Raw genomic sequence first — 500,698 nt, 5'->3', positions numbered from 1 at the left:
TACATTTCAGACTCATTATATTTTATTTCTTAAATTATTCGAAATTTTTTTCGTTTTTTTGTAATTTAGAAGTGAAAAGTAAATGACTAATTTTGTTAATAATTAATTACTAATTGATTAACTAATAATAAATAAAAGAAATTGTTTTCACTTCACTGCACATACCTCCCACCCTTTTGTAATACTTCGAAATCAATACCGCCTGAAATGCAAAGCGCGGAAATAAACTTACGTAATATCCAGTGTTTCAGCCGCATTATGTGATGCACTTGTGATATGTATGAAAAAAAAGTAAGTAATAATTGGCGGATTTCTACTGGTGAGATTTTAATAAAATTTGAACAGATTCAATAAATTGTTCTGTTCTAAAAGAGAAATGTACGAGTTTATGAAAATTCATCCATTGGGAGTCTAGTTATTACATGCGGACGGACGGGTAATAGTAATTGCCAGGTTTCTGTTAGTCAGCTTTTAATGAAATTTGGGATTGCTCAAGAAATCTTTCTAGAAGAGCCAAATATAATTTTTTTTGAAAATGTCTCTACTGAGAGCGAAATTATTACATGCGGGCGGAAGACGGACGGACATGGTGAAGACAAATACACTCTTTACGTATATCTACTTTATTAACGCGCCTAAATAAGGGAGATCCAACAGAAGCCTGATCGGGTGAATTTGCTTCGTATATCTGTTAAGCAGGTTATATGGCCGAAGGGTTACGCGGATAAAGTATAGTATAGTACACGCGGTTGAGTAGTGTATTTAAGGCTCACGTGACCGCTAAAATCTTGCGTTATCTATCCTTTAAATTCTCTAACCATATGTGGCTGTCCTGGAGTATGAGAGAATTTTATTTATTTATTATTTTTTTTAATAATCACCTTTAGCGTTATAACATGTGCCCATTGTTTCAAAAAAGTGCAGAATCCCTTACTTATCAGTATCCCTTTCTTCGGCTGTTCATGAACTAATCGCAAACAAACTTTTAAGTTTAGTGTCCAACTGAAAACAGCATCGATTCAACTGCCTTCTTTTAAAGGCCGGAAACTGAATCGCTGAGGAAGACATTCGGACTTTAAGTAGAGGTTGCTCCAACATCTTGTTCATGTAGATTTAACTGAGTGCCAGTGGCGAATTCAGGGTAGGGACGCTGGGCACGTGCCCCCCCCCCCTGTCGTTTTTGGAGAATATGCACCAATCGTTTTAATTCCCTTTAGCTACAAAAAAATGTATTTTTTTTCATTGTTAACATAGGACTTTATCTGTTTTTGCATTGTGGCTCAGCTATTTATCAGCTGATGTGATCGCCATCGCACAGTTTGTTCGTGCGTAAGAGTTTACCTGTGTCCGCCAGTCACATTATGTTAGAGTGTCCTATTTGTTTGGTTTTTGTACACAAACAAGGCACAAAACGGTGTCTCCCCTCTCACAAATGGTGTGCCCCTCCTGTCATATATATATATTTTTTTTTGAATCTGCGGACTGCTATATGTAGTCCAGCGTTCTGATGGAGGAGAAGGATATCTTCTCTGTCAGCTCACTTGTTACCAATGGCTACAAATACGCAAGCGTTGCAATGTTTATTCAATATAAATATATAAACAAATACATAACATTTGTATTATTAGACGTGTTTGCATATATATACATCAATAAGCGCTTATTGAGTTCACTGTGTCTGTCTATCTGTATGTAGCAACTCGACTCCCAGTGGACGGATTTCATGCAATTTTATATTTAGTTCTTTTAGAAAGATTTGTCGAGCCATCCCATTATATTCTGATTTAATTTTTAAAAAAATCAGCCAAAGAGTAAATCTGGCAATTATTATTTTTTTCCACGTTTAATCCATGAAAAAAGAAATTTATAGATTAAACGTGGTTTTAATGTAATATTGTTCGCTTTAGAGTGTCCTTCCCATGTATTTTAAATAAGACTCGTGGGGGGGGAGAGAGTTGGTGTAATTGAACTAAATGGCTAAGTTAACGTTAGAAACTATAACGTTTTCTTAAGCGTTAAAATTAATAGTCTTAGTAATCAATTGATAAGTGATACTTTTCATTTCTGTTAGTCACAGATAAAGAACAAAATCAGCGAATTTATTAAAAAATTGAAAATAAAAAAACAACAGGATAGAAGCATTACACTTATAAAATGAACTTAAGGAGTGCAAAAGGAAAATTGAAGATATTTAAAGCCATGAAATCCACAAAAGGCAAGAAATAAGTTAGGCACAGGTCAAGCTTAAATTTAGGCTTTGAGCTATTTCATTGTTAACATGCGTATTTCGGCCTACATAATACACAGTGCTAGTCCATTTGTTTATATTGATGTATGAGTTACCACAGTTGATTACATCACAGTTTTGGCAACTAGCATTAGTGCCCGAATTGGATGGCAGTTTAGAAATGGGACTGCTAGCTTCGCTATCGATTTCATAGTGGGATGTTTTGATGTTTAGTGGGTGTATCCGCACAGTGAAATTTAAAACGATTTTCAGTTATATCGCGGTTCTCTGAGAAGCGAGCATACAGCAACTACAAGTATTTCGGGTTGAGGACAGTATAGTAGAGATGGATGAACTGGATTGAAACGGACCGAGCTTTTGAGTAAATTTCGTAGCTAGAGACTGGGATTAGATCTAAAGTTAAGCATTGTGCCATATGCCCCATATATCAGAGACGTTTATCGTGCCTGTGAACATTTTTCTGGTTATCCTACGCGAGCATATTAGATATTCAGCCATATCTGTAATTTGATAGAAATTCCAAGTTCCTTAAAATCCCGAAGCCCTTCGAGGTACTCATTACCTTTTTGGCATACTGACTTTCTGAACATATACATCTGTTGGTACGTACTGCTGCTGCTTCTGCAGCGATGATACTGGTAGGTGTTGATTGTGCGAGTAGCTATGCATCCTTAGTTGATTATCGTTTCTTCCCGAAATGTCTAGATTGTTTTGAAAACGTGCAGTTTTTGTTAATGATGACCCCAAACATGAAAAGGGTACTGGAACCTATAATAATGGAAGACCGTGAGTTGATAAGACAGAAGGACTTCAATTTCTATACATTGCGTTGGACTTCAATTTCTATACATTGTGCTTTTCAGAAAATACCAAAGTAGGAAGATTGTTATAGTAATGGAAGTAGAAAGGATCAAATGAGAAAGATGAAAGTCATTTTGAGGGATAATTTACCTCTCAAACTCTGTGGACTCTATGATACAGGTATTTATTATAGTTTGGAAGGAGGAGGTTGAACTACAGACGATAATTCAGAAGAAAAATTTCTGTGAAAATATTTGTAGAAAAGACAGGCAGCAAAAACTGACCATCTGTGCGATAAACAGTGAAGTGAATTTTTGTAAGAGAGATCATTAATTAATTTACTGCTTTTTTTTTGATAGACCCTAAGTAAGTTAATGGAGATTTGGGGGGGGCTTACCATCCGAGTTTGCGAGAACAATATTCCATGATAGGACGAGTAAAACGCTTAAATTTTAAACTATTTTTTAAAATTATTTTTACTGCCCCTCAAGCATATCCTTATGTTTTTATCTCTAAAAGTGTGTTCACTAAATTAATCATTTACACGGCATATTAAAAGTTTGCTTTTGTCTTGCTTTGTCATACACTGAATCGTTGTATTCACAAAATTGTTGTAGCCATTAATTGTCTTTCACGAAATTCTCATATAGTAGTTTTCATGATGCAAGAAAGCCAGCTTATATAGCATCACAAAAAAAAAACACCCTACTCACTTCAACCCATTCATATATCCTCCAAGAATGTGTCTAGTTATCTCTTGAATTTATTCAAACCACCAACAACAACAGATGGCAGCCTGTTCTAACAATGAACCACTCGCTGGCTGAAGGCAAACTCCCGCACATCTGTCCTGCAACCATCCTTCCTCAACTTGAATTTGTGCTCCCTCATATGTGAGGCGCCTCTGTAGCCAGGTGGGAAGGAGCAGCAGTGCGTAGCACACGCTTCTTGATTACACCGAGTTTCGAGCCCGTCACCACCAAATACGAAGGATGCGGAAAGGTCAGGGATTGACCACCGCATATTCTCGGAGCAATATGGCCTTAGTTGCTAATGCTCCTAAAAACCAAAACAACAACAACCCTCATATGTGTAGTCTCAGCAAGAGGAAGAATGCCATCAACATTTAGCTACTCAATCCATTCAAGGCCTTAACCACCTCAGTAAAGATCTCCCCGCAGGTGCCCAGTCTCTAGACGCAGTAGTTTGCAGAACTGATGCCTTTCTCGGTAAGAACACCCATTTGTTCCCTTCAATCTGCTTGCCCTTCTGCGCACCCGTTACAACAGATCTACATGCTTCCTGAAGTGAGGCCTCCAGACCTGTATACAGTACTCAATGTGCGGCCTGACCATGGCATGTACAAAGAGATAATCACTTATCCTGCTAGCAGAGTGTCTATATATCATTAACAAAACCCCATGAACTGTCCTGGCAGCCTTTCTGTGCTGCTCAGAGAATTTCATATATGACTGCACAATTACCCCAGGTCTTTCATTTTCCAGTACACTGAGAGTGGTACCACTCAGTTGATAAGCTTTAATGATGGACCTCGAACGCACCGCCATTTCATCTTCACATACACACTTAAAGTATGGAGCGGGTTTGTAGATGATATGCTTTTAATGTGAAACATTGGCAGGGCAATGTATTGTTGGATTACACTGACTCTGTACTGTATTAGTTGCTTTGGACAGGGGGAAAAAAAAAAAAAACCACAACCAATTGAAATCCTTTGATATTCAACTTGGGAATCATTTCTTTTGATTATAATGTTATATTTCCAAAGTGCTCTTAATTGTGAACTGTATTTCATGAGAAACACACAATACAGAAGCATATCATAGTAATCACCCCCTAAGTCCATTGATGAAATGCACTCATCTCACTAAGCTGTCATGTTTCAAATGCGAAGTGCGCAAATAATGTAATTTCTGCTGTTTTCAGTCTATTTTCAGTCTTTTTTATTAGAAAACGAAATGCACAAGGCATAATTCCTTATCGGTTTAGGTAATTAACTATATAATATCGGTGTAGATACACCATAGTTTACCCATAAATTTTAACTAGGAATGTAGTGTAAAAGTCATCGTTTTAATAGTATCTCTTATTGTGGGTGCCTTCACAACGAGATAGCTGGTATTGCACTACTTCGAATAAATAACGCTTCTCTAGTAGAGAAGAAGCCCACTAGCTTCGAAATGATTGTCTGGGTGGTGGTATCCTCTGAAAATAAATAACAGTAGTCTTCTCTACTAGAGAAGCGTTATTTATTTGAAGTAGGGCAATGCCAGCTATCTCGTTGTGAAGGCAACCACAATATGAGATATAATTAAAACGATGCCTTTTTCACTACATTCGTAGTTAAAAAATTATGGGTAAACTATGGTGCATCTACACCGATATTATATAGTTAATGACTTTTTTATGCATATAGATGACCAATTGTTGGCAATTTATAAAAAAAACAAATTAATAAATGAAAAAATGGTATTTTTTGTGTGAAGGGTGACTAACTTATATTTCACCAAATAAAAAGACCTATATAGCAAAGCACTTCGAATTGAGTCTTTCTCCTTTATGCTTACGTTTCTAAAAGTAAAAGTATGAGCCTCCTCTCTTTAATAGCAGTATAACTGAATACAACTACAGTATTGGAAATAAAAAAAAAAAACGTATTCACAGTTCCATTTCATTCCGATTTGGGTATTCCTTTTGCTCTATTCAGTTGAATCTTCATATCCTTAATATCGCCAAACCCATAGAAAGCATTGTTTCCAATGGTTATTTTAAAACTGCATATCTATTTGTCTAATATACGAGCATGTTTCTTATTTTGTCTATTCTAAAATATATCCATAATAGAGCTCCTGATTTGTGTGCTTTGGAAGTTATACAGCAAAAAGCCATTAGATCATTAAGATTACGTCGTGCTTTGTATGAATATCATACAAAGTACAGGGTTGTTAAAATTAAAGTATTCCTATGTAGAGGGCTCTGGAGCGAGTTCTAAGGCCCGTACTGAAGAGAAATTTGGACAACAGTTACAATAAAGAAGGCGCTCGCCATTTATTGGAAAAAAAAATTAGTTACAAAATTTGTCGCTGTATGGCTCGTAACTACCTTAGTTACGATTATGAAAATAACGTAAGTTATTTGCATAATCGTAAGGTATTTCCACAGCACCACTACTCAGCCGTACTGGACTGTACAAAAGCAAAGCAGTCTCTTCAAATTCATACAGTCGATGTTTGCCTGCACTACAGTAGCGATGCCAACAACGTTGCAGAAAAGACGCTATTAGTGAAGCTGTACTATCAGAACAGCAACAATGCAGCTGCGGCTATCGGAGAATTCCGCCGTCAGAAGCGCATAAGGCCCACGTGGAACTATGACTGTTTGTGCCATCACAATTTTTTTTTTTTAGGTCCTAGCCAATGAAATCCCAGGAAACTAGGTGGCAGGACCTGCCAGAGCAACTTGTTGTGATACTGGACACACCCGGCTAGCCTCCACGTGGCGAGGTATGGACAACGTCGGGTCCCACTAGGGGCCTGACGGCCAATAAGCCGGGCACAACACATCACAGACATGGTCCACACACTTTCAAGTCTCTGGCGTGACAGTGTACTGTCCTTGATACAGCGAACACACGCGGAGATGGGAGAAATCCCAGGTGCCATCTGACACGAACATACCTTATACCTTATCCACTGTAAGGCTAGTAATGCGTCAGGTGTTGTGGTACTATCCTTACAAGATGCACATGCTACAGCAGCTAAAGCATGGTGATGCAGATATTCATTTCACATACGCACTTCAGTTTCTGGCGCGAATGACAGTGGATATCACTTGCCATGGAACGTCCTTTGGAGTGATGAAGCCCACTTCTGCTTAAATGGACAAGTGAATACGCACAACTGTTGCATTTGGGCAAGAAAACCCTCGAGTTATCCAAGAGGTCCCGTTGCATTCTCCAAAATTGACGGGTGGTGTGGATTTACGGCCACATTCATGATTGGGCCATATTTTTTTGAACAGGTAACACCGACTGGACCCCGCACCTGTACCGTCACTGGACAGCGATATTATGAAATGTTGGCAAATGTCGCAATACCAGAGCTGCAACAACGTGGGTGCCTTCAGGATACCATATTCATTCAAGATGGTGCGCCACCCCACATCCACCGTTGTGTCCAAAGATTGCTAAGGCAACACTTTACAGACGAACGGGTCATCAGCCGTTGTTTCCAGACATCTTGGCCACCCCGATCACCGGACCTCACCCCATGCGACTTCTGGTTGTGGGGTTTGTTTGAAGAACCAGGTGTATCGGGAAGGATGTCAAACTCTGGCAGATCTGAAGGACAGCATTAGACGTCATGTGCTGGCTATTCCAGTTGACATGTTACGTTCTGCTGTGGAAAATGCTGTTCTTCGAATGGAAATGTCGTTGACCAAAATGGAGGACATATTGAACAATTTTAGCGCTGTTCAGTGATATGTATTGCTACAGAGCCGACCGGGCTAGCCGTCGCGGGTTCGAATCCCGCCTCGGGCTTGGATCAGAGTAGTGTCAAAACCTTGGGAGGTGCATATAGCCACAGAAGCCGATGCGCCAACAACTAAAAAAAAAAAAAAAAAAAAAAATTGTCACAGCGCCATATAGTGACAAATTTTGTAACTATTTTTTTTTTCCAATAAATGGCGAGCGCATTCTTTATTGTACCTGTTTTCCAAATTTCTTCCGTATACGAGCCTTAGAACTCGCTCCAGAGCCTTTTACATAGGGATACTTTAATTTTTAAAATCCTATATATCATATTTACATCGAAATCATCAGTGTTTTGTTTATATAAACAAAAACTGATGTTCGACAGGATACATGTTTATATTTGAAGGCTTCAAACTGCATAAATTATTTATTATGAAATATATGATGCAGATAGCTTTTCCCCTAAATGGTTCCATCTTAATTAACCTAATAAATTATATTTAAATCTGTTGTAGGTTTTAAATATAATTTACATTGTTAAAATGTGTTGTAGCTCATTGTTAATGGCTTTAATTTAATTTCTTCTGTAAAATTATCCTTAAAGATATGTTTTGTGTATATGTGCGAGCGTGTGTATATATATAGTTTCAGTTATTTAAGCTCAATTTTAAAATTGGACTAAATATTACCATTTAGATTTTACGATTTATAAATTTACATTTTGCCTATTCGACTGCTTTTGTCTCAATGGGAAAGTTGTTTTCCCCTCCTCGGCAGTCTAAAAACACCATCAGTCTGCTTAAAATCTGCTTATGTTCGTTTCAGAAGAAACAAACATAAGCAGATTTTTTGTGAAAGGGGAAAAAAAAAATGTGTGTGTGCCGAACACGCATAGCGGAAGTTAAGTGAATCTTCTTTAGGCGAAAAATTATCACTTGACCGAAGATACCCTATTGACCGTATGAATGCCCCAGGCGACGAATCTGCATGAATGGGAACCTCAGATATACGAGGCGTTCCGTCAACAAATCTAGTTTCGGAAGTGCTGTGGAACCATTTTAGAGCCAGAATCACTTTGTTCTTGAGAGTGCCACAACAGCTGTTACAGGCCGACGTATTGACATACATCCTCATTCAGAAATGCTGTTTGAAGATCTTGAGCTGCACAGTCTTCACATCGTTCGTGAACCAAACACACAGAACAGACTGAACCGAAATCATTATCCAGGAATGTACGTGAATGCTTTGGTGTTTCTTAAAATCTCGTTGCTGCTCCGGCTGTGTATTATGTGTTGAATGATTTGATGAGTACTTCTGGCAGTCGGTTTTGGCTTTTTCGCTTTTCGTTTACGAATGGGCTTCGAGGACTCTTCATTGTTTTCATTTGCAGTATCAACTTCCATGACGGCTTCTTCCAAATTTATTTCTAACATTTCTGGGGAGATGTAAGGCTCTGAAGATGTGGATGGACCTTTTCCGGCTGCTCCATCGCACCCTGTAATTTCTTCCGCTGTCGAAATACACTGCCCTACCGTTAATATCCGGACACCAGCTTTTAGAGAAAAAAAAAAGAGCTTTTATTGTGGGTCATTTAATATTTTGTGCTGAAACCTTTTGGTTTTATGACGGTCTTCAACCTTCGCGGCATACTCTCAACCAGCTTTTTATAAATGTCAGGTGATATGTTCCTTCACTCGGCCTTTAACGCAGCCACTAGTTCGGCCTTGTTCTTTGGGCGATCTCGACGTGCACGTACTGGACGATCCAATACATCCCAAAGATGCTCGATAGGGTTCAGATCAGCCCTATGGACTGGCCAATCCAACCTTTTCACACTGTGGGGGTTGTTTTTTCTATATTTTTCTTTTATATATTATCTCTCTCCTATTTAACTTGACAGTATTTTAATTATAATTTTATCTATCTTTTTGATTAGTTCCCCTTTAAAATAAACTCCCCACTTCCGTATCTGACTAGTATCTACTCAGAAAATTTCAGGTTCGGGGAACTACTCTTGGTATATATATATATATATATATATATATATATATATATATTTTATTCCCCTTCAGATAGGGTGGTATTCAGAACAACAAAAATTACACACATATTGGATATAAAAATTATATCCAATGATTAAACTCAAAGACATGACAAGATAATTTAATCTCATCTACTTATATATATAGGAGGCCTCCGTAGCCGAGTGGGCAGGAGCGGGAGTGCAGTAGCACACGCTCTTTGAGTAGACCGGGGTTCAACCCCCTGACTGCTGAATACGGTCGATCTGCCAACCCGCACTGGACCAGCGTGGCAGATTATGGTCCATTTCCCTCAGCATGAATTGTTGAGGAGGCTTCCACCCTGCAGTGGGTTGATAATGGCTGCACTTTACTTTTTTTTTTTTTTTTTACTTATATATATATCATAATCAAAATTCCCCTTTCAAAAACTGATAATGTTTCTTCTTCCTTACACCTGAGCTCAAATAACTTTCAAAAATCTGTTAACATTCTCTTTCCATTACAAAATCAATTTCTTACTCCGAAATTAGATTAAACTTCTATGCTCTTAATTTCTGGATAAATTGTTACCCCCTTTTCTAACAGATTATAATTTACAACCTTCTTCAATACAGGTAATCATGCCACTGCCAATTTCTACAAATAACTACTTGAACATTTGATGGCTACCGTCGTTTTTCTTATTCCCTCTAATTCTTTTCCAAAATTTAACACTTATTCATTTACTTATTAAATTGATTATTAACAGGTATCGATCACTTATAATTCTCATCCAAAATATAATTAATCGTTGCCTATCAAACAATTATAAACAAGGCATCAATTACTTCGAATAAACAAAAGACTTCTATATACTTATTAACATGCTCTGGTTATTGTCCTTCAGCACATATCCTACCCTTACAACTGAGTAATTCTTATACATATCTCACAGTGTTCTGTTAAAAGTTCTACCAATTCGGCTATCGGACTATCTACATTCTTTTGTGTGATGGTGAGAATACTAAAGTAAACTAATCACTTACTTAGTTATCTTGACGGGCTCTGCGGCATGTCTTTCATCTTTCTTGTGGTGAATAGTAGGTATATTCCATCTAAATCTTGCACAAACCCTTGGAGAGTTCGACAGGAGTTATCGGGTTTGCTTCTTGGGTTTCGGGTACCTTTTCTCCTTAAAAGTGATTCATTTCATCTGGTTAGAACGGTTGTTCTCACTTTACAGTCCAGGATTCGCGCTCCTTACACCATGTTAATCAGCGTCTAGCATTTGTTGAGGTGATCAATGGCTTGTGAACAGCTGCATGACCATTGTAACCCATATCATGGCACTGACTTATCCAGGTATCATTGTACGGGAGGCATGGCTACCAGGCTTTTGAGGTTTTTTTTAGAACGCCTCCTGCGTTCTTTTTCTTTAATTTCAAATTTTTGGTTAAGGGGAGGCATATGCCCTCTTTGCCCACCCCTGTATCATGGAGTGTCCTTCGTATTGTACTAGTGCTGACATTAGTCCCAATGTTCTCACTGAGAGTTTGTGTGACTTGAGACAATGGCAAATTACGATTTGGCGCACAGTCCTTCGCAGAATTCTCTTGTCACGCCCTGTTAATTTTAGGGGTTTATCAGGCCGTTTTTTTTGGCAGATTCAGTCGCATTCCTCTTCCATTTACATATGACGTCACTAACTGTTGACCTAGGGATCACCAGAGTGACTGCGATGTCTCTTATAAAACGCTTACTTATGTGGCATTCTACTATCATTCCACGTTGGAAGTCTGTTAATTCTGTTGAACGTGTCATCTTGCATGCCCACTTTTGCAATTGTATGTTCGAAGCCCAGTGTGCATATTTATATCAGGTTCTGTGACGTATTGCATGCATAGGACCTGTTTCCCCATCCATGAGGGGTGTCCGGATATTAATGGTAGGGCGGTTTAGCTTAGATCTCTCCTTTGTACTTAATAGAGGTGGTTTCGGTGGTCGCATTGCATGTATAGGTGCTCTACATGATTTGCAATACCCACTATTAGTCTTCGACATGTCGAATTACAAATTTTTTTATTGAATACGGTGGAGAATGATGAAAGAAATAGCATGACGCAATCAGTAGGGGTACTGATTGGGTCATGCGTCACTCGTACCTGGTACGGAGTGGTACAATGGTGGAGGGGGATGAATAATTTTTTGTCTCATTTCCTTGGAGATATTTGTCAATCCACGAAAGCATTGCACGTATACGTGCTCTATACATCTTACAATGCTCACTACAGTGAATCCTCGCTTTACGATTGGTTCACTGTACGATCAAATCACTTTACGATTGACACTCCATGGCAAAATACCGTTCACTATACGATATGTAGTAAGCGCTGGTCATTGGGATCACTTTTACGAATTGAATTTTAATTCTATTAACGGCGATTCTAATAAGTGAAAATAGGAGGAATATTATCCACAGGCTATCTTTACCTTTATAGATTTACATTTTATTACCTTACCAATTAACAAAATTAAATGATACATAAAAATTGGAAGAATATTTTCCACAGGTTAACAAAAGAAAGTAAGGCTATGTTATGTTATTTGGTTTTTAGGAGCATTAGCAACTAAGGCCATATTGCTCCGGGATATGCGGTGGTCATTCCCTTGACCTTTCCACATCCTCCGTATTTGGTGGTGACGGGCTCGAACCCCGGTCTAATCAAGAAGCGTGTGCTATGCACTGCTGCTCCTTCCCACCTGGCTACGGAGGCAGCAGAAAGAAAGTAAGGCAAAAAGTCAACTACACCAGGTGGTTAACCTCTCAGTTACTAACCGGGCCTAACTTCTGTGATCGCTCGATAACCGAGACATTTATCCTAGTACAATAGTTAGCTATTCAGAGTGCCTGTAATGCGTTTACTTATGGCAACGGTTCCATTTTCGTTGCATTTTTTGTTAATTCACGAACACACAAGTTACTCCCATATGAAAACTGCCTGGAGCGCGCCTAAAGATGTTTCGCGTCAAAAAAAAAAAAAAAAAAAAAAAAAAACCCGAACATAATAGCATTATACTGTATGTGATGTTTTTTACTCGGTACGCCCTTACAGAGGCAGTTCTGGCGCGTCTCTCCATGCTTACAACCGTTGTTACTTCTCTCTTATTTCAATAAAATTGTTTTACGTTTATTTCAGAAGTACACCGATGGCATTTTAAACTTTCCATTGAAAGTTTAAATGAGAGGAGATACTTTCCATTGAGAAAAAAAAAGTTAATAGACAAAATTTTAATTTAAAAATCTTAAAATCTAAAGGGTAATAATTAGCCATGTTAATAATAATCAAATTCAAATAATTGAATTTTAAATATGTGTGGAAAATTTTAATCTGTATAATAGATAAGAATTCCTGAGGATTTGCAATACTTAACAAATAAGTTAATTTTGTGCATGCATCCTGTGGGCTTCTTTAGTCTCGATCCATATAAGTTATACTGCAACAGTAAGCAATTTATATTCTCTACATCCAGTCTTTCTCTTTCTATAGGGTTTGTTTACATTAGATAGTTTCCTGTTTTGTTGCATTCGCAATCGTAATTTAAAAGTCAAAACCAGCAAGACATAGAAATGTGCATTTGATCAACTTTTAGATTAGACCAACTTCCGATAAATCATCTTTACCTTCCGAGTTGCGTTTGCATAAAGGCCTTGCTTGACATTTTATTTCTCTGCATTTTATTGTCGGTTGAACTTCTGTTACGCGGTATACGAAATGTGCACTTCAAAGAAGAATAACAGACGTAACCTTCTATTACGCTATATAACAAACTTAAAAAAAAAAAAGAGAAACTTTCTGCTTATCTGCATTTCCTTATGAATTGTGATAAAAACCATAGCGTTTATGGTTTTTCCACAAATGAAAGAAAAGCAAATATGTAATAATACTTACAATGAACTATAGCACCCTTCCACCTTTGGGGATTGAGGGGTGCTAGATTTTACAGCGGTTTGCTTAGTGGCTGAGCGGTTTTAGAGGAGACATTTCAATTTTAAGCACAAACTCCTGAATATTAAGTACAAACACCTGAACTTGTTAACGTCTGTAAACATTTATGACTGTGTTGTCCTTTCATCTGTTTTTGTGGGCATCAGGATTTCAACTGCTTGAATAATGCAATGGTCAAAGGCTCTTAAGTCCTCACCGCAGAAGAAACTTGCGTTTGCAACGGTTTGCTCTACTTTCAACAGATCATTTTAGCTATATTACAACTTTTAAAACCGATTTTGTGTATCGTATGGCAGCTTACATCGGATAACTTCTTTTCAACTGCTTTGTCTCTGTGATGTCATTAGCGGCCTGCTTTCTAATCAGAGACAAAGTTAGTCCTGAAACAGACTATCATAGCGGTCTCATCTTTTAGAAAAATGGCCAGTTAACCTTTTGGCGAGGCAGTCTGTTTGAAAATAGTGCAATACTAGGGCAACTCCTTGAAAGGTTAGTTTGCTCTCTAAAAATGAAGACCATTGCATTATCTATGCACTTGAAATCCTGTTAAACTGCATAGATAATATAATGGTCTTAAACAAATAAACGGACTACAGGACAAGGTATTCCTATATGCATCTCAGAAAGAGAGAAATGTTACTTTTTTTGTATGGATTCTTAAAGACAAATGCGATCATATGAGTGATGGATTTTAAAGTTCCTGATTTTACAGAGTTCACTGTATATCAGATTTATTAATGATGTTTAACTTCAGTGCAGAAGAGAGTATTATAAGAAGAAAAAGTAGAAACCTTCCTCGGGTTAATCAAAAAAATTTCGTTAACAATATACATTTGAACGTTTTGTCTTTTGTGGTCAGTATGATCACTCCGAACGAAGAACCACATATAGTCACCATTACAGCTCCATTCCACTTTCCTTGGTACCCCTTCCCCACTGACTGAATGTTCTGGTGGCAGCCCTCTCTCTTCATACCCTTCATTAACATCGTCCAGATTTGATCTGAAAAAATTTGGGTGAGAGTGCAAGTAACGGAGCTTGATTGAAATTCCGCACCCCATTTTTCAGTAATTTTCAATCAACTTGTTAACTAGTTATTTTTAATTTTCATTCCTAATGTTACCCAGAAGGCCATTACTACAAGGAGAAACGACTGCTAGGAAGTTTTGCTCAGCATCAGTAATTTTTTCTGATGGCAGACAGTTCTTGTGAAACCAACTTCTGCTTTACATATGGACCAATAAATATGTCACATTTCGCTTTTGCATCAGGCAGTTTTGGAAACGCAGACTGTATCTGCTTGAAAGTGTCACATTGAAGATCCAATGCTTTAACAAATTGTTTGACCAGTCCATGCTTGATACGGAGTGGATGAAGCAAGGTTGTTTCCTGGAACCAATGGGTTGTCAGGCTGAAACTGAATTCCGGCAGACTATTCTGTTCTCCTGTGGTGCTGATCTAGTGTCCTTGCCTCGGAGACAGAGAAATCAAGGAAACTTGGTGAAATGACCTTGCAAACCCAGAAGGAATCCAAGCATTTTGAAGTTCCTATAGACATCTCATTTATGCTGGTCGTACTTGATTTTCTAGCACATTTCTCTAGTAACATTTCCGTAAACAACGCTGCTTTCAAGTTCACTAAAACTGTCTATGAAAAGAAACCAATCTTCTGAACTGTGAGAAAAACCAATTTATTCACAAAGACAAACCAAATCGAAAATGTAGCACAGGGCTTCTACAGCAGTGTAAAACGTGCATAAGTGATTTCTTTCTTTCTTTCTTTTTTTTTTTTTTTTTTCAGTATGTGGGAAGTCTTCATCTGGAATCCAGTATATTCCTCTTTTTTATGTTTTTAAACAAGATGTCAGGAGCGCTGAACTGGATTTTGTTAGACCCAAGTTCCTCAGTAAGTCATCCAATCCTTGCTGATTAGAGAAATGGGGGATTTACTTGAACAGGCTTCTGAGATGTGATCCCAACCATCCGGTTCGGAAAACTTTCTCTCTATAAGACGGATTGGGGATTGGTAAGTCCTCTTCAATGTATTGCACCGGAATAATGGAGGATGGTATCGTGAGATACACTGCAGTGTTTTCGATCCACGATATTTTAGACCATTAGCTCCACCATACGGAAGTAGCAGTTATCACGATGGTTTATAGGCCCGGCTCCCTCCATATTGGAAGTATAAAAAAAAGGCATATACTTAGCGTTCACTAAAACGGAACTCTCTCTCTCTAATGTTGCCCTGCAAATACCACAACAGAAATTAGGTGTCCTTAATATGTCTTGATGATCCATATGCATTCTCGAGGAGGCTTCATATGCCCTGAGAAACTTATTGCAGCGAACGATGTTATGCCTCATTTGTTTCGGACCTATATAATATCCACAAGCGCAGCAGACGAGTCCGGAGATAACTTACACCTTCATTTGGTAGTCATAGCAAACTGCAAAAAAAAAAAAAAAAAAAACCTTATGCGAATAATCTCACACTCACTGGCGAAAATATTAAAAAACTTTATTTATTATCTAATTTGGCCACGTTTTGTCCGAATTACAGCCCGTACACGTTGTGACATGGATTCTAGCTACAGATTTGACCATTCTTCCATTAGGATGTTTATCAGCTGCTATATTGTGGTCGGCAGAGAATCGCGAAGCCGAACTGCCATTTCCAACAAATCCCAGACATTATCAATTGGATTCAAATCTGAAGAATTAGGGGACCAGGGGAGACTGGAAATCTTGGGAATGTTTCTCGACCCATTCATTTACAATTTTTGCAAGGTGGATAGTTGCATTGTCGTTTTGAAAGAATCAATCACATTCCAGGAAAAACTGAAGCAATATTTTGTGAAGTTGGTGCGATATGAAAGAAATATATTAATTGGAGGTAACACTACCCAGTATAAGCGGACCCAGTTCGTACCAACAGAATATATACTTCATACCACGATTCCACCTTCAGCCATTTGAATACAAGACAGTCTGAATGCATGGCTTTGTAAGGTTCACGTCATACTTTCAACATGCCATTCATCAAAAAAGTGTATATCTAGACTCATACGACCACACGATCTTTTTCAACTGTTCGACAGTCCAGTCTTGGCAATGGAGGCACCACTTAAGTCAAATATTTCTTTTTTCTTTCTTTTTCTATAACCACACGACTACTAAATTCCAGATTCTTCAACTTCCGCTGCGTTTTTTTCTTTGCCTAAATTGGATTTTTTATTCATTTTCTGCACGCTGGAACATCTATTCTAACTCACAATTCGCTTTAAATTTATGTTGTTGTTGTTATTTGGTTTTTAGGAACATTAGCAACTAAGGCCATATTGCTCCGGGATATGCGATGGTCATTCCCTGACCTTTCCGCATTCTCCGTATTTGGTGGTGACGGGCTCGAACTCCGATCTAATCAAGAAGCGTGTGCTACGCACCGCTGCTCCTTCCCACCTGGCTAATTGCACTCATAGTATACTTCTGAGATGGTTGCTTTCGACACACCATTGATTTCCTTTGTTTTCTCAATTCTTGTTCCTGCTAAATGTGCTTCAACAATAACACCTTTCTGAAAATAAAACCGGGAAGATCACCTGTCTTCTCCATAACCAGATCGACTAAGAAGCCGAGGAAAGTGTACAGTATTTATCAGATACGGAGGAACTTGTCATCATACAAAAGCCACCGTAGTCAGACTTGGTTACAGAGCGCTTTGGATAACGGGAAAAACAATTTGGACACGACACGAAGTGCACAGCACGACCCCTCGAGAAGAGAAGCAGTTAAAAGGAGAGCGCACATGTGGAGGAAGGGCCGTCTTTGAAGGAATAGTGTTTATCTCGGCAATGCCATTGTAGAGCCAACTGTGCAGCAGCGAGTCAAGATATATTCACTCCTATCAATTTACGACCGGAGTAATGGAGGATGGTATCGTGAGATACACTGCAGTGTTTTCGATCCGCAATCTTTTAGACCATGATATCCACCATACGAAAGTAGCAATTGTCACGGTAGTTCCAAAGATAACTTACATTTGCAGACTCTACGTTTAATTATATTTTGATGCCAATTGCAAAACGTTTGAAAATTTTTTAGTCCTTTATATATATAAAACAACTGGTACGTACTCAGTTTTTGCAACATTATGTAATACACATAATGTTGCAAAAACATAAAACCTTGATTTTCTACCAAACTATTGATACAAGGGAAAAACTAATCACAGCTATTCATCCAGCACGCAAAATACATATAAACACTTTCTTTTGTTGCTTGGTGTTATTCTTCTTTAGACAAGTAGATGTTTCATAGCTTTATCTGCATTATTATAACTGCAATTTCAGAATCTCGTGATACAACTTTAGTTTCTTTCTAGGGAATAAAATTTTGCCAGTCATTTCTAAATTCTTTTTTTCTTCTGTATATTTTTATTTAAATATAATTTATGTTATTAATATATACGCTGGCGTACATTAATAACAGTTAAAAATAGGCTGGAAGGTAAATATGGATCTGTGATAAATCAACATGACACTTTTATTATATTTTTAATTAAAAAAAAATATATATATATTTACTAGTTAGATCTTTGGACGCTGATTCCAAATCTATTTTCAGTTTTACTCTAGCACATGATGAGATCGATTACGCGAACATAGTGAGACTGATTATACCACTCACATTCAGCCAACGTACATGAATATAATTATTTATTATTATTATTTACACATTCGTATTTTTCTAATTGTTTTGAATATTAAATATATTCATATATATTCAAAGCATCATTTTAGTTCATAGTAAATACCGAAATAGGTGAAAATGGCATTGCTTTTGTTCATCTCGTATTGTGAACGCCTTCACAATGAGTTGCCTGTTATTGCACTACTTGGAATAAGCAATGATTCCCTAGTAGAGAAGACTAATGTTACTTATTCTTTGCGGATACCACCACCCACATAAGTAACATTAGTCTTCTCTGCTGGGGAAGCGTTGCTTATTCGAGGTAGTGCAATAACAGGCAACTCGTTGTAAAGGCGTTCACAACATGAGATGTAACAAAAACGATGCCATTTTCACCTATTTCGGTGATTTACTATGAACTAAAATGACGCTTTTGCACAAACTTGTTCGTCTAGTAATTTTCCCATAGTGTGAAGCTTTCAGCCCTAAACCCTTTTTAGTACTTTAATTGTTTCATTCTAAATTATTTCAGGTAAGGTCCGGTTACTGAAACACATTCATCGTCATGTCTTGTAAGTTTAAAAATCATCCCAACGAATTCTGCTATGTGTGCAGCTCTTTCCTAACTAAATCAAACAGCATTTAAAACAAATACCATTTATACTTTGGTTGTCGTCTAGGCGGCCAAAATAAGGCATGGGCATCACATGTTATTTGTATCTTTTGTTCGAATAAATTACGTGATTGGTTGAATAGACAGGAAAAAATCCATGCCTTTTGCCATACCCATGATATGGAGAAAGCTAAAGAACACTGTAATATGAATGTAACTGGATTCTCAGCGAAGAATTCAATTACATGAGCACAAGGTTCTTTATCTGAACTAGATTCAGCGACGAGACCAGTCCCTCACGGTGACAGTATGGCAAATAGGGTGTAAAAGATTTCTATGAAAGTGTTAATTTTTTTTAAATGTTGGTGTAGTAAAAAAATCAGAGCTACAGGGTTCAATAACTTTCCACGAGGAAGGGAAACAGCTGCGCATTTCGTTTGATTTGAGTATTCATCCAAATCGTAACTTTTAATCCGTTTAATTTTAATAGTTTTTAATCTTTTTAATTGTGATTTTAATTATTTATTATCGGAAGAAGTTTTAACTATTTATTCTGACACAATGTCTTCTCGCACTCCTGGTCTTGCTGCGGTGGTTTTATGTGTTTCGGGGTCGGGTTGGGGCTTTCGATTCCGTTGCGCATCGGATTTAGTCGTGTCTCTATGAGTGAGGGAATTCATTAATTCGTTCTTTTCATCTTATTTTATTCGTCACATATGGGAGAGAATTGACTGGAAGCATTCCACGAAAAAGATTGAGGTAATCTCTGACTTTTTAAATATTGGTGTAGATACACCATAAATAGCTCTTAAACAAAAACTGCGATAGTAGGGTAAAGGCATCATTGCCAGGAACGGATTAAGGTCGGTTGAGGCCCCGGGCTCAGAAGAAAATATTGGGCCACTTAAAAAAAAAGAGAGAGAGACAGGGAAAATAAAAATACATGTTAACCATTTTTTTAAATAAATAAAAAATATTATGTACTATTAATGTTTTATTTCCAATAAAATTTGAATATAATATATGTATAATATAATTAATAATAGCATAAATAATAATCACAAAGTTTTGAACTAATAGTTGAACATATAAGTTTAACTATTAGTTGAACTAATATATTCAACTAATTTGTTGGGGTTTTGCGTGGGCCCTTCAGAAGTCGGGGCCCAGGGCGCGCGCCATTAAATCATTGCCTCTGATCATTGCAACTGTTATCTCATATTGTGATCATCCTTCACAGCGAGTTACAATGTATTACACTACCTCGAATAAGTAACGCTTCACTAATAGAGAAGACTATTATTACTTAATGTAGGATGTAGAGTTGCTGGAACGAGTACAGAGAAGGGCAACAAGATCAGTGAATGGAACAAAGGGTTGCTATTACGAAGAAAGGCTTAAGTTTTTCAAATTACAGTGTCTGGAGACTAGGCACCGGCGAGGTGATCTGATAGAGGTGTATAAAGCCTTGAATGGTTTCAGCATGCTCAATGCTGATGGGATTCTTCCTCTTGCTCAGAATAATCACCTGAGAGGGCATAAATTCAAATTGAGAAAAGACAGATGTAGGATAGATGTATGGAAATTTGCCTTTAGCCAGCGAGTGGTTGGTTGGTGGAACAGACTTCCATCCCTTGTTGTGGAAGTTGATAGCCTAAATAAATTTAAGGCTCAGCTGGACAGGTATTTCGAACGAACGGAGGGGTGAAATGGAAGTGTTTTTTTTTTTTTTTTTTTTCCGTTTTTTGTTGGCTGATGCTGCATAAGCTTTCTTTCTTGCATCATATGCCTCTACTAATGCTAATGACGTACACCTTTTGGCATCTCTCATATTGTCGGATTAACTTCACAACTTGGTTGTCATAATTGCAATACCACGGTACCTGTCTACCCACTGATGAGAAGCCAACAAGCTCCAAAACGGTGCCGTCTGGGAGGGTTTGATGGGGGCCCTCTTTCCTCGAATAGGTAACAAGTCTTCCTATTGGGGGAAGCGTTGCCTATTCGTGGGATTTACGAATGGATTAGTTTAGTGAGCGAGTGTGAGGAGTAATGTTCCTTTCCTCTTTCGACGGATTTCTTCTTCTTCCTCTCTTACTGTCACTTCCTATACCTTTTTTACTTTCCTAAGTCTAATAGGGACTATGTGGATAACAGAGTATTTTATCCCATACCATTTTCAAACGGTGCCGTCTGGGTGGTGGCCACCGAGAATAAGTAACAATAGTCTTGTCTAGCGTTACTTATTCGAAGTAGTGCAATACATGGTAACTCGTTGTGAAGGATGATCACAATATGAGATGCAGTTGAAATGATGCCTTTACACTACTATCGTAGTTTACGTTTAACAGCTATCTATGGTGTATCTACACCAATATTTAATAGATAACTTTAAGCTCTTATAATATTATGCCTAGTTTCATTTGGATTTATTATAGTTAAATTTTATGTAAATAAGTGTTATCGTACAGTAGCGTGTTAGTAATATGCTGCAATAATATCTTTTTACAGTTGGCAGTGTTTGACACTGATTTGTAGCATATTACTAATATGTCACAATAATAGTGCAACTCTGCAATTTTTTTTCAGTCCGTTAAATAACAATTACTAGTACAGTATATTATTTCTGCTCAAGTTGTGTCTTTGCGTACAAAAGGGAGAGTACAACTGTGATTCCTAGGAGACCAATAGATGAACAGAGTATTTTCAGTTTTCTGTTAGAGCCGTCACAAACACTAGTTTGTTATCGATCGTTTCAACGACTTTGTTGACGTGCGTCTTATTGGCATCATTAGTGGCGGCCCTGGGATCTTCTACATTGACGAGATCAAAGATAAAATATAGCTTTCTCTGCTGCTAGCTGATTCAGAAACACCATAAGATTTTAACAGAAAAAATCCTATGATGCTTGCTCTCTTTGTGCTGAAAGGTATTTCACGCTTTCAACCCAGTAAAAGCTTTTGCTTGACTGCCGCAGAGTACTGTTGATTACAGTGATAATGTGGAGTTTCTGTTTATAAAGAAGAAGTATATTTATTCACTGGATAATAAATCTATTCCTGTAATGTAGTGTATTGTTCTAAAAAATTTCATTTATTTACCATTTTGCTAAACTCGTACTTACGTGCCTGAGCTTCTTTCAATAAAAGCAAAACTCAAACTGCAATCAGGCATTTTTCTTTTTTTGAATTAAAAGCTGAATTTTAATCGGCATCAGAAGTATCGAATTTAATATAATTTGAACAGTATTTTATTTCTGTTATTTCTTGAATGCACAGATGATGTATCTTGATCAACTCTCTTTGGCTAAACTGTAATTATGCTGTATTATTGCTAGGCTGATTAATGGCTAATTACTGAAGAAAAATCTGAAATGCAATCCTGGGATACGAAAAATAATTATCTCAATCATTTTCGGTGGCATACATAGTACTGATTTGTTATTTATAGCATTTTATAACCACATCTGGGGAAATAAAAAAAAGTAAAAGATAATAGACCTGATAAGGTACGAGTAAATCATACTAAACTGGATTTACTGGATAAATATTAATTGCGTAATAACTGGAGTTTTGCATATAGTTTCGTGTCCTTCCTTTTCTCGACCGATCGATGGTTTTTAGTAGATAGGGAAGTAAGCTATTGGCAAGGTTAGCTTGAGTCTTTATAGGGCCTTCTGTAGCAGCAGTTCTGGACATCTTGTTTACAATTTTCGGAAACTCAATTTTAAAAATACATAATGAAAACAGGTAATTGATAATATAGTTGAACGCTATAATTAAGATACTTATTTAGTAAGATGTATACGTTCGTAAGCAGAACTTTCCAACCTTTTTTTTCCCTCTGAAACCTCAATTTCCTCGGAACCCCCTCCCCTTTTTTCAATAAATTCTATCATAGTTGATTTGTTCACTTTATTCTGAAGATGTTTGCTATAGTTAGTGAAAGCACATTGGTTTTCTATGGCTTTCTGTGTGATCTTTTGAAAAGAGAGAATCTGGGTGGTAACTGGAGTTTTTTTTTGTTTATATCATGAAGACTAAAAATTATGGATGTGAGATGGTTGTTGATTTGCTTTGACGACACGTTTTGCAGGTGGTTGCATTTACAGCTAAGGATTATGTTCAAAAACATTATTAGTGTAGTTGAGTGTGAGATTCTTGTCGCCAATATAGTTAAATAGTGGGCCAGTTGGACAAGGGTGCTCTCAGCAGGAGAAGGTAAGTTAGAGATGTGAACTTTATTGAGAACATAGTGCTAACGCTTTGTGTAGTTTATTTTCAGATTATTGCTACTTCTTTTGGAGAAATTTAATTAATCTGTTATACGATTATTCTTGCGCCAACGTAGATGTAGAATACTGTGCCACTTGGTCTAGGTCCTCTAGGATACTGTGAAGTCTACTGCTTCTAGTATTATCACAACACGCGACTTGATAAATTAATGATAACACTGATCAACATGATTTCCTTCATTAATGCATCAGCTGTTAGCAGTAAATTTTTATGGGTAGATTTCCTAAATAATTCTTAAAATCTCACGTCACCTTACAGTTTCTGCAATATACCTCCGACTAAAAGTTTGCCATTGTGTGGATGATTCCAGAATATTCTAGAAAGTGGGAGCATTGTTTCAATATTATAGAAGATTGTAAATGATTCTAGTGTGTTTTGCAATAATATAAATTGAAGAGAAAGAGCTGTAACTTATAAAATCGAATACCCGTCATTCAGAAAGAGTAAGTTTTGTATATTTGTGATAAACATGGCAATAAATAAGGAACTGAGTGTTGAAAAAAAAAATAATAAGTGTTATTATAACTCTGTATAATGAAGGTTATTCCATGAGTAGTACAAAAAAAAAAAAAAACTAGGTTTTTCATTTGAAGGAGACTAGTTTAATGGAAAAGCCACGATCAGGACGACCGCGCATAACAACGGAAGCACAACATACGACCATAGCACAAAATTTCTAAAAGAAATCGACGACTTGCTGCACACCTGAAATCCGAGCTGAGTTCAATAGGAACAGAAAAATTCTCATGGCTACACTCAAGGTAAAATTTCGTCTTGAACAAGTTAGGACTTCATAGTCGTGTGGCGGTCGGAAAAGCTATTTAAACCAAAAAATCGAAAGAAACGGTTGGCTTGTGCTAAGAGCCATCAACGTTGGACATTTTAAAAGTGGAAAAACGTACTGTAGACGGATGGATATTGAAATTTTGGATCCAAGTTTATGTGAGATGATCAACTGAGGAAAACACGGTGCCATATTGTTTACAAGCACGGTGGTGCCTCCATCATGATTTGGGGTTGCGTCTGTTTTTCTGGAGTGGGTGACATCGTAAGAAATAAATAAATAAAATAATCATTTATTGCAAATACAGCAAGCCCATCACAGCATATGGCTAGGGGCAGGTAATAATATAAAGGGAATGACATAAAATAATCGAATATATGGACATAGCAGATTTCGTACAGACATTAACAATGACTAGGAATTATAGTTATGAATTAAAAAATAATTAGCAGAACAGGACATTTGGCTTTCAGTTGCAATTACTGGGTTGGATTATTCTTCATTTTATCAGAGATCTGACTCCTGTAGGCTTCAGAGTTGATTAACCTTTTGCAATCAATGTTGTGATGATTTATGAGGTGAAGGGATGCATTGGGGAACATTCTGTCCATTTGTTTGAGCCTGGAGAGGTTGGATTTGAATCGCTGGTTTCTTGAAATTTCCCTGTTGGGGCCAGCTATTGGCTAAGTTTGGTGCGTCGCATACAGAAGTGCAAGAAGCATGACTCCAGACTCGCTGATCATCTGTTGCAGAGGCTTTGTTTTTAAGTTTTCATAAAGATTGGATATTGTATGGGGAAAACGAAGCTTACTATCGAGCCATCTAAGAACCCAATATTCTAGGGCAGGGAATTTCTTGACGGTTTCTCGAGGAGCACCAGACCAGAATTCGGAAGCATAGGACAGAATGGGAAAGATGCATCTTTGAACATGCTTAATGACTGTTGTTCTGTCTTGTATCGCTGTTGTTTCTTGTTTGATTAACCATTTTGCTTTTTGAATTTTTTGAGTAACATATAAATAGTTGGCATTAAAGGAGAGATTTTTATCAAAAACAACTCCAAGGTCTTTGTGAGCGTAAACATTTGGGATTGGCACATTTGCAATTTTTATTTCTATGTGGTTGGGTTGTTTCTGAAGGGAATAAGTAATTTGAGCAGATTTACTTGCATTTATTTTCAGGTACTTGATGATTTCACAAATCTGTGAATTCGCATCATTGATAACTTTGCGAATATCATCACTGGTTTTGGAGATTATAAATAACTTTAAATCATCGGCATATGCCAGTAGATTTGGATTTTCTTGTAGAAGTGGTTGAAGAGATGCTGAAAATATAGTACTGTACTGGAGAGAAAGGCTCCTTGTGGAATGCTCGTTGAGGTTGTGACGAGAATATTGTCAGTATTAGTTGGAAAGAGGAGAAGTCTGCAATTTATTGAAGATAGGAAATTGAAGATAGGAAATAATCATTGTGTCAACGAGAGAATAATTAATTTTTTAGTATTTCAAAAGCTTTTTTGAGATCTAAGTTGTTGAAAGCACCTTTGATGTCAAAATAAAAGACATCGCATTATGCTTTATCTTGAAACACAGTTTGGATGCGTACAATGGTGTCAGCTAGGCTTGTTGTTTTGGAGCGCCCTCTAGGTCCAAAATGCATGTTGACAGGCGCATTAGCGAAGATTGCATGTTGAAGATATGGGATCATGATTTTCAATAATTTTAGTAATTATTGACGAAACAGCAATTAGTCGATGGCCGGGATAGTTATTACTGCAAGCTTTTTTAGGAATCGGCGTAATCCTGAAGGTTTTCCATTATCTTGGAAGGAATGGCTGGGAAATGCACCTGGAAATGATATGCACTAACGAATCAATGATGTATACGCTGGATAATCTAATAATAAAACCCGGGATGCCGTCAGGGCCTTCACTACTATCAGGGTGTATTTGGTTAACTGCACGCTGAACTGTATTCTTGTTCACAAGTTGGTAATTAGCAGGGCTTGATCCGGAGACATTATGTTGCACGTTGTCTGCTTGTTCATAAGAATTAAATGCTACAAATCTGTTTTGTATACCTTCAGTGCAACTTCAGTGCAAATATCAGAATTGCTTGTTTCCATATTGCATCTTATCCATTCAAAAACTAGATCATGCTGTAAGGTAGCTGTTGTTTTTGTAGAAAGTGCTCTTTTGTTGTGCTTTAGCGTGGAGATAACAGAATTTTTGTGTGACTGAATTTTTTGAGTTGAAACAGTCCTCTGCTCTTTATATTTTGTGTGCTGATGGAGTGACGTATTTCTTCCACTGTCTGTGGTATTTTTGCTTCTTTTTAAAGTATGGTTTCAGGTGGGATTTGAACCAAGGTTTGGAGTGAGAAGATATTCTAACAAGTTTGGATGCCGACTCTGTTTTCAGTTGATTCAGCCATTTTATAAGAAGAAAGGTGGCGTCCTGTATAGGAATATTTTTAAGAGAATCCCATGGGTAGCACTTTAAGGGCTGCAAAAACCTTTGCAGCTCTTAAATTGATGGAATTTAATTGATGATATTCTTTTAGTGATTTCCAGAGGGGGGCGAGGATTCCCGCAGCAAATTGTTGCTTGCAGTTCTATACTTTTGTGGTCAGATTTAAATGTAATGTTGCTGCTAAGTTTTTCTTGCAGTGGAAAATTATAGTATACAAGATCAAGTGCTTGATTACCTCTTGTAACAGGGACGTTGATTTTTTTTAACTCCTAGAACTAAAAATGAGTCGGACAGCAACTTCATTTGTAAATTATATTTGGGCAGGGGAAGGTTAAAGTCGCCCATTATAATGATGTTAGTTTGAGGCTTAAGAACAGTAGTGATCCAGATTATTACTTCATTAATGATGTCATCAGTAGGTCCAGGCATAATAAAAATATTTTAAATTTGAAGCAGAGAATCCTTAACTTGGATTAGTAGGGAAATTCCCTCAAAGCTGAAGGTATTAGAGTTGTATGTGTTCATAACTTTAATTTTAAAATTATTGCTGTCCCACCACCTCTACGATTAATTCTTGATGTCATGTATGGCGTGTAGCTGAGATTCTTCGGCAGTAGGAAAAAATCCACGTTTCAACTAAACATATGATGTCAAGAGACCATTCAACCGTTAATGAAATAAGCGTAGACAGTTTATTTTTTATGCTTCCTACATTTTGAAGAAAAACGCTGAGATGGATATGTGTTGGAAGAATGTTTGCAAACAGATGTATTAAGATGAGAATCAGGAATATCATTCTCTAACTATGCAGAGAGTTCAGCAGATTGGGAATTAGTTGGTAACTTTTCACTAGCCTTGTTGACCTATCCTCCAATAGCTCCATAAAATGGCATGACGAGTAGACCACTTGGCCAGATATCAGGATTTAGATATTGTTGTAGGTCACAATTATTTAGCTCAATTCTAAATGATGAATATGTGGGATGTTTGATTTTTATTTTGAAAGCTCTACCTGGAATTTCTAGCTCTAATAGTAGGTGGTCCATCTGTTCGGAGGTAGTATTGTGGTCTAGCCTGCTAACAAAAATGTTACTACTTCTAAGCGTCGAACTATTTCTGTTTCTAATTTTAATACAAGACTGCATATTTCTTGTTCCTATTATGCTTGCATATCTGTTGTTTCTGCGGGGAAACTTAAAACTTGGGGAGTTTGTAGGCAAGCTATTATGGGAAGGCACTTCAAGATAATGCTCAGATCGATCATTTTGACAGTGCACGTACAAATTGCTCGGTTTCTATTGATTGCTAATAGTGGTGGATATCGGTTGTCTGCCTGTGTCAACACGTTGCGAGGAACAACGATTGTGTTCTTGGCAGAGAAATAGAGCTAGATTTTTGGGATCGCACAGCTGTATTTTCTGAAACAAATTCTTCAGCATCAGGACTGAGGACTGGGAAGCCTGATGAACAGAAGGGTAAGTCATCGAGGGGCTTTCGACCATAGCCTTGAGTTCGAGAAGCATGTGGTAGAATTTACATTGCTGATCTTCTGTTCGAAAAATATGCTGTTTAATATCTTCATTTTCTCTAAATTGCTTCCTCAGCATTTGTTCCATGGAAGCAAATGAGCAATCATTGTTTGGGGTTGTTGAGGTAGGGGAGACGGATAGGAAGAGTCATCCGTTTGGGCGGAGACATCGTTAGTTGACTTCCTTGTATGATATGAGGGCTTAGGAGACTGTAGTATATTGACGGAGGGAGATGGATGGTCAGTGTTGTGAAGGTTGATTTGATTTGGTAGTTGTTGGCTCATCGGCTTCTGTGGCCATATTGCACCTCCCAAGGTTTTTGCAGTACTTTGATCCAAGCCCGAGGCGGGAATCGAACCCGCGACCATTGGGTTGCCAGGCAGGTACTTTACCCACTCGGCTAGCCTGGTCGGCGTGTTGTGAAGGAGATCAGCATCTGTTGGTGGGGTATCCTGGCAGTTCAGCTGATGCTGACTAGGAGACTGTAAATTTGCACTTCCCTTGTTAGCACTTTTGCATGAAGGGCATCTGAAATTGTTCCTTAAATTACTGGACTTAGAAAAGTTCTTTATTAATGAACACGCATCACAAAATTCCATACTGCAAATTCCCTTGCAGATAACCCAATTCCGTACTGTTTTTTGACATACATTGGATGAAACCGCTTCTTAGGAATGAAGGAATTTTAAGAAACCATTCTATAAAAACCGTTCTTGATCATTAGCATTAGCATTAGTAGAGGCATTTGATGCAAGAAAGCAAGCTTATGCAGCATCAGCCAAAAAAAAAAAAAAAAATAAATAAAGTAAAATAAAGTAAAATAAATAAATAAAAAATAACCACTTCCACTTCACCCCTCTGTTCGTTCGAAATACCTGTCCAGCTGAGCCGTAAAACTTATTTAGGCTATCAACTTCCACGACAAGGGATGGAAGTCTGTTCCACCTACCAATCACCCGCTGGCTAAAGGCAAATTTCCGCACATCTATCCTACATCTGTCTTTCCTCAATTTGAATTTATGCCCTCTCAGGTGATTATTCTGAGCAAGAGGAAGAATCCCATCAGCATTGAGCATGCTCAAACCATTCAAGGCTTTGTACACCTCTATCAGATCACCTCGCTGGTGCCTTGTCTCCAGACACTGTAATTCTCAAAACTTAGGCCTTTCTTCGTAAGAACACCCCTTTGTTCCATTCACTAATCTTGTTGCTCTTCTCTGTACTCGTTCCAGCAGCTCTACATCCTTCTTGAAATGAGGCCTCCAGGCCTGTATACAGTACTCTAGGTGTGGCCTGACCATTGCCTTATACAAGGGAATAATCACCTCCTTATCCTTGCTAGAAAAATTCCTATATATCATTGACAATACACCATGAGCTACTCTTGCCGCCCGTCTGCACTGCTCAGAGAACTTCATATCTGCCTGCACAACCACCCCCAGGTCCCTTTCATTCTCTCCCACTGTCAGTGTAGTACCACAGAGTTGATACGTTGCTCTGGGGTTGCTGTTTCCCATATGTAGTACTTTACATTTGTCCATGTTAAACTTCATTTGCCACCCCTCAGCCCATCTGCTCAACCTTTCCAGATCCTGTTGCAGCAGCATAGTGTCAGTAGTGTCCTTGACAACCCTGCCAACCTTCGTATCGTCTGCAAACTTGGACATTAAGCTTGATATATACCATCATCAATATCATTTATAAATACAGAGAACAATAAAGGACCCAATACTGAACCCTGAGGGACTCCACTAATAACATTAGTCCACGATGAGCAGTGTCCATTGATTACCACTCTCTGTCTTCTCCTCCTCAACCACCCCTTTATCCATAGCAGTAATTTACCCCCAATGCCACACTGCTCCAATTTGTGCAGCAGTCTTCCATGTGCAACAGTATCAAAAGCCTTTCTAAGATCAAGTATATAATATCAAAGTTATTCCCTGCATCCAGTTCTTTTGTGACTGCATCATAGTATCCAATCAAATTGGTCAGGCAAGACTTCCCCTTAACAAAACCATGCTGTGTCCGAGCTATAACTGAAGTCTTGTCTAGATGATCCTGCAGTGCTTCTTTAACTAGTGCCTCCATTAATTTTCCGGGAACAGAAGTTAAACTAACAGGTCTATAATTACTTGTGTCAGCCTTTGATCCTCCTTTGTGAATTGGGGTTACATTTGCACATCTCCAGTCCATGGGTGGGTACCTCCCCTGAGTCCAAGGAAGCTCTCATAATTATGGCTAAGGATTTGCTTACTTCCTTTGCTGCCTCCTTTAATATAACTGGATAGATCCCATCCACCCCAGGTACCTGCCTTGTGTTTATCTTCAACAATTTCTCCTCCACTTTACTCTCAGTTATTACAAGATTCTCTAGCTTACTGCTAGAGTTGAATACACCTCTGGCATTCCCCTCGCTGAATAACTCCTCATGTGTGAATATTGATGCAAAATATTCATTTAGTTTGTTAGCAACCTGAGCAGGGTCATCAACAGTTGACCCATCGATATCAAGTGGACCAACCTGATTCATCCCCTTCCTTCTAGAGTTTACATAAGTAAAGAACTCTTTGCTGTTTTTCTTCGCATCCCTTGCCAAGGATCTCTCGTAATCTGCCTTCTGCCATAATGCAATATCCTCTGGACTTCAGCTTTGTGTTAGCAATTTCATGTTACAACAAGAAAATGATGGGAAGCACAGCTCCAAGCTATGCAGGAACTTTCTAGCAACTAAACAACAGGAGGTGGGGGCGGGTATTGTAAATTGTGGTGTGACCACCTCAATCGCCTGACTTAACCAAATAAAGCTTTTATGGGATCATCGAGACAATAAAGTCCGTGAAATCTGCCTATCTTCACAAATTTATGGGAACGTTGCAAATCATTGGGAATAATGTTAGTCAAGACACTATTATAAAATTAATTTAAATTGAAATTAATTGAGCGACAAAATGCCACGTTGTGCGGTTGAGGATATTTTGATGAAAAATCAGTATAGTTGTTAATATTAATCATTTCAGTTTTTTTTTTTGTTGTTGTTGTAAATTTTTCAGTGCTTAATAAAAAATCTTAATATATTTTAACTGTACATTGTCATAGTTAATTTCAAAAAAAATTAAAGGAAACTGTTGTCATAAGCTTTGATTCCAAACTTTTAGGCAGGAATGTATACAGGTTTTCGTGTTTTCCCATAATCCGTATATCTTACTACAATTTAGGGAAGGAAATATGATACTTATCTGTATTACCGGCAAATAATGCTTGCATGTGTTCTTAGAAGACAGTAATGTTGGGGAGGGTTGACATGTTCAACCTTGTCTGTCTGCCTCCTCCCACCTCTCCTTTAGCAACGGAAAGACAGCTGTAGAGTCAGTTCATCTGCATATTTGTTTATTTGTTTCTTTTGCGTTTTTTTTTAGCATTGTATCGTAAAATGTTTAAGGCAGAAGCAAAGGAGGAGTCTGAATTTACCCTGACAATTTCTGCGAAGTGTGTGGACAACAAAAACTCAGGGAAGAAATCTGCAGTACTATTAAACGTTCATATTCTTCGCACTTTGGTTGCAAGATTGGCGATCAGGGAAAAACATGGGCTCCACATGTGTGCTCTATTACCTGCACCACAAATCTGGGGGTGTCCAACTTGGAAAATTAAAGGTATGCCTTTTGATGTTCCTGTGGTGTGGCGAGAACCGCGCAGCCACATTGACAATTGCTATTTTAGCGTGCCAAAAAATCAGGGATACCCAGAAAAGGCAAACGCAGTACCAAATATTGTAACCTATCAGCTGCAATAAGCTTGTTCCACATAATGAAGATCGGCCGATACCAGATCCCCAAAGTGATGAATATAGTGAGGATTCTTGTCGTGTGTTGCAGACGTACCTGGACTGCTCACTTCAACACATTCCGGTTGGACTAACAACAATAAAATTATAACACGCCTCAATTAATTAAACAAGAAGAATTTAATGACTTAGTTCGTGATTTAAATTTATCTAGAAAGCAAGCAGAAGTCCTTGGTTCTAGGTTACATTTGAAGTTACTTGAAGCAGGAACTAAAAAAAAAAAAAAATTACCGTATACTGAAAACGTCACAAAGTGTTTTCTAAAATATATCGTTATGGAAGCAGGTATGCGTTTCTGTAAAGATAACAGTGGTCTTCTGACCGAACTGGGCATTGAACACAATCCTAATGAATGGCATATATATATCCTGATGCCTCAAAATTAAGTTTAAAAGTTCAAGTTCAAAATTAAACAGTTTTGCTGCAGAATGTAAATGAATTCAATCATTTCCTATACTTCATGGTTTTAGCTTGAGAGAAACATATGAAAATATGTCCAGAGTCCTGAGTAAAACACCATGATTCGTTTGAAATGTCCGTGATGACCTTAAGGTAATTAATTGGCTTACTGACTAGTCTACAGTGAGGTTCCCCGAAATACTGTTTTTCAGTGTTTGTGGGACAGCATTCAGCAGAAAGACATATTGTTACATATTGTTGATTGATTGATTTTGTAGGGTTTTAGCAGCATCAGCGACTAAGGCCATATTGCTCCATATATGGTCTGTAAATTGCATGTGTTCTAAGTTCAATTTTCTGTTCTGCTGGACAAAAAAACCTGACTTTCCAAGAGGAAAACCCATGCTACCTTCGCCTGAGACCGACTAATTCAGCCACGTTGTGAAAAAAAAAACATAAAAATTCCTCGCATCATTGGCAGGATTAGAACTCAGGTCTTTACCCGGTGTGCGGAGGACGGTTATTATAACAACTGTGCTATCCACGAGGGTATATAAAATATGTTCCACTGGTTGTAAACCAAAAAATCGGTCAACTACTGAGTGCCAGGCACTCAGGTGAAGGGTTTTTAGTCACGAATAGTCATTAGTGTAGTATCTAAAATAGAGCTTTATGGTAACTGAAAAAAGTTTCTAGTACCCAGGCTTGGCCTAAAACTGAGGAACTAACGAAAACATTGTCCATTTGAGTCTTTCCATTTGTTGTGAATGACAAGGGTGGGAGAAGCGCTTAAAGTCTTGGGGGAGAAGCGACTGGCAGGTGAGGGCCGTGCAAGACTTCGTGCAGATGCCTCCCCACCACCGTCGCCTCAACACTGGCTCTCTGATTACCTCCTTGCCGGAACAACTCCAGCTTTGAAAATTCTTAAAAAAAAATACTTCTCATCGCAAAATTTATAAATGACCTTTATAGAATTATTAACTAACTATTTAGCAACCTTTCTGTTACCAAAAGGAGAGTTACTTAGTACAAAGAAGCGCAGTGCAAATAAAAAATTGTTTTTTTTTAATTTTAACACAAAAAGTAAATGATAGATTCCAATCGGAATAGTTTTCCCTTGATAAGCATCGAATAATCCATTGCTAATGAGGTAAGAGGTATTTTGGGGGTCTGACGGCTCCTGGGATTTCTCCCATCTCCGCGAATGTTCTATGTATCGGTTACAGTACCCTATCAAAGCCAGAGATTTAGAAGTGTGTGGGTCATGTGTAGTGTTATATGTTATGCCCATTGTTTATCCGGCTTATTGGCCGCCAGGCCCCTAATGGGACCCGACATTGCCCACACCTCGCCACGTGGAGGCTAGCCGGGTGTTACTCTGGCAGGTCCTACCACTTACTTTCCTGGGATTTTAGTGGCTAGGACCTAAAATAAAATTGGAATACGAGCATGATTGATTTTAGTTGAGTTATATTAAAGCGCTAATATGGGGTTTGACGCTGAAGGCCTGTTCTGAAGTGCCTAAAAGGTCGGGTGAAAATTTTTTTTTTTTTTTTTTTGGTGTATTTTAAATTTGGACGTGTAGGGCTATGCGCTGTGCAAGAGAAAGGGCTGGTAGGGGAGAGTGAAGGCTTAGGGGTGAAATAGGAACAAGCAGACAGTCGATAGGGTAGGTGACCCCCCTATTATTTAGTGAGGCATGCCCATGCCCCACCAGAGGGAAGGAATGGTGTGGCAGGGGAGAGAGGAGACAGCGAGCTGTCACCTGCCCTCCCTGCTGGGCATGGGAGAAAAAAGGGTTCCACCGCACAAGAGAGTGCAGAGCCTTGATCAATATTGCTCTGATTTTTAAATTTTTAGCTCCATTAGTGACGGAAATAGAGGGCGGGGACACGAATTTAATTTTAAAAATTATATTTTAAACCTACTCGTTGAGTTCATTCCAATGGTGTATAATAAGCTATAGGTTGTCGACAACATTTTTGTCCCCCCATTTCTCAGACAGATTTTGTCAATAACGATCAATATGGCGTTATGTTGGCCCACATGATGTACAAACCCATGCAAAATTTCAAGTCAATAGGTTGAGTGGTTCCAGAGATGCAATGCTGCGAAGGCGCCTCCGTAGCCAGGTGGGCAGGAGCAGCAGTGCGTAGCACACGCTTCTTGATTAGACCGGGGTTCGAGCGCGTGACCACCAAATACGGAGGATGCGTAAAGTCAGGGAATGACCACCGCATATCCCAGGAGCAATGTGGCTTTAGTTGCTAATGCTCCTGAAAACCAAATAACAAACAACGCTGTGACAGAGACAGACAACCGAGTGACATTATAAGGGTCCTTCATTAGACTACGGACCCTAAAAAGGTTCTTCCCTCTTTGCATATAAAGCTTGGATTAATTGAAGAATTTTGTTAAGATTAGGTGAAGAAGGAGGTGGATTCTACTGCTTCTTAGGGAAGTGTTTCCCAATTTAACAGATGCAAAACTTAAAGAAGGAATTTTCTTTAGGCCTCAAATAAAAAAATCTGCTGAAATGCGATGTATTCGAAACGAATCACAAGGATACCGAACTGGCAACCTGGCAATTGTTCAAAGCGGTTGTGTATGGATTTCTTGGAAGAAGAAAAGAAGATAATTATGAATCACTGGTGTCGTTGTTGTTGTTGAGTTTAACGACACATAAGCTGCTAGGGCCATATTATGTCTTTCTTTCTAATGGTGAATATGAAATATTAGCTTAATTGTGATAACTATATTTTATGATATATTCCTATACGATTTAGGAAAGTAAATAGTTCTTTTTCATTAGAATCATCTCCCAGAATCTGTAATAAATTTATTGATGACTGTGTATTAGCTATTGATTTAAAAGTGTTTAAGCGGATATTTTGAAAGTGGTGACAGTCCACTAACAAATGGCGAATGGTCAGTTGTACTTGACATGATGTACATTGGGGAGCGCTGTCATTAGTTAATAGATGCAGGTGAGTGAGGTGAGTATGCCCAATCCTTAGCCTTCCTAAAATTATTTCATCTCGACTGTTTTTTCGGAAGCTGGTGTGCCACAGCTTTGGTTCCGGTTTTATTTGGTAGAGTTTATTTCCTGGATAACCTTTCCAGATTAATGACCAGCTATTATAACAATGTTTATGGATAATGTGTTTGTAATCTGTATATGGAACTTGAAAAGTCTGCGAAATAGTGGTTTTTGGTTGTTTGGCTGCATGATCTGCTCTTTCATTGCCAGCTATTCCAGAATGTCCTGGGATCCAGCAGAATGTCACAGTTTGGTTCAGTTCCTTACAGGCAAGTAACTTAGAATGAATCTGTTTTATTACAGGGTGAGAGGAGTTTGTTTTAGTATTTATGGCAGAGACAGCACTGAGTGAGTCAGTGTATATTAAAGCAGACGGAATTAGATGTTCAATAATGTGATCCAGAGCTAAGTTTATAGCATAGAGCTCAGCAGTGAAAATACTGCTTTCTATTGACAATGAGACAGAAGTGCTAAATGACGGGAAGATTGCAGCAGCACCTACTTGGGTCTCGGTTTTTGATCCATCTGTATAGATTTCATATGCGTTTGAATTAGAAAGAGAGTAAGTTGCATGTAACTGTGCGATATTGGAAGGAGACAGCGTGTTCTTTCCCCAGTGTTGAAAGTATCATCATATATTGCAGAAATATTTTTCCAGGGTGGATCTGGTGGTGTTTTGAAATATATTGCTGATTTCTATGTTCCATGATTGAGCCAGTTCTTTAAAGCTAAGTGGAGCAGGTCGGTTTTCATTAGGTTTACTGATGTAAAATGACTCGCATTCAGTATTGTATAGACATCTCCAACAAGGATGAGAGGGCAGACTACGGATTTTTGCAGCATACATCAGAAATAATGTTTTTCTGCGAAGATGTAAGAGAGGTTCATGAGTTTCGATGTACAGGCTCTGAACCGGGGAGGTTCTGAATGCGCTTAGAGCGACTCTCAAAGCACAGTGCTGGATGGCGTTTAGTCGTTCTAAAGAGTACTTTTCCTCGCTGAATCATATACTGGAGAGCCATAGTCCAAGCGAGACCTGATGAGAGCTCTATAAAGATGGATGAGGGTATGACGATTAGCGCCCCATGACATGGATGACACACATCGGAGGATGTTTAATTTCTTCAAGCAGATGGTTCGAAGATAGGCTACTTTGCTTGAAAGTTCAGTTTCCTGTCTAGTATCAGGCCAAGGAAATGGACAGTGTGAGCAAGAGGAACTGGCACGTTATTTATCTTTAGCTCTGGATCAATATGAAGTGACCGAAGTTTGCAGAAATGAGTGGTAGTGGTTTTCTGTTCAGCGAGATGATATCCATTTCGTAAGGTCCAGGATTGAATTCTCGTTAAAGCAATTTGTAGCTGTCTTTCGATAGTATTCATGCTTTGCGGTTGGCAGGATATGGTGAGATCGTCAGCATACATGTATACTTCAATCGTTTTTGGAAGTTCTCCCAAAATATTGTTGATCCTAATCGCAAATAGGGTTGGACTCAATATAGAACCCTGTGGGACACTCTCTTCTTGAATGTGAGATGTTGACAGCATGTTTTTATATCGGACCTGAAATGTACGCAATTTTAAAAAGTTCTGAATTATTAAAGGGAGATGTCCTCTCAGCCCCAACTGATGCATATCTTAAATGATACCATGACGCCATGTGGTGTCAAATGCTTTATGAATATCAAGGTTGACCATCACTAGATGTTGCTTTCTGACGAAGGCATTACGAATGTTGGATTCAATTTTTACAAGTACAAATCTAGGGTGCAAATGTGATGTACCTAGATGTACAAATTTGTACGTCTAGGGTGGACCTGTTTCTACGGAAGCCATATTGGTGATCAGAAAGGAGATTTTCGGAGTCTAGAATCCAGGTGAGCCTCTTATGTACCATCCTTTCAAAGATTTTGCCCAAACAGCTTGTCAATGATATTGGTCTGTAATTCTGAACTAGAGAAGGATCTTTGCCTGGTTTTGGAATAGCACAAATATATTAATGACGCCATGACAGAGGATACGTATTTTCCGAGAAGATCCGGTTATAAAAGAGTAATAGTGTGCCGAAATCGACTTCACACAGATGCTTCAGCATACTGTAGTGAATGCCGTCTGGTCCTGCTGCGCTGTTCGGAGATTTGCTCAAAGATTCTCTCAGTTCAGATAGAGTAAACAGCTGGTTATACGGAAGTGAAAGTCTAGTTGCGAAATTAAACTTATGACGTTCTGAATCAGTTTTACTGCGTTGAAAGGAGATCACATAAGAGGAACAAGCAGAAATGTTATAAAAAGATTTGGCTAAAGCATTTGCAATGCCAGTAGGAGAGGATAAGTCCTGCCCGTTGCATTGTATTATCGGAGATTGCAGCGGTAGAAATTTCCCATTGAGAGCTTTAATTTTTTTTCAAATGATTCGAGTGTCAGTATTTTTGTTAATAGCTGAGGCGAATTTAATCCAGGAGTCACGTTTTGCTGTCTTCCTAATTTGTCTTGCTTTGGCTCTGAGTTTTTTGTACATAATTAGGTTGGCGGTACTTGGAAATTTGCGAAACTGGTTCCAGGCATTGTTTTTTTCTCGTTTCGCTTTGGAGCATTCTTCATTCCACCACTGATTTTGGTGTACATGCTTGAGCTGATCAGATTTTGGAATGGAAATTTCTGTTGCAGATAATATATGGCTTGTAATGTGATCAGTTACGTCATCAATATGTTTTTGTTGTACATATAGTTTGTCAAGTAGAACACAAGTTGAATAGTTTTTCCAGTCTGCTTTATGAAAGTTCCAAGAAGTACGGCCTTTAGAACATGATACCGTCTGTGTTTGAATTGAACTGATTATAGGAAAATGGTCACTGTGGAATGGATCATTTAGCACTAACCATTCCATGCTTGGTTATTGTTGTTGATTTAGATTTTATTGGCGCATTAGCATCTAAGGCTATAATGCGCCAAGACCAGTCCATGCTTGGAAAAAGAGATGCTGAACATATGGATAAGTCTATGGCTGATGTAGTACCTGTAGATAGTTGGATATGAGTTGGAGAGCCAGAATTTAACAGAGTCAAGGTTATGGTTAACAAGGAATATTTCTATTAATTGGCCTCTCCTATCCATGGTGGAAGATCCCCACAATGGATGGTGACCGTTTAAATCGCGGTGCAAACAGACTGGAGGTGGCAGTTTTGTGATAAGATTGTCAAGTTCAGTCTGGGAGCAAGGATAATTCGGTGGGATATAAATGGATGCAAGGGTTAACGATATTCCCATTGCTATCCAAACCACTACAACTTCTAAAGAGGTTTGTAGTTGGAGATGTCTTGACGGTATGTTAGTTTTGATAAGAATAGCCACCCCACCACGAGCAGGGGTGTCAGAATCCCTGTCTCGCCTAAACATAGCATAATTTTGAATTTTTAGAGAAACTTGTGGCGATAAAAAGGTTTCCTGTAAACATACACCTATTGCTTTAGTTTGTATGAAAAAATCATTCAAGTCATCTATATTACTGCGTAATCCTCTACAGTTCCATTGAAGGAATTTATTCATTTGTTGGATTTCCTTGAGGAAGATTGATCTGACTGTTTTTTCTGAGAAGATTTCTGTCTGCCTGCTTAGTTTTGATTTTTCATTTCTGGGAAAGGTCGGGCGTCCTGTTTCCATGGTATCATTAGCATGTAACTCTAGTACTGTCTCTTCATCCTCTGACTGAACCTCCATTTCCATGTTGCTAATGCGTGGTTTCACTTTCTTCTGGTTTTCAATAGTAGCTGATTTTGTTGTTTCGGGCAAGGTTGAGATAGCATCAGTTGGGGTGTTGCTGGTCTCACTGATTGTAGTTTTCTTATTGTAAGTTAGCACAGTTTTGGCCCAGGTGGCAAAGGGAATATTCGGTTCGATGGAGACATCTGTTTGGGTTGCAGCTGAGTGGCTATTTTTTGTGACCGATGCATATGATCGGCTAGGCATGGTTAGCATTATTTGCTTTCTTGCTTCAGGGTATGTGACTTTATGCTCCACTTTATACTTCTGGATTTTTTTCCCTGTTTTCCTAAGGTCACACGCTTTAGAAAATGCAAGATGTCTTCCTTTACAGTTTGGGCAAGTGGGAATGGAAGTGTACAGTCTCCTTGGGAATGCTCCTTGGAGCCGCAAATAGGGCACACAGCATCACCTCGGCATGCGGTCTGAGAATGGCCGTACTTCTGGCACTTAAAGCAGCGGATGGGATTCGGAATGTAGGGTCGAATCTTGCAGTTTAAGTAACCTGCTTTTACAGAAGATGGGAGATTCGCAGTACTGAATGTCAAAATAATGGACCTGGTTGGTAATAGGTTGCCATCTTTTTTTGTCATAATTCTCCGTGCATGAGTCACTTTTTGTTCGCTAAGCTCTTGAATGATCTCTTCCTCAGACACATTTAGTAAGTCCCATTCGCTGATAACTCCTTTAGCGGTGTTCAGAGTGTTATGGGCTGTTACTGACACAGGAATATTGTTAAAAGTTGTTAATTTTAACAATTTTTCTGAGTGACTTGGCTTAGAAGCTTCAATTAGAAGGTCTCGCGATTGGAGACATTTAACCATTTTGGGAGATCCACCAACCGATTCTAAACATTTCTATATTAGAAAAGGCGATAGCTTGCCAACAGGTTGTGTGGATAGGGAATGCATTATGATAAATGCTGGCATGTCTGTTGTTCGTTTTTCTGTCCGTAGTCTCTTCGGACGATTCAAGTCATGCTCTGAATCAGAGTTGACAGGTCTGGAGCCCGTGGGCTCTAGCGATGGTTATGCATCGCAATCCATCGCTGCTCCTTTTAGCCCTGGAAGGGGGAATTCCTTCTCCCAGGTAACTGACCCCGCCACGTGGAGGCAGGAGTGGTGCCAACCAGTGACCAAGCGATCAGCAGAAGAGGAGAGCAGTACGTTGCTAGCGATAGCAGTAACGTTGCAAGCGGTGAAGCAGTGACGTTGCTCAGCGAGGGAAGCAGTAACGTTGCGAGCGGTGGAGGGATTATTAAAGCACCAGTACTCGCCCTAGGAAATCCCTAGAAAATCGCACTAGAAAGATCGCTTGGCACTCGGGGCCTCACTGGTGTCAACTTTACTATAGTGTAATAAAGATGAGCTGCCGAATGTCTTTGAAAATTCATTTGCTCCTTTCCCATCTCATATTTTTAAGTGATGAGCAAGGGAAAGCGGTACTAAAGTTGCTGGGGATACTGCCATGATGGGAGATTATTGCTGATTTCTTAAGAGGGAAAGCAAAATGGACTATAAGAAAAACTGTCTTGAGTGGAAAACATTTCTAAGGTAGTAGGACGTATGTAGTACATTATATGTTTGATTGAAGTACGAGGTAAAACAAAAAGGTAAAGTGCAACCATTATCAACCCACTGCAGGATGGAAACCTCCTCAACAATTCATGCTGAAGGAAATGGACCATAATCTGCCATGCTGGTCCAGTGCGGGTTGGCAGATCGACCGTATTCAGCAGTCAGGGGCTTGAACTCCGGTCTATTCAAGGAGCATGTGCTACTGTACTCCAGCTCATGACCACTCGGCTACGGAGGCCGTTCGAGGGGTGATCATTTAATTCACGGACTGGTACAAAATTTTATATTTACCGCGCGAACTTTCCATAACTGCTGCTGGAGGTTCTCTCCCTGATCGCTACTGAGCAGACTCTGTGCGCGCGCATGACAGTAATTGTTGAGCTAGTGATGAGTTTTTTTAGCCGCGTGTCACCGACGATCGTTTTGAAAGAAGTATCATGTTGGACATATAGATTGAATGGCGATGATTCGTTGTGTCAGACGGGGCTTAAATGCATCGGAAACAGTTAAGGAGATGAATGAAGCGTATAGTAATGAGTATCTTAGTAGGACGGCCATATTCCGGTTGACCGAACTTTCCGGTGTGAAGTGGTCCCTTCAAGACAATGCCAGATCCCATACGGCATAATACTGTGCTGGCAGTGATCACTGCCACAGGTGCCTAGGTTCTGTCAAAACCTGCCCCCCCCTTATTCACTGGACTTAGCCTCGTGTGATTTCTTCCTGTTTCCACGTCTGAAAAAAGCTCTGAAAGGCAAACATTTTCCGTCCGACACAACTATGATTGCAGAGCCACAACGGAAGCACTTCGCAGTATTTCGCAAAATGTCTTTCAAGAAGAATTTAATGCGTGGGTATGACGGTGGCGAAAGTGTATAAAGTTCAAGGGAGAGTATTTCGAGAAGGAGAAATCCACAGAATATTCAGTTGATGACAGTTAAGATAAGATCTTGCACTAGTCCGCGAATTAAATGATCATCTCCCGTATTTTAAAATGGATAAAACTGATTTTTAAGATAGAATATGTATTATTAAATGATATTTGAAATTGGTCGTTAATTAAGTTACTAAAAATTTCTGTATATCTTTCAGTGGGGACGTGATAGAGACATAATTTTTGTATTTTTGGAATCAGTGGATCATTTTCCTTTAGAATCTTCACTTTTTGCTCTTGGTGATACAAAACATTTTTTATTATTATTTTTCTTTTTTTTTTGTTGGCCAGTGTAATTTCTGTAGCATGCCCGAGCACCGCTGTCTCAACAATACATGTTCGTGCTTTCCACTACCTGACCACGTTGTCCTCGTGGGTGGCACAGTAGGTAGGATCGCTGTCTTCCCCATACTGGGTGGAAAAGACCCGAGTTCTATTCTCGTCAATGACGTGAGGAATTTTTATGAGCCTTTTTCACAACGTGGTTGAATTCAGCTACGGGCAGCATGGTTTTTCGTCCAGCAAACCGACCTCAGAACACACGCAATTTATATACAGTACACGGAGCAATATGGCTTTAGTGGTTGATGCTCTTAAAATCCTACTATAACAACTACCTGATCACTTCATTATGATCATGGAGGTTTGTTGCATATAGCCTAATCTATCCAAATTATGTAGATTGAAGAGGTCACATACCATGTGGACAGTTGGACACTAGTCGGTCACATGGCTAAGGCCGCTTGAACCACTCAGTTTACGGGCAGTATCGAAGGGATAGATCATATCTATCTCCATGCTTCCTAATAGAATCTCCAGCCAATGTATTTTTTTCACGCTCGAAAGCGGTAGCATAATAATAATACATCGACAGTAAGCTTAATTATAAAGGACAGAAACCTGCTCGAGAGCTATTTCTGTTATCTATTAGGTTGAATAACAGTCACATTTGGATTAAGGTAGATGTGAATTCGTTGTTTTGTAAAGCAACTTTTCTTGATAGAATTTCTTGGTTTGCTTATAAAACCACTAGCAGCCTGATACACTACAGCATCGACTGGAATTGGGATTCCTTAAGCCCCACTTTCAGCGATCCATAGAATGGCGATCTCATGAGAGAAATCAGAATTAAAGTTGATTGCTGTAACGCCTCGCATAATATTTCACATAATAAATAGTCTTGACTGGATTTGTTACGTGTGGATCAATGGTTTCTTTGGAAACATCAATTGCCTACGCTGAATCTCCACTGGCTTGAAGCGCTTTGCAATCGAAAACTGCATAATAATTCGTGGATTTTATTTAGATGATACTGGAATTTGATACTTTATTATGTCTGACCTCCAGTAGATCACGCAGCTGATCATCTGCCCCGAAAACATTACACGACTAACACTATGGTCTACTCTTCCAACAAGGCGACATATCATTCTTGAACGCTTGCTCCTAACCGGTTTTTCTATACCTGTAAGAGGTAGTGAAATACCTTGTATTTTACTACCTCTTTCTGTCTGCTTGCAGCCACACAATCTTGATAATTTGTCACTTGACGGAGAATTTTGGCGTGATTGTGTGAGTTATGGGCGTTTTTCATCCGACATAACACCAACAAACACCATTTTTACCTCCAAGAACTTAAATGCTGTTTTTAACCAATTTTTATGTGTAGATTTCGAAATTCACCATGATAGTTTCACATCACGTCACAGTTATTAAATATAGAGTGGGGTTACGTTTCACCAAAATATGGCAATTTCGCATAATCTAACCAGTAATATATGACATACTGATTTATTTTAACAGATACAAGCTAATTCTCTTAATTTTAGCAATCGATTCTGGCCTCGGTTTTGTTGTGATAAACATAATCAGACTTCTACCTGTGGTTCTTAGGTTCAAATTCCGATGCAACAATTTACAATTTGAAGAGAGCACACTTAGCGTTTTTGGGGAGGATTTTTGTAGGTTGTGCCAAGGTTTTCCAAGTATTAACTGATCGTGATATGTTCTCAGGATTGTAAATCTATCCTCCAATCATAAACATCCCCTCGAGAGTTGAGGATTCCCCGGAAGTCGCCTCCACTTCACAAGATGTCTTCTATCAGCCAGTAAGTTCAGATAGTGAGGTACATTTAATCAAACAAGGTGAGTTGAATTATTTGGTTCGAGACTTAAATTTGCCTAAAGAACAAGCTGAACTGTTAGGTTCTCGGTTACAGCAGTGGAATATTCTCGCAGCAGGAACAAAGATTTCAGCATTTCGAAAAAGACATGAAAAATTTTCGAAATATTTTGCTCCAGAGGACAGTATGAGTTTTTGCAAAGACATTATTGGACTTCTGAAAGAAGTAGGTGTCATGCATAAGTCAGATGAATGGCGTGCATTCATAGATGCCTCAAAATTAAGTTTAAAAGCAGTTTTGTTTCATAATAGCAACGAATTTCCATCAGTTCCTGTGTTTCATTCAGTTGAATTTAAAGAAAGTCATGAAAGCATGTCTAAGGTTCTACATGCTATAAAATACCAGGATTATGGTTGGAACACATGCAGTGATCATGCTATTGGTTTGCAGGGGGGGGGTCACAAAATAGTTTTGCTTTTTGTTTGTGGGACAGTCGTGCGACAGAAGAACATTATGTTGTGCAACATTGGGACAAGTTCATACCAGGATTTGTTTTTTTTTTTTTTTTAGGACCATTAGCAACTAAGGCCATATTGCTCCGGGGGGGGGGGGGTATGCGGTGGTCATTCCCTGACCAGTCCGCATCCTCCGTATTTGGTGGTCACGGGCTCGAACCCCGGTCTAATCAAGAAGCGTGTGCTATGCACTGCTGCTGCTGGCCACCTGGCTACGGAGGCGCCACCTTCATACCAGGACAATGTAATGTAAAATATATTCCTTTTGTGCAATTATACAAGGTTCTTCTTCCACCTCTGCACATCAAACTTGGATTGATGAAAAATTTTGTCAAGGGACAATAAGGTAACGGATTTGCATACTTGAAAAGTGTGTTTCCTAATTTAACATATGCCAAACTTAAGGAAGAAATTTTTGTAGGACCTCAAATTAGTAAACTGAAAGACGATGTGTTTGAAACCCAGTTAAAGGAGGTTGAATTAGCAGCTTGGCGATCATTTTAAAAATCATGGTAGTACATGGTTTTTGGGTAATAGGAAAGAAGTGAACTATGAAATGTTGGTGTCTAGTTTACTCGAGTGCTACAAAAACATGGGCTGTGGAATGTCGCTGAAAATTAGTTTTTTCCATTCCCATCTTGAATTTCCCCCTGAAAATCTGGGAGATGTGAGTGATGAACAAGGGGAGCGGTTTCTTCAAGATATTCCCAAGATGGAAAAGCGGTACCAAGGTCGCTGGGATCCTGTAAATGATGGGGAATTATCGCTGGTTCCTTGTGAGGAAGAGTAAGCGGGAATACAAAGGAAAATCCCTTAGTAACAAACGTTTTTAAGAACAATTACAGTTATGTTGATTATATATTATTGAAATATAACTATTTCGCTATGATTTATGATATTTTTTCTGAAGTTCAATGAGTCATAGAGAACATATACTTTTTTTAACACTTGTTTTACAAACTTGAATTATATCTATATATATCCCTTTATTTTAACATTATACTTGGTACATCTTTTGATGTAGGCGTGATAGAGATTTTTGATGGTGATGTTTCCAAATCAGCGCGTTTATTTCCTCCATAATCATATATTTTCATTGCGGAGGTATGACAAAATTTTTTCTTTGTTGGCTACTGTAATGAAAGACGTAAAAGAAAAGCAAGTTGCGAGGTTAAATTTCAGAGTTATAAAAAAAACTTGTGTGGCTCATTTAAAAACAATTTATATCTATACAGAATTATTGTCAAGAAATTACACTGTATTTTTAAGGTTGTTTATTTCATTTCTGTGTTTTCACTAAGCTACTAAGGCTATCAAGCGTGACTATTAAGCCTGTAAACTGCATGTATCCTATTGATTGGTTTCATATTTTGCTGGATAAAATATCGGAGTTTCTGGAAGGTGGGTGAAGGCCATACAACCGCCACCCGAGATCTACTAATTGGACCACGGTGTGAAAGAAGCCAAGCAAAGCCTCTCATCTTTGAAGGGAATTTGAACCCAGACCTTTTCCACAAGGTGAGTAAACAGAGATCGTGACCACTGAACTACTTGTGAGGCTTCCCCGCCTTCGACGTGCATCTGAAGGAAGAAGTAGATATTTAAACAATGATTTCCAGCTGAAGTGGATCTTTTTACAGATCCTCTTCAGCTGGAACACAATTGACCAACTTAGAGAAAGAGATTATTATTATTTCTAAAGTGGCACCTAGACTTCCGTCTATCTCCACCTGATAAACTGAATTTGTGCAGAACCTCTGCGAAACAGGCCTGTATGACAAGCCTCCTCACCACCAGGGAGCAGCCGGCACCTGGGCAGCTGCTCCCTAATGGCCGCCCCTAGTCACATATTACTGGGCCTGGTCTACTATTTGAACAGAGCCTCGTGCACCAAAATCCCGCATCCACTGGAAGTAGTGCTATACCGGTGGGTGCCAGCGATCCCGCACCCAGGTTGCCCACACCTGAGAGCCACTAGAGAAAGAGCCATCGATGACTTTTCCTCACTGGGAGAAAACCAGAGAAGAGTTCGGGTGTGTTCAGATGGCTGGAGCGGCTCTCAGGGAATCGTTGATTCCTGATTAGGATCAGGCGGTCGTGATGAGGGTCGGTGCAACTGGAGCGTAGCTGTCTACAATAAGTGATTGAGGGGCACTGGATATTCTAGCACGACATCAATTTCTGTAGGTGTCGGTTTACAGCAAATTTTATAAGGTCAGTATCGATATCCTGGACTTTTTCAGCGATATTATAGGTGGATGCAGGAGCAGAGAGAGCAAATTGTTGGGGTTGCTCTAAGCCGGGAAAGACGAAATATCCTCCAACCACAGAGATCCCAAAATGAGCGAGATGTGATGAGAGTGTGATTAACGTCTTTACTGTGATTACAAGTCGCCTTTCATTATTGAGAGAGGGAAACCTAATGATTCTCAGGGCCAGAGCTATTGCAGTGGTAGGAATTTGGGGTACTATCCTGTGTTTGTGGGTAACCTACTTGAGAAACCAGAACTCCGCTGCAAAAATAGCTTTAACAGGCGCTGCTCACACGCTCTCTGCTGTATAAAGTAGTGGGGGTTACATAATGGTCTTAACATATTTTGGTGTTGTGGTCTTATCTGAGCGTAATGTGTATGTTGTTTCGCCCTCCACTTAAGGTGTGTCGCACAATTGACCAATTTGTCCATGTGATGATTCAATTTCATATTTGTGTAGAAAATAACTCCTAAATCTAAGCGGTAAAGAGTAGCCTGGATCATAGCTCCACTGAGAACAGGTGAAATGATTGTTGGCTCTTTCATCAGTGAGGTAGATCATGCACTCAGGCTTTTCTGAGTTAATATTGAGACCAAATTGTTTGTAGTGACTTGCCAATGAGAGAAGTACATTGTTAATTTCTTCTGTGATTATAGTGGGTCTGCATATGTGGGTAGCATGAACAAATTCAAATACTAAATAGAATTTATTTTACATGGACGTTTAGTTACATCCTAAAGACAGTTCAAGTCCTCCATGATAGTATTAGTAGGCTTGCTCGCTGATTCAAACCCACTGGAGGTTAGAAAAATTATTATGAAGGCTGTAGTTAGCTGATCTCAGCCGAAGGGATTATGGCCCGTTACTTGGCTTTGGCGAGTTATTCCCCTGTTTTTCAGCCCGCACAACATGAAAATCGGCCTTAAACACACTCATACTGAAATAATACACAAAAAACCAACCATGTGAACTACACAAGCCACTTGGCGTACGAAGACCAGAGTAGTAGGTGGGCCAAAAACCAGTTTTTGCAGCTTCACCTTGTAAGGAATTACTTTTAACGTTGTTTCTTCACTGATTGTACACTATAGGGGAGAATAGAATAAATTGAATTACAAGAAACGAATTACTCTTCTCAGAAAAATTAAAGGTGCTACAACATTTCAACACATCTTTCACTTCTCATATCTTCGATGGAATATTCTTTTTCTAGGATGTTCTCGGAAAATAAGTGCCGTGACATTAGAAATATATTCTATCCTGTTTATAAAAATGTAAAGGTGATTGCTACTTTTTAAACAACTGCCATTTCATTTCTTATACCTTCAGGGGAAATATTCTTTTTGTAAGAAGTTCTCGGAAGCTAAGTGTCCACGACTCAAGCACCTATTTAATGTTAATATTTACTCACTGATGCTAAGTTGTTGAGGGAAGGCATGTATGATATACAGCAAGCCTGAAATTATCCAATGAAATTTCGTTCAGGACGACAGCATATTTTCGGTGTAATGAAAATGAAGATATTGCCGCCAGGCATACTTTTCTTTTGGTGCGTTTTAAATGGGATGAATTTTTTAAATTTCTTCTAGTTACCCTCGGCCAAATAGTTATGAACTAACTTTCCTGCAATATTTAAATACCAGAGAATTTCTGTTTTTGTAATCAATCTCAAAGAATGATTACTAACAGTTCCATGGTATCACTGTGCAGTAGTTTTTAGCCTTCGGGTTATGGTCAGTGATTTCACTGTTTTTTATGCTGATTGAGAAAATGAAACCGGTTTTGAGGCGCCCTCAAATATACTGTAAATGTATAAGGCACCTTTTGTCTTCACCATGTCTGTCCCTATAAAACAACTCGACTCACAATGGACGATTTTCATGAAATTTTATATTTATCTCTTTTATAAAGATTTTTTGAGCCATCCCCAGTTTCAATCAAGTCCGACAAACAGAAATTTGGGAAGTTTTCTTTCTTTCTTTCTTTCTTTTTTTTGTTCATATATTATGTAGGCTAACCATCTAGCTGAGGTATTATGTTTGTTGCTGTGTGCTGATTGGAGAAATGAATAGGCAATATAGTGGATGCACAGAAACTAAATGTTCCCGGTTCATGCAACAAAGTCGTTTCTCTGGAGGACCTTTTTGTTATCCGTTTACTAAATAAATGAATTATTACTATTTGCTTATTATATTAATCACAGCCAAAACACGAAACGTGCAATTTGTTTATTTTATTAAACCTAAGAGAAATCAATGTTGTATTTCAGTTTTTACTATTAATTGTTAATAACAAAAATAGAGATTATTATTAACGTACCAGTATAAATATTAATTTACGTTAGTACATCATTATATTTACATATAATGTAGGTGTTAATATAAATTTTGTTTGAACGACTCAAAAAAAAAAAAACAAAAAAAAAATTTGTTTTTTTTTGAGTCGTTTCCAGTTTGTTAATCGAAACAGTACGCAAATCAGTGTTTAACATATTTTTACAGTCATAATACGCACGATAAAGATCACTTGTAAGATTATAGGAATTAGACGTGTTATGAGCCAGAGAATTCTGCTGTAATTCCTGGCCCCATTCCATACTGGGAAAGAGCAAGCTTTCGCACCTGTTACTTGTGTGTGTGTGTGTGTGTGTGAGAGAGAGAGAGAGAGAGAGAGAGAGAGAGAGAGAGAGAGAGAGAGAGACTTTGCTTGTTCACAGCACTGCAATTAGAGTATGAAGTTAACACGTTTTCTCTGCTCACGGGTATACCAGCTGGAACTGAATAAGCAAAGGATTTCCACCACGAAAGATGGGGCGCAGGAAAGATGTTTGTTGTTTGTTTGTTGTTTGGTTTTTAGGAGCATTAGCAACTAAGGCCATATTGCTCCGGGAAACGTGGTGGTCATTCTCTGACCTTTCCGCATCCTCCGTATTTGGTGGTGACGGACTCGAACCCCGGTCTAATCAAGAAGCGTGTGCTATGCACTGCTGTTCCTTCCCACCTGGCTACGGAGGCGCCGCAGGAAAGATGTTATTGAGTGGCAAAAAAAAGAGTGATAGCATTTAGCAGGCATCTGTAAAAGAAGTATCTGAATTTTCTGGTTTCAGAAAGAATAGTAATAAGTTTTTAGGGAATGATGTAAGTTGAAATCAGCCAGAAACCAGTGGCAGAATTGTGGTCGAATTGAAAGTCTGTGCTAAGTGACCGTGACAAGTTTCGCATGTAGTAAACGAAATATGATTCTAAAAAAAAAGACATGAACTTCTGCAAGCAATTAACTGAGGGCCTCCTTAACCAATTGCTGAAAGAACACTGAAGAGAATTGCATAATATGAGTACTGTATCTGGAATAGGATCCTCTGTAAAAGACCAATATTAACAGTTGCACATAAAAAAGCCCATTTAATATAGCTTAAAGGAATTAAAAATAGACTGTTGATGACAGGAAAGCTGTGATGTATTTGACGAATCCAAATTTTGCCTATACTCTAATGATACCAGGCACAGTTCATCGTAGAAGCAATGAGGCATTTCATCCAGATTGTGTATAAGGTATCGTATGCTTTGGGGGTATTTTGACTGCTATGAACTGAGTCACATACTTGAAATACCAACCAGGATGAATCAGGCTGGTAATACAAATTTTCCCGACATGTTGTGCCTTTTGCCGAACATTTGAGGGACACCCAAGATTTCGATATTCCTCTATTCCAGGACTACAATTGTCCAGTTTACAGGGCCTCTATTGTTCTGAACTGGCATGAGTAACAGAAGGAATGGTATGGCATTCAAACTGGCCAGCCAAGTTACCAAATTTAAATACTGTAGAGAACGTATGGAACTATCTTAAACGAAAAGTGGAAACACTACTGCAGTCATGAAATCTGAATGAATCACGAGCTCAATTTTTTTTCATAATGGCCTAATATTGATATACAGTGTGTGTACTATTTAAGAGAGACACACTAACCATCAACCAGAATTCATTGTGCTAAAGGTGGGGAGACATAATTATAGTGGCGTTCCCCCGGTGTTTGTACATTGAGGTTTTTTTTTTTTTTTTTCAAGTGGAATCCTGCAGTGAAATACTGCAGCTATGAAATCTATATTGCATGATTAGAATTTTTCCGGTACATAAAACTCAAAAAACATTGGGTTTGTACGAAAAAAGAAACAAATAACGATATCTACAACAAAACGCCTATTTTTCACAAAGTTATGAATCCAGGCTTTCAACCATAAATGTCAAAATCGCCTCATTTAATTTTACAAGCAGAAATGAAGATTTTCCGAGAGATTGAGATCACTACTTGGAGATCTGAATCTCTCTGAAAATTAGCCCGAATTTCTGGGCTCTAAGGTTGAAAGAGTGCAATTTTCTGAAAGGGGTTCTACAAAAACAGTGATCGGTAATATGGATGCTTTTTGCAGTGACGAAAACGGATTAATATAGACACTTGGTCCAGAGTACAATCTATATACAAATACAGTAGAGTGAGTGAGAAAAATGAAAACCAAATTGAAAGTTTTAGATTTATGGGCAAAGAGAATCTAAATGGAAATGTATTTAAATAATACGGAGGCGCGTTAAAATTTTTATTTTCTTATATTCATATACAATTGAATCATTTTATATTTGCTGATTTTTGGATTTTATTTCCGAGATAAGATGTTATTAGCAATTAGCAGTTCTTTAAATTACTTTTATTTGTAACCGTTGAAGCAACCGGGTAATGTTTATAATACTTTTCTTGCTTAGATGTGGATCGCAATTTAAGCTGCATTTCATATCAGCTACGTCCAGACTTCAGTCGTGTGAGATTAGCTGTTTTAGGGATGGTGAATAAGAATATTCAGTTTATATTCATTCTCGAATATATGTTATGAAGATCGAGTTAAAATTAATTTGTCATTCTGTTTCGAAAATCTCTTCTGAAAGAATTTTTCGAAAGTTTGTTTAATTCTCAAACAGAGTTGTCAAAAGTCATAGTACCGTTATTTATCATGTGCTTATCCAGAGATTTAGGTAGATAGGTTGGGGGACTATTTATTTTTAGTGTGCAAGTCGCCCAAAACAACACACTTTGGTGGAATCATAGACCAAACTTCACATTTTAGTACTCTAAAGCAGATGGAACCAATAGCAAAACGACTATACCACCAAGCCTGCCACCACAGTGAGAGATTGAATTTTTTGCCTCTTGATGGGCCAATTTGGCTAGGTATTGTTTAAAATTCTTTTACCAACAATATGCTATTCATGGCCATACCGCACTATTATACACGTTGAATATCATCAACGTGTATTTCAAAAATCACTATTTACATAAAACTTTGTAAATAAACGAATCACTATTTACATAAAAATTTGTAAATCAATGAATCACTATTTACATAAAAAATATAAATATATACAGTGTACTTTAAAATTTTATATAAATGAAATATAGAATTTATGTGCACTTAGAACTTTTAAAATATTGTAAAATACCGCAGAAAATCATGTGCAATTAAAATGTATAAAACATGGTAGATTTTGACATACAAACTGTCTTTCTCAACCATAATACGTTCATCTGGTGGATTCTCAAATACTGTATATCCAAGAAGACTCCTGGAATTGGCCATGTGACTTCATGACACCGCATGCGAATGGCTGACGTTCCCGCTGTCATCACTGTAATCATAAAGTGCAAAAACCAGGCGTTCTTCATCATATTGTGCATTGGTTTATCTGCGTATAAACTAACTAAGTGCATTGCAAATATTATTAAACTATTAGTAGAAAAATCTGAGGAGCTTATTTATTAATGTGGAATTTGTCCCAAAATTTAAGTATTTTCAAGAAAAAATATTATTTTTATTTTATGTGCTTCTGTTATATACGTTTATTCCATTAGTTCATGTAATGTAATGTATAAAATGCGCTGTAGAGGATTTGAGACGCCAGGAAAGGACTAAACTCAGTATTTCAGACATTTGTGTATTCAAATAATGCCGAATTTATTTTTGGTTTTTCCAAAGGGGTCGCCGATTAGCCTGCATCTCGCAAATTTGATTATGCAGAATTAGACTGAAGTGGGACTCTCTTTACGAATTCATTTTAGAGATTTTATCAAACATTTTGCTATATTTCCTGAAGAGTAAAAAGCGGATATTCTAAATTATTTGACTGAACTTTCGACCTTCGTGATATTTACTTTAGAGATGGTCCTCTGAGTCCTCCCGTTTTTAAATGTATTACTGTAGTATACAGAGATAATCTTCGTTTGTTTACTACATTTATCTACAGACGATGTGTGCTGGTCACTTTACTAACTATAATTACATTTCATGCTTCAGCCCATAAAAATAGCCAAGCGTGATATTTAATGGCTAGAGCCTGGTCATGTAGAAGAAGATAGGACAGGGAAAGGAGATGTACAGGCTGAGTAGAAATCTGCAGACAGTGGTTTCCTAGACTGGATTCTAGATAAATATGAAATTTGGCCAGTCAAAGGGTTGTGCGAGAATACCATTCTGATAGTGCTGGTGTGGCTTTCATCCCAGAGTTATTTCGAGAGAAATAACTAGAATACTGAAGCAGTGTGATATTCGGTGTAGACAGTGCCTGGAAAAAGGTTGACGCCATATGAAACGGAGATTTCAGTTCGGCTCTTTCTGCGGGAACTAAACTTATTTAGGACAATATTTAAACCCCTCTTCGGCATCTATTATCGGATATGGAAATGACCAGTAATATCTACGTTGTTTAGAGGCGATACATATTCAGTGCGAGAAATATGTGATGAACAGAGACGGGGGAATCCGCGTTTGTTCACTCTTTCTTTGGGTGCCTGGTACTACGATGCGATGTAGCCTTGGAAAGTAAGAAGAGAACGGGGGTCGGTTTTTGAATTTAATATTCGAATTCAGCCATTTACACGAAGTGTCATGAAGTAATATAGCCATTTCCAAGTATCGTTGGAGCATATTTGAGAATCCACCTGATGGAAGTTCATTACGGGTGAGAAAGACAAATCTGTTTGTCGAAAGTTGCGGGGTGTTAGTCTAATGTATAAATTTTAACCATACTGAGTTTTTCATGGTATTTTAGATTATCTAAAATTTTATAGTAATTCATTGCATTAAAGGATTTTTGAAATTCAGTTTGGTTGTTTATTAGAAATCAACTTCAGAGAGCTCTTTTAGCAAGGGATATATCTCTTGCTGAAAGAACCTTCACTTGTACCGCGTTTACTGCCTTCGAAAATATGCGTTCACAAGGTATAAATCCATCGTTATTATTGCTCCATTTCGAAAAAGCAGCTAACTGGGTAACCGAAAGGGTGGTCGTCATATAAAAATATAAAAAAATAATAATAAAAATATATATAAAAAATTGCTGTAGACTCCAATTTTGTAAGGCATTACCCACATACGGTCAAACCAGTTCCCAAACTGCGTTATGCTTAAAAAGACAATATTTTTTTTCATGAAAAGACTTGAATTTCTTTTTATTTTTTAACATAATTTATTTATTTATTTTATTATGGAATATCACGTTAGTGGAAGAACTTCCGGAAGCATTTGTACAATTATTTAACCAAAAGAAACATTGCTCGAAATTTTAAGATTACATTCAGGAGAACTACCTCTCAAGAGTAAAGTTTTACCTTCTACTATATAGGCAGAAACGCAAAATTCAAACTACAGAACAAGAAATAGGGCCTGAAATCTGCAATTACTACTGTAAGTAGTAATTTCAATCTTTATTTCTTGTTCCACGTTAGAAAGTCAAGTAGTGATTCCGGATAAAGAAGACGGAATTATTACTGGACTCTGTAACTGACTGCTATTGTTGTTGTTATTTGGTTTTTAGGAGCATTAGCAACTAAGGCCATATTGCTCTCGGAATATGCGGTGGTCATTCCCTGACCTTTCCGCATCCTCCGTATTTGGTGGTCACGGGCTCGAACCCCGGTCTAATCAAGAAGCGTGTGCTACGCATTGCTGCTCCTACCCACCTGGCTACGGAGGCGCCATAACTGACTGCATTTCAATTTTGAATGAAACAAATAACGTTTTCATAAATAAGAATCAACTGATTTCAGAGCCCTATTACTTCTAGGTATCAGCACTAATGACCCTTATTCGCTTATCGGTTGTTCATTTAATAAAGACGATTTTTTTCTGAAGATTTACCATGGATAATTACTTAAGTTCTACTGAGATAACAAGGTTACAACTTAAATTGTGGTAATACTTATCTGCCTACCTCTGGTGATGATTATGCTCTATAATCTGTGTTGATAGGAAACAATCTGTAAAACAACTCCCGTCTCTCCATTTGGGGAAAAATAAACGTGGACTTCCTGTGGTACGTACGTATTTTGAAGGTGGTTTCAAATAATGTCCATTTATGTTTTAATGTAACATATAGCAGCACCTACTTAAATATTTCTAGACTCTAAAAATATTCAAGTAGGCATTCATACGCCATATGTTATCTGTTCCAAGTAAATTGTAGAAAATATTGAAAAATCTTGGAAAATCTCGCACCCTCAGCTTCAGTTGTCTGATTTGGGAAACCGAATTTTCTGGATTTCTGATCGACAAGTTGGCGAAATAGAGTCAAATGACACATAACTGAGTGTAGAAAAGCTTACTGCATCAAAAAAAAAGTAACAATGGACTTTTTTGATTTTTTTGTTACAACTTTTTAATTCTGATTTGATTTTTAACTATAATTTTATATTGGTAGTCAAGTTGAGCCAAACATTGAACAAATTATAAGTCTGAAACAGATTCAATCACCTCATTAAGGACAGATTAATTAATTAATTACTGCGTAAAAGGAGAAGGATATGGTAACGGATAATTGGAATACCTATGCAAGCCTGTATGTTATTTTTTTCACTGTACAAAGTCGACCACCGGTGATGCTATCATGAAATGGCATCATCGTCCAACAACGCAGAGGACGATAGCTCTGCATGACCAAAGGGTAGTCGCGCAGGAGTTTAAGCCATGAGGAGTTGAGTTCTGTACGAACATATTAAACGCAGAGGTCCACGGCCTCAGTTTTCATCTGAGAGCTGCGGCGCATAATCTTAATATCACCAAACTCAATTAGCGGTATCGCCTTGCATGATGTAACGGAATCTGTAATCGGTTCATAGAGCTTCGAATTTCGCTACGATCAGATAGGCAGTGTGGGTCTGGCGGATGCCTGGAGAGCGCCCATTTCCAGGGTGCATTGTGTCAACAGTGAAGTTCGGAGAATTTGGGATTATGACGTTTCTCATGATGTGGCCTAGCCTTCGGTGCATATATACGGGAAACTAAGAACGTCGACGCTTAACATTTTGGACAGTTCCATGCTCCCTACGATACAGCATCCTTGGTACAGACCCATGTTTGTTTCAACAGGATAATACTTCATGCCATACCGCCGGTGCTGTTCGTGAATGGTTCATGGATATGAACTTACAAAAGTTGGAATGATCTGCGCAGAGTTCCTAGTTGAACCCTATGAAGAGAGACGGTATGAATGGAACGTTGGACGAGTGCCAGACAAATACGTCCCACGCTGCTAGTTAAACTAGTCACTGTTCTTCAAAAGGAATGGAGAACTATACCCACTGTAGTATATTGTTCGTTGGTAGAAAGCCTACCCAGAAATGTGGAGTGTGCCACGGCGGCTAAAGGGTGGAGAGGAGGAGGAAGAAACGCTATTGAAGTGAACGGCGGTGATGTCAACGTGAAACCAACTTACGTCCGAATACTTTTGAGGACAGTGTGTATTATTACTGTATTATGTGCTGCAGTATATTTTAATAAATAAAACTTGAGGGCTTCTACCTGAGATGGGAACCAATCCCTTTTTCCTCTTTAGTCACTAGTCAGTATTCGATTTGCTGTTCGCGACGTTTTTCTGAATATTAAGCGAAATATCATGGATCAGCTACATCATAAAATATACTTTACTTGCCAGCAAAACTGGTAATATTTTCGAGTTTTGCTTTTCCAGTAGTTGACAACGGGGGACAAAATGGTTGGCAAAAGTTTAGTAATGGAGAGGGAAGTAATCGAGAAAGAGAATATTCCAATTATAAGTGCGTTAGTACGAGCATATACGCAAAATAATTATTTACGCCCAGGTAATGAGGTTAATGATCGCGCAAGAGACGATTCAAAGACAAAAGGTGTAACAAATAAAAAAAAAAGAAAAACATGCTCTACTTAACTAGCATTGTTTCAGTCTACGTATCTTCAGTCGATTTCATTGCTAGACAGTGCATATTTCATTATATACGGTCTAGCAATAAAAAAATTAAAAATACAATATAATAGAATCACAGTTATCTGAAAAACTGGGAGAGCAAAGATATTTTGGACAGTCAATTTTAAGTGCATATTCTTCCTAAAACGAAGCTTCCAGACCTGTATGCAGTACTAAAGATATGATCTAACCATTGCCTTATATAACAGGCAGGATAATTGCCTCTTTATTCCTGCTGATAAAGTTTCCATGAGTTGTCCTAACACCTTGTTTGCACCATTTAAGAGAACTTCATTTTTACTTCATGGCCACTTCATCACCACCATTTCAGAGAACTTCATGTATATATGTATACCTGTCTCACAGTGGCACCAGGACTATTCGTCCATCACCAATTATCATGCAGAGAAAAAAAAAAAAACTTAATCACATCGACCTGAAGTGTAAATGTGTATTTACCAGGCCTCTCTGCCATCAGGTGGCAGCCACCAATGGGCAAATACCACTCGATGCTCGCCCTAGCACAAGGCGCTAACCTGGCACTAGAAAATCCCGCACCCACCAGTGGCCGTGCAAAACCGGCAGGTGCCCGCAAAATCCCGCTCGCAGGTCGCCCACACCGATGTGAATTGTACATGAGAACTTCATGTACAATTACCCCTGTCTTCCCAAGTAGCACAGTGATAAAATCACCGACCTCCCCGCTCCGGGTGGAAAGACTGGTTCGAATCCCGCCAACGACGCGAGGAGCTGGTATGGTTTTTTTTCACTTGGTGGCTGAGTTAGTCGATCTCAGGCGAGTATAAGCAATGTTTCCGCTCCCACACCCGAAAATATGAGTGTTTCGCCAACAAAACAGGCAAACTGGCCAGAGAACCCATGCAATTTACTGGCATTATTCACACGGGTAGAATTGTACAATTAACCCTAGTTTTTTTTTTCGTTCTCCACTACTTTGATTGTGTTACCACCCAAGTGGTATCTGGACCTGGAATTACTGCAATTCAGATGTATTAGTATTGGTAATGGCAAATGATGCAAGAAAGCGAGCTTATACAGCATCAGCCAAAAAAAAAAAAAAAAAAATCCATATCACCTATCCATCCGCTCTAATAGTTTGTCCGGTTCTTCCTTAAATTTATTCAAACTATCCACTTCCTTCCTCAGTTTGAATTTATGCCCCCTCGTGTGTGTAGTCTCAGCAAGAGGAAAAATGGCATCAATATTACGCTTCCTCAACTCTGTAACAAATCCTTAAACACCTCGTCAGATCTCCCCGCAGGTGCCTAGTCTCGATACGCTGCAGTTTGCAGAACTGAAGACTTTCTTGGTACGATCCCATTTTGTTCCCTTCACCAATCTCGTAGCCCTTCTCTGCATCCATTCCAGCAGATCTACATCTATCCAAAAATGAGGCCTCTATATTGTACTCAAGATGCGACCTATCCATGAGCTTGTACAAAGGAGTAATCACCTCCGTATCCCTGCTAGCAAAGTTCTGTATTTTACTGACAAAAATCCATGAGCTTTCCTGGCTCATGCACTGTTCTGAGTTCAGAGAATTTTTTTTGACTGTTCACTGTTCAGAGAATTCAAAGTTCATTTTGAACTTTGCACTGGTCTGAGACTTTCATATTTGACTACACAATTATCTCTAGGTCTTTTTCATTTTTCATAACTCTCAATATAAATACCACACAGTTTGGTATGATAATCTATGATTACCGCTACCCATAAGCAGTATCTTGCATTTGTTGATGTTAAACGTCAACTGCTATTTCTCAGCCTATCGGCCTATTCTATTTTTTCTAGATGTTGCAGTAGTTTACTTTTATTACTATTATTAATCACCCTGCCAACCTTTGCAGCATCTGCAAACTTAGACATTTAACTTGATATACCTTAATCAGTAGCATTAACAAATATTAATTGTTAATATTCAATATAAAAGCATTATATAAGCAGTATAAAAGCATTAACAAATATTAATTGTTAATATTTGTTAATGCTAATAACATCAGTCCACGCAGAACAGTGCCCATTGATAATCATTCTCTGTCTTTTTCCAATAGAACATCCTTCTATCTATAACAGTAACGTTCCCTTACTGTCTCATTGCTCTAGTTTGTACAGCAGACTTATGTGTAATAGTATCAAATGTGCCTTCCTGAAATTCAAGTATATCATATCGAATTACTTTTTGCATCCATTTAATAGCATTATAGAATCCAGTCAGATTAGTCAGACAAGATCGCCCCTTAACAAATCCTTACTGTGACTGCAGTATAAATGCATTCTTGTCTAGATAATTTTTCATTACTTCTTTAACCAGCGACTCCGTTATTTTCCCTGAAACAGATGTTAATAGGTCTTTAATTACTTTTAATCATGTCATCTTTTGATATCCCTTTGTGAACTAGGGATACATTCGCACATCTCCAGTCCATAGGGACCGCCCCTGAATCCAAGGATGAACTGACATTTATGGCTAAGAGTTTGCTTACCTCCTTCACTGACCCATTTCAATATAATTATATATATCCCATTCACTCCAGGCACTTTTTTTATGTTTAGCATCAACAGTTTCTCTTCCACTTTCCTTTCAGTTATCACAAAATCATTTTAGATCTCCGTTAGAGTTTTATAAACCTCTGGCATCTCCTTCCATAAAGAATTCTTCATGTGTGGATGTAGATGCAAAATACCTATTTAGTTTGTCAACAACCTGAGCAGTGTCATCAATAGTTAAACCACTGACATCAAATGGCCCCATGGGATTCAAACTCTTCCTTCTACTGTTAAATATAAGCCTAAAAGTCTTTCTGCTGTTCTTTTCATTCTTTCCCCGAGATTTCGTAATCTGTCTTAGCTTGCCTAACCTCCTTTGTAACATGTTTACAGTCTACTTTACAGCTACCATAGGCTTCTGTATTACCTGATAATTTATATACATCCCACACATTTTTATTCTCTGCCACAAGTCTCATCACAGTTTATTTGGCATCCATTTAGGTCTAAGCCTTGAACAGTATTTCTTATTTTGCATTTGTCAATGCTATACTTTAATTACCCCTTCTCAGTTCATCTATCTAGTTTGTCTAAGTCTTTGTTAACCATCCTGATCACCATTAACCACCCATAAATTTTGTATCATGAATTTAGATATTAAACTTAATATGCCTTCATCAGTGTCATTAATAAAAATATTGAAAATAGTAAGGTGCCCAGCACGGGACGGTGAAGAACTCTGCTAATAATATTAGTCCAGGAAGAGCAATGCCCATTGATATCCAATCACTGCCTTCTGTCACTCGCCTCCGTAGCCAGGTGGGAAGGAGCAACAGTGCGTAGCACACGCTTCTTGATTAGACCGGGGTTCGAGCCCGTCACCACCAAATACGGAGGATGCGGAAAGGTCATGGAATGACCACCGCACATCCCGGAGCAATATGGCCTTAGTTGCTAATGCTCCTAAAAAAAAAAAAGCCAAACAAACAAACCTTCTGCCACTCAACCATCACCTTATCCATAGCAGGAACTTGCCCTTAATGCCACACTGCTCCAATTTGTACAGCTGTGTTTCATGTGTAACAGCATCAAAACTTTACTGAAATCCAAGGATATAATGTCAAAATTGTGTTTTGTATCCAGCACTTTTGTTGTTTGTTATAGTAGCTAATTAGATTGGCCAGACAAGATCGCCCTTTAACAAATACATCACTTTCAAGATGAACTTGCAATAACTCTTTAACCATTATTTATTTAACCAAGGTCTGTAATTCTGCTCTTATGCACTTTGATACCCCATCCTTAGTGAATGGGAGGGAGGGAGGGAGGGAGGGAGGGAGAGAGAGAGATTTTCACATCTTCAATCTTTAGGGACATTTCCTTTCCCCGAATCCACAGATGTTTTTTGATGATTAAAAGGTGCTGGAGTCTGTCTTGCGTATTTTTAGATTTAGGTAAAAATATTTAAATTAGATATTAAAAATGGACACGATATTAACGTTTAGATTGATAAGTTTTGCTAGTCAGCTGCTTTTTTCTCTTTGGGAAAACTATTCCCATCTTTGATTTAGTCTAAAAATCTCACTGGTGTACTTCTTTAAACAAACATAAACCGATTTTATTTGGAAAAAAAAAAAAAAAAATCAGCAAATGTAGCGTGACGGGATGCGTTACGTAACTGTCCATGCTCACTAGCTTTCTACGTACAGTAGCTAAATGCGCATAATCACATACAAGTGTGTGTGTGTGTGTGTGCTTTCTTAAAATCAATATACAGTTGTTTCAGAAGTACACCGATGATGGGGAACATTTTTTTTTCCATTGAGAAATATGTAGCTGATAAGGCTAAATATAGAAATTGCATTTTAACATTAAAATTAAAAATTTCAGACAAATATGACAAAGAAAAATGCTGTATGACAAATAGTCTAAACCTAAGAATAAGCAAGAGATCGCGAAGCCGTTTAATTAAAACATCCTGTGTATAAAAATTATAGAAATTTAAGCTGAAAAGCGTAAATGATAGCATTTAAGCTTTTCATGTTAAATTTCTATTTTATTTGATTTGTATTTAATAGTGAAACAGTTTCCTTATTTAAAAAAAAAATGTTAACAGAATCGTTTGGAAAATAACCTATAGTTAACTCTCAGTTTATGGTTTGCCTCTAGTTTTGTAAATTTATTTTATTTAATCAATTCGAATAAATAAATATTTATTTATTCGAATTGTAAATTAAGACAGCTCAATAAAGGCAGCTGAAAACTTAAAAGTAAAAAACTTTGTTCTTTCAATATCTCTGAAGATCATGGCGTATAAGAAAAACTGGTAAATCTGTGGTGGGGGGGGGGGGACAAATAAAAAATAACCATCAAGCAGGCTGGCCAGATTATCTACGGGAACCTACATATAACACTACCCACACTTGATGTGATGCATAACAGTTCTACTGGAAATAAAACGTATAAAAATTGACTGTTAAATCTTTGTTTGCGGTAATTTATGTAATGGTGAAATTTGTTGTCTTTTTTACAGTGAAGTTTTTATGCATAATATCAGTTTGGCAGGTATTATACAGAAGTGATGGATGAAATATACTCTCGTTTGATTTATTTATATTGCATTTTATAAGTTAAATCATGCTTTTATATTCACGCTATATAAAAAATAGTTTTATTTTTTACAGTTCAATATTAGATGTTTCAATTTCTTTTAAAATTAGGACAACTAGAATTCTAGTTGTCCGAAATTTGGGCTAAACTATTAATGCTAAATAGATTACGAAGAAATTTCGTCTCTCGGTCTGTTCTCTTTCTATTTAGCCGTACATATGAGTCACTTTATTCGTGTAATTACCATGGCCTTCTCCATCATCCACAGTCAAGGACAATATTTGGATCTCAAATTTTATTCCCCAGAAAGAGAGTGCGGCTATGAATGAAAGCACTCTCAAAAGAACTGTTAGATCGCTAGAGTATGTAGTAATCCATCAGTTGTCTATATGGGAAGACACAGACTTCGGTCAACCCCGATGCTCTGTGATCGAAGCATCGGAGACTTCATATCTCAGATTGCTTCCTCCCAAATAAAATGCTAACAGAAGTATAGCACCTCGATGCCGACTTGAATAAGTTTTGCACCAATAAAACCTATAGGAAAGAGGTCTTAGCAGCTCGCTCAGATCCCAGAAGCCAGTAAGAACAAGCTCGTGCTCTTCTCCACACCATCTGCCAAGCTCTTCAGTGCTACGACAAATGTTGTTTGCTACATGTGGGGGAAAAGTCTCACTATACCCACGCGTCTTTAAACAAGAGCGCATCGATGCATCTCCATATAAAAAGTATGTGTGCCATTCGTGTACATTATGTATATTGTAAATATAACCTCACGTGATGTAGCCTGTAAATTTATTATGTGAGGAATCATGATAGCATGGTACACTTTTTTAATTTTACTTCTTATATCGTTGTACTTAACTAATTATTTAATTCTAATGTAAGCCCGTGGCCTTCTGCCGTGACGGGACAGTTGCAATTTTACTTCTTTATCTATATCGCATTTATTTAGTTGTAATAAAGATTTTCTGTCTCTATATATTGATATACAGAGAAACAAAATTAACAGAACAAAATGTTTTTCGTGGATATTTTATTATGAACAGTGTCTTCGGCGACACTGTTCACAATAAAATAGGAGTCCCGTTTTACCCTAAACAGAGATTCAAGACGTTATTTCATCTGGAGACAACAAGGAATGCGGTACGATCCCTCCAACATTTGGGAAAGGGACATTTGGGAAAGGCCATATTGCTCCGGGAATATGCGGTGGTCATTCCCTGACCTTTCCGCATCCTCCGTATTTGGTGGTGATGGGATCGAACCCCAGTCTAATCAAGAAGCGTGTGTTACGCACTGCTGCTCCTTCCCACCTGGCTACGGAGGCGCCACATTTACAATGGAGGCGATGTTCTCGTATGGGGCGGAGTAATGATCAATAACCGCGCCCCTCCATGTTTTTGATAGGGGTACCGTAACTGCGCAGAGATACCGTAAACAGATCACACACCTTTTCATGCACGATAATGCCACTTGGCACAGAGCTCAAGTGGCGGAGGAATCTCTTGAAACTGAAGATATCCAACGACTGCATTGGCCAGCATGATCACCAGACTTAAATTCGATCGAACATGTGTGGGACGCCCTTGGACGTCGCATTGCACGCCTACAGCCAACTCCTCAGTCACTCGGTGAACTAAGTTCTGTGCTGGTGGAAGAAAGATTTGTTGCCATAGAATCTTATATCCTCCCTTATCGAGCATGGTTCACCGCTGTCAGGTCTGTTTAGCCGTTGGAGAGGATCATATGTCGTACTTATGTCATGTGATCATAATTTCGAGCATCTTGTATCTGCCTTCGTGGATTGCACATCTGGTAGGATCGCCGTCCTCCTCACACCGGATGGAAAGACCTAAGTTCGAATCCGGTCGATGACGGGAGGAATTTTATGAGTCTTTTTCACAGCGTGGCTGAGTTCGTCGGTCTCAGCCGAGGGTATCATGGTTTTTTATTCTAGCACACTCGGGATTTTCGTCCAGCAAACAGAAAATCGAACTCCGAACACACGCAACTTACAGACTATATACACGGTGCAACATGGCTTCTTTAGGCGTCAATGCTTCTAAAATTCCAACAGCACCAACTCGTATCGACTTCTGTAACGTGACCTTTTTGGCAATTCTTATACAACCCCTATAAATGTCCCTTATATCTGTCCGAAGTTTTTCACTGTCTCCCCATTTCATCCTTATTCTATGCTAAACCACCATACAAAGTTGTAACCCACTTCATCGCAAGCTACACGAGTTACACCACGTTTTTTTTTTTTTTTTCGTGTTCTGTTAATTTTGTCGAGCAGTGTAGTACTGATTGCCATGCTATCTGTATAGCATCCCAGTATTATCTCACATTGGACGGTGGATATATACCCAAAGAAACCCGTTCGGCTGCGTTCCACAGACGTTCGATAGAACTCAAAAGGGGAAATGGGGGCGACACTCGATCAGGGTGAAATCTTCAGAATGTTAAGCAGACCATTCCTGTATAGGTCCGACACGTTGTATTGTCCTCCGGGAGACGTCATTACCGTTATGAACCAACAGGAACATCAACGTATGAAGTGGTTGGCAATGATGGAGCGATATGTTTCAACGATCAAACGTCGTTGGACCTGTATCATGCGATCTTGTTCTAGTTTGAGAAATATTTTGCTAGGCATTCCAGCAAAACATTCCCCAGACTAGAATATGTTTGTGTTGTTTGTTAGTCGTAGGGTTTTAAACGCATCAGCGACTCAGGTCATATTGTGCCGTATCTATAAATTACACGTGTACTTTGTGATCGATTTGCTGTTTTACTGGATTAAAAATTTGAATTTCCGTGAGAAACCTTGCTACCTTCTCCTGACACCGACTAACTCAGCCACATTGTGAAAAATGCCCATAAAAATTCCACACGTCATCGACGGTATTAGACCTGTTGTCTTTGCCATCCAGTGTAGGGAGAACTACGATTCTACCAACTGTGCTCTATGCAGGCTGTTTTTTACTATCACACACGCTTTATGCAAGCTGGTTCCCCCTTCTCCATTCGAAGTACACTCGTGCAAGGACTAATCGTATAGGTCGAAGATGGGTATATATCCCACGTGATTGCAGTAACAATCATGCATCGTGAAAGGTCCGTCACATCTCGGCCTGTTCTCATGCTCATTGCATATGACATTCCATGACAGCTGTACACATACCAGCTCCTCGATTGTTGACTGTGTTCAATGTACTGAACTTTTATTACAGTAGTGCAGTCCAGTTTTTCTCTCATTGGGATAGATGGGTCTATCTCAGTGTCTTTTCATGAATTCGGTTTTTCAAACTTTCCCTGAAAATATAGTATTAATATTAAAATGTCATAATGATGTAAGGCATCATTATGACATTTTAATACTCTTGTGTTATTCTCATTGGGAGAAGAGCCTATCTAGGTCCTCCTTGAATTTGGCAAACTTTTCACCGCAGCCACAACCCTGCCCAAAGGTAAACTTTATAACATCTAGTTTACTCTTACTCCATAAGATTTTATGTAGCACTCTTGGTTCTTGTCTCTCTCACCAGTGCTACTACTCGCTCATTCATTTTTCTAATACATTCATCAAGGGATTAACACTTCAATAAAATATCCCCTAAGATGTTTCATTGCTAAACTTTGAAGACCACATCTTGTAATCCGTTTCTCTTAGAGATAATGCTTAATGTTCTTTACCAATCTAATCGCTCTTCTTTGCACCTTTTATAAAAGTTCTATATCTTTCTTTAGATGTGGCCACCCGACCTGAATTCAATATTCTAAGCGTGATGTCACCGTCGTCGTATAGAGCGGGATAATGACCTTCTCCTCTCCACTTGCAAAAATCACAGAACAGTATGTGCCCTTCTTGCTCCCTGTTTACACTGCATATTGAACTGAATTTTTTTTTTTTTTTTTGCATCATTTCCAAGTCTTTTCTCCATGTGCAATACCTCATTGGTAGCATTAAACTTCAGCTATAATTTTTCAGAACCTGGTTGCAACGTGTCCAAATCTTTTTTTGAGCCACATAGCCTGGTTTAGATCTTTCACCATCATCCCAACCTTTAAGGGCGTTAGCAAACTTTATCCATGTTATTCTAGTTCGGTATCTACACACTGTTCACGGTGAGGTTGAAATAAGTTTTTCTTGATCGCCTCAACATTATAAACTATAGACACTGTAGGAGAAATTCTGCTCATTTGCTTCATGTTCTATTATCAGATCTATTTTTTGTTCTTTCTCACACACACGGGTTTTCATAATATAGGAGTACTGTCAGGATCGATTCAGGACTTGAAAACTGAAATAAAGTTTATATAAACATGCGTCTGATTCTGAACGGTTACTGAGCTTTCGCTGTTTGATTTAAAAAAAAAAAGGCCGAGTTTTTCACGGTAAAGAATAATAAAAACAGTGAAAAAATAAAAAATAATAATTAAGAATAAACAAACATCTATCTAGTATGAATAAACATTTTACTAGGCATGTATCTTCTTCTTATTATTTATTTTATTATTTTTATTAATTTTTACCATTTAAAACTCCAAAGCCGTTTTTTAAATATTTCAAACAGCCACAGTTCCGTAATCGTTCAGAATAGGACACATTTATACGAAGTTTTTTTTCATTGTTTCAGGTCCTGGATTGATCCTGAATATACGACACACGTTATTAAACGAGGTGTGCGCAATCCTAGTTTGTTTATAATTTACGCAAGTCAGAAAATAACATTTGTCCAGTGCAGTTTCTCTTCTTATAAATTTATAATTGGAGTTGCTTGTTTTTTCACACTCTGAAAGCGTAGGTGACTGTTTCGCTTGAGAAGCTGGATAAGTTCTCTGAATTTTAGTAAAAACGTACGTTGAAGAGGATTTTCATTTCCTTCTGATATCTAAACAGAGAACTCAGACAGCAGCAGTTCGGGCTCACAGACCAGCGGGTCTTTATACTGGCATTCGAATAAAAGTTTTAATTTTTGTTATCCTAACATTTTAATTGTTTTGCCTAAATATCAAGCTGAAATTTATATTAATTAGCAAAGTGTACATAAATATTATATCCTGATTGTTAACACTGAAAATCGTGAAATTTTTTATTAAGTCTATAATTAATCAGCGAAGCAACGAAGAAATAACTATCCTGGAATATGTAAAATTTCACTTCTCATTATTTTAGGCTATTTATTTATATCAGGTTTGTTTCTTAATTAAAAATGTAATTTTATATTTTATTTGTAAAAACTTACAAATAGTCATCTCACATGTCTTTTACGTATCCAAACAACCAACTTTAGAATCCCGGCTGATGGAAATAATTTCAATCACTTGCTACAAAACGTTAAACTTAAATTTTATACTTTTTATTGTAACACCGCAATTCATAATTATTTCTTTGTATTATTATCAATCACTTAAATTTATGATCAATATTACATTTAATTGTTTTTCATTGTGCTTTACAATTAATATGTAATTTTGTGTTGCTTTATTTAAAAAATACAGTTCAAGGCTTTGTTTTTGTGAAAATTTTAAAATTTTATCTACATTTTTTGCCAATTTATCGAAATTTATTGAGAAGTGTTTTCTGATATGTATGTTGTGCAATGTATACTGTATACATATCAGTGAAATCATAACATTAACATTAACGGCCGACCGGGCTAGCCGAGTGGGTAAAGTACCTGCCCGGCAACCCAAAGGTCGCGGGTTCGATTCTCGCCTCGGGCTTGAATCGAAGTACTGCAAAAACCTTGGGAGGTGCAATATGGCCACAGAAGCCGATGCGCCAACAACTACCAAATAAAAAAAAAAAAAAAAATAGCATTAACCTGATATGCGGCCTATTCACAATTTCTATCGTCATATTTTCTTCACTATTGGCAGCTCACGAAAATATTTGAGAACCGCTGAGTTCAAGAGGTAATTATTTCTTTTAAAACTGGGCGGGTGGTGTTCATGGCATTTTTCAGAATTTGGAGTAATGCACTTAATGAGTCTGAAAAAATTATATGTAGATGTTATAGGATTCGATATACTTCGGGGCCACCTGAAATGCTACTAGTTTAGCAGAAAGTATATCGAACTCGTATGGCTTATAGGCCATTGTGATGTTCGGAAAAACTTCAGCTATTCCAACATGGGTGTCGTCCATTGACCTATATGCACTATATAACTTAGTTGGGGAACTGATCTACTATAGCGTGGTACAGTTTACAGGAAACTTTCTTCAATGTATGGAGGTATAAATCATATGGAGATAGGTTAACAAGTTAGTTAATGTACGCACTGCGTACATTGACTAATGTGTTCTCCCATCTAAGAGTGATAAGTTGTGAGACGGTATGTTGTACATCCAGGGAGGTATTCCGGTTCGCCTTGTTAAACTTACAGGTGGATCGTCGTTCAGGGTATGGAATTACCCGTATTTCTACAGATTATATAATTGAGAAATGATTCACGGTGTATGGTGTAGTTTATTACCGATCATACGTGAAAAAACGGATGGTGAACAAATTTAGTTAATTTTGCAGAAGTAGATCACTTAGGTAGGTGAATACAGATAGGAGTCCAAGAATGTATTAAAGTTAGATTGTTGCTGTTCAGAAATGTTTCGTTGTTTGCTCCTGTGTTCATTGTGTAGGATCCCCACAATAGATGCCGGCCATTGAATTCACAAAAACGACAGAGTGGAGATGCGAGTTGCTTAATAAGGTTATCAATTTCTGAATGGAGGAGTGGTTGAGATGGGAATATAAATGGGAATAAACAAAAAACGGTAATTGAAATACTAACTGCAGTATTAGCCGCCCAAGGTGGTTCTAGGGTGGTATGTAACTGGAGTGCTTGCAGGGTATCTCAGAGTCAATGAAAACCCCCACACGATACAGCTGAGCGAATAAATCGCTTAGTCGTCAGAAATGTTGCTTAGTCAGTCCTGTCACTCATAAGTAACAAAAATAATAAAAAATATCATACAGTGGAACATGGGTGTTCCACTGTATGATATTTTTTATTATTTTTGTTACTTATGAGTGACAGGACTGACTGTTTTTTTGCGAGCAGAGCATTTCTGCCGTCGTGTTTGGTCTTTTTCAGGGAAGGTAGGGCGCCCAGAATGAATAATGTCGTTTTCAATGAGTCCTGATAAGAATTCCTCATTATCTGAATGCTCATCTGCTTCCATGTTGTGGGTGGGTGGTTGATTCGGTTTACATGCACGACAACGCAACTGCACATAGAGCTCTTGAAACATCTTTAAACTGAAGATATTAGCGATTTCTGCGTGTTCTCTTAATTTTGTCGAGCAGTGTAAATGTAAAGTGATATTTCAAGTAAAGAACTACTTATAATAAACAGCAAAGGCAAAAAAAAAAAAAAAAAAAAAACCCGACAAAATAAACAAACAAACAATAGAACTGAAATATAAGCTTAGTCGCTTATAAAGAACATATATCAATTTCCCAGGAAGGTCGCTTGGTTACGTGTAAGTTTAGCACCCCGGGTCGGGAGGGTACATCCAGGATGCAAGAAGGGTAACTAAAATGGTGAAGAGTGCTAAGGATTATCCATATGAATAACAGTTTAAATGATGTGGCCTACAGAGATTAGCAGTTATGTCCATTGCGGGAGGAATGTGATTGACGTATGTATGGCCCTGAGGGGATTATTAAATGAATGAGAATGAGAGAGAAATATTCTCATACTGGAGTGAAATAAGAATCAGAGGGCACAGCTATAAAATCTTATGAAGTAAGAGTAGACTAGATCTGATCTTATGAAGTTTAAGTTTAAGCAAAGTCTGTTGTGGGAAGTTGAAATAAGTTAGAACAGTTCTCTTTGACTTCGCTTACATTCTCTTTCGTCTCCCAGATTTGATGACGATTTCTAAAGCAGAATTCTAAGGCAGGAGTTGGGCAGTACTTGGTGGCTTGTTATTCACTTAATTTAATTTCATTTTGTAATTATATACCCCATTAAAGCGTAATATTTTGCTCTTATATTGGGTGGTTTATTTAGTTCCACTTCACCCAATTGTTTGAGTTAATAAACATGTATATCTGAATTTTTAAAATATAGTTTGGTTTTTCTTTAAATCTAATTCCATTTGATTTGTTTAAAAAGTTAAACTTCAATAAATACCTTCCAATTTTGATTTTGTTTAAACCGAAAAACCAATGCCTTAGCCATAGTCAGTAATAAACTATTCTATTATTGCATTAAAAAAATTATGCGGTTAAATGTGTCAAAATGTATAATATATATTGCAACATTTTTAAACCAACAGCGTCGGCCGCTCCTAATCGCTAGGATTGTCCCACTCGACCCCTTCATTGTGAAACAGCCCTGGCTATACAAATGTGTGTCCACGGTCGATTTGCATGGTATGACGGCTAGGGATTCTGAAAACCTCAGAATAACTCATAGGAATTCCTATTGCCTCCTGAGATTGAAGTATCCGGATCAAGGAATGATAGAAAAAAAAAGAGAGGATAAAAGAAAAACAACCAGATTCACACCTGGCGATTTGTTCATATATTCAAAATGTTTAATGCGATTTCTTCTAAAATTAGCCAGTAATATGAAATGGAAATATAAATGTCAACAATATGCAATATTCAGGCACGTTATCTAGTAATGAATATCAGAGATGAAAAGCTTGTACAGTACTGTATATTGTACTCACAAATACGCGTGTACCAAAATTTTGCCACATAATACAGTATTCATGAGCTGAATGAAGCTCGTGCATGTAGAATGTTTCTTAAGGGGTGAAGGACGGTGCATAGGGAAATGGGGTACTTATCAACATGAAATTTGGAACATATTTCGAGAAGAGTTTTCTAAACAAATAAATCGAAATAAATTAATATTTATTATTGTGGTCGGACATTGTCTCGCAGGACCTGCAATAACGACCAGAGACAGCAAGAGGCTAGGGATTAACAAGTATAAATTAGTTAAATTTTCAATAAAATTAAGAAAGAAGAGTTAATATGAAATACGTTATTAATGATACATGTACATTAGTACTGTACAGTGCTAAGTTATTTGAGTATCAGTTCGAAAAGGAGATGAGAAAAAGAGAATGTGTTGGGTCAGTGCTGAAAGGAAGAGGTTCTCATCAACAATTTTCGCCACGGTCGAGGCCTTTGCAGTATAGTGAAATTCAGAGACCTGCACTGATGTGTACGATTTTCGGAGAGGTATCATTCCAAGCTGGGGGAGTATAATTTTGATTTAATTGTTTATTAATTAAGGCCACTATTACATTTCCATAGTAGGGTGTCACACCTTGAGAATAAAGGCTGGGATGCTATCATAGCCTGAATAATTGGAATATGGAAGTGAATTAATTGCTCTTATGACTTGTAAACTGTTGAAATTATTGGTACAAAGAAGAGACTAGTTGTATTCATTGTAGGGAATCTGCAGTAGTCGAGATGGTCTTGGTGCGAATCTTGTAACGTGATCCAGCCAGTGCTGGGTAACTAGTGAAGTTCGGAATTAATGACTACGTTCAGGTTGAGGTTCTCTGTCCTTTTTCAGAGTCTTCTATGAATGACGGGTTTAGCTGTGTTAAGCAGAACTTGGCATGAGAGAAGACAAGTGCAATATTTAGCTATGATGGTTTATTTCATTTCTTGTGGCGAGTAAACTTTAGATGGAATTCATGGTTTAATTGTGAGAGAACGGAACTATAGTAATTGTTTTGGAGGCTGCATTCTTAGCTATTGAATTTACTTGATTAGTAAGCAGGATTACGGTACGTTGTGTATTAAAGTTGTCCAAAGAAATCCATAGGGATATACTCCTCGGTGGGAAGTATGATTTTTTCTGGAGACTGCTTATGAGTAATGGGTGATTGCGAAGGACAGAACTCTGATTAGATTCCAAAGATAACCTATCGACAAGGTCAAATTGAGTTGGAGTTAGGCAAAGATGAGCTCTAAGATTTGAGAACCTTTGCAATCTGAATGTTTAAGGCTTTGAATAGATTGAGCAAGCTCAGTGCTGATGGGATTCTTCCTCTTGCTCAGACTATGCACATGAGGGGGCACAAATCACAAATTCAATTGAGGAAGGACGATTGCAGAACAGATGTACGGAAGCTTGCCATTAGCCAAGCCGGTGGTTGATTTCCGGAACAAACTGCCATCTTTGGAAATTTGTTCCAGTTTTTATAAATTCAAGGAAGAACTAGACAAACTACTGGAAGGAATGGACAGGTGAAATGGGAAGTGTTTTTTTTTATTATTTTTTTTATTTTGGCTGTTGTTGAATAAGCTTGCTTTCTTGCATCATTTGCCATTACTAATGCTAAGTTAGTAACTTTTTGAGAGGCTGGGGAGTATGTCACTATTCTGTAAAGGAAGGTGAAATAATTCTGCGCTGGTTACTTTTTTTAGCTGTGTAAATATCTAATAAGACCAAATTAAAGGTTCCATTCATCATCTGCGTCATTTGTAACCATTCACTGATTTAATTAGAAAATTCCTTGTTTGGAGATTTCTATTCGATGTTTACTGATTAGTTATTTGAAGTATTTTTTTCTTTGGAGTTCGTTTGTATTTCCTAGCGTCTACTAAAGGATTGAAATAATATCAGTGAGGCAGTGATCAAGAGTGTGCTATGAAATGCGAATGATTTTTAGAATTTACGAAGCGTACGATTATAAGAGTGAGGATTTCGTTAATTATTCTGAATTGAAAACACCAGAACCCATCCCATTGTACTGTTTGTGCAGTTTTAAAATTTCTGAAAGATCCCATTGCACTTACTACGAAAGATAAAGATCTTTAATGCACGAGAGGTTTGGTTGGGTTTCCTTCGGTTCTTTTCTCCTGTCATTATCCATTCTAGCACTTGAAAAATAATGTTCTAATAGAAAGCAGTGAGCGAAATGCTACTTGATACTCGCCGCTCAAAAAGTTTTGTTATTATGAAACCGGACGTTCAGCGAGTATGTAAATTAATGCCCTCTTTCTACAAATGATATTTAAAGGCTGTTTATCCCAACCTGGGTCACTGTACTCTAGAGTGCAAACACGTACAGGGCCTTGGATATTTCATGATTGCGAGTTGTTCATTTGGCTGCATGATAAACACGTAGGCATGGAGGTTCACTGGCCACATCTGGCCTACTGTTTGTCATACGATCTAGCTAAACAAAGACGTCATAACATTCTTAAAAATGTTATAGAATGTAAAATGTCATAGGCTTTCACAGAAATCATGTGTCCGCTACTAAGCGATATGCTCAGATTCACGCTAGTCTCAGAAAAGGTAAGACGCAAAAGGGATTTTGCTTTCTGTAGCGATGCTGAGCTGGAACTCTTTGAAAGTAACAAAATTAGTTTACGAGAACTAAATTACTTGTCACATTTTAGTGAACTCTCACAACACTGCTTAAATCAATGGAATGTGATATTGATAATGTTCTTGAGTATTTTCAGATAAAGCTCTTCTTTACTTTTGTTTTCTATCTTAGTATAAAAAGATATAGGAATTGGTGCCGTTAATCCACTTTCCCCATTTTTGCGTATGCATTATTATTATTATTGGAGAGGATTCATGATCGATTTTAAAATTGAAGCCAAACTACTAGTTGATATTTTGTTCTGTTTACAGTTTAGAATAGTTATTTGACATAATTTTTTGAGATACTGTAACCGAGAATGTCCATCTCTTCTATACCGTTTGCTTTTACTACTGTTTTCAAAGAACTTTTTGAAGTTTCCCAACAGTATTTTTTTAACTATTGCTGTCCGTGACGGGATTGTAGGTTTGGTGTTACGTTTCACTCGTTTTGGATGGGCCTGAGTTCTGAAGTAGTCGAAGCCCATAAAAAAAAAAATAATTTTATTATTTTTCATTTTTTCATGCGTGTAAGGAAAAATAATAATATTGTAAGAGATTTTTCAGTCTTTCAAAGGAAACTAAATTTTAAGTCTAGTTTGAATGAGAAAAGCCTTATTTTATGTAGGTTAGGTTAATATAAGTTTTATGAATAAAATATAGCTTTCACAACTCTAATTTGGAAGTTGATCAAATCATAAAATAACAAAAGAACAAGAAATAACACTGAATATCCTGAAATAACGTAGCTGCTTAGATAGGCAGTCAATATCTCACTTCAAGACTAACTTGACTCCCGATCCATTGACCTCAGCTGCATTCTTGCAGAGACATGGGATAGCATATTTGTCTTAAGATCCCGAGCTATGAATTTGGATCTTAATTACAGATCCATTTATCTCGGAAAAAATAAGCAGGTCACTTGAACATCCATCTGTAAGAATTCACTCTCTTCAGGTGCAGTCACTTTGATTCAAGGCAAAAAGAGCTGAGGAGTAAAACCATGCCCCTAGTTAAGACCACTCCTTATGAAGCTCTTATCGCTCAATGAAATCATGGGCATTTCTTGTTGCATGATGGGAATGTTCACATGTATGAGTATTCCTATCCTGCTATCTTCAACCACCAACTCGCTTCTCCGGCTGTAGAATCAGTTATTACTGCTGTTCTTGAAGCATCCCTAACAATGTACAGTACTATATATTTCAGCTCAGTGAAGACTTGAGCCACACGAAGTCTATCCTACGCTTGAGCTGTGGCTAATACTCCCGCCTACTATTCGGCTTTTATAATATCCTGCCCACCTTCGCAATCTGATGCAGTTCTAGATCTCCGTATCTGATCACAGGTGCCCCAGTGAAACTCCTTTCATAAAGGACAGACCCCCTCCTCCTGGGTTCTGCGATCCATCTCAGTCACAACTACCACGAAGATACGTCATCTACCTTCACTTTAACCAACAATCAGAATCCTGAAATCTAGCCTTTTAAGGGTACAACCGCAGAAGTTATATCAGCAATTTGGGGGGCGAAGTTTTCAGATCTACATTAGATTAACATTTATAACATCTGCTGCCAGAACACTTTTCTACACATTCACCGGTGTCTTATACATCTATTATTTCCTGCAAATAAGCGATCTCAAAATTATTTTTGGCCTTCTATGTCGATCTTTCCTCTCCTGACGTATAGTGACTTAGAGTTTGGAGCACTCACTTAACTCTCTTCTTCCTCTTATTAAGACTGCTGACATAGTTTTAATTGCTGGTGACTTCAGTCGGAATACTTCCCCGTCCTCTGCTATGCTATGCTATGTTGTGAAAGGGGTGAAACTCCTCTAGTCGTCGTCCCTGAGTATAAACAGAAAATTTGCTTATTTACTGCTTGTAAATAGCTTTACGTCACATGAAGCGTACATTATTCAATTTCGAATAAATAAAATAAATAAGAATTGCTTCCTCTTCCTGGTTGCCATAAACTGAACAGCTAGGGACTCGAACAGTACTGCAACATACCCATCGGGATTCAAACTCACTTAAACCAAGTATTGGTCATATTGGCGTAACAGAACTTGTTCTTGGAAGTGTATCCGGATTACTCTATATTTTATTCTGACCATGGCTCTATCACCTTTGGTATTTTGGCTACAACTCATTCATCAAAACTAAACTCATCCGACGCACAACTTCAGAAAGGCAGACCAGTCTCTTATTAACTTTGCTCTAAGTTTCTAGACCTTTTCTTCCTAGACTCAGGTGATATTGATGCGTTCGCAAATGGAATTATTAGCAACATCTTTTCCATCATCACGGACCTTGTGCCACAATCCAAAGCAACATCAGGCAGCAGAGATACCTGCTAGTATAATTGGATAATTAAGTTATGTGGAATGCTATGAGTGTTGTAGAGAGAGAGAGAGAGAGAGAGAGAGAAATAACCTAATATAGCGAAGGATTGTAAACCAAGAATGCCAATTAGCATTTATCTGAGCTTAACAAACAGTACAGCTCATAAATCACCAATTAGAACAAATCAAATTAAAGGATTTTCACAGAAAGAAATTAGAAACTCAGGAGGCCAAAAAATCATACATGCAGTCTTGTTCTCCTGACGAAAATAGTTCATAGAATTCCTTGAGAGTTCTTTTCTGTTTACATTTTGAGTTTTCTAAAAATAAACTTTTGAGATTGTAAATTCCAAACTAGCTTTCATTTTGAAGAACTGTTTACAGAACTGTGTTCAACGGGAAATAAGGAATAGGTTGGCCGAAGCCTCCTATGCTCAAATGTAGCATCAATAAGAGCAATGTTACATAGACACCTGCGTGACTACGTAACGTTGCTCTGTCACAGATGATGTTCTCACCCATATTCTTATAAAAGATGATGATCATGTTACGGCTCTTTTAAAACCCTGAAGAATGAACTTTTTAAAACCCTGAACTGGTGCAAACGACATATCAGTAATCTTTTGAAAGATATCGCCTTTCAACCTTAATCGGGTTCTCATAACTGCGAAGTACCCAACCCACCTTAATTATACTGAAAACTGCCCAAATTTTATGCTGTACTTCTAATATTTGTGCTTTTGCTAAACTGTTGCTAATAATAAACAAATTTTATATCATATTTTAATATTTTTAAGTAACCAATTTCAATTTAAGTAACCAATCTGTATTAGTTATATTTTGATAACAATAATATACGTAATTTGTAAACAACGGTTAACTAATTAAAAGGAAACGTTATAAATTTAAAACCGAACCGTGGGTTGCGAAGTTGACTCCCAAACTTAACTGGGCCCCGATGGAAAAACTTCAAGCATCCCTGTAATAGGCGTTTTATACATGTATGCCAACAACACGCCTAAAAAGAAATAATGACTGCCGATTTTAATGAAATTTTGCATAGTTTGGCAACTCGTTCTAAAGGAGCTAAATATAAAATTTCGTCAAAATCTGTCCAATACTTCAGCTACACTATACTGTTATATAATGTCTATAACATATCGGTAGAATATGCGATATATTCGGGAAAAAATAAAATAATATGATATAATAATAACAAATAATTGCTAGATTTCTATTTGTCCGATTTTAATGAAATTTGGGAAGGTTCAACAAATCGTTCTGTAAAACAAACGTAAAATTTCATAGAAATCTATCCAGTGGGAGTCGAGTTATTACATGCCAACAGACATTCTTCCCAATGACGGAAGGAATTTTTACTGTTTTTTTTCACAACGTGGCTGAGTTTGTCGGTCTCAGACGAGGGTAATATGATTTTTTTCTCCTGGAAACTCGTGCTTTTCGTACAGAAAACCGACTTCAGAACACAAGCAGTTTACAGACAATATACACGGAGCAACATGGCCTTAGTCGCTGATGCTCCTAAAAACCAGTAATAGCAATAACAATTTTTTCAGTTCCTGTTAACCAATAATAATCTTTTCAACTTCGGTTTAATAATAATAATATTTGCAAAAAAATAAGAGAAGTTTACCTCTTTATGATACGTAGAACACTTCCGTATAATACTCTCCAGAAATTAAAACGAAAACAATTAAAAAATCGAAAATCTTACACGTTACAGTAAGAAATAATTAAAAATCAAATTATCACAATTAAAAATCAGTTTAACGGAATTAAAACTAAGAAAAAAAATTATTTAACGAAAAAATTGCAAAACGATTTTTTCATTAAATAAACTTTTTACTTAGTTTTAATTGTGGTCATTTGATTCTTAATTATTTCTTACTGTAATGTAAGGTTTTCGATTTTTTAATTGTTTTCGTTTTAATTTCTGGAGAGTATCATACAAAAGTGTTCTACGTACCATATTGAGGTAAACTTCTCTTATTCTTTTGCAAATATTGTTATCAACGTAGAACGTATGAGCATTATAGATCTGGTTCATACTATCAAATAATAATATTCTTTATATTTGAAAAAAAAAAAAAAAAAAAGGGGGGGGAAACAAAGATACAATTTCCCAGAGAAATCTTACCAATTCAAAGGAACAGTTTATTGTTTACTATAGGGCGGTTTCAGACCAAAAAAAAAAAAAAAAGAAGTTTGTCGGGGGCTAGCTTACCATCCGGTTTCATGTGCCGCGTACTCAGCGAGGTTCATCTGTCAATCCAGTCATGTTTTATAAAATCATGACTTCACAACAATCACTTTGGTCCTAACAAAATACTCGGAAATGCAATCAAATAAGCAAAGATGCAAGACAGTTATGTTTGGTTGCCGGCTTTCACTTCTTTTTTATTAAGCTGAAATCATTGCTTTCGAAAATTGACAATTCATTTAATTCTAGAAGGGGTAGTACTAATTGCATTCATTCTTGGAGCTTCAAACTTTTAACGGCAAATAGCTTTGTTGTGATGATTCAACCAATCTTTCTAAAAACCCAAACAAACTGTAAAGTCAACATCTTTGCAATATGTGTGTTTTCCCCATTGTAAAGCGCGGGTGTTGTTTTTATTACCCGTTTCAACGTTAGCCCAAGTAATTTTCAAACTAAGCACCAGAGGAAAACAAACTCATACTGGACATAGTGGGAGCTGGACGGAGATGTTCCGCGCTGAAATTTTATGATGTTAATGCGGAAAAATTTCTCAATTTTTATACCCATGTAGTTTTGTTAAACTTTTGATACTTGCTACAGTTTGTCCGCTAACAAGTACAAAACGAAGTAGCAAACAGATATTAAGGTATACTGTAATGTATTATTATATACAGTTTTAAGATCAAGTCAAGCTATAATTTGCATAATTATGTTTTAGAATTTATATAATTACGTAATTGAAATAATTTTTATAAAAGTACATTTATTACTTTGATTTCTGTGTATTAATTTCCGTGATTTCTGTACTAATAACTGGAACTAAGCTTTGTTTTTCCATAACAAACGCCTAGTTCTAGTTATTAGTAACATTTACACGCAGACAATTTTAAATTTCAGTTTTTCAAAAGAGTAAAGTTCTCACCGGGAAGTGGAAAAAATAAATGAATAAAATATAATAAACTGGCCATCAGCTTTACCAGTGATGCTTAGAGAGCCGCAGTAGTTAAACTTGTGAGTACAGTCACCCATGAGTTTCAGTTGACCGTGGTTCAAGCTCACGTGATTGCTAAATACGGTTAAGTGTTGTATTCTTATTAAAATGATTTGTGAACTCCTCCGTGTTTGCGTCGGAGCATAAACATTACATTTATTGTGGTTATGCGGTGCCAGCCAATGTCTGGCTCACTTACTAAGGCAACAAAGCGCCGCCATATATTTCAGTTACTAAGACAGCACAATGAGTCGTCATCCAGGTTCCGTTAGAAGCCAGCACAATGAGTCATCATCCAGGCAGCACGATAAATCACCATCCGGATCAATCACCAAGGCAACATAAAGAGCCATAGCGTAGGAGGGTGAGATGTCGTAATCTGTAAGCTTTCAATGATACGTAACTTCGACCATCATCTGAATACTTATGATGATGAATATGAATACAGCACAAGCAATGTGACAATAATTGTCAACATTGCTTGTTCTGTTGATTATAACTTTTACAAAATGTGGAATGAATATTATTTTGGTAGGTATGTCAGTAAAGGGAAAACAGTTACTTTTATATATTATTAGTTAATTATTAATTAATTGGTAACAAGATAATTATTTAACTACTTTTTACTTCTGTTTATAAAATTGTGTTTTTTATATATTAAAAGAAATAAATTAATTTAAGAACTAAAAATGTAGCACACTGCGTACGTTAACTTGTTTTCATACATATGACATTGGATACATATACGCAGTACTATATAATGTAATTGAAGTACTGTATATTATTGATGGCCGCCGTAGCCGAGTGGTCAGCGCGAAGGTGCATAAATACACGTGCCTTGATTGACCGGGTTCAATCCCCTGACTGTTAAAATACGGTGCTGTTTCTTGTATTTTGTCTATCTTGTGAACTCCTCTGACCATTTGATCGTCCCGGAGTATAAACAGAAAATTTATTTTTTATTATTTTTTTTTTAAATGTTTATTGCCGTGCGCTGATTGAAGGAATGAATGGTATAATGCTCAGAAACGAAATATTCTCGTTTCGCACATAAAAGTTGTTGCTTTGTGCTTATAATCTTCAATTTATTTTAATTCAGTCTTTCAAATATTTGTCAAATAGATTTCCGCCATAATGGGGAACAGTCAGTGAGTAAGGGTGTGTTAACTGGCAAAGCAACTAAGGCTATCAGGCGACAGTATACTTTGTCTATAAATTGCGAGTATTCTGTGGTCGATCTGCCTGTTTATTGGACGAAAAACTCTAGTTTCCAGGGGAAAAAAACACGCTACCGTCGCCTGAGAGGCCAACTAACTCAGCCACGTTGTGAAAACAGCCCATGAAAATAATACCTGCAACTGACGGGACATATGTACTAGCCTATACTGTATAGGGCAGCACCAGAACGTTAGTTCTCTTTTGTGGTACACTGTGATGCTACAAGACTATTAAACGGCCGGAAATATGCGTTATGTTATGTTTGTGAAGTGTGTTATGTTTTTTCTGGTCACTTTTCCACCATGTAGGCGAAGTTTCCACCACTTTTCCACCTGGAAAGCGTGCCCAGTGCCCCTCTACACTGCGAGGAGGTGGGCCATAACTAGAAGTGAATCGTGGTGTACCCGAATATTCCCATACAGTGTCGAAAGCGAATTTGGGTTCATTCTTAAAAAAAAAAAAAAACTTGCCCCAAGCAAGCTGGGGGTCTGAAAACCTGTACAGGTTTTTAAAAGGGCTCACACATAAAAAAAATAATAATAATAAAAAAAAATTAATAGGATAGCAGAAGGAAAAAGATAAAAAAGAAATATAAATCCCGTACTGAGAGCCAGTTCAGTGTCAGCATAGCACACAGTGCGAAAGACAAACACCTCATGAGCCCAAGTGCCAAAAACAAATACATTCAGTATGGACATGAGGACAGGAAGTATAAAATGAAGGAAGAGAATTAAAAATGAAAGAGTAAGAACATGTTATACCAGTAATTCAGTGTGGATGTGGTGATTAAGATGTAGTGGAAGACATTATAGGTGGTACATGAGAGCAACTTGCAGGAACAGGGCAGCAAAGGACATCAGTATTGCAACATCGTTCAGAGACGGCCTTGTCAGCAAAGGTTTGTAATTGACTGAAGACATTTTTGGATTGTAGAAGTTCAGCTTCGGGACCAGGAGAGGAGGCGGCAGCCAGCGGAAGACGAAGGTCTTGATAGTAGGGACAGTGAAAAAGGCCATGTTTCAGTCTTCAAGTTCTCCACAGAGACAAAGTGAAGTATCAGAAAAAAGGAGGAAATAAGCTTAGTCCACACGGAGCCATGTCCGGTGAGAATAAAAAGAGTGTAGAAACTGGATGAAAACCATTTTTGTACGGAACGCTTTAAAACAAAAGAAATGGGGTATTAATTTGGAGGTAACAACACCCTTAGATATAAGACACCAACGATCCTTCCGTTGTTGAATTAAAGGTCCTAGAAGCATTTTTTCTCAGATATTATTTCGTAGATCAATTAAAAAGACCAATAAATTTGGAATTTGGAATATCCACTGTCTTACCGCGAGGGGTCCGTCATCAAAGTAATCATATGCGTTGTGTGTTAACCTGAAACCTGCATCTATGTCGCTGTTAGGTACGCTAATTCTGTAACCGAATATTACAAAAAGTTCATCCTCATCATCATCATCAGCCATTTTCAATCCACTGCAGGATGAAGGCCTCTCCAGCAACTTTCCAGTTCTTTCTGTTTTGAGCACTGGCCATCCATTTACTACTCGAAAACTCATGAATTTCATCTATCCATCTCCGCCTTTGTCTTCCAGGTTTTATTCTAGCTCCTCTTGGGTACCATTCTGTTATTTTCTTAGTCCATCTGTCATCATGTCTTCGAGCTATGTGTCCTGCCCAAGACCATTTAGTTCTTTAGTTTTGATAAGAATGTCCTTTACTTGAGTTTGCTGCCTAATCCATGTGTTTCTCTTCTTATCTAACAGTCTGATTCCCAATATGATTCGTTCCATTCTTCGCTGTGTAGTTCTCAGCGTCTCTTCCATTCTTTTGGTGAGTGCCCAAGTTTCACTTCCATAAGTCATGGTGGGGGGGTATACATTGATTCATTATTTTACGTTTCAGACAAACTGGGATATTGCTCTTCAGTATGTGACTATATTTCCTGAATGCTATCCATCCAAAATTTATTCTTCTCTTGACTTCCAGCCATTTATCATTATTACAGCTAATAAAATTAGTCAAGAAACACTTGTCATGATGAACCAAAGACGACAAATGAAGAGCAAGAAAAACACTGACAGGGAGAAAATTGAGTATACTGAGTTATGTAAAGCAATTAGAAAGAGACTCAGAGAGGACATAAGAAGATTTAACACAAGAAAAGTAGAACAAGCATTAAGGGAAAACAAAGGATTTAAATCAGCAGCCATGAGCAGTAATACAGAAAGACAAATGATACTGAAACTGAAGAATAGCGATGGTGTACTTATAAACAGCAGAGAAGGCATAATTCGCAGAAGACTACTATAGAGAATTATACAAGGAGCGAGGGAATGATACCAGCAGTGGGGAAGCTGGATTGCAAAGTAGCAACACATACGGCATACCCGATTTTCTTCCTGATGAGGTAGAACATGCATTGAAGAAAATGAAAAATCGGAAAGCCCCGGGGGAAGATGAAGTTACTGTAGAGTTGTTTCTTCCTCTTTTAAGTTCATCCTATTTGGATTTAATATTATGTATACACTGTAGGAAAAATGTAAAAGAGACTTTTTTTAATATGTAATACCTATTTAAAACTACAGAGGAAAATCAAGATTGGAACAACCTTCTCTCAAAATGTTATATGTACTTTTTTGTATATATTATTTATTTATGTTATGTAATGAAATTTTTAGCAAGAATAATATTCTCGTTTTCAGGTAGCCAAATCACGAAACAGTGATCTGCTCTGCGTTTCTTCTAGTTAATTAGCATGTCACAATTTATATAATTAATTGTCGGTTTAGATATATATTTTTTATGTTAATGTAATTTATTTCCTTTTCCTTTTTCCAGAAGTGGAGTTGAGGAAAGTTTCAGTGACTTGATTTGAATGAAGGTCTCGAACTAGTAAGTTGAGTCATTTTAGACATGTCTGCTGCCGCACCTCAAGCTGCAAATTTCCCTGAGGGAAAAATATGACCCCGCATACGTGTTGTACCAAAGGTATTTTGTCATAGCCGGCCTTCAGACTATACATTAAAACCTAATGAATGCTACATGTGAAGGTCAATTTAAGTGCCTGTTTAGGTAAGTAATCATTTGCTGAATATATATATATATATATATATATATATATATATATATATATATATATATGTATATATAACGAAATGGGCAAGAAGATCTACAGCTTATTACACTGACTATACCTTGCTTACTCTCAAATTCTTTTTTACTGTCAAAAATCTCAACTCACACATACTGTTTTTGTTTGTTCTCTGCATCTTTTTTCTCTTTTTTTTAGTGAATAGTATACATTCTGTTGCTGAAGAGAATTGATCAAATAGTAAATTAGATTAATTTATTATACCCATTAGGTGAAAGTATAAATATAACCACTTTGGTACTCAGACTTAACCGCAAATATTTCAGAATCAAGGCAGTGTGAATTGAGGATAAACGTAAATTAGAAAGGAATAATTCTTTTCTTTCTTTCTTTTTATAATTAATCCTAATTAGGTCCTTGAGGTCTCAAGAACCTAATCAGGATAAATTATCGGGGATTAAATAGGATTATATATATATATATAGGATAACTAGGATTAAATAGGATTATATATAGGATAACTTGGATTAAATGGGATTAAAGCTCAAGAACATAATTAATCCATAATTAGGTCCTTGAGGCTGTCGCAGACTTTCTGTCAGGTATGCTAAGCTTTGCTTGCTACCTGGGGATCTAAAACGCTGAGGAAACTGATATTAGCGTGACACTCAAGTCAGGTGGGCATAATTTCGGCGAAGTCCGTTCGGTCTGTGACAGCCAAATCCTCTGTACCCCACGATGGTGGGACTGTTAACCCTGGGTTATCGGTTATCAGTTGATTCAACCACCACTCATTTCAGTTGTCAGAATTTCGCTGTATGCCCGGTCTAATATTCCCTGTTAGAAACTTAGTAATTTGGAATCTCCTCTTTTCGATCTTCTTTGGCTTAAAATATATCACATTATGTCAAATTCATGTGTTGCCTCAAAGTTCTTCCAACTCCACTAACCACTTGAATCTCTTTGAAAGTTGACTTTCTCCAGTCCAACTTTCCTAGCAGTTATGTAATTTTCCTTGGTGATTTTAATGATCACAACTCCAGCTGGCTTCCAATTTCTAGTCACACAGACCCCATGTGTTAGTCCTGAAATATGGTTCCTAGCACACTGAAGGTGACAAGCCAGGTGCGAACAAACGTAAGCAGGATCGAGATGTGGCACCAACATCACACAAAGGCATGCCGCCCCCTTTGTGTTACCAGGCGTTAGATGATTCTCATCAACCGGTGCAATACCGCCACTTTACTTATTGGAGGCATGAAGTGGTTGAACCCAAGTTTAGTCTCCAGAGAAAGGCTCTGGAAAACCACCTCCTGCCCCATCTCTTCTATCATGCAGTATGATTGATATAATTTGAGATTATGATGGACATCGTGGCAAGATCTAATCATCGTTACATTTCGAGGGTATAGCTCTAACGCAGTGTTCGCAAACCGGCCGCTAGATAGTCCGCCGGACCGAATCTATTGGGAACTCTCCATGAGGCTTCCGGATCAGCTAATCTATAATCTCGCTGCCTCTACTCTCTAGATAGCAACCGGAGCGAGTCCGAGTAGTATGTGGGAGGGGGTATTGTCGAGCCCACGTTATGTCAAGGAGCTGGGTATATTCTTACCATGTGTACGCCGTATCCAGAAATTTCATTACTTCATACAGAATGTCCTCGCCACCTTTTCTTACTTCTGAATACACCATGAATTGTCAAACTAATAGAACAAACTTTTCTGCGTTAATATATAAACCTCCCAAACACTTCCTTCTTCATTTTAACAAATATACGTGGTATCAGTTCTAATCTCAATGCCATTGCCAATTATAGTCTGCCAAACCTCATGTACTTTTTCTGACACAATCCCAGTTATCGGTTGATTCAACCACTGCTCATCTCAGTTGTCAGAATTATTCGCTTTAAAATTTATCACATTATGTCAAATTCATATGTTTCCTTAAAGTTCTTTCAACTCCACTAACCACTTGAGTCTCTTTGAAAGTTGACTTTCTCTAGTCCAACTCTCCTAACAGTGAGGTAATTTTCCTTGGTGATTTTAATGATCACAATTCCAGCTGGCTTCCAATTTCTAGTCACACAGACTCAGCTGATCGAGATGCTGAGGCTTTTGCAGTTACTAATGACCTCATTTACCTATTCATTTCACATAATCCGAACCACGCAGTCGACACGCTTGATTTTTTTCTCACAAACAACCCTTCTAAATAAACGATCGCGGTGAGTGGTCCTCTAGGCACGTCAGATCACAACTTAGTGATGATCTCTTGTTAAACGGAGCCTTTCTCTGTGGGCATTCTCAATCTAGTGTTGTTTGGCATTACAAGAACACAAAATGTGAACTGCGAGATTTCTTTTCTCCTTTTCCTTGGTCAGATTACTGTCTCAAATATTCTGATGTCAACATTTGCTCAGATCGTGTCAGTGAAATTGTCACTAGAAATGGAATCCTTCATTCCCCAGTCCACCTTAAAATCTCGACCTTTTTCTAAACTTTGAGTTTCGAATGAACATGCTAAAGCTATTCAAGAGAAGAACATTGCATATTGCCATTGGCTTGTTTCCAAATCTCTAGGTTCATTTTCTGCCTACACCAAAGCTCTCAACAATTGTAAAGCAGTTATTAATCAGTCCAAACTAGATTTCGAACAAGCTAAGAGTAGAAAACTTGTTTCTTGTCCAAATAGCCGAGCATACTGGTCTCTTGCCAAAGCTGTTGGCCGCAACTTTTGCCCATCTCTGTTCCCACCTCTATCAAAACCAGATGGTTCCATTGCCATTTCAGTCAAAGATAAGCTGACTTGCTATCATCCTATATTTCTTCTAACTCGTGTATTGATGATTTTGGTAAACCACTTCCTATCATTCCCAGTACACTCTAATGAATACCTCCTGTGGTCTTCCGTCAAATGGATTTCAGAAGGAATTTGATCAATCTTTATGCTAAGAAAGCTTATGTCCTAATGTCATTTCTTCACTTGTTCTCTAAACCTGTGCTCCTGAACTTACTCCTTTTCTGTGTCGCCGTTTTTCACTTTCGTATTTCAAAGGTGTTTTTCCCTTCTGCTTGGAAATGGATGCATATACAGCCAGTTTCTAAAAAGGGTGACAAATCCCCCCATCCATTTATCGTCCCATTGCACATACTTTTACTCTTTATACAGTAATCCAACCGAAGTACACACAATTATAGAGGTAATATACTGGCACTTTCGTTGCATTAGCGCTTAACACACCTGACTCAATCTTCTGAGACAGATTCGCCCTCTCCTTACACAAAATTGACCGCGACTTCTATAGGACTGAAATTTCAATACTGCTATCAAACATTCACGAAATAGTCAATTAAACTGTTTCAGGTGATAGCTGGAATGCTATCACCTGAAACATTTAAACTCTTTTCGCCCTCTACAGAAAAAAAATGTTTATTGAAAATCCACATAACCTGAGACAATTAGCAATTGTGTTTTCAATAACGGCTTGCCATGCTTTGTTTGCTGTTCTCAAAGCTTTCAGTAAATCGGTTTTAAGAGTGTTCTCATCCTCTCTGTTCTAGTTACACTTCTGCACGGCTCGCTTGCGAAATTTTTTCTTATATTCTGAATAATTTCTTGTTCCAAGGGATGCAGTGTTTCTGGACATATGTTGTGTCTTACGCAAGGCACCCCCTAAACGTTAGTTTATCTCCACCATTTCTCTGTGATGATATACAAGACCCTATACAATGGCCAGAAATGAGCGTAGTGTTATGTTTGCGTGTGTGTGTGTTGTTTAGCTGTTTCTGGCCGCTTTGCTACCAGAAAGCAGCGATCACCAGGAAGGCTGCTTCCCAGTACCCATCTACGCCATGAGGAGGCGTGCCCAACCATCCACGTACTAAACGAAATGTAATATTTCAAGCACCCATAGGAATAAGCGCAAGTCACATAGGTGCAGCAGTCTCCTATAATCACGTACGGTGGTGAATACCACAAAGAATCCCGCATCCACTCCAGAAAGTGTAATAGCAATGGATACCAGCAGTTGCCGTACCCAGAAAGGCCAAATCTGGGTATAAGTAGTTTAAAATCCCGTCTCTAATAAACCAGCGAATCCTGCCCCCTAAGGGACTAACAAAAAAAAAAAAAAATTAACGGACAAAATATTATTACGTTTCAAAAAATAAAAATAGAAATAAATAAATAAAATAAAGAAAAAAAAATAATAAAAAAATAATAAATTAATTAGATAAAATGTTAAAATAATAATTATTATAAAAAAAAAAGAAAGAAAAAGAAAAGTAGCTTTGTTGAGTAAAGAATTCAGCTCAGCAATCCACGTCGTCTGTTGAAAACCTGTGTGGAAAATTCCTGTACAGCTGCAAGGTATTTTGATTTTCAATAAGGTATCTTTCATTTCCAGGAGAGAAATTATGCACTGTACTAGATAATGTTTGTCTTAAATCTTGGTAAACTGGGCAGAAGAATAAGACATGACTTCAGTCTTCAAAGGCGCTGCAGAAACAGGTATCTGTCGTGGATAGATTGAATTGAAGAAGACGAGCATTCAAAGAACCGTGACCAGTTAGAATGTATGATGTAACATCAAAAGGAGCCTACAAAGCATTCTCGACCTATGCCACCGCGGTCTTCAACAGACGCCGCTATCACTCACAACCACCAACTGGCACACCTATTACTACCGCAGTTCATTCTGTCGACTAGCTTCCTGGTCGACATTTGATTTCTGGTGTGACTGACAGTGGTTCCCCACTGCCAGTCACACCAGAAATCAAATAACTTGTCAGCCATAAGGATAAGGATATACCAAACCCAGTAATGATTCTCTACTTCACAGGATGCACCATTGCAATCACGTCACCAAGTTTCTATTATGTGGTCGCTCGAGAGCTGCCTCTATTTTATTTTTTTTTTCTTCCTGTCCATCCACAGTAACTTCATCTTCCCCTGCAATGCTCCAACATGTTCTCTGCTGCTCCTAGAAGACTTCACCGGGTGATTCTCAACTTCCCTTGACAAAGCTTCCACCAGAGATTCTTGCCGACGCTTCTCTCTGCAGGGGATAAACTAATGGGATTCCTGCCTTCACCTCTTCACTGTGAAGCTCCTTTGCTGACGCCGCCTCTCCATCGGCGTGAGATTAGATGCTTTCGGGCTCTTTTGCTGGCCTGGTACACTCCCAAGGCGGGATTTTAACCACCCTCGATGAATCCTCATCTTAGGGGTTCTGCTGACGCTGGTCAACTGACAGGCGTGGGATCATCTGGCCGTTTGGCCCTCTGCTGGGGTTAGCATTCCGCTCTGCCTACCCTTGCTTCCTTCCCCTTTTCTTACCTTTCCAACTCGCCGCTCCGTTCCTCTAACTTGGCCTCTCTCCTCTATTGCTTTGCAAGTGGGGAGAGGGCCCGTCAGACGTTCCTTCTACCTTCCAGGCCGGTTCCTCGTGCAGATGGACGGATGCTGAAGGGCTTCTTCCGTGGTGATCGAGCCTCACAGTAACTAAGAGGCCAGTCAAACAACACAAACGACACACTACTCACACAGAACCCACACTGACTGGCCTTGCAATGTTGTGCATACATCACAGAGTACTCAACGTGGATTTGTGGGGAACTACAGGAACCGCTTGACAAAAACTATGTCCACTATGTAACGAGGCTTGGGTAGAACCAAAACTGATTACTTTTTGAGTAGTGAATTTAATATAAGGTATAAAACCTCTGGTCACTGCTCCTTTGGTCGAGGAATTCCATCTCACTTGCAATCTTTTATGAAGCTCAGTCCAACATTTCGCTTTTTCATTCTTTGGATCGGCAGTGGGATCATAGGTCAAATCGGAAACAGTTAAGAGGATATCCTTTACGAATATAGTAAACAAAGTCTTTGTACGTAAGATAGAGATCCAGAGGTAACAAGCCTGCGATGGCTTGCAAACATGCAGTTGAAACTGTTCTACAAGTTCTCAGGAGAGCTAGAAAAAGGTCTGTTGGACACTGTCTAGTTTGGTTTGAACTGTAATAAGTTTGGTTCTGTGAAACCATATGCTGGCTGCATATGTAAAGGTTGGAATAAACACTGTGTAGTATAGAATTCTGAGGGTTCCTTTTTTAAACCCCAGTCCTGCCGAGAGATTTTGAATAACATGGCCGTAAAAGCTTTCACTTTTTTGGAAAGATTCTCGATATGTGGTAAGAATGATAATTTGTCATAAAAAATAATACCAAGATGCTTATGAGTGGTAACAAGTGGCAGAGATACTCCATTAAACTTGACCACCGGAGGTCTATTATGGTCTAGTTTTCCGTGAAATATCATCATCTTGGTTTTAGATGGTGACACTCTTAATTTATTTTCAGAGTCCAATCCAGCAAGTTATCGAGTACAGAGTTGCGGCAGGAATTCGACAGAAACAGCAGTTAATGTTACAACTTTCTGAGCTGTCTAATTATTAATAAACGATATTTTCTTTATCAGCCATATAACTTATCGCATGTAACACGCGATATAACCGCAGCATCCATTTAGGAAAAAAAAAAAAAAAAAAAAAATCAGCTACTGTCCAAGCTTTACGATTTGCAACATTTTACAGAGGAAAGGTTTTTACACAAGAAAAACATCGCTGCCAAAGACATTCCAAATTAGAGGAAGTAGTTTCTCTCTTCAATTCACATTGCTGCCCAGATGGATAATTAAGCTTCTTATTATACTTATCTTAACCTAGTTGGGACGATGTATTGCCTTCTGTTCAAGAACTTGTTTGGAGAGGTCTAGGTTTGATTTCTAATAACGACTGCAGAAATTTTTAAAGTCTTTTTCATACGAGGCTGTACTTATTCGATCTCAGGCGGAGGGTGTACGGTTCTTCTCTGAAGTTATGCTGGATTTTTCAAAATGCAAGACCTGTAAATCGGCCTGTGAATACACGCTTCTATAGACCTAATATCCTTACGGTTTTGAGCGCACGCTTGGGCGTTGCTAATACCAGTTATGCTTATTGCAAAGAATCGCCTTTCAATCATTCTTTTATTAGGAAAGTACTTGTAAAACAAACCTGTCTCCTTCGTTTTCAATACGTTAGGGTGCAATCTTTTAGAATTTCAGATTTTTCTCTGTTCGCTACAGACTTCATCATATATTTTTTTTGAAATTTTTCTAGCCATTCACTACTTGCTAAATCTTTCGTGATTAAGATCTCAGCCTTTTCACAATTATATGATCCGCTCAGAGGAATCTTCTTTTCATGGGCACTGAGAAAACTACTTTTATACACATTGGTCTGTATCTTAACTTCCATTTCTCATTCGTTTCTTACTGCTAAGGAATTAGGTATGTTTTTCCTGATTCCATATTGCGTCCTTATTTGACAAATAAGTTGAGAACGTATTAGGAGCAGTTCCAAATTCAATTCACCAGTAGTTACGGACTGTTGCACTTTTCCGCAGTTTGAATGGCTTTATTATTTACACAACTGACAATTTTTGAGCCATCATTTGAGGTATTAAAACTTTCAATCAAAATCGCAATAGACTAAACCAAAAACGAGCTGGCAGCACTCATCACGCCAATTCAAATGACAAAATCATGCGACCTGTACAGCCAGAGCCGGTGTTAGAGTCAGAAGACTCGGGTGGGAGAATTAATGTTTGGGAAAATGACAGCAAAGAGTCCTCCTCCACTGAATTGAGGGGTCGCTTTGTTGGGATTTGAAACCCTTTTCAGTCCGGACTAGGGTGCATTGTACCTCCTAAGGACCCTGTGTATACAGTACATAAACAAAGTGATCCATCTCGGTAAGGAAATGTAGTTCACTTTAAACGAGAAGAATTATTGCAGTTGTAAATACATTTCGAGTCAAACTTATTGACGAAAGGTCATATGATTTTGTCAAAATATCATGCTCTTCAACTGATGTAATGAACGAGCTGCTGACTCACTCTTTTCTCGCTTCTATTTGGATTTAGCTACATTGAAATATTTTTTGCGATTCAATTCCTAATTTTAAGGGACCGAATCACAGAAATTCCGAGTTATTGAGAACAGCAAGAATCCAATTGGAGTTGGAAAGAATTTTAAAGCCATTATTCCACTGGAATTTTTAACATGAAATTGTTGGAGTTCGAGATATCAATGAATTCAACTTATTGATATTCCAGTTATCGAGAGTATTTTATAGCACAGAAGAGCAAATATTGCATGTTTCCTGTCATAAAGACCTTAGCATCCACCTAACTTTGATCAACTTGTTTACACCCACATGTTTAGTATCAGTTCTTCTTTTGTTATTTATACGTATCTCTTATTCTTCTGATTTTGGTATTTGCTGGCCGGTGCATCAAATTGAAAATTGTTTGTTGACTGTCCATAGTCAATATTTTATGTTACAAAAAAAAAAAAAAAAGGATGAAAATTCCTGTGGCCCTTGAATGGTGGTATTGAAATATCAGAACTATTTTAAACTATTTTCATAGGAGTTTACGGTTAATATGTTTATAAATAATGCTTTCACTTTTTGCGTCCATTTAACAAGAGAACTTTTTGTTTTTTTATAATAGGGCTATGGATATTGATTACGCTTCCGACCTGTTTTATCTTGCCTCTTGTTGAAATTTTCTATTATAACCAGTTCTGGATTAAGGCACCTAGTAGATCTGGTTGTCTTATGAGCACTCTTCTTAATCAGTAGCATCGTAACCCACTTTTAATGCTAATACATTTAATTTAATTCTAGAGCAACAACTACTTCTCGGTGATTATTAGATTTATCTAAGTTACAAAATAATTGCATCATCTCTGTAAACGCATTAATAACTAATAAATAAATATTCATTTATTGCAAATACAGCAAGCCCATCACAGCACATGGCTAGAGGCAGGTAAAAATACAAAGGGAATGACATAAAATAATCGAGTATATGTACATAGCAGATTTTATATACAGATATTAACAATGTCTAGGAATTATAGTTATGAATTAAAAAAAATTGCAGAACAGGACATTTGGCTTTCAGTTGTCCGGTTTGGATTATTTTTCTTCATTTTATCGGAGATCTGACTCCTGTAGGCTTCAGAGTTGATTAACCTGTTGCAATTAATGTCGTTATGATTTATGAGGTGCAGAGATCCATTGTGGAACATTCTGTCCATTTGTTTGGATTTGAATCGCTGGTTTCTTGAATTTTCCCTGTTGGGGGCAGCTATTATATTGGCTAAGTTTGGTGCGTCGCATGCAGAAGTGATTAACTTTGCAAGAAGCATGACTCCACACTCGTTGATCATCTGTTGCAGAGGCTTTATTTTTAGGTTTTTATAAAGCTGTTGCCCGGATATTGTATGGGGAAAACGAAGCTTACTATTGAACCATCTAAGAACCCAATATTCTACTGCAAGGAATTTCTTGACGGTTACTTGAGGAACACCAGACCAGATTTCGGAAGCATAGGACAGAATGGGAAAAATGCATCTTTGAACATGCTTAATGACTATTTTTCTGTCTTGAATCGCTGCTGTTTCTTGTTTGATTAACCATTTTGCTTTTTGAATTTTCTGAGCAACATATAAATAGTGGGCATTCAAGGAGAGATTTTTATCAAAAACAACTCGAAGTGTTTGTGAGCATAAACATTTGGGATTGGGACGTCTGTAATTTTTATTTCTATGTGGTTGGGTTGTTTCTGAAGGGAATAAGTAATTTGAGCAGATTTGCTTGCATTTATATTCAGATTGAGATCTTTCAGGTATTTGATGATTTCACAAATCTGTGAATTCGCATCATTGATAACTTTGCGAATATCATCACTGGCTTTGGAGATTATAAATAACTTTACTGTTTCTCATTTTGATTTCGTATTAATTTATTATAACTCTGAATATACACTACCCTAACGCTGGTTGGGTTACTTGAAGTTATGAACAAAACATGTATTTATTCAAAGAAATTAACTGGGTTGATTCTCCTTTTGCCTGGATGTATCGAGGAAGACTTCTAGCTAGTTTTTGGTAGAAAGCTATCAGAATTGGCTGCACTCTTTTAAAGCATTAGTAAGCTCCATACTTCGTTAGTATGGAGCCATCTCTTTATCTAGGTGACATCTAGAGCTGCGACGATAGAACCGTTAGCCGTATACATTTGAAACGAATTCCAGGCTAACTGCTCATCACCGCTGGTCAAAATATTCGGATTTTTCGTGTCACACACAATCTCCTGTAATAAGAAATGTATTACATGAATTTTGATAACATCGTTCATGAATCGCTGAACAGCAGCTGCTATACTTCAGTGATCTACCCCAGTAAGGAAATATCTACATAAAAATTTATTCAGCTATCTCCTAATCTGGTTATCAGCAGCACCGACCAATGCAAACATATTTATTCGGCGGAATACTGCCTCTCACGATGGATTACTCAGAATTCTCCCCCCACCATCAGAGGACGACCGATATGGCTAGTGGTTTAGAAATCTCTCAGCTGTCTTCTCTGATGACAGACGGGTATTTAGTACTCTTTGTGAAGATATGTGATTAATCCACCCCACCCATCCATCGCGCATGAGATCGAAACTCACGCTCAGTGTATACATACGCTGACAGACTCTCCCAATCGGAAAGGTTCAAGATTCTCCCACTTGCTGATTACTCAGGAATATCCAAGTCCATTTATATTACAACATAATGCATTTCCTTTCAGTTTTTTATAGACTTTTATCTACTAAATACCCGTTACTAATTACCTTATTTTTTTCTAATACCAAGTTTTTGTTTTTATCTAAACTGGTTTCTATAAAGTATTTTTAAAGTTGTCGAACCCACAAAATTGCACATCTCTCCGGTTACACTTTCGGAGACATCATAAAATTTGGTTGCCGTGTAGGACCTGTTGCAAAGCGTGATAATAGATATTGGAAATGCCGCCATTCTGTGCTAAACACTTACGAAACCGTTATGTTTTCAGTTATGCAAGTAATCGTGTTCTGGGGAATTCTGGAAGTTAATTCCCTACAATTCAGTATGAATTGTCAACAAATGCTCCACTCTTAAGATTACCCCACAAAAAAATAAAATACGGATTGAAAAGATCCTAGTGATCAGAGTCCGTCAAGTCATCTCCAAACACAGATTTCGCCGTTTACAGTGCTACCGGAGATTATGTGCAGTTGCACTCTTATTGAAAATATTACGTGTTTCAGTTGGTCTATGAACTTCTTAAACATTTGCAGTATCACTGAGCTTTTACGGTTTCTCTAAAGAAAAATTCATGAAATGCATGTGGGTTTTCTTTTGCCTAATTTTTCTTGCTTTGACTGTTGACCTATCCACTTAGGAGGAACTACGTATCTTTTGTGAAGAACGTGCGATCTAAAATTACCTTTCCTCTGCCGTGTTTCTAGAAACCCTTGCAATACACACACTTCCTTTTTCTGAGCATGTAACTTCGCACGCAGTGTACTGCCATCTATCGTAAAGCTCCTAATATACATACATATTATATGTTGTTCCCGCAAGTGCAACTGGAGATACATTCAAATACTGTACATGGGTTTAGCGACTTTAAGAACTCTGTATGACATTTAGGCTTACAGTTTTTATTTATTTATTTATTATTATTATAGGATTGTCATTGAATTGTTTCTCTCTCCCTTTTTTTTTTCTCATAGATCGTCCTGAATGTTTAGGATTACTATTATGTGGGTCAAAAATAGTGGTCGTGCTATGTTGACTGCGTTTTATGGGCACTTTAAAATTTCGGTTCAAAAAATGGTTTTTAAGAAGGAATTCAATACAAAAATTATAAGAATGGATTTATTAACAGATCCTGCAATGGGCATGGTAATCTTTAGGTAGATTTAACTTAGAGTTAAAATGTTATCAGCAATAGTATCTAGCAATATTCAAATATACTGGTCTAACACTTCCGAATACTTTACAATGGCCATCATTAGCTTAGAGCCTTAGATATTTCAAAAACGACTGAATTTTTCTGAGGGGAGTTTGAACAGTTGGATAAAGACGACCACTTCGACTGTTTATGCAGGAGTAATAATACTTATGTCTGGTGATTATTTGAGTTGGGATATAACAGTGGTTTGGAAGATACTAAATTTAACTTCTAAAGGTTATCCTTTCCAGGCCATTTCTCTCCATTCTGGCCATGATTAGTGAGGTCAGAGGAGAGATTTCTGCAATATACAGAGTTCGACTTTTTTTCATGAATTACATTAAATTTTTGGTATCCCCTGGATAACATGCGGGGGGGGGAGAGGACTAAGCCAATTAATTTGGAAAAGTAATGATGATGTCCCTTTGATGAGGTAGTGCATGTACGTTTCCCCTTCCTCTATTTAATTCTCTATTTATTATAAAATGGTGCTCATTCTGTGATGGGCGTGCGTTCGCACTGCTGAAGACGAGTATTACCTTGTCTTTTCTTATTTATTTTATTTATTTTCATTTTTTCATTCTGAATATTAGATGGCCTCGTTACGTACACGCAGAATCGCACTTTGCCAAGTTCAATCATGACTATAGCGGAATATTTGTTACGTGATTTAGTGTTTTCTTTTTCGTAAGTCTTGCCCCATTTTTCTCTTTTCTTCAGCGAACCAACATAAGCAGGGGTCGAGGTGCGACTCTCAACACCACACGAAAGAATGCTGTCCCTCTGTGTTACCAGGCAATACCAGGCGTTAAATGACTCTCATCAACCGGTGCAATACCACCACTTTTCTTATTGGAGGCTTGAAATGGTTGAACCCAAGTTTAGTCAAAGATCCGGCAACCCCCCCCCCCATTTCTTCCATCCTGCAGTATGATTGATGTCTTTTGAGGTTATTGTGGATATCCTGGCGAGATCCAATCTTCCTTACATTTCGAGGGTACAGCTGTAAAACGGTGTTCGCAGGCCAGCCGCTAAATAGTCCACCCGACCTATTAGCAACTCTCTAGGAGGCTTCTAGATCAGCTAGTCTATATCTTGCTGTCTCTTCTGTGCCAGATAGTGACTGGATGGAGTCCGAGTAGTGTGTATGTGGGGATGCATTGTCGAGGCCACGTTATGTCATGGAGCTGGGTATATTCTTACCACTTGTACGCCGTATGCAAAAATTTCATTACTTCATACAGCATGTCCTCGCCAGCCACCTTCTCTTACTTCTGAATACACCAAGAATTGTCAAACTAATATAAGAAACTTATCTGCGAAAATATCTGAACTTCCGAAACATTGCTTCGTTGAATTCACAAATATACGTGTTGTAAGTTCCAGTTTCAATGATATCCATTTCCACTTACATTCTGCCAAAACCAATATACTCCATCTGACAGAATCCCAATTATCAGTTGATTCAACCACTGCCCATCTCAGTTTTTTAAATTATTCGCTGCATGATTCGTTTCGCTTCAAATGTGGTACTTGTTCATATGTCCGCTCTGATATTCTCTGTCAGAGACTTAATTTGGAATCTCCCCTTTTTGATCTTCTTTGGCTTAAAATCTCTCTATCACATTCTGTTAAATTCACCTGTTGCCCATATCTTTCTCCCAATTCTACCAATCACTTCGAACTCTTTGAACCAAATGATTGGTAGAATTGGAACCCAATCACTTCTCTCTTTGAAACTTGACTTTCTCCAGTCCAACTTTCCTAATAGTGAGTAATTTTACTTGGTAAGTTTAATGTTCACAACTCCAGTTGGCTTCAGTTTTCTAATCACACGGACCATGAGGCTTCTGCAATTATTAATGACCTCGCATAGATTGTTCATTTACCTAGCAGACTACCAGACAATCCTAACCACGCAGCCAACAAGCTTAATCTTTTTCTCCCAAACAATCCTTCTAAGTACACGGTCGAGGTGACTGGTCATCTAAGCACCGCAGATCACAACTTGGTGATGGTCTCTTCTTTCTCTCGTGGCCATTCTCAATTTCGCGTTGTTTGGCATTACAAAAATGCAGAATGGGATTTGTTCTCTTCTTTCCCTTGTCGGATTACTGTTTTAAATTTTCTGATGTCAATGTTTGCTTAGATCATGTCAGTGAAATTATTCTTGTAGGGATGAAATCCTTTATTCCACCTTAAAATCTTGTGCTTCATCTAAACCTTGGTTTACAATAAATGTTCTAAGACTGTTCAAGATAAGAATTTCGCATATCGTAATTGGCTTGTATCCACATCTCCAGGTTCATTTTCTACCTGCACGAAAGCTCGAAACCCTATTGTTATTTAAGGGCACAACGGCAGCTGAGACCAAAATGTGCCATGAAACCGTTGTAAAGCAGTTATTAATCCAAACCAGATTTCGAACAGGGTAATAGTAGAAAACTTGCTTCTTGTTCAGATGGTAGTCGACCATTCTGGTCTCTTGCCAAAAGTGTTGGCCGAAAACTTTTGCTCATTTCTATTCCCACCTCTGTCAAAACCAGATTGCTTTATTGCCACTTCCGTCAAAAATAAAGCTGACCTGCTAGCATCCTGTTTTCCTTCCCACTCGTGTATTGATGATTTTGGTAAACCACCTTCCACCATTCTCAGTACACTCCATTCAATACCTCTTGTTGTCTGCCTTTAAAAGGATGTCTTTAGAATTTTGATTAATCGTGATGCTAAGAAAGCTCCAGGTTTCACTTGTTTTCAAAACTGGTGTTCCTGAGCTTACTCTTGTTTTGTATCGCTCCTCTTCACTTTCTTATTCCAAAGGTGTTTTCCCTTTTGCTTGGATATTTGCTCGTATCCAGCCGGTTTCTAAAAAGGGTGACAAATTCCTCCCATCCAAAGTGACGGGAGGAATTTTTATGAGCTTTTTCACAAAGTGTCTGAGATAGTTGGTCTCAGGCGAGGGTAGCATTATTTTTGTCTCCGGGAAACTCGGGTTCTTTATCCAGCAAACGGAAAATCGACCTCAGAATACACGCAATTTACAGATTATATACACGGAGCAATATGGCCTTGGTCGCCGATGCTCCTAAATCCCTACCACTGCAATACAAATCTCTATTAGGGATTACCCTGACTTCTAATCTCTCTTGGCATAAGCACATCACAAATATTGCTTCCTCTGCATAAAAAAAGCTGGGGTTTCTCTTTCGCTCTCAGCGTTACCTCTCTTACAAACAGCTGTTCACTTTGTACAAATCGCAAATCCGCCCTTCCATGGAATATTTTTCGCACATTTGGGACGGTGCCCCGAGAACCTCTCTCAGGCTTCTAGACTCCATTCAAAAACGGTAGTTAGGTTAATTTGACTAATCTCTAACAGCCTCTCTGCTCTGTTTCTCCTGCGTGCCTCTTCTATGGATACTTCCATGTGTTCTGAATTCGTTTCTATAATCCTCGCTCTCTCTTCCAAACCAGTCCGAACACATGCCGCAATTAGTCAGCATCCTTTTACTGCCCAACTTCAAACTCACAGAACCAACTTTTCTTCTTCCTCATTTATTCCTTCACCTTCCGTTTTCTGGAACAGTCTCTCTTCAGTATTTACTGAAAATCACAATCTACATAAATTCAAGTCAAGAAGTATTTTCTTTCATCTTCTCAACCTTCAAACCCATGCGCCAGTACTATAGGTTCTAATACCCCTTGTGCTTTGGTTTCTCATAAAAAATAAACAAAAAAAGTTAAATGTTTCAGTTCGGTACTTCTCCACTAGAAAAGTACCGAATAAATGTGCCCTACATCGGCGTTTCCCCATCCTCCAAATTAATCTTTGGAGCATGCTGCCCTTTTCTGTTTATATAAATTTTCAAAAGCATAAAAAGTTTCATAAAATTTAATTCCTGATAGCATATTTCAATAAAATATCGCGTGTATGCACGGCCGTGTATTTATATGTAAAATTCTATGCATTTTTCTTTTTCTTAATTTGCAATAACAATGCCTTTAAAATGAATATTTCTTTTATACTTCTGTTTTTTCTCTACAGTTCATTTCCACCAAATCATTGCCCACCATTTCTTCTCGAAAGCAGATACACACATCTGGACAACGTTGCTTTAAGTGATATATAGTTCAGCGAAATTTACAAACTGAATCTGGGTCATTACACACTAGAAATCAGTTATCAAGATACAAAGAAATATAAATTATTACATTTGGAAAAATGGCCTGTTTTTGCTGTACAACTATATATATATATATATATATATATATAAAATGTAATTTAAATTCAGACTTTTTCACGCTTTTGACTTGGGAGGTAAACATTCCTCAGTTGTTTCCTTCCGTTATGAATTCCCATGGTCAGAGTACGCATTTAATGAGGAGCGCTACAAAGATTGACCACCAGTCGACCTGCCCAACCAATTTGTCATATGTGCGGCAGATGGTTACTACAAAAGCCGTAAAAATTTACCTGGTTATCTGGGTGTAAGGTGTCCAGGAGTAGTTTTTGTAAAGAGCCTGGAGACTTGTTTTAATAATTGATATCATATCTGTCAGCGATCTATTTAAACAAGTGCTCTAGGCTGATATTATGTTTTCCTCTTTCACTGCCTTACGGCTGTCTGCAGAAGCTGAAGTAAACGACCTTGGGATTGTCTGGTTCTCATCCAACTGACTGAGTTCTTAGAAACATTTTGTCAATTTACTGAAGTATTTCTCTGGAAAGGATCTGAATGACTAAACATAGGTAACGATAGGACACAAGTTGACCTTTCCCCTCTGTGGAATTCCCAAATTCTATATGCCTGTTGCTGTCTGAGATTTGCGATTTCATTTCGCAGTGGTTCCTTGCGGTGGAAGTCAGGAAATTCAACGGGTCATAACTTCTCCGTACTTGAGAAACGGATCTATATAAATTTTCACATGTTCTTTCAAGAAATGTGCATACATAAAATTCTCATGCAAACACAACATGCAATTTTCACATCCCTTCCAGGCATTTTTCCTTTTTGTTCCTGCTAGGCGTCAGAATATCTCGTAAGTTTTCTTTTACAGTATCGTACCACTTTGCAAGGAGATACCATTTGGTTGATGGTATCTTTCTGGATGGAGAAGGGTAGAACGTGCAGATCGCCTGATATTTCAACATGTCCAAAAGTGTCATTTCAAGGCTATGGAAACTAATCCGGAAGACAGTAATATGTGACCTCAGGAAAGGCGAAGGACGTTCATGGACAACACCAAAAGACGGCCAATACTTGCCTTAATAGCCAAATGCAGCAGAAAAATATCTACATTTTGGTTTACAGTGTTAACTTAAATTTAAGCCCTCATTCGTCGCAGGTCGCACTGTATCGCAATGTTACAGCTGGGGCGTCTAACCTTTGTCAGATTAGGCCAAATAGATAATAATTTTCCTTTTTTCAGATAGGCTGAAGGTCAGTGGCCGCAAAAAAATTGTTCCTTGCCATTAATTACGCATCTTTTTTTTATATTTAATAATTAAATACGAAAATAAAACAATTATTACACAACATGTAATTTAAATAACATTCTTATATGGCTGTAATAACACTGTTCAAATATTGAGGAAGATAAAGCATCATGAGGAAGCAAATACAGAAAAATAGAACTTACTAAAAACGTATGCTTTCAAAATTCAGTGTGAAACTGTATTTTATGATAGTAGGTTTAAACTCGGAGGAAATATAACACTTAAAGTTGCCTACACGGCCTGCAGATTTAGTGTCTCGCAGGCTTAAAAAAAAGGATACTATGCTTGAAACCTCTTGGGCAGTCGAAGCGTAGGTTCGAGCGGTTTCGTGATAAGTCTGGCTACGGTTTTGCATGCCTAATATAGTCTATGTTTGGCAATTCGTTTTGCTGTCTGATGTGAAATTTTAACTTAGCATAGTGTACATAGTGTTTGGGGAGAGGGCGCCACCGGTGGTTTCCCACAACTGCGCCATAAGTACTCTTATGAAGTATACATCATTCTGTAAAAGTGTTGTGTTGTATATAAGAAGTATTATGTTGGGTTCTGTTGTTGTGGTCTGGCTTTTGGACGCAGGACTGCTAATGGAACCCACGTTGCCTGTACACACCGCTAGGAGGTAAGCCAGGCTGTCCATTATTCTCTGGCAGGTACTGCCACCTAATTGCCTGAGATTCAGTGACAGGAGCTTAAAAAAAAAAAAAAAAAAAAAAAACATAGATAGAGATTGGGCAATATGAAAGCAAAGTGGAAGGGAAATAGTAAGAAATACTGAGGCGTAGATGAAGGCGTCCTCAAAATTATTCGGTGGAGTAAACTCCACTAAGCGAGTGGGGGAAGGGAATGGGAGTCAAAAGATAATCCTTGAGTGGTTTTTGTAAAGAGCCTGGAGACTTGCTTTAATAATTGATATCATAGCTGTCAGCGATCATTTAAACAAGTGCTCTAGGCTGATATTATGTTTTCCTCTTTCACTGCCTTACGGCTCATGGTCAAGAGGCAGCAAGGTCCTTTTCTGTGGTTTAGTCATGTCCAAGTAACTGTCACAATTGAAGATGTGCAAATTCCCTCGGTGGCTTAGTCATGTCTAGGTATTTGTCATGGTCGAGAGGCAAGGTCCTTTCCTGTGGTTTAGTAACGTCCAAGTAACTGTTTCAATTGAAGATGTGCAGGTCATGGTTGGGAGACAAACTTTCTGTGGAAGTTTCTGTGGTTTAGTCATATCCAGGTATTTGCCATGGTTGAGTGGCAAGGTTCTTATCTGTGGTTTAGTCACGTCCAAGTAACTTGCAGTTGAAGATGTGGAGGTCACGGTTGCGAGACCAAGTCCCATCAATGGTTTAATCAGTCATGTCCAGGTTTTTTTCACAATTGGAGGTTCTCAGTATGAGTCTTGTTTACTGGTTTTAATCACATCCAGGTATTTGTCACAATTGGTAGGTCTCAAGCAGTTTGGTGTATATTATTCACTATTCAGTGATTACCCATCGGCATGTATGTTCCTAGGATGGTTTATAGGATCGTTTCTTCGTCTTGTAAAGTGCTCCTGCAAATTCCGTATACTCTTCTATATTATCCAATAGGTGGAATTCCTGATTTCTGGGTAAGTACATGATTTTGGTGATTAATATAGAATGAAGGTCCTCACATAGGGGAAAATCATACATAAAACGGTGCCAGCTTTCCAGCCCCCCCGACAAGCACAAGATGGATCTTTAATGATGCCCAGTGACGTTAGCTTGGCTTTAATGGATCCATGGTCAGTAAGTAGGTAAGTTGCGTACAAACCTGGTGAGAACCATTGGGGGGGGGGTGGGTCTGGGGAAGATAATTTTGACATTCGGCAAGAAAGAATTTCCAGGTTATTTCACCCTTTGTAGAGTTAGACCGCCTACTCTGCACTTCTGCTGCAGGTAGTTAAGTAGGCGTTGCTTCTCTTCCTTACATCCATCAGCAAGGTTGGTTGTGTAGTTGAGGATGGTATGTGAAACTCCTTTTGAGAGCTGGTATAGCAATCCCCTTCATACCACCTCCAAAATCAAGAGGCAGCGCACCTGCCAGAAGCTGAAGGGCATGGGTGCTGACCGTACAGCAGGCGTGGATAATAACAAGCAGAATGGACTGCTGAATTTTCCTGTATTTTCCTGTTGGATGCCATAACTGCTTTGGCGAACCAGATTCCTGAGGCATACTTGACGATCGGTATAAAAACAGCCTTATAGAATAATGAGAGGGTTCGTCGTTTAAAGCCCCAGTCCCGGCGCTCAGCAGGTTGTCAAAATGCTACTCTAAAGAAAACCTAATTTCTCCACTTCAGTACGGTTTCAAAGCTGGTTGCAGCACTGAAGATGCTCTTCTTAAATTAATATCTACTGTTTCAAGCACTCAAGGCAAGTATGTGCTAGCCATCACCGTTGACTTTGCTGGAGCGTTTGATCGGCTGTGGTGGCCAAGTATTCTCAGAAGACTCCGACAAGCCAAAGCACCACTCAACCTTTATAGCTGTGTCAAGGAGTACCTGAGACACCGCACTGTCCATGTTAGTACCAGGTACAAGTCTGTCACTAGCCAGGTCTCCCGAGGCTGTCCCCAGGGCTCGGTCCTGGGGTCTTTCTTTTGGTCCATCGTCCTGGACGAGTTCCTTGGGATGGACTTGGGGATGACTCAACCCCTTGCGTTTGCTGACGATTTGGTTTTGGTGGTGCATGGTGACACAAGAGCTGATTTAGAGGAGAGAGCAAATTGTGCACTAACTAAGCTCCAGGATTGGACAGCCATTCACCGACTAAAGATCTCGGGAGAGAAAACCAAATCTATATTGCTCAAGGGAACGCTCCAACTACGAAGACCACCGGTTATCAAAATTGACAACACCTCCATAAAATTATACCCAGAAATCAAGTATTTAGGAATCGTCTTAGATATGAAGCTAAATTTCCATCCTCACTTGAAATATATGTCACAGAAAATAAAAAAATACTCGGCCATGATCATCCATATAAGCCGTGCAGACTGGGGCCTAAAGCGCCGGGCTCTGGCCCTCATCTATAATGCTATATTTGTGCCAATAGCTTGCTATGGAGCCTCAGTATGGTGTACTAGGGCCTGCCTCGACCGAAATCGCCGTAAACTAGACTCCATACAGCGTTCTATGCTCCTTGCCGTAACAAGGGCGTGCCGTACAGTAAGCACCCCAGCTCTGCAGGTGCTAGCTGGATGTATACCCCTACACCTAGAGGTAATAAGAAGAGGATTATATCAACGATTGAAGAAGAGTATTCCCACCGAAACAGCAGGCATCACTCTTAACCTTGATAACAACCCCAAACAGGAAAGGAAGAGAATCTCTGAAATTATGTACAGGACCTGGCAAGAGACATGGGACACCACCAACAAAGGATTGATAACCAAAACGTTCATTCCATCTGTGAACCTCATCAGTCCAAAGCCTCCTCCCTGGTACTCACCAGGCCTCCATACTACATTTCTATTTACAGGCCACGGACCCTTTAAAGCGAAGCTAACATCCCTAGGCATAGAAGAAGATCCGCTGTGTCACTGCGGGGCTGAAGAAACGTGGGATCACGTGATGTATGATTGCCATGAATATGACGAGTTCCGGCTAAGGTTTGCCACTAAAATGCAAGGAAATCCCCGGAATTGTGAGCACCTGATTATAATGGACGAGCAGCGCTATGCCGCCTTTACAGAGTTTGCGCAGTCTGTCTTCACTGCTAGACGGGTTAGGCACCCAAACACCACCAATTGAAGATCAAAGTAAGAAACTTCCTGGATATGACAGTCCTCTCAGGAGAAGGAAAAAAAAAAAACACTTTCTTTCCTTCGTCCCAGGAGTGACAGAACCTACACTAGCACAGCTCAGCTGCTGCCTTTAGGCCTCCCTAGCCACGCTCCCTTGCGTGGCTAGGTCCTTTGCCTCCACTCCCTGGCGGGAGGGGGAGTTCATCCCTGGTGTCCTCCCCCCTCGCCAGCCCTCTTTTTCACTCTGGTGGGGCATGGGCCTGCTCCACTGACTTGGGGTCATCTTCCCTATGGACCCCGTATCTCTGTCTTTTCCCCCCCAGTCTTCAGTCTCCCTCCCCTTCTCTAACTTAACTAGTGTCTGAATCAACTCCAAATTGTTTGAGCCCTACATCCAAAAACTTAACAACATCAAATTGCCCAACTAGTACTCCTTTTGTTTTTGGCTGACCCCTATCTATAGCGTGTTTTTTTTTTTTTTTTAGATCCTTGCCACTGAAATCTCAGGAAATTAGGTGGCAGGACCTGCCAGAGTAAATAACTAAGTAGTGTACCTGGTCTGCCTCCACGGGGCGGAGTGGAGCAACGTTGGGTCCCATTAGGGGCCCGCGGCTAAATGACCAGATGAACAACGGTACACGACACTACACAAATACAAAATCCATATACTTTAAACCTCTGGCATTGACAGTGTTCTGTTTCACACCCACAATGTATAGCACGCGGAGATGGGGGGAACCCCTGGTGCCGTTTAACACTAAACACACTCTACACACTCCCGGTGTGAGACCCTGGCAACAAGAGAAGCATAGTTGCTGATTTTGGTTCGGAGGTATTTCAGATGTGGCTGGAATGAAAGCTTGGTAACAAGCATTACTCCAAGGTACTTCATTTGCTTTGACAGTTTAATGGTCTTTCCATCTATTTTAATTTGGGGTGGTCTACCAATATTTAGCTTGCCTTTCAAGAGTATAGAGTTAGTTTTGATTGGAGATATTTGAAGGTTATTCTCTTTTGCCCAGTTTTTCAGAATGCAAAGGGCATGGTTAGTAAGTGTCTCAAGGCCGGTTCTGGAGTCCGCGGCCACAGCGATGATAAGATCATCAGCATATGCCTGAGATTTGACCTCTCCCAGATCAATGTTGAGGAAGTCATCCAAAACAATATTCCATAATAAAGGTCCCAGGACCGAACCGTGCGGGCAACCACGAAAGACGTTTCTGGAGACTTTCTGATATGGAGCATTAACTACAACAGTTCTGTTGGAGAGATATGATTTGATGGTCTCAAAGATTTTTAGGGATGGAAGCTCTGCGAAGCCTGCCAAGGATTTTAACTTAGCAGTGAGAAGTGATGGAAACCAGCGGTCTATATCTAGAAATTCACTGAGAAGTGGCGTACAACATACACAGCGAACCAGAATAATTCGCAGGGTCTTCAGCCAAAGGGGAGGGCCGCCAAATGCTCCTCTCATTCTTATAGTGCAGAACCAATAAAATTAACGATAAGGATCAATTTTGCACTGGGACTCGACAACGGTTTGCTGCTGCTGCTACTACTATTACGCACATTTTTTGATCACACACATACGAGGTTTGATGACAAAAGTTTGGGAACTGACTCTGTAGCTTGAGATTAAAATATTAGCCGGTTGTGATTTGCCCAGCATGTTTCGTGACTTATCTACATAAAATAATGAATGAATCATCATTTTATCTGCAGCCAGTCTGAATTAGTGCGCTTTGAATATAAAAACCGTTTGTTTTTCGTCTCATTTTAAAATGAACAATTCTACTTAGCAACAAATTTGAAACAAATATTAGTATTAATAGTAGCAAATGATACAAGGAAGCAAGCTTATACCATGCTCATGCTCAAGCCATTCAAAGCCTTAAACACCTCAATGAGATCACCTCGCAGGTGCCTAGTCTTAAGATGCTGCAATTTTCGGAACTGAAGCCGCTCTAAGCACCTCATTAATCTCACTGCTGTTTTCTGCACCCGTTCCAAAGTCCACATCCTTCCTAAAATGAGGGCATTAGACATGTATGCAGTACTCAACATGTAGCCTAACCACTGCCTTGTAAAATGGGATAATCACCTGCTGATCTTTGCTGGCAAAATTTCTGTATATCATTTACAAAATTCCATGAAGTATCCTAGCAGCCGTCTGCTCAGAGAACTGTCTGCCTGCACAATTATCCCCAGGTATTTTTCATTCTCTGCTACTCTGAGTGTGATACCACACAGTTGATATGTCAATCTGGGACTACTGCTACCCAAATGGAGTACATTTGCATTTTTCAATGGTAAACTTCGGTTCTCTGCCATTTCTCAGCCAATATGCCTAATTTTGCTAGATCTTATTGCAGGAACATACCCTGACTATTTTCATTAACCGCCATGCCGATCTGTCATCTGCAAACTCTGGCATTAAATCAGATATGCTTTCATTAATAAATATAGAAAACAACAATGGGCCCAGCAATCTACACTGGGGAACTCTAGTAATAGCATTAGTTCACGAAGAGTAGTGCCAACTGATAACCATTGTCTTCTCCCATTCAACCATCTCTTTATCGATAGCAGAAACTTGTCCCTAATGCCACACTGTCCAATTTGTATAGGTGTCTTTTAGGTGGAACAGCTTCGAAAGCTTTATTGTTTCAAATTAGAGAAAAGTACAACAGGGAACACGGAAATGTTGAAAATAGCTTTCAGAGGAGATGCTATGTGCCATTCAAAAACTTTTCAGTTTGTTTGTTTGTTTGTTATTTGGTTTTTAGGAGCATTAACAACTAAGGCCATATTGCTCGGAGGATATGTGGTGGTTATTCCCTGATCTTTCCGCATCCTCCGTAATTGGTGGTCACGGGCTCGAACCCCGGTCTAATCAAGAAGGGTGTGCTACGCACTGCTGCTCCTGCCCACCTGGCTACGGAGGCGCCAACTTTTCAGTGGTTCCAAAAATTTAAAGGAGGTTGCTTATCTGTCGAAGGTGATCCTTGCACTGTGACCATCCTTTCACTTCAGGAGCTAAGGATTCAATCGCTCGTGTTCGTGATCTGATCAGGAGTGATGGACGTTTAACCATCCGCAATGTTGATAATGAAATTGGCTTTTCTTATGAGGCATGTAAATCAGTTTTAATACAAGGTATGGAAATGTAACACATTTCAAAGTTTGTACCCACATCCTCACTGACAACAGAACGCTGCGAATTCTCATATGCCAAGATCTTCATCGACGTGCTGTTGCCCACTCACCTTGTGTTTCTTCGATCATTACTGGTGATGAAATGTGAGTGTGTGGCTGCGGGCTGGAAATAGAGTTGCAGTCCTCTCTGTGAACACTCAGTCTTCTGCAATATATATATATATATAAAAAAAAAAAGACAATTACGAAAAAAACGTGAAAATCATTATTTTGACTCATAGGGCATTTTTCGTATGAATTTGTCCCACATGGTCATAAAACAGTGAACTAGGAATACTACAAAACAGTTCTACGGCAATTGTTCGATGCTGTTTGGAGAAAATGACCGTTAAAGATGGCTTCAGGGAATTACTGTTTCCATCATAACAGCACTCCTGCATACTTGGCGCTTTCCACTGTTGCGAAGCACTCCATCACTCTGGTTCCCTATCCGATTTAACTTCCTGTATATTTTTCTCCTTTTGTTTTCCATGCTTAATGCGCCCCCCCACTCCTTGAAAAGTCACAGATTTCCAACGACTGAAATAGTGTTCAGCGCGACACATGAACTATTAGCAGTTCTAAAGAAATCCTATCGTGTGTGAAGCAGGTATTTACCAAAATAGTAAATGTCAAGCAAAATGTGAAGATAAAGTTATGCGAAGCAGCACAGCAGATAACCTTGCATGTGCCCGCACTGACATCGTATGTCAGTATGATTTTTATAAGTACGCACAAATACGGAGGTACAATGCCGGTACAATAGCATTACACATTTTCTCTCTCTCAAGACATAAAATCAGTGCTTTCTTTCATTGTATTTTAATCATTTGTGAAACAATTAGTTTTTATTTTTATTTATCTTCTGAATCCATTGAAATATATTTTTAGCGAAATGTGAAGGAGTTTGGCCAATTTTCATGGTGTGCTGACGAAACTGTGTAATTTTGTTGCTAGAAATCATAGCCTGCTATAATCGTAAAAACGATACTACTCCTCCTTGAGGAACACCAGCTGTGATTTTGAGAGAGATAAGGGGAAGGGTATTTTTAATGGCCCAAGCGTCCTCTCACGGAGCAAGGAATACAGGAACTGAAGAATCTGTCTACTGTGTAAGAATAAAACGAAGGTGAGCAGACGATACTTAACATTGAATTTTTATAATTTAGAAAAATTATAAAAATTAGTAAATTAATTATGGTTGCATAGCCATGGATAATGCGAAAAGAAAAAAAAAAAAACGTCCAAAGCTGAAATATCACTTAATAGTACCATGGTTCCAGTACGCATAACCCAAAATGAAAAGAAAGCAAAGAACGAGGAGAGAGAGAGAGAGAGAGAGAGAGAGAGAGAGAGAGAGAGAGAGAGAGAGAGAGAGAGAGAGAGAGAGAGAGCGCCAGCCATTAAATCTGTTCTTTTCAGAAAGCCACCGAGTTATATAAAAAAAAATCATCGAAACGGAACGAAATTACAACTGTGGATAACTGAAATTAATATTAGATCAGGGAGAGCAAGAATGCTATACCCAGTGAAAGTGAAGTCGAAAACTTGGAATAAAAATACTAAACCGGTAAAAAACAATTCCGTTATAATATGATGGACAACAGTGAGTAAAGATCCTAATCAAAATGCTACTGTTTATATAGGTTAAACATAACAAAATCAGCATTTTTTTTCTCTATATGTCGCTGTTCTGTTTTCACATCTCCGTTATTTGCCACATCTGCTGAATGTAGCAGAATTTATGAATATACAGTCTTCTGGCGATATTTAGTTTCTGCTGTTTTGCTAAAGTGTTCGTTTCGTTTTCTATTTTTCTAAATTTTGGTAGTTTCATGACACCTGACAACGCATGGAAATGCTTCTTTTAATCTTTTCTGATAAACCACCAGAAAACTCATATATTTCACAAATTCTATGCCTTTAAATGCACATTTAGCTTATGTGCCATTTAAAATTCAGTGTCATTTCATTTCGTGATATCAAATGTAGTCAAATAAGAATAAGTATTTTTGTATCATATATCATGGCTTTTTTTTATAACTAGGTATGAGATAACATTTAAATCATGACAAGACTGGGAAAAGGGAAAATTTTGAGTGCGCGAGCGCTAACAATTTCAAAAATCACCTGACTATTTTACGTTTGATTTGTCATTCCTGACAAATCAAAACGTAAAATGGTCAGTTCTTAAGCCCAAGGAATATAATCAAGAAATTTTACCACTCCAAGCAAAAAACAGCGTCTTATGAACTTCACACTGGTGCGTCCGTTTCGTTGTGATCCAGCTGTCGAGCTAGTTGCAAAGCCCGATACGTGGCAATATTCGTTGTTTAGTGATGCTACTTCTTAAGTAAAGGCTACTCGTGCAAATTATGAGGTTGCTAAGTATGGCAAGTCATTTTCAGAAGGACAGTTCTGAATGTTCTCTTACATTGTGAAGGTCGTGAGGGTCTTGTGTCCTTTTCCAGCAGAGCTGTAATACTCAATACGTTCTTTTTTTTTTTTTTTTTTTTTTATGAGAACCCCAAACACGAGAGGTATTATAACCTATAGTACTTAGTACCGTGCTTGGGTTGGAGGTTGAGAAGACGAAAGAAGATATTTGTTGATATTGGACTTGAACTTCTGTAGATTGTAATTTTCAGGAAATACGTATGAAGGAAGGTTGTTCCAGAAAACGGCAGTTGAATGAATAAATGAGGAAGATGAAAAGTTGGTTCTGTGGGTTTGAAGTTGGACAGTAAATGGATGTTGGCTGGTAGCGGCACGTGTTCGGACTGTTTTGAAAGAGAGAGCGGGAATTATAGAAGCCAATTCAGAAGAACAGTGCCCATGGAAATATCTGTAGAAGAGGCATGCAGCAGAAACAGTGTGTCTATGAGAAAGCGAGTGGAGAGACTCTGTTAGAGATGAATCATTAATTAACCTAACTGCCCTCTTCTGAATGGAATCAAGAAGCCTGAGAGAGGTTTTGGGGGCACCACCCCAGATGTGGGAACAATATTCCATGGCAGGGCGGATTTGCAATTTATACAGAGTGAGCAGCTGTTTGGGAGAAAAGTAACGCCGAGAGCGAAAGAGAAAACCAAGTTTTTTAGATGCAGAGGAAGCAATATTTGTAATGTGCTTGTGCCAAGAGAGATTAGAAGTCAGGGTAATCCCCAAAAGAGATATATCATTTTGCCTAGAAATCGGAGTGTCACTAAAGATAAGCATAGGAGCAGAAGAATCCTTTTTGCGAGATATAAGACAAGATTGAGTTTTAGAAGAGTTGAAATCAACTAAGTTGTCTTTGCCCCACTGGAGAATTACCTGAAGATCGGCATTTAAGGAATTGGCAGCAGATTTTCGAGAACTTGAAGCTGATTGAGCTGGACAAGGTTTCTCAAAATGGAAAGTTGAATGCAATGTGCTATCATCGGCAAAACTATGGATAGGAGTTCCAGTCAATGGAAGAAGGTCATTGATATACAAGAGGAAAAGAGTGGGGGAAAGAACTGAACCTTGGGGGAAACCGGCATTAGTGGAGAAGTTAGAAGACAGAGAGCCATCTACCATCACCCTCAGTGAGCGATCAGAGAGAAAACTGGATAACCAATTACTAAAAACAGTTGGCAAACAATAAGATGGAAGCTTGTTTAGAAGACCTTTATGCCAAACACGATCAAAAGACTTTGAGATGTCAAGAGCAACTACTTGTGTTTCACCGAACCTTTCCATTGAATTAGTCCATAAATGGGTAACATAAGCCAGAATATCACCAGTGGATCAACACTGACGGAATCCATACTGGCGATCGTTGATTAGACGGAAGGTTTCTAGGTAGTTTAAGAGTTGGCGGTTAATTGATTTCTCCATTACTTTAGAAAGAGTAGAAGTAATAGCAATGGGACGATAATTGGAGGGGAGGGATTTGTCACCCATTTTAGGAACTGGCTGGATATGAGCAAATTTCCAAGCAGAAGGAAAAACACCTTTGGAATAAGAAAGTGAAAAAAGGCGGCAAAGAATAGGAGCAAGTTCAGGAGCACAGGTTTTGAGAACAAGTGGAGAAATACCATCAGGACCTGGAGCTTTCTTAGCATCAAGATTCATCAAAATCCTTCTGATATCCTTTTGACGGAAGACCACAGGAGGCATTGAATGGAGCGTGTTAGGAATGGTGGCAGGTGTTTTACCAAGATCATTAATACATGAGCTCGAAGAAAAATGGGATGCTAGCAGGTCAGCTTTATCCTTGGCTGAAGTGACAACAGAACCATCTGGTTTGGACAGAGGTGAGAGCAGAGATGGGCAAAAGTTGCGGCCAATAGCTTTGGCAAGAGACCAGAATGCTCGGCTACCATTAGGGCAAGAAGCAAGTTTTCTACTCTTAGCCTGTTCAAACTCTAGTTTGGACTGATTAATAACTGCTTTACAATTGTTGCGAGCTTTGGTGTAGGCAGAAAATGAAACTGAAGAATTAGAAACAAGCCAATTACAATATGCAACGTTCTTCTCTTGGACAGCCTTAGCACATTTATTGGAAAACCAAGGTTTAGATAAAGGACGAGATTTTAAAGTGGAGTGTGGGATAAAGGATTCCATTCCTGCAAGAATAATTTCACTGACACGATCTGAGCAAACGTTGACATCAGAAGTTTTGAAACAGTAATCAGACCAAGGAAAAGAAGAAAAGAAATCTCGCAGGTCATCCCATTTTGCATTCTTGTAATGCCAAACGATACGAGGTTGGGAATAGGCATGAGATAAAGGTTCCATTGGAGAAGAGACAATCACCAAGTTGTGATCTGAAGTGCCTAAAGGACCTCTCACTTCAACCTTGTACTTAGAAGGGTTGTTTGTGAGAAAAAAGATCAAGCGTATTGGCTGTATGATTAGGATTGTCCGGTATTCTTGTAGGTAAATGAACAATCTGTGCTAGGTCATTAGTAATTGCAAAAGCCTCAGCATCTCGACCTGCTGGATCGGTGTGACTAGAAAACGGAAGCTAGCTGGAGTTGTGAACGTTAAAATCACCAAGGAAAATTACCTCACTGTTAGGAAAGTTGGACTGGAGAAAGTCAAGTTGCAAAGAGAGGAAGTCAAAGAGCTCCAAGTGATTAGTGGAGTTGGGAGAACGGTAGAGACAACAGATGAATTTTACACACTGAGGTAGAGAGATTTTAAGCCAGAGAAGATCAAAGAGAGGAGATTCCAAATTGCCAAGTCTCTGACAGGGAATATCAGAACGGACATATGCACAAGTACCACCTTTGAGGCGAAAGGAATCATACAGCAAATAATTTGGACATCTGAGATGAGCAGTAGTTGAATCAACTGATAACTGAGATTCAGTCAGGAAAAGTACATGGGGTTTGGAAGACTGCAAGTGGAAATGGACATCGTTGAGATTAGAATTGAGACCAGTATATTTGTGAAATGAATTAGGAAGTCCTTGGGAGGTTTAGATCTTTTCACAGATAAGCTTGCTCTATTATTTTGACAATTCATGGTGTATTCAATAGTAAGAAAAAGTGGGTGGGACATGCTGTATGAAGTAATGAAATTTTTGGATATGGCGTACATGTGGTAAGAATATACCCAGATCCTTGACATAACGTGGCCTCGACAATGCTCCCCGCATACACACTACTCGGACTCCCTCCAGTCACTATCTGGCAGAGTAGAGGTAGCAAGATTATACACTAGCTGATCCGGAAGCTTCCTAGAGAGTTACCAATAGGTTCAGTCCGGTGTACTAACTAGCGGCCGGCCTGCGAACACCGTTTTAGAGCTGTATCCTCGAAATGTAAGGCATATTGGATCTCGCCACGACATTCATCATAGCCTCAAAAATCATCAATCATACTGCATGATGGAAGAGATAGGGAAGGGTTGGCCGGAACTTAGCTCTAGAGACTAAACATGGGTTCCACCACTTCAAGCCTCCAATAAGCAAAGTGGTGGTATTTCACCGGTTGATGAGAGTCATCTACCACCTAGTACTGCCTGGTAACATAGAGGGGCAGCGTTCCTCCATGTGGTGTGGGTGCCACACCTCGACCCCTGCTTACGTTGGTTCACACCTGGGTGGTCACCCACCATGTACTTGTGCATGAAGGTGATACCCAGGATTACTAACAGTCCCACCATCGTGAAGGTGCAAGCAGAGGATTTGGCTGTCATAGACCGTCCGGACTTCGCCGAAATTGGGTCCACTTTGACTTGAGTGTCACCCGAATATCAGTTCCATCAGCATTTTAGACTCCCAGGTAGCAAGAACAGCTTGTCTGGCATATCTGAGAGAATGTCTGTGACAACCTCAAGGACCAGCAGATTCCTGAACAGATGAGAAATTTTCTTGCACTAGTGGTGAAAAACCATTTGGATTTGTTTCAAAAGGCAATGAAAACATATTTTCCATCTATTAAATCGGAAAAATATGATTGGATTCGAAATTCTTTTATTAATGATACATCCAACTGGAAAATTTGTCTTGAAGAAGAGGAAGAACTGATTTCACTTTCATCCGATCAAACATTAAAAATCGACCATTCGGAATTTCATTTGGATACTTTTTGGATTTCAGTCAGAGATGAATATCCAAAGTTATCTAAAATAGCAATAAATATTTTACTCCAATTTTCTACGTCGTATTTACGTGAGTTAGGATTTTCAACTCTCACTAACATGAAAAATAAAAAACAATCAAGACTGGAAAATGTCAAAGATGACCTGCCAGTTGCTCTGTCTGAAATAAGACCTGATATAGCAGAAATAACAAAACATCGTCAATCACATATTTCACATTGACTATAATTTTTTAAATAAAAATTCATTTGATCTCTTCCAAATATTTTAGTAATTTAAAGATTTGTTGAAGGCATACATATTTTCTTTTTGTAATTATTTATTTAATTATTTTTATATTTTATTTTGGTTGTAAGAATTGTTTGCATAAAACAGATATAATATAAGTATAAATAAAAAAATTGTTAATATTATTTTTCGTTCTATTTATTTAATTTAGAAATTTCTTCTTCTATGACTATGTAGGTGTGCCGTGAAATTTTTCTTCTGTGGAAAATGTGCCACGAGAGTAAAAAAATTGAGAAACACTGCCTTAAAGAATGGTGCTCTGGGAAAGGGCCCTGCTAGCTTGTACCTTAATCCGACACCGATTACCGCATAGAAGAAAAATGCACGGATGCATATAAATTAGTGGGGGAACATTAGGTGAGGGATGCAACAGGGGTGCTCTTATCAAAAAAGCTTAAGTTCTGCAAATGGCAGTGCTGGAGACTAGGCACCTACGAGGCAATCAGATTTAGCTGTATATTATTTATTTAATTATTTAATTAATATACTATTTATTTAATTATTTTTATATTTTATTTTGGTTGTAAGAATTGTTTGCATAAAATAGATATAATATAAGTATAAATAAAAAAATTGTTAATATTATTTTTCTTTCTATTTATTTAATTTAGAAATTTCTTCTTCTATGACTATGTAGGTGTGCCTTGGTTTGGGATTCTTCTTCTTGTTCAGGTTACTCATTTGAGGGAGAATAAATTCAAATTGAGGAAATACAGTTGCAGAATAGATGTGTAAATTTGCCTTTAGCCAACGAGTGGTTGATTGCTGGAACAAATTTCCATCTGTCATTGAGGAAGTTGATAGCTTAAATAAATTCAAGGAAGAACTGGACAAATTTTTGGAGCAAATGGATAGGTGAATGGGAAGTGTTGACTAAAGAAATGCAGTTTATCCAGCAGTCAGAACAGGGATTTCTTAAGGGGAGATCTTATCTGATCAATCTGAGTGAATTTTATAATGAGTAACAAAGGAACTGGATGGAAAAAATAATTTTTATATCAGATATATTGAAAAGATTTTGTTGAAAAGCTTTTGTATATTTCACAAAAAAAAATACAGACTGCTGTATGAATTGGAAGTGTGGTATTAAGGTATTTTCCTTAATGTCACACTGCTCCAATTCCAGAACTGAGAGGAGATGTGGTGACAAGCTGACGAGCAAGAGTCCACTTGATAGGTATATGGAGGAAATTGCTTAATAGCGATTGTTGCCAACAATGCTTCTTTAACCAATGCCTCCATCAATTTCCCTGGAACAGAAGCCAAACCAACAGGTCCACAATCACCTGCATCACCCCTTGATCCCCCCCTGCGAATTGGGGCCACACCTGCACATCCCCAGTCCATGGGCACCTCCCCTAAGCCCAAGGAAGCCCTCACAACTACGGCCATGGGCCCGCCAACTCCCCCTGCTGCCCCCCTCAATACATCTGGACAGACCCCATCCACCCCAGGCACCCTTCCCGTGTTCACCCTCAACAACCTCTCCTCCACCCCCCTCCCAGTCACTACAAAATATCCAGCTCACTGCCAGAGCCCAGTTCACCTCTGGCATTCCCCACCCTGAACAACTCCTCATGCGTGAATGCAGATGCAAAACACTCATTTAGTTCCTCAGCCACCTGAGCAGGATCATCAACACCTGAACCATCGATATCCAGTGCACCAATCCGACTCATCCCCCTCCCTCCACAGTTTACACAGGTAAAGAACTCCTTGCTGCCCCCCCCTACATCCCTCGCCAAAGACTTCCCACAATCCGCCCCCGCCCGCCCAACCTCCCCCGTGACCCCGCCACAGACCAGCTCACATCCCTCACACGCCCCCATGCCACCCACCAACCTATATGCATCCCATGCACCCCTCCTCCCTGCCACATGTCTAACCAGTTCATCCGACAACCATCCAGGCCTAAACTTTGAACAATATTTCTTAGTTGGTATGTAAAGCCTAGTAACTTCCAAGATTAATTCTTTGAATGTTTCCCATTTTGATTTTGCTGTTGGCAACATCATCATCAGTTGGTCCCACCGTATAGAAGTTAAATACTGTCTCAGACCTCTGTAGTTGCCTTTACGAAAGCAAAAACCCTTGGTAGTTACCTCTTTGAGTAAATACCACTTGAGCACACTGTGATCACTGCCATCTAGTAGTTCTTTTTTCTGCAGATTCTTAGTGAATGAAGAATCACTACTGATAATCAGATCAAGAGTATTACTCTGTCTAGTTGCCACCGGAACATGCTGATGTAGAAAACAATCATCCAATAAATCCACAAAAGTCTTGCTAGTGTGTGAGTGACCAACCCACAAATTTCAGTCAATATCCAGGAAATTAAAATCCCCCATTACAAGACTTTCTGATTTACCGGCCCACTATTTCCCTGTACAGTTTTTTTTTTATTATACTCATCAGAGTCATTAGGCCTATAACACACTCTTACTCTCAATTTTGATTTCTCAGTGCTTATGTCACACCAAACTGACTCCTCACTGCACTGTCCAGCGATGTCCATTGGCTGTATCTCCTTGGATTTTATGTGTTTGTTCTGTGTTTCTAATTGATTAGATAGAGGGAAATGATTAAGAGATCTTGGCACTCCAAGAACCCTACACACATGAGTAGAGTTCAATGATACCCAAGAGGCTATGTGATCATAGAACACAACATAGGTGTCCCTTCTGCAGTAGTTGTAAAGAATACTCACCTCACTGTCACAAAGGTGGGTCACCTCTGCTCCCCAGTGGCAGTGTGTGCACATATCACCAATGCTGTAGGCCAGTTTTACATTATTTCATTGTATTGTAGACCTGGTGAAGATATAAATTCCAGCACTGAATACCTACAAGCAATTAGTTTTATTGCCAAATGCTAACATAATAATAGTTAGTGCTGATGTCAACTGCTGGTCAACTTTATGGCATAGCCGTGCAGAAGACAGAGCAAGCCCTCATAATGCCAAATACGTACAGAATACATTTCTACTGCTACATGCCAGGTATTAAATCAACCCATAATTTGCCTACTTATAACAGTACTATGAGGAAGAGTGATTTTGATGTTACTCTTGCCACAAATTCAATAAAATATGAAATTTCAAACTGGTGTGTCCAACCAACCTGGACATCAGATCACAGAACACCTTTGGGCTAAATAAACAGTTACAAACAGCTCAAAAGTCTGTTAGACATAAAAAGATTCAATATAAAGAAAGCAAACTGAAACATCTCCACTGAAGTCACAGCAGCAGCAGCAGAGTGCAGATATAGGAAATTGAGTTGTCTAGATCAGGGGTCCCCAAACTTTTAGAAGTGGGCCACATATGAATTTTTGGAATATTTGGCGGGCCAGAGAAAATTCTTAATTACTGAAAATTACATTCGCTGCATAATATTAACATTATGCAGAGAAACAAATGTTATACCTAGCTATATCTACAGATTCAAAAATAAATCGATGGATATGTAATATAAAATATATCAGTTTGTTTATATGAACTTTAAATATCACTTATTTATTGTGATCACAAAAATAATGTTATATTGTTCAAGGTTTAGGCCCAAATAGTTGTCAGATGAACCAATGAGACATGCGGCAGAGAAGAAAAATGCATGGAACACATACAAACTAATGGGCGACACGGAAGCCTATGACAGACACAAGCCGGTCCGCAACCAAGTCACAAAGGAGATCAGGCAGGCAAAGGCAGACCACGAAAAATCCCCGGCAAAGGACGCAAAGAAAAACAGAAAAGAGCCCCCCACCCATCCAAACCCAAGAAGGAAAGGGATGAATCAGACTGGCCCACCGGACACTGATGGCTCAACAGTTGAGGATCCCGCTCAGGTGGCCAACAATCTAAACGAGCATTCCGCATCCACACTCACGCACGAGGAGCCACTCAGGAAGGAGAATGATGTAGGCAAAGCAGACACCGGCAGTGAGCCAGATGATTTTGCAACAACTGAGAGGAAAGTGGAGGAGAGACTGCCGAGGACAAACACAAAAAAGGCACCTGGGGTGGATGGGATCAAATCCAGCCATACTAAAGGAGGCAGAAAGGAAGCGGGCAAACCCCTAGCCACAACTATGAGAGCCCCCCTGGACTCAGGGGAGGCACCCATAGACCGGAGATGCCCAAATGCAACCCCAACCCACAAAGGAGGATCAAAGGCCGACACAAGTAATCACAGACCCGTCAGTCCAACTTCCGTTCCAGGAAAATCAATGGAGGCACTGGTTAAAGAACCACTGCAGGATCATCTAGACAAGAATTCAGTTATAGCTCAGACGCAGCATGGTTTTGTTAAGGGCAGGTCTTGCCTGACCAATTTGATTGGATACTATAATGTAGTCAAAAAAGAACTGGATGCAGGTAATAACTTTGATATTATATATTTGGATCTTAGAAAGGCTTTTGATACTGTTGCACATGGAAGACTGCTACACAAATTGGAGCAGTGTGGCATTGGAGGCAAATTGCTGCTATGGATAAGGGGATGGTTGAGTGGCAGAAGACAGAGAGTGGTAATCAATGGACACTGCTCAACGTGGACTAATGTTATTAGTGGAGTTCCTCAGGGTTCAGTGTTGGGTCCGTTGTTGTTTTCGGTGTTTATGAATGATATTGATGATGGTATATCAAGTTTAATGTCCAAGTTTGCAGATGATACAAAGGTTGGCAGGGTTGTTAAGGACACTACTGATGCTATGCTGCTGCAACAGGATCTGGAAAGGTTGAACAGATGGGCTGAGAGGTGGCAAATGAAGTTTAACATTGACAAATGTAAAGTACTACATATGGGAAACAGTAATCCCAGAGCAACATATCAACTCTGCGGTACTACACTGACAGTGGTGGAGAATGAAAAGGACCTAGGGGTAATTGTGCAGGCAGATATAAAGTTCTCTGAGCAGTGCAGATGAGCTGCAAGAGTAGCTCATGGTGTCTTGTCAATGATATACAGGAATTTTTCTAGCAGGGATAAGGAGGTGATTATTCCCTTGTATAAGGCAATGGTTAGGCCACATCTTGAGTACTGTATACAGGTCTGGAAGCCTCATTTCAAGAAGGATGTAGAGCTGCTGGAATGGGTACAGAGAAGGGCAACAAGATTAGTGAATGGAACAAAAGGTTGCTCTTACGAAGAAAGGCTTAAGTTTTGCAAATTACAGTCTGGAGACTAGGCACCAGCGAGGTGATCTGATAGAGGTGTATAAGGCTTTGAATGGTTTGAGCATGCTCAATGCCAATGGGATTCTTCCTCTTGCTCAGAATAATCACCTCAGAGGGCATAAATTCAAATTGAGGAAGGACGGATGTCAGATAGATGTGCGAAAATTTGCCTTTGGTCAGCGGGTGGTTGGTTGGTGGAACCGACTTCCATCATTTGTTGTTGAAGTTGATAGCCTAAACAAATTTAAGGCTCAACTGGACAGGTATTTCGAACGAATGGAGGGGTGAAATGGGAGTGGTGTGTTTTTTTTTTTTTTGTTTTTTTTTTTGGCTGATGCTGAATAAGCTTGCTTTCTTGCATCATATGGCTCTACTAATGCTAATACAGCTAGTAAGTAACACAACAAAATTAATTATAATTTATTTATTGTGCTAATCACAAAAATACAGTTAGCAATACAACAAATTTATAATTCATGTGATGAATATGATTAAGTTTCATAATATCAGGTTTTAAAGTACTAGTTTTAAAGTACTCGCTGGCTCATCACAATTTCTAATTATGCAGCCTCAAAGAAAATAAGGATCTCTGAACGTACGAGAGGATGGTGGACTCCTGAGCTGAGCAACAGTTTTAAGCTTAAACAGGTACTGTACAAACAGTGGAAAATGACAGGACTAGTTCCAGACCGAATTGCGTACTCCAAAGGACGAGCAAACTTCAACCGCCTCAAGTCTCAAGCCATAAAATATCACATTGAAACCACACTTCATAAGGGCTGTCCACCATACCGACAGAAATACTGTGAACTCCCTCCACAGTTTGATCCCGAAAGGTGGATGGACTTTATTGCACGAGTTCAGCTAAACCAACATGAGCCCAGTGATATTCCCATGTCTGATGATGATATGCCCAGAGACGCACTTGAAACCATTGAATTAACAAGACAAGACCTTTTATCTGCGATTAATAAGTTGCCTGCAACTGGTACAGCGGGAATCGACAAAGTACCACAATTTATCATTAAATGTTTGAGCCCATTTCTAAGTGATCCCCTCCTAATAATTTTCAATAGCATATTAAAAGGAGAATTTTTTCCTCCAATATGGAATTTATATTCTGTTAGGCCACTCCCAAAAGTTTCCCAGCCAACTGAAGCCAGGCACTTTAGACCCATCTCTCGTTCCTCGTGTCTATTGAAATTACTTGAAAAAACAGTACTGAAAACACTTACCACGCACATTCTCCCGCACAGGCCCCAGCAAATTCATTATTCGTTGCAAGACAGATCAACAGTTAGTAACCTGATTATGACTACTAATGCAATCCTTGGATCATTTGAGGAGAAAGAAGAAATGGCAATCACATATCTTGATCTACAAGCTGCGTTCGATAGTGTTCACATCCCAGCCTTGCTCAAACTACTTCGAAATTACTATCACATCACAGGCCCAGTATTGAAGTTTCTGACATCCCTTCTTCAGAATAGAATCATCCAAATGTACATAGGAAAACAAAGGTATACTAGACAAATACAAACAGGCGTTCCACAAGGAGGAGTCCTGTCCGGAATTCTTTTCACTGCTATCATCTACCCACTAATACACAATAGAACAGATATGATATCATATGCAGATGATTTAAAGATCTTCACAAAAATAAAGTTGACCGATGAAGCCAAAAATGCCACAGTAACCATCAACAAGACTTTATCAGAAGTACGGCAGTACCTCACGAATTTTGACCTGCAAGTGAATCCTGAGAAATCTGCCATCATGGTATTCTCTCTTAAACCCATACCAACCATAATTCAGCCTGCGATTGACGGAGTCCCGATCCCCTGCGTTGAAAAGCAAAGAGATCTGGGTGTAATCTTCGACAGAAAATTACGATTCCATCATCATATAGACGAACTCTGTGCTAAATTCAACAAGAAACGGTGGGTTGCCAAGCAGCACTTGCTACACATTGACAACACAAACCTGATAAAAATGTATATCAGGATGATGGTTTTTGGAAGTATACTGTATGGAGTAGAGTTGTGGGGCTCAGCTGCAGACACCACAATTAAACCATTAAAAGCCGCTGAATACTGGCTCCTGAAGTGGGCAACCTGGAAGTGTCATCTCCCACCACAGCAGCGCACAACACCGATGGCCGACGCGCTGAATTTAACCAGGTTTTCAGCATTAATGCACGAGAGAAGACTCATCTTCACCGTAAAAATGATTTCCGGGAGAGTCTCAGCACCCAACGTTTGGGACACCGTGTGCTGGCGGATTCCCCAACCAGGTCTCCGCTCCACTCCCAAGCTTCTTGCTCTTCCTTCGAGACTACATTTGAAAGATCGGTTCCTCCCTTATCAGAAGCTCCACCTGGTTCAATCCTTGGATGCTGACTTATTTAAAATCATAGATGATAAAAAGTATAGACGGATCATCCTAGATCTGCACGTGGTCTCCACAACTACCAACTGATCTCAGATCGGTTTGGCGGGGCAAGAGACTCTCAGAAAACTGGACTCGAGGAAAATCTTTTGTTATCACAACTTGTTATTTTTGTATTAGTTTTCCTTTCAAGTCAATGTTATCTGCTATGAGTACTTTTTTTTTTTTTTTTTTTTATTAATTAATCTTTTAATTTTAATTAATATTTTAATATTTTAATTTTAATTAATTTTTTAAAAATTAATCTTTATAATTCCGGCGAGGTTATCTCTGCCGTTTGTTAACCCCTGGCATGGTGCCGTGAAGGGTATTGTATGGTCGTGGTACCTGCGTGTACCGATGTACTGTACAATAAAGATCTTATTTATTTATTTATAGTTCCAATTCTTAAAAAGTCGCATAAATGCGAGTCAGATGTGATCGTATTTTTGATTTTACATATTTCATTTTTGAAAAGGTCTGCTCATATATATATATATATATATATATATCCAAGTATAACAAAGCAAATATTAAATGTTATAATAAATATAAATATTATAATAAATATTAAGCAGTAACATAACCAATTAATGCCATCTAGGACGATTAAACATTACATCGGTCTGTATGAATATGAGTTAAGTTAATAATGGTAAGAGTTCCCTCAAAAGGCAAAACACGATACACCAGCTCATCAGGCAAACCACAAACCATGGCGGGCACCCAACGCGACCCGGAAAAAATCAATCTATGCCACGACACAAGCAATAAACCACAAACATATACAAAAATACCATTAAAATGCCAGTCATGGCAACAAGATACATTGCAAGGGACTTTTTCGAGGGCTAACCCTTACAATGTATCAACCATAATTAACGAGCCATCCGTCTCTGCAGCCGTCGTCCAGCACAACTATGTCCCAATATACGCAAAACAGCACCAAGCCAGTACTAAGCCAGAGCCACATGTACAAACTCCGCAGTAGTCAGAGCCAAAAGCACAAAACTAGCAGTAAGTCAGAGCCAAATGGCAGCAATAAAATTTGTTAACCAATCCCAAACCCAGCAGCAAACCGGCAAGATGACCGCCAGCCCGACGGACAGCCAAAATATCAAATTAAATTAAAATTACAGAAAGAGCCATAACCATTGTTAGGCACATGCGCGCAGTCGACAGTAAATGCCGCCACGGCAGTCCAATCAAAATTAACAAAAACAACAACAGTGTGAGCCACAGCCAACAAAGGCGAACGGAACAAAGGTACAAGAACAGATACAGCACCTCAATCCCCCTCGAACACTCCAACAGTTCATGAGGTATGAAAAAATAGGGATAAGAAAGTAGGAACTTATTCTGTAAACTTCTATTATTACTTCGATATATACTTATTTGACGGCTTTTCTATGTGTAATACTATACAGTATATTAAATAACAGCAGAGGGCGCTGTATATAATTATACTTATTTTATCACTTAACTTAACTATTACTTTTCCTAGGGGGGGGCTGCGATCGGTAGTTATATATGCTACACGCGCCAATACATGTGGTTTTCTAGTACCTTGGCCATACGGTGGTAAGCATTCTAATTTTAATCTTAAATCATTCTAACCCAGATACCTTACTATAAGGTTACATCCTATGTTAATTATTTTGCTTTTTCTTTGCTGTTTAACTTTCACTTTCTTATCCCTATTTTTTCACACCTCATGAACCACCAGAGCATTCGAGGGGGATTGAGGCACCATATCCACTCCCACACCCCTGCTCCGCTCGCCCCTGCCAGCCACAGCTCACACTGCCACTACTTTTATTAACCTTGACCAGACCACCGTGGCAGCACCCACCATCAACCACGCACACACGCCCAACAACAACCATAGCTCTTTCTACAATTTTAATTTAATATTTACGTTGATATTAAAATTTGTAAAATAATAAGAGGAGTTTACCTCAATATAGTACGTAGAACACTTCCGTATGATACTCTCCAGAAATTAAAACGAAAAAAATCGAAAACTTACATTAGAGTTAAAAAAATAATAATTAAAAACCAATTTAACACAATTAAAAATCAATTTAACACAATTAAAAATTAAAAAGAATATAACGAAAATATTCAAAACGATTTTCCTTCCTCAAGGAAGGAAAATCGTTTTGAATATTTTCACTGTTTTAATGGTTATATTTTTATGTACTGTATACTGTTGTGTTGTACACTTTAACTGGACATGCCTGTAGTGTATATTATATTTAATAATATTTCCCATAGCTTGTTTATAACCGACACCATAGAGTAGTAATCGAGCCTAAGAAATATCTAATTCCAATAAAGTCCCCACTCTTGATGTTGAAGCTTTTGCCTATACCTGCCACATAGGTTTCTTTAGATAAAATTCATTTTATGATATTGTGGTCACCGCCTGCTATTGGTCACTCATTGTCAACTTTTTGATACAGTCAGGCTTAGCGAAAACTACATCTAGAATATTATCCTTTGTACACTGTCGGACATACTGGGATAAGTAGCAATCATCCACTTTGTTCAAAAACTGTTACCATATAGTGTATTTCTATTCTGCGAATCTCAACTGCAGAAGAGGTAGGTTGAAGTTGCCCACAATGAGACATTCAATTCCTCTTATACTCCTCAGAGTCATTTGGCTTGTCATACCGCCACTGTCTGCACGTTATTTCCCACTAGCTAAACATCCATGTTGTTGTTATTTGGTTTTTTAGGAGCATTAGCAACTAAGGCCATATTGCTCCGGGAATATGCGGTGGTCATTCCCTGACCTTTCCTCATCGTCCGTAATTGGTGGTGACGGGCTCGAACCCCGGTCTAATCAAGAAGCGTGTGCTAAGCACTGCTGCTCCTTCCCACCTGGCTACGGAGGCGCCTAAACATCCATATTACCTTGATCTGATTGGGCAACATTCTTGTCACTTTCAGGCAGTTTTTGATGAGAAGCATCACTCTAACTCTGTATCCCTCCTGATCTCTCCTAAATACACAATATTCACCGAAATGAAATTCTTCATTTTGTATCTCTTCATCAGAATTAGCTGTTTTGAACAAAAACTTCATCATCAGAATTAGCATTTTTGAACTCCTCTTCATCAGAATTAGCTGTTTTGAACAAAAACTTAATTCATTTAATTTGTTTACAGTACGCCTAGGATTAATATATAGATAAATTAAATTTTGTTCTTCATTGCTTTTTGACAACCATAGTATACCCCTTGTAGTTAAGTCTTTTTTTTTTTACGTGTTCTTAGATAGCTGTGGATTTTGCTTCTGTTTCTCTTTCTGGAGTAATTAATGGTTGCACAGAAGCGCTCTCAGAGTGGATGCAAGTGTAACTTTGTGCCATGTCATTTACCTGAGTTGAACGTGTTGACTTCCCTAATTTCCTCCGCACCTCCATATCAGCAATTTCACTGAACCCATTATGCCTGATCATTGACCAAAGCAAAAACCCATGAACTTCCTAAATTAATACCGTATTTACATAATAGATTCCACCTACCAACTAAGGCCGTCCATGGTGAGAAAAATGTCTCCCATAATCCTCGGCAGAGTCCAAGTCAAACAGTGTTAATCCACAACGCGTTCATCATGAGATCCCTTTCTCCTGTTTCTGGCGTGCCGCCCAGTTATGGTTTGCTCCCGGGTGTCAACTCGCCTCAGTGACTCAATCGTGCTTTTGTTCGATTAGCAGCAAAAAGTAGATCACGTTACTCCTTCCGTTACCAAACACATTCGCATTTTACATAGAGATTGGTGTAACATTTAGTCGCTGTTAGTGTCGGACGAAAGGTTAACACTCCACCCTAGCCCCAAACACGAAAGCACAACGGTTCCTCCACACAAGCGAGGTTTTAAATAGCCAAAGGTAGCTGTGAAGTCAAAATAAATGCGATGATAACAGATGTGGATTTCTGTTGCTTGTATTTGTCAACATCGGTTAATATTCTTTTAGCTCGTTTTTTGTTCTTGGGGAAAAAAATCATCACTAAAAGATTACCAGCGTTTAGGTCTTATCCTGTATATGATCTGCGTAGTATCATTATTAAGAGTCACATTCAACTTCCATTATCAAGCAAATGTTATTATACAAAATAATAGTTATGACAAAGAAACTCGGTTTTCTTAAACTTTTAAGAAAAACTAGTTGCAATGTGCAAATTCGAGCTTCGCTAAAATCTCTATCAGATTGAAGACTACACATTAAGACCCAGAAACAGTTGCTTGCTTCAGTGTACTACATGCTGTACAGAATATCTTGCGGCTGAAAATAGAATGCTGTCCATCGTTTTGTGGATGACAGTAGTAATACAGTACATCCGTGTGATGGAGGTCAGACATGTGTGTAGCGTAAGGCGGCCGAACTGCATTAGCTATCCTTAAATATCTTCCTTCTGGCGACTAATAAATAGAGTGCCCTAGATTTCTTTTGACACCGCAAAGATAAGCGAAATAGCTAGAAAAAGATCCCTTTATACATGTCCCATATCCGTGGACACAAATAGTATTATATTACCAAACAGATTAATAACTCGCTTACTGAAACAACCTGAGGAATAACGAAATTTCAAAGCATGCCATAATCTGGAATTATCAGTTGAGAATTCTTATCTGTGGAAGAGCAAGGCAGAATGTAGCAAAAGGTGTATGTTCAGAAAGGGAAACTCTTCAGAATTGCTTGTTAGTTTCCACGTTGAACTTGATTCCATCGTTAAAACTAATGACCTTGTCCAGAAATTCCGCTTATTAACTTTGTGCTGGCGGACGCTACAAGATAAGCTGATCTGTTCTAAGGCTGAGAAATCCTGCGAAAGGGAAGCGGCTAGTATGTGTATTATCCATCAGTTATTCGTTATCTTAAATGACACAGTTCTTGATGGATGATATGGTATGGTATGGTACCATCTAGTGGATGTCCTTGCATGTGCGAAGTCTTTAGTGATGCAAGTCGTGAAGGTGCCCTGATTTTTTTTTTTTTAAATGTTTGCACAATGTTAAGTGAAACAGAGCGTTAGGAATCAATGTCGAACTTATACCAGTACACTGGAAATGCAGTTTTCTGGGTATTACTCATTTGTCGCTAACTATCAGTTTGACCGTTCTGCTCGTGAAATATGATATGGCAATATCACTGATAATACTGTATAACATGAGGAATGTAAAAACGTTGTTAATATTATCGTGTTTTGTGAGTACAGTAATTTTGTTTATTATTCCACAAGAGGAATTACGCCGGGACTATTATGTTCCAGAAAGGTATTGTTTACATGCACAACAGGTTACGCACAAATTTGACCCGAGAAAATATACAGGGTGCCTCAAAAATATTGGTACAAACGTTTAGGGGAGGTAGGTGGATTTGGATTTTTTTTTTAGGAGCATTAGCAACTAAGGCCATATTGATCCGGGGATATGCAGTGGTCATTCCCTGACCTTTCCGCATCCTCCGTATTTGGTGGTCACGGGCTCGAACCCCGGTCTAATCAAGAAGCGTGTGCTACGCACTGCTGCTCCTGCCCACCTGGCTACGGAGGCGCCGGGGGGGAGGTAGGTAACATCTAAAGGAATGTGAATCGCATAGGAACCCATAACCGGAAACGTCACCGTAAGTCGGTAGACGACGCTGTTCATCACTTCGCGAGAGGGAAAATTTCTGGTTTACTCATTCAAGCAGTAGTAGCCGCACGAGGAGCATGCATCGATATACGAACTGTGAGGTGGCAGACATGCACCTAGTGTATGGATTAGCAGAGGGCAATGGACGAGCCGCCCAACGAATTTATGGAGAACGCTTCCCAGACAGACATGTACCGGACCACCGTTTGTTTGCGCGTGTGCATAAAAATTTGTGCGATTATGGATCATTTAGAGGTAACAGGAGTAGTGCGGGCAGACCACGTTCGACGCGAACTCCCGCCATGGAAGAAAGTGTGTTGAATGCCGTTCAGAATAATCCTACTACCAGCACACGTGCCGTTGCCTCTGCCTTAGGAGTGTCTCGTTGCAGTGTACAGCGTGTCTGGCACGACCATTCCTTACACCCCTTTCATCTCCAAAGAGTCAGTTACTGCTCCCCAAGATCATCCTGCACGTGTGGCTTTTGCGCAGTGGTTTCTCCAAGAAAGTGTTCAAGACTTGAATTTCCCAGCCTATGTTTTGTTCACGGATGAGGCTTATTTCACTCGGGAAGGCGTATTCAATCAGCACAATGCTCATGTGTGGGCTCTCGACAACCCACACGGTGTGCGCCCCATGCGGCACAACATCGCTTCGCAATAAATGTGTGGGCAGGTATGGTCGGTGACTGCTTAGTCGGCCCATACCTGTTACCATCCCGCATGAACTCCGCTAAATATCGGATCTTTCTTGAACAAGTTCTACCAGGGTTACTTGACAATGTTCCAGCAAATGTGATACGCAACGTTTGGTTTCAACATGACGGGGCGCCTGCCCATTATGAAAGGTGTGTTCGTGACCATTTGAACAGGCGTTTTGGGCGTCGATGGATTGGCCGTGGTGGACCCGTTGCCTGGTCCCCACGCTCACCTGATTTATCGAGCCTTGATTTATTTCTGCGGGGGGAGCCCTCAAATCTATCGTGTATGAATCGCCTGTGGAGACGGAAATCGATCTCGTGGTGAGACTCATCTGCGCTGCTGCTACTGTCAAAGAAACTCCAGGTGTGTTCGACCGTGTCCGCCAATCCATTCTGCGTCGGTGTCACGCATGCATCGCGTCTCATGGTGGAACCTTCGAGCATCTGTTGTAACATCATGAAATGCATCCATCTCGTACTCCGTTGTTAATATTATGTCAAATAAATGTTTGCCACTAATTACTGTCTTGTGTCATTTCTGCTTCTTGTGCCTGTGCTACTACTTTCCCGTGACGTTTCTGGTTATGGATTCCTATGCGATTCACATTCCTTTAGATGTCACCTACCTCCCCTAAACGTTTGTACCAATATTTTTGAGACACCCTGTATATCAAAGCTGAAATTACAAAACTGTTTATAGAGGTGGATAAAAAAAAATGCGCCTGTACGCACAAAATATTTTTTATGTGTAAACATCTTTGACGACACCTACTAAATTTCGAATAGCTAGAACCGAAATCATGAACAATGTAATTTATGCTCACGCCAGCTACTTACTCTACCGAATCAATGTTAGTGATAAATAGGATACACACGCCCGCTGCTTACTCTACCGAATCAATGCTTGGAAGAAGTTAGGCCAATAGCTTAATTACACTTTTTAATTGTAGCCAATTGTTGAATAGTATGATTGCAACAATACAAGTATTTGTATTGTTACAATCATACTATCATGTTACTCTGTCATGCTTTGTCGCAAATTACACATGCAGTGCTACGAGATCTGAAAGAAACAATAGTATCCACACATAATGCGCTATCGAAACTATGACTTGGCTCAGGATCTCAACGAGTACAAGCACGAGATGGTATTGCTGAACCTCGAAAAGTCATCACACTCCTTCAAACTGCATACAACGGTTTAACCAGCCAGGTGCGCATCCAGAACGATTTATCTGAGGAATTTACCATCCAAACTGGAGTCCGCCAAGGGGATGTAGCCTCCCCATTGCTTTTCAACATCGTGGTCGACGCCATTATGAGGCAAGCATTCAGAAACAGACGGGGCATACAATATGACAAGGATCACTATGTGACTGACCTGATGTTTGCCGATGATAGTGCTATCTTTGCTGGTAACGACTCTGAAGCCACGGACATCCTCTACGACATTGCCCGTATTGCCCGGCCATGCGGTTTGAAGATCAATGCTGATAAGACAAAGGCCCTGACAACAGATGGGTCGCAAGCCACCATCTATCTCGAAGGCGTCCAGATCGAGCAAGTAAAGTAAAGTGAAGTGTAAAGTGTGTTTAGGGTCAAACGGCACCAGGGGTTTCCCCCATCTCCGCGTAGTTTACATTGTGGTGTGATACAGTTCACTGTAAAGGCCAGAGATTTAAAAGTATATGGATCTTGAGGTGTGTGATGTTGTGTACCGTTGTTCTTCTGGCCATTTAGCCGCCGGACCCCAGCTGAGGCCCGACGTTGCCCACACTTCGCCCCGTGGAGGCAGATCAGGTACACTAGTATTACAGTTATTTACTCTGGCAGGCCCTGCCACCTAGTTTCCTGAGATTTCAGTGGCAAGGACCTTAAAAAAAAAAAAAAAAAAAACCCGTTTGCGTGGGTTGATCGCTAGATTGAAAGACTGAAATGTGAGCTAACTTAATTTGGAGCTATTAAATTTTGACCTGTGGGATATATAGCAGGTAGAGAGGGAGAGGAGGCTGAAGACTGGGGGGAGAAAGACAGAAGAAATGGGGTCGATAGAGGAGGCGACCCCATTATAAGTCAGTGGGGCATGCCCATGCCCCATCAGGAAGAAATCTGGGTTGGCGAGTAGGGGAGAAGGCAGGAGGGAAAAACCTCCTATCTCCTCCCCTACCGCCGAGGGAGGGGGGAAAGAAAGATGGGTCCAGCAAGAGCGCCGGCACCGATTGCCATTATGGCTGGCATATGCAGAAAGCTCTGCGGTCTCATTGGGCTGGTTGGAATTCAGCTGAATAGAAAGTCACTCGTGAGGCTGTGTCCTGTCCGAAGGAGGTCCACATATCATTTCATGGTTGTTGTTGTGGTGGTGGATGCGGGAGAGTCCGCCTTCTTGTGAAGAGGTCTTGCGCATATTGAGTGAAGGCACTATAAGTGAAGGCACTATAAGCACTATAGATATTCCTGGTCTCTTAGCATTATTTGGGTGGTGGTTATAAATCGGCAGCGAAGATCCTCGTACAGTGGGCAGTCGTACATCAAGTGCCCTCATGTCTCGCGTAGTCCGCAGTGGCATAGGGGGGTGTCACTCAATCCGAATCCATGGAGTTTTCCTCTTATGACTTTAAATACCTTGGGTCGCTGGTCCAGGAGAAGAAAGTTGCATCCACCATGGAAATCCACAGCAGAATTGGACAGGCCGCCACTGCGTTCGCCTCGCTCAAATGGTGTCTGTGGAAGAGGACCAACATTTCCTTAAAGACTAAAATCCGACTCTTACGGACTTTGATCCTGCCCATTCTCCTTTACGGATCAGAAACATGGATTTGTCTCAAGCTAGATTTAAACAAACTTGAGGTATTCCAAATGCGATGCCTGCGGCAGATTTTGGGCATCTCACGTTTATTAAGTTTATCAAGTTTATTAACATTTGCTTCCAGACGTTTCAAGACTTTAACGGGAGGATCAGGTAGAGGTTACTTGAATCTAAGTAACAAACAACTGTCCAACGAGCAGCTGAGTGTTTTATCAAACGGTATGAAATTCGCCGTTATACCATCGAAACCTCCCATCACACAGCTCGCTATGGGTATAGAAGCCAGTATTACCAACCTTCCCGAAGAAACTGCCAACGAGATCCGATTCAAGACTGCCGCAGTCCTCCGCAACACTCGAAAAACGTGCTCAAACCTCAACCACCGCCAACGTGCCGCCCTGTCATCTATAAGAAAAGACAACTCCATCGTTGTACTTCCTGCGGATAAAGGGCGCCGGACTGTTGTGCTGGACCGATCAGCCTACCGAGAGAAAGCCTTGGCCCTATTACTCGATCCTAACGTATATGAACCTCTACCTGATCCTCCCGTTAAAGTCTTGAAACGTCTGGAAGCAAATGTTAATAAACTTGTCCACGCATGGCTTAAAGATAAGAAGATCCCGACCGCGACTCACCATCTTCTGCGTGCTACTGGCTGCCAACTACCGCAATTCTACGGATTACCAAAGATCCATAAACCGGGTATTCCTCTCAGACCTATAGTGTCTTGCTGCAGTGCCCCAACGTATGAACTGTCCAAACACATCGCGAGCCTCCTCTCGCCTCTTATAGGTAATACATCTCACACCGTTAAAAACAGCAGTGAATTCATTAACACCATTAAGGACATTTCAATCCCTGATAACTCTGTCATGGCATCATTTGACGTGGTTTCTTTATTCACCTCGATTCCCGTCCAACAGGCCGTGCACTGCGCCAGAAGGCTCCTTGAGAGCGACTTAAGCCTCCAATCCAGGACGTCACTATCCACTGATGACATCTGTACCGCCCTCAACCTATGCCTCTCTAGCAGCATCTTCACCTTTGAAGACTCACTCTACAAACAAGTACATGGCACTGCTATGGGTGCCCCTGTCAGTTCCGTAGTAGCTAACATCGCCATGGAAGATCTGGAGAAGCAGATACACCAGAACCCACCTACACCTATTACAACGTGGTGTAGATATGTCGACGATATTTTTACCATAATACCACGTGGTTCTGAAACGGTACTACTAGAATACCTCAACTCTCTATCCAATTTCATCAAGTTTACCGTAGAATCAGAGGTGGACGGTTCGCTCCCGTTTCTGGACGTGCTAGTGCATCGCGTAGGCCCACATCTAGAGACCTCAGTATACCGCAAACCCATGTGGTGCGGTCAATTCACCAACTACGGGTCCGGCCACGCTCCAAGCCATCTCAATAGCACTGCCCGCACCCTGTTCTCCAGGGCCTGGAGCCATTCCAGCACCGACACAATTAGACGTAACGAGATCTCCCGTGTGAAGGCGGACCTAACCAGATGCGGTTATCCATCCCATGTACTAAACAGATGCTTGTTACAGGCACAAGAACTTACTTCCAACCCAAGACCTCCGAAGCAAGTCGGCATATCATCCGCCTACATTCCGTACTATCCAGGAGTGTCAGGACGTATCTCGAAGATCCTGAGAAGTTACAACATCAAATGTGTACAATTACCAGGTAGGAACCTACGTTCACTTGTCTCCAGTGTGAAGACCCCTGTCACACCTGTCTTACGCAGCAATGTAGTGTACCGTATCACCTGTAGGGCCTGTAACAGTTGCTACGTAGGTGAGACATCGAGACGTCTCCAGGATCGCCTCACGGAACACGACAGAGCAATCCGGCTTGCCGAAACTGACCAGTCCGCGCTTGCAGAACATTTTTGGGCTACCAACCACGATCTTGACCCCAAGCGCGACTTTGAGATAGTGGACCACGCGCGACACTTTCGCCACCGCCTATGGCTAGAGTCACTAAACATAATGAACAACCCTAAGGCATTAAATCGCCAGAAAGGCATGCGTATACATCCAATCCTGGAGACAACCGTTTTATTGATGGATGATCACTGGCGCAAGGCAGCACACGTCCGTGCTACAACAATGACGAATGAGTAACGTGCCACAGTTTGCTTGTAATGTATTCAAATTTGTCAGTTGATAAAGGGACACGAGTTCCGAAAGCTACTGAAATATTTTATTTTATTTTATACTGGGTATACTGTAAATAAATATCTATTTGTTAAAGAGATCACTTGTTGCAGAAAGTAAACAACTTTAATAGTTCGACGTTTGTTGTTTCGAATGTCAGTAACTTCTAAATGAGCAATTTCAGTTTGTAAAGTCTTGATTTGCAGATCAGTTGGAAACTGGAACAAAGTGGTAATTTTTATTCATTATACGAAATGTTAATATGCATTATACACATATGTCATGACTTCGAAATAGTTTTAAAGAAAAGCAAAAAAAAATGTTTCTACGAATTGTTCTTTCCTTCTTAAAATGCTTTATCAATTATTTTAAGCCAGTATGATTGCTTGTTTCTGAAACTAGAACGTTTGTTATTTGTTATTTGGTTTTTAGGAGCATTAGCAACTAAGGCCATATTGCTCCGGGATATGCGGTGGTCATTCCTTGACCTTTCCGCATACTCCGTATTTGGTGGTAACGGGCTCGAACCCCGGTCTAATCAAGAAGCATGTGCTACGCACTGCTGCTCCTTCCCACCTGGCTACGGAGGCGCCCCTCTGAAACTAGAACTCACATAATCTTGAAACAGTACTGGCTTTGATAATGAACATTTTTTTATTTGAAGGTTAAAAAAAAAAACCTAAACATCCGACTCAAAGTCATTTGTAGGACTTGATCACAGTAGAGATAGATAGTATTTTTCAAATATTGGTTGCCATTGCGCCAAAAATAAATCATGGCTTTTGTCCCTAACTCCTCTTTTTTTTTGAGAGAGCTCCCGTTCACCAGGGAAGGAAAAAAAAAGAGACATGGGTGTATTTCAGCATTGATTTTTGAGGGGGGATGAGCAGGTAGCTTTTAATTACATTTTATTTATACCGTAATTATTACTTCTTTCGATTATTGCTCTAAAATCTATATTACCCTCCCTCCACTCCTTCATATTCCATTCGCATGTTAAATCAATGCAGTCAGAGTTGGAGGCCTGACGTAGCCGAATGGTCAGGTGCAAGAGTGCATTGCACGCATTCCTTGAGAGGACCGGGGTTCAATTATTGTAAAAATTCTACTGACTTGGTTGTCGTGCCGGAGTATGAACAGAAAAATTTATTTTATTTATTACGATAATCAGTAGTGGGAGTTACCGACTGCTATCGATAAATCTACTAAGTGGACCAAGAAAATAACAGAATGATACCCAAGAGGAGCTAGAAGAAAACCTGGAAGACAAAGGTGGAAATGGATAGATGAGATTCATTAGTTTGTGGGTAGTAAATGAATGGCCAGTGCTCAAAACAGAAGGAACTGGAAAGTTGCTGGAGAGGCCTACATCCTGCAGTGGATTGAAAATGGCTGATGATCGATAAATCTAGGAATTTTTGGATCGTTTGATGAAGCATTGTAAATAGTACTGTAGCTATAACTTTAGTAGTAATTGAAACCATTAAATCAACGTAATTAGTGTCATTACGATAATCAGTACCGAGAATTTCCAATCGATACAGAATTGTAAATTAGGTTATTACTCTGTCATTACTTTGTTTCATTTATAATATTGTGCTAGTGTTGCAATTTGAATCAAACGTTTTCTGGATATTTTAACTGGCAAGCATAACATGTCCCTTGGAGGAATTGTTGTTGGTGGTTCACCCATGAGTTAAGGCGCGAACCGTCACTGGTTGACAGTAATACATTTTTGAGCTAAAGGTGTAGGAATTGCAACGATCTCAAGTCAAATCTTGGCTCATTAATGAAGGAAATTGAATCTCAGACGTCAAGTGATTGCTCTAGAAAGTAACGAACCTGAGGCTCGGTAGTCACTCAAGTGTTCAGTGTTAAGCCAAGGGACGCTCTCCCGGAGGATCGGGCTCGAGAATGGATCAGATGGAGAATACACCACTCGCTAACATTATCTCATTTGTAACATTATAAGTGAAGTAACGCTAGTGAGCGGTTTGAAGCGCATCAGCGACTTAGGCCATATTGCGCAGTGTTATATATTACGTCTGTAAATTGCATGCGTTCTAAAGTTCTAAAATATTGTGTCTGCGGAATTGCAGGCACAATATTTTCAACAATCGTTTTGCATTTTTCCCGCATGGCTTTATAGATTTCTTGATCAAGTCGTGAGTTCTTTTTTGTGTTAAATTAGAGCTTCAACTCGCCAAAAAATTAGAAACTTTTATTTAATATCTACTACGGCCACCTTTTGTCTGAATTACAGCCCATACTCGTGGCATGGATTCCACTAGGTGTCTGAGGGTGTCTAGCTGCAGATTTAACCATTCTTCCATCAGAATATTTGTCAGCTATTGTATTGTGGTCGGTGGAGAAGCGAACTACTCTTTCCAACATATCCCAGGCATTCTCAATTGGATTTAGATCTGGAGAATTAGGCGGTCATGCTGGAAATCTTGGGAATGTTTCTGGAACCATTCAGGTACAAATTTTGCATAGTTACGTTGTTGTCTTGAGAAAATCCATTGTGATGGAGTCTCTCAAGACGATCCAGCTTCACGGCAATGGATTATCTCAAGACAATCCAACTTTACCCTGAAGTTCTCGAAAGCACTAACAAAGTGAAATTGGTCCGATAGAAAGATATTCATTGGAGGTAACACGACCTTCTATAACGTTATTACGAGCGGGCAAGTCCATACCAACAGTTCATACTCCATACCATGATGCCACCTCCAGCCAGGATGATGCAAATTTGACAAATTTTTTTATAAAACTTATATAAAAAAGAATTCAGTTATAAACTGAATACGTATTTTAAATTAAATAGAAAGGCACAATTTGGCTACAGCAGCCCCTGTGCCATGAAACCAGCACAACAGTCTCTTCAGTGGTGGGCTAGAGACAGTCTGGAGGTTTCTTGAGGTTCACATGGCCACACTACTACTAAATCTAAGATTTTTCTACTACCGCATAGTTCGGTTGGAAAGGAGTTTTCCTTTGCCTAAACTGAATTTTTTCACACTCATTTGCTGCACACCAGCTCGTCTATTCTAATGCACAATTCGCCTTAAATTCTGACGAGCTCGTTCTTAGAGTACCGACTTTCTGCCTCATTTCTTTCTTAAAAAGAGCTGCATTCCCCTTTCATCTTCTCCGTATTGTATATTTCTGAGATGGTTGCTTTCGACACACCGGTGATTTCCTTCATGTTCTCAATTGTAGCTCTTGATAAACGTGCTCCAACAATAACCAGTTAACACCTTTCTGAAAATTGGCAAGATCGCCTGTCTTTCCCATGACGGAATCGACTAAGAAACCCAATGAAATACAGTATTTATCTGATACCAAAGAACTTGCGATCATGACATGTGACAACTTATATTCACATACCGTACGTTTATTATGCGTTGACGCTACTGCAAGTGCGTTATAATTTTTTTTCAGTAAGTGTAGCTCTTACATAAATAAATAATCTTTATAATGGAGAAAATCATACATATCCCTTCACGGTATCGGAATTCCAGAGGTTAAAAATTTCAGTGAGGCACTAAAGTAACATGTTACAATTAATAGAAGAAAACAGTGTGACAATACGTAACAACAAAAACATTAAATGGGGGAAAAAAAACTGCAGACGTAAATAAACACAGATAGCAGTAACTTTAATTATGGCGAAGAGGTTTCTATGATGGCCAGCAGAATGCTCTGTCTGTATTTCTAATCTTTCATCTCTTTGTGCATGTTGCCATCTAATTTGCTGAGCGTGTCACATCTGGAGGGGGGCTCCCAGAGGTGTGTATTGTCCCATAGCGTCCTACCTACTGGAACTGGTCCACCTTCCCATGGGAAGGTGGAACTGGTCCACCTTCCCATGGTGTGGACGAGTACTAAGAAGCACCTTTCCGGGTGATTGCTGCTTCTGGGTAGCTAAGCAGCCAGCACAAACAACACAACACGCACTAACTACAAAAACCGTACACTACACTTGTCTGCCCCAATTTTACAGAGTCTGTAAAATTACAGTGATACGAGGTGGATTTGAACTAACGTTCTAGGAGCCGCCCTTAACAGTAACACATGAGCATGTCAAGCAGTAGTTGGGAAGGAATCTGTCCTTCACGGCGAGCCTGTTAGTATGGCTGACGAATCGGAGTGATCTGAGACGAGGTTCCGCGTACCTCTAGGAGCAAGAGTCCCAGATGGCGGATTGGAAGATCGATCCTAGAAGCATTTTAACAGTGAATATGATCTTCCTTTCAAAAATAGAGGACATTCTTCTGATTGACAGCGCGGCTGCCTGTTCACTAGTGACGATCTTGGGATTGTGATGAAGTTCAGCATTGGCCCACTTAAGAAGCCAGTACTCTCCTGCATAAATCCTCTTCATGTCAGTGGGCTGAGGCCCAAATTTCGGAACCGTATAATATTTCTGGATAAATTGAGGTTACTAAGAAACTTGAGGATGGAAGGGTCCCAAACGTGAAGCAATTGCTGATTAGTGGCCCACCTAAGTCGAGAGAGCTTAGTAGTTGCCATGTCAATATGGCTGTTGAATGTCATCTAGGCATCGAAGACCAGACTAAGGTCGATGTGAGATTGCACATTCGGAATTCCATTTCCTCCAAGGGAGAGATCCAGTTGTGAAGGGGTGTATTTTAATGAGAAGACCATTTATGTGGACTTAAGCTGATTTATTTCAAGTTTAAAACAGGATAGGTGTTCTCCAATTTTCCTGATGGTTGCATTTATAGTGTTCGTAACTTGCAGGAGATTATCTTCAGGAGTGATCTTTGTTAAGAGCTTGAGGTCATATGCATAACTGACTATATTATCGATGGATGAAATTTGTGGTGCTATAACTGCAGTGAAAAGGACTCCTGACAAGACTCCTCCCCGAGGAACACTTGTAGTGATTTTTCGTGAGATGGTGAAGTTATTGGCTCATAGCACGAGTGTTCTTTCCTGGAGCAAGGCGCCTAGGAATCCAAGCATGTCTCCCCATATTTTTAGAAATGCTGTACTAGATGAAGTAAAAATAGAATGGAAATTGCATCAAAAACAGTGTGGAGGTCGAAGTAAGTGATGTAGATATGTATAGTATCTTATGTAGGACGGCACTTGAACGAAAGTTCAACTCCCCTTTGTACACTGTAATAGTTACAGAGCACTGTAACAGGCCAGAAATGTGTGTAATATTGTGTTCGTGCAGTAAGTGATGGCCAATTCTGTCTTTCGTTCAAGCGCTCAAAGGATGGACGACGTGGTTGCTGCTAAGTTTCTGATGGTTGATTTGCCACGGATCGCATAATGATATATTGTCTTCTGTGGGAGAATCTGATTTGTTACAGTTGGCAAGCCAAGCCGTTTTCAAAATCTTTGAGGCTTGACACACAGGAGATAGGCCTGAATTGATCGACTTTAGATGAAAGTTTCTTTTTAGGGATAAAATGGACCTTGTATCCGTGCCATGGTGGGGGAACGAACTGATTATAGATGTAGAGGAGCGGGTCTATGATGAATGGGCTGAGACATTTTACATGTATAACTATATGTCCTTAGGAACTAACAGCTGGTTAGTTGTAGTTTAGAAGCATCAGCGACTAAAACCATATTGCTCCGTGTATATTGTCTCTGTTTCGATTTTCCATTTGTTGGACGAAAAACCGGAATTTCCGGGAGGAAAACCATGCTACTGTCGCCTGAGACCGACTAACTCAGCCACGTTATAAAAAAGACCATAAAATTGCTCATGTCATCGACGAGACTTGAACTCGGGTCTTTTCCACCCGGTGTGGGAAGGAAGGCGATCCTACCCTGTGCTAGCAAGAGGGCAGCTGATTAGTAACATTCATTACAGCACCTGGTAGACATATCTGGTTCTGTTCTATTTGTCTCGATCACTTAATACATTGCCATCCCCCCCTGGTGTGTGAGAAAACGATGAATGAGTGAGTGAAAAAAAAAAAATAAATAAAAAAAAAAAAAAAAAAAAAAAAATATATATATATATATATATATATATGTATATGTATATTGTATGTATATATATATATATTGTATATGTATACACTGTATATATAAAAGGAAAAAAAAATAAAATAAGAAAAAAGTATAAAAATAGAATGGAAGTAGAGTGAGAATGCAGTTTATGAATGAAGTAAATGTGTCTCACCCCTTCGCCTGGTGGGTTGTTGTGGTATTTTCTGACGCAAGGGCTACTTAGGCCATGTTGCGCCTTTGCCTGGTGGATGCCCCATTGCCAGCTAACATGTCCCACCCCCAAAGCGGGATGGGAAGTTTGACTTTCCTACCGGATTCGACACTACCTAGACCTAACAACCATCACTGATGAAGACATACTGCAGCTTTGCTGCCGACACGCCATTTGACGGCCAACTGAGTACTCTAACTCGGTTCCCTTTAAAATCCCATCCCATCCCAGGGCAGGGGATGGAGGAAACAAGTCTCTGTCTTAAATATCTTTATTGCAGGCAGTGATTGGTTACATGATTGCGTGATGCAATAATACCCACAACAGCGTCCCCTCCCTGCCTCCCTCATACTTCGCCTGGGGCTCGTCTCCACTGACTTCTTTGCGGATGCCTACTGTATCATTCCCATTCTTCTACCCCAGTCTTCAGTCTCCCCCCCCCCTCACTAAACCGACCGAGTACACCCGTAACAGGGCGCCTCCGTAGTCAGGTGGGAAGGAGCAGCAGTGCGTAACACACGCTTCTTGATTAGACCGGGGTTCGAGCCCTTGACCACCAAATACGGAGGATGTGGAAAGGTCAGGGAATGACCACCGCATATCCCGGAGCAATATGGCCTTAGTTGCTAATGCTCCTAAAAACCAAATAACTAACTAACTAACACCCGTAACAATGCCTCCAAATTCTAATCAATGTCTAAATTCTACTGCTTTCTTGTAAATCGCTTTCGGCCAAATTCTAGTGTTCATCCTTTTTTTTTTTTTTTTTTCAGGCCTTGCCACTGAAATCCTTGGAAATTAGGTGGTGGAGCCTGCCAGAATACTTAAATAATCTACTGGGTGCCTGACCTGCCTCCTCGTGGCAAAGTGTGGGCAATGGTGGGTCCCAATAGCTAAATGGTCAAAGAAACAACAGAACACAACGACCACTCCCCACACTTTTTAAATCTCTGGCCTCCACAGAGTTCTGTGTCACTTACAAAGAATACAACGCGGAGATGGGGGAAACCGCTGATGCCGTCAGACAACTAACACACTTAAAAAAAAAAAAAAAAATACATGGCCAATTCTCAACAACTGAATCACTCACTAACGCCTTCGCGGTAGCACAGTTGGCACAATTGCCGTCCTCCACACACCACGTGGAAAGAACCAGAGTTCGAATCGCATCGATAACGTGAGGAATTTTTATGGGCCTTTTTCACAACGTGGCTGAGTCAATTGGCCTGCGAGGGTAGCATGGTTTTCTATCCAGCAAATAGGCAAATTCCTCACTTTACACGAAACAGTGGACGTCCAATACACATAGTGGGAGTAGTTTCTTAAATCAACTATAACTTCTATTTATTTTAATCCATTAAACAAAGCACAAGGGGATCAAATATCCTTGACCTAGTTCTCATCAAGGCTTCAAGCAGTATCAAAAATGTGGAGGTTCAGGATCGTATAGAGGGGAGTTCTCATAATGTCATAAAATGTGCATTATCCAAGGAAATTTCTGTGATCAAAGGAAAAGGTCAGGGCTTTAATTACAGTAATGGCGGACTCGGGAAATCGTTGCGCTCTTAGTAACTAGAGTTAATACTGTATGCTGTTTGATACTAACAGATTATGGGAAGTGTTTAAGGAATTTATCCAGAACGTTACAAACATATTCGTTCCAATTGAGAAGTACCTCAAAAGAAAGATGGCAAGATGGATGGCAAGAGGGCTGAATGACAAATTGAGTAAAAGAAATAAACATGGTTCAGCTACAGGCTGTTGCATGACACAGCTTCGTATGATAACTATAAGCGAATATGTAATAAAACTGCTGACAGGATAAGACTTGCAAAAGCTAAGTATGAAAAATTGCTGGCGAAAAGAGACAAGAATTGGGGAAAAAGTGTTGTGCACATATACGAATGCGAAAACACGCAGAAATATAAGATCAAAATGGTGGCATAATCGACAATCCAGCCGAAAAGCGACTGATTTGAACAAGTAGTTTGCAACTATCTTTGAAAAATATATGTTCAACTTTGCAAAATACTTGTTCAAGTGCTTCTATCTGAAAAGCTAGACTAAGAGAGTGTACAGCTCTTGCGACGGATGGTGTGCATCGAATGTTACTGAAAAGGCAATAACTGAGTACACACAACCATTAGTAACATTCATGTAATCATCATTCGATTCAGGGATTGTTCTCTTTGCCTCCCATTCTATAAGGGAGAAGCTAAAGAATTGGTGGGCTGTTATAGCCCACAGCGAGTTCGATTACTGTGGTTGGTAAGATTATGGAATGGAATCTGTGGTTGAAGATACACCTCAGGACTATCTCGATAAGAATGGTATTCTAAATGGGTCTAAGTACAGTTTCGTGAGGGGAAGATCTTGCTTGACAAATTTTGTAAATTACTACGACGAGGTTATAAAGCATTTGAACGCAAGAAAAAAATTCAATATTATATATCTACATTTTAGTAATACTTTTGGTATGGTTCTTCATGAGAGGTTTCTATATAAATTAGAACAGGTGGGGATAACAGGTAAGACCCATTAGTAGATTAGAGATTGGTTGGAAGACAGGAGACATATCAGAATCATAAATAGGTATTCTTCAGAGTGGACTGGAGTAGCAAGTGGAGTCCCTCAGGGATCCAGTGCTCGGACCTCTCTTATTTCTTATATGATACCGATGGGAGAATACAGGGGAAGCTGTGAACGAATGTCGATGTCTTAAAGGTTGTAATGGTAGTTAACGATCCGACCAAGGCTATGCTGTTTCAAAAGGAACTCAACTGACCCTTGTATGGTCTGAAATATAACAGCTAAAGTTTAACGCCACCAAATTCAAAGCATTGCACTTGGGGAACGAAACCTCTGAGTAGTGTATATAGTAGACGAAGAGGATTAAAGGATAATCAGGATGAAAAGATTTGGAATTTAGAGTTTAGGTTATACTAGATTGTGGGAGTGAGCCAGCTAGTTGTTAATTACTAGAATAAGTTGCCTCAAGGGCGGTTGACGCCAACGGTTTGGAGAAGTTTAATGGGCAACTGAAAAAGTACTTACGTGAAGAGGGAATCGCATGGATAGTTTGTTTTAAAGTGTTTTTTTTTTTTTTTTTTTTTTGGCTGGTGCAGCAAAAGCTTGGGGCTTCCTTGTGCCATATGACTAATAACGATACGGAAAAACATGAAATTTCAATATATATTTATATATATAGTGTAAGCAGGAAGAAAGAAGGACACATGATGTTTATCTATGATGTATTGGATAGTTTGCAGGTACAGAGAAAGTGGTCATTATCCCTCTTTATAAGACGATGGTGCGACTTCAGTTGCAATATTGTATCGAGATCTGGACCGCATCTAAAGAAAGATTAAATTCTGGGGAAGGACGACTAAATTAGTGAAGGGATGCTCAGTATTATCACTCTGAGGAACCGCTAAGAAGATGTGATCTTCAGATCACAGCAACCAGACACCTTAGTAAGGATTTGACTGAGATATATAAGGCCCTGAGGCAGGGCCTCGGCCGCAAGTGGGTAGGCGAGGCGTGCGTCGCCTGCGGGCGGGAGTTCAGGAGGGCGCTTAAATTTTATTTATTTGACATTGCTTTCTGATTGGTTGACGTTTATCAGTATTCAACGTTTAGGGCGGCAAGTTTATTTCGCTTACTAGTGGCAATAGATTTGCAGCGCTACTGCTCTGAGGGGAATAAATAACATGAATGAGGGAGGAATATTGTCACTGGCGAACGAGACAAGAACCAAAGGAGACAAATATGAAATCTTAAGGAGTAATAGTAAACTTATGAAGTTTACCTTCCGGCAGCTTGTTGTGGAACGTTGGAATAATTTATTTGCAAGGGTGGCGGGGAAGATTAGGCAAAATACAAGGAAGGTTTTTTTTTTGTTTTTTTTTTAATGTGGAGGATGCAGAATAAGTTCTCTTCCTTACATTGTTACGCCATTTTAATACTAATACTAAGTTACTCCGCGAGCATGTTTATATGGAAAACATTAGTGACAGATCTCTAAACATATGTGCACTAGGGCCCCAAGACCGCATAAATCTGATATTGGAAATGAGTTTGGCATCCATTGGTATTTTCACGATCAACTGAGAAAGAGAGGGCACGGGAATGTTTTCCAGGACTTTAAGTAGGTTTATTTCAAGGATATTGCCGAGCTCTTCGATCGTAATGCGCCGATAACGCAGTTACATTATATTATTGTACAGATAACTTTGTTCTTTCTTTCAACGTCACGTATTTCGCACATACAACCGCGCAAAATACTTATACTAAAAAAAACTATAGATATTTATTTAAATTCTTCGTAACATCCGTATCTTAATAATGGGAGCATCCTTTGTGCGTATTATAACCATTGGATGCAGTACGCAACACATCTTTTAATGTTTATTTATCTCGTGCATTTGCTTGATTTCTTCGTTTCAGCCCATCTTGCAAATGCTCGCTTGATATAAATAGCTTAGTCCGTATAATTTTAGGTCTCATATGTGTGCTATTTCTGGAAGTGGATCCAATTGTCATCTGAAGACCAGCTTGGCTGTGTTGTGCACCCTGCAGTTACTGGCGCATGATATCTTTTATTGACTACATTTAGATATTGTAAACATTTTTAGCTGAACGGCCACATATAATCGTACATTGAGAATTTCCCCTCGATATAAACCGAAATTCTTCCGTTCCATCTTCAGGATAAAATATTTTAGGAAAAATTAACGCACACGTCAATAGCAGATCTTTATAATCTCTTTTATTCCAGTATTCTCGTGAAAATAAGAGGTAAAGATATTTCCATCTGGAAAGAAGAGTTTGGAAGTTTTGAATAAGTGCCCAAGAGATGTCATTAGATTGTACGTATTCTACGATAATTTTTTATGCACATTTGGGAAGAATCACAATCGAGAATTCCTGCGATATGCGACAAGAATAAAAGCTAAGCCCCCCTCTTCTCGCGGTGCCATTATCCACTGCGGTACATTGGAGACCTTGGAAAGCAGATATCTTCCTATTAGTACTAAAATGTGGTCGGTGCTGTTCTACATTTAAATTACAGACGTCTTTGAGTAACGCAATACCTCAGTTTTTACAAATTAACGATTTGTTTCATCAGTATGAAAGTTCATTTAAGGTATTAACTAAAATATTATTACAAGTATTAAATATTTTCCTTTTAACTGATAGTAATTAATAATAACAGAATTGTATAAATTAAAGGAATGCCATTTCATTCATTATTAAATCTAAGACGAAACGAAAGGATGCATCAGGACTATGAAATGATTCCTTTTACTTTACTACTAAAAATATACTACAAATACATTAGAACAGTATCGAGTCCTATATTATTTACAGCATATTGTTGAGATGAATCAGTGGCTTCGATAACTACTATTCAATTGCGCTCGTAAGTCACTACCATTTGCGAGTATTGAAACCAGTGAATATGAATTACGACGATAGCAGAATAAAGCATGCAGGATACCAACTAGATACTCTACTACAAATAGTATAAACTTCGGCGAAAGCTGTCAAGAAGAAGGATGAAGTACAATCCCACATCATATAATGCGAACATTTTTGATTCACGTTGAGACGGGCTGCTCTCGCCCTCCAGGTTTTAGACTTCCATCAAAGATCCAGTTGGTATACACTCCATCACATAAGCAGAAGTGAAACGAGAGCAAGCGAGATTGCAATATACCTGCACGAAACAGTCAAGACTTCCTCTTTTAATTTAGACTCGATAAATATAGCATATACCAGCCAATAAATTTTTGTAAATTGGTAAAATTGTAAACTATGTGAATCAGAATAAAGTACAAATTCACCCTCGTGGTAGTGGAGTGTCGAGACCTACGAAAACAACTTACTACCTTACAGCCGCAGAAACAAATACTCGCAGACAACTATCTCTACAAGAAAGGCAAATGAAATGGTCATGAGTTGTGCAATAGAAAATACGTTTAACGTCGAAGGCTGGATATCTGGCCATAATCCGAAATAAGACCATAACGAAGAGTTGGGGAAAAATTATTTATATAAAACTCTGGGTAACCTTAACGACCAACTAAACATAATTACCTACTCGGGAGTATAAAAGTGTTCACTTTTATACCCCCGAAACAAAAATGAAACAATGGATTATTTCATTACTCCATCTCGGGCCTACTTAACACAGTACATAATAGGTCTACGCCAAAGTTTTAGTGGTGTAAGGTATGTTAGTGTCTAACGGCTCCTGGGATTTCTCCCATCTCCGCGGGTGTACATTGTATCGGGGCCAAAGTTTTGAAGTGTGTGGGGGTCATGTGCTGTATATTGTGTTGTGCCCTTTGTTCCTCCGGTCTATTAGCCGCCGAGCCCTTAGTGGGACCCGACGTTACCACACCATGCCACGGGGAGGCTGACCAGGTGCACCACTGATGCTAGAGTACTCTGGCGGGTCCTGCCACCTACTTTCCTGGGATTTCAGTGGCTAGGACCAGATTTGAGAATGAGATGATCACTGTTTCTTGAGCAACGGTTGTAATTTTAACAGAGCGTAGGGTTGTTCGCTGATAACTTGTTCTAGGGCCAAATAGGTTGGGCAATAATTTTGATGTATTTAGATCGGTGGGGGGTGTGTGTGTGTGTGTGTATATATATAAACAAACCGTTGTGCAAGAGAAAAGTAAGGGAGAAAGGCAGAAGACTGGAGGGTAGGAAACAGAAGAAGGGGGCCGACAAGGAAGATGGCCCCTGATGACAGTGTGGCATGCCCAGTGCCTCACCAGAGAGAAGAAGTGGGGTGGACATAAAAAAAAAAAAAAAAAAAAACTCACCTCACCACAAAAAAAAAAAAAAATCATTGTGTAAGAGAAAAATAGGGGGGGGGGGGTAAGAGACGGATGGTAGGAAACAGAAGATTGAAGCAAAAAAATAAAATGTGAGAGAGAGAGAGAGAGAGAGAGATATACCCTGCAAGTGCAAGATAGGTACAGCTAGCACGGCCAGTCAGTTGGAGCCGACACTTGTTGGAAATCCAGCAATGTGAGTGCTGCTATGGTGGATGAGTCATGTTCAGGAAGGTCTAGTCCAGGTGTCGTCATTGGGAATCCATTTGGTGAGTCTGTGTCGCATCCAGATTGAAGGCTGGTCCAGTAGTCCATAATAACGAATAGTGGGGTGGTCAAAACCGGGAGTCCAAGATATGATGGTCAAGTCCAGGGATCGATGGTTGGTCTCTTCTTGATGAGATGTGTCACGTCTGGTCGGGAGAAGTTGGTCCAGGAATCAATGAGGAATTTGTCAAGGTATGTGTGGACCCTGTCTTTGATTGCACTGCTAGTATTGTCCCAACCAAGTGGGGAGACCAGTTGGCTACTTGAGATGCGAGGGATCAAGTTGGGTTCTGTAGTCTGGATGGTTTGTTGGTCAAGTCTTGTGTAAGTTGGTCCAAGGCGTTAGCATCCATGACTCAATGATGCGCAGCAACAGTTGGTAGTCATGGTTGTTATGACCTATTGATTCGAATGCTAAGGTGGTGGTAGCGCTTTCTGCCTGGTAAATAGGTCCATTGCAAAGTTTCTTCATTCTGTAGGGTGAGGTGTTCTTGATTTTAGTAGTTGAAGCGTAGTCTCGTTATTAGGATCCTTCTGAAGTCCTCGTAGATTTCACAGCTGTGGGCAAGGTGCTCCCACGTCTGATCCTCTCCACAGTGGCAGCGGGGTAGTGTCTGAAATTCTGAAGTCATGTAGTTTTTTCTGGAAGGAGCCATGTCCAGTGAGGAGGTAGGTAGCATAGAGTCCCGGCGAAAACTAGACAGGTGTGAGGGGGTAGGAGGCCCTGACATCCGGGAGGAATCTTTTGGTGACAACGCCTTTAGTTGAGGTCTGCCATCTTTCTTGCCAGGTGTCTGTTAGATGTTCATTAAGTCTCTTCTTTTCAGCGTTTCTATTATTTGTTGGGTCAGTGGTGAAACTGTGCAAGTAACTGCTCTTCCTTTGGCTATTTGATAGAGCAACCCATGACGAACAATCTCCAGGCCCAGTGACCTGGAGCGCATGGGTGCTGACAGTGCGACAGGCACGCGAGGACACAAGGAGAAGAGAGCGCTGGATAGTTCCTAGGCGCGATCTGTTTACTCCTGTATTGGCCTTCTTGAACCAGACTCCAGAGGCAAAAGTGATAACCGGGATGAAAACTGCCTTATAGAAGAGGGACAGCGTTCTCTTCTGTAAGCCCCAGCCCTTCCGGGCAACTCTTGAGACTTGGGCAGCATACTTCCTGATCTTAATCCTGAGTTGATCTAGATGAGGAGTGAAGGAAAGGTTTTTGTCTAAGATCAAACCTAGATATTTAAGCTCTGTTTTTAGTTTTACTGTAATACCATTGACCTTGATTTGGGGTGGTCTTCTCAAATCAAGGGTACCTTTTAGTAGGATCGAATTGATTTTCTCTGGGGAGATCTTTAGGTTGTTATACTCTGCCCAAGCTTGAAGGGTGGAGATGGCCTGGTTGGCAGTTGCTTCTAGTTGGGTTCTGTTATTGGCAGAAAAGAGCATGACCAGGTCATCTGCATAGGCCTGGGTCTGTGCATTGTTGAGTTTGGTGTTCAAGAAATCATCCAGCACCAGATTCCAGAGGAGAGGCCCCAGGACAGATCCCTGAGGACATCCCCTGAAGACTAGTCTGGAGATACTGTACCGGGGAGCGGACACGACATCTCGCCGGTCCTGGAGATAGGTCTTGGTGCATCTATATAAGTTTTCTGGGACTTGCGCCCTCCGGAGCCTGCCGAGGACGCTGGGCCACCAGAGGGAATCGAAGGCACCAGCAAAGTGGAAGGAGATTAGTAGAAAGTATTTGGAGTTGCAGTTGGTAGCAGCTTCAATGATTGTTTCCAGTGCATCTACCGTGCAGCATCCTTTCCGGAAACCGTACTGGTTAGGTGAGGAGAGACCAGCGTCATTGTAGTGGGCTTCTATTCTATGGGAGATCATCCGTTCGAAAAGTTTGCTGAAGACTGGCAGCAGTGCAATGGGCCGGTAGGATTGTGGCAGATCATGTGGTTTGGTTGCATTCTTCAATATAAGTCTAACAGTTGCAGTCCCCCAGTGTGTGGGGAGAATCCTTGGTGAAGACAGTGTTTAAGAGGTTGAGTATGGTAGTGAGAATAAGTTCAATGGCTTTCTGGATCGAGCATGTCTCTGCCTGGAGCCTTCTTCTTTCTGATTCTAGATGCAGCCAAGTTGAGCTCGGTTCGGGTGAAGGGTTCTTCAATTGCAGTTGTGCGATATGTTTCATTTTCCGTGCAGAGCTCTAGCTGTTCCGTTGTGTGTGGGTCAGCAGGCTGCTGGAATGTAGCGTCTAGAATATTATTGATAGTTCGGTAATTGTATGGATGATATGACCTCGCCTCTGGGGAGCTTGTTAGTGGTCACTTTGTACACAACCCCCCCAGGGATCGGCGTTCCCTTCAGTGCTTCCCAGGGCTTCCCATGAGCGCCTTTTGCGCTGTTTTATTGTTGTGGTGTACTGGTTCCTGGTCACTCGATATTGCTGCAGTAAAGCCGCTGTTTCTTCTGGAGGCCGTGTTCTTCTTGCACGTTGATAGCGTTTTCGTCGGTAAATGACTTCGCGTCTAAGAGACTCGAGTTCTGCTGACCACCAGGGGACAGCACTAGGTGTGAATCTCTTCTTTTTGATAGCCTTGTTTGCAGCATTAGTGACGAGCTGTGTAATTGGACATTGATGCTGGTCTGGGCTGAGGCCACTAGGATTGAAGCGGCTAGCTGCACTGGTCAATTCCTCCTTAAAAGGGTTCCAGTCAGCCTTATTCAGGGCATATCTTTGTTGAGTTACTAGTGAACGGTGTAGTTGGAAGGTTAGTACCTTGTGGTCAGAGGTGGTCCAGTCCTCACGGACTGTCCAGGAAGCAAGGTGCTGAGCAATGGAGCTTGAGGCTAAGGTGACATCTATGGTAGCTTCCCACGGGGTACTGGAGAAAGTTGGCAGGCAGTTAGGTTTGTTTAGAATGACCAGATTGCTGTTAGACAAGTAGTCCTCAAGACGTTGGCCATTTCTATTTCCTCTGTGATTTTGAGTTCGGCTGTGCCAGGCTGGGGACCTGCAGTTAACATCAGCTCCTATAATGAGTTTTGCATTTGGCATTTGTAGCTGGATGGTCTGTAGATATCGGGTGGCAGGAAGAATATCTTCCCCCGGTCGACAATATATCGAGACTAAGTAGAATTGCCCCAGTGGTGAAATTACATGGGCGCACACAGCCCAGCTAGTATACAGATCAGTGATTTTGGTGACAGTCAGTTCGGGATTTCGAACGACGATCGCGGCCCATGGTGTGTCACCATCAACCTGGACCACTTTAAATCTCAAGGGGGAGCCTTTTACCTCCTTGTTATGAGTGTGTGGCTCCTGAAGAAGCAGCACATCTAAGTTCTCTTCATTGAGTGGTGTTGCTATTAACGAAGAAATAGGAATAACTAAAAATCTATAAAGAGCTGTAGCCAATAGCAAGTTCATATAAGGCTGTTTGTTTGTTGTTTGTTATTTGGTTTTTAGGAGTATTAGCAACTAAGGCCATATTGCTCCGGGACATGTGGTGATCATTCCCTGATCAACAGACTTATCCTGTCGCTTCGTCTAAGTAAAGCAGGCTTGTGTCTATTTTTGATGAGGACAAGAAGTATCCTACTTCTGGTAAAAGTCTTGTTAATTACTCATGTCCAAGGCAACATCGGGTTCCAATGTCCAATAAAGTAGGTAAGGTCATATTCTAGTAGGTCGGTTCTCCCGTTGGTCTTCTCATTCAGCAGGCGTCTTGTTTCTTATGTATGGGTTAAGTTCGTTGAGTCCAGATAGTTCATTTATCTATCTATTGGTCCAGCCTTGGAAACGCCTGGACGGCAACGTCACTCCCACAGTGATGTCAAGCATATTCACGTTTTAAGATCTGTGGTAGTAATCTGGTATGATGACATAAAAAAAAAAAAAAACCTATTATATTTAGGCCACCCGAATAATTAAATTCATATGCCGTGCTGTGTCTTATGTTAATTGCGTGTGTTCTATGGTCGATTTGTCTGTTTGCTGGACGAAAACCCCCAGTTTCTGGGGGAAAAACCTTGCTATCTATCCCTGAGACCAACTAACTCAGCCACGGAGTGAAAAAAACCCATTAAAGTTCCTCGCGTCATCGACGGGATTTGAACCCGGGGCTTTTCCACCCGGTGTGGGGAGGACGGTGATGATACCACTGTACTACACACGCAGATTGGTATGTCGACATATAACACCATACTCATATCTGGCCATTTTACACAGTTCTGTGTTCTTCACAGTTTACCATGGCGGAGTTGAATACATGTCCACATGCATCTTTAATTCCCCCATCATGAAACCCAGAGCATTGCCCATTCCCCCCCACCTTCCATCCCCAACTTTGCCTGGTGGGCTCTACCCCCTCTAAATACTTTCCACTGCTCTTAACAGTCCCCCCCCGTGGGGAGTGGATTACTTCTACAGGGGTGTCCATCTATTTCTCTGTTTCTTCTGATTTTGGTGGATGCCAGAGTTCGCCCAGCCAGAAATATTTTGACCATACTTCCTGGCCCACCTCCTCGTGGACGTCAACTAGGGAACTGTGTTGTTCCGTGGTCACTAGACAAGTGACCAGACGAACAACAGACCAACATAACCTAACACTGCACGAAGCAGATCACACAATTACATACACTATCTAGCCTTTGCAGAGTTTGTATTGCGTCTCAATGTATACAAGGCGGAGTGGTTGCAGGTCAAGCGGCACAGGGGAGGGGTGCCGCTTGAACAGCAACACTATAAACTATACCCATCCGCCCTTCGAAAACACCTTGTGGGCTGTTCGCATTCTGCGAACAGCCCACAAGGTGTTTCATCCAATATCCAACCGACAATCATCTCTCTTTCGGAGTTCGTCAGATCACATCCCTTGCCCACGTCGATCAAGCACTTCGTATGGATCGCATGCCACGAACCTGCTGTATTACTTTACCGGTTCTCACTGCGACACGTGGGCCACAGAGCGAGAAGGAATGACCGATTGCTAAAACCCCGAGTTTGTCAATTTTGACTGGGCAGTGTGTGTGTATTTTCATTTTAGTGCATAAATATGAAATTTTTATAACTGTTTTTAATTATATTTAATTTTGTGTATTAAAATTAATTGATATATACAACATTTTCAATTTATCCTTTACAAAATTAGGTTAAAAAATAATAAATAAATAAATAAATAAATAAATAAATAAATAAAAATTAATAACAAATAATGGAAATTTATCATTAATTTACAAATAATGAATAGTTTCTCATTCTGCTATTTTAGCTTCAGTCTAATTAATAAATTGAAAGAATATTTTTTATCTCTATAAAATTATTTCTTAGACTAAAAATCAGAAGAGATTTCATTAAAGTTAATTTTGTTTTAAAATAATATTAGCCGACAGATGGCGCCAGCGATAGTACTAATTAGAAATGGATAAGACCTATATAGATAAGCACATACACATCCACATACATGGAGGAATTAAGATTAAAGTTGCATTATAAAACGAAAACTAAACCGGAAAAAATTGAGAACAGCAGATTCGCCAGGATGTATAGTTCTTCGAGAGGGGAAACTCCTACACAGAGGCAACCGTTTGGTACTCTGTTGCGCATGGAAGACTATTGTACAAATTGGAGCAGAATGGTATTAAGGGTAACTTGCTACAATGGATAAAAGGATGGTTAAGTGGGAGAAGACAAAGGGTGGCAATCAATGGGTGCTGCTCTTCGTGGACTAATGTTATTAGTGGAGTCCCACAAGGTTCGGTGTTGGGTCCACTGTTGTTTTGTATATTTATCAATGATATTGATGAAGGTATATCAGGCTTAATGTCGAAGTTTGCAGATGATACAAAGGTTGGCGGGTTGTTAATGACAGTAATGGCAGTGTGCTACTGCAACAGGATCTAGATAATTTGGGCAGATGGGCTAAGAAGTGGCAACTGAAGTTTAACCTTGACAAATGCAAAGTACTGCATATGGGTAGAAGTAACCCCAGAGAAACGAACCAACTGTGTGGTACTACACTTAAGGTGGTAGAAAACGAAAAAAGACCTGGGAGTAATTGTGCAGGCAGATATGAAGTTTTCTGAGCAATGCAGACAGGCTGCCAGGGCAGGTCATGGGGTTTTGTCAATGATATATAGGAATTTTGCTAGCAGGGAAAAGGAGGCGATTGTCCCTCTGTATAAGGCAATGGTCAGGCCACGCCTTGAGTACTGCGTACAGGTCTGGAGGCCTCATTTTAGGAAGGATGTAGATTTACGTGAGCGTGTACAGAGAAGGGCACAAGATTGGTGAGGGGAATGAAGGGATCCTCTTACCAAGAGATGCTTAAGTTCTGCAAATTGCAGTGGCTGGAGACTAGGCACCTGCGCGGTGATCTGATTGAGGTATATAAGGCCTTGAATGGGTTGAGCACGCTGAATTCTGATGGGATCCTTCCACTTGTTCAGATTACGAACCTAAGGGGGCATAAATTCAAATTAAGAAAGGACAGATGTAGAATAGATGTGTGGAAATTTGCCTTTAGCCAGCGGGTGGTTAATTGCTGGAACAAACTTCCATCTGTCGTTGTGGAAGTTGATAGGTTGAATAAATTTAAGGGGGAACTGGACAGGCATTTAGAGAGAATGGTGTGATTTTTTTTTTGGCTGATGCTGCATAAGCTCATACACTTGCTTTCTTGCATCACATGCCACTACTACTACTCCTGCATAACCACCAAGAGCGTGTTTTATGTATGGGCGGCCGGTCCATATTTGACTTAGGCATGCATGCGCCTTGGTGTCAGATTCAAGGATGCGCTTTCCATTTAGGTAAATTAGGCGTTAGCCTAGAGAGTGAAATTAGAAGAAAAAAATCAAGTTCAAAAAATGAAAATATGAAAAAATACAAAAAATATATAAAAGTTTAGTATTAATAGTGGCAAATGATGCAAGAAAGCAAGCTTATACAGTAAAAAAAAAAAAAAAAAAAAAACCCACACTTGCCATATCACCTGTCCATTTCTTCTATCGGTTAATCTAATTCTTTGAATTTATCCAAACTACCTACCTCTTCAGTGCCAGATGGAAGTTTGTTCCAACAATCGAATACCCGCTGGCTGAAGGCAAATTTCCACACATCTATTATTACTCTTATTATTTTTTCCTGATTGGGGGTTCCACCTCGTGACGGGTATTGCTACCAAGTGCACAGGGTGGTTGTTGTTATGTCTGGTGTTACTGTTGGTCGAGGAACTCTTGACTGTCCTACAGGTGTTCAGGATTGCGACTTTCTGGAGTTCCTTGTAGGTGTTCGCTGGGAGACCTATTGCTGCTAGGCTGTTATGTAGAGTCTTTGGCACCATACCTGTGGTTGACCCGATGATCGGTACTTGTTTCATATGCCACATCTCTTTGATCTCCTGTCTTAGGTTCGTGTACTTCCTGAATTTTTTCCCATGGGTTTTCTGCAGGTTGCCAGTGATGGGCATCGCTATGTCAATCAGATAGGTAGCCTTTTCCTTCTTCTCCACAAGGGTTATGTCCGGTCTGTTGTGCCGGATTGTCCTATCCGTTATTATGGCGCGGTCCCAGTACAGCTTGTGGGTTGGGATCTCTAGGTACTGCCTGGGGTTCGTACTTGTAGTACGGTTCACTTTCTTCGATCAACTGGTATTTCCTTGCTAGCTTCTGATATATTATTCTAGCTATCTGGTCGTTTCTATGAGTGTACTCAGTCTGGGTGATCACCTTACACCCTGCGGTGATGTGTTCGATCGTTTTTGAGGCCAGATGGTATCGTCGACATGTGTCATCGACACTCCATGTATTTTCTATGGTTTCTAGTGTTGATTACCTGGTCTTGGATGGCGAGCATGAATCCTTCAGTCTCGGGGAAGAGCGTCCCGCTTGTGAGCCATGCATTGGAAGACTTCCATGACTTCGATCCCTTTACCACTCTGCGGCTGGTAGTTTCGGTTGACTAACTTTCCCTGGTGCAATCTGTGGGTCTTGCATTTGTTTAGACCAAATTCCATCCTAATATCATTGCTGAATTCTTCGGTGATCTGGAGTCGTTGCTGGAGGTGCTTCTCGGTTGTTATTATTGTTATTATCAGTTTATTTCTCTGTTGAGGAGACACCCCTGGGACAGCCATTGGCTAGTAGGGTGTGAGTTACATTCCAAGGTGTGAAGCGGAACCCATGAGCAAAAGGTTACAAAGTCCATGGGACGTTCACCCTGAAAGGTTGAATACAGAATTTTGAAATACATGAGTAATTATGATTTTATAATAGAATATTTAAAATTTTGACATCTTAGGTTGACATCTAGAATAAGTTAAAAGGGTTTAACTATGTATTCTAGAAAATTAATGCAGTTTTTGAGCCGAGTGGCTGGGCACTATAGTTGCACAAGACGATAGGAGTCGGCAAAGGCTTTTTCGTTACAGAGTTTTTCAGGTGTTCAATTCTTAGTTGATTGAAGAGTTCTATTGTGTTTGCTAGAAAAAAGCGACTTACGCTGTGGTTTTTTTAAGTTGCTTTGAAGAGGATGTCTTGTTTCAGCATTCTTGGTGGCTTCTCAATGAGAGTGAAACAAGCCGTCAATACTTGCAGCGTCTAATCTTCCTGTTAGCAGTTGGGCTAATGTGAAAATGTTTCTTGTGTTAATTGCCTGTTTCCAGGGAGGAATACTGTGATTGGAAAGTAGGATGGCTCTAGAAAATGGGTGATTGATTCGAGATCCTTCTCAGCCATCTCAAGAGCCAATATTCAATACTAAGGAAAGCTTTCAGGTTGCTCGGTGGGACAGAAGACCAAATCTGTGAAGCATACAGTGGAATGGGAAGTATACTGTTGCGCATGGAAGACTGCTGAACAAATTGGAGCAGTGTGGCATTGGAGGCAAATTGCTGCTATGAATAAAGGGATGGTTGAGTGGGAGAAGACAGAGAGTGGTAATCAATGGACACTGCTCATCGTGGACTAATGTTATTAGTCGAGTCCCTCAGGGTTCAAGTGTTGGGTCCATTGTTTTCTGTATTTATAAATAATATTGATGATGGTATATCAAGCTTAATGTCCAAGTTTGCAGACGATACGAAGGTAGGCAGGGTTATTAAGGACACTAATGACAGTACGCTGCTGCAACAGGATCTATAAAAGTGGAGCAGATGGGCTGAGAGGTGACAAATGAAGTTTAACATTGACAAATGTAAAGTACTACATATGGGAAGCAGTAACCCCAGAGTGACGTATCAACTCTGTGGTACTACACTGACAGTGGTAGAGAACGAAAAGGACCTGGGGGTAATTGTGCAGGCAGATTTGAAGTTTTCTGAGCAGTGCAGACGGTCTGCAAGAGTAGCTCATAGTGTCTTGTCAATGATATATAGGTTATTATTGTTATTTGGTTTTTTTTTTTTTTTAGGAGCATTAGCAACTAAGGCCATATTGCTCCGGGATATGCGGTCGTCAATCCTTGACCTTTCCGCATCCTCCGTATTTTGTGGTGACGGGCTCGAACCCTGGTCTAATCAAGAAGCGTGTGCTACGCACTGCTGCTCCTTCCCACCTGGCTACGGAGGCGCCATGATATATAGGAATTTTTCTAGCAGGGATAAGGAGGTGGTTATCCCCTTATATAAGGCAATGGCCAGGCAACACCTTGAGTACTGTATACAGGTCTGGAGGCCTCATTTTAAGAAGGATGTGGAGCTGTTGGAACGAGTACAGAGAAGGGCAACAAGTTAGTGAATGGAACAAAGGGTTGCTCTTACGAAGAAAGGCTTAAATTTTGCAAATTACAGTGTCTAGAGACTAGGCACCTGCGAGGTGATCTGACTGAGGTGTATAAAGCCTTTAATGGTTTGAGCATGCTCAATGCTGATGGGATTCTTCCTCTTGCTTAGAATAATCACCTGAGAGGGCATAAATTCAAATTGAGGAAAGACAGTTGTAGGATAGATGTGCGGAAATTTGCCTTTAGCCAGCGGGTAGTTGGTTAGTGGAACAGACTTCCATCCCTTGTCGTGGAAGTTGATAGCCTAAATAAATTTAAGGCTCAGCTGGACAGGTATTTGGAACGAACGGAGGGGTGAAATGGTAGCGTTTTTTTTTTAGGCTGATGCTGCATAAGCTTGCTTTCTTGCATCATATGCCTCTACTAATGCTATACATTTCAAGATATACGTTTTAACAAGATCTGGGTTTCTAATGTCAATTACTCCTGTTTGGCAGCCCAGAGCGCTGCATATGTTTTTACTTTGATGGAATCAAAGTGCTCGGAGAATGTTAGTCCCTCATTCCATTTTAGGCCAAGGTCTACTTGCGATTTAACCTTTAGAACTTCGCATCCGCTTACCAGCACAGAGATATTGTTCCTGCTCTTTTTCTTTGTAGTTTTCATCTGGTTAGATTTGCTTGGGTTTAAAAGTAGTCCAATACCGCAGAGGTAAATGCTCCACTTCTTTTATTGTGTTATTGGCTTGTTGATTTGTTTGCTTAACTTGTTGTAGATCTTTAGATTTGACGAAGAATTTCAGCATATGTAATAAAGTTGTCTTTATGGGATGCAAAAAATGGTTCCAGGGCTGCAGCAAATAAAAGTGAGGAGAGAACTCCTCCCTGTGGCACTCCTTGCGAAATGGAGTAATGGGATAAAATCGTCATTACAGATTACGAGGCGTCTTTTCTTCAGAATATTACATAAAATCTTCAGGAGATTGCCTTGTATTTTGAAGTAGAAAGTTAAAATTTGTTCCAGAGCCATTATCGAGATATTGTCAAAAGCTGCGAATATGTCTAGGAAGATAATACGAGCTGTTCCGTATTATTGAGAGCTTTGTGCATCTGAAAAAAATGTCTCAAGGAGATTTGTGACAGTTGATCTTCCAGATAAGACGGAGTGTAGGTGCAGAGGACGATGTCCGAAGTAGTGTTGGGTGAGGGCTGAGAGAAGGGTCTTCTCAGAAATTTTCAAGATGGTGCAATTTATGGCTATGAGTCTATAGTCTTTGGCGTTTTTTGTTTCTTTATTTTGGGAATGGGCCTGACTAGGTAGCTGTTCCATATACAGGGGAGAGTACCTTTTTGAATGATTTCATTGAAGGCATGATGCATCACCTCAATTATTACCGCAAACTCATAAATATGAGTCTGCATATAAACACTCCCTTCCTCTTACCACTCAAGAGTCAACTGATGTTACTGGAAAGTTCACGTTCGAACACTTGGTTCAGCAGGATAATTTTAATCTCTTTGATGAACACTAGAGAAAAGTGCACTTTTCTCTGTGGCATCTCATTTTAATAAGTTTTTAATACTCGTAATCTTTCCAAGTAATCTAATTTTAAGCTAACAAAGCTGTAAGGAAGTAAATTCCGTAAAATAAGGTGTTCGAATTTTTCTTTGTCAATTAATTGCTGGAATTTAAGGATATTCGCAAAATTATTTGTCGAAGAAGAGATTAACAGTAGTGAAAAAGCTATATGAGCAATTTTAGTTACCACACTGATAAGTACAATAAGTGATCACTAGTGACTCGCAATGACTTATATCCAAATCCAAGTTCATGACCCAAGATAAGTTTTTCAATAATACAAATTAATGAACTCCTAAGAAAAAGAATTTCTGAGTCGCAAATTTATGGTGAAAGTACAGTAATCCTAAACAAGCCCAGCAAGCCGGTGGTATCTTCACTCGTGCCGAAAAAGTTTGTTCACATTTCTCTTTTTTGTGGCTTGAATAAAGCGGTTTGTTTGTTTCTTTTAAAATTTTTACCATATTTTAAAAATCCAAACGTCTCTCTTCAATCCAACCTACTTCACATCCATGTACTAAATCATTATTCCTAGATATGTTGAAGAATGTCATGTGCAAAATTATTTTACCAACAGTTTTCAAATCTTACACTTCCATTTTGGAAATTGATTACCATAGCAACACCACACCAGAAGGATGATTCTGACTTAGTCATAAGCATTTCTGCATAAGGTCTTTGTGGAGAATCTAACAAGAGAGAATATTCTGTTCTTTTTCTCAGTGAAGAAGTACTTTTTGGCTGAAAATGACGACATTTGCATTGTTTTTACAAAAATTGTTTTTATAAATGTTGAGGTAGCACAAATTTCATCATTTAGCAGCGCATAATTTTGAATTGAAATTTTTTTATTGAAAAGTTTCAGTATCATTGAAGATAAAGAAATAGATGTTTTGTAGTACCAGATCTGTCGATTTCAATATGTGAATATTGAAAGGACTATTATGAAAGGACTAATGTGCAGTAGTCCTTTGTGAGGGAAGCAGCGAGTGTAGAAGGAAAACTGAAATGCAACAAATTATATTTCAAGTGTTTCTTGGCATTTTGGCAATTTTTCATAGCAATGTGAGTGAGAATATATTCAGTCAGATGGGGGAAAAAAAAAAAAAAAATTGGAAATACAATATTCCTGGCAGCTAAGTCTAGAGAGCAGGGCGATTTATTGTAAACAAAACTTGGACTCAACATTTTTGCAGAGTGCAAAGTCTGCAGGAGTTTAGTCCTTGAAGATCTTAATCAGGTGGAGGCGTCTAATAGCAAGTCCAAGATAGAAATCCACACAAAGGAAAATTATGGGTGCTGTAATGTTTGAAAGCATACTATACTGGAACGATCTTATGGTCGTATCTTAATATAAAATGTGTAATATTATCGGTGAGATTTAATTTTCATGTCAGTTTCTGGTTTTTAAAAAATCTCATACTTTCAGTGTTAAAAATTACGAAATCTGCGCGTTTTGAAGGTGTATGATTGGCATATATGCATTACATACCATTTCACATTGGTTCTGGCGCCATATTTAAATGTCCTCGAATTTGGTAGATATAACAAAAACTCTTTGAACTTGAGAACAACAAAAAAAAGTAAGATTGTCAGCTAGAACAGTGTTACATCCCAATTCTAGAACTGATTACGTTAGATAGCGAAAATAACAGAAATTATTCACGACGGTCCACCATACTTTTTCTTCAATGCATGGGTGAACGACAAATGGAGTGTTCTCTTGCCTCTGCAGTTGAGCCAAAAATGCTGCTACATATAAGGGGTTTATATCACTGGATATTTAGTTCCGAGTACCATTAGCGAGTACCAAATTGAGACAGAACTGAGTCGAATAGCCGTGAGGATTGCAAATGTTAAAACGAATTTTCAAACTGCCACTTTCCTGCACAGGTGTTCCGGAAACAGCTATCATGTGATCAGTACCATGCCTAATTGAAATGTTGACCTTACAACGATAGACAGACGATAATTTAGACTTTTCTTTTTTTTTTTACCTTTCAGAAGTTTTACGACCGATTATTATAAAGGAAAAATAGCTGTCTAGAGGAATTCACCTACAGCTTTAAATCTTCTAGGAAGAAACTTAAAACAATTCTTTCGAAAATGTGCTTGAGTTGTATTTGCTTTTAGGTTCCCTTCCTTGTGAATGAAAAGTCAGTTAAACATTTTCCTTCGCTTGCACATTACGTCATGCTGGTCTCCATTCATGCAATCTTAAAGTCAAACAGGGCGTTACCTTGTAGCTCCTCAGGGTCACCTTTGACGGACTTCAAGTAATTGACAGTTTCACGTACATCAGCAGGCAGACAGTTTCACCTCACTCCGCTGCCCATGGCCAACTCACGAACTAATTAAGCAGTAAAGCGCTGCTGACGTTGTTTTATTCAAGGAACTCATCATCATTTACAGAGGTTGGGTGTCTTGATACTGTACCACATGACCTTGTAAACCACGTGTGGAGAAAGAGGAAGCCTAAATGTAAGAGAGAGAAACAGCCGACGAAGCACAACCTGAAGCTGTGTTCATTAAATAAAGTACTTATGTTAATCAATTGAAATTGGATAACACGTTGGATAATCCTTCTTGTTGAGACGTAACTCTTGGATAAAAAAAAAAAAAAAAAAAATAAAAAAAAAACACAATTTTTTAGTTAATTAATTTCGGGGATGGGGAGAGGGCATATCCTTAAGTTAACATAATTTAAAGTTAACTCGAATCTAAACTTAATCAAATTCCTTTCAAGTGCGATTTAAATAAAACTACTTATCCTAGACATATTCTATCAAATGAAGCGAGCAGTTGCTTGTTATTAAGCTAATAACATTTATCAAACTTCTTTTAAACTTGAGTTCCTCGACAGAAACCGCTATGTAAATTGCTACTTAGTGCATAAACTTTTATAACACAGCCTCCTTTTCAGACGTCTAGACTTCCACTGATTTGTCGACAAAAAAGACAAAACAAGTTTGTTTGGAAGGTCGTAACCAATATTGTGATTTTACATAAAGTAACTTCTTAACAAGTAATAATTGCCAAACAAATCACCGATTCATCAATGACAGAACAGCAGAATTTTTGCTTTTGAAAAGATATTGGAAGGAAAAAGCTTCGTTTAAATTAGATCACAGCTTCATGATCGACATGGTACTTTACTCTATACAGTAGCTGTAATAGAAATTTATACTGTACATACTCCTATTTTTATCGCTTTTTGCTTGTTAGCAATACAGAAACAAATCTGGTCAGTCACCATCCATTTTTATTACTATGATCACTTCTTTAGTGCCCAAAAATGGAAAGTCTCGAGACAGATTTATAGTTTTAGGAATATTAGGGTTATGTTAAGAGATATACGGAGTTCTTCCTCCACAGAGAAAATTACAGTGTGGCAGACAAACTAATTTTTCACACGAATATTTAACTTCATTTTTGAGTAAAAGGTAAACATTAATCTGCAAATAATATTTAAAAATTTAAGTTGCCTTGTCAGTCTATCTTGCCTGGGAATATGATTTCTTGGACATCTGGTCAGCTGTTTGCTGGAAAATTCCAAAAAGGGGGAAAAAAAAAAAAAAAAAAACCGATTTGCGTTCAGTGGATTGTGTTTTCTTTACTTGATTTCATGTTGATGTGGATAGCTTTGTTAGTTACAGCTTACTTTTTTTATGCTTAAGGTATTTAGGGTATAATTTCAAAAACTACATTATGTTTAAAAAAAGTAAACTCCTGGATGCAAATTTTTTATATATTGTTTATTTTTATGTATCTAATCATAATTGAAAATAATAATATTATTATTAAATTTGGGCTTTTTACCGATTAGATTACAGATATACGTATATCGAATGATTGAAAATTTCTTTGCACAGAAATTGATAATTATTATATTATATATTAGCCAGATCAAAATTAACAAAATTGTGAAAGTGATAAATTTTATTCTTGAAATTTATACGGGCATTCGTAATTCGATGATGCAGTGTAAGTTATGTTTGGTTTCCTCCGGTAAACGCTACAGCACCTGTTTGCAAGCGACTGATATGATGTTGTCATCATTGCAATTCGGTCAAAAGAGTGTGTAAAGCTGGTGCATGGTTGGTCGTATGAGACCCATTATAATCATAATGATTCAAAATAACAAAGGAAAATAATGTGCTAAAGAGATGGATTTAAAATTCACAAGATTTGGATCCACCATTCTCAAGCACATTTTTGGATCCATAAAGCCACTAATTCTTCTTCTAGCTTTAATTAGGCTTGCATTATACTTTGAAAATTCACCAGCACGTTAATCAAGTGGCTGAAATATTAAACCCACTAGAATGAGGATGTTTGAATAACTTTTAGGAATAATTTCGGACTTATAGGTTAAACAATTCTACTTTGATTGACAGCATGCGCCAGCCAGCTTTAAATATTTTTAATTATCAAATTGCATGTATAGACGTTCCACTGATTACAAATTTCACTTAATTAATGTACTTTATTTTATTATAATTTTTTTTTATTAAGATGTGATGTTTCTTTTGGATATTAAATTATGAGAATATATTGTATACATTATGATATTTTATTTTATGACATTTCAAGTATGACGATTTTATTATTGATGAATACGTAATCTTAAATTTTGCAAAATATGCAAAAATATATTTTTTTAATTTATCTTATAATAATCTGACATACAAGTTAGTGCAAGAGCATCATGTTCGTACGCAGCAAACTCAAAAACAGCTGAGAACGGCATCGTTTACTTATATTTGATATTGTGAATACTTTCACAACGAGTTGCCATGATATTGCACTACCTGGAATAAGTAACGCTTCACTAATAGAGAAGACTATTGTTACTTATTCTCGGCAGATACCATCACCCAGACGGCACCATTTCAAGGCTATTTGGCCTTCCCTCGGTGAGTGGGTAGGTACCCTGTTGATGCAATGATGACAATTCAGTTATGAAGTATAACTCCATAATATGAGATATATTTAAACGATGTCGTTCTGAGCTATTTTAGAGTTTGCCGTGTACTAACGTGATGCGCTTTCACTAACTTGTACTTCAGTTAAAATAATCCAGCCTGAGGCTTCAGCCCTAAAATGCGTTCAGTCTGATTCATTTCATACGCCATCAGCCGTCTCTCATATTATGGAGTTATGCTTCATAACTGAATTTGTCATCATTGTATCACCAGGAACCGACCCACCCAGCGAGAAAAGGCCAAATAGCCTTGAAACGGTGCCGTCTGGGTGGAAGTATCCGCAGAGAATAAGTAACACTAATCTTCTCCATTGGTGAACCGTTACTTATTCGAGGTAGTGCAATATCATGGCAAATCGTTGTGAAGGTATTGACAATATGAGATATACAGTACTTAAATGATACCGTTCTCGGCTATTTTACAGTTTGCTGCGTACTAACATGATGCTCTTGCAATAACTTGTACGTCAGTTAAACTTTCTCGCAGCCTGAGGCTTAAGTCTAAAATGCATTTAGTCTTATAATAATCTCAAATAATGAAACTGGAAATAAAGCGGTCTAATTTAGAGCTGTCCCTTTGTTTATAATTCCACTTTTTGGAATTTTTAAAGAAATACTTCGTGAGGTATTATTATTATTTATTTATTTTATTATTCTTTTTTTTTTTTTTTCAATTTGGTTATGAAGTGTCCCATCACCTGTTTACTATTCAAAGTACAACGCCCAACTGGCTAGTGCTCCTGACTAGCACAGTGGTTACGATAATGGTTCTTCCACCTCGTGTGAAAAAGGCCTGGGTTCCAATTATGTGGAGGCTGGAAGATTTTTTTTTTTTAAACCGTGGTCGAGTTAATCCATCTCTGTCTTAGTTTGCATGTTATTCTCTCCCAGACAACCCAAGTTATTTTTGTCCAATAAGCAGATCTAAGAAAACAAACATAGAACAGACTTAACTCCAGGGGCTCACATCTGGTGAGTATGGGCTTGGCACACCCAGGGTCCTGAGCTGGATATCATCATACTTCTCTTTCTTGGTGATTCTCTCTCTATCTCTCTCTCGGTACTTCAGAATTTTTTTTTTTTTTTTTTGGCTAGTGCTGCATAAGCCTCAGGCTTCCTTGCACAATATGGCTAATACTAATAATAATAATAACATACTGACGTTTATAGTTGGTGGTTTCGACGATTATGTCGCCCGAAGCAGGTGCTTTGACGATCTTAGGAAATACAACTACGTTATGTTCTTTTTGAATCCTAAATGGAGAAAGTTTAAACAGCAGAGCGTTCGCAGTTGGATAATCAGAAAGGTCGGAGTAATTTGTGACCGAGTTTTTTTTTCTTTCCTGTTTTATGTGGTTTAGACGTTCAGCCTGATTATTATTTCAATTGGTCGTGGTCTTCTGTTTTCCACCCTTGGAGAAATTATTTTTTTCTTTCGCTACCAGCTCCGCCACGAGGAGACTACAGCAATGCCACAAAGTAGACTAAGCGAAAGGAAAAGGGCTAATAAATGAAGAGAAAACAAGAGATTAGCGGAAGGACTTTATTTTCTAGGGTAGAAAATTTGCGCCAAGTTTACTATAAGTGATGGTTAGACCGTATTCAGAATACTGTATTCAGATCTGGAGACCGTGCCTTGAAAACAGAACTTTTATATAGAGTTCAAATAAGGGCAAATACATTGGTGACGAGCGCAAATTTATGAGCATAATGAAGAACGGCTTAGAAGATGTGAATTGACACTGGACATTTAAGCTGCTGAAGGGTTTGAAATAAAGTGAATGAAGGAAGTCTGTTCTCCCTCTTAGGCAAGCTAAAAGCCAGGGATGCAGATATAAAATTTCGGGGAATAATAAAAGACTGGATATAATGGAGTTGTCCAATACCGAATAAGTGTGGCAGAAGCAGTGAATCTGGCCAACTTCAAAGCAGAATTTGTTTCCATATCATTTGGACTTATTAATGTTGAGAAAGTAATATAAATTTTCAGACATACGAAACACGAGCTATATACATTGCGCTAACTTGATGATCACCGGAAAAGGTCGCTATGGTCAGTATCGCGTGGTACTTCGGCCAGCATTGATGTATTCCTGAAAAATTCAACTTTGACTGAATGGACTGTCTTCTAGACGTGTATCCTCTAGGGTTATTGGAAAGAGTATGTTTCTTTTAAAAGAAGGGTAACCACTCTTCCAAATGCAAGACACAGCATTTGGGTTAGCAGTAATCCCAGAATAACATACCAATTGGGTGGTACCACATTAAAGATAGTGAGAAGAAAAAAAAAAAGTAGTAATTCTACAGTCTGTCACGAAGTTCTCTGAGCAATGTAGAGAAGCTGCTGGGGTAGCTCATGGGGTTTTGTCAGTGAAGTGGTTAAGCTACATCGTGATTACGGCATATAGATCTGGAAGGCTCATTTTAGGATGAATATAGATTTGTTCGAACAGGCACGGCGAAGAGCAACAAGACTGGTTGGGTAAAAAGATGCTTATCAAGAAAAGATAGAAGTTTCTTTCTCTTAAGTTGCTGCGTCTGGAAATAAGTATATGTGGTGACCTAATTGAAGTGTTTAAGTAAACAGAATGATGGTGACATCTTTACTCTTTCTCAGATGAAACATAGGTGGGAATGAATTCGGTGTGAAAAAGGATGGTTGCAGATTAAAAGTGTGTAAATTTGCTTTCAGCTAGAGGGCAGTTCATTATTAGAATAAACTTCCACCTGGAATTGTGAAAAGTGGGCAGTTTGAATAAATTTAAAGAATAATTAGGCAAATTGTTAGAAAGGATGGTCGAATGAAATGAAATGGGTAGTTTTTTTTTTCTTTTTTGGCTAGTGCTGTATGAGCTTGTTTCTTTGCTTCATTTTACCAATACTACTAATGCAAGTGAGGAACGACTTCAAGCGACAGTCACGCTGGTCTATAATGTTTTTTTTCCCCCCTTTTATATTCACTAGTTTATGATTAGTACATGTTGGATGAACAAGGATATCCATTTTCGCTCATGAGAACTGCAGACTGATGCGGTTTCTTTTTTCAGTTTCATAACACCAGAAGTGCTGCAGAAGTTTTCTTAACATTTCAGCAGGCGTATAAACGATCGGAGTTTACGTGTCTGCTGAACTGTTTGAGCTGCACTATCTAGAAAATCCCTTTTTTTTTGTTGCCAATCTTCTCTCTTCACCATTAATTACTCTATAGTTGGGTCGACTGAGTGGTTGGATCTCTTTATGTATAAAGGCTTATTTCAAAATTTTCTGATTTGGAAAGGCTTTTTTGTGTTTACTGCACCACAGAGGGCGAACCCGATTTCTTGGTATTCATCCAAATACTGTATAGGTCATCAGTACTTCTGGCAATGCCCAAGCAAGAAAAGCAGTTTGCATTGATATTCAGTTTCCAGAACGTCTGTCCGGAAATGAAAGTGCGTAGTTGCTTTCAGTAACCTTAATTTTATGGAGAAGTTTACAGAAGGTGAAAGCAAGCCGAAAGATGAGATAAATGTACCAGCGCTAGCTTCGTTTGATCTTGACAGTGATAGAGAACGAAAGACGTTGTTTACACTGAAATAGCAGTTGCTGTCCATGTCACTGAGAATTGATTAAAATAGACATTTTATATCATTTATAAAGGAGACCAGTGCTATGTTTTTCCTATTTCTTCAATGAAAATTTTATTGCTGAAGCGATATTTTCTTTAAATGATAGTAATTAGAAACACTAATGAAATTATAACATCTGTTTTCCGAGCTGCTCTGGACCTGCGGATGTGTACTTGCAATTTCCTGCCGAGAAGCAAATTAACAAGTACTGTAATTTCTTCGTAGTCATTTATCATTTTTTAAGACATTTCTCTTTCTTTCCGTGTTCTCGGAAGGTCTTGCTAAAGCGCACAACTAATACATACTTATTTAGAGCGCTGTAACGCTTCCCTTGTGCAAATTGTTATAACCTTTTGGCTAACCGAGTGAATGTCGTTATTTCTTGTGATGAAAGTTATTCATTGCCTATCTATTCTATGAACCGTGTGATACCACAGGTGAGCGAGCAGAGGTTATAAACGCTATTGGTTACAACGCCATTTCTAAACATTTATTTAAAAATTAAAACTGAATAGGTGATAACAATAACAACCTCCTCTCTCACAGACGCATAAAAAATACAATTAATGTCAGAAAGTGCTCTTATTTTCCAGTAATTAGCCACTGTGAGAACACTACATCGTCTCAACACCACGACAACTTTGACTTTAGTGCTTCTCTCTGATCAGATGATTATATTGTCGATTAAACTGCGTGCTCACATTTAACGACAGTCCTGTACAACTGCGCTTGTAGCCAGTGATGTTTTTGTACATGTATCAAAAACATCACTGACTACAAGTCAGAATAGAATAAATATGCATATTGAATTTCACAATGACTATACAGTGTAACTTCCCTAAATAAAAAGGTAACCCGTGTGAAAGGTGTGCTTACGTAAATAATCCGAAATTTCATATACTGTATATGTAACCCGCAAATATAACCTGTAATCTTTCGTTAAAGTTTAGTGCGCCGGGATTATCAGGTAGTTTTTTTTTTCTTTTTTTTCTTTTTGCTACAAATGACATTGTTTGGTATTTTTCCCTTTGTTCTGCGAGTCTCCTTTTTGTTGGAGTAAAATATTCGTTGTCGTAATGTGTGAAAAGATTGTAGTTAGTAGTACCATAAAGGACAGCTTTGCATATAAGTGTGGAATACCTTGTCCTCAATTTTCTTTGTTATTTCCTAATAGTCTTTGGTAGTATGTTTGGAGAAGAATGTGAGTCACCGTAGGTTAGCTTAAATTATTATTATTATTTTATTATTTTTTTTTTTCAATATTGCGCTATATTTGTTTTGTAAAAGGAAATTTGGTTAGTTTAATTTTAATAGGAGATTAATGTATTTTATTTTCTTTTGCCACGACATTACACTGTATTGATCAACAGCATATTGGCGTGGTCGCCTAAGTTTCCGAACCTGTGGTCCGCAAGACTGACACCAAACCATAGCATAGCTTTATTTGGGGGGGGGGGGGGGAATAAGCAGAAATCCCATTAACAGTTATAGAAAATACAGGTGTGCCTATAAATACCGAACGTATACTATATATTTTAAGTATGGATATGTATGATTGCATTTAAAAAATACTTATGAATATATTTTCATGTATAGTTTAATATTCTTTGTTGTTCCGGACTTCCACCTCAAATAGAAGTGGAACGTACATGCAAAAGGTTGGGAAACATTGATCTAAAGTCAAGTTCTGGAAAATAATAAAAATATAATATTTTTGTTATGAGCGCTTTTGATCAGTTTTTTGCTACCAGTTGAGCTGTCACTGTAAGTATTCGTTCAAAAGCTATGTTAAGACTTGATGGTCTGGTTGCAGATATGAAAATTCTCCTTCTCCCTAAAAAAAAAAAAAAAAAAAAAAAGGAATGGTATGTATTCATATTCCTCTTCTGAGCTTAAGCGCCTGGATGTGGCTGATTTCGGATTCTCTTGTTTGTTTGTTGTTTGGTAGCAACTAAGGCCATATTGCTCCGGGATATGCGGTGGTCATTCCCTGACCTTTCCGCATCCTCCGTATTTGGTGGTGATGGGCTTAAACCCCGGTCTAATCAAGAAGCGTGTGCTACGCACTGCTGCTCCTGACCACCTGGCTACGGAGGCGCCTGGATTTTCTTGTATCTTCATTAAAAGGTGTAGTGAAATTTAACACTTCGGAGTTCGAATGATGTCAAATAGCAAGAAATATTCACATGGATAAAAACTATCAATCGAAACAGTGGTTAAAATAGTGAAAATATTTTATACACATACTTTAATCATGATTACGAATGCAGGAAACCTTTTAATATAACAAAAACCTTCAAAATTATTGAAGTTAAAACTATACAAATATTTTTAGTAAATTCATAATTAAAACAATTTATAGGGATAGTGGGAGAGAATAATATTTGGTTGCGTTAAGAGAACCAGACCGTTTTTCAGTGAGTTGCCCCTACAAAAATGAAATGGAACACCAAATAGTCCCCCCTCCCAACAGTGCCATTTTATTTGAAAATGAAATTTTTTTTTTATTTTTTTTATGCGCTTGCAAATAACATGGAATTTCTTTGGTCGCAGCGAATCAGTGTTTTTCTATTGGGCAGATTGGTGCTTGGTCTCGTCCAATGTGATATTTTAGGACGAAAAACACCATCTCGAAGCATCGCTTTAGACTCGTTGCAACGATAGTTTTCCTATTCCGGGTTACATGAAAATTTTATATTACGCACGCATTTAGTATAGGGCACCGTTTTTTCAAATGCATTAGACGGTCGAGTTTAATGTCCAACGGGAAATAACCATGGCTGCAGTGTGCCAAGCTCAGTGTTTCTAAATAAGTTAGGCGCATAATGATCTAGTATAGGTTCCGTAATGTGATGTTAAGATTAACATCTTTTATTCACTGTACCATTTTAATACAAAATATCGTATTAAAATAGTTAAATATGCAAAATACGCCTTACAAGGAAAGTAAAAACGGAGTAGGCTTCCACACTTCCTCACAGGTACGTTCAGTTCAAATGTGAGTACAGTATAGTACACTCTGTCAGGAAAAAAAAAAAGTCCTACTTTAAAACAGTTAATAAGACTCTAAAGGAAACGAGTAAAATGAATAAAAGAGTTATTTTCTGGTAGGCGAAACAAGACTTCACTGACTCTTGTCCGAGCTGGAATTTTATGCAATATATAAAAATGAACGATTTCTTTTCCTTTACGAGTGAGTTGTGGTTATAAGATATGTAATTTCAATAGGAATTAGACAGATCGAAATTTACAGCATTTTTTTTTAACATAGTCTCCGCCAAGTTACACATATTTATAGTTCACCCATCTTTCAAAATGTTCTTTACAGATGGGTTTAGCTCGTTTGTGAATGGCACTGCATGCTGCTGGTCGGCTTGGAAATGTCCTACCGCGAAGGAGTCTTTCTTAGTTGTAAAGAACTAGAGGAATCAGAAGTCCAGTGTATTGAGGGCGTCAGATGGCATTACCGTGCAAAGGTGATTCTTGTGATGATGGTCGTTCTGCTTCAGAGCGAGGAAATATTTCTCCTTCAGAACATCTAGGCAGCTGTTTTTCCATAATTTTCTTATTTTTGGGAATAAAGCGTATGAGGATGAGACCCATCAGGACCCCGACGTACTGCGACCATGTTTTTTTTTTTTTTTTTTTATGCGCTTGCAACAACATGGAATTTGTTTGGTCGCAGCGAATCAGTGTTATTCCATTGGGCAGATTGGTGCTTGGTCTCGTCCGATGTGATATTTTAGGACGAAAAACACCATCTCGAAGCATCGCTTTAGATGTGTTGCAACGATAGTTTTCCTATTCTGGGTAAGCATTCTGGATCCCATCTCGTTAAAACATTGCTTATTTTAACTTGAGGTCTTCCTTTCAAATTGCATGTAGAGCTCGCAGTTATGCCCAACAGTGTTACAAGTTCGTCCACTGCATATCCTCCATAAATCTTAGAGAGTTTTGCTTGACTTGTTTCATTCTCATACAATTTTGATCTTTCATAGAACTTATGCATCTCTAATTTCCTATATTTTTCCCTTCCCTCAGATCTTCAGGCGATTTCCTACGTTTCGGTGAAAATATATAAAGCTTTCCCTGCTCCGATGCAAAAATATTATGATAACGCATTCATCTTGCTGTGAAAATTACGCCATTTTTGCTATGCCACACACGCTCTCACTTGGAGCGCTGCCAACAACTTTTCTTAGTTTGCATAGTGCTGCCATCTAATGGGAAGTGCATCAAACAACCAATGCACCTTATGCAAGCTATGTCATTCATATTCATTAACACATGGTATATAAATTAGGAGCCCTCATAACTTGAATGCGCTTCGTAATGTAACAATAAATAAATAAATAAATATTTTTGTTCAGCTTATGACTGATATCATCATCACTCACTGGCGAAATTCTCGCTCCCCTCTAGAAATTTTGAACAACCATACTCAACGAACCATTGGGGTTCCCTGACGATTTGTTTCCCCTCCTCGAAACCAGTAACGGACCTGGCATTATGGTAGTTTTGGCTACTGCTTGGTGGTTACTGATCAACGCCCAACATATCTGGATTTCACCTTCTCTGGTTGCATTTTCGATATCAGTTATCGCTGATGAAACCTTTCACCATGTGCATAACTGAAAGCACACTGGTCTGATTAGGAAAAAAAAAGAAATGCTAAAAGGAAATACAAAAAAAAATGCACCTTTAAGAACGTACTGTGTCTTAAAGGAACCATCATTTAAAGGCATCCAGCACTTATTTAACAGTATCACCATAATTGAAAGGTACGTTATTATTGTAACGCTCTTTGAATTAAATCGTTAAGTAACAAAGGCGTTCTAATGAACATTACTTAAAGTAAGAGAACTACTATCTCCGCCATTTTTACATTTATTAAGTTATGTACTTTTAACGCTAAATAGCTCAAAGTTTTTAACAATTCATTTGTAAGACACACTCGTTGAGGACGAAATCTCGGTGGAAAATAATACAGTCCTCTTGCACAAATTCGCCATAAAGAGGGGAGGAAATCTCTATTGCTAAACTATATACGAAAGGCAGCAGCCCAGTTAAATCCATAACAACCAAGAAGGTCGCGGATTTCATAAGTATTAGGACCGAAATGAGAGAACTGTCGGAATAAGATTAAGTTTGAAAGTACACAAATAATGCTAGAAATTACTAATAAAAGGAAATTAGATGTTCAAAGCGTGTTGAACACGTAAAATCGTAACAAAGTGACATGAACTCACCAGCATAGAGCACACAACTGACTAGAGGTACATTGAGTGGTCCCGTTGTGTTTTAGGAGCCAGGAGTGAGAAGATGGGCTATTCGATCTTCGCACACACTGTTAGCTACTGCCCTAAATATAGAATTTATCTCTTTGCTTTGACCATTATAGATGTTATTGAATAAGAATTCGTAATCGCACGAGATAACGTCACTCAAATTCCGACTGCAAGCTTGGAAAGAGGTGGGGAGGAGAGATATAACTGAAGACACTAATCGTTATAGATTGGGATGTCAGTCAACGCAATCTCCGCCATTAATACAAACCAAGAATCGCATCTTGGAAAGTTGCAGAACGTCAGAAGCACACAAAACACATGGGGTGACAAGACCATTCTTCTCTATGTCAATGCAGGTCATGTATACAGAGTATCGTGTTAGGCTATAATGACATCTCGCACTCATAACGCCATGAAATCATAACCTGCGATGAACAAGTGTTCTTGTATTCTCAATTTTACATCTAAATACTTAATTATTTTGCCTTTATTTATGTATTTTTTCACTGATATGGCAATAATACATTTTTGTCTGTCGTATTTCTGATCTACATGCAATTACGAGGATCGAATTGCTGTCGGATATATTTTCTGCATAAATATAAAACATCTTATTCAGAAATCCACCCGTAGATAACATTATGCTTATATAATGTGTCTGTGGGTGGAAAATGCAAAACGAATTTGATTTTTTAACACTTATCGATGCGTAGAAAAATTAAAAAAATATATATATATTTTTAAAATTATCAATTTAGAATCATTTTGGTATTTTTCATTATAAAATTAAAATTTTTAATTACTGATAACTATGACCTACCTGTACAAATCACTCCGCGATCTCTTTAAGGTGTCGTATTAAGGGGAAACAAGTTATTCACAAATTGGCGAAATGTTCTTCTAGTTTTTAAGCTTATAACCTGAATTCATTTAATTTCGTAGAAGCACTTTATCCAGGCAACCTGAAAGAAACATTTATTACAGTTCTCATTTATAAAGGATAAAAAAATGTAGTTAGAAAGTTAACAGTTATACTTTATGTAAAATAGATGTATTAGATCCGTATTTCGCGGAATTCTGAAGTTCTCCAAAGGAATCTCTGGAATGAATAAAATGCTTTATTATTAATTTTTTAGTTTGATGTTCACATATATATATATTAATTTTTTAATGTGTTGATGTTCCACGGGAAAAAAATGGATTTCAAAAGGATTTTGCAGTCCGAAAATTGTTGAAAAGCACTGATCTAAAGTATGATTAAAAATTTATTATCCATTAATGAAACAAAGCTTATTAGTTTTTTGGAAAGGTGTTATCACCCGTACTGAAGAGAGCAGAATCAAGCCTAGGCATTTCGTTAAACTACGATGAGTTATGAATACCCTTAGATCGGCGGCTTTCCCAAGTGATGCAATAAGGCGTTGCCTTACTTATTACTTCGATCCTGGATATAGGAAAAGTTAATGCATTGCATGCAGATGTGTGGACAAATCTTGTCCTTGATGAATTCCTTGGCATGGACCTGGGAGAGCTCACTTCTCAAGCCTATGCAGATGATCTTATTATCACCGTTACCGGCGATTCTAGGGCACGACCGAAGACTTTGGCGAATAATGCACTACAGAAGCTACAGGACTGGGCTAAACACCATAACCTCACGATCTCTGCCACCAAAACAGATTATATTCTTCTCAAAGGAAGTCTCAATGAAGCCAGACCACCACAGATAAAAATCGACAACAGGACCATAAAATTCTCCACTCAACTTAAGTATCTAGGAGTTATACTTGACAGCAAACTAAATTTCCAGCCACATCTTAAATACCTAAGAAGAAAGATACGCAATTACACCGCCCTTGTCACCAGGGTCTCCAGACGAGACTGGGGACTCAATAGGCACACACTGTCCTTATTCTATAAAGAGATATTTACCCCGATTATAACGTACGCAGCAGGCATCTGGTACCCGAAAGCAATCACTGTTAGTGGTAGAAGAATCCTCGACTCTCTGCAAAGAAACATCCTGCTCGCTACTACCCGTGCCTGCTGCATTGTAGTACCCATGCTCTGCAAATCCTAGCAGGCGCCATGCCACTGGATTATACCAGTTACATACCTATGTAACTGGTATAATCAGTTATAATTATGTAGTTACTATTATTTAATTGTTTTGAGTATATCTGGATCCTTCATTTCATAATTTAATTATCTGATTATAAATTGTTTCAGGTAAGATCTGGTGAATTACTGAAACACTTCATCGTCATGTCTCGAAACTGTAAAAATCACCCCAACAAATTCTGCTGTGTGCGCGGCTCTTTCCTAAACAAACGAGAACAGCGTACTGTCACTGTTCAGAAAATTTGCCCATTATACTTTCGCTGTCCCCTGGATCACCAGACTAAGGCATGGCCACCACATGTTGTTTGTACCGCTTGTTCGAATGGACTGTGTGACTGGTTGAACAAAAAGAAGTCGATGCTGTTTGCCATATTCCCATGATATGGAAGGAGCCAAAAGATCATGATTGCGATTGTTACATTTGTAATGTGAATGTAACTGGCTTCTCGGCGAAGAATAAACAAAAGATTGTTTATTAGAACCTGGATTCGGCGATGAGGCCAGTAACCTCACGAAGACATTATGCTAATTGCCGTAATCTCCTGTCTCCCTCCCCTCTCTACCTTCATCATAGCAAAAGCCCCACACATCAAAACCTTAACATGATAAAATTACCTTACGCCCAAAACTCGGCCTAGCAAACCAAAGCGATATTACCCCTACGATAGCGCAGATTTTTCACGTATTCATATTTTTTCTTTATTTATTTATTTTTTATTTTATTTATTTGTTTTTATTATTATTTATTTTTTTATGTTATTTTATTTTATTTATTTATTTTATTATTTTTTTTTTAAGGTCCTAGCCGCCGAAATCCCAGGAAATTAAGCGGCAGGACCTGCCAGAGTGAATCTACAGCTACTGTGTTCCTGGTCTGCCTCCACGGGGCGTAAGTGGGTCATCATTGGGCCTCAATAGGGGTCCAACGGCTAAATGACCAGATGAACAACGGTACAGAACACAACACATGAACAATTCCCACACACTTTTAAATCTCTGGCATTTCCCAGTGAACTGGTTCACCACAATGAAAGCAACGCGGAGATGGGGGAAACCCCTGGTGCCGTAAGACAACACACACTTACACTTACCTCCACATTATCACTTACGTCTCAGCGATATGGTTTCCCAAAACAGCAACTGTAGTAAACCGACGCATTCTTGATGCAACGCAAAGAATTCTACTGAAAGTTACACGTGCTTGTAGAACAACCAGTACTCACGCACTGTAGGTCATGGCCAGGGCTCTTCCCCTTGACTTAGAGATCACGCGCAGGGGAATAAACTACCACATAGAGAAAGGAATACCCTGTATATACCATGGCTATACTGTGGACGTTAATGCACCACGCAAAAATGAAAAAATAAGATTGCAAAAACACCTGATGCAAGTTTGGCAGGAGCGCTGGGCCAATTCAAATAAGGGAAATATCACCAGGAAATTCATTGCGAACATCGACAGGATGTTCCCCAGTCCCCCAACTTGGTTTCAACCTGGCTTATACACTACCTATTTACTGACTGGACACGGGGCTTTTAAAGCCAAGCTGACAGCGCTGGAAATTGAGGCAGATCCGAGCTGCGCCTGTGGGGAGCTTGAGTGCTGGGAGCACATTATGTACGATTGCACACATTATGAGGACCGCAGGTGCAGACTGATCACCGCAATACACTATTTCTTTTCCCCAAGAACTTGAAATCACATCTGTTGGACTCATTAGAGGAATATAGGGCGCTAAAGGAATATGCCCAAAAACTATTTGCTAGACGTAAAACACTGATAACCATTAACAGAAGAAACATAAAAAAAAAAAAAGAGACAGAGCACGCGTGGCGAGGACTCAAGGAGAACCTCCCTCAGGAACCTGCTCACTACTAATAATACCTAGCGAACGGAAGAATAACCCCACGGAGATGCGGATCTTCTCATGATGAACAGAACCGCAGCCATTCATAACGGACGTGACCAGTTTTCTTAGCTGAGGAGGACAAACCTGGATACTAAAACCCATGATAGAGAAGATCTCCAAGTTTGCCGCCTTAACGGAGCCATATTGCCTCAAGGCTCTGCACTCTCTTGTGCGGTGCAACCCTTTTTTCTCCTACACCTGGCAAGGGGGGGGGGAGGTGACGCTCGCTGTCTCCTCTCTCCCTTGCCACACCATTCCTTCCCTCTGGTGGGGCATGGGTATGCCTCACTGAATAATTGGGGGTCACCTATCCTATCGACCCTCTTCTTCCTATTTCACCCCCAGCCTTCACTCTCCCCTCCCAGCACTTTCTTTTGCACAGCTTATAGCCCAACACGTCCAAATTTAAAATACACCAAAAAAATTTTCGCCCGACCTTTTAGGCACTTCAGAAACAGGCCTTCAGCGACAAACCCCATATTAGCGCTTTAATGTAACTGAACAATGTAATGAACTTTAATGTAATTAAAATTAATGTAACTGAACTTTAATGTACCGTAACTAAAATCAACCGCGCTCGTTCAAATTTTATTTTAGGTCCTATCCACTAAAATCCCAATAAAGTAAGTGGCAAGACCTGCCAGAGTACGATTGACTCACTGGTAACACCCGGCTAGCCTCCATGTGGCGAGGTATGGGCAACGTCGGGTCCCATTAGGGGTCTGACGGCCAATAAGCCGGATAAACAATGGGCACAACATAACACTACACATGACCCACACACTCCTCGCAAGGGAAGAACCCTCTTCTCCCCTTGCCACCCTTCTTTCCCTCTGGTGGGGCATGGGCATGCTCCACTGAAAAACGGGGGGTCATCTTCTCTATCGACCCCTTTGCTTCCTATTTCCACCCCCAGTCTTCTGCCTCCCCACCCAAAACTGTCATCTTACATAGCGATCAGCCCAACATCAAAATTTAAAACACACCAAAATTTATGCCCGACCTTTTAGGCCTTACAGAGTTTCAGTGTAAACCCCAAACGATGTTTAAAAGAACCTTAACTTACTAAACTAGGCTCGCGACTTCTCCAATGTATTTTATTTTTATATACATACATATATTTTTATTTACTTATTTATCTATTTATTTCTTATTTTTATTTATTTATTTTATTTTATTATTTTATTTTTTTTTATTTATTTTTTTTTTATTTATTTTTTTTTTATTTTATTTTTTTTTTAGGTCCTTGCCACTGAAATCTCAGGAAAGTAAGTGGCAGGACCCGCCAGAGTAAAATAGCTTCATTGGGTACACCCGGCCAGCCTCCCCGTGGCAGGGTGTGGAAACGTCAGGTCCCACTAGGGGCCTGGCGGCTAATAGGCCGGATGAACAAAGGGCACAACACGCCACATAACTCATGAACCATATATATTTAAAAAAAAAAAAAAAAAAAAAAAAAAAAATCTCAGGCTTGCCCGAAACATAGAAAATACGCGGAGATGGGGGAAACCCCAGGAGCCGTTAGACCCCCAACACACCTTACCCACACACTTCTAAATCTCTGGCTTTGACAGGGTACTGTCACCGATACATAGAACATTCGCGGAGATGGGAGAAATCCCAGGAGCCGCTAGACCCTCAATATACCTCATACCTCCCTATCATGGAGTAGATTCTTTAGAAGACGAAATAGAAGGCGATGAAGGTGCGATTGGCGGAGATTTGAGAACTTCAGCCGATTCTGGATTCATTGGATAGAAGGACTTAGAAAGGTCTGCTGAAGTTCTAAAGGCCTTCGGATCGTCGAAGAGGCATCGGAGCCAGGGCTGTTTACTCGAGATGAGTTGAATGATCTCAATGTAGATCTGTCCCTCTCCAATGATAAAGCCGAAGACTAAAGCAGAAGCACTTGGTTAAGAACGTCAAACCGTGTCATTATCAAAAAAGAAACGAGGTTTTGGTGACATTCTTTACAGTAAAATGGTCTGCTCTGCTACTGCCATGATGTCAGTGGAGTTTTATGGAGAATTGTCACATTAACGATTGATAGATACAGTTAAACTGATCACCGGTCAGATCTCAACACCGTCCATTTGGCATTCGTGTTACTGGCGAATACCCAAGCCAGTACTTCAGTCAATCCCGATGCTCTGCTCGAAGCATCGGAGCATCTCAAACCCATCTGCTCGGAGCATCCCAAACCCTGAAGTGGATCTAAAGTCGAATCAATGAGAAATGACTCTATAAACAACAGTGACGCAAATACCACATGGCTGGGAAATGACACAAGAAAGACCCCACAAACACCGACAAGCAAACCCGGACCTTTTGACTGTAAAGACTGCAGAACGGACGGGAACCATCCCATAAACGATCACACTTCGGTCCGATCTCTTCTGGGAACGGACTAGGACCACCAGCAGCTCCGCTGACAAATGCTATATGGCGATCTGAATGGGGTACCCTAACCCTATTCATCTTTAATTCACTATCCCTGGCAGGAGGGAGAGGAGACATGCTCTGTTTCTTCCCTCCCCTGACGCATCTCAACTACACCAGGAAGAAAATTAGGGGCTACACGGCCCTCATCACCAGGGTCGCAAAAAGGGACTGGGGGCTAAACAGCAAAACCCTCAAGCTCATATACAAAGCAGCCTTTATACCGATAGCAACCTATGCATCGGGATCATGGTATTCTAAAGTCACCATGGCAGTAAACCACAGGTTACTCGACTCCATTCACAGAGCCATGCTATTAGCCATCACACGGGCCTGCAGCACAGTAAGCACACATGCGCTGCAGGTGCTGGCTGGAACCCTTCCACTCGACCTGGAAGTGGCCAGAATCGGTATCCTCTATGAAATTTCTAAGGGCAACGCCTGCACCTTCATGGGCTTCAATGCAGATCCCACTGCTAACCGAGCGACCGAAAAGAAAAGGCTCACTGCTCACCTCACGCAAATATAGCAATCTAGATGGGACAACTCTTCCAAGGGAGAGATCACTAGGAAATTTCTCCCCAACGTGGAGAAATTGCATCCGAAGGCCCCGCTGTGGTTCTCACCGGGCCTCTATACAACCTTTCTACTTACCGGACACGGAGCATTCAAGGCAAAACTCAGAGCCCTGGGCATCACAGAGGACCCTGCCTGCTGCTGTGGAGAGTCTGAGAGCTGGCAGCATCTCATGTGCGATTGCCGGCTCTACGATGACTTTCGCTGCCAGCTCATCTCCAGGATCACCTTCTTGCCCAGAGACAGAGAAAAGCACCTACTCGACAGTAAAGAGCAATACATTGCATTCTCCAAATTCGCAGAAGACCTCTACAAGAGGAGACGTACCCTCATTGTACAACAACCAAACCGTGACCAACAGCAATAAAACTAATTCAAGCTGAGAACTGAAAACGACAAAGTGTCATGACTGCCGCATCGTGGACCCTACAAGGAAACGGGTTCTACTAAGAATAAAGGACACGGCTTACAACCATTAGAATGACCACAACCCTGGACTTTTCAAAGGAACACACCGACCTGGATCGTGCAGTTCACTGCCACCAAACCATTTTGGTGAAAAAAATCGAGCACCTGACTCGATTACTTTAAACCCAAACCCAGGCGGGAAGAGGGGAGACACCCTGTCCCCCCCTCTCTCCGCCGACCCTCCTTTTCCTTCTGGTGAGGCATGGACATGCCTCACTGACCACCTGGGGACATCTACTCTGTCGCCCCCATACTTCTACCTTTACCCCCCAGCCTTCTGCCTCTCCTCCCCCACTCTATCTATACACGATGCAAACGCCCTACATCCTAAATTAATCAAATCAAAAATAATTTTCGCCCAGTCTCGGCCTATCACATGCATTGCCCTGCTCTTGCCGTTTGAACGCTATGCGCTGTATGCAAACATTCAAAAATAAATTACAACTGCATGTATATATATATATATATATATATATATACACATATACACACACTTATATATCTTCAATTTTTATTTTTTTATTTTTTTTATTATTTTGTTTTATTCATTTATTTTTCATTTTTTTAATATTTTTATTTATTTTTTATTATTATTATTTATTTATTTTTATTTTATTTTATTTTTTTTATTTATTTATTTATTTATTTATTTTTTTTTTTTTTTAGGTCCTAGCCGCCGAAATCTCAGGAAATTAAGCGGCAGGACCTGCCAGAGTAACTTAAGTCAAGTGAGTTCCTGGTCTGCCTCCACGGGGCGAAAGTGGGGCAACGTTGGGCCTCAATAGGGGTCCAGCGGCTAAATGACCAGATGAACAACGGTACACGACACCACACAAATACAATTCCCACACACTTTTAAATCTCTGGCTTTTCCAGTCAACTGGTTCACCCACAATGTAAACTACGCGGAGATGGGGGAAACCCCTGGTGCCGTTGGACCCTAAACACACTTTCACTTACACTTTCCCCTGTCGGCCCATCCTTTGCCTGGTGAGCCACACTGACCACCTGGGGTCGCCTTCTCTATCGTCTTCATATTTCTGCCTTTCACCCCCGCAGTCTTCAGCCTCCCCCCACTCTACCTGTATATCCTATCCATGGCAGGGGGAGAAAACTTTTCTTCGTCTCCCCCACCTGCCATCCAAACTTCCCTCTGTGGCGTGGGCATGCCACACTGCCTAGCAGGAGTCATCTCCTCTATAAGCTCCTTCTATCCCCCCCAGTCTTCAGCCTCCCCTCTCTCTCACTATTATCTTTCATCTAGCGTATAGCCCACACGTCTAAATTTAATAACAACAAAATTTTGCCCGACCTATTAGGTCTTTTAACACATCTCTCTAGCGTTCAACTCCAACCAGCGATTTCCTAACAGCAATCTCATTAAGAATTAACGTCAAACGTGTGGTTTTTTTTTTTTTTTTTTTTTGGTCCTAGCCACTGAAATCCCAAGAAACTATGTGTGGCAGGACCTGCCAGAGCAACTTGTCGTGATTCTGGACACATCCGGCTAGCCTCCACGTGGCGTGGTATGGGCAACGTCGGGCCCCACTAGGGGCCTGGCGGCCAATAAGCCGGAAAAATAATGGGCACAACACATCACACTGCAGACATGACCCACACACTTTCAAGTCTCTAGCTTGACAGTGTACTGTCCTCGATACAGCAAACACACGCGGAGATGGGAGAAATCCCAGGTGCCGTCTGACACGAACATACCTTATACCAAATGCTACCGGAAGTACAGCACATCGACGCTGACTTGCATAGGTTTTGCAGCAATAAAACCTTAGCTTGTAAACATAGTTAATAATGCGTGATGTGAGGAAGTGTAATAACATGTTTACATTTTTAATTTTAGTGTGCACTAACTGATTATCTATTCTGATGTGAGCCTCTGGCCTTTGGCCGTGACGGGACAATAGCAACTTCACTTATATCTATGTAAACTGTATTCATTTAGTTGCAATCAAGACTCTCTCTCTCTCTCTCTCTCTCTCTCTCTCTCTCTCTCTCTCTCTCTCTCTCTCTCTCTCTCTCTCTCTCTCTCTCTCTCTCTCTCTCTCTCTCTCTCTCAAGTATACATGTTCATGGCGCTTTTTCATCAACTCCTCGCAGCGAAGTCTGAAAGCTGTTTTCTTGCTTAACCAGAACTTAAAGCTATCCATTCCCACTGCGCTATGTGCATCTGTAGGAAACATGCTGTAACATGAAGATGCTACTCGAAGCAATTCAATACATTACTCATCAATGGAATATCTGAGATGATGTCACAGTTACTGATATGTTAACATGAATGCAAGGAAGATTCGCAAGATATTGTTGTTTCATATGCCTATGGCACAGCCGTTCTACCGCAGACTGATATATCAGACATGACTGGCATCAAAGAAGGATATATCAGTAAGAGTAATCTGCACTAGTAGTTAGTGGTTCCAGTAAAGATTTTCCTGCCTCATTAAACTTTGCCTAATGAAGGGTTTTGCGAAAGCGATGGGAAAGATGACTTCCAGAGGATTTCATTGCTTGGGGTGAGAAATCTTCAAAGATCAGTTCCAAAAAAAAGTGTGGGCCTCAAATCAGAGAGCTTCTGCAAGGAAAAAAGCTTTGAAAAAGGTCCCAGTGTATTAGAACTAAAAGCATGGAAGTCTGTTAGATGATAATCACAGGTGTCTCTCACATAAAGATGGAGTTCAGAAAGCTGCTTGATGTGTATAAAGAAATGGGACGTAATGTCACTGAAACTTCATTTCTTGCTTTCGCATTTAGAGTTTCTTTCCCGAAAACCTTGGCACAGGCACCATTAAGTCAATGGAAAATCGCTACCAAGGATAGGATATTTTACCGCGATATTTCGGACATAGTATGCGAAAGCAAATTATCATTAACATGAATTTGATCCGGCTTAGGTCTTTTAAGACCTGTTCCGGTTTAGCTCTTGGAGGTAGTCTTGATCTCGCCATCCTTGTCTCAGTCGGCTCACATCCCTCTTGCCTATAGATTTGTAATTAAACACTAATTTTGGGATCCGATTTGGGTTCATTCTTTATGTGACTGTTCAATTTTTTCTCATACCGTTTTATGTAATTTAATATATTATCTACTTTTAATTTCTCACGAATATCTGAATTTCTTTCCTGGTCTAGTCTTGTAAAGCCTAATAGAGGTCTTAAAAATCTCATTTGTGCTTCTCCTAGAAAGCAAACATTTTAAGTTATACATATGTTTTTTACAGTAGTGAACTATATTATTTTAACTATGTGTATAAAGTGTATTGGATTAAAATTGTAAAAGTGGTAAAAATGTAATTGTAACCAGTTTCATGTTTTTTGATGAAATCGTTTTAACTAACTTGTACTGATATTATCAGGAGTGTATTACAAAAACTACACTTGTTAAAAAAAACCAAAAAAAAAAAAAAAAAAAAAAAAACCACGAGAATATGTTTGAAATCAGCACGCAAAACTGGTTTAGAAAGGTGTGTTTACATCTTTGATTTAAAAAAAAAAAAAAAAAAAAAAAATTCATTTTGTTGACCAGTCTCCTGATATGTCTCCTGAATATAATGGATAGATCCATAATTATCTTGGATTAATAATTGTGTCGCCTTCCACGAATACTAAATGATACCGTCCATTCTTTTTGTAGATTGCGGGATACGGTACTCTTGGAAACTTGCTTACCAAGGTTCAAGCAGCAGGAAAGAACTGGCATTCACAACAACTCATTCTGTGCACAAAATTCGCTGCTCGTTCACTGGTCTAGCGTGTTGTCGATCAAACGTCAAGCCTTATGCATCTCATTGGTTGGTTCGAGAAACTGGCAGGTAATATATATATATATATATATATATATATATATTTATTTATTTTCTTACAATTCCGAATGATCTCTCATAATCGGCCTGAATTCATTTAATCCAGTTTACCTAACCCACGGCATCGCAACCTGCGAGTTCATACTTGCAGATTTTGTTATCAGTATGTGTTGCTTACTTGTTGGCAAAAGTCAATTTGGCATGATATTGTCTTCGCTAGGTCCCATACACAGTATTTATCTACGCTAGATTTCGATGCAGAGAAAACAGCTGATTGTCAAAAAGATAATATATATACACAGTTCATTTTATTCTGTATTGAATTTTTCTAGTTCTGTGGTGCTTTATTTTCATTTATTGCTACTAATCCTGACTGCTGCTATCAGTCAATTTCTCTTGTGATACTTATACCTGGTGGAATTTGAATATCTTAATTTCAAGCAGGCGACATTTTTTAATTAAATAATTATTTTCTGACAAATTCAACCTACTATTATGCAATTAAAATCGTACAAAGATTTCTGTAATATGCAAGTAAAAAATCAAATGTACTAATATATATGTATATAAATAAAATAATGAATATTTTAGTATTCAGAGAAGGCCTAGCAAATATATGCTTATACAATTTGTTAAATAAAATAAAAGTTATATGAAAATTAAATTTAAGTACAACATAGCGCAATAAGAGAAATTCCAGTCAAATGTATTCCCAAGGTATAAGATAAAATTAATAAATTATGTAACTAATTAAAATATTTCATATTAACTGTGAATGCATTTTTAAATGCTTTATTATCAAAAATATTAAAATATGCAAATTTAAAAAATAATATAAGATATTGTTACTGCACCCCTGATTTTATTTTCCCTTCAGCGATTAATTACGGAATAATTACGAGACTAATCTCAATTCGGAATGAAATAACTAAAGAATTTTACATTTCTGTTGAATGATTGAAAATGAAGTAAATTTGTTCTTTCATAAGACAGAGTTCACATGGCATCAGATGGCATGTCATCTTGATATTATGAAAAAAATTCATAATATCAAGCAATTTGAGAGCATTTATAATTACAGCAACCAGTATTAATCCGTTCAGAAAACTCAAATCTTATATGTATTCTCTTTTATGTCATTATATGAGAATAAGAACACCTGCATTCATAGCTACTGTCGCAATAATCAAATTCATTGAGAGTTGAATTACTAAAATTTTTATAGCAACATTTTAACAGTCTTAACATTTTGCAGTAGTACTTGAACATTAGGGCAATATGTTCTGGAACTGCTAAAGAAGATTGAAAGATAATCCCGAAGTTACTAATTGTAGGAAACCTTTTATAGACCTATTGCTAATTTGATGGTAACACAGGGCAACATTGGTTTTGGTTAATTATATGTCCTTTAGTAATTCTTGTACGTTCAAAAGTGATATCCGTTTTGCTGCATGACCACAGATTTTTTGTGAAACGTCATTATCTTTTTCACGTTCTTTTATTCAAAAACTGTTTTGGAAAAATTATAAAAATTACACTCGCCAAGTTGGGTGATGCAGTGAAAACTTTAAAAATTTTTAATACAGTTAAAAAATGAAAGATATGACTGGCTATTTTGTGGAGACTTGAAGGCTCTCTCTATGTTGTTGGTCAGCAATCGGGCTACACTAAAATCTTACGTCTCATATGTGAACTTAGCTTTAGACAAGGAAGCAGTGACATGCGAAATCAAGTGCCGAGTTCGAAAAGCATTAAATGACAAAATTTGACGGACCCAATAAAAGTCTTATCCCCACATCTTATCAAATTCCGGTCATTGAAGCAAATTGTAAAGACCGAAGACATAACCAGTAATTGTCTTAAGTATCTTTGCAATAAATTTCCACGTTTATCTGGTGCTAAGCTCAAAGAAGGCTTTTTCTTTGGGGTACAGATAAGGTTCATTTCAGATGAGTGATGGCCATAGTTGAAAGAGCATGGATTAGCTTCAAAAATGTTCACGATTTCTTGAGGGACAAGAAGGATGACAATTATAAATGTATTATTGAAAAATGCTGAATAAATTTCCAAAATTAGGCCGTAAGACGAGGTCGAAAGATAATTTCTCGAAATTTAATTTTAAGTTATTTAAAGTTCTGAATAAGCCTCATTACCGCAGAACTTCGTATAATCAGCAAGTTTCAGAACGAATACATTCGAAGAAAAGCCTTCCTATAATGAGGAAGATTGTCCATCCCTCCACACACACACACAACGGAAGGTATTGTGTGTTAGATATTATATGATCCATCTTATGACCTGATCACTTAATCCACATCCATAAAACTTGCAAATCAGGAAATAATGGGAAGCCGACCCAGCTATAAGTGCAAATAGATAGCATCCATTTGAGATTTATCATTCAAAGTTCTTCAGATATCCAAATGAAGTGTCATTAAATTAGTAATGGTGAGCGTAGATTTAGAAAACTTTTTTTACATCAATTCGATTTAAGCTGGTTCAAAAGAGAAAACGATATTTATGGCAGCAGTAGCGTATTTGATTTCATCCCGAATGATAAAGCTTTGCAAAATATCATGTCTAATGGAAAAGAGGCGGAGCTCAAAATATTTCATGTTGTTAATCTGATTTTTCCATAAAACAGCAACCTCATCGGCCGACGGGCCACTGAGTTTGCTAGATTCTTAAATTAACCATTTATTCTTCGTACTAAATTTCGGACGGTAGTAAAATCAATTTGTTACGATTTTTCGACGCGGAAATGACGTCATTTCCGTTTTTATCGGCATGAACAATTTGCATAATGTGCAGCTCTGTAAGGTGGTAGATCAATTTTTATTGGATACTCGGAATTTGTATGCCAGGATGCCTAATATATCAAATACTTGCCTTCGGCGACACTGTTCACAATAAAATATTTATGAAGAACATTTTGTTCTGTTAATTTTGTTGAGCAGTGAAGTCAGGTATGTGTTAAGCGTCAGAGCAGTTAAGGTTCTGAGGCGTCAGTGTATTGCGACTGTTACTTCATGTATTCTTCGGTCGGTTTGCTGGTTTCTGGGTGAAAAATCATAACTGTCACTCGAAAAAGTCCAAAAAATTACATCTTTGAATGGATTCGACCTCAGCAATTTTCCACTCGGTGTGAGATGTTCGTTGGTTGCAATGTGATGGTATTTGGCCTGTCCTGCGTGATTTAGCCTTGGTCCATTGGGTGTTATTGTTGAAACCGTTGATGCAACTATTTTGTTATATTTTGAACAATTCTGCTTTACCGGCGTTGTAGCAATTGGAGAGGAACTACATTGTTGTTCAAAGAAAGTGTATCACCTAGGAATTTTAAATTTCTAACCCTTTTTCACGATGGTACGTTACATTAATGACTAGCATCACAAATAGAAATATAAACAAAACATATTTAAAAATAATTAAGGCAAAGCTAAGTAATATTTGACAGGTACGCTCAAAATATTCCAAAATCAGCATTTGCAACAGCATTTGTAACAGTTTTGGTAAACATTTCAGCCACGACAATCATGGCTGAAATGTTATCAGAACCCTCAATTTGCTTCGGTTTATCATTTTAAATAGAAACCAAAATGAAAAGTTCACCAGGTGCAAACAAATATTTAGTTGAACTGCCTCTGGCCCTGATGACAGCAGCACACGGTCGCGGCATTGACAAAATAAATTTGTGAAGATAATCAACTGATAGTTCGTGGTTCCAAAAACGAATTATGGCTTCCTGAAGTGAACGAAGGGTGTTTGGTTTCTTTCTGGTAACTGCAGATTCCCCACGATGCCAACAGTTCTCTATAGGATTCAGGCTGGGTTGTTTCCTGGCCAGGTAACAGTTGTAATGGACTTCTTCCGACCATTTTTTCACTTGTAACAAATGTAAACACATTACTGTCGAACTTCTAATGCAGAAATGGAGCTAAAGTAACTACAGAAGTGCCTACTTACACTTTTCGCCCGATGACAAGGACCAGAGTCGTCCTGAAAGATGCAGTTACTTGGCAGGTTGAAATGGTCTCTGATGGTTGGCAGCAATTTGCCTTCTAATATAGGCGCCTCCGTAGCCAGGTGGGAAGGAGCACACGCTTCTTGATTAGACCGGGGTTCGAGCCCGTCACCACCAAATACGGAGGATGCGGAAAGGTCAAGGCAATGACCACCGCATATTCCCGGAGCAATATGGCCTTAGTTGCTAATGCTCCTAAAAACCAAAAAACAAACAAACAAGCCTTCTAATATAGCTAGGTATCCATTGGCATTTACGGAACCTTTTATAAACTGCATGTGACCTACTCTGCGATACGAAATGCACCCCCATATCATTTGACTGGTAGGGACTTTCACTGTAGACACCATACTGTCTGGATGGTGTTCTTCACCACGTCTACGGCGAATCGTTTATCTCCCATCAGAGCCGTGCAGGTTGAATTTCTTCTCATCCGAGAAAATAACTGACTTCCACTGCTAGGGGTACATTTAACATGCTCCTTAAACCAAATTAGTGGGGCCGTTTTCATTTTTTGTGTGAGGAGGCGCTTCTTTTTAGGACGACGGGCTACAAGTTCATTTTTGAAGAGACGTCTTCTGACTTATTGCACTTGCTACCACTCCTGTGTGTTTTCCCATTCTGTTTTCAGCTCAGACAAGAAGCTTTACGGTTTTTAAGGCATAAGCGCTTCAAGACGCGGTCCTATTTTGGCGTAGAGACTCGTTTGCGTCCTGTTCCTTTTTTCCTATCAGCAGAACCAGTATTCTTGAATTTGGAAAGAAATCTACTCACTGTCGACTAATTACAAGACACTCTATAAACAGTGTGACGGAAAGACATCGTTCTTCACGTAAAGCAACAATAGCACTCTTTCTTCCTGGCGTCAACTGCACGTATCTCGCCATCCTGAATCAAGCAGGGAATGACCGCAACTCTTTTAAATGGAAAACAAACGTGGTTTTTCATACCGTGTCCCGAACCGCGCACGCGCAGGTCGGGACACGGTATGAAAAACCACATATGCAGAGCGTGCTTATATAGCTGTTGTTTTGGTTTTTTTTTAGGAGCATTAGCAACTAAGGCCATATTGCTCCGGGAATATGCGGTGGTCATTCCCTGACCATTCTGCATCCTCCGTATTTGCGGGTGACGGGCTCGAACTCCGGTCTAATGAAGAAGCATGTGCTACGCACTGTTGCTCCTTCCCGCCTGGCTACGGAGGCGCCGCTTATATAGCTGAAAGCAACAGCTGATGCAATATTACGTCATCACCTACGCTTGTCAATCTTATCTGATGCAATCTGTAAGAAATATTGCCATATACTTACGTTATTCGGACGACAATTATAATTTTAAGGAGTGATGCACTTTCTTTGAACAGCAGTGTTTATTTATATCACCATGACAGCGCATCGTGTGTTACAACGCACGGTCACTACAACGGTGTTTTGAGATAAATAATGCTGTGAATCTGCCATTCCCACCTGAGAGCCAAGTTCTAAATACACTTGAACACCTTTGGGATGTTTTGAAAAAAAAAAAAAAAAACAGATGAGAGCTTGGATCATATGGCATCTAGAATTGCAAACACAGAATTAGCTACAGAATCTACATGTCAGAAACTTACAGAAAGTGTTGCTCAGGTAGTTATGGATGTTATCAAAGCCTACAAGGGCCGATATATTGAAATTTTGGCTATACTCAATTTTATGGGTAAACCTTGTCACAACGACGCGGTGACAAGAAGTACGGAGCGATTGTCGGTAGAGTTCTGTGATTGGGTGATTCAGGTGAGCTTTCTTTGTATTCAAGTTCAAGTTTCGTTTAGTATTCCAATACATTTTGGAGTACAGTGCAGTGTATATATATTAAAGGCCAATTTTTTTAGGTATCCAATCATTACCCAATCGTGGCACAATCTCTGTGCCACGTTTCCATACCAGGCAGTGAATATGAACATTGCTATGACTTATGTTGGGCGGCTCCGAAACGTTAGTTTGACTGCACTGTAGTACACTGTGTTGATACTAATTCTGTAAATTGACCAGAAATTAGCGTAGTACTAGGCATGTGCTTTATATGCGTGTGACATTTAGTTATTTCTTTCCACTTACTACCAAGGAGTAGCGATCACCGATAGGCCACTTCCCGGTACCCGTCTGCGTCACAACAATATAAAAAAAGTTAGGCAAAGGCTAAATCTGTGAGTGCCAGAAAAAAAAATTATATATATATATTGTGTGTGTGTGTGTATATATATATATATCCGATATTTCAAAATAAAACAAAATAAAAACATAAGTTAAACTTTAAGCCATTATTTAAATATATATATATATACACACACCGATGAGCCAATATATTATGACCAGCGAGTCGTTATGTAAATCGAAGCAACTGCAGGTGAACTACGGCGCATGCGCGTTCAGGACACGGTATGAAAAGCACCTGATACTGGGCTCCGTTAATCAGTGTTACCCTTGTTCTTCAGATGGGAAAGGCAGCGGACTTAAGCGAGTTTGACAAAGGCCGAATTGTAATGGCCAGACGACTGGGTCAGAGCATATCCGAAACGGCACGGCTGGTGGGTTGCTCACGGTCAGCCGTGGTTAGTACCTACCGAAAGAGGTCCGAGGAGGGAAACCCACGAACCGCCGTGTAGGACGACCACGGCTCATCGATGCTCGAGGTGAGCGAAGGCTCTCCTGGATGCGACGTAGCAACAGAAGGGCGACTGTAGTGCAACTAGCCGGTAATTGGAATGCTGGTGATGGGAGTAAAATGTGTCACAGTACATAGAACCCTGCTGAAAATGGGGCTGCGTAGCCGCTCCGAGGGCCCATTCTAGCATTAGCAAGCTTATTCAGCATCAGCCAAAAAAAAAAAAAAAAAAAAAAACCACACCACTCCCATTTCACCCCTCCGTTCGCTCGAAATACCTGTCCAGTTGAGCCTTAAATTTGTTTAGGCTATCAACTTCAACAAGTGATGGAAGTCGGTTCCACCAACCACCCACTGACCAAAGGCAAATTTCCGCACATCTATCCGACATCCGTCCTTCCTCAACCTCTAACTAAGGTTCACCTGCGACAGCGCCTACAATGGGCACGCAACCATCGAAACTGGACCTTGAGTGATTAGAGGAAGGTCGTTTGGTCCAATGAATCACGTTTCCTGTTGCATCATGTGGACTGCCGGGTACATGTACGTCGTTTACCTGGGGAAGTGATGATGATGCCTGGATGCACTGTGGGAAGAAAACAAGCCGGTGGAGGCAGTGTCATGCTTTGGGAGATGTTCTGCTGGGATACCCTGGGTCCAGTCACCAATGTGCCGGGCACTCTGCCATTTACCACATACTTAAACAGCTTAAAACCCCATATTAGAGCTTTAATGAAACTGAACTAAAATCAACCGCGCTCGTTCCAATTTTGTTTTAGGTCCTAGCCCAGGAAAGTAAGTGGCAGTACCTGCCAGAGTACAATTGACTCACTGGTAACACCCTGCTAGCCTCCACGTGGCGAGGTATGGGCAACGTCGGGTCCCATTAGGGGCCTGGCGGCCAATAAGCCGGATAAACAATGGGTACAACATATAACACACACTACTAAATCTCTGGCGATCTGGGACAGTCCCCTTGACTGGCCTACTATTTTTCCCTCTCCCTGTGTGGGAGGGGGAGGGGGAGGAGATGGTTTTGCTGTCTCCTCCCCCTTCTTCCATCCCTTTTTCCCTCTGGTGGGGCATGGGCATGCTCCACTGTAAACTGGAGTTGCCTTCCCTTTCGGCTCCATATTTCTATCTATCTCCCCCCAGTCTTCAGCCTTCTCCCCACACTCTATCTGACAGCAACGTGAACACGCCCCACACAATCTAAAGTCACCAATCTAAATTAATTTCGCCAAACATTCTGGACTTCTCCCTAGCGCTTCCCGCGACGCGTATGCGTTTTTTTTTTTTTTTTTTTAAGGTCCTAGCCACTGAAATCTCAGGAAATTAGGTGGCAGGACCTGCCAGAGTGAACTATATACTAGTGGGTACCTGGTCTGCCTCCACGGGGCGAAAGTGGGGCAACGTCGGGCCTCAGTAGGGTCTGGCGGCTAAACGACCAGAAGAACAACGGTACACAACGCTACACATGTACAATATCCATACACTTTTAAACCTCTGGCTTTTCCAGTCAACTGGTTCACCCACAATGTAAACTACGTGGAGATGGGGGTAACCCCTCGTGCCGTTTGACCCTAAACACATTTTACACTTTATTAAATCTCTGGCTTTGACAGGGTACTGTCACCGATACATAGAACATTCGCGGATATCGGAGAAATCTCAGGGCCGCTAGACCCTCAATATAACTCATGTGTTGTGTTTTTGTAAAGGGCGGCTCTTAGAATGTCTGTTCACCTCCGCCAATTATACAGGTATATCTAAAATACTATAGAAGACAAGGAACCCCACATTCCCTAGGAGAATATACAACAGATCCAAATGAGACAGATAAGGAAGAAAAAAGAAGATTAAGAGAAATGTTCATTACAGACTGGCAAAGAGAATGGAGAGAAGACACCAAAGGGAGAACAACATACCAGTTCATCCCCCTGGCACAGGAAATAAATAAAAACAATAAACCCTGGTTGAGCCCAGATTTATATACTACCTTCCTCCTGTCGGGTCATGGAAGCATAAATGCAAGACTGCATGCTCTGGGGCTGGCTGATTCCCCCAACTGCAGATGCGGGTCACTGGAAACCGTACAACATATAATGCTCGAATGCATAAACTACACAGACCTGAGACAACCATTCCAGCTTGTAACAGAAGTGTATCACACTGAGGATTTCCCCAAAGTGCTGGAATCACCAGATAACTTTCAAGCATTAGTAAACTTTGCAACAAGTGCATTCAAAAGAAGAAGAACCCTCCTCGGTATGCCGGAGTAAAGCAAGAGGCAACACACAAGCCCATACCTAAAATTGGGAGAGAGGACACAGCATGGATGGAGACTAACCTACGGAAAGGGACTGATATATATTCTCAGTACCCATGCTAAAAATACCACAATAAAAAGGAATACATGCTGACTGCAGCACTGTCATTTCAGATAGTCATAACAATGGACATAAACTGTACATGTACCATAATAAACAGTACCAGGAACAAAAGACCAGTCAACCCCAACATGGCAAAAGTCTAAGACACAACAAGTGAGTAAGGGAAATGGAGAGTATACCCTATGCCACAGAAATATGACAATAACAAGAAGTAATGATTGCAACATGGAAAACAACAAAAATAAATTCAAGGGCATGGTACTGAACTACATCCTCAGTGCCCATGTTTCAGACAACACGGTGCACTTACCACACAAGTAGTTTAGCACCATTAAGAAAATACATGTTGACTACAATAGTACCTTCTTAGGGAACCTCAACAACGGTCATAAACCTTATATGTACCACAAATTATCAGTACCAGGCTCACTCAGACCAGTTAACCCTGTCAGTGCCTGGGCCTAGGGCACATCTGGTAGGTATAGGAAGCAGTGAATAATTGTCCTAGATCATGGTAGTAGTGAATAAGTGTCCTAGATCACAGTATGAACCACAAACTATTAGTGCCAAGCTCACTAAGACCAGTTAACCCTGCCAGTGCCTGGGCCCAAGGCTCATCTGGTAGGTATAGGAAGTAGTGAATATTTGTCCCAGATCACAGTAGCACTGCAAGAACAAGAAGGAATGATTGAGGCATAGAAGACAACAAGAAGGGAGGAAAGGGAAGGAAAGAGAGTAGAAGGAAAAGGGGAAGAAGAGAGACAGAATAAAATCAAGGGGCAGGTCACTGAATCACATTCCCGGTGCCCATGCCTCAGACAGCTCACCCTGCAAGCAGTTAAGTGCCAATGAGAACAAAGCAGGTTGACTGCAACACTGACATCACAAATTACACCAAGGGCCAAAAACTTTGTACCTCACATCAACAGTACCAGGCACAATAAGGCCAGTTAACCCTAACATTGCCAAAGCCAAAGGCACATCAAGTGAGCAGAGGTAATGGGGTGAAATTCCCAGGTCACAATAGTATGACATGGACAACAAGCAAAGATTGAGACATGAACAACAACAAAGAAGAAGGGAAGGGGAAGAGAAGAAACTTTGTCCCCTCATTCCCACTCTTGGTCAGGATTGAGCTCTGCAAGAGATGGAATAGTACATCCCTCCCACTCTTGGCCAGGACTGAGCCCTGTGAGAGATGGGGTATAGGGATATCGAAAAGTAAATGATAGTCCTTATATTATTATAGTTTAATTTATTTTATTTTATTTATTTTATTTTAATATATTTTACTTTATTTTATTTATTTTAATTATCTTATTTTATTTTACTTTACTTTATTGTAATTGTTTTATTTATTTTATTTTACTTTACTTTATTTTAATTGTTTTATTTATTTTATTTTATTTTATTTCATATCTAAGGGGAAATAAAACCAAAAAAGTGTGCCCTGGTAATTCTGAGGGGACCTTCCCTGATGCATTACCCGGCCACACAGGATTAACTTGATGGGACATCAGACGTCCAAAAACTTAACCACAGGACCGGATCAGTCCGTGTCCTCTTAAGATACAGTAGATCCTGGCTGCCTCCATGTGGCTAGGGATGGGAGTGAGGGGCTGTGACACAAACCTGCCACAGCCCCCTACTGCTAAATGCCAGGTGCCGGCTAACACACAACGCAAACACAACACTAATGCACACCTAATTACATATTTCATCTATCAGATGCATTTTTTTTTTTTTTTTTTTTGTTTTGAGTTAAATATATACGTGAAATTTTGATGCTCTTTTAAGTTCTTTTCTAAGCCGGCAACTTGGCAAAAAGCCTAACAAACGGCGGATATAGGGGAAACCCTGGAAGCCGCTAATAACTTACAAATACACTTTATCTGTATACATGTCGCGAATGGATATATATGTACAGGGGATATATAGGTACAGGGGGTACAGGATGTACTGGAGAGGGTAAAGGAAAGGAAGTATAGACAGAGCGACGGAGGATGTAAGGGAAGGCATCATCCACAGGTTGGGTGGGAATTCTCTCACCTAAGCGGAAGGGGAAGAAGAGGCCCCTCGAGGGGGTGGGAAGGCAATCACGTATCAAGAGAGACACAGATGAAATAATTCAAGCGACCTGAATGTCAAGTCCAGTAGCTAGAAGTGGTCACAATCTAGGTGAAGATGTTCAGTATATGAGAAAGAGTGTTCATCAATGTGCATATTCAGCTGATGAATAAATTGTATATAAATCTTGTATCATGTATATATAAATGGATGTATATAAATCTTGAGAATGTATATAGAATTGTGTGTATAAATAAATGTTCACCTCCGCCTCGTATCTCTGAAGAACAGCATCACTACAAATGGGCCAGATATGCGTGTGACGTAGGTTTGTGTGTATTATGTGCGTGTTCTGTTCTGGCCTCTTAGCTACCCAGAAGCATCAGTCACCTGGACAGTTGATTCTGGGTACTCGTCCACACCACGGGAAGGTGGACCAGTCCCATTAAAACACGTACTGTCTGAAAAGAGACTCTGACTCACCTGATATTGTCAAAAGGTGAGCCATGTTCGGAAGTGAGAAAAAAAAATTCCGTGGTGTAATTAAAAATACTAGCTCGGAAGTCGTTCAGTGAGAAACACGAGTACAGTAATAAAAAAAAAAAAAAAGTTGAAAGGAAACCCCTTAAAGCATTTCTCAGTCCCCCTTGTAACTACCATTCAACTCCAGTCAATCAGTAGATTGAACAGTTCCTCGTGTCTTTGATATGCAGTTTACAGTGACGTACTCATGGCTAAAGGAAACCAACGGCACGCAAAAGTTCATCCCCCCCCTCTTAATCGCTTTACATCATGGCATTCAAGGAATTCTTTTTCACTCTGTAACGACTTCAAATTCTCCCAAATATATCTCAAAGTAACAAACAAAAGTACAGACAGCTAAAGTGAGAAATTCACGTTGCTGGGCAATTTAAAGAATTACTTTCATTACACAGTTTTCTGATACTATCTGCGTATTGCATTAACACGGTGCTACTTATTACTGTACTTTAAATTCAGGAATTCAAAAAATTGAATTGGTTCTAAATTGTTTTCCTTTTTAACTAGCTGTGTACAAGCCAGGAATAAAACGTTCGCTTATAATGTCTTTTATATTTCATTGGGAATAAGGAATTTACACTTCGTCTGCTGTAATTCGAGTTTATGTTACATTCGATGGGAGAAACAAAAAGATACAGTAGTAATTATTATTAATTACTACTATATACGGTTAGTATTATAATTAATACTAACCGTATATAGTAGTTAGTATTATTATAATTAATATAGTATTAGTATTATAATTAATACTAACTCCTGAATATTCCAACGGAATTTGAACAGGATTTTTCTTGATTCTTTTGCTGAATTTTCTGTAGTTAGCATTATCAAGCGATATTGTACTTTGAAACAGCGAAGGCTTATATGCTGTATTTAGAGGTTCACCTATCGAAATAAACTTCCGTTATTCATTTTCATTATGTGACTCGAAACAGTTTGCATAAATGCAACATTTGCAATATTTTGATCGAATAAGCAGGATTTATTCTTTTTTTCTTTTTCTTATATTCACCTTTTTTAATGTTTAAATAAAGAAAAATCTTACCGAATTTTTACGTAGACTGAAATCTTGAATCCACCAGATATATTAACTCAATTTGTAAACCCTAATTTACGACTGTCGTTTCACTGGCCGCTCTGTAGCCCTCTCATGAATTCTGGGATTGATTCGTTCAAACTGAAAAAAAAAAAAAAAAAAAAAAAAGGTGGGGGAGGTAGGTTTTCAATCGCTTTTTTACTCTGTCACATGAGCTATGACGATATTCAGATTTTCAAGCACGCAGTTTGCTGGTGGAAGTTGAGTTTATTGTCAAATAGACTCAGAACACGAATATCATTAGAAAAACAGGACAATGTGATTTTTCAGCCACGATTGAGATTCAGGATGAAAGGAAGGTTTTTTACAAAAGTGAATAATAGAAGATTTTTTACTCAGAAGGTCGATATCCGTTATTTTACATCCAGAGTTCTATTTTGTTTATTGAAACTTGCACGTGCCTGTCGCTAGTGTTCATATTATGCAAATGTAGTAAATATACCAACACGCAGATATGTTTCTATTGTACTTGAAATATCTTGCGTTATGGTATTTATTCTAATTGCAAGGAGTACAGTACTCAATACTCATCATTGCAGAACACCTTCTACTTGAGTAATGAGATTTCGATAACGGACTTGAAATTTTTTCTTAAAAACACTCTCATTAGGGCAACCCAAGGACTGACTTATACGAGAGGGTATCAAAACGTTCGTACCCTTACCTAGAAATAATAGCCCTAGAAAGGTGAAACTTCACAGTAACTTTAATTCTTTTCTATGTACTCTCCATATTTAGTAACACATTTCTCCCATCTATGGATCAGTTGTTCAATGCCTTGATCATAGAAGTCTGCACTTTTTGCCTGAAACCACAATTCCACTTCATTGATTTGTTATTTTGTTATTTGTTTTTTTTTTTTTTTTTTTTTTAGGAGCATTAGCAACTAAGGCCATATTGCTCCGTGATATGCGGTGGTCATTGCCTGACCCTGCCGCATCCTCCGTATTTGGTGGTGACAGGTTCGAACCCCGGTCTAATCAAGAAGCGTGTGCTACGCACTGCTGTTCCTTCCCACCTGGCTACGGAGGCGCCCTCCACTTCATTGATGTCCTGAGACGAATCAAAGCGGCATCCACACAATGGTTTCTTCATTTCTCGAAACAAGAAAACGTCTGACGGTGCTAGGTCAAGAGAATAGGGTGGATGCTGCAGTAGTTCGAAGCCGCACTGGACAACAAAGTTGGTGGTGGCAACGGCCGTGTGAGCCGGTGCATTGTCTGACAGAAGACGAACACCTTTGGTTACATTCCACGCCTTTTCACCTTCAAAGCTTCGTTGTCAAAATATAATGTTTTCAAAATATTTCTGTAGTATTCTCCCGTAAGGTAATCTGTCAGGGTAACTCCTTTTCTGTCCCAAAACACGGACAACATCACCTTCTTCGCAGACGGAGTGGTCTTTGCCTTTTTTGGGAGGTGGGAAGGTGGTGTGCTTCCACTGCTTTGACATGTCTTTAGTCTCCGGATCATACTGGTACACCCAGCATTCATTGGCGAGAACATTGCATCCGAAATTGCTTCTGCAAAGGCATCAGCAGTCTTGTAACACATCGTGTGGAGACCTTTGACATGTGCAGATGGTCATGTAAAATGGGTCTGCGCAGGTAGCACAGTGTACATATATCACCGGCCTCCCCACACCAGGTGGAAAAGGCCCGGGTTCGAATCCGTCGATGATGCGAGGAACTTTAATGGGCTTTTCACTCCGTGGCTGAGTTAGTCGGTCTCAGCCGTAGATATCAAGTCCTCCCCCCGGAAACTCTGGTTTTTCGTCCAGCAAAACAGACAAACAAATCGACCAAAGAACACGCGCAATTTACGGACATAATACACGGCAGATGAATTTAATTATTGGTGGCCTAAAAATAATAGGTTTGTTTTCTTTTTGGCAATGTAAAATGCTGTAATAATTCTCACTGCGTTTGCGATGAAATGAATTGTGACACGTCTATCACTCAGCACCAGCTGCTCAACCTTTGCAACCGTCTCACTGTCTGTGGATGTTGATGGCCTTCCTCCTCTTGGCTCGTCATCAAAGACACTTGTACGACAGCACTGGATCTCCCGTTTCCACTTTTTTACAGTGCCATTGGATGGACAATTCTGTCCATACACAGCTTTCATTTCTTCGTCAATTTCCTGAGCTTTCTTGTTCTGCAAATGCAGGAACTTGATCACTGCTCGATACTCCCCTTTGTGAACCATAGCGTCCTTCCTCAAATTCCGGGCTCCACCTCTGGTGTTTGATCACCTACGGGAATGAAATTCCACATGTTAGTTATTGAATATGTAGAGAACTTATATTAAAAACGGCATCTTCCTACCGGTGTTTTATCTAGGTCAGAGTACGAACTTTTTGATACCTCCCGTATGCCCATGTGTATTATGGCCATAAATTGCGTGTGTTCTCTGGTCGATATGCCTGTTTTTCCGAACGAAAAACCCGTTTCCGAGCGGGTAGGGGAGAGAAGCTTACTATCTACGCCTGACACCAACCCACTCAGACACAGAGTGGAAAAAAAAAAAAAAAAAAAACCGTAAAAGTCCTTCACTTCATAGACAGTGATTCGAACACGAGCCTTTTCCCCCTCCCGATGGGGGAAGGGCGGCGATTATAACCACTGTGCTGTCCGCGCAGACAACGGACTTACTTAATTTCGATATTGAGGGAAGTTCTAGACTAGGAGCGACAGGTGATTCCGTAGCCCAGAGGTGTGAAGATATCGAATACCGTATTGCCAGTGCGGTATCAAAGACTTTTACTATGTCGAAGCTTGCCGTGACTACATGTTTATTCCTAACGAAAGGAATATTGTGACTATTGACTTCGGCTTTGACCATACGATCAAGAATGCATCTGTTTCGTCTAAACCCATGCTAATTTTTATTCATTAGTGCTTCAGATCCAAGAAGCCATTTGATCCACTTATGTGACAGTTTTTCTGGGATCTTGATTAAGGTAGTGAGTGGCAGGAGAATTGCACCGATAGCAATGTGGAGATGGATGTTCCCTGGTTTAGGTATAAAAAATTATATTATATTAGGTTCACCCTGTAATTTCTTACATATACCCGTATATTGTGTGGGTTCTGTAAATTGCGTGCGTTCTCTGGTCAATTTGCCTGTTTTTCTGGACGGAAAAACTCAGTTTCTGGGGAGAAAACCTTGCTATCTACGCCTGAGACCGACTAACTCAGTCACGGAGTGCAAAAAGCCCATTAAAGTTCCTCACGTCATGGACGGGATTCGAACCAGGACCTTTTCCACCGGGTGAGGGGATGACGGTGACGATACCACTGTGTTACTGTAGACCCCGGTTTAAGTATAGCAAGAATTATTGAATGTATAGAGGAAGATGAATCGAGGGTATTTTTATTGAATGTTCGATTGTAAAGCGTCAATAAAGAGGACAGCTGTTTCGTTTAGAGTTGAGGTAATATATTCTATCTGGAGCGGCAGCGCTGATGAATTTGTTTTATTTAGGATCCTTTTAACTCAGTTATTGTAAGGAGTTGAAAGTATAAATATATTGCTCATCCCCGGAGGAACGGAAATAAGGAAGTTGTTGGTACAAACAATCCTTTACAAGTAATCCTTTAATGAACACATGTACAAATTCAGATAGACTAAATTAAATAAAATAAAGCAAAACTGTAGCTTTCGAGTCTAGGGGACTCTTCATCAGCTGAATATAAACGTTAGTATGAAACAAAGGATGCCCGGGCGTGGTCATGTAAGGCAAACAAAGGGTGACACGAGTGCAAGCAACAATCACTGGTTAGAACTAGATGTTTGTAGCTGTGGCTGCAAGGCGCGTACATGGGATGCGTGCCAACGTTTATCAGGATAACGTTAAAATTACCATGGCAACCTGATATGTGGAGTGATTCGAGCCATACTCGCTGATGGTAATTTTGCGAGTGGTCGATGATTTCGATATTTTGGTGTGGGGCAAGGTCGTGTTGAGATGATCAATAATGTTCTGCGACCGCGGAGTGCTCCGAATCAGCAGACCGGATTGCCCTCTCATGTTCTGTTCCAGTTCCATAGACGAAAGGCGCGATGAAGTTTCGAGAGTAAAAACAGATCTATCTAAATGTGGCAACCCTACCTGTGCCCTAGACAAATGTGATCTGCAGATCTGTGAGCTTGCCGCACACCCCAGGGCCTCCCACAATGACGACACGATCGGCTTTATCCCCTATTTCGGCCTCTTTAAAACTCTACGCTCACCTGATAAAATGTTTACAACTTCCCGGTAAAAAACTGCGATCCCTTCTCTCGAGGGTAAAAACGCCCACCCTGCTACTGAGCGGCTCGGTATATCGTATTGCCTTCGGTGGTTGCTACATCGGGAAATCTGGCAGGAGGCTCCGAGACCGGATCTCAGAACATGAGAGGGCAATCCGATCTGCTGATTCGGAGCACTCCGCGGTCGCAGAACATTATTGGTCATCTCAACACGACTTTGACCCATGTTGAGACATCCAAATCATCGACCGCTTGCTAAATTACCTTCAGCGAGTATGGCTCGAATCACTCCACATATCCGGTTGCCATGGTTATTTTAATCACAATAAAGCCATACGTATTCATCCAATCATGGAGGCCGTTATCCTACAAAGTGATAAACGTTGGCACTCACCCATGTACGCGCCTTGCAGCCACGGCTACAAACATCTAGTTCTAACCAGTGATTGTTGCTTGCATTCGTGTCACCCTTTGTTTGCCTTACATGACCACGCCCGGGCATTCTTTGTTTCATACTAACGTTTATATTCAGCTGATGAAGAGTCCTCTAGACTCGACAGCTACTGTTTTGCTTTATTTTATTTTATTTTATTTAGGCTATCTGAATTTGTACCTGTGTTCATTAAAGGATTATTGCCTTGTTGAACCTACAACTTCCTTATTTCCGTTCCTCCTGAGGTGAGCAATATATTTATACTTTCATACATGTATTCTGGAGTCAGAGGCCTGTTTAATTGTAAGGAGTTGATTTTAAGGAAGAGAAAGGCTGGTGAGAAGAGGCTCTATATCATTCCAGCAATGTTGTAAAAAGTTATTTTATCATTTTTTTTTGTGTTACTTTGATTTGTTGAAACGATCTATCATGCGAAGTTGTTGCAGGTACTTTGGTGAAAGTTTCACCTAAGGCGTTTTCTTCCTCACTGGGTTTGGAAAGATCTGCCCCCCCCCCCCCCCCCCCTGTTTCAAATTTGAGAGGAAGACTGGAGGGCAATTTCCATTAAGTTGCTGGATTTTCTTTCAGATCAATGTGGTACTCATCTCTTTCGTGATGGTGGAGGTGGAGGTTTCGTGATCGTAGGATCCAAGTATTTTTTTTTTGCCTTGCGTCTAATTTTTTGAGCTGTAGGGTTACGTTTCTTCTAGTTTTTTTATGTTGATGGTGATAGATACCGATGAAACAAGTTCCAGGCTTTGTCCTTTTCATATTTGTCTGTATTACAAGCATCATTCCACCAATGATGCTTGTAATACAGACAAGCATCATTCCACCAATGGTCAGTGTATCTATATGCATCATGAGAAAATTGCGATATAGCAGCCAGAGCTGCAGCAAATATTTGGCTTGTCATATGTTCTGCATCCTTATTAATGGAATGAAATCGGATAATTTGTTCATCGAAAGAAACAGAAAAATAACTTCTCCGTATGCCTTTGAAAATTTCCATGTTATTCGGCAGCCTGGTTGTGCTGAAATTTTTGTTTGGAGTTTACACGTAATTGGAAGATGGCTGGTACGTGGATCATTAATTACTGACTGGCCTATACTTGGATATAGAGTGAGGAACAGATGGCGAAATCTATGACTGAAGGGGTTCTTGTGGTAAAATGCTTTTTAGTGTGGGAACCAGGAAAGATAATAAGGTAAATTTGTATTTATCCAATAACAATTCAATTATTTTCCTTTTGTTATTCACATAGGAAAATTTCCATAGAAGGTGATGTCCATTAAAATTTTCCACAATTTTTTTTTTCTCGATGGTATTTTACAGACATTTTCTACGAAATATCTGCAAAATACCATCGAGATAACAGTTATTCAAGTTCCTATTGTAATTCTTAGGGCTGCAGCTTCCTGGGATCTTTAGAGGAAACTGCTACTCGCAAGAATGGGTAAAATGATGATTGATCATGAACAGGGATGCATTTTTTCTAACCGACTATAACCACTGTAATTTTCAATTATCAAGTTCGTGGTATCAAGTTCGTTTCTTGTAAAAAATGCCAGCAGGTTCATAACAAGTAATTAAACCTACAGTTCGTCTTTGTCGCACCGTGGACCTCTATAATCCCCTTGCAAGATATGCTGCATTATTTGGCTTTAAAGGAGGAAGTTTTGTCTTATCCTCTTTCAGGAAGATGGGGCATCCACTATCCATGTCTCCTTCTCCATGGATCTCTAGAAGTGGTACTTCTAGGTTATTTTTAAATATCTTATACGGACGCTGTTATCTGCGTCAATATATGATATTTAGTCACGACTTGAGTAGCAGAAGTGTACTAGGAGGAATGGAAATCCATGTATTATTATTAGCTTGGTTAACAAAATTATCGTGTTGCATTTGAGAGTTGCAATCATATTCAACCAACCAGAGATACATTCGGTGGAAGTGAATCATCTGTTTGGGTTTGAATGGTAACGGCATTTGTGTTCTTTAGTTTTACTGGTGTTATTTCTTTTCTTTCCTTTTGTTAGGTCACTATATATTTTTGTATCTTCTTCCAATATCAAGTTTCCAACGGTCACAAGTTTTAGAGCAGGCCGGGTAATCGCCTTTACAATTCGAGCAGTTGGGAGATGTTGTTGTACAGTCTATTTGTATTTGGTCTTTTTATCCGCAATTTGTTCAAATTGAGTGCCCTCGACATGTTGTCTGTAGGTGACCAAACTTTTGGCACTTGGTATCAGCCTATTACCATTCAAAGAGAAATTTTGTAAGTTAAGTTTCTGTCACACTGTGACCAAAACTTATAAAATTTCTTACTGTATCGACTGGAAATGAACCCAGACCTTTTCCACAAGGTGTGGAGAAGCAGCAATCATAATCACTATGCTAGTGGCGAGGCAGGAATATCAGTGCATATCATGTATAATCACTTCCAAACAGGATCTTTGCTGTCATTAGCATTAGCGTTAGCATTAGTAGAGGCATATGATGCAAGAAAGCAAACTTACGTAGCATCAGCCAAAAAAATAAAAATAATAAAAAAATACCCATTTTACACATCCATTCCCTCTAAACGTTTTTCGAGTTCCTCCTTGAATTTATTTAAGCTATCAACTTCCACAATGACAGATGGAAGTCTGTTCCAGCAATAAACAACCAAAGGCAAATTTCCGCATATCTATTCTATAACTGTCTTTCCTCAATTTGAATTTATGAGGAAAAATCCCATCAGAATTGAGCCTGCTCAACCCATTCAAGGCCTTATACACCCGATTCAGATCACCTCGCAGGTGCCTAGTCTCCAGACTAGGCATGCTGCCTCTATCTAGGCAGGTGGCGGTGCTTGCTTAATATGGGGCCAGTTTTGCTGGCAAGAACTAGAACCCCTGGTGCGTATAGACCATTTCACTGGTGAGATCTACAGGCTCTTAGGAAACCATAAACATCCTGCCATGTTGCATTTTTTCCCGGACAGAAATGGGATCTTCCAAGATAATAATGCACTGTGCACGAGAAGTTAGAGGAACACAGTAAAAACATCGCCCATCTTGAGTGGCTTCCAAATTCACCTGACCTCAATCCAATTGAACACCTAAGATGTTTTGGAATGAGAAGTGAGGCTTATGGACAAGCAACCATCATATATTCCGACACTCTGGAAATTCTTGCAGCCAGCAGGGATGCAGATCCCTATGGGCGTCTTCAGACATCTGAAGTGGAATCAATACCTAGGCGAGTAACATCTGTTATGTGCGAACAGTGTCCCAACACGGTATTAGGTAGGTGGTCATAATGCAGTGGCACTGAGTGTACACTAATGAACTTAAAAATTTAAAAATTATGCGAATTTTGCATATAGTCAATGTTTATGCCTTCGTTTTGAATTTGACTTTTTTTTTTTTTTATTTTGAAAGAAAAACATCATATTCAACAATATCTTTTCAAAATAGTCAAACAAGGCTGGAATGCAAAATGCGTTTATTAAAATAAACCTTAACTCTGTAATTAAGGAGTAGAACTGTTTATATTAATATTTTGTTAGAAATATTTTTGCCTTTAAAATAGCCTCAGTCCATCTCGGCATAGAATCTAGTTAAACATCATAGTTCTTCTGATGTCATGAATCATGGTAGCAATACTTCAGACTTAACCACATATTTTCAATTAAATTTAGGTCCGGAATATTACTGGGCCTTATGAGCACATTTATATTATTGCATTTCACCATTTAATGCTGGTTTTAGCTGTGTGGCATAGTCTTACTGAAAGATGCACTCGTCTTATGTACTAGGATAAAAAAATCATTGATCGACGACTGCTATTTCCGTTTGAGAATCTCGGCTTCGTATTATTTTGTATTTAATGTACCGTATGGCATGATGCTTTCGTCCAACACCATCCCTTAATATAGCATCCACACACATGACACTAATTGAATGCAGTCCGAAAGCTGTTAAAATCAAAAGCGTTTTTAGCTTTTGCTTCAGCAGTGTTCAAAAGGCGTTGGTATCATCTCTCCACGTGTGATCCCACAACACAGAAACCGCTATGATCTCTCCTCGTACCTGCTCTTCCCTAATCACCGGCCGCTATCAGAACTGAATGAATACTCAACTGGCTGGACCTCTTCCTCGTTGGAATGACGGCACTGAGCTGATAGCAATCAAACTCACACTTCCCATTGCACTTACCCAACTTTGCAGACCTCCCTTGTTCTGCAAGCTGTCTTCCTTTCCTTGGCCTTTGGTGGGCTCCCAGACCAGGAGTGATTGCTACTTCTCCCTTCCCACCTCTTCTTTCCACTGGAGGATGCCTTCTTTCCTCCTCCTCCTTTTAGCTATTTTGACTCCCCACTTGTACTATCTTCCCTTTTTTTTTTTTTTTTTTTTTTTTGTCTCCGTTCAGAAAGCTCAGACGACCCTGGCAGAGAGCAGTCAGAGTACGAAGGCAGCCTGGCTCACCTCCCAGTGGTGGTGGTGGCGGGCAACGTAGGGTTACACTAGGGGCCCTGCGGCCAAGTAGCCAGAGACACAACTGATCATAACACAATTCTGCATAAACCAGACACTACACTTTTTTTCTGGCTTATGCAGTAGTTCTGCATTCCATCAGAGTACATACGGCGCAGATGTGGGAAACCACAGGTGGCGCCTAACCCTAACTATGCCACTAATTGAATGCTTCATGTGCATTCTGGCGACGTCTTCGATTGTCGACAGTACGACGACAATTGGATACCATCACTCAAATAAGGGTCGTGCGTAATTTTTAGAACGGCGGAAACCCTTGACAAGTCTACTTAAAGAAGAGGTTAGGTTAGAATTGGTGAGAAAAGCCATATGAGCACTTTTCAGTTACCAGACTGAAAAAGTAAAAGTGATTACTAGTGAGTGCTCTTGACTTGTGTCCAATCCAATTCGTGATCCAAAAGAAGTTTTGAAATCAGACAAATTAATGAACTCCCCCAGAAGAAGAACTTCTGAATTGTAAACTTCTGGTGAAAGTAATCCTAAACAGGCCAAGCAGCTGGGCATGTTTTCCTCCCTCGTGCAGAAAGTCCATTCATGTTACAAAATGAAAAAAAGCATTTTTTCATTTTGTTCTTCCAAAGTTTGAAATCCGAACAGGTCTCCGAAAAATCTCCTGTTATCCTCCTACTTTATATGATAAGTTATATGATAAGCTACAGGCTTATCATATAACTATGCGATTTTTTTTTTTTTTTTTTTTTTTTTTTTAATTTTTTCGAAGAAGTTGCTCGTTTTTAATGTCCCGCGTGTTTTTTGTTGTTATTTGTGTGCTATAGTAACTAAGGCCACGTTAGTGTATTCATATCTGTTAATTGCTGGTACTATACCGGGTTGTCTATTTTGACGATGAAAAAGCCAAGATTTTCGGAAACAGAAATCGGTGCAACTTTTGCCAGATCCTTGACTAACTTGATCACGCGTTAAATAAATAAATTTTCTGTTTATACTCCGGCACGACAACCAACTCAGTAGAGTTTACAATAAATCGTCAATACAAATATTTATCAGTCACGGGCTTGAACCCCGGTCTACTCAAGGAACGCGTGCTATGCACTCTCGTTCCTGCCACTGGGCTACGTCAGGCCTATTCGGGGTTTGGTACCATCATGAAAACCATTTTATTCAAGTAAACCGATTAAGCATGAATTCGGCATGCGCATCCGATTCCATTCAGTTTGATTACTGATAGTCCTCTCTGGTAAGAGTTTCACGCGTTGTTCGGGGACCGGGTACATAAAGATTTCTCACATTTCTACGGGATTCGAAGTTGGATTTTATTATTATTATTATTATTTATTTATTTATTTTTTTTTCCCCTTTTAAGCGGTTTGGAAGGGCAGCGATCGTAACTGCTGCTGGAGTAGATTGGAATCATTTATCTTACGTCAGATTCTATATTTTTTTAACAGTTCATTGTCCGAGATATGGCTTTTGATGACAGCAAAATAATCATAATTGCTGTCTTTTATATATTGTGTTGAAAAGACCTTTCGATTTCAATCGCGTGAGGGGTAGTGTATACTTGCCTAATAAATTGCATATGGTTGGTTTTCTTGTTTTTAGAGATTAAAAATTAGAATTTTGGAGAGGAAAAACTATGCAGGCCTCGCCTGAAACAAATTTAATTGGCATGTTAAAAAAAAAAAAGTTATATAAATTCCTGATCCAGTTGGACTTTTTTATTATTATTTAGCTTTCATTACAGTGAAAGCAACTGAATAAAGGTCTTTAGCGTTTTGAAAGCAATGACACTGACTACTGTGCTGTTAATTAAGATGAGCAATAGAAAAAAAAAACGGTAAATGCAACAACATTTACTATTCAGTTTCGATGAAATTCTTGAAGGAGAATTGTAAACGGTGTTTGACAAGCAGTTTAGTTTTAAAGAAGAATTTTTTATAATAATACAAAACAAACGTTTTATTAATATAGTTTATAATTTTCTCAACAGTAGCTAATAGAGGTAACAGTTTTCAAACTATATTCATTTCGAAGACGAAATTAGTTTTTGGTAACGCTTTTGTGCTTTTTTCCACCTTTCTGTCTTCTTATCCACTCGTTGAGGAACTTCCGTACTAGAAGTCTGGGAACCCAAACCAGCTTTAGTTGACTTGAGATGTAAAGGAAGCTAATAGAAGAAAATAAAAAGTAATTACATTTATTTAGCTATTAAAGGCCATACAATATTACCTCTCTAAGAAGTTTTTTTTTTTTTTTTTTTTTTTTTGTATAAAACAACAAGAATAAAAGAATAATGATGGTACAGTAATTTTGAAGTCTGAAACGACAATTTGGAGGTCAGTAAACTGCTCAGTTAACATAGCACTTTACGCAAGTGTTTGTTGCTGTTTTCGTAATAAACCACTAACTACAAAAAAAAAAAAAAATAATAATATATATATATATATATGTATATACAGGACATGAAGAAGTGTTCTAATTAAAGAAAATTCTTCCAGGTTTTAAAACGTTATAACACTTACTTCGAAAGTAAGTTATAAGTTACTTTTTGAAGTGAGTACGCCAGAAGGAACACTAATACTTAGCGGCAACAACAAAATTAAATATATTTTATTATCATCAAAATTTATCTAACACATGTAAACATTATACAGTAGTTTTAATTGTTTCTGATTTTGGGGCTATAATTAATTACGAATATGTATAAATTTGTAGTCAACAATAACTATCTTAAGGTTTCAGGTTTTTTTTTTTTTTTTGGAAAATTTTACAACCTTAAACTGGTGGGGAGGGGGGAAAGAAACAACATCGCCTGAAACCGCATTACAGTCCAGGGTTGCCAGAAAGGTTACACAAAATCGCACGATTCTACAGAAAAAGTAGCACATTATGAATTCGAGTATCCCAGTTTTATGTATACACTAGGTTATCAAAATTAATGAGACACCACAGGATAAGTACATGGTTTGAAGAGGTGTCGGTTCGAATCCCGTCAGAAACTGACGGAATTATTAAAACCCTCTTCAATCGGGGCTGTAGTCAGTCGGTCTCAGGGTGAGGAAGTAGAATTTTTCCTGAGAGTTATAGCCGGTATTTTAAGCAGCACAACATGCAAATCGGCTGGTGAACACACGCTTGAGCCTAGATAATACGACAAATGCTAACAGCTGGAGTACAAATTGGTTCGCCCTGGCCTGACTACTTGATGCGCCAAAATTTTTCAAGAACAAGCATATCTGCGCGACGATGTGCTTGTTCATCGTCGCGCAGATATTTCGTTGATCTTGCAAGAAAATGCAAGTTGTTCAAAAATGCACGATGATCTAGTTTGAAGAGAACAAGTGCTGGTATGGCTGGCTTAGAGCAACGATCTTAATCCTTATTATAAATTTTAATGTATGCAAGTTATTATATATGATTTTGAAATAAACAGTGTGTCATATAGTATATCTTTGTACACTGAAGGACTATATTTTTATTTCAATGAAGAAAAAATCTTCCCTTAGTGTAAAACTGCAAATAAAACTGAATTAAACCCGCTCAAAAAGTCACATATATTCCAATGCATTCATTTCGTCGCACAGAGGTATCATTATAGTCCAATTTGCGCGTTTTCGCCCAGTCTGAAGGGTCCAATTCGAGCACTAGTTGCTATGCACACATAATAAATTTTAAAAAAATAACTGATGAGGGGTTTCGGAGAATGGATGTCGCTCTTGGTTTAACTCAAAACGGGGCAAGCGAAAGCAGAAGGTTAAGAAACAGATCACTAAACTATATTAGAGAACTTTAGGAGATATATTAATATTTGCACAGGCATATTATGCAAGAAAGCAAGCTTATATAGCATCAGCCAAATAAATAAATAAAATAAAATAAAAACCTTTCCATTTCACCCATCCATTCACTCCAATGCTTATCTAGTTCTGCCTTGAACTTATTTAAGTTGTCGACCTCCCACTACGACGGATGGAAGTTTGTTCCAACTATCAACCACCGTTGGCTAAAGGCAAATTTCCACACATTTATTCTACAATTGTCTTTCCTCAATTTAAATTTATGTCCCCTCAAGTGAGTATTCTGAGCAAGAGGAAGAATCCCATCAGCATTGAGCTTGCTCAAGCCATTCAAGGCCTTATACACCTCAATCAGATCACTTCGCAGGTGACTAGTCTCCGGACACTGCAATTTGCAGACCATAAACCTAAAATGAGGCCTCCAGACCTGTATGCAGTACTCATGATGTGGCCTGCCCATTGCCTTATACAAAGGGATAATCACCACCTTCTCCCTGCTAGCAAAATTCCTTTATATCATTGACATGACACCATGCGTTATCTTGCAGCCTGTCTGCACTGCTCAGAAAACTTATTATCTGATTGCACAATCACTCCCGGGTCCTTTTTATTCTCCATTACCCCGAGTGTAGTACCACACAGTTGGTACGTTACTCTCGGGTTACTGCTACCCATATGCAGTACTTTACATTTGCCAATGTTAAACTTCAGTTGCCACCTCTCAGCCCATCTATTGAACTATTCTAGATCCTGTTGCAGTAGTGTACTGTAATTACTGTCATTAACAACCCTATCAACCTTCGTACTTTGTATAGTCTGCAAACTTGAACATTAACCCTGATATAGCTTCATTAATATCATTGATAAATACAGAAAACAATAATGGGCCCAACACCGAACCCTGGGGGACACTAATAACATTAGTCCACGAAGAGCAGTGTCCATTGATTACCACTCGCTGTCTTCTCCCACTCAACCATCCCTTTATCCATAGCAGCAACTTGCCCTTAATAACATACTGCTCCAATTTGTCCAGTAGTCTTCCATGTGCAATAATATCAAAAGCTTTCCTAAAATCCAAGTATACGATATCAAATTTATTCCTTGCATCCAGTTCCTTTGTGACCATGTCAGAGTATTCAATCAAATTGGCAGACAAGACTCCCCCTTAAAAATCCACGTTGTGCCTGAACTATAATTGCAGTCTTGTCCAGCTGATCCTGCAGTGCTTCTTTAACCGGTTACTCCATTATTTTTCCCAGAACAGATGTTAAACTAACATGTCTGTAATTATTCATGTCACCCTTTGATCCCTTTGTGAATTGGGAACACATTTGCACATCTCCAGTCCATGGGGACCGCCCCTGAGTCCAAGGAAGCTTTCATAATTATAGCTAAGGGTTTGCTTACTTCCTTTACTGCCTCCTTTAATATAACTGGATAGATCCCATCCACCCCAGGTGCCTTTCTTATGTTCAACTTCAACAATTTCTCCTCCGTTTTGCTGTCAGTTATTACAAAATCATTTAGCTTCCTGCTAGAGTTTGATAAGCTTCTGGCCTCCACTTCCCTATGTGCTCTCCTTCTGACTAGTACAAAATCAAGTAAAATTATTTTTATAAAAAAAAAAAGTTCTCCAAAAGTATCTGTAGTTGTGTATTAGATTACCACTGTAAACAAATTTGGCAGTTCAACCAGAAGTTACAGTTAAATTTTAATTGTAATGCAGTATAATTCATGGTCTGCCAGATTATCCCCTCCCCATAGATAAGCTAATTGATGTTCAAGAAACCATCTATTTTTTATTCCTACTAAACTCAAGTTCAGATAATCATAGTTTGTTTAAACAAACTTAGGTACCAACTAACCATATGATTTATTAAGGTGTTTGTACTCATTATAAATAAGCAAGAATAAATTATAAAATAGGTGGACTAAAATTACCAAAAGGAGAGTATGGTAAAATGATGCTTGAAACCAACTTTCCTGCAATACTAGAAACTGGTTATTCAGTTGCTTGACTGTAGTCTTTTTATAGAGATTAACTTCTTTTTACCCCCTACACAAATAGGAGTTAAGATCTTTACTTCCTTACCGTTTATCAAGCTAGTTCTCTCACATACATGATCAAGGATAAACTGAACAAAAGAATGACAGATGATTTGTCGCCGACCGGGCTAGCCGAGTGGGTAAAGTACCTGCCCGGCAACCCAAAGGTCGCGGGTTCGATTCCCGCCTCGGGCTTGGATCAAAGTACTGCAAAAATCTTGGGAGGTGCAATATGGCCACAGAAGCCGATGCGCCAACAACTACCAAATCAAAAAAAAAAAAAAAAAAAGATGATTTGTCTTAAGCTGGCTATTCGATAACATCTACCTTAAAAATTTATACACAACTAATTTTTCAAGAAGTGCTATCCGTGGTCAAGTGTTAAAATGAAGTATTTCACTATTCGCCATTCTCAAAATACATAATAAATCTCAAAAAATAAATAAGAATAGGCAAACAAAACAAAACGCAATAAAAATAAGAATAAGCAGACACAGCCATGTCTATTTATTCTTTCTTTCTTGTCCCCCCCCCCCTTTAACATTCAAAACTTTATAATATAGCCATTTTGTAAAATTCAAACGGCTATTGATCCGTAACCGTTCAGATTTGGGCATATATTTATATCCCTTTTTATTTTTTCGAAGTTACAGCTCTTATGTGTTGTGAAACTGATGAGCGAAAACGTTTTTAAAAAATCGAGATCAAATCCCTGCCTGCGAAGACTGGAAGATGTTTCTTTTGAGTATTCGCAGGAACATGTGGTTTAGAAGATGCGGCAGCGAGTAGTATAGCTCCACAAGTCATATGTTCGAAGCCTAGTGTCCTTTGAGTTTTTAATAAATGGGAAAAACGTTCCGAAAAGAACAGCTATCAGTGACAAAATAAGGCCGCCGTAGCCTAGTGGTCAGGCGCGCGGGTGCATAAGTACATGTGCCTTGAGTGACCGGGGTTCAAGCCCGTGACTGCTGAATACGGTGCTGTTTCTTGTATTCTGTCTATCTTGTGAACTCCTCTGACCGTTTGGTCGTCTCGGAGTATAAACAGAAAATTTATTTTTTAACTGCGGCCGAAAATGTAAGTTGGCAGAGCAAGATGTTCCAAGTCGGAAGCAGATTATCAGGCGTAATCATCGCCAAAGGACGGAACCATTAATCTCTGCATTTAACACTTTCAGGAATACCTACATAAATTTACGTTTTCCAAGGTCATTGCAATTTCACATACGATTCAAGTAAGGTGTCCGTTAATATTTCAAGATCTTTAAAAATTTCGAATTCAATTTTTGGCCAAAAATCGAATCCGAAATAATAAATATGTTTTTAAATATTAGTTAAAAACATTTAGTTATAAAGTTTTCCATTTTAATAAAATGTTCAAAATTTAATGAAGAAACATCTCATTAGAACTTTAGAAAATTCACTATGAGTAGGGTGCGCGCACACGCGCGCGGAAAATTTACTTGTGAAAGGGTAAATGCGGGAACATCAGAACATTTCAAAGAAGCACTGCAGGAATAGGAAATTTTCATGGAAGCCACTGACCTCGGACACCAACCAAAAAGTATGGCTACTTTGATGTCAGGAACACAAAGAATGACACAAGAAGACTGGACATAAGTCACGTCTTCTTGTATCATCAAACCCATAAACTACGTGGCCCGCGAGTCCCGTTACGCTTTCAGCACCAAAGGAAGAGTTCACATATGGAAGAAAACACATGCAGCACTGGAACCAACCAGTGCCTCGTGTAACTTAGTAACGAGATTCAAAATGATTTATGTATCGAGCAGACTAAGTTAAAAGAGGCAGGCGGACAGATTTTTAATTTTTTTAAAATTTTATTTTTTAAATTTGCTTTCTTTGAAAAGTGAAGGGAAAAGTTTGAAGGTATTAGGGTTATTTCATAGGTTTTTTTTTTTGATAAATCTAGCACGGGAATTATCTAACATAGACTTTAAACTATTTTTTTCCTGTTACGTGAATGCATTCTTTTCAGCGATGCCCCAGATTCTTCTATTGAGGACAGTATTTTGACAGTAATATTTTGCTATGGTTTTTGCAAAGACATTATTGGACTTCTGAAAGAAGTAGGTGTCGTGCATAAGTCAGATGAATGGCGTTTATTCATATATGCCTCAAAATTAAGTTTAAAAGAAGTTTTTGCTTCACAATGGCAACGAATTTCCTAATTTAACATATGCCAATTAAGGAAGGAATTTTCGTAGAACCCCAAATTACGAAACTCCTAAAAGACGATGTGTTTGAAACCCGTTAAAAGAGGTTGAATTGGCAGCTTGGCGATCATTTAAGGCGGTAGTACATGGTTTTTGAGTAATAGGAAAGAAGAAACTATGAAATGTTAGTGTCTAATTTACTCGAGTGCTACAAAAACATGGGCTGTGGAATGTCGTTAAATTCTTTTCTCCATTCCCATCACGAATTTTGACCCGAAAATCTGGGAGATGAGTGATGAACAAGGGAAGCGGTTTCATCAAGATATTTCCACGATGGAAAAGCGGTATCAAGGTCGCTGGGATCCTGTAATGATGGAGGATTACTGCTGGTTCCTTGTGAGGGAGAGTAAGCAGAAATACAAGAGAAAATCCCTTAGTAGCAAACATTTTTAAGGACAATTACATGCATGCTGATTATATATTATTGAAATATAACTACTGTATTTCGCTATGATTTATGATATTTTTTACGAAGTCAAATGAGTTATAGAGAACATTAAACGTTGGTACATCTTTTGATGTAGACGTAATAGACTTTTTCTGGTGATTTTCTAAATCAGTGCGTTTATTTTCTCCAGAATCACATATTTTCATTGTAGAGGTTGTGACAAAAAAATATTTTTTGCTGGCTAGTGTAATCTACCATCACTGTTCGTTTTGAATCCCAGAAGACATACGACATTTATTTTTATTTGATTATTAGGAACATTAGCAACTAAGGCCATATTGCTCCTGGGATATGCGGTGGTCATTCCCTGACCTTTCCGCATCCTCCGTATTTGGTGGTCAAGGGCTCGAACCCCGATCTAATCAAGAAGCATGTGCTACGCACTACTGCTCCTGCCCACCTGGCTACGGAGGCGCCTGACATATGACATGGTCTTCTCTGGATGTGGTGAATCAGCATTCTTCCATTGTTTTGATTGCAGTTTTGACTGTGGTTGGTAGCGATGAGGCCACGCTTCAGCCACAGTTACATATCTGTCGAGAATATTTCAGGTCCTGCTGTTATATATCTGTCCAGAAAGTTTCAGGTAAGTTGCTTTGAAGCGTTGAATCGAAGTCGTTTCTGGTTAGGTTATGCGCTCTAACCTTAACTATATTATGTCTGTAGAAGGGTTCTTTCTTTTTTTCCTTTTCTTTCTTTGTATTTTCTTCTCCCCCCCCCCCCTTTTTTGGTTCTCTTCTTCTTCTTCTCTTGTCTCATAAACTGAGAACCTAAATCCTACCTACTGGAACTGTCCCGCCTTCCCGTGGTGTGGACGAGTACTCAGAAACAGCTTTCCATGTGATTGCTGCTTCTGGGTAGTCAAGTGACCGGCTCAAACAACACAACACGCATTAACTACACAAACCTTACACTACTACATGTCTGATCCAATTTTAGTCTGTAAAATTACAGTGATACGAGGTGATTTGAACTAAGGTTCTAGGAGCCGCCCTTAACAATAACTTGTCTGTAGAGGGTGTATTCGTAGGCCTATTTTTCGGGCTGAAAACCAGGACTCTCTCCTCTCCCGAAATCAGCTAACTATAACTGAATGAAGAAGACTAGAAATTTCTTGGAAATCGACCCCAACCGCTCAAAACGAGACGGCGATGTATCGTGCCGATTAGGCTACCACGAAGTGCAGACAATTTTGTCATACATAATTCATTTGATAGAATGTTTTTCACCCGTTCAATTGAGATGCTTGTAATCTCTACTATTTCTCTAACAGTTAGTTGCAATCATTCAGCACCATGTTTTCTAGAGTGAATGCTATTGATAGATGTCCACTGCGCTGTTCATCTTCGATGCTGGTTCTGCTGTGTTAAAATTCAGCCGCCTGATTTTTAACAATTTCAAATGATGGGGTCGAGTCTCTGGATGTATTTATCATATCTTCGTGAGTTGTCAAGCGCGAGAGTGCACAGCATACGCATTTCAGTGGATCGTAGTTCAATCCTCCGTGACTGTTAAAATGCGGTTAACGATTACATTCATTATCGAAATGATTAATTGTAAACTCTTTTTACCTATTGGTCGTGTTGGAGTATGAACACAACATTTGAACAGAATATCCTTGCTCGATGATTCTCCTTTTTTTTTTTTTTTAAACAGATATTTTATTACAGCTCGATGTTAAATTTTTTACATTTATTCAGGTTCAAACTTGAAAAAAGAAAAATAATAAATAAATAAAAATAAAATAAATAAATAAATATATATATTCATATCTTTTGTAATATATCTATACACTGAGTGATCACTGAATTATGACCACCTACCTAATACTTCGTAGATCCTCCTTTTACCCTCAGTACAGCAGCTATCCGACGTGGCATTCATTCAACAAGATGTCGGAAGCGTTTGGGAGGCATGGCCAACCAAGCTGTGTGTAATGCGGTCAGCAATGCGGGTATGGACATGATTGGTGTATCCAGACGCCTAATATGCCTTTCCACAGTGTCCCACAAGTGCTCTATGGGTTTGATATCGGCGGAGTTCGGAGGCCAATCGATATGCTGGACGTCAGAACTGTGTTCCTCAAACCATTCCTGCACAATAAGTGCCCGATGGCTCAGCGCATTGTCATCTTGGAAGATATCATCGCCATTCGGGAAAAAGTGTAACATAGCGGGGTGTACACAGTCAGCAAGCAGTTGATGATAGCGGAGACCACTGATACGTTGTTCCACATGCACCAAGGGTAAAAGTTCCTGCTAGTGAAACATGCCCCACACCATACAACCGCCTTCACCGGCCTGCACTTTTGATACCATGCATGATGTATCAAGAGCCTCATGTTATTGACGCCAAATCCGTACACGACCATCCACGGTGTGGAGTAAATAACGTGACTCATCCGACCAGCACACATTTTTCCAGTCTTCTAACGTCCAACTTGCATGCTCTTTGCACCAGGCAAGTATTTTATGCCGATGAACCTTGGTTAGGAGAGAATACCGTAGGAGTCGTCTGCTGGTATAGCCTATACGTGCGTCGCATGGTTATGCCAGATATTGTTCCTAGTTGGCCTATGTTGTATTGGGTAGTCAACTCTTCAACAGTGCTGCGCCTGTTCGCCTGTACGAGTCGCCGGAACCGCCGCTCACTTCTAACAGCAACCTTTCGCTGGCCTTTGCAATTTTGCCGTCAGGTCGTTGTTTGACCATTTTGACGCCGGTCCTGGTGCACTTTAACTACGGCGGCTATCGAACACCCACCATTTTAGTCGTTTCGCCGGAAATCTAGGATTGTGGATGATTGTGGATGCTCGTCGAGCATCCACAATCTGTCCTTTATCAAAGTCCGATAAATCCTTCCTTTTACCCATCTCTCGAGGAATTTTACTACTTACTGAACCACTGACACCTTATCTATGCTACGTAGGTCGACTAACTCATCACTCTCGTACCTCATGTGGTCAACGGGTCGCATTCAGTTTTCATAGGGGTGGTCATAATTCAATGATCACTCAGTGTGTATTCACGGGAATTCAAATTTTAAATTGTGGTAAATAGGTATCTCTAATGTAAAATTATATAGCGTAATACTCATCACTGCATTTAGGATTCTATTAGATAGTGTAGTATTGATAATTAATTAAATTTATTGATCTTATTAATTTTAAATACCATGCTCCAGACTAGAGTAGCAAAGCAACGGACACAAAGTGGCAGGAGTGCTGTGACTCGGGGGAGAACTGAGAGGGGGGGGGGCGATTCTCCAACGCTTCACAGCCTAAAAAATATGTGCAACTTGTGAAATGTTTGCCGAACTCTCTGGAACAGAACATCATCTAGCCAAGGAGGATGTCTTTGTGTGTGCTAGGTGCAGAGAGTGTCTAGAAATTAGGTGTCAACTCAGGGCTCTGATGGGCGTCTATGAGAGCTTGAGATGTAGGGTATGTGCCCTCGAAGAAATTAATATGAGGGGCCCGTCATGCTCTCAGCTGCCCAACTCAACGCCAGAGCTCACTCTTGTGCATCAGGCAACACAGCGGCAATCTCCAAGGCAGAATGCGCTGATCCCACAGACGTTAGTTATTGTTGGTGACTCTGTTGTCAGGGAGACGGTTAATAAATTGTGTAAAAAGGATAGATGAAATAGGACCAGGAGAAAAAGTTGATGTTGTAGAGCAGATATCATCTTTTTTTTTTTTTTTTTTTTGATTTGGTAGTTGTTGGCGCATCGGCTTCTGTGGCCATATTGCATCTCCCAAGGTTTTTGCAGTACTTTGATCCAAGCCCGAGGCGGGAATCGAACCCGCGACCTTTGGGTTGCCGGGGAGATATCATCTTTTAAGGGCACAAAGGGTGATATTGTTGTACACGTTGGCACCAATGACATTAAAGAGTAGATCTGCAGATTTACTTAACAAATACAGGTCAATGTTGAAAAACAGTCGTGAGTTAGGGTTAATGAAAGTGTCAGCAATTCTGGCAGACACGATAGGAGGGAGTATATGATGAGAGCCTTGTCAATCAATTCGGCCCTGGAGGGATTGTGCAAGGATCATGGGGTAGAATTTTTTTTCAGCGTGGTCTGTGCTTGTTAACAGGAGAGACTGCTTCTACAGGGATGGGATACACTTAAATAGAAAAGGTGCAAGAGTGTTTGCTGATGATAAAGAAGCAGCGTTAAATGGGTCGGGAAACTGCTAGCTTTGGGGGTTCACAGACTGAAAGGTTCAAAGTAGCCGCAGGCAGAAGTGAAGGTGATTCTTACATTACTTCTATTAGTATGAGCAGCGGCCTGCTGGGGATTTCAGGGACTAATGGCAGTCATCATGAAAGAAATAAATACATGGGCGTATTTATTTGTTAGGGTTAGGGTAACTAAGAATAGATGCATTTTTACTTGCATGTACACAAATGCTAGAAGTATAGTAAATAAATTTGATGAATTTGAAGTGCTGGTCAAGACATCAAAGGCGGATATTGTTGGGATATCAGAGACGTGGTGTCACAGAGATATTAGGAATGTAGAATTGGAATTTAGGGAGTACAATGTGTACAGAAAGGATAGGAAGGGAGGAGGGGTTATGCTGTTAATTAAGAAAAACAAAATCTAAGGAATTGCATCCAGTTGACATAGATGGACAGTGCAATGTTGAGTCAGTTTGGTATGACATAAGCTCTGGGGAAGCAAAAATAAGAGTGTGTGTGTGTGTTTTAGGACTAATGACTGTAATGAGTACAACGAACAATTGTATAGAGAAATAGTGTGGGCTAAAAAATCAGAATGTCTTATAATGGGGGATTTTAACTTTCCAGATACTGACTGGAACTTGTGGGTTGATCACTCGCACACTAGCAAGACTTTTGTGGAGTTACTGGATGGTTGTTTTCTGCAGCAGCATGTTCGAGAGACAACCAGAGAGGGTAATACTCTTGATCTGGTTATCAGCAATGATTATTCGTGTATTAAGAATTTGCAGGTAAAGGAACCACTAAGTGGCAGTGATCACAGTGTACTGATGTGGGATTTACTTAAAGAGATAATTACCATCAGGAGTAAAGGGAAGAGTTTTTTCTTCCGTAAAGGTGACAACAGTGGTCTCAGACAGTTGTTAATTTCTGTACAGTGGGATCAACTGATGATGTTACCAAGGGCAAATTCTAAGTGGGAAGCATTCAAGGAATTAATCGTGGAATTTTTTTTGCAGATTAAAAAATATTATTCAATGTTTAGGCCTATATGGTTGTCAGATGAACTAATGAGACTCGTGGCAGAGAAGAAAAATGCATGGGATGCATATAAATTATCAGGCGACACAGAAGCCTATGGCAGATATAAGCTTGTCTGTAATCAAATCACAAAGGAGATTAGGCAAGCGAAGACAGATTACGAGAAATCTTTGGCAAAGGATGCTAAGAAAAACAGCAGACTTCTTTACTTATATACTTATTTACTTTACTAAAAGGAAGGGGATGAATCAGATTGGTCCACTTGATATCGATGGTTCGACAATTGACGATCCTGCACAGATAGCTAACAAACTGAATGAGTATTTTGCATCTACATTCACACATGAGTTATTAAGGGAGGAAAATGCCAGAAGTTTGTTAAACTGTAACAGGGTGCATAATGATTTTGTAATAACTGAGAGCAAAGTGGAGGAGAAATTGTTGAAGTTAAACATAAGAAAGGCACCTGGGGTGGATGGGATTTACCCTGTTATATTAATGGAGGCGGCAAAGCAACTAAGCAAACCGTTAGCCGTAATTATGAGAGCATCCTTGGACTCAGGGAAAGTCCCCACGGACTGAAGATGTGTAAATGTATCCCCAATTCACAAAGGGGGATCGAAGGGTGACGCGAGTAATTATAGACCTGTTAGTTTAACTTCTTTTCCGGGTAAAATAATGGAGTCACTGGTTAAAGATGCATTGCAGGATCATCTAGACAAGACTGCAGCAATAATTCAGACACAGCATGGGTTTGTTAAGGGAAAGTCTGGTCTGACAAATTTAATTGGATACTATGATGTGGTTAGAAAGGAACTGGATGCAAAAAATAATTTCGATATCATATACTTGGATTTCAGGAAAGATTTTGACACAGTTTCTCGTGGAAGATTACTGTGTAAATTGGAGCAGAATGGTATTAAGGGTAAGTTACTACAATGGATGGCCTCCGTAGCCGAGTGGTCAGGAACAGAAGTGCAGTAGAACACGCTCCTTGCGTAGACCGGGGTGCAAGCCCCTGGCTGCTGAATACGGTCGATCTACCAACCCACACTGGACCAGCGTGGCAGATTATCGTCCATTTCCCTCAGCATGAATTGTTGAGGAGGCTTCCATCCTGCAGTGGGTTGATAATGGCTGCACTTTATACTTTTTTTTTTTTTTTTTTTTTTTTTTTACTACAATGGATAAAAGCGTGGTTGAATGAGAAAAGACAGAGTGGTAATCAATGGACGCTGCTCTTCGTGAACTAATGTTATTAGTGGAGTCCCACAGGGTTCGGTGTTGGGCTCGCTGTTGTTTTGTATATTTATAAATGATATTGATGAAGGTATATCAGGCTTAAAGTCGAAGTTTTCAGATGATACAAAAGTTGGCCGGGTTGTTAATGACAGTAATGGCAGTGTGTTATTCGAAAAGGATCTAGAAAATTTGGGCAGATGGGCTGAGAAGTGGCAACTGAAGTTTAACATTGACAAATGCAAAGTACTGCATATGGGTAGAAGCATCCCTAGAGGAATGTACCAACTGTGTGGTACTTCACTGAGGGTGCCAGAAAATGAAAAAGATCTGGAAGTAATTGTGCAGTCAGATGTGAAGTTTTCTGAGCAATGCAGACAGGCTGCCAGGGCAGATCATGAGGTTTTGTCAATGATATACAGGCATCTTGTTAGCAGGGAAAAGGAGGTGATTATCCCTTTTTATAAGGTCAGGCCACGCCTTGAGTACTTCATATAGGTCGGGAGGCCTCATTTTAGGAAGGATGTAGATTTGCTTGAGCGTGTACAATGAAGGGCAACAAGATTGGTGTGTGGAATGAATTGATCCTCTTACCAAGAGAGGCTTAAGTTCTGCAAATTGCAGCGGCTAGAGACTAGGCAACTGCGAGGTGATCTGATTAAGGTGTATATCGCCTTAAATAGGTTGAGCACGCTGATTTCTGATGGGATTCTTCCACTTGCTCAGATTACGAACCTAAGGGGGCGTAAATTCAAATAATAGGAAAGACAGCTGTAGAATAGATGTGCAGATAGCCAGCTGGCGGTTAATTGCCGGAACAAACTTCCATCTGTCGTTGTGGAAGTTGACAGCTTAAATAAACTCAAGGAGGAACTGGACAAACTTTTATAGGGAATGGTTGTGTGAATTTTTTTTTTTTTTTTTTTTGGTTTATGCTGCATAAGCTTTCTTTCTTGCATTACATGCCTCTATTATTGTTATCTGTAGGTTAAAATTAAGCTAGCAACCAAAAGGGGTTCAGGTCGAAATTTTTGCGTGACACCGCTTCAGAACCTATAAAACTGCTGATATACATTCTTTAAAACTTCCTGTGCCTGCTGTAACGAGTCTACTAGATGTCGCGCAGGCAGTAGCGGATTAAGGTCGGTTGAGGCCCCGGGCGCAGAAGAAAATATTGGGCCCCTTAAAAAAAAGAGAGAGACAGGGAAAATAAAAATAAATGTTAACCATTTTTTAAAATAAATAAAAAATATTATGTACTATTAATGTTTTATTTCCAATAAAATTCGAATATAATATATGCATAATATAATTAATAATAATCACAAAGTTTTGAACTAATAGTTGAACATATTAGTTCAACTAATTTGTTAGGGTTTTGCGTATAAAGTTAGGGTTTTGCGTGGGCCCTTCAGAAGTCGGGGCCCAGGGCGCGCGCCCGGTGCTCCCGCCATTAAATCCGCCTGTGCACACAGGTGTTTGCACATATTAGTTTTTGTGTTTTTGCGTAATTTTTTGTTAACGGCCACTAGCAGCAATGAGTGTTCTAACATTTAAAACATTTATCTCATTTTAAATTTACATATCAGTAATTCAGAATTAACATTAGTTTTAAGTCATTCTAGGAAAGACTGCTCCTTTGAGCCTGATGGAATTCCATTAACCGTTTGGAAGAAAAAAAAAAAAAAAATCACTCAGTATCATCTTTAATACATCTGTTTAATGCATCCTTAAAATCTGGTCTGATTAAAATTGTATGCCATTTTGTAACAAAGACCTATTATCATCGTCATATTACTATTAAATTTTCTGACTAAAGTTTTTGATTCTATCGTCTCTGAAAACTATCAGTCTCTCAGTAATATTATCGAGCCTCAGCAGCGAGTTACCTCTAACTTATTTGGTCTTTTCTTCAGAGCGAAATGTTGTTCATTCTGTCGATGTGTTGTACAACAACCTTTCTCGTGCTTTTGATTCCAACTGTGATCTATTGTGCGAAAAGTTAAGTGATTTTGGTAATCCTATATGGCGTTGCATTCAGATTTATAATTCCGGCCGATCTTACAGAGTCCTTATTAATAATACTACTTCGTCGGAATTTAATATGAACATCGGTGTTTCTCTAAGCTTTTTGCTCTTTTTTTCATCTGTACACTAACAACTAAACTGTTTCGACGGGAACACAGCAACCGGATTCTTATCATACAAACAGAATTGAGGTCGGGAGTTTCTAGGCAATTTATATTGTTTCCTCTAAAAAATTTGCTTGACTTTTTTTTGGATGAATGACAGGGAACAAGGTCCTGCTGATAAATAGTATTCCCAGTTGCTTTCAGCATATTCAGTTCTGAAAACACTTTTGTTTCTAAAACTGTTATGTATTTGTTACTATTCATCATCGATTTTGTGAGTATATAATATGAAAAACAACCTCAAAACGTTTTTTTAATAGGAGTGTTTGGTAGTCTGCTGCATATGCTTAGCAGATACACTTTCTCCATCTGACCTCCCTACATGTGCAAGGCTCATTTCCTGCACCTCAAAATAGTTTTCATAAGAAAACAGAACTTTTTTTTCCCCAATGGTCTTTAGTCCAACTTTTAGTCCGTTGAACCAGTCCAGTGGGTCCCCCCCCCCCTCCTTCTTCTTCCTTTATAGCTCGAGTTGAAAGTTACTTTTTAATTGGCTTACGAGCTCTCCGGCCAACCTCTAAAAGACTGCGAAGTTGAATCATGCTTTCACAGTAGTTCCAGCTAAATCCTTTTCTTAGGCAAAACTTGTCATGCGATCGTCTATTTTTGCTTCCTCTGATTATATAGGCATCAGTTTTGGGTGTTGTCTCTCGTTTCTTGTCTTTCAGGTGAAATTGAACCTGTCTATACTGTTTTGTTAACAGCTCCCAAAGTAACTTTAGGCTGTTTTGCTATCTTCCTCAGAGTAAGGGAAGTATGTTCGGGAAGTATATGAAAGCTTAAAAAAAAAAAAAAAAACTTCCAGGATTTCTATTTAAAAGCACAGCTCTCTGAAAAAAGCATTCAATTCTTCTTTAAAACGCACTTATAATGACATCAAAAACCCTGCAACGAAACAAATGAAAATACGTAGTTATAAATGTTGTTGTTTATACTCCGGCACGACCATCAGGTTAGTGGAGTTTACAATAAATCATCGATACACATCTGATAAAAAAAACAATATACCAAAATTCCCATTTTGTTCACATCAATCTGCACAAGACTATATACACTGTACAAGGCATTGTAATACTAATTACCGAAGGGATATGGCGATTAAATTAAATAGTAACGATGCCCAAATATCGGCAAAATAAAAAATGTAATTACCTATATTACAACGTTAATAAATGTATCAACTGTGTTGTAAAAAGTAGAAATAACTGAAATTAATCAGGAAATAACTCAATGCTTCTAATTTATTGTTTAAATTCGGATGATCGGGTTACTAAGAAAATCCTATTTGCATAACTGTTATATCTTTAAATATATATATTAATTTTCCAACTCTACTTTAAAGATTCCTTAAATTTCGTTGGACACTCTTTCCTACAGAGCTTTTAGCTTCTTAATGTTTATTCTTAATCTTCTTGATTCTTAAAAAGTTTGTCAGACTTATTTTTTTTTAAAGTTTGAAACTTCTTGAACTCTTTATATTAACCCTTCTGCGGTTTTGTTACATAATCTACCCGTTTGTTTTATTTTCTAACATTAACATATTGTTATACGGTTATTCCTTTCTTACCATCACCATTAAGCATAGGACTTCTCGGTTTAGAATTCTTCCCCGACTTTAATAATAAATAAATAAATTTCATTTTTATACTCCGGGACGACCACACGATCAGGGGAGTTCACAAGATAGAGAGAATACAAGAAACGGCACCTTATTTAGTAGTCACGGGCACATCTGGCACGTGTACTTATGCACCCTCGCGGCTGACCAGTAGGCTACGGCGGTCCTATTCAGCGTATCGTTGAAATATAAGAAAATAATACGCACACAGAAATTCAGTGAGTATAATTATTAGAAGCTATGTATCATGCACATGGCAGCGAAGGATCTTTGTGAAACTACCTTGTAAATTGAAATTATCTTTAAAACTAAGCTTAGAGAATTTTGGAGAGGTGGAAGGTAAAGGTGGAAGCACCTTACTAGCAAAAAAAAAAAAAAAAAAACACAAAGCCCAGCACGCCTGCTAAGAGGAAGGAATTTGTGAATCGTGAAATGAATGGAAAAGAAAGGCAGAAGTAATTATGGGGCAGGTGCACTATCGTTCACAAGGAAATGGCAAATCCTTTACACCCACTGCTACTCTCACATTGTTATGAAATGAAAATTTTGGTTTTCAGACCAAAAAAGTCAGTGGATATTATAAGGAATCGAAAACAAGTAACAATGTATAATTAGCACCCTGATATGGGAGAGCTTAGCAGTTCTACGGTGACGTACAGAAAGAAGTTATCCTTACATACGAAACTCCTTCCATCCATGGTATGCAATTAGTTCCAACCATTTTTCTAACAGCAAATTCGAATGCTGGTACACGATTTGAGACCCACGCCCCTTTTAAATCAATACTAACCACAACGATTTCCGCTTCCAGTGGGTTTAGCTGCTTGAGGGGGTGAGGAGAGCCAGCACATTTAGTAAATGTGAAACGCAGAACTGAGTTATGCAGTCTAATGTTAGATGGAATATTTACAAATATATTTTTAATGGTTTTCCTAACTTTTAAAATTTCATTTATAATTGAATGATCATTACATGCAAAAGTAATGCATCTCTGAACCCAGTTAAAGTTCCCCCAATTAATAAATTTATAACTCACACCGTAACAATATTTAACTTCATTCCGTTCCATGGCAATTGCTGCAAGCAACTATCAGTATGATAATAATTGTAATAATTAAGTACTATTTAGAAAATTTTATTTACGCTTAAATTTTCTTTATTTTGAAAACAATATTCTGCTTAAAGCAGCAATTCTGTAATGACTGGTTGCAAAAACAGTACTGTACTATAGCAATATGATAAGTTATATAAAACTTTGTCAAGCAATTTACTTTGCTTGGGTTTGGCTGTTCATGAAGCCTTTTAGGCTACGAAGCTTCAGTGTACTGTACTGTATTTGAAAATTGCTCGCATTTTATGGACGGTTTCCTGTTTTTTGTGGGATAAAAAAATCGGAGTTTCCGAGAATCCTGTTGGTTTCTTTTTGCGCCAAACCAACTAAGGCTATGAGGCGTAAATGTATTGTCTTTAAGTGGAAACACCTGTTTCCACTTAAAGTAAAGTAAAGGAGAGGATTTTCTTGTATGACAAGAAAATCCTCCCCCAAGACTGGCTAACTCGGCTACGGAACGAAAAACAGCCCATGGCCATTTCTCCCGTCGAGACTGGATTCAAAGTCAGACCACACGATGTGGAAGAACTACGACTGCAGCCATTATTATTAACCCGCAAAGGTACTATCAATACTTGGCTAAATATTATTCAAATACATACTTAATGTTATACAATAAGGAGCTGAATGTGGACCTGTGGTGCAGAACTTCACAAAGACACCGGCACGCTATGAGATGGAGTCGGGAAGCTGTCACAAAATAATTACGATGCATTTATTTACAAGTAAATAACTATAAATAAATTTCGTCCCGTATGATTTTTCCTCCCTTGAAATAGGCAACTCTGGATAGAAAACCTAATACAGTATCACTTTTTTTTTTTTTATGTTCTGGTCGACTACCTCAGTCACAGTTCCTCGGTTCACAAGGTAGGTATTCCATTTAATTTTACTGTATGCTATGTTCAGTGTTCAAACTGGAAAATGTTAACTGGAAAGCCGTTCATTATTCACTCGGTCCCCAATTCAATCACAGATCTTGACTTAAAATGAAAACAAAAAACCCGCTTCTCAAACGATCTTTATGGTTATTGCAAGGCGATGATAAGAATTCCAGCATTTGCAGAAATTGTGAAACATTTTTGATGCATATCAGGAATTGGTGATGTACTAGTTGTATCAAAGGTACCTTACACCGTATTAAAATAATTCAAACGCCACTCTTTTCTTTTAATGGGAAAATCCATTTTTGTAATACGGTTCACGTCAGCAGTCGACCTTGTTTGATTCTCTCACCAGTCAAATTGCTTAGTTCAGTTTTACTTGAAAATTCAGGGCGTAGAAATAAGTACGGCGCCCACAAAATCATTAATATCCAAGGAACAATTATTTGGAAATATATAAAGCCGAAAATATTAAAAAGGATTAACATTCTGCTCATAGAAGAAGACAGCCTATTTTATTTTTATACTCTTTCATTGAGTTATAATTTTTTGATTGATAGTCTGTGTTAAAGTGGGCGGTCCAGCCAAGTCTGCAACAAAAGAATCGTAGCTATATTCATCACTTCACAGGAAACAATGGAGATCTAGCATCGGCAGGTCTTCATTAGTTGGAACAGGTTTTATTACAGATGATATTTTTTTTTTTTTTTTTTTTTTATTTTGGTAGTTGTTGGCGCATCGGCTTCTGTGGCCATAATGCACCTCCCAAGGTTTTTGCAGTACTTTGATCCAAGCCCGAGGCGGGATTCGAACCCGCGACCTTTGGGTTGCCAGGCAGGCACTTTACCCACCCGGCTAGTCCGGTCGGCTACAGATGATAAATTATTTGATGTGCTTGCTTTTTCTGGACATCCCTGATATTTCTGTTATACAGAAATAGCAATCGTCAATGTGGTTGCACAGTTATCGCCATACCACAGAAACAGCAAAATGCATAATTTAAAATTTCCTAGTTAGTCACATCCTCAGATTTGTGGTGCAAGTAATGCAGTACATATGTGGAGCCAAGTTTTGTCCTGATCAACCAAGGACAAAGAATATGCGCGTTTAGTAATACTGTAGAATTTTCTTCCTTGAGTGTCTGTCCACACAAGCAGCAGCAGAAATCGTCAGGATGATTATTCAGACACTTCCTTTGCTTCTACTTAAACATTTTACAATACAATGCTATGCAAAACAGAAGTAAAGAATATGCAATAGATAAGCAGGTAAACTGTACAAGTACTCGCACCAAAACTGTTTTTCTGTTGCTGAAAGAGAGAACCGAGAAGATAGACAAGGTTGAATAAGTTAACCTTCCCCAATGTTACCGCCATCTATAAGCACATGCAAGCATTATTATTTACAGGTAATACAACGGATCACATCACTAAATTATAAGATAATGATATTATGGGTAAACAAAAATATGTATATTTAGAAACTGAGACATGATGTGAAGTTTTAAGAATTATTTTTGAAATCTAAGCGTTAAAACTGACTGCAAACGGGATATATTAGTGGGGTAAAATTCATGTTGGCAAGTGTTAATTTAAACTCGCTCAAAACTGTTTAGATTGGTTGTTCATGTATGGTGCATAAATAGCATTCCCGGGAATCCACGATGGATAAAAGCGTAGTTAATATAGGACCTTTTATAAAAGTTCTCTGTGAAAAATTTGCACGTGGACTGGGGTACTCACATTGTGGGATTAGAGGCGTAACTAGGGAGAGTGGCCTCAGCCACAGGCGCCGATTAATCGTAGGCACAGAATGGAGTTAAGACTTATTATAGCTGAATTTATATTTTAACTATATGACAATTATTATAATTGTTATTTTTATTTATTTTTTATTTTTATAAAGTTCTAATTTTATTATATTGTTGAAAACAAATTCACATTTCTGATGTCTGACAATAGGTGTCAGAATTTCTAGTTAAATGAGAGCCCATACGCTATACCAAAATCCGAAAGGCCAACTATCAACAGCTGTACTAGTATATGGACTGCAATAAAAACAGATTTTTGCTGTAAATTACTCTGGCTGCTGTAGACGTACCGAATATAAAGTGGAAATATATTTAATTTCTTGGAAGAAAGACATACTTGTGAATTGACTAATTCTAATAACAGGTTAAAAAACTTACTTTCTTCCATTTCTTGCCTATAAAACTTATGTGGAGTGCGATGTTGTTTAATTTGTAATTAGAAATTTCTTCATTTTTTTTTAAACACGAAGAATTCCAAGTTTCCAGACGCATTTTTAACTATATTCAAAAATGTAATAATTCAAAAATGTAATAAAGATAATAAATTCACGCCCTCTATGTAAAAATTAATTTGTCACGTGGCGCCATCTAATGGCATTTGTTGAAGCAACTACAGTTGAAGCTAAGCAATTTAAAACTAAATTGTAGTTTAAATGATTTCATGCTTAGGGAAAAGATTTTAGGAGAAATGCTTTGATAATACCAGAGAAATGGCATGTTGCCATACTAAGGTGCAAACTTAAAATGCATTAATAAGCTTTTTTCATTCTTAAATTATTTTTTTACCATAATGCTATGGATTTCAATTAGGGAATTTTAGGGAGTTTAGAATTGGTGCTGAGGTAACTAAGATCATGAGGTGCTAATATACTGTATTTTTTCTAAATTGCATGCAGAACCAGCTCAAGGTGCTGTCGGCGCCCTGAGAAAACTTCGAATTGTCGCCCCCCCCACCAAATCCCATTCATAAGCTGAATGAGATATGGTTGCAAACCTCAAAAATGAAATATAATTTTAATAATTTTTTTACTTATTTCATCACGCAGTTCATTTTTTTAAATCTTAAAATAAAAAAATATTTTATTAATTTAAATTTAATACACAAGTAGCATTAATTATTCCTTAAATTTTCTGCTTCAACAGTTAATTTTTCAGGCCTTAACAGCTGCAAATTTTTGGATCGTTTCATCCAGGTCTAAAACCTTAGCAACGGCATATTCAATTAATATGCTGGCGCTAAGGTTTAATGCCAACCCATCCAACTAATCCCGCGTTATCGTGGAACGGACATAGGTTTTGATTAACTTCATCTTTTAAAAAGCTTCGTTTAGCGCTGGCCACTGATACTAGTAACGTTACAAGCATTCTCAGTTCCACGAAAAAAATTGCTAATGACAGCCTCAAATTGTTTCAGCATACGAACTTTTTCGAGATAATATAGTTTCCTCTAATATCTGCCTTCGAAATGGTTTCGTAGATATTTTAATTCTTCTTACAAATTGATGACGGAGATGACTTTCTGTTCACTTCAGAATTTTTGAATCCATATTGGAATTAAACGTTATGCTTTAAGATCAACTTAAATATGTCTTTCAATGACTGTATTGCGCTGTATAAAAATGTTGGGGAAAAAATTGTCCTAAAATTTTCCTTCTCTATCATTCCAACTTCGTTTTGTTGTTCGCTAACAAACACTCTTTCGACGGCGAATTCTTATTTGCTGAAATTCAGGTTCCGATTCAATTGCCAACTTTTCTTGAATCGTCTAGATTCAAGAAAAGTTGGCAATTGAATCGGAACCTGAGAAGTATACTGTTCTATCCTCTAGAACAGTATTTCTCAACCTTTTTCAGATTTAGGATCACTTTTATACTTGAGGCAGAAGCCACGGACCACAAAAAAGATTAAACTGACAAGAAAATAGATTAATAACTATTTTTCAAATACCGTGTTAAGTTACCGTAACTAGGTCTAATACTTATATTAGACCTACTGTTAGAAAAAGTGAATATTCGTCTGAAAATGACATTTCCAATCATCAAGTGTCCAGTTTTTTCTGCTCCATAATCACTGCATCCTATTTTTGGCATTACCACCAGTAACCAATGACTTGACAATAGAGGCTCTGCCATAAATTTCAATTTTAGAAAATTTTCGCCGAACTGTTTTGCTAGAAACTGGATTGCTGAGACTCACATTAAGTTCTGCAATTATTTTTGAGGAAGTAGTTTTATGTTTTTGGGCCACAATCCTTTTTAGTGTCTGGCAGTCTCTTTCAGTCTGCTTCCATTTTCTGCCACACTTTGTCCTATCAGATTTTGTTTTTCCAAACTTGGTGAATGTACACATCACTTTCGATACAGTTGCTCTGGATACATTAAAGAAATCAGCAGTATTAGTAACCGATGCCCCTGCTACACGTAAACCACCAATTTGACCTCTTTTGAATTCAGACTGGTTGTTCATTTTCTTCGTGTACCTTTTTATATAACCTTTAAATCAGTGTTTCTCAACCTATTTTTAATTATCGCCCCCTAAAGGACTTTGTTAGACAATTTTTCCCTAATCGCCCCTCCATGAAACTTTAAAAAGAAAATACCTTATACTTACTCCTTTTATTCATTGGGATCCCTGAGCCTGATGGTTATTAGCTAAAAGTTCAATGTTCGGTATGAAGTTAGTAAGTTTAATTCTAATATCTCCTCTTGAACGTATATCAATTCTGTTTCTTTCCTTTGTTAATATTTTATTCACTGAACTAAAACAGCTTTCACCCATATAAGACGTTGGAAAATAAAGTAGTACGTACAGTATTTTGGCCATTTCAGACCACATTGTTGGATAATGAAGTTCAGTTATTTTTGATCCCTACAACTCAGTCATTCCACCTTTTTCGAATTTATATTTGCATTCTTCGTTACATTTTAATTAAATTCTTCTTGAATTTATTCACTAGCATACCCAAAATCGCATCCAATTGGATCTAACATCCCTGGCTTCACTTCAAAAGAAAATAAATCTGAAAATCTATTTTTCATTTCACCTTTTAAAGAACACAAATGATCTGAATAATTCTTAAGATCATTCTCGGTGATCTTAAGAATTATTTCAGCCAACTCTATTATTTTATTATTAATAATGGCTATTATTAACTCTAACATTATTTTAGCATTGATTTCAGCTAACTCTTGCATACCATGAAATTGTTTTCTCATTAAATTGCTTTTAAATATTTCCAGTTTTTCAGCAAAGACTTTTAATACGCGTTTGTAGCCTATCACCGTAATTAATTTCCCTTGAAGTTGAAGTGATACTTCATTAAGTTTTCGAAAAATCCAAGCCATATAGTATAAGTTGTTTTTGTGTTTGCTGTGATCTCCTTTGCTAAATGTGTGCGCCCTTTGCTTTATAAAAAACTAATTATCGTATCAAAAATATTTACAAATTTTGTTAGACACTTTTCTTTAGAAAGCCATCTGACTTTTGTATGTAAAAGAAGCCTCACATACTGTTCTTCGTTATCAACACAAAATTTTTTGATAAGGCGATCATATTTGCTATGTGACTATTTTATTGATGGTTTTAATAACTATACTGAGAGATTGATAGAACTGGACTAAAATTTTTGCAACCAGATGATGGTGCACAATGCAGTGTATTGAAAGAACTTCGCTTCGGGACATACTTCATTTAGGTGGGATATAAAATGTCTTCCAACCATGGACGTAGCACCATCGGTGGAACAGGATACCAAATTTTCCAATGGTATTTGTTTTTCATCAGTCCATGATTTTACAGCAGCAAAAATGGATGCTCCAGTACAGTCAGTTTCTACAGATTTTACAAACAACATCTCTTGCAATTTATAATCATCATCGAAATAACGAACGTATGCCATTAGAAGGACCTTACTGTCAGTAACTGTGGATTCTTCAATCCGAATAGAAAATTTTCTCGTTTTTAGTTTGTCAATTAGCTGCTCTTCAACGTTAACTGACATCTCATCGATTCGTTTTCGAATTGAATCGTTGCTCAATGGCAATGCTTTTAAAATACTGGAAAGACTTTGATGCATCACTGTTGAAATTACAATCCCAGCAACTGTATGAGCAATACCAGTTTTTGCAATGATTTCTGCAATTTTATAAGATGCAATCATTTGTTTGTGTGTTCTTCTTAAATAAGGAAGCAACACTGTTACGTTGCTCAAAATTCTGTTTTAAATATATAAAATATTCGATATGTTTACCAACTTTATCAGGATGTTTCCTTTTTTAAGTGATCTAAAAGTCTTGATGGTTTCACAGCCTCATGTGAAAAAGAACTATTACATGTAAGACGCATAGGCTGGCTTGAGTCGAATGGGCTTTCAATAAAACTATAAGCTAGATATTCATCTAGACACTGTTGACACTTTTTCTTTCCAGCACTTAACACGATTGATGATAGGTTGTATAACTACAAAGAATTAAATAATAAAATATAAACTATTTTTTAAACAACTTCCACAAGGAATCAATAAATCAATACTAATTGTCGCTCAGAAAGTGGAAACAACAGACTGAAACATTTCCTCATCCTAGGAGCCCAGTGGTCAGGAGCGAGAGTGCATAGCACGCGTTCCTTGAGTGGACCGGGGTTCAAGCCCGTGACTACTAAATACGATAAATATTTGTACTGGCGATTTATTGTAAACTCTAATGACTTGGTTGTCGTGCCGGAGTATAAACAGATAATTTAATTTTTAAGGCCGCCGTAGCCTAGTGGTCAGGCGCGCGGGTGCATAAGTACACGTGCCTTGAGTGACCGGGGTTCAAGCCCGTGACTGCTGAATACGGTGCTGTTCAGCAGTCACGTCTTCTGTATTATGTCTATCTTGTGAACTCCTCTGACCATTTGGACGACCAAATTTGGGTCAAATGGAGTAGAAACAGAAAATTTATTTTATTTTATCCATGCCTCACATATTGACCAATGAAACAAAAGAATAAATAAATAAACCATGCCGCCGCCACGATCGCGGCTGTCGGAAAGGCGCAAACGGCAAGGATTTCGGAGACTACCTCTGAAAGCACCTAGGCATTTAATGAAAAACAAAGGTGGCTGAATTAAATCACGCCCACCATCTTACTTCCCCCCTTTCAGTGATTTGTTTATTTGTCAAGATTTGAATAGAATTTTCATTACTGTAAGTTAGCCAATCTCTGCAAGTATTTCAGTTTGTTTCAGTTTGTCTTCTACCTGCTGATATTCCTGCACAAAATTTTTATCAAAATTTCTCACTCACTGTTAATATAATATACCTATATGTAAAAAATCAATTGTCTCAGGGGAAAGAAAACCTAATCAGAGAAATGAAATGTTAAGGAATAAGATGTCATCGGGTAGGGTTGAACTTGAGGGGGCCACAAACCATTGTAATACCCACGATTTTTCGCCTCCAAAAAACCAATTTTGTCCCCTTGGGGGCGATATCGCCCCCGTTGAGAATCTCTGCTCTAAATAAACAAATTTTTATCATCTTTCCTTCACGGTACTACAGGGAAAAAAAAAAAAAAAAATCACTTTTTTTCTTTTTTCCATATCAGGTATTTCCATTATTTTGTCCACACACCTGTATATTCGCGTTTGCAGGAGACCAATTTTAGTATCCTTACTCATCATGAATAGAGTATTGCAACTGACACCCGAACCGGCTTCCACTCCTGTTAGCAAAATTCAAGGTTCAACAGTTACAGCTGGCTCAGCAACACCAAATTGGAAGATTGGAAAAAAAAAAAAAAAAAAAAAAAACGTTGCCGTGTCTGACGAATCCCGGTTCCTGCTGTTTTGCACTGTTAGGAGGGCCAAAATATCACGAAAACAGCATGAGTCCATAGACTTGTCCTGCCACACAGTAAGGACCGTCATCTCCGATCACAACTTGGTGACTTCTACAATGAAGAAACCATCTTCTCCATCTGCATTAGAAAGATGAGAAATAGGATTATCTGCAGTGGTGAAACTACCATATCGATACGTCTGCCACTGTGGATGGGAGTCCGACGATTGATAAGGTGTGAATGTTTTAGATTCACGTCGGGCCAGTTCGGAATTTTCATGAGAGGAAGCGAAAAATTTCTGATTTCGTCACTCATAATATGCATGGTTTTTGTTCCTCCTTTTCTTTGTGTGACTACTGTTTTAAAATCCTCTAATCCTAATGTTTGCTCAGATCATTTGTGAAATTGTCCTTGTATGGATGAAATCCTTCATTTCTCATTCCATCCTGAACTATAGGCCTTTATTTCCTTGGTTTTAAAATAAATAATCCAAGGCCATTCAATCAAGGTAAGGATGCAACTTATCGTAACTGGATTGCATTCGAATCTGTATCTTCATTTTGTCCCCATAATAATCTGATATTGCCCATATCTACCATCATCTGCAGCGAATGCTCGTTATCGACCATTCGAAGCGGATGATGGCGTTTTTTTTTTTTTTTTTTTTTTGTTAGTTGTTGGCGCATCGGCTTCTGTGGCCATAATGCACCTCACAAGGTTTTTGCAGTATTCTGATCAAAGCCCGAGGCGGGATTCGAACCCGCGACCTTTGGGTTGTCAGGCAGGCACTTTACCTACCCGGCTAGCCCGGTCGGCGGCTGATGGTAGAAGAGCCTTGTTTCTGCTTCTAACTTCTCAACTAATGCTTGTGTTCGTCAAGATTCACTGACTAGAAATTCTAAACATAGTTTTGCAAATGTTAGCGTACTGCATTCCACCTTTCAGATTTGAGAAATCTTATTCTACACAAACAGCTACAACTCCTGGAATATCCACCACCAATTCCTTAAATGCCAATAACCAGGTAATTATTATCTGGAAAGAAGAAAAACTAGTTAACTTCAATCAATTTAAAACCAATGCTATGTTATTTCTCGCAGAACAGTCTGCTGCACTTATGCTCATTTCGATAACACTCAGATTTCTAGATAAAACCACATATCTTTAATATTGTTCCCACAATTTTTGGAGGGTGCCACCCAAACCCTTCTCAAGGTTCTTCTAAAGGAGGGTATCACGTTAATTAATGACTCATCTCTTACAAAGAAATCATGTCAATGTAACTTGACATGATTTCTTTTTTATTTGAATTTTCTATTCTAAACTGGAATATTCTGTGAAATTATAAAGTTTTAAAATAAATATTCATGTGTTTAAAATAACAGTGTATTTTATTATTATATTTCAGAACAATAGTGTGCATCGTCTGAAAATAAGGTAAATATTCCAACCCGTAATTATGTTTTTCACATCTAAACTAAGGGAACACATAACAGAGACACTGGTTTTAACGAATGAGTCTATTGAATACTATTTACAAAGGAGACATTATCAATAATGAAAATGTGCTCGAGTGTTTTTTTAATAATAAACTTCTCAATTCTGATAATATGTCATTAACAACGCTAAATATTTGGTTGGACGCAAATCGGGAGGAGAGCCTTTTCTTTTTCACTTCCTGTTCTGAACTCGCGAATAACATCGTAACGCACGGATCTTCAAATATAGTTCGAGAAAATGTTCATCATTGGCAGGCACTGTTCACGATCAGAAAATTCAGAGAAACACCTCGTGGTGTTTCTCTGAATTATCTGACAAACACATCCTCAGTGCCACGGAAAAGAGCTTTTTCTAGTGTATGAGTAAAATATTGCACAGGAAAATGGTGAATCGGATCATATCCTAAGAGGGATTGGATTTGATTCTAATGTTTAGTAGTAGTAGTAGTAGTGGCACTTGATGCAAGAAAGCAAGTGTAGGAGCTTATGCAGCATCAGCCAAAAAAAAAAAAAAAAAAAAATCACACCATACCCTCCAAATGCCTGTCCAGTTCCTCCTTAAATTTATTTAACCTATCAACTTCCACAACGACAGATGGAAGTTTGTTCCAGCAATTAACCACCCGCTGGCTAAAGGCAAATTTCCGCACATCTATTCTACATCTATCCTTTCTTAATTTGAACTTATGTCCCCGTAGGTTCGTATTCTGAACAAGTGGGAGGATCCCATCAGAATTCAGCGTGCTCAACCCATTCAAGGCCTTAAGACCTCAATCAGATCACCGCGCAGGTGCCTAGTCTCCAGCCACTGCAATTTGCAGAACTTAAGCCTCTCTTGGTAAGAGGATCCCTTCATTCCCCTCACCAATCGTGTTGCTCTTCTCTGTACACGCTCAAGCAAATCTACATCCTTCCTAAAATGAGGCCTCCAGACCTGTACGCAGTACTCAAGGCGTGGCCTGACCATTGCCTTATACAGAGGGACAATCACCTCCTTTTCCCAGCTAGCAAAATTCCTATATATCATTGACAAAACCCCATGACCTGCCCTAGCAGCCTGTCTACATTGCTCAGAAAACTTCATATCTGACTGCACAATTACTCCCAGGTCTTTTTCGTTTTCTACCACCTTAAGTGTAGTACCACACAGTTGGTACGTTTCTCTGGGGTTACTTCTACCCATATGCAGTACTTTGCATTTGTCAAGGTTAAACTTCAGTTGCCACTTCTTAGCCCATCTGCCCAAATTATCTAGATCCTGTTGCAGTAGCACACTGCCATTACTGTCATTAACAACCCTGCCAACCTTCGTGTCATCTGCAAACTTCGACATTAAGCCTGATATACCTTCATCAATATCATTGATAAATATACAAAACAACAGTGGACCCAACACCGAACCCTGTGGGACTCCACTAATAACATTAGTCCACGAAGAGCAGCACCCATTGATTACCACCCTCTGTCTTCTCCCACTTAACCATCCTTTTATCCATTGTAGCAACTTACCCTTAATACCATTCTGCTCCAATTTGTACAGTAGTCTTCCATGCGCAACAGTGTCAAAAGCTTTCCTGAAATCCAAGTATATGATATCAAAATTATTTTTTGCATCCAGTTCCTTTGTGACCACATCATAATAACCAATCAAATTTGTCAGACAAGACTTTCCCTTAACAAACCCATGCTGTGTCTGAATTATTGCTGCAGTCTTGTCTAGATGATCCTGCAATGCATCTTTAACCAGTGACTCCATTATTTTAACCGGAACAGAAGTTAAACTAACTGGTCTGTAATTACTCGTGTCACCCTTCGAACCTCCTTTGTGAATTGGGGATACATTTGCACATCTCCAGTCCGTGGGAACCTCCCCTGAATCCAAGGATGCTCTCATAATTATGGCTAAGGGTTTGCTTAGTTGCTTTGCCGCCTCCTTTAATATAACTGGATAGATCCCATCCACCCCAGGTGCCTTTCTTATGTTTAACTTCAACAATTTCTCCTCCACTTTGCTCTCAGTTATTACAAAATCATTAAGCACACTGCTACAATTTGATAACCTTCTTCCATTTTCAAACTGTAATAATTCCTCACGTGTGAATGTAGATGCAAAATACTCATTCAGTTTGTTTGCTATCTGAGCAGGATCATCAACAGTCGAACCATCGATGTCAAGTGGACCAATCATATTCATTCCCTTCCTTTTAGAGTTTATATAAGTAAAGAAATCCTTGCTGCTTTTCTTAGCATCTTTTGCCAAAGATTTCTCGTAATCCGCCATTGCCTGCCGAACCTCCTTTGTGACCTGATTACAGACTAGCTTATATCTGCTACAGGCTTCTGCGTCGCCTGATAATTTATATGCATCCCATGCATTTTTCTTCTCTGACACGAGTCTCATTAGTTCATTTGATAACCATTTAGGCCTAAACCTTGAACAATATTTCTTCATCGGTATGAAAAGTCTAGTAGCTTCCACGATTAATTCCTTGAATGCTTCCCACTTAGAATTTACTGTTTGTAACATCGTCAGTTGATCCCACTGTACAGAATTTAAAAACTGTCTGAGACCACTGTACTCCCCTTTACGGAAGCAAAATCCCTTTCCTTTACCCCTGACGGTAGTTACCTCTTTGAGTAAATCCCACTTCAGCACACTGTGATCACTGCCACCTAGTGGTTCCTTTATCTGCAAATTCTTAATACACGAATGATCACTGCTGATAACCAGATCAAGAGTATTACTTTCTCTGGTTGCCTCTCGAACATGCTGCTGCAGAAAACAATCATCCAATGAATCCACAAAAGTCTGACTAGTGTGTGAGTGACCAACCCACAAGTTCCAGTCAATATCTGGGAAGTTAAAATCCCCCATTATAAGACATTCTGATTTACTGACCCACTCTATTTCTCTGTACAATTGTTCATTGTACTCATTCGAGTCATTAGGCCTATAACACACTCCTACTCTTATTTTTGCTTTCGCAGTGCTTATGTCACACCAAACTGACTCAACAGTGCACTGTCCATCTATATCAACTGGATGCACTTCTTTTGATTTTATGTTTTTCTTAATTAACAGCATAACACCTCCTCCCTTTCTGTCCTGTCTATCCTTTCTGTACACATTGTACTCCCCAAATTCCAGTTCTGCATTCCTTATATCTTTGTGACACCACGTCTCTGCTATCCCAACAATATCCGCCTTTGATGTCTTGACCAACACTTCAAATTCATCAAATTTATTTACTATACTTCTAGCATTGGTATACATGCAAGCATACATGCTCCTATGCCTATTCCTTGTTACCCTAACACATCCCATATACCCAACTATTCCAGGATGACTGCCATCCGTCCCTGAAACCCCCAACACCCCTCGCTCCAGGTCGCTTCTTATTCTAATAGAAGTTGTGCAAGAATCACCTTCACCTCTGCCTGCGGTTACTGTTAAACTATTAGTCTTTGTATCCCCCCAAGCTAGCAGTTTTCCGACCCACCTAACACTGCCTCGATAGCATCAGCAAATCTTCTTGCACCCTTTCTATTTAAGTGTATCCCATCCCTGTAGAAGCAGTCTCTCCTGTTAACAAGTACAGTCCAGGCTGAAAAAAATTCTACCCCTTGAGCCTTGCACAATCTTTCCAGGGCCGAATTGATCGACAAGGCTCTCATCATATACTCCCTCCTATCGTGTCTGGGCAGAATTGCAGACACTTTCAAATGCAACCCTAATTCTCGGCTTTTTTTCAACAGTGACCTGTACTTGTTGAGTAATTCTGCCGGTCTCCTACTCTTAATATCATTAGTGCCAACGTGTACAACTATATCACCTTTTGTGCCCTTGAAAGATGATATCCGCTCTACAACGTCATCAACCTTTGCCCCTGGCAGACATACCCTGGTCCTGTTCCACCTATCCTTTTTACATAGCATGTTCCCCGTTTCCCTGACAATAGAGTCACCAACAACTAATTGTTCCTGTGGGACCAGCGCATTCTGCCTTGGGGTTTGCCGCTGTGTTGCGCGATGACCAAGTGCAAGCTCTGGCGTTGATGTGGGCAGCTGAGAGCTTGATGGGCCCCTCAATTTATTTCCTTCGAGGGCATCCACCCTGTCCTTCAAACTCTCATATAGGCCCATAACAACGCTGAGTTGTCGCCTGATTTCCCTACACTCCTTACATCGCGCACACACGCGTTTATAATATTAATGTAGGCGCACATTGCTGTTGAATGAACATATACCTTTCCTCCGTGTTTACATAAATTGTTTGAAAGCTATATGGCCATGGTCGATTTCTGTTATTGTACGAGACCTCAGTTTCAGTTCAAGAAAACAGAAAATGCTTTATTTTCACAACTGTTAAAATTACTTTTTTAATTTTTCTAGCAAAATCATGAAAATATGGTTGTTTGGTACTGTTTTAAATATTACTTAAAACAATATGAAGGTGATAGGCCGATAGTACTATACAGCACATATCTGTTCGTGCTTTTAGTAGCAACAAAATTGAATTTTTTTTTTTTTAGGTTTTGCCCACAGCAGGACCGGACGAAGGGATTTCAGCGCCCCAGGTAGAAAGATTTTTCCGCGCCCTTTACTAAGGATATAAATATGAAATAATGATAACGTGTATATATATATATCCAGTAAAAATATCTTTAATTATACTTTGGAGCTTTCGAGGCTGAATGTGCCTCTTTATCAACAAATAGAATGGAAACTTTAGAGATTAAAATTATTTTAACGGACACAGAGTTGTGCCGTGCAGTGAGGCGTGCGAGGGCACAAGGTAGGCCATTCATCCATTAAACCGGTGTTCATTGTTGCTCCATGGACGTGTGTAGTTTTTCCTCTAGCGCTTATCTTGACTTAAAACAGTTGCCTCTAAGATGGGGTGTAGTCTCATGCCTTTGTAGCGGTTCATGGCTCTCGAATTACACAATATATTAAGTTTTTTTGTTTGTTTGTTTGTATTTTATTGGCGCATCAGCAACTGAGGCTATAATGCGCAATATATTAAGTGACTCTAACCAGAGGCAGTGGCGAGAGTGTCCGGACTGGTCAATTACTTCGTAGTCCCGCTTGGGATTGAGGTCGTGGTGGGTCGACCAGTAGTGTTCTGCGATTTCGGACTGATCGGTCTCAGCAAGGCGAATCGATCTGTCGTGTTCTGCGAGGCGGTCTTGAAGACGTCTCGAGGTCTCTCCTATGTAGCAGCTGTCACAATCTTTGCAGGCTACGAGGTATACCACACCGCTGCGTAAGAGAGGGGTGACCGGAGTCTTTACGTTGGAAGCTAGAAAATGTAAGTTTCTACCAGGCAGCTGCACACATTTTATGTGGTATTCTCGGAGGATTTTTGAGATCCAGCCTGACATGCCTGGATAGTAGGGAATGTATGTGGTAGAGACATTGTCCTGAGTTGATGGGGGTCTCGGGTGGAGTGTGAGCTCCTGCGCTTGTAATAAGCGTGGGTTGAGTAGCCACAATTGATCAAGTCTGTCCCCACTCTGCAAATCTCGTTGCACCTAGCTTCATCTGTGCTGGAGTGGCTCCAAGCCCTGGAGAATAGAGTGCGGACAGTGCTGTTGAGATGGCTAGGGGAATAGCCGGATCTGTATTTTGTGAACTGTCCGCACCACATTGGCTTACGGTATACTGAGGTTTCTAAATGTGGGCCCACGCGTTTTACCAGCACATCCAAGAATGCGAGAGCTCCGTCTACTTCTAATTCTAGAGTGAACTGGATGAACGTTGACAAGGAATTGAGATATTCTAGCAATGTTGCTTCAAAGCCATGTGGGATGACTGTGAAGATGTCATCGATATATCTGCACCATGTTGTAATAGGTACTGGTGGGTTCAGAAATATCTGTTCTTTCAATTCTTCCATGGCGATGTTGGCCACAACGGAATTAACAGGGGCACCCATGGCAGTGTCATGTACTTGCTGGTATAAGGAATCCTCAAAGGTAAAGACGCTGCCTGACAAGCACAGGTTGAGGGCGGTACAGATGTCAGTGGACGGTAATGTTCTGTTTGGTAGGTTTGGGTCATTTTCTAGAAGCCTCTTGGTGCAATTTACGGCCTGTTGGACTGGGATTGATGTAAACAAGGACACTACATCGAATGACGCCATAACTTCGTTGTCAGAAATTGAGAGCTTTTTAATAAGGTGAATGAATTCGCCGCTGTTAGTGACAGTGTGGGTGGTATTTCCTATAAGAGTAAGGAGTCATGCAATATATTTGGATAGTTCATATGTAGGTGCATTGCAACAGGACACTATGGGCCGTAGAGGAATACCTCGCTTATGGATTTTAGGTAGGCCATAAAACTGGAGCAGTTCGCAGCCTGTGGCATGAAGAAGCCACCGAGTCGGAGTAGAAATTTTTTAGCTTTAAACCATGCATAGACAAGTTTATTAATGTATGACTCCAGACGTCCTAAGACTTTGATGGGCGGATCCGTAACGGGTTCATAGACGTTGGGGTCTTGTAGGAGGACCAGGGCTTTCTCTAGGTAGCCCGACCGATCTAATATGATAGTGCGACGTACGTTGTCAGCGGGAAGCACGATGATGGAGTTGTCCTTTCTTATATAAGAAAGAGCGGCGTGCTGTTGGTGATTAAGGTTGGAGCGGGTGGGCCGTGTGCATCGGAGGATGGAGGCCGTTTTGAAGCGGATTTCGTTAGCAGCTTCTTCAGGGAGGTTGGTAATGCTTGCTTCTACTCCCATAGCAAGCTGTGTGATCGGTGGCTTCGACGGCGAACTTCATTCCGGCGGTCAAAACGTTGAGCTGCTCGGTGGTTAACTGCTTGCTGCTCAGATTTAGTACGAAGGAAGCGGTATTAGTTGAACGGGTGTTCGTTCTTGAGGAGTGGGTTTCTCTGCTTAAATTAACAAATTTCCGTTGTTGTCGCGAACGGTAAACATCAGAGATACGGTTAGCTTGGCGACAGATGGTATGGATAAGGTTAGAAAATATATAAGTGAGATCCTACCCTGTAGTTCCTGCAAGAGTCTGGATTTATTGTAGTCAGCTCTCTTGATTTCGTAGTGGAGATGGGTAATCCACAATTTCAATGTTTGTAGGCTGAAGTTGAAACATGCATTCCATGCTAGTGTTTTTAAATGGGGCTTTATAGCGGAAGCCTTTAGGAATGATGCGGTTGATTTTGCACCTATGCGCAAAGCGCAAATGTTGTCTGTTGCGGGCTACCGAACTGAAGGACTTCTGCAACTGAACGCAAGCATCTTAAACGTTTTGGCCATAAAGAGAACGTATGAGGATAAAGAGTCATATTTAGCCTCGAAAGCTCCAAAGTATAATTAAAGATATTTTTACTGGATGTATACGTTATTATTTCATATCACTATGGATTCCAGTACAACAGGCCCATTTATCCTCAAGGATATAGATATTTTTGCCTCATTGTTTTTCTGTTTTTGGCAGCCCGGGCAGGGGCCCTGCTAGCCTGTGCCTTAATCCGCCACTGGCCCACAGTCGTATGTGTATATATGTGTCGTATGTGTATATACCTACGCAAATTATGCCGAAAATGCTATGTTGTGTTTAATAACATAGCATTTTCGAATTAAGCCGGAGCAAAGAACACACGAACGCCAACGTATTTATAGATCTTTGAGAATGGAAATACTGAACTGGACACAATCATGTGATATGCATTACTCCATTGAAAGACCTAAGACTTCTGCCTAATGAAATGCTTTCATTTAGTGTGATATTTGAATATAACGCTGATGCTCTAATAAGAAGAACAATAAATGTACATTTATTTACCATTAATTTTTTTTTCTTTCAAGAAAAGTGATTTATTAACTCACCTAAATTTCAAAAATTGAGCAGTTAGTATGTAAAAACAGGCAACTTTGAATTCATCTTTGTGAAGACCATATTAAACACGTGCATAACTGTGAACTAAATTTCGTGCTCATGTTTCACTTGTGAAAATGCATATTTAATATACATTTACAGCCGTGTCTATGGTCGTCTTAAGCTGCGATGGGAGAACCACATTCCCGGGAGTCTGTAATAATTTCTTTCGTCGTGTGAGTTCGATCTGCTGTATTCGTGTCGGCATGGTGAAATGGATATGCAAAGTGCCAATGGAATCATACGCACTTTAACACGTGAGTACTAGTCATGTGTCAGAATTAACAAAGAATTTGCTCGAAACTTCGTCAATTAGCTTCTAACACCACGTTGTGTTGTTAGAAGTTGCATCGTTAGTGTAGTAGCAAAACATATATGTGATTTAAAATTTTTTGCATGCTTCATTTTTAGGATGATAGATTAATTTAACACCCTGGGTTAATCCTAAGGATTAAAAATACAGTTATACTCGCACAAAGGGTATTATTGAGAGTGAGCATAAGAAAAAGATTATTTTTACATGAATAATAGATCTAAATCTGTATTTCTCCTTTCCGTTGCAATAACAGAACATTCATGTAGGAATGTTTCCTCTTTCTTTTTCTCAACAGATATCTTTCATTTATTAATTTTTGCTATGGACATCTCAGAAGCTGAACATAAAAACAGTCATCTGGCCAAACCTGGTGCAACGGAAATGCAAAAGTTAACACATATTCATATGATACGCATCGATGCGTTGCTCCATTGAAAGACCTATGACCCTATGACCTTCTGACTAATGAAATCATATGACACTCTGCAGTTGGATTGAAGGAAAGAAGCACCCCGCTCACAGTTACAGAAATTGATTGTTATCAGTGTTCCGTGTACTTTTCCCCTCAGTTTTGCATAATGTAAAAAGCAGTTGACATTCCATATGTGTACGACATTAATTTTCGTAATTAATACGACAAACTTCGGAGATCCTATGAGACTAGCTACCCTCAAAATTTCCCATTTTAATGAAATTCAACCAAATAAAGGCAGTTTTATGGATACAAGTTACTCACTGTTAATGTAAATAAGTGTAAGTTCAAAGTGGATTGTTCGTGTTAGTTTTTTGAAAATTCAACAGTGAATTCAAATAGAGTCCGACACTTGTGTGCTGGTCATTAAAAGGTGAAGAGTGGACTCAAACTTTAAACTTGTATGACATCACATTAAAATAAAAATAAAATAAATTTTCTGTTTATATTCCGGGAACACCACATGGTCAGAGGAGTTCACAAGGTAGAGAAAATACAGGAAACGTACTTCGGTGTCCCGACGTATTTCTCTGACATGGGGGGGGGTCCCCTTTTTTCATACTATGAACAGCGGTGATGAACATTTCCTCAAACTATAATTGAAGACCGTACCCTCATATGTGGTTCGCGAATTCGAACTGGAAATGAAAAAGAAATGCCTCTCCTTCCAATTTGCATCCTATCAAATATTTAGTGTTAGTGGTATGTTATCAGAATTGAGAACTTCATTATTAGAAAAGAGTCGTGCACATTTTTATTATTGATGTCTCCTTTGTAAATAAGGATTCAATAAAGAATTCATTCATTAAAACCTGTCTTTGTTAAGTGTTCCCTTAGTTTAGATGTGAAAAACATTATAATTACGGTTGGAATGTTCACCTTATAATTTTCAGAAATTAAAAATTACACTATTTTACACACATGAATATTTATTTTTAAACTTAATTTCAGAGAATATTGCAGTTTAGAATAGAAAATTAAAATTTAAAAAATCATGTCAAGTTACATTCTAATACAGCTTTTTCAATTTTATTCATTTAACTTTATAGTTTCTGGTTATAATTCATCTTATTGTAAGCATGTTTATTTTCAAACTTTATAATTTCACAGAATATTTCTCCTTACAGTTTAAAAAAAAATAGGTTGTATTTAAAAAGATTACGTTGCTTCTCAGAAAATTTCAAAAAGAATAATAAACTATTATTTTGTTCATTAAAAGTGAATTTTTTAATTTTAACAGCAAAGGTACTAACATGAGCTGAGAAGTTAGATTTATCATTGATTGACCAATGAATTTTATTTCTTGGACAAAGGGAATCTGCAGACCATTGATTTTAAAGTTTGGGGGCATGTTGTAGTGGAGCTTTCCACAAAAAGCAATCATCTTAGGTTTGAATGGGAGTAATGGTAAGTTCGTTAGTGACTGTCCATTTAAGATCTGTAAGAACAACATCAGCCTACAATTATGAACGGGATTTTCCTGATATAACCACTGTGAAGTCATCCAAGTGTGCCCCCAGGGTAGACCCGCTGGAGATACATTCCTGAGTAACCTCCCTAACAATCGCTGCTGCTTAGACATAACTTGCATGTACCTGTTAGTAAAATCATTTGGCACCTCTTTGGCTGTCAACATGCATAATGTGTGCTGTCACAAGTATGGAAGTTGTGGATTCTAACCTGTATGCTACCACGAAAATGCACGACCCCAGTTTGAATTGTGGCACTGAAAACCTGGCTGTTAATCAATTCAGTATGTCTGCAATCACAATGAGTATGTAAATTCTTTTCACCTTGTCCGGATCGAGAATAAATAGAAATTTACTTATTCCTCTTTTGTTTTCTCAACCTTTCATCCATGCATGGTGCTAAGTGAAGGTTCTAATACCTTTCTTGTGTGGGGCCACCATACATTTAAAAATTGGTTATAAAAAAAAATAAAATCTATTTAAAAAAACACATATGGCGAAAATAAAGTTCAGCGAAAGTCCAAAGTTAAAGTATATACATACGCATTGGGTGAAAAGAGTCGTACAGCCTAAGAGACATTTTATTACTATATATTAATGGCACTGAAATTGTCGTTCATATCTGCATGTGTGTCTGTAGAGGTGTGTGTTCATGGCACGATTTGTACATTGTGCAGTCTGAGAAACTCAGAATAACTAATGGGTGAAAACCTTACCATTTCACCGGAAATCGGCTAACAGCAACCTTGATTGAAGAAGAAGACTAAAAAAATTGCTACAGTCGTTGAGAGGAATCGAACTTATTACTCTCCAAACAAGTGGCAGATGGCAATATCGTGCCGACGAAGCTACTGCATAGAGGACCAGTCTAAGAGACAGGCCACGGTGTGGCAACCGTAGAATGAATCAATAGATCCATCATGCCAGGCTTCAAAACTGGTAGTGAAAGCAGGATGCTGCAGAAAGTGTTTTCATGGCTCACGTGAAGTCCCTTGGTAGCAGTGGATCAATCGCTAAATGGCATAGTCTACTTGAACATCGTTGCCAACCAGGTGCGTCCATTTAATATCACAGTTTTATATATGTCTTAAGGGCTGCTACCAGCAGAGCAATGTGCCATGTCACGGTTCATTCAGAAAAGGTTACAGGAACATCAAAATGACTTAACCATACTTTCCTGATCCCAGCTCATTCATTGGATCTCAACCGGATTAAGCATCTCTGGGATGAGGTGGACTGAGCTCTATTTCAATGGGATCCGCTGCCATCCAGTCTGAGGCAGCTACGAGTTGCGTTCGAGCCTGCATGGGTCAGCACCCCTGTAAACACTTTTGGCACATTGTAGATTCCATGCCCTTAATGACTTCAGGTTGTCCTGAGAGGTAAAGGGGTGCTGCTCGCTATTAGATTTTAGGCCTGACGTAACCGAGTGGTTAGGAACGAGGGTGCATAGCACGCGTTCCTTGAGTGGACTTGGGTTCAAGCCCGTGACTACTAAATACGATAAATATTTGTTATAAATCAATAGGGATTACCTTTATTTAGGCCGGACGTAGCCGAGTGGTCAGGAGCGAGGGTGCATAGCACTCGTTCCTTGAGTGGACCGGGGTTCAAGCCCGTGACTACTAAATACGATAAATATTTGTATTGACGATTTATTGTAAATTCTACTGACTTGGTTGTCGTGCCGGAGTATAAACAGAAAATTTATTTATTTATGTTCTTGTTTATACTCCAGCACGATTGCCAGGTCAGTAGAGTTTACAATAAATCAATAAACACAAATTTTAATCGTATTTAGCAGTCACGGGTTTGAACCCCGGTCCACTCAAAGAGTGTGTGCTACTGCACTCGCACTCCTGACCATTCGGCTACGTCAGGCCTTCGATGTATCTAATAAACTTCCTATGTTCATGACGTAACCCGAGTGGTTAACATGGGAGCGCAATAGCACACACGTTTGAGTTGACAGTGGTTAGAGCGCATGAACTAATGAGGTTAATGATTGTATTCTTGTTAAAAGGTTTAGTTGTAAACCTGTCTAGGCCGTGCTGAGTATAAACAGCATTTTTTGGTCTGACATAGCCGAGTGGTCAACAGGACAGAAAATGCGTTTAAGATGACCGTGGTTCGAGCCGTTGTGTTTGTGAAATAGTAATACTCTTGTACTCTCTATCTTGTAAACTCCTCTGATCCTACGTGTTCGTCCCGGAGTATAAACAGAATAATACAAGATAATTTATTTATACGGCATACAGTAGTGGCTCATCATTTTTAACGTTTGGAGAGGTCTGGATTCGAAATCCTTCCCAAATTCACTATGTCCTCAAGCATAGATCCACAGTCAGCAACTTCCTATGAGCATCCTCAAAGATCAAACATTCTGCAGACTTTTGATAATTCTGAAATTGCTGCTGTGTATTTTGACATACAATCAGCATTTGATTCTGTTAATATTAGGGGATCTTCTACAGCTACTGGAAATGTTTTTACAGGTTAAAGGAAATGCCCTGGCATTCCTTCACTCACTCCTGACCTGCAGAGTTCTACAGAGTTCAGCTGGATGCCAGTAATTCTCTTGTTAGGTAACTGCTGGCATTCTCCATGGAGGTTCTATCTCTGGGCTTCTGTTCTCTGCACTCATCTTCCCATTTACCAACCAGGGAAAAAAAGTGTTTATGTTAGGCTGATGACATCAAATTTCTCACTACTATTAATCCTAAACATGATTATCAATATGTTATCAACAAAGTTCTCAGCAACTTCTCTGATTACCTGGCACAATTCTCACTGACTCAACCCTTACATCATACTTTTCTCCTTCAAATAGCAACCTTCACAGATACAGCCATCTCTCAAGAGGGTTGCCATTCCTTAAGTGACTCAACACAAGGATCTAGGAGTAACATTTGATCCCAAACTTAACTGTCATGCCCAAACGAAAACCATTCATCGAAGATTTAGTCAGCTTAGATGGACTACAAAGTAACCTCTGCTTTATGTCAGAGATCGGGAACGTCACTCAAATATATCCACATGATGATTCACATAGAATTGTAGGCATCAGAAATTTTGGCTTCTGTTGCCACTACAACCTTATGACCACTTTTTGTAGATGAGCATTGGTTTCTTATATGACTGAACTTCCAGCAGCTGGCACCTCAAGTCAGAACTATAGAGTTGGCACAGAACATGCAGTATACCAGGCTACATCATAAAATCTACACGAAAAGACTGTGTACCACAGTAAAGATGATGACAGGCCATATTAGCTCCCCAAACATCTGGGATTATGCCACTTGAAGATCCCTTAGGTCATATCTGGATCGCTTCCATATTGCTGGCAGATTCCTGCCTCCTCAAATGCTTTAGGCAGCACAAGGCCGATCTGAAATGCATTGTGGAAAATAGCAAATATAGGAGGGCTATCCTTGCAGAAATTATGATTTTTCCGTAATTGTTTTTAACGTTCAAACCTTATTTTAAAATGAGCAAGTTTGTGTTCTAAACGGTGCTTCAATTGCAATTAGGGAATCTGCCTTGTCGGAAGTGACTCTGAAATCAATGAATTAATTGTACCTATGCTGATGCATCAGCTTTTCTCTCTCTCTCTCTCTCTCTCGTTTACTGTAATTGTATACAGGGTGTTTCAAAAGTGATGGTCAATAATTTAAAGGTGAACTGTACAGACTACAATATGCAAAAAAAAGCCTAGTAAACATGGGTCATTAAGTGAATCGTTTTCGAGATATTGCACATTTCTAGTTGGGATCCGCCACTGACTTTTCCCTCAGCATGAATTGTTGAGGAGGCTTCCGTCCTGCAGTGGGATGATAATGGCTGCAGTTTACTTTTTTTTTTTTTTTTAACTGAATTGTGGTGGATTCCAACTCTTTCATTCTCCCCCTTTCTCAGTGCTCTGAGACGTAGCAGGCATACTAGTACTTGTCAAAGGATGGTCAACACGGAAAGAGGTTACAGCAACGAAGAGTATGCGGACATGCACTTCATGTATGGTAAAGCCAACGGCAGTGCACTCGAGACGTTTGTACCAAGAAGCATTTCCACGCCGAGGGCAGCCCAACAGGCGCACATTAATCATGGTACATCACGCCTTAGAGAACATGGGCGCTTCGCACATGGAGTACAAAGCAGGTAGGCCCAGATGCATACCTGACGTTGAAGAAAGGGTATTAGAAAGAATAGAACGAAATCCAGGAATTTCGACAAGGAGAGTTGCTCTGCAAGAGTGTGTACTTAGTCATAGCCGTGTGTGGCGAATTTTACATCCCAGATTATTGTACCCCTACCACATCCAGCGTGTACAAGGTCTCAGCAATACAGACTACCCTCCCAGAGTGCTCCCACAGTCAGTGGCGGATCTCATCAGAAAATGTGCATTATCTCGAAAACGGTTCATTTTCGGCCCGATGTTCACTGGGACTTTTTTGCTTATTTTAGTGTGTACTTTTCACCTTTAAATTATTGACTATCATTTTTGAAACACCCTGTATAGTTTCTGAACACCACTTTTCATTTAATAGATACCTCTGTATTATAAGGTATCAATGGTATGTTCGTCATAAAGCATGTATAACATCATATGTGTAATCTGTAAAATTCCTAGCTATAATGGGATATCGTACATTGTATATACTATAGTAAGTATACAATGAGGTTCCAAATATCTCTGGAAACTAGAAATTCTTGAAGACCTCTTGGCCTTCAAAAATTGCTCGCTGCTCTGGTTAACTGATATCAGCTAGAGGTAAAAATCCTCCTCGAGTAATTTCTGGTTTTTTTCATTTTGAACAAGATGCTTGTCGTACCGTGGACAAACGTTTGTACAGACAAACGCCATATGAATTGGCGCACACTATGACTGAAGCAGCTGCTACGTCCCGATACAATAAATGATCGTTTATTGATACAGGGTGTATCATAACACTAGGTCAGAGGCGCGTGCAAGCCAGGCAATGGATCCTGCACGACCTATCCATTTATTAGGGAATCGCTCATCCAAAATGTTTCTAGCAACACGGCTAAACTTGGGCAGACACCGTCCTGCATAAACCACATGCAACGAATGACATCAAGTGTAACTTCTTACAACTCATTTAAATGTTATCTTAAAAAATTGCAGTAGGATGCTCCTGTTGATCTCCCAGGCAGAACAATAAGCCCCGATTAAAATGTCACCAAATATTCTTGCCCACACATTCATGCTGAATTGTTGATGATATCTTGATTGAACGATGGCATGGGAATTTTCTTTAGCCCATTGGGAGCGTTGTGAAATTCGATTACACCATCCAGCTTCATCAGTAAACAATACATCTGAACACGAGCATATATTTGCAGAAACTAAGTATAAAAAGCTTCTCGGGGCGGGAAGTCAGCTTCAGTAAGTCCTTGTACTCTCTGAAGATGATATGGATAAAGCTGTTGGTCACGTAAAATTCTCCACACAGTCATACGTCCCACGTTCTCTGCTGTTGCTATTCCTTCGCGAGTCACCATTTTCTTCAACGTGATCGAAGATCCGTTCTACCAAATCAACAGTTCTGGTGCTGGTGTTACGAATATCTGAAACTCGTTTTCCAAATGAACCAGTTTCCGTAAGGAGTTCATGTATTCTCTGAAAGGTCTTATTTGGCACATGACAATTAAGGAAGTTTTCTGCATACAGACATCATGCTCGAGTGCACTGCATGTAGCAATTTCATACATGAGATGTGTGTCTGCCATCTCTCGATTTGAATAAGCCTCCATTATTATAGCAAATTTACAATATCAAAATGTTAATAACAAGCTCAAAACGTAGTAGTTCTCCAAAGAGCACCACGGGATCTTGTTTACATAATTACGGCAGGGCCATCTATGAGATATCAACCATTGTAAACAGTTGAATGGAGCCAGCTATGCTAACTGAAGTATGGAAAGAATTGCTGAAACACAAAAATGGCTGTAACTTGGAAACCAGGCGAAATCATATCTATGTTTACATGAACTTTTTTTTATTTTAGGTCCTAAATCTATCCCTGAAGTGGGCTGGATCCCACATGTTATGATGCACCCTGTATAATAATGCATAGGTGAAGCATTAAGTTTTATATCGAACTTTCATAGTTTTATTCTAAAGTAATGTACAGCTCTCATTTATGAACATTGGCGTGTTTAGGCCGTGCTTAAACAATTTCATACATGAGATGTGTGTCTGCCATCTCTCGATTTGAATAAGCCTCCATTATTATAGCAAATTTGGCATGGATGGATGACATGGATTAATTTTTTCTGCTATTAATTTTGTCTTGAAGCGATACAAAAAATTAAACTGTTTGCAACGTGAAGAAAAACGGCAAAAACTGTTTGGAATGAAGCTACCAGATTGAAACATGAATCTATATTTCAACAATTTAGACTACCATTACTGAAACTATTATAAAATTGTTGTCAGTCAATCACAGTGAAAGTTGTCTCTCAGGTGTCGACAGCATGTCTATAAATCAGCAAACCGTGACCTTGAAGCAATAACGGTCGTTGCGTTGGCTGTTTTACTAGAGGTGTGCGTGTTGTTTGTACCTGTTCGACGACTGTACTCATCCAGACGAAGTGAAGACAAAAAGATGGGAGCGCAGGTTACTAAAAACTTGTCTATCTTGTGTCCGTGGAAATGACTGTTGGATAACAAGAACACTAATAACAGATTTGGGAATTGTATTTGATGAGGAGAAGAGAGAATCATATACACTATACGAAGTCGTCAGCAGATTAAAAGAAAGTGTGGGAGAAAGGACAATTAAGTCCACAGATCGACAGCAATGAATAATTCAAGAATATAACTAGAAACATTAAACGCTAGAAGGAAATGATTATTTAAGCGATGCAGAAAGAATATGATACCACACGAACACTGAATTTCATATCATTATTCACTGATTTACAGAACGTCATTAGCTTACCTCAAAGAATAACACATCGTTTTATTAATTCCTCTGGTTAGCTGTTTTAATTTATACAGCGGATTAGCCTCTAATTAGATCTAATCAGAGTGATCCAGATCTAATCCAATCGGCTCACGAACACACGCTTACGCAGAGTGTGTTCACGAGCCGATATTTGTGTTGTGTGGGCTGAAAAACCCTGAGTAAATTTATCTTTAATGCACGTAAGAAAGATACGATATATACGGATACTTTGTGAAAAAGTCCTCTATACATAATGTGATGGTTTCGCGATTCACAGATAGACACAGTGGTAGTTGGGGCGACTCCCATTGATAAATGATTATGCAAATGTAGCTAATTGGTACAAATACCACAAAGTATGAAAACAGGGAACATATTAACATGATTAGATGTAATGAACATTCGCACGTCACAATTAGATAGTGTCATATTGGGAACTGTAGCCGAAAGATACACAGCAAATTACATTACACCATATTAAAAAGTCTTTCCATATACTGTATATATTCGAGTTCATCACACCACTCCCTCGCTGGTAGCACAGTTGGTATAATCACTCCACACCGGCTGAAAAAGACCCGAGTTCGAATCCTGTCAATGAAGCGAGGAATTTTTTGTGGATCCTTTTCACAACTTGGCCGAGTTAGTCTGTCTCAAGAGAGGGAAGCATGGTTTTACCCTCCGGAAACTCGGTTTTCACAAACAGTAAACCAACCACAGAACACTAGCAATTTACAGTCATATTATATACGGAGCACATAGCCTAAGTTGCTGATGCGTCTAAAATCGTACAACAATCAATCATCAAAATACTGGGTAGAGGGGAATTACGTGCGTTCGTTATGTCCCTCACCACAGGCTCCGCGGCCAGTAATTGTTCCACAGTTAGCATTTAGGTCAGCAGAATCAGACATGCAGTCTGCCATGGCTCGAGCACAGCTGTGGCCTGCGCTCAACGAGGTGGGGTGGGCAGAGATCTCTCCTGCAATCATTTTCGCAGTAAAGGACAAACGTCTCTCTTCAGTCATCACCGACAGTCGTTCCAAACGAAGGCCTTGACCATAAATAAATAAATTTACTGTTTATACTCCAGGACGACCACACGGTTAGAGGAGTTAATAGCTGTAGTTCAATGCTGGGAAGATAATTGAAACTTCCATGTGGCCGAATATAGTGGTTTTAGTGTAGTTTTGATTGCCCAACTCCAAATTTTGGTTCCATAAAGCATGCCATGTTTTTTGCCTCTTTGTTGTGAACGGGTCTGTGATATACTGTAGGTGCTGTTTTGCCATCCAGCGATTCCTACTCATTTTAAACCTCTTCAAGGTAGTGGTTAAAACAACTTAGTGTCAAAGATCACCCAGAGGTCACGATGATTTGCAACTCTTTTGATCATTCTGCCATCATACACAAGGCGAACGCCTGTCGGATCGGGCTTCAATGGGAAGGCTTGCGTTCCCATTGAAGACTTGCATTACCAGACAAGTCCTGCAAGCGGACTTGTCTGGTAAGTTGTTTCTGTTATCCACTAAAGGGCAATGATCACTGCAAATCGAAGGCTTGATAAAACGTCAACTTGTTGGCCACACCCTGCATTGATGTTTCTCTGATCAGCTACAGGGTTAGGAACTTGAGCAGTTCGCCTTCAAAATTATAGTAGGATTGAAGATATTTTAGGAATGCTGGAATACTAACACTGTCAACAGCCACGTCCAAAACCAGATGAGTTATCACTATTTCAGATTCTGTGATGATATGGCTAGATGTCATTTTAAGGTTGCCAATCGTTGATCTGCCTGACATTGCGAAGGTCTATGAGGTAAAATGTGGATGGTCAGGGCTGTGCGTATTGTTTTCTGTAATAGTTTGAGAAGGTATGAGGACCGAGAGATTGGTCTTAAATGTTTAGTTGTAGTGGAAGTACTACTATTTGGCAGCATGGTGTAGACATTTCAAACGGATGGAGAAGTTTCAGGACTAAATTTGTACTAATAATCAGTAGAAATGTGCAAACCCGACATATGAAATCAACTGTTCATTATAATACAATCTTCATGATGGGACAAAACATTATGACCAGCAAGTCGTTATACAAATCGAAGGAACTGCAGGTGAACTACGGCGCGTGCACGGGTCGGGACATGATATAAAAAACACCTGATACTGAGCTCCGTTAATCAGTGTTACTCTTGTTCTTCAGATGGGAAAGGCTGCGGACTTAAGTGAGTTTGACAAAAGCCAGACAACTGGGTCTGATATGGCACGGCTGGTGGAATGCCCATGGTCAGCGAAAGTGATCCGACGAGGGGGAACCCACGAACCGCCGGCGACGTGAAGGAGACCACGGCTCATTGATGCTCGAGGTGAGGGAAGGCTCTCCCGGATGTTACGTGGCAACAGAAGGGCGACTGTGGTGCAACTAGCCGATAATTGGAATGCTGGTAACGGGAGTAATGTGTCACAACACATAGTACATCAAGAAGCTGGTGAAAATGGGGCTGCATAGCCGCAGGCAGCTCCAAGCACCCATGCTAACCACAGTTCACTGGCAAAAGCGGGTACAATGGCCATGCGAGCATCGAAACTGGACCTTGAGTGATTGGAAGAAGATAGTCTGGTCCAATGAATCACGTTTCCTGTTGCCCCATGTGGATGGCTGGGTACTTGTGCTTCGTTTACCTGGGGAAGTGATGGTGCCTGGATGCACTATAGGACAAAAATGAGCCGGTGGCGGCGGTGTCATGCTTTGGGTGATGTTCTGTTGGGATACCCTAGGTACAGTCACCAATGTGCCGGGCAGTCTAATATCTACCACCTCGTGCGGTCACGTTTCTATGTGCTCTGATTAATAAGTGATTTTAGTGTTGATTAAACATGGATTTACTATTCGCCAAAGATTCGGACTTGAAGAACTAACGATACTGAATCATCAGGTGATTTTATGTGAATTTCTGTGCGGATTTAAAGAATTTATGTGAGTTTTTAAATTCTTACATATGTTAGCGTTGTGCCTGTATGCATAGAGCCAATATGGCCGCCTTCACGATCGTTAATATGGCTGCCAGCGTTGTTCATTTCACACTCGTGGATTTCAGTTTAAAGTGTTTTTCTCATCAAAAGTATATACAGTGATTCCTCAACTCCAGTGGACTCTCAAGGTGAGAAACTTTCTGTGCTTTGTTGGGAATTTGGCTGGTTAGAAGCGTCACTATTTGTATTCTTTGTGCCAGACCGCATGGTCACCATGTGGCTGACATTTGGGATATAGAGAGGCAACCGACATAACGCGGTCGCCACGCTTCTATCGAGCAACTTGACTAGGGAGGTGACCCAAGCTTAGTAACCTCGGACTGTGACCTAGTCCCAAATTTTCAGCGATCTTCGTACTCTTCATTTTAAGGAACAGTGACCAAAACGGTTCCCCCCCCCCCTCCATTACCATAGACTTACAATGGCGAAATGTCATCTTTTCCCGATGCGCCAAATAACTTTTTAGTATTACCAGAAACTTCGCCGTCCCTAAAAACCGCAAAGAAAGTGACCCCGCTCTCCTAGGAGTATTTCTGTACCGAGCTGTTTTCTCCCCCCCCCACAATCTAACTGGGGGCACAAACCAAACTTCAACGGCTTACTGCAAGCCAACTAATATACCCACAAACTTGTGGCTGACATCATCCGCCAGCAAAATCCAAGCCCTAGCAAACACTATCAACAAATTCCCGCTAATTCGGACGACCCCGTTAATCCGAATTTTGTAGACATGGACGGGGAAATAGACAAAATGAAGGACACACAGCAACCTAATCAATGCGACTACATCCAGATAACCACAGAGCAATCAGAGGACTGGGAGGACACTCGCCCGGGGGCCCTCTCAACCAAACGGAAGAATGTCAAACGAATGGCACCAAAATCAGAACAACGTGAAACGCGGTCTCAGACTGAAGCGAGAGACCAATTACACAACATAACCTCACAGAAGGACCAGAACGACGAAAAGCAACAGGACTCACTACTTGATCCTGCTCTCCCAGAGGGTACTGTCTACCAGAAGTCTCTCTTCCTAAAGATGGCCCTCGAAAACTTATTCAAGGACCACTCAAACAGAGTATCCACAGGCCTTAGGGCCCAAATAGTTACGATCTTCCATAAAATGGAAACGATACTCCTAGACACTCATGTCGAATGTGAAAGAGCGACCTCGCGACTACAAGCATACATGGAATGTGGGGCAAACCAAATGCCACAGCGCGCCTCCACATACGCTCAAGCGCTGAGGACCAGAACCCAGGAACCACCAGAGACGACACTCCAATCGGCATCCAGACGGAAGACACTACTCCCAAGGCCGAATTTGGTCATCCTCAGACCAACTTCCACAGAGGAGCACACCTCCAGCGAAGCAGTCAAAACCACAGTAATGACAAAACTAGCAGACGATCTCAAGACCACAAAAATTAAATCAGTACGGAAAACGCGCAACACAGGCATAATAATCGAAACGCATACGCAGGAAGATGTCCAAAAAATAATAGCCAATCCGAGAATACAAACTCTTGGCCTGGAGGCCACGCCCCCCCAAAACAGAGGGCCTAGTATAATTATATTCAACACGGACAAAGACCTCACACCAACAACTCTTCGAGAAGAACTGTATATGAGAAACCTCGAGCAAGAACACCCGGAGGTAGATCCAGCATCACTTATAAATCCGAGGTATGAAACCAAATCCCGAAAAGGTAGCGCCACAAACTGGGTGGTTGAGCTTTCGCCTACGGCCTGGAATACTATAAACAAACACAACAGAGTGTTCATAAACTGGGGCAGTCATCGCTACAATGAACATGTGACAGCCCCCAAATGCTTCCGGTGTGGCCGCTTCGGACACACCACCCACACATGCGCCCAAACGCAACCAACATGCGGGCACTGTGCTGAAGTAGGACACGAATTTAAGACATGCCCTAAAAGAGAGGATCCACCAACATGTGCAAACTGCAAGGCGCACAAAATCCAGGCAGACCATTCAATCCGTAACAACAAGCGTCCTGTATACATAAAGGCCAAGGGAGTACACCAAACAAGACTCGACTATGGAAGCACGCCCTAAACAGTACAACCAACTAAAAGTTCAGTTCACACAGCTCAACGCGCAAAGGTCTAGGGCGGTTGCCGCCCAGTTGGTAAAAAAGGCCAACGAAGAAAATGTCGACATTATGCTCGTGCAAGAGCCGTATACATACAGCAAAAAGGTCAGGGGATACCCCATGCAATACAAGACTGTGCATACTGATGCTGAAACCCCGTGGGCAGCCATCCTAGTTAGAAATCCGGATTACACAGTGACTAAACTATCAAACTACTGCCTGCCCTGGGCTGCGTGTGCCCACATAGTCACCGCACTAGGGGAATTTTATGCTGTCTCAATATACAGTCGATCCGGGGGAAGATATCCTCCCAACAATTAACTACCTACAGACCATGCACACAGAATTTCCGAACGCCAAAATAATTGTAGGCGCAGACGTAAACTGCCGCTCACCGGCATGGTATAGCGAAACCCCAGGACGGAGAGGCGTGCTGAACGGGCAGCATCTGGAAGAGTACCTCACAAACAGTTGCTATAATATACTTAACCAGCCAAACAACCTCCCAACATTCTCCAGTACTATGTGGGAGACAACAATTGATGTCACCCTTGCCACAAGATCCGTCACTGATCACATCACAGCCTGGACAGTAACGGAAAACTGGACAACATCGGACCACAGAGCAATAACCTTCCAACTAAACCGAACAATAGCCAGAAGCACAACACCCAGACAAATACAGCACAGATACGCCATAGGAAAAGCAGACTGGCCCAAATTCCAACAAACCATACGGGTGGCCGCCCACACATTCAATACAGAAGAGACAACCCCAGACCAACACCAGGCAAAACTGCTGAGACTTATCACAGAAGCGGCGGACAAATCTATCAAAAGAAAGAAACCATCTCCGGGGGCGGTACCCTGGTGGAACCCTGAGCTTCAGCAACTAAGGCAGGTAGCAAACACCTGTCGGAAAAAATTCCAGCGGGCTAGACGTGATTGGCCTAATGCAGAAGTAGAGGCGCTCCGGGAACGATACCGTACTGCAAGGAATCAATACACAGCAAAAATCAGAGAAAGAAAACAGCGTACATGGGAGCACCTAGTTTCCACGACAGGAAATGACAACCCCTGGGGAGTGGTCTATCGGGTGACTACAAATAGGCTTCCCAGAGGCGAGGTACTCCCAGCAATGAGGAAACCGCAAGGGGGGTTCACAAAGACGTGGCACGAAACTGTCAATAATATTTTGGATGCTATGTTTCTGGAGCACACTGATCCCGCTACGCCAGAACAAATACTGCTCTGCCAACAGAACAGGATATACACAACCCAGCAAATTGAGGAACCTTTCACCAAGATTGAGTTGGAGATCGCGGCGGCCAAGCTGAGAAACAAAACGTCCCCAGGGGAAGATCTCCTAGAGCCAGAGATCATCAAGAAAGCAGTGGACACTATCCCGGAGGAAATACTGAAACTATACAATAAATGCCTCAAAGAAGGCTACTTCCCGTGCAGTTGGAGGGTGGCGACGCTTCGGCTAATCTTGAAGAATCCCACGAAGAGGCAGGACCTCCCAGGGTCCTATCGCCCAATAGCGCTCCTGACAGTTCTCAGTAAGCTTCTTGAACATCTCCTGCGAAACAGGATAGAGAAGCACTATAGAAACGCAGGCCTAGAGTCACCCAAACAATTTGGATTTCGAAAAGGATACTCCACCACCGATGCCCTACGCAGCATCATCAACGCTGCAACAGAAACAGACCGCAAATACTTTCTTGCCATCGCGGTTGACTTTGCTGGGGCATTTGACACCCTCTGGTGGCCAAGCGTCCTCAGCAGGCTCCGTGAGGCCAAACTCCCAAGTAATCTATACAATTGCATCAGCAGTTACCTATGCGACAGGTCAGTAAAAGTCACTGCTCCTTACTGTACAATAACCAGACGCATCTACAGAGGATGCCCACAGGGCTCCGTCCTGGGCTCACTGCTCTGGAACGTGGTCCTGGACGGATTCCTCAACCTCAGAAATGCAACCTCCCATGCGTATGCGGATGACCTTGTCCTGACACTGGCAGAAAACTCCAGGGCACAGCTGGAAAACACAGCAAACCGGGCGCTCGCCACTCTACAACAATGGGCTGACGAAAATAACCTGAAGATATCATCCACTAAGACAAGCTCCATCCTACTTCGGGGAACCCTGGACACTAGGAGACCCCCCCCAAATAAAAGTACAAGGAACCACCGTCAAGCTGACCACAGAAATGAAATTTCTTGGGGTTGTCCTTGATAGAAACCTATCCTTCACTCCCCATCTTAACTATCTCAGAAATAAAATCAGAATTTACTCGTCACTATTTGCAAGAATCACCCGCAAGGACTGGGGCATAAAGAAGAAAACCCTTGCTCTTTTTCACAAAACTGTGTTCCTGCCAGTCATCCTCTATGCCTCCGGTGTCTGGTACAAGAAAGCAACCACTGCAACTAATAAAAGAAAACTAGAAACCATACAGAGGTACATCTTACTGACTATCTCACGAGCTTGCAAAACAGTGAGTACACACGCGCTTCAGGTGCTCACGGGTGCCCTCCCCTTGGACCTGGAAGTGATACGCAGTGGACTCCTCTACAGCCTTTCCAGAGGCATACCGGATACCTGCCTAAATTTCACATTAAATGTAGCCAGCGAACCGAAAATAGAGAAAAGAAGACTAACTGTACATCTTCAGCAAACCTGGCAAACACGGTGGCAAAACTCAACAAAAGGGCAAATAACGCGAAAATTCCTCCCAACTGTCTCGGCCGTATACCCAAAATACCCAAGCTAGCTCTCCCCAGGATTGCTGGCCACGTACCTCCTAACTGGCCACGGTGCCATCAGATTCAAACTAATGACCTTTGGACTGAGCAACACTGCCCTCTGTCATTGTGGCTTAGTGGAAACGTGGGAGCATTTAATGTACCACTGCAAGCTTTATGAAGACCTCCGATGCCGACTAATTACAGAATTACATTATGTACCAGAGAATCAAGAGGAACGCCTATTGGAGGAGCACAGCTACAAAGCACTGGCAAACTTTGCACAAGATCTTTTTCACAGAAGGCATACTCTTCCGCCCCCACAGCCACAATAGCGTTTCTCAGGCCCACAATATATGACTTTGCAAACAACCATATAAGGTGCACGGACAGTCACCATCAAGACAATCCACAAAGGGATTGCATCCCAGGAAGAAACAGCATAAGAAAAAAAAAAAAAAAAAACACCCGGACTCGACAAACTCGGATCCAACAAATGGACCCAGGATCCAATAACTAATGACCATGACTCCAGATAGAGACATAAGTACAGACTGGACTAAATACCCACAACTACGGACCTGACTAAGGCACCTGTCCTGCTGCCAAGTGACAACCACAGACAGGAACCTACACACGGATGGGACAACAAGGACCTGACTCAAGCAGATATGCAGCCGCCAGGCCATATGGCGACCTGTGCCGGCTCCCTTGCCGGGCACACTTTCCTCCCTTCCCTGGCAGAGGGGGAGGCGACAGCCTTCTTGTTGCCTCCCCCCCTGCCATCCCACATCTTTCTCTCTGGTGGGGCATGGGCATGCCCCACTGGCACATGCTGGGGTCGTCTACTCTATTGACCCCAGTCTTTCCTAGCTATTCCCCCCTAGCCTTCAGTCTCCTCCCCTCTCTATCTCTATGCCAGCGCAAGACTCACACCAAAATTCTAGCTTCTCTAAATTATTTCACCCTCTCCTCGGCCATTAAATTTTCAAATGAAACCCCTTCAAACCGGGAAACATATGTGATCAACATAGAACGTGCGAATTTTTTTTTTTAAGGTCCTAGCCACTGAAATCTCAGGAAATTAGGTGGCAGGACCTGCCAGAGTAAATTAATTATAATACTGGTGTACCTGGTCTGCCTCCACGGGGCGAAAGTGGGGCAACGTTGGGCCTCAGTAGGGGTCCAGCGGCTAAATGACCAGATGAACAACGGTACACGACACTACATATGAACAATATCCATACACTTTTAAATCTCTGGCATTTCCAGCAAACTGGCACACCCATCACAATGTAAACAACGCGGAGATGGGGGAAACCCCTGGTGCCATATGACCCTAAATACACTTTACACTTTACCTGAACTTCGATGGAACCCCTGGTGCCACTTGACACTAAATACACTCCACTCTACCTGAACTTCACTATACAGGAGCCCTAAATCCACAGTAAAGAGGTCAGAGGTTCTGAGACCCTCACTTAGTGATGTTATCGCTAGTTGTCCCTGGAGTCCTCGTGGCTAGGGACGGGAGTCACGATATATTTGTTTCTGTCTCCTGGCTGCTAAGACTCCAGGTGCCGGCAAACAACACACACACACACACACACTTTAAAACCTACAGATGATACCGTGGTAATAGGGGGAACCCTGGAGGCCACACAAAAACAAATATACTTTGAAGTAAAGAGGTCAGGGGATACCCCCTGAATTACAACTTGGGCAGCAGTTCTAATAAGAAACCCTAACTACACGGTAACCAAGCTAACAAATTACTGCCTCCCTTGGGCGACATGCACTCACATTGTCACAGCCCTGGGCAAATTCTATGCAGTTTCACTCTACTGCAGGCCAGGAGGGATATCTTACCTACCATAACATATCTGCAGACTTCCTGAATGCAGAATTAATTATTGGTGCAGACAATTTTTTATTGGTGCAGACATAAACTGTTGCTCACTTGCATGGCCCAATAAAACCCTGGAACAATGTAGTTCTATAAACGAATTCGTCACAACATCTTAAACCGAACAAATAATTATACTTCATCATCTTAAACCGACCAAATAATCTGCCGACCTTCTCCAGCACCATGGGGGAGGCCACAATAGCTTTTACACTGGCCACCAGATGTATTGCTAACCACATTACCTTGTGGACTGTTACCGAAGATTGGACGTCTGATCATAGAGCAATCACATTCAACTTGAACCAATCCATAACAACAACACCAAGCAAAAGCAATATGCTATCCACAAGGTTGACTGGCCTATGTTTCAGGAGATGCTGTGTATGACTCCCAATACACTTGAAATGGATAGACTAAATCTGGATTAACATCAAACTATAATAACAAAACTAATCACTGACACTGCTGACAGAACTATCAAAAAGAAAAGACTGATCCCAGAGGCCATCCCCTGGTGGTCCCCTTAGCTCCAACAACTCAGACAGGAGATGAACATCACTTCAGCAGTAGGCCAGCTGCACCTGGCCTACTGCTGAAGTGGAAGCACTGCAGGAGCAATACCGCACAATCAGAAATCGATACACAGCTAAGATCCGGGAACAGAAGCAGTGTACATGGGAGCACCTGGTCTCTGAGAGAGGAAACGATTCTTGGGGAGTGGTTTTTCGTGTGACCACGAACAAGCTTCCAAGAGGTTAAGTTATCCCAGCAACCAGGAAGCCACAGGGAGAATATACCAAGACTCCATTAATAACATCTTGGATGGCATGTTTCTGGAACACCAGGACCCAATTACGCCGGAACAACTGCTGCTATGCCACCAAATCAGTGACTACACCACAGCAGAATTAGAGGATCCTTTCACCAGGATTGACCTGGAAAATGCAACCGCCAAACTACGGAACAAAAAAACACCAGGCGTGGATTTCCTAGAGCCCGAAATTGTAAAAAAGGCTGCTGAGGCCATTCCCGATCAAATACTAAATCTTTTCAACAGATGCTTAAAAGAAGGATACTTCCCCCTCGCATGGAGATGGCGGCTCTCCATCTTGTCTTAAAAAACCCTACAAAGCGACAGGACCTCCTGGGGTCCTATCGACCCATAGCACTATTGACCGTGTTAAGCAAGCTCCTGGAACACCTCTTGCAAAGCAGGATTGAAAATCACTACAGCAACTCAGGACTCCAATCACCAAACCAATACGGTTTCCGGAGAGGACACTCAACTGTTGATGCCCTGGAGAACATCATCAAAGCAGCCACAACAACAAACAGAAAATACTTTCTTGTCATAGCAGTGGATTTTTCGGGAGCATTTGATACCCTCTAGTGGCCAAGCATCCTCGGCAGTCTCTGGGAAGCTAACCTGCCAACCAATCTTTATAAGTGCTGTTTCTTATTTATTTGGTTTTTAGGAGCATTAGCAACTAAGACCATATTGCTCCGGGGATATGTGGTGGTCATTCCCTGACCTTTCTGCATCCTCCCTATTTGGTGGTCAAGGGCTCGAACCCCGGTCTAATCAACAGAAAATTCGTGCCAAAAGTACATTCTGCATATCCAGTTTATCCGCACTGGCTCTCACCAGGACTATTAACCACTTATTTTCTCACTGACCATGGTGCCATCAGACAGAAACTAGTAGACTTTGGGCTAAGTGATACACCCCTATGGCACTGGACAAACAGAAACATGGTAGCATCTGATGCACAACTGTCAGCTTTACGACTTATGCTGTCGTCTAATTGCAGAAACCCAGTACGTGCTACTAAATCAAGAGGACCGTATACTGAGAGAAGAACACAGCTATAAGGCCTTAACCAATTTTTCGCAAGACCTCTTCGGCAGAAGGACCGTCCCTGTGCTGCAATCAAGGCAACAGCAAACGACGTAACCGTCATTTCTTCATCGGACTTAGAGAGCATTTTGCTCACATGGATTTAAGACTCAACGACTGGAACTGACCACACCCCAAGAAACTAGAACACTGAAGAGACAGACCCAAAGACGAAACTTTTCCTGAATTTGGAACTCACAGGCCAGAAAACTGGCAAAGATACCATCACATGGACACCCAGAAATGCCAGCCACCCAGGACGGAGCAGCTCCCTGGTAATCGCCTAAATGCTGACCTGACGTCCTGAGACATAACGTGATCTCTGGCACCGATCATGGAGAGACTACATACCACAAATGGCAGCTGCACTGAAAGACAGCTGGCGTTAGTGCCAGTACCTGCCAGCCATCACCATCTTTGATGAGACAAATTGCTGACCAGCTGCTGTGGTGCCATTTTGGCGATCTGAGCCAGCTCCCTTGCCGTGCTCACCACTTTCCTACCCAGGCGAGGGGGGAAGGCGACGTCCTCCCTGTTTCCTCCCCCATTTTACACTCTTCCACCTCTCCAAAGCAAATTCCAAGACCATCCTCGACTTCACAACAGACCCCGCAAACAACAGAACAGCAGAAAAGAAGTGTCTCCTCACGCATCTGCAGCAGGTGTGGCAAGCAAGGTGGACTACTTCCAACAAAGGTGAAATCACTAGAAAGTTATTCCCTTACAATAACAGGGTGTTCCCCCAGCTTTCCCCCTGGCCTTTATGCTACATACCTGTTAACTGGCCATGAATCATTAAAAGGCAAACAGACGGCCCTGGGAATCATCGACGATCCCACTTGCACCTGTGGTGGGATTGAGAGTTGGTCGCACCTTATGTACGACTGCCCCCTGTATGAGAATCTCCGCTGCATCTTCATCACTTCCTTGACCTACATACCCAAAGACCAAGAAACACACCTGCTTGATAGTAGGGAGGAATATACAGCTTTTATACGTTTCGCACAAGAGCTCTTCAGCTGAAGGAAATCCTTATCTACAGTACCTGTACCGGCATCACAACGATCCCAAGAAAGACAACAGACGGTTTGAAACCATGATGGACTTCCATCCAGACTAGACAGTCATGAACCTGACCATCACACCATCAAACGGACAACTATCCAACGATTGGAGTTTGAAAGCTTCCATTGGATTGAACACCACCCGGACTTGACAGAGGCGCCAAATGGCAATCCTATCTGTACTCCCCTTGCACAGTCACTTTCGACCCTATTCCTTCCCCCTTCTTCGCCTGATGGACTGCGTATCCATTGACTGGTTGGGGATGCCTTTGTCTATATCCCCTTACTCTTACTTTCATTCCCTCACTTCTTCCATAAACCCTGTACTACCTCACTCTATCTAATCGCTTTTTTTTAAATTATTATTTCTCTTTTATTATTGTTATTAATTTTCTGATTTATTTTTTTTATTTACTATTATTATTTTTTTTCTTTTTTTAACTTGGTCTCCGCTCAGGAAGCTGAGGTGACCCTGATGGAGACTAACCAGAGAATTATGGGCAGCCTGGCTACCTCCTAGTGGTGTGTGCGGGCAACGTGGGGTTCAACCAGGAGCCCTGCGGCCAAATGCCATGACACACAACAGAACCAAATAAAATAGTGCATATTCAACACACAACACTTTTCGGGCATTTACAGTAGTACTGTATTTCTTCACAGTGTATATGTGATGCAGATGTGGGAAACCACAGGTGGCGCCTGACCCTACCACTATGCACACTATCTCCACCCCCTCCTTTTCCCTCTGGTGGGGCATGGGCATGCCCCGCTGATTTTCGCTGGGGATGTCTCCTCTATTTACCCCAGTTTCTTCCTATCTTTCTCCCCCCCACAGTGTTTCCCCTTTATACCTGCAACTTAGCATACACTGCCCCACAGGTCAAAATTTAGTCCGAACCAAAACTTTTTCGCCAAATATTCGACCTCTTTTCATGCTCAGCGCCATCCCCTTGCAATCGAATTTAAACTGCGCACGTGCGATTTTTTTTTTTTTTTTTAGGCCCTAGCCACTGAAATCTCAGGAAACTAGGTGGCAGGACCTGCCAGAGTGAACTTGGAATACTGGGTACCTGGTCTGTCTCCACGGGGCGAAAGTGGGGCAACGTCGGGTCTCAGCAGAGGTTCAGCGGCTAAAAGGCGGCCACACACCTTTAAATCTCTGGCCTTTACAGCGTACTGTATCACCTGACAATGTAAACAACGTGGAGATGGGGGAAACCCCTGGTGCCGTTTGACCCCAAACACACTTTACCTGAACTTCACCGTGGACCCCGAAACCGACCACAAAGTGGAACGCAAGCTTCTCCTCGCACAGCTCAACCAGACTTAGCAAAACCGCTGGCAGACATCAACCAAAGGTGAAATCACCAAAAAATTTATTCCCGATATCCAACTGGTGTACTCAAACTATCCACCTTGGCTTTCTCCTGGACTTCTTGCCACCTACCTGTTGACCGGCCATGGCACCATAAGAGAAAAACTCCATGGATTCGGATTAAGTGACACCCCTATGCCACTGCGGTCTACGCTAGACATGGGGGTACTTGATGTACGACTGCCCACTGTACGACGATCTCCGCTGCCGATTTATAACCACCACCCAAATAATGCTACGAGACCAGGAATATCTGATACTAGCCGAAAGAGATACCTATAGTGCCTTCACTCGATATGCACAAGACCTCTTCACAAGAAGACAGACCCTCCCGCATCCACCACCACAACAGCAACAACAATTGCGAACTTTGGCCGAATTGCGTCTAAAAGTCATAACCCTACTTTCACCAGCCTCGATAATTCACAGCCACCAAGTATCAATGACAGCAAACAATACAAACCAACAACTAACTGTCTCAGAGAGAGCAAAAAAAAAGAGAGAGAAAAAAAAAAACCAACATGATAAGAGGATCGTACGAACCGGATCTGACCCACGAACGTGCACACCCGATATGTGGAGCTCCCCCGGACGGGACACAGTCTCATGAGTGACTTTTACTCAGCTGAATTCCAACCAGCCGAATGAGACCGCAGAGCTTTTCTGCATATGCTAGCCATGATGGCAGTCGGTGCCGGCACTCTTTGCCGGGCTCATCTTTCTTTCCCCCTCCTTCGGCGGCAGGGGAGGAGGCGGTCTCCAGTTTCTGCTTTCTGACTTGAAACTTATAAATACACTTATAGGAAAACCTTCTGCAAGAACGTTCAGTGCTACTGCGAGTGCTTTAGTGCATGCTGGGAACTTCCTCTCCTGGTAAGTAACCTGATGTATAAATTTTGTAGAATGGTATAAATCGCTTTAAAGGTAACCTTTAAGGTTTCATTTCCTATAGCCTAAAGCTTAGGAATACTATGTGAACTCTCTACATGGAAGTCGCCCTGAGGACCTTCTATAGACCCACCCAATGAACCCAGATCCTCCTACTAGGGAAGAAATTAAATCAGACTATAAATGTCCTGAACAGTTTATGACTGGCAAACAGAGAGAGAGAGCGGTAAACCTCACTGGAATGTGTAATCAATGTTAATAGTTTATTTCCTTGTTAATGCTAATGTTAATAGGGTAACTGACATACATAATGCTATTGAAAACTGCAGGGTTCTTTAAAAAATGTTTGTCTCGGCTGTGTGACTTCGATGGGTTTTTGGAGTTCCGGCCTTTTTTTTTTTTTTTTTTTTTTTGCGGGCTCCCGGGCCTGGGCAGCCTGGGAGCGGGATAGCTGGCACCCACTGGTATTGCACTACATCCAGTGGGTGCGGGATTTTGTGCGCTTTGGCATGTAAGAGGATAAAAAAACCCAGGCCCGGGTTCTCGTAGCTGGGGACAGGCAGCAGCTGCCCAGGTGTTCGCTGCTCCTTTGCAGAGGTCCTACATTCAATACAGTCCACTAGGTGGAGATGGGCTATGCCTAGGGGCCATCCTTGATACCAGGACACACACACACGTTTTGTACTGTTTCCTCAATTGTATATTAAACAATATATATATGCTAGGATAATTATATATGAGAATAAGAATGCACATAAAATTGTATATATTTCGGTCTTCAATCTAGCGTTCAACCCATGCAAACGTAAAAAAAAAATATTTTTTTTTTAGATCCTAGCCACTGAAATCTCAGGAAGCTAGGTTGCAGGACCTGCCAGAGTAAACACAATACTGGGTACCTGGACTGCCTCCACGGGGCGAAGTGTGGCCAACGTCGGGCCTCAGCAGGGGTCTGGCGGCTAAATGGCCAGAGGAACAACAGCACACGACATCATACACCTCAAGATCCATATACTTTTAAATCTGTGGCCTTTACAGCGAACTGTATCACACCACAATGTAAACTACGCGGAGATGGGGGGGGGGAACCATGGTGCCGTTTGACCCTAAACACACTTTACCTAACCATCATTGCTGACCAGGTACACCCTTTCATGACAACGGTCTTCCCCTCTGGCGGTGCCGTCTTTCAGCAGGATAATGCACCATGCCACACCGCTCGGATTATTCGAGACTGGTTCGCGGAACATGAGGAAGACTTCCAGGTATTGCCATGGCCTCCAAATTCCCCAGACATCAATCCCATCGATCATCTGTGGTTTGTGTTGGAACAGCAATTCCGATCTGCGGCGTCTCAACCACGAACCTTACAAGAGTTAAAGGATCTGCTCGTTACATGTTGGTACCAGACATCACAAGACACATTTAGAAATCTTGCAGAGTCCATGCCTCGCCGGGTACGAGCTGTTTTGGCTGCACGTGGAGGACCAACATCTTATTAGGTAGGCTCATCGGTGTAAGATGGCAACAATTTTAAAAATATTACTCTTTTATATTAATCAAAGCAACACCATCAGAAGAAAGCGTCCAGCTCATAAGTGGAACAAGATTTTCACTTTAAAAAAAACATGCGGTGTTTCCTTGGAGAAAAACAAACAAACGGCGCCTCCGTAGGCAGGTGGGCAGGAGCAGCAGTGCATAGTACACGCTTCTTGATTAGACCGGGGTTCGAGCCCGGGACCACCAAATACGGAGGATGCGGAAAGGTCAGGGAATGACCAGCGCATATCCCCGGAGCAATATGGCCTTAGTTGCTAATGCTCCTAAAAACCAAATAACAAACAAACAAACAAAAAATCCATTCCAGTTTAGATGTCCTTGCAATACTCTGATTTTACAGTACAGTATTCAGTTTCACTAGCAGCTTCTCCAAGTTGTGAAGATAATGTCATCCCTAAAGAGCGATGCGAAGTACTCATTCAGTTCATCTGGGCTGTCAATGACTTTCAATCAACCATTACGTAAGAGGTCAGTCTAATTTGATCTTTTTTTTTCTTTGCATTTACGTATGTATATAAATCTTTGTTCCTTTCTTTGCTGTTTTAGTCAGTGATTTTTCATACCGGGCCTCGGGTATATATGCCTAACAACTACTTCTGTACTACTGTTACAGACCATCTTATTACTATTACATTCATCACACTAACTGATTCCTACCTTTTTTTTTTTTTTTTTCTGAGTGCTTTATTAAGATGGCCAGTTAGTTATTCATCTACCTCGGCATCCTCCTAGTGCTGTTTTCTGAATGGTATATAGGCAGTCGGGGTTTCCATTATGGCTTTAGGCTAAGTGTGTGTGTGTGTGTGTGTGTGTTAAGCGCCAAAGCAACTAAGGCTACGAGGCGCCATATTGTGTCTGCAGCTGGACGAGAAACCCAAGTTTCAGGGGGAGGGGGAAAACAACAAAAAAAAAGCCCATAAAATTTCCTCGCGCCATTAATGGGATTCGAACTCGGACCTTTTTCACCTGGTGTCAGAGGACGGCGATTAGAACCAATGTGCACCCGCCAGAAAATTGGCCTGTAATTTTTTTTACTTGATATGGATATTTTTATTTCGGTTCTTCTCTTGAAAGGATATTAAAATAAGCTGTAACCTAGTTTCTATTATTCACCATGTTCTAACAAGCAGAACATAATGGTTATTAGCCTAATTAAAAATTAGAGTTACTTTTTAAGGAAGTGATTTGGTTTACAGTTGAACTCAAATCAAATCCATAAAAATTATCTGGGCAGATAAGGGACGATTTATTAAAAATCAATTTTTCTTTCTTTTAATTTATTAATTCCTAATTTTTTCTTTTGAACATGTGAAAATCAGTTTTCATTAGCACAAAATACCATTTATTCAACCTTCATGCTTTTCAGAACAAGAGGACTTAAATGGTACTCGTCATGATGTAACAACTTTTACTGTTGCCTAGTGCTGATAATGAAGATCGCTGAGGATGATACATGACTGCACTCTCATTTCTAAAGTAAGATTTATTTACCCTATCTAGTGCTGTAACCTAGTTTCTAAACCAGAATTGAGTTTACTAGTAGCTTTTAGCAGCAAAGCGTTTGGTACAAAGATCGCGGTATATCCACGTTCTGAAATTTCTCTTACAGTATCGATTGTTACGCTGCTGCTTTTAGTTATACTACACATCTCTGTTTATTCGGCATCGAAAGTATCGTGGAAGAGATGCTACTTTCATTTCGACCTTGACACACTTTCAGCTCGGAGTTTTTATTTATTCAGTTTTATTTTATCCCCCGAGAGGAAAAGCAGGCTGCCTTAGTCTACCTATCCGTCTGACCGTTTTTCTCTCTCTTATATGATGCTGGTTGCTCATAGTGATAAAACTAGGTCAAAAGATAATTTACGTACTCTTTTGAAAACACATGATCAAGGACGCGACTCGAGTATTCCTTCAAACGAAAAACACTTTATCATTATGCGTGCGTGCGTGCGTGTGTGTGTGTATACACTGCATTATAAAAAGTAACTGCACACCTGCATGTTCCACAGAACCTTTAATAACATATCGGCCTACTTTTGCCCTTAATTTCGCATTTTGTCCTCCTCGGCATATTCCGAAACAGTTCTTGAGAAAAGGAGGGTGGTATCTTAATCCAACAAATGGTCAATACATCTACGGATTGTGGATGTTAACCTGGCCAAAGTCGGCGTTTCAGAGGGCGTTCGGTAGGTCGGCGCTCTGAGCAGACAAATGAAGCTCTGTATGCTCAGGTCTTCAAACCCAGTTACTACGGGCTGCGCACTATGACTAACACAAACACACTATGTTGCTTAAGATTAACCGACTAACGATATGTTTTAAAGAACCTGTTATTTATATAATATTTAATAACTAATAAATTATTAAATATTGTATATTATTAAATATTCATCCAATTTTACCAAGGAAAAACACGGCAAAGGGTTTACCATAGTACTTATAGTCCTTAAAAAGTGTTGTTATATATTATAACAACACTTTTTAAGATTCTGAACTAATTTTTGATAACAGGAAGGAGGTATTCTGGTCCATTCCTCCTCAAGCACAGCGATCAATTCAGTTAACCATTGTGAGCGTGTGAAACATAGAATAGTCCCTCACCTTACTTCTATCCAGTGTTGCCATTTTAGCGGTTTTCCCGCTAGATTTAGCGGAATTGCTTCAGGTTTAGCGGATTAAAATATGAAATAGCGGATAGCGGATTTTTTAGCGGGAAGAGTATAAATGTTTAGCATTTTATATATTTTGGCAATGTAACATTTAAATTAAGAAATATTTATTTAACAAATATTAAATTAATTGTTCAAGTAATTATTTAATTAACAATAAAAATATTTCATAATTGAAATGTTTTATCGATATACATCGTAAACATAGTAGGGATATCATATTTCATAGTTTTTTTTTTTTTTTTTTTTTAAGCGAAGAATCGGTTTTATATTATTCTGGAATTTCCCTGAGGAGAACCCCAACAATTTTACGTAGTTACGCCCGCGGTCAAACGACCTGACTGTTGGGTCATAGCTTTAATTGTTGAATCAAATCTAAAAATGTGGGAAAAATTCTAATGACGCCTTTTTTTGAAACCGCGAAGAAATGGCATTGAATAATTTTTATTCGTCGTATTTGATTGGCTTCCAAGAAATGCGATCCGAATTACCGACATAACATTAAAAGTCATTTAAAAACTTTCAAACATATTAAGTCAGTAGAAGAACCATTTTCACCTAATAGATCAGGCAACCAATCTAAATTAAATTTTCCCACCAAGAATTTACAAACAGTGGAAGCTGAAGCAAAGTGAAGTTTGTTTGTTTGTGCTCACTCGTCAATACTGGCAATAGACCACCTTGGTGAATTATGTAAGAATGCATTCCAAGATCAAACAGCCAAAACTTTAAAAATTCATCGAACAAAATGCAACGGCGTTATAAAATATATCCTACACCCCCACTTTCAGAAAGATTTATTATAGTCAGTGCTCAATGACTTTTCAAATTATAGTTTGTTACTAGATGAATCAAAACGATATTAGTGTAACAAAACTATTAGGTATTGCAATTGTGTATTATGATGAGCAATTCGATAAAAGAGTTTCTACATTCTTAGCTCTTGTAGAATTAGATCAATGTAACGCTGAAAATATTTCAAATTCAATTAAAAAAAAAATAACGCTGGAAAATTTTAAACTTCCTTTAATAAATTTTCTGTGTATATATCCGGGACGAACCAAACGGTCAGAGGAGTTTACAAGATACACAGAATACAAGAAACAGTACAGTATTCAGCAGTCACGGGCTTGAACCCCGGTCACTCAAGGCACGTGTATTTATGCACCAGAGCGCCTGACCACTAGGCTACGGCATCAGAGCCAGTCTATTTTCAGTATCATTTAATCTACCTTCCATAATTACAATATACCAAAAATAATATTAAGAATTAGCTGAAACGATTTAAACCAGAATTTAAATAATTTGTGGGCATTGGGACAGATAATGCTAGCGTTATGATTGGAGTTAATAACAGCGTTTATACACATTTGAAGTCCGATGTACCGAAATTGATATTAATTAAATGCGTATGTCATTCTTTGCAATTAGCAGTATCTCATGCAACCCTCGAAATATTCCCTAGAAGTCTAGAATTCATGATAGCTGAAACTTATAATTGGTTTAGTAAATCCACTAGCTGACAAAATCAATTTAAATATTTATAAAGGGCCATAAACGATGGTGCAGATCCGAAAAAGATAGTTCATTCGTGTCAAACAAGGTGATTATCCATTGAAGTTGCTATAACAAGAATTTTAGAACAGTATATTGAAATAAAAGCCCATTTTGAAATAACTCGTTTGACTGACAAACGTTATACTGCACAACTTCTTTATTCAATGTTCAAAGATGAAAGTAATTTAGCGTATATTTTATTTTTAAAACCTATCTTATCTGAAGTACAAAGAGTAAACAAATCTTTTGAATCAAATTGAAAAAAAAATGAGCCACAGTATATAAACATTACTCTTGTTAAATGAGAAAACATCAACAATACAATGAAGTTTTGGTCAGAAGTTTAGAACTATCCAGATGCAAGCGGTGAAAATCCATTTAAAGAAATTAGCTAATTTGCATTGGGTATTTTAATTTTGCCATTATCCAATGCAGATGTGGAAAGAATATTCAGCAACTTAAATCTAGTAAAAAACAAAACACGCAACAGAATGAGTGTTGGCATCGTTAATGCAATCTTATCAGTACGATATGGGCTCAAAAGAGTTGAAAAGTGTTGTAAAAATAGTTTTACCTGAAGAAGTGCTTCGCAAAATAGTACACAAGAAGCATATGATGAGGAGATATTGAATTTCGAAATTAATTTAGATTTTTAGATATTGATTTTATATTAAAAACAGAAAATAAATAACTATTTATATATACTATTTGTTTGTTTGTTTTTATTCACTACAAAGTACAAACAAATGAAAATTTTAAAAATTTGGCGGGTTAAGTGTTAAAAATAGCGGATTTTGAGTATGCGGCTAGCGGGAAATATTATTAAGAGTTGGCAACACTGCTTCTATCGCAGTGTAGTAAGAACGGACTGTCCAGAATGTTAATGTACCGCATGACATCCATTGTTACAGCAACAACAACAATTTGTTGTTCCTGTAACAATGCTCTATTCCTGCTCCAAGCCCCAACCACAAAAAACAATCCCAGATGGTGAGAGCACGACTGCCAAACTTCACAGATGGGACGACAAATATCCGCTTCAGTTCAAAGCTAGGGAACGATGGGAATGATCCCCCGTCTGTTCCAGTTACGCCACTGATTCATATGACCATAACCAATAGTGACTGACCTGTCCTGATTTTTGGCTCATCTTGTACGTTAGCGTGAGAATTATAGGATTTTAGCAGCACGGTAATTTCTTAGTCACCACGAAAATCGATTATTATTATTAATACTTTTTTTATTGATGATAAAATTAGGTAGATTTGCCAATAATGCTGAATTCATATAACTATTATCTTTAATCCGTACCATCTCCCCCACTCAGTGATAGTAGAATGAAAGTTTCATTTCCGCATTCTATATATACTCGACCTCGAGTTAGATAAACTAGACGGTGTTTGGGTGTTTCCGCTTTAAACGTACTCAAGTTCCAAGAAAGAAAAATTAAATGCTGCAGGTGGCCAGGGCATTTTGCCAACTACAACCAGTAGCTTACCTTCAAACGAAGTATTCTGAAAGGCTCATTGTGTTGACAGCTACATTTTTATTTATTTATTTATAAATTATATTGCGCAGTGCTGTTAAATGTTAGATCGCTGTTGCCTGGTTTGGTTATTTAGAATAAACGCAGAGGTTATTTAGAATAAACTATGACCATAAGGTTTCAGTATATCGTTTTTAAATTGGTGTTCGTTCTGACTAGAATCGAACCGAAGTCATATCCATACGGCGTAGAAAAACAGTGGTCACAGCCGCTGTGCTAGGTGTGAGGATTTTAAAATTACAGCCGGTACACGAAAAAGCTATATTAAAGAATATTAAAGATTCATTTTTATTTACGTAGCAAAGAAGATATTGCATAACTTCCCAATAGAAATTGTTTATGAACACGTATCCAATTTTCATGCGTAACTGAGCCATGAGTATTTGATGTTATTCATATACGATAGTTGCTAAGCTATTGAAAATAAACGGGGAAGGGGCGGATCACAGGAATTCAGCAAAAATCACAGCCCGTGCAGCTTATATTGTGCGCGGGGGGGGGGGGGTATTTATGAAAGTATTCAAAAAATAATGTTTAGAAATCTGCAAGGTTTTTTTTTTTTTTTTGTTAGTTGTTGGCACATCGGCTTCTGTTGCCATAATGCACCTACCAAGGTTTTTTTGCACTACTCTGATCTAAGCCCGAGGCAGAATTCGAACCCGCGACCTTTCGGTTGCCAGGCAGGCACTTTACCCACCCGGCTAGCCCGGTCGTCTCCGCAAGGTTGTGCGTAAAAAACTGCCGCGACTATTTTGAATTAAAACTTAGCTCATCAGACGACATAAAGTAAGTCTGTTTACACTCGTACTTGAGGGATAAAACCCAGGGCTGTTTTGAAATTTGGACGCTCTGGGCTAATGACTTTATGCGTCCTCATAGAGTCCGTGGAATACACATTTTTAAAGGTAAAATTAAATATTTTAAAGTAAACATTGATTTTACTCTTCATAAATAGAAACAACAAAATAGAAAACACACACACACACAAAAGAGAAGGCACTCTAGAGGGCTAATGACAATGCACATATCTTTTTTTAATGATTGATCTCCTAATGATTTAAAAAAAATCAGATATTTCACTTTTTTTCTTCGAAAACATACAATAAAAACGATTCACCGGTATGGACCACGTTATTTCAGGTATACGTATATAAAATATTTTCCAACACATATTCGGACGCAGAACCCTGGGAAATACTGTAATGGTTAATGCCAGAGGCCACATGACAACATGCCAAGCAGAGAGAGAGAGAGAGAGAGAGAGAGAGAGAGAGAGAGAGAGAGAGAAATGGGAGAAAAAAGGCCCCAGATCCCTTCACAAAAGGCGTGACATCAAGAGTAAGGTACCTAAAATCAACTGTTGGAAACATTTACAAGCCAGGTATACCATTAATGATCCTCAGATCATGTCGACTGATGAAAGGATAGTGACGGAAAATTGCAAAAGTGTCAATGAGTTTACTATGGAGAGCAAGTTGACTGTATGGACAGGTGTAAGTCCAACAATCATCAGAAACAGGCTTCGTACAATGCTTACCATGGTTGAGAAGCTGCTCCTCAGCTGAAGCTGTTTCCTAGTAATGCACATCATCACCGCTGCGAATGGATATGTCACACTACACAGTTAAGCATCAGGTGGACATATCAATGCTCCAAAGAATAACTTCAACCCAGACTGTAGTGCACCAACAGTAAAGTCTAGTGGTAGCAGTGTGATGGTTTGGGCTGTCTTTGTATATGAATGAAAATATTCAGTGCTATAAAACATGGTCAGTACAACGCTGGTTTGAAAAAAAATAATATGATGAACCTGCCCATTCCCAGAGCTCAGATCTAAATCCAGCACATCTAGCATATTTTGAAATAACAATTGCAAGCCAGAACAAGATATCTTCGTTCAAGTAGAGAACTAACCACAGCCTTAAGGGAGGAATACAATAAGATTCCAGTCTCTACGTATCGAACACTTGTAGGAAGTTTCCCAATGGGTTATTGGTGTCATTAAGGTCCACGTGATCACTGAATATATATTTTTCCCCATTTAGATATGCACCATTATGTATACTAGAAACTGGGGGAGGGGGAATATATATATATATATATATATATTATTTGTTCATATGCAAATGAACAAAGAAAATATTAGTCTGCACCAAAAATAAGTAGGATACAAGTGTCAATGAAGTGATCATTGTAACAAGTTATTAATTTCAAAAGAAGCAGACCGAATTATTGGTGGATAATTTGTCGCAAAAGTCTTGTTTTCACGGGTTTAGCTGAGAGGTAAGTCACTAGCTTTTAGTATCTGGATCAGTGTAAGATTATGTTTTAATTGTCAGGTGGAGATTGGATCCCAGAAGCTATTTAAGTCAAGTGAAGAGGAAGACGTTCTATTAATTTGACTAAGTGCTTTCCGCCACCAACCGATTTTCTCAGTCGACATGTGAACATTCATTCTAGTAGCATTTCCAACCAGTGCGCCATAAAATCCTAAAACAACCAACCAATCCAACCAGTGCTTATATAATTTATGTGATTTTGCCAGTGTTAAAAAAAAAAAAAAAAAGTCAAAGTGGAACGAAGGTTATACTTTGAATTTCGCGGAACTTCAACTTTCCAATTAGCACAAGTTTAAGTTTAAATTAAATTCGTCGTGCCATTCTATCTTGTCAAGGTATAGCAATGCTATTTACAAATTTTATATTCTCGCTGGTGTAGCATCCCTCATTAAAGTGCCGTAGAATAAAATGAGTGATTAGGTTCAAGAAAAAACTTCTCGCATTCACTTATTGATTATTACGAAATACAGTTAAGCACGTATGAATGATCACTAGAAGAAATACAGTCTTCTTAACAGGCGAGCTGGTCAACTAAATAACTCGTGTAAACAAGGGTTAAAGCTTTTTAGATGCCAGGTGTAGGAGCCGCGTATTCCAAATTGATTGAGTTTGAATGGTGTGTGGCATTGTTCGCTCTGTGAGGCTGGATGGTTTAACTAGCAAGTTGCTTTTCACGTTTGCACCAGTTGATAACAGAACTCACCCACAGACGTCATCCAGGTTGTGGATCCGGACAAACCATCACAGCGTAAGAATAAGTCATGCTGCAGATGACAGATTTACGTCTCTGAAAAGGATTAGATATATGATTTTAACTGATATTCAAGAAGCACCTTCAGTAGATGACTAGCAGAAGCAGTGACACAGCCAAGCCAGAATGGTCATGGGATGTCTTTAGTGATGACTTAAGGTTCTGTTTGGGAAGCGACGACAGAAAGATTCATGATGTGTGATAACCTTTTTGAAAGAGGTGTTTCTGTCTGTATTCAACAATGGCATTCACAAACTATATATCATGAATATCAGACGCAGTTTCCTATAATAGTCATTAACTACCGGTTTCTGTTCAGACTAATCTGGCAGATTGTTGTTACGTTGAAACTATACTTAGACCTGTCCTTTTGCAGTTCTCTAGCAGCTACATAACCGTTTATTCTAATAGGTCAGTGTTTCACCAAATATGGTTAATCTCCTATTTGAGCATGTCTTGAACAATAACTGTTTTAAGGGGACAACTGTCTAGAGCATAGCGGGACGCTCCAAAGATAACAGACACGTAGCTGATGGAATTTCGAGACGTAAAATATCTAAAATGCCAGAGGGGAGGGATACATTTTTATGGTCAGACTTAGATGAGCATTGTGTATCATTAACTTTTGTAGTAGCAAAAATAACCCTTGCTTACAATGGCTCTGCTTGTAATAAAAGTATACTCTGCTACTTTTAAAAAGAAAGAAAGAAAGAAAGAAAGAAAAAGGAAGAGGCCGCCGTAGCCTAGTGGTCAGGCGCGCGGGTGCATAAGTACACGTGCCCTGAGTGACCGGGGTTCAAGCCCGTGACTGCTGAATACGGTGCTGTTTCTTGTATTCTGTGTATCTTGTAAACTCCTCTGACCGTTTGGTCGTCCTGGAGTATAAACAGAAAATTTATTTATTTTAAGTGAGTAATTGGTAAAAGTGAGGTCAGTGGTAAATGAATAAACCAACAGTTGAGTTTCAATGAGAAATAATGAGCTCAGTATTGACAACTGTAGGTGAAAATTTACATATCATGAATATGTAAAAGATATATGCAAATGACGGTAACGTTTTCTACATCATACTATATTGACATGTATATTATATCTATGTGCAGAGAATACCGGTGTGTGCGACAAAGAGAGGTTACTGCTGATCATACGCTTCTATTAATAAATTGTTCTCCGATTTGCAATTTATTTGTTAAAATTCTTCTTTCGTATTTTGTTAAGCTTTCAGCAAGCAATGTTGCTGAAGTCCTGAAAAGGTGGGAAAATGAATTTAGAAAATTTTCTCTGGTGCGCGAATTATGGACTCCCTGTATATCCAACACGTACGCTCGTTCTCTCTTTATCCGATACAGTATTTTAAACTATATAATGAACACACAAGTTGTTCAATGTAGCAATTGCAATTTCAACTTGTACGGTAATCGAACAATGCTGGGGCAAAGTAGGTGTTCCCATTTGTGTATGGTTGTGTAAAACTGATTAGAAAATTAACGGAAAGATAAGGAAATTAAGTTTTTATTTAAATAAGTTGTAAAATATATTATTTGCGAAGTCATTTATAAAACTGACGCTTAAAGTATATGGCTTTAGCCAACCTGCTACAGAGAGATATGCTCAAACAGAGAGGAGGATGGCTCCGTTCCATAACTGATAATAAGGAACATCAACCTCAAAATGACTAGACCAAGTGCGAGACAGTTACTCTCCATCCATCTGTCTCACAGGAAAATTTTGTTTTCTCGTAAAATCTAAAGTATTCTCCTGCAGTGACTCGTAACTCGTTGTTTATGTCTGGAATTTCAGGCGAGACAGGAAAATTACCCATATGCGGCAAGTACCCTCCTGCGCATTAATGATCTTACGATTAATGTCTCAAAACTAAATTACGCCTGTAGTTTTCACGTAATTAACTTCTACAAGAATAACATTGTTGCGAAAGAGTATAAAGAGAGTGTCGTTAAGGAACCTATGGGATCACTAACGACGTGTCTCAAGAACTTTCTAATGCAATGAATGAAAGATAAACGAACTTCGCACCAACCACAAAAAACTTATTTGTAAAAATAAAATACAGGAGTATAAGTTTTCTCCAGATAAACTGCGCATACACCGTTAACAAAAACAAAGAATGATATTTTATATAAAAATCATCACACCAATTCACTGCATATTTAAAAGACAAATGAAAACAATGAAATTTGCCTGCTCAGTTACGAGTGAAATAGCCACGTACAAACAAATGCTTCCTGCATAGTTACAACTTTAATAATCTCTTCTGTATACATTCAAATTTTGGGCTTATCACAATTCGCTACTAAATCCTTTTTAATATCTGGTAAGTTATTACACGATTGGGCATTATGCAGGGCACAAGATCGCAAAACGATTGGGCACTTCATCCCTGTTAAACAATTAGTCATAAAACGGTTGGATGGAAATCATTGTCTTTAATTGTTGTGCGAGTTGTCAAAGTAAAAAAAAACTATTTTTAATTAATTAAATCTCTTTATTGCTACTAAGCACGGTAAAGTACTAGGAACAATAATAATCACATCACGGCGACATGGCAAGTTTTACATTAAGGCAGAAAATTATACAATGTGACTAAAAACTGGGATAAAAGGAAAAGTTACATAGGAAAATATATATTGTTATTTCTCATCTGCGTTTGTTTGATGAAAATCAAACCATGGATTTTGATTCAACTTCCGTGCCATTTTTTCCTGTTAATTTTGTTCTTGATTTGTACTATGATGTTCTTATATATACACAGATGAGCCAAAACATTATGACCAGCGAGTCGTTATGCATATCGAAGCAACTGCAGGAGAACTACGGTGCGTGCGTGGGTCGGGACACGGTATAAAAAACACCTGATACTGAGCTCCGTTAATCAGTGTTACTATTGTTCTTCAGATGGGAAAGGCAGCGGACTTAAGCGAGTTTGACAAATGCCAAATTGTAATGGCCAGATGACTGGGTCAGAGCATATCCGAAATGGCACAGCTGGTAGGGTGCCCACAGTCAGCTGTGGTTATTACCTACCAAAAGTGGTCTGAGGAGGAGAAACCCACGAACCCCTGGCGAGGTGTTGGACGACCACAGCTGCTCATCAATGCTTGAGATGAGCGAAGGCTCTCCCGGATGGTACATGGCAACAGAAGGGCGACTGTGGTGCAACTCGCCGGTAATTGGAATGCTGGTGACGGGAGTAATGTGTCACAATACACGAATCCTGTACATCGAATTCTGCTGAAAATGGGGCTGCGTAGCCGCAGGCCGCTCTGAGTGACCAGGCTAAACACGGCTCATCGGCTACAGCGTCTACAGTGGGCACGCGAGCATCGAAACTGGACCTAGAGTGTTTGGAAGAAGGTCGTCTAGACTGATGAATCACGTTTCCTGTTGCATCATGTGGACGGCCGGGTACGTGTGCGTCGTTTACCTGGGGAAGTGATGGCGCCTGAATGCATTGTGGGACGAAAACAAGCCAGTGGCGGCAGTGTCATGCTTTGGGCGATGTTCTGCTGAGATACCCTGGGTCCAGTCATCCATGTGCCGGACACATGTATACCACCTACCTAAACATCATTGCTGACCAGGTACACCCTTTCATGGCAATAGTCTTCCCCTCTGGCGGTGCCGTCTTTCAGCAGGATGATGCGCCATTCCACCCCGCCCGAATTGTTCGAGACTGGTTCGCGGAATATGACTTCCAGTATTGCGCTGGCCTCCAAATTCCCCAGACATCAATCCCATCGAGCATCTGTGGTTTGTGTTGGAACAGCAACTCTGATCTGCGGCGTCTCAACCACGGACCTTACAGGAGTTAAAGGATCTGCTGGTTACGTGTTGGTATCAGATCAAGACACATTTAGAAATCTTGTAGCGTCCATGCCTCGCCGGGTATGAGCTGTTTTGGCTGCACGTGGAGGACCAACATCATATTAGGTAGGTGGTCATAAAGTTTTAGGATATTTGCCAGTAGCATGTCAAACCAGTAGAGTGAAAAAGAACTTAGCCAAATAAAATAACATAACAATAAGAGAAAAATATATAAGGGGGGGGGGATAAAGAAGAGGGTAGTGTTGAAGCAACGTTCCTAAAATAATTCAGAAAACTGATTGAAAATAATAATTAATAAAATGAAACAAAATAGACTGACCGTTATACCCCATCTCGACAAAGGACCACGAGGCCAATAATAGTCGTGGAATCACTGCATTTCGAACGCTAAACAAATCCATGCAACGACGGAATGATACTAAAATCAGACCGCCGATGGAATAGATTTGCATAGCGGTGGTCCTTACGCAGCGAAAAATAATAAAACAGAAAGCCTAGTACTCGCATGGCCAAACCACACCACTGACAAAACAATAGTTGAACTGAAAATACTGTATATAGAAACAAATTAGGCTATAGATGGCGGTACGAACGCAGCGTTAGCACATTGTCACGCTAACCCCATGTAAATATAATCCAATTAATCTAAAAATAATAATTTAGAAAATTTTGGTCATGTAATGTTGTTTGTCTACGTTTCCACCTTAGTGAGATTTCACATAATTTGGAAACGGGTGCCATCAAGGCGCCGCCGCTAAATTTCTTTTAATTGGCTTAATTTTCTAAATTATTTTAGGAACGTTGCTTCAACACTACCCTCTTCTTCTTTATCCCCCCTATATATTTTTCTGTTATTGTTATGTTATTTTATTTGACTAAGTTCTTTTTCACTCTACTGGATTGCCATGCTACTGGCAAATATCCTTTTTTAATTTAGCTTATTATAAGCAACATGTAGTGGATTGTGCTTTTCTGCTGCCAACTGATGTTAGCTTTCCTACTATTTTTCTTATTTATTTTTAATATATATTTTTATTAATTTCTATCTCTATTTAATTTTTGGATTAATTGGATTATATATACGTATATAACTCCTCTGACCGTTTGGTCGTCCCGGAGTATAAACAGAAAATTTATTTATATACATATACATATAGAAACATCGTAGTACAAGGGCGCCTCCGTAGCCAGGTGGGAAGGAGCAGCAGTGCGTAGCACACGCTTCTTGATTAGACCGGGATTCGAGCCCGTCACCGCCAAATACGGAGGATGCGGAAAGGTCAGGGGATGACCACCGCATATTCCCGGAGCAATATGGCCTTAGTTGCTAATGCTCCTAAAAACCAAATAACAAACAAACAACGTAGTACAAATTAGGGAGGCTGAATCAAACCATGGATTTTGATCAAACACACGCAGATGAGAAACAATAGTTGCCACCGCTCAAAAACACAGTGCGGTATATGCTTTCTCTGTTAGAAGTTAAGTTGTTTTCCATTTCTGTCAATGTTGATTTGACGACAGTTTGAAACAGAAATAGGAAAATGTTGCATTCTGATAGAAAATTCTAAATTTCGTGAACCAAAAACATTACAAGATGGAAATTTAATTTTTTTGGAGCGAGAGAGAGGGGGTTGTTTTTCGTCAGGCAATTAAGTTAATATGCGTAAAGTGTATATAAGCTGCGTGTGTGTATTATGGTTGTCAGTTTGCCAGTTTTGCTTGATGAAAAGCCGAATGTGATATCATTACTAGTCCAGCAGTCAGATGTAGAAACCAATGAAATCAATATCTTACCACTGATGATGTTCCGGAAAAATACAGCCCGTTTGAATGACATGTTTCTAGGGAACACCTTACGATATTTCAATGACGGATATAAATCTAGAAAACGTGATGGAAAAAAATACAGGAGACAGACTGAAATACAGTTTCAGGCTATAATTTCGTAGGATAAACAAGAGCACTGGAAGTGGCTGTTTAAAAATAAAAAGGCTTGAAGAGATTAGTAAATTATTACAGCACTATTCGAATTTTGTTTAGTTATATGAATATAGTGTTTATTTATAAGGTTAAAGGATTATTCAGAAATTTGTAAACATTCATTTGATAAAAACTGAACATAATAATGTAAATAAAAATAAAATTAATTGCAATTAAGTTTCTGTATGTATCAAAATATAAATAGTGATAGTCGTCTAGGTAAAGTAAGGTGAAGTATATGTAATACAGATAAAGTTCGGTTGATGTTATATGAATCAATGAAATTTAAAAATACAGACCAGTCTGGTTTTGGAATGTACATTCTGTCCCGATGGTTGTTCTGGGGGTGGAACTATTAGTAATAAAACTAATTTAAATAATAATAAAAGAGTAATTTCAGGTGAAAAAATGTCGAACCTTCCCCGAATTTTTTTTCCTGAGGAGTCCTCTGGAAAAAGCTCAACATTTCCTCTCGTCTCGACGCAATTCAAACACGCCTTTTTCACTAGGTGAGGAAAAGAGATAATCATAACCACTTAACAGTCATAACCTCTACTCGGAGTGTTCAGATTTAAGCATACCATGTTTGGGCTTCGAGGTTTTGTCATTTCTCCGGATTATAAAATAGTAGAGAAAAACAATTTCCAATTTATTTTGAGGAGAATATGATAATACTTATGTTATTATATGCTTTTTAAGAACGTATGTCTTTAACTTGGAACTATTTAATTTTTATTTCTATAATGTATCACGAATGTTTAAGATGTGGTGTTTTCTAATTCATGCACTGCAAGTTAGAGATCTGTACAAGTAAACAGTTTCAGTAATTCTTTTCCTAATAAACACTGTTTACTATGCGCCTCCGTATCCAGGTGCAGCAGTGCGTAGCACACGCTTCTTGATTAGACCGGGGTTCGAGCCCGTGCCCACCAAATACGGAGGATGCGGAAAGGTCAGGGAATGACCACCGCATATCACCGGAGCAATATGGCCTTAGTTGCTAATGTTCCTAAACAACAAATAACAACATAAGTACAAGTGCTTTGAATGGCTGGAAGTTAAGAGAAGAATAAAATTTGGATTGATAGCATTCAGGAAATATAGTCACATACTGAAGATCAATATCCCAGTTTGCCTGAAAAGAAAAATGAACCAATGTGTACTCCCCACCATGACTTATGGAAGTGAAACTTGGGCACTCACCAAAAGAATGGAAGAGAAGCTGAGAACTACACAGCGAAGAATGGAACAAATTATATTGGGAATCAGACTGTTAGATAAAAAGAGAAACACATGGATTAGGCAGCAAACTCAAGTAAAGGACATTCTTATCAGAACTAAAACGGTATTGGGCAGGACACATAGCTCGAAGACATCACAGATGGACTATGAAAATAACAGAATGGTACCCAAGAGGAGCTAGAAGAAAACCTGCAAGGCAACAGCGGAGATGTATAGATGAAATTCATGAGTCTGTGGGTAGTAAATGGATGGCCATTGCACAAAACAAAAGGAACTGGAAAGTTGCTGGAGAGGCCCTCATCCTGCAGTGGATTGAAAATGGCTGAAGATGATGATGAGTACTGGATATGGTAGCCATTTTGAAAAACGTTGACAGTCGGAAAATGAAACCACCCTTAGGTACCAAATCTTAACCTATCACTCACCAACATTTATTTTATCTATGGATAAAATAAGTGTCTCAACAATACTTGCTTATAATACTCTCACTTTCTTCAACACCATGGAAATTTTATAGTGAACTGTTTTGCAAAGACGAGTCCTACAGAACCAGCATAATCGAAGAATTATTGAACTCGACTGCAGTGTAAATTAGAATGAAATTTTTGTATCGCCCTCACTTGTGATGGTTTTCACAATATGAGATATAACTAAAGTGACCAGACGTCGCGGATTTCAGTCGTTTGCCCCGCATTGCAAACTGTCCCGGATTGGACATGTAGCCTCTATACTTAATGGCAAACATAATGCAAATTATTTGCATTATGTATACCGGGACCAATGGTAAACGGAAAGAGTATTTTCAACAGTAAATCAGCTGTGGACGTCAACAAAAACACAGCTGACCGTAGCAACGCTGAAAGCAATACTACAAGTTAAGTGAAATTTTGCTAATTCTTCTGAAGAATTTTACGAAGAAATTGCAAATAATAAAGTATTATTAAGAAAAATTCACTCAGCAGAAAAATAGATTTAATTATATTATTTATTTTATCTTGTTTTTATTGTTAAAAGAAGTATAGATTATTATTATTACTCTTTTATATTATTTCTCCCTTATTGGGGGTTCCATCTCGTGACGGGTATTGCTACCAAGTACGCAGGTTGTTGTTATATCTGGTGTTACTGTTGGTCGAGGAACTCTGACTATCCTACGGGTATTCAGGATTGCGACTCTCTGGAGTTCCTTGTAGGTGTTCGCTGGAAGACCTATTGCTGCTAGGCTGTTATGTAGGGTCTTTGGCACCATACCGGTGGTTGACACGATGATCGGTATTTGTTCATATGCCACATCTCTTTGATCTCCTTTCTTAGGTTCGTGCTGATTTTTTCCCCATGGGTTTTCTGAAAGTTGCCAGTATTGAGTACCGCTATGTCAATCAGATAGGTAGCCTTTTTCCTTCTTGTCCACAAGGGTTATGCCCGTTCTGTTGTACGGGAGGATTGTCTTATCCGTTATTATGGCCCAGTACAGCTTGTGGGATGAGGTATCTAGTACTGCCTGGGGTTCGTACTTAAAGTACGGTACACTTTCATTGATAAACTGGTATTTCCTTGCTAGCTTCTGATGTATTATCCTGGCTACCTGGTCGTGTCTACTAGTGTACTCAGTCTGGGTGATCACCTTGCAACCCGCGGTGATGAGTTGGATCGTTTTTGAGACCAGGTGTCATCGAACCCTCCGAGCTCCTTGGCGATGTATTTTCTATAGAGTCTGGTGTTGATTACCTAGTCTTGGATGGAGAGCATAAATCCTTCAGTCTCAGGGAAGAGCGTCCCGCTCGTGAGCCATGCATTGGAAGCAATTTTATCTATGTGATCTTGATGAAGGTCATTGTAGTGTCTGCCATGGGATGTCTTCTTTGCCCATCTTTTTAGCTTCATTTGTGCCATCTGGATGGGAGGGACTCCTCGCTAGGGGTTGAGTGGATATACCGCTTGTTTATCTTCCTTATGGCCTGGTGGAGTGCTGCTGTGTGTTTCTGGAAGTAATCCTTCAGGTTAACTATCGCTGTTTTCTTTTGCTCGATGAGGTCTATCAGGCCCCTTCCTCCTCCTCTCCGAGCAATTGTCAGTCTCTCCATGGCTGACTTCGGGTGGTGGCGGCTCTTGGTTATCATTGTCCTTGTCTTTCTCATGATATCCTCCAGCTCGGTGTTAGTCCAATCTAGGAACAGAAGAAGTATGTTAGCACTGGGACTGCATAGGTGTTTATGGCTTTAACTGTGTTCCCTCTGTTCAGTTTTGCTTTCAGCAGGCTTCTGAGTCTCTGATGGTATTTTTCGGTCAAGCAGGCCTTAATTTCCTTGTGCTGTAACTGCTAAGCCAGCATCATCCCCAAGTAGGCCTCTCCCTCTGTCATGGCTTCGATCTCTTTACCAGTACGCAGCTGGTAGTTTCGGTTGACTAATTTTCCCTGGTGCAATTCGTAGGTCTTGCATTTGTCTAGACCAAATTCTATTATTAGTATTGTTATTATTTCACAGAAATAAAACCTAGCCTTTTTTCACTAAACAAAAATGAAAATCGATTAAAAGCATTACCCCTCTAATAAGTGCTTTTTTTTTTCCTTCTAATTAGTGTTATTTTTCTCAGTTCACATCCTGCACGCAACCCTCTGTTCGTTACATAGCGTAACACGGGGTACCGTATACTGAATTTCATCCTTTCTGTGGGGAAAAAAAAATAAATAAAATAATAATAAAAAAAATTATACACACACTGGTGTTCAAAGAAAATGCATTACCCCTTAAAATTGTAATTGTCGTCCGAATAACGTACGTATATGGAAAAATTTCTTACAGATTGCATCAGATAAGATTGACACGCGTAGGTGATGACGTAATGTTGCATCAGCTGTTACTTTCAGCTTATATAAGCACGCTCTGCAAGAGTTTTAGTCATTTCCTGCTTGTGTCACAGCATGACGAGTTACGTGCAGTTGACGTCACGAAGAAAGAGAGCTATTGTTGCTTTATGTGAGGAAGGATGTTCTTCCCGTCATATTGCCTATAGAGTGTCTTGTAATCAGTCGACAGTGAGTAGATTTCTTTCCAAACTCAAGAATACCGGTTCCGCTAATAGGTAAAAGGAACCGGACGCAGAGTCTCTACGCCAAAACAGGACCGCGTTTTGAAGCGCTTATGCCTTAAAAACTTCTTCGTCTGAGCTGAAAAGAGAATAGGAAGAACATAAAGGAGTGGTAGCAAGTGCAGTAACAGTCAGAAGACGCCTCTTCAAAAATGGACTTGCAGCCCGTCGTCCTAAGAAGCCCCTCCTCACACAAAAAATGAAAAAGGCCCAATTAATTTGGTGTAAGGAGCATGTCAAATGCCTCCCCCCCCCGAGCAGTGGAAGTAAGTTATTTTCTCGGATGAGAAGAAATTCAACCTGCATGGCTCTGATGAGAGACAAACGATTTGCCGTAGACGTGAAGAATACCATCCAGACTGTGTGGTGTCTACAGTGAAAGTCCCTACCAGTCAAATGATATGGGGGTGCATTTCGTATTGCGGAGTAGGTCACCTGCAGTTTATAAAAGGTTCCGTAAATGCCAACGGATACCTGGCTATACTGGAAGGCAAATTGCTGCCAACCATTACAGACCATTTCAACCTGCCAAGTAACTGCATCTTTCAGGACGACTCTGCTCCTTGTCATCGGGCGAAAAGTAAGTAGGCACTTCTGTAGTTACTTTAGCTTCATTTCTGTAGTTTCTTTAGCCCAGGAGATAAAAGTACGGTTAAACACCTCAATCAGAACTCCCCGAAGGTGCTAGTGTTCAGACGCCTTTCTAGGTAAGAGCACCCCTTTTGTTTCCTTCGCCAATTTGGTGTCCCTTCTCTGCACTCGTTCCAGCAGATCTACATCCTTCGTAAAGTTAGGCCTCCAGACCTGTATACAATAATCAAGATGCGGCCTAACGTTAACTTTGCTGTTTTTTTCATTTTTTGTTAAGTCTTGGACAGCTCGCCTTAACTTCTCGATTGAATTTGCCTACAGAAGATACGCCGCGGCTTGTTTTATTCGATTTTTTTTTTTTTTTTTTTGGAGATTTAAAAGTGAGATTGTTGTCATCTTTCTTTTACCTCCTAATTTTTTTAATGATCGTTTTCAAAAGTCACGTGGCGACACTTGCATGCTTTGTTGCTTGTTTAATCGGCAAGTTTGGAACTGCATTTAGTGTTTCCAATGTCAAAATAATTAACAACATTAAATACGTTCCCCGCCCCCTCAATATGTAAAATTTTCCCTCGTGCATTCTCTGATGTAGACGGTAGTACTGTACTTCGATTCTTTCTTTGCTAACTAAAACTTCAATGAACTATTAAACTATGCAGCTGTTGTGAGAAACGCCGCCAGTATATTAATTCCTCATCGAGTCTTACAAATGCACTACTTAGACCTGAAATGGAATCATCCTGGCATTTTGCCAGGCATGGTCACATTTCGCGTGGTCGTACAGAATTTACTTATTTACTTAGTAAAAGGTATTTTTCAAATACGCCTGAAGAAATAACTAATTTTGCTGTATGCTCATTCTAATGCAGCTAAATATTTAAGTTGGGAATCAGCAACGGATAAACCGGGGGCTCACATCTGGTGAGTATGGGCTTGGCACACCCAGGGTCCTGAGCTGGATATCATCATTCTTCTCTTTCTTGGTGATTCCCTTCTACTTTTGACTCTCTCTCTCTCAGGGCTACTCGGGAACTTTTTTTTTTCCTGGTGCAGCATAAGCCTCAGGCTTCCTTGCATCATATAGATGATAATAATAAACAGTTTATAATTGTGCCATATGTTTCAGTGAATTAAAATTCTATATAGTTTGCTAAAGGTTCCACATTTATTTTATGAAAGTTTCATTAGTTGCGCAGTGGCAATGTTGGATTAGTTAAACCTTTCAAATAAACAGAATTTCAAATTCCTGACTACTAACAAAGACGATATATATATATAAACAACCATAAGGTTTTAGTGGTTTTGGGTGTATTTTAAAACATCAACCCACCAATGAAAGGCGGTTTTGTTCGGTTTTAAAAGTTAAGCGTAGTTCATCTACTGACGACAGAATTAACAACCTTGAAACAGTGCTGTGTATACCGAGTATAGCAGGATGCTCTCCAGAAACAATTTATAGAGCGTAAGGTCGAAGTTTCTTCGATGTTTATTATTTTATTCTTTCACTCTCAAAGACGACGCAAAATGTTTAACAGGAACAACCGAATTCCTTAGGGTGTTTACCATCTTAGGGTTAAAAATTTACAGCCAGAAAAGCCCATAGTAGCCATGAGATTAATTAACAACATATATAAACTACGTTGGGGTGTCAAACTCAGGACAGCTAGCGGAGACACACCTAAAGATACCGTTCTTGCACAGTACTGTAACATTACGGAATAAAATTTACTAAATATTTCAGTGCTGGGGTCAGCAAACTATCGCACTCGTGCTAAAGGTGGCACAAGATTATTTGATTTAATTTTCTCAATTAAGAATTTTTACGAAATTGTTAACGAAGCCCAAAAAGTGTGCTGGTATTTTAATTAAAACATAAAATGAAGCTTCTTCGAAAATGCATTTCGAATATATTAGTTACTTTACGTTCCTTAATTTAAAATAAATAACTAAATAAATAAAGTAACTGGGCAGGTTTCACATACATTGGAATTTCGCAAGAAATCGCGCACAAGCTAATTTATTTGATTAATACTACGCACACATACTATATTGCTAAAATTATTATTTCATTATTAAAAGGAAATTATTATTCGGTTACTGACTACGTATCGTCAGTAACCGGATACCCGCATTTATCAACGATCCTGTTATTGATATAGCATTTTAATAACATTTCTGCCCACCTTTGGCCACACTGTATCCTCATCAGTAGACTTCCAACTAATTTTTGATAGCTGGAAGACGACCAATTTCTTTTCCAAACAGTGATCAATATTCAGTTACCGATTGCCATCTTGTTGGCCCGGTCCGAAGCCCGCATTCCGATTTATCCCAATGGGATTAAAGGCAGGCCATTGAAGCTTTTGCACGACATGTCTGAAATCCAGTCAGCAACAGACCATGCAGTATTGTAAGACTCCCTGTTGGAAGTAGCTGCCTCAACCCACACTGTATTTTGTTGATCTGCATATTTGTAATGTGAACAAAGTACAAGTAAGCAGATCAACGCATCTAATTCGTAATTATTTCTAATTCGTGGATGGTGGGTATGGATCATTCTTCCCAAATCCTTGAAAATACTTTGTGTGTGTTTGTAAATGAATGAAGTACTGTATGTATAGAAAATGAGGCATAGTGCTTATCTGTAAGTTGCCAGAGCTATGAGAAATAAATTTAGGAGGAAATAAGAGAATAATAAAAGTCAAAAGAAGGCGAAAACCTAAATATGTATACTGTAAAATGCATTTATTTTACATTTCATTTTGGCATACCCCCCCCCTTTCTTTTTGCTGTGTCCCTTGTGCTAAGAGAGTTGTTTTTGTTTCCTTGGTTATCCCAGTGAGAACATAACTAATAAACTCACAGGACAAACTTGACTACCAGCTCGTGACAACGATAAGAGTCCAAAATTCGGTAGGGTCGAAATTTCACATGTTTGGATATCATCCGAATATAGTATCAACTCCCCTGTCCACTAGTGTCTTTACTCTAGATAAGAGTCGCTATGTAGAAGCTAAGTTCACTAGTTCAGAAATATACGGGCTTTCGCGCTCTATGGCAAATACTGTTCAGCCTATCTGATGTGACGGCGTGAGAATAAAGTGCCCCACCCTCGACCAAGCTCGGAGGGAGGCGAAAGTCCACGCGATAAGGGGGTTATACGAGAAGAACGAGAGGGATCGAGCATCATTGTGGAGTAGAGAAGATCAGTGGTAGCAGAGGGCAGTGGCAGCAGTAGAGAAGCAGTTGTGGTTCTAACGAGTTTGGTTGAATAAAGTGAATAAGAGTAAGAAGAACGAAGAGAGTCGGAGAATCATGAAAGCATCAACCTCGAGCCCCGTACTCGGCAAAAGGAGGCGTCTTCACTTCGGTAAGTTCTAATATCTTCCTACAACTAGACATGAACCTTACTTCTCAAGAATATGATTAATTATGTTAGTATGATTAAGTGTAGAATATTCTAATGCTGCTATCTTGAATAGCACATCACTTAGATTATCGTATATCACAATTAAAGATAGACAAAATGGTGTGCAATAAGTTAAAACACCTTATGCGCGATAGTTTAGTATTGACACCCATCATGTTTGTATAACTATAATGACACATGCCAGTTCTTGCCTGAGATGAGTTATCCACACGAAGAACACCTATGTGAAGAGCCCATGAATTACCAAAATATCAATAATGCTAAGAACTCTTAAATACTTCCATAAAGTCAATTTATATTATTGTAACCAAATGATTTAGGATTTGCTTGTCACTGCCACTAGGGCGGTAGTTATTATATATGTACCATTTCAGTAGTATATTGCATTAAACCATGTTTGTTTAAACATATGCCTCAGACATATCCTCCATTCAGGAATCCTGCGAGTGCGCGTGTTCGGGTCAGGTTATTTACATGCTCCGCTTACTTCAATAAACTAGTGTAACCATCTTAATTTTCATCTAATGTCTTAGATCTATATTCATAGCTCGTGAAGAGTGAAAATCAAAGTGCTTTTGCTACTATTCGTCCAGTAATTTCGGATTTCCTGGCAGAATTGCTAAAGTTGAATCGGACCATATTGTTCGCTATTGTGAGTACAGTGTGTTTTCATTTACCCGTTCGAGCCCACATACTGCGAAAAGTAAGCAGTCAGCTCCTCACCACCCTACTTAATCCTAGCCTGAAGGAACATTCCTGGGTCAGTAAGTACTCTGCTTTTACTTTGTCAGCAACCTTGCCATATCTCTCCCTGTAGTGTTTAGCGAATTTGGGTACAATGCCGTCGAAAAATATGCAACCCTGCTCGAGCTGCGAAAAACTTTCCAACTGCCTAATAAAATGTTCTTCATTATCATGCCAGCTTCTTTTTTGCAATTTTTGTAGTGGCATTAAAGATCTAAAACGGACAGCACAACTTAGGAAATCAAAATGGAGATGTGTACTCTGCCGCAAGCAAAATAGGGATTCGTCAGATACAGCTGACATATTGGCTGCTCCCTTAGTGCATCTGCCTCCCTCCCCCACAGTCTCTCACTCTAGAATGCTGAATGTTGTTAATTACGTCACCACACATATCAATTCCACTCTCAGTGAACCGGCTACGAATAGCAAGTTTTTGCCTGGGGTTACTGATAATTATTCTCAAACGGAATCACAGGCTCAAGTCAGCTGCGCTTTTTGCGGGTGTAACACTGAGAAACTTGAAACAATTGAAGGCATTCTAAGAAAACTGTACTCAGAAAATAGCTCGCTAAGAGAACGTCTGAGCCAGCTTGAAGATTATCAACGAAAGTCCTTGAGCGTACTACAAGGTCTCTTGCCCGTGAACACTAGACTCCCTTGTCCTGGCCCACTGGAACGCCCATCTCCCACACCTGAGTCATCGCTACTACCCGAAACGGATACAGTTACACTTTCTAAAGACAGCGCCTATAGCGCCATGCTAATATCAACGAAACGGAACTCTGACATTGCAGGCATGAATGGAGCACAGCAAAGCCAGATGCCCGGACCTCAACCGACGCAAGCATCCCCACGCCAATGGTATTCCAGAAACAGCAAAACCACCTTGATTGGCACAAGAGTAGTTAACACTAGAATCAGAATACGAGATCGCCAAGCCACCAGCAATACTCATGCAAATATCTTCATTAGCAGGCTGGATCCGTTGACAAAAGTTGAAGAAATTCAGGCACTATTGATGGAACTAGGCATACCCGGTAAGCCTTTCAAAATCAATACCAAGCATCCGTCTTATGCTTCCTTGAGGATTCAGATTGATGGGCCTAATTACCAACAATACCTCAATGGAGAATACTGGCCCAGAGGTCTGTTGGTAATGCCATACTATGGGACACCAAAGAACAAGAACTTATCAAGCCTGAACCCCATTCCACAACAATGTATAACTACACCAGCATAGCTACCTGGCCTCTCTAGTGGAGTCTCCCAAATTATATCCGAGAGCGGGTGCAACTTATGGATGTCTAACGTGGAGATGACGAGCGAACATCGGACCGATCGCATTCCAGTTAGAATATCCAGAATGAGAGCACATCGAATGCGACATCGATCCCGGGACGAGATTTCAGATCATTATGTGAAAAGCAAATACTGTTCCAAGAGTAATCTCATCATAGTACAACCTTCTGTAGAAGTAAAAATTCGATGTTTCCTACAAAACATCAGGAGTGTCAAAAACAAGCTAGATGGTCTACTTGATTTGCTTTCCTGCTCAGAGTACGACTTCGTCATTCTGATTGAAACCTGGCTCAGATATGAAATGGAAATTGCTGCCTTCACCTCAAATCTTGGCTATCACATGCTGGCTGCTAATAGAATTGGGAGACGAGGTGGCGGTGTATCAATCTGTCAAAGGAGTTCACTACCGCTGATTAAGGCATCCACTTATCCAGGAGGTGACATAGAAGCTGTTCTTGGAATCTACCGAATTGCTGGTTTGTCGATCTCTGTGTGTGCCATTTATTTACCTCCACCAGTTTCTGAGGATTCTGTCCTTAATCTGACAGCATGGCTGTCATCCACAATCAATCATCGGCAAAAGCTCATCATCCTCGGAGACTTTAACCTTCCACTGCCAGCCACAAAGAAGCTCCTAGATACTCTGTCACTGAACATGTCGGAAATGGGCATTGGTCTTATTCATGTTCCTCCCTCACATGGCGATGCCACCCTGCAGTGCATCTTCGCAAACTGTTTAGTAGAGGAAACCCTGACCATAACTGAGAACTTCCTCCCGTCCGATCATGTTCCAATTGCTGCGATGATATCTCTGCAGGCACCTAAGGAGGAACGTACACAAGTACAAACTACGAACACTGTCAGGAGAGTATACAATCCAAAATACATCAACATTGGAAAAGTTACTATCCTCTTCCAACTTTACCCATGGAACATACTGGCTGAGCTTAACATAAATGAGGCTGCCTACTGGCTTTCGAGATGGATGGAATTCATTGCAAGGTCTGTAATGTCCAAAACTTGCATCCTTAGTCCCCACTCAAAGCCATGGTGGAATGACCTCCTGACCAAGGCCTTTAGGGAAAAACAGGCAGCCCATGCCTCTTACAAGAAGTCGCCTTCACAAGAGTCATACGCCAGATTTTCCAAAGCAAGGATGGATTTTCAGAAGAGGAAACAATTTTCTATTGACAATTTCATGAACCGCCGTCTATCCAGGGGAAAACGTGTGTGGTCCACAAGTCATACTTGCACCCCTCTGTCTTTAGATGTCCAGGAATGGTGTGAGCATGTGCTGCGTTTTAAGCGAGATCACCGTGTGTCCGAAGCATATCCTTGGAACGAAGCGTTTAACATGTCTTCACCTACTAGTAATACAGAAATTTCCGAAGAACAACTAATAAAAATAATAAATTCACTACCTGACAAGTCCACCATAGGAATTGACGCAATACCTCTGTTTAGTCTAAAAATTGCTTCTCATTTCATCAGCAAAGAGCTCACTCAACTCTACAACAAAGTACTCAAATTTGCACAGGTGCCTTCAAGCTGGTTATCATACAGAGTCGTGGCAGTTCCGAAAAAGCCTCATGCGAAAAGACCGGCTGACTTCAGACCAATATCAATTGCCTCTCCCTTCCTGAAATGCCTCGAGAAGTGCATCTATAATGATGTAGCACTCGCAATCTTTGCGCATAGGCCAGAACACACCCATTATGCCATGCCTAATAGATCTACGGTAACCTACCTATAGTCATTATCACAGAAAATACTTCAGGCCTGGAATGACAATGAAGATCTTCACACCATTTTTCTCGACATGAAATCTGCTTTCGACTCAGTCCAAATAACACCCCTTCTTGCCTTACTTGAGAGATTCTACGGCATATCCGGAAAGATGCTCGAGATCCTCAATAGTTTGCTATCTAGAAGAATGCTTCACTTCGAAGGCGATGGCGTTAAAGTCACTAAAAGCGTTGAAGTAGGGATGACACAAGGTGGTTGTCTCTCAGCCTTGTTATTTGCAGCAATATTCGTTCCACTAATGGATCAAATTCCAGCGTTCCTATCGTATGCTGATGATATTGTTTGCTACTTGCCATGCAAACACCATGTTGGTCCTTCACAAGAAAGACAAACCGCCTCTGAATCTGTAAACAGCTACCTAAATGCATTCTATAAGTATGCTAAATTTTTTGGCCTGTCAGTCAATCCAGAGAAGTCAAACTATCTCATCTTTATGCCAAGTCGGATGACTTCTACTGATACTGCATCTTCTCTACTTCCGGTATTGGCAGGAAATGTCCTGACTCCCACAGATAGTGTCAATTTCCTAGGAGTAATCCTTGATGCCAATCTCACCTATAAAAAACAAATCCAAGCTCAGTATTCCAAAGCCCTGAGAGCGTTCTGGGGAATGAAAATTGATCTGTGCAAAACGCACAATAAGAAAATAATCAAGAAGTACCTCACAACTTACTTCTGTAGTGTACTCTCCTATGCCGTGGAAATTTGGTCGGCGGCACCACCCACCAGCCTCAGGAAACTATGGGGCCTCGAATTCTGGGTGCTGAAGTGGGCCAACTTGTGGTCGCACCAGATCTACACAACATCTAAATCTACTCTCTGCTGCAACCTGCATATACGCCCATAATCCACAGAGCCCATGTGCTAAAAATAAAGTCATTCCTTCATCTGTGCTCAGCTAAGCAGGATCACATCAACATCTGGAACACGGTTGGTTGGCGTTTGCCAGGCAGACATCTCCGTAGTACTCCCTCCTTATGCTCAAGGCTCCAGCGGTAACAGAATTTCAAAAGACACTTCCCTAATGTGACTCTGGATACTCTCAACTCGCTCAACATCGACATCGACCTGTGGAATACAGACAAGGCATATCGAGATAGCATCTTGTCCCATCTTGCTGTTTGTAAAGGACATTTATGTAAGTGCCGATCTTAAGTTAGTTAACCGATGTCATTTCATGTTCTGCTCAACTTGTAGTCCTTTTTCGCTGTAATTACTACTTCATTCATTTTTACATTTTGACTATTATCTTTGCTTTGATCTATTCATTATTATTTAGTTGTTATTATTATTATTTATTTATTTTTTTTATAAATCAAAATCACTTGTATAAACAACTAAATGTAAGATTCCTCTGGCTTTCTGTGTAAGGAATCACTAGTGTATAAAATTTATGTTAATAAAGAATCTTATTATTATTATTCACACGAATAAGCAAGCAGAGAATTAGAATAGAAGAACTTATATTGCGGTGCTCAACTCCTAACTATAACTGGAATGATTTTGGGTATTAACACAGCGCCCTGGACAAAGCTGCGATACCTATTCCCTTCCGTTGGGTAGGATTATTGGAGGCTGCGACCATTGTCCTACTATAAAAACCACTAGACAGTCACATGATTATACTGGGATTACGATCGGGAACATGTGTCCAAGGAAGGAGAAGCGTCCCGCCATACAGATGTGTTGTCCAGAGAAGCCCGAACAACAAGAAATAAGTAAACACCAGTATAACACTGTTGCCAATTGTGACCAGGATTAAATATTTTGCGGGATGAAAAACTGTCTACACGGAAGAAGAAGTCGCAAAAAGAAAGAACAACCTAGAACAGAGGAAGAATCAAAAGGGATTACTGATAAGTAGTAAGATTGTTGATTTCGTGCATCAAGAGAATAGGTAGGAGGCATCACTCCTTTGTAACAACACAGGACATCCACACTAATTAGTAAATTATTGCTATTCTTATGATTGAATTTAATAAACAAATGACTACATGCTATAACACACTCTTATTTTAAATAAGTTGATTACTAACATCATAATTTTGTTTCAGCAACAGGTAAGTCACACCATTTTGGAAGACTGGGGCCCAAAATTAGCAATTAAATTTCCCGATTCATAGTAAATTAAAAATGGAGGGTCAGACTCCTCAAACAACAGAAATATCAACCCCCCCTATCTCAAACACAACAGCCACAACCCACCCCAGAACCAGACAGTTTTCGGTTAATATCGCTGGATATTTAGGTCTTGTGCCATTATTTTTTGGCAAAAACGATGAAGCTCCTTCAGTCCAATTGTTTTTCGAAACTTTGGAAAGTGTCGGAGAATTAGCACTCTGGGGGCACAGAGAGCTTATAGCGGTCTCGAAATCTAGATTTCGTTCTTCGGCAGTGGACTTTTTAGCCCAATCCTTTGAATTACGCGGGGAGAAGAATTCCCAAAAACAGTTGTTCCTTGATGGACTGTGGAACATGTGTTAAACAGTGGATATCCAGAATCCTTCTGGCAAATAACACTTTGGTCCCACCAGGGCATTTTCTCCTGAAGCAGACCTTGAATGAGAGTGGAACTTCGGTTGTGTACCAGCGCGAAATGAGTGGGGAGCCATGTGAATGCAGCAGAGACCTCTGCAAAGGCAGTTTGGAATACTGCTATGAGTCAGAATGCGACCAGGAGTCCTCATGTGTTTGTCAAAGGCAGGCAACAGAGAACTATTGGCTTGCAGAGTTCGGATCCGAGACCATCAGAAATCCGCCCATTCTCTCATATAGGATGTGTGTGGAGACACACTCCCCAGCAATCTCCCAAGATGTTTTACAACGGGTCGGACTTGGGAGACATTTGCTATCCGACGAACAGGCCCATTTTGAGGAACAGGGCTTGGAAGTGATATTCACAGATCCTGTCATCACCACACTAGAGAAAGGCACGCTGATCATAAGGAAGTTCGGAAATGAGAAAACATTCGTGATTAACCAAGAACCATTGCAGGCGGAGGTGCCTCACAAATTTGTGCTAATTCCTGGCCCATTGAATTTCCTGTTTATATCACGACAAGGTAAAGTGATACAGGGGACAATACACTTAACAGGTCGAGACGAATGTAAAAGAATGAGCTGCATTTTATGCTGGGAATTGATAAAGAATAGGCACTGTCTCCACCCTATCATTCCATACAGTGTCTACATAACTATTGGGATTATTGCAGCCGTGGTAATATGGTATCTCAAACTCATCCTGAAATCAATTGCCCAAACGACCAGGGTACTTATCATGATGATTAGCCTTACGTGGAGGGCGTTCAAGCTCTCCTGGCACGTGACAAGCCTTGCCGGCCTGTCCACAGGGTCAGCACTTAGAGCCACTTCTGGAAAGGTACGGGGATACCTAGAGGAGCATGCCCACTTGGAACCAAGTCCACTCTTGCAGGTAACACCTCTACAAATCCTCCTGTGTCTAGCAGCACTTTTGCTCGTTGTAAGCTCAACATGCACTAACCATCAAATTCCACATGCAACAGTGAAGGAGTGTCAGGTGGACCTATCTCGTCCCTGCAAGATGTCAACAAAGGCCCGTATAACGTTGTTGAACCTAGAATATAAACAATGCCTATGGTTCGTTTCGGACACTCAACAAACTCTCTTCCAGATGCAAATTACTTTCAAGCAAGTCCGCTGTCACTGGCAGACGAAGCGAATATACTACACCTTCCCCACAGAACTTCATCTCATTAGTCCGGTAGCATGCCCGCAAAACGCTTATTGTGGTTGGGGGTGACATTGCAAGCAGGGCTATAAGTTTGCAGCAATAACCAAGGAATCCCTGAATTGGCCAGGAATCACAAACTGTATCGCGGGAGACAGTGGCTCGTGTTGCCACATTATCGACAGCCAACCCTGTTTGCATTACCGGGTTTGGTTAGTCCCAGACTTCACAAAAGTTTATGAGGTTCGGAAAATTGAAGGAATGTCGTGCCATTACATAGTAGAAGTGCAAACCCAAGCCAATGAAACTACCGAGACGCTGGCGATAAGAAATTTTGCTACCACTCAAAAGAACATCGAACTACAGGTACTGGGAGCGTTGGACCAACCTACCGACATCCTTGAACACCATCTAATCCTAAGGGTAGGAGACACCACGGAGGCCTATCTTGACCAGGCGGCCCTAGCATCCCGACCCATATGGGGAAATCGGTGATGTACAGTCGAACTATAGTGTCTCTAAGCAATTCATATTCGATGACCGAATGATACAATGTCACTTTTACGAGGACAGAATCAGGTGCCAAAAGAGCGAGTCCTACCTAGAACAGATGGTAGCCAACAAAATAAATAAGCTCCCAAAAACTCGTTTCCCACCAGCTGGAGTTGGAGCCTTCGGGGAGGCTTACATCAAAGATGTTAAAATCAGCCCCATTAACGTTTGACGTTTCTTTTTCGGGCTTTGAGTTCTTTCTGGAAACCCACACAGTGTGTCCCAAGTTTGGCTAAGAGATCACCACGCCCGTAGGATGTTTTGCATGTGATACATTGGCGGCCTTCACCTTCCAAGCATTTTCAATGTGCCTTGCCGGAAGGGTGTCGGTCAACTTCCAGGATATATCCATATCCACTAGATCCATTCAGCTGACACAGGAGCTCACCACCTTCACCATACAATTTAAGACAGACACCAAGTGCCACGATGAAAAGCTCTGCCTCATTGGCAGAACCATCACCGCCTGCAGTCTTAGAATTCTGCCTCGAAGATCCCGCCCTACAGATTAGTCACCCAAACCTCTCGCAAGATTCTCATATGTCCAGTTTCTCACCAGGTCAGACACCATGGGTGACATGGTTGCACCACGTAATCGGCGACGGATTCACCTCATGAGTCAAAATACCTATGATACTTCTTTCAGTAACTTTGTCGGGCTATTCATTGTGTCCTCCTGTATGGCATGTCTTCATAAGTGAACTGTGTGACCCCCCTACACAAAAAAAAAAACGTATGAAAGATGCGAAAGGAAGGAGAACTAGGAGAGTAAATGAGGTGTACGAGTCAGCTTGGCCTTCCTACTGGGAGGTGAGTGAGAGAAATAAGTTAAGTGTACAAGTGGAATGGGTCGTTGTGCCAAGGAAGAATGAGTGGGGAGTGAAAGAGGAGGTAAGAACGTGTTGGTGCATCTCACCTGAAGGTTTTTTTTTTATTGGTGATGTAATGGCTACATTTCTTCTCCCCTCAACCCACTATTACCCCCCCCCCACAGATCAGAAGATGTGGAAAAACGCCTTCTGGCACATCTGGAACTGCATTCTTGCCTTCACAAGATGGTGGGCAGGTACAGCCGGAAGCCCTTACAAAGGACCAGGAGAGGACCCCAAAGATGCTGCAGTGACCGAGCCAGGGCTGGAAACAAAGTGCGCAGACGATCCCTTACCTCCATCAGTCTCCTTCTCAGCATCACCCGCCCGGAACAGTAACAAGCAAGTAGGGAAGCAATCCAAGTATCTGTGCCAAAGGTGCCGACGACGACCAGGGGCACACCTTCCCAGGATGCCCGACCGCTCTTCCACCGTGTGCTCTTGGACGACGCAGTACCCGTCATTACTCCGTCACGTAAACGCAGGGCTGTTTCCCAGGACACCCCCACACAGCAGTCCGTCAAAATCCAACCAGTCCCAGGTAACAGGCCTCACGACAACACCAGGGAATTCCTCAACGAGCGGTTTGAGGTTCGCATTGCACCTGCTCGCATCGGAGTCGTGGAATGCCCCTTCCGACCCACTCTCATCCGTTCCTCCCTGAAGCAATTATCATCAACAGGAAAGCCCCTTAAGAAGTCTCCTGTACCAATCACCAGCTGGGCTTTCGTGGATTTGCAATTCTGCAAAAATGAGGAGGGCGTCCTTGCGCCAAAGGAAGTCGCTGTTATGGGGTGCGACCAGTTATGCAGAGACACTGTTTTAAAGGGGACAGTGAAGTTTTCCGGGCTCCCACACCACCTGAGACTCCTCAACTTATGGCTGTGCGACCAATCGCCAGCTGGGCTTTCGTGGATTTGCAATTCTGCAAAAATGAGGAGGGCGTCCTTGCGCCAAAGGAAGTCGCTGTTGTGGGGTGCGACCAGTTATGCAGAGACACTGTTTTAAAGGGGGTAGTGAAGTTTTCCGCGCTCCCACACCACCTGAGATTCCTCAACTTATGGCTGTGCGACCAACGGCTTGGCTTCCCATGGGGGCGGGGAGAGCTCCCTCCAGCTTTCTTCGGGGAGTGGATCAGGCCATTCACGAGGAAGTACCACACCATTCTCACCGAGGGGGGGGAGCGAGCGCACTTACTCCGGGAGATTTTTCCAGCGAAACCCATTGTAGACATACAAGACTTCTCGTGCCCCAGCAGAGAAGCATTGATGGCGATTGAGGCGAACAACCGACCCAGATGCCGCTGGGATCACCCAGCACAGCACTGCGCTGTGATCTCAGCCACCCTGTTCTCTCACTACCTGGAAAGAAAAGGAGTTGTGAAGACCAGGTGTAGCCCATCCGAGTCTGAATGGTGGGATGTTTAATAAAATATATATGTATATGTAAAAAAAAAAAAAATCTATAGACCTAACTTAAGTATTCTTGTCAACTTTACATGTATGGTATTTCTTTTACATGTGTTGCAATGATCCATTTTAGTTGTTAGTTCATGTTCATATTGTTGTGATGTTTAGCTACATGTATACGATTATAATGTACTTGCTGATTAACTTCAGATGCTGTGTATCCATGACTTGAGGACAGTTACTAATTTAGTGATTATTTATGTTTTATGTCGTGCCTGCGAGCCAAGTAAGGACTATGAACGGAGGCAGTGCCCAGAACATTCCTTGGAAGGATAAGCTCCCTGTGTGTCTCCCTAGCCTGCTGACGGATAACTTCGCCGAGTTATTTATGGACTGTGAAAGGACATTTCTTCTTTTACCACCCGACAACCTCAGCCTGGGAGTCCAGATCTGTTTCCTGTGGTGCTTCAAAGTGCTCACTTGTATTCTAACTATGGAATGACAACCAGAAGTAGCACAAAGTTTAGTGGTTTACGTAAAAAGAGAAAAAAAAAATTTTTTTTTCAACGGATTTTTCAACACACATCCACACAGTGAACTAACTGCTGTACGCTTTGTTCTGTATGTCTTGTGTTTCATATTATTATATCCATAGAATATGTTAGTGATTAAGTTCTTTTATATGTTGTAAGAGGAGGAACATTCATATTTACCCCCCCCCCTGACAAAAGGGTCAAAACCCCGTCGGAGAATCGAGAATCTCAGTCTTAGTTGTATACTCCGACTGAGATTCTCAGTGGCAGTAAGGAGGGGTGTAAAATGCATTTATTTTACATTTCATTTTGGCATACCCCCCCTTTCTTTTTGCTGTGTCCCTTGTGCTAAGAGAGTTGTTTTTGTTTTCTTGGTTATCCCAGTGAGAACATAACTAATAAACTCACAGGGACAAACTTGACTACCAGCTCGTGACAGCGATAAGAGTCCAAAATTCGGTAGGGTCGAAATTTCACATGTTTGGATATCATCCGAATATAGTATCAACTCCCCTGTCCACTAGTGTCTTTACTCTAGATAAGAGTCGCTATGTAGAAGCTAAGTTCACTAGTTCAGAAATATACGGGCTTTTGCTCTCTCTGGCAAATACTGTTCAGCCTATCTGATGTGACGGCGTGAGAATAAAGTGCCCCACCCTCGACCAAGCTCAGAGGGAGGCGAAAGTCCATGTGATAAGGGGGGATATACGAGAAGAACGGATAACATCATTGTGGAGTAGAGAAGATCAGTGGTAGCAGAGGGCAGTGGCAGCAGTAGAGAAGCAGTTGTGGTCTAACGAGTTTGGTTGAATAAAGTGAATAAGAGTAAGAAGAACGAAGAGAGTCGGAGAATCATGAAAGCATCAACCTCGAGCCCCGTACTCGGCAAAAGGAGGCGTCTTCACTTCGGTAAGTTCTAATATCTTCCTACAACTAGACATGAACCTTACTTCTCAAGAATATGATTAATTATGTTAGTATGATTAAGTGTAGAATATTCTAATGCTGCTATCTTGAATAGCACATCACTTAGATTATCGTATATCACAATTAAAGATAGACAAAATAGTGTGCAATAAGTTAAAACACCTTATGCGCGATAGTTTAGTATTGACACCCATCATGTTTGTATAACTATAATGACACATGCCAGTTCTTGCCTGAGATGAGTTATCCACACGAAGAACACCTATGTGAAGAGCCCATGAATTACCAAAATATCAATAATGCTAAGAACTCTTAAATACTTCCATAAAGTCAATTTATATTATTGTAACCAAATGATTTAGGATTTGCTTGTCACTGCCACTAGGGCGGTAGTTATTATATATGTACCATTTCAGTAGTATATTGCATTAAACCATGTTTGTTTAAACATAACTTTGAATTTTCTTTTCAGAAAACCCATTGTTCATACATATACACAAAAACATATGCATATATATATATATATATATATCCAAGTATAACAAAGCAAATATTAAATGTTATAATAAATATAAATATTATAATAAATATTAAGTAGTAACATAACCAATTAATGCCATCTAGGACGATTAAACATTACATCGGTCTGTATGAATACCCCCTATAAGCTAGTATATCATATTTTACCTTTAAAAAAACTCTTACCATTATTAACTTAACTCATATATATATATATATATATATAGGGGGGTCTGCAAACTTTTTTTTATTTTTGAAGGGGTCCATAGATCTCAGTAGTTTGGGAACTACTGGTCTAGTTGTCTTGTCTTGTTTGGTTTTTAGGAGCATTAGCAACTAAGGCCATATTGCTCCAGGATATGCGGTGGTCATTCCCTGACCTTTCTGCATCTTCTGTATTTGGTGGTGACGGGCTCGAACCTCAGTCTAATCAAGAAGCGTGTGCTACGCACTGCTGCTCCTTCCCACCTGGCTACGGAGGCGCTTTACTGGTCTATTGATTCCATAAGAACTCTATTGGGTTAGGTCAGGTGATTGAGGTAGCCACACCATAATTTGTAATACCCCCCTCTTGTGTTGTTTAGTTGCTAAAAAGTCCCAGTGCAGCTTAGAGCTGTACTGCAGGTCATTGTCTTGTTGTAATATAAAATTTCTTCCACGTCGAAGTCCAGATAATATTGCACTTATGTTCAAGAATGTTTTTAGCCTTCTTTTCTGAAAATTCCTTCAATTCTGATGATGTCACCCCCCATTCCAGAAAAACAGAAGCAACCCTAGATCATGAGGAACCACAACTATGCTTGGCTGTAGGCACTAAACAACGTGACACCATATTTCCTTCAGTTGGTCTCACCAAACTCTGCACTTGGATCCAAAAATTTCAAATTTGCATTCGTCCATCCACAGTGCATTTTTCCATACAATTTAATTGTCCAAGGTTGGTAGTCAAAGCCAACTGTTTCTTTCACTTTTCCAGTTTTAATAAGGGTTTTCAGACTGCTACACAACCATGAAGTCCTGCTTGTGTAAGACGAAGTTTTAGAGTGAATGTAGACACAGGAGTTTCTCTATTCCTATTGAACTCGGTCTGGATTTCAGGTGCAGTAAGTCATCGACTGCATTTAGAAATCAGTGCTACAGTCTTATCTTGTACTTCATTGTTATACGCAGTCGTTCTGATCGTGGTTTGTCCTTTGAACTGCCAGTCTCTTTGAATCATCGAATGGTAGTTTGTCCTTCTATGAAACAGTTTTTTTGCCAATACTTTTAATGGAATAACTTTCTTTATACACAGTTATAATAGTACTTCCTTATTTCAGTTCTTCTCATGTTTATCACAAAACACACAAAACGTACACTTTGTGTGTTTTATGTACATAACGTAAATCAATGGGTGCTGCTCTTCGTGGACTAATGTTATTAGTGGAGTCCCACAGGGTTCGGTGTTAGGTCCACTGTTGTTTTGTATATTTATCAATGATATTGATGAAGGTATATCAGGCTTAATGTCGAAGTTTGCAGATGATACAAAGGTTGGCAGGGTTGTTAATGACAGTAATGGCAGTGTGCTACTGCAACATGATCTAGATAATTTGGGCAGATGGGCTAAGAAGTGGCAAGTGAAGTTTAACTTTGACAAATGCAAAGTACTGCATATGGGTAGAAGTAACCCCAGAGAAACGTACCAACTGTGTGGTACTACACTTAAGGTGGTAGAAAATGAAAAAGACCTGGGAGTAATTGTGCAGTCAGATATGAAGTTTTCTGAGCAATGCAGACAGGCGGCCAGGGCAGGTCATGGGGTTTTGTCAATGATATATAGGAATTTTGCTAGCAGGGAGGAGGTGATTGTCCCTCTGTATAAGGCAATGGTCAGGCCACGCCTTGAGTACTGCGTACAGGTCTGGGTGCCTCATTTTAGGAAGGATGTAGATTTACTTGAGCGTGTACAGAGAAGGGCAACAAGATTGGTTAGGGGAATGAAGGGATCCTCTTACCAAGAGAGGCTTAAGTTCTGCAAATTGCAGTGGCTGGAGACTAGGCACCTGCGCGGTGATCTGATTGAGGTGTATAAGGCCTTGAATGGGTTGAGCATGCTGAATTCTGATGGGATCCTTCCACTTGTTCAGATAACGAACCTAAGGGGGCATAAATTCAAATTAAGAAAAGACAGATTGCAGAATAGATGTGCGGAAATTTGCCTTTAGCGAGCGGGTGGTTAATTGCTGGAACAAACTTACATCTGTCGTTGTGGAAGTTGATAGGTTAAATAAATTTAAGGAGGAACTGGACAGGCAAATGCCTGTCCAGTTCCTCCTTAAATTTTTTTTTTTTTTTTTTTTTTGGCTGATGCTGCATAAGCTCATACACTTGCTTTCTTGCATCACATGCCACTACTACTACTACTACACAAAACACTTTCTGAATGACAAGTGTTCAATTTTATAAGTTAGAGTTCTTTAACTTTGACAAATGCAAAGTACTGCATATGGGTAGAAGTAACCCCAGAGAAACTTCTTATTTATATTATTGTAAAACATTCTACAACCATATACAATTTTCTTTAATACTGAAACAGCATTCCACTTTCTAGAATCATCGACAAAGTTCTACCACATTCAAGATTCTGCTACACCTTTATGGAATATTCTAGAAATTTCTTAAATATCTCTTAAATATTTAAGTTTTTTTTTATTTTTATACATAAAAGAAAATATTTTAATAAAAACTAGTAAACAAGTCGGTCCTATTTTAATAAAAACTTTGAAAATTAAGAAAAATGAAACATGATTTCACACTTTTAGGTGGGAGTGTACATTTGCAGTGAAAATAATAATTGGGTAAAGGCAAAGATGAGCAACAAATTAGAAAAATAAGAACATTATAGATATAATGATGATGCTATCATAGGTGGGTGGGGGAAGGAAAAACGAATGTTTTTATATGCAGTTAGCCAAAACAATAATTAACATCGTTATGAATGTAATTAGTGAAGTTAGATTATCACTGTTAACTTCTTCAGGGGAATGAAAACTGTGATAATCTGTCTGGGAAACAGCGTTTCAAATTTCATAAGACTATGAAAAAAAAAAAAAAAAAAGCATCCAATTGAATGTATAATAGATTTGCTAGTGTATGTTTTGCATACGTTAGTAAATCTACTTTATCTGGCAATCTGAAATAACAGTATAAAACAAGTCCCAATACTATGTAAATAATTTTAATAACTATATTAATTTAATATAATTAGGATTAGATATAAGTACTAAATTAATAAAAACGTATATAAGCCAGATAAAACTTTTTTTTATGAAAATCCCAAACACGAGATATTAGAACCTATAGTATTTTGTACCGTGAACGGGTTGGAAGTTGAGAAGCTGAAATTAGATACAGGTAGCCCTCAGTTTATGACTGTTTGTTTTGCAATGATTCAAAATAACGACCGTTTTGAAACCAAAAATTTCAAAAATGTGCAACTATAAATACTGAATATGAAAGGAACAGTACAGCCAATCAGAAATGAAAGCTATCCCCGTCTACCACATAAGCCAGTCAGGGATGAGGATGCTGGAGATAAGAGGAGAGGAACACTCAATTTGCTTGTTGGTGTACTATTGCTAGGCCACTATTCTAGTGTCATTTTGTGAGTTTTAATTAAAAATTGTTGATTAAATTAATAAAATAAGAGCTGTCATGCTAGTAAGAGAAGTGTAGTAAAGCTAAGTGAATATGGAAATGTCGCTAAAAAGTCAAGTAGGTCTATCACGTTGAAAAAAATAATGCAGGTAATTCATAGAATGGAAGATGGTCAGACATCCTGTGTGTAAAGTATGAAATTGCCTCCATCGAGTGTGAGTACCATAATGAAAAATGCAGATAAAATAAAACAGTCAATGTAACATGCTACCACAGTAAGTGGGACGCAAATGAGTTATAACAGAAGTAAACTTTTAGAAAAAATATGGTGAAATTATTGTCATTGTGGGTGGATGACAAATCAAAAAACATTCCGTTGATGCAAGCTGTTTTACTGATAATGCAAAGTCAATTTTTGAACATCTTAAGGAAAAAGAGGTGATGATGAGATATTTTTAGGTAGCAAGGGATGGTTCATGGAATTTAAATCTCAAAGTAAATGCCACTGTGTGAAATTAAGTGGCAAGTGCAGACGCTGAGGCAGCATTTCCTGCAGTTTCAAGCCTCTAGGAGGGTAATTATTCTCCTGATCTCAATTTTAATGTTCACGAGACCAGGCTTTTTTGGAAGAAATTGCGCATCAGGTACTTTGATGCCCCTGTGCACTCCTCTGGTTACAATTGCATTGCGAATGGAAGAGAAAATAAAAAAGAAGGCAGGGTAATGATTTTGTTCAAAAATGGATTCTCTGCAGTCAGCAAACACGAATTGCAATCGCAAAATTTCGAGGCTATCATTGCCACTTTCGGTACGGAAATGAATTTTCAATTATGCTTAACATACCTGCCACTGGAGCATACTAAAGAAAACAGAGCTGAACTTTGGCTCGCCTCAAACCTGAGCAAATACAGACACAATAATAATGGGGGTTCTCGATATGTCACTACCAAAATATCGGGAGGAAAAAAGTGAATTGGATTATATAATGAAAGCTTTAAATATGAACCAATTGAAAACACCAGCAACAAGAGAATCTCAGTGCCCGGACTTGATTTACTACAACACTCTAGATATAAAGTTGAAGGAGAAAAATATAAAATTCGCATCAGATCATCAACAACTCACATTTGAAGCAACTTTAGGTAGACAACGAGGCATCCGACAAACTGGTCCGCATTTGAAAAGTGAAACAAAATTAATCTTCTCAACAAAATATATCAAAAATGACGTCATTTTAAAACACTTGATCGAATATAACTGTCAAAACCTACCTTTTGAGTACTGAGAATGCCGTGCGTAGCAGCAGTGGTGCATGATGCAACCAGTACCCCTACAGCACTGCCATGGTGTAATTCGTATGTGTGTCGCATCTACATATTAAATCACTATATCTCAGCTTCTAGCAGTTCCATTTAAAAACCAAAATATTTCTTTCGCCATTCTCTACCGTATTTCATAAAAAATTGATGGAAAAAATTTATAATTCAACAATGTTAGTCTTCGTCATGAAGACTAACAGTGAAACTACAAGTCAGTACCCCCTACAGCGTGGCCATGGTGTAACTCATAAGTGTTGCATTTACATCTTAAATCACTATATCTCAGCTTCTATAAGTCAGATTTTAAAAACCAAAATATTTCTTTTGTCATTCTTTACTGTATTTCATAAAAAAATTAATAATTCAACGTGCCAAAGACCAATAGTGAGAATTTTAAGGCATGTAGAGTGTGTATAGGTGCAATGCAATCACCAAAACCACCTCCATTGAATACAAAGGAGAGATCTGTAAAAACTTTGTAATAAAGTTGTAAAACAATTGTAAAATATTAAACCACTGTAACATTGAAAGAATGAATGTTTCACACGATTCTAAAGAAGTTTCACTTAATTTCTGCTATGCATGCTCAGTGCGCACACAATGGTCTACGGTAGACCATTCCTATTGTCCGACGATTGGTCACTTATACGCATGCATGAAGAACAAACACTACAACATAAGACAAAAGTTTCGGATTAATTGTGAGTTGCTCTATTCCTGTGAACATGATGCCCCGAAAAGTTCTAGTCCAACTTAAGGAATGTAGAGAATAATCCCCCCTCCATCCATTAAACTTTTTTTAGACCCCTAAATTTAACTAATGTCAAGCTACTGGACCAAAGAAAATAATCGGTCCATATTTATTAAGTGGTTTAGACCTTCAAAATTTAATTTTATGTCAATCCACGTAATGGTTTCCTTGCTGCCAGAGGTATGGTGTTCGAAGACAGAAGTCTTGAGCACTGAAGGTTGAGACCGAGGGGTCTGAACACTATGGTTCTGACAGTGGGGAAGATGTCCCACATGTTTTGTAAAATTGATATCACCTTCCCAAAGAATTATTAGCACATTGGACCAGGAGAGTTGGTTGGAAAATAAGCTTCCTATATCTAAAATAAAGGTAATCCCTGTTATTTCATAATATAATAGAATATAGGAATTATTGAGCACTTAATAGCTCTCTATTATCAAAGAATTTTAATATACATGGTGTCTCAAAAATATTGGTACAAACGTTTAGGGGAGGTGGGTAACATCTAAAGGAATGTGAATCGCATAGGAACCTATAACCGGAAATGTCGCCGTAAGTCGGTACACAGCGCTGTTCATCAGTTCACGAGAGGGAAAATTTCTGGTTTACTCATTCAAGTAGTAGTCGCCGCACGAAGAGCATGCATCGATCGATATACAAACTGTGAGCTGGCAGACATGCACCTAGTGTATGGATTAGCAGAGGGCCCACACGACGTGTGCCCCCATGTGGCACAACATCGCTTCGCAATAAATGTGTGGGCAGGTATGGTCGGTGACTGCTTAGTTGGCCCATACCTGTTACCATCCCGCATGAACTCCGCTAAATATCGGATCTTTCTTGAACAAGTTCTACTAGGGTTACTTGACGATGTTCCAGCAAATGTGAGACGTAACATTTGGTTTCAACATGATGGGGCGCCTGCCCATTATGGAAGGTGTGTTCGTGACCATTTGAACATGCGTTTTGGGCATCGATGGATTAGCCGTGGTGGACTCGTTGCCTGGCCCCCACGCTCACCTGATTTATCGAGCCTTGATTTCTTTCTGTGGGGGCCCTCAGATCTATCGTGTATGAATCGCCTGTGGAGATGGAAATGGATCTCGTGGCAAGGCTCGTCTGTGCTGCTGCTACTGTCAAAGAAACTACAGGTGTGTTCGACCGTGTCCGCCAATCCATGCTGCGTCGGTGTCATGCATGCATCGCGTCTCATGGTGGAACCTTTGAGTATCTGTTGTAACGTCATAAAATGCATCCATCTCATACTCCATTGTTAACATTATGTCAAATAAATGTTTGCCACTAATTACTGTCTTGTGTCATTTCTGCTTCTTGTGCCTCTGCTACTACTTTCTTGTGACATTTCCGGTTATGGGTTCCTATGCGATTCACATTCCTTTAGATGTTACCTACCTCCCCTAAACGTTTGTACTAATATTTTTGAGACACCCTGTATATGGTGAGTATAAAGCATAGATTCAGGACAGGGGAGTTAAAGGCCATGCAGGCAGTCAATATGGGAGCCAGTGTAATGTTGAGTCAGTTTGGTGTGATATAATCACTGGGAAAACAAACATGAGAGTAGAAGTGTGTTATAGGCCTAATGACTGTGTTGAGTATCTATATAGACAAAGAGAGTGAGCTAGTAAATCAGAATGTTTTATAATAGGGGATTTTAACTTTACCAATACTGACTGGAACTAATTGGTTGGTTACTTGCAGAGTGTAAAGACATTTCTGGATTTATTGGGTGAGTACCTTCTACAGCAGCAAGAGAGAGAGGCAATAAGAGAAAGCAATGCTCTTCATCTGATTATTATCAATGACTCTTTATGCATTAATAAGCATCTCTAGATACAGAAACTACTAGGTGGCAGGGATCACAGTGTACTGATGTGGTACCTACTTAAAGATTTAACTACTATCAAAGATAAAGGGGATTTTGCTTTTGCAAAGGTGAATACAGTGGTCCTGGACAGGTCTTAAATTCTATTCAGTGGGACCAAATGATGAACTGCAATTCTAATTGGGAAGCATTGAGAGAAGTAATTGTAGAAGCTCCTAGGCTTTTATACCAACTAAGAGATACTGTTTAAGGTTTAGACCTAAATGGATGTCACGTGAACTGATGAGACTAGTAGCAGAGAAGAAAAATACATTTAATGCTTAAAATTATCAGAGGATATAGAAACCTACAGTAAGTATATATTAGTCTGCAATCAAGTCACAAAGGGGAGTTAGGCAAGTAAGGCATATCGCAAAATGTCTCTGGTAAAGAATAGAAAGAAAATTAGTAAAGACTACTGATGTTAATCAAAGAAGGAAAGGGTGACTTATATTGGCTGACAAATTGACTAGATATTTATTCCTTACATTCACACATAAGGAATATTTCGAGGATGGGATGCCAGAAGTATATATACAGTACTGCCATAAATACTGTCACATGTGTTACTGCATGTAGCCACAAAATAAAAAGACATGGGAACTCAAACCTCTGTGGGTTTATTCTTGAACACCCAACAAATGAAGCAACACAACACTCATTCAAAATGCACCCCCCTTGCTTTTTACACAAGACCTCAAACGTTCCGGCCATTCATCAATAGAAGTACACACAACATCCAGCTGGAAATTGGCCACAGTGATCTCTTCAGGCTCTCCAATGTGGCATGCCTTTTACCACAGACCATCCCTTCCAAAATAGCCCACAAACAGTAATCAAGTGGATTTAAGGTCTGGGGTGGCAGGAGGCCATTCATCACGCTTGATGAACTCAGGCACATTCTCTGTCAGCTATGTTTGGGTGATCTTTGCCTTGTGGGCAGGTGCTGTGTCCTGTTGGAAGATCCAGTGCTGACCACTGAAGAGAGTCTGATCGAGGAGTCTCACATGTGGCTCCAGAATATCATTCAGGTACACCCTTGCACTGGTTTTCATCCCCTGAACACAAAAATGCATCTTTGTTACACCTTCATAGGAGACTCCCCACCAAACCATCACTGATGATGGATGATGACCCCTGTCAACCCTTTTAATGGTTTGACATGCCTCTGCAGAGCTATGGGCATACACCTTGTCATTTTGACAGTTGTAACTCTTTTCAATAGTAAAAATCTTTTCATCTGTGAAGAGCATCTGTCAATGCATACCATTCGCGTACCGACACTGCAGTGCCTCTGATCTTTTTTGCCTCCATTCCGTCAGAGCTGGAATTAGGAACTGTCCTGTTCTCCTGCAGTTTGCACTCAATCTCTAGATCGCTTTTGATTATGCGTGACATCGATCTTGGTGATATTCCCATTTCTCTGGGCATGATTTTCTGTTTTTGTAGGAGATTCCTGCGAATTCTGTTCTCCACTGCTTTGATAGCTGTAGGGGCCCTCACAGTTCTTGGGCGGCCAGACCAGGGCCTGTCATCAATTCTCTGTTGTTCATTGTACCTATCAATTGCCCTGTAGACAAATCTTTTGCTTATTCCAAGTGGTTTAAGAAGTTTGAATATTGTAGGTGCATCAGACAGTAGTCCTGTTTTCTTTATCTCCCCATTCCATTTTCACTGGCTTTCTTTACTAGTTGATGATACCCGTTAAAGAAAATCATACATTAGTACTACACAAGATACAAAACCCACAGCTCTGTAATATCATTTTCTATTTTTATGGTAGTCTTACTTTTGTGACAGTATTTAAGGCAGTACTGTGTATATAGAGAAGTGAACTGAGTGGGGAAAAAATTGTTGAAGCTAAAAGTAAATAAGGCATCTGGTATCTGTCCAGTTATATTAAGATAGGCAGCAGAAGAGGTAAGCAAATCTTTAGCCATAATTTGAGAGCATACTTAGATCCAGGGGAGATCCCTATGGATTGTAGATCTGTGAATTTCTCCCCAATTCACAAAGAAAAAGAGGACTAAGGGAATAATTAGAGACTGGTAAGCTTCATTTCTGTTCTAAGGAAAATAACAGAGTGAAGCAATCTAGGCACATCTACACAGCAGTACAGTTACAAAGCAATTGCAGCATGGATTTGTTAACAGGTGATCTTGTTCGACCAATATGACTGGCTACAATGGCACAGTAACAAAGGAACCGGACGTAAAAAATAATTTTGTCATTGTATACTTAGATTTCAGAAAAGCTTTTGATGCTGTTGCACATAAAAGACTGCTGTACAAATGGGAGCAGTGTGGCATAGGGGCAAGTTATCATTATGGATAAAGGGATGGTTGATTGGGGGAAGAGAGAGTGGTTATCGGTGAGCACTGCTTTTCTTGGACAACTGTTATTAGTGGAGTTCCCAGGGTTCAATGCTAGGCCTATTGCTGTTTTCAATACTTATTAATGACATTTAATCATATCAGGCTTAATGGCTAAGTTTGTAGATAATACAAAGGTTGGCTGGTGGTTCATGACAGTACTCAGGGTATGCTTCTGCAACAAGATATAAAAAAATTAGGCAGATGGGCAGAGAAATGGCAACTTAAGTATGGGTAGCAGTAATCCCAGATTAATATACCAACTGTGTAGTACTACACTCAGGGCAGTGGAAAATGAAAAAGACCTGAGGATAATTGTGCAGTAAGACATGAAATTCTCTGAGAAGAGCAGATGGACTGCTAGAGCATCTCATGGGGTATTGTCAGTGATATACAGGAATTTTTCCAGCAGGGATATGGGGGTAATTATTCCACTGTATAAGGCAATCGTTGGGCTTCATCTTAAGTACTGCATACAAGTCTACAAGCCTCATTTTAGGAAGGATGTGGATCAATTGGAATGGGTGAAGAGAAGAGCAATGAGATTAGTGAGGGGAGCAAAAGGGTACTTAACAAGAAAGGCTTCAGTTCTGCAAATTACAGCAGCCAGAAATTATGAACCTGCGAGATCTGACTGAGGTTTTTAAGGCTTTGAATGAATTATTCAAAGCCTTAAAAACCTCAGTTGGATCTTGCAGATTTATAGTTTCTGGCTGCTGTAATTTGCAGAACTGAAGCCTTTCTTGTTAAGTACCCTTTTGCTGCTGCTGTTGTTGTTATTGGGTTTTTAGGAGCATTAGCAACTAAGGCCATATTGCTCCGGGATATGCGGTGGTCATTCCCTGACCTTTCTGCATCCTCCATATTTGGTGGTGATGGGCTCAAATCCCAGTCTAATCAAGAAGCGTGTGCTACGCACTGCTGCTCCTTCCCACCTGGCTACGGAAGCGCCAGCCCCTTCTGCTGCCCTCACTAATCTCATTGCTCTTCTCCCATTCCAACTGATCCACATCCTTCCTAAAATGAGGCTTGTAGACTTGAATGCAGTACTCAAGGTGAAATGTTTATAGCATCCTTACTCTTGATCAGACAACACTTGGAGGTGGGCATAAATTTAAATTGTGGAAGGGTAGTTGCAGGATTGATATGCGCAAATTTTCCTGCAGCTCATGGGTAGATGATTATTGGAATAAACTTCTATCTGGTGATGTGGAAGTGGGTAGATAAATTCAAGAAAGATTAAACAAATTATTAGAGGGGGATGAACAAATGACATTATGCTTTTTTCTGCTGGAGGAAATCTTAATTGGAGATTCAATTCTAAGGGAGACAGGGAATATATTCTGCAAGAAAGTTATGGCATAAAAGAGTATCTATAGGGATCAAAAAATTATGATATAACAATTTATCAGTTTTGTAATGGTAAACTGTAAATATTCTTGTAGTGTATCCTTGTGTATCTATTCTATCACTAAAAAAAAACTGTCTCTCCTGTTAACAAGCACAGATTAAGATAGCAAAAATTCTACTCCACGTACTTTGCATCATCTCTTGATACATAAGACTCTTTATGTACTCCTTCCTATTGTCTCTGGGCAGAATTGCAAACACTTTCAAATTTAATCCTGACTTGAAACTTTTTTCAACGTTACCCAGTATTTGTTAAATAAATCTTTAGATGTCCTACTCTTAATATCATTAGGACTGCCCCATACAACAGTGTCACCTTTTGCACCCTTAAAAGATGATAGCTGCTCTCTAACATCAACTTTTATTCCTGATAAGTATACCCTAGTCCTATTCTACCTATCCTTTTTACAAATACATTTCCTGTTTCCCTGACAACAGATTCACCCCAATAGCTACTATTGTAGCCATTGCAGGTAGTAAAGAACCAGTGCTTTCTGACATGTAATGAATTACATGGCAGAAAGCACTTTGAATTGATTTCAAATTTTGTGGTGTCGTGCAATGCACAAGTACAATCCCAGCAACATGACGAATGATGCTTGCGTGCAGTAGTAATTGATGCTTTACATGCAATTTCAAGAAGGATTTCAGTGTATCTGGTTATTATTAAATAACCAGATACACTAATATAATCCTGTCCTGGGATTATAATAATACCATAATCCTATCCTGGGCCACAACTTTAATAGTGCACATATGAACAGAAATGAAGAATTAACAAAACTGTACGAAAGAAAGAATTCATTACCTCTGATGTGTCAGTGGTCATGTAATTATTGAGAAAAAGGTAGAACCACATAAGTTTCTGTAGATGATAAAACCAGACTCTGGCTAAATTCTGTACTTTATGCTTTTTGTCAGGGGATGCAGGCCTTTAAAAATTAAACTAAAGAAGTTTGGATTAGAGTAGTCTAAGATATGCACATGTGGTGATACTAAGACTACTACTTAGTAGGAGGAAAAAGTGACAGAAAACAGACAAAATTTGAGAGTTCTTAGCAAGAGAAAACAGGAGGAAAGCAGGAGTTTTTTTGGAAAAAAAAAAAAAGAACAGCCATGAGAAGAACAGGTCTGAAAATATACTGTACTGGTAAACCAGTACAGTATGCTTTCAAACAATAGCTGAACTAAGAGTTTTCTGCCTGTGGGTTTGTTTAGAATGTCTGTTAAACAGTAATTGATTACAACTGCGTCAAGAAAGATACTGTTGCCTACTTTGCCCTCTTCAGAAATGTTGAGACAAATTTTGTTTATAACAATAGCCTACTGTCTAAGCATTTCCAGAGCTACACCAGAAAGAGATTTGAAATCATCCCCCTTCCCCATTTCACCTGGTTGAATATCTGTTCCCAGTTAGCACTGCTATGAAGTATTGTTATAATGGAAAGCATGACTTTGGATAATATGTTATATTTAAAGCTTCCTTGCACACTGGTTAGTTCCCCAACCAAGGACTACTGTATATTATTTCTTTTGTAATAGCATCTGGTAAGTTCTCAAACTGAAACTGCTAGAAATGATGCTGTAGAACACCTATTGTTTCATCTATTTCTTTATCTTTAAATACACTAAACAGTGCTGGAAACTTGTTCACAAAAAACTTCAAAATGAAGTTTTTTGTGAAAATGATGCACTATCACTTGGATGAAATTTGTATTACCTCAGCATTTGTAAGAACATTTTTAGTGGGAACTATGCACCATGTGGTCACATGTGACAAATTACTTCCTCACTGAACAAAAAAAACAATATTTTCTCCTTTTGTTTTAGACTATCCATGACTGTGGCAATAAAAATTCCTGTTATTAGGTCAAAATCATTCTTCTAACTTTATTTATTTTGGTATGAACTAAAATGCTTAAATGTTTATAGCATTTAAGCCTTTGAAGTGCAGCATTATTTTCACTGTCTTCTCCATGCAGTCAGCTCTATCAATCAAAAAAATTAAGAGTTGAAATGTATTGTTCAAAAATCATTTATTTTCATGTTTAACTGAGATGATATATAAAACAGAATGACAAAACAGTTTACAAGTTCTAATGTAATATTTCTTCCTGGAAGAAAATATTCACAAACCTTCCAACCAGATAATTGACCACGTTTTCTACTTTAGAGTCGCCACTTTGATTTCCTTGCATGTCCTTTTGTGGATGAGCAGAGATGCATCATCTGCAAAAATCTCTTCCTGCTAAATACATTTTTCTGAAAATTTCGACTCTCTGTTTAATTCTTCGGACATATTTCTTCAAATCATTTTTTTCATTTAGTTTCATTTTAATAACAACTCAAAAAAACTCCTTTAGTTTGTTTAGTGAAGCCACCCCATATGAAACAGTCGGACCCTATCTTATTTATAAGTTTGCTTTTTCCCCCCTCAGTTTCTTCAGTATAACAATTTCTTAATTTTGCCATCAGAAAGGCCCTTTAGTAGATCTTGATTGCATGTCTAAATATTTCACTATAATGCAGCGTATGAGTTACTTTGTGACATTACACAGAGAAAAAAAAAAGCTGCCCGTTGTTAATAAATGAATATATACATACTTTTTTTTTTTTAATGAAAACCACAAACACAAGAGGTATTAGAACCTATAGTACTTAGTACCATGCTTGGGTTGGAGGTTGAGAGGACGAAAGAAGATATTTGTTGATATTAGACTTGAATTCTGTAGACAATCACCAAGTTGTGATCTGAGGTGCCTAAAGGACTATTTACTTCAACCATGTACTCAGAAGGGTTGTTTGTGAGAAAAAGATCAAACGTGTCGGCTGTATGGTTAGGATTGTCCGATATCCTTGTAGGTAAATGAACAATCTGTGCAAGGTCATTAGTAATTGCAAAAGCCTCAGTATCTCGACCAACTTGGTCGGTGTGACTAGAAAACAGAAGCCAGCTGGAGTTGTGAACATTAAAATCACCAAGGAAAATTACCTCAATGTTAGGAAAGTTTGACTAAAGAAAGTCAAGTTGCTTGTTTGTTTGTTATTTGATTTTAAGGAGCATTAGCAGCTAAGGCCATATTGCTCCGGGAATATGCGGTGGTCGTTCCCTGACCTTTCCGCATCCTTCGTATTTGGTGGTGACGGGCTCGAACCCCGGTCTAATCAAGAAGCGTGTGTTACGCACTGCTGCTCCTTCCCACCTGGCTACAGAGGCGCCAAGTCAAGTTGCAAAGAGAGGAAGTCAAAGAGCTCCAAGTGATTAGTGGAGTTGGGAAAATGGTAGACAACAGATGAATTTGACACAATGAGGTAGAGAGATTTTAAGCCAGAGAAGATCGAAAAGAGGAGATTCCAAATTACCAGGTCTCTGACAGGGAATATTGGAATGGACATATGCACAAGTACCACCTTTGAGGTGAAAGAAATCATACAGTGAATAATTTGGGCATCTGAGATGAGCCGTATTTGAATCAACACTGAGATTCTGTCAGAAAAAGTACATGGGATTTGGCAGACTGCAAGTGGAAATGGACATCGTTGAGGTTAGAATTGAGACCACGTATATTTGTGAAATGAACTAGGAAGTGTTTGGGAGGTTTAGATCTTTTTGCAGATAAGCTTACTCTATTAGTTTGACAATTTATGGTGTATTCAATAGTAAGAAAAGGTGGGGTTTTTTAAGATTATTTATATGAAGTAAAAATGGATGGCAGTACAGCAGGAAAACAGATTTTATAATTGGAAATGCCAACAGTCACACCAGTTTCTACACTGGGCTTGAAAAAAGACAGGGGGAAAAAATGCATGCTGTTAACTATTGAATATGAACATTGATTTAGTTTTTCACTGTTTATAGGAAGTATAAATATATTCCAGTACAGTAATTGAGCCAGCACAGTAGGAAAACAAATTTCACAATTTGAATGCCAATGGTTGCACAAGTTTTTTACTCACCTTTATTTGGTTTTCTGCAGTCTTCATTTCACAAATGAAATAAGTGAGTAAGGAAATTCTCACAATATCAAGTTCTTTAAGAATCTACATCCCAGTCTGTGTAGGAATAAGGTATTCTGCTGAGAAATGTATGCACCACAAGTAGATGCCTGAGACAGAACTGCCAGCACAAGGAGCCACCCGTGACAATCACAACAATGCTGACAGTACCATGAACTGCCAGGAAATATCAGGAGGAAACTGAAGATACTGCTTATATGGATGCAGAAGTGGGAATGGGCACCCACCCAGATTCAGGAACATTCTTTCCCACTCCCACCAAAACAGATTCGTTCATTCTGTTCCTCACATAGCACAATCCTTCATATGAAAACTATGAGCTGTGTAAGCTAGCCATGTACCTACAATACTGCACACATCTTCCACCTACATTCACAGCTGACTTCCAAAGCATTTCAAGATCCTCACCTCTAGATCACAAGAGCCTGATTTACCATAGAGTCATATTCTACCACAAGGGACCTCCAATTTTCTAAATTAGTAGACCTACTGCCCAGAAGAGATGAGGATTTGAATGCAACTACAAAACACGAATTAATGACTCCAGCAAGCCAAGTTTTCAGAATTCTAGCTAAGCCAGTTCATAAACCATTGTGTACTCCACTACCATTCCCAGGCGTCCAGATGCAGAAGCCTCCTTCACCTATCAAATACAGCAGTGGCAAAGTCCTGGAAATCCAAGAAGTTATCTTGTGTTTCCCCTAGAATTGTTTCACAGCCTTCTACTATAATGTTGAGATCACTCACCTGAGATAACAATTCAACTCTTAAATCATTATATTCCCATGACTCCATTTCACCACAATGACAACTAGTTCTTTCAAGTCATGCAACTGTGCATTAATTGAACCATGACCAGTTAATAAGAACATAGCCTGTAAGTTTGATGCAAACCATTTAGATTGTATCAATGCTGCATGTTTTACATTCGGAAAAAATTTTTGGGTAGTCACTCCTTTATCACACACTCTCCAGTGCTCCTGCCAGATCTCTCTCCGTGGATAAGATGTCCACTTCTGTATTCAGAAAAAGAGCTCGTAATAACATAGTGCACAGAATAAGCTAACCCATTGTACAGGTCAATTCCCTCCAAATGTAGATCAATAAGTAATTTTACAGTTTACACATGTAAATCTGGAGTCGACACAGTTCTGCATGCCATGCACATCCTGAGTAGATTTATCCTTTGAACTGAAATGAGCTTCCTAGAAACACTGACCATTGGGATAAACACACATTTACGTAGTAAGTTTAACTCTTTTCCTTTTATTCTCCAGTGAACCTTAGTGATCCAGGTGATCATCCCAATAAATTTTCTTGCCTTATCAGATACATATGCAATGTGCGAGTGGAACATTAAAGAACCATCAAGCATAATTCCCAGATAATTTAATTGCCTTGCTGAAGTAGACTCAACCCATTCATTCTCACAATTGGGGGTCTTCCACTTGACAAACAGCCTTTAAAAACCACTGTCCTTGTTTTAGTTCCTGACACAGTTAATTTGCATAACAAACACCACTTCCTAAGTTCAGGTAAAATGTTTGTGGCCTGGCTTCTAGTTGTATCTGTCAATTCCCTCAATAAACAGCACGAGGTCATCAGCCTATGCCACCATTGCTGTATGCTTAAAGTCCTTATGCAACCAATCCTCCAGAACAAGGTTTCACTTTAGGAGTGGTACTAGTAGTAGTGTCATGTGATGCAAGAAAACAAGTGTATGAGCTTATGAAGCATCAGCAATAAAAAAAAAAAATCACGCCATTCCCTCCAAATGCCTGTCCAGTTCCTCCTTAAATTTATTTAACCTATCAACTTCCACAACGACAGATGGAAGTTTGTTCCAGCAATTAACCACCCGCTGGCTAAAGGCAAATTTCCGCACATCTATTCTACATCTGTCTTTTCTTAATTTGAATTTATGCCCCTTAGGTTCGTAATCTGAACAAGTGGAAGGATCCCATTAGTATTCAGCGTGCTCAACCCATTCAAGGCCTATTTGTACCCATTCAGGGGTACAAAGTCAGATCCCTGTGGGCATCCCCTGGTCACTTCTCATACAGTCGAATCAACTGATCACTTGATGGAAAGTAGTTATTCACCACTCTAAAGATCTTATTTCGGCAGCCTCCTAGTTGCAACATTACAAGTACACTGTCCCATTGAATGAAGTCAAAAGCTACCTGAAAATCAATAAAGACTCCAAGGCCATACTATTCGACCCTAATGTGTGGTTCTGCAACGTTAGAAGTGCATCCTCTGTCCTCTGACCTCGAGTGAATCCATATTGTTTCCCAGGCCAATGTAGGTTTCTTTCTGAACAATCTATGATCCTTCTTGCAAGCGTTTTCTTAAAAACCTTTTCTAATCAAGAAAGGAGGGCAATAGGTTGATAAGATTGAGAATCATTTTTTTGCCTCAGATGGTGCCTTCAATAGGAGCCTTAGTAAAGCACTCTTCCATGGTGATGGAAAAATCCCTTCTTGTAGACAGCTATTGATGACCTCAAGAATCTGCGGAACCAACTGATGAGCCCATTTAATGACCTCTCTTTCAATGAGGTCCACCCCCTCCCAGGCATTTATTAATCCTTATTCAGTGCACTGCATACATACGCAGAGGAATGGATCCAAATTGAGCAGGATCTTCACCCGGTACTCCAACATAAACATGATTCAGCCTTTTCATCAACACATATGTTTCTTCATCTTGAACAGAGGCAGCATCCCCAATCAGATGATCCAAGATCGAAGACATATTTTCCCTCCATGTTGTACTTCCTCCTCAATACTTCCAATAGCATATGCTGTACCCCCATTTCATATTTGGGTCTTGCCAGTACACAGCTTATATACAATCTCCCACAGGTTCTTATTAATCTCTAAGCGATTAATTTTGATTTTGCTATCCTGCACATGTATGCATTCTACAGCCTGAAGTGCATTAACCTTATCCTTAACTCACCCAACCACCATTTAACAGGGATCTTTTTACAGTTCTTTTATTTCACAGATGCACAGGAAGCCCCAAAAAGAGAATGCTGTAATTCATGGTGAGAATGTAATAATTCTACGGCATCCTCCCTGACACAAATACATTCCTCAAATCTATCCCACCTTGCATAGTTGACCCACAAATCGTTGCAGCTGTTCCTGGGATGGAGTTAGTCCTGGCATGCCCCTGACAGAGAAGTCAATGGTCCGATGATCACTATAGATCCAGTCTTCTCTTATTCGCTAGTCACTCATGATACTAGTGCACTTATGTTAGAAACTGTTAAGTTGATGTTCGATTCTCCATTAACCATAAATCCATCACAAATATTAAATTTCTACCTAAGAGACTCTGAACCAGTTCCATATACCTAATGCAGATATTAATATTTGCTGAGTGATTACAATACACACAGCAGAGATAAAGTGAGGCAGGATCTGACTCCACTCCTATGCATACCATCTGAGAAGAGCATAATGAATTTATAAATTCATTATGCTCTTCTCAGATGGTAACTATGTCCTTATTAAGCACCACAATCACAGCTTATAATTCTGGTTCATCTGTGCAAAATATGTGGGTTGAGAGTAAGTATCCTACAGGCTGACCTTTCACTGAGTAGCTTTCCTGTGTGCACGCTATATTAATTTGCTCCCTGTTGCACACTGGTCTGATTTCATCAGCTACTGCTCTTGATCTCTGGGCATTAATCTGCAGTATATGTAGGTTGCCATTTGATTGTGCGCTCTACTAATTAACAAATAAGTAATTGTTAACTGCCATTAACATTATCTAATTACCCCCAGGGGCTCACATCTAGTGAGTATGGGCTTGGCACACCCAGGGTCCTGAGCTGGATATCATCATTCTTCTCTTTCTTGGTGATTCCTTTCTACTTGCCCTCTCTCAGGATAATAGGGAATTTTTTTTTTTTTGCCTGGTGGTGCAGCATAAGCCTCAGGCTTCCTTGCACCATATGGCTAATAATAATAATAACTGCCATGCTCTTAAATTTTGGAAATGGAAATGCTGATGTTATCACTGCCACAACATCTGACTGCAAGAGAACTAAAAAAAAAAAAAAAAAAAAAAAACTCGCCTGTTTTAATAATTGAATATAAACATGAATAAACATGATCTAGCTATTCAGGTTTGTTTTTATGAAATGTAAATAGATGATAATACAATAATTGCACCAGAACAACTAGAAAACAAATTTGTAATTGGAAATACCGACATGTGCACTGAATGCCACATTAGACTGGAAGTGTAATTTTACAATGTTGCAGTGGGCACAGCATTGGACTGCAAAGGGTTAAGCAATTCCAAGGCCATGCACTACTTAACTAAGCAACCATCATTCTCAGCCATTCAGCAGAGATGATTAAAAGCAATGGCTCATACCAATCTGGATATCATAAGGGCATGCAAAATGTAAGGTCATGTAAGTTATGTGCCAGGATTTTGTGCAGTAAGATATGAAGATCTATGAACAGTGCAGACAGGCTGCTAGAGCAGGTCATGGAGTCAATGATATATAGGAATTTTTCCAGCAGAGAAAAAAAGGTGATTATACCTTTGTACAAGGCAATGGTCAGGCCACACCTTGAGTAGTGCAAACAGGTCTGGAGACCTCATTTTAGGAAGGATGTAGAGTTCCTAGAATGAATACAAAGGAGGACAACAAGATTGGTGAGAGGAACAAAGGGGTGCTCTTACAAAGAAAGGCTTAAGCTCTACAAGTTGTAGCATCTAGAGACTAGGTATCTGCAAGGTGATCTGAGTGAGGTGTATAGGGCCTTGAATAGTTTGAGCAGACTAAATGCTGATGGAATTCTTCTGCTTGCTCAGATTACGAACCTGAGGGCATAGATGCAAATTGAGGAAAGCAGTTGCAGAATAGATGTGCAGAAGTTTGTCTTTAGCCAGCAGGTAGTTGATTGCTGGAACACTCTTCCATCTGTTGTTGTAAATAAATTTAAGGCAGAACTAGACAAACATTTGGAGTGACCAGATGGATGAAATGGGAAGGTTTTTTTTTTTTTTTTGGCTGATGCTGTATCAGCTTGCTTTCTTGCATCATATGCCTCAACTAATGCTAATAACTTATCACTTTGTACTCCAAAAGGGAACGTTACATTACTAGAGCTGGATCATGAAATCACAACTTGTGATTTTGTCACAGCTATAGGAGTGTCATAGTTGAAACCATTTATGAACTTTGACATTTCTTCAATTAGTACATTTCCTTGTGTAGAAGGAAATGTACTAATTTGTAGCTTTTGTGAATTAAGCAGATTAGTATCGATGTTATAATTGGCCATACTTTGCAAGGAAGCTTTTGCTACATTAACCTAATTTTTCTTTAAAATATACACAACAACAACAAAAAAAAAAAAAAAAAACTACGCTACATATTTCACCTTCCCATAGGCACCAATCGAACAGGTCATTGAATTTCCCAAATCCGTGGATGCAACTTGTTCCAATGATTATTTTATTTATTTATTTTTATTTATTTTTTTATTGTATTAGGTGGTGTCTACCAACCTTTGGCAACCCCACCATATATACACAAAATTATTCAAATGAAACCTAGTAAAAAAATAATTTATAATCAGGAATGTATTACCCAGATCACAGAGTTCAAATAAGATTCAAGCAGTTCCTCAAACTGCTTCTCAGATTATTCACTATTGTAGCTCATGGACCATTAAGTTTACTCACTGTCACACAACAAAATCTATACAACACTATCATTATACTGTTCCAATGATTAAGGAAAACTTCCTACATCCCAGTCTATAATTCTTATTCCTTAGTTTGATTTTTGTCCCCTAGTTTCAGTATCATTTAATACTATGAAAATTTCACCTTCATTCACTTTATCATTCCTGTCAACTTTATAAACCTCAGCAAGATCCCCTCTAAGGTACCTAGTTACCAAACTCTGTAGTTCTCATTATTCTAAGTCCTCATAGAGGCACCCTTCGGCCAATCTCAACAGATGCATTGCCCATCTTCGTACCTTTTCAGGGAACACTTTCATTCACTCCAAAAGTTTGCACAGTTCTTCCTTGAAGTTATTTAAGCTATCAATTTCCATAGCGAAAGATGGAAGTTTTTTCTAGCAATCAACTGCTCGCTGGCTAAAGGCAAATTTTCACACATCTATTATGCAACTGTCTTTCCTCAGTTTGAATTTATGCTCCATCAAATGCGTAATCTGAGCAGGAGGAAGAATTCCATCAGCATTGAGTGTGCTCAAACCCTTTCAATCCCTCGTTGCATATAAATTATTTTGGGGTAGTTATTTCATAAGTGTAAAACCCCATATTTTCTTACATTAAAACATACTTTTCACTTATCTGAGTATTGCTGAATCCTCTCTAAGTCATTCTGAGCCAGAACTATTTAGTCTTCTAACCTTCACATTATGTGAAAATGTTGCCATCGTGTGCTGCATCCCTTCAAAGGTGTCATTTAAGAAAATCCAAAACAGAAGCAGGTCAAGCACTAATCCCCAAGGAATCCTAATGTCAATCCTAGCCTATCTGGCAGAATAACCATTAATCTTTCCTTCCTTTCTAGAATTTTTTGCCTGCTGAACAAGTAAGTTGGCTTTTGAATATACAAGGTGTCTCAAAAATATTGGTACAAACATTTAGGGGAGGTAGGTAACATCTAAAGGAATGTGAATCGCATAGGAACCCATAAGGTTCCTATGCGATTCACCTCTTGTGCCTCTGCACCTTCTTGTGCAGAGGCACAAGAAGCAGAAATGACACAAAACAGTAATTAGTGGCAAACATTTTACATAATATGAACAACGGAGTACAACATGGATGCATTTCATGATGTTACAACAGATGCTCGAAGGTTCCACCATGAGACGCGATGCATGTGTGACACCGACGCAGCATGGATTGGCGGACACGGTCGAACACACCTGTAGTTTCTTTGACAGTAGCAGCAGCGCAGACGAGTCTCGCCACGAGATCCATTTCCGTCTCCACAGGCAATTCATACACGATAGATTTGAGGCCCCCCCCCCACAAAAAGAAATCAAGGCTCGATAAATCAGATGAGCGTGGGGGGCCAGGCTACGGATCCACCACGGCCAATCCATCGACGCCCAAAACGCCTGTTTAAATGGTCATGAACACATCTTCCACAATGGGCAGGCGCCCCGTCATGTTGAAAACAAATGTTGCATCTCACATTTGCTAGAACATCGTCAAGTAACCCTGGTAGAACTTGTTCAAGAAAGATCCGATATTCAGCGGAGTTCATGCGGGATGGTAACAGGTATGGGCTGACTAAGCAGTCACCGGCCATACCTGCCCACACATTTATTGTGAAGCGATGTTGTGCCGCATGGGGGTGCACACCGTGTGGCCCTCTGCTAATCCATACACTAGGTGCATGTCTGCCAGCTCACAGTTCGTATATCGATGCATGCTCTTCGTGCGGCGACTACTGCTTGAATGAGTAAACCAGAAATTTTCCCTCTCGCGAACTGATGAACAGCGCTGTGTACTGACTTACGGTGATGTTTCCGGTTATAGGTTCCTATGCGATTCACATTCCTTTAGATGTTACCCACCTCTCCTAAACATTTGTACCAATATTTTTGAGACACCCTGTATACTCATACAGACATAATACGAGGTGTCTTTATAAATTATTCACCTGATTATGAAGCTTGATAAAATATTATTGTAATAGATATTGTAAAACAGTTTTCTGCATTTAATAAAAACATCTGCAACAAATTTCTTATCACACAATGCAAGTCAATAAACTTCCACATGGGCACTTTTGGTAGCACATAATATGTCAAAGTGGTAGCCAATTTCATCCCAAGTGCTTTGAAGCAGCACTTGAGAAATGGAAGTCACTGCCTGTTTCATCCAGTCTTTTAACTCTGTGACGTTGTTAACTTTTTTGTACACCTTGTTCTTTATGTAGCCCCATATAAAAAAATACACAGGTGTGATATTCGGAGAATGAGGAGCCAAGGAGTGGGACCATCACAGCCGATCCATTGTTTAGGAAATTTTTATTGGGGAAATCACGCACATGCAGGCTCCAGTGTGCGGTTCCCCATCTTGCTGATAGAACACATGTATAGGGCTATGTAAAGGACAAAGTGTATGGAAAAAATAAAGTAAACATCACAGAATTAAAAAAAACTGGATTGAACAGGCAGTGACTTCCATTTCTCAAGGGATGCCCCAAAACACTTGGAATGAATTCAGCTAATCATCTTGACGTTCTACGTGCTACCAAAGGTACCCGTGCGGAGGCTTACTGAAGTGCAGTTGTGTGATAAGAAATTTTTTGAGTTGCTTTATTATGTGCAGAAAACCATTTTACAAATACCTATTGCAATAAAATTCTTATTTCTTGTGGAACAAACTGTGAACACCTCTTGGATTAACTCAATTTGTTAATTATTGCATTTGCACTTCCTTCACTAATTCTTGGTAGTGGCACAAATTCCCTTATGTGACCTGTTAGTCGCATCAAATGATGCCATCCACACGGTATGTGTTCTTCGCTGTAACTTTGAGGTCGGGTGACAACTGGCTATGGAGATCAGCTTTTCCTTGTTCTAATGCATCAACACAACTGATTCAGTCCAGCTATACTTCTATCGGCATTATCGTTGCCATAGACATTTTTCAGATACTTGTTCTAGGTGTTTCTTGCCTAGATGACATGTGAGAAGCATTTAGTTCCATGAATTGCTACTGGTGATGAAACACAAATACACCACACTTTGAATTAGAAAATTACAAAATCACTATCACAGTTTTTTGTTTATGATGAACTTTACTACCAGAGGCTTGTTATACTCTTTAATTTGAAAATGGACTACCCTAGCATTATCAGAACATTTTTAAATTCTGTTGTATGGATGGGGGAAATTGAGTACTACTGTAAACAAGGTTGTTGTTATTTGATTTTTAGGAGCATTAGCAACTAAGGCCACATTGCTCCGGGAATATGCGGTGGTCATTCCCTGACCTTTCCACATCCTTCATATTTGGTGGTGACGAGCTTGAACCCCGGTCTAATCAAGAAGCGTGTTGTAAACAAGGTTTCAGCTTTTATTTTAAATACATTTTTGCAGGAAGAAATGTAGTAACATTCATAAAAAAATCTAATATTATATTTAAAAAAATTTGAAAATCACAAATTATATTACAATATTTTTATTTAATTAGCAGATAATCCTGCTTGTCCAGTCACAGAACACTAGTCTTCAAAGCTATCATGTGTATACTACTGGTCAATGTCTGAAATTGTGAGAGCCATTGGTTTAAAATATTTGAAAATGAATGGACGCTCTTATTTATACAATAAAATAATAATCAGATTCAAATGATCAACAAATGTACATTCAACTAAGATAAAAAAAAAATATATATATTATATTAATCTATATTAAACTATAAAATTAAATGGAAGATTACTCACAGGTTCTATAATTCCTGTCTGTGTTTTACCTAATCTTTGACCTTCTGACCAACCCATTTTCTTCAACAATTTGTAGCCTTTGTTTTCTGGAGAAATTGAACTATAGGAGGAGGAAAAATAATGAAAGCAAACTAAACACATGCATGCATATACAGTATTCTTCAACCTTTTATTTATTTTTATTTTTCAACACATTAACTGACTTGGTGCTAAAACTAATAAGTGTGGCTACACTCTTTTGTTTTTTACTATTATGGTGCCTAACCTTGATAAAAATGGGAAAAATAAACTTTTTCTTGTGTTTTTTTCTGTATGGCATAACTCACATGTCGCAAGGCTAAACTATAAAATGTATCACTTCTGACCATGAAGCAGCATTAGTAGAGGCATATGATGCAAGAAAGCAAGCTTATATAGTATCCGCCAAAAAAAAAAAAAAAAAAAAAAAAAAAACCCTTCCCATTTCACCCATCCATTAATTCCAAATGATTGTCAATTTCTGCCTTGAATTTATTTAAGTTGTTAATTTCTATAACTACAGATGGAAGTTTGTTCCAGGAACCAACCACCCGCTAGCTAAAGGCAAATTTACGCACATCTATTCTACAACTGTCTTTCCTCAATTTGAATTTATGTCCCCTCAGGCAACTAATCTGAGCAAGAGGAAGAATTCTATCAACATTGAGCATGCTCAAGCCATTCAGGACCTTGTACACCTCAATCAGATCACCTCACAGGTGCCTAGTCTCCAGACATTGCAATTTGTAGAACTTAAGCCTTTCTTTGTAAGAGCAACCCTTTGTTCCATTCACAATCTCATTGCCCTTCTCTGTACTCGTTCCAGCAGCTCTACATCCTTCCTAAAATGAGGCCTCCAGACCTGTATACAGTACATTAGTGCCAACATGAACAACTTTTGTGCTCTTAAAAGATGATGGGCTGTGTTAGGGTAGCTAAGAATAAGAAAAGGTGCATGTATACTTGTGTGTACAAAAGTTCTAGGTATTTTTGCCATAAACATCTTTGCCGCAAACATTTTTGCTGCATAACTAATTAGCCTTAAGGCAATTTTGCTGTAAAAGATAAAATAACAAAAAAATAAAAGAGGGACATATTAAAAAGGACATAATGAAACATGAAAAATTAATAACAGAATTAAAAAGACTTTATTGCGAAAAATGAAAATGCCTATTAAATGTAATCAAATATTTTAATACATTTACAAAAACCATGCTGTGTCTGAAAGTCTTCTCTTGATGATCTGTATTATTTATTTAACCAGTGACGCAATTATTTTCCTCAGAACCAGGGTTGCCACAAGTTGGCAGGCGAGGTAAGCGTTGCTTACAGGTGGCAGTTCAGGAGGATGGCAAAACTTTTTGACACATACAAGTCTGATCTATGTTTAATGAACTTCTTAATAGCGAAATTTTCTATTTAGCAATTTTTTAAAAAATTTCCCCTTAGTAATTATATTTAATAAATATTGACTCAAATATATCATTATCAACTGATCCAGGTAATTGGCCAGAAAACCTGACAATGAAACAAGGCGATTATCTAATTCAAAATTATCCTACTCAAATTAAAAATAGAGAATATCCTTCCGATTAAAGTCAAAGAAAATTTTCAGATGTTTGTTATATAAAAATTCTGATAAAATGGAGAAAAGGGTCAAAGGTTATTTTATTCTTTATCACGAAATTCTGTATTTTGCTTTTGTTGCAAGATATTTGGCGGTTGTAAAAACCAACTAAGTAATCAATTTGGATTCAGTAACGAGAAATTTATCTGCTATTTTAGGTAAGCATGAAACAAGTGCAGTACATATGCAAGCAGTACATAAACAAGTGCAGTACATTATGACCAGCGAGCAGTTATGCAAATCAAAGCAACTGCAGGTGAACTACGGCACGTGCATGGGTCGGGACACAGTATAAAAAACACCTGGTACTGAGCTCCATTAATCAGTGTTACTCTTCTTCAGATGGGAAGGGCAGCAGACTTAAGTGAGTTTGACAAAGGCCAAATGACTGGATCAGAGCACATCTGAAATGGCAAGGCTGGTGGGATGCTCATAGTCAGCCGTGGTTAGTACCTACCAAAAGTGGTCCGAAGAGGAGAACCCACAAACCGCCAGCGAGGTGTCGAATGACACGGCTCATCGATGCTCGAGGTGAGTGAAGTCTCTCCCGGATGGTACGTAGCAACAGAAGGGCAACTGTGGCACAACTCACCAGTAATTGGAATGCTGGTGACGGGAGTAATGTGTCGCAACACACAGTACGTCGAACCCTGCTGAAAATGGGGCTGCATAGCGACAGGTCACTCTGAGTGCCCATACTAACCATGGTTCACCGGTGACAGCGCCTACAATGGGCATGCGAGCATCGAAACTGGACCTTGAGTGATTGGAAGAAGGTAGTCTGGTCTGATAAATCACATTTCCTGTTGCATCATGTGGATGGCCAGGGACGTGTGCGTCATTTACCTGGGGGAAGTGATGGCACCTGTATGCACCATGGGACAAAAACAAGCCAGTGGCGGCAGTGTCATGCTTTGGGTAATGTTCTGCTGGGACACCCTAGGTCCAGTCATCCATGTGCCGGGCACTCTGATGTCTACCACCTACCTAAACGCATCTCTGGGCCTCCTTCAAGACCCCAACTGTTGATGTGGCGAACCAGAAAGCTGAACCCACCTCATGCATGAATGTACAAACTACGAGGACCTACGTGGAAACCTAATAACAAGATTGACCTACCTGTTGCGAGGCCAGGAGCATCATCTCTTGGACAAAAAATATAAGAACCTTACCAGATTCGCACGGAACTCTTTGCTAGAAGAAGAACCTGTTCTGCAATCAGGAACTAAGGGCACAGTATGCCTTGTAGCAGACATTAAATTTCGACAACTGGACTATGAGCAAATACACCACTGAAACAGAAATTGTCTGACCCAACTAACCTACTTGAATAGGATGCACACCACAGAAATGATGGGCTCACTGGATGGAAAAGGCACTGGACCACCCTCCCTGATGATGGAAACAGGATCAACAGACCAGACCCCTCCGGGATGCAAAAGAGAACCTATAAACGTGACTGACCTCAACCTACCTGGATGGACACATGGCCCACGAATGACATGGTTCCAACTGCTTCATTGGACCCATATCTTTTCCCCACCTTGAACAGCAGATTTGCTGCCAGTGTGCCATTTGGCGACCGAGCTGGGCACTCTTTCCTGGCTTTCTTTCCACCCCACTTCCCTGGTGGGGGTGGGGGGAGGTGACTGTCCTCTTGTCTCCTCCCCTCCCCCATTTTTCCTTCTGGTGGGCATGGGCATGCCCCACTGACACCTACTGGGGTTGTCTTTCCTATTGGCTCTATATTTCTGTCTCTCCCCCCCAGTCTTTAGTCTCCCCTTCCTACTTTATCTGTACACAAGCGATTGCTCTACACATCCAATTTTAATCATGTTCAAATTACTGTTAGCCAATAGTTTCGGCCTTTCAAATCCTAGCGCTCTTACCCCCCCCCCAACACGAAAGATAAAAAAAAAAAAAAAAAAAAAAAAATTTTTTTTTAGGTCCTAGCCACTGAAATCTCAGGAAATTAGGTGGCAGGACCTGCCAGAGTAAATTAAATCTACTGGGTTCCTGGTCTGCCTCCACGGGACTTATGTATAGTTCCACAGAACACAACCCTTACGTACTTCGGGGAGTAGCTGTATAACTAATTTAACAGTTAAACCTTTGTCTGACACCCGATCGGAAAGTAGAATAGAGACTTAAGCTGCTGAGAAACCAAACGGAAGAAATTTACGATGCTTTACTTGAAATCACTGAACACGAAAATAGATATGGATACAAGGAATCATGATAGGTCAATAGCCTTAAAATAACTTCTTATGTTTCTTTATTCAATTATTATTTGGCATGATATTTTAAATAAAAATTAAGCTGGTAAGTAAAATGCTCCAAAAAAGGAATTTTGATTATGGCTAATGGTTTGCTTACTACCTTTGCTGCCTCTCTTAATATAATTGGATAGATCCCATCCACTCCTGGTTCCTTTCTTATGTTTTAACTTCAATAATTTCTCTTTCACTTTCCTCTCAGTTATTATAAAATCATTTAGCTTCTTGTTAAGTGTTTGATAAACTGGCCTCCACTTCCATAGACAATTCCTCATGTGAGAATGTAGTTGCAAAATACTCATGCAGTTTTTCAGCTACCTGAGCAGGATCATCGACAGTCGAACCATGGCTATCAAGTGGACAAATCTGATTCATTCCTCCTTCCTCTTCTGATTCACCTCCTTTTAGAGTTTAAATAAGTAAAGAAGTATTTGTTGTATTTCTTTGCATCTTTTTCCAGAGATTTCTTTTAATCTGCCTTCACTTGCCGAAACTCCTTTGTGACTTGATTACAGACTAGCTTATATCTAGCATAAGCTTCTGTGTCGCCTGATCATTTATATGTATCCCATGCATTTTTCTTCTCTGCCACGAGTCTCTATTTCATTTGACATCCATTGAGACTTAAACTGAATAGTATTTCTTAGTTGATATGAAAAGCCTAGTAGCTTCCATGATATGCCTTCATCAATATCATTAATAAATATTGTAAAGAATAATTGGCCCAACACTGAAGCCTGAGGACTCCACTCAGAATATTAATTTAAAAAGAGATTCGTTTTTTTTTTTTTTTTTTTAGGAGCATTAGCAATTAAGGTCATATTGCTCCGGGATATGCAGTGGTCATTCTCTGACCTTTCCGCATCCTCCGTATTTTGTGGTGACGGGCTTTAAAAAGAGAACTGACCATTAATAACCATTGTCTTCTCCCTCTCAACCATCCCTTTATTCATAGTAACTTGCACCTAATGTCACACTGCTCCAACTTGTGTAGTAGTGTTTTATGTGAGCAGTATCAAAAGCTTTCTGAAATATTAGTATAAGTATTTAAAGTCTAAAACATTTCAATCAGGTCTCCTTGCAAATGCCTAGTTACCAGATGCTGCAATTTACAGAATTGAAGTCTCTATTGTTATCTCCAATTGTTCCGCTGACTAATCATGTTGCTCTTCTCTGTACCCATTCCAACAGATTCACATCCCTCCTAAAATGGGAAATTCCTAAAATTTCAATTATCTGAGAACTTTTTGAAGTTTTTATCACTAATTTCACTTCAAGAAGGTGGTGAATTTAATATTTAACTGTAAGAAACAAAACTCTTATGGATATAATAAAATCATGATTCCACACACAAAGCATTGAGTAAATTTCATCCATATCACTTGTGAGTAACAGACACCTGATAAGGTACATAAAAACTTCTCTTGAAAAAAATAATAAAAAAATAATAATAAAAATAAAACAACTACAAATTAACTGAGTTTTATATTAATTTTTGCAAATAAAATTTTATGTAACAGTAATTTATAAACTCATTTCCCTTTGAAAAAAAGAAAAGAAAAAAAAAACGTTTACAAATTCTTTAGCTTTTGGTAAAGGATAAAACAGGAATTTTACTATTTCTTGTACTATAAGGCTGGTTGTGGATAGCCTAGTTCCTTCCACTGTTAATTTAAGACCTGGATGGAAATTTCTCTTTCAACAGAACTGTACACAAATTGTCTCATGGTTAGGAATTCTAAATGCAATTTTTTTTGGGCCCATTTACTAATATTGTTGATTGTACAATGCAAAATTTATATGGAAGTAACATGGGTGATCTTCCCAGCCTGCTAGTATTTTTGATACCCTTGTTCTTTAACCTTTTATCTGAATAGTCCTTGAACTTAACTTTCCATAAAGTGATTTTTCTTTGTACAGATCAAAGAACTCACTCTTGTGCACCAGGCAACACAGCTGCAATCTTCAGGGCAAATGTGCTGGTCCCACAGGAAGTAGTTATTGTTGGTGATTCAATTGTCAGGGAATCGGAGAAAAAAAGGATAGTGGTATAGGACCAGGGTATGTCTGCCAGTGGCAAAAATTAATGATGCTGTAGAGCAGATATCATCTTTTAAGGGCACAAAAGGTGATGTTGTATGCCTAATGACATTAAGTATAGGAGATTTGCAAATTTACTTAACAAGTACAGGTCAATGTTGAAAAAAAGTCTTGCATTACAGTTAAATTTGAAAATTGAAAGTGTCTGCAATCCTGTCCAGACACGATAGGAGGAAGTATATGATGAGAGCCTTGTCAATCAATTCGGCCCTGAAGATATTGTGTAAGGCTGAGAGGGTAGAATTTTTCTTGGTGTGGTCTGTGCTTGTTAACAGGAGAGATTGCTTCTACAGGGAGGAGTACACTTAAATAGAAAGGATTCAAGAATATTTGCAGATGCTATCGGGCAGTGTTAGGTGGGTCAGAAAACTGCTAACTTGGGGGGGGTTTCACAGACTAATAGATTAACAGCAGCCGCAGGCAGAAGGGGAAATGATTCTTGCATATTGGAATGAGCAGCAGCTTGGAAAGCAAGTTGATAGGGATTTCAGGAACTGCTGGGAGTCAAGAAACAAGTAAATATATGGGCTGTGTTAGAGTAACTAAGAGTAAGAAGAGGTACATGTGTGCTTGCATGAACACCAATGCTAAGAGTACAGTAAATAATTTCGATGAAGTTGAAGTGCTGGTCAAGATATCAAAGGCAGATATTGTTGGGATATCAGAGACGTGGTGTCCCACAGATATAAGGAATGCAAAATTGGAATTTGGGGAGTACAATGTGTACAGAAGGGACAGACAGGATAGGATGGGAGGAGGGATTATGCTGTTAATTAGGAAACACAAAATCTAAGGAAGTGCATTCAGTTGACATTGATGGACAGAGCAATGTTGAGTCAGTGTGGTGTGACATAAGCACTGGGAAAGCAAAAATGAGGGTAGAAGTTTGTTATAAGCCTAATGACTCTGATGAGTACAATGAACAATTATACAGAAAAATAGAGTGGGACAGTAAATCAGAGTGTCTTATAATTGGGGGAATTTAACTTCCCAGATATTGACTGGAAGTTGTTGGTTGATCACTCGCACACTAACAAAGCTTTTGTGGATTAATTGGATGATTGTTTTCTACAGCAGCATGTTAGAGAGGCAACCAGAGGGAGTAACACTCTTAATCTGATTATCAGTGGTGATTATTCATGTATTAGGAATTTACAGATAAAGGAGCCGCTAGGTGGCAGTGATCAGTGTACTGATGTGAGATTTACTTAAAGATGCAACTATGATGTTACAAACAGCAAAATCTCTCCTATTAACAAGCACAGATCAAGCTGAGAAAAATTCTACCCCATGAGCCTTGCACAATCTCTCCAGGGCCGAACTGATTGACAAGGCTCTCATCATATACTCCCTCCTATCATGTCTGGGCAGAATTGCAGACTCTTTCAAAGGGTGATATACAACAATATCACCCTTTGTGCCTTTAAAAGATGATATCTGCTCTACAACGTCATCAACTTTTGCCCATGAGCAGACATACACTAGTCCTATTCCATCTCTCCTCTTTGCAAAATATATTTCCCAACAAGTCGCAAAATTTTTTCTAATAGAATAAATTAAATCTATAGCAATTTATTAAAGAAAGGTCTTCTCTGAAAACTGAATTTTTTACTTCTTAAAATATTTTCAATTGTTATTTATAATGTTAAGCATATTGTTCTAAAACTATAAATATTTCTATAACACCATTTAAAATGCTACTTGCTTGCTTTTGAATTTTAAGAAAAATGTGTGGTTTCTATAATCATGACTTTAAATGAGTCATTCTCTTTGCAGATTATTTCAAAGACTGACATTTTCTCTCTTTTCTACTTGCCCAGACATCCTGACCACCAAGAGGAGTTTGCATGTGATCAAGGGATCAGTATAGGTCTTGTAACATGATGCTTTTAATATAGAATAACAATGTTTTTTAATTGTTACTAGGGGGTTTTACCCCCTGCTCGCTTTGCGCGCTAACCCATGCACACGCTTTTCTATGTAAAATGCAGAGGTATGACGGAGTAAGTCAGATCTTTTCTACGTAAAAGAGACATTAGTCAAAATGCACTGCTCGATATCTAATCAAGAAATGACCTATGTAATTATTTATCTGTGCATTTGTAGTGACTTAATTGCCCTGCCCACTTGTACCCTGTGACCTACATCCCTCTTCTCCCATTGGCTACCCCACCACGAAGCATTCTCAAGGTTGAATAAATATCACTATGTAATTATTTACCTGCGTTTACCTAAGTCACTTAGGAAAATGCATTTTGTTTTGGATTCCATAATGCATGAGGAATATTGTTGCATCCGAAAGAGCAGGACTAAAATATTTATAAACTATACAAATATTTACAAAATGCTAAACTATTAACAAATGTGCAAAATATACCGGGTGTCTTCATTAGCTGACATTAATATACAAAAAACATTACAATGGATCATCAATTGATGCCGGGTGTTGTCATGTATTATACAGTGCATAAGGTTGGTGAACATTGCGGAGGCAGTTATCTTTCAATGCGCGGAACGTTTATGTATCCCATCTATGCACTCTATATTGTCAACAGCAAGTGTCCGATTCTGCCCAGTAACCCACTTGTGTCATTCCATTTAATATTCCCGATATAGTAGAGGTATGATTGTAAATAGTTTAGTTTTTTATTAAATATATAGTTTTGTTATTATATGTATAATACTAACATTATAACGCACCAATCAAATCTAATCAGGAAATGACCTATGTAATTATTTACATGTGCATTTGTAGTGATGTAATTGTCCTGCCCCTTCTCCCATTGGCTTGAATAAATATCACTAGGAAGAAAACTTTTTTAATGTATAGAGAGATATCTTAATGTGTGGTTTTTTTCATTATATAGAATCAGTAAATTAACCACTAGGGAATTAATTATATTAAAAGGACTTTTTAAAAGTTCAGTATCAGAAACAATATTTACCACGACAGAGTAGAAATTTCATCCTTTTCATATGGATTGCTACTGCCTTTTGTTTTCCTCCTTTCATGAGCACGATCAAGGTATCCATGTTTACTCACTTCATAATTTTGGGGCTCTTCATATTTCATATGCTGAAAAAAAAAAGAACATTATCTACATCATTAATCTGTGTTTTTGTCTTTCATCCACTTAACTACAGTATTCCTATGACCTTTTTTTCTTGTTATTTCAGTTTCAAAATTAAAAGGCTCATCACAGAACAGTGGCCATCCTTGATTACCTCTAGGTAATGAAGAAATCAGAAAAATTCTAACAGTATAAATGATGGCTCTTTTACTTGAGAAATTTTAATTTCATTTTATTTTAGGTTAATTTGAATTAGAAAATACACAATGTATTTTCAATAGGATAGAAAGAAACTACACTGGAGGAAGGAACTGCTATAATATTTATGTTAGGAAAGGTTCAAGCATTTTTGTTGTATAGAAATTTATTAGGCTACACCAGAGAGGCCACCAACCATCATGAGATTACCTGATCATTTCCAAAGAACTGTAACAGTCCATGAGTTTCACTAGCAGTAGATCAAAATGTGCTACTAATGAAGAAGACAACAATGGCTATGCTTTGACAAATTCTAACAATTCCAAGGAGCTTCATGTCTCCCACACATTTGGAAGCTGTCAGAATAATGCAAAACCAGCTCCAGTAGTTTCTAACATTCTAACAAATTCCATCTGTATAAGATTCACCTTGTACAAGGTAAATCTTCATTATGATAACATGTACTGTAGGACAAAATTCTGTGGACATTTTCTATAAGTTGAATTTATTTAATATTGTTTAGTGAAAATGCCTTGTTTTTCTTGTTGTTGTTGTTTGGTTTTTAGGAGCATTAGCAACTAAGGCCATATTGCTCCGGGAATATGCGGTGATCATTCCCTTGACCTTTCTGCATCCTCCGTGTTTGGTGGTGATGGGCTCGAACCCTGGTCTAATCAAGAAGCGTGTGCTACGCATTGCTGCTCCTTCCTACCTGGCTACGGATTTATCTTAATTGTCAACCAGATCTCAGAATGTGAGATATTAGGTCTATGAACAACCAATACAGACTGAAGTAATGCATGTTCAACATGATCCATGATGAATGTTGCAAGCAGGGATATGAAAAAGTATCTAGAAGGATCCTACTTTTTCGACAATGCTGTAACAGGCAGAATATTTTGCCATGCTCCAGGGATTCCTTATGCTTTTCCGTGATGGACTGCATTATTGAAACACATGGTTATGTCCAGTAGAAAGGTGCACAGCCACATCTTCGTCAAGGGACCTTAACACTTAATGCCTGAAAGTTCCTCGAAGAAGAGTTCCTAAAAAATGATATGAAACATGATGGATGATTGAATGGCCATGCCACCCCTGATGCTACTCGATTTCTTTCTTTAGAGACATTTGCAATTTGTCTGGTATCGAGATTGTCCAAAGACTGAAGCAGAAAAATTATATCTGAATATGCAAAGATCATTGAAGACATTTTGTTCTGCATTATGCCCTTAAAATCAGGAAGTGTTGAGAAGTAGTAGTAGTAGTAGCATGTGATGCAAGAAAGCAAGTGTATGAGCTTATGCAGCAGTAGCCAAAAAAAAAAAAAAAATCACACCATTCCCTCCAATTGCCTGTCCAGTTCCTACTTAAATTTATTCAACCTATCAACTTCCACAACGACAGATGGAAGTTTGTTCCAGCAATTAACCACAGATGTAGAATAGATGTGCGGCAAATTTCCACACATCTATTCTACATCTATCTTTTCTTAATTTGAATTTATGTCCCCTTAGGTTTGTAGTCTGAACAAGTGGAAGGATCCATCAGAATTCAGTGTGCTCAACCCATTCCAGGCCTTATATACCTCAATCAGATCACCACGCAGGTGCCTAGTCTCCAGCCACTGCAATTTGCAGAACTTAAGCCTCTCTTGGTAAGAGGATCCCATCATTCCCCTCACCAATCTTGTTGCCCTTCTCTGTACACGCTCAAGTAAATCTACATCCTTCCTAAAATGAGGCCTCCAGACCTGTACGCAGTACTCAAGGCGTGGCCTGACCATTGCCTTATACAGAGGGATAATCACTTCCTTTTCCCTGCTAGCAAAATTCCTATATATCATTGACAAAACCCCATAACCTGCCCTGGCAGCCTGTCTGCATTGCTCAGAAAACCTCATATCTGACTGCACAATTACTCCCAGGTCTTTTTCATTTTCTACCACCTTAAGTGTAGTACCAAACAGTTGGTACGTTTCTCTGGGGTTACTTCTACCCATATGCAGTACTTTGCATTTGTCAAGGTTAAACTTCAGTTTCCACTTCTTAGCCCATCTGCCAAAATTATCTAGATCCTGTTGCAGTAGCACACTACCATTACTGTCATTAACAACCCTGCCAACCTTTGTATCATCTGCAAACTTCGACATTAAGCCTACCTTCATCAATATCATTGATAACTATACAAAACAACAGCAGACCTAACACCGAACCCTGTGGGACTCCACTAATAACATCAGTCCAAGAAGAGCAGCACCCATTGATTACCACCCTCTGTCTTCTCTCACTTAACCATCCTTTTATCCATTGTAGCAACTTACCCTTAATACCATTCTGCTCCAATTTGTACAATAGTCTTCCATGTCCAACAGTGTCAAAAGCTTTCCTGAAATCCAAATATATGATATCAAAATTATTTTTTGCATCCAGTTCCTTTGTAACACATCATAATATCCTATCAAATTTGTCACACAAGACTTTCCCTTAACAAACCCAATGTGTGTCTGAATTATTGCTGCAGTCTTGTCTAGATGATCCTGCAATGCATCTTTAACCAGTGGCTCCATTATTTTACCCGGAACAGAAGTTAAACTAACTGGTCTGTAATTACTCGTGTCACCCTTCGATCTCCTTTTGTGAATTGGGGATACATTTGCACATCTCCAGTCCATGGGAACCTCCTCTGAGTCCAAGGACACTCTCATAATTATGGCTAAGGGTTTGCTTAGCTGCTTTGCCACCTCCTTTAATATAACTGGATAGATCCCATCCACCCCAGGTGCTTTTCTTATGTTTAACTTCAACAATTTCTCCTCCACTTTGCTTTCAGTTATTACAAAATCATTAAGTATACTGCTACAATTTGATGACCTCCTGCCATTTTCAAACTTTAATAATTCCTCATGTGTGAATGTAGATGCAAAATACTCATTCAGTTTGTTTGCTATCTGAGCAGGATCATCAACAGTCGAACCATCGATGTCAAGTGGACCAATCAGATTCATCCCCTTCCTTTTAGAGTTTATATAAGTAAAGAAATCCTTGATGTTTTTCTTAGCATCTTTTGCCAAGGATTTTTCGTAATCTGCCTTCGCCTGCCTAACCTCCTTTATCACCTGATTACAGACTAGCTTATATCTGCCATAGGCTTCTGAGTCATTTGATAATTTATATGCATCCCATGCATTTTCCTTCTCTATTACGAGTTTCATCAGTTCATTAGATAACCATTTAGGCCTTGAACAATATTTCTTAATAGGTATGAAACTTTTAGTAGCTTCCACGATTAATTCCTGAATGCTTCCCACTTAGAATTTACTGTTGGTAACATCGTCAGTTTATCATATGTACAGAATTTAAAAACTGTCGGAGACCACTGTACTCACCTTTACGGAAGCAAAAACCCTTTCCTTTACCCCTGATGGTAATTAAATCTTTAAGTAAATCCCACATCAGTACAATGCGATCACTGCCACCTAGTGGTTCCTTTATCTGCAAATTCTTAATACATGAATGATCACTGCTGATAACCAGATCAAGAGTATTACTCAAGTAAATGGTTGAATATTTGAAAATCAGCTGTAATTTAGCAGATGAATATGGAATGAACTCAGAAAAGTACTATTTGTCAACTAATTACATTTTGTTATGAAGAAAAACTTTTGGGACACCCTGTATATATAATTAGTAATATGAGTAGAAGAAATAATATTAGTAGTGGCAAAATGATGCAAGGAAGTAATCTTATATACATTAAGGATGTAAAAGAGTTGGAAGGATTCATGATATTAAATGCTACAGCAATCCTTGTCCCTTATGCTATAAAAAATAAAACATAAGTAACATTATACAAGTACAGTAACAACATATAATGACTAAGTAAAGTCATATAAGCATAGCTAAAACTTATATAACTGAGCTAATGAAAACTTAGCATCACTCAGAAATACAAGGCAATGAGTTTCACTATGGCATGTATAATGTATTTTGGAAGGAAAGGCAATAGGAGGGGTAAAGTCATGCTTTTTATCAAAAGCATTCCCAGCTTTGGAACTCACTAATGCCAGAATTGAATCTGTGTGGTGTGAGGCAGCTGTAAAAAAAAAGGGTGGGGGGGATGAGGGTGGAAGGGATGCTACAGAGCAGCGGATTGTGAAGTATAAGATGAAAACCTCTACCTGCACATGGAATGGATCAGCAAGTGAGAGCAATTTGTTGTGGGTGATTTCATTTTGTCCATTACTGATTAGAAAAAGTATGAGAAAACTCAACATGGAAGACAAAATTTTAAAGTAAACTTGATGATTGTTATTTATACCAGCATATTAAAAAAAAAAAAGTATTAGGAGGGCTACTAAGGTTTAAAAAGTTAAGTTAAGGAAAATATTAAGGGCTACTAAGAATATTCTAGATTTGATCATCACCCATGAACCATACATCACAGAGCTGACAGTACAGAAACATTAGTGGGAAGAAATCATGGAGTTCTTAAAGATGGATGATGGAAATATCAGAGCAGATCAGAACTGACGATGTTACCAACAGTAAACAGAGCTAAAACTTATATAACTGAGCTAATGAAAACTTAGCGTCACTCAGAAATACAAGGCAATGAGTTTCACTATGGCATGTGTAATGTATTTTGGCATGTATTTTGTATTTTAGAAAAGGAGGTTGTTATTTTATGATGCTAAATGGCCTCTATCAAGTGGACAGATAAAACAAATAAGGAGAATTACAAAAAAACAAATAAGGAGAATTACAAAAGGAATTTAAAGCAGAAAACAGATGGATTGGGGAAACTAAGAGTAAGAACAGGTGCTTGTATATTTGCATATACAGTAAACTAGAGGCATTGTAAATAAATTTGATGAATTTGAAGTAATGATTAAGTCATCAAATGCACACATTGTAGAGATATCAAAGACATGGTGTCAATCAGACAAAATCGGTGCTGAATCTGAATATGGGGAGTATAATGTATACAGGAAGGACATAGTGCAGCGGTTCCCAAACTGTGTGATGTGGTGCCTCAGTGAACTCATAGGTGTGCCGCAGGAGATTTTAAATTTGAGGGAAACACAGCAATACTTGACATCTGTTGGACACGGCACAAACTAATAGCTCGTGGTTCAGAGTTTCAACATTACTTAAGTTGTTTGGAAGGACATAACTACTTAATAAATGGAACTTTTAAGTATTTCTTTTGGCCTAGGGGCAACGTGAAAAAATTACTAAGGGCAGCCTGAACCAAGAAAGTTTGGGAATCTCTGACATAGTAGTGTATAGTATGGCAGGTCAAGTGGCACTAAGGTACTCCCCCATACATGGACAGACAGCACAGGAAGGAGGGTTGTGCTCTTAATTAAGAAACATTAAATCTAAGACAGTGCAGTAAACAAGAGTGGCCAGTGTAAGGTTGAGTCAGTTTGGTGTGACATAAGCACAGAGAAAATGAAAATAGGAGTGTGCTTACAGGCCTAATGACTGTGATGAGTATACGAAACAGCTGTATAGAGAGATGGTGTGGGCAAGTAAATCAAAATGTCTTTTAATGGGGATTTTAAATTCCCAGATACTAACAGGAATATATTGGTTGGTCACCCATACATTAGCAGGACCTTTGTAGATTTATGATGACTGTTTTCTACCATAAAGAGGCAACAAGAGGAAGCAGTACTCTTGATCTTGTTATAAGCAGCTATTTTGCACGCATTAAGAATCTGCAAGTAAAAGACCCACTAGGGGGTAGGGATCATAGCGTATTGATGTGGAATTTATTTAAAGACATGACTACTGTCAAGCGTAAAGGGAAAGGCTTTTGCTTTCATCAGAGTGACTACAGTGATCTAGGACAGTTTTTAAATTCTATGCAATGGGACCAACTGATGTTACCAACACCAAATTCTAAGTGGGCAGCATTCAGAGAAATAACCATTGAAGTTAATAGACTTTTCATACCAATGAATATTGTTCAATGCTTAACCCAAATGTGTGGAAATCACAAATTATCAGGTGATACAAAAGCCTATGGTAGATATAAACTAGTCTGTAATCAAGTCACAAAGGAGATTAGGCAAGCTAAGGCAGATTACAAGATGTCTCTGACAAAGAAAAGCAGCAAAGACTTCTATGCTAATATTAACAGTAGAAGTAAGGGTTGAATCATACAATGTCAATGATTTAACTGTTGATGACACTTCTCAGGTTGCTGACAAACTGAATACGTATTTTGCATCTACATTCACACATGAGGAACTCGTTAGGGAAAGGGATGCCAGAAGTTTATCAAACTCTAATGGGGTCCTAAATGATTCTGTGATAACTGAAAGGAAAGTGGAAGAGAAATTAATGAAGCTGAACATAAGAAAAGGTGCATGGGATGTATGCTTCTATCTAGTTATATTAAGGGCAGCAGCAAAAGAGTTAAGCAAACACTTAGCCATAATTATGACAGCATCCTTGGATTGAGATGAGGTTCTTATGGACTGCAGATGTGTGAATGTATCCCGAATTAACAAATGGAAATCAAATGGTGACAAAGTAATTACAGACCTGTTAACTTAACATCTGTTCTAGAGAAAATAATGGAGTCCACTGGTTAAAGAAGTAATGCAGAACCATCTAGACAGGAATGCAGTTATACCACAGTGACAGAATGGATTTGTTAAGGGGAGTGGTGTTGTCTGATCAATCTGATTTGATACTATAATGCAGCAACAAAGGAACTAGATGCAAAAAATAATTTTAATATCATCTACTTGGATTTCAGGAAGGCATTTGATACTGTTACACATAAAAGACAGCTGTACAAACTGGAGAAATGTGGCATTAAGGACAAGTTACTGCTATGGATAAAGGGATGGTGGAGAGGAGGATGACAGAGTGGTTATCAGCGTGCAGTGCTCTTTGTGGACTTATATTATTAGCAGAGTCCCTCAGGTTTCAGTACTGGGCCCATTATTGTTTCCAATATTTATTAATGATATTGATGAATATCATGCTTAATATGGAAGATTGAAGTGATGGTTGTTGTTTTGTTTTTAGGAGCATTAGCAACTAAGGCCATATTGCTCCGGGGATATGCGGTGGTCATTCTCTGACATTTCCGCATCCTCTGTATTTGGCTCGAACCCCGGTCTAATCAAGGAGCGTGTGCTACCCACTGCTGCTCCTGACCACCTGGCTATGGAGTCGCCTGTAGTGGTGGAACCCATGTTTAATCTCCAGAGCTAAGTTCTGGTCAATCCTTCCCCATCTCTTCCATCATGCAGTATGACTGATGACTTTTGAGGTTATGATGAACGTCCTCGCGAGATCCAATCTTCCTTACATTTCGAAGGTACAGCTCTAAAATGGTTTTCGCAGGCCAGCTGCTAATTAGTACACTGGACTGAACCTATCGATAACTCTTTAGGAGGCTTCCGGATCATCCAGTGTATAATCTTCAACCTCTACTATGCCAGACAGTGACTGGAGGAAGTACAAGTAGTGTGTATGCGGGGGCCATTGTCAAGGCAACATTATGTCAAGGATCTGGGTATATTCATCAAAAAATTTCATTACTTCATACATCATGTCCCCCCCCCCCACACTTTTTCTTACTATTGAATACACCATGAATTGTCAAACTAATAGAGTAAGCTTATCTGCAAAAAGATCTAAACCTCCCAAACACTTCATATAAGCATAGCTAAAACTTATATAACTGAGCTAATGAAAACTTAGCATCACTCAGAAATACAAGACAATGAGTTTCACTATGGCATGTGTAATGTATTTTGGAAAGAAAGGCAACAGGAGGGGGTAAAGTCATGCTTTTTATCAAAATAGTTCATTTCACAAATATACGTGGTCTCAATTCTAATCCCAACGATGTCCATTTCTGACAGAATCTCAGTTATTGGTTGATTCAACTACTGCTCATCTCAGTTACCTAAACTATTTGCTGTATTATTCCTTTCACCTCAAAGAGGGTACTTGTGCATATGTTCGTTCCGATATTCCCTGTCAGAGACTTGGTAATTTGGAATTTCCTGTTTTCGATCTTCTCTGGCTTAAAATCTTTCTACCTCATTGTGTCAAATTCTTCTGTTGTTCTACCGTTCTCCCAACTCCACTAATCACTTGGAGCTCTTTGACTTCCTCTCTTTGCAACTTGACTTTCTACAGTCCAACAACTCCAGCTGGCTTCTGTTTTATAGTCACACCAACCCAGTTGGTTGAGATGCTGAGGCTTTTGCAATTACTAATGACCTTGCACAGATTGTTCATTTACCTACAAGAATACTGGATAATCCTAATCATACGGCCAACACGCTTGATCTTTTTCTCACAAACAACCCTTCTAAGTACATGGTTGAAGTAAGTGCACCTCAGACCACAACTTGGTGATTGTCTCTTCTCCAATGGAACCTTTATCCCATGGCTACTCCCAGCCTCGTATTGATTGGCATCACAAGAATGCAAAATGGGATGACCAGCGAGATTTCTTTTCCTTGGTTGGATTACTGTTTCAAAACTTCTGATGTCAACGTTTGCTCAGATTGTTGGTGAAATTATTCTTGTAGGAATGGAATCCTTTATTCCACACTCCACTTTAAAATCTCGTCCTTTATCTAAACCTTGGTTTTCCAATAAATGTGGTAAAGCTGTTCAAGAAGAACGTTGCATATCATAATTGGCTTGTTTCCATTTCTTCAGTTTCATTTTCTGCCTACATGAAAGCTCGCAACAATTGTAAAGCAATTATTAACCAGTCCAAACTAGATTTTGAACAGGCTAAGAGTAGAAAACTTGCTTCTTGCCTAATGGTAGTCGAGCATTCTGGTCTCTTGCCAAAGCTATTGGTCGCAACTTTTTCCCATCTCTATTCCCACCTCTGTCAAAACCAGATGGTTCTGTTGTCACTTCAGCCAAGGATAAAACTAACCTGCAAGCATCAAATTTTTCTTCCAGCTTAGTATAGTATAGTATAGTATATAATATTATCAATTAATCATTAAATTTATTAATCTTGTTGAACTTCATTGTCAATTAAATTGTACTTTTAATTAAATACATATAACGACATATTTTTCGAACGTAACATAATTAATTAACACAACTTGATATGGAACTTATATAGAGGAACTCGAAGATAATACTTCACACTTAAAAAATATATATAGATGTAGTAGTAGTAGAAGTAGTGGCGGCATGTGATGCAAGAAAGCATGTGTATGAGCTTATGCATCAGCAAAAAAAAAAAAAAAAAAAAAAAATCACACCATTCCCTCCAAATGCCTGTCCAGTTCGTCCTTAAATTTATTCAACCTATCAATTTCCACAACTACAAATGGAAGTTTGTTCCAGCAATTAACCACCCGCTAGCTAAATGCAAATTTCCGCACATCTATTCTACATCTATCTTTTCTTAATTTGAATTTATGCCCCCTTAGTTTTGTAATCTGAACAAGTGGAAAGATCCCATCAGAATTCAGCTTGCTCAACCCATTCAAGGCCTTATATACCTCAATCAGATCACCACACAGGTGCCTAGTCTCCAGGTAGAAAGGTAGAGGTAGAAAGGGTGCAAGAATTTTTGCTGATGCTGTCGAGGCAGAGTTAGGTGGGTCGGAAAACTGCTAGTTGGGGGGATACAAGGACTAATAGATTAACAGTAGCCACTGGCAGAGGTGGAAGTGATTCTTGCACTGCTTCTATTGAAAGGAGCAGAAGCCTGAAAAAAAGATGCAGGATATTTCAGAGACTGCTGGAAGTCATTGCGGTACAAGTAAACACATGGGTTGTGTTAGGGTAGCTAAGAATAGAAACAGGTGCATGTATACTTGCGTGTACACCAATGCTGGGAGTTAAGTAAATAAATTTGATGAATTTGAGGTATTGCTCAAAACATCAAAGGCAGATATTGTTGGGATATCAGAGACGTGGTGTCACATAGATATAAGGAATGCTGAACTGGAATTTGGGGAGTACAGGACAGGAGGGGAGGAGGGGTTATGCTATTAGTTAAAAAACACATAAAATCCAAGGAAGTGAAGCCAGTCGACATTGATGGACAGGGCAGTGTCGAGTCAGTTTGGTGTGACATAAGCATAGGTAAATCAAAATTGAGAGTAGGAGTGTGCTATACGCCTAATGACTCTGATGAGTATAATAAGATACTGTACAGGGAAATAGAATGGGCCAGTAAATCAGAGAGTCTTATAATGGGGGATTTTAATTTCCCAGATATTGACTGGAATTTGTGGGTTGGTCACTTACACACTAGCAAGGCTTTTGTGGATTTATTGGATGATTGTTTTCTACACCAGCATGTTCGGGAGGCAACTAGAGGGAGTAATACTCTTGATCTGATTATCAGTAGTGATTCTTCATGCATTAGGAATCTGCAGATAAAGGAACCACTGGGTGGCAGTGATCACAGTGTGCTGAAGTGGGATTTACTCAAGGAGGTAACTACCATCAGAGGTAAAGGGAAGGGTTTTTGCTTTCGTAAAGGCAACTATGATGGTCTGAGACAGTATTTAAATTCTATACAGTGGGACCAACTGATGATGTTACCAACAGCAAATTCAAAATGGGAAGCATTCAAGGAACTAATCTTGGAAGCTACCAGGCTTTACATACCAACCAAGAAATATTGTTCAAGGTTCAGGCCTAAATGGTTGTCAGATGAAGTAATGAGATATATGGCAGAGAAGAAAAATGCATGGGATACATACAAATTAATGGGTGACATGGAAGCCTATGATAGATATAAGTTGGTCTGTAACCAAGTCACAAAGGAGATTAGGCAGGCAAAGGCAGATTATGAGAAATCCTTGGCAAAGGATGCAAAGAAAAACAGAAAAGAGTTCTTTACCTATTTAAACTCAAGAAGGAAAGGGATGAATCAGATTGGTCCACTGGATGTTGATGGTTCAACAGTTGAGGATCCAGCTCAGGTGGCTAACAATCTAAACGAGTATTTTGCATCTACATTCACACATGAGGAGTTATTCAGGAAGGGGAATGTCGTAGGTGAAGTAAACATTGGCAGTGAGCTAGATGATTTTCTAATAACTGAGAGGAAAGTGGAGGAGAAATTGTTGAGGATAAACATACAAAAGGCACCCAGGGTGGATGGGATCTATCCAGTTATATTAAAGGAGGCAGCAAAGGAAGTAAGCAAACCCCTAGCCATAATTATGAGAGCTTCTTTGGACTCAGGGGAGGTACCCATGGACTGGAGATGTGCAAATGTAACCCCAATTCACAAAGGAGGATCAAAGGCTGACACAAGTAATTATAGACCTGTTAGTTTAACTTCGGTTCCAGGAAAATTAATGGAGGCACTGGTTAAAGAAGCACTGCAGGATCATCTGCACAAGAATTCAGTTATAATTCAGACACAGCATGGTTTTGTTAAGGGCAGGACTTGTCTGACCAATTTGATTGGATACTATGATGCAGCCACAAAAGAACTGGATGCAGGGAATAACTTTGATATTATATATTTGGATCTTAGAAAGGCTTTTGATACTGTTGCGCATGGAAGACTGCTGCACAAATTGGAGAAGTGTGCATTGGAGGCAAATTGCTACTATGGATAAAGGGATGGTTGAGTGGCAGAAGACAGAGAGTGGTAATCAATGGACACTGCTCAACGTGGACTAATGTTATTAGTGGAGTTCCTCAGGGTTCAGTGTTGGGTCCATTGTTGTATTTATAAATGATATTGATGATGGTGTATCAGGCTTAATGTCCAAGTTTGCAGACGATACCAAGGTTGGCAGGGTTGTTAAGGACACTATTGATACTATGCTGCTGCAGCAGGATCTGGAAAGGTTGAGCAGATGGGCTGAGAGGTGGCAAATGAAGTTTAACATTGACAAATGTAAAGTACTACATATGGGAAACAGTAACCCCAGATCAACGTATCAACTCTGTGGTACTACGCTGACAGTGGTAGAGAATGAAAAGGACCTGGGGGTATTTGTGCAGGCAGATATGAAGTTCTCTGAGCAGTGCAGACGAGCTGCAAGAGTAGCTCATGGTGTCTTGTCAATGATATATAGGAATTTTTCTAGCAGGGACAGGGATGTGATTATTCCCTTGTATAAGGCATTGGTCAGGCCACACCTTGAGTACTGTATACAGGTCTTGAGGCCTCATTTCAAGAAGGATGTAGAGCTGCTGGAACGAGTACAGAGAAGGGCAACAAGATTAGTGAATGGAACAAAGGGTTGCTCTTACGAAGAAAGGCTTAAGTTTTGCAAATTACAGAGCCTGGAGACTAGGCATCGGCGAGGTGATCTGATAGAGGTGTATAAGGCTTTGAATGGCTTGAGCATGCTCAATGCCGATGGGATTCTTCCTCTTGCTCAGAATAATCACCTGAGAGGGCATAAATTCAAATTGAGGAAGGACGGATGTCGGATAGATGTGCGGAAATTTGCCTTTAGCCAGCGGGCAGTTGGTTTGTGGAATAGACTCCCATCGCTTGTTGTTGAAGTTGATAGCCTAAACAAATTTAAGGCTCAGCTAGACAGGTATTTCGAACGAACGGAGGGGTGAAATGGGAGTAGTGGTTGTTTTTTTTTTTTTGGCTGATGCTGAATAAGCTTGCTTTCTTGCATCATATGCCTCTACTAATGCTAATGCTGGCTACGGAGGCACCTAGGCAAATTGCTGCTATGGATAAAGGGATGGTTGAGTGGGAGAAGACAGAGAATGGTAATCAATGGACACTGCTCATTGTGGACTAGTGGAGTCCCTCAGGGTTCAGTATTGGGTCCATTGTTGTTTTCTGTATTTATAAATGATATTGATGATGGTGTATCAAGCTTAATGTCCAAGTTTGCAGACGATACGAAGGTTGGCAGGGTTGTTAAGGACACTAATGACAGTACACTGCTGCAACAGAATCTAGAAAAGTTTAGCAGATTAGCTGAGAGGTGGCAAATGAAGTTTAACATTGACAAATGTAAAGTACTACATATGGGAAGCAGCAACCTCAGAGTGACGTATCAACTCTATGGTACTACACTGACAGTGGTAGAGAACGAAAAGCACATGGGAGTAATTGTGCAGCCAGATATGAAGTTTTCTGACAGTGTAGATGGTCTGCAAAAGTAGGTCATAGTGCCTTGTCAATGATATACAGGAATTTTTCTAGCAGGGATAAGGAAGTGATTATCCCCTTATATAAGGCAGTGGTCAGGCCACACCTTGAGTACTGTATATAGGTCTGGAGGCATCATTTTAAGAAGGATATAGAGCTGTGGGAGTACAGAGAAGGGCAGCAAGATTAGTGAATGGAACAAAGGGTTGCTCTTACGAAGAAAGGCTTAAATTTTGCAAATTACAGTGTCTGGAGACTAGGCACCTGCGAGGTGATCCGATTGAGGTGTATAAAGCCTGGAATGGTTTGAGCATGCTCAATGCTGATGGAATTCTTCCTCTTGCTCAGAATAATCATTTGATAGGGCATAAATTCAAATTGAGGAAAGATAGATGTTCAGAAGTTTGCCTTTAGCCAGCGGGTGGTTGGTTGGAGGAACAGACTTCCATCCTTTGTTGTGGAAGTTGATAGCCTAAATAAATTTAAGACTGAGCTGGACAGGTACTTGGAATGAACGGAGGGGTGAAATGGAAGCGTGTTTTTTTTTTTTTTTGGCTGATGCCGCATAAGCTTGCTTTCTTGCATCATATGCCTCTACTAATGCTAAAACATGTTCATCATTACTTTTGTTTTAGCCATATTCATCTTTAGTCCAAAATCCTTACTAACTGTGCATAACTGATTAAGATTTTCCTCTAATTATTTGGGATTGTGGCTTACGACCACAATGTCATCTGAAAATCGTAATTGGTTTAGGTACTCTCCATTCACATTGACGATCAGTCTAATCTTCTGAAAGCTTCCTCAAGGGCAGCAGTAAACAACTTCGGAGATATTGTGTCTCCTTATCAAACTCCTTTCTCAATTTTAAATTCCTTACTTTCTCCATTTTAAATTCTAGTCTAATAAAGGAGATAGCATTCTCATATTTTTTTCAAAATCATAATATATGGGGTATTATGCCTTGTCTTTCCAGTGCCCGAAACATTGCTTTATGCTGTATGGAGTCAAATACCTTTTCATAATCCACAAATGCCAGGCATAATGGTGTTTTATATTCATTTGCTTTCTCCATTAGCTGTGACATTATGTGAAGGTGATCCATAGTTGAGAATCCTGTCCTAAAACCAGCTTGCACTTTTGGGTGATTCTCATCAAATGAAAAACACTTGATTTGAAATACTGAAAAACATACACTGATGAAAAAATAAAATCAAAATCTTATAAAAAAAATGTAAAAAATGAAAAAATTTTAAATCAATCAAAAAAACCCTGTCATTATTATTATTGTTGTTTATTGAGTTTTTTTTTTTTAGCTTGTGTATGCTCACATTACTTTTAACATGGTTGAAAGGTTGTATCCTCCTATGCAGATTTCTGAAACTAAGGTAAATATAAAAATGGTACTAATACTCATACGAGGGGTTTCCAAAAAGTAAGGTAAAGTGTAAAGTGTTTTCGTGTCTAATGGCATCATGGGTTTCCCCCATCTCCGCGTAGCTTTCATTGTGGGTGTCACAGTTCACTGTTAAGGCCAGAGATTTAAAAAAAGAGTGTGAGCTATGTATATGTGTAGTGTTATGTACCATTGTTCTTCTGGCGATTTAGCTGTTGGGCCCCTATTGGGACCCACCATTGACCACTCTTGGCCTCGTGGAGGCAGACCAGGTACCCGGTAGCTCTATATTTTACTCTGGCAGATCCTGCCACCTTGTTTCCTGAGATTTCAGTGGCTAGGATCTATGTAAAAAATAAATAAATAAAATAATAATAAATAAAAAAATAAAAATGAAATAAAATAAAATAATAGTGGAGGTGAGCGCTAGGATTGGAAAAGCCAAATGGATTATAAACAATGTAATTTGGACGTAATTAAACTTTGGAACTTGTGTGGAGCGTACACTAGTGTATAGGTAGAGTAGGGGAGGGAGAGAGAGAGAGAGACCGAAAACTGGGGGAGGTGAGAGGTAGAAATATGGGGACGATAGAGAAGGCAACTCTAATATGGTCAGTGAGGCTGGCCCAGGCCCCACCAGGAGGAAAGAGGGGGGAAAGAGAACCATTTCTCTCCCCCCAGCCAGAGAACAGGAGTAAAGACATCACGCAGGGGAGCGTGGAACTGATTGCCCATGTAGTGTGTCTGGGCAAAACCACCAGTTAGTTTGTCATCATCAGTTGGTTAACATGTAATCCAGGTCTGTGATGAGTTCAATGTCACACTGGTTTGAGTCCTTCAGTGTCAGGACCGAATGTGCTGTCCACTGCCGTCTGTCATGCTCCAGTGATTGATATAAAATCATTCGTGATCTTGAGCACCTATTATTGTCAGGTCCGGGTGGATGTCAAGTCTGGTAGTATTGTCATACATAGGGCTTATGTCCATTCCAGTGAAATTGTCACATTTATGGGGGTATGTCAGTGGGGTTCCATGACAGTAAGTGTCCTTCGCCTCTTGAAGAGCTCCTGGGTGAAGTCAGAGAATGCCAGATATTCCTTCTTTGTGTCTAGCAGGTGGTGTTCCTGTCCTCTGGGTAAGTAGATCAGTTTTGTTATCAGGATGTTGCGGGGTCGTCATAGAGCTGGCAGTTATACATAAGGTGCTGCCAGCTCTCCAGGCCTCCACAAACGCAGGAAGGGTCCTCTTCTATCCTGAGGAGAGATAGCTTAGTGTTGATTGCTCCATGCCCTGTTAAAAGATATGTTGGCCACAGTCCCAGTGAGAACCAGCTCAGTGCCTTGGGGAAGATCCGGCCAACATCGGGCACAAATTTCCTAGTAATTTCTCCAGAGTGGGAGTGATTCCATTGTTCTTGCCACACTTGCACCAGGTAAGCTTGGAGCCTTCTCTTTTCTTCAGGGTGATCATTTGCTGGGTCCATAGTAACCGAGGCAGGTTTTGCTGGTACCCTTGGCTAGGTGGTGTAGGAGTCCCCTGCACATATAGCAATGCAGATGTGTACATAGCAGTGCAGGTTCCCAGGAAATTAGGTGGCAGGACCTGCCAGAGCAACTTGTCATGATTCTTGGACATACCCGGCTAGCCTCATGTGGCGAGGTATGGGCAACATCGGGCTTCACTAGGGGCCTGGCAGCCAATAAGCCGGACAAACAATGGGCACAACACATCACACTGCACAGACATGGCCCACACACTTTCAAGTCTCTGGCTTGACAGTGTACTGTCCTCGATACAGTGAGCAAATGCGGAGATGGGAGAAATCCCGGGTGCCGTCTGACATGAACATACCTTTTAAAAAAAATAGCAATGCAGGTATGGAGGTGCTTGGTGTATCCAGACACCTGATATGCCTTTCCACAGTGTCCCACAAGTGCTTTATGGGATTGATATTGGGGGAGTTCAGAGGCCAATGGATATGCTGGAAGTCAGAACTGTGTTCCTCAAAACATTCCTGCACATCAAGTGCCTGATGGCTCAGCGCATTGTCATCTTGGAAGACACCATCGCCACTCGGGAAAAAGTGTAACATAGCGGGGTGTACACAGTCAGCAAGCAGTTGACAATAGTGCAGACCACAGATACATTGTTCCACATGCACCAGGGGTCCAAGTTCTTGCCAGTGAAACATGCCCCACACCATACAACTGCCTCCACCGGCCTGCACTTTTGATACCATGCATGATGGATGAAGAGCCTCATGTTGTTGATGCCAAATCCGTACACGACCATCCACGGTATGGAGTAAATAATGTGACTCATCCGACCAGCATACCTTCTTCCAGTCTTCTAATGTCCAACTTGCATGCTCTTTGCACCAGGCAAGTCTTTTATGCCGATGATGAACCTTGGCTCGGAGAGGATACCGTAGGAATCGTCTGCTGGTATAGCCCATATGTGCAAGCATGCGATGCATGGTCATGCCAGATATTGTTCTGGGTTGGCCATATGTTGTATTGTTTAGTCAACTCTTCAACAGTGCTGCGCCTGTTTGCCTGTACGAGTTGTCGGACCCGGCATCCACGTCTAACATCAACCTTTTGCTGACCTTTGCAGTTCTGCCGTCAGGTCATTGTTTGACCATTTTGATACCGGTGTAATCTAGTGATGGTTGCAGGCACACTTTAACAATGGTGGCTCTCGAACACCTCACCAGTTCAGCTGTTTGGGAAATCAAGGCACCAACTTGTCGAGCTCCCACAATCTGCCCTTTATGAAAGTCCGATAAATCCTTCCTTTTACCCATCAGGCTCGGAATTTTACTACCTACTGAATCACTAACACCTTATATAGGTGGTAGACGACTTTCATCAACCGGTGAAACACCACCACTTTGCATATTGGAGGCTTGAAGTGGTGAAACACATGTTTAGTCTCTAGAGCAAAGTTTCCGGCATCCCCCCCTCCCCCCATACTTCTCCTTCAACCCATGCACTGTACTAAATACTATAGGTTTTGATACCTTTCGTGTTTGGGGTTTTTCATTAAAAAAAAAAAAAAAAAATGTATGCTACGTAGGTCGACTAACTGCGCACTCTCGTACCTCACGTGGTCAACGGGTCACATTCAGTTTTCATAGGGGTGGTAATAATTCAGTGATCACTCAGTGTATGTTATTGCACTCTTGCTCCTGACCACTCAGCTACGGAGGCCCCTTACCATATCATTAGCATCAGCAAAAAAGGTCTCCGTAGCTGAGTGGTGATCAGGAGTGGGAATGCAATAGTACATGCTCTGAGTAGCCCGGGGTTCGAGCCCCTGACTGCTAAATATGGTCGATCTGACAACCCACACTGGACCAGTGTGGCAGATTACTGACCATTCTCTCAACATAACTTGTTGAGGAGGCTTTCATCCTACATTGGATTGATAATGGCTGCAGATTTATTATTATTTTTTTATTATATAAAAAAATATAAACACTGTACAATAAAATTTCAAATTTTAAAATGCATAATATTTGTTTATATAATATATTCACTGTATAATACTGTAAAGGCTAATGAAGGTTAAGGGCTATAAAGCTTCAAGCCGAATTTGATACAAACTGAAGGTTGCGAATAAAGTCATATCGCAAAATCAAGTCACATCTTTTATTGAGAAATTCTTCCCAATGAGTTGCATGGCTTACCCAGGCAACTTTTAATGAAGAATTATTTAACACTTTTCCATTAGAGAAGTTTACTATTACTTATTCTCAATTGAGTACCACCAACTAGATGGCACTGTTTCTAGATTACTTGCCCTCTCTTTGGGTTGGTGGGTGGATAGATACCCAAGGTACAACAACTGACAACACAATATGAGATGCCAAAATCATCTCATATTGTGTAAATAAGTTAAAAACTGAGTTGTCGGTGTTATACTTTGTATGTAGTTGGGAACCTTGTTAAAGGTTATAAAATAACTGATAAAATTGTGCAGTCCAGAGTAAACAGTCAGGCTGCTGTCATAGTGAGAAATGTAGACTGTGTGGTAACACAAATTGATGAGTTGTGTTTTATTCATGGAGTCTGTGCTGAGATCTTGAGTGAGATTGGTGGCGTATACAGTAATACCCCGAAGTTACGTGATAGGTGGGTCCGACAAAAATCGCTTAACTCGAATTCGCATAAGTCGGGGTACAAATTTGCATATAAATACATATAAATTTTGTTTAATTGGGACCAAGGACTAACAAAAACACTAGTTTAAAAGAAAAATATTTAATAAAATTGCAGTTATTTATACATATTAATACAAATTATGTATTAAAAAAATAAATGAGTTACGTAAAAAAGTTATTTCGACGTCGATGGCTTCATAAAATCTAACAAATTCATCTGACGACACAGCGCCTTCTTTTTTTCACACAGAATTTTTTCGTAGCAAGCTAATAATTTTTTATTCCTTGCTTTGTAGCTATAACGCATTCTTCATTGGAGTCTATGTTTTCTAAAATTTTTAAGCCCTTTTCAATTGAGCTGAGACCTTCTGTCAATCTTGAAATTGTCATGTGCTTTTCTGGTGGAACTGGGTCTAAAGTGTCGGATAATTCAATGACGTTTTGCTCACGCATCTCTATGAACTCATTCATTGTCAGCTCCTCAGTATGTGAATCCAACAGCTCGTTGACATCATCACCATTGACTTCCAAATCTAATTGCCTGGCAAGATTAACAACTTCTTCTATCATATGAGCGATGTGATCAGTTTCTGGCGTTGTTTTCATCTCGTTTTTGAAAAAAAAAAAAAAAAAATGGCCAAAGTTTCTTCCAGACACCATTCAATGTTTTTTGTGAATTTCATCCCAAGATTCTTCAGTGATTCTTACGGCATCTAAAACACTGAATTGTTTCCAAAAGTCTTTAATATCTCACTATTTTGTCTCATAGCTTCATTCAGACGTGCAAACGAACGCCTTGTGTAGTAGGTCTTGAATGTTTTGATGACTCCCTGGTCCATCGGTTGAAGCAAGCTGGTTGTGTTTGGAGGCAAAAACATAACTTTCACACATTGGTCGAAATTAATTAGGGTGGCAGGAGGGTGGCCAGGTGCATTGTTAATAAGAAGGATCAATATAAATGGAATCTGTTTAGACTTGCAATAACATTCGACTTCGGGTATGAAGTGGTGACCAAACCAGTCCCCAAAAAAGGAAGCTGTCACCTAAATTTTATGATTTGACTTCCAAATCACTGGTAAGCTAATTTTAGATATATTTTTTATAACTCTTGGGTTTTGGGAGCGATAAATTAAGAGAGGTTTTAACTTGCAGTCACCAGCTGCATTCCCACGACCATCATTGTCAATCGGTCTTTGGAAACCTTAAAGCCTGAAAGGTTTTTTTATTCGTGTAATTTCCGACAAAAGTTGAGCATGAATTTGAATGCACACATATAAATATGACAGTTGGAATGCAAATTCTTGTATATGTGTGCAGCTCATGCGGCAGCAAAGTTGAATTTTGTTCATCTTTCGCTCTCACTCTCCGCCATCGCACCATACAAAGGGTACTAGGAAAGTTTTGCAATATGACGCAACAATGAATCACAGGAAGCTGCTTGTTGCTGCATGTTGAGACATGTTCATACGTGCATAGTAGCCGCCGCGCCAAGTCGATGGGCTCAGTTATTCATTAGTAGTGAGAGTATAAAGTGCTTCCGATGGCATCGTGGTCACGAAATGAGATAAGGACAGTTTTGCGGTATAATTTCGTGCGTGGTTTAACCATAGACCAGTGCTTAGAAGAAATGACTCTTGCACTAGATGATGATTGTCCACATCGTACAACGATATTCAGGTGGTATAGAGAATTCCAAAGGGGAAATTTCACTCTGGAGGATTCTGAGAGGCCGGGAAGGCCACGAACGTCAGTTACGGAGGAAAACGTTACTGCTGTGAGGAAAATTCTTGACGAAAACAGGTGAGTGACCTACCAACAGATAGAGGATACTGTGGGCCTAAATGCACCAGCAATTCGTTCGATTCTGCAAGATCATTTGCACGTGAAGAAACTTTGTTCTCTCTCGGTGCCGCATCAACTGACTGAAGTGCAGGTGACACGACGTGTGACTTGGTGCCGGGAGATGTTAAAAAAGTTTGATAAGGGACAATCTCGGTATGTGAACAACATCGTGACAGGTGACGAGACTTGGCTGTACTATTACGGTCTGCCGACCAAGAAAATGATAGCTGTATTTTTCAAATCGAGTGGAATTGTGGAACGTGTCGTTTTGGACACGCAGAAGACAGTCACAGCTAAGTGGTATACTGAACAATGCCTGCCTAAAGTCATTGGATCTATGAAGAACCTGCGGCCAGAGTCAAGAATGGACACCTGGTACCTCCATCACGATAATGCTGCAGCTCACCGCGCCAAAGCCTGCACCGAATATTTGACCACGACAGGACTGAAACTTCTCGAGCACCCTCCCTACAGTCCAGACCTTGCTCCCTGCGACTTTGCACTGTTCCCGCATGTGAAAATGAAGCTAAAAGGGAGGCGGTTTTCCAGTGATGAGGACCTTCTACGGGATTGGGACAACGAATGTGCTTTACTCCCTAGTGAAACTTGGCAGAACTGGTTTAAAGATTGGTTTCGGAGGATGGAGAGGTGTATTGAATGTAGAGGAAATTACTTTGAAAAAATTAAATAAACAAAGCTGTATTGCAAAACTTTCCTAGTACCCTTTGTATATCGATAGCATATGAAAAACGACCTTGAAGATAGTGGGCGGCAGTGTTGCCAAACGAAAAAATCAAGAACTGCGTAACTCTGAGTTCACGTAAGTTGGGGTATTACTGTATATGTTAAGTGTGTACTGCCAGTTCCATGATGAACTGCAGCCTTATTTAAACTATATTAAAAAAGTGGTAGATGTATTACAAGGAAAGAAAATTGTAATTGGTATTAATTCAAATGCAAGTTCAACAACTTGGATAAGTCGCGAGATTGATATTAGAGGAAATCAATTAGAGGAAATGTTGATAAGTCAGAGACTTAATATTGTAAATGAGCTGGGCCAGCCCCCTACCTTCAGTACTATACAAGGAGAATCTAATATAGATTTAACATTAACTACAGAAGCCTTGTGGAATAAGATACGGTGTTGGAGGGTTAGGGAAGACTGGATTACCAGCGATCATAGATGTATCAGTTTCAAGATAAGAGATGAGAGGGTAGAATGTAATACAGGGTTTGAAAAGAGGTTTGAAGCGAGTTCTGCGAACTGGCAGTGTTTTGAAGAAGAGATTACAAAAAAGACTTAGAGATAATAGACAAGAAATAGATAACAGCCTGGCTGGAAAAAGGGCTGAGAAAATAGTTAGTATTATATATGAAAGTTGCTGCAGGTCTATGAGGAGCAGCACAAAATTAAAAAGGGTTGTTCCTGGATGGAATGGGATATTAGCGGAAATGAGGAGAGTGAACAGGGCTAGGAGGAATAAGTGAACGAATGGAGGATTTAAAGAGGCAATACCAACAAATGAGACAGGAATATGTTGGTAGAATTCAAAAAGAGAAGCATGGCGAAACTATGTAAAAGAGGAAACGAATAAGAATGTATTGGGTTCTGAATGTACCCAATAAGAATGTACATGGTTCTGCTCAAAGGGAAGCTCAGTGAAAGAAGAAGGCCAACTGCAAAATACAAATTATTATTTGATAGAATGAAAGTTGATCAAGTTTACAGTACTATTAAAATAGAAAATCAGAGTACGAGGGACTGGGAGTCCTCCATGTGTGGTTTGCTCTCCTCTGTTTCCTATAGATCAAATAAGTTTCGACAGTAGAACAAAGACAAATCAGGAAATTAAATGATGAATATGTGGGGGAGCAGGAAATTGAAAGTTTAATTACGGAGGAAGAATTGAAGATAATATTGGAGAAAGTTAAGACAAAGAAAGCACCAGGCAGAGATGGATTACTACCCGAAGCGATAAAGAAGTTTGGTTTAAAATTTGGAAAGGAATTGGTAGAGTTATATAATGTGTGCTTAAATGAGAAAATCTTTCCTAGTTGTTGGAAGGAGGCATACAATAGAATATTATTAAAGAATAGAGAAAAAGAGAGGACGGCTCCTGAATCATATAGACCAGTGGCATTATTGCCAGTTATCGCAAAAGTTTTTGAAAGAGTGTTGATGAATAGATTGGAGGGATAACGAGTGTACTGGAATGAAGATTTGCCCCTCCGAAAGCCAAACTGCCCTAGGTAGTTTGGCTTTCAGAGGGCCAAATCTACTGAAGATGCTGTGGTTAAAATGGTGTCATATGTACAAGAGGCTTCAGAAAATTATGTTCTGGGTATATTTCTTGACTTTAAGGGGGCATTTGATCGTATGTGGTGGCCGAGCCAAGTGGAGAAATGGGCTGGGGTCCATAAAATGGAGATATCAATGAAAAAAACTCACATGGTTCTGCTCAAAGGGAAGCTCAGTGAAAGAAGAAGGCCAACTGCAAAAATATTTGGTACGACGTAGCATATGCCCCCTTGGTCAAGTACCTCTGAGTTTATGTGGATGAAAGGATGTCCTTTTGCCTCACGTGCAGAAATTAAGAGATAAAGTGAGGATGATTTATTTAAAAGTTAGGAAAGTCACAAGGGTAGAATGGGGAGTGAAAGCTAAGTCCTTAGACCTCCTCTATAAATGTATATTTCTACTGATTGTGGCATATGCATGTGGGGCTTGGGGTCATAGAGTGACTAATAGACACATTAAAAGAAGTCTTATTTCAGCACAGGGATTTGCCTTCTGGCGGTGATGCAGTCCTGCAGAACCATTTCAGATGATGCTCTGCAAGTTATTGCAGGAAAGGAACCAGTGGATCTGATTATACTTAAAAGGACAATGGAATATGCGATTAAGAATAATAAGAGAATAGAACTTATGGGAATAAAATCTTGTAGCGAAGAGGGAAAAGAGTATGGAAGACACGATTTGAAAGAAGAAAAGGTTGCAGCAAGATATAGATTGTATATGGCAGGAAAGATGGAACGGATCTGCTAAGGGGCCTGTTACCTTTGCCTTTCTGCCTGGGGTGAAAACTATGAAAGAGATTTCATCTTGGTTTGGTCTAGGAATGTTCCAAACAATGTTAATAACTGGACATGGGGTTAAAGAAAAGACTGGTAGAGCTTGGTGTAGAAGAAAATCCGATGTGTATTTGTAGGATGGTAGAGGACACAGAGCATATTTTACGGCAGTGTGTAAGATATGATATACCAAGGAATATGTTAATTAGGCAGATTGGCTCCGACTCATACACCTGGAGTGACTTGTTTAAGAATAGAGAATTGAATGAAGCTTTTGCTGAGTTCGCTAGAGAAGTAAACAGGATTAGATAATTGTAAAAGTTTGTATATATGTAAATAGTATTTTTATGGAGTTGAGATTTAGTTGGAATTGGAATTTATTGATCTTATAGTTTATAGATGTATAAAAAGGAAATGCTGAAAAAAGAAAAAAGAAAAAGTATAAAATACAAAAATATATTGATGAATTTTAAATGTTTAGAGTTTTAATTTGGCTGGAACAAGAATCGCAATTTATAGAAGTTTGCCTTTGAAGTTTAAAGTTTAATTGAGCTCTAGATAGTCGATATCCGCCTCTTTGGGGCAGGGGCGGTAACACATCCTCAATGTTTGATTTATCATACGGAGGATATGATTAAGGATCAAAAGACTAAAATTGATAGGATAGATGAATAAAGCGTGGATGAGCTTATTGCTCAGGAAGTGCAGGTACAAGTAGGTGCTAGGACAGATGATGATGATGTCATGTGACTGCCATCAACATCACATTCGTTATCATATTCTGGCATATCTATTGAACTCTCTCTCTCTCCCTCTCTCTCTCTCTCTCTCTCTCTGCACGTCAGACAGGTCCACCAGCTAGAAGATTTAGTTGCGAAAGAAACAAATAAGTGTCAAAAGCAACCATTTTATATTTTAACCTTTTTTTCAGTATTTGAATTATATAATCATATTTTAATTACACAAATTATAATATGTATTTTAAAATTTTAATTGTACAGTAATTATATTTATTAATATAATTCCATGTAAATATTGATCCAGTGGGATTAGAGTGTTAAACACAGCTGGTTGGTGGCTGATGGAATTAATATGCTGTTTGTTTGTTTAGGGATTTATTAGGTGAATCAGCAGCTATGGCCATAGTGCACCAGAATTAATATGCATCATTGCTCCTAACCTCAGAGTCAGTGAGTCATTTTAATTTTTATGGTGCATGAGCCCAACTTCAGAGAGTTCTTTCAATAATTTATATTGATTCCAGCCTTTATGGAGACTGTATAAAAGAGGTTTTGCATCCTGATTATTATTACATATGTAGTTATTTATTTCACAAAACATTAATGTATGCACTTGTGAAATTTTGAATTTTAGCTTAGCAGTGTTATAATTTTGAAAACAGAACTATTTCATATTTATATGTTTTAGAATTATATTTTTTAGCAGAATTTATAATTTTTTTTGTTGGAAACACCATGTGTAAAAAAAATATTTTTCATTAAAATAAAATGAAAAAATGATATATAATCAGTACTGCAATCCAGTAATAAATGAACTAACAATCAGTATACAAGAATTAATTTTTTTTTTTTTTTTTTTTCAAAAATTGAAAAGAAAATTGGGGGTCTTACAGACCAAGCAAGACTATCTTGTCATGAAGCAGGGTGCCACCACTGACAAGTTATCTCATTGTCAGTGGTGACAGTATAAGAAAGGCACTATTGGACTCTGGGAAGATTCGTTTAGATTGAGGAAATGCCAAACATATTACCAATACATAAAGACAGTTCTAAGGCTGGAGTAGATAACTGCAGACATTCTGATTCAGTAGAAAGGGAAATAATGGAGGTAATTATTCAGAATGTAATACATGGATATATTGATAGAAATAGTGTTCTGAAGAAAATACAGCATAGTTTTGTAGATTTCATTTAAACTTAATTTACATTATTTTATTCACCGTAACTTTTATTCTATTTTGCTTTTACAAATTCTGCACCCTTAGAAAGTAATAGTTAATTTTGTAATGAGTGAAGTGAGAGTTAACAGAGGAGAGGAGACAAGACAGTCTCAGCAAGCATTGTATACTTTACATTATAGTTGTTGTAATTTATGTATGTAGAATAAAATGTTCACAACTGTAATTCCTACATTTATCACTCTTTATGTACATATCTCATATTATTTAAACTTACTTCTAGACCAAATTTTTTTTTCAAATGTTTCAGATGTAGCCTTCGTTCTTTCTCTTTGTCCTGTCTCGATCTAACCACATAGGGTTCTGGAAGGAAGAAAAATAAATAAATAAATAAAAAAGTAAAGCTCCTCTCTTTTCTTTTCTCTCTCTTTTCTCAAAGTAAAATTAAACAGAAAAGATACACAAGGTAAGTTATGTAAAAGATATGTAAGGAAAACACAAATTGCAGTTGAATTTGTTTACATATCTTTTTCGTAATAATTTATCTTGTGCATCTTTTTCTGTTTAATTTTAAAATTACACCCTCAAATGCAGTTAAGCTGAATTATGTTTAAAAAAGTTCAATACAAATTTACATGGTAATCATTAAAGCACTCCTCTAAACCATGGTAGTTTACAGAACTGCATTAATTATATCATCCATTTCTCAAATAAGATAAAATGGTGCAAATAATGTCTACATATGAGGGGACATAAATTCAAATTGAGGGATGGTTGCAGGAAAGATGTGCGGAAGTTTGCATTCAGCCAGCAGGTAACTGATTGATGGAAATTTGTTCCATTTGTTGTGGAAATGAGTAGTTTGGATAAATTTAAGGAAGAACTAGATAAACTATTGGAGGATATGAACAGGTGATTTGGTATTTTCTCCCCCTTTGACTGAGGCTTTATAAACTTGCTCTCTTGCACCACTACTAATACTACGAGGGCTGTTCAATAAAGAATGATCATAATTTTTTGTAAACAACCATACCACTTGCTATTTCTAGCTGAGCTGCAGAATTTAAGAACAAACCATGCTGCATCACATAGCAACTGTACAGTTTACTCATGTGCATGGTGTGAACTTTGAGGTTGGTTAAGTTTATGCCGATTCAGTTTTGACTACATAACAATGGATGTGACACCCGAGGAACAGTATTCTACTCTCAGGTTTGTTTCCATCTCAAGAAAACATCAGCTGAAGCATATGAAATGTTAAAAGAGTCTTACACTTCCACATAGTATGGGTTTTTTTTTTTTTTTTTTTTTTAAGGAGCATTAGCAACTAAGGCCATATTGCTCAGGGGATATGCAGTGGTCATTCCCTGACCTTTCCGTATCCTCCGTATTTGGTTAGTATGGCTTGCAGGTGGTTTAGAATGTTTAAAGGCAGACATGATTCAATCACAAAAATTTGTGGTCCTGGAGCTTCAACCACTACTGTCGCCACAGAACCATACACAATTGCTTCTGTAATTGTGAGAAAAGACCATCATATAACAGGAAGGTAACTGGCAAAGATGTTGAGAATATCAGTAGAAAACATGTACCGTATTCTCCATGACAATTTGCATATGACACGTGTTTGTGCAGCTAGATTCCAAGACTCCTCATACCTGAGCAACAGCACATTAACGGGAGGGGGGGGTATTGGGTGCTGCAATGGATGGTTACTGAGGATGGTGAGGTTTTGCACAAGGTGATAATGGTGGATAAGACATGGCTTCATCATTTTGACCCAGAGAGAGTAAGCAACGAAGTTGTTTGGAAGTCTATGTCATTGCCAACACCAAAAAAAAGCAAAAGTAGTGGTTTCTGCAGGAAAGGGTACATCATCTCTTTTTTGACATTCAAGGAATGGTTTACCAGTATGTTGTGCCATGTCATATGATTGTTACAGGACCTCACTGCACAACTATACTGCACGCTTTGAAGGATCACATTTGTTGCAAATGAACACAGCTGCATGCAGGTGGGTGGATGCTGCATCATGACAATGAGACCTCACATTGCTCACACTGTCCTCGAGTACTCAGTCTGCATTAATGTCAAATGTGTTCCTCATCTGCCCTACAACCCCGCTTTTTTTTAGACCTTATGTTAGACTACAGTTGGAATACTGTGTTCAAGTATGGAGACCGCACCTAAAGAAAGACATCGAGCTTCTTGAAAGGGTGCAAAGAAGGGTAACTCGCCTGGTGAGATCGGCAAAAGGGCGTCCTTATGATGAAAGACTTCGAATATGTGGGTTGCAGAGTTTGGAAACTAGACACCTTAGAGGAGATTTGATTGAGGTGTTTAAGGCTCTGAGAAGCATCAGTAAAATGAATGAGGACAAAATTTTCAAGATTATAAATGATGCTAGAACTAGGGGACATAAATTCAAGTTACAGGGGGGAAATGTTTAGATTGGACTGCAGGAAGTTTTATTTTAGCCAGCGAGTTATAAATTACTGGAATAAGTTGCCTTCATGGGTGGTAGAGGCCGACAGTTTGGGGAAATTCAAAGGTCATCTGGATAGTACTTTCGGGTAAGGGAAGCACATAGGATGATAGGTTTAATTTCCTTTTTATTTATTTTTTATTTTTTTTTTTATTTATTGATTATTATTAATTAGTTATTTTATTTATTTATTTTTTGTTTTTATCATTGTTTTGTTCGGATTTTTTTTTTTTTTTTTTGGCTGGTGCAGCATAAGCCATAGGCTTTCTTGCATCATGCGGCCGTTACTAATACTAATACTATTTCAAAGAGGTCTTCATTTGTGAGCTGTCCATTGTTTGCTTGAAGAAGACCAGTGACATCAGTTGCAGAAATGTCAAGCTGCAGTTGGTTAACAATAGTAATGACCACTTCTATTTCATTTTGTATGATCTCTGCTGGTTCTTGAAATCCTTAAAAATTATCAATAAACTGAGGGGACAGTTTATTCCAAACACCATGTTTTTCTCTGTAATTTTGTCCCAGGTTCATTGTATTATTTTAATTGCATCTAAAATATGGAATTCTTTCCAAAATTCTTTAAGAGTTGGACCTCCTTCCCTATCCATTGCATAATTTAATTATGCATATCAAATGTCTCCCAAAGATAATGCGCTTTAAACGTTGAAATAACGCCATGGTCCGTTTGGCTGCAAAAGTGGTATCCTATTTGGTGGGAAAAAAATTATTTTAACATTAGGGTGGTGATGTTGCAGAAATGGTGGGTGACTAGGTGCATCATCTAAAATCAGAATCGCCCAAAAAGGAATATTTTTATCTTCACGATATTGTTTTACTTCAGGCACAAATTGATGCGAAAACCAATCTTGGAATAAAGGAATGAAGAGAAAATTATTTATATTTTTTATATGATTGAAGATTTCATTGAAGGGAAAACTCATTTCACCAAAATAACATAAAAATCCATACAATTCCAGCTATCGATATTTTATCAAATGCAATAACATTGAGTTTACTACCCGTTTATAATTGATTGCTCTAACAGAAAAGCCCAATAAACTGGAAAGTGCAAATTGTTTTTACTGTTTTATGGTTGTGACCTCCAGAAATGTGCTTTAGAAAAGTATCATAAAGGCTTTCAAAACTGATTCTTATAACATATGATAACGATTAAAGTGTAGTGCATTTTAATGATTTGAATTGGTAACTAACACAATTTTCATAATAAAAATGACCTTTTAAAGAGATAAACAGCTTAACACTTAACACTTAACAGCTTAACAGTTTGTCACTATAAACAGCTTAGTTATAAATTTTTAACTTTTGAGGTCTTGGAACAAATAATCAAAAAAACAATGTGTTATTGGGTTCACATTACGATATTTTCACAATCCGATGGTGCCTTTGGAACAGATTAATATTGTAAAGCGGAGGCACCGTATTGTATAGCTAGGAGCATAGTTTGATATGTAGTATTTATGAATGTTTAACATTCATTTTTTGTAACTAATCTTCTTATTTTCAATTTTGTCAATACTTGGAAGAAAAAAAAAAAACGTAAACCCGGGAACTCGTAAAGCAGGAACTGCTTGTACTTTGAAAAGGACCACTAAAATATGGATGATTAAAAAAAGTATGTTGTGAAAAAAAAATTATGATCATACTTTATTGAACAGCCTTTGTAAAAAAATCAAAAAAAAAAATAAATAAATAAATAAAAAAAAAGATTTATTTTACTATCCATGCTATCATATTTATTTATCTATTTAAGGTGATTACACCCCAGTTTAGAGAAGTTATCTAATTATAGCCATCATCATTCAAATCTGTTATTACCTAGTAGGTGTTCAAGGTCACTATGGTAGAACAAATCAATCTTTCTGGACTATCAGCCTTTTATTGAGTATTTTCCTCCATGCTATCCTATGTTTGAGATTTTCGCGCCCTCATCAGACAAGCCCCCTTTCTTCTAATGCTTAATTAGCATCATCAATCTGTTTTCTTCTTGGTATGCTTCTGGGTCTATTATCATTAATTTTTCTTCAAATATCTGTGTGGCTAATCCCTTTCTCCATCCTTTTTTAAATGCCCATACTATGTTAAATTTGTTTCACTTCATTCTGATTGGATACTTGTTATCCCAGAATTTTTCTTATTTCCTCCTTTGTAATATGCTTTTTACTTGATTCTATCTGTTGTCAGGTAAACTGATGACTTTAGATTCAGAAAACAAAAATGAATGGGATGATAACAAATTGCCAGGGGCCACAGACTCTCACAGTAAGTACAAACTCATACATACTGTATAAACTAAATACAAAATAAAATTAAGCAGACGACATAAGATAAATTATTATGGAAAGGATATGTATGCAAAATTATGTGTAAAGTGTAACGATTTTATTTTAACACATCTTTTCCATAATTTATCTTGCATATCAATACTTCCAATTCTCTTCTCTAAGATACTTGCATAGGTTTTACCTGGTACACTAAGGAGTGAAATTCCTCTGTGATTTCCATGTTAAGCATTATTTCCCTTTTTATACAGAATGGTTAAAACTGAAGCGTGTAAAATCATAAATGGTAGAAATATGAAAGTTGGAACACGCTGTCCAATGCATACAGAAATAAGAAGTTCAAAAATATATAATAATAAAAGTTCAAAAACTGCCTCTAGAAACCAGTTGACAATGTGTGTAACTGATAGGATACTGTTTTGGATGGATAAGCTTCTAGGTATGAAGATCGAGATGTTCAGATGATGACCATTTGTTTATACTATATGCCGCAGGCATGGTATGGCATGGTCAACTGTTGCCTGTAGCATGTTGCTAATATTCTGAACAAGTAATTTTGCTTGATGCTTTCCTTCAAATTAGCCAGAGATGCAACCTTGTCCCTCAGATATTCACATAATCAAAATTCACAAGGATTGAGGCTGGTCCAAAGATTAAGGTATCCAGATGTTCCTAAAGTGATGGAAACTGGTTATTATTGAATATATTGTAAATCAGCTGAGTTATTTTGCTGAAGTTATTTGAAGAAAATAGTACAATTAAGAAATTCAGAGTAAATTGACACCAGAGAGCAATACATGACCAGTAAGAGGCTCTTTACCAACATCTGTAGGTGGTGGTCCCCATATCAAACAATTATAGGTATTCACACTGTCATTCAACTGTAAATGAGGCTTAACAGTCTCCAATATGTTCCTGAGACATGTCAACAACCTCCATCCTTGCTATAAACCAGAGTAAAGTTGTTGCATTGATGTGGATTAGTTTGTGTTAGCTATTCATCTCATGGATCTTGTGTGGGTACCAATGAATGAGATCAAAGAACTTTACAGAGAGTTGACCATGGAATATTAAACTGTGTAGCACCTTAGCACTAACAGATGAACAGTGATTTTGTACTGCACCACTGGCCATACCAATCTCTTCAACATTATTGGGGCACATCCTCTGCTATGAGTTACAGATAAGTCATCCATTTCTTGGACTTTTCTCATCATTTTGCATAGCTCATTTTGGGAAGTGGTCCTTTTTTTCTTTTTAAATCCTTTTAAAACACTAGCATCCAGTATTCTCTAAGTGCACTCAGTGAGTTACTGTTATTCTGCAAAACAGCTTTACTAACAAAGCATGATCCTTCTTTTGGAGTATCGTTTTGTGAGATCAGTTGACTGCATTCATCATTCTTGGTTTTCCACCTACATGTGGTCAAAGTGATGTACTGTAATTATAATCATTCTATATTTTACCAGGTAGGTTGCATCATTCATTGAAATCTAGCCAGAGCAGCCAATCAAAATTTGAGGCAACCAAAGACCATGTTCTTGAAATGTTTGCATGAAGTGCTTGAAACAATGTATCACGAGAGTGTGGAACTGCAAGTTCCACAGAAAACTTTTGCTATGCAAGCACAGCAAACTACAGTTACTTTAAGCACTGATGAATGGCAACAAGGACAATTCTGTTTTTGTGCTATCATGCTACACAGCACAGAAGGCAAAGACATATCAGTCTTCAGCAAGAAGGCTAGTTTTCACTTTAACAGGATAGTTAATAAGCACAGTACCAGGATAAGAGATACCAAATCACATGTTACCATTCAGTATGAATGCAATAATGCCACAGTTAATGTGTTTTTACAATTAATAAGAGAAATGATATACAGCCAGTTCTGTTATAACACGGTATATGTGTTCCTAAAAATCTCCATGTTATGGTATTTCGCGCGTTAAAAACAACAGGGCTTATGGGAAAGATAGGAAGAAGGGCAGGGCACTCAAAAAATTGTTCAATCTGGTAAGAAAAACACTAAAAAAAAGATAGCAACCCAATAAAATTGCTAATACAGGTTTAAATATCTTAAATTTCTAATAAATAAACAAATATTACAGTAAATATAGCACTTTACCTTGACAAAATATGAAGTTTGCTTGTTTGAAGTGAGTGTGGTGAAGGGCTGTAGCTGGTGAGTTATAGAAAAGAGGTAGGAGGGTTATCACTCTTAGGACGAAATGTTGTTATACCCGATGTGGAAGAAGTCTGTAATTCACTGTCTGATTTTCTTCCTTGTGTGCTGTTTTAAAATAGCTATCTAGCTTTTTTTGCTTTTCCTGCCTCCTCCTTTCATACAGGAGCTGCCTGTATGGTTCCAAATGGGTCCAAATGCCACCAAGCACTATCCTACTACATTCAGCATTACAATCATTATCTTCAATCCACTGCAGGTGCTTTTCAATTCAACTTAAAGCAGCTGATAACTCTGCTGTTTTAAGTTCTCATGGGGCAGCCTGCTGACTTCATCGTCATTCTCATCTTGACTTTCCGCTTGACAGGATGCAACAAGTGTTGCAAGTCTTCAGTAAATAGATCCTCATTGTGTAACTCTAGAAGCTCTTCTAGATCATTTTCTACTTCTTCAAAACAAACTTCCTTTGCAAGATCAACACAACTTGCTTTGATTTGTTTTAGTTGCTGTGAAGGTTCAAAGCCTTCAAAAATCACGAATTAAATGAGGGATAAGTTTCCACCACACACTATTCAAGCAGTCTTTTGTAACATCATTCCAGGCTTCTACAATCATATTGAGGCAACTTTGATGTTACATCTCTTCCAAAATTTTTTACTACTACATGTCAAACTTCAAATGTGTGAGAGTTATATTTCCCCATTTAATTGTATTGGTCGGAAACTATGTACACTAATATATATAGCTTAATTATTACTGTAATATATACATACTAATTGATATTTCTGTTCACAGACTTTATTTTTTAGATTGTAAAATTTTAAACAGTAAAACAGATAAGCAATCACTAATGATGAACACGGCACGCACAAAAGAGAAGATTCTGAAAATTTATTTATTTTTTTTATATGATTCAAGAGGAAGGGGAAACAAATCTCACCATAACGTAAAAACCCACAGAATTCCAACTATCGCTATTATTGCAAATGCAGTAAGATAGAGTTTACTACCCATTTATAATTAGACTGCGCTAACAGAAAAGCCCAATAAACCAGGAACTGCAAGTTGTTTTTATTGTTTTATGGTAGTGACCTCCAGAAATGTGCTTCTCCGCTAATGCTATCCCGTCTCACAAAATTTGTTTAAACGAAAAAAAAAAAATCTTGTGAATACAGCAGACAGTGTCTCCAACCAATACAACTACAGTAAATGGGAAATATAGCTCTCACACATTTGACATTATTTAGGCTTTGTAAACTTGTATGTATTGCTGCACAGGTCGCTACATTCAGCTTGGTGCCGGGTTTTGAGTTCACCTGGTGTTACTCACAGACGAAATCATACGTGAGCTAATGCGAAAATCGCGTTATAGTCGCATTGTTCCCTAATATATCAATCAGGTTGGAGTAAATTCATGTTGCAAAAATTCGCGTTATAGCAGAACTGACTATGTACTGTTTTTCTTTACAAAATGAATGGTAATATATTTCCTATCTACATGTGTTACAGTAGTATTTAATTCCCAGTCATAAGCCAATACATACCTGGTATCATAATCATTTAACAAAATGGGACTTCTCTATTTATTCACAGATGCATAAAAATACCTAGACAACATGTTCCATAATTCCTGAATTGCCTGCTGACCTCAACCCCTGACTCGTCATCACCACCTGATTTAACCTCCCAGTCATTTCCCTCCTGTGTGAAGGAAGTGACTGGGGTTAAATCAGGTGACAATGATGGGTGAAAGAAACACAGCATTATTGTTACTGCTACAGGACCAAAACATGCTGAGCATATTTAGGATAAACTTCTTATAGAATGGTATAATAAAAATTGTCTTATTTCATTCAATGCAATCAGTTTGTTACATGATGCTGAAATTCTGAACAATCACAGAATCCAACGTATCTGAAAAAAATCACAAAATCCAACATAGCCTACTGCATTCACTGTTTTCTGGTGAAAATAGGGTTTAGAATTTAAATAAAACTAAATGGATAGCCATTAAAGTGCTTCCAAACAAAATGACAATTTGTTCTTCACATCATTATTAGTATTGGCCATCTTCATCTCACCAAACATTGCTGAAATTTCATAAGCCAGTGGTTCCCAACATTTTCATCACCAAGGACTCATTTTGTTATTTCCACACAGATCCCATGTTTTCTTTAAATATTCCATCCGCCTATTAAACTGTTTTTATTAATTCAATCAATTTGATAGGCAGATGGAATATTTAAAGAATAGCTCTAAGAATAATAAATAAAAAATAGCTCAAAGGATTCCAGTAGTGTTCTTCTGTTCCTAATCTGTGGTCAATGCCATAAGTTGAGAGGAAACAGTGGCATAGCTACCTTGTAGGCAGGCAGGCAAGGCAATTGCCTCCGGGCCTGGACCCTTTAGGGGCCCGGAGTCTTTGGCTGTCTCCTCTTTTTGCAACTTTCATTAATTAAGTAGGGGCCCGAACATGTTCTTTGCCTCCGGGCCTGAAAAAGGGTAGCTACGCTATTGATAGGAAATCTAAACTGAGCTGGTATAAACTAATTAATTATTATTAATAAGAATTATTATTAACTCTTATTAATTTTATTCCTGCTATTCAAGGGTTTCCACTTCCTTGAAGCCACAATCAAAAGGATTTATTATCCTTAACCAGCAGTCTAGTGTTGTCAGTGATCATAACAAAAACAGTGGTACAAGATCTCATAGATCCTATATTTTTTTTTTTTATTTCTGAATAATTTTTTTTTTTTTTTTTTTAATTCTGCTTGGAGTGTAGCAATGCTTAACCTTTTAATAATGCATTACAATATTTATTTTCTTTTGAAAAAAAACAAAATAATAAAATTATAAACACAAAATATAACCATGAAACTAAAAAATAAAACGTTTATAATATTGCAAAAATTCAGCATTACACATGTGCTTGCATTTTCACTTATACATAGTATATCCTTGTGACTTCAATATCAGATTATTTGAAATATGATGATTGTTCGAGTCTCTACCTTTCCCAGACTAATGATATAGAATTTTATAGTTACACCATTACCTTTAATTTGTGGAAATAATAGCAGTAGCCATACAGTATTTTTAAATGTTATTGATAACTAATCTTTGATAACAAACAGCCAAAATTGCAAAGTTAAGCATTGAAATATCCATTCCTGTTAATGGCCCAATAATGAAATTATTACTGTGCATTTGTTTTTTTCTTTATACTTATATTTCATGAAATTGCCACTTTCCAACTGCAGAATTTTTTAAAAATAATTCTTCTGAATGTCACTTTTATTATTATTTGCAAGAGAAGACAGCATATAGCTACTCTTGTACAGCTAAATATGCCTAGTGAAAAGTGGTGATCACATACAGCTATTGTCTTTTTTTTTCTTTATTTCATATAAAATTGCCAATTTTATTTTAAACTAATAAAAACAAATAAAATAAACGAAATAAATAAACAAATAAAACTGGTTTACATTTGTTTCAAAAGTACGCCAATGATGTTCTTAGACTAACACAAAGATGGGGAACAACCTTACCATGAGTAAAAAGAAGTTGATTAAGCAAAATTTTAAATCAAGAATTGTATAATCTAAATGGTAATACTTAGGCCAATTTGAATATCAAATTCAAAAATTTCAGTCAAAATTGTAAAAATTGAATGCATTATTAAAATTTTTCTATTTTGACTTTAGCTAAATGTTAGAGTGAGATTATTGCAAAAAATAATAAATAAAATGTAAAAAAAGTATCTCATTGCACTGAATGAATAAAACATTTTTAATATATAAAAAAAATTGATTTTTTAATGCAACAATCTCCTCTAAATTTATATACTGTGTGTGTGTGTGTGTGTGTGTGTGTGTGTGTGTGTGTGTGTGTGTGTGTGTGTGTGTGTATATATATATATATTAATTACTGGATTCGGTTTCTTCAACTTTTGGATCTGAATTCCAGTGAATTTCATGATCATCAGCCATTTTCAATCCACTGCAGGATGAAGGCCTCTCCAGGAACTTTCCAGTTCCTTCTGTTTTCTGCAATGGCCATCTGTTTGCTACTCACAAACTCATTAATTTCATCTACCATCTCCGTCATTGTCTTCCAGGTTTTCTTCTAGCTCCTCTTGGGTACCATTCTGTTATTTTCATAGTCCATCTGTCATGTCTTTGAGCTATGTGTCCTGCCCAATACCATTTTAGTTTTGTAGTTTTGATGAGAATGTCCTTTGAGTTTGCTCCTAATCCATGTGTTTCTCTTCTTATCTAACAGTCTGATTCCCAATATAATTCGTTCCATTCTTCTCTGTATAGTTCTCAGCTTCTCTTTCATTCTTTTGGTGAGTGCCCAAGTTTCACTTCCATAAGTCATGGTGGGGAGTATACATTGGTTCATTATTTTACGTTTCAGACAAACTGGGATATTGCTCTTCAGTATGTGACTACATTTCCTGAATGCTATCCATCCAAAATTTATTCTTCTCTTGACTTCCAGCCAATTATCATTATTACAGCTAATAACTTGTCCCAGATAAGTATATGACTCCAACTCCACCTTTTCAATTACTGCTCCTTCAATCATTATTTCCCTTTCTGTGGCATACTTGTTCATCATTACTTTTGTTTTAGCCATATTCATCTTTAGTCCAAAATCCTTACTAACTGTGCATAACTGATTAAGATTTTCCTCTAATTCTTTGGGATCGTGGCTTATGACCACAATGTCATCTGCAAATCGTAAATGGTTTAGGTACTCTCCGTTCACATTGACTCCTTTCTGCGACCAGTCTAATCTTCTGAAAGCATCCTCAAGAGCAGCAGTAAACAGCTTCGAAGATATTGTGTCTCCTTGTCGAACTCCTTTCTCGATTTTAAATTTGCTACTGTCTTTGTCTAGTCTAGTAAAGGAGGTAGCACTCTCATATATTTTCTTCAAAATCATAATATATGCCTTGTCTTTCCAGCGCCCGAAACATTGCCTTATGCTGTATGGAGTCAAATGCCTTTTCATAATCCACAAATGCCAGGCATAATGGTGTTTTATATTCATTTGATTTCTCCATTAGCTGTGATATTACGTGAAGGTGATCCATAGTTGAGAATCCTGTCCTAAAGCCAGCTTGCTCTTTCGCTTGATTTTCATCAAGTATTCTTTCTAATCTGTTAGTAATGACCCTTGTGAACAACTTGTAGATGTGGGATAACAAGCTAATTGGTCTATAATTTCTGATTTCTGATTTATCTCCTTTCTTATGCAGCAAAACTATGATTGCATTATTCCACTGCTTAGGCGTCACACCTTTTCTAATGCACTTTGTGAAGAGCCTTGCCAGTTTTTGTCTCATGTCTCTTCCTCCCAATTTTAACAACTCTACAGTAACTTCATCTTCCCCCGGGGCTTTCTAATTCTTCATTTTCTTCAATGCATGTTCTACCTCATCAGGAAGAATATCGGGTATGACGTATGTGTTGTTACTTTGAAATCCATCTTCCCCACTGCTGGCATCATTCCCTCGCTCCTTGTATAATTCTCTATAGTAGTCTTCTGCTGTTTGAATTATGCAAGGAGCGAGGGAATGATGACAGCAGGAATGACCACCGCATATCCTGGAGCAATATGGCCTTAGTTGCTAATGCTCCTAAAAACCAAAAATAACTAACAAATAACTCCTCTTCTGTTATCTAAAAGACCTTCATATTATTTACTCAAATCAGTTTTTTCCTTTCTTTTCTTACATCTATATTAAGTGTGAATCTTACCATTCTGTAATCACTTCCAACATCTGCTTTGCTCAGGACGGTAACATCATTCACAATATATCTTCTGTTGGTGAGGATGAAGTCGATTTCATTAGTTGTTAATCCATTTGGGCTCTTCCATGTCCACTTTCTGTTCACCCTTTTCTTGAAAAATAGTGTTCATTACTGACAATTCGCGCGATTCTGCAAATTCCACAAGTCTTTCACCTCTTTTGTTTCTTTCACCAATTCCAAAATTTCCTATAGTTCTCCTTTCTGCATTGTTTTGTCTCTTTCCAACCTTAGCACTGAAGTTCCCCATAATGATAGTGTAGTGGATTTTCTGCTCATCTAGAAGATTCTCAAAGCTATCATAAATATAAAAATGGCTACTATTATTTTTCTTGGTGGAGTTCCATGACAGTCTGTACACATAAAGCCATAATTTTTTAATACTCTATTGTAAAAACATATACATACAGATATATACATACAAATTTACTCTCATGGATGGACTCTTTAAAGAAAGTGCCTCAATCTAAATCATGGTCATCAAACTCACCACTGATCAGTAATGATTTAATGTGTTCACTCGCCAGTAATGATTATTACTGGTGAGGGGACATATTTTTAATGATGATAAAGTTTGTTTTTTTTTTTTTTTTCCCAGTACAAATGCATATTTACTTTATATTCTTTTTATAAAGGTTGGGAAAGCATCTATATATTTTTCACATAATTAGTTTTTTGATATACAAAGTTTTTATATACAAACAAGGTTTCAGAAACTCATCTACTTTGTATATAAGGTAATACTGTATTATTTTATTTTTATTGGCTGATGCAGCAAAAGCCTATGGCTTCCTTACACTATATATCATTAATACTAATTATAAACTGGGCTGGAGTAAGTTTTCTTTTAGCCAGCAAATTGCTAATCAATGGAATAAGAGAACATTTTTGATAGACCTCACTGTAACACATATAGGGGGAAGAGGAACATCACCCAACAAAACCACTTAAGCAATTATAAGAGGTGTGTATGGGTAGTAAAAAGTAAAAATTTAACCTGCCTATACAGTAATTCCAGGAATACTGTTAGCAGACTGACTAAATTTTAGCTGCTGGTCAAAACTTTTAAAGCTGATACTGTAGGGCTAACCAAAACTTTGAATCATCTTGAAATTGGCAATGCAGAATTCCACTTTGGTGATTTTAAATTTATTATGAATTGCTAGTGATATGTAAAGTTGACAGTTGGAACATGCCAGAGGCATAATGATTGTGGGGAATATATAAAAATCTCATTAAGGCAACTCGAATGGGTAAGCAAAGGGGTGAACACCCTTAGCTTGGGTAGTTTCCTTTCCTTTGAAAGAAAACTCCTTTCATTTTAGTCACCCACGAATGGGTTCAACTCTCATTCATGGGTGCCTTTAACTAACCCCTCTTTTCAAATGGAATTCATGGATAAGCAGAATCAGTTTTTTCTGAACCACCTGGACAACTGTTACTTATTTTGACGTGTCATAGAAAGCACAAAAAGCCAAATATCCTTGACTTAGTCCTCACTAAGAATTCAAGTATTATCAAATTATGATAATGTAGGAATGCTAGCAGGTAGAAACAACAATGTTATAAAATGGATAATGTCCAAGAAAATTTCAATGGTAAAAGGCGATGGTTTCAGTTTTAAGAGGTAAAAACTACTGCAGTGGATTGAGGGCCTTCTTAGGTCAATGGATACGAATGTTTTGTGGGAAATGTCTAAACAAATTATCCTGGAAGCTAAAAACATATTTGCTCCAGTGTAAAGTATCACAAAAGAGAATACCAAAATAAATTACAAGAGAGTTGACAACTCTTAAACTGCCAACGAAGGAAGCATGGGACAGTTACAGATTCTGTGATACTGCCACATATGAGAATTATAAGCAAATATGTAACAATATTATGGATCAGATAAGAAAAGCTGGGTATGAGAAATCAAAGGACAAAAGAACTAAGAAATGGAGATAAGTAGTTTTTCTCATATGTTAATGCGAAAAAGAAGGCAGCAAATCATAGAGGTCCCCCCTCCAAGAATGAAACGGTGGAATCATAGACAATCCAACTGGTTAACTATCCTGCTTCAGAATAACAGACTGGTTATACCTATGGTCTGAAGGACAGCAAATGAATTATGTTAATTGTATAGTTTTACAATTGGAGAAGAAAAATCTAAGACTGACACATTGACTAAAGGACACTGAATTAAAGATGGTTCAGGATAAGAAAGATTAGAGGTTATGGAGTAGATATGAAGTTTTCCTTGCAGTGTAATCAAGTAGCTAGGAAGGCTCAGGGTGCACTGTAAATGATCAATAATACCTTCACCAGCAGGGAGAAGGTTGTTATTATTTCTCCCTATAAAATAATGCCCAGACCTCCTTTGAAATATTGTATCGTGATCTGGAGGCTTTACTAAAAAAAAAAAAAAAAAACACTTCTCAAAAGGGCCCCAAGAAGGGCAACCAGACTGGTTAGGAATACTAAGACCTGTCCCTATAGGGAATGTCTTAGATGTGGACTACCTGGAGATTAGGCACTGCAGAGGTGTTTAAGACGCTTAAAAGAACAAACAGAATGAATGAGGGAGGTATTTTTAAACTGAAGGGTGAAACATGAACAAGAGGACAAAAATACAAGCATTCCTCTACTTACGTACAACTCATAGATACGTACAAAGCTGCTCAAAATTAATACTGTATATCAAAAATATATCAACACAGTTTTGAACCACGCGCACAAAGTGCCAAAATCAACTACCCCCGCTTTATGATATTAATCCGTTCTAGAGTTCATTGTATTGCGAAAATATCGTAATGTGAACCCAGTGACACATTATTTTTTGGTAATTTGTTTGAAGACCTCAAAAGTTGAAATTTTCGCTATATAACTAAGCTATTTATCTCTCTAAAAGGTCATTTTTATAATGGAAATTGTATTAGTTTTATATAAATTTATGTCAAATAAGCACAACACAAAAATCACTTTTAACTAAAGGATGCAAAAACAAAACATGAGGCCAACATATTTACAAATGCTGCTACTGGCTGAGATGAAGGACTATGTGGTCCAGTCATAGAAAATCATAAGCCCTGAAATAAATAGGTGCACGATCACTAGAATCAGCCGCTTCATAGAAGCGAATTTCAAAAAACCAATCCAAACCATTAAAATGTACAACACTTTCACTGTTTATTGTCCAGGAAACTTGGGTTTTTTTTGTCTAGAAAACAGAAAATCGACTACAGAACATGCAATTTGCAGACAGTATAAATGGAGCAATATGGCCTTAGTTGCTGATGCTACTAAAAACCCTACTCCAAAATATCCAACACCATTTATTGCTATGTTTGGTTATAAGAATCAATTTCAAACACCTTTGTGATATTTGTCTAAAGCACATTTCTGGAGGTCACTACCATAAAACAATAAAAAGAATTTGCAGTTTCTGGTTTATTGGGCTTTTCTGTTAGTGCAATCTATTATAAAAGGGTAGTAAACTCAATCTTATTGCATTTTCAATAATACTGATAACTGGAATTCTGTGGGATTTTACGTTATTATGGTGAAATGTGTTTTCCCTCCTCCTCCTCTTCAATCATAAAAAACAAATGAATTTTCAGAATCTTCTCTTCATTCCTACGTTTTAAGCTTTATAAACTTGTACTCTATATCTCACTTGCTGTTGTTGTTGTTATTTGGTTTTTAGGAGCCTTAGCAACTAAGGCCATATTGCTCCAGGATATGCGGTGGTCATTCTCTGACCTTTCCGCATCCTCCGTATTTGGTGGTGACGGGCTCGAACCCCAGTCTAATCAAGAAGCGTGTACTACGCACTGCTGCTCCTTCCCACCTGGCTACGGAGGCACCTCTATATCTCACTTGCATGTATCATGTTAGTTGCAATTTGTGCATGTAATTGATTGTTTATTTTTGTTCTTGTATATTGTATCTTGTCTATACACTATACAGTGCTGTTTACAGGCATTAGATTAAATTACTTTTGAATAAATACTGTACTCTACATTATTATTCATTGAGTTTTTTCAGCCTCATTTAACTTGGTTACAAATTGTAAAATGCTGTAAACAATACCGTACATACGGCCTGGAGAAGTTTGGTGAGTTGTACTGTACTCTATTTTACATGTATTTAGTATCTGTAAGATCGAAGTGGGACTTACGTACATCTAAAAAAAAACAATAAGTACGTAAGTTGAGGAGTGCCTGTATGCAATTTTGAAGCAATAGAAGTAAGATCTTATTTCAATAAAAAAAGTGGGGTATTATTTTAATGCAGGTATTGAAACAGTTTGCAAAAATAATGCTACTCTGTACTGTTTTTTTCTCTCTTTACTGAAATGCTGTACAGGGATTATATTATATACGTTACTGCACATTGCTTGGCTGCTTGCTTAGCTTTTATAAATTTATTCACTACTCAACACAGGATCATTAATTGAAGCTACCTACTAGCAAAGACATTACTGGTTTTAATGAATAACTGATTTATCTTCTTGGCGATGTTATTTTATTAAGCATGATATTGGTTGATTCAGGTTGACTGATGAATGAACTTAGGTGTTTCTAAAGGGGCTAAGCCCAAGCTCTGTCACAGGGGGAACAGTGAAATTTCCAAGCAGTAAAGACAAGAAGAACATAATAATTTCTCAGATCTCATGAAGTTCATCTTTGGGCAGTATGTTTTTGATCACTGGAATATATTGCCTCTCAAGGTAGTTGAGGAAGAGAGTCTGGCAAGGTTCAAAGTGGAACTGGATTGTTACTTTTTAGAAATGGACAAATTGTGATTGACATTTTTTTTTTTTTTCTGATGCAGAACAAGTCAGTTTCCTTGCATCATTTGGCCTGATTAATACTAAGGTGCTTTCATGGGTAATTTAAACTGACATTTTGGGGAAATTTAAAGGCCTGCCAGATTGATATCTATGGGAAGAGAGAGAAACACATAGTGTTGTGTGTTTGTGTGTGTTTTTTGTCTAGTGCAGAAAAAGTCCCTGACTTCCTTGCAATGTACTGACAAAAATCCAAAACAATGAAGATAATACTTTTATTTGCACATGTTCATTATTTTTTTGTTGAACTTCACTTAAATGAAAAACAACCCTGCCCCACTTTGCTAAAAAAAATAGCAAAAACAACATTTATCTGCTGCTCATTTTCAAATCAGGTCACTGAGAGTTCTGGTGGTCTGATCAGCATATTCAAGCACTATGATTCCATGTTGTTCTGGCTTTCTCGAATGTTTAATAACTGAAACTTGATTTTATTCAGGAAAGGATGCTTAATAATGGATCTGTTATTAAATGCATTAGCTGCACTTACAATAAGCAGCAAATATTACAACTTTTAAAGTAAGCACAAAGTCAATATTTGAGTCCATATAGCAACAGATATCACATTCACACTGAAAGACAGGGAAATGGTAATATCAAGATAAACAAATTTGAACTTTGTAAATACTGTAAAAACAATATAATTCTAAACATGTAGTAGTTGAATTCTGAAAGATACCAGAAATTTCTAACACACTAATAATAAAAATAGCTATCACAGATTGGTGAGTAGAACAAGTTTACAGAGGTCAACATTATCACACTCTCACTCTCTCTCTCTTGTGAATTATGGTGAGATGAATATGCCAATTGGCCTATTTATTTTCTTTGGGATTTATTTTTATAGTAAATTTGCCACTATGGATTAAAAAAAAAGGCATTTCCTCCTAAGATGTAATTGGGGTTTCATTAGCATCTATGAACAGGCTACGGATCAAAGATGGTCTTAAAGGGAATTACGCTGCATTGGGTTTAACCATTTCTGTACACTGACCCCAGCAAAATCATCAACAGAGACACTGATCAAGATGAGATCTGATCAATACACTATGCAGATGGAGCAGAGTGATTTTATCTGCACTCCCAAGTCATGGCAGAAGAACTCTTAAGTATATTCATTTATTTAAAGTATGAAGTCATCCATCAAAAACAGTGACAGTTAAGCTAACACTATAACATAAAACACACATCCTTCAATACTTAAAAACAGTACATTTTTTAAGTGGATTAAAACAACTATGTTATAAAATGAATATTTAATCACACCTGATGCACAATTCTTTTCTTCATTAAGTTTTGCTTGCACTTGTCCAGGTTCACATTCATCACAAGTTTCATCTCCATCATGAATATGCAGCAGCATTTTGCAAGCTCCAAATGTTAAGCAATCACCATGTTTAAGAATGTGAAATATACTTGTTTCTTTAGCCTGTGTAATGGAGAAATGAATTATTTATTATTATATAAAGAAAGTCTATAATTTTTATATCTGAGAAGTTGCTAAAAGCATAGCACCATGTCTCATGTGTGAATGATCCGATGTACACAAAGAATTATGCTTACAATAAAGAAACTAGTGTGCTTATGAACAGTGATGCCCAAACTACAGCTCACAGGCCTATTCAATCCAATGGTATATGAACTCTTTAAAAATATCCCCCAAATTAGGAGAATTTAAAATATGCATTTCTGCATGTACACATATTGCATTCTTGGGAATATTTTTAGAGTAGGACATTCTCGATTAATTGAGAAATTATAACTGGCCCACTGCTAGTTTTTTTAGTGATTTTTTTTTTTAAACACAAACTGTATATATTCAATTAATAACATTTAGAACTACACATTTGTGTAGTACTGCATATTAAGTTAAAAAAAAAAAAAAAAATGCTGTTCTCCCAATCTTAAGAGAGTATGTGGTTATCATGCGATGAATGACATCTAAAGGCCAGGCTGCACTATCAGGCTCCACTATCCATTTTTAAGCAACAGCCTAAACATGGATAATGCAGCCTGAATTCTGTGCACTGTAGAGTGAGTGTATGTGAGCACAGCTTAAATTTACCCTTAGTTTTTTGTGTTCTTAATTTGTATTGTATTAATCATGAGTTTTAAGTGCTCTAACCATTCTTGTTAAAAATACTATACAGCTATTTTTCCACATTCACTTATTACTCTTTTTTAATACATACAGTATACAAGTTTTGTATATGTAATTATAATATACGTACACTGACCAAAAAATATGAACCTTTGTATTGAAACAAAGGTTCATATTTTTTGGTCAGTGTACGTATAAAAAAAAAAAAAAAAAAAAATATGAACCTTTGTATTGAAACAGTCATAGATAAAAGAAATGAAATTAAATGCAAATAACTGCAAATAAATACAAAGAAAACTGTGGTGTGTTGCCTCATTGATTATAAAAACTGCACAGGCTGTTTGAATACAGTAATCTGATGCCAAAATGTGGAAAATGCATGATCTCTCATGCTTTCAAAAAAAGTCTTATTGTGGGGCAAGTTCAGCAGGAGTAATGATTCAAGAAATGAAAGACATTACTGGTTTTTCAAAAGAATCCAACTGAAAGGTTTTTAATAACTGGAAATGAAACAGTTCTTTCACATCTCAAAGGCGTAAATGTGGCAGAAAAGCAATACTTCAAGAGCAAAGCCATTGTACTCTAAGTAAGATTGTACAAAAAATAGGACATCCAGCATGCAGGAAATAACATCTGAGTTCAACCAAGCCCAGAACTACCCTATTTAAACTTGTACCATGCACAGAGAATCGAAGAAATTGGGTACTGGCAGTCGCCTGCCTATTTGGAAGTCACTTGTTTCAGGGAAAAACTGAAAAATTCACTTGCAGTGATACCAAGAAAGTAGTGATTGGACAGTGAAACAATGGAAGAAAGTCATCTGGTCAGACGAATCGTGATACATTGTTTTGCAGATTGTAGGCAAAGAGTGTGGTGAGAACCTCCAAGTAATGGACCCTGCTTGCCTTGTTAAGAAAACTCAAGCATCTGGAGGTCTTATCATGGTATGGGGAATGTTTATTTCCATGGACTGGGTCTGTTGATACATGTGGAAGTATCAGTACCAGATCTACTGTACCATGCAATGTTTCGTTTTTATCCTGAAGTTGATGGCCACTTTAAAACCCCAATGCTGAATATTTGCATCATGACAAAGTGGACGTGTTAAAAGGGTTGAGCCAAACACCACATATCGTTCCTCTTTCTTGTCTGGTGCACACAGACACAAGAAGATGTATGTTAATTTAAATTGATAAAGGTTAACTGCAGAATACATGTGAGAAAATTCTCCTATGGCAAAGGAGTAACTGGCTATCAGAATAAATTTTTACTAGGCTTTAAGAGGGTGAGAAGTTTATCTAATTTTAAACAGGGATTGGGCAAATACTTAGATAAAACAGGTAAAAGAAGCAAGAGAATGTAACATTTAATGTTTTTTTTGGAAAGGGGAAAGTGATGTCGCATAGGTTTGCTTTCTTCTTTCATATTGCTAATAATAATACAGCTACTTAAACTTTCCTTTAAACCTATTTGTTTGAATATAAAGATCTAGAAAGGAAATTATCTTACCTCTGACAGCCTCTCCTCATTGATCCAAGTTCCATTTTGGCTACCAAGATCGCAGATCATATACTGTTTTGTTTCTTCTTTATATGCAATTTCTGCATGGGTCTATAAATATCAAAAATGTCACATTTAAAATTTCCATTGGTAAATAACAACGTAATAAATTTGCAAAAGATTCTGTTTCACTCTTTACTAAGAAATCCATTCACCATTTTGCTCAGCATCAGTTATTTTATCTTTCAGTTCTTTGGAAGCCATAGAAACTGCAAAAAACACTTAATGTATGATATATTAAGTATTATTCTACTTAATATATAATTAGTGCAGTCTCATTGGGTTCAGCACTGGGCCCCACCGTTGTTTTGTATATTTATCAATGATATTGATGAAGGTATATCAGGCTTAGTGTCAAAGTTTGCAGATGATACAAAGGTTGGCAGGGTTGTTAATGACAGTAATGACAGTGTGCTACTGCAACAGGATCTAGAAAATTTGGGCAGATGGCCTGAGAAGTGGCAATTGAAGTTTAACATTGACAAATGCAAAGTACTGCATGTGGGTAGAAGTAACCCCCAGAGGAATCTACCAACTGTGTGGTACTATACTTAGGGTGGTAGAAAATGAAAAAGACCTGGGAGTAATTGTGCAGTCAGATATGAAGTTTTCTGAGCAATGCAGACAAGCTGCAAGAGCAGGTCATGGGGTTTCAGCAATGATATACAGGAATTTTGCTAGCAGGGAAAAGGAAGTGATTATCCCTTTGTATAAGGCAAAGGTCAGGCCACGGCTTGAGTACTGCATACAGGTCTGGAGGCCTCATTTTAGGAAGGATGTAGATTTGCTTGAGCGTGCACAGAGAAGGGCAACAAGATTGGTGAGTGGAATGAAGGGGTCCTCTTACCAAAAGAGGTTTAAGTTCTGCAAATTGCAGTAGCTGGAGACTAGGCACCTGCGAGGTGATCTGATTGAGGTGTATAAGGCCTTGAATGGGTTGAGCACACTGAATTCTGATGGGATTTTTCTGCTTGCTCAGTTTACAAATGTAAGGGCGCATAAATTCAAATTGAGGAAAGACAGTTGTAGAGTAGATGTGTGTAAATTGGCCTTTAGCCAGTGGGTGGTTAATTGATGGAATAAACTTTCATCTGTCGTTGTCAAAGTTGATAGCTTAAATAAATTCAAGGAGGAATGCTTGTGTGAATTGTTTTTATTTTCGGCTAATGCTACATAAGCTCATATGCTTGCTTTCTTGCATTACATGCCTCTATTACTATATGAGGGATCCCATTAATTCATTGCAAGGCAATTTGTTGTATGACAATTCGGTGAATGACAGTTATAGTAATAATAATAGCCATACAGTTCAAGGAAACCAGAGGCTTTTGCTGAACTGGCCAAAAAAAAAAAAAAGAGTAGATAAGAAATTACAAATTATTTGCTTCCCTCCTCACATAGGTAACTGTCCAGTTGACCTTTGAATTTATTCAGACTGTGAGACTTAACTCCCTGTGAAGGCAACCTGAATTTGAATTTATGCCCACAAGTTCTGGAATTCTCTATAACAGTGAAAATTCTGTCTTCATTCATTTTACTAACTCCTCTCAGAACCTTATAACATCTCAATCAGGTCAACTGCCTGGGTGCCAAGTTCTGTAGCCTACACATTCAGAGTCTTTCCTCATATGGTTGCCCATTTCTGATCTCACCATGTGAGGTGCCAATCTTTAGACCCTTTGAAGAAGCTCAGTGTCTTTTTTTCAGATGAAGTCTCCATACTTGAACACAGTATTTCAAATGTGGTCTCATAATTGTCTTATACAGTGGGGCTATGACCTCCATATCTCTACAGGATAATGTTTGATAAATCATAGATAAAACATCTGGGCTTTCCTGCCTGCCAGAAAACTTCATATCTATTTTTATTATAACTACCAGATCCCTTTTTTATCTCTAATGTTTTTAATTCAATTCCACGAAGTGTGTAATTTATTTTGGAGTTGCTATTCCTCAAGTGCAAGACCTTGCATTTTGCTGCATTAAAACATAGCTGCCACTTTTTGACAATTCTTACAGCCTGTTCAAGTCATCCTGAGGGAGTGCTGCTTGATACTGATCATTAACTACTATAGCAATCTTTACATCACTGCAAATTTTGTCATCAAGCTTTCTATCCCATCGTCGATGTTGTTTATGAAAATCAGAAACAATAGTGGTCCAAGTACTGATCCCTGACTGTATGCCAGTCTGAAGAATATCCATTAATCACAACCCTTTGCCTTCTGCCCTGCAACCACCCAGCAATCCATCCTAGAATTTTTCCAGTAGTACCAACTTGTACAATAACCCCTCATGGGGGACTGAGTTAAATGCCTTTGCTAAAATCCAAATAAACTATGTTGAAATTGTTCCCTAATCCAGCTCATGAGTAACTGTGTCAAAATAGCTTACTAAGTTTTTTTTTTTTTTAAACACTATTTCCCGTTAACAAAACAATGTTGTGTATTATTCAGAATGCCTTATCTATTTAAATGTCCGTGGATTGCAGTTTTAATCAATGTTTCTAAGATTTCCACTACTACTGAAGTCACACTAACCAGTCTGTAGTCACCAGCTTCACTCTTAGAATTACCTCTTCTCCAATCCAAAGGACTCTCCCCCGAGTCTAAAGATGTTCTCATAATTAACTTCAATGGTTCAATACTCTCCCTAGTGGGGTCCCTAAAAATTACTGGGTATATGCCATCAACTCCAGGAGCTTTACTTGCCTTTATGCCCAAAGGTTTTTCTAAGATGTAATTTTTAAATCACTAATTTCATATTACTCGGCCTCACCTGCACAGCCTCTTCCCAGTATGAAGGGTCTTTCTTCAGTAAAAACAGATGACCTCCAATATCTCTACCTGGTAAATTCATCCACATCAGATGGGTTGTCTAAGACTTTCCCACATCCAGTGCACAATTGTCCAATCTGATTCACTTTTTTGTTCCTTGCATTCACATAAACAAAAAATTCCTCATCCCCATTCTTTGCTCTATTGGCCAATACTTTCTCATATACACCCTTCACCTCTCTAACTTTATCTGTGTTACTATAACAAATCAACTTGTGGCTGTTGTAGGCTTCAGTACTATGCACTGCTCTATAACTTTCCCATGCTACCTTTTTCTGCTCTAGAATTCATTGTATGCAACAGTTCAGTGCATGGCAGTCCAGTGCACAAGACAATTTGGCAATTGACATTTTGCTTTATGTGACAATTTGGTCAAAGACAATTTGTGAATACAACAATTTCGTGTGTGTGATAAAGCAAGACAGAAAATGCAAGCTTTTAACATGCCATGCTGTAAATGGTGAATTTAGTGATCACAATACCATTCTTGATATTTTATATTTTTTATGGAGCATACTATCCACCTTTTTTAATGCACATTTTTTTTAGGAGATCCTATTAAAAAAGTGCCATGGACAGGTTAAACATTCGGACACAAGAGAACATTGTTCATGCTTTACTTTTACTTCTGTAAGTTGCATTTTTTATGAAATACACATGGGGGAAGGGGAAGAAGTTGTTCCAAAGTCCAAACGTAGAGATCGTTAATGGGTGCCAGCTGGGTAATGTACATCTTCTGACATTCAGTTTGTAACCTGTGCTATAGTTTTTATTGAAAGAAGTTAGCAGTAGGCTAGTACTGTGGATGGGTAGGCTTCTCTGGAGATTGTGTAGAGGTTGGAACTGGAGTCAGTCTCAATACAAGGAAAAGAGTTCTGGCCCAGTGAGGTGTTTTGACTAGGGCCCTTGGCAATTCTTGATGCTACTGACTAATGGATGATAAACTTTGATGTGACTAAGTGACAAAAGCACTTAGTCAGCATCAAAGGTATTATGATACAGACAGAGCATGCTGAAAATAGGCACATACTCATTTTCCAAATTTCCTATGAGAAGAATCAGCACGAATCCTTTTATACAAAATAAATGGATAAAAAATATATTATTTTCTTCATGGACTCATTATATGAGTACCAGAGGCTCTAATCTAATATATGTCACAGCATGGGTACACACTTAATGTAATACATATAAATGTTGCAGAAACATATAACCCTAAACTAGCACTAAATTTCTGCATTTCCTTCTAAGTTGCCAAAATTTGTCTTGTTTTCTAAACTATTTACTTCATTTATTTTGTTAATTTCTGATCTCTGTATGGTACACTCAATTGTTGCACATACACCAAACTGTCATAATCACTGAACTGTTTTAGCCACTAATTGTCTTTCACTAAATTGTCACATACAGCAAAATGTCATTCATCAAATTGTCTCATATACTGAACTGTCATGCACTGAATTGTTGCATACACCAAACTGTCATGCCCTGAATTGTCACACACAGCAAACTGCCATGCATCAAACTGTCGTGTGAATTGTTCTGCAACAAACTGATGGACCCATTATATGAGTATTAGAGGCTCTAATCTAATATGTCACAGCATGTAATACATATAAATGTTGCAGAAACATATAACCCTAAACTAGCACCAAAATTCTGATACTAAATATGGGAGATTTTAAAAAAATAATAATAAAATAAAAGCAAATATAAAATACATATAATAAACAGTTAAATATAAAAATAATTTTTTTTTTCATAGCATAATCATTTACACAAAATAATACTATATATTGTAAAAAGCTATCAATATAATCAGTCTTTTATGCAAATTACCATCTTTAACAGATTCAGTACTGAATTTATACATGGATAAAAGTTGTACCAAGTAGTGTAACTCATAAAAAGCAGTGAGTTATACTACTGCTACAATGGAACATTTCTACATTCCCAACAATCATTTTCTCAACAAATAAGGTTAGCACAAGGTTGACTCAATCTTCATTAGTGTGCTGCTGATGAAGATTGAGTCAACACTTTGCTTCTTCCATCATTACTGGTGACAAATCATGAGTGTTGGCTATAACCTGGGAAAAAAAAAGCCCAGTCCTCTCAATGGAAGACTCTTATCTTCTCCAATAGCTCAAAAAAGAAAGAAGATGGATCATATGTGAAAATCATACTTATATTTTTTGACTCAGAGTATTATTCATTATGAATCTGTCCCACGTGGTAAAACAGTGAGCCAGTAATACTAAACAGTTCAAGTGCAATGATGTTGGAAAAAAATGGCCAGGAAAGTAAGCTTCAGGAATTTGGCGCCTGCATTATGGCAATGCTCTCATACACTTGGCCCTTCCCATCACAGAATTTCTTGCAAAGCACTGCATCACTGTGGTTCCCCATCTGCCATACTCGCTGGATTAATCTTGGGGGATCCCTATAACTCCCCCCAAGATTAAAACCCCCTTGAAAGGTTGTAGATTTGCAATAACTGAGCAAATGATTCAGAACATGACACAGGAAATATTAGCAATTCCAAAAGGAGCCTCACAGGATTCCTAGAAGAATTCTTCTAGGAATACTTCCAGAAGTTACTAAGGTGCTCAGAATCAGTGTATAAAGCATCAAGGAAATACTTTGAGATCAATCCAAATGAGTTTACTTAACAGCATGATACTTAAGCAACATAATTGGGGGTACATGATTAGAGCCTTGAAAATCAACTGGACCCTGGAGAGGCTGTGTAAGGCTCGTGGGGTAGACTTTTTCTTAGCTTCGTCTGTGCTTGTTAACAAGAGAGAATGTGTTTACAGCAATGGGATACATTTAAATAGAAGGGGTGTAAGAATATTTACTGATACTGTTCAGATAGTGTTAGGTAGGTCAGAAAACTGCTATCTTGGGGAGATACACAGACTAATGATTTAAAGCTGCTGTGGGTAGAGTTGAAATTCGAGGTTTGGTGTCAAACAAACTTAACTACAAAGTTGCATTTTTGAGATAACTTTAGTTTTAATTTATACAAATAACAAGAGCTGTATCTCTCTCTCTGGTTAGTATTTTACAAGTTAGCCTGGGCTGTAAGTACATTTCCTGTAAACCAAGAAAATGTTGAATGACATTATGTATACAAAGTTTTTTGACCCTCAACATTTTGACCACAAATTACTGGAAAACAACGCTATGTGTAATTGACGTTCTTTGACATTAATTCCGCCGGCAAGGGTTCCACGAATTCTAGAGTCATCTGCATGTGTTCACTTGCCTGTTTCTACGTGTTTAACCCATTTGATGTTTTCTTTGATTCAGTTCTGTTTAGTTTCACTAAGATTAGGCATATGATTAAACCAGATTTTTCTTGTACCAAGTGTGTCTGTTTGATTTTCATAATGAGCATATTAAACAACAAGTTAGTGGGAGTTAACAAATCATTTAGCAGCAGTTAAATTAAAATTAAAAGTCCAATTAAAAATTATGTTCCAAAATGAAAAATTTTCAGTCTAATTAAAAATTTTTTCTAGCTTGGGCCAACATCATTGGTCAGGGAAGATGATTTTTTCAATGACTCCGATACAGACCCACTACATTCCCGAGTCAAGAAAATTTTTCTTCTTCTGCCTCTTCAAATGATGAAGCAGAAAATAACTCAAAGAAGAGAGTTTATGCCCCTTTAACAAACATAAATCCACAAATAAAAGACACTGTTACTCTTTCGGGTGCTCCTAATCCAGGATAATGTGACACTGAGGTCCTTGCAACTTTAGATGGGAAGTCTGAACGCAAAAGAAGGAAGATCTCCAGGCCTGATAAATGGAAAAGGAATGTGATCAAAAAGAAGATACAAAGGGGAGAGACTTGTTTTTCCATTAGTAGGGGCAAAGGAATAGCTGCAACACGTTTTCCAAAAGACTGTTCAAAATGCCCTAGAAAATGTAACAGTTTATTCAATGATAACGAGAGGCAAAGAGTATTTGAAGAACACTGGAACATAAGCAACTCAAATAAGAAAAGGTTATATCTAAGTGCACTGATTGATGAAACAGAGAAGGCAACTACTCGTTCTAAAAGTAAATTGTCTAGGAGGGCAAAAAAAAGAAAGAAAAAAAAAAGATAATTTTGGTTAGGAAAGGATAGTAAAAAATTCAGAGTCTGCCAAGGTTTCTTTTTGGCTACTCTGAACATTTCAAATACAGTAGTGGCTAATGTTTTGAAAAAAAAGGAATGAACAGTTTGTAGTTGAAAATGATAAAAGAGGAAAGTATGAGCCTGGAATAAAACTGCAAACTGCCCTTCAAACAATTTACGAGCATATTCACTCCTTTCCCAAAGTTCCATCATATTACATAAGAAAAGACACACAAAAGCAATATCTGCCAAGTGATTTGAACCTCTCTAAAATGCATAATTTTTACTTAAAGAAGTGTTCTGAAGAAAACATCAAGCCCGAAAAATTCTGGCTCTACCAACAGGTATTTCACACAAAGTTTAATATGTCTTTTCATTCGTCAAAAAAAAAAAAAAAAAAAAAATATATGCAATAAATGCTTTATGTTTCAAAAAATGAGTGAGAAGGGGAAAAAAATAAAGACTTTCAACAACATATTGATGGAAAAGTTAAATCCTGGAAATGGAAAGACAGATTGAAACAAAAATCAATTGAAAATGAACTTCACTTCTATAAATTTGATTTATAAGAAATGGGATACTGTCCTAAAGTCAAAGCAAAAGCAATTTTTTTTATAAACGGCATTTGGCTGTCTATAATCTGACAGCATACAACATTGGCACAAAATTAGTGACTAATTTTATGTGGCAGGAGGCATTAGCTCGGAGGGTAGTCTCAGAAGTCACATTGTGTTTGTACCAACTAATGAAGTCCATCAATGATAGAAAAGAATTGGTATTCATGCCCAACACTTGTGGAGATAAAAATAGAAATGCAATTATGTCAACCATGTTTACGTATGCCTTCCAAAACTAAATATCCCCAAAATAAATCAAATATTTTTTGAACCAGGGCATTCCCAGATGAAATGCGATTCCATGCATGCATGCACACATTTAAACTGCAAGCAAAACTGTTGATATTTTTGATCCTTCTGGATGGTAAGCATTGACCAAAATGGCTTCAAAATCTGGGAAGCACCTAGTGAAAGAAGTCAGTCAAAAGAGGTATTAAACTTCACAGAAACAAGCAGCACTGTAATCAAAAACATAAGATAAGACTCTACTGGGGAACCAGTAAAATGGCTTCAAATAGTCTGGCTACAGTACCAGAAGGAAGGATCTGAAAAATATTTATTTCAAGTACGGCTACTCAGATAAAATTTCAAATGCTTTAAAATTCAAAAACTGATTCTTCGTGCCTTCACCTTTTCAAGTTTGGGATTAAAGAAGAAATAAAATGGCCCGCTGTAGATCCAAGCTGAAAAGAAAAAAGACCTCATGGACTTATGCCGAGAAAATATTATTCCCCGACACTGTCATGGGTTCTACGAGGGTCTCAGTGAAGGAGCCAGTGAAGAAGATGATGATAGTGATATGGAAGAAGCACAAGAGAATGAATAAATTTAATGTATGACTGAATTTATTGTGTACAAATTTTTATTGAAATCTATGTAATTTTTAAAATGACATATATTTCAATAACAATTTAATACAAAAAGTAATGTGCCTTTCTCTAAACAATTTTTAATGAAAAAAGTGTTTGTTTAATTTAATTGTGAACAAAAATTACATATATTTCAATAAAAATTTAATGAGAATAAAAAAATGTAATGTGCCTTTCTCTAAACTATTTTTAATGTCAAAAAGCATTATCTACAACACCACAGTATTAATTAATTTATTAGTAAACTATTAAATAACATCATGGAAATCAATGTCGGTATACACAGTGATCACTGAATTATGACCACCTAACTAACAATTTGTAGGTCCTCCTTTTGACCTCAGTACAGCAGCTATCTGACGTGGCATTGATTCAACAAGATGTTGGAAGCATTCGGGAGGTGTGGCCAACCAAGCGGTGTGATGCTGTTAGCAATGTAGGTATAGAGGTGATTGGTCAATCTAGATGCTTGATATGCCTTTCCATAGTGTCTCACAAGTGCTCTGTGGGATTGATACCTGGGGAGTTCGGAGGCCAATCAATATGCTGGAAGTCAGAACTGTGTTCCTCAAACCATTCCTGCACAAGTGCCCGATGGCTCGGCACATTGTAATCTTGGTACACCATCGCCATTCAGGAAAAGGTGTAATATAGCGGGGTGTACACAGTCAGCAAGCTGTTATGATAGCGGAGACCACTGGTACATTGTTTCACATGCACCAGGGATCCAAGTTCCTGCTAGTGAAACATGCCCCACACCATGCAACCGCCTCCACCGGCATACACTTTTGATACCATGCTTATGGATTAAGAGCCTCGTGTTATTCATGCCAAATCCGTACATGACCATCCACTGTGTGGAGTAAACAACGCGACTCAACCGACCAGCACCCTTCTTCCAGTCTTCTAATGTCCAACTTGCATGCTCTTTGCACCAGGCGAGTCTTTTACGCCGATGAACCTTGGTATGGAGAGGATGCTGTAGGAGTTGTCTACTGGTATAGCATTAGTAGAGGCATATGATGCACGAAAGCAAGCTTATGCAGCATCAGCAAAAAAAAAAAAAAAAAAAAAAAACTTCCACTTCACCGCTCCGTTCGTTCGAAATACCTGTCCAGCTGAGCCTTAAATTTATTTAGACTATCAACTTCCACAACAAGGGATGGAAGTCTGTTCCACCAACCAACTACCCACTGGCTAAAGGCAAATTTCCGCACATCTATCCTACATCTGTCTTTCCTCAATTTGAATTTATGCCCTCTCAGGTGATTATTCTGAGCAAGAGGAAGAATCCCATCGGCATTGAGCATGCTCAAACCATTCAAAGCTTTATACACCTCTATCAGATAACCTCGCCGGTGCCTAGTTTCCAGACACTGTAATTTGCAAAACTTAAGCCTTTCTTCGTAAGAGCAACCCTTTGTTCCATTCACTAATCTTGTTGCCCTTCTCTGTACCCGTTCCAGCAGCTCTACATCCTTCTTGAAATGAGGCCTCCAGACCTGTATACAGTACTCAAGGTGTGGCCTGACCATTGCCTTATACAAGGGAATAATCACCTCCTTATCCCTGCTAGAAAAATTCCTGTATATCATTGACAAGACACCATGAGCTACTCTTGCAGCCCGTCTGCACTGCTCAGAGAACTTCATATCTGCCTGCACAATTACCCTTAGGTCCTTTTCATTCTCTACCAATGTCAGTGTAGTACCACAGAGTTGATATGTTGCTCTGGGGTTGCTGTTTCCCATATGTAGTACTTTACATTTGTCAATGTCAAATTTTATTTGCCACCTCTCACCCCATCTGCTCAACCTTTTCAGATCCTGTTGAAGCAGCAGCAGCATAGCGTCAGTAACAACCCTGCCAACCTTTGTATCGTCTGCAAACTTAGACATTAAGCTTGATATACCATCATCAATATTATTTATAAATACAGAAAACAATAATGGACCCAACACTCTGAGGGACTCCACTAATAACATTAGTCCACGATGAGCAGTGTCCATTGATTACCACACTCTGTCTTCTCCCCCTCAACCACCCCTTTATCCATAGCAGCAATTTGCCTCCAATGTCACACTGCTGCAATTTGTGTAGCAGTCTTTCATGTGCAACAGTATCAAAAGCCTTTCTAAGATCCAAGTATATAATATCAAAGTTATTCCCTGCATCCAGTTCTTTTGTGACTGCATCATAGTATCCAATCAAATTGGTCTGGCAAGACTTCCCCTTAACAAAACCATGCTGTGTCCGAGCTATAACTGAAGTCTTGTCTAGATGATTCTGCAGTGCTTCTTTAACCACTGCCTCCATTAATTTTCCTGGAACAGAAGTTAAACTCACAGGTCTATAATTACTTGTGTCAGCCTTTGATCCTCCTTTGTGAATCGAGGTCACATTTGGATTGGGATCATTAGGATTACTAGTAGCAGAAACAGGTGCACATATACTTATTTGTACACTAATGCTAGGAATATAATAAATAATTTTTAGGAATTTAAAGTATTCATTAGGTAATCACATATGGACATTGTAGGGATATCAGAAAATGGTGCCAACCAGACACAGATGCACAATTTGAAGAGTATGTTTACAGAGGGGATAGGACGGGGCAAAGACAGGAGAGGAGAAGAGGGAAGAAGTTATATCTTGGTTAATAATAACACAGACTCTAATAAGGCAGTGCAGCTGGTTGGCAAAGGTGAATAGAATAAATGTTAAAGTTTGAGGTTATACAAGCACTGCGAAAACAAAAATCAGGCTTAATGTAAAGTTTGCAGATAATACAAAGGTTGGCAGAGTGATTAATGACAGTAATAAAGGTAATTTTCTTAGCCCGTCTGACTAAATTTCTAGATCTAGTCATTGTAACAAGATCTAGAAATTTTGTTGGATGGGCTAAGAAATGGCAGTTTAAGTTTAAAATTGCAAATGCAAGGTACTACATATGGGTAGTAATAATCACAGATTAATGTACCAACTGTGTGATACTACGATCGGCATAATGGAAAATGAAAAAGACCTGTGGGTACTTTTGCAGTCAGATATTTAGGAAAGTTTTTTTTTTCACAAGGTCTTTTTTAGTTCATCTTTTAGGAAAGACCTTGTATGCTCCAAAAAGGGACAAAGGATCTTTTTCATTCAAATTTATAAACAAATATGAAAAGAAAGCAAACCTTACTTTGCTGACACTCTGATCTGGAATGCACAAATTATGATAATTTAATCTTCCAACTGTAGCACCTTTGCAAGTAACAAGTAACAAGCTTCCAGTCTGAAGTCTGTCTGAATTCTGAACAATAATCCTCATACATGGTGGCCACAACCGAGTTGTTTCTGTAAATATGCCAATAAATGTTTATGCATAAGTAGTGTGTAATAAATTATGACTATCAACTCAACTGTTCTGTTACTACAATGATAAAACTGTTTGGGATTATCTTGTAAGTTAAATGTCCCTACTTGGCATTTGCCATAATGTTATCTGAAGAATAGCGAAATTTGCATATTATAGAATTCAGCATTGCAAAAATGTGAATAAATGGACTCTTTTGGAAAATTTTCCATGGCACAACATAACAAAATTGATCAGTTTCTGATTTTTTGGTGAATCTTCTTTTATAGTTGTGATAATCAAGATGATCAGAAAGACCTTTTCATTTAGATATCTGCCTCAGAAAAAATTTATACTGAGGCATTGTTTGGGGTGGGGGGTCCGTAGAGGTGATGCAATGTCATTAACTGGATGGTGATGGATCCAGTTGCATTCGGCTGTTCATAAACATAAATGCAACCACCAGAGGTGGAGGTGTGTTAAGCATCAAGGTGACTAAAGACAGTGAGGCATTAGTATGCTGTATCTGTAACAGTGTACATTTTTTAATCAATTTTCTGCACAAAATTCCCTAATTTCCAAGAGACCAATGCCTGAGATTAACAATGACAGTATTAATACATCTGATGAAAGTTTGTCCTATCAAGACAGGATTCAAACTCAGGTCTTTCCACAGGCTGTGGTAGACAGTGATCCTAACTACTGTGCTAGAAGTGAGGGCACTAGACTATCAGTTGTTTCAAATTTCTGTATCCAATATAAAATAGCATCCTGCACCCTCCCATCTTGCAGCACTGAAATGCAAGCAAAGCTAGTATTGTGTTTCAACTAGTTGTCTGACATGTAATTGCATTCAAATAACACACTCTTCTAAAGACCACTGTGACATACTGGCCAATTGAAGTATCAAAATGGCATTGGCTAGAAAAGAAATGTAACCTTGGTAGTCTTGATTGATTGGTTGATTAATGGAAAAAGGGCTACTAAGGCATATTGTGCCTGATTCTATTCCATAGTGCAATTACCAGCTAAAATCTATTAAATAATCATGTCTGCTTCAAGAAAACAAAGAAATCAGCTAGATTTGCATCATCTCCAATCAGATGAGGTAATGTTAAAGGTTCTTTCAGATGTGAAAGCAATGTTAAAATTGTGTTTCTATAATTATTATAATGGTTGCAATCTATTAGAATATGCTTCACTGTAAGTGTAGACTGACAATATGCACAAATAGGCAGATCTCCCCCCATGAGTAGATAAATATGGGTTAGATGCGTGCCCAATACATGTCCTAGCCAGGATCACCTCCTCTTGCCTATTTGATCGCATGCTTGATGGCCACAACTTAGGTTCATGTTTAAATTGAAGCAGCTTAATGCTGCCCTGAGCCTGGCAGATTTGCAACCATTACACTTCACACACATTTTTTATGACTGATTTGTAGTCTGTATATGGTACTTAGTAGTTATGAGAGCTTGGAGTGATTGGATGTTTAGTGGCTTGATCTACATGTTCATTTCCTTCGATGCCTACATGACTTGGTATCCAACACAAAGTGACTGACTGGTTATCAGCTTGTAACGCAATTATTTGGGATCTGATTTGCTTCAATACAGGATGGATTGGCTTGGATGGATTTTTCAATGCTATTATTGCACTCAGAGAATCAGAGTAGATCATAGTTTGCTTAATGGACAGATTAATCATGTGATTCAGAGCTATTTTAATCACCCACAGTTCAGCAGAATAGACACTGCATTCCTTTGGGACACAGAACTAGAAAAAATAGAAGAAACTGCCACTGCACTCACTGTCATATTTATTTTTGAGCCATCGGTATATACAGTCGATTCCGGTTATTTGGGACACATCGGGACTAGTGCATTTTGGCCCGATTAAGCGGCTGCCCCAATTATCTGAAGTTTCACGTAAATAGTTAAAAATACAATGTACCCCCCCCCCCTTTACAATTAGTTCACTGTACAATCAAATCACATTACAACGAACTCACCATAGTAAAGTACTGTTCACCATACGATGTGTAGTAATTGCCGGTCATTGTGATCACATTTGTGAATTGAATTTTAATTCTATTAAACAACGATTCTAATTAGCGAAAATAGGAGGAATATTATCCACAGGCTATAAAAGTAACAGATATTAAGCAAAAATTTACCCTTTATTACCTTACCAATTAAAAAATTAAATGATACATGAAATTCGGAAGAATATATGTGATAATCAGAATAATTAATACGTACTGTAATATGTACATACTAACTAAACTAGTTGACACTTCTGTTCACTGACATTTGTGGGCTGGGGTTAAAATTTAAAACAGTAAAAAGATAAGCTATCAATAACAAAGAACACGGCACACACAAATTGCAAGTAACACAATACGCGCAAATGAGAATGGAGTAACGAGTTACAAAGCTTTAAAAATAGGAATGAAAAGATCTGAAAATTAATTTTTTTATATGATTGAAGATTCCATGGAAGCGTAAGCACATTTTACCATAATAACCCACAGAATTCCAGCTGTCGGTATTATCGCAAATTCAATAAGATCGAGTTTACTATCCGTTTATGATAGATTGCACTAACAGAAAAGCCCAATAAACAGGTGACTGCCAATTGTTTTTATTGTTTTATGGTTGTGACCTCCAGAAATCCGACCGAACTACGTGGTACGGTCGGAGACAATTGTAGGGTAATCTCCAGTGCTGCGGTCTCCTGCCCCTTTGTCCCAATTAAGTGAAGTAAACCCTGGCTATTTTCTCGATTGGGTTCTGTTTTTTTAAGATTTGTCCCAAATAAACGGCTGCCCCGATTAACCGGTGGCCCAAATAACCGAAATCCACTGTATTTGAAACCACATGTGCAGCATGGAACTTCCTGAAGGTGAAATCTGCTGCTTGCATTTTCCCCCCATTGTTGGAATGAGAAATCAGACTGGTGTATAATCAGACCATAGAGGGTCATATGTGCTTGTTTCCTGAAAAACATTACCCATGTCTAAATTCCAGCATTGTATTAACTGTAGCAGCCTTATCCCAATTGGCTTGTTTTCATTAGGTTTGTTCTGATAAAAGTTGGTCCATTGGGGCTCAAATAAGTATTGCAAGATAGAATGGAAGGGAAGGCTCCGTATTTTTGCTGCATAGATGAATAGCAACATTTTCCTCCGAAGGTGGAGTGGAGGTTTGTGTGCCTCTATATATAGACTCTGTACATTGGATGTCCTGATTGCTCCTAAAGCAGTTCTTAGAGCACTGTGATGGATAGTGTCTAGCCGAATTAGCACACTTTTCCTGGCAGAGTCACAGATTGGAGCTTCATAATCCAAGCGATATCGGATTAATACCCGATGAAGCAGAAGCAGAGTGTCGGTCAGCACCCCACGTTGACGAAGATAGCACTCTGAGGATATTTAATTTTTTAAAGCAAATGGTTCTCAGGTATGTGATGTGTTGTAAGAAGTTTAATTTATTATCCAGGATTAGGCCAAGAAATCTGATATTTTTCGAAAGAGGTATGGTGGAATTTTTAAGTTTTAATTGAGGCTCAGGGTGGATCTTTTGTTTTTTACAAAAATGAATACAGTTGGATTTTTGTGCTGATAAGCGGTAGCCATTACGAGACATCCACAGCTCAATTTTGTTAATTGAGATCTGAAGCTGTCTCTCGATAGAATTCATATTTTTCCTTTGGCACAAGATCATGAGGTCATCTGCATAGTGATATAATTCTACTATGCTTGGAATATCATGGATGATATTATTTATTCTTATTAAAAATAGAGGAGGACTCAAAATAGATCCACGAAAGACCCCCTCCTCCTGGATATGGATTATAGAAAGAAAATTTAGATGACTAACCTGAAAGATTCTGCCCTGGAGAAAGCTCTGAATAAACAAGGGAAGCCTGCCTTGTAGTCCAAAGGTGCGAAGATGTTTTCAAGACGTTTATCCATATTGACATTGAATTACCAACTAGTGAATGCAGTGAACCTATATATCTTGCAAACAGTGGGCTCGTCCACTAGTGAGAGCAGTGACAGTGTCGTGTTGCCCAGGAACACCTTGAATTCTGTCCTTTCAGTGTAGTCCTGTCAGAAAATCTGTTATTACACTAGAACTGATTTTAAACATTCAGCAATCATAAGCTAAAAGATGGTTTTAAACATTCAACAAGCTGCATATAGGATTTAGGGCTCAATAACATCATGCAGATTAAATCAGTTGAAGTTGTGCAGTGGCATTATTATATCTTATATTGTCAATTCCTTTACAATGGGTTGCTTATCTCATTATACCTCAAATAAGTAATGCTTCCCCAGAACTGTTGAACCAGTTCAGTGAGTTAACTAATTTTATAAAAAAATTAAATTAATAAAACATGCTCTGGTGTAAATAAAATTTGGTAAGACTCATAGCTTGCCAAAGGAGATGCAGGGAGGTTTGTTATTTTGGTTTTTAGCAGCATTAGCAACTAAGGCCATATTCTCTGGGATATGCGGTGGTCATTCCCTGACGGGCTCGAACCCTGGTCTAATCAAGAAGCGTGTGCTACGCACTGCTGCTCCTTCCCACCTGGCTACGGAGGTGCCTGAGATGCAGGGAGGAGAGAGACAGCAATGAAATTATTGAAATTAACTGAACTGCTGCTAAAATTAATTATACACTTCACTCTTATTTAGAATAACAATTAACAACTAATGTTAATTGTTATTTTTCAAAAACAACTTTAAAATAAAGCTTAATACTAAACCAATGAACTTACAGTCCAATACAAATAATTAAGAATCCATTTCAGTCTCTTAATAAACAATTTTACTAATGTTTATCTGTATTTTGTTAAAAAAAAGTTGCTTTGAACACACACATATCTGCTATGTGTAGATTCATATACCTATTTGAGGGCAAATTCTTGGTTCTGTCTTTTAAATATAAACTGCATTACTTTCCTGTGACTTATGATTTTAAGGAATGTGTGCAAAAGCTGTTTCCACTAACATACTATTTCTGAGAAAAAAATCGTAAACATATCTGCACATACTAAAAGTTAATATACTTTAAGAAATGGTCTCTACAAGTATATAATAATACTTTACCTTCTTCTGTAACAGCAATATCTGGACTGTCAACAGGACCTAATGCAGTACTAGGGCTATTTAAAAAATATGAATATTTATCTTCAGAACTGCTATCATTGATTTCACCTTCTTCTAGAGTAGTACTACTGCAACTACTGGAAACAGAAATTACATCATTTCTGCTGTTATGCAAATTTGTTACAGCTGCATGTGATGAACAGTCTCCATCTTCCACAGTTTCCTTTGTTTTTTCTTCTTCTTCTTTGGAGTTAAAGTTGTCATTTGTTTTTGAAAGTTCAGTATTCTTTGATTGCTATAAAGCAATTAAATTATAGAGCAGTTAAATCAAATCTTACAGTTTCTAAAATCAGTTTCACACAGGTAAAAAGATTCTATAATTTACTTCCCATTATCATAAAATAAAAGAAATTAATTTACTCTATTATTCTCATTTAATAGGATAAAATGTAAAAGCACTTGACTCTACAGACAAAAAAATACTACTAGTGATTAATATAACATTTGCTCAATATGAAGGGATTATTATTTTTAAAAAAAATCAGAATTAAATCTTTGTGTTATATTTTTATGTGTGTAAATAACAGTCACAAAAATATTTTTTTGTGAAATAATGAACTCTTTTTAGACTTTTAAAAAATGCTTATCTAACAAGAATAATAACTAATTACTAATAACAATCAAGATTCTAATAATTTCACAAAAGGTGGACCTACCACAATTATGAAGAGGTGCAGAATAAAAAATTTAATGACAAAAGACCATGGCATCAAATTTTGATTTCTGAATAAAATTCAAAATCACATTCCTTTCGTACTATCAATCCCTCATTAAGACCAGAAACAAAGTATAAAAAGGTAAATAACACATGCACAAAAAAAAAAAAAAAAAAAAAACCAAAGATAATTGGATAAAACTCTCAGATTATTAAGGACTAACAATTAAGGATTAACATTATGGGGCCTGTAGTGTAATCAGACTTAATATTTCAGCAGATGTGGTTGCAATTCCAAAAAGTGCCTCTAGTGCAACACATACACACTTTTTGAAGTTTTGTTCCATCTTTTATTTAACTCTGTGCATGTCTTCCATGTAAGTTTATTTTTATTTTGTTTTTTTATATTTATGCATTTCCACTGAAATAAGAATATAAGGAACCTAGGAACATTTTTATGGATTTAAACTGTTTGGCTAATTTATTTTAAATATTGTTTAACAAGTTTACTGCTACCTCAACATGAGAGAACTCATTTGATGTGATGTAATTTTTGGAATGTTGAAAAAATATATCAATATTTTAACATCCCAATGCATTCTGAAAATTCTTACATAATGGTTAAAAATTAAAAGTTTGGAATTCATTGCTAAATGCAAACACTTACTTTAGCACTGAGCAAATCAGAACAAATCTTAAAATTTTATAAAACATTTATGAAACAAAACTAATGTCAAAAAAAAGCAAAAAAAAAAAAAAACTGTACAAAGTCTATAAAACAAAACCCAAGTGTTACTGCAAAGTGCTAAATCAGTGCCAACACTGAGTAGTTGTTAATTTCTCATGCCTTTACGTTTACAGCACTTGATTGACCACTCAAGCATGACTACTTGTATGCATTACGGCACAGTGCTTGGGCACACTTTGCATTGTGGCACATCACTCCTAGTGCATTTTATGTATATATAGGAATAAAGGAAACATTATCCTGTTTATATCACAGAATTATCTTGTTTATATCACAGAATATTGTTAATTTTCTCAGGTGAATTCACCTGAGAAAATTAACAAAGATAAACCTTGATTTGGAAGTTAACATATTGCATTTGACAGAATTATTGGGAAAAAATTCAAAACTCTTGTAAAGAGACTATGTGAAGAGACTGCATGTGTTTTTGACATCACCCATGAAATATTTATACCATTTTGACAGCATATTTGGAAAATAAAAAGTGGATAACACTGGACACTCCACCTGCTTGAATATAAAAAAGACAAACATTAGCAAATCACATCTCTGTTGCTACTCAAATAAAAAAGAGATGGTGTTTCCTTTTTATAATGAATCACTGCAACTGATGAAGTATGTTTATGGTGTTTGGAACCCAAATTAAAAGAACAAACTACCAAATGGCACTATCCTTCGTCACCCAAAACAAATAAAGTTCGACAGGAACAAAGTAAAATGAAACGAATGGCCACTGCTGCTTACATTTCCCTAGATATTCTTTGTATTCACCAGGTTTCAAAAGACTAGATAGCCAATATGGAATATTGTCTCATTTCTAAGGAAGTTTTTGAAGCCTGCACTGAAATAAAACAGCCAGACTTGTTAAAAAGTGCAGGGCCACTCTTCTACACAACAGCACATCCTTTCACGAGACACATTTAGTGGTCAAGCAGAAAGAATACAATCGGAAATGTTATTTCAAAGTATGCAAGTAACTGATTTAAATATGAGATTTACAGAGAGTTAAGTCATTAAAAAGAAAATAAAATTATTAATAAATGTTAAACATTTATTATTAATTAAAATGGGATGATTAATATTTCAGCATTGATCAAACATGGTTAACATGACCATGCTACCCCAGTGAAGTACTAATATCAACAAAACTGGGAGCATTTTTAGTTTTTTAACTGAAGAAAAAAACTCCACATTATAAGAGGAACTTTATAATGGGGAGAAGCACCTAAAAGCTCTGTAGCACACAGTTTCTCTGAGGCTGGTTAGGCAACATCCAGCAGTAAATATTAGTGTTGAGTAATAATTTTGTGGCTAATTTTTTACTGCCTTCATAAGGCGTAATACTCACTCAGTAAATATAAATAAGACAAGTTATGGCAAATGTATGTTTAAATAAAATTATTTCAAATAACCAAATAAATATCACAATAACAAAATTTCAAAAGAATATTACGATACAATATATTAAAGCATAAAAATAGTCTTCATGAATTACTACAGTATAATAAATTGTTGCTAACCTTTCTTTTCCTCTTTATAGTTTTAACATGATGACCGCCAGATAGATGAGTCATACGATCGCATTCAGATATGATTTCCTCATGTCTTTTACATTTTGTAGGTTCTACTCGGCAGTAAAATTGATAGGTCTGACTTTCATTATTATAGGTATAATAGGTACCAGAACGAGGTTCATAGAATAAAGACCACACCTTAAAATAAAACAGAACATTTAAAATAAAGAATAAAATCATGTGAAATCATATATACAGCATAACATGATATATATCATAAAAGCGAAGTTTAGCACAATCCTGAAATAAAACTGACTAAAGGTTGATTTACACTGATGAGCCAAAACATTATAACCAGTCGTTATGCAAATCGAAGCAACTGCAAGTGAACTACGGCAAGTGCGCAGGTCGGGACAAGATATAAAAAACACCTGATACTGAGCTCCGTTAAAACCACAGACCTTACAGGAGTTAAAGGATCTGCTGGCTATGTGTTGGTACCAGATACCACAAGACATTTAGAAATCTTGTAGCATCCATGCCTCACTGGGTACAAGCTGTTTTGGCTGCATGTGGAGTACCAACATTATATTAGGTAGGTGGTCATAATGTTTTGGCTCACTGGTGTATAATTTACTTTCAGTTATTATTCTATAGAGAAGTTTTTCGAGGCTTATGCTCAGATACAAAAGTGCATGGTGTATTGCTCACCAACATTTTCAGTGGTCAGCTCTATTAACAATACAACTGCAGGCACAGGAAATGACAATCAGTAGCACTTGATTGTTTCATGAAACATTATATTGCTAAGAAAAGAAATTTTTCAGCTGCTAATTAGAAATAAAAATTTTATTAACTTATCCCTATTTTTTTTTTTTTTTTTTTTTAACTTAACTGGATGTAACAATTTCATTAACATGTAACATTTTCATGTAACAATTTCAATTTCATACGGGCTCACATCTGGTGAGTATGGGCTTAGCAAACCCAGGGTCCTGAGCTGGATATCATCATTCTTCTCTTTCTTGGTGATTCCCTTTCTACTTCAACTCACAGCAAGAGTATCAAAGTGAACCTTTCACCACTATAGCAACCTCTGCTGTACACACATCGCTGGTCACATGACATAGCAGATGTTAATTGTCACTGAGTTTCACTACCCATGACTAACAGCTGGACATTTGTTTACCTAATGTGAAATCAATACTCTTGTCAACAATTATAGGGGAAATCTGTTGAGTGGCATTTATAAATCAGATAGAACGTGATACCCTTTCCCAAGAACCAAAATTTTAACATGAATGGGGAGGGTGGGTTCACTTAGTTGCTTTTAGGACATTTCAAAATCTTAAATGATACACTATAATATCAAATAAAATAAACAAAAACAGAAATCTATATGAAAATAAACACTCAGGATGCAGAGTTTACCAACAACAGAAGCAGCAACAATAAGAGGCTTGCTGTCTCTCAGTCCAGTAGTTAGACAGGGTGCAATACATACACCCAAGAATCAATACTTTTGCTGATACATTTTAACATAAAAAAAAAAAAAAAAAAAAAAAAGAGTTCTGTATCAAAGTAAAGATCTGGGATTAATGAAGAAGATGGCTCCCAACATATTTTATGCACTGTCACTACCAGTGCTGATGATGGATTGACTATTTCACTAACTAATTTAATGAAACTATTGTCTGTTTAGTTTAGGAAAATGGGAATAAGTTAATTTTTGTTAATTGCAGGTTATCATGCCTACACTGTGCTATTGACAAGCTGCACTGAATGTTGTAAAAAAAAAAAAAAAAAAGGCAAAGTGCAGCCATTATCAACCCACTGCAGGATGGAAGCCTCCTCAACAATTCATGCTGAGGGAAATGGACCATAATCTGCCACACTGGTCCAGTGCGGGTTGGCAGATCGACCGTAGTCAGCAGGCTTGAACCCTGGTCTACTCAAAGAGTGTATGCTACTGCATTCCCGCTCCTGACCACTCAGCTACGTGACCTATTGAATGTTGAATCTGAGTACAATTCTCAAAACTTCCTACATACATATATATAAAGGTAGTTCTCGACTTTACGAGTTAATTTGTTCCTGGAATGCGCTTGTAAAGCAAAAACTCGTAAAGCAGGAATTTATTTCCAACAGACGTAATGTTAAAAACAGGGGTTATGTTCTCAACAATGAAAGTTGACCACAGTAATGTTAAGTAAAGGTCAACAAAACAATAGTTTATGCTTAAACAATAATTTATTTATCCAAAGAAATGAAAACATTGCCTTAAATAATGTTAAAGAATGTTTGTTGTTCAACACTATCGAATAAATCGACTGCAATAAGAAGGTGATTATCCTCTTGTATAAGCCAAAGGTCAGGCCACATCTTCAGTACTGTATACAGATCTGGAGGCCTTATTTTAAGAAGGATGTAGAGCTGCTGGAACGAGTAAAGAGAAGGGCAACAAGATTAGTGAATGGAACAAAGGGTTGCTCTATGAAGAAACGCTTAAGTTTTGCAAATTACAATGTCTGGAGACTAGGCACCTACAAGGTGATATGACTGAGGTGTATAAGGCCTTGAATGGTTTGAGAATGCTCAATACTGATGCGATTCTTCCTCTTGCTTAGAATAATCGCCTGAGAGGGCATAAACTCAAATTGAGGAAAGACAGTTGTAGGATAGATGTGTTAAAGTTTGCCTTTAGCCAGTGAGTGGTTGATTGCTGGAACAAACTTCCACCTGTCATTGTAGAAGTTGATAGCTTAAATAGATTCAAGGCAGAACTAGACAAACATTTAGAGCAAGTGAATGAGAAGGGTTTTTGAGAAGAGGTGAAACGAGAAGGGTTTTTTTTTTTTTGACTGATGCTGTATAAGCTTGCTTTCTTGCATCATATGTCTTTACTAATGCTAAATGCACGCTTGTTGATGGTTAATCACTCATTGTTTCTCAGCACAAGGAGTCATCTTCTTCAGAAATGCTTCAAGAGTACAGGAAACCCTTGATTAATGCGGTTTTGAACAATGCGGTTTTAATTAGTGCGCAAAATTTTTTTGATACTATCCCCTTAATATATGTGTTATCAAATTTGATTAGTGCGCTGTTTTTTTCTTGCGGTGCTTGGCAACTCACAACGGCGCCTAAAGTGGCAAATACGTGACACGCACTCACCAGGGTCTTCTAACTTAAATGAATGGGAATCGACTCCAAAATGCTCGACAGCAGCACCCCATACCACTCTGAAATTGAAATTTGCTCTGGTAACTCATATTCTTTTATTCTTTTATTATTAACATTAAACTTCTTTAATATTATGATATTAAAGAAGCAGTTGAGAACATACACAAATCATGGGAAGAAATGACGAACAGCTGCATGAGAGCTGTCTGGCAGAATCTTTTGCCTGAATGCGCAAATGATTTTTGCGGTTTCATTAATCCTGTCAACAAAGTTATTGATGAAATTACTACAATTGGAAAAGACCTTGGCTTTGAGGAAGTAGATTCAGAAAACGTTAGAGAATTATTGGAATCGCATTCAAAAGACTTAAGTAACGACGATCTTCTTGAAATTGAGCATCAACATGCATACGAGGAAGAAGACGAAAATGAAGCAGAAGAAAAGCAATTTGCTCCCAAAGAAATTTCATTCAAAAAACTTGAACTATTTAATACACTTTAAAAAGCAAAAGAACTCATACTAGAGATTGATCCAGATGCAGAGCAAATTGATTGTTATCGCAAAATCATGGAGGAAAGGAAGAAAGCTACCACTGTTCAATCGAAGTTAGATAAGTTTTTTTTGCAAAAAATAAAATTTAAATCATACTATCTTTTTTTAAATTTATTCCTTAATAATTTAAGAACTATGCAGTGCATTATAGGTACGTATTGAGTAAGAAAAAATACATTTTTACAATTTCATAATTTTCAAGGATTCATTATAATTATTCCCATTGTTTCTTAAGTTTGATTAGTGCAGTTTTAATATGTGCGATATATTTCAAGGATTCATTAACCGCACTAATCAAGGGTTTCCTGTAGTTTGTTTCCAAGACAGTCTTTACTTTTCTTTATGAAATTCATAGCATACATAACGATTTTTTAAATCTGCAGCAAATTCGATCTTTTGAGTGTGCTTTTCTAGTGCACACGAAATTTGAATCTTGTGACTTGAAATCTCAACTGCTTTCTCTGTGTTGAAAAGCTTTGTCAAGCCCCTTGAGAGTGAGGGAACAAATAGGAGTTTCAGCTGTTAAACCTTCTTCCTCAGCTTCACATTTTGCCATTTCAATGAGGTCTTCATCTGTGAACTCTCCATCGTGTACTTGAAGAAGATCAGTTACATCAGTTGTAGAAACTTTAAGCTGCAATTGGTTAACAACATTTATAACCATTTGTTTCATTTTGTAGTCTCTGCTGGTTCTTGAAATCCTTCAAAGTTATCATTAAACTGATGACAGGGTTTATTCCAACACTTCATGTTCTTCTCTGCAATTTTGTCCCATGCTCATATTATGATTGCATCTAAAATATGGAATTATTTCCAAAATTCTTTAAGAGTTCAACCTCCCTCCTTATCCCTGCCTGAACAAACAAATGCATGCACAGTAGTACTATAATATTATATTACTATAATATATTATAGTACTATAATACATAATACTAATATAATACATAATAGTAGTACTATAATATATTATTACAGTTCTGGAGGCCTCATTTTAGGAAGGATGTAGATTTGCTTGAGCGTGTACAGAGAAGGGCAACGAGATTGGTGAGGGGAACGAAGGGATCCTCTTACCAAGAGAGGCTTAAGTTCTGCAAATTACAGTGGCTGGAGACTAGGCACCTGTGCGGTGATCTGATTGAGGTGTATAAGGCCTTGAATGGGTTGAGCACGCTGAATTCCGATGGGATCCTTCCACTTGTTCAGATTACGAACCTAATGGGGCATAAATTCAAATTAAGAAAAGACAGATGTAGAATAGATGTGCGGAAATTTGCCTTTAGCCAGCGGGTGGTTAATTGCTGGAACTAACTTCCATCTGTCGTTGTGGAAGTTGATAGGTTAAATAAATTTAAGGAGGAACTGGACAGGCATTTGGAGGGAATGGTGTGATTTTTTTTTTTTTTTTTTTGGCTGATGCTACATAAGCTCATAAACTTGCTTTCTTGCATCACATGCCACTACTACTACTACTACTATATTATATAGCTATATGAGTGGTTTTAAATACTGTGTTTATGAACATTTAGCATTTATTTATTGCAATTAATGTTCACTAGAGGGCTGCACTCGCTTCTTTTGATAAAGTAAAATAAAATACAGAAGCTTTCAACACTGTGTGTGTCTCTTCCTCTGCTATGAATACATAAAAATATTATATCTAGAAATCAAGCATGGTACTGTGTGGTCATATTAGATAAACATAGGGCATGACCACGCTTAAACAGAAGCTTGCTTTACCACAGAAAAACAAACTTTTGTTACATATTTTAGTATTTGTTACGTATTACCACGTAACCCGCATCTCTCTTCTCCCGTTGGCTAAATAAATATCACTGGGAGGAAAATTATTTTAATGTATAGAAAGATATTTTCGATTTTGTTGATACTTGAAAAAAACTCATAAAGCAGGAACTGCCTGTATATGTCATGTGGTATTAGTGGTAACACAGAATACTAAAACACCAAATATGGAGGATTCGGAAAGGTCAGGGAATGACCACCGCATATCCCAGAGCAATATAGCCTTAGTTGCTAATGCTCCTAAAAACCAAATAACAAAACAAAAAAAAAAAGGAACATATTGGACAGAAAAATTGTAAATATGCCATTTTAATAAATAGCTAATAATGTTACCAATGCTATCTAAAGAATAAAAAAAGAACACAAAAACGCATAAATTATCATGTGTGAAATTTATTAAAGAAATTAAAGAGCTACATGTAAGTCATAATGGATGTGGAACACTTGAAGGTTTGGGAACTATCTTGCCCTCTTCTTCTGAGGTTTAGAACATAAGGCATGTTTAGAACATGCCTACTAGCTGTAGAAAGTAAAAATGGACTATATTGCTATTTATAACTCTCTACAGCCACTAAGCATCTCCCTAAATTTCTCTAACACTAAAAAACCTCCACACCCTATTAAACCTTATATGTAACTCTAATTTTTCTAATAAATTTCACACAATTTTATATAGTCCTATGTTCTTTTCTATGCTTCTCTACTCCTGTTAAAATATGCTTTGAATGTTACCTATTAATGTGTATTACAAAAAGAACACAAAGAAACTGATCTGTCATTGTTATCCTTCCTTCAATGATTTAGAGTCACAAACCTGCTTCAGTCTCAAATACTAATAAATTTTTACTAGAATGAGTTCCTCTGTAATTTTTTCTCTCTCCATATCTTACCTTCTCATGAACAATAATGCAGAAGTAAGAAATTACATGATGTGCTATGGTTTCCAAATTAGCAGTAATGTGCTTATTTATAAGAATGGTTGAAGCCTGCATGACATCTAAATATTCATTGTCAGAATAATTAACTGTAAACTTCTCTGATCTAATGGTTGCACCAGAGTATAAACAAGAGCATAAATAATTTAAGTTTAATGAGATACCCAACTTTCTACTCTACTTTGGGGACTGAAAGAAAGCAGTTTCCTTCAGTTCCCAATGCAAGACTGGCTCCTGTTACCAATCTTGTATACTTACATTTGTATCATTTAACAATGAATAAAATAATTTAGTAAAATAATAATAACACATTTTTGTCACTATGATATAATTATAAACATGAAATTAAACAATTGAGCAGACCTATGTCAGATTTAAGTATTGTGAAAATGTTCTAATGAAAATAAAAAAAATAATAAAAAAATATATATTTTGATGCTCACTATTATTTAGCATTGATTAATAATAAATTTCTTCTTTCCCTTTCAGCTTATCTACATTTGATTGGCTTGTTAATTCAGCCTTTAATTCTATATAATTTTATAATTTTACAATTTTTTTTTTTTTTAGGTTCTTAACATTTTTTCTTTTTATTTCTCATTCTTTTCTCTTATTACTTTTCTTCTATTAGGCTCGGTACCTTGTGTTAAATACTTCTCCATCTTTTTGTATTTTCTATTAATTCTTTCTAATTTCATCTATATGCATATATAATGTATTTTTTGTAAGAAACATAGGTGCCAGTACTCATTCTTTGCTATCAGGGAAAACTGAAAATTAAAAGGATATGAAAAGTACTCTAAAAAATTTTTTTCCTGAAATTGTTATTTTAGTAGTAATGTTTTTGGAATAAGAACAACAAATTTAGTATATTAACACAGTTTATTAAACATAAATTTATTATTCAAGTATATATATAAAAAAAAAAAAAAAAAAAAAGTAAAATGCAAGTAAAATAAGTAAATAAATCGGTCAACTACTGAGTGCCGGGCACTCAGGATGATCCATAGTCATGAATGGTCATTAGTGTAGTATCTCAAATAGAGAGCTTTATGGAAACTGAAAAAAAAGTTTCTAGTGCCCCGGCTTTTTTTTTTTTTTTTTTTTTATGAAAATCCCAAACATGAAAGGTATCAAAACCTATAGTACTTAGTATCATGCATGAGTTGAAGGAGAAGTATGGGGGGAGGGGGATGCCAGAAACTTTGCTCTGCCTAAAACTAAGGAACTAATGAAAACTTTGTCTATTTGAGTCTTTCCAGTTGTTGTGGATGACAAGGGTGGGAGAAGCGACTCCGACTTCTTCCTGGAGAAGCGATTAAAGTCTTGGGGGAGAAGCGACTGGTAGGCGAGGGCCGTGCAAGACTTTGTGCAGGCACTTCCTCACCTCAACACTACCTCTCTGAGTACCTCCTTGCCAGGATAACTCCAACTTTGAAAATTGTTAAAAAATACTTCTCATTGCAAAATTTATAAATGACCTTTATAGAATTATTAACTAACTATTTAGCAACCTTTTTGTCACCAAAAGGAGAGTTACTTAGTACAAAGAAGTGCACTATTAAAGTGCAATAAAAACTGGTTTTTTAATTTTAACACAAAAAATAAACAATAGATTTCAATCAGAATAGTTTTCCCTTGATAAGCACCGAATAACACATAGCTAATGTGATTTTTAAATTTTTAGCTCCATTAGCGATATAAATAGGGGGGGGGGGGGGGGGAGACACGAAAATTATTCACATTTTCCTGTCTGGCGCCACCATTTATAATTTTAAAAACATTTTAAAATTATATTTTAAACCTGCTCGTTGAGCTCTTTCCAACAGTGTATAATAAGATATAGATTGTTGACAAATTTTGCCCCCTACATTTACCCCCCCCCACATCTCAAACAAATTTTTGTCAACAGTGATCAATATGGCATTATGTTGGCCCATATGATGTACAAACCCATGCAAAATTTCAAGTCAATAGTTGAGTGGTTCCAGAGATACAATACTGTGTATCTCTGGACGGACAACCGAGTGACATTATAAGGGTCCTTCGTTACACTACAGACCTTAAAAATAATAAGTAAAAATAAATAACATAAGTAAAAATAATTTCATAATACAGTTTTTATAGAATATTCCAAATTTTTATTAAGTTCTCATCTGACACCCTAGGCCGACTTCTTTTCTTCCTCTGTCTCTCTCTTGTTGAATGATATTTCCGAAGCAGCCACGAATGGACCTATTTTGCTGGATCAAACTGGATGAGAGGTGGGCCTACAATTTTAAGAAACAGTAGTGAAGAAACTGTTTTTGTCATCAACGATCAGATTGATTTGTGAAAATCCTCGTTCACATACACTCGATGAAATTGGTATCGTACTCTGAGAATCCATCAAATGCTTCAATTCTTTCGAAAACATCTTTTCAATTAGGTACTCCTGAAATCCACGAATTGTATCCCTTTCATTTCACTGTAACCTAATTGACGATTTTCTAACTTCATTTTCACCAAATGCCAACAATTCATGTTTAGAAGGTTTAATACCTTCGTTGTCCTCATTTTCCTTCTCTCGTCATCGGTATTGTCACTAATTCTTAAATTTGAATTTTTTTTTTCTTTTATTTATTTAATTTTTTTTGAAACTGTCCAAAATGTAAGTGTCATTTGGATACTCAGGTACTGTGACCATGTAAACAGAGATAGGGAAAATTTACGGAAAAATGTGGATATGGAAAAAAAATGCACTCCTGCAAAACAACAGATTATTTGTCGGCATAAAAGAAAATCACTGTCTCCTAATTCTCGAATGGGGCACTTACAGTTGATTCACAGCAGTGTCCAACCTCTATTATAAGACATACTCCTACTCTTAATTTTGTTTTTCCGGTGATTATATCACACCAAACTGACTGAACATCGCACTGGTCACCCATATCTAGACTTAATATGCTTCTTAACTAAGAGCATAACCCCTCCCCTCCCTCCTGTAAACATTGGACTCACCATATTCAAATTCAGCATTGCTTATGTCTGAGTGAAACTGTCTCCACTATGCCGACAATGTTTGCATTTAAGGACTTAATCAGTAACTCAAATTCATGAAATTTATTTACAATGCTCTTAGCATGTGTACATGCACATGTTTTTACTCTTAGTTACCCTAACACAGCCCATAACCTGTTCCATGATGAACCACAACAGGGCTAGAAATCACTGACACCTTGCTTTCCAGGCTACTGCATGTTCCAATAAAAGCAGTGCAAGAATCACTTTCACCTCTGCCTGCAGCTCTAGTTTCTATTAGTCTGTGTAGCCACCAAAGCTAGCAGCTTTCTGAACCACCTATTGCTGCCTCAATAGCATCAGCAAATATTCTTGCACTCCTTCTATTTAAGTGTGTCTCATCCCTGTAAAAACAGCCTCTCCTTTTAACAAGCACACATCACGCTGAGAAAAATTCTACCCCAGGGGCCTTGCACAATCTCTCAAGAGTCAAATTTATTGACCAGGCTCTCAACATGTACTCTCCTATCATGTCTGAGCAGAATTGCAGACTTTCAAATTCAGTCCTGACTCGCAACTTTTTCCCAACATTGCCTTGCACTTGGTTAAGTAAGTCCTCAGATATTCTACTCATTCTAATCTTAATAAAATTAGTGCCAACATTAGCATTAGCATTAGTAGAGGCATTTGATGCAAGAAAGAAAGCTTATGCAGCATCAGCCAAAAAAATTAAAGTAAAATAAATAAATAAAAAACAACCACTTCCACTTCACCCCTCTTGTTCCTTCGAAATACCTGTCCAGCCGAGCCTTAAACTTATTTAGGCTATCAACTTCCACGACAAGGGATGGAAGTCTGTTCCACCTACCAACCACCCGCTGGCTAAAGGCAAATTTCCGCACATCTATCCTACATCTGTCTTTCCTCAATTTGAATTTATGCCCTCTCAGGTGATTATTCTGAGCAAGAGGAAGAATCCCATCAGCATTGAGCATGCTCAAACCATTCAAGGCTTTGTACACCTCTATCAGATCACCTCGCTGCTGCCTAGTCTCCAGACACTGTAATTCGCAAAACTTAAGCCTTTCTTCGTAAGAGCACCCCTTTGTTCCATTCACTAATCTTGTTACCCTTCTCTGTACTCGTTCCAGCAGCTCTACATCCTTCTTGAAATGAGGTCTCCAGGCCTGTATACAGTACTCTAGGTGTGGCCTGACCATTGCCTTATACAACATGTACAACAGTATCACCTTTTGTACCTTAAAAGATTATATCTGCTCTACGTCATCTACTTTTGCCACCAGCAGACACACCCTGGGGGTCCTATTCCACCTAGCCTTCTTCCACAATGCATTTCCCATTTTCTGACAATAGTCACCAACAGTAACTGCCTCCTGTGGGACCAGTGCATTTTGCCTTGGAAATTGCTGCTGTGTTGCCTGATGCATAAGTGCGAGTGCTGGCATTGAGAGCTTGATGGATCCCCCATTTTAATTCCCTCGAGGACATCTACCCAACTCTTCAAACTCTCATAAACACCGATTAGAATGCTGAGTTGGTGCCTAATTTCTTCCCACTCTCTGCACCAAACACACAAAGACATACCCCTCGGCAGTATTATGTCCTGTTCCAGAAAGACCCCACAAACATTGCACAAGTTGTTGCCTATTTTGTTAAGCCGTGGCTTGCAGGAGAATTGCCCCTTCAGTTCTCCCCAAGCCACAGTACTCTGACTATTTTGTGACTGTTGCTTTGCTGCTGTAGTGTGGAGCACGATTTTCATTTAAATACAATTTAATTGATTGACAATGAAAATTAATCGATTTAATTGACAATACTACACTAAGCTAATAGATTCATAAATGCAGTGACATGTATTACACTATTCAGTTTTAAGGATTGATTATGCTATCAAGTTCAAGATATACATTACACTATACCATTAGGACCTCAGAGCTTTAAATTAGTTATATCCTCACTAAAAGTAAAATTTCTTAAAGCTAAAAACAAAAAGAAATATTAATTTTTTAATAGAAATAAATAAAAAAAAAAATTTTTTTTTTGCTAAAAACAAAAAAATATATGCCTAACAAGTAATTATACCCTTTGAGCTACTTATTTATCACAATTAAAACCCTACTCCACTGCTGCTAGTTATGTGTTACAATATTCACAACAAAACAGCAATACAATAGTGGTACGAATAATAAGTTGTAACTTATGAAATCACTAGCTAAATTTAAAATTAAGCTAATGAACATGACTAAGACAAAAGAGTATAAATGAATATACAGTGAAACCTTCCTTAATGGACACCTCTTTTTCTGCACATACAGTCTGAAGTCCTGGCTAGAAGTATTAGAAATTACATGTTAAATAACCTCTCCAAAATAGATGAAGATATTTTAATAGGTATCCTTTTTGTATTTTCAACTTCTAGACTTAGATTCTTTCAAGCGTAACATTCCACTGCTGGTGACACATATACATGTTTTCATAGACATGTATATGTGTCAACAACAGTGAAAGGTCATTACAGAAATAGTTGCACTAAGATTTGTGAAGGCTAATGCCACCATAAGCCTAATAAGTTTATAACTGGATTGTGTTATCGTTATCTATTCTGAGACTAATCAGACAAAGTAGACTGCACAGTCATTAATATGCTCACTACTGCTGGTAAATAATGTTTACGAGCTTCATTTTGATTGTGCAACGTGGCTCCACTGGTATGAATCACTTAGAAAGGTATGTCAGACTGAGAGAGTGTGTGTGTGGGGGGAGAGAGAGAGAGAGTAAAAGGCAGTACAGTCAGTCCTCATATAGCACGATAGTTGTGTTCCTAGAAACCCTCGTGCGATGCAAAATCGTGCAATATGAACAACAGGTCCTATGGGAAAAATAGGGTTAGGTGCCGACCACCCAAGACTGAACACACATTTGTAACCAAAACAATACAAAACACAATAAATAATCGTAATAAAATATGTATTTTATTACGACTATTACATAATAAAATATTGCTAATGCTTTTGCTTCTATCGTAAGCAAACTTGTTTTTTGTTGGATTTTCTATCCAAACAGATGACAGCCGTTCCATCTCTTCCAATTCTTGTGTCTTAATCTAATGGATTTTAATTACACTTTGAGTTGTTCCTGCTATGAAAGTTGTTTTTATTTTCTCTGCATTCTTTGTAATTCTCGGCGTTGCCTCATTTAGGTCTGTAGCACGTGCAATATCACATGGTCTTTCATTTCGCTCAAAGTGTTTCACAATTTCATATTTTTTCTCTATCGACAGAGGCAGACTGGCCATAAGCCTTACGGGGGAAACCCCGGTTGGCTGGAGGCCGGAGTGATTTTGGCCATAAACGCTAGTATGAGGCCACTATAAATTTTCCCGGGTAAGAATTTTTGACCCAGTCCGCCTCTGTTTATCAATATTGCTTTTCTTTTTCTCTCTGAATCTGTAGTGTCTTCACCAGGATGCTTTCTTTTCACACCTTTTAAGTATTTTACTCATTTTTAGGGAATAAAGCAAAATTACAAAACGAGGAGGCACGCTTGATACACATAAACAAAGCTGTGCGCGTGTAGCAACTGCATAAACAACACCGTAAAGGCAGAGATACACTATTAACACCTCACATTTACTAAAGTACATTTCTAGGGGTTACTACCACAAAACAATAAAAACAATTTCCAGTTGTGTTTCTGCTGTGGAATCTGTTATATAAACTGGTAGTAAACTCGATCTAATTGCATTTGCGATAATACCGATAGCTGGAATTGTGTGGGTTTTTACGTTATTATGGTGAAATGTGTTTCCCCTTCACTGATATATAAGAAACATAAATACATTTTCAGAATCTTCTCTTCATTCCTATTGTGTTGCGTTCGGTTGGGGTGATTCTGCGTTTGACTGCCATTTCTTGTAAACACAAAGGCGAATCATCCATAAGCAAATTCGGTTCATGTTATATAAGATATCGTTCCCCTATTTATAAATCATGTATGATCGAATTCGTGTAATGTAAACACGTGTTATACGAGGACTGACTGTATATTATAAGGAATATAGCTATAATGGTATATTTCTTTCAAAAAATATATAAAGAAAAGAACTATTTTATTTTCAAAATAATTTCGATAGGGAGTTCTGACAATAAGTCCCTGCTTTTTGCATGAATGATGATGACTATTTTCCCATACCTTTAACTTGGCAATGAAAACTGGAGGTCATTTAAGTAACTACATACAAAGGTATTATGTGTTAAATTTTTAAGTAAGAAAATATGTTTTTAACCACTTCGTTTTTAAAAAAAAAAATTTTTAAATGGAGTGGATTTGACCTGATAAAGGAGGGACATCTGACTAAAAAAATTTGCTTTCTTGCATTATGTGCCTTTACTAATGCTAAAGAAATTTTTTTAGTCAGATGTCTCTCCTTTATTTGGAGCGAGTGGATGGGTGAAAAAAAAACAAAAAACCACCCTTCTCATTTCATCCATCCACTTGTTCCAAATGTTTTTCTAGTTCAGCCTTGAATCTATTTAAGCTATCAACTTCTACAACGACAGATGGAAGTTTGTTCCAGCACTCAACCACATGCTGGCTAAAGGCAAACATTCACACATCTATCCTACAACTGTCTTTCCTCAATCTGAATTTATGACTTCTCATGTGATTATTCTGAGCAAGAGGAAGAATCCCATAAGAATTAAGCATGCTCAAACCATTCAAGTCTTTATACACCTCAATCAGATCACCTCGCAGATACCTAGTCTCCTGACACTGTAATTTGCAAAACTTAAGCTTTTCTTCGTAAGAGCAACCCTTTGTTCCATTCACCTTGTTGCCCTACTCTGCACTTGCTCCAGCAGCTCTACATCCTTCCTAAAATGAGGCCTCCAGACCGGTACACAGTACTCAAGGTGTGGCCTGACCATTGCCTTATACAAGGAGATAATCACCTCCTTATCCCTGCTAGAAAAATTCCGGTATATCATTGACAAGACACCATGAGCTACTCTTGTAGACTGTCTACACTGCTCAGAAAACTTCATATCTGCTTGCACAATTACCCCCAGGTCCTTTTCATTCTCTACCACTGTCAGTGTAGTACCACACAGTTGATATGTTACTCTGGGGTTACTGCTTCCATATGCAGTACTTTACATTTGTCAAAGTTAAACTTCAGTTGCCACCTCTCGCCCCATCTGCTCAAGTTTTCTAGATCTTGTTACAGGAGCTTACTGGCATTACTAACCCTGCCAACTTTCGTATCATCTACAAAACCTGGACATTAAGCCTGATAAACCATCATCAATATCATTGATAAATACAGAAAACAACAATGGACCCAACAATGAACCCTGAGGGCCTCCACTAATAACATTAGTCCACAAAGAGCAGTGTCCATTGATTACCACGCTGTCTTCTCCCACTCAACCATCCCTTTATCCATAGCAGCAATTTGCCTCCAACGCCACACTGTTCCAATTTGTGCAGCAGTCTTCCACGTGCAACAGTATCAAAAGTCTTTCTAAGATCCAAATGTATGATATCAAAGCTATTCTCTGCATCCAGATCCTTTGTGATCACATCATAGTATCCAATCAAATTGGTCAAACAAGACTTCCCCTTAACAAAACCATGCTATGTCTGAGCTATAACTGAAGTCTTGTCTAGATGATCCCGCAGTGCTTCTTTAACCAGTGCCTCCATTAATTTCCCTGGAACAGAAGTTAAACTAACAGGTCTGTAATTACTTGTGTCGCCCTTTGATCCTCCCTTGTGAATTGGGGTCACATTTGCACACCTCCAGTCCATGGGTACCTACAATACCTTGAGTCCAAGGAAGCTCTCATTATTATGGCTAAGGGTTTTCTTACTTCCTTTGCTGCCTCCTTTAATATAACTGAATAGATCCCAACCACCCCGGGTGCCTTTCTTATGTTTATCTTCAACAATTTCTCCTCCACTTTGCTCTCAGTAATTACAAAATCATCTCGCTCACTGCCAGAGTTTAACTCACCTCTGGCATTCCCCTCCCTGAATAACTCCTTATGGGTGAATGTAGATGCGAAATACTCATTTAGTTTGTTAGCCACCTGAGCAGGATCATCAACAGTTGAACCATCAATATCCAGTGGACCAATCTGATTCATCCCTTTCCTTCTAGAGTAAACTCTAGCTTTACCACTGATGGTAGTTACCTCTTTGAGTAAATCCCACTTCAGCACACTGTGATCACTGCCACCTAGTGGTTACTTTATCTGCAGATTCTTAATGCATGAAGAAGCACTAGTGATAATCAGCCCAAGAGTATTATTCCCTCTAGTTGCCTCCCGAACATGCTGCTGTAGAAAACATTTATCCAATAAATCCACAAAAGTCTTGCTAGTGTGTGAGTGACCAACCCGGTAAGGGTATCCAGTAAGTATCAGTAAGGTTATCCAATCCATGTGTTTTACAAGTGTTTCCAGCTCCAGCAAACGCTAAGTTTTTATTTATATTTAGCCATTTTATTGACTTAATTGTTATATAAATTAATATCTATAAGTTGCTTATAGTCCTAGTCAAGCTCCTTGGTTTATTTTGAATTTAGATAGCATGATTTTGAAGTTAATTAATACTTTGTGCCCATAGATTTACTGTTCGTAACTTGCTGCCATTGTTATACGATACAACATATATCCTGAACTAGATAGCGTAAGGTTTAAAACTAGGTAGCGAAACACATAGCACAGTATTAGAAATCGGTTAGCTTAGTATAGTATAGTATTATCAATTAATCAGTAAAATTTATTAATCTTGTTAAACTTCATTGTCAATTAAACTGTACTTTTTTATCTAAATACATATGACTTAGATTTTACAAATGTAACATTATTAATTAATACATATAACATGATAGGAGATACAGAAGTTATATAATGAAACTCAGAGATAATACCAGATACTGAAAAAAAAAAAAAATATATATATATATAGAGTTATAACTGCATTGGGATATAAGTTTAGGGTTATTATTTTGTATTGAAATTGAATCGAAATCATGACTCAGACCAGAGCAACAGAGCAAAAGGATCAATATTGGAACATGATATTGCCAAGGGGAATGTCTTTGTGTGTGCACAATGTAAGGAGTGTGGGGAAATCAGGTGATAACTCAGCGTTGTTATGGGCCTGTATGAGAGCTTGAAGGACTGGGTGGATGTCCTCAAAGGATCTAAATTGAGGGGCCCATCAAGCTCTCAGCTGCCCACATAAACGTCATGCAACACAGCGGCAACCCCCAAGGCAGAATGCGCTGATCCCACAGGAACTATTAGTTGTCAGTCTGTATTTTCAGGGAAATGGGGAACATATTGTGCTAAAAGGACAGGTGGAACAGGACCAGGGTATGTCTGCCAGGGACAAAGGTTGATGACGTAGAGCAGATATCTTTTAACAGCACAAAAGGTGATAATGTTGTACACATTAGCAATAATGATATTAAGAATAGGAGACCGGCAGAATTACTTAACAAGTACAGTTCACTGTTGAAAAAAACCCGTGAAGTACGGTTGAATTTGAAAGTGTCTGCAATTCTGCTCAGACACGATAGGAGGAGTATACCATGAGAGCCTTGTGGATCAATTTGGCCCTGGAGAGATTAGGCAAGGCTCAAGGGATAGAATTTTTCTCAGCCTGGTCTGTGCTTGTTAACAGGAGAGACTGTTTCTACAATGATGGGATACATTTAAATAGAAAGGATGTAAGAATATTTGCTGATGACATTGAGGCAGTGTTAGGTGGGTCAGAAAACTGCTAGCTTGTGGAGATACACGGAATAATAGATTAACAGTAGCTGCTGGCAGAGTTGAAAGTGATTCTTGCACTGCTTCTATTGGAATGAGCAGCAGCCTGGAAAACAGAAGCAGGAGATTTCAGAGACTGCTGGGAGTCATTGCGGTACAAGTAAACACATGGGCTGTGTTAAGGTAGCTAAGAATAGGAACAGGTGCATGTATACTTGCATGTACACCAATGCTAGGAGTTTGGTAAATAAATTTGATGAATTTGAGGTGTTGATCAAAACATTAAAGGCAGATATTGTTGGGATATCAGAGACATGGTGTCACACAGATATAAGGAATGCAGAAATGGAATTTGGAGAGTACAATGTGTACAGGAAGGATAGGAAGAAAGGAGGGAGGGATTATGTTATTAGTTAAGAAACATGAAATACAAGGAAGTACAGCCAGTGTTGAGTGAAAAATTAACATGAGCAATGGGAAATCAAAACTGAGAGTAGGAGTGTGTTATAGGCCTAATGACTCTGATGAGTCATTAGGCCTATAACACACTCCTAAACAACTGTACAGGGAAATAGAGTGGGCCAGTAAATCAGAGTCTTATAATGGGGGATTTTAATTTCCCAGATATTGACTGGAATTTAATACCATCATGTTAATGGGGGAATTTTAATTTCCCAGATATTGATTGGAATTTAATACCATCATGTTCTGAACTTATATGGATACTTCAAACCTGATTTAACAAAAAAAAATAAATAAATAAATAAATAAATATTTTTGTTCCTTGAACTTCAAAAACCAGGTTATTGTAACAGTATTTTGATCTGACTGGAGCTGTTCTCTAGGAAAGCATTACCATTCCCCACTGATTAATAGAATTACATAACCTCAACTTTTTCTTTTAATGCAAATTCTGATGAGCAAAATTAGAGCTGCTCCACATGGGAAATCCTACCTAATCAGTTAGAAATACATTGTGGATAATGATATAATCATAGCAGTCAAAATCTGCAACCACTGCATTATCAAACAGGTTATCCAAAAAAAAAGGACCTGAAAAATTTCAGGTGTCGTGGACAATAAGGCAATTTATTTAGGGGTGGCAAAAGTTAAAAAAAAAAAAAAAAATTTTCTTTTTAATTAATTTTTTTACAAATATAACATAAATCAAAAATGTAAACAATTGTTCTTCTGGTGTAATTTCATTGTCAATATCTTATAAAATAATTTCTGCCAGTGGCATAGAAACTCTTTTAGGATCCCTACTTTAATTTTATCAATTTGATATAACAATATCATGGGTGTTTAGAGGGCCCATAGCTGAGATTCCCTGTTGCCTTGCACCAGTTTGCTACATGTATGCTATGTACTTTTCTGCTAATTTTTTTTTGAACACTGAGTCTGAAGCAGAAAATTAAAGCTGAACAAAAGTTTTTATTTTACTTAAGTACATCAGGTTTTAATGTATAAGCAAAATTTCCTTTTCATAACAAAACATATGATGATTTGTTTATCTTCATCATAAATATGATGAAGATAAACAAATTATTACTGGTTAACTAATGGATACTGGAAAACAAATGTCATTGGCACCCTCTTATGAAAAAAAATTCCAAGAACTTTAAGGATAAATTTACACTTCAACAAAAATTACTTAAAATATACACACAAAAAAAAAAAAAAAAATTACCATCAACAGTTTCACTTACGGGATCATAAAAATATCCTGTTTTAACACTGTAATATAAGTGAAGTTCATTGTCAAATATGTAATCTGATTTAGGGGCTGCTTCTTCAAGGGCCGATCGAACCAAATCTGAAACTGTTATCTAATATAATAAAAACATAAAAGATTAATATCATTCAAATAAAGTATCAAATATCAAATATTGAAAAATTAAAGATTATTCCGGATACTGACTGAAACTTGTGGGTTAGTCATTCAGAGAATAGCAAAGAATTTTGTGGATTTATTGGATGGCTGTTTTCTACAGCAGCATGTTAGAGAAGCAACAAGGGAGAGCAATACCCTTGATCTGATTATCAGCAGTGATTCATCATGCATTAAGAATCTGTAGATAAAAGAACCACTAGGTGGCAGTGATCACAGTGTACTGATGTGGAGTTTACTTAAAGATGTAACTACCATCAAGGGTAAAGGAAAGAGTTTTTGCTTTTGTCAAGGAGACTACAGTGGTCTTAGACACTTTTTAAATTCTATACAGTAAGATCAACTAACAAAGTTACCAACAACAAATTCTAAATGGGAAAATGATACCATCATTTCACTAATGATACAATCCACGCCAGATACCAACAGCAACCAACCATTGCCGACCAAATCCAGAAGCGAAGGCTTAGATGGTTTGGCCACGTACGTAGAATGGGCATGAACAGAATACCATCCACACTCCTTTGGAGACAACGACCCACCCAATGGAGCATCCAACGGACCGCGCCTAGGAAAACGTGGGCCAAGCAAGTGGAAAATGACTTGAAGAGCCGATGTCTCGACCTTAACCAGGTCAGGACTGACGCCATGGATCGTAAAGTACGGAAGAACATCACAGAGCAAGTCCGAAACCCTGCGGCACCTACAGCAGCATACTGGTTGCGTGGCCAACCGCCTTCCCCAGCTACTAGCTAAGGACCAAGAAGAAATGGGAAAAACTCAGGGAAATAATCACAGATGATACTAGGCTTTTCATACCAACTAAGAAATACTGTTCGAGGTTCTTAGACACGGCACAGAACACAAATGCATGGGATGCATAAAAATTTTAATGTGATACAGAAGCCTATGGTAGATATAAGCTAGTCTGCAATCAAGTCACAAAGGAGGTTAGGCAAGCCAAGGCAGATTGCAAGAGTCTCAAGCAAAGAATGCCAAGAAAAGAAGCAAAATTTCTTTACTTATATTAATAGCAGCAGCAGGAAGGGGTTGAATCACATTAGTCCACTTGATGTTGATGGTTTAACTGATGACAATCCTGCTCAGGTTGCTGAGAAACTAAACTATTTTGCATTTACATTCACGCACAAAAAATTCTTTAGGGAAGGGGAATGCCAGAAGTTTATCTAATTGTGGCAGAAGCAAAATAATTTTGTGATAACTGAGAGGAAAGTTTTTTTCAAGGAGGACACTTTTTTCAAGAAAAGGGTGAACAGAAAGTGGACATGGAAGAGCCCAAATGGATTAACAACTAATGAAATCGACTTCATCCTCACTAACAGAAGATATATCGCGAATGATGTTACGTTCCTGAACAATGTAAATGTTGGAAGTTATCACAGAATGCAAACTTGATATAGATGTAAGAAAAGAAAGGAAAAAAGTGACTTGAGTAAATAATATGAAGGTCTTTGAGATAACAGAAGAGGAGAAAAAGCAGTATGTACTGGAACTTAGGAACAAGTTTTGAGCTTCTGCAGACTGCTCAGGACCAAGATATCGAGGAGGAATATTACAACTTTCCGAAACTGATAAAGACCAAGAAACCTATAGGTAAAAAGAAATTCAAAAAGAAAAAATTAGTCAAGAAACACTTGTCATGATGAACTGAAGACGAAAAATGAAGAGCAAGATAAATACTGACAAGGACAAAATTGAGTATACTGAGTTATGCAAAGCCATTAGAAAGACTCTTATAGAGGACATAAGAAGATTTAACACAAGAAAAGTAGAACAAGCATTAAGGGAAAACAAAGGGCTTAAATCAGCAGCCATGACAGTAATACAGAAAGACATATGATACTGAAACTGAAGAATAGTGATGGCATACTTATAAATAGCAGAGAAACCATAATTCAACTAGCAGAAGACTACTATGGAGAATTACACAAGGACTGGGGGAATGATGCCAGCAGTGGGGAAGATGGATCGCAAATTAATAACACATACGACATAACCGACATCCTTCCTGATGAGGTAGAACATGCGTTGAAGAAAATGAAGAATCAGAAAGCCCTGGGCAAAGATGAAGTTACTGTAGAGTTGTTAAAATTGGGAGGAAGAGACATGAGACAAAAACTGGCAAGACTCTTCACAAAATGCATTAGAAAAGGTGTGACACCTAAGGAGTGTAATAATGCAATCATAGTTTTGCTGAATAAGAAAGGAGATAAATCAGAAATTGGAAATTACAGACCAATTAGCTTGTTATCTCACATCTACAAGTTGTTCACAAGGGTCATTACTAACAGATTAGAAAGAACACTTGATGAGAATCAACCAAAAAAGCAAGCTGGCTTTAGGACAGGATTCTTAACTATGGATAACCTTCATGTAATATCACAGCTAATGGAGAAAGCAAATGAATATAAAACACTGTTATGCCTGGCATTTGTGGATTATGAACAGGCATTTGACTCCATACAGCATAAGGCAATGTTCCGGGCACTGGAAAGACAAGACATAGATACCCCATATATTATGATTTTGAAGAAAATATATGAGAATGCTACCTCCTTTATTAGACTAGACAAAGACAGTAGCAAATTTAAAACTGAGAAAGAAGTTCAACAAGGAGACACAATATCTCCAAAGTTGTTTACTACTGCCCTTGAGGAAGTGTTCAGAATAGACTGGTTGCAGAAAGGAGTCAATGTGAAAAGAGAGTACCTAAAACATTTAAGATTTCCAAATGACATTGTGGTCATAAGCAATGATCCCAAAGAATTAGAGGAAAATCTAAATCAGTTATGTAGAGTTAGTAAAGATTTTAGACTAAAGATGAATATGGCTAAAACAAAAGTAATGATGAACAAGTATGCCACAGAAAGGGATATAATGATTGAAGAAGCAGTAATTGAAAAGGTGGAGTCATATACTTATCTAGGACAAATCATTAGCTGTAATAATGATAAATGGCTGGAAGTCAAGAGAAGAATAAATTTTGGATGGATAGCATTCAGGAAATATAGTCACATACTGAGGAGCAATATCCCAATTTGTCTAAAACGTAAAATAATGAACCAATGTATACTCCCCACCACAACTTATGGAAGTGAAACTTGGGCACTCATCAAAAGAATAGAAGAGAAGCTGAGAACTACACAGCAAAGAATGGAACAAATTATATTGGGAATCAGACTGTTAGATAAGAAGAGAAACACATGGATTAGGCAGCAAACTCAAGTAAAGGACCTTATCAAAACTAAAGAGTTAAATTGGTATTGGGCAGGACACATAGCTCGAAGACATGACAGCTGTACTATGAAAATAACAGAATAGTACCCAAGAGGAGCTAGAAGAAAACCTGGAAGACAATGACGGAGATGGACAGATGAAATTCATGAGTCTGTGGGTAGTAAATGGATGGCCATTGCACAAAACAGAAGGAACTGGAAAGTTGCTGGAGAGACCTCCATCCTGCAGTGAATTGAAAATGGATGATAATGATGAGAAGAAAGTGGAAGTAAATTATTGAAGCTAAACATAATAAAGGAACCTGGGGTGGATCAGAATCAATTCTATTATAATAAGAGAGGCAGAAAAGTAGGTAAGCAAACTATTTGCTTTAATTATGAGAGCATCTTTCGATTCAGATAAGATCCCTACGGACTGGAGATATGCAAATGTCTCTCCAGTTCCTGAACAGGAATAAAATGGTGAAATAAGTAATTGCACCTCTGTTAACTTCAGGGAAAATAATGGAGTCACTGGTTAAAGATGTAATTCAGAACCATCTAGACAGGTGTGCAGTTATACTTCAGCCAGTCATGGCATGAGTTTCTTAAGGAGAGAGATCTAATCTGAGGAATTTGATTGGATACTATGATGCAGTGATAAAGGAACTGGATGCAAAAATAATTCTGATAATTTATACTTGGATTTCAGAAATGTTTTTGATACTGTTGTACATAAAAGACTGCTGTACAAATTGGAGAAGTGTTACATTCGGGAAAACTTATGGATATACAAAAAGGAATGGATGGATGAATGGAAGAAGACAGGGAATGGTTATCAATGAACACTGCATTTTGTGGACTAATGTTATTAGTCCAAAATGGAGTCTCACATAGTCCAGTAGTGGGTCAATTGTTGTATTCTGTATTTATTAATGATATGATGAAGGTATATCAGACTTAATGTCTAACAGTGGATTCTGGTTATTTGGGCCACCGGTTAATCGGGGCAGCGGTTTATTTGGGACAAATTTTAAAGAACAGAACCCAATCGAGAAAATAGCCAAGGTTTACTTTGCTTAACTGGAATAACATGCCATTTAATCAAGGCAGAAGACTACAGCACTGGAGATTACCCTATGATTGTCTCCGACCGTACCTCGTGGTTCGGTCAGATTTCTAGAGGTCACACAAAATACAATAAAAACAATTAGCAGTCACCTGTTTATTGGGCTTTTCTCTTAGTGAAGTCTATCATAAACGGATAGTAAACTTGATCTTATTGAATTTGCAATGATACTGACAGCTGGAATTCTATGGGTTATTATGGTGAAATATGTTTACACCCATGAAATCTTACATCATATAAAAAAATTAATTTTCAGAATCTTCTCTTCATTCCTATTTTTAAAGCTTCGTAACTTGTTATCCATTCTCACTTGCACGTATCGTGTTACTTGCAATTTGTGTGTGCCATGTTCTTTGTTATTGATTGCTTATCTTTTTACTGTTTTAAATTTTAACCCCCATCCACAAATGTCAGTGAACAGAAATGTCAACTAGCTAGTATATACATATTACAGTATGTATTAATTATTCTGATTATCACATATATTCTTCCGATTTTCACATATCATTTAATGTTTTAATTGGTAAGGCAATAAAGGGTAAATTTGTGCTTAATATATCTTTACTTTTATAGCCTGTGGATAATATTCCTCCAATTTTCGCTTATTACAATTAAAATTCAATTCACATACGTGATCACAATGACAGGCGTTTACTATACATTGTATAGTGGACTGTACTTTTCTATGTTGAGTCCATTGTGATTTGATTGTGCAGTGAACCAATTGTAAAGCGGGGGTCCACTGTATTTTTAACTATTTACATGAAACTTTGCATAATTGGGCCAGCCGCTTAATTGGGCCAAAATGCACTAGTCCCAATGTGTCCCAAATAACCGGAATCGACTGTAATACCAAAGTTGGCAGGGTGGTTAATGACAGTAGTAAAAGTATGCTTCTGAAACAAGATCTAGAAAAATTAGGCGCATTTTCTAGAAATGCCAATTGCAGTTTAAAATTGACAAATGCAAAGTACTGCATATGGGTAGCAGTAATCACAGTCAAGTATCAACTGTATGGTATACACTCAGGATAGTGGAAAATGAAAAGGAACTGGGGTAACTGTGCAGTCTGATATGAAGTTCTTTGAGCAGTGCATAGGCTGCCAGTACAGCTCATGGGGTTTTGTCAATTTATACAGGAACTTTGCTAGCAGGGATGTGATTATCTCATTGTATATGGTAATGGTCGAGCCACATCTTGAGTACTGCATACAGTTCTTGAGGCCTGATTTTAGAAAGGATGTAGAGCTGCTGAAAGAGGCACAGAGAAGCACAACAAGATTGGTGAGGGGGAACAAAGGGATGCCCTTACCAAGGCTTCTGTTCTGCAAATTGCAGCATCTGCAGACTAGTCACCTGTGAAGTGATCTTACTGAGGTGTTTAGGGCTTTGAATGGCTTAAGCAAACTCAATGTTGATGGGATTCATCTTTTTGATTAGACAATGCACGAGGGGTATAAATTCAAATTGAGGAAGGATGGTTGGGCCAAATAGCGGTCGATTTCTGACACAAGAAGCGTTAATTTGTTGTTTTGAAAGTCTATAGTTTGAATAAATTCAAAAAAGTAGACAAACTATTGGAGGGGATGGATAGGTGAAATGGGAAATTTTTCATTTTTTCTGGCCAATGCTGTATAAGTTTGCTTTCTTGCATCATTTGCCATTATTTATAATAATGCTAACTGAGGGCTCTGCCCCCTGCTCTCCAACCCCCACACACGCTTTTTCTATGTAATATGTAGAGTATGATAGAGTAAGTCAAATCTTTTCTATGTAAAAGACACCTGTCGAAACACACTGATTGATATCTAATCTAATATACTATATATAAAAGAAAATAGAAAGTGTAAGAAAAAACTATAAAAAGTAAAATTGTGTGAATGTTAAGTGAATGAAAGTTATTATTCATTGCATGTTCTATCTTTGCCTCTTCATCGGACAGACTGATGGCTATGCAGGCCTTCATGGTTATCCAAGCTGACACCATGTGTAGCTTTTCCTAGCTGGCATGGTGTGGGATGCTAACACTGACCATTAGGGTAACCCCCAGGCCAGTGTGGGACAGAGCTGCAAAAAGCACGTTCCACCATAGAAATCTTTCTCTATGTTCTTTTATTCCTACCACCTCGGGGTGGTTGAGTCTCCTTCCCTCCACCCTGTATGGCCTCTATCCCCTTTTGTCTGTTGACTCACCACCACCACCAAATTTCAACTCCCACCCTCTGGACCAGGATGGGCATCCTGTACTAGGGGGGGGGGTCCCCTCACCCTCTCCCCTTTTAAATCAGGCAAATGCTCAATGCTGCCCCCTCTGTTCTCTACCCCTTTTATCCTACCCTCTTCCTATCTCCCCATCTCTTTTCCAATAAAAATTTTTTTCTTTTTCTTTTTTTGGGCTCTCCTTGGATGCCTAGGCTAACCCAAGGTTCACCCCACCACAGCTTTCTTCTCTCTTAATGTGTCCTGGCCCGCCTCCCTGTGGCGGTGACGGAAACTGAGGATGTTAGTGGCTCTCCACAGACCCCCAAGCTAAGTGGCCAGAGGAACGACACAACCCCACACTTCACAAAACACACACTAACACAAACCCTGGCCTTATACAAAGGGTACTAGGAAAGTTTTGCAATATGACGCAACAATGAATCACAGGAAGCTGCTTGTTGCTGCATGTTGAGACATGTTCATACGTGCATAGTAGCCGCCGCGCCAAGTCAATGGGCTCAGTTATTCATTAGTAGTGAGAGTGTAAAGTGCTTGCGATGGCATCGTGGTCACGAAATGAGATAAGGACAGTTTTGCGGTATCATTTCGTGCGCGGTTTAACCATAGACCAGTGCTTAGAAGAAATGACTCTTGCACTAGATGATGATTGTCCACATCGTACAACGATATTCAGGTGGTATAGAGAATTCCAAAGGGGAAATTTCACTCTGGAGGATTCTGAGAGGCCGGGAAGGCCACGAACGTCAGTTACGGAGGAAAACGTTACTGCTGTGAGGAAAATGCTTGACGAAAACAGGCGAGTGACCTACCAACAGATAGAGGATACTTTGGGCCTAAATGCACCAGCAATTCGTTCGATTCTGCAAGATCATTTGCACGTGAAGAAACTTTGTTCTCTCTGGGTTCCGCATCAACTGACTGAAGAGCAGATGACACGACGTGTGACTTGGTGCCGGGAGATGTTAAAAAAGTTTGATAAGGGACAATCTCGGTATGTGAACAACATCGTGACAGGTGACGAGACTTGGCTGTACTATTACGATCTGCCGACCAAGGCTCAAAACAAAGTTTGGGTCTTTGATGATGACGACACACCCGTAATTGTCAGAAAATCCCGATCTGTAAAGAAGAAAATGATAGCTGTATTTTTCAAATCGAGTGGAATTGTGGAACGTGTCGTTTTGGACACCCAGAAGACAGTCACAGCTAAGTGGTATACTGAACAATGCCTGCCTAAAGTCATTGGATCTATGAAGAACCTGCGGCCAAAGTCAAGAATGGACACCTGGTACCTCCATCACGATAATGCTAAAACTCACCGTGCCAAAGCCTGCACCGAATATTTGACCACGACAAGACTGAAATTTCTCGAGCACCCTCCCTACAGTCCAGACCTTGCTCCCTGCGACTTTGCACTGTTCCCGCATGTGAAAATGAAGCTAAAAGGGAGGCGGTTTTCCAGTGATGAGGACCTTCTACAGGCTTGGGACAAGGAGTGTGCTTTACTCCCTAGTGAAACTTGGCAGAACTGGTTTAAAGATTGGTTTCGGAGGATGGAGAGGTGTATTGAATGTAGAGGAAATTACTTTGAAAAAATTAAATAAACAAAGCTGTATTGCAAAACTTTCCTAGTACCCTTTGTACAGAGTATCATATTCTACACAGAGTAAAAATTCGGAGTTGGGGGAGATCCCCGGTGCCACCAGACAAAAAAAAAAAAACACTAGATCACTGTGATCGACATGTAATCAGGAAATGACCTATGTAATTATTTACCTGTGCATTTGTACTGCAGAGCATTTCCAAACTCAAATAAATATCACTATGTAATTATTTACCTGCATTCACATAGGTCACTTAGGAAAAGGCCTTTTGCTTTGGGTTCCCATAATGCATAAGGAATATTGTTGCATCCGAAAAAGCAGGACTAAAATATTTACAAATATACAATATTCATTAATAAACAAAAAAAATTACAATGGAACATCAAATGTTAAACAGCGAAGCATGTACATGAGGTTGGTGAATGTTATGTTCACAGTTGTCAACAATTAATTGCATTTGTAGGGACGTAATTGCCTTGTTCTCTTCTCCCATTGGCTCAAATAAATATCATTAGGAGGAAAATTATTTTAATGTATAGAAAGATATTATATGCTACTACACTGCTTGATAAAATTGACAGAACAAAATGTTTTACATGCATATTTTATTGTGAACAATGTGACTGAAGGCAATTATTTGATATAATAGGCATCCTGGCATGCAAATTCTGAGTATCCAATAGAAATTGATATACCACCTCACAGAGCAGCACATTATGCAATTTATTCGTGCCTATAAAAATACAGGTTGTGACCACATCATTTTATTCTTGTTCTTTAGCTTGCTTAGTGGGGTAGTCACATCTCCAGTACTCAGAATGACAAGTCATCATTGTTTAGATGATTGTTTTATATATATGACGGGCCTTCAGACGAATTGAAGCCAGGCAGCCACAGGTGAAGGTGGCATGTTGACTTAATGTGTCACGCAGTTTTGTCTCGGCACTATGGAAGTAGTTTCAGGAGACAGAACCATTAGCCAAGATCACCTCAGGGCTATCAACCAGAAGGGACTGCTATTTGGCTCTGACAGCAAGACAGAACCATATGATGTCCTGCCATCGATTGTCTCTTGAGGTTGCTGTGGCCATAGGTGAAAATATTTCTGACCGGACTGCATTAAGAAGGCTTGATTCAAGTGGACTCTATGCAAGGACGCCAGTGGTTTCCATTAACCCCAAACCACCGCAGAGCTCATCAAAACTGGTGCCATGAACATGTGAATTGCAGCCCAGACAAATGGAGTACAGGTCTATTCTCTGATGAGTCCTGTTTTAGTCTACAAATAGATTCTAAGTGTTACTTTATCTAGAGACGAGGAATGCGGTATCCATCCCTCCAACATCAGAAAAAGGGACACTTACGATTATCTTACAGCTACAAGGAATACTGAGATTTAAAGTTAAATTTGGAAGCCACTTGGTGTCAGAAAGGAGGAAATTAAGGTAAGTTAACTCTGAAGAGGGAATGTGGAAGTAAAATCTAAAGAAGGATTATCAAATAATAAGTAAGAGTATGGAAAAGCTTATTGGAATTCTGGAGAGAGAGACAGAGAGCTTGAGGTAGACTGGGATATCTGAACTAGTGTGGTGCAACTGTTTTTTTTTATAAAAACAGTCACATATAATTTAAAATAAAATATAAGTTGCATATAATTAGTAGTATAATAAAAACAGATACAACTTGCCAATTTGGCTATCCCAATCTAACAGCTCACTCTCTCTCTCTTTTCCCAGAATTTAGGTAAGCTTTTCCACAATCTTACTTATTCAACATAGTTTTTGATGTTTGGAAAGTAATAGTTGTGTTTAACTCAGTTTTTTACACTAATTTCAGAAATATTATTCATTTTTTTCTATCAAATACCTTTTTTTTCACACATCACTTAAACTGATATCATGAATTATATCATTGAATGTATTAAGTTAGGAGTAAGTGCTGGAAATTTGTAAACAAAATCTTAGCATGTTGGAACACTGCCTTCAGTCATTTGTTTCTTGACCCTGATAGCCCCATGCAGCAGTGTTTATCTGTATAAGCTCAGTTTATTTTTGAGGTTATTATGTCAAACTTATGCTGAAAAGTGAGTAAAATATCTTCACGCAAGTGTTTGAACAATCTGAACTTCTTGTGTTATATTTGTGGAAGTTATGTTGTCCTCAAGCAAAGACAAAATTTTACAAAATTTGTAAAAAAAAAAGGTATATCGTGCTTATTTTGGAGTGAAACTTGGTGAATAAGATAAACAATGGACTCTACATAAAGTTTGCCAAACCTGTGTTGAAACACAGATTGGGGAAAAATGGTAAAAAGATGGCTATGCCATTTGCAATTCCCATTATTGGTGAGAACCTATAAACCACTGTGATGACTGCTACTTCTGCTTAGTTCATGTAGAGGGATATAATACAAAGAATAAGGACATTGTGTACCCTAACATTCCATCTGCCATTAAACCAGTCTCACATGGAGCTAATCTCACGCCCTCCACTTATATTGGGGAACGTTGTAGCAGCAGAGAGTGCAGCTTCTGAAGATGAAATTGAAGTCTACACACTTGAGACATTGAGTCAAGCCCTCAACTGTTTTCATAGCATGAACTCAGTGATCTGGTAAGAGACTTAAATTTACCAAAGGAATCTGCAGAACTTGGTTCTAGACAAGTCAAAAAATTTTCTAGCACACGGGACTTTTTCTCATGGTACATTCACTGAGAATGAGAGCTATTCCCCTGTTTTCTGAGGATAATTCTATGGTTTTTTGCAGCAATATAAATGGCTTAATGACATATTTAGGAATTAGTTACAATCCTACATACTAGAGACATTTTACGGACTCATCAGAGAGGAGTCTCAAAGGAGTATTGCTCCGAAATGGAAATAAATATGGGTCAATTCCGTAGCACACTGTGCATTTGAAAGAAACATGAGAACTTCAAGTTATTCACAAATATTAAGTATAAAGAACATAAATGGTCTGTGCTGACTTTAAAGTGGTAACCATGTTACTTGGACAGCAATCTGGCTACACAAAAATGCCTTGCTTTTTGTTCGAGTAAGACAGTTGGGCAAGTAGTAAGCACTGTGATGTCAAGGGCTGGGCAAAGAAGGGGCTGTCTGTTGCCTGGATCAAAGAACATAATTCATAAACCACTGGTAGGCTTCAAAACTGTCCTCTTTCCACATCAAACTGGGTATGATGAAACAGTTTGTGGAAGCTTCACCTCAGGAAGGTCCCTGCTTCAACTACCTTTGTATACTAAATTCCCATCAATCATCCAGGAGAAGCTAAAACAAAGTATTTTTGTTGGGCTTCAAATTCACAAACTGATGAGGGGCTGTGATTTTGAGGGAACTATAAATAAAAGAGAAAAACAGGCATGGATTATCTTCAGGACTTCTGTTGGTTGCAACGTCAGTGTCAAGATACATTTTTTACACTCTCACATCAACTACTTCTCAAAAAATCTAGGAAGCATTAGTGAAGAACAGGGGAGAAGTTTCACTAGGACATTAAAGACATTGAGATGAAGGACAAAGGGAGGTGGAATGCCAACATGATGTCTGATTATTGCTGGATGCTGAAGAGGGACTGAAAACTAGAAGGATCAGCAAAAAAAAAAAAAAAAAAATTTGAATTTGACCCATTGTGGATCAGTTTTTTTTAAAATGAGAGATGAGTGTTTAGTGGACTTTTTTACACCACACTGCCCTTTTTAATAGTGCTTTCAGCACTATTAAAAAGGGCAGTGTGGTAAAAAAGATGGTTTGGTATTTAATAGTGCTTTCAACAAATTTTGCCAAAATTTATGAAAAATCAAATTTTCTTTAATGATTTTTGAAGAAACCTGACATGATGGAAACAAACAGAAGTCATTTTTGAAATCAGCATTTGAAAATTATTCAGAAACACTCTTTTCCAAGAAAACATCAATGAATTTTTTCCAAAATACAGAATAGTGTAATTCTTCTTTAGATTTTCCTTCCATATTTCCCACCACCTGCTATACAAAGACTATATAAAATATAAAAGACTGCTATACAAATTGGAGCAGTGGCATTACAGGCAAGTTACATATATGGATAAAGGGATGGTTGAGTGGAAGAAGACAGAGTGGTAATCAATGGATGCTACTCTTCGTGGACTAATGCTATTAGTGGAATCCTCCAGTGTTCGGTGTTGTTTTCTATAGTTATGAATGATATTGATGAAGATATATATCAGGCTTAATGTCCAAGTGTGCAGACGAACCAAAGGTTGGCAGGGATGTTAATGACAGTATACTACTACAACAGGATCTAGAAAAGTTGAGAAGATGGGATGAGAGGTGGCAACTGAAGTTTAACATTGACAAATATAAAGTACTACATATGGGTAGCAACAACCCCAGAGTAACGTACCAACTGCACAGTACTACACTCAGAATAGTGGAGAATGAAAAAGACATGGTGGTAATTGTGCAGTCAGATATGAAGTTTTCTGAGAAATGCAGACAGGCTGCCAGAACAGCTCATGGGGTCTTGTCAATGATATACAGGAATTTTGCTAGCAGCATTAAGGAGGTGATTATTCCTTTGTATAAGGCAATGGTTAGGCCACACCTTGAGTACTGCATTCAGGTCTGGAAGCCTCATTTTAGGAAGGATGCAGAGCTACTGAAACAAGTACAGAGAATGGCAACAAGATTGGTGAGGGGAATGAGGGGGTCCTCTTACCAAGAAAGGCTTAAGTTTTGTAAATTGCAGTGTTTGGAGACTAGGCACCTGCAAGGTGATCTGATTGAGGTGTATATGGCCCCTTGAATGGTTTGAGCAATGCTGATGGGATTCTTCCTCTTGCTGAGATTATGGGGACATAAATTCTAATTGAGAAAAGACAGTTGTAGAATAGATGTGCAGAAATTTGCCTTTGGCCAGCAGGTGGTTGATTGCTGGAACAAATTTCCATTGGTCGTCGCGGAAGCTGATAGCTTAAATAAATTCAAGGACTAGACAAACTTTTGGAGTGTATGGATGAGTGAAATGGGAATTTTTTTTTTTTTTTTTTTTTTTTTGGCTGATACTGTATAAGCTTGCTTTCTTGTATCGCATATGCCTCTACTAAAGCTAATAATTGATGAATGATATATAATCTTATTGGTTCAGACAGAAAAAAGGGCAATGATAGAAAACAAAAACCATAACTAGATATTTATAAATAATACTTACTTCCATTAAGAATAAAGAAATATAATAGAGCAAGTTTTTTTTTAAAAATTGCTGCATTTTAATTATGGTAAACAATTGCAGCAAATGATATGGAAAAATACTTACACCAGTTCCTTCTGGTAATTTCCAATCTTCTGCTGAACCCAATGACTCTATAAGTAAAAGTATTAAGGGTAAGTGTGCCCAAAATATTTAAAGATGTAAAACTTTAAAAAATATAGATATAATTTTTTTTTATGTCAAAGATATCTGTAACATAGGGCATAATTTTTTAGACACATTCTGACGATTTTTTGAAAATGAGCAAAGTCACTTGTGCCACATATGTCCAGGATATAGATATAGAATAAAAAAAAAATATATATATATATATAGATATAATTTTTTTTATGTCAAAGATATCTGTAACATAGGGCATAATTTTTTAGACACATTCTGACGATTTTTTGAAAATGAGCAAAGTCACTTGTGCCACATATGTCCGGGATAAATGAAAACTAGGCCTCTTATTTTAGTACTGTATTATAATGGCAAAATAAAGCTAGGAAGAGAATTTTTTTTGTATCTGCCAAAAAAAAAAGTAAAAGCTTTTCTATCTTTCATACCATTCTTGACACCAAAAAAGGGGCATTCAATTCTGCTTTGAACTTTACCAAACTATCTGTCTCTACCACTGTGGCAGACAATCCATTCTAATACTGTCTGTCTCTACCACTGTGGCAGACAATCCATTCTAATACTGTCTGTCTCTACCACTGTGGCAGACAATCCATTCTAATACTGTCTGTCTCTACCACTGTGGCAGACAATCCATTCTAATACTGTCTGTTTCTACCACTGTGGCAGACAATCCATTCCAATGGTAATATATTATTTTATATAAGTGGCTAGGGAAAATGCATACTGAAATTAAATTTAATTTCAGCATGCATTTTCCCTAGTCAAACAAGAAATGTTGATAAACTTGTATTTATCAATTCAAACTAAACTATCAGCTGAATTTCATTTACATTTGGCAATAGTCTGCAGTAGTTCCTCTGATAATTCACTAGAGAGCAGCAATCAGTTAAGTATGTTACATGCTTGTGAATCCTGCATGCTCCTATCAGTAAGCAAAATTACAGAAATATTGTGCATCACAATTGAGCAGAATGCTAAAGTTATTTTTTTTTTTATGCCAAAGCAAAGAGCATAACTACTATCCAGAAAACATTTCAGGTTTCTTTTGAAATTCACTGGGCACCTGAAAGAAATGTTATACTTTATTCAGCCCAGCAGTTTGAATAGGAAGGTTGTGTAAAGGAACAAAAATTATCTTTGCAGCCTGTGGCAAGCAATTCATTCTAATACTATCTGTCTCTACCACTGTGGCAGACAATCCATTCTAATACTATGTCTCTACCACTGTGGCAGACAATCCATTCTAATACTATCTGTCTCTACCACTGTGGCAGACAATCCATTCTAATACTATCTGTCTCTACCACTGTGGCAGGCAATACATTCTAATACTATCTGTCTCTACCACTGTGGCAGACAATCCATTCTAATACTATCTGTCTCTACCACTGTGGCAGACAATCCATTCCAATACTATCTGTCTCTACCACTGTGGCAGACAATCCATTCCAATGAATTGTTATCCATTCCTGATTGTTATTGTTGTTATTTGGTTTTTAGGAGCATTAGCAACTAAGGCCATATTGCTCCGTGGATATGTGGTGGTCATTCCCTGACCTTTCCGCATCCTCCGTATTTGGTGGTGACGGGCTCGAACCCCGGTCTAATCAAGAAGTGTGTGCTATGCACACTGCTCCTGCCCACCTGGCTACAGAGGCGCCATCCTGATTATCTTTGCATCCCAAAAATGCTGATGATGACTGAATAAGGTAACTACTAAATGTTAAATTGAAATCTTACTTTTCACCATTATATTATTTATATCTTTAATTTGTTAATAAAATATTTTTGAAAATTTGACTTTATCAAAAGAATGTAATGTATTCTGGTAGATGTAAGGAGTTAGTACTATAGTTATAAGTTTAGTATTATTTTTAAAGAAGAATACTAAACTTATATAAATAATAATTCTGAAAAGGCAGTACTTTAAATCTAACCCAGTGGTACAATGGGTTATGTAAATTTGTTTAATACTACTGCATTTACTAGTGCGCTCATTCTGCAGCTAAGAAAGGCTGCCCCATATCTTTCTAAATGGTGAGACAGAAAATAATTCTCTGAAACAGAACTGTCTTTCTGATGAAGGGCCCTTAACACATCAAAATATATGGCTTCTCTATGAATTTAAATACAAACATTTCTTCTCATGTTAGTGGCAGATTTTATCATGTATAAAGCAGCAGCTGTCACAACTATTAATATTAGTGACTTTTTAAAGTCTCATGGTGACTGATCTGCTTGTGACTTACAAATATAGCAAGTTACAATTAATGGAATCCAGAGACACCCTGTAAGAGATTAACAAAACTTATATTTAGTTTCGAAGCCTGTGCATAAGCTAAGTTTCATGTCTCTTAAATATATTGATAACAATAAATAATAATACCAAAATATATTATTAAAGTAAACATTCATACAAAATTTCAGATTATCATATACATGTCATAAATTTTTCTTACCTATCTGATAAAAATCTGTTTCAAATGTCTGAGTTTCAGCATCAATTCTACAACTGGAAACATCTTGAGAAATAAAGTTCTGATAACACAAGCACTTTGTATTTTTACTTTCACTGCATATCTGGGTTTCAGCATCACTTGTCTCAATATGACAAGAATTCTGTTCAAATTTGCTATTTAAACTCTCAACCTGTTCTTGTAATTCTTTTTGAGACTGCAGTGCTACTTTGTATAGGTTGGAAAATTTTGTAAGTTCTGTATTTATCTTTTCAATTTCACTGTTTTTAAGTTCTAATTTCAATTTTAAATCATGAATTTGCTGTTTTAAGTCTAAATAATGTTCCGACATTTAGATGAATTCCCGAACACCTAAACATAAAAAAAAAAAAAAAAAAAATTACTCATACCGTTTATTTTTAATTTAATATACATATGCTATTTTAATTTATGATGGAATTATATTATAATGCATATCATTTTCAGCTACGTGGTAATTAAATTAGAACTCAAGATTTTATAAGACAATGCATTTATAACAAACGCATTGTCTCATAAAAAAAATAACTGAATGAAACAGCAAAGCATATGTAAATTGAGAAACCTCTTCATCCACATGGTTTGATGTCCATTAAGATTTAAAACCTGAAGAAAAATAAAATATAAATTAAAATTAGTATTTAAATTAATGGGATTCACTTTAAGAAAAATATACACAGTTCTCAAAAGCAGTTTGTGATTAATTTTAAATATTAAATTTAAAATCTCTTTATCTGTGGGGATCAAAAACAATGATAGACAAACAGATCTCCTGTGAGAAAAGTGCACACTTTTCGTGAAAAAATTTGAAATTCAAATAATAATTTTAATATTTTATTTTAATATCTTTACTGCACATTAGATCACACAGAATAAGAGGTGTCATAATTTACACAGGCTTTTACTATTTTGTTCAATTAGATATAGCTTAAGCTATATCTAATTGGCGCAGAAATTTCACAAATACACAGGATTATCGAATTAAATGCAATCCAGTTTTCAATAATCCAATGAAAATACAATGCAATTAAAAATCCAGTTAATCTACAATCCAACAAATTTTTTTAAAAAATTGTTTTTTTTAAATATTAATATAATTAATAATATAATATAATTAATAAAAGTTAATATAATTAAAACTGTTACAGAATGTAACTGAAGTTGCTACCTTACTCGTAAAAACATGCAATTACTATTTTTTTGCATGTTCATTGCAACTCAGTGAATTATATTTATCGATTATGAAGACAATCAACGCTATTTTTGTAAAAAAAAAAAAAAAAAGGATTTCGGAATGTAACCTCTCCATTTGCATTAAACCCACAAAATTTATTCTTTCAGTGGAAAAGGTGTTAATGAAATACAATAATCACATCTCTCACTGCATTAATTTACTTATTTATAAATTATATCATAAGACATCTATCCAAATAACAACATTTAATTATTTAAACATTCAATTTCATTAGCATATAATTTGATAGTATGAACCAGAGCCGTAATGTAATGCTCAATACGTTCTACGTTGATATTAACATTTGTAAAATAATAAGAGAAGTTTACCTCAATATAATATGTAGAACACTTCAGTATAATACTCTCCAGCAATTAAAAAGAAAAACTGAATGATTACTGAATTATGACCACCTACCTGATACTTCGTAGGTCCACCTTTTGCCTCAATACAGCAGCTATCCGATGTGGCATTCATTCAACAAGATGTCCGAAGCATTCGGGAAGTAGGGCCAACCAAGCTGTGTGTAATGCGGTCAGCAATGCAGGTATGGAGGTGATTGGTGTATCCAGACGCCTGATATGCCTTTCCATAGTGTCCCACAAGTGCTCTATGGGATTAGTATCGGGGGAGTTCAGAGGCCAATCGATATGCTGGAAGTCAGAACTGTGTTCCTGACTGTGTGCATAACAAATGCCCAAAGGCTCGTGCATTGGCATCTTGGAAGACACCATCACCATCCGAGAAAAAGTGTAACATGGTGGGGTGTACACAGTCAGCAAGCAGTTGATGATAGTGGAGACCACTAATACATTGTTCCACATGCACCAGGGGTACAAGTTTCTGCCAGTGAAACATGCCCCACATCATACAACCGCCTCCGCTGGCCTGCACTTTTGATACCATGCATGATGAATTAAGAGCCTCGTGTTGTCAACGCCATATCCATACATGAGTGTAAAGTAATGTCCACAGTGTAAAGTAAATAATGTGACTCATCCAGCCAGCACACCTTCTTCCAGTCTTCTAACATCCAACTTGCATGCTCTTTGCACCAGGCAAGTCTTTTACACCGATGAATATTGGTTAGGAGAGAATGCCGTAGGGGTCATCTGCTGGTATAGCCCATATGTGCAAGCGTGCGTGCATGGTCATGCCAGATATTGTTCCAGGTTGGCCCATGTTGTATTGGGTAGTCAACTCTTCAACAGTGCTGTGCCTGTTCGCCTGTACGAGTCGTCAGACCTGGCGCTCACCTCTAACATCAACCTTTGTAGTTCTGCCGACGGGTCATTGTTTGACCATTTTGACGCCAGTCCCTTACACTTTTAACTACAGTGGCTCTCAAACACTCCACCAGTTTAGCTGTTTGGGACATCGAGGCACCAGCTCGTCGAGCAACAACAATCTGTCCTTTAACAAAGTCCAACAAATCCTTCCTTTTATCCACCATGCTCGGAATTTTACTACCTTCTGAACCACTGACACCTTATCTATGCTACGTAGGTCGACTAACTCCACACTCTCGTACCTCACATGGTCAACGGGTCACAATCAGTTTTCATAGATGGTGGTCATAATTCGCTGATCACTCAGTGTATTATTATGTGTATATGCCCTCGTATGTGTGTGTAGTCTGAGCTAAAGGAAGAATGCCATCAGCATTCAGATTGCTCAATTCATTCAAAGCATTAAACACCTCAATCAGACCACCTTGCAGTTGCTTAAGTCTCTAGATGCTACAATTTGCAGAACTGAAGCCTTTCTTGGTAAGACCGCCTTTTCGTTCCCTTCACTAATCTCATTACCCTTCTCCACACCCATTGCAGCAGATCTACATCATTTCTAAAATGAGGCCTCCAGACCTGTACACATTACTGAAGATGTAGCCTAACCATTGCCTTGTACAATGGGATAAACATTTCCTAATCCCTGATAAAAAAAAGTTCCTGTGTATCATTGACAAAACCTCATGAGCTGTCCTGGCAGCACATCTACACAACTCAGAGAAATTCATATGACTGCACAACTACTGCCAGGTATTTTTTACTTTCCACTACTCTGAATGCTGTACCACACAGTTGGTACATTACTCTGGGATTACTGCTACCCATATGCAGTACCTTTCATTTTTCAATGATAATCTTAACTGCCATTTCTCAACCCATCTGCCTAATTTTTCTAGATCTTGTTGCAATAGCCTACCTTTATTACTGTCATTAACTATCCTACCAACCTCTGCATCATCTGCAACCTTAGGCATTAAGTCTGATATACCTTTATCAATATTATTAATAAATACAGAAAAACAACAGTGGGTCAAGTACTGAACCCTGAGTGACTCCACTAATAATATTAGACCATGAAGAGCAGTGTCCATTAATGATTACTGTCTTCTCCCACTCAACAATCCTTTTTCCATAGCAGTAGCTTGCTCTTAATGCCTCACTGCTCCAATTTATATAAGTCTTTTATGTACAACAGTATCAAAAGCTTTCTTGAAATCCAAGTATATGAAATCAAAGTTATTTTTTGCATTGATTTCCTTTCATATTAACCAATCAGATTAGTCACACAAGATGACCCCTTAACAAATCCATGCTGTATAATTGTATTCCTGTCTAGATGATCCTGCATTACTTTCTTTAACCAGTGACTATTATTTTCGCTGGAACAGAAGTTAAGCTAACAGGTCTGAAATTTTGTGTCACCTTTTGATTCACCTTTGTGACTAGAGATACATTTACATGTCTCCAATCCATAGGATCCTCCCCTGAATTCAAATATACTCATAATTATGGCTAAGGGTTTGCTTACTTCCTTTGCTACCTCCCTCAATATAACCAGTTAGATACCACGTGTCTTTCTTACATTTTTCAACAATTTCTCTTCCACTTTCCTCTCAGTTATTACAAAATCATTTAGCTCTCCGTTAGTGCTTGATAAACTTCTGGAATCCCCTTCCCTAAAGAATTCCTCATGCTAATGTAGATGCAAAAATTCAGTTTGTCAGCAATCTGAGCAGGATCACCAACAGTCAGACCATCAATATCAAATGGACCAATCTGATTCATCCTATTACTTCTAGTGTTTACATAAGTAAAGAAGTCTTTGCTGTTTTTCTTTGCATCCTTCTTCAATGATTTTTCATAATCTACCTTTGCTTGCCTGACCTCCTTTGTGACTTGATTACAGACTAGTTTACATCTATTATAAGCTTCGGTGTCACCTGATAATTGCATCCTATGCACTTTTCTTCTCTGCTATGAGTTTCATCAGACATCCATTTAGACCTAAACAGTATTTCTTAGTTGGTATGAAAAGCCTAGTAGCTTCCGAGATTAATTCCTTGAATGCTTCCCATTTAGAATTTGCTGTTGATAACATCATCAGTTGGTCACATTGCATAGAATTTAAACCCTCTCTGATACCACTGTGGTCACCTTTACAAAAGCAAAATTCCTTCCCTTTACCCTAGGTGGTAATTCCATCGTTAAGTAACTATCATCAAGGGCAGTCAAATTTATTATAATGTGCCATTATAATCAAATCAAAACATATTAATGATATGATTTTACTTTAATGGCACAAAAACAACAAAGTCAAATTGAGGAAATATGCATTAGTAGAGGCATATGATGCAAGAAAGCAAGCTTATGCAGCGTCAGCCAAAAAAAAAAAACTCCCCCCCCCCCCGTCCATTCAAAATACCTGTCCAGATGAGCCTTAAATTTATTTAGGCTATCAACTTCCACAAAAAGGGATGGAAGTCTCTTCCACCAACCAACTACCCGCTGGCTAAAGGCAAATTTCCACACATCAATCCTACATCTGTCTTTCCTCAATTTGATTTTATGCCCTCTCAGGTGATTATTCTGAGCAAGAAGAAGAATCCCATCAGCATTGAGCATGCTCAAACTATTCAAGGCTTTATACACCTCTATGAGATCACCTCGCCGGTGCCTAGTCTCCAGACACTGTAATTTGCAAAACTTAAGCCTTTCTTTGTAAGAGCAACCCTTTGTTCCATTCACTAATCTTGTTGCCCTTCTCTGCACTCGTTCCAGCTTTTCTACATCCTTCTTGAAATGAGGCCTCCAGACCTGTATACAGTACTCAAGGTGTGGCCTGACCATTGCCTCATACAAGGGAATAATAACTTCCTTATCCCTGCTAGAAAAATTCCTGTATATCATTGGCAAGACACCATGAGCTACTCTTGCAGCCTGTCTGCACTGCTCAGAGAACTTCATATCTGCCTGCACAATTACCGCCAGATCCTTTTCATTCTCTACCACTGTCAGTGTAGTACCAGAGAGTTGATGGTACTCTGGGGTTGCTGTTTCCCAAATGTAGTACTTTACATATGATTGCAGATTGAATGTAATGTGTGTAAATTTGCCTTCAACCAGAGGGTGGTTAATTGTTGGAACAAACACCCATCTGGTGTTGTAGAGGTGGTTAGTTAAAATAAATTCAAGGAAAAACTAGATAAACTGTTACAGTGAATAGACAGGTGAAATGGGAAGTTTAACTTTTTTTTTTTTCCTTTTCTGGCTGATGTTCATGCATCATCTGTCACTAATACTACAAATAATAATAATGAGGTTCCCTCATTAGGAGTCCCCTCCAGGCAGCACAAACAAAGCTATAAAGATGGGCAAAGAAGACACACCATGGCAGACAGTAGAATGACCTCCATCAAGATCACATAGATAAAACTGCTTCCGATGCATGGCTCACAAGCAGAACACTCTTCCCCGAGACTGAAGGAGTCATGCTTGCCATCCAAAACCAAGTAATCAACACTAGAAACTATAGAAAATACATTGCCAAGGAGCCAGGAGTGCCAGATGACATGTGTCGACAATGCCACCTGGCTTCAGAAGCAATCCAGCACATCACTGTGGGATGCAAGGTCACCCAGACTGAGTACACTCATACACAAGACCAGGTAGCCAGGATAATACATCAGAAGCTAGCAAGGAAATACCAGTTGATCAAAGAAAGTGTACTGTACTACAAGTATGAACTCCAGGCAGTACTAGAGACCCGAACCCACAAGCTGTACTGGGACTGTGCCATAATAAATGCATAAGACAAACCCTCACAACAGACCAGACATAACCCTTGTGGACAAGAAGGAAAAGGCTACCTATCTGATTGACATAGCAGTGCCCAACACTGGCAACCTCCAGAAAACCCACAAGGAAAAATCAGAAAGTACACGCACCTAAGACAGGAGATCAAAGAGATATGGCATATGCGATAAGTAATGACCATCCCGATCATTGTGTCAACTACTGGTATGGTGCCAAAGGCCCTAATAACATCCTAGCAGCAATAGGTCTTCCAGCAAACACCTACAAGGAACTCCAGAAAGTCGCAATCCTGAACATCTGTAGGATAGTCCGAGAGTTCCCCGACCAACAGTAACACCAGTCATAACATCAACTACCCTGTGTACTTGGTAGCAATACCCGTCACAAGGTGGAACCCTCAATCAGGGAGAAATAATAATAAAGGGGCACCAGTTCGAGTCCTGCTTTGGCAGAAGCAAACGCATCTCCATCATACTGGAAGACCTGCATAATAATAATACCAAATTATAATAATAAGAATAATAACGAAAAAAAACCATTGCTAAAGTTGTTTCAGTGGACCTACCTATCCCAAGGTCGAAGTAACAGCTGAGGCAAACACTGGCTCAATATGGTATTGGTAGAACTAACACTACCACTGGATGTAGGCCAAAGCTAAACAGGTCCACCTCCATAGATGAATGATGATGATATCGAAGAGAAGTAATAATCATACTGCTTCGAGTAAGGTGCAGGATAAAGTCACTCACATTCAGGCCTTATGCAGAGGGATCGGTTCAATAAGTCAGAGACAGTCTCCCGAGGAATGCAGTGGAGCAAGTGGCATTGTCCCCCCACAACAAGGGAGTTGTGGGGGACAACGCCACAAGAATTAAATACAAGCTAGAAACCATATGACAATGTACAGGCCTAGACTAAATACCAGGTGGTTGGAACGATTCCAGGATATTCAGTTCACCGAACCTGAACAGCAAATAGTGGACCAGAGAAGGACCATCGTCATGAAGAACCTGACAGCTCCTGAAATTTTGGAAAAAAACAAGCAGGACATGAGCAACCAACTACAAAGAATATGAGCTATATAAAACCAGAGGACAAATAACAAGAAGAAATACAACCCAGAGATGCTGAAGTGGAAAGAGACAAAGTCATCATATTCAGAATAGAAGAAGACCCTAACAGAATTCAAGGGATGGACCCACAAAGACCCATGTCACACAGAAGCAGAGCCCCAATAGAATCCTGTGGAAAATCACAGACCACCTCGTTCTGCAAATAATACCACATTACCTCGACAACAATGGTGCAACACTGGAGGCCATCCACACAGTTGTATACTGTGTGCCATAACAGCCACTAGGATTAATGGAATAGAAACGAGAGACCAGCAGCAGAAGAAACAAAAAAAACAAGGAACCACCAGGTTGGTAAAGAAGAATTCAGCAGAAGACAGAAGAATTAAGAGTCAACATAGGTAAATTGACCCGGTACCAATGGAGTAATAGGAATAAGAAATTGACTGCAAAAATAAAGAGCATCCTCAAGAGAGACAACGTCCACAGAAAATACAAGACGAAAAATCAGAGATTAGAAAATTATTTAGACACACTGAAGCAGAACCTCTCGCTCTCAGGAAGAGACTATGTCAAGTAAGATATAATAGCCAAGCCCTCTGGACAGAACTAGAAAGGAAGAAAACCACGTACAAGAGAGAGAATGAGAATTTGGGAGGAAGAAATACAACAGTCGATCAGAAAATCCAACAACTGGCAAACTCCAGGAATAGATAATGTCCACAACTATTGGTACAAGAAGTTCACTTGCGCGCGCATGCACGCACACACCTAGCAGGTCAGTTCACCCAAATGATGTCACCCAGAGACAATCCCAGAGTTTCTTACTCAAGGAATGACGTATCTGAATGCTAAAGACCAAGATAAAAGAAAGCCGGTGAAATACAGGCCAATCACCAGTCTCCAAACAATGTACAAGATTCTGGCCAGCTGCATAATCAAGAAGATATCAGACCACTTGGAGAGCCAGAACATCAAGGCTGAACAGAAAGGATGTAACAAGCAATTGACCATTGATGCCATAGTTATAGAGGAAGTCTACAAGAAGCATTGCAACCTTTACACAGTCTATATTGATTACTGCAAGGCCTTAGACTCGGTGCCTCATAGCTGGCTAATAGAGATGCTGAAGATCTACAAAGTCAACAAACTTCCTAGAAGCAACCATGGCGAAATGGAATAACACCATCAAGGTCAAGAACATTATGACCAGACCAATCCTCCATCAGGAGAGGAATCTTTCAGGAAGATGTGCTGAGACCACTCTGGTTCTTTCTAGCACTCAACCAGCTATCCACATTGCTCACCATGCAAGTATGAATATAACCTCAAAGAAGGAAGAAAAAACCTGTACACCCTCTCCCACCTGATGTACATGGATGACATCAAGCTCTACATGGCAAGCGAGAAGCAACTCCAGAAACTACTCTGGATCACGGAAAAATTCAGCAATGACATTAAGATTGAATTTTGTCTAGACGAATGACCAATGGAATGCATCAGGGGAAATTAGTTGGACAAAAATAACAGCCACTGACTGGTAGCCATGACAGGGGGAGAGACCTACAAATAATTGGGGATGATGCAATCTCAGCAGTTAGAGCACATGCAGATCAAACCTTCCTGGCTGAAAAATACCATCAGAGGCTCAGAAGCTTGTCCAAAGCAAAGTTGAATGGAGGAAACACAGTTAAAGCAATAAACACTTATGCAGTCTAAGTGCTGACATATTCCTTCGGGAACATAGATTGGACTAATACCGAGCTGGAAGATATTATGAGAAAGACAAGGACAATGATGACAAAGAGTTGCTAACACCACCCAAAGTCATTCATGGACAGACTGATAATAGCTCAGAATGAGGGAGGAAGGGGCCTGATAGACCTCAATTAGCAACAGAAAACAGCGATAGCTAACCTGATGGATTACTTCCAGAAAACATAGGAGCACTCTACCAGGTCATAACGAAGATAGACAAGTGGCATACCCCACTTAACCTAAGCAAGGCGTTCCCTCCCACCCACACGGAATAAAAGCTAAAAAGATGGGCAAAGAAGACACCACGGTAGACACTACAATGACCTCCATCAAGACCACATAGATAAAATAGGCTACCAATGTATGGCTCACGAGTGGGATGCTCTTCCCCGAGACTGAAGGATTCATGCTTGCCATCCAAGACCACGAACTAGAGAAAATACATCGCCAAGGAGACCAGAGTGGCAGATGACAAGTTGACAATGTCACCTGACCTCAGAAACAATCTAACAAATAACAAGAAACAATCAGAAACAAATAATAATAACTCAGACAGAGTACATTTTTAAACATGACCAAGTAGCCAGGATAATACATCAGAAGCTAGCGAGGAAATACCAGTTAATCAAAGAAAGTGTACCATATTACAAGTACAAACCCATCGGCCCATCGTAGAAACCCCAGGCCACAAGCAGTACTGGGACCAAGCCATAAAAAATGACAAGGCAATCCCACACAATAGACTGGACTTAACCTTTGTTGATAAGAAGGAAAATGCATCTTTTCCTTCTATTTGATTGACACGGCAGTGCTCAAACTAGGAACCTCCAGAAAAACCCATGAGGAAAAGATCAAAAAGTACATAGACCTAAGATGTTGTTGTTGTTGTTTGTTAGATTTATTGGTGCATCAGCAACTTAGGCTATAATGCACTAATTACTGTCTGATATTTCCTTCGTTTTTCTTACAGGAGATAGCAGTTCAGATAAGGTGATATTTATGAATAAATTTTAGAAAAAGAAAAATGTCATCTATGTTCTCTCGATCTCCTAGGACACACTGCAGTGTTAAATGATTGTAATCATGGAAATTAGAGGAAAAAGCTGTTTTCCGTTCTTTTTGATATTGCGGGCATTCGATGATGATATGCTTTACTGTTAGTGGGCATAAACAATTACTGCATTGTGGAGGGTCACTGTTTGTTAGTAGATAGCTATGAGTGAGGAAAGTATGACCAATGCGTAATCTGGCTAAAATAGTTTCTTCCTTTCTGTTTCGTCTCATGCTGGATTGCCACTGTTTAGGTTCTCTCTTGATTTCAAAAAGTTTATTATTTTTCTGATCTTTCCACAAGCGTGTCCACACTTCTTTATATGTCTGTTTGATAAAGGACTTTTGATCAATATATGGAGTCCTGAAATTTGATGGTATCGCATTTGTAACAATTTTAGCAGCTAAATCTGCCTGCTCGTTTCCTACGATTCCAACGTGTCCAGGGATCCAGCAAAATATTACGATCTGTCCACGTCCATGAAGTGCTAATAACTGTGCTAAAATTTTCTGTATCAGAGGATGACTAGGGAAGGATTTACAGTGTAGAGCATTAACAGCACTCAACGAGTCCGTATAAATGATGGATTTAGCGTACGAGGCTTCTTTTATATTCTCTAGGGCTAGTAGAATACCATATAACTCTGAGGTATAATTACTGCATTCTGGTGGGAGCTGTCTGGAGATGGTGGCATTTGGTAGTACTACAGCTGTGCCAACTTTATTACCAGTTTTGGATCCATCTGTGTATAGCTGAATGAAGCTGCTAAACTCTGTAGAGTGAGCCATATGTATTTGTCTAATGTTGATATCGGAGAAGCTATTCTTTCCCCATTGCTGAAAATGTCTATCAATATTTACTGGAGCCATGGAAAGCCATGGCTGCGTTTCCATGCTAGTATCCTGGAGGGTGTTAGAAAACTTCAGGCCCCAGCTTGTGATCAAAGCTTCAAGCCTAATGCCAGATGGTTTGTTGTAACGCCGTTTAGTTTGATAGATTTCTCTCCATTTTGGCGTGAAGAGGTATTACCACATGGGATGATGTGGGAGACTGCTGATTTTGGCTGCATAATTTAGTAGTAGAGTTTCACGCCTAAGGTGTAACGGTGGTTCATAGGCTTCGGTATACAGGCTTAAGATTGGTGATGTGCAAAAAGCCCCCAGTGCAACTCTTAATGCACTGTGATGTACAGGGTCAAGCCATTTCAATACACTTGGCCTGGCTGAGTCATATGCAGGAGACCCATAGTCTAACCGGGATCTGATTAGTGAGCGGTATAGATGTAACAGCACGTAACGATCTGCACCCCATGACATAGAAGAAATTACTCTGAGAAGATTTAGTTTTCTAAGACAACTTGTACGAATATGTTTTATATGTTCCAGGAAGTTTAATTTTTTATCAAATATTACACCAAGAAATCTAATACTAGGTTGGAAGGTAATACAATGAGAATCCAACTGAAGGTCTGGATCCGGATGTAAAGAATGTTTGTGACAGAAGTGTACAGCAGTCGTTTTTGGTTTAGAAAGCCGATATCCATTATTTTTGGCCCAAGAGACTATTTTGTTAATGGTGCTTTGTAGTTGTCTTTCAATAAGTCTCATATTTTGAGAATGACATGACATGGCAAGATCGTCAGCGTACAAGTATGCGTCAACTGTGTTAGGTATGCACTTGGTAATAGAATCAATCCTAATGGCAAAGAGTGTGGCGCTCAACACTGATCCTTGGGGAACTCCCTGTTCTTGTACATATGCTCGAGATAATGAAGAGTGGAAACGGACTTGAAAGGATCTATTGCCTAGAAAGTTCTTAATAAATTTTGGGAGATGACCCCGAAGTCCAAATTTATGCAAGTCCTGAATAATCCCATATCGCCAAGTTGTATCGAAGGCCTTTTCGATGTCAACACATACCATAACTAGGTGTTCATTTCTCAAGAACGCATTCCGGATATTTGTTTCGGCCTTGATAATGAGATCAAGCGTACATCTTTTTCTCCGGAAACCATACTGACTTGGGCTTAAAATGTTTTGAGTCTCTAATAACCATGTCAGTCTGGCGTTAATTATTTTTTCCAATGTTTTTCCCAGACAACTGGTTAGAGAAATAGGACGGTAATTTTTGGGATCTGTGTGGTCTTTTCCCGGTTTCGGGAAAGCTAGCACATAAGAATGGCACCAGCTAGCAGGATAATACTCCTCTAAGAAAATTCTGTTATACAGTTGTAAGAGTACAGTTAATGATTCCTCACTTAGATGACAGATCATCGTGTAATAAATCCCGTCAGGACCTGGAGCACTGTTTTTCACTTGTGCAAGTGCATTACGCAATTCATTCATGGTCAGAGGCAGATTATAAGAATGAAGGATGGCAGTATTAAAATTTAGTTTGTATTTTTCTGTCTGGGATTTTAGCAATTGGAATGCAGGTTCATATGTGGCAACAGCTGAAAGCGTTTCAAACGTAGTACCTAAGGCATTGGCAATTTCTGTAGGTTCAGAGATTTCTTTCCCTTTCACAAGTAGAATAGGAGAAGTTGTCTGTGAGTATTTACCATTAATTCTTTTGATTTTTTTCCATATTGTAGAAGTATCCGTGGATCTGTTTATGGTGGAGGCATAATGCGCCCATGCTTCTTTTTTACTCTCCCGTCTTATGTGACGAGCTTTAGCTCTGACTCTCTTAAACTGTAGGAGGTTAGCTGTGGTTGGATGTTTTCGAAAAATATTCCAATATTTGTTCCTTTCTTTTTTAGCACTGTTGCATGCTTCGTTCCACCACATTTTTGGATGAAACCGGATTTTGGATGATGATTTTGGTATAGCAGTCTCGGATGCTTTCATTATTGTATCTGTAATGTAGCTTACTGCAGAGTCAATTGTGTGGGTTGCTATGAAGACAGCATCTAAGTGAGCTATTTCTTGGTATTTAATCCAGTTCGCCTTAGCAAATTTCCAGGTTGTCCTAATGTTACTCTGAGGAGTAGAACTTATACAGAAAGTACAGATGATAGGAAAGTGATCGCTACCGCGAGGGTTATTAGTAACGGTCCAGTCTATGAGAGGAAATATCACTGGAGAGCATATTGAAAGATCAATAGCAGAGGTTGAGCCAGATGGTAAATGCACGTATGTGTGAGCACCAGTGTTTAAAATTGTCAGGTTATGTTTGTCTAAAATTTTTTCAATTATCTGTCCTCTGGAGTCAAGATGTTGAGAACCCCATAGCGGGTGATGGCCATTCCAGTCACCCATAATACAAAAGGGGGCAGGTATTTGCATTACTAAATTATCTAAATCAGCAAAGGTGCATGTATGATTTGGTGATAGATACAATGAAACTAATGTTATTGTGATTCCGAAGGTGACACAGACAGCAATAGCCTCTAAAGATGTTTGCAGGGGGATAGGTCTAGAAGGCACCGAAGAGTTCACTATGAGTGCTACTCCTCCATGAGCTAAATTAGAAGAGTTTCTATCTTTTCTATACATATTGTAATTCTTAATTTTCATAGATATTGCATTTGTGAGATTTGTCTCTTGAATGCATAGTGCAACAGGCTTGTATTCAGATAGGAGATCGTAAAAATCGTCAAAATTAGCACGGAGCCCACGACAATTCCATTGAATAATTGTATCCATTGTTTGGTTTTAGCTAGTGTCTGCTAACTTCCGTGAGGTAGTTTGCTTACGCCTGTCAATTTTTCCTTTATCCTTCTTTGAGAAGACTGGTCTGCTTGTGTCAATGTCACCTTCTGGATGAATTTCAAGAAATGTGTCATCTTCATCCACTTTTTCATCAGTGTCCATGGAATCAGATCTGAATGTGTGCGTATCAGTTCTTTCAGAGCTCTTAGTTTGTACTTTCGGTTGCTGATTAAGATTCTTATCTGGAGGTATTGTTACCGGAGTATTTACTTCTTGGGTTGCATATTTGGATGGAGATTGTTCTTTTAATGAAGTAAGTATTGATTTCGCCCAACCAGATATAGAGATATTTGGAGGGACGGAGCAGTCAGTCTGAGTTGATATTGTGCGTAGCTGTTGAGTAACTGAGGCGTATGTAGATGATTTAGTAGGGATTGCAAAGTGTTTCTTTGCCTCTTGATATGAGACTTTGTTCTCTATTTTATATCTCTGAATGTTCTTCTCTCTTTTCCACTGGATACAGTCCTTAGAGAAGGCAGAATGATTTCCCTGGCAGTTAGGACAGTTTTGGGTTTCATTATTACAGTCCGTATGTGTGTGTTCTTTTGAACCACAAGAAGCACAAGTGACTATACCTCTGCACACAGTTTGCGAATGACCGAATTTTTGGCACTTAAAGCACCGAACTGGGTTGGGAATGTACGGTCGAACATGGCATCTGAGATATCCAGCTTTTATAGTTGCGGGGAGATTTGGTGACTTAAATGTCAATATGACTGTTCGTGTAGGGACAGGCTCTCCATCTTTTTTGATGACAATTCGTTTTGCCTGGACTACATTTTGGTTACTTAATTCGGAGACAAGTTCATCCTCTGACACATTTAGAAGATCCCATTCAGATATTACCCCTTTAGAGGAGTTCAAGGTGGCATGTGGGGTAACCTTTGTGGGAATTCCACCAAAGGTAGATATTTTCAAGAGTCTTTCAGCATGTCTGTATTCACTCATCTCCACTAATAGGTCTCCAGATCTTAGTCGCCGGACCATTTTTGGAGGCCCAGCCACATTTTCGAGACATTTCTGAATCAAAAATGGGGAGAGTTTACTCAATGGTTGGTCTGTGGAGGAATGTAATATTAAGAAGAGAGGAGCAGAAAAATCTGTCCCTTCTTTTTTTTGTCTCTTAGCATGGGATTTATTCAAATTATCATGGTCGTCATGTCTACTTGAATCTGGATCAAGAGATCCATAGTAGGACTGTTTTGTGTTGTCCATAGTTGCTCCTTTTAGTCCCGGGAGAGTGGATTTCTCCTCCCAGGCTTCCAGCCCCGCCACGTGGAGGCAGGAGCGGTGCCACCAGTGACCAAGCGATAAGGTTGTTAGTGTTAGTGCGTTAGTAGATTAGTTTTATATACAAGAAGAAAGGTGGCTTTCCTTTCTGTTGAGTAAGCTGACTTCTTTACTTTAGAAGAGCAAAATTATATAACTTTGGAAATAAGAAACTAACGTTCAACTACAATCAATCGCTCTTTTAAGAAAATCGCTTTCAAATCACTATAGAATCGCTTTAGTCACTCGCTTGGCACTCGGGGCCATAGACCTAAGATAGGAAATCAAAGAGATGTGACATATTGAACAAGTAATGCCTATCCCGACCATCAATGTCAACCACCAGGATGGGCCAAATACTCTTCATAACAGCTTAGCAATAGGTCTCCCAGGGAATAAATACAAGGAACTCCAGAAAGTCACCATCCTGAATACCTTTAGGATAGTCAAACAATACCTCAACCAACAGTAACACCAGACACAACTACTATGTACACTTGGTACCAGTACCCATTATGGGGTGGAACCCCCCCCCCATCAAGAAGAAATAATATAACAATAATGAGTACAACCTGGATTTAAAAAAAAATAAAAAAATAAAAAATAAATAAAAAAGCTCTTGAACTTGTGAAGCAGCGAATTACTGCCATATCGAAAAAAAATCTCCAGATATGAGGCCCAAACTGCTCAATACATGCAAAATTAACTTTTCCAGATGAATCAACAGTGATTCCACCAAAGTGTTAATGGAGAAGACATGAAAAGCAAGTTTGAAACAATCAAAGGAGATTGCCAAATTTTGGAAAGATCTATGGGACAATTCAAAGGACTACAACATGAATGCAACATGGATCAAAGAAGTGAAAGCTGAATTAAAAGGAAATAATATTCAAGATCTAATAAACCCTGAATTAATTGAGGTGACCAAGAAGATTAAAAAGTGGACAGCACTAGGAAATGGTGGATTGCATGGTTTTTCTGGCTCAAACACCTAACCTGCTTACAGCTAAACGGCTCAGCAATTGAATGATTTACTGCATACAGGAGAAATCGAAAAATGGATGACAACTGGCAAAACGTACCTCCTCATAAAGGACCACAAAAAAGGTGCAGCTCCAAGCAACTTTTGTAAGATAACCTGTTTACAAACTACTTTTAAGCTTATGACTGGAATAATATCTGATGTGATACAAGATCATTTAGAAAGGAACAACTTGTTCCCGATTGAATAGAAAGGAAACAAACGGAACACTTGAGGCACAAAAGACCAGCTTCTAATTAACAAAATGATACTAAAGAACTGGAAGCAAAAAAAAACCAATTTGCATGTTGCTTGGATCGACTCCAAGAAGGATTTTGACTCAAACATAACTGGATATTAAAGTGCTTGGAAATGATTGGAATTAGTGAAAATATTCTAAAATTTATAAAGAAGGCAATATTTCTGTGGATGACATGGCTAATAATAAATGGTTAAGTAGTAGGCAATGTCAACATCCGAAGGGATATTTTTCAAGGTGATTCACTCTCACCATTATTATTTATAATATCAATGATACCACGATCAGTAATTCTGAGGAGAATGGGCCACTGGTATCAAATATCAACAAAGTTTTCTCACCTTTATAGGGATAATATGAAACTGTACAGAAAGTCACTATCTCAAATAGAATCACTATTTAATACTGTTTGGATCTACAGCTCCGATACTGCAATGAAGTTTGGGCTGGATAAATCTCATATGTGGCTGAAAAAAAATCACATAGATGGATTATTTAGAGAGGCACAAAGGAGGGGCTACCATGATACATTACAATTTGCAAAAAAATATAATTTACCATCTAGCAAAAACTGGTGGGATCACAATCCAGAAAAGGTTGTTGAGAATAATGAGACCAAAGTACTATGGGATTTTTGAATACAAACAGACAAACACCTTCCCCATAATACACCTGAGTTGACAATGGCTGAAAAGAAGCAGGTGTGGATAATTGATATTACAATACCCAGAGATAGCAAAGTCGAAGAGAAACAGCTGGAAAGATAATAAAATATAAAGACATGCAATTCAAGATGGAATGACTCTGGGAAAGAAAAACAACAGTAGTGCCCACAGTTGTTGGTGCCCTTGGGGCTATTCCAAAAAGTGTAAAACATCAGCTGAACCTCATAGGTGCAGATAAAATTTCAATCCACCAATTACAAAAAGCAGTACTTGGAACAGCACATTTTATGACAATACCTTTGATTATCTTTAGACTCTGGGAAGGGTCCGATAGTGATAGTTAAATGCCCCAAATCCAGTCAATAACAGCCGGCAGACTAAGTATAAATAAGATAATAATGATAGTAAGAATCTAGGGAAGTCTTCTCCAAAATTTCTTTTCAGTTTTTTTCAAATTCTCTTAACAATGAATTACACCAACTCTCTTAATGTTACCAAACAGTAATACAGAATTTGAGAGAATTTTTAGTTTGACAGTGAATAACTGGAATAACAAAAACACTACAAATATAAAAATTATATCAATTAAAAAATAAAACTGATTTTGACAGAGTAATAAAAAAAATAGTTATTACATTATTGTTATAATAGGTTCTGTAGAAAACATTAAAAAAAAATGTTTGGATGTTTTCTTCAGTATATACACAGTAGCATGTTTTTCAGTATCCAAAAGCTTCTCAAAGTTCGTCACTTGCCTATGCAAGAATTATAATGGAAAATAAGAAAGTCCTGAAGGATTTGGAACCAGAAAAACAGTAAATCAGCTAACCCCAGTGCATTTGCATTCAAGGAAGATGTCATGAAAGTATCTTACATTACCAAAAAAGATTAGAACATGATTCTGACAGGTAATATACAGCATAGCAGTAAAACTGATGATTCAACAGGATGAAAGGGAGTATCATGTTCTAGTCTTTTTTGGTAATGTAATTTTAGAAGGCATTAATTTGCAGGTGGCAAAGAAGCGGTAATATAAGAACACTGTTCATAAAAAAATAAAATAGATGGGGATAAAAATTGGGCAGAGGAAGCAATTGTATTGTGATCGTTTTTCTATTTCAGGCACGCTGAATGATTTCACGTTACTATTTCATGCTTATATTCATCACAATCACAAGCAAAATTAATAGGAATTAATTTTGCTTGTAATTGTGATGAAAATTAAGACAGACAGACACGACATAACTTCAGGAATGAGCTCCTCATATGTAGACAATAAAAATATTTTATTGTCAACATAGTTCCGGAAATGCTTGGTTTCCGAGTTTCGAAGGTCTGTCTATGACACTTAACTGTTCACATCACCTTATAGTAATTGTTCAAAATGTCCACCTTCTGCCTGAATACAGGCCTCACGTTGACATCTCATGGACTCACAAAGACAATGCCAAATTCCTGGCAGGTTTCGTATTGTCTCACAACCTGCCACAATTCGATTGCGGAGAGTTTCCACATCAGCTACCGGAGTCGAATACACCAATGACTTTAAATGGCCCCACAAGAAGAAATCTAGTGGGTTGAAATCAGGTGAACGTGGAGGCCAGGCAGTTGGTCCACCCATCTACTTCAGGAGTCGTAGATCTTGGTCATCCTCTGTCAGCAGCACGAGGTGTAAAGGTCCCATATGTTCACAAAGGCAGCGTTGGATACCTTCAAATGTTTTCCTGTCTGGACATCTCCACTCTGGGAACCTTTCATGGTATAAACGACGAGTCTCCAGAGCATTGCCGTCTGCCAAACTATACATAAAGTGCATATCTGCTTGCTCCTGATTTGAGTACGTGGTCGGAATGGAAAACCACCAGATTCTGTCAGTACCTTGTGATGAAGGAGATAAGACATTCCGGGAGATAAGACATTCCGGGAGATAAGACATTCCTGCGGGAGATAAGACATTCCGGTTAATAACTTGGGAACCAAGAATTTCCAGAACTATGTTGATATAAAATATTTTTATTGTCTACATATGAGGAACTCATTTCTGAAGTTATGTTGTGTATTTTTGAGACACCCTGTATATACAGTCAGTCCTCGTATAGCACGATAGTTGTGTTCCTAGAAACCCTCGTGCAATATAAATAATAGGTCCTATGTGAAAAATAGGGTTAGGTGCCGACCATCCAAGATGAACACACATTTGCAACCAAAACATTACCAGACAATAAATAATCGTAATAAAATAATTACGTAATTTATTATGATTATTACGTAATAAAATATTGTTCTGTTTGATCTTCTATCCAAACAGATGACAGCCATTCCACCTCTTTCAGTTCTTTGTGTCTTGATCTAATGGATTTTGTTACACTTTGAGTTGCTCCTGCTTTGAAAGTTTTTTCTTTTCTCTGCATTCTTTCTAATTCTCGGCGTTACCTCATTTAGGCCTATAGCACCTGCAATATCACGTGGTCTTTCATTTTGCTCAAAGTGTTTCACAATTTCATATTTTTTCTCTATCGACAGAAGTGGACTGGCCATAAGCCTTACCGGAGAAACCTCCATGGGCCAGAGGCCAGAAGATGGAGGCCTGTGTGCTTTTGGCCATAAACGCTAGTATGAGACTGCTACCAATTTTCCCAGGTAAGAATTTTTGACCCAGTCCGCCTCTGTCTATCGATATTGCTTTTCTTTTTCTCCCTGAATCTGTAGTGTCTTCGCCAGGATGCTTCCTTTTCCCACCTTTTAAGTATTTTACTCATTTTTAGGGAATAAAGCACAATTACAAAATGAGGAGGCATGCTTGATACACATAAAAAGCTGTGCGTGAGTAGCAACTGAATAAACAACAACAACATAAAGGCAGAGACACACTATTAACACCTCACATTTTACTAAAGCACATCTCTGGAGGTCACTACCATAAAACAATAAAAATAATTTCCAGTTGTGTTTCTGCTGGTGGAATCTGTTATAAACGGGTAATAAAATCGATCTAACTGCATTTGCAATAATACCGATAGCTGGAATTGTGTGGGTTTTTACGTTATTATGGTGAAATGTTTCCCCTTCACTGATATAAAAAACAAATACATTTTCAGAATCTTCTCTTCATTCCTATTGTGTTGTGTTCAGTTGGGGTGACTCTGCATTCGACTGCCATTTCTTGTAAACACAAGGGCGAATCGTGCATAAGCGAATTTGGTTCATGTTATATACGATATCGTTCCCCAATTTATAAATCATGTAGTGTAAACGTGTTATATGAGGAACTGTGTACGTGCATGTGTGTGTGTGTGTGTGTGTATATATATTGGCTTAAGTTGTGTTGGAGTAATGCTGAAGGTTTATGCAATTAATGCCTCCAAAAACTTAAATTTGGTAGTTTGTATCATGTTTTTATTTTACGTTACTAACATTTTTTTCTGAAAATTTAGGTATAATTAATAAACTTTTTATTTCATTAAAACTAATGAGTATTTTAAATGGAAAAAACATTTGCAAAAGTTTTTTTTTTTTTTTGTTAGTAGTTGGCACATCAGCTTCTGTGGCCATAATGCACCTCCCAAGGTTTTTGCATTTTACTGTGATCCAAGCCAGAGGCGGGATTCGAACCCACGACCTTTGGGTTGCCAAGTAGGCACATTACTCACCTGGCTAACCGGGTCGGCTGCAAAAGTTGTAATTATTATTAAAAAAATGAAGAACTGAAATTAACAATCTATACATGTGTTACGAAAGGGGAGGAGTATGCTACTGCTGGGTTAAATAAAAAAATATATATTGTACATTCTTACCTTGAACAAAACTTATATAGTTCAATATAATTAATGACATTTTTCAAGATGTTTATTCTGTATTTATGAAACTACTTATCCCCCCACCACACACACAATGCATAGCCTTCTACTACACACACTGACTGCAATATTTTTACATGTTGCATTTTTACAGAAAAATGGCCCAATTATCTTTTATGGTTAAGTTCCACACCAAAGCTTTTTGGAAAATTCAAGCGGTACCTCTCAGTGTTCTCACAGTCTGTATTCTCTGTCTAAAATTCTGGGTATTCACAAATTGTGTATATATTGTGTACATTCACCTGTGAAGTGCACATCATCACGAAACAGGATATCATCATTACAAATTTCAGGTTTTTATTCTCACAAACCTTCCTTCATCTTCCTTTGTTCCCACAGGCTTGAAATGTTTGAATTTTGCATTAAAATTGGTATCCTACATAAATATCACACATTTGTAGGATTCATCTTCACCTTTACAGTTATGGGTGGTGTTCTTTGTGGAAACCTTTGAATTGTCTATTTCCAAGAACTGATAATTTACTTTCTTTGGAGGTCTGTCAAAATGGAAAACTTTATAAACCACAATTTATATTTATACCGCAATTAATAAAATATCTTATTTTTAATAATGAAGTAAGTACATGAAATTACCAATGCATATGATGAAATGGAACAGCACTCCAGTCCATTCCGAGCCTCAGTCTGTATAATGAACACACTCCATTCCTGGATGAACTACTAGGCCATTTCTCTAACTCACCTGCAACACATAAAAAAAAATTTATCAACTACTGAATCAATCGTTTTGCTAATATATGCCTCTTACTCAGCAGTACAAACTTTTACACTAATTATTTTAAAATTAATACATTTTTGTGCACTGCTCTGGCCACAAATGAATATTTAATTAGACTATATATCAATATACTGAATTGGTCACAAAGATCAAAAAATGCAAAAGTTTTATTTGCAGTTTTGTTTCCAAACTGCTGTTCTTAATATATTAATATATTTTTTTGTTTGATTGTTTTGAAACAACCAAAAAATACAAACGCAAAGTGAATGCAAAGTCGTGAAATATAAACAGGGAAGACAAATCAGAGTTAGTATTAGTAGGGCAAATGCGACAAGGAAGCAAGTTATGCAGGTTATGCAGTTAAGCAAGATTGCTGCATAGAAAACAAATCTATGCAGCAATCATCCTTTCTAAATTTAAATTTAAGACCCCTTATGTGTGTCAGCTGAGCTACAGTAAGGATACCAACAGCAATTAGTTTACTCAATCCATTTAAAGACAAACACTTCACTCAGATCTCCTCACAAGTGCCTGGTTTCCAGACTGCAAATTTGCAGAACTGAAGTCTTTCTTATTAAGGTTATCCTTTTGTGCCCTCACTAATCGTTTCTCCTTTCAGTGCTCACTTCAATAGATCCACATACTTTCTAAAACGAGGTCTCCAGTCTCTATCCAGTAGTCAAAATGCAACCTAACCATTATCTTACACAGTGGGATTATCACCTTTGTTCCTACTGGCAGAATTCCTATTTAACTCCAGAGGCTCACATCTGGTGAGTATGGGCTTCGTACACGTAGGGTCTAGGAATGATGATATCTGAGCTGGATATCATCATTCTACTCTTTTTTGGAGATTCCCTTTAGGAAGAGGTGAAGGTGATTCTTGCACTACTTCTATTAGAATAAGCAGCGGCCTGGAGCGAGGGGTGCTGGGGGGTTTCAGGGACTGATGGCATTCATCGTGAAACAGGTGGGTATATGGAATGTGTTAGGGTAACTAAGAATAAGAATAGGTGCATGTATACTTGTATGCATACCAATGCTAGAAGTATAGTAAATAAATTTGATGAATTTGAAGTATTGGTCAGGACATTAAAGGTGGATATTGTTGGGATATCAGAGACGTGGTGTCACACAGATATTAGGAATGCAGAATTGGAATTTAGGGAGTACAATGTGTACAGAAAGGATAAACAGGATAGGAAGGGAGATGTTATGCTGTTATTTAAGAAAAACAAAATCAAAAAGAGGTGCATCCAGTTGATATAGATGAACAGTACACACTGTTCATCAGAGTCAGACTGGTGTGACATAAGCACTATGAAAGCAAAAATAATAGTGGGATTGTGTTATAGGCCTAATGACTCGAATGAGTACAATGAACAATTGTACAGAGAAATAGAGTGGGGCTAGTAAATCAGAATGTCTTATAATGGGGTATTTTAACTTCCCAGATATTGACTGGAACCTGTGGGTTAGTTAGTTAGTTAGTTGGTTGGTTTTTAGGAGCATTAGCAACTAAGGCCATATTGCTCCGGGAAATGCGGTGGTCATTCTCTGACCTTTCCTCATCCTCCGTATTTGGTGGTGACGGGCTCGAACCCCGGTCTAATCAAGAAGTGTGTGCTATGCACTGCTGCTCCTTCCCACCTGGCTACGGAGGCGGCACACCTGTGGGTTGGTCACTCGCATACTAGTAAGAATTTTGTGAATTTATTAGATGATTGTTTTCTGCAGCAGCATATTCGAGAGGCAACCAGAGAGGGTAATACTCCTGATCTGGTTATCAGCAGTGACCATTCATGTATTAAGAATTTGCAGATAAAGGAATCACTAGGTGGCAGTGATCACAGTGTACTGATGTGGGATTTACTTAAAGATATAATTACCATTGGGGTAAATGAAAGGATTTTTGCTTCCCGTAAAGGTGAGTACAGTGGTCTCAGACAGTTTTTAAATTCTGTACAGTGGGATCAACTGATCATGTTACCAACAGCAAATTCTAAGTGGGAAGCATTCAAGGAATTAATCGTGGAAGCTACTAAAAGTTTCATACCTATTAAGAAATATTGTTCAAGGTTTAGGCCGAAATGGTTGTCAAATGAACTAATGACACTCGTGGCAGAGAAGAAAAATGCATGGGATGCATATAAATTATCAGGTGACACTGAAGCCAATGGCAGATATAAGCTAGTCTGTAATCAAGTCACAAAGGAGGTTAGGCAGGTGAAGGCAGATTATGAGAAATCTTTGGCAAAAGATGCTAAGAAAAACAGCAAGGATTTCTTTACTTATATAAACTCTAAAAGGAAGAAGATGAAGCAAATTGGTCCACTTGATATCGATGATTCGACTGTTGATGATCCTGCTCAGGGAGCAAACAAACTGAATGAGTATTTTGCTTCTACATTCACACATGAGGAGTTAAGATTTGAAAATGCCAGAAGGTTATCAATTTGTAGCAGGGTGCTTAATGATTTTGTAATAAATAAGTGCAGAGTGGAGGAGAAATTGTTGAAGTTAAACATAAGAAAGTCACCTGGGGAGGATGGGAAATATCCAGTTATATTAAAGTAGGCAGCAAAGGAAGAAAGCAAACCCTTAACCATAATTATAAGAACATCCTTGGACTCAGGGAAGATCCCCATGTACTGGAGATGTGCAAATGATCCCCGATTGACAAAGGGGTGTGGGGATCGAAGGGTGATAAGAGTAATTAGAGACCAGTTAGTTTAACTTCTGTTCCAGGTAAAATAATCGAGTCACTGGTTAAAGATGCATTGCAGGATCAACTAGATAAGACTGCAGCAATAATTCAGACAGAGCATGGGTTTGTTAAGGGAAAGTCGTTTCTGACAAATTTGATTGGATATTATGATGTGGTTACAAAGGAATTGGATGAAAAAAATAATTTTGATATCATATACTTGGATTTCAGGAAAGCTTTTGACACTGTTGTACAGATTAGAGCAGAATGGTTTTAAGGGTAAGTTGCTACAATGGATAAAAGGGTGGTTGAATGGGAGAAGACAGAGGGTGGTAATCAATGAGTGCTACTCTTCATGGACTGATGTTATTAGTGGAGTTCCACAGGGTTCACTGTTGGGTCCATTGTTGTTTCATATATTTATCAATGATATTGATGAAGAATTGATCAGGCTTAGTGTCGAAGCTCACAGATGATACAAAGGTTGGCAGGGTTGTTAATGACAGTGTGCTACTGCAACAGGGTCTAGAAAATTTGGGCAGATGGGCTGAGAAGTGGTAATTGAAGTTAACATTGACAAATGCAAAGTACTGCATATGGGTAGAAGTACCCCCAAAGAAACATACCAACTGTGTGGTACTACACTTAAGATGGTAGAAAAATGAAAAAGACCTGGGTGTAATTGTGCAGTCAGATATGAAGTTTTCTGAGCAATGTAGACCAGCTGCCAGGGAAGGTCATGGGGTTTTGTCAATGATATACAGGAATTTTGCTAGCAGGGAAAAGAAGGTGATTGTCCCTCTGTATAAGACAATGGTCTGGCCAGGCCTTGAGTACTACGTACAAGTCTAGAGACCACAATTTAGGAAGGATGTAGATTTGCTTGAGCGTGTACAGAGAAAGGCAACAAGATTGATGAGGGGAATGAAGGGATCCTCTTACCAAGAGAGGCTTAAGTTCTGCAAATTGCAGTGGCTGGAGACTAGGCACCTGCACGGTGATCTGATTGAGGTGTATAAGGCTTTGAATGGGTTGAACACACTGAATTCCGATGGGATTCTTCCATTTGTTCATATTACGAACCCAAGGGGGCATAAATTCAAATTGAGGAAAGGCAAATGTAGAATAGATGTGTGGAAGTTTCCCTTTAAGAACATTTAGAGGGAATTGTTTTGTAAATTTTTTTTTTGGCTGATGCTGCATAAGCTTATACACTTGCTTTCTTGCATCACATGCCACTATCACTACTACTACTTTTGACATTCTCTCTCAGATAACTCAAGGAATTTTTTTTTTTTTTTGGCTGGTGCAGCATAAGCCTCAGGCTTCCTTGCACCATGTAGCTAATAATAATAATATCATCAATAGAGCTCATGGATATCCTAGCAGACTGTCTGTACTGTTGAGAGAACTTTGTGTCAGACTGTGCCTTCCAGTGCATTTCAATTTCAACCACCTGAAGTGCAATATCATTCCAATACCTTGCATTTATCAATGTTAAACTTCAATAACTACTTCTCATCCAACTAGTTAGTTTTTTCTAGGAATTGTTGCAATATTACACCTTAATTCCTACTATTAATCACCATACCAACCTTTGTATCATATGCAAACATAGAAATTAAGCCTGATGAAGTTAGTATCAGTAGTGGCAAAAGGCTGGCAGGGTAGTTAATGAGACATCAAAGCATACTACTACTACAGCAACAAGAGCAAGAAAAATCAGGCCGATGGGTTGAGAACGGAGGTTTAACATTAATAAGTGAAAGATACTACATATGGGTTAATATTTAATACTGGATGTACAATTATTTAGCAAAGCACATACATTTCTCCACTCCTTTTCTGAGTTTAAATTTAGTGCTAAAGTCTGTGTTTATTCCGAGTTTAGTTCTAAATCATGTAATCCCCTACAGAAAAAAAAAAAAAACTTGCAAGGAAAGCTTCAAACTTTTATTCGATTCATGGAATGCACCATTCTGTGACGAAAGGTCTGGTTAGCAAAAGTTTTCATTTAGACCCATGCATCTGTTTAAAATAACTATAGTTTAGTATTTAGGAATAGTAGTATTAGTAGTAGTGGCATGTGATGCAAGAAAGCAGTGTATGAGCTTATGCAGCATCTGGCAAAAAAAAAAAAATTCACACAACTATTCCCCTCTAAATGTTTGTCCAATTCTTACTTAAATTTATTTAAACTATCAACTTCCACAATGACAGATGGAAGTTTGTTCCAGCAATTAACCACCCGCTAGCTAAAAGCAAATTTCTGCATATCTATTCTACATCTGTCTTTCCTTAATTTGAATTTATGCCCCCTTAGGTTTGTAATCTGAACAAGTGGAAGAATCCCATCAGAATTCAGCGTGCTCAACCCATTACCAAGGCCTTATACACCTCAATCAGATCACTGTGCAGGTGCCTAATCTCCAGCCTTTGCAATTTGCAAAACTTAAGCCTCTCTTGGTAAGAGGATCCCTTCATTCCCCTCACCAATTTTGTTGCCCTTCTCTGTACAAACTCGAGGAAATCTACATCCTTCCTAAAATGAGGCATCTAGACCAGTACACAGTACTCGAGGCGTGGCCCGAGGGACAATCACCTCCTTTTCCCTGGTAGAAAAATTCCTATATATCATTCACAAAACCCCATAACCTGCCCTGACAGCCTGTCTGCATTGCTCAGAAAACTTCATATCTGACTGCACAATTACTCCCAGGTCTTTTTCATTTTCTACCACCTTAAGTATAGTACCACACAGTTGGTACGTTTCTCTGGGGTTACTTCTACCCATATGCAGTACTTTGCATTTGTCAAGGTTAAACTTCAGTTGCCACTTCTTGGCCCATCTGCCCAAATTATCTAGATCCTGTTGCAGTAGCACACTGTCATTACTGTCATTAACAACCCTGCCAACCTTTGTGTCATCTGCAAACTTCGACATTAAGCCTGATATACCTTCATCAATATCATTGATAAATACACAAAACAACAGTGGACCCAACACCGAACCCTGTGGGACTCCACTAATAACATTAGTCCACGAAGAGCAGCACCCATTGATTACCACCCTCTGTCTTCTCCCACTTAACCATCCTTTTATCCATTGTAGCAACTTACCCTTAATACCATTCTGCTCCAATTTGTACAGTAGACTTCCATGCGCAACAGTGTCAAAAGCTTTCCTGAAATCCAAGTATATGATATCAAAATTATTTTTTGCATCCAGTTCCTTTATAACCAATCAAATTTCTCAGACAAGACTTTTCCTTAACAAACCCATGCTGTGTCTAAATTATTGCTGCAGTCTTGTTTAGATGATTTTGCAATGCATCTTTAACCAGTGACTCCATTATTTAACACTCCTACTCTTATTTTTGCTTTTGCAGTGCTTATGTCATACCAAACTGACATAACAGTGCACTGTTCATTTATATCAACTGGATGCACTTCTTTTGATTTTATGTTTTTCTTAAATAACAGCATAACATCTCCTCCCTTCCTATCCTTTCTTACACATTGTACTCCCTAAATTCCAATTCTGCATTCCTTATATCTGTGTGACACCATGTCTCTTATATCCCAACAATATCCACCTTTGATGTCTTGATCAACACTTCAAATTCATCAAATTTATTTACTATACTTCTAGCATTGGTATTCATGCACCTATTCTTATTCACCCTAACACACCCCATATACCCACCAGTTTCATGGTGACTGCCATTAGTCCCTGAAAGCACCAGCACCCCTCGCTCCAGGCCGCTGCTTATTCTAATATGCTGAATATGCTGATACTAAAATTTAATTTTTAAAAATTACAGAATTATTATTTTATGTGCTAAGTTTTGCTTGCAGCTTACTAGCAATTAATAAATTCGTCCATATTTTTAAAGTATTTTTAAAAATATTCGTCCATATTTTTTTAGTATTATCAATTTTTTAAAAATCGAGTACGTATAAACACATTACCAATTCGTGCGACAAAACAGAGTAACATGTTCTACCACAGGATAGTAACATACTGGATCAAATTCTACTTTGTAGTAGAATCTGATCCATTCCAAGATGAACACAGATGACTATGTTCATGGGCTGCCCACACCAAAAAAGAAGAAAAAAAAGACGATTAATTAATAAATAAAACAATTTAATAATTGTATACAAAAGGATGGGAAAAGGGCTCTCTTGAAATTATACATTTCACATAGGGAAATTGAAAATGTCAAATAATAATCCTCAACAAATTTCCCTAAAAAATCAATTATATTTCTATTGAAATAAAATATCTAAGGTAATCCCATTACTTTGACATAGTGCGTGACAGCGCCGGAGCCCTTCAGCTCCGACGTGTGACTAACCTGCTATTCTGAAAGAACATGCATGTGGCTCCCACTCATGGCCCATGGCCTCCAGGTAACTTTATACGTATTTTCTATTTTCAATAATTCAAAAAGATTTAATTTTATTAATATATATATATACCTTCAAACTCTACCCTTTCTCTCTGAATCGTGAAGGTATCTGTGAAAATATGATAAAAAAAATTGTCTTCACTTTCAATTTGCTAAACGGTTCTCGTGGATGTAAACATGATAACGCCGAGTGCTTTCCCCTTGAATAACCGGATAAAAAATTGTAATAGCTTGTCAACCTACTAATTAGTTTTAGTAGCACACAATGCAAAGAACGTGCCATCCTCTGAAAGTTCAGATAGCGGGTTTATGAAACGGATACCATTTGCGGATATACAGATTTGGATGAAATTCTAGCATTTAATAGGCATCAAAAATATAAATTAATCGTTCTGAAATAAAATCAGTTGTTTTATACATTTAACTTTCTCATCCCTTTCCTTGCTTGTACTATTAAGATAATATAAAAATGCTAGGCATTGAAGGAACGAAATTTAGGTAAAAAGTAATTTTGGGTTTCTTACGTCTTAGGATCTCGAACATGCGTTTGTTTGGTTCATTTATTCAAAGCTACATTATTCCAAATTCTGAAGAAAATTACTTTCATTTCAAGTTATAAAATTCGCGGTCTTAAATTTCCTCTATTTTCATAAGTAAATAAACAACTTTTCCGTTTATACTCCAGGAGGAACAACTGGTTGCAGAAATTCACAAGACAGAGAGAATACAAGAAAGAGCACCATACTATTCACGCAGGTTTGAACTACGGTCAATCAGCACAGATATACTTATGCACTCGCGACTCACTACTACAGATAAAGCAGCCTCACCATATGGTATATATTTAAATTAAACTTCAGTGCCGAATGTAGATAAAGAGGAGTGGAAAACTAAGTCACACATTTCAAATTATAGGCGTATATAATATGAGTAGGCATACATACTATAAACCTCATTTGGAGTGCCTTCGGTTAATTCTTAGTACATAACAGCAAAACTGCCTCATGAAGACAAACTATACATTTGGGAAAAAAGAAAACATCCCTATCTGGAAACTAATTTAAACTCAAGAAAGTTCAAAATTAAACCATCACTTAAATGGATGTATCTCGAGTAAATATCCACCATAAAGACAATCAAAAATTCAGTTATTTCAAAGCAGAATAAAGAAGAAAATGAGAGAAGAGGACAAGAAATGGAGGCAGAACCTACTGAGGCCATTATTCCTAGTAACAGCTGAAACAAAATCCACAGGAGAGTTGCAAGACCCAATCAAAATGTATCTGACGCCAAACTTAAATAGCAGTCAAAGTCTTAGGGATGACTAGAGGCGACGGCAATTTCTATACGTTTACTCTAAACAATCCTATTATTATTATTACATGATTGTTTAGGGACGGGTACTGCTATCAAGCACACACGGTAGTTATGTCTGATGTTACTGTTGGTCAAGGAATCCTCTGACAATCCTACATGTGCTCAGGATTGTGGCATTCTGGACTTCCCTATAGTGTTCTCTGGGAGACCTATTGCTGATATGCTATTATGTAGGCTCATTGGCACTATATCTATGGTTCACACGAGGATCGCAATGGGTGTTACTTGTTACATATGCCATAACTCTTTGATCTCTTGTCATAGCTTCCTGTACACCATGATCTTTGATCATGGAGGTTGCAAGTGTTCGGCATTGCTATGTCAATCACAAAAATAGCCATTGCCTTCTTGTCGACGACGGTTATGTCCGGTCTGTTGTGCAGGATTTACTTATCCGTTATTAGAGTGCGGTCCCAGAACCCAACAAACATTTTCTTGTTTGTGGGGGTCCCTAGAACTGCCTGGGGTTTGTATTTGTAATACAGAACGCTTTCTTTCAGCTTTCTTTGATCAACTGGTATTTTCTCGCTAGCTTCTGATGTTTTATACTGGATACTTGTTCGTGTCTACGAAAGTGTTCCATCTGAGTGATCACCTAGCATCCTCCGGTGATGTGTCAGATCGTTTCTAACGCCAGGTCGCATTTTCGAAATTTGTTATCTGACTGTCCGGGCTCCTTGATGAAGTATTTTCTGTAGTTCCTGGTGTTGAATATCTCGTCTTGGATGGCGAGCACGAAGCCTTGAGTCTAAGGGAAGAGCCCGCTCGTGGGCCATATATTGGAAGCCATTTTATCTATGTAATATTGATGGAGGTCATTGTAGTGTCTACCATGGAGTGCCTTCTTTGCCCATCTTTCTAGCTTCCTTGTGCCGTCAGGACGGGAGAGACTCCTCCCTTAGATGGGGGGGGGGTATGCCGCTTGTCTATCTTCCTTATGGCCTGGTAGAGGGCTACTGTTTTCCGAAAGTAATCCTGCAGGTTCGCTATCGCTGTTTTCTGTTGCTAGATGTGGTCTAACAACAAATGGCAGTTCGGCTTGGGGGAGCGTTGCCAGCGCTTGGTCTTCATTGTCCTTGTTTTTCTCATCATATTCTCCAGTCGATATTGGTCCAATCAATGATCCCGAAGGAGTACGTTGGCACTGGGACTGCATAGATGTTTGTGATTTTAACTGTGTTCCCTCCGTTCTGCTTTCCTTTGAACAGGCTTCTGGGTCTCTGATGTTATTTCTCGATCAGGCAAGCCTTGATTTCCTTGGGCTCTAACTGCTGATCCTGCACCATCCCCAGGTATTTGTAGGGCTTCCCCCATTGTTATCTCTTCGACCTCTTTACCAGTCTGCAGCTGGTAGTTTCGGCCAACTAATATCCCCTGATGCAATCCATGGGTCTTGCATTTGTCTAGCGCAAATTCCATCCTAATATCATTGTTGAAATCTTCGGTGATCCAGAGTAGTTCCTGGAGTTGCTTCTTGGTTCCCGTGTAGTGCTTCATATCATCCACGTACATCAGGTGTACAGGTATTTCCTTCCCTGCTGCTGTTGTATGCCTGGTGGACACTGGTTGAGTGATAGATAGCATTTACTTGCTCAGGGCGTTTCCCTGAAAGATTCATCTCCCTGAAGTGTTGGTCTGGTTGTGATGATCTCATATTTGATGGTGGTACTCCATTTCGCTATGGTTTTTTCTTGGAAGTTTTTCACTGCCGGTTTGACTATGTTGAACTTCAGCGTCTCTGTTGGCCAGCTATGAGGCACGGAGTCGACGTAGTTGGGTGTTTCTCGTAGGCTTGCTCTGTAACTGTGAAACATCAATAGGTAATTGCTCCTTGCATCCTTTCTGATGTTTTGCTATGTGTTCTGGCTCTCCAACTGGTTGATATCTTTTTATTTATCCAGTTGCACAGAATCTTTTACATCGTTGAGAAATCGGCCTGTGCTTCTCTGGGGTGTCTGCTTGGGTACACAATTGTATCGTCACCGTTCTCCCCGCCAGAGCCGTGCCTAGCCATTCTAGTACCTGAGACAAGAATGAAAAATTGCACCTTCTAAAATATTTTTAAAAAAAATTAATTTAAAAAAATGACTTATTTTAAATACATTTTGGGTAACGTTTTAATAAAAAATAAAAGGATGACAAAAAATAAAAACTGTTTAAAGTGATTTTGATTCTCGTAAGCAGCTTTTCTCATAAATGGCTTATTCACAGAATAAGCAGCTATTCTCATAAACGGCTTTTATATGAAGATTACAATTTTATTTCGCGAGCTTTGAGTGACGAAAAGTCATCAATAATTTTGTCGAAATTTATTTGATTACATAGGGTCCTCTCCACTGATAAAATGGCCATATCGGATAATTTTTTTCTTGGCTTAATATTGCCCCTAAATAGTTTTTAATCAATTCAGCTTGCTGAAACCTCTTTACCATGATGCAATTGTCACTGGAATCGTTAGAAATTTTCTTAATGCCACTTCCAGGTTGGGAAACGATTCTAACATTCATATTCATGAATAATTTTCAACAAATCCAAAATTTGCGGAGCCGTGTACAAGAATTCACTGCGGGACCTGGGGTTCTACGCAAAAATTATACTGGATGTTTTAGTAATAACTTGATAATAAGTTTAATTAACAGAATATTGAACAATTAGAAATCCTCAGTTAAAAAGGTTTTCCCATAGGCAGAGTAAAATATTTATAAATTCTGAAATATTACTTAAAAATCATCTTTAAATTACAGTATTAGTAGCAGTAGCATGTGATGCAATTAACAAAGCATATGAGCTTATACAGCATCAACCAAAAAAAAAATTTTTTTTTTAAATTACAAAACAATCCCCTCTAAATATTTGTCCAGTTCCTCCTTAAATTTATTTAACCTATCAACTTCCACAACAACAGTGGAAATTTGTTCCAGCAATTAACCACCCGCTGGCCGAAGGCAACTTGCCGCACATCTATTCTACATCTGTCCTTCCTAAATTTAAATTTATGTCCCCTTGGGTTCATAATATGAACAAGTGGAAGAATCCCATCCAGAATTCAGCGTACTCAAACCATTCAAGGCCTTATACACCTCAATCAGATCACCTCACAGATTCCTAGTCTCCAGTTGCTGCAATTTGCAGAACTTAACCCCCTCCTAGAAAGAGAATCCCTTCATTCCCCTCACCAATCTTGTTGCCCTTCTCTGTACATGCTCAAGCAAATCTACATCCTTCTTAAATGAGGCCTCCAGACCTGCACGCAGTATTCAAGGCGTGGCCTGACCATTGCCTTATACAGATGGACAATCACCTTCTTTTCCCTGCTAGCAAAGTTCTTGTATATCATTGACAAGACTCCATGACCTGCCCTGGCAGCTTGTCTGCATTGCTCAGAAAATTTCATATCTGACTGCACAATTACACCCAGGTCTTTTTCATTTTCTACCTCCTTAAGTGTAGTACCACACAGTTGGTACGTTTCTCTGGGGTTACTTCTATCCATATGCAGTACTTTGCATTTTTCAATGTTAAACTTTAGTTGCCACTTCTCAGCCCATCTGCCCAAATTTTCTAGATCCTGTTGCAGTAACACACTGCCATTACTGTCATTAACAACACTGCCAACCTTTGTATCATCTGAAATTTTGATACTAAGCCTGATATACCTTCATCAATATCATTGATAAATATACAAAACAACAGTGGACCCAACACCGAACCTTGTGGGACTCCACTAATAACATCAGTCCATGAAGAACAGCACCCAATGATTACGACCCTCTGTCTTCTCCCACTCAACCATCTTTTTATCCATTGTAGCAACTTACCCTTTATAACATTCTGCTCCAATTTGTACAGTAGTCTTCCATGTGCAGCAGTGCCAAAAGCTTTCCTGAAATCCAAGTATATGATATCAAAATTATATTTTGCTTCCAGTTCCTTTGTAACCCCATCATAATAATCAATCAAATTTGTCAGACAAGACTTTCCCTTAACAAACCAATGCTGTGTCTGAATTATTGCTGCAGTCTTGTCTAGATGATCCTGCAATGCATCTTTAATTAGTGACTCCATTATTTTACCCGGAACAGAAGTTAAACTAACTTTTCTCTAATTACTCGTGTCACCCTTCGATCCCCCGCTTTGTGAATTGGGGATACATTTGCACGTCTCCACTCCGTGGGGACCTTTCCTGAGTCCAGGGATGCTCTCATAATTATTGCTAAGTGTTTGCTTACTTCCTTTGCCACCTCCTTAAATATAACTGGATAGATCCCATCCACCAGAGTTGCCTTTCTTATGCTTAACTTCAACAATTTCTCCTCCACTTTGTTCTCAGTTATTACAAAATGATTAAGCACCCTGTTACAATTTGACAACCTTGTGGCATTTTCAAACCTTAATAACTCCTCATGTGTGAATGTAGATGCAAAATACTCATTCAGTTTGTTTGCTAACTGAGCAGGATCATCAAGAGTCGAACCATCGATATCAATTGGACCAATCAGATTCCTCCCCTTCCTCCTAGAGTTTATATAAGTAAAGAAATCCTTGCTGTTTTTTTAGCATCCTTTGCGAAAGATTTCTCGTACTCTGGTTTCGCCTGCCTAACCTCCTTTGTGACTTGATTACAGATTAGCTTATATCTGCCATAGGCTTCTGAGTCGCCTGACAATTTATATGCATTCCCTGCATTTTTCTTCTCTGCCACAAGTCTTATTAGTTCATTTGACAACCATTTAGGGCTAAACCTAATTTATGTATGTGTATGGTTTCATTTTTAACTGTGTAGTTAATATCTCATACCCTTAGGTCATATTCCCTTCTAAGAAGTTCTAACCCTCCGCTGCTTTGCAAAATTCTTATCCGGGTTCTACTGTAAATTATCAAGTCTGTGTTTCCGTTATTATTAAAGATATTTATATCAATAATATCATGTAAATTATTTGCGTAAATTTTTTTTGTCTATATTAATTTCTTAAAAATTATCAGTGTACCTATGTAGCCTAAGAACAGTCGATTGTGGTAAGGATTAAAAAAAGTATTTTAAAATATTATACATTTTAGTATTTATAATATCACTTTAGTAAATGATACAATACAATAATAATGACTTGTTATTCTTCATAACGATTTTAATATTTTACAAAACACAGGATAGTGCGACCCTATTTTCTGCCAAAAAGCGAAATCAAATTGGCCGCCCCAAATACATGTTTTTGGATTAAAAAATAAAATAAAGAGTAAATAATTATCGATTATAAAATAAAGTAAATAATTATCGATTATAAAATAAAGTAAATAATTATCGATTCATTGAAAAAGAAAATAAGTACAACATATCTACCGTATAATATAATGAAACAACAAACAAAAACATTCTGAAAATAAACTTTACATTCTAAATCATAGTAAAAGAGTGCACTTTTTCCCCCACGGGAAACAGAAATTAAAACGGGAAAAAATTTCTCATTTTAATTTCTTAATCATATTTTTACCATACGTATTAGGAGGGAAGTTTCGTGATATTTATAAGTAATGCTGAAAAAATGAAATCGTATAGAGAATCGAAGCTATAAGCATATGCTACCAAATAATTTTCACATTGTTATATTTTTCATTATAAAAATTACTTACCTTGAAATATATGGTATAAACGAATTATTTTCTAACTGCGAAATACAAATATGAAACACAGATCCAAATAATAAGCTATTTAAACGTAAGTCTGCAATTGCATGTATTTATTTCAAATGAATTTTTTGCCTGCCGTATTGAATACTGGTAAACGTTCACCAATCAGATGACGAGCGCGACTTCTGGATATGTAAAGTAAAGTGTAAAGTATGTTGATGTCAAACGGCACCTGGAGTTCCCCCCCCCCCCCAATCGCCCGGTTGCTTTCATTGTGAACCAGTTCTACTTCTGGGTATGTGGGACAGGCGGCTGGATTAGTTTTAGCAATACCACTGCAGAATGGTAATCCTTTGACTCTTAATTCATGCTTAGCAGCAGCATCACTAATTGCCTGAAGGCCAGAGGTGCGAACAATGCATTTCCAGTTAAATCTCTCCTAATCCGTCCGTTATATGGAATTTTTCTTCTTTCTAAGGAAACTAAATGTATTTTAAATATTCGATATCAAACGAAACATACACATTGAGAATGATGTATACGTATACTAGACATTTAGACGGCGGTAGGCTCGTTGATAGACATGCGGAAAACATGCAGATATTTTTGTATAGAGTAGTAGGGAAGTCAAATTTTTAATTGTGGTAACTAGGCAGCTCTAACGTATAATTATGTAGCGTAATACGCGTCAGTGCATTTAGGATTCTATTAGATAGCGTATTCTATATCGATAAGATATTCTATTAGATTGACAATTAATTAATTAAATTTATTGATCTTATTAATTTAAAATATCATGCCTCAGACTAGAGCTGCAAAGCAACGGGCACAAAGTGGCAGGAGTGCTGTTACTCGGGGAGGAACTGAGGGGGAAATTCTCCAACGCATCACAGCCTAAAAAAATGTGCAACTTGTGAAATGTTTGCAGGACTCTCTGGAACAGAACATTTGTGTGCCAGGTGCAGACAGGGTCTAGAAATTACGCATCAACTCAGCGTTCTACTGGGCGTCTATGAGAGCTTCAGGTGTAGGGTAGATGCCCTCGTAGAAATTAATATGAGGGGTACGTCACACTCTCAGCTGCCCAACTCAACGCCCTGGCTAACTCCTGGGCATCAGGCAACACAGCGGCAATCTCCAAGGCAGAATGCGCTGGTCCCAAAGGAACTAGTTATTGTTGGTGACTCTATTGTCAGGAAGATGGGGAATGTATTGTGTAAAAAGGATGGATGGAACAGGACCAGGGTATGTCTGCCAGGGGAAAAAGTTGATGACGTTGTAAAGCATATATCTTCTTTTAAGTGCACAAAGGGTGATATTGTTGTACACGTTGGCACCAGTGACATTAAGAGTAGGAGATCTGCAGATTATTTAACAAGTACAGGTCCATGTTGCAAAAAAGTCGTGAATCAGGAATAATTTGAAAGTGTTTGCAATTCTGCTCAGACACGATAGGAGGGAATACATGATGAGAGCCTTGTCAATCAATTCGGCTCTGGAAAGATTGTGGAAGGCTCAAGGGATGGAATTTTTTTCTGCGTGTTCTGTGCTTGTTAATATGAGAGACTGCTCCTACAGGGATGGGATACAATTAAATTGAAAGGGTGCAGGAATATTTGCTGATGCTATCGAGGCACTGTTAAGTAGGTCAGAAAACTTCTAGCTTCGGGGAATTCACAGATTGAAAGGTTAAAAGTAGCTGCAGGCAGAGGTGAAAGTGATTCTTGCACAACTTCTATTAGAATAAGTAGCGAGGGGTGCTGGGGGTTTCAGGGACCGATCGCATTCATCGTGAAACAGGTGGGTATATGGGATGTGTCAGAGTAACTAAGAATAAGAATAGGTGCATGTCCAATGCTAGAAGTTTAGGAAATAAATATGATGAATTTGACGTGCTGGTCAAGACATCAAAGGGGGATATTGTTGGGATAGCAGAGACATGGTGTCACACAGATATAAGGAATGCAGAACTGGAATTTTGAGAGTACAATGTGTACAGAAAGGATTGACAAGATAGGAAGGGAGGAGGTGTTATGCTGCTAATTAAGAAAAACATAAAATCAAAAGAAGTGCATCCAGTTGATATAGATGAACAGTGCACTGTTGAGTCAGTTTGGTGTGACATAAGCACTGCGAAAGCAAAAATAAGATTACGAGTGTGTTGTAGGCCTAATGACTCGAATGAGTACAATGAAACAATTGTACAGAGAAATAGAGTGGGCTAGTAAATCAGAATGTCTTATAATGGGGGATTTTAACTTCCCAGATTTTGACTGGAACTTGTACATTGGTCACACACTAGTAAGACTTTTTTGGATTTATTGGATGATTGTTTTCTGCAGCAGCATGTTCGAGAGGCAACCAGGGAGGGTAATACCCTTGATCTGGTTATCAGCAGTGATCATTCGTGTATTAAGAATTTGCTGATAAAGGAACCACTGGGTGGCAGTGATCACAGTGTACTGATGTGGGATTTACTTAAACATATAATTACCAACAGGGGTAAAGGAAAGGGTTTTTGCTTCCCGTAAAGGTGAGTACAGTGGTCTCCGAAAGTTTTTAAATTCTGTACAATGGGATCAACTGACGATGTTACCAACAGTAAATTCTAAGTGTGAAGCATTCAAGGAATGCTACTTAAAGTTTCGTACCTATTAAGGAATATTATTCAAGGTTTAGGCCTAAATGTTTATCAAATGAACTAATGAGACTAGGGATGGAGAAGAAAAATGCATGGGACGCATATAAATTATCAAGCGACTCAGAAACCTATGGCAGATATAAGCTACTCTGTAATCAGGTCACAAAGGAGGTTAGGCAGGCGAAGGCTGATTACGAGAAATCTTTGGCGAAAGATGATAAGAAAAACAGTAAGGATTTCTTTACTTATACAAATGTATAAACTCTAGAAGGAAGGGGATTAATCTTATTGCTCTATTTGACATCGGAGGTTCGACTGTTGATGATGCTGCTCAGATAACAAGCAAACTGAATGAGTATTTTGCATCTACATTCACACATGAGGAATTATTATGTTTTGAAAATGGCAGAAGGTTATCAAATTGTAGCAGGGTGCTTAATGATTTTGCAATAACTGAGAGCAAAGTGGAGTAGAAATTGTTGAAGTTAAACATAAGAAAAGCACAGGGAGTGGATGGGATCTATCCAGTTATATTAAAGGAGGCGAGAAAGCAACTAAGCAAACCCTTAACCATAATTATGAGAACATTCTTGGACTCAGGGGAGATCCCCACGGACTGGAGATGTGCAAATGTATCCCCAATTCACAAAGGGGGACCGAAGGGTGACAAGAATAATTACAGACCAGTTAGTTTAACTTCTGTTCCGGGTAAAATAATGGAGTCACTGATTAAAGTTGCATTGCAGAATCATTCAGACAAGACTGCAGCAATAATTGAGACACAGCATGGGTTTGTTAAGGAAACGCCTTGTCTGACAATTTTGACAGTATATTATGATGTGGTTACAAAGGAACTGGATGGAAAAAATAATTTTGACATCATATATTTGTATTTCAGGAAAGCTTTTGACACCCGCCTGGAAGACTATTGTACAAATTGGAGCAGAATAGTTTGTTTGTTATTTAGTTTTTAGGAGCATTAGCAACTAAGGCCATATTTCTCCGGGATATGAGGTGGTCATTCCCTGACCTTTCCGCAATCTCCGTATTTGGTGGTGACGGGCTCGAACCCCGGTCTAATCAAGAAGCGTATGCTAAACACTGCTGCTCCTTCTCACCTGGCTACGGAGACGCCAAGCAGAATAGTATTAAGGGTACGTTGCTTCAATGGATAAAAGGATGGTTGAGTGGGAGAAGACAGAGGGTGGTAATTAATGCGTGCTGCCCTTCGTGGACTAATGTTTTTAGTGTCCCAGGGTTCGGTTTTGAGTTCTCTGTTGTTTTGTATATTTATCAATGATATTGATGAAGGTATATCAGGCTTAGTGCTGAAGTTTGCAGATGATACAAATGTTGGCAGGGTTGTTAATGACAGTAATGGCAGGGTGCTACTGCAACAGGATCTAGTTAATTTGGGCAGATGGGCTAAGAAGTGGCAACTGAAATTTAACCGTGACAAATGCAAAGTACTGCATATGGGTAGAAGTAACCCCAGAGAAACGTACCAACTCTGTTGTACTATACTTAAGTTGGTAGAAAATGGAAAAGACCTGGGAGTAATTGTGCAATGACATATGAAGTGTTCTGAGCAATGCAGACAGGATGCCAGGGAGGTCATTGGGTTTTGTCAATGATATATAGGAATTTTGCTAGCAGGGAAGAGGAGGTGATTGTCTCTCTGTTTAAGGCAATGATCAGGCCACGTCTTGAGTACTTCGTACAGGTCTGGAAGCCTCATTTTAGGAAGGATGAAGATTTGCTTGGGCGTGTACAGAGAAGGGCAAAAAGATTGGTGAGGGGAATGAAGGGATCCTCTTACCAAGAGAGGCTTAATTTCTTCAAATTGCAGTGGCTGGAGACTAGGCACCTGGCCGGTGATCTGATTGAGTTGTATAAGGCCTTGAATGGGTTGAGCACTGAATTGTGATGGGTTCCTTCCACTTGTTCATATTACGAACCTAATGGGGCATAAATTCAAATTAAGAAATACAGATGTAGAATCGGTGTGCGGAAATTTGCCTTAGCCAGTGGGGGGGGGGGGTTAATTGCTGGAACAAACTTCCATCTGTCGTTGTGGAAGTTGATAGGTAAATAAATTTAAGGTGGAATTGGACAGGCATTTGGTGGGAATGGTGTGATTTTTTTTTCCTTAGGCTGATGCTGCATAAGCTCATACACTTGTTTTCTTGCATCACATGCCACTACTGCTGCTACTACTACTACTATTATTATTTAGACCATTTGTGCGCGGGGCCCTCTTCGACCGAACCAGTTGAACATGCTTGTGGTTGGCGCTGTGGTGCCCCTTTCAGCGTTGAATCTGGGGCATGAACCTCGTTTGCCTCACCCTCGGCGCGGCTTTGCTCCCCGCACCTAGTGAAAAAAGCCTGGGTTCGAATCCCGTCGATGACTCGAGGAACTTTAATGGGCTTTTTTCACTCTGTGGCTGAGTTAGGTTTTTCTGGCAGAAACTGGGATTTTTCGTCCAGCAAAACAGACATATTAACCATAGAACACGCAATTAACAGAGAGAAGACGCAGCACGGCATATGAATTTAAATATTCGGGTGGCCTAATATAATATTTTGATTTTTTTTTTTTTTTTCTGTGGTTCTTTGGGTTTCTTGTATCTTGGTCCTTAGCATTCAAATATGTGATTCCTTGTGTCAGGAACTCTGGGAGTGTATCTGGATGATTTATCCTCATGTTGAACTGGTCTGTTAGGTGCTTGTGTTTAAAAGTGATCTTTTTGTGGCAGTAATTGTGAATGTTATCTCTTCCTGGACTTTGCCAGTTGTGGGACTTCCCAATCGACTTTTGAACTTCTTCCTCCCGAATCTCCGATTCTCTCATCTCCTCTACGTCTTTGGTTTTCGTCCCTTGTAATTCTTGGCAGGGGGCTCGGCTGCTACGTCTTATTTCCCTACACGCCTAATACTTCAGTTGTTCCCTATCGTCTTCTGATCGGGTGGAGCGTTGCCGTCTTTCTCGCTACTCCTGTAGAAATGCCTTTTGCTTTCATCGAAGATTGTGTTATTTTCGTCTGGGTGATCCCTTTGTATCGGTGTAGTTTTTACTGAGTGCGAGAGTCTCTATTTATCAAATAGACTGGGAGTGGAGACACATACATACATACGAAAGCCTTTTGGAAGACTCAGTTGTAAAATTAAGGAACACAAAAACGACGAACAATACGGAAGAATAGAAAAATATCTGACACCGCTCTGCGTGATTTCGAATGTGGGGATATATGGAAATTCAATGATATCAGAATTTTTTCCACAGACCAAAAATAGGACAGGAGAAAATTCAAGGAAGCATTCTGCGATTATTGCTGTTTTATGGCTCATTCACTGATTTATCTTCCTTATAGGAGTAAATTTCCTCCCAACATTGGGCAATTTATTTGTACAGCTTTTGATTTTGTTTCTACAGCCTTTGATCTTGTTTCTACAGGCTTTGATTTTCTTGAAATTAGGTAGCCAGTTTTTCCTATGATCATTCATTGTATGATGATAGAGGTTCACTGTCTCCTCACCTAACCCTGAAGCAGATACACGGAGTAATAGATTAACAGTAGCCGCCGGCAGAAGTGAAAATGATTCTTGCACTGCTCCTATTGGAATGAGCAACAGCCTGGAAAAAAAGATGCAGGGGATTTCAGAGATTGCTGGGAGTCATTATGGTACAAGGAAACACATGGATTCTGTTAGAGTAGCTAAGAAAAGGAACAAGTGCATATATACTTGAGCGTACACCCATTCTAGGAGTGTTGTAAATAAATAAATTATGAATTTGAGGCGTTGGTCAAAACATCAAAGGCATATATTGTGGGGATATCAGAGGCGTGGTGTCACAGATATAAGGAACGTAGAACTAGAATTTGGGGAAAACTCAAATCAAATTACTATATTAGGGTTACCCGTAAATGATTACATTAACTCGTATTCGTGTCTGTAAATTGCGTGCGTTCTTTGGTCGATTTGCCTGTTTTGCGGAACGAAAAAACCTCAGATTCTGAGGGAAAAAACCTTGCTATCTACGCCTGAGACCGACTAACTCAGCCACGGAGACTAGAATTTCGGGAGTACAATGGTACAGGAAGGATAGGAAGGGTTATTCTATTAGTTAAGAAACACGTAAAATCCAAGGAAGTGCAGCCACTCAACATCGCCGGACTGTGCATTTTCGGGTCAGTTTTGTGCGACATAAGCACTAGGAAATCAACATTGAGAGTATAAGTGTGTTATAGGCCTAATGATTCTGATGAGTATAATAAAAAGCTGCAAAGGGAAATAGAGGGGGCCAGTAAATCAGAGAGTCTTATAATGGGGGATTTTAATTTTCCGGATATTGACTGGATTTTATGGATTGATCACTAACACACTAGCAAGGCTTTTGTGGAGGTATTGGTTTATTGTTTTTTACATAAGCATGTTCGGGAGGCAACTAGAGGGAGTAATACCCTTGATCTGATTGTCAGTAGTGATTCTTCATACATTAAGAATCTACAGATAAAGGAACCACTAGGTGGCAGTGATCACAGTCTGTTGAAGTGGGATTTAGTCAAAGATGTAACTACCGTCAAGAATAAAGGGAAAGGTTTTTGCTTTCGTAAAGGCGACTACAGAGGACTGAGACAGTATTTAAATTCTATACGGTGTGACCAACTGATGATGTTACCTAAAGCAAGTTCAAAACGAGAATCATTCATAGAATTAATCTTGGAAGCTACTAGGCTTTTCATACAAACTAAGAAATATTGTTATAAGATTAGGCCTAAATCGATGTCAGATGAATTAATGAGACATGTGGCCGAGAATAAAAATGCATGGGATACATACAAATTAATGGGTGACATGGAAGCCTATGATAGATATAAGTTGGTCTGTAACCAAGTCACAAATGAGGTTAGGCAGGCAAAGGCAGTTTATGAGAAATCTTTGGCAAAGGATGCAAAGAAAAACAGCAAAGATTTGTTTACGTATGTAAACTCTAGAAGGAAGGGGATGAATCAGATTGGTCCACTTGATATAGATGGTTCAACTGATGATGATCCTGCTTAGGTGGCTAACAAACTAAATGAATATTTTCATCTATTTTCACATATGAAGAGTTATTGAGGGAGGGGACTGCCAGAAGTAAACTGAACTCTGGTAGTGAGCTAGATGATTTTATAATAACTGAGAGGAAAGTGGAGGAGAAATTGTTGATGATAAACATAAGAAAAGCACCTAGGGTGGATGGAATTTTTCCAGTTATATTAAAGGCGGCAGCAAATGAAGTAAGCAAACCCTTAGCCATGATCATAAGAGATTCTTTGGACTAAGTAGAGCTACACATGAACTGGAGATGTTCAAATGTGACCCCAATTCACAAAGGAGGATCAAAGGGCGACACAAGTAATTATAGATTTTTCAGTTTAATTTCTGTTCAAGGGAAATTAGCGGAGACACTAATTAAAGAAGCAGGATGATCTGCAGGATCATCTAGACAAGACTTCAGTTATAGCTCGGACACAGCATGGGTTTGTTAAGGTGAAGCCTTCTGTGACCAATTTGATCGGATACTATGATGTGGTCACAAAGGAACTCGATGCAAGGAATAACGTCGATATCATATATTTGGATCTTAGAAAGGCTTTTGATACGGATGCATGTTTAAGACTACTGCACAAATTGGAGCAGTGCGCGGCATTGGAGGCAAATTTCTGCTCTGGATAAAGGGATTGTTGAGTGGGAGAAAACAGATTGATAATTAATGGACACTGCTTTTCGTGGACTAATGTCATTAGGGCAGTCCCTCCGAGTTCAGTGTTCGGTACATTGTTGTTTTATGTATTTATAAATGATATTGATGATGGGATATCAGGCATAATGCCCAAGTTTGCAGACGATACGAAGGTTGGCAGGTTTGTTAATGACAGTACGCTGCTGCAAGTGTATTTAGAAAAGTTGAGGAGATGGGCTGAGAGGTGGCAAATGAAGTTTAACATTGACAAATGTAAATTACTACGTATGGGAAGCAATAACCCCAGGGTAACGTATCACTGCATGGTACTATACTGTCTGTGGTAGAGAATGAAAAGGAACTGGGGGTAATTGTGCTGGAAGATATGAAGTTTTCTGAGCAGTGCAGACGGTCAGCAAGTGTACCTCATCGTGTCTTGTCAATGATATACAGGAATTTTTCTGGGATAAGGATGTTAATCCTCTTATACCAGGGGATAAATCATTATCCCCTTGTATAAGGCAATGGTCAGCCCATACCTTGAGTACTGTTTATAGATTTGGAGGCCTTATTTTAAGTAGGAAGTAGAGCTGTTTCAACGAGTGCAGAGAATGCAATAAGATTAGTGAAAGGAACAAAGGGTTGATCTTACGAAGAAAGTCTTAAGTTTTGTAGATTACAGTGTTTGGAGACTAGACACCTGCGAGGTGACCTAATTGAGGTTTATAAAACCTTGAATGGGTTGAGCATGCTCAATGCCGATGGGATTCTTCCTCTTTCTCAGAATGATGTCCTGAGCGGGCATAAATTCAAATTGAGGAAAGACAGTTGTAGAATAGATGTGCAAAAGTTGACTTTAGCCACCGGTAGTTGATTGGTGGAACAGACTTCCATCTTTTGTTGTGGAAGTTGATAGCCTAAAAAAATTTAATGCTGAGCTGGATAGATATTTGGAAAGAACGGAGGTTTGAAATCGGAGCGTTTTTTTTTTGGCTGATGTTGCATAAGCTTGCTTTCTTGCATCGTGTGCCTCTACTAATACTAATGCCCCTCTGCAGTACTCTAATTATACTCACCATTTTCTTTTTGTATATTAATGAACATTTCTTGGCTAGAAATGCGGTTCAGTGTTCAATAAACATGGTAACTGTCGCAGCTGTTAAGTTAAACAATTATTGTAAGGCGAAGGAATTCCTTCTTCGAAGGAATTGTGCAATCGTTGTGTTTTTATCTAGCAAGAATTGATTCAGCTTTCGGCAAAACTGTGCAAATTAAAAGTGGAAACTTTTTCGAAAAAAAGTATTACCGACTGCAGTATGGGTGCTAAATTGACAAGTATCATGTTATGAAACTAACTTAATTAGAGGAAGGAACACGACGAAGAGTAATGCAGGAGTTAGTCTAATCTGGCTTTCGTTAAGATAATGAAAAAGTTAAAAGTTATCTGGAGTTTAATCTGTAATAACTTTCTTTTCCAACGTCAATGCAGCGTACAGTCCTTTTTTGAAATAAATAAATTATTCACGGGTTGTTCATTTGTGAAAACATTGTACTGTGTACCTTATGCAGCTTCCTTCCAGTGCGCAATCGTTAGTGGGTCGCTGAGAGCCGGACTACGGCATTTCCGCGCCCCGGGCAGAAAGGTTTTTCGGCACCTGTTACTAGGGAAATATATATTTCTTGCCTTTTCTTCTTTTTTGGCTCCCCGGGCAAGGGCCCTACTAGCCCATGCCTTAATCCGCCACTGGGGACGCTTGTAGCTTTTGAGTGACCCTGTAATTTCTCATCTCTTGTGTGTTTTTTTTTGTCTTTGCTTTGTATGCTGGTAGTAGTGAATATATTGTTTATAATCAATTTCACATATAAATAAGAGTTAGCATTGTCATTAGTAGAGGCATATGCTGCAAGAAAGCAAGCTTATGCAGCATCAGCCAAAAAAAAAAAAAAAACTTCCACTTCACCCCTCCGTTTGTTCGAAATACCTGTCCAGCTGAGCCTTAAATTTATTTATGCTATCAACTTCCACAACAAGGAATGGAAGTCTATTCCACCAACCTACTACGCGCTGTCTAAAGGCAAATTTCCGCACATCTATCCTACATCTGTCTTTACTCAATTTGAATTTATGCCCTCTCAGGTGATTATTCTAAGCAAGAGGAAGAATCCCATCAGCATTGAGCATGCTCAAACCATTCAAGACTTTATACACTTCTATTAGATCACCTCGCTGGTGCCTAGTCTCCAGACACTGTAATTTGTAAAAATTAAGCCTTTCTTCGTTAGAGCAACCCTTTGTTCCATTCAGTAATCTTGTTGCCCTTCTCTGTACTCGTTGCAGCAGCTCTACATCCTTCTTGAAATGCGGCCTCCAGACCTGTATACAGTAATCAAGTTGTGGCCTGACCATTGTCTTATAAAAGGGAATAATCACCTCCTTATCCCTGCTAGAAAAATTCCTGTATATAATTGACAAGACACCATGAGCTACTCTTGCAGCCCGTCTGCACTCCTCAGGGAACTTCATATCTGCCTGCACAAATACCCCCAGGTCCTTTTCATTCTCTACCACTGTCAGTGTAGTACCACAGAGTTGATACCTTGCTCTGGGGTTGCTGTTTCCCATATGTAGTACTTCAAATTTGTCAATGTTAACCTTCATTTGCCACTTCTCAGCCCATCTGCTCAACCTGAGGGGGAGAAGACAGAGAGTGGTAATCAATGGACACTGCTCATCGTGGACTAATGTTATTAGTGGAGTCCCTCAGGGCTCAGTGTTGGGTCCATTATTGTTTTCTGTATTTATAAATGATATTGATGATGGTATATCAAGCTTAATGTCCAAGTTTGCAGATGATACAAAGGTTGGCAGGGTTGTCAAGGACACTATGGTGCTGCAACAGGATCTGGAAAGGTTGAGCAGATGGGCTGAGAGGTGGCAAATGAAGTTTAACATTGACAAATGTAAAGTACTACACATGGGAAACAGCAACCCCAGAGCAACGTATCAACTCTGTGGTACTATACTGACAGTGGTAGAGAATGAAAGGACTTGGGGGTGGTTGTGCAGGCAGATATGAAGTTCTCTGAGCAGTGCAGATGGGCTGCAAGGGTAGCTCATGGAGTATTGTCAATGATATACAGGAATTTTTCCAGCAGGGATAAGGAGGTGATTATTCCATTGTATAAGGCGATGGTCAGGCCACACCTAGAGTACTGTATACAGGTCTGGAGGCCTCATTTCAAGAAGGATGTAGAAAAGCTGGAACGAGTACAGAGAAGGGCAACAAGATTAGTGAATGGAACAAAGGGGTGCTCTTACGAAGAAAGGCTTAAGTTTTCCAAATTACAGTGTCTGGAGACTAGGCACCAGCGAGGTGATCTGATAGAGGTGTATAAAGCCTTGAATGGTTTAAGCATGCTCAATGCTGATGGGATTCTTCCTCTAGCTCAGAAAAATCACCTGAGAGGGCATAAATTCAAATTGAGGAAAGACAGATGTAGGATAGACGTGCGGAAATTTGCCTTTAGCCAGCGGGTGGTTGGTTGGTGGAACAGACTTCGATCCCTTGTGGTGGAGGTTGATAGCCTAAATAAGTTTAAGGCTCAGCTGGACAGGTATTTTGAACGAACAGAGGGGTGAAGTGGAAGTGGTTTTTTTTTTTTTTGGCTGATGCTGCATAAGCTTGCTTTCTTGCATCAAATGCCTCTACTAATGCTAATGCTAATGCTACTTAACAGCTGGAGGGTTTTTTTTTTTTTTAAATGAAAACCCCAAACACGAAAGGTATCAAAACCTATAGTACTTAGTACCGTGCATGGGTTGAAGGAGAAGTATGGGGGAGGGGGATTCCGGAAACTTTGCTCTAGAGACTAAACATGGGTTTCACCACTTCAAGCCTCCAATAAGCAAAGTGGTGGTATTTCACCGGTTGATGAAAGTCATCTGATTTTATTTAACAGCATTGTCCAGCAGCAAAAATTATGTTTAAATATGATGGACTTTTAAAATATATTTGCCTGAACTTTAACGAAATGAACAAACAGCGAAGGACTTCAAAATTAGTTTCACTGCTGATGAAAGCAACAATGTTGTTTGGGTAGCCAACCATGAATACTTTGGTAACATACTTCAACAAAGACATTTTTAGTGGACATTTATTTTTCAACAGCTGTGAACAGTAACTATTGTCTGTTTCGGGGCATCTGAAAGGCTTGAGTTCTGCAAATTGCAGTGTCCGGAGACTAGGCACTATGAGGTGATCGGACTGAGGTGTTTAAAGATTTGAACAGATTGAGAAAACTCAATGCAGATAGCATTCTTTCTCTAGCTTAGACTATGCACACAAGGGAGCATAAATTCAAACTGAGGTAGGATGGTTGCACAACACATGCAATAGTTTGCCCTCAGGTGGCTGATTGCTGGAACAAGTTTCCATCTGTTGCTGTGAAAGTGAATAGTTTGAATAAATGCAAGGTAGGACTAGACAAACTATTGGAGGGGATGGATATGTGAAATGGGGTGTTTTTTTTTTTTTTTTTTTTTTTGGCTGATGCTGTATAAGCTTGCTTCCTTGCATCATTTGCTACTATAATACCAATACCAACCTTTCCAGATCCTGTTGCAGCAGCATATCGTCAGTAGTGTCCTTAACAACCCTGCCAACCTTTGTATCGTCTGCAAACTTGGACATTAAGCTTGATATATACCATGATCAATATTATTTCTAAATACAGAAAACAGTAATGGACCCAACACTGAACTCTGATGGACTCCACTAATATGGAGTCTATCATCGTGGACTAATAACATTAGTCCACGATGAGCAGTGTCCATTGATTACCACTTTCTGTTAATCACATTAGGAAATTTAAATGATTCATTATATGAATTTTACACTAACAAGCAATGTAAACTACATTCCACTGAAATCTAGTGTTTACTACCTGTTGGTTCTGCCAAAAAACCTTTAAATTGTTTAGATTCTCTTCGTCCCAGCTGGTCAATGAGCCTGAATACAAAATGTTTACGACTAGATCACGACAGAAAATTCATGGTTAGATCTTGAAAAAATTTTATAACTCCTGATTCCATCCACGGTTTTGAAATGATATTACATATTCCATTTTTCAGTTTGATAAACTGTGCTTTGCACCCGGGGGGGCTCACATCTGGTATGGGCTTGGCTCACCCAGGACCTTGAGCTGGATATCATCATTCTTCTCTTTCTTGGTGATTCCCTTCTACTTCTGACTCTTGTTTTCCCTCTCTCTCTCTCTCTCTCGGGGTAAGTGTAAGTGTAAGTGTAAGTGTGTGTTGTTGTCTTACGGCACCAGGGGTTTCCCCCATCTCCGCGTTGCTTTCATTGTGGTGAACCAGTTCACTGGGAAATGCCAGAGATTTAAAAGTGTGTGGGAATTGTTCATGTGTTGTGTTCTGTACCGTTGTTCATCTGGTCATTTAGCCGTTGGACCCCTATTGAGGCCCAACGTTGTCCCACTTACGCCCCGTGGAGGCAGACCAGGAACCCAGTAGCTGTAGATTCACTCTGGCAGGTCCTGCCGCTTAATTTCCTGGGATTTCGGCGGCTAGGACCTTAAAAAAAAAAATAAATAAATAAATAAAATAAAAAAAAAATAATAAAAATAAATAAATAAAAAAAAAATAATAATAAAAATAAATATATAAGTAAATAAAAAATCTGCGCTGGGGTAATGTCGCTTTGGTTTGCTAGGCCGAGTTTTGGGCGTAAGGTAATTTTATCATATTTAGTTTTTGACGTGTGGGGCTTTCGCTATGATGAAGGTAGAGAGGGGAGGGAGACCGAAGATTGGGGGGAAAAGACAGAAATATGGGGCCAATAGAGTAGATAGCCCCAGTTTTCAGTGGGGCATGCCCATGCCCCACCAGAGTAGAAGTTTGGGGGTGGAGGAGAAGGAACAAAAAATGTCCCCTCCCCCCAAGGAAGTGGGAATAATAGGTGAAGAGGGCGAGGGTGTCCTCTTCAGATCGCCATCAAGCTGTTTGCAACTGTGCTGCGTTTAGTCTGTTCTCTACTGTCTGTGCTGCATTCCCCCGTCCTTGCTTTTCTCTTCCGTGTGATCAGCACTCTTCTTTTCCAAGTACTGGTCCTCTGCAAGGTTTCAGTTTTTTTGTCACATTTGGCGCCGATTTTTGTCAATCTCTGTGTACGTTGCTGTAGATAGCTATTAGTGTTTTTCTCCTGGTGAATAAGTCTTGCGCATACTGGGAGAGTGCCCTATATTCATCCTCAGTGTCCAGGAAGTGGTGCTCCAGTCCTTTTGGGAAGTATCTTAACCTTGTTATTAGTAGCCCTCTGAGGTCTTCATAGTGTTGACAATCATAGACTATGTGGCTCCAGCTTTCACTTTCTCCACATATGCAGTTGGGGTCCTCAACAAGTCGGAAGCCAAACAGCTTCTCCTTGTAGGGTCCGTGTCCGGTTAATAGTGTTGTCATATGGTACCCTGGGAAGTACCACGGTGGCTGCTTTGGGTATATTTTCTGGAGGTCTGGTAGAAATCTTTTTGTTACTTCGCCTTTTGTAGTCTCTGTCCATCTTCTCTGCCAAAGATCTAGGAGGTGGGTCTGTAGCCTATTTTTTTCGTGTTTTAGGTTGCCCGCCGGGTCAGTCGTGTATCCTTGGTGGGTAGCGGCCACTCCCCTGGCCAGCAAAAACAGTAGCCCGGCCTGAACTGCCTCCAGGTCCAGAGGGAGCGCTCCAGCAAGTACCTGCAATGCTGGGGTACTTACCGTGCTGCAGGCGCGCGTTGTTGATAGCAGTATGGTCCTTTGGGTCATTTCTAGTGTTCTTTTGTTGACTACCAGTGTCGTTTTTGGATACCAAACCGCTGCTGCATAGGTGATTGCAGGCAGGAAGGTTGTTTTATAGTAAAGCATCAGTGCTTTTTTCTTGAGTCCCCAATCTTTCCTTGTGATTCTGGTTACCAGTCCAGAGTATCCTCTGATTTTTCTTCTGATGTATTTCAGATGCGGCTGGAACGTCATGTTTTTATCTAGGATAACGCCCAGATACTTCAGTTGGCTCACAAATTTGATTGTTACATTGTTGATTTTAATTTGCGGGGGTCGTTGCAGAGTCCCCTTTAGCAGGATCGATGAGGTCTTGTCTGACGATATTTTCAGCTGGTTCTTTGATGCCCATTGCTGCAGCCGCTGCAGTGCCTGATTTGCCAGCGTCTCCAATTGGGCCCTGGAGTCCGCCTCTACCGTCAATGTCAAGTCGTCCGCGAAGGCGTGTACTGCCACAGAACCCAGGTCCGTAGTCAGGAATTCATCGAGGACCATTGTCCACAGAAGCGGCCCAAGCACCGATCCCTGCGGACATCCTCTGTGCACCTCTCTTGTTATTTTTTGATAGTGTACATTGATTTCCACTCTTCTTTGTGTTAAATAGCTTTCGATTACTTTGTAGAGGTTAAGAGGCACCTCAGCCTCCCTCAACCTTGCCAGGACGCTTGGCCACCAAAGTGAATCAAACGCCCCAGCAAAGTCAACAGAGATGAGCAGCAGATACTTTCGTCTACAATCCTGGAAAATCCTTAGCAAGTTTCCCAGTGCGTCCACGGTTGAGGATCCTGGTCTGAAGCCATACTGATTTCTGGCATGTAGGCCTGCCGCTTCATAGTGTTTTATAACTCTCACATGGAGTAATCTTTCAAACAATTTGCTTGCCACTGGGAGCAGTGCGATGGGTCGATATGAATCCGGAAATTCTGGATTTTTGGTAGGATTTTTCAGTATTAGTTTTAAATTTGCTGTTTTCCATGCAGTTGGGAAATGTCCTGTTTCCAAGCATCTATTGTATAGTGTTAGGAGTAGGTGCGGATTGTATTCCACGGTTTTCTTCAGTATTTCAGGCTCAATAAGATCGAGGCCCGGGCATTTTCTATTTCTGACCCTACTAGCGGCCACGCTGAGTTCATCCAGGGTGAAGGGAGGCTCAATCGCCTGGTTTCTGTAGTTATCGTTTCTGTAGCATGTCTGTTTCTGACCTGGCATAGTTAACATATTTGGTTTTTGATATATTCTGTCGAGTATGTTATTCATCGACTGCTCCCAGGTTGTGGTGAGATTTCCCTGCCGAGTCCTAGTGGTAGAAATCACCTCCCCCCTAGGCAGTCTATTGGTTGTTACTTTGTAGACAATGCCCCAGGGGTCATTGTTCCCTGCTGTGGAGACCAAGGACTCCCAAGAGCGTCTTTTACTTGTCTTTATGGCGTCAGTGTACCGGTTTCTTATTTGTCTATATATTTGCCTCAGGGCTTCAACCTCATTTGCTGGCCATGTTCTTCGGGCCCTCTGGAAGTCCTTCCTACTCTTGTTCATTTGTCGCCGGAGCATGGCAATGTCCCGGGTCCACCAGGGGACTGCGCCCAGTCGGGGTTGTTTCTTCCTGATAGTTTGGTTGCTGATATCTATCATCAATTTAGTAATTGCCTTCTGCAGTTCGTTCGGATTATTCTGTGGATCTAGGGACGGAGGTTTGTTGTTAACCGCTGTAGTTAGTAGCTCTTTGTATTGGGGCCAATCTGCCTTGGCAACTGCGTATCTGTGGGGTGTTTGTATATTTGCTGTTGTTCTTGGCAGCGTTCTTGTTACTTTGCAGGTGATGACTCGATGGTCCGAGGTGGTCCAAGCGTCTTCCACCCTCCAGTCGGTCACGTGGTTCGCCAGGTTCCTAGTTGCTAGAGTGATATCGATGGTGGCCTCCCAGAGGGTGTTGCAGAATGTTGGCAGATGGTGCGGTTGGTTCAGTACAACAAATTGTGATCCTATCAGATAGTTTTCGAGTTGCTGCCCATTTGTTGTTCCTCTTCTGTCGGCAGTAACGCTGTGCCATAGTGGAGAGCGACAGTTTACATCCGCTCCTATAATTATTTTTTCATTCGGCAGAGTGTTTTGGAGACGGCGCAGGTAGTTGATTGTGGTCTCAATTTCCTGTCCTGGCCTGCTGTAAAGGGCCACTACATATAGGGAGCCTAGTGCTGTAATGAGCTGGGCACAGGCAGCCCAGGTCGTGCACAGTTGAGTTACTTTTGTTGCAGTGATTTTGGTGTTCCTGACTAGGACCGCTGCCCATGGGGTGTCCTCCTCCGTGTGGACGGCCTTATATTGCAGTGGATACCCCACCACCCGCTTTGCGTGAACGTATGGCTCCTGCAATATGATTATGTCGGTGTCTTCCTCATCGGCCCTGACCCGGATTTGGTCTGCCACTGTTTTGGCTCGTTGCGCGTTAGTCTGGATTATCTTAATCATTGCTATATTATACTTTTTATTTCTTGTCCCCATAATCGATTCTATTTTGGTATATGCTTTTGGCTTTAAGGTAGACTGGGCACTTCGGGTCCTTGATTGAATGCGCGTGTTCTATTTTCATTGCCTTACAGTTTGCGCAGGTGGCTTCCTTGTCTTTGTGTGGACAGTCTTTAAAGGCGTGTCCCTTCTCTGTGCAGTGTCCACAAGTTGGAACTGTCTGGGTGCAGACATGCGTAGTGTGTCCGAACTTGCAGCATCTAAAGCATTTCGGAACCACCACTCGCTCCCGGAATCGGTAGCTGCCCCACTCAATATATACCCTTGTTCTGTCCTTTAAGACTTGCCATGCTTCCGGTATAAGCTCCACACTCCAGTTGTTGTTTATTCCTCCTCTCGCCTTTATATGAAACTTTGTGGTTATTACTTCGTGTGTTTCTTTGTCTGGTATTTCCTTTTGCAGATTCCTGAGGTACAGCTCTTCGGCCAGCTGGGCTGCTGTGACTTCTGGATTGACGTCATAGATTATTATTGACGGTCCCTTCCTTTTGGGCGGCTGGGCCGTTAATCCGAGAGCGTCTATTTTGGGGTTTTCTATGATACTTTGTATTTCTTGTCTAGTTTCGGTTTCAATTACTAGTCCTACGTCTCTCATTTTCCGTATTCCTTTTATTCTTGTATTTTTAAGGTCCTCCCTCATATTACTAATTATTTTGTTTTTAATTCCTCACTAGAGGGGATCTTGCAGTCTCTTTTGGTCGGAGTAATCACCAGGTTTGGTGTTGGCAACAGTGATTTTCCTCTTGTGGTGCGTCTCTGCGGTTGGTTGGGTTTCCGTTGCTATTGGGATCCTCAGCGCTCCGAGTATGTCGGGACGCGCTGTGGCGTTTGTTTTTCCCCGCATTCTTTATATGCTTGTAGCCGTGTGGTAGGAAGATTCGGTAGAGTGTCCCAGCACCTTCTCAAGGATGGAGGTTCTTGTCTAAGTTCCTCGTTAGTGGTTTTTTAGTTTCTCGCTGTCGATAAGGAGGGCAGTGGTAATAGATTCAAGGGTGGCCCAGAGTTCTTGACATAACTTGCCGCTTGTCTGTTGAATCGACTATTATCTTGATTAAGAAAAGGTCACAAGATTCCTATGTAAAGCAGATATTATTTGATGGGTTGGAGAGTCTTCATCTATAGGTTTGTGAGTTGTAGGGTATGCAGAAGGTGTAGTTACTGTGACGGTTAGTTTTCTAGATTGGGGAGGCCTTCTGTCTCAGTCTGATCCAATGCTCTGCGTGGTCTCTCTGGTTGTTTGGCATGAGGACGGTCTTAGGAGTCCCTGATGGGGTAGAATATTGGTTGATAGTTTGGCTGCAGATAATGTTCCAGGACTCTCTGCTAGATTAGGGGAGGGCCCTAGAGCTGCCTGGGAGGCAGGAGCACTTATAGCTGTTGGAGAGAGAGTGGTCTGTAATTTCCCAGTGTAGGGAGAGCTTGCCTGTGAAGGTTGCAGAGTAGGAGGGACAGGGGCTAGGCGAACTACTACTGGCGTTGAAGTGTTAAATTGAAACTTAGATGAGATCACAGGGTCAGATTCATCAAGAGGCACTTTGTTGAGAAATTCTAGTATGGTTTGAGGAGACCGGGGTGTTCTGGTTTTTGCTCTCCTCTTACTTTTCTGTTTCTTTTTCTTGGACTTGTTCACTTTGGGAGGCTGGAGGCCAACTTGGTCTGAATCGTCTGCTACAGCATTCTCGTCAGCCGACGATGAGGATGTTTCTCTTGAGCTCATGTCTAAGGGTTGTATGGTTTGGGTCAAAGACCAATAAAGCTATAATAAAGCAATTGTAAGGGGTTGCTCCTGAGTAATCTGATTTCTTCTGAAAGGTCTACCGGAGGTTTAACGGGGTTGAAATTTTTTACGCCTCAAGAGGACTGAAAAAGCCGCCGAACGAAAGCGTCAGGCCCGTGTGATGATCTGAAGCCGCACATCAACGCCTCGAAAATCCCCGAGTTATCCCCAGAACACAAGTGGGGGGAAGAAGTAGCCAGCGGTGAGCGTGGCCCTAGAGAGAGGAACCGACGGCGTAGCCAACTGCTTTTGTTCTATAGTCGGGAATTGGAAGTACTGTATTGATAAAATCATCCAAGAAATAAATAAAACATTACCTGAGGAAGATGCAGGCGATTTGGCATTATTACCGGACAGATCATCTTTAGAACATCTTTCTCGAAAATCAAAACAGTATAACCGCACAAATTATTAATTTTAATCGGAGCTCATTCGTAGGCTGCCACACACTATACGCGCACGAATTTGCTCCAAATCAAAACTATGTACATATCGTATTCTCAGCAATATCCACTAGGCCTAACTGTCAACAATACGTGTTTGACTACAGCAAAGCGTTAGCAGAATGCTAAGCCTAAAGGGATTAGGTCTATGACGAGAGAGTACAGTCCAGATAACCCTCGTAATAACAAAAATTTTTCACTCACTTAATCCAATTGCGAAGTTCTTTTAGCTGGTACATTTTTCCAGTGGAAGAAAACACTTTAAACACATTAAAATAACTCAACATTCAGGAGCTCCAGAACACGTGGCTACACTGAATGACGGCCATTTGCAAACCCTCCTCTCTCGGGGTAATTCAGAATTTTTTTTTTTTATTTGCTGGTGTAACATAAGCCTTAGGCTTCCTTGCACTATATTTATTTATTTTTTTTTTATCCTCGCCTTTTCCCATTATATATGGGATCAGTGTTTTTTTTATTGTTTTGGCAAGCAAATTTTACGGCCGGATGCCCTTCCTGACGCCAACTCTCCTCCTTTATCCGAGCTGGGAATATTCTGTGGTCATTCACTGACCTGCCGCATCCTACGTGTTTGGTGGGTACGGGCTCGAATCCCCGGTCTAATCAAGAAGCGTGTGCTATGCGCTATGGCTCCTGCCCACCTGGCTACGGAAGCGCCAGGCTTCCTTGCACCATACGTCTAACAATAATAATAAGACACGATAGGAGGGAGTATATGATGAGAGCCCTGTCGATCAATTCGGCCCTGGAAATATTGTGCAAGGTTCAAGGGGTAGAATATTTTTCAGCCTGGTCTGTACTTGTTAACAGGAGAGACAGCTTCTACACGGATGGGATACACTTAAATAGAAAGGGTGCAAGAATGTTTGCTGATGCTATCGAGGCAGTGTTAGGTGGGTCGGAAAACTGCTAGGGGGATACAAGGACTAATAGATTAACAGTAGCCACTGGCAGAGGTGAAAGTGATTCTTGCACTGCTTCTATTGGAATGAGCAGCAGCCTTGAAAATAAGATGCAGGATATTTCAGAGACTGCTGGGAATCATTGGGGTTCAAGTAAACACATGGGTTTTTTTAGGGTATCTAAGAAAAAGAACAGGTGCATGTGTACTTGCGTGTACACCAATGCTAGGAGTTTAGTAAATAAATTTGATGAATTTGAGGTATTGCTGAAACATCAAAGGCAGATATTGTTGGGATTTCAGAGACGTTGTGTCACACAGATATAAGGAATGCAGAACTGGAATTTGGGGAGTACAATGTCTACAGAAAGGATAGACAGGACAGGAAGGGAGGAGGGTTTATGCTTTTAGTTAAGAAATGCATTAAATCCAAGGAAGTGAAGCCAGTCGACATTGCTGGACAGTGCAGTGTCGAGTCAGTTTGGTGTGACATAAGCATTAGGAGATCAAAATTGAGAGCAGGAGTGTGCTATTGGCCTAATGACTCTGATGAGTACAATAAGAAACTGTACAGGGAAATAGAGTGGTCTGTAAATCAAAGTCTTATAATGGGGGATTTTAATTTCCCAGATATTGACTAGAATTTGGGAGCTGGTCATTTACACACTAGCAAGGCTTTTGTGGATTTATTGAATGATTGTTTTCTACAGCAGCATGTTCAGGAGGCAACTAGGGATTAGTACTCTTGATCTGATTATCAGTAGTGATTCTTCATGCATTAAGAATCTGCAGATGAAGAGATCACTGGGTGACTGTGATCATAGTGTGCTGAAGTGGGATAAACTCAGAGGTAACTACCATTGGGGGTAAAGGGAAGGGTTTTTGTTTTCTTAGAGGTAACTACAATAGTCTGAGACAGTATTTAAATTTTATATGGTGGGACCAACTGATGATATTACCAACAGCAAATTCAAAATGGGAAGCATTCAAAGAACTTATCTTGGAAGCTACTAGGCTTTACATAACAATTAAGAAATATTGTTCAAGGTTTAGGCCTAAATTGATGTCAGATGCACTAATGTGACATATGGCAGAGAAGAAATATGCATGGGATACATACAAATTAACACGTGACACAGAAGCCTATGATACATGCAAGTTGATCTGTAACCATGTTACAAAGGAGGTTAGGGAGGCGAAGGCAGATTACGAGAAAACTTTGGCAAGGGATGGAAAGAAAAACAGCAAAGAGTGCTTTACTTATGTAAACTCTAGAAGGAAGGGGATGAATCAGATTGGTCCACTTGATATCGATGGGTCAACTGTTGATGATCCTGCTCAGGTTGCTAAGTGACTAAATGAATATTTTGCTTCGACATTCACCCGTGAGGAGTTATTCAGCGAGGGGAATGCCAGAGGTGTATTCAACTCTGGCAGTACGCTAGAGAATCTTGTAATAACTGAGAGTAAAGTGGAGGAGTAATTGTTGAAGATAAACACAAGAAAGGCACCTGGGGTGGATGGGATCTATCTCGTTATATTAAAGGAGGCAGCAATGGAAGTAAGCAAACCCTTAGCCATAATTATGACAGCTTCTTTTGACTCAGGTGTAGTACTCATGAACTGGATATGTGCAAATGTGACCCCACTTCACAAAGCAGGATCAAAGGCTGACACATGTAATTATAGACCTGTGAGTTTAACTTCTGTTCCCGGAAAATTAATGGAGGAACTGGTTAAAGAAGCACTGCAGGATCATCTAGACAAGACTTCAGTTATAGCTCGGACACAACATGGTTTTGTTAAGGGGAAGTCTTGCCTGACCAATTTGATTGGATACTATGATGCAGTCACAAAAGAACTGGATGCAAGGAATAACTTTGATATTACATACTTCGTTCTTAGAAAGGCTTTTGATACTGTTGCACATGGAAGACTGCTGCACAAATTGGAGCAGTGTGGCATTGGAGGCAAATTGCTGCTATGGATAAAGGGGTGGTTGAGTGGGAGAAGAAAGAGATTGGTAATCAATGGACACTACTAATCGTGGACTAATGTTATTAGGGGAGTCCCTGAGGGTTCAGTATTGTATCCATTATTGTTTTCTGTATAAATCATATTAATTTATACAGAAATCATATTTCTGTATAAATCATATTGATGATGTTATATCAAGCTTAATGTCCAAGTTTGCAGACGATACGAAATTTGGCAGGGTTTTCAAGGACACTACTGACTCTATGCTGCTGCAACACGATCTGTAAAAGTTGAGCAGATGGGCTTAGGGGTGGCAAATGTAGTTTAACATTGACAAATGTAAAGTACTACATATGGGAAACAGCAACCTTAGAGCAACGTATCAACTCTGCCGAACTACACTGACAGTGGTAGAGAATGAAAGGGACCTGGGGGTGGTTGTGCAGGTAGATATGAAGTTCTCTGAGCAGTTCAGACGGGCTGCAAGTGTATCTCATGGTGTATTGTGAATGATATATAGGAATTTTTCTAGCAGGGATATGGAGGTGATTATTGCCTTGTATAAGGCAATGGTCAGGCCACACCTAGAGTACTGTATATAGGTCTGGCGGCCTCATTTGAAGAAGGATGTAGAGATGCTGGAACGAGTACAGAGAAGGGCAACAAGATTAGTGAATGGAACAAAGTGTTGCTCTTACGAAGAAAGGCTTAAATTTTTGCAAATTACAGTGTCTGGAGACTAGGCACCAACGAGGTGATATGATAGAGGTGTATAAAGCCTTGAATGGTTTGAGCATGCTCAATGCTGATGGGATTCTTCCTCTTGCTCAGAATACTCACCTGAGATTGCATAAATTCAAATTGAGGAAAGAGAGATGTAGGGTAGACGTGAGGAAATTTGCCTTTAGCCAGCGGGTGGTTGGTTGGTGGAACAGACTTCCATCCCTTGTCGTGAAAGTTGATAGCCTAAATAAGTTTAAGGCTCAGCTGGACAAGTATTTCAAACGAACAGAGGGGTGAAGTGGAAGTGGTTATTTTTTATTTATTTATTTTTTTTGCCTCAAAGCTTGCTGCATATGCTTGCTTTCTTGCATCAAATTTTTCTACTAATGCTAATGGCAATGCTAATAATAATAATAATAAAGCCACAGCTTCTCAAATATCCACCGCCACCAGTTCCTCTTTAATGTTTATCCCTGGTGATTCTCGAGTGGGATATGAAAACATAGTTAAACTGTACATGGATTCACACACAGAGGAACGATTTGCATTTAAGCAGTCTTGTTTTCATTTTTGAAGGTCATAAACATTCTTCCCCCCCCCCCCCCTTTGTAACAGTCCTTGCTACTAAAGTTGGTCAGTACAGTTAAATGTTGTTTCTATGGATAAAAGGATGGTTAAGTGGGAGAAGACAGAGGGTGGTAATCAATGGGTGCTGCTCTTCGTGGACTAATGTTATTAGTGGAGTCCCACAGGGTTCGGTGTTGGGTCCACTGTTGTTTTGTGTATTTATCAATGATATTGATGAAGGTATATCAGGCTTAATGTCGAAGTTTGCAGATGACACAAAGGTTGGCAGGGTTGTTAATGACAGTAATGGCAGTGTGCTACTGCAACAGGATCTAGATAATTTGGGCAGATGGGCTAAGAAGTGGCAACTGAAGTTCAACCTTGACAAATGCAAAGTACTGCATATGGGTAGAAATAACCCCAGAGAAACGTACCAACTGTGTGGTACTACACTTAAGGTGGTAGAAAATGAAAAAGACCTGGGAGTAATTGTGCAGTCAGATATGAAGTTTTCTGAGCAGTGCAGACAGGCTGCTAGGGCGGGTCATGGGGTTTTGTCAATGATATATAGGAATTTTGCTAGCAGGGAAAAGGAGGTGATTGTCCCTCTGTATAAGGCAATGGTCAGGCCACGCCTTGAGTACT

At 38.9% G+C, this 500,698-nt stretch overlaps 1 protein-coding gene across 5 annotated transcripts; it reads right to left on the bottom strand.

The window, feature by feature from the left end:
• Window positions 1–206,869: 206,869 nt before the first annotated feature.
• LOC150089235 (angiogenic factor with G patch and FHA domains 1) lies at window positions 206,870–469,091 on the bottom strand. Of its 5 annotated transcripts, XM_090390395.1 has the most exons (15): window positions 468,471–468,582; window positions 461,647–461,755; window positions 440,616–440,656; window positions 440,015–440,383; window positions 437,481–437,527; window positions 423,795–423,914; window positions 404,820–405,011; window positions 401,837–402,131; window positions 396,568–396,722; window positions 384,879–384,980; window positions 382,535–382,697; window positions 363,926–364,011; window positions 337,825–337,955; window positions 328,859–328,958; window positions 206,870–207,092 (listed from the first exon to the last, which is right to left on the bottom strand). In XM_090390395.1, exons 4-15 carry the CDS (start codon window positions 440,361–440,363, stop codon window positions 206,949–206,951), a joined length of 1,884 nt encoding a protein of 627 aa, XP_090246521.1. In that variant the 5' UTR covers window positions 440,364–440,383; window positions 440,616–440,656; window positions 461,647–461,755; window positions 468,471–468,582; the 3' UTR covers window positions 206,870–206,948. The 5 variants fall into 5 exon arrangements, with proteins under 5 accessions (XP_090246521.1, XP_090246519.1, XP_090246520.1 ...); XM_090390393.1 differs by lacking the exons at window positions 440,616–440,656; window positions 468,471–468,582 and adding an exon at window positions 468,984–469,091; XM_090390394.1 differs by lacking the exons at window positions 440,616–440,656; window positions 468,471–468,582 and adding an exon at window positions 468,860–468,901.
• Window positions 469,092–500,698: the final 31,607 nt, after the last annotated feature.

Source organism: Mastigoproctus giganteus, chromosome 2 (assembly GCF_048544385.1).
Source record: "Mastigoproctus giganteus isolate SK-2022 chromosome 2, ASM4854438v1, whole genome shotgun sequence".
NCBI lineage: Eukaryota > Metazoa > Arthropoda > Arachnida > Uropygi > Thelyphonidae > Mastigoproctus > Mastigoproctus giganteus.
Note: the sequence above shows the minus strand (reverse complement) of the source record. Positions and strands in the feature narration are given on the sequence as shown.

Excerpts from the sequence above, each read along its gene's own strand:
- LOC150089235 (XM_090390393.1), bottom strand. The coding sequence starts at position 440,363 with ATGTCGGAACATTATTTAGACTTAAAACAGCAAATTCATGATTTAAAA. Across the intron at positions 396,723-401,836 it reads TATTGCTGTTACAGAAGAAG|AAACAACTCGGTTGTGGCCA; the intron begins GTAAAGTATTAT and ends GCATATTTACAG. Across the intron at positions 328,959-337,824 it reads GAAATTTCTACTCTGTCGTG|TTCAATTTCTCCAGAAAACA; the intron begins GTAAATATTGTT and ends CTCCTCCTATAG.